Source organism: Cupressus sempervirens, chromosome 2, assembly GCF_028749045.1.
Source record: "Cupressus sempervirens isolate cs-2001-9-10 chromosome 2, ASM2874904v1, whole genome shotgun sequence".
Classification (NCBI taxonomy): Eukaryota; Viridiplantae; Streptophyta; class Pinopsida; order Cupressales; family Cupressaceae; genus Cupressus; species Cupressus sempervirens.
Genome location: NC_143119.1, coordinates 100833621 through 101410336, shown reverse-complemented (window position 1 = coordinate 101410336; position 576716 = coordinate 100833621). Strand labels below are relative to the sequence as shown.

The following is a 576716-nucleotide window of genomic DNA, read 5'->3' as shown; positions in this document are numbered from 1 at the left end:
TCCTCTAACAAGAATTATTTATATTAGTACATCATCTTGTGGGTACCATTCCCACTAAGGTTTTCCCTAGTTAACATATCTGGTGTTATTATGCATGAGTGTCTTGTTACGACTTCTAAATATATTGCTCATATGGTTAATATTTAATAAGGTTGATAATTGTGATAATAGTTGGATAACTGATTCAACCCCAACCTCCTTCCATCCCTCTCTCAGTTATATTGGTGGACTATATATTTTAACAGTTTGTGCATGAGCAACAAGATAAAAACATATAGAATTAGAGCTCTCAAAGCCATCAAACCAATATAAGTGAGACTATAAATCAACACTCTCAGTAACAACAATCAAATTATGATCATGGAGGCCTTGAATAACCACATCATGTGGTGAGAACTCAACTTTCTTACCAGATCTAGAATGACAAATCTGATAGGCAGACACAAGGTTCATTGAAATGACTAGTACTAAAAGAACATCTTGTAGAGAACCACTCTCCAAAGAAAAAGTGCTAGAACTTGAAACTAAAAATCGTGTTGAGTCACCAACTATAATATGTGTAGTAACACTTAGAGCAAGGGAGGTAACCAAATCAAGTGAGTGTTTCATATGGTCAAATCACCTGAATAAATGATCCGTGTAATAGGAGAAGATAAATCTCATACAAAAAGAGCATGTCCTTTCCCCAAAGGAGGAGGTGGTGACTTTGATGAAGCAATACTATGTTACTACATAACCTCCTCTAAACCCTTAAGATGTTTCCAACACACAAAAACTGGATGTCCTTCCTTGCCACAAAACTTTCAAGGATCACTTGTAAATTTCTTAGTCTTGGAAGAAGACTCACCAAACTTAGAATGTTTACAATTTAGAGTGGATTTCTTGGTATCTAGTTTTGGAGGTGGCTTGGAGGAATTATCACTACTAGTTGAATCTATTTTAGGATTTATTTTATGCTTCTTATTTCTTGTAGATGTTTGAGCAACTTGGTTCTTTGATCTTGTTAGAGAGTCCAGCTGTGTAAGCTTGGCCTACTCTCTAGTCAATCAATCACAAAAAAATCAAATGTGGGCATTTTGAATCTAGGACCTAAAGCATCCATTGTAGAGTGAAAAGTAGATCAGAAATATCTAAAAGTTCCCTCAAAGTTTTGACTGAATTGGGTAAATACACTCTTGATCAGTTTTGTTCTTTCCACAACCTTGTAACAAAGATTTTTGTTGTTTGAATTTCATCAGAAAGACCACAATAAGGGAAATGAATTTATGTACTAATGAAGTCATATCTACCTCAATATTAAGTGATCTAAACTCATTGATGGTGCCAAAAAGTCCTTCAAACTTTAAGCATATAGCCCAAGGAGTGGTGTAACATCAAGATGAAAGAGAAGACTGTCTATAACATGTAAAGATAATAAACCCATAGCCTGATCCATATTGTTCATGTGTTGCATAACATCAAAAGGCATGTCAACTAAGGTTGAACCTCATCCAAATAGGACCATAACCCTCATGACCTGAGAAGTCTCATCATAAAATATTTCTAGAGGTGATAATTATGCGAGGAAAGTGGCTCAATAAAAGATGAGTCTACCTTTCTGTAAATTGTGCCTCAAATGCTCTGACTTTTTATTATTTTATTAGTGATCTTTAAAAAATAGAGAAAAGATGCTGAAGAAGTTTATTCTTATTTTTTGTGTTTATAGATTCTTTCTTTTTGATGCTTCTTCTAGATAAAAAATTAAAGCTAATTTGAGAAATTGAGGCCCCCTAGAATGCAAGAAGGATCAATTGGCTTTGACTACAAAAAAGGTACCAAGATGTAGAAAAATATAGTAAAAACTATACAATAATTACAAGCTGAGAAAGAGCTTTCCAATGATATAAGATTTTTCAAAAAACTCCTCAGTATGCTCAAGATATCACGATTTGAACAAAAGCACTCAAGAAGCTGAAAAAAGGCTTGAAAAACCCCCTTTTGGGCTAAATATAAGATCCTTAAGCTTACATATGACTAGGGGATGGGAAAATTAGAGTTAGAGGTCACTAATTGGCATGTTGGCGAAGCAAATGGTGTTTGATGTGTTGTAAAGGCAATTTTTAGTGGTACACGATTGCAATGGTGGCACACTTTTGAAGGTGGCATGTACGTATCGAGATGCGACAGAGCCACTTGAGAAGGTCATCTGTGGTGGCTGCCTAGCGTGGAATTGGCTATGCCTTTTTTAAAAGGGCATCGATATTAAAAACATGTTTTTAATTTTTTAATTTTTTTTTTGCTTTTTACGCCTCTAAGCGCATGCAAAGGCCACACAACCCTATTAACCAATTTTTATTTTACCACAGAATGAACTTGTCTCCAAAATTGAAGTGCCTTATATGGAAATATGGGTTTTTGGGCATTGCAAGCTCAATGGCAAGGTCCAATTGAGGCCAAAAGGCACCAAAAAATAGAGAGCCCCCTATTTCAATAAGAAATACCCAATTTGATCCAAATAAAACTCGTTCCTCTGATAACTTCAAAAACATTGAACAAGGTGCAACATATCTTAATCTAATACCATGAAGGATCTAATCATGCACAGACCTGTCATGAAAAAGAAACAAAGATAAGAGAAGGCAAGGGTTTGGCTTTGACAATATACAAGATTGTATTATCAGACAAAAAATGAATAGAATATACAGGAGATCAATCCTTATAGAAGGAGATTGAAAAACCTAAAAGGGAAACCCTAAGAGGTAAATGATATTTAATAATTAATATTTAATTATTGAATGACTAATGCAAGCGCATGAAAGATAAATCTTAAGAAGGGAGTAAAGATAATTTAATCAATATAATTAAATTAATTCTTTACTCTAACAAGAATACATAAGTAAAAGTAACATATCAGAAGACAAGCGTATTAATGACAAAAAGGATATACGAAGACCTATTGATACAAAGGAAAGTCAATTTACTATCGGTAAACTAGAATAATTGGTAAATATAAAAATTGGTGAATAGGTAAAGCTAACTGATTGACAATAGAACAAAATAGTTTTCAAAGAATAATTGATCTGATCGTGTTACAGTCAAGTTCATCAAACTTGGACATAAGACAATATTCTCTACATAGAGGATCAGGTAGAGAAAAATGGCTTATGGAGATTGATTATAAAATCTAAGTGTAGATTTTGAGTAAAGTTTGATGTAAACAAAATAAAAGTTTATTCACCTTGGAAATGCTAAAAGATTATGATGTATTTGTTCGGATCTAAACATATTATGGAAATATCTAGATGGATTTGAGAAGAGGCCAAGGGAAACCCTAATTAGGTCATGAAGGTTTTGTGAGTATGCAAGAAGGAAAAAAATGTAGATCAAGTTAAATAGTTGATGAGATAATGGAGAATTGAATTGGGATCACAAATCATAGTACATATAGAGTGTACCGAGAGGAAGCAGAGATAGTGCATGAAGGATGTAACAATATTTGAGAGGAAATCATTTACATGTCATTACTTTTTTTTAGATTACCTAACAATTTCTACAAGTTATTGTAAAATCCCTTAACTCGGTAGTCTTCAATAGGATTGAATAGTTCTTTATTGAACTTATTGCAAATCCTTTAAAAAGGTGAACATTGCATAAGCGGGATTAAATCTCTTAATAGACTAGTTCCTAACATAACTATTAGATACATCTAATAGTGTGTCAGTCACTCCTAATAGGGTGAGTCACTTGAAAGGTGACATATGCACATCTTAACTAGGCATGCTTTTTATTGCAGTGAAAAATTGTGTGTACCATCCCCACCATGGTTTTTCCCTCTAACCAAGGGTTTCTACAAGACCAAAAATTATGATGTTATGTGTGGGTGAATGATATTGTTTTTTATTATGTTTACTTATTTTACATTTTAGCATATTCAAGCCAGTTTAGATTTTAGAATATAAACAAGTTTACATTTCAACAACAAATAAGTATGTAAATGTTATTAGTTAAATAGGTTAAAAAAATGAGTTTAATGTTAAAAGTTTGCATTGGTGAGTTGTTTATGAGTATTGATTCACCCCCCACAAGTACATACCTTTCCAATATTTAAATATCAAACTATGAATTATATGCTAATGTAATTAAATAAATACAATATTATTAATATATAAAATGAAATCTACACAAATAATTTATAAAAAAATTGAAAATAGTATTGAATGAAAAAGTCAAAAATTTGGGCAAGAGACATCTAATATTTGGTATAAAATTGGATGTACGATAATATTAGATATCTGATTGGGTTTATTGGCATCCATTTAAACAAAATATTATTCTATGGGCCTTCAATCTAAGAACCATATTTTTGTAGAGAATTAAAATAGTAAAAAAAATAATTTTATTAATTAGGCATTCCTTAATTGGGAATTCCTTTGAAGAAATGATATACAATTTTTTTAAAAAAAAAACCAACAAATCCTCTTCAAAACATCCTGCACAAGATTTCTCTATAGACTCCTTGTAATGTTGACGATCTAACTGTACATAATAAGTAGATTTCATTGGATTTTCCCTCTATTGAATGCAATCTTTTTTTTAACTCTAAAAAAAAAATCTCATAGGGATATAGAACTGTTGTATACTACCCTTCTATCCCAAAAAGTGAGAGTAGCAAAGATTGGTGAAGTTGGGTGATACTTTCATTAGATATTTTCCCGTTTTGATTGAAACAAAAAATGTTTCAAGTATTGTCATTTTCATGACGAACTCTCTTTATATAGGAATAATGCATCGATAGAATAAATCTAAGTAAAGGAGGAATTATTATTAAGGGCTTCAAATGGACAGTTGCCAATGTGGCTTGGCTTACTTTCATAGTGTATCTCTACAAATACAATGTAGAATTAAAAAATTAAGACATGAAGCAACTATGAAATAAACCTAGAAAGATAAAAATTTTGTTAAGGACTTCCAAGAAATTAAAAAATATTTTTTCCTTTTAGAAAATCTAGGTCATGTTAGTATAAGGAATAAGAGATGTAGGGAAGATTGAAAAATACTAATTGCAAGTGAATACATAATTAAAAGATCCTAGTTGAATTAATAAAAAGATCCTAGTTGAATTAATAACATTTTATTTTAGATTTGTGTGTGAATTCTTCCTTCCCATGTCGATGATAAGGGAAGTGTCTACGCAACCAAATATTTCTACTTGAAATGACCACTTTTAGCCTTCTATCGATGAAAAAATAAAAAATAAAATAATGACTATTAGTTTCTAATTCAATTAATAAATGGAAGAAAACAATCATTTTAAGTGCAAATATTTAGTTTTTGTCACATTTACTAGCAAATATCAAATATTCAATATTTTTTGATATCTGATTAGGCACGTGGTATGGCTTTTCTTTGGCCAGGTGTACTAACACCCATGCCTACTAATAAGTCAACAACATTTTTGGTGTACATTTTGACGAGTGAAATCATTTTTTTTTCACATCACCACTTTTTGGCATAACATGATCCTGAACATACACACCACATTCATGCAACATTTTTTAGTATGTGAAGTGAAAAAACAATGGAGCACAATAGTTTATGGTGCATTAAAAACTCCACATGATATTTGTAACAAGTATTTTGAATCTTAAGAGATACAAAACAAAATAGTAATTAAGTATTGAAAATATCTGTGTGATATTTGAAATATTGGACATGTCTTGGAGCACTTTTTTTTTTGAATAATAATTTTTGTACTACTTACAAATAATGTTAGGATGCATTGTGTGATCTCAATCACTGGTTTATAACTTCCAAACTTCGTTAACATTGGGCGACACTCTTGAGTTAGAGTGCTTAACTAGTTTAATCTTCACCTTCACACTATCAATTAACTTTAAATTAGTTAATGTATAATCCTCTCACAAAATCTCATGTATCATTTTGAAGAGGATCCTTAATTATTTCTCTTCTTGTAAGTACTCTACCGGTTACAGTTTTATGATTTATGTTGACATCACCATAAGTTTGTCTCATAAAGGGAGCCTTTCTCAAATGACAACTTACTAAGGATTATTTAATAACCCTCTCAAAAAATATCTATATTTTTCTTGCTATTATTGCCAATATATTTGAGAGAATTAAAAATATTTTCCACAATAATATCATTTTTCTCTATTTTCTTGGTCACCCAAATCTTCAATTTGTTAGCATAGGTCTAATCTTTTGCTTCTTTGGCATGTGTACAAAAAATTGACATTTCTCAGTCAATGTCTTCTTGTTTGAAATTTCATTAGAACAATTTGAAGCCCACAATCGAACAAGTATTGTTGATCTCCCTTAAAAATGGCTCATAATATTTGCATTGATTTTAATTAGTTTCATTTATGGTTCTTGAAGGTCTTGAATCTAGAATTTGTCTTTCTTCCACATAAGAGACTTTAGATTTCATAGCTCATGTAATTAGGAGTTGTATAATGTTCATTTAGTTTTAACGACATCATTTTCTATGACGATTCCCACATTATCTATTTCAACCTAATTATATATAGAAATTCCAATACTAATCATATTAGTTTCAATAGTTACATTCCCAAATTGAATATAATGTGAAAAAAAATCATTTCTAAATTAAATTTATTTTGCAACACTTTTATTCCTAATCTCTACTTTTTTTATTCTCATTGTTAAAATCTTGCTCAATATTTTCAAATTCATCATCCTCTTCACTTGAAATAAAATTTACAAGTAGACCCGATATCTGATCACCTTCACTCTTATTTAACATGCATTGTCTTCATTTCCTAGGACTTTCTCTGTCTCTTTGTTATATGCTTCAATTTAATCTTTTGTAAGCTTTGCATTTCCTTTATGCTTTCAATGACTATTGCTCCATATTATAAGTCTAGAGTATGGTAAAAAATGATTGGCAATGAACATTTAATGAAAAAGATACTCCAAAAAGTTTTATTATGTCTATTACTATCTAGAAACCCTTGATTATCGCCTAAAAAAAGAATGTAAGGACTATTATGATGATAAATTGGTCTACTGCCTAATTTTATATGGCACTGTATCAAATATTGTATTGGTATTGAATATCCAATACCAATCCAATACTTGATACCTATACATGGCTCAAATTTCATAATGGGGAAAGGATTTTAATGTTGAAGCTATTGTTAAAAGGCATCCAATATCAAATCCATATTCGATATCTTATACCTATTTAATCTTTCATACACATGTAATGCATTATATATAATATATTGCATATATAATAAACGTGATGATAAAATAGGATCAAGGAGAGGGAGATATGTTATGGTAACAAAATAACATCAAGGAGAATGAGATATAGACATAAAGGGATAAGAAGCATGAGAGAGAGGTAGAATTGGTGTGTGTGTGTGTGTGTGTGTGTGCGCGCGCGCGCGCACGCGCGCGTGTGCACACACGTGCGTGCGTGTGTGTGCGCGCGCACACACATGTGCACTAAGCCAACTTGAGAAGGGGAAAACAAGATGGGGGATAGGGCTCAGAGAGAGGGGAGGTATAGAAGGGGAAGGAGAGGGAGAAGGGGGAAATGCAAGGGGAAATGCGAGAGAGAGAGAGAGAGAGAGAGAGAGAGAGAGAGAGAGAGAGAGAGAGAGAGAGAGAGAGAGAGAGAGAGAGAGAGAGAGAGTAGTCCTTGATACATAGTGAGATAGGAGAGAGATATAACTTGATAAGAAGAGGGATCTGAGAAGATAATATTATCATGTAGGGAGATAGGAAGAGAATATGTGGAGGGGGAGTGAGAGAGATATTATCATGTATAAACTAAATACATTAGATATCATATCCATATCCAATATTAGATACAAATCTGATATTCAATACATCTAATACAATTATGTAAACTTTGGATTTGCCTCAAGATTGCTATGTAATTTGGCTTGGGAATGCCAAAATGAATAAACCAAACCAAAAAATTGTTTATGATATTTTTTTGTGTTTCCACATATTGACTATATAACCAACATTTTTTTACCTAAAAGTGATGAAACAAAAAGGGTTCCTTAAGTAGATTTTCAACTTTCCACCAATATAATTTTGGTCTCATTTTGAGTTTAATAAATAATTACTATTCACTTTCTAACTCAATTATGTTCAAGTCCTGAATGAAAAAAAATTACAACTTTCAAACAGTATAACATTTTTCAAACAAAAAACATGCATCACATTCTATGTTTCACATACTATAAGAAATGTTTTTTTATCAAAATTTGACCAAGTTATAGTGTTAGACACATGATTTTTTTAATTCTAAAATAATTTTAATACAAAAATCACAATAAAATTAAGGGCAAGAGTGATTGGAAAGAAAGCCAACCCTACTATTCGTCCTTTACCCTTACTTATATAAAGGCAACCAACTTACCAACTATAGTTGGTTGGGCGGTGCAGATGTAGGAAGCTATAATTGCATAGTTGGTGCTGTTGGAATATTCAAATATGGAAAGAGTACTTATGAGAGGGGGGGGGGGGGTGTGAATTAGAAGTATCACACTTTAGCCAATAAAACTTTTAGGTGAAAGTAAATTGCATGCATGTAAATACATCTAGTAAACATGAAACTAAGACATGCATCAACAACTCATAACACTGGAATTTGGTAACCCAGAAACCCTCCAGGAATAAGAAGGTAAAACTGGGGTGGGGATGATACCCACAAAAATTACTGCAACAATATTGTTCAACCACTTCTGATGGTCTGCCCTGTTAAAGGCTTTTCACTGTGTCAATAGTGACCTGGTTAAAGGATTTACAAACACTTTACATGAAGTGTCACCCTGTTAAAGGATTTAATCACCTAATTAAAGGATCTACGAAGTAGCTGTTAAGCTAACCTATCACCATAGGATTTTCATTCTAATACAATTGCTAGAAAGTATTAGGTATAATGAACCTGATAGATTATAATCCTTGATTGCTGAATGCAAGCACCTATTCCGCTTTCTCTGATCTTGATCCTTTTGTGATCTGATAACCCTCACTTCTAAAAATAGATTTCCTTGTGCACCCTTGTATGTCCACTCACATATTTTACAATGAAATTTCATCTTCCTTATAAAGACATTTGAGGATTTAGGGTTAGGTATAGATCTACGATCCATATTCAATCTCCATTTTCCGCTTATTATTTGCATTTCTTCTATTGGTTGCATGCCTTTATCATTTTTCTTATTGGCTGCATGTAGATTGCATAGGAAAAATAAAAGATTCGATCTCATTATTAAATCCTTCGAGATTTACCTTATGTTGGTTGCAAAAATTGTTTGCATCATAGTTTGTGCAATTACAAACTCTTATGCTGATATTCTGAGTTACTCGGCTCCTGAAGTATTGCTGATACTCGGCACATGCTATTTCCTGGATAGCTCGACACCTAAACAAAATTGTATCACTCGGCACCTTATGTTACTCGGCACTTGTTAATACTCGGTATTTGATCTTCACTCGGTATCTGATCTTCACTTGGTATCTGATCTTCACTCGGCACATGAAGATCACTCGGCACCTGAAGTCTTTCCTAACTCGGCATGCATGGTGTACTCGGCTCCAATATAGAGTAGGTAAGTGTTATTGGCACTCAAGTGTCAAAAACCATTATGAGGTTAACAATCTCCCCCTTTGACATGAGTGACAAAAACACTTAACTGACCTTATAAGTACATTTACTAATTTGATTGGTATATACAGAGTTTAAAGAAAACTTGATCAAAATTTGTAACTGACAATATATACCTCAAAAATTTTGTAACTCCCCCTGAGTTGATTGTGCCTTATCTGTATATCAAACTCCTCCTTTATATCTTTTCTCCCCCATTAATTCATCTCATAATATCTGTATCTCCCCCTATTATGTCTGTTTTCTCCCCCTTTTTGACACTTATGTCAAAGAATGTTTAAGGGTTAAGACCATATTTAGCCAAAAATGTGATGTTTACTTCCATAATAATCCTAAGAGTTGCATCCCAATTGTTCAAAGCAATTTCTAGTGACTTATACTGGATGGCAGTCTCGGCAGCAAGATGAATATGTCCTTCTGAAGTAGAAAGATTTGGGTCTTTCTTGAGAACAGTTTCAGCATATACTTTCTCTTTATGGAGTACTTCTAAATGTGGGGTAAGGGAGGATTGGAGCTGTATTAGTTTGGCCTTGATATTAGCCTCATCTGCTGTTAATACAACTATTTCTTTGTGAATGTGAAGCGATTGAGCAAAATGCTTCTCACTTTGAGCTGGATCATTTGGTAGTTGCATGCTTGAAATGTTTAAATTTCTTTCTAGACTCAATATCTTTTGGCTTGTTTCTTGTTTGAAGTATGAAAAATCACACAGCTTTTTGTACAATGAGAATATATTCTCAAGTACCTTTTTCACTTTGTCAATGAGCTTTGCTAATTCAACCTGTGAAAGTTCAATTTGACTTGATATTTGTTCATTTACTTTTCCTTGGAATTTTCTCTCTGACCATTCCATAAGTTTTGCATTTGTTTCTAGGTCTTCATTTGTCACAAGGTCAATAATATTTGATAATTGCTCCGTGATATGCTTTGACTCATCTGGTGATTGCAAGCTGAAGGCATCCATAAAGATGTCCTTAATTTCATATAGTGTTTGCTTTTATTTATACTCCTTCCTGAGTATCTCCTGTCTTTTCCTCCTATTCAGTGCTTCCCGCACCTCATTGATTTGATCAATGGTTATTGTTTTTGAGTCATAGCCTGGTATGACTATCTCCTCATCTAATTTAGGGTCTCCATAGTGAAGTACCCTTGCAACTTTGGTAGAGGTAGATGTTGGTATAGATATTTGCAATGGCTGGTGTGAAGGAATTTTCGAGGTAGGCAAATCTATTAATGTTTGTATTGCCTCCTGTTCTTTAGGGGTTTTCACTGTTTCCTCCTCCTTTTGTCTACCATGATCAGTTATTGTAATCTTGGGAAGTGCATCTTGTGTTTGTGCTGTAGGATCAGATGTAATAGTCTGTCCTGTTTGTTCTGTTCCTTTTTCTATAGCTGCACTTGGCTTCTGTATTGCAGCATCAACTATGCTTGTTGGCATTTGAAATTGACTACTAGTAGTTGTAGAGATGATAGAAGGTGGTTCTTGTGGATTCACCTTATCTTTGACTGTACTTTCTACCAGTTTTTGCAATTCATCCATATTGACCAATACTGGATCTGCACATAATATTGCTTGTTGTGTAGATTGGTCAAGAACTCTTTTAAGATCTTCTACAGTTAATGGATTGATATTCTAACCAGAAGTATCAAGAACATCAGTAATAGTTACAGTGTCTGTAGGTGAGATGGATTCTTGAGGAGGGCTAGGGGGTGGCAATTGTGTGTCTTGCACACTCTGATCTGGTTGCTGCTCTTGCTCAGCTGTTCCCATTATATCCTATTTTTGTGTCTCTTCCTCCTCTCCATCTTTCTTTTCTTCTTCCTTCTTCTCTTCTTCTCTTTTCTTTTGTTCTTCTTCTTTCCTTTCTTCTTCTCTTTTCTTTTCTTCATCTTTTTTCCTTTTTCTCCTCTCCTCTATTGGTACAACAACTTCTTCCTTGTATTCTTCTTCAAGAAAATCTTCAATCTTTTTGTACAAGTTTTTCCATGATTTCATTATTCTTTGAACAATTTCTTCCATCCTATTTTGGAGTATGAAGAATGCCCTGTATTTAGGTGTAAACCTATTATTGTGCCTTTTGACTGCATTCTTTACTTGTTCCTTAGTCAAATCCAGCAATACACTTGCTAGAGTTGATTCCCTCATCTCCTTCTCCATTTTCAAATAGAAATATCATCTGTCTTCTACAATTTTTGACAGTTCTTTTGGCAATTTTCCATCTAATTCAAGTGGAGTGTACTTGAACTGTGCCATCATTCCATAAACTATTTCTTCTATCTTATTCTGTTCTTCTTTAGTAAATTTATTGAAATCAACTTTATTTAAATTACTTAAGTCACCATTTCCAATCTTTTTACATAAGGTATCAACTGAAGAATAGCTTACCTTTTCAGATTGGTCTTCTTCATCAGTGTCAAGTTGAGCCACATATCTTCTTCTTTTCCTCGGCTCTTCCTATGTTTCCTTGATTTGTTCCTTCTTTGTAACTTCATCTTTGGCCTTTTGAGTGGAGGCCCTTGTTGCTGCTCGTGTTGTTGGCTTTTGAGGTGATGGTGTGCTAGCTTTCTTTGATTTGGGCTTAGCTGGAGGCTGTTCTGTTGCCTTTCTCTTCTTTGGCTCAACTTCAGTTGGTACTTCCTTGGCTTCTTCTTCCTCTGCACCTTCCTCCTTGTCTTCTCCAAGACCTTGAGTTAATTCTATTGGCCCTTGTTCTTTCTCATCTTCATCATCAATGTCATCTTCTTCTTCTTCTTTTGCTTCAACCTCAATTTCTTTACCAAATTTTTTGTTAATCTTCTTTGATAATTTATCTTTCTTCTTCAATGTCAAAGTAGTTTTTAATTCCATGTTTATCTTTGATCTTACCACATCATAAGTGCCAAAATGTGGAGCACTTTTATTTGTTTCTTCTGCCAATAATGCAGTTATTGCTGCAGATGCCTCATCAATATTAATTTCATATCCAAATGGCCTTAGCCATCTTACCCTTAGTATTACTGCTTGAATATAGGTAAAATAAATGTCAACTAAGAAACATATATCATTAGCATGTTTTTCCACTAACGAAACTGGTATCCTTGATCTTTGCTTCATGGATTTCTTGAAATCCTCAAAATAGCTTGTCATCAAGGTATCAAAATTTTCTCCCATTTGCTCTATATGTTCATTAATTTGGGCAATGATGGTTCTGTCATTCCTCCATGCCGCTTTGCCAAAAGAAGGAAACTCATTCTAAACATAAAAGAATATGCAAACTAGGATTGCTCCAAATTTGCATTGAGTGCCCTTTGTTCTTCTTATGGCAGCTAGGTTTTCATTGATTTGTTGTAGTTGTAGTTCTGCAAGATCATAAGTATGATCCTTTTTCACAAATTTGTAGCCTACATCTACTGCAATACATGGTACACTATTGAGTCTACTAGATTGGTAGAATTTATGGGCAATGACTCTAACAACAAACTCAACTAGAGGATCCTGTATGATGTGAATTGCCATTCCTCTTTTGTTCCACTAGGCACCAGTGTTCTTTTCAATAACCTCCTTTGATTCACTTCTCAAAGTTTTGAACCAATCTAGGGTTGGGTACCCTCTTACTCTATGTATGATTTCTTTTGTCAATTTGATGGGAGAATCTTCTAACCACAAATTTCCACCATGAATTCTGCTCAGCACAAGTCTAACCCATTCTGTTTTGAATACGGTGGGAAGGCTCAAAACTCAGGTTAAACCCTTTCTTTCAATGATTTTGAATTCATCTTTCAAGACTCCATCTACACAGAATTTCTCATAAGCTTGTCTTATTTCCATGTCTCCTAGGGCACCTATCTTACAGTTGTAACATTTTCTCACATCTTGGACCATTACAACTTTTGAGGGAATTTGGGAGAGAGCTCCTGCTGGGTCATTTTTGTAGGCAACTTCGAGAATGGGTCAAAAATCGGGTTGCTTGATCTCATTTGAAACTACCTAAACTTCAAATGTTTCTTTATCCCTAATTTTCTTCGAACTTGACGCTATTTATGCAAACTAGGGTTTTTACAATAAAAATATACGAAACTGCATAGCTCAGTACAAATGAAAATACCTTGAGATCGATGAAAAACATGTTGAATGAGGTTGTAATCTTCTTGAAATGCTGGATTCTTGCTATGAAGCCGCTCAACTCTCTTTCTTCTTCTTTTCTCTTTGATCGCGATGAGCAAAACTGATTGAAATCGCGATAATATACCCTATTTCCATCGCATTAAATTCTCAACTGCCAACTCGGCTTCTGAAGAAATCTTGACCTAACTCGGCTTGCACTATATTTTCACTTTTCTCAGCTTCCATTCGAGTTAACCAACTCGGCATCAGTTATCATCTCGGTCTCTGTTAGGAGCTCGACATGTGTTGGAGTTTAACTTGGCATCCAAAGATAGCTCGGCATCAACATTTAGTTTTTGTCTTGACATCTTGTTTCATGCAGATTTAGCATGGCTTCTTTTTCTTGGGACTGATGTGTGATATAGCTTTGTATATCAGTCCAGTATACTTCTTATGCTTAGTTTGATGAGGTGTGATCACTTGGCCCATTGGGTGAAGTGATCCCTTTGCTTGATGTGTTGCACTCATCTTTCTTTTTTCAAGTCTTATTCATTTGCCTTCTTATCTTTTTGACATCAATTTTTCCTTTTCCCTTGTTTTCTTCAGTCTTGGGTTGCCTTTGATCTTGTAGGACAGTTTCTGCTAATATGACCAATTTTCAAACAACTAAAACATGTAGTTTGATTCAACCATCTTTTGTAGTTCCCTCTGAAATGTGTTCTTATGCAATTTTGTGGTGTATGTCCATATTCTTGACAATAGTGACATTTATGCCTGGTGTTGTAATCCCAATGATAATGACTTTCATTCCCTTCTATTTTTGCTGGTTGATTTGATGTCCACATAGGTTTTGATCTGCACTCAAATGCCCTATGTCCATACTTTTTACAATTATAACAATGTCCATCAAATCTCCGAGTCCTTGTGACATTGGATTTGCAATTTTGTGTCATATGTCCTTGCATGTTGCACTTGTGACAGAAACTCTTATTTTTGGGTGTGTTTGATTGATTGAATCTTCTACTCCTGCACACATTAGCTATATGCCCCTTCTTATTACAATAATGACAAGTGGGTTTTGAATTCTTACCTTTGTCACTTCTTTGTTCAGCACTCTTTGATGATTCCCCAACTTCAGTGCTATTGTATCCTAGTCCTGATGTATCATGGGCAGATTTTGGGGATTTCAACAACTGTTCAAAATACTTGATGGTTTCACTTGACTTGTTGAGATTCTCTGCTACCTCTTTTTCTTTGTTCAATTCATTCTGCATCTTTAAACTAGAGATCTCAATATCTTTCACATTGAGTTCATGATGAAGGTTCATCATTTGGGCAAGTGTATCCATCTGCATGTTTGAGATCCTTGTCAATTCAGTACATTTCTCCTCAAGTCTATTTGCAAGGTTTCTTTTGTCATTTTCCATCATAACTTTATCTTCAACTGCTCTTTTCTTGTGTTCAGTGATTTCACATATCATTATGGCGTGTGACTCATGTTCCATCTTGAGAGATCTTATCTCATCTGCTTGAACTTTATTTTTCTCCATCAGTTCTGCTATTGCTGCATCAAACTCTTTAGTATCTCCGTTGGAAAATATGTTGGTGGTATCAATCTCCTTATAGTGTATATCATTTTCAGCTATGGCTAGATCCTTCCTTTTTTTTAATGAGTTTCTCAACTTGTTTCTAAATTCCTCCAAGCTATGTAGAGCAAGTTGCACATCTATCACCTAATTTTCAATGATCTTTCCAAGTTTGAAAGCTTCCATCTTTAGATCTTTTCCTCCAAGCTGTTAGGCTTTTCCTTGTGAGAACCTGGACACACTCTGATACCAATTGTTGGAATATTCAAATATGGAAAGAGTACTCTTGAGAGGGGGGGGGGGGGGGAGAGGGGGGTGAATCAGAAGTATCACACTTTAGCCAATAAAACTTTTAGGTGAAAGTAAATTGCATGCATGTAAATACATCTAGTAAACATGAAACTAAGACATGCATCAACAACTCATAACACTAGAATTTGGTAACCCAGAAACCCTCTAGGAATAAGAAGGTAAAACTTGGGTGGGGATGATACCCACAAAAATTACTACAGCAATATTGTTCAACCACTTCTGATGGTCTACCCTGTTAAAGGCCTGCCCTGTTAAAGGCTTTTCACTGTGTCAATAGTGACCCGTTTAAAAGATTTACAAACACTTTACATGAAGTGTCACCTTGTTAAAGGATTTAATCACCTAATTAAAGGATCTACGAAGTAGCTGTTAAGCTAACCTATCACCATAGGATTTTCATTCTAATACAATTGCTAGAAAGTATTAGGTATAATGAACCTGATAGATTACAATCCTTGATTGCTGAATGCAGGCACCTGTTCCACTTTCTCCGATCTTGATCCTTTTGTGATTTGATAACCCCCACTTCTGAAAATAGATTTCCTTGTGCATTCTTGTATGTCCACTCACATATTTTACAATGAAATTTCGTCTTCCTTATAAAGACATTTGAGGATTTAGGGTTAGGTATGGATCTATGATCCATATTCAATCTCCATTTTCCGCTTATTATTTGCATTTCTTCTATTGGTTGCATGCCTTTATCATTTTTTTGATTGGCTACATGTAGATTGCATAGGAAAAATAAATGATTCGATCTCATTATTAAATCCTTCGAGATTTACCTTATGTCAGTTGCAAAAACTGTTTGCATCATAGTTTGTGCAATCACAAACTCTTATGCTGATATTTTGAGTTACTCGGCTCTTGAAGTATTGCTGATACTTGGCACATGCTGTTTCCTAGATAGCTCGACACCTAAACAAAACTATATCACTCGGCACCTTATGTTACTCGGCACTTGTTAACACTCGGTATCTGATCTTCACTCGATATCTGATCTTCACTCGGTATCTGATCTTCATTCAGCACATGAAGATCACTCGGCACCTGAAGTCTTTCCTAACTCGACATGCATGGTGTAATCGGCTCCAATATATAGTAGGTAAGTGTTATTGGCACTCAAGTGTCAAAAACCATTATGAGGTTAGCAGGTGCTTGGAAGGCCTACAATTCTATGAGCAATTAGTTCTAGTGTAGAACTATATATTGTTAGTTCTCACCCAAGTTCTTTGTTAGCTAGCCGATAGAGTTTACTTGAAAAATAATTGTAAACAAATGTGTCACATCCAAACATAAGTCTTCTTCTTATATCTAAAACCTTATTATCATTTGATTTTGGTTAAGGTGGTTAGACATATAACTATTACTTATTTTTTCCCTAAAGTTTATGTACTACTACATTGAAATCTCAAATTTTCACCAAATGGATTTGTGGAACACTTGATGACCATGGGATTCATCTATATTCTTAATGAGCAATATTTCAAGAAAATAAATATAGGAGCTATGTTATTTAGGTGAGTATGGAACTCTTCCAACTTTTCCTAACCATGGGGCTAACAAACATCGGTATCATCTAAATACCTCTTCCACCACCTTGGCTTGAGTGGAAAGGAATATAGCTCAATATCTTCAAATTTCTCCAAGCACAATTTGACAATGATGAGAGAGCGATGTGATCCCATAAGTACTCTATCAACCTGTTTATAAAGGACACCTTAGAAGAGAAAAGGTTCATCTTAAGCATAATTCAACCAATTTTACAATATCTTTGCTAGATGCACTAGATTAATCATTATAATTTATTTATATTTATATTGAAGTAATGGAGAATCAACTATTTCTATTATTAAAATTTCTATGCAATATTATTTGTTATGTTATGCTTGAATATCAAGTGGAGTATACCTTATGTAGTGTGAAAGAGCATATATTTTGACCACATTAGAATGTCCTTGGTACCTTCCCATGGCTTCATTAGATGTTTTTCAAGTTGCAAGATAAAATTTCTCTATTTTAAATTTATTTTTTAGTTTTTTCTCTTCCCTTTCTTAATTATTTGAACTAATACTAGGTTAGGCATAGAAATACATGAGATCTATAATTTTGATTGGATCTTCTAGCTCTTGACCATTTGGTGTAGCTAATTTATATGCTCCTAATGTATATCCATTGATGATGATGCACTACCCATCTTTTACACGCTTGCACCAATGGATTCTAACATGTATTCGCATACCCTTTCGAAAGGTATCATATATCTTTGGTTGAGATATTGCAACAAATAGGAGGTTATAATTCATTAAGATGATTTGTATTTAATAATTTGTGTAAAAAAATCATAAAGTGGTTACAAGATGGAGGGTCGAATCTCATTGATTACAATGGATGAATAAGATACATAGTTTTAGTTATTTATTTTGTATCTTATAAATTTGGTTGATGATAATGTGATGGAAATGTAGATGAGTGAGATTTTATTGATTTGAATGATGCTATGCAAATGTATTTTGACTTTTGTGATGTACTGGATGAGAATATTTAAATGGAATTATTTTGGGATGATGTTTTTTTTCTTCCAAAAATGTATTGTGGCATGAATATGAACCTAATTAGTTAAGTAAACATGATATATTTATTTAGATCATGGATAAAAAATATCTTAATTGATCATCAAAGATTATTTGTTTAATAATTAGTGGGGAAAATCAATCATTATAATATAGAATAATTATTTAATAAAATAGGAATATAATGACTTTGTTAAAAATATTTAAATAATGTGTAATATTAGAAATAAAGTTAAAATGCAAATAGAAAAAATAAATGTTTACATTTTAACATAAGAAATACATAATTTGTTGAAATTTAGTTTTGATATAAAAGTCTCGTAAATAAAAATAAATGATCTTATTATTCCGACTATATAGATGATCTCATAATTTGTCCAAAAGTCTCTTAATCAATCTTTAAAGAGAAATACAAATAAAATTGTACTTCTTACAACTACATTTCAAACATCGATTGTCAAACATCACTTGTCAAGAAACTCCCATCTAGAAATGATCTTATAGTTGCCCAAAAGTCTCTTAATCAATCCTTAAAAAATAAAAACAATAGTTAAATAATTAATAAGAATATAATGACATTGTCAAAAATATTTAATTAATATATCATATTAGAAATTAAGTCAAATTACAAAGAAAAAATTTAAATATTTACATTTTATTATAAAAAAATACATTATTCATTGAAATTTAATTTTGAAATAAAAGTATAAAAATAAAAATAAGTGATCCCATAATTCCATAATTCCAACTATAGATGATTACAACTTTTTTTCAAATATCAATTGTCAAAACTCCAATCTATAGATGATCCCATAGTTGCCCAAGAGTCTCTTAATCAATCCTAAAAAATTAAAAACATACTTACATATATTGTTCTGTGAGATTGAGTCAGCATGTTTCTAGTCCTCTACAATGCCCTCTTGTGCATGAACGGGAAGCCATTTAACATTTCCACAGCAAAAAATTTCCTTCGTTTTGACCTGAAGCTTGTAAATCGACATGCATCAGTGGAACTCCTCAACCAATAATATTGCATCGTAATTTCCTTTTGCTTATCGTGGAAATGACTTTCAATGTTTATTATTGATAAAGGACCGAAATCTCATCACTCGTTAGAATTTTTATACTAATTATACGTCACTATTTCTTGAAAGATTCATGATCATCACCAATTGTATATTGACTACTATAAGCTGCGTATGAGCATTTAACCATTCACTTTGAACGACCATTTCTTCTCGAAGTGGGTAGAAATTAATAACAATCTTACGTATTCCATGTGTTAATTACCAATTAGCAATTTAGCACGCATTGATCTTATATACTGCAATGTGATTATTAGTGACCTGTATTTTTTCCCACGACTTGCTAAAGAAACATAAGAAAAGCTTTATTAAATGCCCCGAGAATCCTTAGATTTGACCTGAAATGAGAAATATGTAATTCGAATTGGGCTAGTTACTGAAACTTGAAACATGTACTAAAAACGATCAGATCATCTTGAAATAAGAAACAATTGTAGACGTACATTAATTTGCAATCGTAATATGAATCCATTTTACAAATAAACAACAGTACACATATAATATTCCATGACAATTATCTGAAATCCTGAATATCAGGACCACTTTATTCGTTCTGTTCTTATCTAGCAGTGGTGCTTGGAAGAGGAAATCTCCTGTGGATCGATCAGGCTATCCTTCTCCAGGACAACTGTGTTCGTAACTTTGACTACGTCTTCCTCCACAGATAAAACTATTTCGTCACTTCCACAGGCCGAGGGTTCGATTCTCTCCACAACCCTCACCGCATCTTCTTCCACAGTTTCCTGTGCCACGACGGTGGAAGCCACCAACGCAGGAGTCTCTCTTTTCCTGTGCTTCGCAAAGCAACACAAAAGGAGAGCCAGAAATAGGAGAAGCGAAGAAGCGCATACAGAAGTTACTATGATTATAATCTTATGGTGCGACTTCTTTCCCGCAGGCGGAACATTAGAAAGTGGCGGCGCCCCCAGTAGATGCGGAGGCGGAGCATAAGAAAGTGGCGGCGCCGCCAGTTCAGGTGGGGGAGAAACATTAGAAAGTGGCGGCGCCGCCATTGGAGGCGACGGCGACGAGAATGGCGAGCTGGGATATGGAGAAAGGGTTGTGGGAGATTGATATGGAGGAGAGAGTGATATTGCGGGCGGCGGCGGCTGCGGCGGATAAGCGGAGCTTTGCGGCGGCGGCGGCAGGGGATAACTGGATGTAGGTGGAGGCGGCGGTGAAGCGTAGAAGGAAGGAGGAGGTGGGTGGAGATGTTGCCATGAAAACGACGTCGGTGGGAGGCAAAGAAAAAGGGCGGCGATTAAAAGTGGAAAAGGGGATTTCATTGTGGTGAGATGAGGGAAGCGGATGGTTTTGGTCGCTTTTGTAGAGGATGAGCGAGGCAGTGGAGAGAGCAAGTTGTAATATCAAACAGTTGTTTCATAGCAAGTTGTCTTAATGGGTCCCCGATTGTTTGCCTTCCGTGCGACCATTTAATGTTAATGTTAATACACCGTTGTTTGTCAGTCCTCGCAAACATTTGTTTTTGTTTGCTTGAAGAATTCAGTCTCTCATTTGTTTGTTTGAGGAATTCAATTTTTCACTTATATTAGACGTACCTTCACCGGTAGCATGACTATTTTTGGGGTTAAAACATACCGTGCCTATCTGTATTATATAAAGTCTCCCGTATTAAATACAACATTTGATTCTCAATAATGTGTACACCTCCTCTAATCAAAAAATAATAATAAAGAATGCTACATATTTGTAGTATAGTATTATATTATATCTTTAGTTTTAGTCTATATTATCATTTAATTCAACCAAATCCAACCAATCATTTTTTGAGAATTTTTATTACAAATATATCTTTTCTATAGTTTGGAATCTCTTACATATTTTAAAAATATAGAAACAACTAATTTTCTATGATTTCATTGGTTGTTGGCCAAAAAGGCAAGAAGAAAATTACACATTATTGAAACAAATGTAAAAAACTACACGAATCTTTTTCCCTCATTTTCTAGAAAGAGCTTTTTCCTTCGTCTTCTAGAAAGTGCTTCCAGTAGAATGCATCAATTAAAAAAAGAGCTTCTAGTAGAGCATCCTTCATCACCCAACCAACATTCTTACATTTTCATGTTTTAAGCTTCAACAAAAATTGGGTATTTTCAGCTTTCAGTAGAATCTGGGGCTTGTGCAAAAGGTTTTTAACTTTGTCAAACAAGCCTTTCTCATGATTCAGATTGCAAGTCCTTTCTATCCAACTCTTCACTAGTGCCATTGCCATGGCTTCTCTTGTGCTTCCCTATTCAATCACAAGTATCGTCACCAATTAATTTTCCACCAACTCCTCTTTGATTTTGAGGTAGAGCATGAAATTTTTGGTCTTTGTATACAATTTGAGCAAAGTATGTGAGCATTTGAAATATCAAACTAATGTTTTGTCATTTTGTCTTCTCAAGGCAAGGGTAGAGACTAGTCTGATTCCAGGTACCTATAGAAACAATAGGTCATCTAATCACAGATTTAGTTTCTCCACAATCATAGAAGGGGATACAATTTACCCACTTCCAAGAACAAATTGAGATGAAGGAATCAAGTTGTTAGACTAAAAACAACAACAGAGCCAAATGCACCAGAAGAAGCAAAGGTAGTAGCATAGTGAGCACATGCAACAAGCTCCCATTTTGGCATAGGCAACAAGCACGCTGGCAGAGCATTTGGCTCTACATCTACCAATTCATTTGTTTAAAAGTTTCTGAAGCCTTCTTGACAAATCCTCTTTTCCTGCAATCATTGTATTTCATGAGATCAAAGCATTTTCTGACACAAATCAAATACATTTGTCTGAGAGATATCTAAAGAGAAAACTAAAATGCATATCTCAACAAGGGGGAACATTGACAAATATTTTGACCTTTACAGTATCAATTTTTGTGTTCTTTTCATCTCCTACACTACTTTTATGGATCAAATTCCAAATGCTAATTAAAAAAACTAATCCCATGGACTTATCCATATCTTCCCTTGCTCCTTCCACTTCCACATCTACTAAAACCACAATCCACATACCATACTCCTCCATTATAATAATCTCCACCACATTTTCCTTTATTATCATAAGAACCACCACTATTTTATGTTATGTAAGCAAACAAACAAATGATTGTTTCAATGGCAGTTGTATAATAATCAACCTTGAGATGCCTTACGAAATATTTAGTATGTATATTAATAGGCCCCCAAAAATCTTTCCAGATTTTCCCCACTTTCTTGCTAAGCCTCTTCTCCTTGCCCTTCCACGAACTCTTAGTATGACTCTGGAGTGTTGAGTTTAAAAAGGAGATAAAATAATATGTAAACAACAAAACTGAAAATAAAGACAATAAAAAAATAGAAACATAACTCAGGTTATCATAGAAATGTTAGACTTCTCATTCTCAACACGAAGACAATTATATGCACACTCATTGTGCAAAAGAAAAAAAAAGAACGTAGATCAAATAATCTATGGTAAAAATTGTTTAAAGTCACACCTTCATCAATGTTGATGTTGGATTTTACTTTGGTTTCCTACGAAGGAAATGGAGCTTGGATCTATAATTAATAATAGAATTCAAATATTACACTTATAAAATGTATTCAACAAGACACCCTTTGCTACAGAATAAAACATTTAAGATTAAATAGCAACAACCATGAGCAACTATGTATTGCTGGAGTAACTTAAAGCTCTCATTTTCTTAAGCATAAAGAGAAAGCTTTAGCACAAAGGGGAAATGAATAGACTTGCTTTAATTATTCTTGCAATAGCTACAACCTTGCCAATGGCTTGGCTCATTGCCTTCAAAATGATTTTTGACACAACCTTTTCCTTTCCTAAAAATAAAATATGAAATATTTAAATTAGAAATCTCATTTATTGTTCACTTCAAAAGAAAATATTAAATTTGACTATACAATTGCCAATGCATCTACTTGAAATTCTCTAAATCTTTTTTTTACACATCCTAAAAACATTGGAAGCCATAAGACCACATTTTGTAAAGATACTATGATGATTTGTTTGTACCTTGATGGCCATCTATTACTTGTTTCAAAAACTTTCATTTTGACACATGAAAACAATAATGTTAGTAAAGGCTATAGAATTTGGCTTTACACTCGCCACTTGCATTTTCTTGAAAGTTTTTAAACCCTTGAGGTTTTTCACCAAATGCATAACCATTATAGAAAAAAATAATAATCTTGCACACAAGTTGGTCAAGTTTGGTATTATGTATAGACAAATTGAACCTCAAGAATTTAAAATTTATGACAACCTACTGGAACATCCAAATTGTAACTCTTGTGCTCATCAACAGAATCATAAATTATTGTTGGAAGTATAGATGGAGTAGTTGAGAGGGGGGGGGGGGGGGGGGGGGGGGGTTGTGGGTGAATCAGTTACCACAAAAACAAATCCACAGATCCCTTAGATGTCTTATAAAACTAGTTACTACTGTCACTCGATAGCGACGCAGAAAAATGCTGTAACTTGGTAGATGCAGTGTATGTTATCTTTAACAGAACTTTAAATGTTCACAATGATGAACATAAGGGACATCAGATTTAACATGGAAACCCAGTATGGAAAAAACCACCAAGGAACTAGCTATTGATTTTCACTCTTCTGAAGTGAGCCCTATTAGGAGCCAACCCTATTAAAGGTTACAAAACAAATTGTTAGTTGTGGTCTTGTTAAAGGATTTAATCACCCTGCTAGGAGTGGCCTTGCTAGAGGACTTTAATTATTGATATAGATCTTAGTTTTGCTTCACTAGATCCTCATTGATCGAATAAATCTTTGCTGCTCCTCAAGGATATCTGATCCTTCTTCAAAATTCGCTCACTCTTTCCTCTTCACACAATCAGTATACTTGTATGCTTGCTCATTACACTTTTAGAATTTACAACTTGACCTTTTATTTATACCTTACAAATTGTCAAGTTGTCTCATTTACAAGTTACAATTACCAATAATCATTACATCAGTCGGCTACATTCATTACACGAAACAATTAAACTTTATTTCCCAAAATAATGAAATCCTTCATTGGCCAACCCTGCTCGATAAACATTGCTCCATAAATGATTTCCAGTGTTAACCAACTGAAGCTTGGTGAACACTGCGAACTCTACAAAATCCTTTGGAGACTGAGTGAACTCGATAAACACTGACTTTCCTTTGCTGACCTTGTGAGTTCGATAGACTTTGACTTCTGCCATAGAAACCTTTGATGCTTGAGTGAGCTTGGTAGATACTGTTTCCACAGAGTATTTTTTCAGGAACACTCGGTAGACTCTGAAATTTGCTTTGTTGACCAACTGAGCTCAATAGACTCTGTAGTTTGCTTTGTTGACCAACTGAGTTAAGTAGACTCTATTTGATAACTGATATGACATTTGTGTAACATCAAAGACAACACATAATTGAACAATTGTATCCAACAATCTCCCTCTTTGGCATTGATGGCAATACAACATGTCATAGCAGATGAAATTTGAAAACAAGTCTTTTTCTAACAGAACATTTTGCCCTCTTAGATTTTATGCCACAAACTTCTCTTAATATAGTAATCTCCCTCTATGAAGGAATTACATAGCTTCTTTTCAAACAACAAACTCTCCAGAAACAAATTCAAATTTCAGAAAGATATGACAATACACTCTCCCTCTTTGACAACACATGCCAAAGACAACATAAACCAAATAAGTAGCAATGTACCTTGAGTACTAATTCATATGCAATGTTTCCATGACTATGCTACATCAACTAAAAGATCTTCAACTTGGTTCCTGTTGATGCATCACTAAAAGTTCATTTTAGTGAGCTTCAGATAGGGGAATGACCCCTAGCTTACCTCTGAGATACAAGAATGCATCCTTAGGTAATGTCTTAGTAAATATGTTAGCAATTTGTTCCTTTGTATGGACATATTCCAATCTGATCTCCTTATCCTACACCAATTCTCTGACAAAGTGATACTTTATTGCAATGTGGTTAGTTTTGGAATGCATTACTGGGTTCTTGGATATGTTGATTGCACTTGTATTATCACAAAACATAACAACTGGTTGATCTCCACCTTCATGCCTTCCAATAACTATTTAAACCAAACAATATTAGAATAGTTCACTGCAGCAGCAACATACTCTGCTTCTTCTGTAGACTGGGGTGTACAATTTTTCTTTTTACTTGTCCAAGAAACCAACCTCTTTCCAAGAAAGAATGCTCCTCCACTTGTACTTTTCCTATCATCAATGTTTCCTGTCTAGATTACCTCCAAATTTGTACCACAATCCATAATCTTCAGTGCCTTTCAAGTATCTCAATATCCTTTTGATTGCCATCATGTGATTCTCTCTAGGTTTTGCTACAATACCAATTGCAAGAGCAATATCAGGCCTTGTATGAACTACATATTGCAACTTTCCAATCATTGATCTATATAGGGTCTGATCTACCTCTTTTGATTCATCATCCTTGGTAAGTTTTAGTCTAGTACACATGGGAGTTCCAACTAGTTTACAATCTCCCATACCAAATTTCTTGAGTATCTCCTTGATATATTTAGATTAAGTGATGTAGATACCATTCTTGCTCTACTGAATTTGAAGACCAACAAAGAATTTAATTTCACCAAACATAGACATTGCAAACTCCTTGTTCATTTGTTTTGAAAAATCTTTCCATAGATCATCATTCCCTATAAACAAAGTATTATCCACAAATATTTCTACCAAAACAATCTTGTTATTTGGTCCTTCCTCGATATACAAGGTACTGTTATCATTAGTTCTTTGAAAACTAATTTGAATAAGATAGTTATGCAATCTTTCATACCATGCTCTAGGGGCTTGTTTCAGACCATACAATGCTTTGTGTAATTTCCAGACCATGTCCTTCTTGTTTGGATCAACAAAACCTTTAGGTTGTTCAATGTAGACTTCTTCATCCAGAATACCATTGAGAAATGTAGATTTGACATCCATCTGATATACCTTAAATCCTTTGTATGTAGCATATGTAAGTATGGTCTTGACACCTTCTAATCTTGCAATAGGAGCAAAAGTCTCTCCTTAATCTATTCCTTCTTCTTGAGAGTAGCCTTTACATATCAATCTAGCTTTGTTTCTTGATACCTTACCATCCTCATTCAACTTATTTGTAAATACCCACTTAGTTCCAATCACATTTTTATCTTTAGGCCTAGGTACAAGAGTCCATGTTTTGTTCTTCTCTATTTTCTCTATCTCTTCATTCATAGCCTCAATCCAACTTTCATTTTCTGATGCATCTTTGACATTTTTCAGTTCAAAATCAGCAAGTAAACATGTACCTTTTAGCTTACTTCTTGTCATAGTACCTTCAGATCTGTCTCCAATAATCTGATCTGGTGCATGATGTCTCCTGACATACTTGGCCAATACAGGTTCCTTGCCTTTTGACTAAGTTCCATTGTCTTCATTTTGAATTTCAATTTTTGGCTCTAGTTTATCTGACTATTGCTCAGGTCCTTTAGACTCGGTAGGCATTGGCTTAGTAGTATCTGAATGTGACTCGGGTTCCTGCAACTCAGTTTGAACTTTTTGCAACTTGGTGACTGAAGACTCGGGAGTAGAAGTTTCCTGATTGATAGATGTATCTGGCATTGTATTAGGTTTAATGAAAACAAATCTCCTATAATCTTCTAGTTCCTTTTTGCTTTCTTCTTTAGTCCTTTCTACAAACTCATCAACTTTCACATGTGCACTTTCTATGACTTTGTGATTAGATAAATTCAAACATCTATATGCCTTACTCTCGCAAGAATATCCCAAAAATATTCCTTCATCACCCTTCACATCATATTTTCTTTTTCTAGATTCTTTCAAGATGAAACATTTGCTTCCAAATACTTTTAGGTAACTTACATTGGGTTTATAGCGATACCATAACTCATAAGGGGTTTTGAATGAGTCATTCTTCAATTGTACTTAGTTCAAGGTATGAACTGTAGTGCTGATAGCTTCCTTCCAGTATTTGATAGCAATGTTCTTTTCAATCATTAGAGCTCTTGTACAATCCATGATAGATATGTTCCTCCTTTTAGCTATTCCATTATGCTCGGGAGTTCTAGGAGCTGATACCTGTCTTTTGATTCCTCTTTCAATACAAAAGTTATTGAACTCATGGGAGATGAATTCACCATCTCTATTTGACCTCAAGCATTTTAGTCTTTTCCCTGTTTCCTTTTCTACTCTGGCCAAATACCATTTGAACTTCTCAAATGCTTCTGATTTCTCTCTCAGATACATGACAGTCATCATTCTAGAGTAATCATCAACAAAAAGAATGAAGAAGTTTTCTCCAGTACAACTCTCAATTCCAATAGGTCCACACAAATTAGTATGCACAATTTCCAAAATTTCTTTAGACTGATAATTTTTACTTTTAAAGCTAGTCTTTCCCATCTTATCAATTTGACAGTTCTTGCATAGACCAACATTAGATTTCTTTATACTAGGAATGCCTCTTACTTTCCTGAATTTGCTTATTTTCACCAAGTTATCAAAATTCACATGACATAACCTTCCGTGCCATAACCAACTTTCTTCAACTTGAGCAATAAAACATGAACATTCACCAAGTTCAAGATAGAACAAGTTACCTTTTGTTTGTATGCCTAATCCAATTAGCTTTCCGTTGTCATCCAACAGTCTTGCCTTTCCATGCATGAATTCCACCTTGAATCCATTATTGATTAGCTATGCCACACTCAACAGATTGTGTTTTAGACCTTCAACCCAATAGGCATTATCATATACAAGCTCTTTGGTTAGTGAGATTCTTCCTCTTCCTTTTATGTAAAAAAGTTCATTATTACCAAATCTCACACTACCATCATCATAGTTTTCAAAATGTTCAAACTTTATTTTATCACCAGTCATATGATGAGAGCAACTACTATCTATGATCCATGTATCATTTTTGCTCACATGAGAGATAAGTGCCTTCTTATCTTCCTCATCATTATCAGATTCATCTTTCACAACAATCTAAACAATTTCATCTTCACTATTATTAGAATCCTTAGAATTCTTAGCCATGAAACATGTTTTCTTACTTTTTTCCTTGAATGATTTGAAGCCTTTCTTGCCATTACACTTGTGACCTTTCTTCTCATCCTTGTTTTGCTTGTTTGGGCACCTAGCAGCAATATGACCAATTTCTTCACATGAAAAATAGATTAGAGGAACTTTTACCTTTGTATTTTCCTTTGCCTCTAGAATATTTCCTTGCAAGTAGAGCTTCAACCACCTCAAGATCACTGTTAGAACTCTGTTCTGATTCTTCTTCACTTTTTGACTGAGAATTCTTTATCTTTTTGCCCTTTTCTTTGAGTGAAAGCTTGGCTTCAAATGCTAATTCAATGTTCTTAGAAGCTGGAACATAGTTGTCATAGTTATCTAGCTCAAATGCAGTCAATCTTCCTACTGTGGCCTCTAAATTTATCTTATGATTTGCTTCAAATCTTCTTTCTTGAATTGTAGAAATTCTAATTGCATAAATGGGAAGCAATGTTCTAAGAACTTTACTTACAACTGTTTCCTCTTTGATATCTCCTCCATAAGCCTTGATTGCACTAATGCTTTCTTTGACTCTTTCAACATATTTAGCAATGTTCTCATCCTCTCTCATCTTCATTTGAACAAATTGTCCTCTTAAACTTTTTGCTTTGGCTCTCCTCACATTATCATCACCTCCATAGATATCTTTAAGATTGTTCTACATAGCAAAGGTAGTTTTGCAGTCCTTGATATCATCAAATTTTTCATAGCTTAGGGCTGATGCAATGTCTATCATCTTGGTGTTATGAGTCTTCTTCTCAGCAATGTCATTGACAGATAATGTACTAGAAGGAGTTGTATATTCTTCATCAAGATATTTCAATCCCATATCTCTAATGGAAGCTAGATGGAGTCTCATGAGACCTTGCCATGCTGAAAAGTAATCCCTATTAAGACTTGGAATTTACCTCTTGTAAGACATCCTAATCTTTAGCTTAGATCCTTGAAATTCTTCCTGCAAGCACCAAATGCTCTGATACCAATTGTTAGAAATATAGATAAAGTAACTGAGGAGGGGGGGGGGGGGGGGTTGGGAAGGGGGGTGAATCAGTTACCACAAAAACAAATCCATAGATGTCTTATAAAACTAGTTATTGCTGTCACTCGGTAGCCACACAAAAAAATGTTGTAACTCAGTAGATGCAGTGTATGTTATCTTTAATAGAACTTTAAACATTCACAGTGATTAACATGCAACCATAAAAAAAATAACATGAACACAAGAGACATCAGATTTAACATGGAAATCCAGTATGGGAAAAACCATCAAGCAACTAGCTACTGATTTTCACCCTTTTGAAGTGAGCCCTGTTAGGAGCCAACCCTGTTAAAGGTTACAAAAAAAATGTTTAGGTGTGACCTTGTTAAAGGATTTAATCACCCTACTAGGAGTGGCCTTGCTAGAGGACTTTAGAACAATTCAATAGAACTATCACCTTGTTAGAGGATTTACAAAATGGCTGTTAAACCAACTCTGTTAAGAGATTTAGAAATCACTGCTACAATGGTGAAAAAGTAACAATGAGTTGACCTGAATGAGATGCAACTGAATTGCTGATATAGATCTTTGTTTTGCTTCACTAGATCCTCATTGATCAAATAAATCTTTGCTGCTCCTCAAGGATATCTAATCCTTCTTCAAAATTTTCTCACACTTTCCTCTTCACACAATCAGTATACTTGCATGCTCGCTCATTACACTTTTAGGATTTACAACTTGACCTTTTATTTATACCTTTCAAATTGTCAAGTTGGCTCATTTACAAGTTATAATTACCAATAATCATTACATCAGTTGGCTACATTCATTACATGAAATAGTTAAACTTTATTTCCTAAAACAACGAAATCCTTCATTGGCCGACCTTTCTCGGTAAACACTGCTCCAGAAATGATTTCCAGTGTTAACCAACTGAAGCTCAGTGAACATTGCAAACTCTATAAAATCCTTTGGAGACCAAGTGAACTTGGTAAACATTGACTTTCCTTCGCTGACCTTGTTAGCTTGGTAGACTCTGACTTCTGCCACAAAAACCTTAGACACCCAAGTGAGTTCGGTAGACACTGTTTCCACTGAGTCTTTTTTAGGAATGCTCGATAGATTTTGGAATTTTCTTTGTTGATCAATTGAGCTTGGTAGACTCTGTAATTTTTTTTGCTGACAAACTGAGCTCAATAGACTCTGTCTAATAACTGATATGACATTTGTGTAACATCAAAGACAACACACAATTGAACAATTGTATCCAACAATTATATCCTTTGTTATATGCATTCCATCGTTTCAATTCTGTATTAGTTTCTTTGCCATTTCTAATTTACTCAAATGGTGCTTGCCTGCAATACAATATTATAACACTAATATTTAATAAGGCCTTTAATAGCTACCTAAAATATCCCCAACTCCTTAAGTCCACTACTTCTCTTCTCAACTACTAAATTTTTGGTCTTATCTTTAATGTGTAGTTGTGCTGAGAGAGATTCTTCCCAATAGATTGAAAAAAACCCTCTTGTGGAGAGCAATGAGTTGGCTGATAGGCATGCAAGATTAGGGGCACAAAAATGGCTCATGTATTTTTTTCTAGTTTCTTCAAACATATGTCATCTCACTCCTCATGCTTTAAACATATCAATTTGATCATTGTAAACATGCCCCTTCCTTGCCAACATATTTACTTGTTTAAACTTAGGTTTTTAAAATATATTGAGTTTTATCTGGAAAAAAGAATTAGATAATAGACTTGGCCTTATAATGTCTACTAATAGTAATATAATCAAAACTTATATATATATAAAATTAAACATAATATTTATTATGTTAATTAGGAAACATAAATAAGATCTTATTTATGTTTACATTAATGTTTATTTTGTATAGTACAATTTTTTTAAACATTAATATCTAAATTGTCTTTCAATTGTCTTTTGTAAATAGATAGCTTATGCAAAAAAATTATTGCATTAAAAATAATATAACACAAAATTGTATAAGAATTTTTTAAAATAGTTTTTAATATGTTAATTAAGAAATGTTTGCATATAATAAAATAGGAGGAACTGATAATATACAACAAAGATCTTACTTATGTCAACAAATAATTTATATTTTAGATAATTCCAAAAGCTTTTCACATTAATACTTATAATCTTTTTTGACAATTGATATGGAGTAATTGATATTTTATGGTTCAAACTATCCAACTGTAAATTGCTATTAAGTATTTGATAGATTGAGTAGTCCCTAAGACTTACACACTAAGGATAATTATATTTCATTTTTTTTCAATGCACTTCCCCACATGATCTAAGGTGCTAGTATATGATTACTTCTTTTGCAAATTGTGTATAGGGTGAAATTCTAGAATCTTGAAAATATTATTATATCAGATTCTTATCTAACGTGCATGCAATCATGAGCTAGGGAAGTCCATCAATTATCCGTTTTGTTTATATCTAATGTGACCTCAAAACATTAAAGTTTTTTCCTTACCATCTCTAATTTTTTGGTGTTGTTCTATCAGAAACTTTTTATGTAGCCATATCCCACTATTTCATCTAGCGAAGATAATAGTATGAACCTAAAATATTAAAACAAAGAGGGTCATATGACAAACATTTTTCCCTATAAAGTGCATTCCATTTTGAAATTATAATAATAGGCCAATGTTCTCTCATGGCAACATGAAACTCATGCTAACTATGTGTTAGACTCAAAATCAGTTTTGATTGAATTTCTATTTTCACTATATCTTATTTTAAAGACATTATATTATAGGCAAGAACTTTGATGCTTGCGTCCCTTGTTTTAATTATATTTGTAATATTATATATAACTAAAATATTATCAACTAACATAATAAATAATATTATTTATAATAAAGTTAATTTATCTATTATATGAAATTATTTTTATTTACTTTAAACTATTTTATTTGAAAGAGATGTGTGTAAATACATGCATATAAGTTTAGACATATCTGAAAGATATATTATTTTACATTATAATTCTATTATAAATATTATGTTTAATTTTCTCATATATATATATAAGTTTCTAAATTCAAATTCTTAATTATTGTGATATTGTTATCAGGATTTAATTATGCAATTTTGAGTTAAACTCATTGAACCATGCTTCATAAGTTTGACTCAAAGCTACAGAGTTAAATCTTGACAACAATATCACAATTTCACTTGTTGTGGAAATATCTCCTACTTGTGTATTATTTTGTTTTCTATTTTTTTTAATACATGAAAGATGATTAGATAAATAATATATGTCATAACACATCAAAAGTCAACAAAAGTTAACTATATTTGCACATATTACATGTATCTTATTGAATATATAATTAAGTACCAAGCTGTATCCAATAAATCATCTTATAGCTAGTTGCATTAGGATTAGTTCATATGTGACTACCCTTAACTATTGTTGAAATTTTGGATTGTTGCAAATGTATTAACATTGCCATAATATGTGGCATGCATTTTACAAATGCAACTTCCTCTCACATTTATATTGAGCATATGATATGATACTTAATATTAATCATATACTTAATATTAATCATAATATATTCATTTATTCATTTATATATGTATGCATGTGTGTGTGTGTGTTGGAATACTTTAGAATAATTGAGAGGGGGGCTGAATCAGTTATCCAAGGTCTAGATGTATAAATAAAACTTTTCACAGCTTAGTGAACCCATAAAACATTCATCTTCATGCATGCATCCATAAGATTATGCAATCACTTAAAACTTGTAGGTTACTATCAAATCAACTTGTAGAAATGTAAACATGAAACATAACAGATTCATCAACACACTTGACACACTGATTTACATAGAAACCCAATTTGGAAAAAACCACCAGTAACATGCTACTCTTTTTCACTCTTCTAAAGTGATGCCCTATGAAAGGCCAACCCTATTAAAGGATTTCAATCACCCTATTAGGAGTGAGCGTTGTTAGAGGGCTTTAGACCATTCACTTGGAATGTCACCTAGTTAAAGGATTTATAAATGACTGTTAGGTCAACCTTAATCCAAAGGATTTACCCTAGACTAATACAATTATTAGAGAGTAACAATAAGGCTTGATATGATAACAACTTACAGCTCCATTTGCAGATTATGAATCTTTGTTTTAGTCCTCTATTATGCTAGGCCTTCACTCATTAGAGCTCTGGTAGCTTTTTTCACCCTTCAAGAATTCATATCCTTAAGACTTCTTGCTTAACATGCCATTGCAGACTCTTCTCTTAGCTCACTTGATGAAGCAAAACCCTTGACTCCTTGTCTTCCTTAGGTTCTCACACATGACAACCTTTGCTTTTGACAAGCCATTCCTATAAATAGGAAATTAAGATTTTTTTCCACTCATTTTCCATCGTCCAAATTAGGATTAGGAAAAATTAGGTAGGATACAACGAGTCTACCCCATATTCCATATCTCTTCTATATAATTCTCCTTGAATCCTCTTTGAATTCACCTAAAAATGGTTTACCTTGAATTCTGTGCCTCCAACTCATCAACCTTATCTTCCACTTGGTTCACATAATCCAAGAAAACAAACTCATTGGCTCAGATCCATTGAATTCATGATCTTTTAAATAATGCATCCACTCGACATTATCTTGCTTTTGATGGTCGGCACATACTGCATTGATCGACATCCACTATAAAATCACTAGGCACAAACTAACGTTTACGAGTGCTCAGCCTCAACTAAACTTTATTTGACATCCACTGTTCTACTCAGCATACACCAGAATAGAGTTTTACTTGGCTCCAACTAATTTTTTTCTCAGCTTGCACTGACTTTGCTCAGCAGCTACTATCCACTCAGTCAAGCTTGGCAGACAAAATTTTGTGTAACTTGTTCTTCTAAACTTTCTTAGTGTAACTAGCCTTTGTAACCTTAAGTAGATTATCAGTACATCATGTTATCACCGTCTTAACTGATTCTTGTACTTCTTTACATAAGCATAACTCAACCTTTCCTCTCAGTGGTACTATTACATCTTTTGATCAAATCTTCTTCATCAATCAAATAAGTGATAGTACTTAAATCATATAAGCAATTGTCTTACCAGTAAATAGCAAGTTTAACATTAGTGACAAAACAATGATTGAAACATATTGATCATACTTGTATGCTCTCAACAATCTCCCTCAAACAATCTCCTCTTTTATTGTTTTCAATCTATTCTCAACAATCTCCCTCTTTGTGTGATGTTACCAATTTCAGAATAGATTTTAATAGGAAATAAGGATTAATTATTAATACTAGATTATTAAAATAATATTATCATCTTCTATTTTATAATATAAATATTATTCATAATAAATAAGATAAACAATATTAATCTTTCAAACACACACACACACACACACACATAAAGGTTAATTATAATATATTATATATATAATAATAGGCATATACATATTGAAATAATAATAACATAAGATATAACAACTATTTTACTATACAATAATAATATAGGAATTGATATTATGTATATTAAGGATATAATTTATGAGTTATTACATACTCTTTAATATGTACAAATTGAAGTGCATGTGATAAATTAATATTAATAATATTATATAAAATAATAACCTTATATTATTATTATATAATATATGAAAAGACACATCTTTTCCCTTAATTGTATATAAGAGAAGTATTAACGGGCAAAAGGCTCATAAAAGGGATTTTAGGAAGTCTGTAATATAAATTTTAAGGAAAATGAGGAATGTTCCGAAAGGGGACATTACAATTGGTATTAAAGCCTTGATCCTACCATCCTATAACATAATAGTAGAAGGAAGAGATGCAAACACAAAGCTGATAAGACATTAATATATTAGAAGAAGAACATATACAAAGGTTATAAAACATTGAATAAAACAAACTAAGCTGCTCAAACTAGCAAAGTGATGAGGATAGAATAGCCAAGGACTCAATTTTGTTATTGTAAAACTATTGAATCCTACAGCCAACACGATGCAACCTTTAAGGGAAAATATCAAATCAATTATCAAGAAGCATACTCAACAAATAAGATATCTACTAACCAATCACTAAGCCTATACCATTATTTGAAATTAATAAAGAATTTAAATTATGACATCATTGATAAATTCAATAAATAGTAAAGAGACCAAGTAAGAAATAATTTCAGAAAGCTTATTAGTTTGTATTTATTTGGGGCTTCACAAATAGACACCAATTTTTTTTATTAAATTACACTTGACACCAGTCAATGCTACCCATTTCATATAGAAAAAATATTATTGTGAAGCATTTCAGTAAACAAAATATGAAACAATTGCTTAAGGAGTACATAAAAAAACTATACCCTACATTAATATAGAAGTCTTAGCAACTGTAGTGAACAATGTCCAATTTGACAGTGAATTATATAATACATGTGGTGAAAATATTGTAGATATAATAAGAAGCTTGAAAAAATTAAAAGGTCAAGGGAGACATTACAATGGTTCATGCACAAAGGATATAATTTGTATTGAAACATATACATTCAATACTGATTTAAAACATATATTTTGTGAAATACCAACAAGAAAAGTGCAGATAGAAAAAGGACTATCATATGTAGGAAATAAAGTAATGAAATTGTATGGAAGAAATATTCAAACATTTAAACCCAAAAAAATAATCACAAAAAAATACCACCATTCATTTTTAGAAATCGAACAGAAATCATACATTATGATTATAATAAGCCAGCTAGCCTAACACATTAACCTTGGACCTTGGAAATAGGTAAATTTAAGGACTTTATGTTCTACGTAAGAAAATGAGGAATAGTGTTATGTTTACACTCATCATCTCAAACAAAGTGCTAAGAGATTAAAGGCAAGTAATATAGCCGATATGTTAAGTCAAAAGAAATAAGTACTAATCAAAGTAAGAAGTAAAAAGGCCTAAATTATAGGAGGCACCAAAGGTAATGAAAGAAAGAGAGGTAGATGTATTAAAAGTGAAGTGAGATCCATCTATGAAGATGCTTTGAATGGAGTTACCCATCTTGACACGACTACTCACATGGATACCTTGAAATGTGAGTCATAAGGAAACCCAAGTGAGTCATCAATTATGGTTAGAGGTAAATGTAATGGGTCTAACTTGAAGGCAGGCATCAAAAATGGGAAGAATTATGGTATTGGAATTGAAGGCATAAAATTGCATAACTCTTAAGCGAGCCAATAAAGGGAAACTCAAGAAAATAATATATTGTTGCTGAAGAATATGAATATCAACCATTAAAAATAATAGTGAAGGGAACAATAACCAATAAAAATAGAGGCGCACTGAAGGATTTATGCACAAAGCAAATTAGTGTGAAGATTTTTTGGTAATCAAATACCCTACTATCTAGCAAGACAAGGCTAACAGAAAGAAGATATTGAAATAGTTCCACCATATATCCACCATGGAATATAGGAAGAATAGAAATTTAAAAAAATGACAAAGTCTTGCAAAGAAAGAGTCATCTTGATACATGGAGAGTACCTTTTTGGAAGGTAACTTTATTTTCTCACCAAATGTATACTGGATAGGGAGTGTGCACAAGGGGAAGAATAAATTGGTTGCGTTGGGCATAGGAATCCCAATATGGATTTTAAGATCTGAGGGAGCCCCAAACTAAGCGTGTCCAAAATTGAGCAGAAGTAAACCTTCCATCCATAATGAAACTAAATATGTATATAGTGGGCAAGGAGTATGTATAGGGTGAGGAGTAAGTTGGTCGCGTTGGGGCAAGAAAATCCCAATATGGATCAAAATTTGAGGGAGCCCCAAGCTGAGCATGTCCAAACTCAAGAAGCAGTAAATCTACCATCCACATCAATATTAAACATGTTCCTAGTGGGTAGGGAGTGTGCACAGGGGGAGGAGTAAATCAGTCACATTGGGGCAAGAGAATCCCAATATGGATTAAGATTTGAGGGAGCCCCAAGCTAAGCGTGTCCAAACTCAAGCAACAACAAATCTACCATCCACTATGTAATTATACACCGTATTATAGTACTAGCCATAGAAAGGTTGTTTGAAATATGCATCTTCAAGAACTTTTGTTTTTGTGATAGGGGAAAGGAGCACGACATTCACCATCAAAGTGGTAAAACATTTCCTTACATTTTTCTTATTTCAAATTGTAAGCAGGATTATAACATGTATACTATGTCTACATCGTGTCTTCATGTATTCATGTGTCTACCTTATGTTTGCATCACATCTTCATACATTAATGTGTCTACTTTGTATCTTCTTTCATATGTTCTTATACATGCTATTATATACTAAGATGTTTACTTTGCAAGTGTCTAACACATATGTAGGAAAGAGAATGAATCTAGACTATGAATTAATGAGGATCAAATCAATTGCTTGAGGACAAGCAAATTTGAGAGGGGAGGACTGTGATGTTCCCAATTTCAGAATAGATTTTAATAGGAAATAAGGATTAATTATCAATACTAGATTATTAAAATAATATTATTATCTTTTATTTTATAATATAAATATTATTCATAACAAATAAGATAAATAATATTAATCTTTCAGATATATTTATATATAATATTTAGGTTAATTATAATATATTATATATATAATAATAGGTATATACATATTGAAATAATAATAACATAATATATAACAACTATTTTACCATACAACAATAAAATAGGAATTGATATTATATATAAGGATATAATTTTTGAGTTATTACATACTCTTTAATATGTAAAAATTGAAGTGTATGTGATAAATTAATATTAATAATATTATATAAAATAATATTATATAATAGATGAAAAGACACATCTTTCCCCTTAATATTGTATATAAGAGAAATATAAATGGGGAAAAGGCTCATTAAAGGGATTTTAGGAAGTTTGTAATATAAATTTTAAGGAAAATGAGGAATGTTCTGAAAGGGGACATTACACTTTGGCATTGATGGCAAACCAAACTAGTCAACCAAACTCACTAGGTTAAATAGTAAGACAATACCAAAAAGAAAATGATTCCTTCTATTGAAATATCTCCCTCTATTAGCAACTTCCATCTTCTAAATAGGTTACAAAACTCTTTCTTATAACTCCTTGAAAATTTCTTCTTGTATCTCCCTCTTACTAGGTAGATGTTAGGATTTCTCTATCTTTGTTCATCTCCCTCTATTAGCAACTATCTCCCTCTAAGATCAGTAAATCTAAAGAAAATGATTCCTTGTATTGAAATCTCTCCCTCTATGAGCAACTTCCATCTTTTGAATAGGTTACATAACTCTTCCTTATAACTCATCAGAATTTCTTCTTGCATCTCCCTCTTACTAGGTAGATGTTAGGATTTCTCTATCTTTGTTTGTCTCCCTCTATCAACAACTATCTCCCTCTAAGATCAGTAAATTTCTCCCTCTTTGACAACAATGCCAAAGACTTTTCATCTTAACATGTAGATATGGGCTTCTTCAGTTTCTCCCTCTATTACCAAGTACTTGTGACTGATTTGTAGTTTCAGCTCTTTGATTACTTTAGGCAGCTCCTAAAATAAGATCCACTACATCAATTTGTAACATATGAATGTTAGCTTGTTTGATGCAGGGAACTCCTCTTGTTACTTAGCCTTTGATAGGGGTATCACCCCTAGTTTACCTCTTAGATACTCATAAGCATCCTTGGGTAATGCTTTTGTGAAGATATCAACAATTTTCTCTTTAGTGTTAACATATACTATCTTCACCTCTTTACCTTGAACTAATTCTCTCAAGTAATGATACTTGATTGCAATGTGCTTAGTATTTGTGTGCATCACAAGATTCTTTGATATGATGATAGCACCTGTATTATCACAATAAAGTATCATTGGTTCAATGATCTCTTCCTTCATACCTTTGAGTAACTGTTTGATCCATACAATGTTTGTACAATTTACAATAGCAACAACATATTCAACTTCAGTAGTAGATTATGAAGTGCAATTTTGTTTCTTGTTAGTCCATGTAACCAGCCTCTTGCCTACAAAAAATTCTCCTCCACTGGTGCTTTTTCTGTCATCAATGTTTTCATCCCAATCAACATCAGTGTAGGCTCTTAATTTAAATTTCTCATTTTGCTTATAGTATAGACCATACTCCTTTGTTCCTTTTAGATATCTCATTATTCTCTTTACAACCATCAAGTGATTCTCCCTAGGATTAGCAAAGAATCTTGAAACTATCCCTATAGATAATGCAATGTTAGGTCTGCTATTTACTACATATTGTAATTTTCCAATCATAGACATATACAATCTTTGATTTGCCTCAGCTGAATCATCATTTTTTGACAATTTGCACTAATACATTTGGCATCATTTTGTGATGGATAAGTGTCGCAATTATGATCGCAATGTGTTGCCACTGCGACAGTAATAGACATCATTATTTTTTAGTTGCAAATTACGATGTCTATCCTCTACCGTCGCAATTATGATTCCCATTCATCACTATGAAACCACTTTATTATGGCACAAATCCCATCGCAATGCATGCGACGTACGTCGCAATTGTGACATTTGCCCCAAGCATTGCGACGAGGTCGTGAAGGCATCTGGCGATGGGGTCACTGTGGCGGTAGCTATCCCAATATTTGGATTGGATGTCACAATTGTGACATCCACAGAAAATTGTGACAGGGTTGCGTCGACATCTGGCGACGGGGTCATTATGGCGGCGATGCAGACGACCGTCGTAATGCTTGCAGTGGTCGTCGCAATTGCGATGTCCATGAAAGCATTGTGATGGCGTCGCTATGGCTATGATGCAAGGGTTGTCGCAATGGTCTAGAGGACATCACAATTACGATCTCCCTGACAAGCATTGCGATGGGGCCGCTGTGGTAGTGACGCCAACTACAGTCGCCACCACAATGACCCCGTCACAAGCATATTCAGCCTGCTGCTTTAGTCACAAACATTAGCAATGTTACACCCATTCTGAACCACACCAGCTGTAATTTTTGATGTCTTAGTTTGTTACATAGAAACAAAACCATTTATTTTGTTTGACAGACCCTTTCCACATGATTGTTGTGGATACTTAGAAGCGACTAAACATGCAAAACTTTTCGTAGCTGGATACTCTTTTCTAGAAGGCATTTTTGTAGAGCGTTTCTGCTTAAGAATAATGTCAGCCTTCTTAAGCTGTAACTTTGTGCATTTCTTCCTTTCATTGGATTGTTTCTTCCTCAAAATATGCATTGCTCTTAGAAGAAAATGCCCCCTGAAAGACAATGCTTGTAAAATCTGAGGACATGGAAGATGCTTCATAAGCTTCAATCTATTTCTACTAACGAGGTAGTGGTTGTCCTAATGGTGGTTTTGGTACTTTTGGCTGGAAATACATTTAGTTTCTTGACTATATTTCTGCAACCTATGTGGATGCATAGCTTTTACACATGACCCATTCATTTCCCTTCCCTTAGAGAGAAAAGTACCATTTTTGCCTCCCTGCCAAAAGGAACATATAAAGATTCATTAGGACTAAAAGCAATTTTCTCAAAAACAAACATATACACTGCAACATTAATACAAAAAACAAGCACCTGAAATAAGGAACCATCTTCCAGGGATAGGAGCTTAGCAGCCTCACTCTCATTATCTATAGAATTGTGGACCACACTACCATTCTCTAGATGCTCACCAGCTACAAGTTTACCATTTGAATCATTTTTTGGAAGTTTAGTAGCATGATGCCAAGTAATAATACCTGTCAAACCATTTGTAGAATGTTTGACATTCTCATGATTTGTTACCATTAATTTTTGAATAAGCTTCATAATTTCTACCAATATAGTTCTCATTATCATTGCTCACATCATAGTTTCAAGAATGTCTAACAACCATAATATTAAAATTACCCATAGAATCAGTTCCCTTTATTTTAGATTCCTACTTCTTAACATTATTACTAGACCCATTTGATGTGCATCCATTACTTATGGTATGACTTGACTAGAAGACATTATTTGTTTGAATACCATTGGTTCTTGGAGGCACCATCTGTAATGTAGCATCATGATCTGCTAATGATCTAGATTTACTGCATGACTGGCCAGAACTTGTGTTCTTTTCTAGACTTTCTGAAATGAAATTGACATTTGACAAATTTTCTACTTGTTGAGGTATCTTGTTTACACATGCAACACTAAAAGAGATTGTTGTCATTTGGAAAGAATGCATGTTTTCTTTCACCTGGGGGGCATATGAATCTTGTAAGTGGTTTTCCTTTGGATGTCCAATGTTCAATGACACCCTCTTCTTTAGTTTAGAGCCATTATACTGAGATTCAGACCCACCTGCTGTTTGAATGCTAGTTTTCTTATGTCGTATATAGAATAGCATGGAAGCTTTCTAAGAAAGCACACTTTTCTCACTGACTGAATAGACCTAGAGTACAAAATGTCATAAGAATAACTTCAATCGATCTAAGAAACTTCAGTATAATTAGTGTTACCATATAAAGAAAAGGTTCTACATAAAATTGTAGTTCTTTTGTGTATTCTGTTATACACAAATTATAATGAGCTTGCTCCACAATATTAAACATGTCTTCACAACTGTAGCAAATGTATACCTGATTATCATCTAAAGCATGCCAGATGCCTGTGGATGAACGAATAAAACAGAAATAATGACCAGAATGTGTGCTCCAACCATCATGAACAAGAACACCATAAAGAGTGTACTTAAAAGTGCCCTCCTGTGATTGATCAATAGATAGAGAAACTAGAATATCATTCTAATGTGAAAAATTTATTAAAAAACTAGTAGATATTACAAAAACTAAATTATTAAATTCCACTGAAAATGTGATCCACTGGCAAATCATATTGTAAGGGCTACTTACATGTGAACTGCTAACAAATGGTTTGAGATCCAACGTACAACCAAAGTCTACTTTTTTGTCATTTTTTCCTCCAAATCCAACTACACTGAAGTGCTTGAGATGAATTGCAAGAATATGTGGTGCTTTATCAATTTTGAGTTGTTCTAGAACCTTCACTTTTACTTTGCATCGTTCACATTGATATCTTTCCACACCCCCATCTAACTGCTCCACTACCGTGTAATGGGATAATGCTTTCAACAAGGAATCTATTCGAATGATCTCTAGGTTCAAATCTAAGAAAGGATAAAATTTATTTGAGCAATAAGAACATTGTGTGCACTTCACCTACAAGCCAGGTTGAAGCAATTATTAATGAATAAAATACTTTTCTAAGACTATAACCTAGAGTTCCCAGCATAAATTTTTTTTGGAAAGGTTTAAGTGACACAAAAAATCCCATTTATGAAATGAATAGTAAATATTGGAGGTGTCTATAAGCCCCTCTCTATTCCCTTGCTAATATTAAAAAAGATGATGTTTAGATATGAATAACTTTATCTGATATCTTCTTACATTCACTCATCCTTGTTAACAAAGTACACAAATTTTTGAAAATATAAACACCTAAAAATCACAACCTGACTTATGAGTCAACCACCAAATATTTTATGTACTAGACTCTTCTCATAAGCAACAGGTGATTCAATTAAACAATATAGATAAATACACTCATACTGGTGAAAGAAAGTTTTATGTTTTTTCTGTGTTTTTTTGAATATATGATTTTTTCCTTTGTTCAGAATATGAAATATATAGCAATGCATGGGAGTTGAAAGTGTAGATATAGTGCCCCTCATATGATCTTTCTATCTCTTGAGTCAATTCTTTCCGATGTGCTTGAGCATACATAGAACAAACCTGCATCCTTTATAAGTTTAGGCCAATCTTGTGAAGCAACAACCTGAAAGTTCAAGAATCACGAGAAAAATTAAACATGGAAAAAAATTCAATACTATCATCATTATAATCTACTAGAAATAGAAAATTGGTCATGTCCAAACCTATCAATAAATGCCTAAATGCAACACCTTTTCCTATAGAATAATTCATCTACTCTAATTTTAAAAAGTTATAGAAATTATATTTCAGAAGTTTGTTAGGCAAAACACATAGATAGATATGACATTATTCTCATGCTCAAATTACACACCCAGTGATAGCATAACATATATTAATTCAATGAAACTAATTTTAAGAAGGGTTCAGTAATCTAGATGCCTATTTCACATCGGAGCAGTGGTACTCTGCAATAATCATGAGATAATGTAGTTTATATTTTGGTGAGAATGTTGAAATTTGATAAATAAACTTAAAGTTTCATCTAGAGTTACTTGTTAGTGAATGTACATGTAAGTTCATAAGGATCGTTGTGATGAAACTAAGTTACAATCATCATTCTAGGAACAACCTGTCAAATAATAAACAAGTTAGAATATGAATTTTATTAAATTTTAAAAGTTTAGAGATTAGAGATTGGATCTGTGAAATTTAGTTTTACATGTGTAGGGATTTAAAAAAGAAATCGATCAACCAACATGTAGGTGCCATGATGAGATGACACACACCTGTCCATATGCAAGAACTGTGGCATTATAACCTTGGAATAAACCGTCAACAAGTGGAGCAACACATTCTCTAAAAATCATTGATGATGGAGAACCAGTGCTGCCATACACGTGATCAAATGTAAATGAATGCGTACCAATTTGCACCTGCAAAATTATAATAAAAAATTGGTAGAAGTTAGAAATATACTCTACGACTCCATTGAATGTAAAATCTAGATCTCAGAATCTATATGATTAAAATACAAGGCATTAATGGATTTCAATAAATTGAAGCAAGTACTGAGAAAATATGCATCATGTACTATTTAAAAAATAAATGGCATGATAGTATTTTCATGTGCACATATTAATATACAAAAGAAACTAGTAGTTTGAACGTTGTGTCTGATACAGAAGTGTAATTAAACAACAAGAAAGTTGGAATTGTAAAGATTATGGTTAATGTATTTCTAACACTGTAGTTTTATAATGAAAAAAAGTTCTGTCGAGTTGCTCAACACACACACATTGAATATTAATTTGTGCAGATTCAATTACTAAGAGTCCAATTTAAAAGTGTGCAAAGTTGTTGTTTAAAAGACTTTGACATAACTCATGAGCTCAAAGGTGCTAATCAATCTGTGTTGTACCCTACACAAGGAGTTTACTTCAACCCATACAATGATTTGATCAATTGACATAACTGATGCTCTAGGAATCTCCTTGAACTTTCTTTATAATTTACTGTACTCTTGAGATGCATTGACTTGCTTTTGATAATCTGTGGACACTAACATATTTACTTCTTTCTTTCTTGAAATTCAAATCCTTCCAGTACTTACATATTTGCTTCCTCTTGGAGATTCCAACTCAAAAAATGCATCTTCACATCCATTTGGTGAATGCACCATCCAAATTTAGTAAATGTTAAAGGATCAAGCATTTCTGAGGTTATATAACTTCAATTATTTGAACTAAGTGAGGATATTATTTTAGTAGAGGCAATCTTGTTTTCTCTCAAAAAAACATATGGATATGGACAATAGGTCATTGCCTTAAGGGCCAAGGATGAGACAAACACTATAGTCCAAGAATTCTTCACCTAAATCATAGCCTAATCAGGAAAATCTTAGTCTGTAGTGATAAGGGCTAATAATATTCACCCAGGGGACCTTTTGTCTCCTTTCCACTATAAAACAATTGCAACTTGAGATTATTTCTAGGGTAAAGTGGCAAGGAATGATATTGTTATCATAGGTCTTTTCAAGTTTTAATGCACAACTACAACAATTTTGGTCATATATGTGCATCTACCTTGACCAATGCACCAATCTTCATAGTGCCTCCAAGACAAGATGCCTGGTTCAACTTCAAAGTAAAAAACCATTGATGATAGTGTTCCTTTCATTTCATGAGTTCTAGATGCCACAAGAAACAAGGGAACCCTCTGCTAATTAAACACAAATGTGAAGGAGAAAACTCTGCTTACTTGAACACTACTTTGACAAGCCATAAGAACAATGATTGCAGCTGCACAACAAAAAACCGCAACCATATCTAACAAAATGCTTTTCTATTTCTTAGCCAATAACTTCAATATTTGACTGAACAAAACCATTCCTGCTGCCTTCTTGATAAAACTGGAATATATGGTCTTCATTCAATCAAACATTATTTCTCACTGTCAAGTCCCCAAATAATCTCATCAATTTCTGATCTCTGAACTAGTAACTTTCTCAAACATCAATTAAAAAAGAACATATTGAGAGGTTATTCAGAGGATGATATTGATATGGCTTTTTCAATACTTCAAAAAAATTATACAATGTAATTTAATATCAATATGTTACAGTTTTTTGGTTGTAATATACATTCACAATCTTTTCTTTTTTAAAAAACTACACAAAACATACCCAGGCTCCCAAAAATCCCATACCAAATGAAAACACCATAACTCCACAATTTTAATAATTCGCACTTTTCATTGCATCCCATCTGTATGGGTATGGTGCCTTTTTCACAGAAATGAAACAATACATGACCACTGTTACTCAAGCACAACTGACTGATGTTCTCTCTTTGGTTGCAATAGTGCAAGTATCTCAAACATTAAATATCTCAAAAATATCCAACAAATTCTATTGAATCTAAAGATACACAAATAGGTGAGTAAACATCATCTTTGACAAGCCTCCCACTTGTAACAAGTATCCTCATTCAGAACAAAGCATTTTAAAGACAAATAGTTCACATCTAAGAGTTAGTATAACCTACTTCACGTTGTGACTTTTGTATATCTCCATGCAATGCATGAGCTTTACCAGGAAATGATTCAACAAGCTCAGATGCATCATTCTTTGTCTCTATAAAAATAACATTGTGTCCCCCACTGCAAAAGTAAAAAAGAATTTACCTTCCAATTAAGAATGGAGTTGCTCATGAGAGATGGTTGACAATACAATAATCAAAATTTATAGAAACCATTTCCAAATACATAGATCATATATTTCTCGTCCAACCTTCTATAGCAAAGAATGACATTTGGTATAACTGTTGCTCTTGCTTTATAAAAGTAGGGAAGAACAATGTGCCTCACACTTGCATTTTCCTTCATCTTATCATCACCAACAAGATCTGCAGTTTTTCTATCAAGTTTAAAGAATTTTGATGCAATCTGTTGAAGAGGTAAAAACAAGGTATCAAGTGTTAGCATGTAATAAGAAAATTTGGAAACCAACTTGAAAAGTGCAAGTGTCAGCATGTACTGTAGTTGTTACAAATAAACAACGTACATGCTTTAAAAAAATTAAAAGGCCACATTGAGCACTATCAGAAACCCCAGCTGCTTTACCCAGTTCGGCATTGTTGCACTAAAAAGAAGTGTTTGAACCTTACTCACATCCTTGACTTTTCCTAAAATAGTAGGAAGAAATGGGACTATTAAGAGATGCAGTGGACATACATTAAAGTTTTGAAGTATAGCAACCTATTAAATGATGTGGGTAGAAAATACCCACACCTACATGGCACCTAGCACACTTACATGGTGGAAGACATTTAATTCATAGTGGGCATTCATTTCACCCCTCTTTCTCAGTGGACTTACACAATGGGCACTTACTTCAGTTATATCATTCAAAGAAAAAGCATAGTGAAATTGCAATAAGCGATGTAGTTTCAATCAATATTGTGGAAGTGAAGAACAATTTAAATGTAAGTCCCTTTATGACACCAACATATCACATCAACCATTGAAATTATCACAAGTCAAGACATGATTGGTAAAGAACCTTGGAATCATGTATGATCTTTCACAATCTAATTATACAGGGGGTTTTGCTCAAGAAAGGATAAGATACCTTCTTATTTTATTTTGTTGTTGGTGCGATCATAAAATACACATCAACATTATACTTTAAAAATTAAAATAACATTAAAACATTAAATACCAATACTTCCATAAAATTATAGAATTCAAATCTAAATTCCAAAAAGTTGATTAAGTAATAAATGTTAAATATAAACAAAAGCTATTTAAGATTTTAACAAGACTTTATGCTAAAGCTTATAAATGATGGCTCCTTCTATGAAGAGTTTGGTCACATATTGGCTTTACAAATCTTGTGTTGGCCCTGTAAGTGCCCCAGAAGTAGCTTTTCTGACTCAAAATAACATCAAAAAAATACCTCAGCAAACTATATGACTACATACAAGTGAACGTAATTTGAAATTTGTTCTTATGAACCACTGCTTGTGAAACATGGGTCAAGAGTTGAATCTTGTTAGCAATATTACAATATAAGGTCAATTTTTCCAAACAAATATTGAGAATATTTTTGATGTTCAATATGGTTCAATGAAGTTTAAACATGGGTCATGAGATATGAACTTTAGTTAACCACTAACCACTACTCATTGAAATATGGATCACTGTAAGTTGAATCCAGATAAACAAGCACAAACTGATACAGTACAGAGCACCAAATATTTGAGTAATCTATACAAATCACAAGATTTTAAGAATTCGGATATCTTAATTAAATGCAGAGATAGCATAATTTGACACACTGCAGGAAAAAAAAACACTTGAAACTGAATTCAATTTGAGAATAAGAACAAGTAAACATGAGAAGGTAACCATTAAAAGTGAGGTGCTAAAGATACATCATGGAAATTGGCACTTCTTATTGAAAACTCAGCAAACATGTAATTTAAGTCATTCACAAAAGAAGTCATATAGTCTATTAGTTACAATTTCAATACAAAATTACAAATCATACCAAGGATGTTTTCCACATCCTCCACAAAGTCCATGTTAAGCATTTCATCAGCCTCATCAAGGACACGAAATTTCAATGATTTCAAGTTTAGACTGCCTCTCTCAATATGATCCTGTGTAAAGAAATCGAAACATTATTTTTACCAATGATCTGTTGCATATCAGGAAAGTAGTTAATAAAAGCTACTCACTTACCTTGAAATGACCTAGTGTTCCAACAACAACATCTACACCTCTACGTAGTGCATTCTCCTATGGACCATACGAAGTACCTCCATACACACAACATGTATTACTTGCAATCATCAATAGATCCTGTCAAATTTGCATCTATGTAAAAGATGCTCCTATCCTTCCACTTGAAAGGGGCCTTAGCAAGACACAGTGTTATAGGTCTAAACATAGGACAAAATAGAGAAATATTTAGTATCTTATTGAGCTTCACTTTGTTTTGAGAATAGTTTAATATTCTCTACTAAACAAGACCAACCACATGAAGGTGGAAGCTCATTTGGCCCCAACACCCTCCCCCTAACATAACTCTACATTCCCCTTTAACATCTAACATTCATTCATTCTTTCAACCATTAATAAAATGTAACATTCAATCAATATTACATGATAACATTCAATTAATATCACATGATAACATTTATTAACACATTATATTCATTAACATGCAACATTCATCAATATTCTACATTAACACATAATTCATGAACATTCATTAGCATATAATTAAATTAATTGAGACATAAAATTCAGTCATTATCAATTAAGGTATGTAGATGACAATCATTTCTTTTTTTTTTCTTTCTATTTTTTTTTTTCTATGTAAGCTCTAAGAGGAACATCAGTATCATCATCAATTCCCCCCTCATCAGTTGTTCTATTCTCTGTTCTTGATGATCTCAAATTCCTATGCTGTTGCAAAGGGGGGTCCTCTGCAATAACAAATAAAAGAGTTAAATTAAAAATAATTTATGTGTTACAAGTATTTAATTATTTTAAATAACATAACTGTGGCGCTCTTTACCTGATCTGACCACATCATTTTGTCTAGACTCAACGTCAACACGGTCATGAACATCGACCCCTCGATCCTCTACTACTGCTATACAAAATGTTACGTTAATCCAAACACCAATTGCAATTACATATAAAAAAATTAATAGAAAATGTATACCTCCACCACTGGGACACACATCATGCGAACCTTCAACATCCATAGATTGTGTAGAAGGATTGTCAGGCTGCATTCCAACATCCTACGCATTGTTATCATTTCTTGCTTAAAATAGATATACTCACTTTATATTGGAACTTAACATCAAATAGACTAATTGGTAAAGTATTCAATTTGAAATAAATTTTATTTAGCTTATTTACCTGTGGCTCAGATGCATCATTATTAGAACCTTCCACACAATTGATTTCAGCTCATAGTCATTCAACCACAACTTTATAGCCTTGTTGGAAGCCAATTCTCTTATCCTCTTATGTGAGGCATCTCTTGAACTCTGAGCCCTACATTTTTGCATGGTATGGTGAATTTTACTTGCATTGTTTCATCAACCAATGGAGGGTAGTTAAAATATCAAAACGAAATGGTAAATAGTTAGCAGGGTTTCCAACCCTTGTTACACCTTATTTTGGTCATGTTGGAGTTTTTCTAAACTATCTTTGGTCTTTTGGAATCCTAGAGGATCCAATTTCACTCTTGGTTGGGTGTGTAGAATAAAGGTCAAGTGTTGCAATCTGCCCTGTCACTGGTAACATCAAGTTTTCCTTAGACCTGATTTTTTTTGGGTTGTGTTGATGTTTGTTTTGGTTTCCATTTATGTTAGAGGGTTGGATTTGTCCAAAACACTTGGTGTCAAGGTTGGGTGTATGAGGCCTTGAATGGTACAAGGGAGAAGTAACTAGTATGCAGCCTTATGTGATGAGTTGGGTCCATGAATTAAAGGAGCAGACGTTGTAACAACAGATTAGTTTGTTGTTTGAAGGTGAATCAAGCCTTGAATTTTCTTGTAGAGAATAGAGGATTGGGTTGATAACTTGAATTTCTTAGTTGTTCCAAGGTGCTAGGAGTTTGTTGGTGCTTGGTGCAGGAGCACCTAGGCTAACCTCTACTAGTTAGTCAATTTTGGCTTGTACTTGACTCTAGCCAAGTCAAGAAGTTAGTGTAATTTGGTTGAGGAACTTAGAAGGTCTTTTTTTATGTTGGCTAGGTGAATTAGTCACTAAGACTAAGGTCACACAAATAGCCTTTGTTAGTTGTTATTTAAATTCTTAATGTTAGGAGTTAGGGAGATTGAGTCATTAATATGTCCTAGGCCTAAGAATGGTTAATGGTTATTAAATAAATATTATGATCATGAATGATCTTGGATCCTCAAAATATGTGAGGATAAGAATCCTATAATATAGGATTAAGGCATCTATCAAAGTTGCCAAGTGTTGTAAGAATGTTGTCATAACAACATTTTGCACTTATTGCAAATATTCCATGCAACATGGATAGCCTTGGATTCCTTTAATTTTGGGAGGTTATTTTAGACCAAATAGGCCCTAGAATGGTGGATAAGACACCTAATGGAGTGATTTCTTGAATCTCCAAGCATTGGTTGCATATTGTAAAAAGTTTGAGTTAATGAAGTGGCTGGAAAACTCTATTTTTGAAGTGATATTTTGGTTTTTGAAGGAACAGTCATACTTGAAGCCTAAAAAGTGTTGATAAAGTGGTTGAGACGTGTTCTATATTCATTTTTAATATTTTTTCATTTTATGTGTTAAGGGTTTAGAGTAGTTTTATCATAGTTTTCAAGTTGTTTTAGTTCAGGACTTTCTTTTGGTCACACTATGACAGATTTTGTAAAAATGGTTTCCACATGAGTTTCAACCATGGAAACACTAAATAAGTGGTTGAATATTTTATTGGGGCCTCTATACATATTTTATCTAAATTTAGGAAGTATCATAAGAAAGGGAGCTAGCTTTATGATCAAGCCCTAGGCAAGTTTGACATACCCGGTTAGAGGCTTGACAAGGAGAAATCAAATTATTTCATGTGGGGAATGGGAAGTACAACATGTCTGTATGAATTTTTATGGTAGGTTTTCATGTTAGTTATCCATACTAAGAATTGGGAAGTCATACCAGTCCATTAGGATAGGTTTTGAGCATTTTTCATCAATCCTAGACAAGCTGTCCTGGAAACTAGGCCTCTTAGCCCTGTTTCTCCTTGATATTAGGAAGGAGGTGTATGGTCACTTTGAGACCCAAAAACCGTAATGAAAGTTTTAAAAATTCCAAAAGGGTATCAAAATTAGGTTTTATTTTTCTGAGTTTCTTGGGAAAATATTTCTAAAAAGGGAAAAAACTGACTGGTGGCTACTAGAAATAGGCCTATTTTTAAGATCTCTTTTGGATGAAATCTTGAATATGATAAACCTAAGAGCTAAGAACCTTCCAAAATAAGTAAAATGGGATGTAATATGAATTAATTCAATGTGAAGAAGGTCCCCACAATGAAGTTTGAAATTTGTGATGTTATAGTGGATTTGGCACTTAGATCCATCTAAGTGAAAGTGAGAAAGAGAACCAAAATTAAGGTGTGGATCATCCAAGGTGGAGTTTTCAAGGTGTGACTCTTTTAGTAAAGAGTGAATAGGATTTAGTTAATGATCTAATCCTATTAGGAGATCCTATAGAAGCACAGGATACTAGGAGATAAGAGAAATCTCTTGGTGGAAGTGGAAAACTAAGCCTAGGAGTTTTATCTTACACCAATGCTTCCAAAGCGTGTTACTCTGCATCATATATTGGTCTGGAGGAACACTGAGATCCAAGTTGAGGATCAGGAGCATAGACAAGCTAGTCTATCCTAGCATTTCCCATCACATTATATAAAAAATTTGATACAATTTTTCATTTACTAATACTTACAACTCTTGCTTGAAGTTTCAAAAAACCACTTTAGCCGAGCTTGTGTGTCCCGTGCTTTTCTAGTCTTGCCTTTGTTGCCTTTGATGTGTCAGGCAATCTATGAAAAGTTTGAAATATGTTAGATAGTATAAATATAGAGGTTAATTAGTACATAATTAGATTCTCAATAGTATCACATACCTTGTTGTACTCTCCACTGGTGTAATATTATTTTTCTTGTCAGCTTTATACTTTCCATCCAAAATCAGAGCCTGCTACTTAGCCTCAAGAACATAGGGCAGACGCTCGTACCTAGGGTTATCCTGTAAATTTTATCTATACTGGTCCCTATTATATTTCAAACATAAACTAGCTTTTTCAAGGAGCTTGTTTCTCTCGAATGCATGAGGTCCAAAGATTTGGGTCATGCTCTTTATAAGATCATACTTCAACAGTTTGTGTTGGTTATTCCACATTTTAAGTAAAAAAAACATGTTAGACTCATAAATGAAGTGAAGCTACCTTTAATATAGTTCAAGAAATGGATGAAAAGGAAAACTATTATAGCAATGATATGAAATCAAAATAGTGGTTTGGGGTTTTAGTTAGGATATGATGTTCCACCAGGTATGTAGGGTGGGCTCGAATATTCGCAAACACTCATCACCAAGTTTTTTCCAAAAAACATCATTCCCTACAAAACAATCATGGGATCATTAGTCGATGAAGAGTGATCAAAAACTAAATTACTAATATATCACTATAGAATAATAATAACTTTAAAGTACCTATAACTTTGGCTACTTTTAATGGAATGCCTTCATCAACGCTGACGATCAATATGACATCCTTCACCGTTCCCATACTAGGAACATAGGAACATCTAGAAAATGATGCTATAGCTCCTATTGCAAAAAGTTTCATAAGTTTCATAAGTCTTTGTCACAAAGTATAAAAGAACAAATGATAATTGATGTTAAAAAGTTGTTAAAAAAAAATTGTTTGTTGCTGTCATAAGAGAGGGATTTCTGTACCAATAGATGGTGCAACAGTTGATGCCTGTAAGATGCGTGTTGCTGACTCAGCAGTCGGAAAGAGATTTTTGGTTGTCTTGGATGTAGGTGGCGCCATCATAGGATTTAATTGATGTGAAGCTGAAGAATAAAATTGTTAGAGCATGCATAAATATAGAACGCATGAACTAGCATGGACAAGATTGTTAGAGCATGAAAAAAAAGGATTGTTCGAGCATGTATTGTCAATGATTATGATCATTCCTATATATATTTAGTGGAAAATAGAATTGGGGAATGGAACATGTGATCTACCTGAACCACCTACAACACCCTCATCATGGGAACGGGGCTTGAAATCACGCACAAAACTCTGTAAAGACAACGCATCCATATTTTAATTAATGCCATAAAAGAGCATAACATAAAAACCATTATGGAACTCTTGTTATAATTAAAAATTTCATTAATACTTCCTTTTAAGGTTTCAGAGGTGTGCATCAATTCAGATCCCCTATCTCTTATTTCCTGAGTAGTAGGCTTTATGGTTGCCAAACGTAAAATTTCTTTGCCAATTTTCTTTAGCAACCTTTTAGTCGAACCGATTGGGTCATCAGTGTCTACTAAATCAATATAAAAAGGGTCCTCCTTAGGGGGGGCTACTGATCAGGGACTGCAGGTTCCTTTCCCTCCCTCTTAACACTGGCCCTCTATGACAACAATAGTATTAGTATTACCAAAATTACTCCAAAACAATGAAGAAAACAACATTAAAAAAATAACATTTTGCTTCTATCTAGTTTGCACAATTACAATGAGTTTTACCTGCTCATGTGTAGATGAGCTGGGAACATCGCCAACATCCCCTCTAGGTGGTTGCTCCATATTGTGCCCCTGTGTCAAAGATCAAGTATAAAAATGTTAGCCAAAAATTTATTGACTAAATGGTATGTTGGAGTCATTGATTAGAAGTTGGTTTAATAGTATGTACCATCCCCATGATAGTAGCCTCGTTTGTATCTATGTAGTTCAAATTGTAATCAATAAGAAGCTCTTCCCCTGTACACATTGATTTTATTGCACAAATGAATACACGATTTCCCTCATGCGCCTCAAATATGCAATTGGGTTGCTTTATAGTTGACCCAGGTCGTGTACTATTTATAAAATCCATAATATTCCCTATTGCTTTTGGCCTTCCATCAATGTATATAGCCACACTTTTAATTTGATTATTGTCTTGCTGTTGTATATAATTTTCCGAGAGGGCATACCTACACATACTTTTTTTATATTGAACAATATGCATCCAATTTTTGTAATCGTAACATGGTCCAACATACTCCATCAATTCAAAAAATTTGTTGTAAGACACCTTTATGCCATCCATAGAAAATAGGCCCAAACCATGTAGTGATGATGGTGCTATGCGATATATCCTCTTGTTAACACAAAAATCAATGTTTATTGGAGGAAGTTCCTTGGGTACCCAATGTTTCTGTAGATGTTGGTACCTCAAGGGCACCTCGATTTCGCCTTCTATCTCATCATCATAAGAACATGACCCCCCTTGAGCAAGGAAAAATTTCATGCATTTATTGAATTTCCTTCTAGTCCTTTGACCTCTAGTTAATCTCCCTATTCTAGATAAATTGCATGTCTCACTTTCCTCTTCTATTCCTATATTTCCCTCACACAAGGAAGACACTTCTGAAAAATACCTATTCGCTAGTACCTGCAAATGGGAGAGATATTAGAAGAAATCAATCTTACTATTGATAAGTGTATTAAATAGACTATCTATAAGGAGTATTGACTTATACTTGTCGATCCATGAGACTGTGCGGGATGCTCCTGAAAGGGGTTCAGTTTCCTACAAATGTAATTCAATTATCATGAGCATAATCACATCATAATCATAATCACATCCATCATTAGCATCACATAAAAATTAAAAACATTAAAAGGTACACAATATAACACTTAAATCAGGCTCACATTATAAGCCTACTAGGGAAGTAGGCCTAGTGAAGGGCTAAAATTGGGTTTTTGTATAAGCTGATGAGTTGAGGGCTTAGTCACCTTGGGGACAAGCTATTTTAAGTTTTTTGATGTGTGTGGAGGTGGAGGAAACACCTAGTTAAGGTGAAGTCAATTTTGGCACCTATTGAGGCATTGTGAGCATTTGATAGTTTGTTGATTAGATTGCTTGGATGAATCCATTGGATGGATTGAGGGACATTCATGGGATTATTCCAAAGATGTAGAACCTAAGGTGGCATAAGGATTTGGTGTGCACTTTGATAGGTTATGGAGTTGGCTTGGATCAAGGAGAGGGATCTTATGAAGATGCTTGGTTGGTGTTGTGAGAACACTATGGAAGTCCCTCTTGTTATGAATGATTGCAAGTCCACCTAGTGTCTTTGCATCACCTACAGAGGCATAATTATTAACCAAAAAATTGGGTAAGCACTTATATTATGTTTTCCCTATGAATTTTATTCTAGGTACAACTGCCTTTTATAGATATTTAATGAATTCCCTTTTCTAAACTAAACACTTACAAATGCTTTTGACCTAAAATAAAATAAGGCTCAATAAATTCATGCATCAATATGTGTTTTAAATAGTTTTATTTAATTAATTTAGATTAATAGTTAATTTAGATTAGCAGTATTCTATTTGTAGTTGAAACTTGTAGCTTTTAAATAGATAATGAATAAACTATGTAACCATATATATAAGACAAATATATTTCTATCAAGAAATGAATATTAAATAGATTAAGGATTGATGGCATACCTCTAAATTTCATCATCATCATCCTTCGTCATCATCATCATCATCATCATCATCATCATCATCATCATCATCCTCCTCCTCCTCCTCCTCCTCATCATCATCCTTGCCATCATCGTCGTTGTCGTCATTGTGGTCATCATCAACATCATCATCATCAACATCAACATCATCTTCATCATCATCATCAGTAGCAACATCATTGTCATCATCATCTTCTTCTTCTTCATGAAAATTTGTGTCAGGAACATCATCCAATAATTGTCGATCGTGATCACTATCTACATCATCTTCTACTTCTTCAGTATCTTCTTCTTCCATCTCATTATACTTTATTGGCCTTGCTCTCGGTTCATGTCTAACAAAAAATGACCAACTCGATTTATGTGGAACCTTTGAGTAAAATACTTGCTCACATTGGCTTAGGGCTCATCCCAACTGGCTCAAACAACCTTGTATTAATCATTGTAAATCCATTATCATGTTCAATAACAGTTCTATCAGGATCATTTGGATTAAGTCATAGCTTGTACCATTTGACAACGAAGAGTACTAATTTGAAGGAACTAAAGTCACACTCAAGTATATCATCCAAAATGCCATAGTATCAATTTTCAGACTCTCAAGGATGTAATTCATTTCTAGATGAAATATTAGTCACTTGAAACATTGTAGTTATTCCTGAATCACAAGTTTTCTTAGTGTCATCCAACACTTTGACGCAAAATTTTTGACCATTGCAAAACATAGCCTTGTGGTGTTTAACCTGCAATAATATGTGAAACATGTCAAAATTATTGTATCATGGGTTGATAAACATACAGGTGATTAATAAATTTGTACGTACCTGGAAATCTCTTAAACCATGTGCTAAATCTATTTCCCTTTGCATAACATTGGAATCTCCATTACGATGAGCTTCTTTAACCAATGAAGATACACCTTCCCATGTTAATGTCTGACTAGAATGTTGACATCGTTCAATCCATACCATCATCCAATTAAGATTGTTTGCAATATACAAATGTAGTGCATCCCACTCTCGAGCACCTGTACAAAAAAAAATAGACAACTTACAATTGATTTACTTTGAAGATTAAGAAATAATTTATTACAATAACATATTATAATTTATTACCTCTCACTTTCCTCAATGTAGCTTTCCCCATCAAGTACTCCCCTTGTAATTTTTTAAAAGGCTCAAGATCCCAAATGCAATCTACATGGATATTTGATGCAAACTTAGGAAGATATTTAGTAATGTACACCATAGTCTGGTATACCATATATCCCTCTAATATATAACCCTCAGGATGCTCTCTTTGTCGAACCAAAGCCTTCAAAGAATTCAAGTGCCTCTCAACCATCCACATTGACCTACTGTGGACAGGTCCACACAATTCAATCTCCTCAACTAGGTGTATGAGGTAGTGTTCCTCTGCATTGAAAAAAGTTGGAGGTAGACACTTTTGCATTTGACACAGTAAATGAGGAATTCTTCTCTTCCAATAGTTTATATCTTCTTTATTGATTTCTTTATACGACAAACACCTACATTAAGAGATTCAAGTCACAAAAAATATATAGATACGAGACTTTACAAAATAATATATAAATACATTACATAGCAAGAAAAACAAATTGTGAATATAATAAATATATACAAAAAATTGAACAGATATTATTGCTTACCTCATATATTTTCCAAGATCATATATCACTTGTTTGATGTTATTGTTGAAGTGCTCTGGGAGAGATAGAGGAAGCACATATTGCAGTAATTATAAACCAATCATTTCATTGTTTTCTAACATAACATAATGAATAGTACACATAGTTTATGAATATATTATAAATACAGAAGAACATAACTTACCTTGACAAAAGTATGCCAATCATGCATTTTGAGCCCTGGCCCAAATTCACTTTTTTTTGATATAAGATTATTTATATTTGCAGCAAATCCTGTGGGAAATTGAATTTTTCGTATGACTTCTTTTATGGCATCACTTTGCTGCTCCATTAATAACCAAGGAAGGGCAATTATATTAATTTGATCTCTGTTGCTATTTGAGTGAATGAAATTATTCAATGCATGATTGGATTCATGTATGTCATTACAAATTTTGAATATTTTTTCTTTGTCACGCCTTCCATCCAATATTTTCCACAATTTCTCTATTATATTCTTTCCAATATGCATAGTATCAAACAAATTCACAATTTGTAAGTGCTCGTAGTAGGGCAACCTACTAAATTGTCTGAGATAGCTTTTTAGTCCCTTTGGAAGGTTGTCAGTATTGCCTTGACGACCTTCACGATCATCAATTACACAATCAGTAAACAAGAATCACAATAGAAATATATAAATTACAAACATAAACCATTAGGTGGAACGACATTACCTCGACGATTAATTCTAATATATTCCAACTTCCATAGGTGAGGTGTCATTCTTCATGGCTTTGATGTAGTCTCTTCTTTCCCATTGAAAAGATGTTTTTCCTACTTCGATACTTATGATTCCTGTGGAGGAAGTGTCTACACTCATCAAACACCTACTTTCCTAAATTTTTTGAATGATGAGATTTCATCTTTGGACCACAAACTGGACATGCAAATTTTCCCTTTGTTTGAAAACCTACAAGATAATGATATAATTGGATTATTAAATATGTTGATTTTTATAATTAGAATTATCGTGTGCAACTTGAATTCACTATAACATGCCACAAAAATGTGTTAGCCCCCTGGGGCATCATGTATTGTCCATGCAAACATTGCATGGAATTGAAATTGTCTTTGTCCTATTGGTCTAGACACGTCATACATAGTGACACCATTCCATAACTCCACCAACTCGTCGATAAGAGGCTCAATATATACATTCATAACTTTTACTTGATATTTACCTACTTCAATGAACGATAACATTACATAATTATTGTGACCGTTTTACTACAAGATTTGTAAGTAAATGTAAATTAATAACTATCAAATGATAAGATACCTAGAACAATCATTGCCAACATAATGTGCTCCCTTTTTATTGACATCCACAGAGGAATGTTATTGTTGATAACAAAAATAGGCCACACCGAGTAAACAAATCTCATCTCTCCAAATGGATTGACACTGTCCGCTGCTAATGAAAGCCTGAGATTACGAGGTTCTTCTTTGAAGTGTTGCCACTTTTCCTCTATGTGCATAAATGTCAAACCATCCACAGGGATTTGAATAATGTCATCTCGACTTCTATTGCATGCATGATAATCCATAAATTGAGCCAAGCTACTACACCTAAATAATTGTTGCATCTGTGGAATAATGGGGATGTAACGAAGAACCTTTTGAGGCACCTTTTTTGTTAGTTGATCTATTTGATATCTACTTGTATGACATATAGGGTACTGTGTTGCAAATTCATGTTCTTTATAATATATAATATGATCATTGGGACAAGCATGTATTGCTTCATACTCTATTTCAATATCTTTCATTACACCGGATAATTCTCGATATGAGCAAGGTAGAATATTTGATGATGGTAACAGAAACTCGCCTATCAATCTACAGCAAAAAATATAAGTTTTTAATATAAACAATATTAGTGGTACATTATTCACCCTTTGTTAACTATAAAGACATATATGACATACCTCAACATACGTGACATTGTTATGTTGGATAAACCATTCATAACCTTGAAGTTCAACAACAACAATACAGTAGAGAGAAGAGTTGTTTGGGAGTCTTTGTATAGGGGATCATATGCCTTCTCAAGTAGAGGTACATCGAGGCTATCATCATCATCATCATGATCAGATACACTTGGAATAAATGTGTCATGGATCAATGTATTTATACCATCATCTTCAATTGTGTTTTCTGGCACATGATCGTCATCTTCCATGGGATCATTATCTTCACCTTAGATATTTGCACCTCCATGTTCCTCCACTTCGAAAACCATATTCTTCGGATTGTTGTGGTTCATATCATGTACTTCCCTAGGGAGATCAACCTATATAAAATTGATTAACATAAATAAACCATGATCATCAACTCATCATCAAGTGATTTCATATGTATATAAATTTTTAAAATGATATAATTAATGACTTACTACTGGATGATAGTCATGCCCCCCTTCAATGTGGCCATTCTCCCTACAATGTCTCTTAACTGTTTTGATTAGCAGTCTTCTACGACTTAAGCCCTTACAAATATTGCAAGGACAATAACATTTTCCATCACCTTTTCTTTTCAAGTTAGACCACAATCTAGCGATTGACTCCCTATTTTGTTCTTCACTTATATTATTTGACATGATCATTCTTTGCAGGAAGCAAAAATTGGGCTTTGAAAACTTCGGTCTACAACTTTCACAGACTAAGAAAAACTGTCAAAAGTACACAAATCTTCTTAAACCTAGCTAAATAATTTAATATTTTAAAAATACTTTCTTTGACTTTATTCCTAATACATTTAACCCAATCACCTTTTATAACATTCAATCAATTGCTCTAGGAAAATTTGTGGATAAGATTATTTGTAAAACTTTGACCAACCACCTGAAGGTCTTATTTCAAGAAACCTTACAACATTAAGCCACTAAAAGTAATTTCAAAACATATAAGCTAAAAGTCTAGTTAAAATATACATTAGAATAAAAAATATACAATTTTCATACCCGAGCGTGCGGCTATAACTCGTGCAACAGCCTTCTTGCTTAGTTGTAGAAGCTCTCCAACAATTAAATTATACAAACTACAAGGCCTAACAGCAATTTCAAAACATATAATTTACAAGTCTAGTTAAAATATACATTAGATTAGATTCAACAATAGCAAGCAATGTTGTTCAAAATTAGATTCAAAAAACCTTAGCAGTGTAAATAGCCATCTCCTCTAAATTGGACTCCAGACATGAGGGGGCATTCACATACTCTTCCCCTAAAGGTATCCTGAAGAACAAAAGCCACTATTCTTCAGTTTGTGAATTGCACCTCGAGATGAATGAAGCTAAAAAGGAATGAATTTTTTTTTTCATACATTTAAATTAGGATGTAATATTTATTCATAAGTATATACCTTGCAAGCACTTATAATTGTTGTTATATGTGTTGCAGGAAAAGAAGAAGTTTCAAGATAAGTTTACATTGCTGTTATATGTGTTGCAGGAAAAGAAGAACTTTACATTGCTTTAACTTGCCATTGATGAGTATCATCTAAGAATTTTACCAAAATTTTACCCAAAATTTTTATGAATTTTTCCTCTCCATAATTATACTTATTAAATAAAATAAACCACACAATTATCGTTTAGTACAGGAGAGTTATGTTCATATGTTAAGAGACAATTCATTTTCTATTATGAAAATCTGGGGATGCCAAATGCTCTCAAATCTGTTATATTCACTTTTGTTCTAATTTTATTACAGTTAATTTCAATGTAAATTAAGGTTATGCTTTTTCTGAAGAATGATATTGAATGGTCTGTCACAAGTATGTGCTTCATCACTTGGTGAGATTTTTTCTAAGGCTTAATTAGATGAGAGAGCCATGATTGAAGAGGCATCAAATTCTGTAGCCGCTGATATGCCAACCATTCATCCAAGTGCTACTGAGGAACATGGTGAAGTAGAGAAACTAGAGTCTTCAAAAAAACCAAAGGAAACGAATGAACCACTTGAGGAAGATGAATGTCAGTTAGGTAAGGTTGATTCTAGTGAAAAAAGACTTGAAAATTTTGAAACTCCCATGCAACAAGATATAACTGAAGAGGTTGAGATGCACCTAGTGGAAGAGCAAGAATGTCCAACCATAGTTCAATCATCAATTAAGATCCTATCTTGGAGTGATGGTATTGTGAAGTAGCAAGAAGAAGGGCTGCTAATTGTGGAGCTGGTTGCTAGAGCTGATGCTAATGCTTCTGCTTGTAAAGAACCCGAGTCTCAAGGGGTACATTCTAGTGTTGATGTTCAGAATGAAAAAAGGTGACAAATAATAGTGATATTCAATGGAATAGTGATATTCAATGTAACAATGATATCAATAGTGCTTTAAGATAGTACGCATCTCTTAGACAGTGAGATATCAATAAAAGACAGTGATGCTCAATAGATATCACTGCTATGACAAGCAAGGTATTTTATATTACAGAGATCTTGAAGATGATAAGAGCACTTAGGAGCAGCATTATGAAGAGTCATGACAAAAGGAAAGAAACTAAGAAATAAAGACAATATCAAGGGCACTGATGAAAACATCAAAAGAATGCGATAGCTGTTAGAGAAGATACGAAGTGGATGAAATACATTTTTACACAAATGTTTCTAGTATAGGAGTTCTTATAAAAATTTTCAATTTTTATTAACTTTCATTATATAAATGAAGATACAATATCTATGATTGTATGAAACGATGCTCTTGGTTACACAAAGTAGACCTAGAAACGCAGTAAGAATATTATGATGGCCATCAGACAACAAAGAGCAGTAAGGTGGCCAAGGGTAGAAACAATGTGTATGCCATATAAAAAGTAGCAATAATATATGTATAAGAGAAAAAATAGTGATCAAACAATGTAAGGAAATAGTGAGCAGATATGCATCCAAATAGCACTACTGCAATGAAAAAAATAGCGACATTAGAGAGAAAGATAGCGGTGAATATACATGCAAAACAGTGATTGATGTTATGAATAAATTATAAAAAATGAATGTGAATAATAGTGACATGGAAATAGTGAGTAAATAGGAATATTGATATTAGAGGATAGGAATACGAAAATAGTAGTTAGAGATTAGTAATACAACAAAATTGGGTACATTATCTGATTTTTGAAGATCTTCATTGGAGGGGTTTAGATAATTGGCCTATTAAGTTTTATGCTACTCGAGTTGTACTTCCTAAGAATCCTCCTTTTAAGTTCCAACCAATGTGGCTTCATTTCATGGCTTCATGGTTCTGAGATGGAGGCCTGCCATATGAGCATATCATAGAAGTAAGAAATTGCAATATGTTTAAATGGCATATCAAGAAATGGTCATGTATTGGCAATATTTATGCTAGGAAGAGGTAGGCACAAGATCGTGTGTTGTCACTTACAAAAATTCAAGATATTTTCTTTTCATAGGATTTGAGTAGAGAGGAGTCTCAAGTTGTTTGAGCACTTAAGTAAGTAATGAGAACCATTTTTAGGAAGTAGAAGGTAAGGGTTGATTGGCTTTAGGAAGGAGATACGAATATAGTCTTTTTCTATAATTATGTGCAAACTTATAGTTAAAATAGGATTTATATATCTACTTTGGTTAATTTAGATGGAATTTATCTGATCTTTTCATATGTTTTGTCTCAAAAAAATCTACATGGTACTATTTAGAAGATTCATCCCTACTAAGGATGAGGAGAATGATGCAGAGATGGGTAAGGGCTCTTTATCAACTATTAGGCAATCTTGCCAAAAGATCATATTGCAATCCAAACTGACAATGTTCCTTAGGGCTACTAATGGATCACATATACAAATACAAGGACTCAACTTCACGAGGATTCTACTATGGTTTCCAAGGTCCTCAAACACCTAACCCAACCCAAAAAGTTCACTCACCAAGTTAATGGTAAACTAACAATCAAATGCCATTAGCAAGAATAAAGTCGAGTTCTACAACCTTCTGACCATTATTAGAGCATGTGGAAATAGAGTTGTACACCTGTGAAATATTTGAAAGGTTTCTTTACTAGATGTGGAATGGGAGTTGCAAGCCTATGAATTTTTTGAAAGGTTTCTTCAGTAGATGTCATCTTGTGGGACACATGTTTGTATGAAGTATTTGAAAGGTTTCTTCACTATATGTCATCTTGTGGGACACATGATTGTTTATTTCTCATAAATTTAATCTATGCTTGTGCCAAATAGGAATTTTGATGAGTGGATGTCCATTAAAGCTCATGCCAAATTTAGAAGTTTATAAAGGTGACATAGGAGCATAAGTGGTTCTTGGAAATCTTGAATCAACCAAAAACATTTGCTTTGAGTTTGTTTCTTTTCATTCTAGTTCTATGTTTCTTTCAAAATTATTTTTAATTGGCTAGTTTTCTCATGTAGACTTGTTTGACATGTTCCTAGCACCATGGTGTAGGAGGACCTAGGGTTTGGGCTAAAACCCCAAGATATTCTAGCTTGTAAATGATTCTAGTTTGGTCATTGATGAATAAAGAATCCAAGAGGGTCTAAGTGGTGTGTTAGGGTAGTTTGTATGTATTTGTGATCCTTGCTAGTTCATTGATGAATAAGACTCCAAGAGGGTCTAAGTGGTGTGTTAGGGTAGTTTGTGTGTGTTTGGGCAAAAGTTGCCAATAGGTGACAAGAAATTGCCAAGTTTGGAAAAATGAGATCATGCCAAATGACCCTAAAAAGTGTGTAATTGTTTGAAAAGGATGGATACATGGTTCATGTAGTTGAGGAAGGCATTATACATTGATTTGAGGTGATGGTAGGTTGATAGGAGTCAAGATGCTGAAAAGTTGTAAAGTTGTCATTTTAACTTCAACATTTGGGCAATATTTTATAAAATCTCCAAAGGTGGTTATGGGTCAGTTCCAACAGTTGGAACATGGCATATGGAGATATATAAGGTCATCCAAGGCTTGGTGTACATGTTGTTTGAGGTTTTGCTCATACCTTAATAGAAAGCAATAGCATTTACACTGCAATTTTGTCACAGTCTAGCTTGCAACTTGAGAAACTACCTTAATATGAATTGAAATTCACATTTTCTTGTTATTCTTAGTTAGTTTGCTTTGATTCCTTGCTCTATGTGTTTTGGTAGATCTTTGTGAATAGTTTGGCACAGTGTAATAAAATTCCAAACCCACTGGCCTGTTCACTACTAGAACCAGGGTTTGTTGAATAAACATGCCATTTTCTTGAACTCCCATAGTGCTTCACAACCTTTTGAGGGAATTCAATGTATAGTGTATTATATCTTTTTTGGGTTGAAAAAATGCAGTTTGCTATTTTTCATGTCTTGCCCTAGGTAGGCCATTATACTGTGGAGCATAGGTATATACCTGTATGTTCTGTAAGCCCGTATTGTTTGTGGCCATTGTGTTTGAATTCATGAATCTATGATATTGCTGTCAGTGTTATAGCTTTAGTTAGATCAGTAATGGATTAATATAGAATTAATCTTGAATTCTATATGAACTATATTGGTTATTATTTGGAATGGATATGAGTTTCTATATATATTTGTATATTTAATATATATGTGGAAATAATAAACATACATACATGCATATATATAAAGTTATAAACATAATTATAATTAATTTTCATTATGAATGATCACCATTTGTATGAATGGTTCTTACTAATAAAGTATGACTTTTAAGTGGCTGTCAGTATATATATTAGTATGAAGGTTGACTTAGAAAATATATATAACAGACAACAATAGAAATATAAGTATCGGCCTTCAGATTAATAATTTGTTATTATCAATTTATTCATATTATTATCATGGTATTAGAGTAACTTTCATTTCCTGTGCCTTCTCTTTAGTGAAAGAACAATTTCTTCTGAATATTGCAATATTTCCTATCACAAATTTGAACAAACCCACAATTGCATTGATTCGAGATTATTGTGAGTATTGGGTTATGAATTAGAAGCAATCAATACATTAGTGGATATGAAGTATAACCATCGCAAGAGTATCCTGAAAAGAAATACAAAGGGATCGACATGGATTGGAGTTCCTGAGGAATAAAATAGAACACATGAAAGGGTAAATAGAAAAGCACAATACCATCGCACATTAAGGAGAATATTGAAGCACAAGATGGGAAGAAAACATTCTTATATACATGATTGAATTCTTTTTATAGCTAACATATAGAATGAATAGTTCTTAACATAGGAAAACTTATGGGGAAAATAATAACAATATCTCAAACTAACATATAACTGATTAAAAAAAACTACAACCCTACATTCTTTTATGCATAAAAATTCACATTAAAAAAAAATGGAGATATGTAAATACCAGACATTGGTAGTGAGACCCTTCTTCCTGCCAATCACCCTTCCTTCAACCAGCTGCTCTATATAGTACAAAACCTAGGCTTTCCCTAGAACGTGGTTAATGTATGTCCGAGATTCTAGAGGAAGAAATTTATGTTGGTTTCATAGCTGGTACTAGAGGGTACTGATCAAAATCCAAATTCTCAAAGCGATGCCTCAGTAGATAAGATCTACCATAATTACTCCACACCTAGTGGAATAGATTCAAAGCACAATTGCCACAACGTCTATCCACATTGCCATTTTATCAAAGAATTATGCAAAATAAAGATGGTGCTTGTACGAGCTTTGCCTGATGTTGAGATTGAGGGCACCCATAATTCTAGTGTTCTACAATGTGAAGCCTTGTGACCTCCGATGGATGGAAAAAATAGGACCTTATGCAGAAGCTTTGACAATGCACCAGACAAAGGGGAGATATCACTCTGAAACCATCAAAAATTGGAAACTGGCTCTGCATCAACTTTCTTATCTCAGTGGCTTCGAGCTCGATGCCTGTAATGGGTAAGACGGAAAGTACCTTTACACTCTTCTTCACTATGGCCTTGATAAAGCTAAGATATGAGTGCGCTCCTCTACATCAGCTTTGCACCAACGAAAATGTGACAGGTGAAAATGTTTGAAATGGCATATATTGTATGCCACCGAACAAAACCCGCATTCCATTTTTTTTTTTTTTTCAATTATACCCTGACAACGTCACAATTACGACACCTACATTGCCTGCTATCACAATTGCAATGTCGTCGGACTATAATTGAAAAAAAAAGCCAAAAAAATAACATTTTCCCACCATTGCAAATTGACCCCTAATGTATTAGTGTTGTGTCTTGTCACCATAGGTGTATTTACTAGTTCGGAATCATCGAATCCAAAAAATTTCAGTATTTCCTTGACATACTTTGATTGAGTGATGTATATGCCATATTTCATCTGATATACTTGCAAACCCACAAAAAATTTGATCTCTCCAAACATAGACATTAAATTCTTGCTTCATTTGATTTAAAAAATCCTTACATAAAGCATCTTGACCTCCAAATACGATATCATCAACAAAAAATTTAGATAACAAAATACCTTTTCCATTCTCTGTCTTCATGTATAGATTGTTGTTATCATTAGTCCTTTCAAATCCAATTTTTACAAGATAATTATGAAGTCTCTAACACCATGCTCTTGGTGCTTGTTTCAAAGCATATAGAGCTTTGTGTAATCTTGTTAACATCAACAAATCCTTCTGGTTGTTCTATGTAAACTTCTTCCTCTAATATACCATTTAGAAATGTAGATTTAACATCCATTTGATAAACTTTGAAACCTTTGTATACAGAATAAGCAAGTAATGTCCTTACTCCTTCCAATTTGGCAATAGGGGCAAATGTCTCTCCATAGTAAATTCCTTAATCTTGTGCATATCCCTTGCAAACTAATCTTTCCTTGTTCCTTGTGACTTCACAATTTTCATCTAGCTTGTTTTTGAATACCCATTTTATGCCAATCACATTTTTGTCTTTTGGTCTAGGAACTAGAGTCCATGCTTTATTTTTCTCAATTTGTTCAATCTCTTCTTCCATGACTTTACTCTAGTCCACATCTTCTAAAGCATCTCTCATTGATTTGGGTTCTTCCATGCTCAACAAACATGTATCATTTCTCAATCCATTTCTTTCCATTGATCTACAATCTTTATTTCCAATAATTTGTGTAGCAGGATGATGTCTTTTGAAATATTTGGACAATCTTGGTTCAGCTCTAGTTTCTTCAATTTGTCTTTCAACTTCAAAGTCACTATGTACATCTTTGTCAGGTAGTTCAACATCTCTTTCATGTACAGTAATCTCAGAATTAGAATGTGCATCAACTTCATTCTATAACTCGACATTTGAATGCAACTCAACATTCATAGTATGTGACTCGGTAGTCACTAAAACTTGCCATTGGTTTGTAGCTTGATTGGAAACCTCTTCTTCAGTAGGCATACCTTCATTAAAGTATACAAATGATTTGTATTCTTTTGGTTCTTTCATAGGTTCAGCCTAATGTGCCTTTGTATATTCATCAAAATTCACATTTGCACTTTCCACAAGTTTGTTAGTGTTAGTATTTAAACACTTATAAGCTTTACTTCTTGTGGAATATTCTAGGAATATACCTTCTTCACTTTTTGCATCTAGTTTACCATTCTTGAAGTCTTTGAGAATGTAACATTTGCTTCCAAATAACTTAAAGTATTTTACATTGGGTGAGTATCCATACCATAGTTCAAAAGGTGTTGAATGAGTACCTTTCTTGAGTTGTACATGGTTCAAGGTATAGAAAGTTGTACTTATAGCTTCTTTCCAGTATTTCAAAGCAACATTTTTCTCCATCATGAGTGTTCTAGCATAGTCCATTATAGACCTGTTCCTTCTTTCAACTATTCCATTTTGTGGAGGGGTTCTATGGGAAAATATCTATCTTTTGATTCCTTTGTCATTACAGAACATCTCAAACTCATGTGATGTAAATTCTCCTCTTCTCTCCAATCTCAAACACTTCAAATTTTTACCTTTCCTTCTCAACTCTTGCTAAGTACCACTTAAACATTTGGAAAGCATCAGATTTCTATTTTAAAAACATAACTATCATCATTCTATTATAGTCATCAACACACAAGATAATCTACTTATCTCCTTTGTAGCTTTGCACATCAATTGGTCCACACAAGTCAGTATGAACAATCTCCAGTATTCCTTTAGAGGTATGAGTTATACTCTTAAAACTTGACTTTGTCATTTTCCCTGACTAACATTGTTTGCACATTACATTATCGGGCTTATTCAACTTAGGAAAACCTCTAAATTTTCTCATGTGACTAATACTGACCAGTTTATCAAAATTGACATGACATAACCTTTTGTGCCATAGCCACACATTATCAAATTTTACAACTAGACAAGTAGCATCCTTTGTATTAAGATAGAATAGATTACTCCTAGTTTGATCACCCTTTCCAATTAGTTTTCCATTTGTGTCATATATCTTAGCAATCTTATTTTCAAACTCAACCTTACATCCCAAAGTATTCAATTGTGACACACTCAAGAGATTATAATTAAGTCCTTCAACATACTAAGAATTGTCACATAAAATCTTATTTATGAGCTTGATAGAACCTTTTTCTTTTATCAAACATGGTGCATCATTACCAAATCTTACACTATTTCCATCATAAAAATTCAGGGTAATGAACTTACTTTTGTCTCCAGTCATATGATATGAACACCCACTGTCAATGATCCATCTATCATTCTTGTTCATGCAAGCCACAAGTGTAGTTGCCTCATATTCATTAGATTCATCCTTCATTGCAACATATACCACTTCATCATCATGTTCATCAGATTCACCTCTTGTTTCCTCTTTAGCAATGTAGGATGACTTTTTTCCTTTGTCTTTGTAGTCCTTGCTTTCTTCATCTCTTCTACTCTTGTATTTGTCACCACCTTTGTAGTTCTTCTTCTCTAGACATCTAGTAGTAATATGACCAACCTCATTGCAATTGAAACAAATGATAGGTAATTTACCTTTGAAATTGCCTTCACCTTTGTGGAATCTTCTTGCCAGTAGTGCTTCAAGATGTTCTACATCCTCCTCATCTATATCACTATCACTAGACACATACTTCTTCTTTTTCTTCTTCTTTTTCTCATCAAGTTCTTTCAATGATACCTTAGCTTTGAAAGAAGATTCAATAATTTTAGGTTTTTAATTACCAAAGATTGATATCTCAAAAGTAGTGATTCTACCTACTAGACCTTCAAGTAATAGCTTATTCCCTAGTATACATCTAAGTTCTTGAATTTTAGGAAATCTAATAGCACATACAAGCAACAATGTCCTTAAAACTTTGCTTAGTATAGTATCATCATCTATATTACCAGTAGCTCCTCTTATTGCATTAACAACTTGTTTTATCCTACCAACATATTGAGCAATGTTTTCACCTTCTTCCATCCTCATATCATCAAACTTACCTCTGAGACTTTTAGCTTTGGCACTTAGAAAATTTGCATATCCTCCCTAGATAGTGGTTATGGCATCTCACATTTTCTTTGCACTATTAAGACCTTTGATATCATCAAATTTGGAATAGCTTAGGATAGAGGCAATCTCTAGCGTTGCCTTGTTATGTTCTTTCTTCTTTTTCATATCCTCAATAGTTGGGGCACTAGCAAGATCAACATGCTTAGTGGTAATGGTAGATTATGCATGATCTCCAAGTCCTCCAAGATGTAGCTTCATCAAACTTTTCCATGTAGGAAAGTTATCTCTATTAAGCTTGGGTACTTCTCTCTTTGACATCTTGATCTTTGTACTTCTAGCACCTTCAAACTAGTACTCTTAAGAATATGGCTCTGATACCAATTGTTGGAATACTTTAGAATAATTGAGAGGAGGGAGGGTTGAATTAGGTATCCAAGGTCCAGATGTATAAATAAAACTTTTCATAGCTTTGTGAACCCATAAAACATTCATCTCCATGCATGCATCCATAAGATTATGTAATCACTTAAAAATTATAGGTTACTATCAAATCAACTTGCATAAATGTAAACATGAAACATAATAGATTCATCAACACACTTGACACAATGGTTTATGTGGAAACGCAATTTGGGAAAAACCACTAGTAACATGCTACTCTTTTTCACTCTTATGAAGTAATGCCCTGTAAAAGGCCAAACCTATTAAAGGTTACAATACACACTATTAAATGTGACCCGATTAAAGGATTTACAAATGATTTTTAGGTCAACCTTAATCAAAAGGATTTACCTGAGACTGATATAATTATTATAGAGTAACAATAAGGCTTGATCTGATAACAACTTACAACTCTATTTGTAGATTATAGATCTCTAATAACTTGTTTAACCTTCGAGCATTAATATCCTTAAGCCTTCTTGCTTAACATGCCATTTTAGACTCTTCTCTTAGCTCGCATGATGAAGAAAAACCCTTGACTCCTTGTCTTCCTTAGGTTCTCGCACATGACAACCTTTGCTTCAAACCAATCATTCCTATAAATAGGAAATTAAGATCTTTTGTCACTCATTTTTCATTGTCCAAATTAGGGTTAGGATAGATTAGGTAGGATATAATACATCTACCCCATATTCCATATCTCTTCTAGATACTTCTCCTTGAATCCTCTTTGAATTTTCCTAAAAACTATTTACCTTGAATTTTGTGCCTCCAGCTCATCAACCTTATCTTCCACTTGGTTCATATAATCCATGAAAACAAACTTGTCAGCTCAGATCTATCAAATGTATGATCTTTTAAATAATGCAACCACTTGGTATTATCTATCTTCTAATGCTCATCACATACTGTGTTGCTCAACGTCCTCTATAAAATCACTCGATATGAACTAAAGTTTACTAGTGCTCGACCTCAACTAAACTTTACTCAACATCCACTTTTCTACTTGGCATACATAAGAATAGACATTTATGCAGCTCCAACTAATTTTCTTCTTGGCTTGCATTGAATTTTCTTGGCACCTACTATCCACTCGATCAAGCTTCGCAGATAAATGTTTGTGTAACTTGTTCTTATAAACTTTCTTAGTGTAACTAGTTGTTAACCCACTTTTCACCCTGTAACCATTTTGCAGAAGTGTAAAATTTTGTGTCTTGGTTAAGCCTAGGTATGTCTGGGTCTAGTTTTAATTCCCCTTAGATGAGAAGAGTCTTCATTAGATTTTCCATCTTTCCCTTCTCCCACATTTCATGGCCGGGTGGTTTTCCTTGATGTTGTGAGTTTATGGGTAGCTTAGTACCTAATTCAATGGGGATTCTTGCAACATGCTAAGGTTATTCACAAAGCTAGGCATGTTTGTGACTTGTCATGTTTTCAATGAAAGAAAGAAGCTTCTAGAAAATTGAGCATCGCCTTCTCCTTGGCAGGTTTTCAACCCATGAAAGTGATTTTCCACGAAGTGCAATAGATGATATTTACAGGCCTATATAAGAAGATAATGAGCTATTTTATGGAATATTATTATTTTCACTACAATATTCTATCTTGAGAAACATTTCGGATTCATCACAATGCTCAAAATCATCTTAATCAAAAACTCAAAAATGACTTCTCCTTGGCGGGCTTTTGACCCATGAAGTCTGTTTTCTGCCAAACGAAATTGTAAAGGAAAGAAACAAGGAAGTGGGCCCCTTTTTGACTTTCACAGTCCTTTCAAGATTTTTCAAACCCAAAGGAAATATTAACTCAAATGATAAAGTTTAAATGAAAGTTTGGGCAGAAAAATGAGCATCGCCTTCTCCTCGGCGGGTTTTCAACCCATGAGGATGATTTTCCGCATTCAAGAAAAAATCAACATTGTAAGTGGATTGGGCCCACATATTATAGACAAAACATCTTAAGATGATAATGGAAACAATCTAACAATTATAGGAAAGGTATTCTGGGTAGAATTCAACTGGGCAGATATTTCCTTATGGGGTACTCTATTCATAATTCTGCAAAACATAATGGGAAATGAAAAAGTATGAAAGAAAGGAAAGTTACCATTGGGACAACAGAAATAGTGAAAAGACACCAAAATATCTATTAGAGCTCTCATATTTACTGCTTCAATGGATTTATCCTTTATTTCATTCATGTGGCGTAAATCCTAAAGATCAATGGATGAATTGAGAATTCTATATAGATGGAAACATAAAAATTATTCAAACTACCACTTTTTCTTGAATTGTTATTCTGTTAAACTTCACAATGGTTTTAAATAGTCTGTATTTGTGAAATCAATATCCTATTCTTCATCTAGATTCAAAATTTTAATTTACTTCATCCTTAGATAGAATGGCAACCAGATTTGCGAGGTTTGATGGGCTAAATGAAATCAAGTCCACATTGCAGAATTTTATGGATACTTCACTCTATTTTTATGATATGCAAGATTTCCAAAGGAGGTTGAAGTCAGAGTCGATTCATCCCATAACTAAGAAACTCCAAGAAAGTGGACTACTAGAGGCAGTTGGCTTCCTGGTAGCATTCCAAGCTCGAGAATTGATTTATTAATGCATAAATCACTACATTCCAAACACCAGACAAATTGTGGTACCTGATCATACAGTATTAATCTCCATTGATATGCAAATTGTGGTGAATTGCCTTCAAGTTCCAGAATGGGAGGAGTTTTTAGACTTGATAGTAGGAGGAGTGGTCTCTAAGTTCTCCACAAAGAAGATGGTGTGGAGGAAGGAAATTATGTAATCCTAGTTTCAAAAGTTGTAGAGCGCCAAGAGTAAGGTCCCGAAAACTCTATTTGGTACTAATCTCAAACCTGAGATTGCATACATTTTGGTTCTCCTCCACAGACTGAAAGGTGAGGTAGAGGCTCTAAATTTTGTTGAACAATATTTCTTTTTGGTATAAGTCATTTGTTTAGATACACAATATATTGATTGGGCTCATGAGCTAAGTGAAAATATTTCCTCAGCTCTCAGCGCTACGAATTTCTACAATAGTTTCTATATGTCTTCCTTTCTGATTTACATGCTAGCATCTCTGCAATTATGGCTAGGCCTTCCAAGGATACAAAACTTTCCTAATGATGTGAAGTGTTATGAGTTTGATCCATGTTTACAATTGCAAAATAGTTATGCAGAGTATGTCAAATTTAATGATGAATTCACAATGAGAATTTGTAGGAAACTCCAAGGATGTCCACAGAGGAGATTAAGTCTAGAGGAAATGGCAGTTATTAGTCAGTTTGAAAACTATTTTATCCAGTTCCAATCTTTCTCATATTTGCATCTTGTAGCTTTTGATGGATTTCCACTAAAGCTACCTAGGTATTCGAGCGACATGATTGTGCTGATAGAGATAATGAGGTAGGCAGTCTAGGTGAATGTGCTAAGCAAAAGCTTGAAGAAGAAGGGATATGAGTTCCCTATGAAAGTAGGAGCTTACAGTTGGGAGTTCCAATCTGATGCAAAGAATATGCTCAAAGTGTTCAAGATGAAATAAAAATTGGAAATGTATGAGGTCTTGAGACCTATGTTTGATCCAAATGGATATGCAAGGGATGTGTTATAGATTGGGACTGTGATCAAACACATTACCACTATTGAAGACTATTGGGCAGATTGTAAAGCTGAATTTTAAAGTCAAGATTGTGCTTTTGCTAGGCTCAGAGTAGAGCAAATAAAGACATATAATATCAATCTTAATGTTGAAGGATTGGAGGATGATGGACAATATATGTATAGTAATACATATTTGACTAAGTTAAGGAACACTCGTATCAGTTTGGAGCCTTATGTGGATGCTGAGGAAGATTTAGACACTATGATGGCCTAGATCATCAAAAGAACTGGGAAGTGGGTCGAATGGACAACCAAAAGAAGCTTGAGTAAGGGCACAACCACTTAAGCTTCTCTAGCAATTGCAACACCCTCTTCCTCCTAGAGTGCTACACCAGGCATAACAATAGCTACAACTCAAGTACTGGCTCAACCTTGAGGAGGAGGTGACCAACCTCTAGAAAAGAGTATTCCCATAGCTAAGATGTGTCATGATGGTTCCCTCCTAGTTACTAGAACTCAAACTGATGCTGAGGAGAAGAATATGGAGGAACCAAAGGATAGTGTTGTTACCTTGGTTCCCTCTCCTCATGTTACACTAGTTCCCTCTCCTCAAGTTACACCTGTCCCCTCTCCTCATATCACCCTAGTTCCCTCATCTCATCATAGCCCAGTTTTGCTAGTAAGTGCTACACTTCTGCAACCAAGTGGCTCCCCAATACAAATAGAAGATTTGGAAAATGGAAAGAGAAACAACAGTGAATCTACTGAATCTAATGAAGAAATGAAGAAAAAATCAGAGGTGGAGAAAGGCCAAAGGTCTTTCAAGATCATTTCTCAGGCCCCAAAGAATCCCTTCTCTTCAATTGCAATGACAGTCACTCTAGTTAAGAAGATGTTTAGCATATAATCACTTGGGACAGCCTCCAAAGTGATAGGCACTAATTCCTAGTTAGAGGATACTTTGGAGAGAGAGAGAGAGAGAAAAAGGAAAGATAAAAGTGCCCCCGCAAAAGATACCATATCCTTTGTAGTTCATTCTAGATCTACATTAACCAAGATGAAGAAGCAGAAAACCTTGTCTATACTTGGGCAAGATCCAAAAATAGGGCACCTAACAATGGAGATAGCCAAGCCCAACAAGGAAGGAAGAATTGAAGATATGACTACTGATTATTTTACTAGGCAGTCGATGGACCTTGGAGAGGCCAAACATGACACTAAGGTGGGCTTGTGGAAGTCAACCAATGAAGTGATTGAGGGATAATTGGAAAACCTGAAGTTGTCAAAACTTAGGATGAAGGCTGAGATAGAAGAGTTGAATAGATTCATCAGACAATTGGTCACTCCATTGGCAACTATCTCCAGAGTATCGGTAACAAGAAATCCTACTACTACCAAAGTTAAAGCCCTTATCTCTCAACTTCAGGAAGATAGGCACTTCAGCCAAATTGATAAAGACTAGATTGGGAAGCTTAAACTAGAGGGAGTCCCTATTATAGGACAAATTGGCAATGTTATCTTAAGATTAGAAACAGAGAAGGATAACATCTTAGCAAATAGTAGTACTTTGGCCAAAGAAAGAGCAAAGTGCGATGATTGTATCTCTCTTCTAAAGATGATCATTCAAATGAAGATTAAGGAAGCCATTGAAGCAAAAATATTTCCAAAGGGAGACAAACCTCTATTTGAATGGCTTTAGAGCATGTAGTTCAAGTCAGAAATGATCCTATTAGTAGAAAAAGGACTTAAGGAAATAGAGGATAAAGTGAAGAAGACCCAAGATAGAGGATTTGACCCCATGAGGGGGCTACATATAGATTCACAGACTAGTGACCAAGGGAAGCACTCAATGGGATAAATGCCATGAGGGAGACTTTCTGCAAATTCTTAGATGGTCTGACCGGTGTGTCTTCTAGTAATCAAAACAAGGTTGTGAAACTCCAAAAACTTAGTAGATGCGTACACATGGCCATGAAGGAATCACCAAGTCAATTGAATGTTGTAAAGGAGTTGGCTAGGGAATATTCTAAGTGGCTCTTGAGATACACCAACATACACATACCTAGGCATGAAGAGCTAATTCCAATCATAGTTGCTGCTAAGGCCTATAGAAAAAAAGTAGAAAAGGGGAACAAGATGAAGTGATTATCATTCCACCCCCGTTTCACTTTCTTATGTAATTATTGTAATATGACAAACTGGTTTCTTGCCATTTGTCATACTTTGAGGAGATGAACCGATTGAACTTCTATTGTAACAGTCATCTCAAAATCCTATATGTATGAAATTGAAAGATTAATAAAAGGTCAACACATTTTTGGTGTGAAGTACTTGATGTAACAGAGTCAATTGAATGGTATTTTATATCAACTATTTTCTATTTCATTTCTTTTAGTTGTAGTTATATGTTTTTTGTTTTGTTTGGATTAAAGTAAGGAAAGAATACAGTTTCATTCCCTTTTTTTGAGACAACGAACGGATGTGACAAGCAATGTCATTGCATGTTCAAAGTGGAATCCCTTAAACATTTTTCCCTTTTAGTTAATTTCTTCTTCTTTGTAGTTCAGGTCCTAATTAATTCAGTTCATTATTAGTTGTTATGCTATTAAGCTTTGTGAGCTCATAAGATGTGTGGGTTCATAAACTTGATCAATTCTTCATAAATCTTTTTTTGCTTAAGTTAGATCCTATTTAGGTTTGGCTCTATTTTACCTCTTCTATTCTCAAGTCAAGAATACACCGCCATACCAGTTTAGGAATAAAACATAATTCATTATAAATCTACCATAGGGAGCTGTACCTATTAATTTAGAGAAAGGCCAATCTATCCAGAAGTGGTTTTTCAACTGCTTGTAATCAAATATTAGTCATAATTTCGGCATTCAAGAGTCATAATAAAAAAAGAACAAATTTGTTTACCAATAGATTTTTGGCGACTCCGCTGGGGATATGAATAGTCACTTGATTAATAAGCCTATATCATGAGGAAAAATGGTAGTACCTCATGAGAACATTTTTCTAGTGCTCCAACCTAACCTTGGTTTTCAAGACGACCAAGAAGACATAATTTTGTCCCTTAATATGTTTGTTTGGAGACATAGGAGGAACACTGAACATTACAAGAATGCTAGCCAAGTATTGGAAGAGGAAGAAAGAAGAGTTGAAGCTTTAGAAAGAGATGTTCAAAGGAGGGACATCTAAAGAAAATAAAGATAATTGAGATGTGAAGCTCAAAGAAAAAATTAACCTAGCACCTTGGAACAAACAAGGTTCCTCAAAAGTACCAAGGAACAGGGTGGGTAAGACCCTATTTTTTATAAACTTACATATCTTGGTTTTCCCATCCTAGACATTCCAAAATGGAAAGGTGAAAAGAAAAGCTAAAGTAGACCACCTTCCCTTGTTAGGAATCAAAGTGCTTCACATACTATGTGCCAGGTATTAGCCCCTACACAGAATCACTGCTCCCCTAGTTGTCAATTTCTTGCCATACCTTGCCAAAACAATTATGGGTGCTCCAGGGGCTGCATCGACAGGACCATTAGCACTAACCTCTTATCATCCACTCCAAGCTAGTTCAAGGAAGAATTTCCCTTAAATTTTTAGCTGATGGGAAGGTTACTACAGATGAACACATCAAGGCCTTCTTTGTAGCTACTCACATCTTAGGAGTTGGACATGAGGATGTTGCTATAAGATTGTTTGAGGAAACATTGACAGAAAATGCATCAGACTGGTTCTATCATCTGGATGATGGCTCAATCACTGATTGGGATACAATGAGAACAACCTTTGAGACAAGATTTAAGACTGTGGAAGATGAACATGTCTTGTTAACATAGTTGACATCTATTAAAAAGCAACCTACCATGAGTATGAAGGATTTCATTGCTAATTTCAATAAGATTATCAGTAGAATTCCAAATGATGACAGGCCCACAACTGATAATATAAAAACCTTCTTCATAAGTGCGATGCCCCCGGCTATCAATTATGACTTGAGAAGGGCACATCCCATAGATTTAGCAGACGCACAAAAGAAGGCAATTAAATTTGAAGATGACTTGATTTTCTTAGGAAAATGGAAGTGAGAACTTCAAATTAGAGGAACTTCCAATAACACCACATCATTTGATGAAATAATTCAGAAATTATCAAATGCGTTGGTAGTAGTAAAAAGGCAATTACCCAGATTTAATAATTCCTACCAGTGGAATTATCAAAATTTGCCAAGAAGGAACAATGATGGAAGATTTTTGTAGCTCACAGGCTCTCAATCTAGGTTGCCAATTGAAGAAACACCAAAGAAAGGAAATATGTGTGTCTTTCATTTGACAACGAATCATGATGGTGAGAGCTATCTAGAAATTGCTCGTATGACGTAGTTATTATCCACCAACGAGTTGAACACTACAACTCCTTGTTCAGAGTCAAACTCATACTCAAATGGCAACTCTGGAAATTTATTTTTGGAATGAGTCAAATTTTGAACCAAAAGGAAAATGTTATGCAACCATTGATGGAACTTCATATATAGTACTTACTTGAGGTCAAAGGCTAAATAATCAATCCTCTAGTCATCCTCATAGGAATGATCCCAGTCCCTCAACATATAATATTCATGTTGATCAAGGAGCATCAACTTCTCAAATGTGTAAGGACAAAGTGCCTTTTGATTTCATTCAATTTTGTGAAGAATCAAAAATCCAAATTTCCCCTATAGATTATTTGAAGTCTCACTCCTCTGTGTTGAAAAGACTGGTAGATCGATGTAAACGGAATACTTCAGATTTAAATCACAATGTGACTGTTGAAGAAGGAGATGAAACTTTGACATCTAACCTATTTAATCAAAAGGATTCTACTATTATAGCAACCTTTCCTGGCCAAAAACCTGACCCCTTCTATATTTTATTGTATATCAATGGATGCAAACTAAGCAATTGCATAATATATTCAGGTGTGTTAAACAATGTTATGCCTTATTTTGTAGCTAATGCCTTGGGTCTCAACCTCACTAAAGTGCATGAAAGATGTTATTCTATGGATGCCAAACAGGTTCCTTTGCTTGGGAAAATTAAAGATGCTCAAGTAACCTTAGCTTCTCATCCAGAAAAGAAACTCTTATTGACCATTCTAGTGGCAGATATTCAAGTAAGCTATGGGCTTCTCTTAAGTAGGAGTTTTTTCCAAGACCTAGGAGGAGAAATAAAACTAGACTGGTCCCAAGCAGTCATACCCATAGGGAAAAAGAAAGTAAAATTAGAACTTGAAGAAAAAGCAAAATTTATTGTCTTAAAATCAAATGACCCTAAAGCTTAGATCCTCTATCAAGAGCTGGAGTTTGGCAATTACATGTTATTTACTGAAGACATGCTGAATGAGCAAGAAAATGAAGGTTCAAAAATTAAATTCTTAAGTGAAGAACAAGAGTCATCATCTATATGGACATTGGGAACACAAATAACACTGTAGAGTATGAATATCTGCTTCTAGGGATAGTGGTTGCGAAAGAAAAAGGAATAAAGATCTTGAAAGCTCGAGGTGATGTAGAGCTCATTGTAAGAAAAATTAAAGGGCAATACTCTATGAAGAATCACAAGTTGAAGAATTATAGAAATAGAGTTTGGGACAAAATAGAAGGCTTAGATGCTTTTTCTATTTAAGCAGTGCTAAGGGAGAAAAACACCAAAGCTGATTCCTTAGCGATTTTTGCTTCTCTATTGTTGCCTCATCTAGAGTTCAAAGAGAAAAAGTACCAGATCGAGATTGTATATTGAGCCTTTGTTCTAGATAATATAGAATCTTGGCAATTTTTTGAAGATGACAAGAGCTTGTAATTGTTCTTAGAAAATGACAAGGCTACTTCCAAATATTAGTCTAATGAAGGTAATATTGAAGACTCAAATCACGAGCTAAAAGAAAAATAGATGGGGGAAATCCAATTACAAGGTAATATCATTCCCCCATACTTTGTGTCTTCGGAAAAAATGTTTTATAGACATGATGCCTACATAAAACAAAAGAGGGTGGAAAAGGGACCTACCATTGGTGAGTATGAAGGGGTGAATATTGGAGATACTCATGATCTCAAAATGATTAATATTGGGAAATGTTGTTCACCTGAAGGGAAAGAAGCTACAAAACAAATCTTCATAGAATATTAGGATGTTTTTTCTTTGAGTTACGAATATTTGAAAAGCTATCAAGGTGGGCAGATAAAATATCAAATTCCCCTCAAACCTGATGCAATCCCTTTCTGGCAGAAATAAAGGAATTACAATCCTAAGGTAGTGGATGCCATATTTTGGGAAGTAGATAAAATTTTGAAAGCAAGAATCATTTAACCCATCCATCACTCCACTGAGGTAGCTAATATAGTACCAGTCAGAAAGAAAAATGGAGAAATAAGGACCAGTATTGATTTCAAGAATTTAAACCAAGCATCACTGAAGGATAATTTTGCTCTTCCCAATATGGATTACTTACTGAAAATAGTGGCTAGAGCTGAAATGATGTCCATGCTCAATGGGTTCTCAGGTTACAACCAAGTTGAAGTGGAAGAAAAGGATCAACATAAAACAACATTCACCACCCCATGGAGTACATTTTCATATCATAGAATGCCCTTTGGACTCATTAATGCAGGCGCTACATTTCAAAGGTGTATGAGTAAAAAATTTGCTAATCTAAAGGACCGGATTATAGTTATTTGCATAGATAATCTCACTATGTTTTTGAAAAAGAGAAAAGATCACATAGAGGATTTGAGGAAAGTATTGCAAAGGTGTCGGGAACATGGAATCTCACTTAATCCCAAAAAATCTATTTTTTGTGTGACAAAGGGAAGGCTACTTGGCCATATAGTTTCTCAAGAAGGTATTAGAATTGATCCTAAATGAGTTGAAGCTATTCAAAGACTGAGCTTTCCATCAAATAAAATTGGAGTTAAATCATTCTTTAGGTAGGTGAATTTCCTCAGAAGGTTTGTACCAAATTTTGTAGAAACCACAAAGTGTATTGTGGACATGATGAAGGGAAATTCAAATTTCAAATGGAACGAGGCAAGAAAATAGGCCTTTCAAAATATAAAAACTACTATTGCTAATGCTCCAGTATTATGTCACCCAAATTATAAGCAAGATTTCATCATCTACTGTTACACTTCTAAATACACTTTATCGACAATACTTATACAAGACAATAATGAGGGGATAGAAGCTCCAATAGCTTTCATGAGCATACCCCTAAAATATCATGAATTGAAATACTCAAAATCGAGAACCATGCTTTTGTAGTAGTCAAGGCACTTAATTTTTTTTGATTTTACATCTTGCATTCGCATTCTGTCATTTATGTCCCAGATGTAGCAATAAAAAGTGTGTTAACACAACAAGATGTAGGATGTAATGTCAAAGGAACATGGATAGAAAACACACAAGAGTATGACATAGAAATTAAACCTACCAAGCTAGTAAGGGGTAATGCCTCGTGCAAGTCAATTGCTGAAAACAAGATCACTGAAGAATTAGAAGAATTGGGAGAAAAACAACTAGTTTTAGCTGTAGGTCTTCATGATCCATTTTTTGAAAATATTATGTACCTGCTAACATATGGAGAATGTCCAGAGGGCCTAACTGTAAGAAAAAGGAGGGATCTTAAATTAAAAGTAGCTAAGTATGTAATTTGGGATGGAAAATTATTTTTAAAAGCCATAGATGGCACTTTCCTTAGATATGTCGACAAACAACAACAAGAAAAGCTATTGAAAATATTTCATGATGAAGCCTGTGGAGGACATTTTTCATCCTTAGTCATATCTTTCAAAAATTTAAGACAATGCTATTACTGGCCCAGACTATTCAAGGATACCTATTCTTGGGTGGCAAAATGCGAAAAATGTAAGATGTTCATTGAGTGTTCTTAATTAGTTGCTCTACCATTAAGACTTGTCATCATCGAGGGACCTTTTCAAAAATGGGGTCTTGATTTTATTGGTCCGATTAATCCAATATCCAATGCTGGTCACCAGTATGTAATAACTACAACTAATTACTTTACTAAGTGGGTGGAAGCCAAAGCAACTAAGAAAACTACTTTTGAAGTAGTATGCAAATTCATTAAGGAAAACATACTAGTTAGGTTTGTTGTTCCCATCAAATTAGTGATGGAAAACACAGCTTATTTCTCTTCAATTGAGATTATCAACATTTTCTTTGAGCATGGAATCACAGTCAGTCATTCATCTGATTACTTCCCACAAGCAAATGGTCAAGCCGAGTCTAGTAACAAGAATTTGATAAATATTGTCAAGAAATTGTTGTCAAATAATCAAAAGACTTGGCACAAGAAAATTCATGAGGCACTGTGAGCAGATAGAGTAACACCTAAGAGGGTGATTGACATATCTCCTTTTGAATTAGTCTATGGAACTGAGGCTAATCTCCCATTACCTTTGGAATTGGCTATGAACAAACTTAGAATAGTGATTGAGGATGATATTTATAAAGATGGTTTAGAAAAGAGGATTTTGTAATTGAGCAATCTTGAAGAGGAAAGAGAAGACATCGTAGATCACATCACACAACACCATATGCAAGTAAAGAATTTGTTCTACAAGAAGGTAAGACCATAGAAATTAATGGTAGGAGACAATGTGTTACTCTGGGATAAGCGAAGTGCTCCAAAAGGTATGCGTAAAAAGTTTGACACCTTGTGGAAAGGTCCATTCATAATTCATTAGGTATTTGAGAATAATTATTTCAAATTGGCTTATCAAGATGGTGATGTGCTACCTCTGACCTATAATGGTCAGGATCTGAAGCTTTATCAAATTTCAAACTGAGAACAAGTAACCCTTGTATTGTATTACAGTTACATTTAGTTCCTTTTTGTGTTTTCCTAGTTAGTTTTGATTCCTTGCCTTTGCTTCCTTGTTGGTTTTTCTTTCTTCCCTATTTTGGTTTTGTTGCATTGCCACCTTTTATTTTTGTGAAACTAGAGATTTTGAGTTCCTTACTTGGGTATAGTCTACCCAAGTCCCCAATCAGAGCTAGTTGTCGCCCCACTTTTCACCCTATAACCATTTTGAAAAAGTGAAAAATTTTGTGTCTTAGTTAAGCCTAGGTATGTCTAGGTCTAGTTTCAATTCCCCTTAGGTGAGAAGAGTCTCCATCGAATTTTCTATCTTTCCCTTCTACCACATTTCATGGCTGGGTGGTTTTCCTTGATGTTGTGAGTTTATGGGTAGCTTAGTTCCTAATTCGATGGGGATTCTTGCAACATGCGAAGGTTATTCACAAAGTTGGGCCAGTTCGTGACTTCTCATGTTTTCAAGGAAAGAAGGAAGCTTGCAAAAAATCGAGCATCACCTTCTCCTCAGCAAGTTTTCAACCCATGAAGGCAATTTTCTATGAAGAGCAATAAATGATATTTAGGGGCCTATATAAGAAGATAATGAGATATTTTATGGAAAATCCTTATTTTCACTACAATATTCTATCTTGGGAAACATTCTAAATTCATCACAACACTCAAAATCATCTTAAGCGGAAAACTCAAAAATTACTTCTCCTCGGCAGGCTTTTGACCCATAAAGTCCATTTTTTGCCAAAGGAAATTGTAAAGGAAAGAAACAAGGAAGTGGGCCCCTTTTTGACTGTCATAGTCCTTTCAAGATTTTTCAAACCTAAAGGAAATATTAACTCAAAGAATAAAGTTTAACGGAAAGTCTGGGTAGAAAAATAAGCATTGCCTTCTCCTCGGCAGGTTTTCAACCCATGAGGATGATTTTCCACATTCAAGAGAAAATCAACATTATAAGTAGATTAGGCCCATGAATTAAAGACAAAACATCTTAAGATGATAATGGAAACAATCTAACCATTGTGGAAAAGGTATTCTGGGTAGAATTCAACTAGGCAGATATTTCCTTACAGGGTACTCTGTTCAAAATTCTCAGAAACTTAATGGGAAATGGAAAAGTAAGTATGAAAGAAAGGAAAGTTACTCTTGAGCCAATGGAAATAGTGAAAAGACATAAAAATATCCATTAGAGCTCCCATATTTACTGCTTCAATGGATTTACCCTTTAATTCATTTGTGTAGCGTGAAGCCTAAAGATCAATGAATTAATTGAGACTCCTAGATAGATGGAAAGATATTAGTTATTCAAGCTACCATTTTTTCTTATATTTTTATTCTATTAAATTGCACAATGCTTTCAAATAGTCTATATTTGTGAATTCAATATCCTATTATTCATCTAGATTCAAAATTTCAATTTACTACATCCTCAAACAGAATGACAACCATATTTTTGGGGTTTGATGGGCTAAAAGGAATCAAGTCCACATTGCATAATTTCATGGATACTTCACTTCATTTTTATTATATGCAAGATTTCCAAAGGAGGTTGAAGTTAGAGCCAATTCATCCCATAACTGAGAAGCTTTGAGGAAGTGGACTAGTAGAGGTAACTAGTTTTCCAGTAGTAGTCAAAGCTCTAGAATTTATTTATGAATGCATAGATCACTACAATTCAGACACCAGACAAATTGTGTTACCTGATCATTTAGTATTAATCTCCATTGATAGGTAAACTATGGTGAATTGCCTCTGAGTTCCAGAATGAGAGGAGTTTTCAGACTTGATAGTAGGAGGAGTGGTCTTAGAGTTCTCCACAAAAAAGATGGTGTGAAGGAAGGAAATTATGCAATCCTAGTTTCAAAAGCCACAGAGTGCCAAGAGTAAGTTCCCCAAAACTCTATTTGGTACTAATATCAAACTTGAGATTATAGACATTCTAGTTCTCCTACATAGACTAAAAGGTGAGGTAGAGGCTCTAAATTTTGTTGAATAGTATTTCTTTCTGGTACAATTTATTTTTTTAGATACACAATATATTGATTGGGATCATGAGGTAAGTGAAAATCTTTCCAAGGCTCTTAGCACCATGAAATTCTACAACACTTTCTATATGTCTTCCTTTCTGATTTACATGCTAGCATCTCTACAATTATGGCTAGGCCTTCCAAGGATAGAAAAATTTCTCGATGATGTGAAGTGTTATGAGTTTTATCCATGTTTATAATTGCAAAATAGTTATGCAAAGTATGTCAAATTTAATGACGCATTCACAATGAAAATTTGCAAGGAACTCCAAGGATGCCCGAAGAGGAGATTCAGTCTAGAGGCAATGGCAGTTATTAGTTAGTTCAAAAGCTATTTTATCCAGTTCTCATCTTTCACATATTTGCATCTTGCAACTTTTGATGGATTCCCCCTAAAGCTACCTAGGTATCCGAGCGACATGATCATGTTGAGAGAGATCGTGAGGCAGGCGGTCCAGATGAATGTGCTAAGTGGAAGCTTGAAGAAGAAGGAATATGAGTTCCCTATGAAAGTAGGAGCTTGCAGTTGTGAGTCTTGATCTAATGCAAAGAATATGCTCAAAGTGTTTGAGATGAAATAAAAATTAGAGATGTATGAGGTCTTGAGACCTATGTTTGATTCGAATGGATATGCTAGGGATGTGTTGTAGATTGAGAGTGTGATCAAACATATTACCATTTTTGAAGACTATTTGGAAGATTGTAAAGATGAATCTAAAAGTTAAGGTTGTGCTTTCACCAGGCTCATAGTAGAGAAAATAAAGATATATAATATCAATCTTAATGTTGAAGGATTGGAGGATGATGGGCAATATATGTATAGTAATACATATCTGACTAAGTTAAGGAACACTCCTATTAGTTCGGAGCCTTATGTGGATGCTGAGGAAGATTCAGACACTATGATGGCCCAAATCATCAAAAGAATTGAGAAGTAGGTCAAATGGACAACCAAAAGAAGCCAAAGTAAGGGCACAACCACTCAAGCTTCTCTAACAATTGCAACACCCTCTTCCCCCTAGAGTACTACACTAGGTGTAACAATAGCTACCACTCAAGGACTAGCACAACCTTCAAAAGGAGGTGACCAACCTCTAGACAAGAGTATTCCCATAGCTAAGATGTGTCATGATGGCTCCCTCCCAGTTATTGGAACTCAAACTAATGCTAAGGAGAATAAGACAAAGGAGCCAAAGGATAGTGTTGTTACCTCAGTTCCCTCTCCTCATGTTACACCAGTGCCCTATCCTCAAGTTACACCTGTCCCCTCTCCTCATATCACCATAGTTCCCTCACCTCATCATAGCTCAATTCCACCAATAAGTGCTACACTTCTACAAGCAAGTGGCTCTCCAATACAAATAGTAGATTTGGGAGATGGAAAGAGCAATAGTAATGAATCTACTGAATCTAATGAAATAATGAAGAAAACCTCAGAGGTGGAGAAAGGCCAGAGCTCTTCCAACCTCATTTCTCAAGGCTTGAAGAATCTCTTCTCTACAATTGCAATGACAATCACTCCAGTTAAGAAGAATATGTTTAGCATATAATCACTTGGGATGGCCTCCAAAGTGATAGGCACTGATTCCTAGTTAGAGGATACTCTAGAGAGAAAGAGAAAAAGGAAAGACGAAAGTTCCCCCGTCAAAGATACCATATCCTTTATATTTTTTTCTGGATCTGCATTAACCAAGGTGAAGAAGCAAAAAACCTTGTCTATACTTGGGCAAGATCCAGAAATAGGGCACCTAAAAATGGAGATAGCCAAGCCCAACAAGGAAGGAAGAATTGAAGATATGATTACTGATGATTTTACTATGCACTCAGTGGACCTTGGAGAGGCCAGACATGACACCAAGGTTGGCTTGTGAAAGTCAACCAATGATGTAATTGAGGGACAATTGGAAAACCTAAAGTTGTCAAAAGTTAGGATGAAGGCTGAGATAGAAGAGTTGAATAGATTCATAAGACAATTGGTCACTCCATTGGCAACTATCTCCAGAGTATCAGTAACAAGAAATCCTACTACTACCAAAGTTAAAGCCCTTATCTCTCAACTTTAGGAAGATAGGAACTTTGGCCAAATTGATAAAGACTAGATTGGGAAGCTTAAACTAGAAGGAGTCCCTATTATAGAACAAATTGGCAATATTATCTTAAGATTAGAAATAGAGAAGGACAATATGTTAGCAAATAGCAATACTTTGGCCAGAGAAACAAAGGAGTGCGATGATTGTATCTCTCTTCTAAAGATAATCATTCAAATAAAGATGAAGGAAGCCGTTGAAGGAAAAATCTTGCTGAAGGGAGATGAACTTCTATTCAAATGGCTTCAGAGCATACAGTTCAAGTCAAAAATGATCCTATTAGCAAAAAAAGGGTTTAAGGAAATAGAGGATAAAGTGAAGAAGACCCAAGACAAATGATTTGAACTCATGATGGGGCTACATGTAGATTCATAGACTAGTGGCCAAGGGAAAGCACTCATTGGGATAAACATCATGAAGGATAATTTCTCCAAATTCTTAGATGGTCTGACTAATGTGTCTTCCAGTAATCAAAATAGACTTTCGAAACTCCAAAAACTTAGTGGATGCATACACGTGGCCATAGAGGAATTGCAAAGTCAATTGAATGTTGTGAAGGAGTTGGCTAGGGAACATTCTAAATGGCTCTTGAGATACATTGACATACACGTGCCTAGGCATGAAGAGCTAATTCCAATCATAGTTGCCACTAATGCCTATAGAAAAAAAGTAGAAAAGGGGAAGAAGATGAAGTGACTCACATTCCATGCCCTTTTCTCTTTCTTATATAATTATTGCAATATGAAAAACTAGTTTCTTGCCATTTTTCATTCTTTGAGGAGATGAACCGATTGAACTTCTATTGTAACTGTCATCTTAGAATCCTATACGTATGAAATTGAAAGATTAATAAAAGGTCAACAAATTTTTGGTGTGAAGTAATTGATGTTGCAGAGTCAATTGAATTGTATTTTATATCAACTATTTTCTATTTCATTTATGTTAGTTGTAGTTATATGTTTTCTCTTTTGTCTGGATTGAAGTAAGAAAAGAATGGAGTTTCATTCCCCTATTTCAAGATAGTGAATGGATGTGATAAGCAGTGTTATTGCACATCCAAAGAGGAATCCCTTAAACATTTTTTCCTTTTAGTTAATTTCTTCTTTTTTGTAGTTTAGGTCCTAATTAATTCAGTTCATTATTAGTTGTTATGCTATTAAGCTTTGTGAGCTCATAAGATCTGTGGGTTCATAAACTTGATCAATTCCTCATAAATCTTTTTCTACCTAAGTTAGATCCTATTTAGGTCTGGCTCAGTTTTACCTCTTTTATTCTCATGTCAAGAACACACCCCCATACTAGTTTATGAATAAAACATAATTCATTGCAAATCTACCATAGGGAGTTGTACCTATTAATTTAGAGAAAGACCAATCTATCCAAAAGTGGCTTTTCAACTACTTGTAATTAGATATTGTTCATAATTCAGGCATTCAAGAGTCATAATAAAAAAAGAACAAATCTATTTACCAACACTAGTCTTTGTACCTTTAAGTAGATTATCAATGCATCATGTTATCACTATCTTAATTGATTCTTGTACTTCTTTACATAAACATAACTCAACTTTTCCTCTAGGTGCTATTGTTACATCTTTTGATCAAGTCCTCTTCATCAATCAAATAAGTGATAGTACTTGATCATATAAATAGTTGTCTTACCAAAAAAACAATAGGTTTGACATCAGTGACAAAACAATGATTGAAATATATTGACCATACTTGTATGTTCTCAACTATCCCCCTCAAACATTTTTCCTCTTTTATTGTTTTCAATCTATTCTCAATAATATAACTATATATATAGTTATTATATATTAAATAATAATAAACTTACATATATAAATTATATTTGATATATATGATGAACACAAATACATAAAGGATAAAGGCATTTGAATTTATTAAACTTCAACACTCCCTCTTAGTCAAGAATGATAAAAAACATTTTGATAATCATAGGTAAAGGATGTTTAGTATTTTGAATAACCAAAAGATGATCAATAATTGTCATCTAAGCTCTTAGTTATTAAAATACCTAGTATGCATTTATGCAAAAAACCCAAAGATAATCAACATGATGACATCTAAGCTCTTAGTTGTTAGTCTCACAAAATGCATACTTACCTCATACCCAATATGTATCTATACAAACAACTGAAAGATAGTCAATTTAATGACATCTAAACACTCAGTTGTAAGTCTGACAAGATACATATTCTCATGATTTAAGTACAACACTTACTAAAAATGTATACCATGGAGTTTAGCCAACTAAATCTGCCACACATCAACACTCCCTCTTAGCTAGTGAGGATAAACACAAGACATATATTACACCATTGGTAATATTGGGAAAGACAAGTTTTAAGGATTTCTTTGATCAAAAGATATTCATCATTATGATATCATGAGTATTGATCTCCCAGGATACATGATATTGACCAATTAGTAAATGTATGATATCGCATTTGATATTAGGAGTATGGCTCTCCCACAATATCAATGGGTGTTCACCAATTACTCAAATTAAGATTTGATACCACATGATACAAGTTATTGTAAGATTGTCACCTTATAGTAGCTTCCAAAAATACAAGTGACATCATTTGGAGGTCACCACCTCCTCATGATGTACATAGGGGGTAGGCCCATTAAAATCACATAGTCACAAGGTACATTCATGAATCACAGTCCTCTTGACTGGTACAATTTACTAATCACTTGGAGAATCCAGCTCAACATGGTTTACTCCCTCTAGATCACCGAAGGTTGGATCATATCCTCTATCTACTCCTCTCTTTCAAGGTTTCTCTAATGAAATGCCAGGCTCCCTCTAAACATCAATCTTTAGAGTTTCTTCCCTTAGAAAAAGTGTCAGACTCCCTCTGAATCCAATATCAATCCTTTATTTTCCTTCAATAACATTCTTAAAGGAAAAGATCAAATGAAAATAGTTCTAATGGTACATGCATGGATATAGTTAAGACATTGGCTATAATATGCAAAAATTAGTATTCAAGAGGTAATAATCAACAATACTTATCTCAAGATTCTAGAGCACATGCTCATGAACATCCATCTTGATGTGACTAATTATTTATTCTTTGAGTATTAGTCTTCATTTAAGCTCTAATTTTGTCCTTCATAATAAAGGTACATATATCCATTTAATTAATTGATAGAAATTGATATTCCAAGATTTTTTCAAGAAAGAGAGACCCATAGATGATTTAAATGGCTTCTCAAACCTTCATTGTCTTGTCATCTCAATCTCATAGGCATGGGGAGATCTTGGTATGAGCATTCATGCTTAATTTTCCTTAGACAATCACATTCCCTCGTACAATTTCCAAGAGATTAACACCATAAGTAGTAATCACATAACTTAGAGTTTGACAATTTAGAACTCAAGAACATGCAGTTCAACAATTTTATTGGTCCAAAAACTTGCTTTCAACACCTTTGACTATGGAAATCCTCGTGTTGATGTTTAATTTCCTACCTTCAGTGGAAGTACCATATCAAAATTGAATATGTAAATCAAGCAATGCAGAGATTTTTAATCATATAGTTAGTCTAACAATAATCCAATATGAGTGGTATAATATCCTGTGTGTATTGAGATTATTTTTAACTCTTTAACACTACTAAATTTTATGTGCAATTTTAAGTTTATGATCTTTATTACAATGTAAGTTTTTTGATGTGGATGACAGTTGTAGAAATAGAACATGTCGAACAAGAGAACATTTCCCACCAAATAATATTAACCACCAATCACTTTATCACTTCCTCGTTAGATATTTTTTGGGGCCCATGTCTAATCATATTGCTCATCCTACAAGTGTGGCACCTATGAGATCACATTTCACTATGGGATCTACTCAATCCATTCACTATTCTAGGAAGAAGCTTTTCTCCATTGTGTTGAATATTCATACACTATATGACAAGTTAGGTGAGTGCATATACATATAGTGTCAACTTGGTATGCTGAGTATTATGGGAATTAGTCAGGGTCATTCGATGTTAGTTATGTTAGGAGGGTCGTCAACTTTCACCACTCTTTTCATGTAAGTTATTGAAGGACCCATGTAATATGCATTGACAAGACAATTGCTCCATCATTCTTTTAAATTTTGGACAAATCTAATATTCTATTTCTTAATAGTATTTTCTAGAATAATTATTATATTAAAAAATATAATATATTATTATTCTTCACAGGAAAAAAGTATTAATACTAATAGAACTTGTATATTTCACTAAGTACTTCAACTAATAAATTTACATATATAAATTATATCTAATATACGATGAACACAAATATATAAAGGATAAAAGCATTTGAATTGACTAAACTTTAACTCTCCTTCTTAGTCAAGAAGGATTAAAAAAATTTGATAATCAAAGGTAAAGGACAATCAGTATTTTGAATAACCCAAAGATGACCAACAACTTTCATCTAAGATCTTAGTTATTAAAATACCTAGTATGCATTTATACAAACAACCCAAAGATAATCAACATGATGACAACTAAGGTCTTAGTTGTTAGCCTCACAAAATTCATACTTACCTTATACCCAATATGCATCTATACAAACAACGCAAAGATAGTCAATTTAATGACATCTAAGCACTCAAATGTAAGTCTGACAAGATGCATATTCTCATGATTTAAGTACAACACTTACTCAAAATTTATAACATGGAGTTTAGTCAACTAAAGCTACCACACATCAACACTCCCTCTTAGCTAGGGAGGATAAACACAAGATATATATTACACCATTGGTAATATTGGGAATGACAATTTGTAAGGATCTGTTTGATCAAAAGATTCCATCATTATGATATCAAATTTGATATCATGAGCATTGGTCTCCCAAAATACATGATATTCACCAATTACTCAAATGTATGATATCACATCTAATATCAAGAGTATTGGCCTCCCAGGATATCAATGATATTCACCAAGTAGTCAAATTAAGGTTTGATATCACATCATATAGGTTATTGTAAGATTGTCACCTTACGGTAACTTATGCAAATACAAGTGACATTACTTGAAATTCATCACCTCCTCATGATGTACATAGGGGGTGGGTCCATTAAAATCACATAGTCACAAGGTATATTCATGAATCACAATCCTCTTGACTGGTACAATTTACTAATCACTTGGAGAATCCAGCTCAACATGGTTTACTCCATCTGGATTGCTGAAGGTCAAATCATATCATCTATCTACTCCCTCTCTTTCAAGGTTGTCTCTAGTGAAATTTTAGGCTCCCTCTGAACATCAATCTTTAAAGCTTCTTGCCTTAGACAAAGTGTCAAACTCCCTTTGAATCTAATATCAGTCCTTCATTTTTGTGCAATAACATTCTCAAAGGAAAAGATCAAAGAAAAATAATTTTAATAGTACATGCATGGATATAATTAAGAGGTTGACTATAATATGCACAAATTAGTATTCAAGAGGTAATAATCAACAATACTTATCTCAAGATTCTAGAGCACATGCTCATGAACATCCATCTTGATGTGAGTAATTCTTTCTATTCAAAAAGCTACAACTATTCATAAAAATGACACTAAATACAAAGAAGTTGACATAGAAGGACTGCTTGATAGTGGAAAGACTGGTAACAATGATGAAGCATTGACAAAATTGCTAGAGAAGAATAGTGCCCTAGCAAAAGAAGAAAAAGATCTCAAGACAGAACAATAAATTTAATCAGTTACACTATGTGAAGCAATAAAAAAGAAGAAGAAAGAAATGGAAGACAAGCTCACAACTAAAGAAGAAAAAAGATAAATTGCTAGTAGACTTGAAGAGAGATCATTTGAAGTAAAAAAAACTTACAAACAACTAGCTAGATATGATAAATTAATTAGTAATTGCAAATCAGGAAGTAAATAGAAAGGATTTGGAGGTCACAAATCTAAGGTTATAGAATGAGAAATTAAAAAGTGAGTTAAGGCATGAAAGAGAACTCATGGAAAAATTGAATAAACCGAATGAAGCAATCAAACACTTTGAAGAAATGTTGAGGTCAACTAGAATAAAAGACACCTCTAGACTTGGATACAACAAGTACTCTTCATCTACTAAAGAAGGAGAATCATCCAAAAGTTGAGAACAAAGGAATGAAAAATCCAAAGGCAAAGCTACATGTAATTACTATAGGAAAATTGGTCACACAGCCAATATTTGTAGAAACAAAAATGGTATGCAAACTCCTAAACCTAAATAGAGTGGTAATTGCAAGAAAGTAGGACATCAAACACATAAATGCAAATCAAAGAACAATGACTCAATTATCTAGATTCCAAGGTCATTGTTACAAATATGAAAAGTATGGACATGGAGCTCATGAGTGCAAATCAAAGAAAAAGTCAAACTAGATACTTGAAAAATAAACTCATACATCAAGAATAGGCAATTCCTATAATTGGGATTACAATGTACATGGTACAGTTGTCACTATTGTGAAGAATATGGGCACATTCCAGAGAATTGCATCAAAACACATTTCAAAGGAAATTACAAGAAATGGCTAAATGGCTAAATAGTATGTTTGTTGTCTCAAAGTTGGACAGATCAATAGAAACTACAAAACTAGAACACCAACACCAACACCAAGTAATGGAAGTGATAAACCTTAAGGAAAGAAAACATGGATAGAAATAGTAAGAGCTAGAAGTAGTAGAGAAGATGAAATTGTAATCACCCAATTTGATGGACCAGGTGATCACACCACATCTCACTAAAGAAAGAAGGTATGTGGGAACTATATATTTAATGTTATTTTTCACATTAGTTCCTAGCATAGAAGTGATAAAGGTTCATATCTACATAAGTAAAGATGCATAAGAACATTAAGAAAAAGAAAATCATAGAGCACAGAGTGTCATTGGTATAGTCTATATTGACCAAGCTTTGTAGTATAGATCGAGTAATCAAGGAAGGTAATATATTGACTGAATGAATTAGTTATAGTCGAGTGAGTAATCTTGACCAAACTGAAATGGAGATCGAGCTAGCTATCATACACCAACCAAGTACGAGGACATTAAATGCATACCTAAAATGAAGACTTGAAGGTATTTATTGAATTTGAACATTCATTTTCATTCACCAAGAAATCAAAGATTTTATGAAAATATTTCAAGGTGACCGAAGCAATTTCAACGACTAGTACAAAAGAATCACAATAGTGTATCAACAAATTTGTGAAACTAAGTATTATTCTCAGTGTCGAGTTAAATATTTATTGGAGATATTTGTAAAAGGTTTTGTTTTAAACCTTAGTTAAAAATGGCATTTGGAAGTGAAATGTTGAAGGAAAATAGTGCACAAATCATAAGAAATGATCAAAGTCCTCCTCCCAACTTTAGAAATTCAGGAACCTTGAAAACATTGTTGATGATATTGGAGCTTTATCATCAATTTTTGTTCAAAATCTTGACTACTCAAGATATAAAATCATGTTATCTATGCAAAATAGGGGAAACTGGAGATTTTGAGATTAGAGAAGCTTATGATAAGCTATGTGTTGATGGAATCCTGAAGGATAAATACAAAATCATTGTTGAGAAAGGGCTTACACTTGGCCTAGGATTTCTAAAGGTTTTTAAAGTTGAATGGATAAAGGTTGTGCTAAGCCATGTTCATGACATAAAAATATGATTAGAAGGTGGGCCAATCAAGATAAACAAAGCTATCATTTGCAAGGTAACTAGGAACCCTACTTTGGATCGACCAAAGAGCATAAGAAGTGCAACAAAGAATGAAATCAAAAAATCTGACCAAAGAAAAGTGGAATGGTCATGGTATGTCAAATGATGGAATTTATTGGTAAACAGATTATTCTTTTATATTATTACTCTTTATTACCCATTGGGAACAATATTTGATCACAAATAGTTGGAAAGCCTCTTGTGAATAATTTAGCTTTCCTCTAAATTGATAGGTACAGCTCCCTAAAACAAATTTGCAATGAATTTTGTTTTCTTCCTAAACTACTTTGTGGTATGTTCTTAACCTGAGAATAGTAGAGGAATAACCAAGTTAGACCTAAATTAAATCCAACACAAGCAGCTAATAACTTCTCAATACTGAAACAGATTCATGTGGCCACACATCTTATGAATCCATAAATCCATTCGCATAGTCAACTGATGCTAAACTAAGTCAAACTCAAATCTGAATTAAAACTAATGAATCGAGAAAAACTAACAAAATCCTTTCGTCATATGAATTATAACAATACTTATTACATTCATTTGTATTCTATAAAATAGGGGAAATGAAACTCTGTCCTTCCTTAGTTCTCTATAATATAGAAAGGAAATACTAACTAATCACAATACATACTGGAATGGAAAATGATTTGAAATAAAATACCATTCAATTGTCTCTGCAACAAATAGTACATCACACCAAAATTTTGCCAACCCCTTATCATTTAGTTTCCTCCAGTATTTATAGAGTTTTACAATACATAGAGTTTGTAAGAAGTCATGATCTTTCAGTTTCCATCAATATCAAAAGGCATAGAATCAAATGATTTTAAAACATAAGGAAGAGGGAAGAAATTGACTCTGCCCTTTCACCTTCCTTTGCTCAATAGGAAGAATTGAATAGGTCTTTAAATCACTATGATTTAATTTAAAATATCCCTCATAATGCTAGATGATATCCTTCGAACAATCACCAGCTCAGAATCGTGGAAGAATTGATATTGTCAATGTCTCCCTATTATGCTGTTGAAATGAATCTGAGATAGCTTGATTCCTTTGATTAGAGCAACATGTTCTCTTCTTACAAATGATCAATCCCTGCAATACATCAAGCCTTTTTGTCTTCTTTTGATATATAATTTCAGTTATAATGTGAGTTAAATATATGTCGTGATTCATCTCTATGATCACACATAATAGAAGCACCGTATTTGATACTTTCCTTAACTATTGCTCCTCAGCTTTAGATGTCTTTATTCACCATAACTTTTTCTCATGATTTGATTCAAGATTCTGCAACGTACAATTTCCTTAGCATAGCGCATTGCACAAATTCACCATTTTTGATGTGACAATTATTTTTGGAAAGGCCGAGGAACCATCTGTTTTGTCATGCTTGGACCATCTAACTTCACAAATTTGATAATTTTGATTACGTTTTGACCTTCATCCAATCCTTACATGTTGTTACAAACTTGAATATAATGGCCAATGCACCTTCAGTGCACCTAAAGTCTAATTTTCTGCTCTGGGCATTTGGCTCATTTTTAGGCTATGCTTTTTGAACATCAAATATTCTTTGGAGAATTTCAAAATGACCCATATGGTCAAAATTTAAAAAGACTTTGAAATCATGAATATATAAGCCAACGAGTTTTGGCCTCTACGGGTACACAAATGGTTATGGCACACCAAAAATTCAAATTTCTACTTTCAAAAATATTGAGTGAGAAACAGTTCTAAAGCTTGAAACACATTTTTTAGATCACCATAAACGCTTCCACATCATGATCATTTAAAATATTATGCAGATAATGCCACTTTGTAGAGTGTGGAAAATTTCTTAGGAGGTGCGGCTTCTACCTCAGAGTAGCACAAATTGAAAATCCCACCTCAATATATCTCCTTCATTTTTCAACCCATTTATATGCCATTTTTTCCATTAGCTTCATTTAGTCTTAAAGAATCAATCCAAGTCCTAATATTGTGAAAATCATCAACTTCTATGATTTGTCGAACCTGCCTTCAAATGGTCATTTCCTTCCTTCAAACCATATTAACTTCTAACTTTAAAATATCTAAACATTTGAAATCTATTATATGATTGTTTCAATTCATTTCAACCAAAGAAAACTCTGTGAATTAACTAGTTGTATTTCAATAATGTCATAAGTTGCGACTTCATCACATGACTATTATACTCCAAGGAAAGATTGCATTTTGCGATTGCTTCATCAATAACAGATTGTAATATCACCATTCTCCTTAGACTTGCATGTCGATATCATGAAGACTAACTTCATTGAAGTGTAATTAAAGAAAAAACATGTCTTCAAGCTCAAACCAGAGCCATAACCCAAGACCTTCCTCAAAGACACAATTACTAAATTAATGTATTTTTTGATCACTACTCATCAGCATAGTATATTACTCATATCCCTATTTAGAACTCACATTGTCAATGCTCCAAAGACTTATACTTTGCAGCTTCTCCATTAGATCTTTGCATTATGCACTTAAAGATTGACTATACTAAAACATTTTTGAGAATAAAGACTCCAAGATGAAATATACCACTGCAATCATGAACTGAGATTTCTTTCCTTCTATATTAACACTATTCATATATTGAAGGCATGATTATTACACCAAATATTTATTGCAACCTAATGAACTTTTTTGATTCACATTGTATTTACAATTCTTCAAAAGATTAGCTTTCAATGCATCTTTTAATTTAAAACTCCCCTTCCAAAATTGGTTATCATTTGAGATGAGGCCTTCAATATCACAAGCCTTGGGTAAAATGATATCAGATAAGGTATAATGATGCTCTGATTACCTTATCTACAATCATCTGGAAACACAACTTAATATCTTCTTGATCTGCATAGCTTTAATGTAATCAAACGCCTTCCACTTGCAAGCTCTATTTTTATAACCAATGCACACATTAAGACAAAAGAAGCCTCATCAACGGAATCATACACACTGCCCATGGAGTGAAACTTTGAAATTTCAAATTTCCAAACCTATAATTACATCAATCATGTGAGAAAAAATTTCATTAAGTCCCTTGTATATGCCTAGAGATCACAACTTCACAATCATCCTTCATCTGAGAAGATCATCAATGGAAACATGATATCCTTGCTAGGTTAGGAGATATCAGTTATCCAACATGACAACACTTTGAACCAACCCACCTGGCTTATAAATAAGAGGGAAAGAGAAAGGGAAACCCGACAAGGATAGCCTACCTATGCAGGACTTAGACCTAGATACAAATCAGACAAGACATGACTATGGCTTCAAAATCTTTCACTTTTAACAACATAGGTATGGGGTGAAAAGTGGGGCAACAAAATTGAGGACCCATTAATTGAAATTTTTGTTCATATGATTGCATAAATTTTTTATCAATCAATAAGGTTTAATAATGTACCTCGTGTAGCAGTTGATTTGGGATACAAAATTGTGAAGAAGGATCATTCCTATGATCTTTTCAAGCTACAACTTCATCAACTTACAGAGAATTTAGAAGCAGTAAGGAAAGTGAAGAATACCTCTTGTAAGTTTGGATCTTTACTATTTTGTATATTTTCTATGTACAAAACTCTTTTCCTACTATTGGTACAATTGCTTGGGATAGAAATAGAACATTTATGGAGTAGATTAGTGATTTAATCAACAAATTGGGAGAAAAATTTGAAGCAATTATGGACAACTACTTTGAAGAATCCAAGGTAAAGATGAGGAATAGGTTGAGGAATCCTAAGTCAATTTGGACAAGTACTATGATGATGTATGTTTTATTGTAGATTTATATCTTGTGTATGCACAAGCAACTTTGCTAGATTAGGTCACTGCAGTAATTACTGCACTTTTGTTAGAGGACATAGATTCTAGCGTCTAGCAATTTGGCACATACAAAATCATAATTTTTGAGTTGACTACTATTTGGCACACCCAAAGCAAGAAAGAAAAGAAAGAGAAAGTTAGTCAAGGGTGGAAATAAGGAAGAAGGAGAAGGGTTTGGACAACCTATAGAGGTCGAGGAAAGAAAAGGGAAAGAACTTCTTGTTATAAAGACTAAGGTCACCAAGAAGAAAAAAGGTTGTTTTCATTGAACCTAAGGTAAAGGCTGACCCAAGAAAGAATATGCAATAAATGGTGACACCTCAAACACACCAAAGGGAAAGGTGATGATCACTAGGGGAAAGGCATCTCAGCCCCCTACCAAACAAGCAACAAGAAGTTCATCAAAGAAGAGGAAAACAACATGAAAAAAAAAAATCCAACACAAGCAAAGTCAAGGAGAAAACTAGAGTAGCACATTAAGAGGAACCCAACAAACTTCAAATAGTGAAGAGACTCCCTCCAATGACTATGGATCAGGTATGTAAAAAATTAAGAGAATCTAAAAGTGTTATGGGATTCAAAGATATTCATTATGATTCTTTGAATAATATTGATCAAGATAAGCTTGAAGGAGCTTTGATTGACATGATGATCAAGTTTAGACGCACACTTCTTGTTGCAAAGAGCATAAAAAGAAAAGTGGTTACTTTGATATACCTTATACACTTCTCCAAAAGAGGACTTAAACTTCCCTCTCACCAAGGATGATTTATAGGGTCTCAAAATTACCCCTTAAAAATTTCTAACTCACTCCAAAGCTTCCCAACAACTTGGCTATGATTTGAAGTTTGATGCACTTTTAGTTTGAGGGCTCTAGTCCCTAAACTTGTGTTTTTGATGAAAATTACTAGTTTGATCCCCAACTCCTCAAAATGCTCCAAACCCAATTTGGGCTAGTAGGTTAATTAGGCCTTCCTGATTGGTTTTTCCTACTTACTTCCAAGTTCTCCAAAAGACCAACCCAAAAAACTATATTTATAGATACCCTTTCAGATTTACTTTAGATTCGAAGAGACCAAGGCTTGACTATACTCTAGCATCCCTTGACTCTTACCTTATACATAGACCTAATAGGCATAATTAGGCTTGGTTTACAAAGCAAGTATAGGAAAATGGGTTAATAGGACCAATATAACCCCTTAGATATGTTACCCCACACTAATTAACACTAAATACCACATTTCATGTCCTAATGACATGATTTGATCCATCAAATGCTTGTTGTTGCATTTCTTGGGGCCAAATACATAGAGATATTTGACCTTGGGTTGATTAGGAAAAATAGAAAATCAAATAGTTTGACCACCAAACTTTGGAATCTATTAATTCACATCCTCAAATTTGTGTTCATTGAATTCCATTGTTGGAAATTTAGGTTAGGGCCTCATTTTGGTTGCACGACCTAGTTGATGAGGGTTTCTAATGCTGGTTGTACAAAATCTAATATAACTTTCATTAGAGTTATCAAAAAAAATTGAAACCAAATGAAATAGTAGAATAACTCATCCCTATATCTAATCATGTGTTTTTATTAGGTCTTCCAATCCATACATAGTTGTAGAATCACAAAAAATAACAAAATTGGTGGTAAAACTCAAATTTTATTGTGCTCCAATGTTCTCAGTCATCACAAAAATTCATCTGTCCTAAGAGTGTAAAGCATTTTTAAATAGGCCTTCCCCAATGGTCACAATATACCAAGGCCTTTTACAACCACTTTTTGAAAAGTTTGTTCAAAGTTGCATCTTTTCATTAGTGCAAATTGACAACTTTTACATTTTTCACTTAATTGCCCTCTAGGACCTTTTGAGTATTTGGGACAAGTATGAAATAACTTATTATGTACCTAAAATATTTATTCTAACCAAATAAGCAAAAAATAGATAAAATCCTATGATGAGGTAAGGTGATTCAAGGTTTTTGATTCACCAATGGATACCTTGCTCTTACATTTTTGGATTTTCAAGAAATGTGAGACATTTACCTATCATTTCCTATCCTACTATGACTTTTACATATTTTGAGTGATTACTTGATTGGTTCTCTATGCCATACTCCCCTGGACAAAAGAAACTCAAGTCTCTTGAGTTGGGATTTCTATAACTTTGTATCCTACTTTCAAAATATCTTTCTCAGTCATCCATGTTGCATTTGTTGTTCGTTGATCCTTCAATTTAACCAAGTAATCATAGTAGGTGGCTCTTCTAGTCTTCTTGTTTACCCTCTTGGTAAGGATGCATTCAATTTGTAGTTTCTCCTTGGGAAGAACTTTCACTAATTGTTCATCAGACTAGACTTCAACTTCCAGCCCTTCTTCCACATCACCTTTACAGGGAAAGATGTCTGCTACATTAAGGATGGAAGATAGACCAATATTAGGAGGCAAGTCTATCTTATAAGCATTTTTTCCACACTTATGAATGATCATAAAAGGTCCTATCTTCTTCATCGTGAGTTTGGTGTATTTCTCCTTTGGAAGCCTTTCTTTCTTGAGATGAACCATCACCATAACTCCAACTTGGAATTTTAGTTCTCTCTTCTTCTAATCTGCTTGTTCCTTGTATTTGATTGAGGTATGTTTCAACCTATCTTGAACCCATTGATGAATGTCTCTCATGACTTCTACAAAGTCCTCTACTTGAGCACTTCTCTTCTCCATATCCTTCAAATATTTGAGTTCAATAACACCTCTTGGATGTCTTCCATGGACTATTTGAACATCCATGTACTTCTATTTATGGAATCATTATAAGAAAATTATGCTTGTGCTAGAATACTATCCCAACTTGTCTCATGTTTCTTTTTCAAACACTTTAGCAAGTTTTCAAGAGGCCTATTGACTACCTTAGTTTTTCCATCAGACTGTGGATGGTAGGGTGATGTTAAGCATAGATTTGTGCCAATCTTTCTCCATAATGTCCTCCAAAAGTGTCAAAGGAATTTTGGATCCCTATCTAAGATGGTGGATAATGGTAACCCATCCATCCTGAAAACTTCTTTAAAAAATAACCCTACTATGTATTATGCATCATGTGTTGTCTTACAAGGAATAAAGTGAGCCATTTTAGAGAATCTATATGCAACTACATAGATTCTATCATAACCAGAATTGCTTCTAGAAAGACCTAGTACAAAATCCATGCTTACTAAATCCTAAGGTCTATTAGGAATAGGGAGTGGTGTATACAATCCTAAATTTGAAGTATGACCCTTGGCCTTTTGGAAAATCAAGCAACTTTCCACATACTTCCTCACATATGTTTGCAACCTTGGCAAAAAATAGTGTCTTCTTACTTGTTCTAATGTTTTGTCCACTCCAAAATATCCTTCCATGCTCCCACAATGCTTCTCTTTTATGATTTTCTCCCTTATGTATCCTTTTGTAATGCATAATTGGATCCCTTTAAAGAGTAACCCCTCTTGCAATATATATTCTACAAATTTACTATGGTATCTATCTGATTGTTTAGCACAAACTCTATAATTATCTCTAAAGTCTTCATCATCTTGATACATGTCTATAATGGAATGAATTCCATCATTGTTCAACTTGATTTCTTGCACCATGAGGTTTCTCCTTCTCAAGGCATCAACAACCTTTTTTGAGGTTCCCTTCTTGTGTTTGATGATGAAGGTGTAAGATTGAAGAAATTCCACCCATTGATATTCTTTCTATTCAACTTATCTTGCCTATTAAAAAATTCAAAGCATGGTTGTCACTATAAACAATATGTAATGCCTCCACTTTCTTAGAGATTGCACCATGGAATACATCGCAAGATCATAAGTAGAATACTTTTGCTTTACCTCAATAAGATTTTTACTAAAGAAGGAAACATGCCTCCCTAACTTAGGACTCCACCAATACTCCTCTTGCTTGCATCACACTCAACTATGAAAACCTTGTGAAAATCAGGCAGTACCAATAACAGTTTTTGTGCAACTCTACTCTTAAGGTATTCAAAGGCTCTATTTACTTCATTAATCCCAAAAAAAAGAATTTTCTTCCCTCTTTTATGGTGTTAATCATAGGGGCACAAACATCATTGAAATTTCTTATAAATTTCCTATAGAAACTGAACATACCATAAAAATCTTCATCTCTAAGATAGTCCTAGGTGTGGGCTAGTTAAGTATGGCTTCAACCTTTTCAGGATCCATCTTAAGGCTATTGTGAGAGATCACAAAGCCCAAGCATACTAGTTCAACCTAAAAAAACACACACTTTTCTAGATTTACCTTTAAATTCTCTTCATGTAATTTCTTATAAACTTGATCCAAATGCAACAAGTGTGCATCCCTATTCCTGCTAAAAATTAGTGTATCATCTAAATATACAATAAAAAATTTGTTAGTAAAAAGTTTCAAGACCTCATCCATTAATCTCATAAATGTACTAGGAGGATTGGAAAGCCCAAAAGGCATAACTAGCCATTCATAAAGTCCTTTAGTTGTTTTAAGTGTCATTTTCCACTCATCCCCCTCTCTTATTCTTATCTGATGGTATCCACATTTTAGATCCACCTTTGAATAGTATTTGGCTCCTCCCAAGAAATCCATCAAGTCTTCAATCCAAGTGCTGGGAAATCTATATCTAATTGTGATTCTATTGATTTCCCTAGAATTGGTGCAAAGTCTCCATGTGCCCTCCTTTGGTACCAAGACTATAAGAATTGTACAAGGACTAATACTCTTTCTTATGAATGCTTTTATCAACAATTCTTCTATTTGTCTTTCTATCTCCCCATTCTACTATACAATCATATTATAGGCTTATTTATTGGGCAAGGCAGCTCTTGGTATGCGGTTTATGCAATGGCTAATCTTGCTATGTGGTGGCAAAGTCTTAGGTATACTACTTGCAATCAACTAGTTGTACTGGTCCAAAAGCTCTTTAACCTCCTTAGGCTCAACATCCCTTATATGTTTACTATCTACACCCTTGCTTATTGTCTCCTTCTTTGGCATAACAACCAGTCCAAAACATGGGGTGTTCTTTTCTTTAATGACTTGAATCAATTCCTTCTCCCCCACAAGCATGATAATGCTTTATCGCCAACTTCCTCAAGAAAAGGGTTTATGGTGTATTTAACTCCCTCTTTGATTATGTGGTATATATTTGTCTCCACTTTATGCCTAGCTTTCACATTATATTTCCAAGGACTCTCTAATAGGAGTGGTATGCATCCATTTCACATATGTTGTATAGCACTTTGTCTTTGTGAATCCTATATTGAGTTCTATCCAAACCTGTTCACTTGCCAAAGTTTGCTTATCTCTTGTCAACTATGAAGCTCTACAGGGCTAAGGATGAGGTATTCTATGCAACTTCATTTATCAACCATCTCTATGGAAGCAATATTGTCTATTGAACACGAATCTACTATAACTCTACAACCCTTTCCATTAACCTTGCATGTGGTCTTGAACAAGGGCTTCCATTAGGGTGGCTCCTTTGCTATAGGTGTCTTCAAAAAGGTTCTTTGTATCATCAAATGCTTTCCATGCTCTGGATCTTCTTTTCTAGTCATGGTAGTATGGTAATAATTTTCACTACCATGCCCATCCTCTTGAGTTAATTGTACCCTCCTTTCTCCTCCTTACTTGTTTGAACCAAGCTTCTCAAGGAACCTAAAAGATTGATGTCCATTTTGATTAAAATTGAAAAATTTACTAGTGAAAACAATTGTTCCTCTTCCCTCAAACCTTCCTCCATTGCTTGATCTTCTTCCTCTAAAGCCTCCTCTCTGATTAGATTCTCCCACTTGCTTTGGCTTATGATTTTAATTTGATGTCTTATAGGAGGTTCCTTTTCTATTGAACCTCCTCTTCCTCTGAAAGTATTTCCTCTTCCTCTTGACTATTGCTCTACTCTCCTCATTTGCTTCTCTTCTACTGTTAGTCTCATTTGATAGCATTTGTGTATAGTGTCTAACCCAAACAAATTAATTTCATCTTATATGCTATACTTTAACCGATTTTGATGTCTGGCCAACTTTTGCTTCTTAGTCTCATTAATTTTTCTCTAAGAGTCATCCTAGTGAATTCCTTAGCGTAGGCACTTACATCCATATCTTTTTGACTCATCTTATGAATCTTTTTCTGCAAGAACACTTCATAATCCTCAGGCACAAATTGCCTCTTGATTTCCATCTTCATCCTTTTCCAAGTGGAAATAGGATTCTTCTCTTTCTTTGCTCTCACTTTGAAAGAAGTTCCACCAACTTAAGGTTGGGCCTTTGAGTTTTGATTTAGCCAACTTCACCTTCTAGTTTTCTGCAACCTCTTCACATTCAAAGTAGCTCTCTATGACTTCAAGCCAATCCATACATTCTTATGGATTCATCTTCCCATGGAACACGGGTAGTTCCACTTTGGCTTCCCTCCTTCCTAGCTTTCCATGGGCTTCAATGAAACTCATGTTCTCCAAGTCACCCATGCATGTTGGTTCCTCCTTAGGTTCCACCTCTTTATCTGATTCTTCAGCATCTCTTCCAACTTTTAGATCTTTTCTTTACTTTTCTTAGTCTTAGTCATGTGTTCCTTCATTAGCTTGGCCAACTTATCATTGGTAAATCTTGAAGGCATCTCCTCTCCAATATCTTCACTTCCATCTGCCATCCTTGTCTTCTCATATGACCTTTGCTACATTGATACCACCTGCTAGAGAGAGCACAACAATAAAAGTGGTTTCTTTGATATCCCTTACCCACTTCTCCAAAAGAGAACTTCAATTTTCCTCTCACTAAGGATGGTTTATAGGGTCTCCAAATTACCCCCTAGAAGAAACTTTGACTCGCTCCAAAGCTTCCCAACAACTTGGCTATGATTTGAATTTTGATGCATGTTTGGTTTTAGGGCTCTAGTCGCTAGACTTCTCTCTTTTCTCTTTTTAATTCCTTACACACTCACTCTCTCTATATATAGAGTTTAGGGTTTGTCCTTCTTAAGAAGACATAGTGACTTAGGGTTAGGTATGAATCTATGGCTGAGATTCATCCATTTTGCTACTTAATCCTTCCCATTTTCTGATTGGCTACATGCAATTGCATAGGGCATCCAACTTGAGATTTTTCCTTATCTCCAAAATATCAAAATTCAATTTTAAGTCAGCTCAAAAATGGTTTAAATCGTTGTATGTGCCTTTACAAACAAAAATGTCAAAATTGTCTTACTTGGCATCTAAAGTCTCTAATGCTTGGAATACACTAATCTCTTTGATGTGACTCAACACCTATATTACTTGGCATCCACTATTTACTCAGCTCATGTGTCACTCAGCATAGTCTATCTACTCAATATTTGAGTGACTCGGCATACTAGTTCAACATGAACTAAGTAAATAACTAAAGTGTGTTGACACTCACTTGTCAAAACGAATCTAAGATCAACAATCTCCCCCATTGACATGAGTGTTAAAAACACTTGAATATACATTAATATCCTTGATCTCACGAGCATAACATATCTTAACTTAGCTTATATACAAAACTTCAAATTTTCAAAATTTTGTAATCACTTATATACCTAAAGATTTGATAACTCACCTTGAGTTGATATGTTTGTTTTGTATCCTAATTTTTGTGCTCCTAATAAGTAAATGTGTCTCTATCGATACACTTTGACTTCATGTTGTTTTTTTGATACTCTTTCATCTGATACTTTTGATATGTTTTGATGCTTGCTCTCCCTTAGTTGATTCCTATTCTTTATTACTCTTATTTGTTAGTCTCCTTGTATCTCCCCCTTTGCTCTATTTCTCCACCAAAAATATGTCTCCCCCTTTTTCTTATTCTCCCCCTTTTTGATAGTTATGTCAAATGGACTATACACTTATTGTGTGTTTGTTCAAAAAATATTTATGGACATCTAATATCATCTTAAGAGTTGCATCCCAGTTCTCACATGCTACATCCAATGACTTGATTTGGATTGCTAGCTTAGCAACAAGGTGGACTAGACCATCTAAGGTAGAAAGATTTGTGTCTTTATTCGTTAAGGTTTCAGTATAGCCTATCTCCTTGTGCAAAATTTCCATATGTGGGTGAGAGTTCCTTGGATGCTAGTTAGTTTGGCCCTTATGTTGGGTTCATCTGCTATCAATATAGCTAACTGACTTTGTGTTTGAAGAAATGTCATGAAATGCTTCTCACTCTAAGCTAGATTCATTGGTAGTTTTGTACCTGATGCAATAATTAGGCTCTCCAGGCTCAAAATGTGACTTCTAGTCTCTTGGGTGAAGAGTGAGGGATTGCACAATTTAGTGTACAATGAGAATATGTTCTCAAGTACCCTCTTCACATTCTCAACCTTAGTTTCCAATGCAACTTGTGTTATTGCTATATCACCTAATATTTTCTCATTCACTTTTTTTTGGAACTTATTTTTCGACCAATCTAACAATTTAGCATTAGTATCTAGGTCTTCATTATTGACCTTTTCCACTATATCTGTTAGTTGTTCCATTAGTGGCTTGGTTTCATTTGGAGTTGGCAAACTAAATGCATCTAAAAAGATGTCTTTAATATCTTGCAATGCCTACTTTTGTCTATGCTCCTTTCTAAGCATTTCTTGATGCTTTTCAATTGCTAGGGCTTGCTGCAATATGCCCATTTTTTCTATAGTCATGGTATCATCATCATACTTCAGCAAAATGATCTATTCATCAAGGCTCACATCTCCATATTGAATTACTTCTATAGCCTTTGATAAACTTGGACTTAGCACTGAGATATGTAATGGTGTAGCATCTATGCCTGACTTATGAAGAGTATGACTTGATGGAGTGCCAAATACTGGTAAGGTTACCAGGGCTTGGATGGCAGTCCACTTCTTCAGTTGTGATGCCATCTCACTCTCTTTAGGCTTGTCCTATTTTTCCATAATGATCTAACTTTCATAGTGTCCTTGTGTTGCAGGTGCAGATAATTCTATCTAACCTATTTCTATAGTAGCAACTTGTGTTTCCATCGTGCTCTTCTCTACAGTGTCAATATTAGCAATTGTATCAACTTTTTTAGATGTATCTCCTAGAATTTGGACCAAAGATGATACATTAGTAACTAGAGGGATGATAGAAGGTGGTTCTTTTGGGTTCACCTTTTCCCTCGCAACATCAATCATCGACTTCTGTAACTCATCCACATTGACCAAAACAATAATATTACAAAGTTTGGCCTATAGTGTAGATTGATCTAATATCTTCTTCAAATAATCTTTAGTAAGGAGATTGATGTTCTAAGTTGATAGATCATAAACATCCTTGAAAATTATTGTTTCAGTAGTCTCACTTGTGACATGTAGAGGACTGACACTTGGTAGTTGTGCGTCTTGCACACTTTGTTCATCTTGTTGCTCTTCCTTAGCTATTACCTTGTCATCCTCTTGTTTTTCTATTTATCCTCCAATAGTGTTGACTTTGTCAACATATTCTTCATCATATTTCACTTCAATGGGTGCTTATTCTCCTTCCTTAACTGTAGTCAACCCATAAGTGAGCTTCCACTCCTATGTGGACTTTTTAACAACATCCTCAATACTGTTTTGCAAGATGATAAAGGCATTGTATTTAGGTGTGAACCTAACTTCATATTTCTTTATAGCCCTAGCAATCTGTGCCTTAGTTCTAAAATTACTTGGGCTAGAGATGTTTCTGTAATTAGTTTCTCCAAGTCTAGACAATAGTGCCATTTTTGCTCAACTCTATCATATAGACTCTTTGGCATTGAGTTGGCAAGTTCTAGTGGGGTTGTCTTGAATTTTTGCATCGTGGCATATATGGCCTCCTCCTCCACTTGATTTTTCTCTACTTTACCAAAATTAGCAAAATCTACATGTGTAAATCTTGATAGATCTGCACTATTCTTAATTTTTTTAATAGAAATTTTCAAGATTTGACAAAGGATTATGACTCACCACCTTAAATTAGCTATTTTCATCTAATTTTATTTTCTCCTCATCAGAATCTGCTTGTGCGATATACTTTCTTCTTGGTCTCTTCTACTCTTGGCCTCCTTGCTCTACTTGTTTTGTCTTTTCCTTGACCTTTTGAGCTGTTGCACGTATACTAACTCTTGTAGTAGGTGTAGTAGGCTTGGGCTTACTTGACTTAGCTACCTTCTTAGCTTTAGTCACTAGTATAATCTTAGCCTTCCTTTCTTTGGCTCGACAGGAATAGGTGCTTCCTCAGCTTCTTCTCCCTTGGCACCTTCAGTCTCCTCTTCTTGGTCTTCTCCCACACCCTAAGTTAATGCAATTAGTGCTTGGGCTTGGGTTTCTTCTTCTTTTTCCTCCTTGGCACCCTCGCGAAGCTTAGCTTTTAGTTTCTTCACTATCTTCTCCTTTTTCTTCATGGCAGAGGTAATCTTTAATTCCATGGTAATTTTGGACTTTACCATCTCATAATTTCCAAATACCTTTGCAGCTTTATCTACATCTTCTATCAGTAAAGTTTTTATAGTTGTAGAGGCCTCATCCACATTTATTTCATAACCTAAGGGTCTCAAACATCTCACCCTTGGTGTAGCAGCTTGTACAAATGTATAATCAACATCCACGAGAAAACATACATCATCATAGTGTTTCTCAACTAATGATACTAGTATTCTCAATCATTCCTTCACTACTTCTTGAAGTCTTCAAAATAACTTGTCATCAAAGATTCAAAATTCTCCCCTGATTGCTCAATGTACTCACCAATCTATACTACTACTAATTTGTTGGTTTTCCATACTATAGTTCCAAAAGAGGGAAATGTGTTTAGCACATAATAGAATAAAAAAATAAAAAATGGAACCAAATTTTCATTGTGCACTTTTTTTCTTTTTGATTGCTTCAAGGTTCTCCATCAATTATTGCAATTGTAGCTCTACTAGATCATATGTGTGATCTTTCTTTACAATTTTGTATCCACATCCATAGTTATACATGGCACACTGTTCGATCTACTAGATTGGTAAAACTTGTGTGAAATCACCCTTACAATAAAGTTAATCAATGGATTAGTAATTCTATCAATTTTCATGCCTCTCTTGTTCGAGGTAGCTCCAGTAATCTTCTCAATCACTTCCTTAGAATCACTTCTCAATGTCTTAGGAAAATCTAGGGTTGGGTAACTAGTAACCCTATGGATTATTCTCTTGGTAATTTTGATAGGTCCATTGTCCAACCATAATGAACCCTCATGAATTCGGATAAGCACTATCCTTATCCACTCTATCTTGAATACATTTGAAAAATCTAGGGCTTGTGTTAATCCCTTTCTCTCTACAATTTTGAACTCTTCCTTCAAAACACCATTATCATAGAGTTTTTTGTATGCTTCCCTAATCTCCATATCACCAATGCTTCCTATCTTATAGTTGTATCATTTTCTTACATCTTGCACCATTATTATATTTAGTGGAATCATTGACAATGCACCAAAAGTGTCTTTCTTATATGCAATATTAGGAATAGTTTTGAAAATGGGTTGCTTGACCTCATTACTTACTAACTAAACATTCAAAACTTCCTTCCCCTCTACATTCTTCGAACTATATGCCATAATGTAAAACTAGGGTTTATAAAATTTAAACTGTGTAGCTTGGCTCTTGATAAATACCTTATGTGATTTGATGAAATTGTGAAGAATCGCTGCTCAAATCTTCTACAACTACTTGGAATAAATTTCTAGATCACCTTCTACTCTGCTCACTCTTTCTCAAATTGAAATGATGACAAATGAGCTAAAATTGATCAAATACCCTTTGAAAACCTTGCAATAGATGTTGAGTGCTTACACAGTTGTAAGCTCAACATCAACCAATTTTAGGCTCACTTGGCATCCATTGACATTTCAATCACTTGGCAACCACTACAAGCTTGGTATCAACTAGCATTTCACTTGGCACACATATGAAATATTTTATGCTCAGCAACAACATGAAAAGCTTAAATATTTATCTTGAATTTCTAAGAACATCTTGAATCTTTGTTCATGGTAATGTACTCTTTTTAGTGCTGAGTCATTTTGGAACTGATGTATGATATAACCTTTGAGTATTAGTCCCACATACCTCTTGATTTCCTAGTTTGATGAGGTGTGATCACCTAACCCATTGGGTGACATGATCTCTTATCCATTTAATGTGCTACAATCATCTTTCTTTTTCTATGTCTTATTCATCTCATCTTTGATTTGTTCAACATCTGCCTTGTCTTTGCCTTTATCAAATTCACAACTTGGTGCCTTTGACCCAGTTGGACAATACCTATTGATGTGACCAATCTTCAAAAAACTAAAACATGTGGTTTGACTCTACCACCTTCAATAGTTACCTCTGAAGTGTGTCCTAATAAATGTTTTAGGAAAATGTCCATATTCTTGACAATAATGATAGCTATATCTTTTATTATAATCCCAGTTATAAGAGTTGTCATTGTTCCTTACCTTTTCTTGCCTATTTGATGACCACGTGGGTTTGGATCTGCATTTAAAAGCTCTATGTCCATACTTCTAACAGTTGTAACAATATCCTTCAAATCTTTGTATATGCATGGTCCTGGTTCTACATTCATGTGCCTGATGACCTTGCTTGTTGCACTAATGGCAGTGAACCATGCTCTTAGGCTTGACATTCTGATTTACAGTCTTGCTCCTATACACTTTAGCAGTATGTCCTTTCTTACCAGAATCATGACAAGTAGGTTTGGAGTTCTTACCTTTGTTGTTCTTTTCTTCTACACTTTTGGATGATTCTCCTTCTTCAGTATTTGTGTATCCCAGTCCAAATGTATCATTATTGGATCTAGGGGATCTCAATAGTTACTCAAAGTATTTCATGGCCACATTTGGCTTGTTGAAACTTTCAAGAAATTCCTTTTCTCTCTTTAGGTCACTCTGCAGTTGTTCATTCTACAACTTCAATGTAGTTATCTCAATGTCCTTGACATTTGATTCATAGTTGGCATTCATCATTTGACTTAGAGTATCCAATTGCATATTGGAAATCTTGGTTAGCTTTGCTGACTTCTCTTCCAGTCTATTGGCCAAAATTATTTTGTCCTCTTCAATCATTGCTTTGTCTTCTATGGCTTTCTTCTTTTGTTCAAGCACCTCACATAGTAGTATACCTTGTGATTCTTTCTCTAAATTGAGATTTTTGATTTCCTCAACTTGGGCTCTATTCTTTTCCATTAGATCTGCAACTACTACATCAAATTCATTATAGTCTCCATTTTCAAATAGCTTAGTAGTGGTCTATCTCTTTGTATTTTGTGTCATTCTCTACAATGGCAATTTCCTTCTTTCTCTTTAATGATTTTTTTAGTTCTTCTCTTGCTTCATTCAGTTGATGTAGAATGAGTTGTATTTGAATTCCTTGATTCTTAATAGTCTTTACCAACTTGTAGACTTCTATTTCAAGATCTTTCCTCAAAGCTGCAAAGCTTCTCTTTTAGAGAACCTGGCTCTGATACCAATTTTTGGAGTTACCATAGGAAAGGTAAACTTCTTTGGGGGGCGGGGGGGGGGGGGGGGGGGTTGTGTGTGGAGGGGGCGAATCAGTAGTTTAAACATGGACCCATAAAAATTTTCACCACACATCTGTCTCATACATTCAATGAGTAAACTGAAATAACATGTAAACACATAAGCAATTATACACATATGACACCAAATATGATTACCCAAAAATCCTCCAATGAGAAGGTAAAATTGGGGTGGGGATGACACCCACAAATCTTCACTCTTGCAGTAATAAAGTGTTCCAATGAAGTTTACAATTTTTTGATCGTGAAACATGATTTACCCTATGAAAGATCTACCTTGTTAAAGGCTTACAAAGATTGTTAGGTCTCACCTTTTTAGAGGATTTCAACACCCTATTAGAAATGTGCCTTGTTAAAGGACTTTAACTGACTACTAAGTAAGCACCCTATTAAAGGATTTCATACAACCTATTAGGACTATGTTGTCAAGAGATTTTGATTGAAATCACTTGTTAGAATGTCTTAGCTTTGATCCTACGATTAGCACTTGCTTGCTTGATAACAGATCACCTCTAAACTGATGTCTTCTTGATCCTTAATGATCATATGTCTCTTTGTTGTATCCTTTTCCTTTCCTCTGTTCTGCTATAACTGATTCTACAATGTTGTTTCAGTTCATAACTGCTAAGTCACCATGAATGCTTTGTTTGCACATGCAAACTTCTCTCTTTGCTCTTTTTAATTCCTTACACACTCACCCTCTCTGTATATAGATTTTAGGGTTTGTCCTCCTTAAGAAGACTTAGTGACTTAGGGTTAGATATGAATCTATAGCTAAGATCCATCCATTTTGATGCTTAATCCTTCTCATTTTCTAATTGGCTGCATATAATTGCATAGGGGATCCAACTTGAGATTCGTCCTTATCTCCAAAATATCAAAATTCAATCTTAAGTCAGCTCAAAAATGGTTTACATAGTTTTTTTTGCTTTTAGAAACAAATATTTCAAAATTTTCTTACTTGGCATCTGAAGTCTCCGATTCTTCGCATACACTAATCTCTCTGTTGTGACTTGACACCTATATTGCTTGGCATCCACTATTTACTCAGCTCCTGTGTCACTCAACATAGTTTATCTACTCTATATTTGACTAACTCAACATATGAGTGGCTCAACATGCATTATGACTCAGCTTGGTCTAATATATATGTGTGTGTGTGTGAGTGAGTGAGTGAGTGAGTGTGTGTGTGTGTGTGTGTGTGTGTGTGTGTGTGTGTGTGTGTGTGTGTGTGTGTGTCTTATGCTCGGCATGTACTACTAGTTCGACATGAACTAAGTAAATAATTTAAGTGTGTTGACACTCACTTATCAAAACCAATACATGAGATCAACAACACTTAGTCATATACTAGGAAAGATTAAAAGGTCATCACTGTGACCGAGTTATCTAGTAAAGGCCGAGCATGCAATTTTTATACCGAGTAGGAAAGTGATTATAGAGTATTTATTAGCGATCAAGTAGATGTACTTGCCAAGAAATATAGCTCAGACCAAGTACGTTGACACATTATTGAATGTCAAGAAAAAAGGTATATAGAAGCCGAGTCACTCATGAATAAATCTACATGACCAAGCATTAGAGCATTCAAGTGCCAAGTAGTTCAATTTTGACATATAAGTTTGTAATGGCACAAAAACATATGTAAGCCATTTTAGTCAACTTTTATAACATTTAATATTTGTAGAGCCAGCTAAGAAGATGATCACACATCATTTTAGAAGGTACTAATCCCAAGCCATGCAATTCAACCAATCATAAAATGGGATAGAAATGACAAAAGATGATGAAGTATAAACTGTTGATCAAGATCTAGAACCTTCACAGGATATCTATTTAAGGAGGATTCTAACCCTAGAATCATGTGGAGTATCCTTATATAAGTATGAAGGAAGGAATGATTGGATGTATGTGCATGTGAAGGAGAGAAGACTAAGTTTGAAGACAAATCAAATAGAGAGAAACCAAAGTAGTGAAGGATTGAATAGAGTTATTAGATAAGCATATCAGATCATAGATATAGCAAAGAGGAGACCCAAGATCAACTTATAGAGAAAACCAATGGTTAGGTACTAAATCAATTATTTTTAATTGAGATAGGGTAAATCTCTTAACATAGTGGTTTTAATAGAACTATGTAAACCTCCTAACAGAGTTCTTACTTCATTGTGAGTGTAAAATCCTTTAACAAGGTGAGACCTAATAGTCTCTTAAGATTTTAATAGGGTAGGCCCCTCAAAGGGTAGATCATATCTTATGATCAACTATTGTAACCCTAAGAGGTGAACTTTATTGTTACAATAGTAAAAATTTGTGGGTTTTATCCCCACTCTAGTTTTACCTTCATCTTCAAGTGTTTCTGGGTTACAAAATCATTGTGTTATGTGTTGAAATCTTTATAAATGTGATGTATTTCATTTATGTTTTACCATTATAGTTTTAATGGTAGATCTATTTAATGAGATAAATTAGGTGTGGATTTATGAAATTGGTTTTGAAGTCAATAAGTTTAAGATCTTGATTCCCCCCCACCCCCTCTTCTTAGTATCTTGTTTTCCCATATACTTATTCCAACAGAAGGAATTATATATTGTAATCAAGCTGTAATCATTGGATAATAAGAATATTTGATTCGCTATGTGGTGGACATAGCCTAGGGATTGGGTAAACCACGTTAAATCTTTGAGTCTCGTGTTCCCTTATTTGTGATTTATTATTTTCTAATATTGGATATGTTTTCATGTAATTGTTATTTATGTCTCATTAATGCTACCATAGCTGACCTTACATCTAACCTTTTCTATCCCAACACATCCACACAAATCTACACAATTTTAAGAGAAATGCTTCATTATTAAGACCAACCCCCAATGTGTCTTTTCAATATTTAGTTTTTACTATGTCCTGATGGATAACACTTTGGACTTTCTAAGAAGTGGTTGAGGGATATGAAACTTGCTTTTTCTCTATATGTCTCTTGCCACCTGAGGAGGCCTTCCTATTGGTTGGTGGATTGTCTTGTCAAAGAGTTTACTTCATATTTTATTTAGATTAGAATTACATGTATGGGTTCTTCAACATCAAGATTTTTAACTTGTTCATTGGAAGCAATGATAGTTGTTGAGAAATTGTAACCTTTGCTAGCATTGACTATCGAGAAATCATAGCCCAATTCATTTAAACAAGAGGTTTGCAACTATAGTGGCATCCCTAAGGGTGCATGATTCATCCATAGAAGGGTCAAAGAAGACATCAAGAAACTGAGAGAGAGAGAGAGACAGAGATGGAGGTAAAAACCTCTCTTTCTCTTCTTTTCTCATCAAACTAAACCCTGTAATGGATAAAGCTATAGAAACAAATAAAGGTAGAATCAAGAACTCTATTGCTTTTTTATTTGCTCAAGAAATTTTGAAGTTTTCATCGAGGAAATTTATAAATGAATGGTTACATTTATATATGGAAGAAAAACCTAGGGTTCCATTTTCCTTACTTTCTAATATTGCAAAAAGATATTTTGTTAGTTTTGTTGTTAACCCTACTCACCAAAAATAGGAAGTTAAGAAACAATTTTGGAGAATTGGCTCTTGTAATTTTTGAGTCATTCCTTGGTCTTTTGAGGCAGTGGGAGATGAAATTTTAGCACTCCCATGCCCTACATGGTTAACTATTAGAAGTCTACCACTATTCCTCTAGAATATTATCCCTCGTGTCTAGGAACCAATTGCTAAAGTTTTGTGTAATAATATGTCTAATATGTTGACACCTAATATTGATATAGGTTTTTGGTTTCCATAAATATTGAGCTAAAACTATCCAAATGTTGGCATTTAAAATTAGATGAGTGGCTACACCAAGACAAATATGATCGGTGACAGGTTGTCAATGTTGGAAACTAAGAGATGGAATGATCGGTGAGGTAGGTGACTAAGAACAGATGATATATGACATTTAGTCATTACTGATGTATTAAGGATAATACATGGGAAAATATGAATCCAGAGGAGTGATCATAGGAGGATATTGATAAGATATCTTTATTGGTCACATGCATTCAATAGATACTCAGTGATGAGAGGTAATCAATAATCTGCGTGTTAGAGCATGTTTAGGTAATATGTTTATAGATTAACTATGAAAAAAGGATGGTTAGATGATCAGTATAATTGATGTGATTGAAGACAAAGAAGTGATGATGAAATTTATAGAATCGAGTAATCTAGCTTTCGTGGTTAGAATATGGGAGCAAGACAAGTAAGAAGATTCAAGAAGAAGCAAGTGCAGGTCAAATATATTTTGATTATTCTAAGGCATACACAAGAAGACCTAATAAAAATTAAGGAAGTAGTCATAAACATGTTAAGAGCACATGGATATGTGAAGTGAATAGGATATGAGTGTGTCAATTTTTTAATATGAATGAAGGGTTGAGATTAAGTAAAAGGAGTAAGTAAAAAATAAAGAAAAAGAGTTGTGAGAATGAGAAGTGATGAGAGGATAACAGAGAAATAGTGCAAAGAGATTGAAAGGTGAATGAAGAGTGAATGTGATTACAACAAGTAATAGAGAAGAGATTGAGAAGAGATAAGTTATAATTTGGTCATAACAAAATCTGACAAGAAATTAGTGCTATAGATAGATCATTCAACTTGTTGCTACATAAAAATTTCAACCAGGGAAATCCCTTAAATGGGTGGTATATACATGAAAAATCTACCTATTGGGAGCAAACTTAAACTAGGAAAACATTACTTGTACATGTATATAAATATTCAATAATAGAAGCAACTAGCTACTTGAGTTTCTAAAAGCAATACTACCAATAGAATAGAGTCATGCACACAACCTCATAGCAGCTCAACAAGTGCACCCAAAGGGTTTGTGGTGTGCTCAAGATTAAGGGACGTGAATGTGCTCTCCCCAAACACAACTATTGAATCCCAAGATGATTGAAATGGCATGAAGCTAAGCTAAATGAGTGAAGAATACTTCAGGAAATGGCTATGGATGTTGGAATTCTTTAGAATAACTAAGAGGGAGGGGGGTGAATCAATTATCCAAGGTCCAGGTGTAATAAAACTTTTCCATGCTTAGTAGACCCATATCCATAAAACCTTATTATGCATGCATCCATTAATCATACAATACTTAAATTTTGTAATTTATTGTCCTAGGTCAAAAAAACTTTGAAGAAATGTAAACATGAAACATAACATATTCAATAACACATTTGACACAAGGATTTTACATGGAAACCCAATTTGGGTAAAACCACTAGTAACATGCTACCAATTATCACTCTTTTGAAGTGATGCCATGTGAAAGGCCAACCCTGTTAAAGGTTACAATACACACTATTAAATGTGACCTAGTTAAAGGATTTCAATCACCCTGTTAGGAGTGAGCCTTATTAGAGGACTTTAGACCATTCCATTAGAATTTCACCTGGTTAAAGGATTTACAAATGACTATTAGGTCAACCTTAATCCAAAGGATTTACCCTAGACTAGTACAATGATTAGAAAGTTAGTAAAGATTGATCTGATAACAAATTACAACTCACTTGTAGATTACAAATCTTTGTTTCAGCCCTCCATTCTTCTTGGAATTCACACACTTTAGCTCTAATAGCTTGTTCACCCTTCAAGAATTGATACTCTTAAGCCTTCTTTCTTTGCATGCCAATGGCAACCTCTTCTGTCCGGCCACTGAATGAAGCAATACCCTAGACTCTTTGTCTTCCTTAGGTTCTCACACATGACAACCTTTGCTTCTGACCAACTTTCTCTACAAATAGATAGTTAAGATCTTTTTCCACTTAACCATAATTGTCCATTTTAGGGTTAGGTAGGATTAGGTAGGATATAATGAGTTTACTCACTTTTTCATTTGGTTCCTCTAAAAAATTCTTCTTCAATCCTCTTTGAATTCACCTCAAAATGATTTACCTTGAATTCTGTGCCACTAGCTCATCATAGCTATCTTCCACATGCTTTATACAATTCAAGAAAATAAAATAGCTAGCTCAGATTTGTCAAATCTTTGATTTAACATAAATACTGGCACTTGGTATCAATATGATGTCACTCAGCTTCTATATTGTTCTTCCACTCAACCAACACTAGTTTACTTAGTGAACACTAAAGTTTACTAATGCTCAACATCAATTGAACTTTATTCGACATATATTGACAATCACTCAGCTTGCACTAGTTTTCTTCTTTGCTCAGCACCACTTGTTTTTCACTTGGCTTCCACTAATTTCTGCTTGGCTTGCACTGATTGCTCAGTAAGGCTTGACAGACACTTTTCATACTTGATCTTCTTCCAATCTTAACTTGAGTAATCTTTCATTTTAGACTTTAAGTAGATAAACAATACACTATAATATAAATGTCTTAATTGGTCTTAGTGCTTCTTTACATGCCAAATAACTCAACCTTTCACTAGGTGCTATTGTTATCTTCTCTTCTCAAATCCTCTTCATCAATTAATTAAATGATAGCTTTCAAACCAAAAAACAATTGTCTCACTAATAGGTCATAGGTTTGACATCATTGACAAAATAACTATTGTTCCATTAAAAGTTCTTCACTTCAAAAAAATCTCATATCAACAATGGAAGCGACCATTCTTGACAATGTTCAAGGATAATGGAGATAGATGGAAGAAAACAAACTAGATTATCAATGCAAATAGATGAATCTAAAACAACTACCATAGTTTAGCACAATGCATAAAATATCTAAAAGATCTAACAATAAACTAGCATGATAGCAATGCATATGAGGGAGATGGTAAATGCTTGAGACAAGGGTCTTATTTATATTCTTGAGGGAGACTTTTAGGAGGTGACATCTATATGGCATCCATATAGGTGTCACATGGGCTAAAGGAAAAGCCATCCAAAATTCATAAAGAACCTTTAAGGTTTGAGTGGCTCAAGGTGTACTCACACATGTGTGAGCAACCTTGGGTAAAGGAGTAGGCGACAAAGGTGTAAGATTCCTTTTGGAGAATTTAGTGAAAGGTGCTCCTTGGGGTTGAGTTGCTCACACATGTGTGAGCAACCCATTAAGGCTAAAAGGTGGCTAAGAAATCTTAGGAGGTGATTAATCTTGATTAACTAAACACTAGCACAATCAATGTATCAAAAAATCTAGTTATGCACTCAAAGACTAAATACATATCCATCAAATATCATTTTTTGAGAAAATAAGTACAAGCAAAAGAGGCTAGGTTAGAATACGTAAAAATTAAGGAGCAACTAGTTGATATCTTCACAAAGCCTCTTCAAAATGATACTTTTGAGTATCTGAGAGAAAACTTAGGGGTCTTACCCCTATCTAACCTGAACTAAATACAATCAGGTAGGCATTAATCCATGATCAAGAACTGAAGCAATCTAAAGATGGATTGATGTAAGAAAAGGACTACTCCATAGGGGGAGAATTCAAGAGATTGATAGGAAAGGAAATGTGGTCAGGTTTAGAATTTTTATCAAATGAGGAGAAGATGAGAAGAGAAAAAGAAGCTTAGAAGAGATGGGAGATGGGAAAAATAGAAGAAGCTAGAAGAGTTGCATAATTATCAATGTATGAAAATGCACCATCTCAAGGGGAGATAATGAAAAAGGAATAAGGCACCAACTGTAAAGAATGTCAAAATGGCTAATGCCAAATGGGGAGATTTTGGTAAAAATATCTTAGAGATTGACTGATAGGCAAGACTGATAGACTCAGTGATCAAGGATGTTGTCATTGATGTCAATGCTAAGGAAAGATTGATAGAAAGGGACAATTGAAAAATCATATTATAATGCACGGATATATCAAATAAGGATGATCAGAAAAGAGAAGATGTGTACACTCAGTGAGGCGATGGAAAAGGTAATCCACTTAGACAAAAATAAGCTAAGTGTAGGGTAGAAGCAAGAAGTTGTGTCTCAAAACTGTAGAAGTTCATGGACTGAGATCACACTCTTTCAGAAACAAGTGCCCATTTTTTAAAAAATGGGTGCCCATATTGTGCTCGATAGCCCGATGCAAGTTTCAAAAAATGGGTGCCCATTTTTTAAAAGTTAAAAGTGGGCACCCATTTTTAATTTATTTTTAAATAGGTTTGTGTTTTCAAAAAATTAATTTTTTTTGTTTTTCTAGATTTAAAATGTATTTTTTAATTTCGATTTTACTTTTTCAAAATGGGTGCCCATTTTTTAATTTAAAATAATGAGCACCTGTTTCTTACAATATGGGGTGGAATTTTTTTCTCCCGCCTTGGATTTTGGTCCAAAGTAGGCTTGATAGGACTAAGCCTATGCCTTGACTTCTTAAGATTTGGCTAAGGCATTGAACTAACAAATTTGGACGTTTCCATTATTTTTAGAGGATCGTCCTAATCAAATTTTTTCATGAAACAAAAACCCAGTAGAGTTCTCACTGTCCTGATTTCATAAATGTAAAATTTATAGTGTTATTATTTTATTTACTATTTTTTCATTTTTTTTTTTATCAAAGGTGATGCCTAAATGTAAAATGGCGAGGTTCACTAAAACTTTAATTATTTTTTAATTTTTTTAATTTTTCTTAAATTAAATTATATATCATCAATATTCATACAATTATTTTGAAGTTTTTTTTTTTTTTTTTAAAGAAGTGAAATTTTGATCAAACTATGGTGTCCATACACGAGGTTTTAAAATTTAGCTATAGCCAATTAAAAAATTAATATTAAATAAAAAAATTAAGGAAATAATTTTCTCATCAATATTTGGTGTGTTAGGTAATTTTGTTTAAAAGTATTTACAAAAAAACATTTATTTGTGTCAAATTATGGTGTTCGTACGCAAGTGTGGTATGGTCATGAAATAGGCATTTTGAAAAAGTGGTTTTTAAAGATCCATGCCAAAAAAAATTCTATCATATGGGTATACAAATGAATTACATATTCAAAAAGTACACTCTGAGTACTACAATTTTTATTACTAAAGTTTTTCTATATTTAATCTCTAAATGCCTCAAATTTTGACATCAATTGGAAAAAAAGAAAAATACTTCCACTTTTCACCCAAAAGTGAAACACAACTTCTTGCACTTACCCTACAATTCATATCAAAAAAAGAAAGAAAAGATGAAGAAAATGCAAATAGGCCAGATCAACAAGATGTGTATGAGCCAAGGAACCCATGATTTTCTAGTCGTCTAAAGGGAAATGAGTGCACTCAACATCGCATTTAATGGTTATGGGGGAATAGATCGAGGAACAACAAGAAAATTTTGAATTTAAATTCTTCCTAGTCATAGAAAACCATCGAGAACACATAACACTCATGACTCTTGTAGAAACATGCCACATATGAAAAGAGCAACACACTATTGCAATGGGAAACCATGCTATAGTAGGGATGAGAATTCAAAATCTAAATTCAAAGTTGTAGGCTTCTAAGTGAAGTCAAGAGAACAATATAAAATGAGATAGAAAGGAAAGTGGAAAGGTTAGATTTTGAAGTGACTAGCCAAAGAGCCAAGAGAGTTGAGCTAAGGTGGAATCTCAAAGAGTGAAAAAGAGTGTTCAGAGATATCATCTTCAAGGAGTGATTGTGCTGAGAAGATGAGAGTGTGCCTAAATAGCTCAAAGAGTATCATGTGGATAAGAAGAGAGAGAGAGAGAGAGAGAGAGAGAGAGAGAGAGAGAGAGAGAGAGAGAAGCACACAAGTGATTAGTGAATGAAGTTGCAGAACAGAGTTCCAAACTGGTCAAGTGAGCTAAAAAAGGATCTACATTAAGCTAAGTTCAATAGATAAATTATCAAATCATTTTATGTTGTTCACTTACCTTTACAAAGACAAATCCCATTGAGGGTGGACTTTAACGGGTTCTTTGTACAAATCTCTTAACAGGGTGACACATTATCTTGTATTCTAAAGTCCTCTAACTATGTTTCTCCTAATACGACAAGATCTTAACAAGTCTTATTTAAATCCCTAATAAGGTGGTACCTTATAGTGTAGTTGTAATCTTTTAACAGGGATAAACTCTTGATCAGGTTCACTTTAGTGCAAACTTGTGAGGATTGACTCACACACTATGGTTTTTACCCTAGCTAGGTTTCCATGAGATAAATGCTATGTAATGTGTTGCTATTTTCATGTGATGTGTTTTTTCTTAACCCTGACTGGTTGAGTTATAACATGCACTAATTCCTAAGATAAGTAAGGAGTGTTATTTGAAGCAAAAGTTGAACATAGTGAGTATACTAATTCACCACCCCCCCTCAATATATTGACCTATGGTTTGGACCAATAGTGTTGTAGTGAAAAAGGGGGGGAGGAGGGTACCCCCTCAAGAAGATAGGGAAAAAAGGACCGATTTTGTATTTTTTTCTCCAAAAAAAGGACTAGGAGGAAAAAGGAGGAGAGAAACAAGATTTGGAACATTTGCATGACTTGTGGATTAGACATGATCGAAGAAGATAGTGATCAATTGACTTGAAAAAATACATATTGAATCTAAATGCATCCTAAATACATGATTTGCATGGGTCAATCCACTTGTGTTCATTCAGGACAAGACACCCTAGTTAATATTGCAAATGGAGTTATGCATCACATGCTATAGGAGCACAAATGGCAGTGTTCCTTTGAATGGACTAGACTCCCAAACCCAATAGATAAATTAGGAACATAAATGTAGATAAAATAGTCATGATGGATACCAATGATGTATATGCATTGGAGAAGTCTGGGCACACCCAAGTTCTTTGTAGGGATATTGGTGGAAAGTGTGCTAGCCCATTTCCCCTAGTAAGAAGACACCTAATCATAACATTGAAACTAACATGGATGCACTAAAGGATTAGGAAAATAGATCATACCATAAATGACATGTGTAGTCAAGTATTTAAGCATTTAAGATAAAACCAAGATTTAAAGATCGAGGTAATTTTGAGGAGGTTGTAATTGACATAAACAAAGATGAAATTGATAAAAAGACCTCATGATCAAGAAATCATTCAATCCATAGTTCTTGTCATGAACTTTATTCTAATGGTGAAATTTGATATGTCGAGTTAGGGAGGCATGATCCTAAAGGGAAAAGATTGATCGTTTGATTGAATTTTGTTGAAATGTCTATCTCATATGTGATTTTTCACTGGAAATTGTAGTGAAAGGAACTAGGTTCTTGATTCATATTGTCTCAATGATTATATGTGTAAGTTCTTGTTGAAGTTGATGAAAGATCAACCCCACAGTGCCCAAGAATCACTTGCATGCAAACACCTATCATAGAAAGATAGAAGCAAAAGCTATGGAGGCTAGAATTCCCAAATCCATAGATGAGACATTCTTGATGAGAAAAAAGAGAAATTTCTATAATCAAAAGTGAATGAATTATTACAAAGAGATCAATCCTTATAAAGGATATCAAAACCCTAAAAGGTAACTAACCTAGGTTGCATGATTATTATATGCCCAAAATTTAGCTTAAGTAAATTAGAGATAATAAGTGACCTAATAATTAAATCAATATGACTTAATTAATAAGAAAAAAAAATATTACTCTAACACCCCCCCTTAAGATAAACTTAGGAAGTAGCTAAAAGCCTAGAAACTACTACTGAAAGTAAATTTTGGTCCTTGCAACAAAGGCTTGATGAGGTACCAAAGCACAATCAAATCTCTCAAAAGAGAAGAAATAGAGAAAACCACATAGAAAAAACCCTACTCCAAAAAGAAATGGAAAGAATGTTGAAAGAGCTAGTGAAGGACTGAAGAAGCCTCCAAACTAGGGAATGCCCTAGAAGATGAGAACAAAAAAATGATCATGTAGAACACCACTAAAGAATTTAAAAGGTACAAAGATCTATCAAAATTAATTATTGGTATGAAAAACTTCCACTAAAATAGAACCTAACCAAGCATAGAAGACTATAATCTACATGAGTTCTCTTAGAATACACCACTCAAATAAGGAGGCAAACAACTGAACTCAAAGATAAAGATGCCATAAAACACCAAATCCTAAAGATCTTATCAATCGAACATGGAAAGATGCAACCAAAGTAGGAAAAAAAGAAGAGTGTCTATATGGTAAATGATCCATTTCACCGAAATGCATAGATACCCAGCCATTGCATCTGCCTAATACATAGAAATAAATACTAAACATAGCTCATTCCATCAAACCAAGCAAGCATGAGAAACAATAGAAGAACCACCCTCCTCCCCCAATAGAGACAAGAGTAAGGTGATAGGCAACTAGAAGAGTGAGCCAAAAGAACTGCATGTCAAGGAACCATGATCAAGATGCACAAAAGAGTACATATGTGTGTACTAAGGTGATCAATCTCAAACATGTCATGTGGCTAATGTCACAGAAGTGAAACTCACTACACAAAGGAAGATAGAAAACAAAGGCAAAACATCAACCCCCCATGGAACTTTAATCAGAGTAGTGCTTGTACTATAATGCACAAGATATGGTGAATCCCAAGAATACAATAATCTATACGAGTGTCCTCATATGACACTTCTTGAATCAGAAGGTAAAACAAGGAAAAACAACTAAAATGAAAATATAGATGCAATATGACACTTTATCTCAATGTGTTTGCAAGAATGCATAGAAATGATGTCTACATAGATCAAAAGAGATGTAGGGCTAATACAATAGATAGTACAAACCATGAGGAATCATTTGAAGCAACAAAATTGATCCCCGAACCTTAAACAACCAAGATAGCCACTAGAATACAAAAAACAAAAAAAAATTGTGTAGAATGTGCTTGGAGCAGAATTTGGAAAAATAATTAGCATCAATGGAAAGAGCCCTGAAAGACCTTTCCAATGATATAAAGAACTCCCAAATTGGAGATCAAATGCTTAAGATAAGTTTTTTGGAGTGCAAAATAGAACCTTTGGCTTTGATAGCAGAAAAAGTCATCAAAAAAATATCAAAACTAAAAATTATCTATACCATTGTGATGGGCTCGGAACTAGCTTTTTGACAATCTCTTTTTTGTAGAACATGGATTTCATATGCCTAAGATATGAGAAAAAAATGTAAAGGTAGGTCCAAATAGAGCCAGAAGGGGTGACAAGAGTGTTGATGCAATGCTAATGTTAGCAAGTGACAAGCATAATTTTGATGGTCAAATGGTCATCGAGGCAAAAAAAGTCCCCTACTAGAAAAAAATCCACTTGCCAAAACAAAGGGCCGATGTTGGAAGAAAAATCTAGTGACCAAAATAACACATGTGCCAAAACACGTGGCAATAGAAAAATGTTGAAGGGAGAAAAAAATTGAGGGCCACAACAAGTACCCCACCAAAACACCCAAAAACCATTTGGTGTGGGACCCAAAATTGTGCCACTGATAGGGTAGGAAGTATGAGTGACGGCCAAAATTTGTGCCACTTGGACACCCATAGAAAAGTCTCATCCCAAAAGGTATGAGTGTTTTGCATGCATTGAGGCCACTATATGTGGGGCCTAAGCAGAGATAAAACTTGGGAGCCTAGCAAAAAAATTGACTTGAGTTGAGTTGAGATGGCCTCAAAAATATATGCATTCCTCCCTAAAATTTTGTTAATATCCAAGAATTGTCATGAAAATTGTCCACAAAAGGGGCTTTCACCAAAGAAAACTGCCCATAACCAATGATGAGTGCAAAAATCAAGGTGATGTAAGTGTTGAATTGTCACTTGTGGTAGAGTAGAGTTCTCGAGGAGACCTGTGCTCCAAGTTTCCAACTATACTCATTAAAAAAAAGATGTGTGCTTCTCAAAAACATGTCTAGCAAACTGTAGTTTATGCCAAAACCCACCCTTGAGTCCAAAAAACCAACAATAAAGACCTCATATTAGCTCCACCCAAAAGGTATGACTCTTTAAAAAAAATGTCACAAAAAACAAGGTGTAGACCTCTCCAATGAAACAATACTCAGAGGCTTAGTCCCCCAAAATATGGGATGGACTATGGTTAAGTGGTGCAAAGATCCACCAATCAAAGATTAGTAGGCCCAAAACAACCCATGCGCTTCCACAAAAAATGTAGATCCCAAGGCTGAGCTTGGATAAAGCAGTGCAAACCTACCAAGACAAAACACCTTTGGGAAGAGGCCTATTAGTACAAGGCCTGCATGGAAATGACTTGCCAATGTGCTCATTGGTCCTCACTTTTTTAAAAGAAACAAATGACTAAAAAAATCTCATACACAAGATTTTTGTTTGTAAAATGAACAAACAAACAAAAAACTCCTCCAGATTATTTTTTTGAAAAATAAAATAATCATTGCCTCAATTTTTGAGCCCAAGGTCTTATGGTCTTGGGCTAAAACAATTTGCCACAAACTTAAACAACATCTAAAATGGACGTATTTATATGGAATTGGGGGTTTTTGAGCACTCTGATCTCAATGGTAATGCCCATTTGGACTCAAAGTGCTCAAAAAATAGGCCCCCTAGATCTAGTATAAAATAATTTTGAAAATTAAAACCCTCTAAAAGAGAAAAAACATAGATCTGAAAACCAAGCCAAACCTCTATAAAATGGATAGGGGCATGAAGATCTAAAGCTCTAATACCATGTTGAAGTTGATGAAGGATCAACCCCACAACTTCCTAGAATCAGCTGCACGCAAACACTTGTCACAGAAAGAGAGAAGCAAAAGCTATGGAGGTTGGAATTCCTAGATCCACATATGAGATGTTCTTGATGAGCAACAAGACAAATTGCTACAATAAAAAGTGAATGATTATTACAAAGAGATCATTACTTATAAAGGAGATCAAAACCCTAAAAGGTAACTAACTTAGGTTGAATGATAATAATTGATAAAAGAATTAATTATTATATGCCCAAAATTCAACTTAAGTAAGCTAGAGATAATAAGTGACTTAATAATTAAATCAATAAGAAAATGCCTTATTACTCTAATAGTTCTATTGCAATGACTGTTTGGAAAATCTCAGGATGAATTGATAGTGAAATTTATATGATAAAATACAACTGATATAGCACATTGGATATAGTACATATGGAATTGATTATGATACAAATGTGAAAATGTCCATGGTATATTAATTTTTTACTCTTCTTTCCAAGCTCAAAAAATGGGTGAAGCTAATATTGATGGGATTAGATGATGATTATAAGAATTTGGATAAGATTTGATAAGATGATGGATGAAGGAAGAACTTGATTGGAATGGAAGAATGATTTTGATAAGGTTGTGTTAGAAGAATTTTTTAAAAAAATAGGATGGAAATTGATTTGTATGACATGATTGGAAGAAGGAAACTTGATTAGATTAAGGATAAATGAATTAATTCAATTGATAAAATGTGGGATAAAATGGGACCATGGACAAGGGAGAACCAAGGAATGGTAAATGGACAAGAAGGATGGGGAGATTTTTTATGGATGGATAATAGAGGGAATAAATAAATGGTGAAAGAATATGGGGGACCAAAGGATGTGGTATAGGAAAATGGGGAGCCAAGTACCATGTCTCAAAGGGAAGGGAAAATGGTGGGAAAATATGCATGAGAATGGAAAGATGGTGTGAAAGATGTTGTATGGAGGAAGCAGAGGCTTGTTTATTTCCAAAGCATGTATGGACACCCTTTTTTGCACCTCTCATTTTGATCACAAGAATAGGTATGAAAGTGGAAGATATATGAATAAGGGATATAATATGGAGGGTATGAATATGAAAGGGATAATGATATGAACGATATGGATGAAATGTGGAACATGAAATGAAGGAAATGCAACCAATAATCAAGACCAAGGACATATGAAAAGAGGATGGAATTATGTATGATCATGGAAGGAAGATGGAGTAAATTAGTAATATGGAAAGGACTATGGGGAATAGGATATGAATAGGTTTTCAAGATTAAATATGTGAAAGTGGAAGGAAATATGTAGGATAATGAGTGGATAATGAGAAACAGATATGGTAAGTATATATGGATGGATGGAAGGAATAGGATAGTCAAGATAAAGGATGGAAAATAATGATGTATGGTAGATGAAAATATGAAAGATGTGTAAGGTAGCGTAGTATGGATGGAGCTTATCCCCAAGTGTAGAGTGCAATCGAAAGAGGGCAAGTGAATGGACTGATAAGTAGAATTGAAAGACAATGTATACATGGTAGGGAAAAAAAGGGAGGACTCAAGCATCCATTTACATGGATGGTATCCCTAGATATTTCTTCTTCTTATTTTTTCAAGGATTTTTATATATTTTCCCATAGATATTAGTAGGATGGTGGAAAGAAGGATGAAATGGATTCTGAAATGGAGGAAAACTATTTATTAAGAAGTTTGGATTAAGGGGGTGGAATATTTGGAAATGGAACATGGTTGATGGATGCTAGGTTGGAATACTTGTGAATGATTGGATGAGGGATGTGGAAAATCATAATTGGCACACAGCTTGAAAGGTGGGGTAGAGGAGGAAATTTTTGAGGATATGGAGGAGAAAGATTGAATTTTGGGATATAAGGACCCAAAATAGATAAAGTACATGGTGTATTTAGGATGGAGGATTTGGGTACATAAGGACCCAAAGTGGATTTGGAAGATGGAAGCTTGGAGGATTTATGGATTAAGGAAGCTTTTGGATTAGCAAAATTGGATGCCATTCTGAATTTTTCTTCAAGATGCATTGCTTCATTAAGGAGCTTGGAAATCCACATGATTTTTGAAATTTTCATTTTGAGCCTTTGTGGTATTTTGATTTCTTCTTTCTTTTGGATCATATTTTCTTTTCTTGAACATGTCTTTTAGAGGAGACACATCGATCCTTTTATTTTTGTGGATTTTTGGGTTTATTCACTTTATCTTTGGCATCAATTTCATTCATCAAGTGGAGGATAGTGGATTTTAACTCTTGAAATGGAAGGGGATAAATAATGGATGGGGTAGAGGGAATGTCTTCATTTTTATTAGGAAAGGATCATGAGATGGATTAAGAGGGATAAATGGATCTTGAGATATAATGGAATTATGGGATGAAGAAATTCTTGTATCTAGAGGAGAAGATAAATCCATGGTGTCATACTTTAGAGTAAGGTCTTGAAATGGTGGCAGGTGCATGAAATTGGGTGATTGGACATATTTATTTTTATTTTTGGATTTAGACAACCTTTCTATCACTTTGTCCCATTTAAATTAACACTTCTTTAAAAGTGGGGATTTTGTGGATTTTAGAGGATTAGGTAGGAGATTGGGTTTATGGTTTTGAATATTTATCTAAAAGTATGGAGGATTACATGGAGGAATCAAGTTGGATGGGACATGGGAATTATGGATGTGGGAAAATGGGAGAGGAGGACATAGGTTTTGAAAGGTATATGTTGGGTTTTGACCCCTATTCACAAACTAAGAACATAATTTTTAAGTTTCTCAAATTCTTGGGCAATGACATGTATTTTTGAGGGATTATGTGGGATATAGAGGGAATCATACATGGATGAAGGATAATGAGGTGGATTTCCCTTGTCAAAGGTTGAGGAAGGATAAGAAATGTGAGATGAATTATAATTGGTTGGAGGTATGGCTCCATGTTGTCTTTGAAGGTCCTCAACAATTTGGTTAAGCCAATTCTTATCCATGGAGCTTAGACAAGGAGTTGTGATTTTGGTACTTCAAAATGATATGGACAAAGCTCTGAATTGAGAATGGATAAAGTGCAATATTTGATGATGGATGAAATATAAACTTAGTACTAGGAGCAAGTTTGGACTTTTTTTTGGGTTTGATATGGATTTGGATTTTATTTGATATTGGATGAAGGTTTGAGATTACCTTGATGTAGATAAAGACCTTATGATATTGTAAATAATTGGATGTTGGATTTGGATGATGGTATCATCTTCCACTTGGAGATAACCATTTGGAATAGGATATAAAATACATAACTCAATGCTTGGAGATGAACAAATGATCCCAAGTGAGAAAGTTCAACTATAAAACATTTGCTAATGATGAGGATCTAATATCACACTTTCAAAAAGATATTTCTACCTAAGGATTGAATTGAATCTTGACAAAGGAGAAAGATGATTGAGATTTTGATTGAGTTAATCTTGACTATGGATAGATGTAGGTCAATCAAGATAACTAGAATTAAAGTCCAAGGATTATGATGGTGCTTCTAAGTCCAAAGTATATTTTTTATGAATTTAAAAAAAAAAAAAACATAGATTTTGGATGATGAGGTAAATGGATTGAATTATTACTTTATTGAGAAGATATGAATTTGATAAGGAATTGGATTTTGATGATGACTAAAAATATTAGATTAAGGATGAATGATGAGATTGGATGAGGAAATTTGATCTTGATGTATATTATAAAAGATTGATTAAGATGAAGATTATGACTTGATTTAATAGTTAGGAAGATGAAGAAATGATTAGGATGATTGAGATTTTGACAAAGGATTTTAGTGATTAAGAGGGTGATTGAGACAACTGATGTATGATTATGATGACAAAATGGATAGATAGAAGATGTGACATGGAAATGATTTGGACAACTTGACTTAGTGGAATTTAAAAAAAACTTTTTTAAAAAAATATTTTGTTTTTGAATCTTGAAAGTTTTATGTTGTTTTTGAATTTTTGAAGTTGTATAGTGTATTTGGATTTTTTGAAATTTTAAAAGCAAAGAAAATAATAAAATATATACAAGACAAGTTTCTACTATTTGATTTGGATGATGTGTCCCCTTTTGGCTAAAAATGGGTAGATTTTAAATATTTAAGAACATCAAACATGCCAACAATCCTATCAAGGTTCAACAAAGATATACAAGCTTAACTAGGGGATGTCCTTGATATATGCTAGGTACATGAGGCCTAAATCTATAGATGAAATAGAATAATGACACATAACTAGGATTAGATGGTAATCTAAATCTCCACCTTCACTTCCCAAAGGTATAAAGTGAAGGATTTGAGAAATACAAATCCACAAAACCTGAAGAACACCTGCATGCAAGAAATTGTTACAAAGAAGAAAAAGCAAAGAACTATTTGAATTACAAGTGGGAAAAGTAAACTTCTAGGGGGGAGGGGGGGGGGGGGGGGGAGTGGTGAACCAGTAGTTTAAACTTGGATCCATGAAACTTTCACCATACATTCATCACATGCATTAATATACTAAAATAACATGTAAATCATATGAATCTAAATCGTGTAAACATGTAATCAATCACACACATAACACTAGATATGATTACCCAAAAAGCCTCCAAGTGAGAAGGTAAAACTGGGGTGGGGATGACACCCGCAAATCTTCACTACTATAGCAATAAAGTGTATCTAATTAAGGTTAGAATGATTTGACCATGAATCATGGTCTGCCCTGTGAAAGGTCTACCCTGTTAAAGGCTTACAAAGATTGTTAAGTCCTGCCTTGATAGAGGATTTCAACACCTTGTTAGAAGTGTGCCTAGTTAGAGGACTTCAAATTACAATTAAGCACCCTGTCAAAGGATTTTATAAACCCTATTAGGACTACTTTGTTAAGAGATTTAATTGAAATCACTTGTTAAAATGTCTCAGCATAGATTGTGTGATTGGCACTCACTTGCCTAATAATAGATCACCTATACATGATCTTTGATTGATCCTTCATGATTTGATGTAATAGTGAGTTGTATCCTTCTCTATCCTCTATTCTTCTCTAACTAATTCTATAATTCACTCTTAGTTCTAGGTCACCTTGAATGCTCTGCAAACTATCTTGTTTGCTCTTCCAATTCGATCATTCACCCATAATACACTATATAGACTCTAGGGCTTCATCCTCCTTAATAAGACTCTAGTGGCTTAGGGTTAGGTATGAATCTATGGCTGAGATTTATCAAATTTTCTACTTAAACTTTCCCATTTTTTGATTGGTTTCATGTAATTACATAAGGACTCTACATATACATCCGTCCTTATCTCCAAAAGATCGTAATCTATCCTTAAGTTATCTTAGAAATGGTTTACATAGTTGTTTGTGCTATTACAAACAAATATGTCAAAACTATGTCACTCGGCATATGAAGTCACTAATGCTCAACATGCACTATATTTCTACTTTTGACTCGACACCTGCACTACTCATCACCTGAGTGACTTGGCACATGAGTGACTCGACACTAATTGCAACTCAGCATGGTCTAATATTTACATGCTGTGCTTGACATGTATTACTAGTTTGGCATGAACTAAGTAAATGGCTTAAGTGTGTTGACACTCACTTGTCAAAACCAATCTGAGACCAACAATATCCCCCTTTGACATGAGTGTCAAAAACACTTGAATATACAATATTCTACTTAACTTCTTGAGCATAACATAGCCATGACTCAGCATATATACAAAACTTCAAAATTTCAAAATTTTGCAATAACCTATATACCTCAAAATTTATAACACCCCTTAAGTTAATGTGTCTATTTTGTATCCAAAATTCATACTCCTCTCTAACTTCAATGCATTGTACCTGATATTCTAACATCTAGTATGCTCTATCTTGGCTAATATATGTATCTATTTTACTGGTTTGCTAAAAAATGTGTCTCCAAAAAATATATATCACCCCAATGATATAACTTTACTACTAGACTCCCCCTTTGTTATTTCTTCCTTGACTCCCCCTTTATTATTTCTTCCTTTCTTTTATTCTCTGCACCCCCTTTATTCATATTCCCCCATGGTATATTTTATGGTATATTTTCCCTTGCTTTATCTCCCCCAATGTCCAATGTTATTTATTCTCCCCCTTTTTGACACTTATGTCAAATGTTCCATACACGCATAGTGTCTTTGTCCAAAAAAGATTTATGGACTTCCATTATGATTTTGAGAGATGCATCCCAATTGTCACATGAAACATCCAATGACTTGATTTTGATAGCAAGCTCGACAACAAGATCCACTAGGCCATCTAGAGTAGAAAGATTGGGATCTTTCTTCAGTAGAGTCTCAATATAACCTAGCTCCTTGTGCGGTATCTCCATATGTGGGGTGAGGGATGCCTATATACATGACAATTTGGCTCTTATGCTAGCCTCTTCTTCTATTAACACAACTAATTGACTTTATGACTGAAGCAATGTTCTAAAGTGCTTCTCACTTTGAGCTAGGTTCTGGGGTAGCTTAGTACCTGATATGTTTAGATTTCTCTCCAAACTAAAAATATGACTTCTAGATTCTTGAGTAAAGAGTCTAGGATCACATAACTTTTTTTATAGTGAGAATATATTCTCAAGTACCTTCTTTACCTCTTCAACCTTTGCTACCAATGCAACTTGAGCTAGTGCTATCTCACCAGATATCTTTTCATTCACTTTTCCTTGGAACTTCTTCACAGACCATTCTAAAAGTTTTGCAGTAGTATCAAGGTCTTCATTACTAACCTTTTTCGCTATATCTATGAGTTTCTTTGCCGGTGGCTTGGTCTCTTTAGGAGTTGGCAAGCTGAATACATCTAAAAATATGTCTTTAATATCTTGAAGAGCTTGTTTTTGCCTATGCTCTCTCCTAAGCATTTCTTGATGCTTCTTCTTCTCTAAGGCTCGTTGCAAAATGCCTATTTGTTCCAGTGTCATGGTGTCATAGTCCAATTTTGGAATAATAATTTTGTCATCAAGGCTTATGTCTCGATAGTGAATTACCTTATCAACCTTTGATAAATTAGGGCTTGGAACTGAGATTTACAATGGTATGGCTTTCATACTCAGCTTTTGAAGAACTTGTGTAGGTGGAGTGCTAGATGTTGGTAGAGTTACTGATGCTTGGATGGCTTCCTACTCCTTTACCTTAAGTGTTTGCTCATGTTCTTTAGGCTTTCTCTAATCTATTACTATGACTTGAATAGGACCTTGTTCTTGTTCTTTAGGTACAAATGTATCTATCTTTCCTATTTTATGTTTCTCTTCTACTTGGTTCTTCTCAATAGTAACAACTTTATCACTTGTGTCAACCTTAGTAGATGTACCTACTATTGTTTGAGTCAAAGCTTCTACACTTTTAATTGAAGGGATGAAAAAATGTGGTTCTTGTGAATTCACCTTGTCCCTTGTGACATTAGTTACTGCTTTTTGGAGCTCATCTATATTGACCAAAAGTGGATTTTCACATAGCTTGGTTTGTAGTGTAGATTGGTCCAATATCTTCTTCAAGTCTTCTATAGTTAGGGGACTGATGTTTTGAGCTGAAAGGTTAGATAAATCCTTAACAATAATAGTTTCAGTAGACTTGACTATGTCATGGGGAGGACTGACACTCAACACTTGTGTGTCTTGCACACTCTATTCTTTTTGTTTCTATTCAATTATTGCCTTGTCATCAATTTTCTTTTTTGTTTCTTTCCTAACTATGTCATATTTCTTATCATATTGTTCTTTTTCATCATCTTTACCATTGTCCTTATCATCATGTTTACCTTTGGAGGGATCAACTTCTCCTTGTTTAACAGTGGTCAACCCATAGATAAGTTTCCATATTTGGGTTGATTTCTTGACCACATCTTCAATATTGTTTTGAAGAATGCTAAAGGCTCTATATTTAGGTGTAAACCTAACTCCATATCTCTTGATAGCCTTAGAAATTTGTCCCTTTGTTAGCTCTGGCATCACTTGAGCTAATGTGGTTTCTCTAATCTGTTTCTCTAAATTTATACAGTAATGCCACTTTTGCTCAATAATATGATATAAATCTTTTGGTAATGTGTTGGAAAATTCTAGTGGAATGTTCTTAAATTTAGACATCATGGCATATAATGCCTCTTCCATTTGATTCTTTTCTTCTTTCCAAATTTTATCAAAATCAATATGCTTTAAACCAGATAAATCTGCATTATTCTTGATATTTTCACACAAATTTTCAAGATCAAAGAGTGGTTTGTGACTTACCACTTTGAATTGGCTTATATCATCTAATTAATTCCTTTCTTTATTTGAATCTGGTTATGCAAGATATTTTCTCCTTTTCCTTTTCTAGTCTTGGCTACCTTGCTCTATTTGCTTGGATTTTTACTTGGCCTTCTATGTTGTGGCTCGTGTGTTGGCTCTATTAGTAGGAGCTATAGGCTTGGTTGGGCTAGGTTTGATAGTTTTCTTTACCTTTGCCATTGGTTATGCCTTAGCCTTCCTTTTCTTTGGCTCAACAGGACTAGGTGATTCCTCAACTTCTTCTCCCTCAGTACCTTCTATTTTCTCCTCTTCCTTATCCTCTCCCATGCCTTGAGTCAATGTAAGAGGTTCTTGTTCTTGTGCTTGTTCTTCCTCGTCATCCTCTTGATCTTCTTCCTCTTCTTCCTCCTCTGCTCCTCTAAATTTACCTTTTAGCTTCTTCACCAGCTTATCTTTCTTTTTGAGTGTGGAGGCAATTTTCAACTCCATGGTAATCTTTGATTTTACCATTTCATAGTTGCCAAATATCTTTGCACTTTTATCAATTTCCTCTACTAGGAGTGTTGTGATGGTTGCTAAAGCTTCGTTAACATTAATTTCATACCCAAGTTGCCTTAACCATCTAACCCTTGGTGTGGCATCTTGCACAAAGTTGTAATCAAGATCAACTAGAAAGCATATATCATTATAATGTTGCTCAACCAATGAAACAGGTATCCTCATTCTTTCCTTCATTGATTTCTTAAAATCTTCAAAATAACTTGTCATCAATGTCTCAAAGTTTTCTCCCATCTATTCAATAAATTTATTGATTTGTATTGCAATTGACCTATTTGTTTTTCAAACTATAATACCAAAAGAGGGAAATGTATTCTACACATAAAAGAATATGCAAACTAGAATTGAACCAAATTTCCATTTACCTCTTCATCAGTTGTTGCAATTGTAGCTCTGCTAGATCATATGTATGATCTTTCTTCATAATTTTGTAGCCAACATCTACAACAATGCAAGGTACACTATTCAATCTACTTGATTGATAGAATTTATGAAAAGTACCATTACAACAAAGTTCAACAATGGATCAAAAATAGTATTTATTTTCATGCCTATCTTATTCCATTTTGCTCCAATGTTTTTCTTTATTGCTTCCTTAGAATCACTCCTCAGAGTATTTGGTTGATCTAGGGTTGGGTAACCAGTAACCCTATGAATTATTCTTTCTGTAATCTTAATTGTTCCACCTTCTAGCCATAAAGATCCATCATGTATTTGGCTCACCACAATTCTAATCCATTTAGTTTTAAATACACTAGAAAAATCTAGGGCATGCGTTAAACCCTTTTTCTCAACAATTTTATATTCTTCCTTGAGAACACCATTTTCACATAACCTATCATATGCTTCTCTAATTTTTATGTCCCCAATACTACCAATTTTATAATTATAACATCTCCTTACATCTTGCACCATTATTACATTTGACGGGATCATGGATAGAGCGCCAAAAGGATCTTGTTTGTAAGCTATGTTAGGAATTGCCTTAAATACAGGTAGTTTCACTTCATTACTAACTAGATGGAATTCAAAACCTCTTTCCCTTCCACATTTTTTGAACTAGATGCCATTCTATCAAACTAGAGTTTATGCAAAAGTAAACTGTGTAGCTCGGCTTGTGATAAATACCTTGTGGAATCTGAAGAACTGGTTTGAAATTGTTGCTAAATTCTTTGCAAATGCCTTGAACAAGTTTTTGAATCACCTTTTGCTCTGCTTACTCTTGCTTGAATTCAAAATGATGAATAATGAGAATAAATAAATCATATACCCTTCAAAACCCTTGCATTTAATGCATAGTGCTTGTACAACTGTAAGCTCGACATCAACCAATTTACAGGTTTACTCGACATCTATTTGATGTTTCCATCACTCTGGAGCTACTACGAGTTTGACATCAACTAGAATTCCACTTGGCATACACATAAAATATTTCATGCTCGGCAACAACATGAAAATCTTAAAGATTTAACTTGAATTTTCAACAACATCTTGCATCTTCATTCATGCTAATGTAGTCTTTTCAATACTATCTTCTTTTGGAACTGATGTATGATATAACACTTGTATATTAGTCCCACATACCTCTTGATTGTTTATTTTGATGAGGTGTGATCACTTGACCCATTGGGTGAAGTGATCCCTTCTCCACTTGATGTACTGCAAGCATCCTTCTTTTTCCATGTCTTGTTCATCTCATCTCTAATGTGTTCAACATCTTGACCTAGTTGAACAATGCTTATTAATGTGACCACTCTTCAAATAGCTAAAACATGTAGTTTGTCTCAACTATCTTTTGTAATAACTACTAAAGTGTGTCCTAATGCAATTTTAAGGAATATGTCCATATTCTTGACAATAGTTACAGCTATATCTTGTATTATAATCACAATTGTAAAAGTTTCCATAGCTTCTTACTTTTGCTAACTTGTTTGATGACCACATGGATTTGGATCTGCATTCAAAGGTTCTATGTCCATACTTCTGACAGTTGTGGCAATATCCTTTAAATCTTTGTTTATGCATGGTCCTAGTTCTGCATTCATGTTCCTGATGACCTTGTTTGTTGCACTAATGACAATGTGTCATGTTCTTAGGCTTGACATTCTAATTTAAATTCTTGCTCCTACACACATTAGAATTATGTCCTTTCTTACCACAACTATGACAAGTAGGTTTGAATTTCTTACCTTTGATGTCCATTTCTTCTACAATTTTGGATGATTCTCCTTCTTCAGTGCTTGTGTGGATCAATCTTGATGTATCATTATTGGATGTAGGGGATCTCAATAATTATTCAAAGTATTTGATGGCTTCCTTTGGCTTATTGATACTTTTAGAAAATTCCTTTTCCTTTTTTAGGTCACTTTGCAATTGTTCATTCTGCAACTTCAAGTAGTTATCTCAATGTCCTTGACATTCAATTCATAGTTGGCATTCATCATTTGACTTAGACTATCCAATTGCATGTAGGAGATCTTGGTTAGCTCTGTTGAATTCTCTTCCAATCTATTTGCTAGAATTCTTTTGTCTTCTTCAATCATGGCTTTGTCTTCCATGGCTTTCTTCTTCTATTCAGTCACCTCACATAGTAGTATAGCTTGTGATTCTTGCTCTAGCTTGAGATTTCTAATTTCCTTAACTTGGATTCTATTCTTTTCCATTAGATCTACAACTGCTACATCAAATTCATTGGAGTTACCATCTACAAATATCTTGGTAGTGTCTATTTCTTTGTATAGTGTGTCATTCTCTCCAATAGCAATCTCTTTCCTTCTCTTCAAGGATTTCTTTAGTTCCTCTCTTGCCTCATTCAATTGATGTAGTATGAGATGTATTTCAATCTCTTGGTTAGACTTCTATTTCAAGATCTTTCCTCTAAGCCACAAAGATTCTCTTTTAGAGAACTAGGCTTTGATATCGAGTAAAAGCATAAACCTGTGTCACCTTTTATAAAGGAAAGTTGTATCAGAATTTAAACTCTTTAACTTTAACGACATAAAGTGGTATTTGTGTTTGGAATTTGAAGATGACGTAAACTAATTAAATGTGTAAAATTGGATGAAGTTTATGTTTGTAATTTTTTTTTAAAAAAATTGAGTGAAAATTTTATTTATTTTTGAATTTTTAGAGTCTATTTTTTAATTTTTTAAAGATGCTGAAAATATAGATTTTTTTCCCCGTCAAACAAATATATGCAAATGACCATATTTTGGTCTGATTATGGAATATGTTAGAGTTGACATGTATACCTCATGCACCAAAAAAGAAAAATTGAAATTCAACTAATATTTTTCAAGTTATAATTGGTCAAAGTCAAAGTTATCAAAAATTGACAATTTTTTTTCTCCCGTCAAACTTTTTCTATCAAATCTACATATTTTTTACTTATTCTTAAAGAAGACTCTCTCCTCTAGTGAAACATTAAAATAAAATAAAAATTGAACATGATTTACTATTTTTTTTCTATTTTTGAATAGACATCTTCCTGAATCTTAAAATACCTACTTGTAATATTTTCAAATTATAACATATTATCCATAATCAAAATAATAAAAAATTTATATGATCATAATCTTGACTCTAAGACCTATAGAAGTATATTTTTATTTATTTTTTAAAATTCATTTTAGTAAGTCAAATTGGCCTTCAAAGTGAGATGTTTACAAAAGTTCTTATTTTTGCTTGTGTGGCTGCCACTTAGGATGCCGCATAGACGGTTATGGCCAAAATTGTTTCGACTGAAAGTGTTTCAGCCGCAACCCCCGTTAGCCTATCAAACTGCAAATGATTAATTTGGCGGTTTCATATAAAATAAAAAATTTTCTTTCTTTCTTTTTTTCCAATAAATATAGAAAATAGTGAAAAATAAAAGAGCATTTTCGAAAGACAATGAATTTTGAAGCCATTTTCAACACCTGTTTTGTGGATTTAATCAGAACTACAAAGGATCAAATATTTTTAAGGTGTTTTTTCATATCTACTTATTTTTATGTATTCTATATTGAAACATTAGCTTGTATTTAGTGAAATCTAAATTAAATTTTTTGTTTCTATAGATTAAAGTATTTAATGGGTAGTAAAAAGAAAAGATCAAGAAAATATGATAGAATAAAAGATGACAAAATGAAAGGTCATTCAAAATGTAACCAAAACCAACCTATTAAAATTCTTGAAGAGGATCAGATTCATGAAGAGAATGAAAGTAATGAAGGCGAAGAAATTGGCACTTCTAATGATAGAAAAAAATTAGAAGGCATAGCAATTTTGATGGATTTGGATGAGGAACTACTTTTTAACCAAATTCCATCTAAAGATATGATAAATGATAAGACTACAAGAAAGTATTGTCAAAACATGTGGGATAAATATTTCAAAGATAAAAGTATATTTGGACAGGCACAATTATTTGTCAAGTTTTTTAGGAGAAAAGATATGAAACCTATTTTGGTGTTGTTGGGTGTTGATAATAGGAAAAACCATGCGAATAATATTACTAAAATTATAGTTGAAAAATTGCAAAATGTTTATAAGAAAAATTTACAACACAACTCGAGGAGGTGATTTGAGTAATACACGTAGAGCATTGATGACTACTATATCTAGTAGAAAATTGACACATAGAAAATACGTACGTACAATTTTTGATGTACTACATATATCTAGAAGAACTATTCAAAGATACATCAAGAGGAGAAATATGCTAGATGATAACATTGAGAATAACTGGGTGAATATTTGTAGAGTTCCTCGAAAAGACATAATTTTTGAAGATGTAAAAAGACAAGTTATTGAATTTTGGACTACATGTTGTCGTGTTTCTTCCAACAGACGTGATACTATACAAATTAAAGAGCAAGAGATAGGGGCCAAAATTGAACATCCAAAACATTTCATAGATATAACTCAAAGCAAATTATTTCAAACATTCAAGCAAGAATTTTCAAATGTCAAAATATGTCAGAGAATGTTTGAGAGTTTGTGTCCTTCCTTTGTATGCATAAATAAGATGTGTGAAACTTTTTGTTGTCGAAATCATAATGAATTTGGTCTACACTTGCAATCATATAAAAAAGTTATGGCAGTACTTGATCCTAATTTGGTCATCCCTAGCAGTACAACACAATTTGTGAAGTCCATATTATGTGATAAATTAGAAGATTCATATGAGTTCAAAGTGCAATGCATCAAAAATCAGTGTGAAGATTGTGGAGATTTACGCAAATTTTCAATGCAAATTGAGAATATTAATGAATCAACACCAGTTTCATGGATGAGATATACCAAAATAAGACAGGAGATGAATCCAGAAAAATTCTATTGAAGGAGAGTGAATTGTGTTATGATGAGTTTATGACCAAATTTTGTCCATTGATAAATCCACATATCCAACATTGTCATGGTGCACGATGGCAAGCTAAACAATTTCGTGATTCCAAAAATTATTTTCCTCCTGATTGTATACTTTCAGTTGTATATTTTTTTGAGAATTATACATTTGCATGTCAAAGAGAGCTTCAAGGGCAATATTATCATTCTAAACAAGTTACAATATTTGTGCAAGTGACCTATAGACATGCACAATTTGAGGTGGATGAGATAGAAAGGGATGAAAATGAACACATCATCATCAAAGAGGTTCATTTATATATTAGTGATGATAGAGTTCATGGTAGGAGTTATGTGGCTCATTATTTTGCAATGTCCTCTGAAGATCTTAGAAATTATGGAATAAATGTTTCAGAGCACTAGATTTGGTCTAATAAATGTACAGGTTAGTATACATTAACTTACACATTTATTTAACTTTTTTCTAACTTATATTTATTTGTACATGCCTATTTCAATTTGATACATGTCCACAAATAATTTTTTCTACTTATCATTTCATATTCATAGGACAATTCAAATCTGTAAAAATATTTAATTGGTTAGCAATGCAACATGCTAGAACCAATGTTAGGTTTTTATGGAATTTCTTTGAAAGTGGACATGCAAAAGGGAAGCATGATGGAGCAGGAGCATGTATAAAGTGTGCACTTCGACAACATGAACTTGCAGGTAAATATTCATTTAATGTGCATTTTTAATACTAGTAGCATATATTTTAAATTATATATATGCATGTTGTATGTACATACAGTGAATAGGATAGAGAATACAAATCAAATTGTTGAATGGTGCAAAGTTCATTTTGCTACTCGAGATATTGAATACAATAAGTGTTGCTTTTGGGAAGTGAAAGGTGAACTTTACGTTTATTTTTAATGTATTTTTCAAATTCTTGATTTTTTATTAAATATTTATTTTGAAATATGACAATTACTTTTTGTATTTGTATTACAATTATTAAATGATTCCTAATATTAGAAGTTTACATCAAGTGATGACTACAGGAACCATAAACCTCCAGTAATTAGAGTAAGAGAGAAAACATGTTTTTGTGATGACTGCACTAAGGACAATCCAGTGAGTGTATCTGAAAATATTGTGAATGGATATGTTTCACATTGGGATTTGAAGGAGATAGTTAGAAAGCATCCTTTTGAAGATGTTGACATTGACATTGATATTCATGATCCTATATATTCAGCTGAATATGAGCACATTTTTTATTTAGTTATGGCAGGTTTGTGTGCATATACATATATATATATAAATTAATATACATGTATATTCATTTTTAAATTAATTTATATTTATCTATTTTTATATACATGTAGGAGATATTTTTGCAGTTCAAGCCTTACCAGATAATGCAAAAAATGTGGACTATTATCTTTTAAGATCCACAAAAGAAAAGCACAAGTTGCTACAAGGAACTATAGATGCTGATAAACAATCATATCCGATTGGATTAGTTGTTATTGAAGGAACATATTATCAACAAACAAGGGTAACTAATAATGGTATTGAATTTATTAAATATAAGCCTGGAGGAAAATTTTTACATTACAGTAACCATGTTATAGCAACAAAGTTACAATTTGAAGCAATACAAAGAAGAGGACATCATGGAAATCAAAAGTGGAAACCATCTATTGAAGAACATGAAAAACTTCTAGAGATAATAAAAGCTAGAGAGGATCCTAACAATACAATGTTTGTGGAGCTATAGTTTACCTACGTACTTATTGTGGAGCTCTAGTTTACCTACGTACTTATTGTGGAGCTCTAGTTCAGCTATGTCTATATAGCTCTTATCCTTTCACATTCAATGTTGATAGGATATTTGTTTTATAAATTTGTATACATTGGATCATTTATCTTGGATACGTGAAATTAGACATGTTTCAAGTTATTTTTATTTAAATTAGACATGGATCTCATTTAATACAAACTCTTAGGACCTCCCCTTAGGACTACCTATTAACTAACCTTCGTTTAAGATCGCCTATTAGGACATCCCCTTAGTACCACCTTTTAGGACCTCTCCTTAAGATAACCCCTTTAGTATTTGTATGTATTTATATACATTATTTATGTTTTCTTATGATTGTTAATGCTCTTATGTATTTATGTATATAATCTTTGTGTTCTTATATGATACATTCTTTATGTTTGTATATAATCTTAATGTTCTTATATGTATTAACGTTTATTAATTAAATGTTGTAACATGCATTCTTTAGGTCATACTCTTTATATGTTCTTATGTACATGTATATGTTATATTCTTACCTATGCATTAATCTACATTCTTATATATGTATAATTTAGGATCTCCCCTTAAGACATGTCATTAAATATAGTTAATTATAATTAGGTTAAGGCATTAAAAACAATAACATATACATAAACATGAATATTGAAAACATACAAGTCTACTTTTAACATGAACATATATACATACATCTATGAAATAAAAAATACATTTTAATCTACATTCTTATGTATAATTTAGGATCTCCCCTTAAGACATGTCATTAAATATAGTTAATTACACTTAGACTAAGGCATTAAGATGAATAATTTATATACAAAAACATGAATAACACATACATAAACATAAAAGATTAAGACATTAAAAGTTCAACATGTACATAAGACATTAACTAGTACTCTTTATGTTCTTAAATATGTATTGAATTTATTGATTAAATATTGTAACACATACATTACAAAATAACACATGATCTATGAAATAAAAATATGAATATTAAAAATATACATACATAAGACATGAACATAATATGTACATCTATGTAAAATAACACATCTATGAAATAATGTATGTACCCATGTAAAATATATCCAAAATACCATATAAAATGTCTCCAAAATACCACATCAAATGTCTCTAAAATACCATATGTATCAAATGTATCTAAAATAACATGTACATCTATATAAAAGTATCTGAAATAAGACATGTATCTAAAATAACATACATATCCATATAAAAGTATCTGAAATAACATACATCTCCATATCAAAGTATCTGAAATGACATGTATATATTTAAAATATCCCAACACCAATGAAATAGACATGTGTAAACTAAGATCAACCACATCCCCCTCCTTATCCCTAACCCCAAAAGGCTCTATGATCTAGATCTAAACCTTGTGTCAAATGAAAGAAATTTGTAAAATTATAAAATTATACATGTATACGTGCACATACTATATCATATGTACAATATATATCTATCAAATATATAATAAAAAATACATAAAATACCTGTGACTCATGTCGTGTAGGATTTTTCTAGGTCTGAAGATCTACAAAATATAGTAGACTATCACTAAGACACTATAGAACACACATGTACATGTACACAAGTTAAATTGAATCACTCAAGTATATGTATGTATAGACCTAAGTACATACATATAAAAGATCTTGAGTACACTAAACAAACTGTATACATGTGTAAATCATAGTAACAAATAAATATAAACATATATAAATTTACAATATTTAATGTAGCATCATGTAATGCTCTGCCAATCTGACTGATATTTGAATCATGTAGTGATAGTGTAATATCTGAATCATGGAATGCAGGTGCTCTAAGGCTAGGTTATGTAGAAGTAGGTGCTACAAGATCCTAAGTAGGTGTGGGGAAAGGTGTTGTGGGGATAGGTTTGTATGGCCCTCTGCAGGAGCAGGTGCTACAAGATCCTGAGTAGGTGTGGGGATAGGTGTTCTATGGTCCTTTGTAGGAGTAGGTGTTGTAGAATGTGTAGGGATATCCTTCTATCTCTATGAGGTTTGTGATCATGTTGTGCATGAAAAAATATAGCTGATGTGTCCACCAATGTCATGAAGAGGAATCCCCATGACTGTCAACAAGGCCTAATATGAACCAAGAAGATCAGATGCTAAATAAGATGCCATACGACATAATTCATCCACATCTGATATAGCCAAAACTTCTAGTGGTGATGGTATATCTGCTATCTCATATAGATCATTAGCTCCTTTGCTAGAGGATGAACCTATCAAAATGGGACCATGAGATCGTAACATATATCTACCACATCTATCTAAAGATATCTCCTATAAGTGTGTGGAAACTGTGGCAATGTTAGAAAATATCTAACTCTTGACTGTATCATCAGGAATAGTTGAACCTACAGTAGTCATATATGGACCTCTCAGCATGACCAAAAGGTTTGGAACCACCATTACCCATTTATTAATGGGTAGAGGGGTGTCCATAGGTCTAAATCTCTCTGACAATCAGCCAAAGTCCTATCTAGCATGACCTAGAAAATCTGTATATTCAACATCATGATGTAGATGCAGTTCTGCAAACAATTGTTTGTAGAAATAAAGAGGAAACTCATCCTTCTATGGTCACCTGAGATGCATAGCTAACGACCAAGGATATATAAATGGAGCAATGAGATAATCTATACACTTCATCACTAAATAACTTCTAACCTTATCCCTATCTGTATAAAAGGGAAACATAGTCTTCACCATAGCGGTGGAGACCTCACCATCAATATGTGTATACTTCACAATGCTAGTGGCACTATGAGAAAGGGAAGAGTAAACCATCTCAATACTAATATCATCAAATGGGTTGTATGTAGAGGTCATCTCGATCATCTAGCACAACTCATCTCTAATAGAAATAATCTTCTCCCTATTAGGGAGAGTGGTAGAAGCCAACAATGTAGAATCAGAATAGTCGAGAGCATGAGATAATCTAGCAATAGTATCTGCAAACAAATGTTGTCTCTCCTTAGAAGATGATGTCAGTCTACATGTTGTGCTTGACTCAGCACTACAACCCCCTCCCTAAATACTAGCCTCCCCTAAGGACATAGGTGCTCCACCAGTACCAAATGCCATAATGATAAATGCAAAGATCTATATTTATAAATGCAGAGTTAAGATATACATACATAAGTACATATAAAAATGAAAGTTAAATTTAATTTAAAACATGTATGTATATAAATATGTACAAATTTGAATGTAACTAAAAATATGCACATGTTATTTAGTACATCTAGCTCATGTATGTGAACAAAAAATATGCATGTATGTTATTTAGTACTTATAGGTTTACTATGTAAATTTTTTCTAAAATGTAACTAATTTTTAGCTATCTTGAGGTCTTAAAAAGTTTTCAAAGTTTCATGTACATGTTATTATAGTTTCCAAGTTTTCTAAGTTTGAAGTTGGTTAAATTTTAAGTTTTCAAGTTTGAACAACTAGAACTTATTATAGTTTAGTTATACCTACTGTTTCAAGTTACATGTTAGTTATCTATATAGGTTTGTACTATGTTAATGTTTTATCAAGTGTAATTACTTTAGTTATCTAAGTCTCAACTTGAATTTTCTAGCTGATCATGTAAAATTTACATTTATGATTAAATGTCCATATTTAATTAAAAAATACTATATAATTTTTTAACCTTTAACATATCAAGATCTAACTATATAAAGAAAATTAACTAGTCTAAATAATCAACTTCTAAAAAAAAACCTAAAATATAATTAATTTAATTACTAAAATACATAAAAACAATTAATTTAATTAATGCTAACATGTAATAACTAAAAAAATATTTTAAAAAACTTAAAAAATATTAAAAATGCACTTACTTGTTACGGCCGAAACACTCAAACCACTTGAAAACCACAACAGTGAAATGGCCATCAAAAAGCGATTTTTTTTATTTTTATAAATCCACCAGGGTTACGGCCGAAACCCTTTTGGCTAAAAGGGTTTCAGCAATAACGCCCTACCACATTGGCGCAAAAAAGTGCCATGTTTGGATAGTCGTATGCATTTTGGTTGAAACAGTTACGACTGAAACCCTTTCAACTGTATCCCTATCAAATATCACAAACAGTGACATAGGTTTATGCTTTCACCCTTCCAATTGTTGGAATTGCAAGTGGGAAAGGTAAATTTCTAAGAGGGGGAGGTGAATCAGTAGTTTAAACTTGGATCCATAAAACTTTCACCATATATTCATCACATGCATTAATATACTAAAATAACATGTACATCATATGAATCTAAAGCATGTAAACATGTAATCAATCACACACATAACACCATATATGATTACCCAAAAACCCTCCAAGTGAGAAAGTAAAACTGGGGTGGGGATGACACCTGCAAATCTTCACTACTGTAGCAATAAAGTGTATCTAGTTAAGGTTAGAATGATTTGACCATGAATCATGGTTTGCCCTATGAAAGGTCTACCCTATTAAAGGCTTACAAAGATTGTTAAGTCTGTTAGAAGTTGTAATCTTTCCTTGGTGTATTTATAAACCAAGGTTAGACCTTCTTTATTTATTGTTGTAATATATTAGGATATAAGCCAAGGTATCCTAATATATTTCTTTTTTTGTCCTTTTTCCACTACATCTTATTTTGTCATCTAGTGGAATATGTGAGGACAAATATATATTGTAATTTCTAATTTTAGATTATTCCTCCTTAAGAGGAATCTCACACTTGGCCTCACACACATATGAATGGTGGCATTCATAGACATGGGAGTTACATTCTAACTCCTCTCTCTCATCTCTATTTAAGAGATGACCCTCCTCTCTCATTCAACAACAATGAGGTTTCTTCCTCTTCTCAATTATTGTATGAGCGATTGCTCTCTCTTTCTCTCTCTCTTCCTTCTTAGGCTTTTCATGCCTCATTCATAATGTCACAAGGGGTTTTCTTTGCTTTCCCCTTTCCAAATATCTTGTCTCATGGTGTTGGAGCTTGAAGCTTTCTCTCTCCTATTTTATGGTAATATCTCTTCATGCATTTACTCACTTAGATTCTTTCCTGGTATTGTTTATTTACAGATTTCTTTTTCCATTTCTAACAAAGTTCCACCTTGTTAGAGGATTTCAACACCCTATTAGAAGTGTGCCTAGTTAGAGGACTTCAAATTACAATTAAGTAAGCACCCTGTCAAAGGATTTTATAAACCCTATTAGGACTAATTTGTTAAGAGATTTAACTGAAATCACTTGTTAAAATGTCTCAGCATAGATCCTTTGATTGGCACTCACTTTCCTAATAACAGATCACCTCTACAAGATCTTTGATTGATCCTTCACGATCTGATGTAACAAGAAGTTGTATCCTTCTCTATCCTCTATTCTTCTCTAACTAATTCTATAATTCACTCTTAGTTCTAGATCACCTTGAATGATATGAAAATTATCGTGTTCACTCTTCCAATTCAATTAGTCACCCATCATACAGTATATAGACTCTAGGGCTTCATCCTCCTTAAGAAGACTCTGGTGGCTTAGGGTTAGGTATGAATCTATGGCTGAGATTTATCAATTGTTCTGCTTAAACCTTCCCATTTTTTGATTGGCTACATGTAATTACATAGGGAATCCACATATAAATTCATCCTTATCTCCAAAAGATCATAATCTATCCTTAAGCCAGCTTAGAAATGATTTACATAGTTGTTTGTGCCATTACAAACAAATATGTCAAAACTATGTCACTCAACTTATGAAGTCACTGATGCTCAACATGCACTATATTTCTACTTCTAACTCAGCACCTGTACTACTTGGCATCCACTATTTACTTGGCACTTGAATCACACGGCATGGTCTCTCTACTCGACACTCATTGCAACTCAGCATGGTCTAATATTTACATGTTGTGCTCAGCATGTATTACTAGTTCGACATGAACTAAGCAAATGGCTTAAGTGTGTTGACACACTTGTCAAAACCAATCTAAGATCAATATGAAGAGGCAAGGGTTTTTCTCTGAAAATATGAGAACTATATTATCAAGCTAAAATGATGAGAGATAATTACAAAAGATCAATCCTTATAGAAGGAGATTGAAAACCTAAAAGGGAAACCCTAAGAGGTAAATGTCATTTAATAATTACTAATTAATTATACAACAAAAATGCAAAGTGCATAAAGTGAAATCTTAAGAAGGGAATAAAGGTAATTTAATAAATGAAAAAAAAATCTTTACTCTAACATCCCCCTTAAGATGAGAAACAATGAAACTACAAACAATGTAGAAAAAAAAAGGAAACTACAATGAAATGTGGAAAGCAAACTTAGGTCCCAAAACCAAGGCTTGATGGGGTACCCAATCATAATCAAACCTCCATGAAAGGGAAAAATAGAGAAAACCTAGTGGAAAATACCCTTCTCCAAAAAGATATAGAAAAGGGTGCACAAATAAAACATCTCAAGAGACTCTCTCAAGATCATAAGTACAATATAATGAAAGCCCCCATAATAGAAACTTGAGACTCCATAGCCTCCCCCAAGAATGACAGAACTCCTGTGTTGATGAACATACCAATGTGGCTACAATCTAAAGGAAATAAAGGTAGTGGACAAGGATGATAAAACCCATGTATGTAATGTGTTGTTGGAAGTCCTAGCTAATGCTCAAAGGAGAAAGCATGAGAATCTTGAAATAGAATCTCCAATGGAGGTGGGATAACAGGTGTTCTAAATTTTTCATCTAAGAGGAGATGTGTGTCCTCTGATATATCCTCAACAACTATAGTAGGTGGATCGATGAATGGAGCTACAATAGTAGGCAATTCTGAAGAAAAATCTTGTGTGATAGATGGAATCTAAATAGGAGGTGGAGGTGTAGAAATCACAACACTGGTCTTAGGAATAACACATAAGTTCAAGTGACCTGACTTCACCTCAATAGTCTCTTGTGAAGAAGGAGAATGAGTCTCTAATAGTGGAGATGGTTGACCAAAATGAGAGAAGGAGTATAGGCAGGAAAAATGATAAAAAATATTTATAAAAATAATATTAATTGTCACACTATCTATGATGTGCACTGAATCTTATGCAAACTCAATTGTCTTCCCTGTCCTACTATGTGTAATCTAATAGATGGAGAGAAGGTTAGAGGATAAAGATGGAACACAAAGTACATCATGAAATGTACCATCATCAAAGTCAATAGAACCTTTCCCACATTCAGTCATAACAATTTTGTTCCCCATCAAAATGTGTGGAGAAGGAGAAGCCTCAAAAGAAGAGGACAAATCCTGAGAAGATGCCATATGGTGTGAACCATCTTAACCCAGTAACCATCTAGAAGAGGGTAGAGTAGCAGTTGCACATAGTGCATGAACCTTTCCTATATATTTACTATCTAACTAAAATGATGATGATGAGGATGATCTATGAGTAGTAGAAGGAACATCAATGTTTCTCTTTTGAAGGAGAGTAGTCAAATCTAAAACCTGTTTGGCATCACCATCTAACTTCTTTTCATAGAAATGTGGCTTGTCATGATTAAGCTTATTACAATAAGAAAACTTTGATCTTTCTAGCTTTGGTTTACCCCCTTTAGGAGGAGGTGGCTCTGATGAATTATGAGGGCTAGAATCAATCTAAGACTTTGTAGACTATGATTTCTATGTCTTCGCCTTCATCCTAGAAGATGGTCGAGCTACCAATGTATAAGTTTTTGATGAGAGAATCAAACTAAGAGATTTTATCTTACTCTCAAGTCAAACGATCACAAAAATATCAAAGGATGGCATGGTGAATCTATTTTGTAAGAATTTTCCTTAGGGAATAATTCATCCAAGATCAAGGAACTCAAGCACAAGCACAGAATAGACCAGAGTATGATAAGAATATAAATATAGTATTCAATTACATGTACAAGTACACTAGGAGTGCCTATATATAAAGTCCTTTGGAATGCTTATAGAATGTCTAGGAGTCAACAACATGATAAGTCTTACAACCAAGCACATGTCCACCAAGTGTGGATTATCATCCATTAAGCACAGGAGTAAGTGTGAAGATGAGACGATAAGCCTACAAAGGTGTAGCACAAAAAATAATGTAGTAGACACCATTTTCTTAATTAAGAGAGCAAATAATGGTTTTGTCTACATGAAAACTCAATTAATTATGCAAACTCCAGTGTTGTAGACACCATGTGTTGAATTAGAGTTGCTTACTTCTATTTTTTCAACATGACAACTTATAAAAGTACGCAAACTCCTAAGTGTCAAGCTAATAAATAATAATATAATGCATTTACCTAAGTAAACTTAAGTAAAGTTCAAATAGTGAATACTTATCTACACCAACACCTCCCATTAATTGCAACTTAGGGGGATGCACTTAAGCTCACAAATGTATGATGGGTCCCTGCTATTAGGCCATGTTAGGTACCCATGTACAAAAGCAATAGTCTACATACAATGAAGCAATGCAATCTCTCATAAAGCAGAGAAAGAGGGGAAAAACTCATGGGAAAAACCATCCTCCAAAAAGAGAGATTAGTACAATAAAGAAGATGAGAGAGAAGAAGACCTCAGATGAGGAAAAGATCCCTCCCAGAAGAAAGAAGAGAGAAGTCAAGGGACTCCTCTTTTTGCAGCATCCCACACCCCTAAGAGATCTTGCAAATGAATATACTTGACTTTAGTGAAGGGTTTGGTGAAGATATCGATGACCTGCTCTATTGTAGGACAATATTGTAATGTAATGATCTGCTCATGTATCAGCTCTTTGATGTAGTGCATATGAACCTCAATAAGTTTGGTCTGCTGATGTTGAACTAGATGTTTAGAGATCTCAATAGCACTCTAATTGTTAGAATGCATGACTGTACGTTTAGGTAGATCAAATCCAAAATCCTCCAGGATGTGTTGTAACCAAAGAGCCTCTATAGCTGCATTGATAGCTCCTCGATACTTAGCCTCAATTAAAGAAAGAACAATATTATTTTGCTTCTTACTCTGCCAACAAATGGGGCTGGAACCAAGGTGAAACATGTAACCTAAAGTAGACTTGTGAGAATCAAGGTCCCCTACACAGTCTGAGTCTATATATCCAACCAACTAAAGTCTTGTACCTACTACATAGTGTATCCCATGTGTATGTGTACCTTGTATGTCATGCAATATGTGCTTGGCAGCCTTCCAATGAAGCTCATGTGGCTCTTGCATGAATTGAGAAACCATGCCAACTGCAAAATCTATATCAGGTTGTGTATGTGTCAAGTAGATGAGACTCCCAACTAATTGTCTTGTAATGTAGCATCAACAAGTGGAGTGGTACACTTGGCCTCTAACTTGACACCTGAAAGAAAGGGAGTAGGAGTAGGCCTATAGTTACTCATGTGAAATTGCGAAAACAAGTCGAGCTCATACTTGGGTTGAGAAAGTGTGATCCCTATTGAAGATTGTGTGATCTCAATACCAAGGAAATAATGTAGTAAACCCAAGTTTGTCATAGAAAATCTATCATGCAAAGAGGTCTTGACACTAGCAATGATGGATGAAGTACTTCTTGTAATGATCAAGTCATCTACATAAAGCATGAGTATCAAGTGTGAGTCATCCCACTGAAGAATGTAGACATCTAAATTAGAATGACACCTAGTGAATCCTACTAAGAGTAAGAAGGAATCCATCTTGGCATACCAAGCCTGAGGAGCCTACTTAAGACCATAGATATAATTCTTCAATCTGCAAACCATAGTAGAATCTATTGGCTCTTGATTTAACAATTTTGAAAATAACCAAGAAACTAGATAAATGCATCTAAGGCTAGCAACTTCTTATGACAGATACACTAGACTGCAGTCTTGGGCCAACTTTAAGGAATAACTCCTTCTTCTTCTTTAGGCTCTGCAAGACCTAAGTGGTTAGACTTCAGATTCAATTGATATCGTACTAGTGCAAAATGTATCCCTAAATCTATTTACTACAAATAAAAACCCCTTATATCTCCTAATAACTCATGAAATGACACAGATCTCCAGTAGCAAATTGCAAATCTAGGAAATTCATAAGTTGAGTGAGGGTTAGACATTTAGGTCCTTCAACATGTGAGGGGAAAATACGTTTGATTAATAATGTTGATTTCAACAAAACCTCAGATATGTAGCAATAAGACCTAATGATCTTGTAACTGATTAGTTCCTTAACCATTAGGAAAATCCATGAATCACAAACATACATATGGATATCTGATAATTATGTATATATTCAAATATATGATCTATCTATTTACCTTGTAAATAAACATATGTGCTCAATCCAAACCTTATTCTTACATGATATCCTTCTCAATAAACCTACAACCCTATTGATTCACTAAAGCATTTACATAACCCCTTGAGTTACAAGAAACAATAAGACAACATACAACATTAAGGGACTACAAATACGATCTAGGCTTTTTGTTCAAAGATCATAAAACATTGAAGCTCACTGAGATAGGAGACAAGATTCAAGATGAAACTCAACCATCTACTACTCTTTGCATTTATTTCCTTGAAATTAATACAGTCATATGCATGAAAATGAAAACATGGAAATACCTAACAGATTTGAACTATCTATATTAACCTTCCTAATGTTGTTCATACAAGAGAGAATATGCTAAAGAAAAATGGTTGCACAGTAAAACACTAGAACCCTGCTGGTATTACCCAGAGCAAACTGCCAACAACTACAAAGAATGAAAGATTGAGAGATATAGGAGAAGATGGATTCCTAAATCTAATCTTTGCCTGACATGTGTTCACTTGGAATTCAATCTTCTGCACCTGAACAACTTCTTTCTCCCTTCTCCCATTCTGATCTAGTTTGGTTTCATCATTTTTTTGTTACTGATTTGCAAATATCCTTTTCTGATGATGAAAACCTATGAGTCATCAAAAATATCTGATAACTTCATGAAAAGCTTGGTAAAATTTGAGTTTTACTGAGTGAATGTGAGCAAAGTGAACTCCAACTACATTCTTACCAAGTTTTACTGATCCTCTAACTGGATTTTCAATTTTTACCAATTCCACTGAGAAGGCCCCAAATTTCACATTTCTGGCTATAATTCAAACCAGTGAGCACTTGTGCAAAAATGAACTCCATAATCGAAAAGTTCATCTTCTCATGATTTTGGTGATATATAATATTGCATATTTTGCCTTCTATAAACCCATTAAATCTCAGTTTGAAAAATGCCCTTCTAGCAAGCAACTCAAGTCTGTAACTTTCAAAATTTAAAATTTTCAAAAATTTAAATTAACTCTAAAGTCTGACTTTAGATTAAGACCATGTTTCAATTTAAAAGACCTGACATGCACCCATTTTACAAGAAATAATTAAAAATTATATTCCTGACATGTCTGAATTTTTATTTATACTTGGATCTCGGGTCAAACTTGGTTTGACTAGCCTAATGAAACATGTCACAATGTGATTTGTTCCCTTTTGCACAGTCATCAGGTCCTACCAACTGGATGCCACATGGCATCACCTGATTCATTGTTGCCACTACCATGTCATTACACCACATAGGCAGTCGCCAAGTCGCGATGGTAACTTCCTTGCAAATTTTCTTTGGCGACATCATGACGACTGTCAAATGTGCCACATGTCACCATCTAATTCACTTGTGCAATCTTCTTGCCACATCACCACCTACTGGTCCCACGTGTCAATTTTTGGTTCGTTGACACACCTACAGGTGGGACCCACGCTGACTTAACAACTCCTCACCAGATTTTGAAGTTTTTCGACTAGTCACTATGTTGCTAGCCAGAATTTCTTGGATTTTCTGGCTAGTGACATAGCGACTAGCCAAATTTTTTTAACTTTTTTCGCATGATTCCACATTTGCATTTGGTCAAAATTTATGATGTCATCACCCAACTGGCATTTGCGTCTAATGCACGGGGGGCCCACCTTGTCACACGCGCCCTTGCTTTTCAAAAAGGCTCTTTCTTAATACATTTTACCTTTTTTGTGAAAAGGTATTTAAAGACTTAAGATGTTCAACCTATAGCGAATGTGGGACATTTGTTTTTATAGTGTTCCTATGCTTGCTCTGTGCTTTCATGCCACTGGTGTTCCCCTTCTTCCTAACGTGGTTCTGGTTTTTATCTTGCATCTTTTCCAACGCCAGGCTCTTATATTTGATGTTTTTCTATAGACTGGCTCCTCCTCTTCATATGTTTTCCTCTAATTTAAAATTCAACTTCCTCATTTGCTGACACCTTGCTCTACTCGTGGGTGTTCTTTTACTAGCATTGACTGGCACATTGGATGCATGGATTATGGTGGGATACCTCTTTATTTCTAATAAATCAGGCCCTGTTCTCCATCTACATGCTGAAGCATAGCCTTTACTTTAGGCACCCCTGCATATTCATTGTGAGTAGCTTCTTCTTCAATGTTGTGACTTCAACATGATCTTCCTTGTTTGCAATCTGAATTTGACACCCAGACACCTCCTTTGTCACTGTTTCATCGTTCCATGCCTCTATCATTTTGTGGGTTCCTCCTTGACGTTGCCTTGTTTTAGACTTCATTTCTTTACTGCGATCTTTCTTCTATTTGGGCGCTGACTCCTTTGAACCTATGGCTTATTATATTTGTTTGCATTGGCGTGGTCTTGTTCATCGTGTCTCCCTTGGTCTTCTCAAACCCATCGAATTTTTCCAGGCACATTTTCCTATTATTAATGGTGATAGATGGATTTTGGGAGAGCATGATCTTGAATCCATCGTTCATCTGCTTGGCTTGGGTGCAATTTGGAAACAACTTCCAAATCAAGCTTCCTGCCCCGCCTTCTTATAAGAAATCAATATACTGCTGATACAATTTGTATGAAACTTTCACTGTATTCCACATCTCTATCAAGCACCCCAAATTCTGTAAATAAGATAGACATTTTCAATATATTCTCTGAATCTTGTATGTGAGTCAATGTCCACTTTTTGTAAATGATAGATGACTTGGGCTAAGGCATTCAGAAATCCAAATACTGGGATAAATGTATAGAGAAGTGAAGTTGATTCCAGCAGCTTGATGGTTGCAAATGTAATTGATGCCTTCCTGATGTGCACAACTATAGGGATTAGATTGGAGCTTGTTAAGATTACAAGGCCCATAAAAACCTTCTATTCCTATCCCCACCATCTGATTGGGTCAATCAACTTTACATATGTTCTTCTTCGCCAAATACATGTTGCCCCATGACAAACTTTCATTCTCGGTATCCACAGACATATCAAGCTTGAACCCTCAAACCCTAATTAAAGATGCCAGTAAGATCAAAAACCATGTGCTTCCCTTACTCCAAATCAAACCTTAGAAATAATTGAAAAAGCCCATCTCCCTTGCCTGTACATTATTTCCTCTAACAAATTAGTAGACATTCAAAACAGTGTATCCTCTTCTTTACAAATTATGTCACAATGCCATGATCCTTTATTACTAATTGCCAGTAACAATTCTCTTTCAAGTTGAATCACCCAATCCCCTCTTTTTATCCATTCAGAAATAGTATTCATTTTAGCATTTTTGCTTGTAAAAGCTGGAATTTAATTTGTTCTTCATTCGAATTCCATGTAAGTATTCATTCAACCCATGGGCTCTTAACAAAGAAAGATTGCCCTCGAGCATTGAAGTAAGATCTAGCTTCACTTTAAATATTGATGAACACTCAAGATCATCTATATTATCTTTGCATTATGACATTTAAATAGATAAAAATAATTCTAACTCATTTTAATCATTTTGACAACTCCATGATGCCTTATCAATCAAATGGAAATAGTCAAGCCCCATAGTGGGTCCCGCTAAAAAAAAATTCATTTTCAGATAACTAACATTACAAAGTGATCCATTTACCCCCTCGTACTGATTAGAATTAAGTTCAATCACTGAACTATCAATCAAAGCTCATTTTACCATTAATCTGCAAACTGTCAATTTAATGCCAGAGGGTCTATTGACTAGCCTTAAAAACTGACCCAAACACCTAACTGGGCTCTGAAATCTGACCCACTAGTTCTTTGTTCTGCATTCTTCCACCCTGTCAAATCTCGTCTCATGAAAAATTCAAGATAAAAAATATTCACTGTCAAAGTGACCCTTTCATAAATGCCTCCAAGAAAATATGTCAGAAAGCAATAAACTGGGTTTAGATTTGGCTTTGAAAACTAGGTAAACTGACACTTGGGAAAATGAAACTTGGGGCATTGGTTCACTGTCATAAGGAAATTATGAATCTATGATTTGGTCTCATGAAGAATAATAGGACACAAATGGCGAGTAGTCAAAGTAGGCTACTTGGATTTGCAGACTGGAAACAATGTCAGAAAAGTGATTTTTTGCAAATGGAATTGACCTGGAAAAGTGTGCAAATGGATTCTTCAAGATGTGAAAACTGGCACACTTAAATTATTTTTAGAGGACAACACAAGGGTACAATCCATTTGATCTAGGCAATCACAAATCTCAAGTTATAATGTCACGAACAAGGATTCCAATCAATCTACACTTCACGACACCAGTAAAAAGATACAAATTCCATTTTGGAATCACATTTGAAAACTAATCAAATGGATTCGTCAAAAGTTGAAACTTGAAACATAACAAGTCTCTAATGTCTACAATATAATGCAAAATGAAATTTAGCATTTTGGTGAACTGGGTCAAAGTTATGGCTCGTCAAACAGGGCTTCTGAGAAATCAAAACAAATTGCATTAGCATGACACATTAAAAGACCAACTTTGAGTGATTCAAAACATAGTCAAACAAACTCAAAATAACTCAAAATCTAAAACATAGGTTCTTAGGTATGGAAATTAGACATTCTCAAAGTGGAAAATCACAAAAAATTTCTCAGTGTGAGATATTCACTTGCAAACATAGGCTCATGCGATGTTTGACAATTAGGTGAAAATGCAGATTTGACAACTGCTCAAAATGGGACTTCACGAAATGACTTAGAATGGAATTTTATCATCATGGAACACATAGACATACTAAATGCAGTGTTTTAGAAACATTAAACACCTTAGGGGCCTCAAAGGTATAGTCAGGTACAATCTCATTTAAAAGCATTTATAGGGCTTAAATTTCTCAATGGTGCTCAAAATTAGGGCTACAATTTTGAGCGCCAACAGAATCTAGTATGGACCCTTGTGGCTACTCCATATAAATTTCCTCATGAATATCACCATTCAAAAAGGCACTCTTTACATCCATCTAATGTAGAACCCAACTATGAGCTGCAACAATAGCTAGTTTCAAGCGAATGGAGTTCATCTTGGCGACTGGTGCGAAAGTTTCTGTATAGTCAATACTTGGAACCTGTGAGAAACCTTTGGCAACTAGTCTAGCCTTATGCATATCCACATTTCCATCCACTATAGATTTGGTTTGATAGATCCACTTACATCGAACAAAATTTCTTCCCTTAGGAAGGGGAACTAAGTCCCAAGTGTTGTTTTTCATCAAAGAGTTATACTCTTCCTCCATAGCCTTGTCGCATTCTGGAATCGCTAAAGCTTCCTTAAATGACTATAGATCTGAAGAAATGGCAATATAAGCATGTGGAAATGATTTGTGTTGTGACCTTGTCCTCCAAGTGTCTAAAGGATTCCCCACCAATGAACCTGTTCATCAAGGGTTTGCTATGCCCAACAAGGTTTAGTGGAAGAAGAAGGAATGTCCTCAACTATTTGTGGACCTTGTGAAGGTGGTGTCATGCGAGTTAAATTTGAAGGAATCTCATCTTCTGAGTCACTATTATCACCATTATCAATTTCCACGAAGGGGGAAGAAGGAGGAGTTGAAGAAGCTAAGCTTGGACAAGTTTCTTCAAAGTGAACACTCCTTTCAAAAAATATTTCATGTGTCTCCAGATCCATGAGTTTGTATGCCTTAAGATGGTCAAGATATCCAACAAATATACAAGATTTTCTTTGAGGTTCTAATGCCTTTCACTTTTTTGGAGGTATCCTTGCCCATGCTGGACAACATAAAAATTTAAAGTTCTTTACACTTGGTTTTCTACCACACCAAGCCTCAAAAGGTGTAATTCCATCTAAGGCCTTATGGTGACTTCTGTTTTGGATGTAATTGGCCCAACACATGGCTTCTACCTAAAACACTTGATCTAGAGACTTATGTTGAAGCATACAAATGGTCATCTCCTTAAGGGTTCTATTCTTCCTTTAAATGACACCATTCTGTTGTGGTGTATATGCAATTGAATGTTGAAGATCAATACCCTCATGAGTCCAAAATCTATAAGCTTGGAGTTTACATATTCCTTGCCATTATTAGGTCATAGAGTCTTGATGAATTTCCCTAATTTTTATCAACTTGAGCTTTAAATGTGATAAACTTATCAAATACTTCACTCTTATGAATAAGAAAGAAGACCCAAGTATAGCGCAAAAAGTCATCAATAAAGGTGAGAACATAGCGAGCCTTACCAAAAGATGGTACTAGAAATGGGCTAGCTATATCACTATGAACCAATTCAAGAACAGCAGTAGCCTTCCAAGACTTCCCCTTGTCATATTTCTCTTCGAGATGCTTGCCTACTTCACAACCTAGACATACACCCTCTGAATACTTGACTTGAGGTAGACCAATGACCATATCCTTGCTACTAAGTTTTTGAAGGTAGTGATAATTGAGATGTCCAAATCTTTCATGCCATAGTTTACTTTGTGAATTTGAATGAGTCAACAAGGCAAGGGAAGTGGACTTAGGAACAAAATGAGAAAAAGAGTAAAGTCTTGTCTCATGATTTTCATTTCCAATTGCCACCATTGAATCATCCTTGAGATTTTTCACAACAACTATATTAGGAAGGAACTCCACTTTGTTGCCACATCCATAGTGAGTTATTTGGTAGATGGAGAGAAGGTTGGTGCTAAGGTTAGGAACATGAAGAATATCCTTGAAGATGCCATTGTCCAACTCAACATTCCCTTTCCCTTCAACTTCCACTTAAGTGTCATTGTCCACATAGATATAAGGTACATTTGATGGTTCAAAGAGGAAAAATGCTCCCTAAAAGCACCCATATGATGTGTAGCTCCTAAATCAAGAACACATTCCTAAACATTGTTTGTACTTGCTACCAAAGCTTGTCCCTTACCCTTTGAAGTGGTTGAAGATCCCTTATCCTTATAGGCATTTGGTACATCAATTTTGTGTTTACTCATTAGGTTTACCAATTCATCAATTCTCTTATCCTTGCACTCATGTTCATCATGACCATTCTTCTTACAATAGGCACAGGTTTTCTTCTCCCTTTTGTTGGAGTTGTTCCCTTTCTGATTATTTTTGGAAGAAGAATTACCTTGTTGTGAAGAAGATTGTTGAGTGGAAGAAGATTGATTCAAGGAAGATTCTTTTTTAGAGGAGGATTGTTGTGCATCATCTTGTGGCTTAGCCTTCCACTACTTCTCCTTCTTGTTGGAGTTTTTAACCCTTGAATTCCTTTCATTAGCTACCAAGGTTTTGGTCTTGGAAGACTTGAGAATTTGCATACTCACTAAATTGTCATGTTCTAAGATTACCATTTCTAAAAATTTCTTGAATGAAGGCTTAGTGTAGTCACTACCCATTGTTAATTTTTGAGTATTATAACTGGAAACAAAAAGGAGCATATTTAGGTGAAAGATGAGTCATTGTATGTTTGATCATCTTTCCATCCTTGATGGGTTCACCACAATCCTTAAGTTGTACCCTATACATGTCTACTTGGGTAAGATAGCCTTTGATGGTGTTGAAATTCCTAGGATTCAACTTGATAAGTTTGTCCTCAATGGTGTAGGTCATGTCTTCATCTACAGTCCCATACACTTCAAGTTTAGCCCAGACCTCTATTGGATTGGTAAGTTTCCTAACATGATATTTGATAGGATCTGAGATATTCTTGAGCAAGGTTCCTAGGGCCATTTCTCGTTTGGATTCCCTGTCTTCTTTTTGAGCTTCATCAGCATCAGCAAGAGGTGTCTTTGCTGCACTAGTTACATAATGCAATAAACATTTTTCAACCAATCATTCCTTTATGTTTTCTTTCCAAGTAGCATAATTATGTGGAGTTAACTTTGAAAAAGAATCCATAATGCAAGAGCACAATATCAAGGAGACACAAAACACAATACACACACACCCCACCCCTCCCCCCCCCCCCCCCCCCCCCCCTCTCCCTAATGAAAGATTTTGGCACTTTATATGTAGTGCATTTACAATAGGCCACTTGTCAAAATAGAGAAAGCGGGCTTTTGATTTTACTATTTACAACATCCTCATGGAGTACAAATTTGGAACTTTACAATGTAGCTCAGAAATACAACAATTTTGAAGTAATACAATGCAAAATAGGACCTATTTCTAAAAGTGATATGTATGTCCACACAAGAATATAATTTGATTGCAAATCTAGAAAGTAGACTAAAAATTATTCACTTTCAAAAAAAAAAAGAACCTGATTATGTGTCCAGATGAGCCCATACTAAGCATTTGAAGTTGCAAAAATTGAGATTTGTGATTTGTAGAAAAATTCAGGAATAGAGAGCTCAAACATCCTACACCAATGTGTAGATCACAAAATTCTACCCCAAAACAGAAAAAATTGCTCGCAAAAAGGAGTCTGTATGAGGGAGATATTGTTGTTTGAAAATTACCTCTGTTATTATTTTTCATGAATCATCGCCATCGCACCTCCAAAAATTAAATGACTCTAAGTTTCACCTCAAATGTCCAATTTTGGTGAAACAAAAGTCGATATGGGGGTTTTTGACCTTTTGAATATGATCCAAATATCTAATTTGCACCAACAAGCACCAATCTTCACCTGCAAAAAATCTCTCCTACTGGACTGATTGCCAAAAAAATTTCAGATAAAATATTCAGATCTAAAAAATATAGTAGAGAAATTAAAGAGACTGAAATAATAAAATATGCAGATTTGAAAATTAAATTCAGAGATTTGAAATGATCATACCAATTTCGCAAATTGGGCCTTAGGGTGTCGGTTTGCAAAAAAATTAACTCAAAATTGACTAAAGCCTATGGTAGGTGAGTTTATCATCAAATTTCACCGAATCAATGCTTCAGACGCAATGGTGAGGTTTGCTTTGGCTCTAGACACTCTTGATTTCTATAGATACTTTGGATCTAAATCAGGTCATTCGAGAGGTGAAGCAACAAAGGTCTCCAATGGCTATGTGAAGAGAATCTCCCTTAGCTCTGATACCATGTAATAATTTGCCTTAGGAAAAAATTCACCCAAGATCAAGGACCTCAAGCACAAGCATAGAATAGACCAGAGTGTGATCAGAATATCAATATAATATTCAATTCCATATACAAGTACACTAGGAGTGCCTATATATAAAGGTCTTTGGAATGCTTCTAGAATGTTTAGGAGTCAGCAACATGATAAGTCTTAAAACCTGGGCACATGTCCACCAGGTGTGTATTATCCTCCATTAAGCACAGAAGTGCAATGATGAGAGGATAAATCTACAAAGGTGTAGCATGAAAAATAATGTTGTAGACACCATGTTCTTAATTAAGAGTGCAAATAACTATGTTGTCTACATGACAACTCTGTTAATTATGCAAACTCCAGTGTTGTAGACACCATGTGCTAAATTGGAGTTGCTTATTTCTGTGTTGTCAACATGAAAACTCATAAAAGTACACAAACTCCTAAGTGTCAATCTAATAAATAATAAAATAATGCATTGACCTAAGTAAACTTAAGTAAAGTGTAAATAGTCAATACTTATTTAGACCAACACTATTACCCAAAGCATTTTTAGTAGAATAGAAGGTAGAAGCAAAAATCTGAAAGTTTCCATGAAACTTAGAAAGAATCAAGAAAATGCACTTAGTTTCAGTCTTGGTTTTCCCACAACCCAATAGTAAAGTTCTATGTTGTTTGAACTTCATCAAGAAGTCCTCAATGGAAGGAAAAGAACCCAGTACAAGAGAGGTAAGCTTTGCCTTGATTTGAAGTGCCCTGAACTCATTCACTATACCAAACAAGCCATCAAGCTTGGTCCACATATATAGAGGAGTATTAAACCCATCAAGATGAAACTGTAACTGTCAGATACCTATAAAGAAATCAACCCCATTGCCTCATCCATCATGTTCTTGTACTGCATGACCTCAAAAAGGCCTCTATAAAATTGGCTACACTGCATTTAAACAAGACCACAACCCTTTTGACTGGAGAAGCCATGTCATCAAGGTCTTCCATGTGTGATACTTATGAGGGGTTAAAAGCTCTATAAAAGAAGAGGTCCTGGCCATTGTTTTAGAAGTTGTTGAACTATTTTTTTGAAAAAGTTATGGTTTACTGATGTAAATAATTGAAACAATAATACAAAACACCCGCTCACAATGCCAAAAACTAAACCCTAACTACTAATAGGAATGCATAAACAAGAAGAGAGAAAAAATGATTCAATTTGAGAAACACATGTACCTTTGAGAAATATTGTTGAAAATAATAGAGAATCTAAATAGGGCTCGAGAAGAGCCTTATGACACTTAGATTGAAAAATAGAGCTAAAATGAGCAAGTTACACCCTGCAAAAGATCAAAAGGATCTTCTGACTTTGAGCTAAGAAAGGTACCAAACACCTTGAGATTAGTGCCAAAATGCATTGATATTTTGTACAAAAGTAACTCAATTTGTGTGCTAAAATTTTTGAATTTTGTGCACAAAAATCTTGATTTGCATACCAAAAATATCAATTTGTGTGCCAAAAAATCTTTATTTGGGTGTCAAAAAATCTCAATCTGCAAAACAAAAATCTTGATATGCATGCCAAAAATCTTGATCCACGTGCCAAAAATCTTGATTTTCCTATCGAAAAATCTCAATTTGTGTGCTAAAAATTCTCAATTTTTGAGCTAAAAATTCTCGATTTGTGTGCTAAAAAATCTTGATGGTCAAGCCAAAATTTTTTGGTTTGCATGTTGAAAATAAAAAAATCACCACCTTGAGAAATGTGCCTAATCTAGAAGCAATGTTATTTCACCTCAGATTCCAACTATGTCCAAATTCGACAAATTTTATATGAAAATGAGAGTTTCGATGCCTTCTGAATCCAACTATGTGGTCTGTATGGTCTCAAAGTGCTCCAAAAATCAAAGACCCTGTATTTTCACAAAAAAAACCTTAAAAAATGGTATATATATTATCTCAAACCCTCATTCTATTTTTTTCTCCAAATATTGAACAAGCTACAGTAGGTCAGGCTCTAATACCATGAAGGATTTGAGAAATACAAATCCACAAAACCCAAAGAAAACTTACATGCAAGGACCAGTCATGGAGAAGAAAAAGAAAAGAAGAGGCAAGGGTTTTGCTCTAAAAATATGAGAACTATACTATTAGGCTGAAAAGATGAGAGATAATTACAAAATATCAATCCTTATAGAAGGAGATCAAAAACCTAAAAGGAAAACCCTAAGAGGTAAATGACATTTAATTATTACTAATTAATTATTAAATGGAAATGCAAAGTGTGTAAAGGGTGTAGAACAAGAATTAGTATGCAAAGAACATTAACAAATAAAGTAAACATTCACAAACCAAAAATTAAATCCACATATATGCTTAGACAAAGAAAGCAAACAAAAAGTGAAAACCTCACAAGATAAAACACTCCATGCTTTTTTGATTCTGTAGATGTGTCCTTTTGCTGTGGATGTATGCTCAAGATGCTCACAAGCTTGCTTCAATGGAGATGGGTAATGGCAAATTGGTAGCTTTGTGAGCTCTCAATTTGGCATTATAAGGGTATGGTTGATGGCTTTGGTTCTCAAAATAGCATGGTAACTTTAGCTCAAAGATTGTTGATGAAATGGCTTGGGATGGGATTCAATTTATAGGCTAAGGGGTAGAGAGATGGAGGGCTTAGATGCAAGGATGGATGAAGGCTTAAGGAGGGCTAAGATGCACTCAAAGGGGAGCACATGGATTGTGCTTGTTTAGCACCAATGAGAAGGTGACACTTGTCACAAGGAGGATGAGTGTGAGAGGGTAGGGTAAAGGGTTGGTTAAAGTCATGATGAGTGGGGTTGAGTATGTAAGAGGGATGTAAGAGGAATGAGTGTGGAAGAGGGAAGAGTGTGGAAGATGGGTGTAAGAGTCATGAGTGGGCTTGTAAGAGTCTTTTATGTTTTGTAAGAGCACTCATGACTTAGTGGTTGGATTTTTTTGAGGGGAGACTTTGGTTTGGATTAGGAAAGTCTTAAACTTGTTTAAGGAATGTGACAACATTAGGGGGTGGATTAGGCTTGGGTTTAGGATTAGATTAGAGATGTTAGAGATGTGCAAGTGGATGGCATTAATGAGGGTGGGTGAGTTAGTGGCTAAGCTTGGTTAGTATGGGTGGATGGGGTGGATTAGGCTAAGTGGAGGATTAGAGATAGGTTAGGGGTTTTTGAATTTGAGGATTTCATTTATCAAATAGATTTATTTAATAAATGGGGATTTTTGGAATTAGATAGGAGAAAAGGATTTAATTGATAAATAATAGATTATTTGATTTATCAATTAGGACTATAGATGATTAATTAAATTAATCAATTAGGGGATGACAAAGGATTAATTAAATAGCAATTTAATTAATAATGCCTTTTTAGATAACTAAATAGGATTACTAAAATAGTGTAATCAAATTTAGGTGTCTACATTTTGCCCCTCTTTGACATAGTGTTGAGACAACACTATTTCAAAGAAGTTTGAATGAAGACGACACGAGGAAGATGTTTTAGCAACAAGGTTGCCCCAGTCTCGGATAAGAAGAGGAGAGACTAGACTTAGATGATGCCCCCTCAAGAAGGCGACGGGGAGAGAAATGAGGATCGACGACTTCTTGAAAAGTATAAGAAATTGAGATGAGCTAAGACACAGGTTGGCAAAGAGAAGGGGCTGAATTAGCTCAAACTCTCACTACGGGAGAATGATAAAGGAAAATCAGAGGCACAAAAGTAAAGCAAGCTTAAGACTTTCCAAGATTGGGGGGGGGGGGGGGGGGGAGATGGAGGAGCGGAGCACTATAAAAGGAATCTATGGAGGAGGGGAGGGATGATGGGATGATAAAGCTGATGCAATAGGATTTCAAAGGGTCAGATTGGCAGAAGATGGGTTTCGGAGATCCCTAGGACTAGGATTGTGGATCTCGAAAGATGAGGCTTGGTGGATTGATTTGATTGGTGGATCCCTAAGACTAGGATTGTGGATCCCTAAAGCTAAGCGTGAGGAGTGACTCAAAGAGATACTGATGCATAAGCTGAGATAGGTGTTGGATATGGATGGGGGATAATGGAGATGAAGAGAATCCATTGAAGCTTTTTGAGCGGGGGGATACTTCAAAGAGAAGTACCACCATGTAGTTGAGCACTAGATTTGCTATAGGACTGTTGGTTAATTGCCAGGGTTACCAAGAACATCAAGGCCTTTTTACCAACCGTCCAGAGGACTGACGAACTGACTCAAAACAAACATGCAAGAATTGCCCCAGTATCACACATGAATCCCAAAGGAAGTAGCATGGAAATGACACTAGGTAACCCACAAGCAGAAAAAGAAAACAAGCAAAAGACCTAATCAAGACCTTACGCTCTAATTGCCCCATTCGCAGCATACCATGATATGGAAGATCATGGCAACCTTAAGGATGGAACAAGGAGATTGCTTGGAAAAGATATTTCAAGACCCAAAAGGGAAGATCCCAAATCCAAAGAAAGAAAAAATCCAAAAGAGAACTGTTTCCCAACGAGATGGGTAGGACGAGGTACTAACGGACCAAGATCAGACATGAGAAAAGCTATATCCTGCAAGGATCTATCAGAGAGCACCTAAGCTGATGGATCTGGATGAGTGATGCATCTGGCAAGCTGAACTAAGAAGGATAACACTTTGGTGACAGGAGATATAGCTAAAGGATGCATTGGAATATCTAACCAAGGTGTGCGATGTGTGCAAGATGTTGACCAAGGATGAACTAACACGAAAGCCGGATAGATACAATGATACTAAGCTAAAGAGGATGTACAAGCTGACAGACCAAGATATGTTACAAATGTACAAGTTTGTTCATGTTTTGTTTTTTTTTGTGAGATGGAAATGTTTGTGAAGGATGGGATGTCTATAATAGTTGATAGGTGGATAGGTAGACAGTTTGTGAAAAGCTTTAAGGAAAATGGGATTCTGTGTGTGCATGTGATAGGATACAGGCTAAGATACAAGATTATTTACAAGCTGGAATATGGTACAAGCTTTGGACAAGATTCAAATATATACAAGGTATGGTACAAGATTTACAAGGTATAATACAAGCTTTGGTACAAGATTTACAAGCTGTACAGGAGGTATTGACAAGCTCCATCAGAGTTTGGATATTTGATTGGAACACCAAGGGAACAAGCAGGTGTTTTATGGGATGGTGGGTGGATGGGTGAGGGATAGGATGGTGATAGATAATGGATTAGTCTTTAGCACACAAGGCGCCTAAATTACCAGGTTTTCACCAAGGTACCTATCCAAGGCGCTTGAATTGTCAAGTTTTCACCATTGGACGCTTATTTCTCTTTCCTATTTTTTTCTTGTATTTTTCAAAAGTTGGGTATACCAAGGATCTTCAAGCATAGAACTTCTTGAGATGAATGATGTTAGTGGGATCATTCAAGAGTTCTCCTTCTGGTGTAGATAATTGATAGGCTCCAGAGCCAAAGGAGGTAGTAACCACATAGGGACCAAGCCATGTAGGTTCAAACTTGCCTTTCTTTTCTCGATCTGCTTGGACTTTCATATTTTCTTTGAGGACCATATCACCTGGCTGAAAGTGTCGTGGGAGCACCTTCTTGTTGAAATTCCTTTTGAGACGAGTTTGGTAGACCGTGAGATGGTCATAGGCTTGTTGTCTCTTCTCGTCTAAGAGATCTAGCTGGGTGAGTCGAGCTACTCTGTATTCTTCATCTGAGATTTGCCCTTGCAAAGATATGCGTAGTGAGGGAAGTTCCACTTCTATAGGTAATACCGCTTTGGCACCATAGACTAGGGAGTATGGAGTTGTGCCTGTGGATGTACGGAAGAAAGTTCTATAGGCCCATAGAGCCGGATTTATTTGAAGGTGCCAATCACGGCCGGAATCATTGACAACTTTCTTTAGGATTTTGAGGAGGGTTTTATTAGTTGCCTCTGCCTGGCCGTTACCTTGTGGGAAATATGGGCTAGAAAAGCGGTGATGGATGTGGAGGGAAGTGCATAATTCTTCCATGTTGAGATTTTCAAAGTTACCTCTGTGGTCAGTGAAGATGGTGGATGGGATGACGAAGCGGCAAACAATGTGGTACAAGATGAACTTGGAGACTTGAACTCCTGTAGCTGAGACTAGGGGGACTGCTTCCACCCACTTAGTGAAATAGTCTGTAGCTATTATTATCCATTTATGTCCATCAGATGAGAGAGGTGTGATAGTTCCAACTAGATCAAGGCCCCAACAAGCAAAAGGCCAAGGTGGTGCAATAGGCTGTAGATCCTGTGCTGGAGCGTGCACAAGATTTGCATGCTGCTGACATGGGAGACACTTTCTGACAAAGTCACAAGAGTCTTCTTCAATGGTAGGCCAATAGTAGCCTGCTCTAAGGATTTGTCATGCTAGGACAATACCACTCGTGTGGGCACCGCAAAGTTCGGAATGTACTTCTTTTAATGCCATCGCAGCCTCATTTTCATCTAAATATCGAGAGAGAGTACCGTGATAACCCCAACGATATAGGGTATTGGCTATGATAACATAGCGGGATGATTTTTGAATAAGGTTCTGGCGTTGGGTGCGTGTGAGGTGAGGGGATATGATACCATCGTTAAGGTAATCGTGAATTTCATGGTACCAAGGGGATTGGGGACCAACCAAGATACAAACACGGTTTGAATCCTCATTCGCATAAGCAGGTGTGAGGAGCTGCTTGACTAAAAATTCATACTGCGTAGCATCTTGGGGAATTTTCAAGAGCGAGCCGATAGTGGCCATGGCATCTGCTGCCTTATTCTGCATTCGAGGCACTTGTGTAAACTGAAGCTTTGTAAAATGCTGGGTCAGCTGATCAACTAGCTCTTTGTAGGGTAATAGCTTTTCATCTTTGGTTTGATATTCATTTAAGACTTGTTTGATGATGAGTTGGGAATCACCAAAGACTTGTAACTCAGTGATATTCCATTCTGCAGCTATCTTTAATCCTGCTACAAGAGCTTCATATTCTGCTATATTGTTAGTGCTAGGGAATTATAGCTTGAAGGCTTTTGGAATGTAATCTCCTTGAGGTGTAACTAATAATATCCCTGCCCTTGATCCATGAGAGGTGTATGAGCCATTAAAATAAAGCTTCCATGGGGGCTGTTCTTCAATTAGGCAGATATGCTCATCTGGAAATTCTGTGAGCAAAGGATATGCATCTACTAGAGGTGCATCAGCTAGGTGATCTGCTATAGCTTTCCCTTTGATTGCCTTTCTGTCCACATACTGGATGTCAAACTCACTTAGTAGCATAACCCATTTGGCCAAACGACCTGTAAGTGCTGTTCTGGAGAGCATATACTTGAGAGGGTCAATCTTGGAGACTAGTTGGATGGTATGACTTAGCATGTAGTGGCGAAGCTTTTGAGTTGAGAAAACAATTGCCAAACAAGCTTTTTCCATAGGAGTGTAATTGAGTTCATAACCAACTAGGGTTCTACTGATATAGTAGATGGCTCTCTCTCTGCTATAATCATCATGTTGTGCTAGAAGTGCCCCTAGAGCAGTAGGTGTTGCTGATATATATAAGATCAAGGAATGACCAGGAACTGGTGGAACCAAGATAGGGGGATTGGTGAGGTACTGCTTGAGCTGATCGAAGCTGCGCTGACATAAAAGATCCCACTTGAAGTTCTCATTCTTCTTTAGCAAGTGTGAAAATTGTGTACACTTATCTGCAAGTTGGGAGATGAAGTGCCGGACAGATTGAAGTTTTTCCTGAAGAGAGCGAAGCTGTCATAGTGTCTGGGGAGGAGGCATGTTTAAGATAGCCTTGACCTTTTTGGGGTCGATCTCTAGACCTCGTTTAGAAACTATGAAGCCTAGAAGCTTGCCAGATGTGACCCCAAAGACACACTTCTTAGGATTTAGCATGAGATGATATTGAGCCAACCTATCAAAGACTTTCTCCAAGTCAGCAAGATGATCCATGAAGGTGTGAGATTTGACTAGGATATCGTCCACATAATCCTCCAAAATGCTATGGATAAGATCATGGAAAATGGCTGTCATAGCTCTTTGATAGGTAGCCCCAGCATTCTTTAGGCCAAAAGGCATCATGGTGTAGCAAAAGGTTCCCCAAGGGGTAGTGAATGATGTCTTATGCTGGTCCTCTTCTGCAATCTTGATCTGATTATACCCAGAAAATCCATCCATAAGGGACAGAATTTCATGTCTAGCTATAAGATCTACAATCATATCTATGTTGGGCAAGGGAAAATCATCCTTTGGACAAGCTTTGTTAAGATCTCTAAAATCAGTGCAGATTTTGATGTCACCGGAAGGCTTAGTGACAGGGACCATGTTGGAGATCCATTCTGAGTAGTCGATAGGTCGGCTAACCTTAGTAGCTAACATTCTTTCTAGTTCAGCTTTGACTAGTAATGCCACCTTGGGGTGCATTTTTCTAAGCTTTTGTCTGACGGGCTTGATCTTTGGATCGACTGCAACATGATGAACTATAAGCTTTGGATCAAGTCCTGGCATGTCCTGATATGACCATGTAAATTGGCCAATGTTCTCTCATAAAACCTCAAAGAGGAGGTCAGCTTGGTCTTGTGATAGGGATGCAGCAGTGTGAACAATTCTAGGGATCTCTGAAGAACCAATGTTGACTTCTCTAGTATCCTCTATTAGAATAGAAGACACCTCTGGTCGATTATCTTGAGGAGGCAATACTAAATCCTCATGTTCTGCTTGTGGCTCTGGATTTTCTTGCTGAGGGGTTCTCTTCGCTGCCTTAGCTAGTCCCAGATTTACCTTAGTTCTAGTTTTGGGTGTATCGAAACTAGGTTGGGGATTTTCTCCAAAATACCCCTTGGGATCTAGCTTGTAGATGTAGGAAGAATCTGGATTTGTCTTCTTATGAGGAGTTTCAACTCCCATGAATCTTAGAAGTGCTTCTTCTGATGCGAACTCATCAATATGTATGACACTTGGTTGGTCCCAATCTATGAGTTGTGGATGAGCAAGTGGTAGGTCAATGAGATGGATGGATAGTTCTCGGAGAACAGAGTCTCCTAGGAAGATTTGGTCTGGGATATCATCGTAGGCTCTCTTTTCAACTTCCTCAGGAATGTCTTCAATTTTGACAAGGTTGCGGTGGATATTCGAAAAAGCGTGACCGTTCTCGTTGGTGCCCCCAGTTGTGGGTATGCCAAAGCCAAGACCTGACTTTATTTCCCAATTATGTGCTTCGATGGGACATTGCATGCCCCTTTCTTCTGGTCCTAGTCCACCTCCTTGATAGTTCCATTTTTCAGTGATGAGCTTATGTTGTTGGGGATACTTCTGGCTGAAGTGATCAAGGCGTGCTTGATTTCTTGGAGGTGCATCCTTATGTAGCCAATTGTTGATATCTGGAGTGAGCTCCTCATGAAGAGGGGTTTTTGAGGACACAAAGGTGGTTGGGCCAAACTGTTTGTATCGAGGAGGTGGAATCTCCTTAGCTTTGTGATATGTTGGTCGTCCATGGGTATGTGGATCAAGTGGTATTGCTCCGACAGCAAATGCATCTGATAGACTATATTCTCCACAACCTTTGTTGTTGATCTTTACAGTAGATAGGGTGGAGGCAAGGATGGTTTCTGCGTCATTCCAAGTGTGGGATGAGCTGGCGATGGCTGTGCCGATGTCTATTCCAGGGCAATGGTTTGTATATGAAGCTTCAACTGCATTGCAGTAAGCAAAGGGTTCTGGATCGGCATGGATGGTTACCTCAGTGCCTTGATGCAGAAATTTGATGCATTGATGGTAGGTGGATGGAACAGCCTTCATAGCATGAATCCATGGGCGACCGAGGAGGATGTTAAATGGTAGGTTTAGATCAACAACATGGAAAACTGTCTCTTGAATGACTGGCCCAACCTTGATTGGTAGCAAAATAGTCCCTTCTGTGGTCCTTTCCAAGTTGTCATAAGCTTTGATGGTGATAACCTCACTGATCATATCTGCCTCAGTATACCCAGCTTGTTTTATGAATTTTAGAGTGCAAATGTTTAAGGCTGATCCATTAACTATCATTACTCTTTTCACAGCAAAATTGGATACCATGATGGCTATGCGAAGCGGAAGGGTGTGATCTGGCTCAACCGCGGGTATGTCGGTGGGTTTGAAAGATAGCGCACATGAGGATGAAAGGTGTCCAACAAGATTACATAAATCAGTAGCATTGATATCAGAAGGGACACGGGATTCTATGAGAGCACTGTCAAGGATGTCTTTGTACACAGGACTAGTGCGGAGAAGGTCTAAAATGGATATTTGGGCTGGCATGTTCCCAAGGTGTTCCAAGATATTGTACCAGATTTTTGATGGAGCTGATGGTGTTGATGAAACTGGTGGGCCTGCGATGTTAAATTGCGCTCTTCGAGTGTTGACTGCACACTCATTTTCTGGTCCTCGGATATTGATAACATTGACAGAAGGCTCTTTCTCAGATATACAACCTATGAGGCTACCATAGTCTATATAGGATGAAGTGTGGTCATTGTTCTTCCCATGCTGTTGGTTTGGCTGGCAGTTGTTGGTGTTGTTTTGGATAGGTGCTTTTCCAGGATTTTGGTTGTTGTGTGGAGGAAAAGTATTTTGATAAATCTGTAAACCTGCATTGGGAGAGGTTTGGGCACCAACAGTGATTTCCTTCCGATCAATGAGGTCTTGCACATAGTCTTTCAGTTTCATGCATCTGAGGGTGGTGTGACCGTTTACCCTATGGAACTTGCAATACTCATTGTCCTTGTACCATGCAGCTTTGGATTGGCTTGGATCAATTTGCTGGGTAGGAGGAAATTTGATGAGGTTTTCCTTAGCCAATTTCTCAAAAATAACATCCAATGGCTCACCAAGGGGTGTATAGTTTCTAAGTGCAGGTTGGAATCTGGGCTTTTGCCCTGCAGCTACCTTGATGGCATTAGCTTGATTGTTAGACCCTTGAAAGTTGGGTCTTGTATTGTGGTTTTGATAGCTTTGGTTATTTCGTTGTTGGTAATTGGTAGCTTGTTGGTTGTTTGTTTGATATGGTGGGTTAGACTGGTTTTGAGAAGGACCAACGATATTCACATGTCTGGTGTCAGTAACCCCATCTGTTGCAACATGCTTGTTTTTGTTCCAATACCTAGACTTGTCATTGGAATGTGATATATTTTGGTTGGCCTCTTTGTAAATCTTTACCACACCATCTTTGATGAGTCCTTGCTCAAGGATCATTCCTTTCTCTTTGATATCCTTATAGGTCTGCAAACAGTTCATGGTCATGTGGTGAGCCAAGCTGGGATGTGCATTATCAATAAAAATTTTCACCACATGGCGTTCTGGCAAGGTGCAGGATATGCAGGTGGTAAGGGTTTGCCATCTTTGCAGGTATTCGGCAAGGCTTTCTCCACCTTTTTGCTTGGTGTGGACAAGATCAACTATTGATAGCTCTGTTTCAACAAGATGGGCATATTGGGCTACAAATGCCTCAGATAATTCAGCAAAGTTTTTAATTGTGCCATAGGGGATTCTATAAAACCATTCAAGAGCTGGTCCAGCCAAGCTTTTGGGAAAAAGGCACAAGAGGAAGACATCATTGTATGCCACGTCCTGGCAATGCATGTAAAATTCTTTGATATGTGTGACAGGGTCTCCTTTTCCTCTGAATTTGTCAAATTTAGGTACCTCAAAGTGTTCGGGAAATGGTGTCGTGGTAATGGCTCTGTCAAATGGGTAAGGACACACATTCTCAAACTTGAATGTCTTTGGATCATTCCCTTCTTGGATGGCTTTCAGAGCTGTCTTCATTTGCTCCCACTCTGAATTGATAGGTGATGGTTGGGGTGCCCCCAATGTAGGAGTGCCTTGAGGTAGGTATGTGTTGGATGGGGCCATTGAATATGGATGCCTGTGAGGGATTTGCTGATAGGGATTGTACATTTTTTGGGCAGCTACATGGTGGATGACGGGTTGTTGAGGGGGAGGTGGCACATATTGCTGCATGTGCTGCGAGGCTTGCTGTTGATATGGAATTTGAGGTTGGGATTAAGGAACATAAGCTGGCTGTGGGATAAATGGATTGCTTTGTGGAGGTAAGGTATAAGATGGTTGTGAGGCTTGGGGAAAGGATCGGAGGGCTTGTGGGGTTTGACCAATATATGTGGGTTATGCCCCCATTTGGGATGGTATATGCAAATAATTGGTGGTTGGTTGGGGTGGTGGATTACCTCCTAGAAGTGGCATTGAAAAGTAGTTGGTAATTGGAGGTAATGGATTAGTTGGTGGTGGAGGTGGTGGGAATTGAAAGCTTGGGAATGGAACTGATGGGGTTTGATAGCTTTGTGGCTGGATTTGGAAGCTTGGTAGAGTGGTGGTGGGAGCTGGGGTCACTTGGGAGCTTGGTAGAAGATTGGCAGTAGCTTGTGGGTTTTGATAGCTTTGTGGAGTGAAGGTAGTAGCTTGTGGATTTGTGGCTGGTGGTATTGAGCTCCCAAGACTTAATGGAAATGATGGGATTGTACTTTGGGCTGTGGTGAACAAGCTAGGGGCGATGAAAGGTTGATTACTTGGCCCCATGGGTGGCATCCCTGTTGTATATTGCTGAGGTTGGCCAAAGATGCTAGCACTAATTTGGGAGATGGGTGGATTTGGAAGGCTGGGTTGGGGAGCAGCAGCAATAGTGAAGGGGGTGAACGGTGAGGTATTTTGAGTAAAGGGGGTTTGGAGCGGAGAGGTATGAACCAAGGATGGAGTGGTGGTGGCTGGGTTGGCTTGTGGCATGGAGATTTGAACTTGGGTGGATGATGGTATGTTTGGGTCTGTTGGGTCATATGGATTGGCTAGAGGCTCTTCTTTTGGAATAAATTGAGGATAATTTGGATCATAAGAGCCTATGGGTGGTGGCAGCTGCCCAAACAATGGGTGAGATGGATCTGATAATGGAGGGGGTCTTCCAAAGTCAAAGGTTCCTACATTGTCCCTTCGAAAATTAGCCATGATTGTCTCTTTGTTTTTGTCTATAATGGCATTTACCAATACTGCATTTCCTGGTTGGTTCATGAAAGCTTCAATGTCAGTAGGTGATGGCATAGCTTGCTTTGGGTTGAAGGATGGCTGAGTGCTCAAGGGGGGTGAGGCTGTTCGATCCAAATGATAGGGCTCCATTGTTTCTTTCTTCTTGGCTAAGTGAGTGACAGGTGGCATGAAAAATGCTCCTAGGGATGAGATGCAATAATGCTGATGGATGCAAAAGGGGGAAGGCGTTTCTATGCAAATGATTTCCTAGGTTGAGGCAAAGCTATATGACAAAACCTAAGGAGGATTGGGTTGGGGATTCTAACTTCAAAGATATGTTGTCAAAGCACAAAAGGTCTGCTTTCCTATGTGCAAGCTTGGTGGTGATTGTGTCAACTTAAGGATAGACTGATGATCCTTTAGGAAGAACACAAGATTGACCACTTGCGAATCCCAACCTTTAGCTCAAGGTGATGAGGGATAACAAGTGACAAAGCTAGATTACCCTAGACAAAGCTCTGTCAAAGGGATAACCTTGGTGAGATTGGTGGATTTGGAAGATTTTAGGAATGGCAAACTTTTAGCAAGGTGACAACAATTTTGAAAGCTTAGATGTGCAGATTTTGGGATTGCTGGCTAGATGGTTTGATTCTAAATGAGATGGATGAGCTAATAATGCTTAAGGGGATAACCTAAGATGGCTGGATTTTCTACAAAGATGACTCTAAAGTGAAGCTTATCCAAGAAGATGGGGAGAAACAAGGGTGTCTAATCATAGAAATCATGCCTAGTTAGTAAGGCATAAGCAGGATTAACTCCTGGATGTTGGCTAAATTTGATGGTACGCTCTAACCAGACCTCTTGAAGTGCTTCGTCGGTAGCTTTGTCCTCTGCTTTGTGGAGTTTGGCAATTCGTGGGCTTGGTGTTATTTCTTTTCTCTTGGCTGAAAGTTCTTGGTATGCTAGAGATGGCTTGAGTTTGACCTTGTGAAACTTTTGTTTGGGTTTGGGTTGTTTCGACATAAATTCTTGAATTTGCTTGGCTTTGGGAAAAATCTCAGTTGTTTTGCTTCAACTTGTTCAACTTCCAAAATAGGCAGTGACTACGCTAAGTGTGCCCTAAGCTAGGATTGACCAAGTTTGGCAAACATTCGTTCAACAAGTAAAATAAAAACAAGCAATAGATAGGAACACCCAGATAGAAGTTTGTTGTTCTCAGAATGTGATACTTGTGCCAACGAGTGTGTATGTTCTACAAATGTTTCGATCAGTCACTCCAAACACATTAACATCCTAGATGGTTTTCTGCAAGGCAGACAATTGGTTTAGCTAGGGAGTCCTCGATATACACAAGGTACGTGAGGCCCAAATCCGTAGATGAGACCAAAAGGATGTCACACAGCCGAGAGGAGCGGTAACCCACTTCTCCTCTTTCACTTCTCAAGGGTATAAAGTTCCTTGAGGCTTAGCCCAAATGACAAAATCTCAATCCCAAGAGAGGTGTCTTTCGATTCACCTCCCGATTCTTATACTCCGCCGGAACGCTGGAGTTGAGGTCATCCAAGGGGTGATGAAATCCCTAAGCAGGCCTCCTAAAAAGAAACAAGGTTTTGGATCCTAATCTTATGCACCCAAGATGGCCTCGAAAGATGACAAGGGGAGAGAAGACTTGGATGACCTTGGGCTAAAAAACACGCTTGTTCTTTTACCAACTAACTCTTATGTGTGCTAATCTAGACTTTGCAAGCACTCATGTTTAAGAGACAATGTTCAATTCCAACTTGAAGCGCCAACAAAAGTAAATTGATCGAAGAATGCAAACAATAAGAAGAGTTAGGGTCAACAAAAGCAAACTCGCACGCCTGGAGGCCCTCCACGTCAAGTATCGATTAATTTTCTTTAAGGCATTCAAGATTGAGTGTGAGTTTGTTTTAAGCCCAAAACAAAAGTGTGTGAGATTCGATTTCAAGCGCGCGCCCGGAGGCTCTCCACGTTAGTTGTTGTTCAATTTTAGTGCCCAAACTTGAAGTGTGATCAATTTAATCTAGAGTTTTGGCCATTTAAGAATTTTGATAAAGTTAAAGCAAACGTTCAAAGACCAAGTGAGTGAGTTAGATTGTGGAACATTTAACACCTTTTTCAAGTAGACCCATCCCCATAAATGGCGCTGAGATTGCAACCAATGGTTAATATTTGATGGGTGATTAGAAAAGAGGTGAGTCCAAGGAACTACTCAAATTGATTTTTGTAAATTTGTATTTTAACTTAACAAAGTTTCTTAAATGTCCAAAAATCAAACTTTACCTAGATTGCATGTGAAAAAGAGATTTGTTTTGTTCAATTTTAGAAGCTCCAAATGAAGTGTTTGATATTGTAATGGCTAATTGATCCTTGGCATTCAAGATTGGATTTTTTGTTTTAAGCATGCATTCCAAGGAAAGTTGATTTTAATCCATGACATTCAAGAGTGTGTTTTGAGCAACATTCATTCAATGGAAAATGTGTTTAACCATTCAAGTTCATTTTTTTAGCAACATGCATTCAAAGACAAATGGTTAAACATTCAAGTTCATTTTTTAGCAACATGAAAACCTGCAAGAAACATGGTTAGTGGTTCCATATGTGCTCGAACCTGTAATGAGACAAAAAAAAAAGCAATTTAGTTAGTTAGCCAAAATCTTCAAAAATGAGAGCTTAACTATGGGAAAAAAATTTTTAACTTTTTTTGCTGTTTTTTCTACGCGTAAAAATGCTTAAAAATAGGTGACAAGCAGAGACGCCGATTTGCGCAGATGCAGATTTTCGCAGAGGACGATTTTCGCAAACGCGAATTTTTCGCAGATGTCGATTTGCGCAGACGCAGATTTTTGCGGATGTCAATTTTCGCAGACGCGAATTTTTGCAGATGTCGATTTGCGCAGACACGGATTTTCGCAAACGTCGATTTTCGCAGACAGAACAGGTTGCAGACGCCAAAACTGCACCAAAAAAGCTGAAAAATGAGAATTTTTTTTTTTTAGATGGTATTTATTCTTCCTAAGTGCGTTCTTTAACCTGCAAAAACAAGAAAAACACCCTCACAACACACTCAAACAAAAAAAAACATTAGATGGTTAGAAAAATGACATATAGATGAAAATAGATGATTAAATGACCCATAGTGGGGTCCCACCGGGCGTGCCAAAATGTAGAACAAGAATTAGTATGCAAAGAACATTAACAAATAAAGTAAACATTCACAAACCAAAAACTAAATCCACATATATGCTTAGACAAAGAAAGAAAACAAAAAGTGCAAACCTCACAAGATAAAAGACTCCATGCTTTCTTGATTCTGTAGATGTGTCCTTTTGCTGTGGATGTATGCTCAAGATGCTCACAAGCTTGCTTCAATGGAGATGGGTAATGGCAAATTGGTAGCTTTGTGAGCTCTCAATTTGGCATTATAAGGGTATGGTTGATGGATTTGGTTCTCAAAATAGCATGGTAACTTTAGCTCAAAGATTGTTGATGAAATAGCTTGGGATGGGATTCAATTTATAGGCTAAGGGGTAGAGAGATGGAGGGCTTAGATGCAAGGATGGATGAAGGCTTAAGGAGGGCTAAGATGCACTCAAAGGGGAGCACATGGATTGTGCTTGTTTAGCACCAATGAGAAGGTGACACTTGTCACAAGGAGGATGAGTGTGAGAGGGTAGGGTAAAGGGTTGGTTAAAGTCATGATGAGTGGGGTTGAGTATGTAAGAGGGATGTAAGAGGAATGAGTGTGGAAGAGGGAAGAGTGTGGAAGATGGGTGTAAGAGTCATGAGTGGGCTTGTAAGAGTCTTTTATGTTTTGTAAGAGCACTCATGACTTAGTGGTTGGATTTTTTTGAGGGGAGACTTTGGTTTGGATTAGGAAAGTCTTAAACTTGTTTAAGGAATGTGACAACATTAGGGGGTGGATTAGGCTTGGGTTTAGGATTAGATTAGAGATGTTAGAGATGTGCAAGTGGATGGCATTAATGAGGGTGGGTGAGTTAGTGGCTAAGCTTGGTTAGTATGGGTGGATGGGGTGGATTAGGCTAAGTGGAGGATTAGAGATAGGTTAGGGGTTTTTGAATTTGAGGATTTCATTTATCAAATAGATTTATTTAATAAATGGGGATTTTTGGAATTAGATAGGAGAAAAGGATTTAATTGATAAATAATAGATTATTTGATTTATCAATTAGGACTATAGATGATTAATTAAATTAATCAACTAGGGGATGACAAAGGATTAATTAAATAGCAATTTAATTAATAATGCCTTTTTAGATAACTAAATAGGATTACTAAAATAGTGTAATCAAATTTAGGTGTCTACAAAGGGAAATATTAAGAAGGGAGAAAAGGTAATTTAATAAATTAAATTAAATTAATTCTTTACTCTAAGATAAAGTTCTTTGGGGCTTAGCCAAGAGTGACAAGATTCTACTTCCAAGAGAAGTGTTTGTATATTCACCTCCCACTATTTATACTCTGCTAGAACATGGGAGTTGAGGTCATCCCTTGAGGTGATGAAATTCCAAAGTAGGACTCCTAAAAAAACAAAAAAACAAGACCACTTATTTCTTATGCACTCAAGAACACATGAAGGTGTGAGAGGAGCGTATACCTTGGGATTTAGAAGGCACTTGCTTCTGCCATATAGAAGCTTTAAAGTTTTATGCCTATGCTTGAAGATACTCATATTTAGCATGTAAGGTTCTTTCCAACTTGAAAATGTGCACTCGATTGAAAATAAATCATGAAAGCTTTAAAATAAGAGGGAATAAGAACAAAATTTCTTAAGTCGTTCAAGATTGTGTTTTTTCATTTCAAGCACAAATTTCAAATGTTTTGTTTGCAATTTCATTTGTCCCTTATGCATTCAAGATTTGACAAGATTCACTTCAAGCCCAAATCAAAATATTTCATAGCATTGTTCCTTTAAGCTTTATGCATTTACAAGTGTATTTCACTTCTAATCATTCATTCTAATGAAATGCTTGTTAATTTCTTTAAGGCATTCAACATTGAATTTGGATTGTTTTAGCTTCAAGACATTCAAGAGTGTGTTTGATTTACCAAATTAATTGCAATATTCATTCCAAGACAAGTGTGTTAGATAATTGATTGTGGGGGGGTGTTAGGAATAAGGTGTCTCAATCTTGGATAATTCCTATTCTTATTATTTGTTTTGTAATGTATCTTTTGCCAAAAAATTAATTAAGTGTGAGTGTACATGTCTAGTTAGCATGTTGATGTGTCACTCCACTTGTATGTGTCAAAATCTTGAATTGTGTGAAAGGAGATAATCATTGAAATGGTTATGATGGATTCCTATGACACTTAAGAGCTATCTTTGGAAGATTTGATGACTAGTGAAGACTTAAAGACATGTGGCAATTCATCATTGAGTACTGTACACTCAAGTCTCCAACTCACATGTGGGGTTCAGGGTATCAGCCCAAAAAAAAATTTGGGTTCCTAGTTTTTTGGAGAATGATAAAAACCTAATATGGTTGTTCTTTGGAAGTTTCCCTAAAAGGTAAAGAACATGATATAAGTATTTTTAGGGTTGGAGATTGGAGAGTGAGAAAGTGTATTGTTGGTATGGTATGTTGCTACTAGATTGGTCTCCTATGTCATTGTTCTCTTGAAAGAAATTGCATTGCAAGTGTGTTGTAACCTTCTATGATAAAGATAATATATTAAGCAAGTTTTGGAGGGGTGGGGTTGTTTTACCAAAAGGTTTTTCTTCACCGGCATATCTTTGTGTTTATGTGTTTTCTTTCTCTGTCTACTATTTGTATCCATGGTTGGCTACAATATTATTGTTTACATAATATCAAATCTGAAATTGTAAGAATTTAATAGGAATTTTCACAATACTTTCCTTATGGGATTAGTGTAGGAAGTTGTTTCCGCACCTGAGTTTCCTTACAAGGGTGGGGGATTGAATCAGTTATCTCCAATTATCCTATAGGCCTTTCAAACACATTAGTATCAATTCAACCTTCATAAACTTTCATATCAATAACTCAGTAAGCATATTCATCATCTCAAATCATACTTCTAAAAACGTTACTTCAAACTATCATCTCAATGTTTCTTACTATACTGAGTATCAACAAAAATTTTATTGAGTTGCAACAGTAAACAAATAACATGAAAATAAACTTTGCAACACACAAGCATTAATACATTTGAGACATGTATTTAATAAGGAAACCCTGTAAAGGGAAAAAATACCTAGGAACTAGCAACCCAAATATTTCACTCTTCTGAAGTGAGCTCTATAGGATCCAACCTTCTAAAAGGTTACATGCATATTTCTAGTGTGACCTGGTTAGAGGATTTTAACCAAAGATCATCTAGACCTTATTACTCCTTGACATTTCTAAAGAGTGACATGCTCTAAAGGACTTACAAACATCAATAATGGATGCTGCAATATAGGATTTCAAAAACTTGTTAGTTCTACTCAATTAAGAGATTTTCAAACTTTATTGATAACTATAGATATGAACATATTGAAATTAAACATAATCACATCTACCCAAAAAATTAAAACAAGATATATTTGGTTAAATAAATATGTGTTTTCCTTTTTAAAAAATTGATTATAAGACAAAAGTGATCAACTAATAAATAGCTTTGATTTTTCACAAAAGTGGTTTTGAAATTTAACAAAATATAAATGACTTTAAAATTTAACAAAAAAAAAATTGAAATATACTAATACCATTTATTTCATTATGACTTTTATCAAAATTTTAAAATTTTATTGTTTCACTTCAAATAACTCTAAGTGAGAAAAGAAACATAAATGGCTCTCAAATATTTTATATATATATATATATATATATATATATATATATATATATATATATATATATATATATATATATATATATATATATATATATATATATATATATATATATATATATATATATATATATATATATATATATATATATATATATATATATATATATAATACCATTTTTCAATAGTTTTTTTTTCCATATTATTTAGTTTTTCTAAGTAAATCATGTGGATATTATTATAATTTGCTATTCGAATAATGACACACCATTGATAATGTTAAACCTCATCTTACATTAATTCAATCAAATAAATTACGTCAAAGATTGATATGTGGGGAGTCATATAAGACTATTACTTCTAATTTTATTTACAAATCAACTCTCTAGTTACAAACATTAAAAAAATTACAACTCCCAAAGCACCTACGCCAATTTTTAGTTCCTGTCATAGGCAAGTAACTAATGCATTCAGTGGATGCCACTTCATTCTGATTGATTGAGCCAATCAAGTAATAGGATTTTTTCCCAGTACTGGTTTAATATAATGTTTATATTTGTCATTGAAATATTTATTGATTATCTTTTCTTTATTTTTTCCTTCAAGTTTTATGTTCTTTGAATGAACAGTTAGTGTTTTGGAATTTTTTTCTTCAACTTTTCATTTGCCAATGCTTTTTAATTTTATGCTTTTTGGAACTAGTGGATAAGAATGAAGACAAAAAACTTGTGCCTGGGAAAAGACACATTTTTATCATTTTGTGAGTTGTGGGCTATCAACATTATTTGATATGGACAAGTACATTTATTGAGTATGGTCTTAGTTGAAAATAAGCTATAAAGTACTATTTACAAAGTAAATACTTAATGTGCATTTACTCAGCATGATCTTAGTTGAAAATAGGCTATAAAGTACTATTTATAAAGTAAATAGTTAATGTCAATGATTGTCTAAATTTTATCCATTTTAGGGTTGCGTGAGAATTTAGGTATTGTGACATTGACTTTCCACACAATGTTACTGTTACAACGTACATCTCCACTCACATGCATATCCATTTGGCTGAATGCATAGTATTTGAATTAAATTATACAATCTTCTATTTATTCCAAGATCCCTTGAAAATAGTTGAATCGAATATGATCATTTCAATGTGGGTGTTCAAAATTTAGAAATAGAGATATGAGCGTAGGTGTATGGTTATTCAACTAAGAGAAATTTGCAGATTTCTTGGTTCTTATTAGGTATGCAACTCTTTCTTTACATATTTTGATTACTAATTTGCTAAAAATCCGTGATAGTTTTTTTCCTATGTTTGTCAATGCATTTTTTTTCATTGAGGTCAGGGATGCTTGCTATTTTCATTTTAATGTCAAATCTAATGTCCTCCGTAGTAATTTCAAGTACCTGAATATCCCCTAAAGTTTTGTCTTGGTGCTGAGGAGGACTATCTTCAGAGAAGGTTGCAGATGGGGTGTTGAGCATCTGCATTGAAATTTCTTTATCAATCTATCTTGGGTTTTTCTATACATACTATGTGTTCATTTTGAAGAATAAGTTTTTCTCTACATCTTTAGAGCTTGTTTGAAGTTGCAAGAAGATTATTCCTGCCAATTCCATTTGGATTTTTTTAAAACCCTTTCAACAAAATATTTGAACATATCCATTGTATTCCATGAGATAACATATCTTTGGAATAGATACTCGCGTGCTCTATATCTACTTCCATAGTTGCAAGAAAATCAACCAAAACACCTCTATTTTGTGTGTCCCTATTAGGCCATCTTGTGCTCAAAATGCAACCATTTAAAGCCCATAGTCCATATGAGTCGAAAGATGACATGCCTTGCAAGCACCAAGAATGGCGGCATGGATTTATGGAGGCACACTCCATTTTCTTATGTGTTTTCTTCCTTTAATGCTTTTGTTTTCCGGTCTCCTTATACTTTCTAAGGAAAATGCTTCATAAACCATGTCTCAAAGATTGTTTCAAAATGTTATCCCCAAAACTTAAGCTCAAAATGTACTAAAAAAATTTGTTCTTTGGGCATTGTCTTTAATAAGTCTTAGGGTCAAACCCTTGGGTCTAGAAACTGCCAACACCTTACTACCAAAAATCTCTTTACACTTTCTCATTTCTTCTCTCTGATAGCCCAAATTGCCATTTTTTGTAGGCTCCAACAATTATTTCAAGATTTCCTTCACGGCTATTCCTAATTTTGAGATGGGCATAAGAAGGAAACTCATTTGCTTTGATTCATCTACTTCATTAGCCAATGAGACAATGTATTTTATGGTGGCCATTTTCTAAAAAATATTTATATCTTTATTTTTAACCAATAAAAGAATGGAATTTATGTTCACTCTGTTTAGTTTTTATCAATCATTTTTTTTTGTGTTTGTTGTTAATCAAACTATGCCTATTTCAAATGTTCATTTCTGGTGGGAGTTTGTACTGTAGCACTTTCAAAACTCTAAAAGTTATACTTGTAAAACTCACAATAAAACTTGTATACTCAATTATAATTCACTAATTTTTTATTTTATTCTTTATTTAAAAATTGTGAGATGAGGAAATTAATTTTAGAAATGTTCTAAATTCCATTTTAAGCACTATACATCTTGCATTGGGATAGCAAAAGCAACATTGAGAATATGAAACTACTTTCAAAATACTCGTATTTTTTTATTTTTTTTAAATTCAAGTTTGAAAAAATTCTAGACCAATAAAAATATAGTACTTTATATTTTTTTATCATTTCAATATTGTATGTATTAATATTTGTTTCTTACATTAGACTATTTCATTTAACATCTTATAGTTGAAAGCAATGCAAAAAACAATTAGGCACATAAATACCGAGGTTAAGATGACAAATATTTGATTATATGGTGTGATTTCTTACAACATGTTGACAATTGCAAAGTGTGGACACTAACTTATTTAGTGTTATCACATATAATGTCAAATATAATGTCCTCCGTAGTAATTTCTAAGGACCTGAATATCCTCCAAAGTTTTTTCCTGGTGCTGAGGAGGATTGTCTTCAGAGAAGGTTGCAGATGGGGTGATGATCATTTGCATTGTATTTCATTGTAGAGTAATGGGTCTTCATGTCTTTGTTCATCCCTGTACATGATTTAACCAAAACCCCATGAGAGCTTCTATGAGAGCACTCTTCCCTTCTGTCTGGTAATGAAGGTGGAGAAGTTAGTGCACCTCCAACCCTTTGTGTCACTTTGGTTTTATTCAATGCAAGCCCGAAAACTTTTTTCCTATTGTGTGAGATGTAAACCCTGCTTTGGTTTCTAAAATGTCTTGATTGAATGAAAAATTAAATTTATTTTCAGATCATTTACATTTTTCTTTATCATTATAATCGACAGTTAGGGCTAACAATATAGGAAATCATTTCAGAGATTTCTCATCACCTGTCAAGGCTAAATTTATGCCTTTATCTCTGTCTCTTTTTTGATATTCTTTATCATTGTCTAATATTTATAGATGGATATAAATATCAATATGCCGATGGAATCCCATAAGAAAGTTTTACCATCTAGGTTTGAATGTGTTCCATGTTGCATCGCTGGTTCTAGATGTCTTGCCAAGATATTGACTGAGATATTGTAATATATGTGGATGAAATGATTTTAATTATATTTGTGCTTGAATCTTCAATGTTCACATTCAAGCCCTAATTATATGAAAATAAGGCTTTTATCAAGTAATATTTGGTATGAAGAATGTGAATGAGTTTTCACAGTGTTTTCCTAACTTTATTTTTTTAAACAGTCCAATCTGTCTCTTTGCTAACTATATTCTACCAATTAATCAATGTTGATCACTGTCAAATTCCCTATTGACTACGTATAAATCATGATCTTGTTTTCTAAGTTTTTTTTATCAATTTTTGGATGCAATTGCTGGTAATATTATTTTATATTTTATTTATTAATAATTATGAATTATAATTGATGATTGTGTAACTCTACACTAGAGAACCTATCAGAGCCTGAGTTTCTACATTGGGAGCTCTAGGTATATTGGAACACCACTAGTTGATAACTAGTTGAAAAAGAACGAAAACTTTAAACTATTATGTGTATCTCTTTCAAACTGAAACTTGAACTAGTTGAACCAAAATTGAAACTGAAATTGTATATTTTTCATACTTCAACACTTAAAACTTCAAAACTAAATTATACCTAAACCTAAATATAGGCAAAAATAAAAATTGAAAATTATTTTGTTTGTAAAACATGTGTCTTTTATCTATACATCATAACTTGTATATTTTCCAATGGATTAGGGATGTTGATCCTTTGTTTAGAGTGTTTAAGGGATCTATTTCAGTATTTGTTAAAAGAACAAATGTTGGATCAATATGATTTTTGGTTTACTATTAAACCAAAATCATATTGCTCTAAGTGTATTGTAGTGTTCTTAGTGGAGTCATATCCTCCTACAGGGGAAAAGGGTTTAATGGGACCTGTACAGTGAATCCCTTAGCTTTATTATTCATGTAGGCTTCTAGGAGTAAGCCTAAGTCTAGGGAGGTGAATGTAGTGCCTACCCCTAGTTTGCATTTCTATTATCAATGCCAAACTCTTCTAGCTCAATTTATGCTTGATGTTTAGTAGTATTACTTTCAGATTATCAGATGTTGTTTCAGATTTAGTTGATTATATGATGAGATTACTTGATACTCTATATTCAAGTTTACATGATGATTATTACAGTGTTTTCAACTATTGATGGTGATTAGTTAGATGGTTTATTCTACATGTTTTCTTATGGATACTTACCCATACTCGCATGTGTATGGAGTGCGTTTTATTTTTCTTTATGTATGGTGTTTCTGATGTGGTTAAGGAAGGGAGTCATAGTCACCTGCTAGTCGGGATCTACAGGATGCACCACTTCCTGCCATTGCATTTTTAGCTTAGAATATTGTGTTTGTACATGCATGGATTTTATGCAGTTGCAAGTACCGGGTATCGACTTCCCTGAATTGCTAGGATGAGTGTACCCTATCACATTATCTCAATGGTAAGAGAAGGGAGATAAGTTCTTAAGTCCAAATCCTAAACCTTTAAGCCATTTGTCCTAATTGATAATTAGGACAAATATTTGAGTCAAGTACCCTTCGAATGTGTCATATGAAATTAATTCGTGATTATAAAGCTTTAGTTTGATTTTATATGTGTTTTTCTATTATGGGTTTTCCTATTTTATTTTATGAGTCTTTGGTGGATTTCTATTAATTAAGTCTAATTAAAAGATTAAATTAATGATTTAATTTAATGGAAAATTATTATGATATTTTACTATTTAATTAATTGAGAAATTAATAAAATAAGAAGAACTAAATTTGGAGATAAAAGTTATGAGGATAATTTAGAACCTGATAATATTTATTTAATTTAATAATAATATATTTAGAATTCATTTTTAAATAAATGCCAAATATTATTTTTATTTAAGTTAATAAATATTTATCAAATTAAACATTCGAAAATAAATTAAAATTAAAAAAAAAGATATTAAATTATTAAAAAGTTTTAAGTTTGCATGGTGTGTGCATGAGTTTGAAATATAAGAAATTAATTGAAAGATAAAACACATGGATTTAATAAGATATTTTAATTGCATAAAGTGCGCATGAGACTAAATTTAATAAATTAATTAAAAGCATAGTCAAGTGGAAATTAAATAAAGTGATTTTATAATTCATTTAACGTGCATGGAAAAGATAAAAGAGAAGATAAAGAAAAGATTAATAAAAGTTAATATGGAGTTAAGGGTTGTGAGCAAGGAGTTCTCCCGGGGTGAACGAATAATCAATGCCCCAATTTAAGGAGAGAACTCTTTATCACAATCAGGGAGTTTATTTTTGAGAAGGATTTTTTGGACACAAATTTTAGAAGCAAATTTTGACACAAATTTTGGGAGCAAATTGGGAAGCAAATTTTGGAAGGGAATTTTTGGGAAAATTTCAGAGAGAAGTTTTTGGGTAGAAGCGAATTCTCTCACAATTTCTAGGTGGTTGCGCATTAGCATCAAGCTCAAGTAGGGTCCTGTGTTTTGACCCCTAAATAATTTATATAATTCAATACGTTTTGTCTACTTCAAGCTTGTAAGAAAACTATTTTCTCAAATCTTGTTGCATGAATCTTGCCACCCTTCATTCTGAATCTTTTGCTATTCAATTTCATCTGTAAATCTAGATTGAAAAACTATATAGGAAACCTTCTTCAACAACTGAAAGAAATTAGAATTAAATCGGGTTTTGGGTTTCAATTAAAATGGAATTGAGAAATTTTAATTTGGAAAGGGTTTTTTTTTTTTTTTTGGAAATTAAAATCGTAGATTAAAAATTTGAATGATTCAACTTATTTTTCCTATCAGGCTAATATTGTAAAAGTTATTAAAAATATATATATTAAAATTTATTATTGTGGGGGTGTTGTTTTAATTAAACTAAATCATATTTTTTTAAAAAATTGATTGAAAGAAGTTTGTCTAATTTAAAAATTATTAAAACAAAATTAATTAAAAATAATAATAATAATTTAGAAAATATATAATTTCGGGAGGGGTTTTACCCACCACCCCCCCTTCTTATTTCCTATTGGTGGCTGACTATTGTACACAGCCGTATGTGTGACTGCGGTCGTAGTATGACTGCGATAGTAGTAAGCATACGACCCATTTATATAGACGGCGACTGTTATTAAAACAACGCCAGATTTAATTAAATCGCAGGGTGTACAGTATTAAATTTTTATTTTTTTAAATATCGATTAGATGTTATTTAATATGATTTTTTAAAATATGGTTTGTTTAATATAATTAATTAAATATAACATTGTGTATATATATATATATATATATATATATGTTAATATTAATTTATTTTAAAATAATATAATTTAGTTAATTAAATTTAAATTAATATTAATTTATTGATTATTATTAATTTTAATTAATAATTTTATTATTAATTATTCGATTAATTAATGAATTAGTAAATGGTATTAAAAAAAAGATTTAATTCATAGTTTTTTTTTTTTTTGGATCGGTAAACGACCAAGGCCTTACAGAATATATAATGAAAAAAAAAAGGTACAAAGTGTTACTCCATTTAAATGAACACTGGTAGGAAAGAATGGAGAAGAAAGCCTCCAATCTTGCTCAGGACATATGTCCTGTATTATTACAAATCCATCAAGGCATACCCTGAATCACATAAAATGACATATAATACATTAAATTACATTAAATTACACATGGTCATTCCCATTTAGAGTTAGTCTCAATAAATAATTCTGCCATCTAAAGGCACAAAGGGTCCAAGATCGAATTCCTATTTGAAGAATCTTACTTCATATAACATAGATCATTAATAGATTTAGTCAATCATTCCAAGGAAAATATAAATAAACCTTATCAAACCTGATTTAATAAAGGCAAAATAAGAAACATAAACTCATCCACATCTTAGATCATGTTAATTAGTCATACTGTACTAGCAATGTCTAGAAGGAATAAAAGATTCTAATAAAAGATATCTATCAACAACGAAATAGATCTATGGAAATTTAAACCCTAATCCCTGATCGAATTTTATTACTTGCTATCCACGCTTCACATAAACCAAGTTCAAACCTAATATTCAGCTCTATACGTAAGCAAAACCATTAAAGCCATCCCCTCAGTTTAACCCTGTTATTCCCAATCTCACAATCCAACCACTAGGAGAGATACTAGACCATGCTTTCAAGCTCTATCAACTTAGCATTAAACACATTATCGAGTGACCAAGAAGGTCCTACTGCAAATCCCCTATTTTATAAAATTAGGAATGTCAATGGGGCCCGTGAAAAGTCATACAATTCAACAAGAAAGACCAGAGATTTATGTTGATTAAGCTTGTGATTAACAAAACTCCAATCTACAGAATTCCTTTAAAACTTCACCATGATGAATGTCTTCTAAACATTCCTGATAGTTCTTCATTCCTTAAGTAGAAACTATGATTACTTCCCATCTACTGGACTATAACCTTTATAAAACATGAGATCTTCTTCACTTATACTACATGTCGGCTATCCTTGGGTTCAAAGGGAGATATATACCAATTCCTCTATAATTGAGAGAGCGAGCTGGAACACTCAGACAAATTACTGGGACGAAGCATCATCTATTCTATTATAAGTCAAATAACTATTTTTATTAGTGAAAGAGAGTCGATTGCCTCTATTTATCGGCAACCCATAACTATTTTAGAGCTCCATTTAAACAGGCAGAAACCTAAAATTAAGACAATGCTTTAATCAGATATTACGATTCTTAAAGAGTTGCAATGATCAAGCTGATTATGCAGGGCAGAATTAATTAGCCCCTTAAATACACCAAATAGATTATAATATACTTATATTAACAATCATGAAGTTACATCATATTAGAGTATACTAATTTCACACCATATCCATGTTTACCTCACACTATACTTGAGATTTACATCACAACCTTATACTATACTATGTTGAGAAATAGAGTTTTACCTATAGACTTACTACATTGACCTATTTATTTATATATAGTGCAGCAATATCTCATTGTTGGATATAAACAGTAATAAGCAAGAAATAGTCATTTCCAAGTGACCATTATCACCTCTGGGACTGAGTCTAGGTCGTCAAAGACAACGTTGGGGGGGAGAACATAATCCATTTTGATTCTGCTCGTCTTTTCCATGGTGAGAATGCTAAATTCCAGGTCATTTAGGTCGTTGAAGACTACTCTCGGATGCACATAAGAGTTAAACATCTTGATGTACTTGACCACCCACTCCAAATTCTTAGTTTCCTTAATCCTTCGCCAATGTGGGAGGAAAATCTGAATTAAATAAAAGAATCCATTCTCCATCTGCACCCTTGTTAGCAAGTCCATCAGCTTGCAAGTTACCTTCTCAGTAAATGTGGCTAATTAGAACCTCCTCAAAATTTTCCACTAATAGTAGCACTTCTTGGAGTTTTGAGTTCAAAACCCAATTAGGGGTCTTTTTTTGTCTGATGGCATTAAGGACGATTTGAGAATCGCCTTCAATGGAGATTTTGGATAGGCCTAATTTATGACAAAGTTGTAAACCTTTCTCCAGAGCTTCAAGTTCTACCATGTTATTTGAAGCTGGAGGAAGAGGTGAAGCTAACTTTGCTACCCAATGACCATCCTCATCATTTATGACACAACCTACACCAGCTATACCCGGATTACCTCTTGCAGCACCATCGAAGTTTAGTTTGTGCCATCCTTTGGGAGGAGGGACCCATTTGCAATTTGCCCTTGCCTCCTTATTGCTAGCTGCATATACCAAAAGTGGATTAATTAGACTAGACCACTATTTCTTAAAAAGTCCATCCCAAAAAGAGAAAGAACCTTCTTCATGGGAGGTTTTCCTAAGATAAGCATTCATTATCTCTGTTATAGAGACTTCTAGTTTTAGTAAAAATATGTCTATATTTCGCTCTTTGTCTTGAAAAATATGATGATTCCTTTCTTTCCATAATTCCCATACTACTAGAGATGGGAAAATGTTCCTGAGTTTGCTATAGACCCCATGGACCATATGCGTGGACCAAGAATAGAGAAACCCCTTAAGGGAATTCTGAAGGGGGGTTGTCCACTTGAGTCAAGACTTAATCCATTCCCAGCAATTTTGAGTGAAGGGGCAATTGAGGAAAAGATGATCTACATCTTCATTGCTCTATTTACACATGACACACCAGTTGGGACCTAAAATACCAAATCTAGTTAAATTATCTGCGGTCAAAACTCTGTTTTGAAGGGCAAGCCACAAAAAGAAACTAGCTTTAGGAAGACAAGCTAGATCCCAACACAATTTTAGTGGGATTTCCACAGAGTTCCAATGCTGTGAGTGAATGATAGCCTGATACCCTTGTTTCACTCTGTAAATTCCATCCTTTGCTCTAGCCCATATAAGACTATCCGGCCTTTTAGACTGTTTAATTTTCCTAGTAGAGATAATCTTTTCAAAGGTTGCAACTGAATCTAGATCAAGATCTAAGCCATCCAAAGTGCGCCATCTCCATCTCAGTTCCCCATCCAACATTTCTTTAACTTTATAATCTTTTATCTTACTACCCCATAATGATTTCAGCTTAATTATAAGGTTCTCTAAGTTGGAGGAAGCATGAATAGAGGGGTAACCATCCCAAGAGTCTTCCCAGAACAAGGCTTTATCCCCTACCGCTACATCCCAAGTTAGATATTTCCTGATTTAATTCATAGTTTAAATATTAATTGTTAAATTAATTAATATAATTTATTAGGTAATTTTGTAATTAACTTTGACTATTAATTAATTAATAATTATTAAATAATTATTAATTATTAATGTAATGATTATTAGAGTAAGATTGAAATAATAATAAATATCATTTAATAATGTTAGTTATATTTATTATTTAATAGCTCGATTATTAATAGAATTGGAAGTATTATATAATCAATTGTTATAACTTAATAAATGATTATTAATACTCTAACTCATGATGCAATTTCTTTTATTATTTAAGAACGAGAAAGGGGTTTAATTGAAAGGGTTAACCGAGGAATTTATAGTAAAACTAGAAACTTAAACTTTATTGTTTAACGCAATTCTATGTTTTCAAGTCAAACCAACTATATGACTATCTTGTTTTCTATGTGCTGACTATGATTTGGGGTTTTGGGCTTTGTCCTAATGTTGACCAATTTAGGATGTTTACTAGAGGCTTGGGAGTTATGTGAATGTGATATTATGATGTTTTGGTCTCGATCTTTTTAAAACCCAACTATGGTGATGTGTTGATATGCTCTATGATGGATATATTTACTGGTGGTTGTTGCTTTCCAATTTCCTTGTGTGAAGCTGAGGTGTATGTATATGAAATACCTAACTTAACCATTTTTGAGTCATCGATTAGTTATATTTGATTTTCCTTCCGGTCACTTTGAGAGGACTGAGATTTTTGGATGATTTGTTTATGATGATGTCATGTTGTGACATGTTTGACTTGACCATTTTGGAGTCTTCGATCAGTATTATTTTGGGATGCTTTCCAGTTGCTCATTGAGAACCGATGGATATTGTGATTTATTTTGGGATACTTTATAGTTTCTCATAGAGAACTGTTGTGATTATTATGATTATCTTTTGATGCTATTCAGTTGCTCATAGAGAACTGATGTGATTATTGTGGATTATACTTATGATGCTTTCCAGTCACTTGTACAGGACTAAGGTGATTTTACTATGATTTGTGATTTCATGAGCCTAGGGTAGGTTATCTATATGTAGTGTTGGGAAGTGGCTTGCAATGGGGGACGGGGGCCCTAAGTGGCTCTAGGGATAACTCATTGTAAGTTGTTTTTAATAAGTGATAACATGGGTCATCGAGTTTGACTCAAAAATCACACAGTTAAATCCTGATATTCACATCACAAAGTGATAACATTTACACTAAATGAGAGAAAAATGAACCTAACAAGATAATTATATGTTCTCTCTCATGCCTCGAGTGCTAGTACAAACTAGGGTGGGAGTTGGGAGAATGCTTGGTTATGACCTTGCATTCCGTAGTATGCCTCGTCAATATGAGAGGATACTAGTGGCCGTAGGGATCACTAGGGACCCAGGATTCCTAAGGGATTGCTTGAGTAACTCTGAACATGATTTATGCGATGACACTTGCCCATTTAAATAATAGGTTTCCTACGTGTATTTGTGTGCCTCTAGTTTTAGATGTCGATCTATGTGTCTGAACCTTTGAGTTAGAATACTTTTAGGATTTCTTGGACTTAGAGAGTATTTTTGTTATGTGATTTGATATCCTATTTGGAACTTGAGACTATCTCCTCAGTACGGTGGGAGTGGGCCATTTAGGTTCCACCCGATTGGGTGGCAGTGCTTTTTACTCTTACCATTGAGATTCATCCATAGTCATCATGGTTGGAGCTTCTTGGGATGCTTTCTTATCATGATTAGGTGATGTTATTTACTTATGTATTTCCTCATATTGATGATTAGCATGTGATACGTGATGTTATCTGCTTGTAGGATCATCTTATGTTGTATTCTTGTATGTTAGATTCCCTTGTGATTATGTTGCAATATGTTTAGTAGTGACTGTAATACCCCAAAATTGGCTCATTGCCATGATACCAATTTTGGTCTATCTAAATCAATTCTAAAGTCCTATTTCACTAGGCAAATCCTTGTTTTGACATTCACTACTTGACTTAATTGTCAAATACAGAAAATCCTAATCTACATTACTCACACTCTCTATTTAATTCCTAAGTATTGACTCAAATTAGCTGCATTAAACCTATTGATTAAACTTAATTTAATTATAAGTGTTTATATTTTAATTAAATTAAATTACTTCTTTAGCTAATGTACAAAGGAATTAAATATATTTGATTTAATTAAATATTCTCATTCTAATTGTTCAATTTAATTATTCAATTTAGAATACTCAATTATGAGGTCATATTTAATTTCCTTAAATCAAATTTGTTCTCCAATATTCTCTCTTTAGTTCAAAAATGGAAACTTTTAGTTGACTGAAATCATAAAAGGAATTAAAACAATTAACTGCTTATTCCACTCAAAAGAAATCAATTAACTTCATTTTCATAAGGAAACTTTTCATTCTAATTGAATCTCATTTCTAATCTCGACCGTCCATCCAAATTTATCTTGACCATTGATCAATTCTTGGATTCTATTTAAGAAGCTCTCAATTCCTCATTTCAAAAAAGAAGGAAAGGTTGAATTGAATTGCTATCAAATCTCTGTTGAATTGTGCATTCATTTGAGTTCACTACTTTCATAAGACTTTCATTTTCTAGATTAATATTATTTAGAATTAATATGCATTCATTTAGATAATTCTATTTACATGTTCTTAGATAAATTGCATATTTCATATAGAATAACTGCATTCATATAGATTAATCACATTTAAATCCTTCATTCTTAGAGGGTCTAGTTGCTTACACCTCAAATCTAAGGATATTTAATAAGAAAAATCTCTCTAGATAGAAGGCAATAGGTCACCTAATGGACTATTCTTGGGTGAACAATCTCATGTTCATTCCAGGATGAATACGTAAATAAAGACCGTGTTGAAGTGTGTGTGTTAACAGAGATCGCACTTTCATGCATACAGTGACGTCCTTATTACTATAGTATCGATAATATTATTGGTGACTTGGGATGTTACGCATGGGGGATGGCTAGGGCCCACGATGATCTAATGATGCTATTAACGGTTGGGAGGAACTGAGCACGCACTTAGTTGTGTTTTATGATGGATATTTGTATTTCATGTTGGATGTTTTTTATTATTTTATGATGGATGGATGTATCATGTATGGTGGATGGTTTCATTTATTTTTATTGTACTTTGTATCATGGATCTGAGGAGGATTTTGTAATTATATTTCTTCATATGTATATTCTTTTAGCCTTTCATACCCTATGACATGTACAGTGGATGATTGAGCGTTCCAAATTAATTTGCCAAGTGGCATTCAGAACAAATGTATATTATGGACTTTGGACTTTCTAATTATTCTTTCATGTGGATGTGCTAGTGTTAGACTTAGTATTAGATTAAATTTAAATGTGACTCAACGTCTTGGGATCCTTAAGGAGTGTAATCTATGATGTATGTTTTTAGTTGATTGTATGTTATTGCTTCCACTACTATGTGTCTGGTGTGTAAGTTATTCTTTCTTGTTTCAAAAAAAAATGTTTGGAAAACTTAATAAAACTTTAGGTTATTTCTTTTGGATCCCTTGGCAGGGCATTACAGAACCCCATTTGCCTTGCGTTTTATGCATGCTATAGAAATAACTAATATACTCTGTGATAATCAAGCATTTAGTTTAGGTAGTATGTTTTCCCATTCAATCAGTGATTATTTACTAAAATGCCTAGATATGACAAACATCATAATTTGAATTTGAGCAAAATTATCAATCATGGGTCTCTAAGAAACGGACAAAATGATGTTGTCTTACTCAATCACTCCCATGTGAGCATTTCTCAACATTTTTATTTAGCAGATTGTACAATGTCTATAATGAAAGTTACTATTAACCTCGTTATATGATACTACAGTTAACTCCCTTTCTTTTGAAATGTATGATGCGAGTAAAATTTTGGTTTTTAATCAACGTAGTATGATGATGCCCATAATATCTGCTTTGAGAATAGTAAATATTGCTAAGATTTACACTCTCAATCTACAATTTTTTACCAAAAACTTCCATAATTGATAGATAATTGTTTTCATATTCTAACAGTAGCAACATGAAATGATTTTCTCTCAGGCATAGCTCTCTTCACTCAGGCCAATCTATACACAACTTGTGAGAAATACATGATATGATATTTTCAATCATATGCTTCAGATTTGATATTCATAATAACATATTTTAATACCAAGAAACATATTAAATATTAGACCAAATCATATTTTATATTTTTTGATTTAATTATTATTAAGTTAACTTAGTTAATATTTATTCATCATTTGATATTTGTGGTCACTTAAACATTAGAAAAATATATACATAGTGCTCTTTAGGGTTTTGTAGAAAAAAGCCAACCTAGACATTTGTGAGGTTGTCTCATAAGAACTGTTAATCTTCAACTTCACACCATTTTTTGGGGAATTTCCAATCCTCCTTGTGGCTTTGATCAACATCTTTCTTGTTTGTTTCTTCATTACAATACTCCCAAGATTTAAGTTCAATTAGAAAACTATCAAAAATTTATTATGATATTATTGAAGATCCTTTGATGATCTAAGTGGCTTTCATTTAACAACCCTGCAATAAGAAACATGTATATATATAGTTTGCAGTTTGTATTTTATGTATGATTTTATTATTGTTGTTTATCATATTTTTATTCCTTATTTGCCTTTAGTTTTGTGTATAATGATAGAACTATTTTTCTCCTCAACAAAAACTTATTTGATAAAATTTGTAGGCTGGAAAATACTCTTTCTTTCATTTGTTTGTTTTAGGTAATGCATGATGCACTAGTCTGAATGAAGTGTGAAATTCAGTGTTAGATCTAGTCATTATTTTTCTAAAGCTATAAAAGTGACAGGTTTTGTTTTAACAAATTTTTAAAAATGTAATCCCTTTTTAGGAAAGATTTCTTTTTCACTTATAAAAGAAAAATTTAGTGTCTTTGAGATACCGTTTTATTATGTAAGTCTTAATTGAATTCATCTATATCTAAAATGAGATATCTAAAATGACATGAAAGTATTTTTACAATTATTTAAAAATTTAATTAGTAAAAAAATAGAAAAAAATTATTGACTGACTAAGAAGGTGGACAGATAAGTAAGTATAAATATATATGAAACAATCAAATTCAGAATATGATATCAATGTCCTTTTAAAATTATAGGTTCTTTTATTATTTATTTAATTTAACATTTGTTTTAGCAATTTCTTAAAAATGTAATCCCTTTTCAAAAACGATTTCTTTTTTAGCTATAAAAGAAAAAATTAGTGTCTTTGAGATACCATTTTATTATGTAATTCTTAGTTGAATTCATCTATATCTAAAATGACATATCTAAAATAACATGAGAGTATTTTTACAATTATTTAAAAATTTAATAAGTAAAAAAATAGAAAAAAATTATTGACTAGCTAAGAAGGTGGACAGAGAAGTAAGTAAATATATATATATATATATATATATATGAAACAATCAAATTTAGAATATGATATCAATGTCCTTTTAAAATTGTAGGTTCTTGACTATAAAGAAATATTCTATAATAATAATGGACATAATTGTTCTAAAATAAGTAACTATAATATTTATTTATTTCTTATTGTAGTAAATAAAATAACTTTAAAATATTAAAAAATGATAAGTCTCAAAATTATTTAGATAGACGTGTTTAAAATAGTTGTAATAATTAGATAAATTTTAGGTATATGTTGTTAGACCATGCATTCTTGTTGTATTAGACACATTTTAATGCATATTCTTATGTTGATTGATCACATGTTTGCACATGCATGTCTAGCCTAATTTCACTAAGTTGAGCTTTAGTCGAACCTATTTTAGTTTAATTTAGTCTAATTGGGATCTGGTTTTCCTTTTCACTTGAAGTTTACATATATTTTCTCTATTTTAGAGACATCATTTTCTATAAATTATTTCATTGTAATAATCCTATGGTCATTCATCTTGCAATCTTGCAATATTTTCTTCTCAAATTTACCAATTTTTTTCTTTCTCCCTCCTTGTGCATGGTTTTATCATTTTACTATTTAATCTTAAATGTGCTTGTATTGAAAATTTTAACATGGAAGTATTAAAGCATGGACTGTGTTTATTTTTACCATTAATGTTTCAAACCATAGAAACAGAGTAGAAAAAAAAAAGAACATGAGATGCAAGAGAAAATATAAGCCCTTGTGTATTTACTATGTACTGGCCATGCAACATATATCCTCAATTAGCATACATGTAATGGAGGGACTCTATAGAGATTTGACATTGTTTGCTGAATAGGTTTTTGATGATGACGGTTCTTAATGATTTGTTGATCATAATTATTATGGAGGAATTACTTAGCCCCTTTTTTAAACTCTCCATTAGACATGAGTTGTTTTGACAGTTGTGCTCTTTGTATGGCTATATGTATTGCTTTATACTAGTATTATAGACAACATGTAATTGTTAGACAGTGGACTTTGATCATAGATTTTAGATAGACTCTAATTCATTTTTTAGAAATTAGTCCAAAAAGTAACACAAGCATTACCAAAATGCTAAATGCTTAAGAACCTACCGATGTTATTATTGCATGAGAGTTCTAATAAAACATGATAATAGCCATATTTTTATATATAAATTTTATAAGAGGAGAAAGTTATGTTTTTATGCTACATATCCTAGGTCTAATTACGTTTAAATTTCCTAGGTCTGATTAGGCTTAAATAAGATATTATATAATTTTTTTGTAAGATATTCAGATATATTATCTGTTATGGTGGATAACAGTATAAAATAGGTTTTGTTTAATATGCAAAGCTCTTCTATTGTTTTTAAATTAGGATTTGTGCTTTAAGAAGAAAAAAAAATGCATTTCTTTGTTTCATTCAATTTTTTATTAAGAAAAATGATAAAACTTTAACAAATATATATTTTTATCAAAGAAAATAAAATTTGTATGTACTTCATTTAGGAAAGTATTTGCTAATCACAATCATTTTTGTGGTAGCATATCTCCATGTACAAATAAGAGCTATGCTTCAGGTGAAGTTCAATTTTATGTCCAATTATAATAAGCAGAAGCTATGACTATATTTTGAAGTATAAATGCATTTGTGAGTATTTTGGTTTTATTTGAGTAGAGAAATAAGTAGTGTTAAATATATATTATTTAGTGTGTGTAAGATTTTTTTATATTTTTATATAGTAGTAGTTGTTGAGACATTAGATTGTTCTACATTACTATTATTTGTTGTTTACATTAAATATTAAAAACTTGGAAAACATTTTTGATTATTTCTTAGAAAGAGCAAATTCAACATTCCATGCACACCTAGCTTGTCTACTGACTGAAATAGTGATTTGTAATTATATATGTGCTAATGTTGTTTGACATTTGTTTGGGGAACAATGAAATCAATGTCCATTTTGAAATATTTTACTATTTAAAGGAGCTTGGATAGTACAATTCACTATCTAATTTTCAAATAAATTATGGTAGATTTAGGCTACCGACAATGTGTGATCACATATATATTCCAAGTCTAGGTGGTCATTGGGATTGTCCCTTGAGTGGTGCAATTGAGTCAGCACATTTGGAAAATGTATTTGTTATAGAATGCCCAAATGTTGAGAAATCCTTGCAAATTGTTATTGGTGAATATTTTTTGCAAAATAAATATGGAACAATACATTATTTAGACATTGTTTCAAAATTCCTTACCCATTGCATGGATCTTTTTGAAAATGAGGAAATTGTAAATCAGCTAGCGAATGGATATGTGAAGAACTACTTTAGACCTCCTGAAGACTACAATGCATATATTAATGCATATGTAATAGAGATGAGTAATGCACCCATAGGTAGCTTGTTCTCCCTTGAAACTTTAAGCTCTTGTGCTTTTATAACTTGTGTGTATAATTCCCTGAAAATTGCTATCAAAACTAAGTTCAAATCTATTGTGGATCATGCATTGCATGCTCATCATTCCCTATTTTCTAAACAAGATGCATTGAGGATTGCAAACGTTTGCAAGGCAATGATATTCCTACAAATGCATATGTCTCCTCCTTAAATGTTATGGGAGAGTTGCTTGTCATTGGTCAACATTTGATAGATAAATTTGATGATTCAATGACTTGTGTAGTGAAAACATTTTTGTAAATAGATGTAATGATATTAAAACTATGTATTGTAATCTTCTTGTAACAATGTGACATTTAAAGCTAGTATTGTTTACGTCAATGTCTCTTCATAGATAATTATAGTAAATCATAGAAGACAATGACACATCTAAATTGAAATGTAAACTTATTTTATTGAAGCAATAAAAATTTAATAATTAAAAATGCAAACCATTTTTTTTTTTAAAAATTATAAGAAAGGAAGAGATTAATCAATGGATCTGTTCTTTTATAGACAATGTCTTATTACAAAGTAATAAACCTTTTTTTGGTAATAATGTCCTATTCAATGATGGCTATGCATTATCACATCTTGTACTGAATTTTTTAAACATTTGGTTTTTCCATATTGCAAAAGGATTTTAAAAACTAGTTATTGAATATGTGGAAATCTTACATGTAGCATAATGTTGAATATTTTGAATTTTAGGAGCTATTGGAGCGTGTTACAAATACTTCAACTTTTCAATAAATCTAACATCATCAATTGCAACAATTTGGTATGTTTCCATACAAACTTTTCCGAATGCAAGTTCAATTTTTACCTATAACTATATTGATAAAGTAACAGTTAGTACATCTTAAATCAAATCATTAATTAGTTTCACTCCTACTGGTATTATTTTTTGTAAACATTTATGTTTATAAGATTTAAAAAATAGATTAATCTTTATGTTTTATTGTGTTGTGATATAATTCAATTGCATTTATAGTGTATGCAGTTTGAGTTGTTTGTAATGCATTGATATTCTTCTAATTGCTTATGTGTGCATTGCTAGTTTGACCATATGTACCCATGACATTCTTGAGCATAATGTATTTAGTTCTAAACATATGTAAAGAGTAACAATGGACAACCTCCTCCTATATTATCTGAGTTTTTAATGTACTTTTGATATAAAAATGTGCCATTTTTTATACAAAAATACAAATTAGTTAAATTCTTATTAGTTTCCCATCAACAATATTTCCACAAAAAGCATAAAATTAAAGTTAAGATAAATCATAGAATTCATTAAAGCTTCCCAAAAAATAAGAGATGTTGCTTTTTGTGAACAAGTTTTGCCTCTCCACATTGTCTCAGTATGATTACTCTTAATGCAGTTGGTACAATAAACCACCCAATAGATCATCTCTTTGAAAGTCCTCAATCTAGTGTCCTTGAAAAAATCCAACAACTTCCAACTGAATGCCAGAGAAAAATATTGGAAAGATATTTTTTGAGAACCATGTAGCAATGTTTCCATATAATGGATGGGGAAACATTCAGCCAATACCTGAGGCTAATCAAATTTGTGTTCTATCCCCATTCATGACAAATGGAGAATTGATTTACCTAAAATATCTAATACAAGTATATAGGGAAGCTCATATCATATTTCATTGTCAAGATATTATAATCTATTTCCCTCAAAGAAATCACACTACAGAAGCCTTGACCAATATTTTCAATCTAGCATGCAAAACATTATTTTGTCAACTATCACCATTTAGGGAAGATGTTGAAGTGACACACTTGTATATATAATAAATCTTCTCATATCATACCCAACTCTTTCTCTTGAATGGATTATAAGACATGACAATATAGAGCTTGTAGGACGATGGTATGATGATGAAATAGGAGCACTAGCAACTAAAACCATAAAGCATCATTACTCATATCATTATTTGTTTGAATTTGCAAAAAGTGACATGTCTCCTGGCATTCATCTTGTAGCTAATATTGGAAGATGGCATCCTAACTAGATGAATTAACTATTACCACATGACAATTGCTAGAAGTAAATACATATGATATATAAAAGTATGCTCCATTTTTCATGCGTTGGAAAATATTAGTGCAATATGTATATGCTCATTTGCATATTATTAATGTGTGCATATCTAAGTTTAGCTAACTATGTTTTTTGCTAGTATGAACTAGTAATAATTTCAACAATTACATTTCATATGTATATAGTCAATAATACAAAAATAGATTGTTCTACCATCTTTACAAGGAGAGCTAGTGATCAAATAATCAATTTCATATAATGTTTTAATTCCATGACAAAAAAAAGTATTGTTAATCTTTTTTTTCTCCTTTAGATTTATATTTCCATTCTATAAGATATCCAATCCCATAAGTTTATCTTGCAAAGTGGTGAATGATAAGAAAAAAAGACTTGAATAGTTTACTAAAAAAAACTCAGAACCACACAAAATAGAGAAACATGCTTGTAAACGTCATGTCTCATATGACGTCAATCAAATTATATGAGAGCACACTATGAGTATGATATCATCCGTTTTGAAGGCAATGATCCTTTCTCAATACATAAATTCCTTCTATAGAAATATCACACTTTAAGATTAATGTCTATTTTGCAATGCCCATTTGTTGAAGAATATGAAATTTATGAATGCATTGAAAAGGTGAACTATTATAAATTGACTTGGTAGGCCATTCAAATCACTAATTATCATAGTATTACAAGACAAGTGTTTAATTATTTATAATTATATGGTCCACTAGACAAATACCAATAGGCATGTTGTAATAGAAGTTTTAACTATTCATTATGGCAGGGTGGAAATGCTTTGAAGACATAATTGTGGTATATAAAGTTCAAGGTTGCATATACAAAAAAATTCCCCCACAAAAAATTGTTGTGGTGATTTCTAAGAGCAACATGCCTCTACCTGAATTGTTAATGATGCTTAACATATCCATTCTTATGATGCTCTTCCTTACTATCAAGGAAACACCTTTATTCATTTTCCTATTAGCATCCAACGTAATAATTTTTTATGTGACTTTGTACATAATTGAGAAATATATGTAGTGTGTGGAAGCTCAAAGAAGATAAGATAGAAAGAGAGACACATTTGGAGACTCAATGTTTCTACATTACATCTTCCTATAAGCTATGGCTAGCTAAAAATGATGGTACTAACTAAAGAAATGCTACAATAGTTGTATTTTGAAATTTTCAAACAAAGACATTGTTCATATTAGGTGTGCTATCAAGTAATCCCCCTTGGAATGATATGTTTGAAGTGAGCAATCACCAAACTCCTGTAATACAACTACTTTTGCATTCATCACACTCTATCTCCTCCTAATTCAAATAAGACTACTTCAACTAAATAGAATATTGGGTAGTCCATAGTTTGCATTATTGATCATTTCTAAAATACAATTTGAATTGGTCTAATTTTTTGTCCAATGCATTTGCTTTCGACATTATCAGTGAAATTTATAGATTGAAATACTTGTAATAAAATCTATGCTACTATATTCAAAATAATAAAACCATGCTAAATGTTTTGCATTCTTCTACATAGCATTATGGTAGAAAGATTTTACTATAATATCTTTGTTTGTTTCCTTTATTCAATTGGTCTACTTTGTCTAAATTGTTCACTTTCTTTACATGAAACCAAAATATAACCATGGCTTGTTTGAAAGGAAAAACAATTATTGATTTGGAGAATGAAGACACGTCTAGTTTTAAATAAAACAAAATCTTGTCTACCAGATCCAAAAAATTTCAAAATATAGGAAATACAAGGGTGTTAGGAAACATCCTTAGGGTCACTATGCTATAGAGATAAGGGATCCAAAAACTAAGTGTCACCGATGACTTGGAACATTTGAAACACTAGAGGAAGTTACAAATGCATACAATAAAGCAGCACTCTCCACAAAATGTGCAGATTGCTATAAAAAATTTATGGAAGAGAACAATGATACAATAGTCAATATGAAGCCATTTGTAATAGAAAATTTTCTTTGGGAGACCCCAATACATGAAGAGAAAAACATATTACCTCATTATGAAACATCAACAGTTATACCTAATGGCATACTATCACAAACACCATCCCTAGATGATATCCAATTTGATAGCAGAGTAGTACCTAATGCACATTGTGTAATGACACCTACAAAATTAAATTTATGTGTAGCCCAACATAGTAAAGATTGCCAATCATCAACAATTTTCCCCAACCAATATGGAACTAGTTATGTCTCGCCACATACAATGTCGTCATCAGGATTACTACAAAACATAGCTATCCAATATTCTATTGGAAATGATAGTACATACACTGTGTATAAGTTAGACAATACTTATAATGTGCATTCGAGCTTTCAAAAGAAACCAACCTTAACATACAATCGCAATGTTGGAGATTTGAATTTGTTGCAAACTACTATGGGAATTTCAAAATATGAACACTTTTACTACAAAGGACTACAACCAAAGATTGGTGTTTCCTTTTTCCATTTTTACTTCGTTTTCTAATTATAGTCAATGGAGAACTTAATATACTCTACTCAAGTAATTTGAATAGTTTGTAGAAATAGAAAGTGGGAAAAGACATTTGAATATGAAGGATATCTAATTTTATTTTTCACATATTGTAGGGTATGACAATGTGAACAGGTGCAACATAGAACAAATCCTCCCATGGAACCCAAAAATTATACCCATAGAATCAAATCCAAGCACCTATGATGTAATTTTGTGCAATATGAATGAAACAAAGGTGCATAGAAGCAATTTTGTTAATGCGACAGAACTGAATGCAGGGTGTGCAACATATGCATATACTCTTTCAAAAAATAATGTTGATAAGAAACAATTGTTAGTTACTGACAAGATGATTCTGGATATTGGTATTGTAAAGTGCAAATTATCTGAAATTGAAAATGTTATAAATAATATAGAAGGCACACTCCTCACAGATGTACATGGATCTATGCATCCAATATGAAAAGTTTTAGACTATATAAAGGTTCTTGCACATAGGCCATAATCTTGAAGCATTCTATTCAACTCTCTATAATGAGTTTGAAGAGAACTATTAAAATGCTTGCACACATAGGAAGTAATCTTGCAGCATTGTATTCAACTCTCTATATGAAGTTTCTATACCACTATTAAAATGCTTGCACACATATACACATATGTTATGCAATAGAAAAACTCTAGAATTTATGATATAATGTAAATTAATTTTTGTCTTCCTAACTATGTACAACATTGGTTTTAGAAAGTTTGAATAGAGATATAGTATGATATATTATGAGTAATACATATTGAAATGTGGACACATTGACAAATCACAATATTAGGGAACAAGAAAGAGCAAATGAAAACTATAAGGAACAATAGAATATACATACTAGTAAGGAAATCGTTCCACAATCTCTTAGAAACACAAAAAAAATCATTCAATCTAAAATGATAAACAATAAAACAATTAGTCTACAATACAATAAAGCTAGTTTGAATAATAATATAAAACAATACAATAATAATGGCCTACCTATATCACCAACAACTAACAGTTTAAAAAGAAAGCAAACAAGATCAAAGAAGATAGCAATAGAAAGATATGAACTCCAAATAGAAGACACTCTAAAATATACCTGTCCAATTTTTCAGAATTTGCATTTCAAAAGAGATATCAAACATGTGAGAGCAAAGGAAAAAGATATATACAAAATTTTGACCCAACATAAATACCCAAATCATGATGCAAATATATGCAAAACATGTGATAAAGCTCTGAAGTAGTCAACGCTTCCAAAGCTTGTAACATCGAAAAACATTGGAACAAATAATCCTTTACAACATGTCAAATGTCTAAGTCAAAAAGAGGAAAGGCTTGTGGCCTTGAGAATTGCTTTTGCACAAATATGGGAACTAGGACATAGAAGATCACAAATGGGTCTAACCAAATCTATCATAAATGCGACTGTCAATTTGAACATTGTGCAGAAGGCTTTGCCCCTATCATTGAATAACACATCAACAGTTGCAGTCCTTAAGTGATGACTTGAATATAAGAGTGCGTATCAAAAAGGAATGCTAAGGCCCAATATTATTATGCAACCTAGACATTCCTTAGATGTCCCATAAGTATTGTTAATCTTCAACTTCACACTATTGTTTGGGGAATTTCCAATCCTCCTTGTGGCTTTGATAAAAATCTTTCTAATTGTACAAACTATTTTCAATAGCTAATGGTGCATATAGAGAAGCATATCTCAAATGACTCATATGATGCTTATATTGTTGGAATCTATTTCATTGATGTTAACTTTGAGTCTTAGGTGGAAGCTTTATACATTTCTGTAAATATATAAGTTTTCATTTTCTTGACCAAATTATTTAACTAATATTTTATTGTATTCTTTTGGTACATTTTTTTAAAATTCAGTTTAACATAAGAATCATCATTGGAAAAAATATAGGTTCATGTATATCTATTATTTTTCAGAGATATTAATTTATGCTTGGACGTAATATATTTAGAATTGTATAAAAAAGTAGAATACAAAGAAAGCTAGTTTTGTGGACTTTTAGAAATATTTTGTTTTTACAATTGAATTAATGCTCTAGCAACTTTTCTCAGTATGAATATTTAATTTTTGAGAAACATTTATATGTGCATTCCATATTTGTACGGTAGTATAATGCTCCTATTGTTGTCTTAAGTCTTGTATGTTTTTAATTTGTCATAATATGGAGATCTTGTTTTTTTTTTCTTTAAACAATTCCATTAAGATAATTTTAACATTGTAACTAATTTGGTTAAAGTAGTGTCAATTTGGAGGCAGTGCTATCATATGATAATTAAAATATAAGGGTGTATATGGAAAATGATTAAAGTAGTGAACAATTGCTAAAATCATTACACTTGGAAGAAAAGTATACTAATTTTTAAAAAAATTATGGTTGATGTACAGGAAGTCATAGAAGAGACATAAAATAAAGAAGACTTTCTAATTTACCAATTACAGTGTATTATTACATGTTGTACATATCAAGATGAAATATCAAAATCAACCTTGCAACATTGATGAAGAGCTTAGAAAGTAAGGATTATCTAGATTGCAAGAGTTCAAATACAATGTTGGTGAGTGCTTATTTGACTCTGTTGTATTTCTACTTGATTTCACCAAAACTTCAACTCAACTGCACAATGGCAAAATAGATTACTTCTGCAAATGTCTTGAAAAACAAGATCCAGAAGCACTTTCCACATATAGTCATGAATTGCATCCTCTTACTATAGAAGAACTCCATAATGTGAACAATGTCAACACTTGTTTGAGGAGAATGCATCTCCTTGCACAAGAAAGAAACACAAGAAATGAAAATAGCTTATGGGGAGACATATTTTGTATACACTAGATGTCAAAGTGGTTAAATATTTGTATTTGTGTTCTCTCATTGATAACAGGCAAGAAATACCTTGACTTCAATCAAAGTTTGAGTGAATATTGATACTGTTTACTCTTTCATGATTCAAATCCACAAAATGGATATTTTGAACCTTTGATTGAAATGCAAAGATTGAAACACATTCGCCATACTCTAAAATTGCACAGCCTAAAAATAATAATAAGGGAAAACAAACAAGGTGTACAAAATGCACTACATAAACAAGAAGAACTACGAGAATATTGTCATCAGAACAATAGAGAAAGTGACCTAAATAGTTCTCAAAAAAGTTGTTTGACAAGTTTGAGGCTGATCAAAAATACATCCAAAAAGAAGCAATATTAACAAATATAATGAAAAATTAGCTATAAATACTTTTAGTGATTATGAGAATAAGGGAAAGCTCAACATGTATCAATAAAAATAAAAACTTGAAAAGAAAAAGAGAAAAAGAATCCAAACACAAATGACAACCACAGTAAGATATGAACTTGCAATATAGGACACACCAGAACATTCTTGTCAAGTTTGTCAGACTTTACAATTCAGGAAAGATATGAGATATCCAACAAATGAAATGAAAGATGTATATGCAATCCTGAGAAAATGTAAATGGCCATCTGACACTTCAAACATATGCAATTTATGTTTCAAAGCTCTAAAAAAATCTACTCTCCCAAAATTTGTAACCCCTCAAAACATTTCTAGAAACAAACCTTTGTGCCATGTAACAATGCTTACTAAATTAAAGGAAAGGCTTGTATCTTTGAGAATTGTCTTTGTAAAAATATGGGAACTTGGACATAGAAGGCCGCAAATGAACTTAACAAGGTCTATAATAAATGTCCTTGCAAATCTTAACATTGTCCAAAAAGAACTTCCTCAAACAATAGATAACACATCAACTGTTGTAGTTTCTCTAAAGAGACGTCTTCAATATAAGAATGTTTTTCAAAAAGGAATGGTTTGACCTAATATTATAATGCAAACTCTATATGAATCGATGGGAACATCATTGTATAAAGAAAAAAATGTGAGAATAAATGAATCATGGTTACAATTACATGATATAGAACAAGAACCTCAATCAATGAGTGACAATACTTCAAGTGACGCTGACTCAAATAGTGATAGAGACAATGAAAACCATACAGACACATTGATACATGGATTTACATATGCTAGAAGCATGCACAACATGAGTGACAAAATCATTGATTTAGCACCTACATAAGAATTTTATCTAATAGGAATTTTCAAAGGTAAACATTCTGAGGAAATAAATTTTCCAAACTTATTCTTTGAAGAACCTCATAGTAGTCATACCTTTGAAAAATTAAGTTATCAAAAATTTTCACAATGGGAGCTTCTAAATTCAAGTCATGTATTTGCACTACACATGACAAAACTATTTTTCAAAAAAATTAAAATACTCCACCAATTCCTCTCAACAATGTCAGTAAGAATTAGAAAAGGTCAAATAAAAGGTACAAAATTGGTTGCCAAAGATGTCAAGAACAAACTGAACATGGAAAAGATTTTGAAATCAGACATTGGCTATGTAGTTTTCAAGAGAATTAGAATATCTCCAGACTATTCCCAAATGTTAAAGAAAAATATTTTTGCTATGATACGACAATTAGGTCCTCCCACTTTTTTCCTCACTTTTACAAGTGTTGAGAAAAATTGAGAATCATTACGAAACACTTTACTTAGATTCTACCAAAAAAATTGACAATGAAACAGACAATACTAAAAGAAATACCTACAGTAATTGTGACATAGACACCCTTGTATGCAAAGACCCTATCACATGTGCACGACACTACAGACACAGAGTACAACAACTACGAAAACTAATTTTCAATTTTTGGCAAAATTAATGACTTTTTCTCAATCACTAAATTTTAAAATAGTGGAAATGAACATGACCATATTTTGATTTGGGTTGAGAATGCCCTGATTTGTGACAGAAAAAAGAACAACAAAATAGACAAATTCATTGACAATTACATAAGCTATTGTGTGGGCCACTTAGAGCCATCTTCAGAAAAATTAGATAGCCATCATCACACAAAACATTATAAGGAGACATCAAAAAAATGTCGATACAACTTACCAATACCTCTGTTTCCAGAAATAATGATATTAGATCCTTTATTGGAAAAAATAGAATCATTGTTAATAAAAAAAAAAGATGTTTTCTTAATTTTAGAAAAAGATAACTATGATAGTTCATGGACATATGAGATTTTTTCGAAAAACTACAGTTAACAAACTCTGAATACATCAACTCAATAAGATGTACGTTAGACCGGCCTACTCTATTTCTAAGAAGAAGATCTTGTGAAATATGGAATAATTGTTTTTCACAAGCAATGCCTAAGTTATCGAAAGCAAACATGGATGCACAATTTATACTTAACGCATATGCTGCAGCTATTTATTGTAGTTCATATTTGGCAAAAGTTGACAAATCAATGACAAATGCATCAAAAAAATAATATAGATGCAGTTCACATGATAATAAAACTTGGAAATGCTTTACTAAACTTACAATAAATGTCAACACAACAAGTAGCACATCTAGTGCTCCCAATGCCACTTAATCAAAGTTCACAAAAATGTACATTTATTGATACAAGAGATGATCAAGAGAGAGTCTTTGTTCTTAAATCTATAAAATAATTGAACAATGAGGCAGATGATTCTAAAAATGTGATGGAAAAATTAGTTATAGATTATTATGTTCAACGTTCAAAATCTCTAAAGCATATATGTTGTGTTGCATTCGTCTCACAATATCACAAAACCAAACATGCAACTAGTAAGAAAATAAAGACAAATATTATACATTACATAAATTACAAAAAGCATACTAATCCAATTAACTACTATAGAGAACAACTTCTCCTATATGTCCCATTTATGGTAAATGTTGACACACTCCTACATAACTTTTAAACTTGGCAATTTGCATATGAGCACCATGAGGAAATAGTTGGAAAAAAATACCCATATTGCATATTGTAAGACCAATACTGCAAATTACATCAAATAAAAATATAACCATAAGGAAAAAATTCCCCATACAACTCGCTTGTGCTCATACCATTCATCAATCCCAAGGCCTTACAATGGAAGTACTAGATTTTGATCCAATAGGAGTAAGACAACATGGTCTAGCATATACAACCCTGTCATGAACATGAAAAATTGACAATTTATACTTGGTCAAGCCTCCTATGCCAAAAAAATTCAAAGTGAAGAAGACCATTATTCTAAAAATGGAATGACTACAGATAACTTCATCATGAAAGCTTGACTATAACAAAATATGTTTAACATCATCATCACACTTGACCTTATGCACACTAAACACTTGTGGATACCATCCACATATATATATGAGCTAACCAATGACTACTATATAGTATCTTCAAATATTATATGCTTGCGAGAACTTAACACAAAAGAGAAAGAATCAGTCTATTTCAACAACTTGTACATCCAATTCTCAATTACTGGTATCCATTGTTTAATGACTTTGACAAAGAAAACTATAACTGCTACCAAAATTGACCACCACATCTCCACAATATAGAAACCCTAATAGTGAGGACAAAAATAGCAAACAAAGAAATAAATATAACTAATGTTTATGCAAGGCCACACACTTACTTAGATGATATAAAACAGGCTCTAGATAATGTAGTCAAAAGCATAGAACCATATAAGATATTGTACATAGTAGGAGATTTCAACATCAATATGCAAACAAAAAATAGTAGAAGCAAAGGATTGACATCCTACATGCACAACCATAACCTCAAACTCCTACTAAATACTACACATAGTACTAACTGTTCACTTATTGGCCATATATGGCCTAATCTGAATTCAAACATATGGAATATTTTCAAATCAGAAGCATATTGGACCAACCACTATTCAACTTTACTCACAATCCACCCAACATTTGTAACCAACCTACTATAAACAACAATGCATTCAAAAGAAACATGTAAATCAATTGCAATTTGATCAAACATCTATAGTAATTCTATTTAACAAGCACAATATTAAAAACATATAAATACAATTCTGAAAGAATTATCCTATCCATGCAAATTATTGACTACAAAACTATACCTATTCAATCATGGTTTTGTAGTTTGTAGGGTATAGTGGAAGTCACCAATATGCAAAAAAATGACACAACCACTACCCAAGTCAGAGTGGAAGTAGCTAAAAGAATTGGAAAAAACACAATGGTGAAACAAGATTAGAATGCAAAAAGGTATTAAAAAATTTTATAAGAATTAAGCACATACTATTTTTACAAAACAAACAATACTTGATAGAAACACATTGGCAATACACAGGTCAAAGGTAAAAACAACTGGTACTATTTCAATTGAAGAACTTAATGAAAGAAAAATTGGCAAGATCTTTGAAGGGGGTGTATTAGTTGTGTACAAATACATCCTTGACAAGATCAACAAGACCCATGAGGTGCTATGTGTTGATGTCATAGATAGCAAGGTAGAAATGATAGTAACAGTTAATGTGAAGGATAATATCATCCAGCAATATGAAGATAAACTAATTGTAGAAATGGGCATATACATTTCTAATTTTTAATTGGAGCCAAAATCTTATTACAACCATGAGGATTGTGGCTACATAATTGTGGTGAAAGAGACCACCACCATTGAAACAATTCCTTGGATTTACATGGAATACAACTCCATTCCAAGTAGTACAATTTTTCAGATAGAATAACAAGTAGGAAAGGTTAACTATTGAGAGAGGGTGGGTGGGGGGGGGTGGGGTGTGAATCAGTAATTAAAACATGAACCCATAAAAATTTTCACCACTCATCCATCTCATGTACTCAATAGATAAACTAGAATCACTAATACATTTGGTATCGATTTGCGATGGCTAGGTGTCGCAATTATGACTGTAATGTGTCGCCACTACAACAGTAATAGATGTCATTATTTTTTAGTCACAAATTACAACGTCTATCCTATGTCGTCATAATTATGATGCCTATCTGTCTCTATGAAACCACTTTATTGTGACATGAACCCCATCGCAATGCTTGTTGCAGACGTCGCAATTGCGACGTCTGCCACAAGCATTGCAACGGGGTCATAGTGGTGATGACGCCAGCTGTCATTTCCATGCTTGTTGCGGACGTCACAATGGTGGTGACACCAACAGCCATCACAATGGTTGTCGCCGACGTCGCAATTGTGACATCTGTCACAAGCATTATGACGGGGTCGCTGTGGTGGCGATGCCAACTGTCGTCACTATGGTGGTGATGCCAATTTCCATTACTGCCACAGCGACCCCGTCGCAATGCCAGTTCATCGTGAAAACCAGGTATAGAGCAATTGTATTTGTACAAAGATAACCTACCATTCATCTAAGACATAACCAACATGGTTTACATGTTTGTCTGTAGTTCTGCTACTTTTTACCAAGTCATCATCAATACTATCCCAACATAGAACTGCACAATAGCCACAGTAAACCATCGTCAAAAAAGATTAAATACCCAACACATAAACAGAGGATGAACATTGAGCTTAATTGAGCTACATTGCATAGAATAAAATAAAATTGTGATTATACCTGCTGGCCCATGTAATCTAGCATTTAGAAAAGATGGTTCAAAATCTTTTATAGATAGAGCCCCATCTTGTCTGCATGTTTCTCCTCTATCTGTAAAGCTATTATTTGACTGATGGGAAGCAGACAAGTTTTTCTCCATGCTAATATTAGAGTCTTGCTCAACATCATAATATTGTCTAGCTTTAATTAAACCAAGTCCGTCAGGAACTTCTCTTTGTTTCTTTAGCTTAATACCATTTCCACTAGAAAGCTGCCTGTTTACAAGGGGCATCGGAGTATCACAAAATTTAGCAATGTTACACCCATTATGAACCACACTAGCTATAATTTCTAATGTCTCAGTTTGTTGCATAGAAACACAGAGAGCAAACAAGTTTTTCTCTGTGCTAATGTTAGAGTCTTGCTCAACATCAAAATATTGTCTAGCTTTACTTAAATCAAGTCTGCCAGGAACTTCTCTTTGTTTCTTTAGCTTAGTACCATTTCCACTAGAAAGCTACCTATTTACAAGAGGCATTGGAGTATCACAAAATTTAGCAATGTTACACCCATTCTGAACCACACCAGCTGTAATTTCAAATGTCTTGGTTTGCTGCACAGAAACACAACCATTTATTTTGTTTGACAGACCCTTTCCATGGGATTGTTGTGGATACTTAGAAGCGACTAAACATGCAAAACTTTTTGCAGCTGGATACTCTTTTCCAGAAGGCATTTTTGCATAGCATTTCTACTTAAGAAAAATGTCAGCCTTCTTAAGCTGTAACTTCGTGCATTTCTTCCTTTCATTGGATCATTTCTTCCTCAAAATATGCATTGCTCTTAGAAGAAAACATAATGAATAGTACACATAGTTTATGAATATATTGTAAATATAGAAGAACATAACTTACCTTGATGAAAGTATGCCAATCATGCGTTTTGAGCCCTGGCCCAAATTCTTTTTTTTATTTATATGAGATTGTTTATGTTCGCAGCAAATCCTATGGGAAATCAAATTTTTCGTATGATTTCTTTTATGGCATCACTTTGCTGCTTCGTTAATAACCAAGGAAAGGCACTTATATTAATATGATCTCTGTTGCTATTTGAGTGAATGAAATTCTTCAATGCATGATTGGATTCATGAATGTCATTACAAATTTTGACATTTTTTCTTTGTCACGCCTTCCATCCAATATTTTCCATAATGTCTCTGTTATATTCTTTCCAATATGCATAGTATCAAACAAATGCACAATTTGTAAGTGCTCGTAGTAGGGCAACCTGCTAAATTGTCTGGTATAGCTTTTTAGTCCCTTTGGAAGGTTGTCAGTACTGCCTTGATGACCTTCATGATCATCAATTACACAATTAGTAAACAAAAATCACAATAGAAATATATAAATTATAAACATAAACCATTAGGTGGAATGACATTACCTCAATGATTAATTCTATTATATTCCAACTTCCATAGGCGAGGTGTCATTCTTCCTGGCTTTGATGTAGTCTCTTCTTTCCCATTGAAAAGATGTTTTTCCATACTTTGATACTTATGATTCCTATGGAGGAAGTGTCTACACTCATCAAACACCTGCTTTCCTAAACTTTTTGAATGACGAGATTTCATATTTGGACCACAAACTGGACATGCAAATTTTCCCTTTGTTTGAAGACCTACAAGATAATGATATAATTGGATAATTAAATATGTTGAATTTTATAATTAGAATTATCGTGTGCAACTTGAATTCACTATAACATACCACAAAAATGTGTTAGCCCTGGGGCATAATGTATTGTCCATGCAAGTATTGCATGGAATTGAATTTGTCTTTGTCCTATTGGTCTAGACACGTCATACATAGTGACACCGTTCCATAACTCCACCAACTCGTCGATAAGAGGCTCAATATATACATTCATATCTTTAACTTGATATTTACCTACTTGAATGAACAGTAACATTACATAATTATTGTGACTGTTTTATTGCAAGATTTGTAAGTACATGTAAATTAATAACTATCAAATGATAAGATACCTGGAACAATCATTGCGAACATAATGTGCTCCCTCTTTATTAACATCCACGGAGGAATGTTATTGTTGATAATAAAAACAAGCCACACCGAGTAAACAGATCTCATCTCTCCAAATGGATTGACACCATCCGCTGCCCATGAAAGCCTGAGATTATGAGGTTCTTCTTTGAAGTGTTGCCACTTTTCCTCTATGTGCATAAATGTTGAACCATCCACAAGGATTTGAAAAATGTCATCTCGACTTCTATTGTGTGCATGATAATCCATAAATTGAGCCAAGCTACTACACCTGAATAATTGTCGCATCCATGGAATAATGGGGATGTAATGAAGAACCTTTTGAGGCACCTTTTTTGTTAGTCGATCTATTTGATATCTACTTGTATGACATACAGGGCATTGTGTTGCAAATTAATGTTCTTTATAATATATAATATGATCATTGGGACAAGCATGTATTGCTTCATACTCCATTCCAATATCTTTCATAACAGTAGATAATTCTTGATATGAGTGAGGTAGAATATTTGATGGTGGTAACAGAAACTTGCCTATCAATCTACAGCTAAAAATATAAGTTGTTAATATAAACAATATTAGTGGTACATTATTCACCCTTTGTTAACTATAAAGACATATATGACATACCTTAACATACGTGACATTTTTATGTTGGATAAACCATTCATAACCTTCAAGTTCAACAACAACAATACAACAGAGAGAAGAGTTGTTTGGGAGTCTTTGTATAGGGGCTCGTATGCCTTCTCAAGTAGAGGTACATCAAGGCTATCATCATCATCATGATTAGATATGCTTGGACTAAATGTGTCATGGATCAATATACTTCCCTGGGGAGATCAACCTATACAAAATTGATTAACATAAATAAACCATGATCATCAACTAATCATCAAGTGATTTCATATGTATATAAATTGTTAAAATGATATAATGAACAACTTACCAGTGGATGATAGTCATGCCCCCCTTCAATGTGACCATTCTCCCTACAATGTCTCTTAACTGTTTTGATTACCAGTCTTCTACGGTTTAAGCCCTTACAAATTTTGCAAGGACAATGACGTTTTCCATCACCTTTTCTTTTCAAGTTAGACCACAATCTATCGATTGTCTCCCTATTTTGTTCTTCACTTATATTATCTGACATGATCGTTCTTCGCAGGAAGCAAAAATTGGGCTATTAAAACTTCGGTCTACAACTTTCACAAACTAAGCAAAACTGTTGAAAGTAGACAAATCTTCTTAGACCTAGCTAAATACTTTAATATTTTAAAAATAATTTCTTTGACTTTATTTTCAACCCAATCACCTTTTATAACATTCAGTCAATTGGTCTAGGCAAATTTGTGGATAAGATTATTTGTAAAACTTTGACCAACCACCTAAAGGTCTTATTTCAAGAGACCTTACAACATTAAGCCACTAAAAGAAATTTCAAAACATATAAGCTAAAAGTCTAGTTAAAATATACATTAGATTAAAAAATATACAATTTTCATACCCGAGCGTGTGGCTATAACTCGTGCAACGGCCTTCTTGCTTAGTTGCAGAAGCTCTCTAGTAATCAAATTATACAAGCTACAAGGCCTAACAGCAATTTCAAAACATATAAGCTACAAGGAAAGACATATTACATGACATGGCAAAAGGAACAAAATTTACAAGCTTTAGCAAGACATATTAAATGACATCATAGTGCTAGAGAGATCACAATTATATGAGTCAAACATAGTCATGAAAACACATAAATTATCTGGTTATTGATTTGTTGACATATTGTTGTTGATAATGCTTTGTTATTATCTAGTTCGAAGATTTGATATATACTCATTGTTGCTATTTAAATGTTATTTAAATGCATATATTTAATTACATTGTTATTATGATGGTTTAAATGGTGATCAAATATGAAAGGGTTAATGTCCTAACACTTGAATATATAAGAATGATTATGCCGTCCAAATGCCCATTTATTGGTTTCAATTTTTGGATTATTTGCATAGGCACTTTGGCTATTTTATATGTATTTATTATTTAATGTCCACTTCCAAGTGATCTTTAGCAAAGAAGAAATATCTAGCCTTTTCCATTCCCTAAGGCTAGAAAAGTGATTGAATAGTAAGGGAATGAGTGAATAATAAAATATTAGCCCAAAAAGCTAAACTCTATTTGCAATGTATTTAATTTAGCCAATAGGCTATTTGTGAAAGCTTTCCTCCCGAAATTTAAATAGTTGACAGAAAAGTTGTCAGTATGCCAAAAATTTCTCAATTTTAAAATTTTTTGGTTGCTAAATCGATTAAATTTAATGCATGGTTAAACTTGATAAGTCTTTTGTCTACTACATGCAGTATTAATATTATAATTAATACTATAATTTTTCTCTGTGTAGACAAGAGTCCACCATAAGATGACCAAAGTTCTCCTATCGACGAACTCATTGCATGCACAAAAGCATGCAACTACTAGTTATTCATTATGTCTAATGATGAGGCCACAGTAATTAATAAATATGTAATTGAACCTTGGGAATTATGCCTAGTTGCCATTCTGAATAATCTAGAAGAATTTAAACTTTTTGGAAGGGATGGGGTTATTATAAGAAATGTTGATGCCTTAAAAGACTTATTCATTGATCATTAATGTTATTTTCTCTTCACCAATAATTGAGTTCTCTGCAATTTTCAGTCTATCACAGAACGAAACCCGTGTGAGCTGCAAAATTTAAAGGGCAATGAATTATGCCAGGAGAGACCCAGACAGCCTTCCCAAGGTGAAAGTCTAAATTTTATAGAAGGGTTTAAGGCTATCTGCTAATTGTTGGAGTCTTCCTAAAGGTAAGTGTTGCACCCTTAATCTGCCATATTATTCACAATGCAACCCAAAATCAGTTTGTTTTCTGACAGCAATGATTCACAACACCATCAGCCCTTAACAACAATCACCTTCATCAGGGTGTGCTGATATAAACAAAGATTTTATGAACTGAGAATTTAATTGTTACTAGATGCCTATTTGTATTAGTGCTTAAGGAAGAAGTTGGATTTAATTAGCATTTATATTGAAACAAAATCTTCATTATCTATGATAAGAAATTAATTTCCAGTTGCCTGTAGCTAAATCATTGGTTAAAAATTGTTTAATTGGTGAGCAGCTACACTTAATGTGTGTCGTAGTGATGGCAAGTACCTAACATCAACTCCAACTAGCTTCACAAGTCTACTTATGTCTATATCCCCGACAATGGTTAGAGGAGATAGTCACATTGGCCCTTCATAATCTATAGCTATTATCATTTCTGTTTGGGTCAATGTATCTTTGTTTAACTAATTGCACCTCTGATTACTGTATATAGCTAAAGTCCAAATTAGTTTTATTAATTTCTAAAACTAGTTTTAGGCCATGAATGGCATTTTTATTAACACTGGATTTTTTGCATTGTGATATGTTATCCCCAATTGGAGCATTGGGTATAATTGTTGTGGAATTTTCATTTCAGGTGCATTGGGTTATGAACTCTTGGTATAGAGGTCAATTAAGTGTGCATATGTGCATGATTGGACATTTGTCATTTTGAGGTTATAGTCTTTGTGGTAATACACTTACACTTTACATGTGCTATTATATGGCTATGTGATGTGAAATGTACCTTGGATCACTTAGGGATTCATACTCTTGGCTAAGAGGCCAACTGAGTATGCTTTTTGCACATTGCCTTTGCTTGTAAAAGGGGATCTATGTGATGTTGTGGATATTGTGATTTGATATATTAATATATTGGGATATTTCTTGGTAATGTGAGATCTTATTGAGATCCACCCTCTTGGCATGTAATGGAGTCATGTTATTATATTGTGTGATCATCTTGGGACCTGCACTCTTGGTGAAGACCAATCAAGTCTTTTGAGTTTATATTGTTACCTTCTCTAAAAAATTTAAGCCATAGGATTAGGTGCTTTGACTAGGTATGGAAAATAAAATAATAGAATCCATGAGCACGTTAGCACTTTCACAAGGCTATGATGACTTGTGAGGGTAGTTGTACAATTGAATCTATGAGCATGTTGTGGGCAGTTTCTCTAGGCTGTGGGTGACTTGTGAGGACAATACGCATAATAGAATCCCCAAGCATGCCATACGTTCTTTTACAAGGCTATGGGTGACTTCTGAGGGCAGTATGCATAATAGAATCCCCGAGCACACCATAAGCGGTTTCTCAAGGCTATGGCTGAATTGTGAGGGTAGTTTCACAATTAAATCCCCAAGAATACCAAGAGTGCTACCTCAAGGAAATGGGTGACTTGTGAGGGTAGTTTCACAATTAAATCCATGAGCATAATACCATGAGCACTTCCTCAAGGTAATGGGTGACTTGTGAGGATAGTTGACACATGTATGGGCATGTGATGACATTCCCTATGCACTATACTCAACCATCGTAGTCCTAGTAGTATGAATAGCACCTCTTGGGTATTGGTTGTTGGGTGATGCGATGCACTCCCCTACCCACAGGTGGTTAATTATGTGGTGTTCCATGTTCACTAACAGTCATGGCTTTTGGTGCAACAACAAATGGGCCCTACAATTGGTATCAAAGCCTGGTTTTGGCCTGGTCATGGGTTCAAATCTCCCCGGTGCCTTCCCGACCCGCGTAAGCACCTGGTATGCGCGTCGAGGGGGAGATTGTTGGGTGATGCGACACGCTCCCCTACCCATAGGTGGTTGATTATGTGGTGTTCCATGTTCACTAACAGTCATGGCTTTTGGTGCAACGGCAAATGGGCCCTACATTGGTTGATTGAGGGTGTTTAGATATTGCATTGTGGCCATTGCTTCATGTTGTGTTGCTCCATGTTTTCTCTTAAATAATCCTATGATTTATTTGCACTCTATATACATTGATTGGTGTGAGTATGCTTATACCTCCTTGTATGCCTTGTGTTCTTGTTTGGGGCTATGTGACTATCTCCACAAGCATAGTGAGGAGGACGTAAGAGTACCACATGATTGAGTGGTGTGACAAGGCATTGTTGGAGACTGGTGTACAAGTATTAAATTAGATTTAGTGGCACCTACATGAGTTCCTTCTACACCTCTCTCTCTCTCTCTCTCTCTCTCTCTCTCTCTCTCTCTCTCTCTCTCTCTCTCTCTCTCTCTCTCTTCCAATTTTAGTAAGAATCATGCATATATTCATGGATATTATAATGTAGAAAATTGATGTATATTTATGTTATTATACTCAAGTGGTTTGGCCTTGACAATCATGTTATTGGACCCTAACTAAAGAGGATGTTATGTATTCAGCCATATGTTGGAGTTAGCACAGTCTTGGGTGAATATTAACTCAACTTGTGGGCAAGTTTGCTAGATTAATGTCTCCACCAATATTTTGACACATACATTAATCAGTGCCTCCAACTGGTAATTGGCACCTTCATCCCTACTAGTCTGAGAATAGGCCATTTGTGTCAGGAAAAACAATGGAATGTGGGAACAGTTCAGGGTTCCTTGGTTGTAATGCACAAGCACAAAGTGATAGTGATTTTTTGTTCATTTTTATTCATGTTGTTAGCATTGTTGTCCTACTTTAAGTGTGCAATGATGCAATTGCTTTAGCAATTGTAATGAACTCGATTTAGGGGTCCATTGTTTATTTCTGACTTAATCTCTTATTTGTATCCTTGTATTATATTTTCTACAATCCATGCTCTACAATCTCCTCAATATTGTTCTTTCATCATCACCGAAGCTTGTTCCGCATCCTCAACAATGGTGAGCCATGTATTTTGATGTGTAGTTAGGTCTGAATATTTATACACATATTAATGTGTTGTCATTCCATCTCCTTGTAGTATGGTCAATTGTTGACTTAACATTCTCCATGTTCATGAGAGTCTTCCTCTTCTCATATTGGCCATGATTATGTTGATTGAGCCAATAAAATATATCTAATTTTGAGTCTTGAGAATGTTAGCTTTCCCTCTTACACGTGTTATAACACAAGGGATGGGCACAATTTGTTCCAAGAGCACCAATAAAGACAAAATTTTAAAGAGATGGGACGAAGTTGTTCAATAACACTAGAGATGGATTTGTATGAGTTTTAGAGAACAGGTTTGGGAAGAAGGTGAGATTTTCAACAAGCACAAATCTATCAAGTCTTTTGGCAATGAATTTCTTGCCAGATCTTTATTGGTCCAAGAATATTTTCCTTTGATAGGAGGGATTTAACCATGTTTAGATGAATCCATAATATCTACCACTGATTCACCATTTAGATTCTTCACTTGACAACTTCCTTTTTTCCAAAATTTTTTAGAACTATTTAGGCATGTGACAGTTTTAGCATACTTGAAGAGATTCCAACAATATTCTTTTCATAGTTGGTTGCATAAATGTTAACAATGGTAAAGGAGATGTTGACTTCTTAGAGTTTGAGATTGTTCAACGTGTTGAGCATGCTCCTTAGAGTAGGCAGTGAAAAGACTTCTAGAAGCTCTTTTCCTTCAATGATATGTATGAAACTGATTTTCCATGGAACTTAGAATACAAGAGACAAGAGATGGTAGAAGGGTCCATTATTAGATTTTTCTACATAGGGCAAGGAATTAAGGTGTGATATGTTATATTGTCCTCATACTTCCAATGTTCGACATTTATGCAAGTTGATAACTTTAGTAGCCTAAAATTATATTCAACGTCTGACAACATTGGAGATACTATTATTTGGGGAAACATTTTAGTCACATTTTATCGAAGGTAGACTCTTGGAGGCATGATATATTTTTTAAAATGCATTGATGTGAATGGCCATTTGTGAAGAATCAAACCTTAAATGCTGAACACTATAGTGGTTAGCAATAAATTAGGTCCAACAATTATTAGGGCTATTTGGATGGTTTAGAACTTTAGCATCTGCATTATTCATTGATTGCATCTGAGTTTCATTTGATTATATTGATTGGTGTTGATGTCTATATTATGTTCACTCACAAAGGTCTGAATGCACTCCAAAATCCCTCAAGTCTTCATTTCAGCATGCAAAAAGTTCCCAAATGCACCAATGTACCCAGAATTATGACATTTTTCACCATAGGTTCCATCTATCCTCTTAAACAACTTAGAGCTTCATTGATAGTTTGATTTGACCCTACAACTACTAGATTCAATTTGAAGGCTCCAAGAAAATTGTCCTTTATGTGGTTGGCATGAAGTCAAAGAAAAATCGATGCTCATCCATGCCACATTTATTATTGCATGACCCAAAGATTTACATATCATCTCTAGGCCATTGTTTTAGCTTTTTTTTTCTAGGGATTTCATCATCATTGCACAAAATTTAACACACCATCAAGGGTATGGTGAATGTATAAGAGGCTCTTCTAATAGGCAACAAGTGAGATGATAGATTTTCACATGTAGACACTGGTGTTTACAACTATTTGTGCACAAGCACAAAGTGATAGTGATTTTTTGTTCATTTTTGTTCATGTTGTTAGCATTGTTGTCCTAATTTAAGTGTGTAATGATGCAATTGCTTTAACAAAATCCCCTACATGTTTTACGCTTAGTTCCAAGGGTTCCTTGGTGGGGCACTACATAGCTAGTACAACCAAAATACTTTCAAATAGAAACTACTTAGTAACCAGGACAAAAAATTCTTCTAATAGAGAACACTACATAGAACTAGATCTAAGACACTATCATGCATAGAACTGAATGTTATGGTTGTGATCTTCTTTTCAAATCTATGCAGCATAGAGCAGTATACTTATGTGTATAGATGCACTTCCTGTATGTGATCCAAATCTCGTATGTTATCAAGTGTGTCCAATGATGGGGAGAGACCTCTGTGCAAGCAGAAGATCTGCAATGGAACAAAAGAAAAGAAAAGCTTCTTATAATAAGAACAATTTTGTTGTGGTACACAAGGTACCAAAAAAATAGTGTATAATATCTTTTTCTTTACCTAGCTTTCAATAAGGGCTGTCAATGGCAAGTAATCAAAGAGATCTATAAAATACTTCCATACATTTGCATTTCCATATTAGCTCAGACATTCATCATAAAATCCATACCTGAAATTGCAAGAAAACAAAATAATTCTTGAACGCAGTCCAAAAATTAAGATAAATTATAAATAGATTGACAAATTTTGGTCACCTTTCTAATCTCCCCATTCAAATACTAATATTTTTCCTCCCATAATTTAGATATAGCCTCAAATGGCAAACAATGTACGTGTCTGCTTTAAGCATGAGCATGAATGTCTTCTAACCTTAATTCTAATTCCCACTTTACTCCTCATTTCCAATCTAATCATGGCCTTCATAGACACACAAGACAGCATAGCAAAGAATCCCACTTATTGAATATTGCAGTTGCTTAGCATTAGAAAGAAAGCAACTTTTATGACCCTAACACCAACACTCCAAATTTTTGAGGAAACATATTATCTTCTTATATTACATAGACAAAAAGATATGTGTTCCTGAAAATTACTTTTAAGTAAAAAATTATGCAATTCAAATATTGGAGTCAAACATTCAAATTCCTTGAAAATCATGAGACAAGTAGTTATTGCATTGATATCTTACACTTGGGTGATTTGACGGCTCTCATGATTCTCTCATAATATTGTAATTCTATCTCTATAACACACTTTTAAGGCAACCAGCAATGAAACAGTCTCAACGAAATAGTATTCACGATCTGCAACACAAAATGAGAAACAATTTTTAAATTAAGCCTAGATTTGCCTTAGATTATCTGAATTACATATAAAAATTACATATAAAAATTGAAGAGATCAAATGAAATCCGTCCATAATTGATATGTCTGAGAATATTCCATTTAGTATTTGTCTTCCAAAATTTTATATTTTTGTATTCATAATTTACTAAGATCAAACATATTATTTCCAAGATATTAGAGGAAATGGCCAATTCAGAATTCTCTTAAAGAAAATGCAAAACAGTATGAGCAGTTGCAATCCAAAAAAATAAACATAACGTGCCATGAATAGTCAAATTAAAATAACTATTGCTTGGATAGATTTAGAATCTTAATGAACTGAGAACTAAATTCCATTCAAGGACTCAAACGAATCATATTTTGAAAACAAGGGTAAATCTAAAAGCGATGCTGCTTATAACTACAAAACCTTCCTACCGCATTTTAAGACATAACCCTGTAGATAGAAGCTTAAATGTAAAATAAGTACATAAAGAGATGGACAACTTTATCTTCATTTCCTATCCTATAAGTTGATTCCACATCATGCATCACTATGTTCTTGCTCAATGTTAATCTTCTTGCTGAGAAAGATAACCATAATAATGCATTGAAGAAGTACATATATCACTTACTCTTTGTCTGTAGGATATGACCAAGAAGCCTAGATATATCTATTTTTGTGCCACAGGGTAGCTTGTAATCATCTTTAAATTGAGAAGTAAATCTGCACTCAAATTATGTATTATATTAGGATATAAAACTCAATCGAATCTGCAACACAGGAAATTGAATCATGAAAGATCAAATAACACAAGCTCTAAAACCTAGTAGATCAAACTCAAACATCAATAGGGGTTAAGAAAGCTGAACTAATATATGACTTCTAATAAGACTTGTCTATGATTCTTATGAAATAAGAAATAAAATGAGATATATCTGATGCAGATGCTTCATCCAAATTAAACAAGCAATGAATGTGTGAATCTTTGAAGAAAGCATATTACAATCTCTACATGTCAAAAACCTGCTTTTGTTTTGGACCCATTCACCTGCACCCTCAAATCAACACTCATATAGACATTAATCCATAGAAAAAATTGACACATTTCCCTTTTGGTGTGGAGTGACTGGACCATTTATACATAAGCTGAGAAATTTTACTTTTACCTATCGTAATGTTGGGTTATTTTTTAGAAAGGAATAGGCAGCGTGGCACAAAAATTTTCTCACATAATCTATGCACCAATAAGCTGCATGGCACGAAATTCTTCATACATTTTTGTACTCAAATAAGCTACGTGGCTTTAAACTCTTCTCACATTGATGCCTTGCGCGGCACAAAGCCAAAGATCTTTCTTAACAAACAAAGATTCCATCTAATTCGCAAAAGCCCTTAAAACTGCCAATGTCTAGAGATGAGGGGCAAGGATTTCATTGATTATGAAATAATAATAATAATCATTCGAGAAAAAAGGATTCTAAGAGTAATGGGTTTGTTTATTTTGCACCTTGCCATCATCCTCCTCTGAATGTTGCCTTGGCCCTTTTGCTGCAGAGATCCCTGTGTCGATTTCAAATGAGCAACATTTTTTGGTTTTTTTTCCTCTTATATCCTGTTAGCATCACAATTGCAACATTTTCGGGTTATTATTGAAACAAAATCCCAAAAACACATAACATTTTTCACCGTCGCAAATTTTTGTCGCAATTCCACTCCAAATGTATTGGTGTTAGTGTCACAATTGCGACATCATCGGGCTAAAAAAAAATTTAAAATATAGCCAAAAACACATTACATTTGGTTGTCGTCGCAAATTGACATTTCAAATTGACCCCTAATGTATTAGTGAATTTACTTGCAGAGTATAAACATCTAAAACATGTAAACACATAAGAAAATCACACATTTGACAAATGATATGATTACCTAGAAACCCTCCAAATGAGAAGGTAAAACTAGGGTGGGATAACACCCACAATTCTTCACTACTACAGCAATAAAGTGTCACCAATTAACGTTACAATGAGTTGAGCATGAGACATGATCTGCCCTGTTAAAGGCTTACAAGGAGTATTAAGTCCAACTTTATTAGAGGATTTCAACACCCTGTTAGAAGTGTGCCTAGCTAAAGGACTTCAGAACATCCACTTGAAATGTCACCCTATTAAAGGATTTACAACAATCTATTAGGACTACTCCGCTTAGGAGATATAACCAAAATTACCTATTAGGATGTTTTAGCATAGATCTTGTGATTAGCTTTAGTAGCTTGATTAAAGATCAAATTTGTACTATGTCCTTCTTAATCCTCTCTGATCTGATATGTCAATGTTGTTTCCTCTATCCTTTGTTCTTCTCAAACTGATTCTGCAATTCACTCTCTTACACCTTCTAAATCTCCATGCAAAATTCATTGTTCTCTACCTTCAATTTCTTATGCACTCATACATATATTGAAGTTTAGGGTTTCATCCTCGTTAAGAAGACTAGGAGACTTAGGGTTAGGTATGAATCTATGGTTGATATTCATCCATTTTTTTGCTTAATCCTTCCCCTTTTCTGATTGGATGCATGTAATTTCATAGGGAATCCGCATACAGATTCATCCTTATCTTCAAAAGATCATATAATGTATTTAGGTCAGCCAAAAAATGGTTTACATAGTTGTTTGTGCAATTTCAAACAACCATGTCAAATCTATGTTACTCGGCACTTAAGGTTACTGTTGCTCACCACATATTAAAAATTTATCTTTGACTCGACACCTGAACTACTCAGCATCTATTGTTTGCTTAGCACTTGAATCACTTGACATGTATTGTCTACTTAGCACATAAGTGACTTAGCACATGAGTGACTCGGCACTCATTGCAACTTGGCATAGTCTAACTCGGCACATGAGTGACTCGACACTCATTGTAACTCGGCATAGTCTATATTTACATACAACACTTGGCATATATTACAAGTTTGGCGTGAACTTAATAAATGACTTAAGTTTGTTGACACTTAATTGTTAGAACCAATCTGAGATCAAGAATCTCCCCCTTTGACATGAGTGCCAAAAACACTTAACTATACATAAAAAATCTATTCTTCTCGAGTATAATATATTCACAACTCGACATATACAAAACTTCAAAATTTTCAAAATTCTATAATAGACTGTATACCTCAAAATTTATAACTCCCCCTGAGTTAATGTGCTTGTATTAACCAAAAAATCTATTCTCCATTATGAGTAAGTTTGTCTCTTGTTGATACTCTGTAAGTCTATCTCTTGCTAATACTCATTGTCTTCAAATATGCATATACTCTTTATCTGATATGCCATGTTTTTGCTCTTTTGTGTTTGCTGCCTTTGTGGTTCCTCCCCTTGTGGTTTGTTTCTCCCCCTTGCTTATTTATCTCCCTCTTTCTTATTTTTCTCCCTTGCATGTATTTGTCTTACATCCTCCCCCTTTGCATATTATCTCCCCCTTTTTGACACTTATGTCAAAGGGTCTATGCAAAGATGGTGTATTTATCCAAAAAAAATTGTGGACATCCATTATGATTTTTAGAGCAACATCCCAATTATCACACGCAACATCAAGTGACTTGATTTGGATGGCTATCTCTACTACAAGGTGAACTAGTCCATTAGATGTGGAAAGATTGGGATCTTTCTTCATCAATATTTTTGCATATCCAAGTTCTTTGTGGAGTATCTCCATATGAGGGGTTAGGGAGGCTTGAATGTTAAGCAGCTTGGCTCTTATATTAGCCTCTTCTGTTGTTAATATAGCTAGTTGACTTTGTGATTGAAGCAATGAATGGAAATGCTTCTCACTTTGAGCTGGGTTCTGAGGTAGTTGAATACCTGAAACCTTTAAATTTCTCTCTAGACTCAGAATTCTATGGCTAGTTTCATGTGTGAAGATTGTGGAATCACACAGTTTTGTGTATAATGAGAATATGTTCTCAAGTACCTTCTTCACTTCCTCAAATTTTGTAGCCAATATTACTTGTGCTAGTGCTATACCACTAGATATTTTCTCATTGACTTTTCCTTGAAATTTTCTTTCTAACTATTGATGAGGCTAATTATTGCCTCTATTTCATGATAGTTTTTAAACACTTTGTTAATACTGTGTTTCATTTTCATCAAGACATTTATGGATCTATGTTACCTAAACCAATTATTAACCTATGGGTAGATAGTATGTCATCTTTTGCCAATATCATATATATGATGTAGTATTTCATATAATTATCAAAATGTGTGTTCTTATATTTGAATTTAATTTGAAAATGCTTATTTGCAATTATCTTTGCATTATAACTAACTTATTAGCAATGATGTTGAAAGATGATTGGAAGAATTCAAAGATGAGTGCCAATAGCATTCAAGGAGAAAAGAATGTTGAGGTGTAGCCATGGTGAAGGGAAGTCATAATGGTTCCAAATGACACGGCAGCAAGTATGGAGGAGCTATGAAGACTTATTGCATTCTCCGCATTTATTCCTATGACAAGTGGATGTTTAGACTTTATTATTCCCACCTTAAGCCATTATCTCTTCTTCCTGCCTTGAGTTGTTATTTTCCTTCTTTCTCTCCAGCGGATTCATAGCTAGGTTGTTTATTTTTTGTTTTGGAATAAGGAATTAGACCAAGTGTGTTAGTTTAGTCAGAAGAAAAGAGTTTATGAGAACAGACTATTAACTTTTGCAGTGAGTTGTGTTTTTACAGTTCTATGTGTTGTTCCCATGTAATGAATTTCTAAAATGTAATGAAATGGTTTTTAGCTTCTATCATGTATTATTAGTTTAGTTAAAGCCAACCAAGGGGGCCCACTTGGAAGGTGGATTAGATTAGGATAGTATAGATTTATTTCCAAGCATTTTTAGTATTGTAAATAGAAGTTGTAAGTTCCTTCCTGTAGCATCACACTTCGTGAATGTTCCTACAACATATGTGAGAATAGTTATAGTGGATGAACTGAGTTGGAATATTTGTTAGCCTTTCATTTTATTTCCAATATTCATAGAGTTAAGTGTGTTAGTTTCTTACAGTAATAGTGTAAGTTGTTTTCCTTGCGTTTTACTTTCTTACAGCATAAGCTTAGTGACTCATTAAAAGACCATTTCAAGTATACGTCCCTAGGTTGACAAGATTAAATGCACCTCATAGTGGAAAAATAGTCCTTAGTTTGAATATATTATTCCTAAGCATGGCCCAGAGCATGACTATGATACACCTATTGTGAGGTAGACCATTTTTTACACCATTGTTGGGGATGGTGTCAAGCTAGGAGCATAGAGAAGTTTTTTTTTTTTAATAGAAATTTCTAGTTTTGAAGCTTCCTTCACCAGTGTGAAGAGTTTAATTGCATGCATCGAAGAGGAAGATGACAAGATGAATATGGCAGATTTCTTCCTCAGGAGTCTATTAATTTGAACGAAGAAATTGAAGAAGAAGAAGTTGAGTTTCCTTTTGAAGATGCAGGCCCTATTTTTCCCACAACATCATCATCAAGAGCCGAACCAATAGATACAAGTGGTTTTCAACTTTTTACTAAAGTTTTGGCTAGTTTTCTTGATAATACTACTTTGAATCCACCAGTTGTTAATCATCTAGTACCCAATGTCCCTTTTCAGCAGCAACCTCATAATCTAATACCTCTAGTAATGGCACAACCTACTTTTCCATTTCCTCTCCCAAGCTTTATAAATACTGATAATCTCAAAAATATACCTACAGCTGCCCTTCCAAAGTTCTATGGCCTTGCAACCAAAGACCCTGATACTTTCTTGTTTGAGTTTGACATGCTTTGTCATAGTTTTGACTACAACACTGATGCTCATAAGCTTAAATTATTTCCAACAACATTGAAAGAATTAGCTCTACAATGGTTCATGGGCTTAAGAGCCAATGCAGCAGGAACTTGGGATGAAATGCAAACTCTGTTTCTATATAAGTATAAAGAGTATTACAAAGCATCTAGTTCAAGAGGAGATGATGTCTTCAGGATATCTTAGAAGGAGGGAAAAACATTGGAAGACTATGTTTCATGTTTCTTATATATACTGTAGAAGAACCCTTAGCATGTGTTGTCCGAGGATTCACAAAAGCTAGTCTTTCTAAGAGGTGTGAATGATAACTGTCTAGAAGCACTAGACCTAATGGTTGATGTATATCAAGCTTCTTGGGAAGACCTTAAGAAAATCTATCAGAACTATTCAAGGTCACCATGAAGAAAGGTCGAGGACCTCATTCCACAATCACTAAAAGAATCAATCAAGGTATTTCAAAGCTTGAGATATCTAACCTTTTGTCAAATTTCAAACAAGACATCATCAACAATGTCGCTACACATCTTGACACAATGACTACAAAGAAGAAGTATGCAGAAGCTAAGCTACAACTAAATGAATATTGTCCTTATTTCTGAAAGCAAAAGAAGGATTGCCAATGTAAACTGGTTGCAAGCATGGAGAACCAACATCTTCCAACTGAGTACCTCAAGATAGATAGAGATGATGAGCAAGTATTTTTTGTTGCTCAACACAGGCCATGGGCCCAATGTCAAGGTATGCCTTAAGACCCTTTGCAAAATTCAAATTTATATGGTAATCAATGGCAAAACTGTAATCCCCAAGGTCCTCCACAATATCAACCTAATTGAAATAATGATGGGCAAAACAACCCACAACAATCCCAATGGTCTCAAAATTCCCAACCACCTTGGCCTAACCAACAGAGTAACCAATGGAAGAATCAATAGAACTACTAGTAAAATTAGTAGAACCAATGGAAATAATCCCAAGGGAATTAGCAGTCTACAAACCAATTGAGGGGATCTCAACAATGGCCTAACCAAAATACTAGTACTCCACAATTAGCACCTCCAATTCAACAACCTACTCTAATGCCACCACCTGCAAATCCTGGACCTCAAAAGTGGACATAGTTACTTGTGCAACCTTAGTCAAACCCAAATAGCCAATAGCCACAGTAGCCCATGTATAGTGTTGATGCTCAATAGTATCCTACTTACACTCTAAGTGTTGCAAATATACATCTAAGATCTAGTACAACTTTACCAGTGCCTAAACTACCTCTTATAACTAAAATAATAGATCCTCCTACAGCATCAGAACCCTTAGTTGCTAAAATAGTTTACCCAACCAAAGTCACCATTTCAACCCAAGCTCAACTAGCAATGGAACCTCCTTTTCCAAAAAAGTTTATATAAAGCAAACCTATACCAGCAGAGGAATGGCCTTTTGATATTGTTCATCAATTAAATAACATACATGTCCAAATACCCCTATTCCAAGCCATTAAGGATGTTCCAGTCTATGGAAAAGCCATTAAAGATGCTTTCCTAAAGAAGCCTGGAAGGAAGAAAAAGAACCCCACCATAGTCCATGTTGTGGGACAATTGGCTGACATCATGTTAGGGAAATTAATCACACCAAAATATTATGATTCAGGAAGTCCAGTAGTGAATGTCAGTAGAAATGGTAAGTTTGTCAAAAATGCTTTAATAGATCTTGGTGCTACTATAAATGTCATGACCAAGGACACTATGAAGAACTTGAAAATAGAAGGACTAAGGGCTACTCCAACAATTCTACAACTTGCAGATAGTTCTACCGTCACCCCTGATGGGATGATAGAAAACATAGTTGTAACCTTAGATTCTCTAGAGTATCCTACAGACTTCATGATTTTATCCCCCAAAGTTAATATATCTGGTTACCCTGTCATCCTTGGTTGACCATGGTTAGCCACAACTGATGAAAATATAAGTTGTAGATCAGGGAATATGACCATATTGAATGGCCAAGCAACAAAGAAATTTGATTTATATCCTCCAGCACAACCATTATCAAATTTGAGCACATTTGTTTGGCCAGATTTAGGGGATGAAGAAGAAGAGTTAAATTATATAGTATAGCTCATGATGTTGCATAGAAAATCCTTTCTAAAGCTACAAGAGGAAGATTCAGTACTTTAGAGTATCCTTACTAAGAGTTGTGTTGTAGAAAAAGATGTATCTAAAAGTTCTATGTTGGAATTAATCACATATGAAGAATGTGATAAGAATCGTACTTTGCTTAAAGAACCTAACACTATTCATCCACTCTTACCATGTGAATTAGAACCAAGTCCAATCTCTAAAGTTGCTATGATAGAGTCCACCACTACTGTTGAACTGACTAAAGGTCATAATCTCCATGTTAATCCCAAATTAGCACCCACATTGATGGAATAGTTAAAAAATTTGCTTCAAAGGCATGAAAAGGCCTTTGCATGGGACTATAGTGATATGAAACGATTGAGTCCTACACTGTGCACCCATGAGATATACATCAATGAAGGTTGTCTACCACTTTGTCAACCCCGAAGAAGAATAAATCCAAGCCTTAGAGAGATAGTTAAAATTGAATTGCAAAAATTGCTTGATGCTAGTTTTATTTATCCTATATCTGATAGTAGATGGGTGTCACCCCTGGTCATAGTGCCTAAAAAGGGAGGAAAATGGAGAACTTGTGTAGATTACAAAGAATTGAACAAGGCCACCAAAAAGGATCACTTTCCTTTACCATTTATAGACCAAGTTCTGGACACTTTAGTTGGAAAGAAGTATTTCTCCTTTCTATATGGGTATAGTGGTTATAAAAAAATTAGTATTGCTCTTGAAGATCAAGACAAAACCACATTTACATGCCCATGGGGTACTTCTGCATACTCTATTTTACCATTTGGTCTATGTAATGCTCCTGCAATGTTCCAACAAGCTGTTATTAGCATCTTTGTTGATATATCACATGATGTCAAGAACATAATTTGGCACTTAATAGTGAAAAAAAATTCATGCTTATGTAGGAAGGTGTGGTACTTGGTCATTTCATATCAATTGCAGGAATACAAGTGGATCCAGCTAAGATAGAGGTAATTCAAACATTGCCCATACCTACAAAATCAAAGGATGTAAGATCTTTTCTAGGTCATGTTGGATATTACAGCAGTTTTATAAGAGATTTTAGAAAAGTAGCTAGTCCCTTGTATAAGTTACTCACAAAAGAAGTTGAATTTAGTTGGACATCCAAATGAAGCCTTCTTGCAACTTAAGAAGCTTCTGACTACAACCCCAGTTTTACAAGGCCCTAATTGGTATTTACTTTTTCATATATATACAGATGCCTCTGATTATGCCATAGGTGCAGTTCTAGCATAGCAATCCCAAAATCTTCAAAATGCAATCTATTATATCAGCAAGAGCCTTCATGGACCATAATTAAACTACACGATGACAAAAAAAGAATTGCTAGTAGTAATTTATGCCCTCAACAAATTTCAGCATTACATCACTGGCTATTCCATATTTGTTCATACTAATCATGTAGCAATTAAATATCTCATGAATAAACATGCTATAACCGTACTATTTTTGGAAGAATTTGATATAACTATTGTTGATAAGTATGGAAAAGCCAATGTTGTAGCTGATTATTTATCAAGAATCCATCATGATGATACTGACACTACTTTGGTAGATGCATTTTCGGATGAGCATTTATTTTATATTGCTGTTCAAACTCCATGGTATGCAGACATTGGTAATTACATTGCAATTAATAAAATACAAGAACATTTTTCTTACAAGGAAAAGAAGTTTCTTGTAGAGAAAAGTTTTCATTTCTCTTGGATAGATAATCTCTTGTTTTACACTAGACTTGATCAAGTTATGAGAAGATGTGTGAGAGAGGATGAGACATATGACATTCTACATGCATGTCATACTGAACCATGTGGAGGACCCTTTGTAGCAAAAAAGAATGGCCTTGAAAATCTTGACAATTGGTTATTATTGGCCTACACTTCACAAAGATGCAGCCAACTATACACAGAAATGTGATAAGTTTCAAAGAATGGGATAACCAACAAGAATAGATGAAATGCCTCTTAACCCTCAAATGGAGTTACCACCATTTGACAAATGGGGCATGAACTTCATTGATCCAATTGATCCTCCACCTAATGGGAAATCCTATATTCTTGTGTGCACTGATTACTTGACAAAATGGGTTGAAGTAAAAGCCATGAAGCATGCTCATGATGAAAAAGTTGCAAACTTTTTTTATGAAGAAATTTTTACCCCTATGGTGTACCCAAAGAGCTAGTCACTGACCAAGGTGCGCAATCTACCTCCAATCTGATTTTAGAGTTGATGAAACAATATAACATCAGGTACCAAAAATCTAGTCCTTATCACCCTCAAGCTAATGGACAAGTAGAGGTCACAAACCATGAGCTAGAGAACATCCTAACAAAAATGGTTCATCTACATCCTAGGGATTGGACCAGTAGATTACAAGAAGCTATTTGGGCTTATAGAACAACATGGAAGACTTCTACAAGATTCACACCATTTGAGCTCTTGTATGGAAAGGTAGCAATGCTCCCCATTGAATTTGAACAGAAAACTTTAAGAACTGCACTAGAGCTAGAAATTGAACTTCCTGTAGCACAAAGAGAACTGCACTGGAGCTAGAAATTGAACTTCCTGTAGCATAAAGAGAACATCTTAACTCTTTGGATGAAATGTGCAAAGATGCTTTGGAACACACTAAAATTCTATAGAAATGAAGGAAACAATGGCATGACTCTCATATTATCAGTAAACAATTTCAAGTTGGTGACTAGGCACTACTATATGATTCCAGATTTAAAGATATGTCAAGCAAGCTACAGACAAGATGGTTGGGTCCATATGAAATCAGTCATGTCTTTGATAATGGAGTTGTACAATTAACTACCGTTGATCCAATACCTTTCAAATTATTAGTCAATGGTCACAAACTCAAATTATATAAATGGCCCCAAACAAAAGAGGACTTCCTGCAGTAGTTCCAGTGGCCAAATTCAAATAAAAACAAGGTAACTCTTCCTACAGCTGAAGGTGTCAACCTTTTGCCTGCCGCTCTTCAACATTAATTTCTTTGTGCATGCTCATAATAAAAACTTTATGCCCACATAAAGTTCTAAACTTCTCCATTCACTTTCTCATTTCATCTCATTTCTTTACCTTCCACCCATCTACCTCATCTCATTTCTTTATCTTCCATCCACCCACTTTCCATGTCATCAATTTCTCATGCTTTCAATAAACCCCACAAAATGCTAACAAATGTTGCCACTGCTATATCACTTCTGCCACCTTTTGGTATGTGCGACAATCAATTAACACGTATAAGGTTTTCAAATTATAATTCATTTATAGTCTGCAAATTTTGTCAATTATATTTAATGCTGCATTCTTTATATTATGGAAGCGTTATGTCAGTTTTCTACCCTGTACAAAGTCTTACAAGTGTGTACACTTGTCCTTATTTTTTAGAGGGTAGGGAAGGTTACTAAAACCTAATGACTGCATTTATTCATAAAGATTTTTCCAAATCTTCATATTTCCTTAAGTACACAAGTGGCTAGGTTTCGTACCCCTTATTTTTGAATGATTTTATTGTCAGGTTATGATGACACTTGTGTTTAAATTTTAAGTGATCTGAACCTCATTTTCGGATGATTTTCACCCACTTCCATGCATTAAAGTCGTATTATTGCTCATAACGAATCGTTATGGAATTAATTATCTATCAAATGAAATGTGAAATGGTCTATAAAACAACAATTGAAGCCTGAATTTGTAAGGGGGAAATAGTGAAGCAGTGCAAATAGTGGAAGTGTTAAAGAAGAATGGGTGGATAATTACAGAGGAGAGTACTAGTGGAGCATATAGTTTTTCTCTCATATGTAGAAGTTGTGAGGAGGTTTAATGCATGTGGCTAGTTAGGGTACTTTTTAAGTATGACTGCATATGTTGAAGAAGCAACCACAAAATTCACAAGGATGTTTGATGAAGGGGAAGCTTCTATATGGAGCTTAACAGTGGTTGCTACAGAGGAACATATAATAGAAGTTACAGGGTTACTGGTGATAGGAGAACATTATCCCAACACTCATGATGCCAAGTCGGCAAGAGCTCAATTTGTCATACCAACTGACCCTTAGATGGACATTACCAAGCAAGGATGTAAGAGAATGTCTCTTCTACCACCATACAAAAAACTAACCATGCACATTATCAGGTACCTCAAATGTAAAGGCAGATTTTCATATTTACATGCACATCATTTTAAATTGCTCAGTTGTATAAGGCATAATCATTCAGTTAATGTTCCCAATTTTTTGTACAATATGTTGTGTATTAGTGCGGAAGAAACTCAAAAAGAAAAAGGCAATTATGTCACCCATCATGCCTTAATTAAATTACTTATAAAAAGGTCACTTAGGGATGTTCTATCATGGACAAAATTTGTCCAAGCCAAAACCTTACAACCCCAGGCTACCTTGCATGAACAACTTAGAGCGGAGAATGTAGTTCCCACTAATGAACCCACTAAACAAAGTACCCAAGAGGCTGAAGTCAAAACTGTGCAAAGCTGTACAAGAAAACATACAAGAAAATGTGCAAGAGAATGTGCCTTCACCTATTCAAGAAACCCAGAAACCTACCTCTAGCCGAACAAAGAGAAAATAAAAAGAAATCTTTGTTCCAATAAAAGAAGAGCAAAACCCTATGGTTATGAGGCAAAAGAGAACTAAGAAGGGTCTTGCAACAAGTACTCCTACAATAGAGACACCAAAAGGAAGAGGTAGGCAGAAGGCTGTGATATTAGAAGACACCCCTGTAAGAAGAAGTCCTAGAATGAGAGGACAAATTTCCAAAGAATCCCCCTCATCCAAGCCATCTACTAAAGAATCACCTATACAAATTGTTCCTGACCACTCTCCTCCTCACCATAAAATTAAAAACATTCCTGAAAACCTTAATGAGAAAATTTTGACAAATCAATGGCAAATGCATTAAAAAAAATAAGAAATGACCATCAAAAAAATAATATAGATGCAATTCACATGATATGAAAACTTGGAAATACTTTACTAAACTTACAAAAAATGTCAACACAACAAGTAGCACATCTAGTGCTCTCAATGCCACTTATTCAAAGTTCACAAAAATGTACATTTATTAATACAAGAGATGATGAAGAGAGAGTCTTTGTTCTTAAATCTGTAAAACAATTGAGCAATGAGGCAGATGATTTTGAAAATGTGATGGTAAAATCAGTTATAGATTATTATGTTCAACATTCAAAATCTCTAAAGCATATATGCTTTTTTGCATTTGTCTCACAATATCACAAAACCAAACATGCAACTAATAAGAAAATAAAACCAAACATTATATGTTACATAAATTACAATAAGCATACTAATCCAATTAACTACTATAGAGAACAACTTCTCCTATATGTCCCATTTATGGTAAATGTTGACACACTCCTACATAACTTTCAAACTTGGCAATTTTCATATGAGCACCATGAGGAAATAGTTGAAAAAAATCATGCAAAATTTATCTACAATGTCAATACAAAATGGGGAGACATTGAGAAAGAGGAGAATGAGGTACATGTTAGAGATTGGAGTAGTGAAGAATCAAATCCAAAAAACAAAATCAATGCAATCCATGAAGACTATGACATTGTAAAAGACTTTCCAAGATTCTCAAACAACAAAATAGGTCATCCATTGCATATCGGTTTTGAAAATAGGCAAACACCCTAAGATAATAGATAACAATGATTACCTAAAATTATGTCGAGCACTTAATACTAAACAAAAAATGATAGTTAAAGATATTCTTATAAGAAAACAATAAAATATAGCAACCCCAATATACCTATTTCTCATAGGTGGAGTTGGCACAGGCAAAACATTTGCAACAAAGGCTATTTACCATGCACTCATTCGACTATATAGAAATGATATAAAAAATGACCCAAAAAAGCTAAAGGGGTTGATAGCTACATACATAGGGAAGGCAACATATAATATTGGCCATGTTACAATACACTCTGCATTGCACATTCCATTAAACAAGTCAGAATTCATCCCATTAAGTAGCAAAGCTCTAGACAAGATGTGCAAACATTATTTCCAACTACATGTCCTTATCATTGATGAGATATCCTTAGTAGGGTCTACCTTCTTAAGATATATTGACTTATGCCTACGTGATATAATGCAAAAACCAACAATCTATTTTGGAGGTTTGGACACAATCTTCTGTGATGATCTATACCAAGCATTGCCCATTTTAGATTCCAATGTTTTTGAAAGAAAACCAAGTACTAAAGAACTATTGCCTTACAATTTTTGGAAAAAGACATCATAAAATGCTACTCTTTGACAACAACAATGAGATAGAAAGATCAAACATTTGTTTTTATTTTGAATAGAATATGTACAGGAAGTCAAACAACAAAAGACATAGAATACCTTAATGACAACTATCTCAAACCAATACCAGCTAACCCTACACTTCCATATCTATTTTATTGTAGATCAGATGTAGTTGCACATAACAATAAAATACTTTCAGACATGTGTGGTCATAAAATCACATTGAAAGCTATTGATGATATTGAAGAATAATCCCATACCATGTGCCTTTATACCCATACAATGTCACTCGCAAGTGAAATACGTGTGAAGCTAGGGGTTTTGGTTGAAATATACTCAAGTAACTATAACACTGAAGATGGTATTGTTAATGGCTCTGATGGTATATTCAAATTATACAGCAAAAAAGACAACAACGACATCATCTAGATCAAGTTCAATGATGCAAACATAGGGCACCAACAACGTAGAAAAATATGTGACATATTATAATAATGAAAATTCACCATGAATGGGTACCCATATTGCATATTGTAAGACCAATACTGCAAATTACATCAAATAAAAATACAACCATAAGAAAAAAATTCCTCATACAACTCACTTGTGCTCGGAGCATTCATCAATCCCAAGGCCTTACAATGGAAGTACTAGCTTTTGATCCAATAGGAGTAAAACAATATGGTCTAGCATATACAACCCTCTCATGAACACAAAAAATTGACAATTTATACTTGGTCAAGCCTCTTACGCCAAAAAATTTCAAAGTGAAGAAGACCATTATTCTAGAAGTGGAATAACTACAGACAACTTCATCATGAAAGCTTGACTACAACAAAATATGTTTAACATCATCATCACACTTGACCTTATGCACACTAAACACTTGTGGATATCATCCACATATATATGAGCTAACCAATGACTACTATATAATATCTTCAAATATTATATGCTTGCTAGAACTTAACACAAAAGAGAAAGAATCAGTCTGTTTCAGCAACTTGTACATCCAATTCTCAATTATTGGTATCCATTGTTTAATGACTTTGACAAAGAAAACCATAACTACTACCAAAATTGACTACCACATCTCCATAATGTGGAAACCCTAATAGTGAGGATAGAAATAGCAAACAAAGAAATAAATATAACTAATGTTTATGCAAGGCCACACACTTACTTAGAGGATATAAAACAAGCTCTAGCTAATGTAGTCAAAAGCATAGAACTAAATAAGATATTGTACATAGTAGGAGATTTCAACATCAATATGCAAACAACAAATAGCAAAAGCAAAGGACTGACATCCTACGTGCACAACCATAACCTCAAACTCCTACTAAATACTACACATAGTACTAACCGTTCACTTATTGACCATATATGGCCTAATCTTAATTCAAACATATGCAATATTTTCAAATCAAAAGCATATTGGACCAACCACTTTTCAACTTTACTTACAATCCACCCAACATTTGTAACCAACCTACTATAAACAACAATGCATTCAAAAGAAACATGTAAATCAATTGCAATTTGATCAAACATCTATAGTAATTCTATTTAACAAGCACAATATTAAAAACATATAAATACAATTCTGAAAGAATTATTCTATCCATGCATTTTATTGACTACAAAACTATACCTATTCAATCATGGTTTTTTAGTTTGCAAGGTATAGTGGAAGTAACCAATATGCAAAAAAATGACACAAGCACTGCCCAAGTCAAAGTGGAAGCAGCTAAAAGAATTGGAAAAACACAATGGTGAAACATGATCAGAATGCAAAAAGCTATAAAAAAAATTTATAAGAATTAAGCACATACTATTTTTACAAAACAAACAAGAGTTGATAGAAACACATTGGCAATACACAGGTCAAATCCAAAAACAACTAGTACTATTTCAATTGAAGAACTTGATGAAAGAAAAACTGCCAAGCTCTTTGAAGGGGATGTATTAGTTGTGTACAAATACATCCTTGACAAGATCAACAAGACCCATGAGGTGCTACATGCTGATGTCACATATAGCAAAGCAGAAATGATAGTAACAGTTAATGTGAAGGATAATTTGGCCAACAATATGAAGATAAACTGATTGTAGGAATGGGCATACGCATTTATGATTTTTAGTTGGAGCCAAAATCTAATTACGATCCTGGAGACTATGGCTACATAATTGTGGTGAAAGAGACCACCACCATTGAAACAATTCCTTGGATTTGCATGGAATACAACTTCATTCCAAGAAGTATAATTCATATGATGGAATAACAAGTAGGAAAGGTGAACTACTAAGAGAGGGGGGGGTGAATCAGTAATTAAAACATGAACCCATAAAAATTTTCACCACTCATCTGTCTCATGTATGCAATAGGTAAACTTGAAATAACATGCAAAGTATAAACATCTAAAACATATAAACACATAAGCAATCACACATTTGACACATGATATGATTACCCAGAAATCCTCCAAATGAGAAGGTAAAACTAGGGTGGGGATGACACCCACAATTCTTCACTAATGTAGCAATAAAGTGTCACCAATTAAGGTTACAATGAGTTGACCATGAGACATGATCTGCCCTATGAACAGCTTCCCCTGTTAAAGGCTTACAAGGAGTATTAAATCCCACCTTATTAGAGGATTTCAACACCCTATTAGAAGTGTGCCTAGCTAAAGGACTTCGGAACATCCACTTGGAATGTTACCATGTTAAAGGATTTACAACAATCTATTAGGACTACTCCACTTAGGAGATTTAACCAAAATTACTTGTTAGGATGTTTTAGCATAGATCTTGTGATTAGCTCTAGTAGCCTAATTAAAGATCAAATTTGTACTATGTCCTTCTTAATCCTCTCTAATTTGATATGTCAATGTTGTGTCCTCTATCCTTTGTTATTCTATAAATAATTCTACAATTCACTCTCTTACACCTTCTAAATCTCCATGCAAAATTTGTTGTTCTCTACTTTCAATTTCTTAAGCACTCACACATATATTGAAGTTTAGGGTTTTGTCCTCCTTAAGAAGACTAGGAGACTTCCATTTTGTCTCTTAATCCTTCCCCTTTTCTAGTTGGTTGCATGTAATTTCATAGGGAATCTACATACAAATTCATCCTTATCTTCAAAAGATTGTATTATGTCTTCAGGTTCGGTGAAAAATGGTTTACATAGTTGTTTGTGCAATTTCAAACAAGCATATCAAATCTATGTTACTCAACACTTAAGGTTACTAATACTCAACACATACAAAAATTCTATCTTTGACTCAAAACCTAAACTACTCGACATCTATTGTTTTCTTGGCACTTGAATCACTCCGCATGTATTGTCTGCTTGGCACTTAACTAACTCGACACTCATTGCAACTCGGCATAGTCTAACTTGGCACATGAGTGACTTGGCACTCATTGAAACTCGGCATAGTCTATATTTACATACTATACTTGGCATATATTACAAGTTTGGCATGAACTTAATAAATGACTTAAGTTTTTTGACACTCAATTGTCAGAACCAATCTGAGATCAACAATCTCCCCCTTTGACATGAGTGTCAAAAACACTTAACTGTACATAAAAAATCTTCTTTTCGAGTATAATATATTCACAACTTGGCATATACAAAAATTCAAAATTTTCAAAATTCTATAATAGACTATATACCTCAAAATTTATAACTCCCCCTGAGTTAATGTGCCCGTATTAACCAAAAAAGCTATTGTCCATTATGAGTAAGTCTGTCTGTTGTTGATACTCTGTAAGTCTATCTCTTGCTAATACTCCTTGTCTTCAAATATGAATATACTCTTTATCTAATATGTTGAGTTTTTTCTCTTCTTTGTTTTCTCCCTTTGTGGTTTCTCCCCTTGTGGTTTATTTCCCCCCATTGCTTATTTATCTCCCCCTTTCTTATTTTTCTCCCTTGCATGTATTTGTCTTATATCCTCCCCCTTTGCATATTATCTCCCCTTTTTGACACTTATGTCAAAGGGTTTATGCAGAGATGGTGTATTTGTCCAAAAATAAATTGTGGACATCCATTATGATTTTCAAAGTAGCATCCCAATTATCACATGCAACATCAAGTGACTTGATTTCTATGGCTATCTCTACTAAAAGGTGAACTAGTCCATTAGATGTAGAAAGATTGGGATCTTTCTTCATCAAGGTTCCTACATATCCTAGTTCTTTGTGGAGTATCTCCATATGAGGGTTTAGGGAGGCTTGAATATTAAGCAACTTGGCTCTTATATTAGCCTCTTCTACTATTAATACAGCTAGTTCACTTTGTGATTGAAGCAATGAATGGAAATGCTTCTCACTTTGAGTAGGGTTCTAAGGTAGTTAAATACCTGAAACCTTTAAATTTCTCCCCAGACTTAGAATTCTATGGCTAGTTTCATGTCTCAAGAGTGTGGAATCACACAGTTTTGTGTACAATGAGAATATGTTCTCAAGTACCTTCTTCATTCCTCAATTTTTGTAGCTAGTTGTACTTGTGCTAGTGCTATACCACTAGATATTTTCTCATTGACTTTTCCTTGAAATTAGTTTTTTTGACTATTGATGAGGCTAATTATTGCCTCTATTTTAGGATAGTTTTTAAACACTTTGTTGATACTATGTTTCATTTTCATCAAGACATTTGTGGATCTATGTTACCTAAACCAATGATTAACCTATGGGTAGATAGTATGTCATCTTTTGCCAATATCATATATATGATGCAGTATTTCATATAATTATCAAAATGTGTGTTCTTATATTTGAATTTAATTTGAAAATTCTTATTTGCAATTATCTCTGCATTATAACTAACATGTTAGCAATGAAGCTAAAAGATGATTGGAAGAATTCAAAGATGAGCACCAATAGCATTCAAGGAGAAAAGAATGTTGAGATGTAGCCATGGTGGAGGGAAGTCATAATGATTCCAAAGGACATGACAGTGAGTATGGAGGAGCTATGAAGACTTATTGCATTCTCTGCATTTATTCCTATGACAAGCAGATGTTTAGACTTTATTATTCCCACCTTTGGTCGTTATCTCTTCTTCCCACCTTGAGTTGTTATTTTCCTTCATTCTCTCCTACAGATTCATAGCTAGGTTGTTTACTTTTCTGTTTCGAAATAAGCTTCAATCTCTTATATATAGGAATTAGACCAAGTGTGTTAGTTTAGTTAGAAGAAAAGAGTTTATGAGAATAGACTATTAACTTTTACAGTGAGTTCTATTTTTTTAATTCTATGTGTTGTTCCCATGTAATGAATTTCTGAAATGTAATGAAATAGTTTTTGGCTTCTATCCTGTGTTAGTAGTTTAGTTGAAGCCAGCCAAGGGTGGCCACTTGGAAGGTGGATTAGATTAGGATAGTATAGATTTATTTCCAAGCATTTTTAGTAATGTAAGTAGAAGTTGTAAGTTCCTTCCTGTAGCATCACACTTCATGAATGTTCCTGCAGCATATGTGAGAACAATTATAGTGGATGAGCTAAGTTGTAATATTTGTTATCTTTTCATTGTATTTCTAGTATTCATAGAGTTAAGTGTGTTAGTTTCCTACAGCAATAGTGTAAGTTTTTTTCCTTGCATTTTACTTTCATGTAGCATAAGCCTAGTGACTCATTAAGAGACCTAGTGCACATATTGTGTCAACCATTTTAAGTATACATCCCTAGGTTGACAAGATTAAATGCACCTCATAGTGGAAAAAATAGTCCTTAGTTTGAATATATTATTCCTAAGCATGGCCCAGAACATGACTATGATACACCTATTGTGAGGTACACCAACTATTTCATAAGTTTTCCATTTGTATCATGGTCTTCATCATTCACCTATTCCACAATATTTGATAGTTGTTCTAATATTGGCTTGGATTCTTCAGGTGTAGGGAAACTAAAGGCATCTAATAAAATGTCTTTTATTTCCTGCAATGCTTGCCTCTGCTTATACTCCTTTTTGGGTATTTCTTGATTTTTATTCTTTTCTAAGGCTTGTCGCATTAAGCTTGTTTGTTCCAAAGTAATGGTTGCATAGTTATATTTAGGTATCACTATTTCTTCATCTAGAGTTACATTTCTATAGTGAATTACCATTGCAAACTTGGACAAACTAGGTCCTGGTGCTAAAATTTGCAATGGTACAACTTTAGTGCTCAGCTCCTAAAGGAATTTTGTAGGAGTGCCTGATGTAGGTAATGTTACCAATTCTTGAGCAGCTTCTTGCTCCTTCTCCTTTGGTATGTCATTTTACTCTAATCTCCCTTGATCAATGACTATTGTCTGACTAGCACCTTGTGTCTATGTTGTAGGTACAGATACATCTATCTATCTTGTTTTATCTTTCCCTTCTATTTTAGTCTACTTCTTCTCAATAGTGTCAACTTTTACAAGTGTGTCAAACTTAGTAGATGTATCTACTAGTGTTTTCATCAAAGGTTGCACATGGGTAACTAAAGGGATGACAGAAGGTGGTTCTTATGTATTCACATTGACCCTTGTGATATCAATTACTAACTTTTGGAGCTCATCTACACTAACCAATATTGGTTATTCACATAACTTTGCATGGAGTGTAGACTAATCCAATATCCTCTTCAAGTCATCTATTGTTGAAGGATTAAGGTTCTAAGGTAAAGCATCAGAAACATCCTTAACAATAATTGTCTCTATTGACTTGACTATGTCATCTGGGGGGTTGACACTCAACACTTGTGTGTCCTACACACTCTATTCCTTTTTTTGATCATCAGCTATTGTCATGTCATCATCTTTTCTTTTAGGTTCTTCTCCAATAGTATTGTTTGTCCTCTCATCTTCATGCATATCATCATCATATTTATCATCATCCTTGCTCTCTTGCTTATCACCACTCTTATCATCTTGTTTTTCTTTAGAGGGATAAACCTCTCCTTGCTTCACAATGGTTAACCCATAGATTAATTTCCATTTTTGGGTTGATTTCTTAACCACATCATCAATATTTCTTTGTAAAATTCTAAAGGCTCTATATTTAGGTGTAAACCTAGATGCATATTTCTTCACTGCCTTAGCAATCTGTCCTTTTGTTAGCTCAAGCATCACTCGAGCTAATGTTGACTCTCTGATTTTTTTCTCAAGATTTAAATAATAATGCCACTTTTCCTCAACAGTATCATATAGAATTTTGGGTATATTGTTGGCATACTCAAGTGGAGTGTTCTTAAATTTGGACATCATATCATACAATGCCTCTTCCACTAGATTCTTTTCATCTCCACTCAATTTATCAAAATCTAAATTTTTCAATCCAGATAAATCTGCATTATTCTTAACATTATCACACAAATTTTTAAGATTAGAAAGTGGTGTGTGATTTACCACTTTGTATTGACTAATGTCATCTGATTCTATCTTTTCTTCATCTAGATCTAGTTGTTCAATGTACTTTCTCCTTTGTTTCTTTTGCACTGGTTCCTCTTGCTTAATAGCCTTTGTTTTCTCTTTTGCTTGTTCTTTGGCCTTTTGAGAAATAGCCCTTGTACTTACCCTAGTTGCTAGTGTTGTTGGCTTCTCTAGGCTAGGCTTCATTGTTTTCTTTGCCTTTGGTTTGGCCACAGGCTAACCATTGGCCTTTCTCTTCTTTGGTGTAGGTTGAGCTGGTGCTTCTCTGATTTTCTCTTCCTCCTTGGTACCTTCTTCTTCTTGATCATCACCCATGCCTTGGGTTAAAGCTAGAGGTTCTTGCACTTGTACCTCTTCTTTGTCTTCATTCTCTTCATCATCTTCTTCTTTCTCATCACCAAATTGGGCTTTAAGTTTTCTCACTAGTTTGTCCTTCTTTTTTAATGTGTAAGTTGTCTTTAGCTCCATTTCAACCCTAGACTTCATTACATCATAATTGTCAAATACCTTGGCTATTTTTTCAATCTCCTCTACTAGGAGTACATTAATGGTAGTTGAGGCTTCATCAATATTTATCTCATATCCTATGGGTCTCAACCATCTAACCCTAGGTACTATAGCTTGAATATAAGTGTAATCAATATCAACAAGGAAGCATATGTCATTATAGTGTTGTTCCACTAAGGAAATAGGTATCCTCAATCTCTACTTCATAGACTTCTTAAAGTCTTCAAAATTGCTTGTCATGATTGACACAAAGTTCTCTCCCATTTGCTCAATATATTCATTGATTTGGATAGCCACAGACCATTTGTCTTCCATCTAATTTTGCCAAAAGATGGGAGTTCATTTTGCACATAAAAGAATATGTATACAAGGATTGATCCAAACTTACGTTGTGCACTTCTTGTCCTTCTAATGGCAACTAGGTTTTCATTTATCTATTGCAATCGAAGTTCTACAAGATCATAGGTATGATCTTTCTTCACAATTTTGTAACCAACATCCACTCCTATGCAGGGCACACTGTTTAACCTACATGATTGGTAGAATTTGTGGGAAATAACTCTAACAGAAAAAACAAGAAAAGGATCTATAATGGTATCAATGGTCATACCATGCTTGTTCCATTTTGCACCTGTATTTTTCTCTATTGCCTCTTTGGAGTCACTACATAGGGTCTTTGGTCATTGTAGGGTTGGATAACCAATTACCCTATGAAAAATGTTCTTTGAAATATTGATTAGTCCACCCTCCAACCACATACATCCATCATGAATTCTGCTCAGAACTATTTTGATCCATTCGATTTTGAAAACTATGGGAAAATCTAAGGCACGGGTCAAACCCTTTCTCTCTACAAATTTGAATTCTTCCTTCAGAACTCCATTTTCACACAATTTTTCATATACCTATCTTATTTCCATGTCACTATGGCTCCTACTTTGTAATTGTAACATTTTCTCACATCTTGAACTATTATTACTTTAGGCGGGATCATGGATAATGCTCCTACTAGGTATTGTTTATAGGCAACTTTTGGAATAGCTTTGAAATATGGTTATTTAACTTCGTTGCTAACTAATTAAACATCAAACACCTCTTTCTCTTTCACATTTTTTGAACTAGAACCCATTCTAACAAACTAGGGTTTATCAAATTTAAAATTGCACAACTCGGCTTATGAAGAATACCTTTGAGATTCATGAGTTGTTGCTTGATCGTTGCTAGGATCCTTGCAAGTGCTTCAAACTAGTTTGTAAATTACTTCTTCACTCTACTTTTTCTTGCTTTGAGTTTTTAATGACGAAAAGTATAGGAAAATCAACTTTATACCCTTTAGAATTCTGCAACTAATGCTTGGTCGTGTATAACTGTAAAACTCGGCATCAACACAATTATTGTTCCACTTGGCTTCTATAAAGACTTCCTTCACTCGGAAGCTACTACAAACTCAGCTCTAATTGTCTTTGTCCAGCAGCTTGGCACACACTAATATTTACTTGGCATCTATTGAGGACTTTTCATGTTCAGCAACATCATGAAAACTTGAAAATTTAACCTTGATTTTTCCACAACTCTTTGCATCTTAATTCATGTTGACGTAATCATTTTAGTGCTAATCTCTTTTGGAATTGATGTATAATGCAACACTTTTAAGTATCAATCCCACATACATCTTATTTGCTTAGTTTGATGAAGTCTGACCACTTGACCCATTGGGTGAAGTGATCCCTTCTTCATTTGATGCATTATCAACATCTTTCTTCTTCCATGTGTTGTTCATTTCATTCCTGATGTGTTCAACATCTGTCTTGCTTTTACCTTTGTCAAATTCAGAACTTGTTGCCTTGGACCTAGTTGGACAATGCTTGTTGATGTGACCAATCTTGTGACAGCTAAAACATGTGGTTTGACTCAACCATCTCTTGTAGTTACCACTGAACTATGTTCTAATGTAATTCTCAGGGATACGTCCATATTCTTGACAATAATGATAGTTATATCTTGTATTATAATCCTAGTTATAGGAGTTTTCATAGCTTCTTACCCTTGTTAGCTTTCTTGATGGCCATGTGGACTTGGATTTGCATTCAAAGGCTCTATGTCCATACTTTTGACAATTATAGAAGTGTCCTTCAAATTTGGTACATGCATGGTTCTAGTTCTACATTCATGTGCCTGATGACCTTGTTTATTGCACTTGTGATAGTGAGTCATGTTCTTAGGCCTAGCATTTTGATTTGCATTCTTGCTCCTGCAAGCATTATCTATATGTCCTTTCTTACCACAATGATGACAAGTAAGTTAAGAGTTCTTAACTTTATTGTTGCTTTCCTCAGCATCTTTTGATGATTCTCCTTCTTCAATGCTTGTGTAGCCTAATCTTGATGTATCTCTACTAGATCTAGGGGATTTTAGTAGTTTCTCAAAGTACTTGATGGCTTCATTTGGTTTGTTGAAACTTTCAGCAAATTCATTTTCTCTTTTTAGGTCATTCTGCAACTATTCATTTTGCAGCTTCAAAGTGGTTATTTCAATGTCCTTGACATTCAACTCATGATGAGTATTCATCATTTGGCTTAATGTATCCAATTGCATGTTTGAGATCTTGGATAGCTCTATTAACTTTTCTTCCAATCTCTTTGCCAAAATTATTTTGTCTTCTTCAATCATGGCCTTGTCTTCTATATCTTTCTTCTTTTGTTTAGTCACCTCACACAACAGTATAGCTTGTGATTCCTGCTCCAACTTGAGATTTCTGATCTCTTCAGCTTGTGCTCTATTCTTATCCATCATATTTGTAATTGTTGCATCAAATTTACTGGAGTTACCATTTGCAAATAGCTTTGTAGTGTCAATATCTTCGTATCATGTGTCATTCTCTACTATAGAAATCTCTTTCCTTCTCTTCAAGGAACTCTTCAAAGCATCTCTAGCTTCATTCAGTTGATGTAGAATGAGATGTATCTCAATCTCTTGATTTTCAATGGTCTTTCCCAACTTGTAGACTTCCATTTCAAGATCTTTCCTCTAAGTTGTTAAGCTTCTTCTTCTGAGAACTTGGCTCTAATACCAATTGATGGAATTATAAGTAGGAAAGGTGAACTACTAAGAGAGGGGGTGAATCAGTAATTAAAACATGAACCCATAAAACTTTTCACCACTCATCCATCTCATGCATTCGATAGATAAACTTGAAATAATATGCAAAGTATAAACATCAAAAACATGTAAACACATAAGCAATCACACATTTGACACCTGATATGATTACCCAGAAACCCTCCAAATGAGAAGGTAAAACTAGGTTGGGGATGACACCCGCAATTCTTCACTATTGTAGCAATAAAGTATCACCAATTAAGGTTACAATGAGTTGACCATGAGAAATGATCTGCCCTATGAAAGACCTGCCCTATTAAAGGCTTAAAAGGACTATTAAGTCCCACCTTGTTAGAGGATTTCAACACCCTGTTAGAAGTGTGCCTAGCTAAAGCACTTCAAAACAACCACTTGGAATGTCAACCTATTAAAGAATTTACAATAGTCTGTTAGGACTACTCTACTTAGGAGATTTAACCAAAATCACCTATTAGGATGTTTTAGCATAGATCTTGTGATTAGCTCTGGTAGCCTGATTAAAGATCAAATTTGTACTATGTACTTCTTAATCCTTTATGATCTGATATGTCAATGTTGTGTCCTCTATCCTTTGTTCTTCTCAAACTGATTCTGCAATTCACTTTCTTACACCTTCTAAATCTCCATGCAAACTTTGTTGTTCTCTACCTTCAATTTCTTATGCACTCACACATATATTGAAGTTTAGGGTTTCATCCTCATTAAGAAGACTAGGAGACTTAGGGTTAGGTATGAATCTATGGTCGAGATTCATCCATTTTTATGCTTAATCCTTCCCTTTTTCTGATTAGCTGCATGTAATTTCATAGGGAATCCACATACAAATTTGTCTTTATATTCAAAAGATCATATTTGTTCTTTAGGTTAGTTGAAAAATGATTTAAATAGTTTTTTGTGCAATTTTAAACTATCATGTCAAATCTATGTTACTCGGCACTTAAGGTTACTGATGCTCAACACATATTGAAATTATATCTCTAACTCAGCACCTAAACTACTTGGCATCTATTATTTTCTCACCACTTGAATCACTCAACATGTATTGTCTACTCGGCACTTAAGTGACTCGGCACTCATTGCAACTCGACATAGTCTAACTCGGTACATGAGTGACTCGAAACTCATTCCAACTCAGCATAGTCTATATTTACATACTATACTTAGCATATATTACAAGTTTGACATGAACTTAATAAATGACTTAAGTGTGTTGACACTCAATTGTCAAAACCAATCAGAGATCAACATCGTTAGCTACTAAACAGTCCAAATAAGTATCCAATTGGAATTGTTGGAGCACTTGTAGTTGGAGCAAAAGAAAAAGGATCACTAACGACATTTGAGCTCAAAGATGACCATGGTGATGATGACAAAGCACAATTAACTAATTTAGTACAAATATTATTAGCAACCATTAGCAATATGATGCATACGATAATTAGAATAAAGATTCACCGCCATCTTTGTGTAAAGCTAACATTACAACTATATTGCAGCTTGAACTACAGCCAAACCTGAGACATCATCATACTCTAGTAGACAAAATGTTACGCTGTAACAAAACTCCAACACTTCTATTCTGTAACATTGTCATAAAGGCAGACAAAAAAAATACATTTCGTATAGGAACATCTACATACATTTGCAAATTAAATGACTCAAGAACTCTTCAAATCCTTAATTAATTGTTGCAACAGACATATGAGGTAATAGAAAATAATTCTGACTGATTCATTTTCTAAAAAATAAAGGAAACTTCTCTTGTAGCTAACATTCATTAACTATCAAATAGGTCCGTGGCATTATGAGAGTCACCATTCCATTCTCTAGTCCTTTCACTACCTTCTAGTCACAATGCAATTACAAGTTTGATGGATTTGGTATTCTTGAGGAAGGATCTAGGCACTACATCAAGTATAATAAAAATCTCAACTATGTACAAAAGATCCATCTGAAAATAGTCTTAGCTACAGAAAGCAAGCAAACAATTTATTGTTCAGTTGACCAGTCCATAATAAAAGAGTTGGTCCTACAAATTGCAAAAATCAAATATGATGACTACATAGAGAACAAATCCAAATTTTTCTTCACTCTGCAAGAAATAACAATAAAAGCAAGGTTCACACTAACCCAAAAAAATATTGTCAGAAATGCTACTCTCCTCCCTCGTCATGAAGAAGTCTAAAAGGTAATATACTTCAAGCCCCATTGTAGTATACATACAAGAAAAGAAAAAAAAAGGTTTTCAAAACTTTTAGATCATCTCCCCTCCATTGACTAACAAAACTTGTTTTCTCCCACATATTGCAGGACACTACCCAGCAGCAGTGAACTGATATGATCCACTCTCAAAATGCATCCTTAATCTGAACAATATTAATTCCTGCTTACTAAAATTGTTTACTAGAATAGAATATATATATATATATATATATATATATATCCAGTAGCCTACAAACTATCAAGAGAATGTAATAATTGTCACAGAACTATCTTCGTGGTAGACCAAATGTAGTTTCTGTAAATTGTTTAAAATAGTATGTGTAACAATATTTTTAATATCGTAAATGCTACCATATGTATTAGATAATATATTTCAAGGTGCACAAGTACGGCACTGATGAGTCACAAGAAAACAATTCAATTTACTATAGCACAATTTATTGCTTCTAATCTTGTTGCTTGTAATCAAGTATGTGCGGGATCATGGTCAACCAAACTATGGCCTTAAGTGGTAGTGAAAACCCAGCAAATTAGGGTTATGTCAACTTGACACATAAGTTTAAAGTGGTTCTACACTTTATATCAAAAATATGTAAGAAAATAACCTATAGGAAATTGAATGTAGTTTCTAAACTACTAGGCCTTATCTAGAGAAAAAAATATTTGATTGGTCAAAAGTTTGAATTTTAATGCAGTACTACAAAAATTTCAGAATGAAAATAAAAAGTAGGTGTATGCCTGACCACCTTAATCAAAATTAAATGATAATATTTTTTAATATAATTATAGATATAAAAAGTAGACTCGTGTCCAGATGTAACACATATTTTTGGGTATTTTTATTCCAAATAAATAATTAAATATGAATTTTCTACTATAACTTTTCTCGAATAAAAAAACTCTTGTGTCTGACCATCTTAACTAATTGAAAACTTTACCAAATTGATTTTATATATCTTTTCCTTATACTAGGCAAAGCGTAGAATGTGATGTAACTTTTGGATTTCAAAAATGTTATACGATTTGAAAGTTATAGCTATTTTTCAATCAGTATGTCAATCAACACTTTACAATCGTCCTCATTAAAAATTAACTAATTAATACTTATCGAACTTAGAATTTGACAGCAATTATATCGATGGAATCTTGAGAATGTTATAAAAAAACCCTTTTTGTTTCATTGAATTTTGATGAAAATAATGTTGTCAAATGGCTACTCGAAGTTTGAATGTCAATGAAACCTTTCTCAACCACATTTTTTGAGTTGACCAAAGAGGTTTGGTAAATTCCAAGTCCAAATTTTCCAATTTATGAAATTTAGGAGGGAAACCACCCATATTAAAAAAATTGGAGGGAAACAACCCATATTAGAGGGAAACAAAAATTTGGGAAGTGTGGGCATTATTATTACATATGATAATGATTATTATTAACTATTTTTATTATATATGATTATGATTATGATTATGATTATTATTACATATGATTATGATTATGATTATTATTATATATAGTAATATTATATTATTATTATTAGATATAGTAATATATATATATATGTGATTATTATTATTAAATATAATATAGTAATATATATATATAATTATTATTATAACTAAATATAATATAGTAATATATATGATAATAATTATTATTATTAAATATATATAGTAATGTTATATGATTATTAATATTATTATATATAGTAATATATGGTTACTATTATTATTAAATATAAAATAGTAATATATATGATTATTATTGTTATATAATCTAGTAATATATTATTATTATATTAAAATATACAGTATTATATTATTATTATATATAATATTATCATGAAATGCATCGAAAGGGGTCATAGGTTAACCTATGACCTCTTTCGATGCATTGGAACCAACCAATGTCATGAAATGTGTTAAAAAGGGTCATAGGTTAACCTATGACCCCTTCTGACACATTGGAACCAATCAAATCGGTCCCTAGGGGTTCTAGGGCCCCTAAGGACATTTATTGTCATGAAATGCATCGAAAGGGGTCATAGGTTAACCTATGACCCCTTTTGACACATTGGAACCAACCAAATCGATCCCTAGAGGCCCCTAGGCACATATGTTGTCATGAAATGTGTTGAAAGGGATCATAGGTTAACCAATGACCCCTTTCGACATATAAGAACCAACCAAATCAGTCCCTAGGGCCCCTAGGGACATATGTTGTCATGAAATGTGTCGAAACCTATGACCCCTTTCGACCCATTGGAGCCAACCAAATCGATCCCTAGGGGCCCCAGGGCCCCTAGGGACATATGTTGTCATGAAATGAGTCAAAAGGGGTAACCTATGACCCCTTTCAACCCATTGGAACCAACCAAATTGGTCCCTAGGGGCCCTAGGTCCCCTATGGACATATGTTGTCATGAAATGTGTCGAAAGGGTTTCATAGGTTAACCTATGAGCCCTTTCGATGCATTGAAACTAATTGAATCGGTCCCTAGGGGCCCTAGGGCCCCTAGGGACCTATGTTGTCATGAAATATGTTGAAAGGGGTGATAGGTTAACCTATGACCACTTTAGACGCATTGAAACCAACCAAATAGGTCCCTAGGGGCCCTAGAGGCCCTACAAACATATGTTGTCATGAAATCCATCGAAACCCTTTTGACACATTGGAACCAACCAAATTGATCACTAGGGGCCCTAGGGACATATATTGTCATGAAATACATCAATCTATGACCCCTTTTGCCGCATTAGAACCAACTAAGCCGGTCCTTAGGGATCCTAGGGCTCCTAGAGACATATATTGTCATGAAATGCATCGAAAAGTGTCATAGGTTAACCTATGACCCCTTTTGATGCATTTGAACCAACTAAATCAGTCCCTAGGGGTCCTAGGGCCCCTAGGGACATATGTTGTCATGAAATGTGTTGAAAGGGGTCATAGGTTAACCTATGACCCCTTTCGACACATTGGAACCAAACAAATTGGTCCTTAGGGGTCCTAGGGCCCCTAAAGACATATGTTGTCATGAAATGCATCATAGGTTAACCTATGACCCATATCAACACATCAGAACCAACCAAATTGGTCCTTAGGGGTCCTAGGGCCCCTAGGGACATATGTTGTCATGAAATGTGTTGAAAGGAGTGATAGGTTAACCTATGACCCCTTTCGATACATTGGAACCAACCAAATTGGTCCCTAGGGGTCCTAGGGCCCCTAGGGACATATGTTGTCATGAAATATGTCGAAAGGGGTCATAGGTTAACCTATGACCCCTTTCGACACATATATGTTGTCATGAAATGCATCAAAAGGGGTCATAGGTTAACCTATGAGCACTTTCAATGCATTGGAACCAACCAAATCGGTTATGTTTTCATGAAATGTGTTGAAAGGGAGCATAGGTTAACCTATGACCCATTTCGATGCATTAGATCTAACTAAATCAGTCCATAGGGGTTCTAGGGCCCCTAGAGACATATGTTGTAATGAAATACATTGAAAGGGGTCATAGGTTAACCTATGACCCCTTTTGACACATTGGAACCAACCAAATTGGTCCCTAGGGGTCCTAGGGTCCCTAGGGACATATGTTGTCATGAAATACATTGAAAGGGGTCATAAGTTGACCTATGACCCCTTTCGATGCATTTGGACCAACCAAATCAGTCCCTAGGGATCTTAGGGCCCCTAGGGACATATGTTATCATGAAATGCATCAAAAGGGGTCATAGGTTAACCTATGACCCCTTTTCGATACATTGGAACCAACAAAATCGATTTCTAGGGGCCCTAGGGCCCCTAGGGACATATGTTGTCATGAAATGTGTCAAAAGGGGTCATGGGTTAACCTATGAGCCCTTTCAATGCATTGGAACCAACCAAATCGATACCTAGGGGTCCTAGGGCCCCTAGGGACATATGTTGTCATGAAATGCATTGAAAGGGGTCATAGGTTAAGCTATAACCCTTTTTGAGTCATTTGAACCAACCAAATGATTCCCTAGGGGCCCTAGGGACATATGTTGTCATGAAATGTGTCAAAGGGGGTCATAAGTTAACCTATGACCCCTTTCGACGCATTGGAACCAACCAAATTGGTCCCTAGGGGTCAGGGCCCCTAAGAACATATGTCATCATGAAATGCATTGAAAGGGGTCATAGGTTAACCTATGACCCCTTTTGATGCATTGGAACCCCCTAGGCATTGATTTGGTTGGTTATAATGCATTGAAAGGGGTCATAGGTTAACCTATGACCCCTTTCAATGCATCAGAACCAACCAAATGGGTCCCTAGGGGTCCTAGGGCCCCTAGGGACATATGTTGTCATGAAATGCATCAAAACGGATCATAGGTACATATTGGAACCAACCAAATTGGTCATGAAATGCATTGAAAGGGGTCATAGGTTCTTTCGATGCATTTGAACCAACCAAATCAGTCCCTAGCGGCCCTAGGGCCCCTAAGGACATATGTTGTCAACCAAATTGGTCCCTAGGGGTTCTAAGGCCCCCAAGGATATATGTTGTCATGAAATACATCGAAAGGGGTCATAGGTTACGCATTGGAATGAACCAAATCGGTCCCTAGGGGTCCTAGGGCCCCTAGGGACATATGTTGTCATGAAATGCATCAAAAGGGCCTATGACCCCTTTCAATGCATTGGAACCAACCAAATCAGTCCCTAGGGTCCTAGGGCCCCTAGTGACATATGTTGTCATGAAATGCGTATAAAGGGCTCATAGGTTAACCTATGACCCCTTTTGACGAATTAGAACCAACCAAATTTGTCCCTAGGGGTCCTAGGGCCCCTAGGGACATATGTTGTCATGAAATGCATCGAAAGGGGTCATAGGTTAACATAAGACCCCTTTTGACAAATTGGAACCAACAAAATTGGTTGTCATGAAAGGTGTCAAAAGGGCTCATAGGTTAACCTAAGACCCCTTTTGATGCATTGGAACCAACCAAATTAGTCCCTAGGGCCCCTAGAGACATGTTGTCATGAAATGAGTCAAATCGATGCATTGTAACCAACCAAATTGGTCCCATGAAATGCATTGAAAGGAGTCATAGGTTAAACTATGACTAACCTATGACCCCTTTCGACACATTGGAACCAACCAAATGGGTCTTAGGGACATATGTTGTCATGAATGCATCGAAAGGGGTCATAGGTTAACCTATGACCACTTTTGACACATTGGAACCAACTAAACCGGTCCCTAGGGGCCCTAGGGCCCCTAGGGACATATGTTGTCATGAAATTACTATATTATATTTAATAATAATATAATATAATAATCATATATATTAATATATTATATTTATAGGTCATAATAATAATAATATATTACTATATTATATTTAATAATTATAGTAAAAATCGTAATAATATAATATAATAATATATATATTAATATATTATATTTATAGGTCATAATAATAATATATATTATTATATTATATTTAATAATAATAGGTAAAATCATAATAATATAATTTATAATAATCATAATAATATAATGTAATAATCGTATATAATAATAATCATATATAATAATCATATTTATTTACATCCCTCCGAAATTGGTTCACTTCCCTCCAAAATTTTGGCATCCATTTCGGGTACCTGATATCATATCGGGTATCCAATTTGAAATCAGATACCCAATATGAGATTGGGTACCTGAAAAATTGCCATGCTTTTCCCAACATATTCCTTGTCACTGCAGACCCAATAATCACATTTTTTGCGGGCTATTTTCACAGATTTGGACAAAATTGAGTTTTTGGGTCCCATATGATCAAAAAAGTTTCTATAATATATGATTAGGTGTCCGATATTGTTTTCTGAATGGGGAGCAGTAGTCGTCGAAAGGCTAAACGCAAAAGGAAGGTATCGAATGAAGACATTGTAGCATATAGGGAAATGGACAAGCTAAATCACTGAAGGAAGAGACAAGGTATGTTAAATGTGAGTGAAGTTGATGATGTATTGATTGAAGATGAAATCATAGAGTCAGATAATGAATATGTGAAGTTGAGGAATGAAAATGTAACAATTGATAATGATAATGTCGAGATTGAAAATTTAGAGAATGAAAATCAGGAGAATGAAATGCTACCAGGTCATAATGTAAATTGCATGATTGACTATGTCAAAAATGGCAATGCACAGGAACATTACATATCTCCTAATTATAATTGACACGAAGGTTCTAGAACACCAAAATGGATAATTAAAATTGATGAAATGATTATTACCAATTTGGAAGTGAAAAAATTAGAAAGAACCATTCGGTTATGGGCTTCAAGACTATATAATATTTTCTTGACAACAAGACAATGGTGGAGCAATGTCAAATTTTTATGCACTTATTAAAGATGCAAAAGATGAGACCTATGCTTTCTAAATTGAAGATTCATGTCAATAAAAAATTGGAAAGAAATGTCATTATTGTGAAGAATCTTTTTAGTGTTCTTAATAGCATTGAGAAAAATAATAGGGAGAAGGATAAGAGAGCTGCTCGAAGGGATATTACAACCTCTTTGGTAAGTCATCATTTGAGAAAGGGTAGATATATGAGACAAACCTGTATTGCCTTGAACTTAAATCATACTACTTTGAGAAGAGCACTTAGTAGATGAAAGAGAATTGATGATCCTCTTCAAAATGAAACATGGGCTTTTGGTGGGAGACTTCCACATTTTGATAAGAAGCTATCTGATGATGTGAAGGAAGAAATTACACAATCTTGGCACTCTAGCTCAAGAGTATCACCCAATGCTAAAGATGTGTTAAAGTTGAGAATTGACATTAGAGACCACACACCACATCTTAAACATTATTTGGAGGTAAGTCAAACTATGTTGTTCAAACAATTTAGAGAGAGTCATCCAATATTTCATATATCACAAAGGGCTTTTGAATCTTTAAAGCCATTTTATCGTGTGCCACTTAAAATTCAAAATACATGTTGTTGCAAATATCATGTCGAGTTTTCAATGCAACATGAACTATTATGCTCCATCCGTTCTACTTTGCATAGTAAAGAAATGTTGGAGAATTGTGATGCTAGTGGTCTCCCAAAAACATCAAGAGACTTGCTAGATCAATTTTTATATTGTAGAGTTGATGGTTGTTTCTTATATAGAAATGTTTGCTTAAATGAGAAGTGTTTAGAATGTAGTGGCTTATCCAAGTTTGACACATGTTTCCATGGGGTGTGAACAAGATCTTGAGAAGACAATAGTAAAAAAAATGGTATATGAAATGGTAAAATACACATTGAAGAGTGGGGGTGAGGGCTCTAGATGTGAATCGGTTGCAAAAGAAATCAGTTTGGCTAGTTTTATTTCAGATTTCAAGACAAATCTTTTCTACAAATATGTAAGACATAGTCACAGGTCTCAATGGTTGGATAAACAATTTAGAATGTGTAAGGAGACTTTTCCCATTGGCACTATTATATTAGTTGTTGACTTTGCTAAGAACTACACATTGTAGCCTCAAAATGAGACACAATCTCAATATTACAACTCCATTCAAATTGTTATTTTCATCCACATAACATATAGACATGCCCCTGATAGTGTGGAAGATAATTGGAAGATTATTAGAAAGTACCATTTTTATATGAGTGATGATAGATCTCACTCTCACAAGTTTATGCAACATTGTTTTGAGAATTATTTTGATTTCTTATAGGAGCAAGCAATTGCTATGGATAGACATATCATTTGGTTAGATAATTGTATGGGTCAAATCAAGAATGCTTGCATGTTTCATTGGTTGTGTAGGATGTACATAGAGAGGGGGTGCCTCATATTTAGAGTTTTTTTGAGTCCGACCATGGGAAAGGGAAACATGATGGAGCAGGGGCATGTGTGAAAAGAGCTCTAGTTAAGGAGCAATTGAAGATTTCAGGACCAAAGCTTCTTGATGCTTGTAGCATTGTTGATTGGTGTAATTTAGCATTATCACAGGGGGGTACACTTGATTCAGTAGTATGCATGTTCTTTTGTTTGGTTGAGGAAGGGTTCATAGGTAATAGATCAAATTGTGCTACAGAGAGAGAATCATCAAAAATGCATTCATTCCAGAGCTTTGATTCTAGTACATGGACCATTTGGACATGACAGCTAGCTTGCTTTTGTCCTGGTTATTTTCAGTGTGATTGGGATCACTATGAGTCGAGTGAGTGGGTGGACACATGGGCTCCACATTATCTTACTCCATTTTCTATCATACCCTCTATCAGAAATGATGACATGGAAAGTTCTCTTGAGCATAACCATCTATCAGATCTTCTTCAGCTAGGACATGTCTTTGCATTGGTTGCACAACATGGGAATGATGAGAAATCAGATTATTAGTTAGCACATCATGTAAGAGGTAAAAAAAAAGCTTGTACAACTAATCATAGATGATAATGGATTCACATATCCTACTAGTTGAGTGGTTGTCGCTGGAACATGGCTGCAAACATACATGCTTAGAAGGAATGAAATTCCTGCATTTGAAGACTATCAAAAGCCCAAAACAATTCTCATATATTTGCATCTTATTATACCAACAAATGTAAAGTTGTTGAAGCATCAAGGAAGACCAAAAATAAAAGAGCTTTTCACTATTACTAATGCTGATCATAAAGCCCTATTGGAGACCCTAAAATAGAGAGAGGACCCTACTGGAACACTCGACTAGGTATATTTACTTCTTATGTTATTTTGTTCATAATGATTCGGTGAACCTATGATTATCTTGTTTAATAAAATAAGTTACTAATATTTTTTATGATATTGGAATGTAGGTACATCATGAAGAGTAGCCATGCGTGAAGATAAAAAACTAAATAAGGAGCAGAATGAAGAAAAATCTATTCTATCTTTGACACTACGATTTTTGACAATACTTTTATTAACACTACTATTTTGGACACTACGATTTTTTGTAGTTGTATTCATGTAATAATGATGAAACACTTGAGATATTGTCAATGTAAACTTGTTGATTTAATGTAAGAAATAAAGATGATTTTACTTAATGCAATTTATGTGGAGGGACCTAAAAAATGATGATTTTAATACATACTAACACCAAACTTGCACTGTGCCCAATGCCAAAAACTTGAGAGAGGTAAAAAATAATGTTTGTACTTAATACTAACCATAGTGACACTATTTTTCTAGCCATGGAGAGCCTCCATTGTCCGCAGCCACCTTGTACCGAAGCGTTTTCAAGGTGCTCTAACTACGTGTCAGGGTCGATCTTCTGAGGGTCTTAACTTGGAGCTCATGGGAGCTATCGATGAAATATCAAATGTTACAAGATGGTCATGGCTGGGCCTAAAATAATCTATCTCATTTTCAACAGATCACATTCTGTTTGGATTTGGCACAACGATCTTGCTCGATGCCAAAACTCATAATGTGCCTCAGTTCATAGGTGCATCACAGCGTAACTTTGAAACCATTGATCTTGGCATAAAATTGTTAGTACCATTAGCTCTGGATGGGTGGGTGAACCCTAGTGATACCCTTTTTCTAGTCACGAAGAGGCTCCATTATCTGTGGCCACCTCGTACCGAAGAGTCTCCAAGGTGCTCTAAGTGCGTATTGAGGTCGATCTTCCAAGGGTCTTAAATGAGAGCTCATGGGGGCTATCAATGAAATGTCAAATGCTACAAGATGGTCATGGAGAGGTGTAAAATAACCTATCTCATTTTTGAGAGATCACATTCTTTTTGGATTCGGCACAACGATCTCGCTCGATGCCATAACTCGCAGTGTGCCTCAGTTCATAGGTGCATCATAGCGTAAGTTTGAAACCACTGATCTTGACATTGAATCATTAGTGTCATTACCTTTAGATACCTTGTTTTAGCCATGGAGAGCCTCCATCATCCGTCGCCACCTTGTACTGAAGAGTCTCCAAAGTGCTCTAGTTGAGGCTGATCTTTCGAGGGTTGTAACTCGGAGCTCGTGAGGGCTATCAATGAAATGTCAAATTCTATAGGGTGTTCATGGTGAGGCCTAAAATAACCTATCTCATTTTTGTAAGATCACATTCTGTTTGGATTTGGCACATCAATCTCGCTCGATGCCAAAACTCACAGTGTGCCTCAGTTCATAGGTGCATCACAGTGTAACTTTGAAACCGCTGATCTTGGCATCGAATCATCAACACCATTAGCTCCAAATGGGCGGGTGAACCCTAGTGACACTCTTTTTTTGGCCATGGAGAGCCTCCATTGTCCATGGCCACCTCGTACCAAAGAGTCTCCAAGGTGCTCTAAGTGCATGTCGAGGTCGATCTTTCAAGGGTTGTAACTCAGAGATCATGAGGGCTATCAATGAAATGTTGAATACTACATGATATTCATGCCAAGGCCTAAAATAATTTATCTCATTTTTGAGAGATCACATTTTGTTTGGATTCAGCACAACGATCTCGCTTCATGCCAAAACTTGTAGTGTGCCTCAGTTCATAGGTGCATCACAGTGTAACTTTGAAACTACTAATCTTGGCATCAAATTGTCAGCACCATTAACTTTGGATGGGTGGGTGAACCCTAGTAACACCCTTGTTCTAGCTATGGAGAGCATCCATCGTCTACAGCTGCCCTGTACCAAAGAGTCTCCAAGGTGCTCTAAGTGCATATCAAGGTCGATCTTCTGAGAGTCATAACTCGAAGCTCATCAAGGCTATCGATGAAACATCAAATGCTACATGATAATCATGCCAAGGCCTAAAATAAACTATCTCATTTTTTAGAGATAACATTTCATTTGGATTCAACACAGTGATCTTGTTTGATGCCAAAATTTGCAATGTGCCTTAGTTCATAGGTGCATCATAGCATAACTTTGAAACTGTTGATCTTGGCATCGAATCGTCAATGCCATTAGCTCCTAATGGACAGGTGAACCCTAGCGACACCCTTTTTCTGGCCATGGAGAACTTCTATCATCCACAGCCACCCTGTACCAAAGAGTCTCCAAGGTGCTCTAAGTGTGTATTGAGGTTGATCTTCCAAGGGTTGTAACTTGGAGCTCGTGAGGGCTATCGATGAAATGTTGAATGCTATATGATGCTCATGCCAAGGCCTAAAATAACTTATCTCATTTTTGAGAGATCACATTCCATTTGGATTCGGCACAACGATCTCGCTCGATGCCAAAACTTGCAGTGTGCCTCAGTTCATAGGTGCATCATAGCGTAACTTTAAAATTGCTAATCTTGGCATTGAATCGTCAGTGCCATTAGCTCTGAATGGATGGGTGAACCCTAGTGACACCTTTTTTCTAGCTGCAGAGAGCCTCCATCATCTGTGGCCACCCCGTACTGAAGAGTCTCCAAGGTACTCTAAGTGTGTATCAAGGTTGATCTTTCAAGGGTCATAACTCGAAGCTCGTGAGGGCTATTGATGAAAAATTGAATGCTACATGACAATCATGTTGAGGCCTAAAATAAACTATCTCATTTTCAAGAGATCACATTCTATTTGGATTCGACACAGTGATCTCGCTCGATGCCAAAACTCATAGTGTGCCTCAGTTCATAGGTGCATCACAACGTAACTTTGAAACTGTTGATCTTGGCATTGAATTGTCAGTGCCATTAGCTCCAGATGGGTGGGTGAACCCAAGTTACACCCTTATTCTGGCTGTAGAGAGTTGTGGCCACCTTGTACCGAAGAGTCTCCAATGTGCTCTAAGTGCGTATCAAGGTCAAACTTTTGAGGGTCGTAACTCGGAGCTTGTGAGGGCTATTGATGAAATGTTAATGCTACATGATAGTCATGTCAAGACCTAAAATAATGTATCTCATTTTTGAGAGAATACATTTTGTTTGGATTTGGCACAATAATCTCACTCAATGCCAAAACTCACAGTGTGCCTCAGTTCATAGGTGCATCACAGTGTAACTTTGAAACTGTTGATCTTGGCATTAAATTGTCAACACCATTAGCTCTAGATGGGCAGGTGAACCCTAGTGACACCCTTTTTTTGGCCACGAAGAGCCTCTATCATCCGTGACCACCCCGTACCGAAGAGTCTCCAAGGTGCTCTAAGTGTGTATCGAGGTCAATCTTCTGAGGGTCATAACTCATAGCTCATGAGGGCTATCGATGAAATGTTGAATGATACATAATGGTCATGTTGAAGCCTAAAATAACATATCTCATTTTTGAGAGATCACGTTCTGTTTGGATTCAACACGGTGATCTTGCTCAATGTCAAAACTTGCAGTGTGCCTCAATTCATAGGTGCATCACAACGTAACTTTGAAACCACTACTCTTGATATCGAATCAATAGCGCCATTAGCTCTGGATGGGTAGGTGAACGCTATTAACACCTTTGTTCTGATCGCGGAGAGCGTCCATCGTCCGCGATCACCCTAGTGCAGGAGCACCTAGGTAGTCTAGTTTGTACCTGGTGCTTCTTTCGAGTCATTTTGGCTTGTAGTTATGCTATCCACATCACTAGTGGTTTAATAAGACCTATTAGGTCCTTAGGTAAGGGTAACTTAGTTGCTAAGTGGGTTTTTGCTCCTAGGTTGTTGTTATGCCTATAAGTTGCTCAATAGGGATTCGGTTGACCAAAGTGGTAGAAAAGTTGACCAAGGGTCAAAAACCATCTTGGAATGTTTAAATCAACCTAATAGGACCCCTTACCAAGTTTTGTGAACTCATCTAATTAAAAATTTTAAGTTATAGCAAAAAAAATGCTCAAAATTACAAAAGTTGCAACTTTAAATTACAAAAGTTGAAAATGAGTGCAAAGAGTTAGTTAAGGTTTTGAGCATGACAATACAAGTTTGGAAACACCTATATAAGGTGTGAAATGACCTTGCTATGACTGTGATTTTAATGTACTAACAACAACATCTGTTGAAATTTGTTTGAGATATTGATTTTTAGTTATTGTAGAGTTGTTGGTTGATCCAAACTCATACATATCAATGTCATGATGCTGATGGAAGCCTTGAATCTTTCTTGGATTTCCAAAATGTCATGTGGGCTTGGTAAGTCGAATGTGTAGTAAAGTCTCATAATAGCACTTGTTCTCATTTTTCTTTGTAAAGTTGATGTACCAAGGTGAAGGAGGTGGATTGCAGAGATTATTTCAAATTAAACATATATGATAGCATTTCAAATTAAACATTGCATAAAATTTTGATAATAAAGGTTGTTAAAATGTTATTCACAAATTATTGCATTTGAATCGAATATAACAAACATGATCAAAATGAATGATATTCCATAAACATGAACAATACACATGATCCACGATAAATTAAACAATACTATACTAAATTAATATGTATATCATTGTGCACAAAAATGAAAAAAATATATATCAAAATACATGTATCCATAGACAAATTACACAAATATATATATCAAAGTTCATGTATTCATAGACAAATTACACAAATATATATCAAAATACATAGATCCATATGCAAAATGTGGTTGATCATGCCATCAGAATGTGTATAATATCAATGTTTCTGTAAACAATGTGGCATATGCCATCTCAAAATGTCTCATGATGCATCCTATGACAACTATACTATCCTAGGCTACTGGTGGATGATCAAAATGTAGCCTCTTCATTGCACTAGGTGGATCAGATGCCTCCTACATAAACAAAAAAGGAAAACCCAAAGTTAGACTACTAAATTTATATGATTCTATGTATCTAACATTGAATTACTCAAATGCATAATGATCTTTTTTTAATGAAGATTTATAGTATCAAAATTTCATCATAAATACCTCTCTCGTCGACCTCCTGTGCCGGCCAGGAGTCCTCTCATATGTCCTCCACAATGATTGAACCTTGCTAATTGTGGCCTATGTATGTTCAAGTATGTTTGTCAAATTAATCTAAAACTTAAACTGTAACATTATAATTCATAGCATGCTAAATTTTAACATATAATCAAGAATTCAAACTACAACTTACCTATGTCAACTCCTCCTCAAGATATAATGGATGCGTCAGCAAAAATACAAAACTCTGTTGTCGAACCTCTTATGTGCTAGGTGTTTCCTATGAGATACAAAATACTAGTTGTTAATATCACAGAAATAAGTTTTGAATTTATTTATGAAAATAAGGAAAATAAAAAATAAATGATACTTATACATATGATGGGGCTCTCAATGAGAATGGAAATGCCAGAGCATCTACGACGTGGAATTTGCATGTACTCATCACAAGTAACCACACCCTATACAATAAAGAATGTAATTAAATTCCATTACCAAAAACATTTTACAAGAATGAATCGATATTCAATCAAATAGAAAGCACCTAATTACCTTTCCCTTCTCAATGGGTCCTGCCTCATCCCCTACGCTCTGTCCCCCACTAACAGGTGATACCTACAAGAAAAAAGAAAGATTAGAAACCATATATGATACAATATCAAATAGAAAAAACAATGAGAACACAATATAATGTACCGTGGATGTCTCAAGGCCAAATGAAATAGTCAAGAGTATGACATTATCAACCTATCTAAGCTCCTCCTCAGTCATCAACTAAACATGAATGAAGATCACATACATGTATAAGTCAATATGGGTTAAAAATTAAAATTACTCTATTATAATTTTTAGCTTTAAATTGCATATGTTGTAACAAAAAAATGTATACACGTACTGACACAAAAGGAGTCCATGCCTCTGCATGCCCCTCCTCTCTTGCATCAAGGTGTGTAGTCTCTGTACACACGTCTGGCGTATACTTGTCAAATACAAATTGATACTCAAAAAGATCACCTATGGGACCTAGACAAATATTCTTGCATGTTATGCAAGTATGGGGCACACAAACATGTGATGAGCTTGTCGATGATGAACTCACACCAACGTCATCAACATAGGAAGGAAACACTGACCTAGCTTGGGATATCAATAGACTACTTAATCTATGGATGACTCTAATAGTCTGAGAGCTAACCTTTATAGCTGCACTCAAGGAGGGGGGGAGACATCAATAGGGGGGACAAAAGTGATAGCTTTCTTCCGCTAGGCAAAGGGTCTATCCTGAGGAGCTCCTCCTCCTACACCCATGTTGTGCTTCATGCTCCAATAGTTCACCTTGAGGCCCAACACAAATTCTACATAAAATTTTCTAAGGACATAAAATGGCACCTCTAAATTGTTGTATGGAGGGATGTCAAAAACCATCCACCAACGATCCCAAAAGTTCACATGCATAGCCTCATTTGTGCACCATTTAATTGATAGTTTGGGCTTTGTGCGTTTGACTTGTTTACCAATTTTTGGGTCCACAAAAAGGGCAACCAAATCATCTTTACTTATATCTAGGGCCACAACCTCATCATAGTCCAACCCATCATCAAACGTGGCATGCATTTCGTCACAACAGCAAAGAGAAGCATTTTGTTCATTGATAAGTGTTTCAATATTATCCACTATGGTTTTTAATGTGGATAACATAGGAGCCAATGTGGGTATAGTATTATATGTGGTTCGCAAAACCCTCAATTCGACGAGATTTTCAAATATCAAATCTTTGATTCGAGGAGGGTTTTGAGGGGGTAGGGGATCGTTTGGTGGATAGTTTTGAGGGGGCACTAGATCGTTTGGTGGAGGGTTACAAGGAACATTATTTCTTGCCTCAGTATCATCATTTCAGTCAGCCATACCTATTAATTTGCAAAACATAATTTATATTAAAAACAACCTAAATTTCAACAATTTCTATTAAAAAAACCTAATTTTTAACAAGTTGAATTAAAAATAACTAATTTATAATAAGATTCATTCAAAACATTTAAAAAACACAAAAAATAATTACTAATATCGTATACCTGTTCTAAGATCGGATATCGAAAAGAGGGAGCTCTCAAACACAAAAAACACAATGTGAAAACAACACTTAGGTTTTTTTTTAAATCAATGTTATAGGTATCAAGTATCCTATTTCATATCGGATACCCGATATTATCAGGTATCCAATATGAAATTAGATACCTGATAAGCTTGGTCCTAACTTTTTTGCTTTGGTATCAGGATGGGTGGAAAAAATTCAGAGCGGATTTTGAAATGCTTTTAGACATTTTCAAACTCTAATTTTTTCACATTGCCATTTTTTGGCACAGCATGATCCTGCACATACCCAATCTTCCTTTATCACCATCACCAATACACATATTGCTCTTTGAGGAAATCATCCTATCTACATATGCTTTCGAAATGTTATGTTTGATTCTTTTATATATCTGGTGCTTGTACCATGTTAATGCAAGGAACTTAATGCAACCGTAGGCCCTAGAGATAATTCATAGGCTCTACTTATTAAATTGCACCTCCAAGTATAAATCATAGGGCATGTGAGCATTAATGTAGGAACTGATTTGAAGTCGCCATGGCTTTAGAATAAGGTCACATGACTTCCTTCATTCAAAGCAAGCCTAAAAGGATTAATGACAACCTAACTAGCAAATCCCAGGCTCGAATAAGTAATTCACAGGTAGAAATTGCCCAACAAACAGTCACCAACAATTGAAAACCCTATGTGATATATTAATTGCACTATTATCACTTATCATTTGCATAATAGTAGAATGCTTCAAAAGTCACTTTTATTTTTTTTAATTTAAAATTAAAGTTCATGTGCTAGTATTATCTCTAAAAAATCCTTTAATTTGTTAAGAAGGTTTGATTCTCACAGAGTTTGCATCATTCTAAGAGCTCTGTTCGTGATAATTTTATATTGTTTATGTTGTTGGTTCTGAGGGCTTCTAGTTGAAATTGTTTGGAAGTTTGCATGTGCATTATATGTTGGGTGAATAGGATTATTTAGTTTAGCAAATGCATTGTTAGGATTTAATATTTGAGTCAAAGGTTTTTATTCATTGAAAGTATATATGATGGGTTTGGAGTATGTATTAGTTTTTTGCCAGTGAAATCTAATACCAGTGGACCATGCACAAGAAACTCATTTTACAACCCATTTCTTTGAAGTAAGAAACTAGCTAGGATTTTGATCCTAGAGCATTGCTATGACAGGTCTATTAATTTACCACTTTATTGTTGTCGTAGCTTATTCTTATAGATTTATATTTTACAAAAAAGTCACTTATATGTAAACAGAAATATTTTTTCCTTCTTACCATCAGTTGTTCATATTTTCAGGGCAACTGATGATATTTCTTTATCAAACATTTGTCCCGCACAAATTTTACATAGTGTAAATTTCTAATATCATTTTAGCAAGCAATATAGCAGCAAATGTACATATAGTCCATAATAACAGTCAAATCGAACATTATATATAAAGACCATTAAACATTTGAACTATGAAAAAATAATGTATATTGGTTACGCATGGTTTGAATAATCTCTAGATGAGTTCTAGGGCTTCACTACTACTACACAAACTAGGTGAGGTCGTTGAAAATTGAGAGCTCAGGGATACGCACAAACCCTTTGCTTGAGATTTAGCTACGGGACCTCCATGAAAGGTAACAAATCACAAAAAGCTAAAGATGGAGTCAATCAAAACTTCCAAATAACAATGTCTTCCATTTGCAAAATGAATTGCAAAGCCACTCACAACCACCTTTAGTCTTCCTAGGAATAATAAATAATAGAAAGAAGACTCACCAATTCAATGTGTCAAACTCTATTTAAAACTACTATATCATGAGATTGCATCAAATACAATTTTAGTTTCACTAGTTAATCATTTTGGTGTTGAATGTATACTGTAATCACTTTTTAATTTTGCCTACTTCTCATTTTAACATAGGCTAGTACGTCTCTAAATCCCTGCAAAGAAATGAAAATGTTTAGTCTAGCTCTGTGTGATTTTGTTAGTGCTTCTTGTTGTACTCAGTTATTCACAAGTTATTTGTGAATGCGAGGCATTGCAATTATTTATTCAACGTTGATTAGGTTTTAGGCTAGTTTACTTCAACTATTTTGGGTTAGTAAAAGCTAGCATTATTGTCGTCTATTCATGTGCTTGTTTGTAATTGCTATAGCTACTATGCTAGGTATTTCCTCCATTTGTTCAAGCGATTTTTTATTTTCCCAGACCTTAACGTCTCTCTAAAGTGATTTTTAATGTAAATTTATTGTTTCATGAATCGGTATATGAAACATTATTGTTTGCAAATTCATCTGAACTATGACTGTCTTCTATTTATTGTGGAAGTTCTATCCGTTTATTTTTAAAATGTTCAATCACACCTTTTAGTGCTAGGTTTGATCTTCATATGCTTTGTTTTATTTCCAAGTCTTCTAATGAAAAGTTACCAGTGTTTTTCCTCCTCTATAAATTTTCTTCTATTTTTTAATCTATAAGATGTATAAATATTCTTCTCTTTTTTAATCTATAAGATGTCATGGCTAAACTTTCTCTTTTCAATCCTTGATGATGGTGATCTGCTACAAATTTTTGATTGCTATTAAGCACTTGCTTCCGAGATTGATTAATATGTTATACATCTTTGTGGTATGCTCTTTATTGACAGCTTGATCGTACAATTTCTTGTGTCTTTTAATAAAATAGTCATTTCATATTGTGCCTACATTGAGTATTTGTGTTGTCTAAAAATATAGGGTCATGGTATTAGGATATTAAATGTATGTATGATAGGTTTTCGAAAGCTAATATTTATACGATGAATTTGCAGTTTGCATATAGATATCGGTGGATTCCAATGTGTGCATTGTATAACAATGCAGGAATAGTACATAAGCCCTTTTCAAAATATGTGTACTATAATGATTTAATTTACATTGGGCCAATTGGAATTTATATTTTTTTTTTGTTACATAGATATTTTGTAGCTTTTTGTGGATCTGTTTACATGAATGCATTATACTTTAGAATACTTAATTTGTATTTAGTGTTGTTAGTTTTTCAACATTAAATTTGTTTATTTTGGTTTCTGGATACAATTTCAATTTCTGATCATTTCACCCTTTACCATGACATAGACCCTGTCTAGAAAACACCTTACTCAAATATGCCATACTTTGAAAGTCTTCTAACAGTGGCCCTCAGTATTCTAAAGCTACATTACCATGTTTCGATGTGCATGTTCTCTGCCTGTCTTAATAATGTTGGTTCCATTAGTGAATTTTAGACTCTATTTACTACTTATATTTAGGAAGGGGTTATTAAATTGGATGGCAATTTTGGGGAAGGGATTTTTTTACGTATAGTATAGGTTAATGTTTTGTTCTAAATAATACCAAGTTGAAATTGATTTTTTGTTTTACTAATTTGCCTAGGGACCATCATTTGTTTTTCACATTGACAAAGATCATCTTACTTTGTATGTTGTACATTTCAAAAATTTAACTATCTCATCAGATCAACATTAATTTCAGAGACATCCTTGTTTTTATGGATTGAAATTATTATGGTTTACAAAAGCCTTCCATAAATTATTTTAAATGCCAATTTTGTGGCACAAACATCTCATGGTTATTTTGGGCCTTATTTGTAGATATTTGCAGCTTTTAAAGTTTATTTGATATAGATAATTTTCCTACAGGTTCATATTTTATGTTTATAAGGTAGAACACTGATACATACTTATCATTAATATTTTGACTGTTAGGTGAAAGTTTTTGTTTGGAATGGTATTCCCAACAATTGTTTGCATAATGTAGTTATATCACAAAAATTTTAAATATGTTACAATTTAAATTTTTAAAAATATGAACAGTCAAAAGAAATTTGCATTCTATTTCTATTAAAAATAATCTTAATTAATTTTCTTATTATTAATGGCAGGAACTAGACATTATGCGTCTCTCCTTGTCTTGTAGGTGACTACAATCCAATCACACTTGAAAAGTTATCTAATGTTTCTCATTTTTTTGTCTTTAGTTTGAACTCCTAACTTTTAACATGTCACACCTTACAAAAAGAAATTAAATTAAAAGTGGATGAAACTATAAATATATTAACCTTATTTTTACTTTTTTTCTCCAAAATTATCTTACATGCCAATGCCACAATCACGGAAAAGCATTATGTTTCTACTAAAGCTCTTACCAATAATAAAATGTTTAAGCTTAATACAATCTTATTAAAAACAATTCCCTTTCTTTTGTCATTCTTATTTTTATTTTTAATTTAGTAACTATCACATATAATTTCTATCTTTTAAATATTTCATTCACTTTACAACATTAAACTATTTGTTTGATATTTGTAATTATCATGATTTAGTTAATTGTCTTCAATTTTTTTATTAAAATTTGATTAATTAAATTAATTTAAATTTTATAATTTGTTACATTAATTATAACTGACACCAAAAATATACCATTATGTGGCACTTATTATTATATATAATTAATCATCTAAATTTATTTATTATTATTATTCTCAACTCCTTTTTTTGGGTACACTATCTAACTATAAGAAACTAGAAAGAGATCCTTCAAACGAGCAAAATGAGCCCATTCTTGATTGATTATAACAAGTCCCCAAAAAATATAACAAATTTGGGGTATTGTAGGGGTAGGTGGGGAACACCACGTTAACACATGTGCCATTTAAAACCACTTACGCCAGAGTCGCCTGAACTGTCGGTATAATGGATGAATTGTCCGAACTTGCTTAAAATTTAAAGTAGTGGATTAGACAACGAAGAAAAAGCGTGTACCGTGTTTAATAACTACCACTCAACACAAAAATCCGCAAAATTTTGAGATTCGACAAAACGAAGATTCCAAGAAGCGGAAAAAACGGGGCTTATTTGCTAAACAAGTGTGAACAATTTTCCTTACTGTTCGGTATTGCATAATCAACAATTTTCCTTAAAATATTGTATTTTGTTTGTACCACAACTTAGGTCATCGTATATTTTGTCTTCAACGCCAGTGCGAAGCTCCCAATTATTTTTTAAGGATGATTTCATTAATATCAAGTTTCGTTAACTAGTTAATAATAAAGTTTGATTTCATTTTTGATGTAAAAACCCAATGTAAAGATGTTAAATTTGTAAGTTTAAATATGATCAAAATTAATCATTTTGGAGTCTTATACACGGATTTTATTTATGGCAATTTTCTCAGGCACGTCCCACTTTTGTTTGCTTAAATTTTTTATTTTATACATTACATGTTTATCTATATATCTAATTTTTTCCTTATCTATTTCTATTTTTATTTGCTTAGTAAAATTTAAAATCTTAATAATTATGAATGATTGCTTAATATTTACTTTTTTTAATATAACGTTTTAGTTAATTTACATTAAATTTTAACTGTAAATTAAGTTTGTATACATATTTGATGAAATATTGATTCTTAAATTTTTAAATAAGCTTATTTTTTCAAAGAAAAGTTATAAGTGATGTATTTGTATTATAAAAGTTTGTAATTAATAACATATGTAATTATATATGTTATAGTATAAGATATTTTAATATTAACAAATCAAAATTGTTCTTAGTGTTAATTCGGAAAATATAATAATTTTTTTTTGATAAAACTAATAAATTCCATTCTATCAACACTATATATTATATTAAATACATCCTTATAAAATTTATTAAAAAATTCTTAAATGACTTAAAATTTGGCTAGCAAAGCTATGTTTTTGTCCTCTAATTATTTTTAATTATATAGTACTAATTGATTTATAATCATTTTGTTCTATATTTTAAAATTATATTTAGTACATTAAATTTTGTGATTTGAATTATATGATATATTATAATATAATTATATTGATTACTATAACCATATGATAATTATATTTAATTATTTGGCAAATACTTGCCAATTTACCCATGCTCTTTGGCTCTCTATATATAGGAATAGATGGTATACAAGATTCTTACTTATGTCATAAGAGGACATGTTCTTAGATAACCCTTACAAAACTTATAAATGGTATGGAAGTTAGTTGGTAAGAGCCTTAAATTATGTATGCAATTGTTACTCCTTTTTAGTGTATACGTATTAAGTTTTGTTTTCTTGTCTGAATTAGTGATGTCATAATTGTTCAAATCTTAAATCTGACCAATTATAAAATTTCAAATTTGGACTAGGGTTTTTGGAATATGGTTGGGATCGTTTGGTTCACCTAGATGAGAAGATACATTTCCTACGTTTGGTTGCATGTTTATGGAATTGGAATACCACCTGAATAAGCATATTTTAAATTGTAAAAACTTATATTTTAAGCTTACTTTTGCAAGGTGTTGCCTAATATGTTAGGATAACGACTTGCAAATATCAATTTTTTTTTAAAGGACAATTATATCTTTAATCCTTCACCGATCAGTCAGAGTTGTCAATTAAAATTTGCCAAACAAGAATGGAGAGCAAAATAAGAATTATCAATGATTATCAATTTCTTGATTATCAACAATTTAGAGATTTCAAATGTGTTGAATGGGTAATGAATATCTTTAAATACTAGCATATAGCATTAAAAATAAATTAAAATGTTTACGTGATTAATGTATACTAGGGAAATAAAGAGATCAATTATTTTTAAAAATAAATGTGAATTTAGAAAGATAGAGGCAAAGTCTATGACTACAAGGAGAACCCCACAACATATAAATGATTGTGTGGGTGGTACAATAGTTATTTTAAGGTTGGTGCATGCATGCAAATCATGTAGATAATGCAAACAGATTAAAGTATGTGTAAAAAAGACACCGGAGGCTAAATATGTGGGAATATGTGCACGTACATGGACCAATAAAGACTAGGGGAATAATCCAAACTGTACACAAGATTGTGTTGTTTTGTAAAGTATGTATTGAGATATTTGATAGAAATAAACATAAAACTAAATATTAAATTTCACCATTATAATTTGAAATTGTATTTCATCAAATATTTGCCTTTTATTTATTTTTAAACTATAAATTTAAAATATCATATATTTGCAGAATATGAGATAAAAAATAATAATTGAATTTTATTTTGTTCTTTTTTTCTAATTAAGATAACAATAGATGTTTTCATAGTAATAGTAGGTAGATAATAGTGGTGTCTCTTTAAAACTAACAACATTAATGATTCATAAGGCACACCACTTGGTGACGGTTTTGTAAATGGGGTTGCAGACAGAGTGGATTTAACCATGGAGGAAACTTCATAGTTAAGCACACTCAAGCTGGAGTAGTACTAGGATAGGTGACCTCCGAAGAAGTCATGGTGCTTCACCTCTATGAACATCACCTAGATTCAATGAGTGTTAAGTGTTCCATTCATTTTCATGAGAGATGGGTTATGTGAACCACTACTCATGAAATATGAGTTAATGAGTTTGACTCAAAAACTACACAATTAAATCCTAATAGCAATATCATGTTAGGATTAAACCACAAACAGAAATAACAATGACATGCAAATATAACCAATATTAGAAAATAATAGATCACATAGAAAAGAACACAAGACACCGAGATTTAATGTGGTTCACCCAATCCTTGGGCTACGTCCACCAAATAGCAAGTCTGATATTAGTACAATCCAGTAATTACAACCTGATTACAATATGTAATCCCCTACAATTGAAAATCGCCGCAACAACCAATTTTTGCATCACCATTATGAAACAATCCCTAACCCTAGGCCCTTTTATACAAGTATTTTTACCACTTTAGGGTTACAATTAATAATTACATGTTGGCCTCAAACCCTGGTGAGGAATTATGTAGTATGTACAGTACTTCCTTGATCAGTCACCACAATCTAACAATCTCCCACTTGGGGACTAATCAGGGTCCACACTAAACAACAACCTCCCACTTGGAGACTGATCTTGTAGCTACGTTGCTACTCCATGAGACTCCCACTGGATCAAATCACCCTGGACTCTACTGTTCTTTTAATCATGTTCAGTCTAGAAGACCAACTGAAGCTGAAGAGGAGTTCAACTTCTCCCTTGTTACTACCTTTGTCAACATATCTATTGGATTGTCATCTATATGTATCTTATCCAACTTTAACTGTCCATCCTTCAAAACTCACCGAATGAAATGGTATCACAATTGTATGTGTTTGGTCTTTGAATGCGGAGCTGAATTCTTGGCAAGAGGAATGGCACTCTAACTATCTATAAATAAATAATTATCCTTTTGAGGGTGTCCCAAATCTTCTAAGAAGAACTAAAGCCATATCTTCTCCTTGGCTACGTCTATAGTAGCAACATACTTTGCCTCTATAGTGGATAGAGCATTAATCTTCTGTAACCTAGAAACTTAGCTCATGGCTACCCCACCAACAGTAAAGACATAACTTGTAGTACTCCGCTTGGCATCAATATCCCCTACCAAATCTGAGTCAACATAGCCTTGTCAATCAATATTAGAGCCTCCAAAGTGTAAACACTTATTGGATGTTCCTCTCAAATATCTAAGAATCCATTTGACTGGCAATGCTCAATTCTTGGATGACTCATATACCTGCTAACAACTCCCATTGCATGTGCAATATCTAGCTTGGTACATACCATAGCATACATCAAGCTTCCTACAGCTGAAGCATAGGGTACATTGGACATCTTATCCTCCTCTTCTTATGTCTTGGGAAACATCTCCTTAGTCAACTTCAAATGACCAGGTGAAGGTGTGCTAATAGCTTTAGCATTCTCCATAGAGAAATAATGCAACACCTTCTCAACATAATCAACCTGAGATAGCATCAATTTTGTGTTCTTCCTATCTCTGCAAATCTTCATACCAAGGATTTGTTTTGCTACCCCCAAATCCTTCGTAGCAAATGCATGTGCTAACTGGCATTTCAACCCCTTAATAGGATCCATGTTAGACCCAACTACAAGCATATCATCGACATATAAACATAAAATAATGTAGTTGTCATCATCCAACCTCTTAAAATAAACACAATGATCATAATGACACCTATTATAGCCATGCTCATGCATAAAACTATCAAATTTTAGATACCATTGCCGAGGTGCTTACTTCAAGCCATATAAACTTTTCTTCAATTTGCACACTAAGTTCTCCTTACCTTTGACCTCAAATCCTTGTGGCTGAGCCATATATATCTCTTCATCCAAAGCACCATGAAGGAAGGTTGTTTTAACATCAAGCTACTCTAAATGCAAATCTTTAGTAGCCACAATACTCAAAACAATATGGATAGAAGTCATCTTAACAACATGAGAAAATATCTCATCAAAATCACTACCCTTTTTTTGTGCAAATCCTTTTACAACTAACTTGGCTTTAAATCTTTTCTTACCCCCATCCTTTTCTTTTAACCTGTAAACCCACTTATTCTGTAAAGCTCTTTTACCAGTAGACAACTTGCATAAATCCCATGTCTTATTCTTTAGCAAAGAGTCCATTTTGTCTTTCATTACAAACTCCCACTGAATCTTAGTATCCACCTACATAGCTTCATCATAACATTTAGGTTCACCAGCATCAGTAAGTAAAATTGAATACAAAGAGGGAGAAAATATTTCTGGAGGTCTAATTTGCCTTGTTGACCATCTAACATTCACCGATGTGTTTGGTATTTGTTGTTGTGGTTGTTGCACATCATGAGGAATGTCTAAAACATCATCTTTTGGAGTATTATCCAATACTACATAATCATCTTCTTTCTTCTCATGTTGTTGCAATAGATCTTTGTAAACACTTTCTCATTGAATATGACATCCCTGCTTCTTACAATTTTATGATTTTCAAAATCCCAAATCCTATAACCAAATTCATTAATGCCATATCCAACAAATACACATTTCTTTGACTTAACTTCCAACTTGGTTCTAGTTTCAGAATCTATGTGAGCAAATGCTTCACAACTAAAGGTTTTGAGAAAAGAATAACTCACCTTCTTACCAATCCATGCTTCCTTTGGAATACCACAACCTAAAGGAGTAGAGGGACCTCTATTGACCAAATATACAATAGTATTGATAGCCTCCACCCACATGTGTAAGGGCAACCCAGCATGCAACCTCATGCTCTGTGCATGCTCCGTTATAGTCTTGTTCATGCGTTCAGCCACTCCATTTTCCTGTGGAGTCCTTGGAACAGTTTTTAGTCTACAAATACCATTAGTGGAGCAATAATCTTGAAATTCATGACTACAATACTCACCACCATTATCAGATCTGAGACATTTTAATTTCTTACCAATCTCATTTTCAACCAAGCATTTCCATTTCTTAAAAGTTTGAAATACATTAGATTTTTGTCTAAGGAAATAAATTCATACCTTTCTAGTTGCATCATCAATAAATGAAACATAATAATGAGAGCCACCAAGGGAAGATATCTGAGCTGGTCCCCATACATCAGTATGCACAAAGCCATAATTTCTCCTTTTTGTTTTCCTTCCCAGTCTTCACAAAACTCACTCTCTTTTGTTTTCCATACACACAACTTCCACAAAAATCCATATTAACACATTTCAGACCTAGTAAAACTTTCTTTGAATGAAGTACTTTCATACCTTTCTCACTCATGTGCCCAAGTCTGTTGTGCTACAACACTGTATCAGAATTTACAATAGTTATTTGTTCTCCCTGCTCAACTACAACATTTGTTCCTGAACATTCATTTTTCTCTGAAACAATTGAAGTAGAAGGAAAAATATGACCTATACAAAGATATAAGGTGCCTACTTTCACACCTTTTGCTACCACAAGGGAACCTTTTGAAACTTTCCAGTTTTTATCATTAAAAGTAACTACACAACCCTCATCATTGAGTTGCCCTACTAAAATTAAATTCCTACTCAGCCTTGGAATATGTCTTACCTCATGTAGTAGCCAATGATTCCCATTCTAAAACTTAATCTTAATTTTTCCCTTTCCAACAATCTGACAAGATTCATTATCCCCCAAATAAACAAGTCCAAAATCCCCTTGGACATAATCAATGAAATAACCTCTATGAGGTGTAGCATGAAATGAAGCACCAGAATCTAAAACCCATGAATCATCAACACTTTCTAAAGACAGAAGCAAAGCATCCTCTTCATATTTGTTACTTACCACATTTGCCTCCTTGTCTCCATCTGATTTATCTTCTTCATTTTTCTTTTGATTCCAATAATCTTTCTTTTTATGCCCTAGTTTCCCACAATTTAGCAATTGGTTGGTCCTCTCAATTGAGACCTCCTCCCCTTTGCCTTTCCTCTTGATTTCCCATGATTTCCATAATTACTTCCTCTCTCACTTGTTCTGCCTTGACTTTGTGCATTCAAAGCACTTCTTGATGTAGATCCACCTAAGGTTTTTCTACGAGTTTTCTCACTCAAAACAACACTGATCACGCCATCGTATTTTTAGGGTACTAGATCTAGGAACATAATCACTCACAGCCATTACTAAGCCATTCCAACTTTCAGGAAAAGAACACAAAATCAAGAGAGCCCTAATTTATTCATCAAAATTGATACCCATAGAAGATAACTAACTAGTAATAGTATTAAACTCATTTAAATGATCTGCAACAGATCCACCTTCTGCCATTTTCATATTAAATAAATGCTTCATGAGAAATACCTTGTTTGAAGTGAGGGGCTTTTCATATAGTTTTGATAGGGTTTGCATCAACTCTTCTGTCATCTTCGCTTTTTTAATATTAAATGCCACTGATCGTGCCAGGCATAATCAAATGCTTCCAAGTGCCTTTCTGTCTAAAAGATCTCATTCGTCATTTGACATAGATATTAGGATTAAACCACAGACATAAATAACAATGACATGCAAATATAACCAATATCAGAAAATAATAGATCACATAGAAAAGAACATAACACACCAAGATTTAATGTGGTTTACCCAATCCCCGGGCTACATCCACCAATCAAGAATTTTGATATTATTACGATCTAGTAATTACAACCTGATTACAATTTGTAATCCCTTATAGCTCAAAACCGCTAGAAGAACCAATTTTTGCATCACCACTATGAAACAATCCCTAACCCTAAGCCCTTTTATACAAGTACTTTTACTACTTTAGGGTTACAATTAATAATTACATGTCGGCCCCGAACCCCAATGAGGAATTATGGAGTATGTACAGTACTTCCCTAATCAATCACCACAATCTAACATATCATAGCATGAGGGTAGTTCAACCATCATAAGCACTGTATTCACTAAATTTAATAATTTTTTGTTGTGATTGACCAATTTATGATTATTGATATTATTTTAATTGGCTTTGATTATTATTCCTTGGAATGTATTCACTAAAAATAATTGTTTTTTGTGATTGACCAATTTATGATTGTTGATATTATTTTAATTTGCTTTGATTATTATTCCTTGGAATGAACTTTCACTTCTTCCAAAGAATCACCAATCTAATAGGCCTGATTGAGTCATCTATTTTAGAATCCTAGATGCTTAGGAATATTGTTGAGGCATTTGTTTGTCTAATTGCATCTAGGACTATAAAACAAAGTCAAGACAAGGGGCTTTTCAAGTGAGAAAGAAAATTGTGAGGAGATTTTGTTTAAATCTCAAGATGGTCATATAGTTGTTTGATATAGTACTTGATCTTATGATAGTAACTCCAAAGTGGTCTTGGATCTAGCACCTTCAATTGCATGTGAATCACGTTAGATAACAAGAGACTTTTGGAGTACAACATCTTTGAAGATTGGGACTATGTGAGTATGATTTTATTTGATTGGCTTTAGAGGATCTTGATTTTATTGGTTTAGAGGGAGAGGACCATGTTGAGATAAATTCTCTAGTGACCAGGAAATTATAACAGTCAAAGGACCATGAGTTATGTGATGAAATTCCACGTATGTAGGCTAGAAGTCATTTATGTAGATATCTATGTCATGATATTACTAGATAGATGAATACTTGTTGGATCAAGCAACATTCAAGAAAATAACTTGATACAATATAAAGAATATAGTCATGACTTATTGGCATGAGGTCATAAGGTTGATATCTAATTAAAGAGGGAATCAAGCATTTCATCAGAAGAAACCTTGGATGAGGAGGTCAAAAAGTTGATATCCTCTTAATGAGATCTTCTTTGTGAGGAAGAAGTTTGAGCTATAATGCCTTGTTAATGAGATCTTCTCTATGAGGGAGAAGTTTGAGGTGCAATCAATTGTAATGCATTCTTCTTTATGACAGATAAGTTCATGTTACACCATCTAATATAATTTATGGTGGATGTCATGTGTGAGACACCATGACAACACTACATGAGAGAGTTTGTGGAGATTTTTTGTACTAGTGGTATAAATATCTTTGTGAGGTGGCGATCTCACAATGGTAAGACACTTGTACATTGTAATTCCCATTGTAAGGTGATGCTTTTAAAAAGAATATGTATTGAATCCATTATGGTAGATCTATATTGTTCAATATCAGTAGAGGTGGTATTTGAGGTACTTAAAATAAATATCTATTGTTCCATATCACATAAAGTGGTATATGAAGAACATAACATATATTTAATGTCCAGTATCACATAAGGTGGTATCCCAAGAATATGCCATAATGCTAGATATAAAATGTTCAATGTAAAAAAAATGTGACATCTAAGGAACATACCATGATGATCTAGATATATAATGTTCAATGTCACAAGAAGTGATATCTGAGAATATAATGTTCAATATCACATGAAATGATATGTGAGAATATAATGTTCAATATCACATGAAATGATATGTTAGAATATAATGCTCAATATTGCATAAGTCGATATTTGAAGAACATACCATAATGGTATATATCTTAAAATCCTTTATGGTGGATAGCACATCTAGTGGTATCCAAGGACATGCCATAATGGTAAAATATCTTAAAATCCTTTTATGATAGATATCACATGTGGTGGTATCCGAGGACATGCCATTAACGTAAATTTCTAAGTCCTAAAAAGTTGGCAAGTTAAAAGCCTCTAACAAGGTTACTTTTAATAGGGTGAGTAGGATTTAAAGTTAATTCCTTTAACTAGGTGCTCATTATTTTAATTTGGAAAATCCTTTAATAAGGTTACTCATAATAGGGTGAAGACCTTAACAAGTCCAAGGTAAATGCCTTAACTAGGTGACTTCTAACAGGTTTTCTCTTAACTAGACATCATTGTAAGCCCCTAATAGGGACAAGCCTTTGACATGGTGTGTTTTAGAAGAGTTTAAAATATTTGTGGGTATTGATTCCAACTATGGTTTCTCTCTCTAACCAAGTGTTTCCATGATAAAAATATTGGTGTTATCGTGTTAATTTGTAGATACTTTTATGAGTTGTTTTATGGTTGGTTTCACAAGTTAACATGGAATGAATGGATGAGTGATTGGATGTTGGATTTGATATTGGTTAATCAATTTTACAAAGTTAGGGTTAAAGTCTGAAGTTTGTGGATTATCGATTAACTGCGCCCCTAGTAACCTCCCCTGGTTCTTTTTCCCTTTTTCTTTTGTAGATAGAATTTCTAGTTATAGCTTTACTCAACATTACTTTATATCATATCACTACCCTATTTAAATTTACCTAATGAGTGGTGTGTTCCATGCCACATTCCTTCCCACTTCCTTTATTTTTCAACATTTTATTCTCAAATCATTTGTCAAATTTGGCCCACATAAGAAATGTTTAGAACCTTCAACCAAGGCCCACCCAACTAATAGGTTGGATTTCATGGTGGAATGCAACCATACCTTGTACCACTCACTTTCTATGATTTTATGGAAAATAAATTGATGGGAGTTTCTCACACTTAGAGCTTTCTTTCTCTATCCAAGGCTTTCTCTTAGCCTTTCTAGGGTTCTTCTCAACACCCTACACTAGAGGATCTTTTTCCTAATCCTCCCCAACCTAGAAACTCACCTATCAATTCAAATTACTCTTCTCACTCTCCAATTCTAACTAAGAAATTCTATGCTCACTAGGCTGACAAACTCACCAAGCACCTCCAATATGGAAAATGCACCTTTTGATCACCCACGTGATGTTCATGATCATTTTCCAACCTTTCTATACCATCTTTCCAAACCCAACTCTTCAAACACATAAAATGGCTCTTTCAGGCCTTGTTTGTGAGCCCTGATCGGGCCTCCTACAAATAAGGAAACTCAAATAACTTCAAAAACCCATTAACAAGCCCTATAGATGTCTACTAGACTTTGTTTCACAATGACCTAGACTCAAACATTTTCTAGGTTTTAGACTCCCATGGCGTTTGTACAATACTTTTGTTGAAAAACCTATTTTGAGTGTTTTTAGGGCAATGACAACATTACCTTCTTGATTTTATTAGTTTTACACCTCAAACCTTCTCCTTTGGTCTATGAATCCTTGAATCCTATCACTTCATTTACCCAACCAATATTTTCTCCTTTCAATCAAGCAAACACTTCAATTCCTTCTTGCAAGCATTCTTGTCACCTAGCCAAACAACATGGGCTTGCCTAGGGCTCACTTGTAAAATTAGCTATCTTGCTCTCCCAACTCCCAAAAACCATATGTACAATATATACAGAGGCTATTTCTTGAATCCCAAAGGTCATTAGGTTTTAACCATGGGCATCTCAAGTTATAGCCATTTTATTCCAGATTATTATTTACAAACCAACAAGAAACACAAATAAGATAATTTGCAAAACCAAGTAAAATGAATTAAAAAAAATCCAAAAAGAACATACAAATCAGTCACATGGTATGAAGAAAATAATCCATGTAAAACAATAGGAGAATCAACCCAAAACAATGAATCTTCGAGCCAAAAAACACGTTTTCTATGTATTGTCTTCCCACTTCTCATGAACAACCCATACAATCCAACTTCCAATCACTAAAAATTGGTTGAATCATCCTTATATACCTTATTCCTAACTATCCAAACCCTTAGGTTGAGCCTTAAACCACTTTAGTGCATATTCCTAAATTTTAGGAAAAGCTGTCATGAGCAACTTTTACAATTTTTGCAAAAGTGACCTTGCAACCCCTCAAACCTATCTAGTTGGACATATAACCATCCAAATTGATCCAAGAACACATATGTACCAATTTTTAATCACAATTTCACAATTTTGAGGGATTTTGCAATTTTGATCAAGGTTGACCTTATTAGGACTTTTTGACAATAATTGGGTCTAAACACATAAAACACGACCCCAACTTGCTCTCAACCAAATTGCTCACACTCCAAAACACATTAGGACTACATACCTTGTCCTTATTTGGTCAATGGTTGGCTAAACCATTCACGAGCCAAAAATGACTTATAGGGTTTGTCTTTCCCCTAAGGTGCTTCTGCACCACAAATAACCTTTTTCTATTTTCAATCTAAAGCTAGAAACACTAAGCATTTTTGTGTGATAGTTGAGAGCTTGGAAACTCATCCTTTTCAACATAATTATAGTTAAAGGTGGCATAATGTTATCATGCAAAATATATTGCTAACACTTATTATGCTAGGGGAGAACAATTTAAAGCAAGTTTGCATTGGTTGAAGGTGGGAGATAGTGCTAGCAAAGAATTTTTTACTTTGCTATGCCCCAAAAATTCCAACTCTGAGATTAAAAGGATTAGAGAAGGGAATTTATTTTAAAATATCTTCCAACTATTCTATTATATTTTTTTGCACACAAAAAACAAGTTTTCACTATCTAGCATTCGACTCCTGCCTCCCAAAAGGATTTAGAGGATTGTTTAGCTTGTGTTCCCACTCATCTATCTAACTCTCAAAGAGTTTTTTGTGAGAAGAGCCTTTCTCTCCGAAACCTTAGCGATGCAATTTTCTCAATGATCGATGACAAATCCTTGAGTGGTGATGGTTTTCCCTGTGAACTTTATAAATCTCTTTGTGATTGTATAGGGTCTGACCTCCACAATGTTTATTTAGAAGCTCTTCATATTGGAACTATAGGCCTGACAATAAATAAATAAAGAAAATGTAACTGACACCCCACTACCTTGCTCAATGTTCCCTATAAAGTAATTACATAAAGACTCTAGCTCTGAAAACCCCCATCTGCTCCCTCAAATTATTTGTCCAGAACAAACCACATTTATCCAATTCCAATTCATTCTTAATAATATTATTGTTGTTTTGGATAGTATGGAATGGACTCCTCAATCAACTTGCCAAACTAGCATTTTCTTGAAAATTGATTTTGCCAAGGCCAATGACTCTTTCCTTACTCTCATTGAGGAAGAAGAAAATGTACAATTAGCATTTTATTGCCTCAAAAATTTCTTCTTTCCCTTGAGCTCGACCATTTAATGGATATGACCCTTTTTTATTGCCAATATTCCCTTCCACCACCTCATTGGATTTTTCAATATGATAAGAAATGGCTTCAACATGATTAGGTTTTCCATTTTTTGGGAATTCCTTTTGCCTTTCATGGATCTACAACATATAGACTTTAGAATGTGGTCCTTTCAAAGATTGAGGTCAAGTTGGCATATTCGATTGCCAAACCACTTTCTTTACTTGATAATTTTCAAGTTTGTTCCAAGATTTTGGTTGCTACACATGTTTATTATTCTTCATGTTGGTCTCCTTCTAAAGTAATTTATGCCAAGTTAGAGTGTCTCTTGAGATATTTTTTATGGTCCTAAGATACCCAAAGGCATGGATTCTACTATGTGGCCTATGAGTATTATTGTGTGCCTCAACATTTTGGTGGGCCTGGCCTTATTTCCACACACAAGCAAGGTGGATATCTTTGTGTTAAATGGGTAGTTCATAGTATCACAAGAGACAAGACATGGAAAGTTATTTTGAGACACTACATCTCCTTTGGCTACCCCTTGCATCGACCAACTTGGAGAGATTTAGGCTTCTACAATCTACTTCTCATGAAAGATCTAGTATAATCCAAGATCTTTTGTAGCTAAGAGCATTTGGTGTGCAGGAGAGGCTACTAAGCCTTGATATGTAATGACGTGGTTCTAGTTTCCAAGATGTCATTTTATTTAATCAACAAAATCTTTGGTGTTCACCCTTAATTAGGATGCAAGGTCTTCCTCTCGTCATAATTCTTGGTATTCATGCTTTGCATTTTCATGAACACCGACTCCATACTCCACAAGATTTTTTTGTGGAAGAAGTATGTCTCTCTACACACAGGAAGATGCTCAGTCTCACTTTAGCCTCACCAATCATGATTGAGAAATAGTTGAGTTGATTGTCTCTCTTTTGCCATCAAAACAATTGCATAAAATCAGAGTCACTAGTCATTCCCCCTAGCGCAAAGATTGGAGATAATACTTAGATGCAACATTTGAGTAATATTGACCAAGGTAAGGTCACCACTAGCTTTCTCACTATATTCCTATTGTAGAAAATTTTAACCAAAGATGACATGTGCAATCCTCTCACTCTACATGGAGATTACATTTCATCACCATTTGGTCTAGTATTACTAAGCCTAAAATTGTACGTTTAACCAATGTATTTAATTTAATTTCAAAATTTACCTTTGGGTCCATGTCTCTATCATTCGAGTGTTTCGAATTATCATTGCCCCTTTTGCAACCAACTTGAATCTTTCCTTCATCTTTTGTAGCTTTGTCGTAGGACACACAATTATTGGGTTTGGATTCATAGTTTTTTTTTTCTATCGCTTTTGTCCATCCATGTTTAAATGGCCAATGATCCTTCTTGAAGACACCCCTAGATTCTCATTTCCATTCGTTTAATAATGACACACTTTTAGAATGGAAGTTTTATTTTCTATTTGGAAAGAACAAAATACAGTGCTCTTTTCTAAGACTATAATTGATACTAATGTATCACAATTTGCTAAATCCTGTATTGGTAATAATGCCATGCTTCAAATTCAAGTTTATATAGATAAAGTTGCTCTTGAAGTTTCTTATTTATAGGAGCTCCTTTAGCATTGGGGAAATGCTCACTGCATTGTGACAAGAGTTCCTCAAGATGGCTCCACTTTAAGTGCCCCTTCTACTTCCTAAGGTCAATGTCCAGACAAAATCGACTCTAATAGGAAAAGCGACACTCACTCTCAACATTTATGTCGTTAGTCTCTATCCTCTATTGCTCACCACAATCTTGTTTGTGTTCTATCCTTGGAGAGATAGCCAATGCCAACAAGAGAAACCCTTTGGAAGAAGAGGGTCATCTTGAACCATCGCTAGCAGGCCAACCATTGGTAGCAAATTGAGGCCAAGTGGGTGTCGTCGTCACTCCTTAGCTTGACGGTGAATCTTAAAGGGAAGGAGTCATCTTGAACTGTCATTAGCAGGCCAACCATTGGTAGCAACTTGAGGATAATGCAAATGGATGAACACTACCAAATCCAAAGCCCACTCAGGCATCCGGTTGGGGAAAAAAAAGAAAGATGATCCAAACCTTGTGGCCACTGCTCTGACAACTTGAGGGTGTTCTTGTTTCAAGTCTAGGCCCATTCATTTGTTTATTTCTAATTTTCTAGGTAGAGCCCATGTGACCTTGTTTTTGAATTAGACCCAAACTTATATGTTAATTGTCATGTACTCTTGGTTAATATTTGGTAAATATAAATTTGGTCTGACTATTATGTAAAAAAACAAGACTTTAATTAATCACAAGATATTGATGAAATGATAAACATACATTTTCAAAAATAGAAGATTCACATTTAAACCAAACTTGAATAAAATATTCATCAAAAATTAAACTTAGTACATACCACAAGTTCATTTAAAAAAAAAATAGTATCAAATATTTGAAAAGGTATACATTATAATTTGTTATTTCTAATTTTATTTTTGTGAGAATTTTTGCTTCCACTTTTTGGAATTCGCACTCTAACTCATCACATATTTTGCTAGTTTTGATTATGTGATTTTTTAAAAATCATTTAAAAAAAATTTACATACTAATTCATCATATATTTTTGAAGACTCAAGAATTAGGTATAAGACCACTTGTAATTGGCTACCAAAAAGAGGAGACCTCGTGAATCTAAACAACTAACTAAAACATATCTTGTAATTAGCAAGAAAAAGAGGAGACCTCATCAATCCAAACAACGTAATGCTTGTTTTCTCGCTTCTCGAGGAGACCTCGTGAATCTAAACAACTAACTAAAACATATCTTGTAATTAGCAAGAAAAAGAGGAGACCTCATCAATCCAAACAACGTAATGCTTGTTTTCTCGCTTCTCTTATATATTTTAAGTTTTAGTTTGCTATTCAGCCAATACCACCTCGTGACTACCTTCTTTGTTTTTTCAAACTTCCCTTAATATTTTAAGTTTTAGTTTGCTATTCAGCCAATACCACCTCATGTTTAGTTTGCTATTTAGCCAATACCACCTCATGACTACCTTCTTCTCCTATTTTTATTTATATAATAACTAATTTTGAGTTAAAAACTGAACTGTTAAATGCTCATTGAAAAGCACTATAATATCGTTCCCAGCGTTCCAATGCTTCCCCTGCCTGCACTTCTGACTGGACAGCAAATAGCAATTTGTATAGTTAGTTGGCTGGTCATTGAAAATGTGGTTTTATCGACATTTTGTACATGATTAGGTCACTTGGTTTTACTCACCGATTTAGGCGGAGGTTACAGTGGTGAGTTAAAGGGCGTCAGCAACTATGTACGAAACAGGGAACAAGGCATATGGGCTGTCATCCATACAAAAAGGAAAAAGGGACATTTTCAACGCGTTTGGCAATACAAGACATTAATATCTTGTAATTGTCTTTTCGAATGATAATACGCGGTTCAAAAGGGCAAGAACGTGGAAGATGTTGAAATGATTTGAAGTTCCCCTGGGATATTCTTGCCTTGCAGGCGAGTATTTGTACTTCCCTAGCCATTGTGTTGCAGAATTCATACAAGATCACCACCATAGGCCGAAGTTCAAAAAAGAACAGAGGAGTGGTCAGGAATTTTGAAATGGGTCTAATTCAAAACACTTGGCGGGCATTTCTGTGCTTTTCGGCAGCGGCCTGGTTGATTTCGTCTGTAAAATGTGAAGATCCATACAAGTTCTTTACATGGAATGTTACATTTGGAACCATTTACCCCCTGGGTGTACCTCAGCAGGTAAACTTTTTCATAGATGTACTCCATACTTCATTGCACATTTCATTATGCACTGGTAATGACATTTGGACATTTCGAAACATTGAAGTTGGCTGAAATGCCGTTCTTGGTTTTGTATTGGGCAGGGGATTCTTATCAATGGTCAGTTTCCAGGGCCTCAGATTGATTCCGTAACGAATGATAATTTGGTGATCAATGTCTACAATAGTTTGAATGAACCTTTCTTGTTGTCCTGGTAATTTTCAGTTCCTTCACTCTTCTTTAGCTGCGATTGTTCCTTGGTATTTGTCTTGAATTGGGCATATTTTGTCACGGTTCAGGGATGGCATACAACAGAGAAGAAACTCATGGCAAGATGGTTTGTTGGGAACCAACTGCGCAATCCCCCCGGGCAGAAACTTCACATATCGTTTTCAGGTGAAGGATCAGATAGGGAGCTATTTCTATTTCCCTTCAATGTATATGCACAAAGCAGCAGGTGCCTTTGGTGGTTTGAAGATTGTAAGCCGCCCAAGGATTCCAGTTCCATTCCCGGATCCGGCTGGGGACTATACGATTCTAATAGGAGATTGGTACAAGACAAATCACTCGGTAATAAGCCTTTCTTATTCAATTTCAAGTATGTAAGTCTTTAAGCTGAGCCCATTTCATTGCTTCTTGGTATTGATCTACTGCAATGTCTAATATGTAGATCCTTAGGCAAACCCTTGATATGGGTTTACTCCTTGGGATGCCTGATGGGATTCTTATCAATGGCCGAGGCTCAAACAGCACATCATTTACGGTAGATCAGGGTAAGTCAAACTCTTAATCGACAAGCGAACACAATACCATTTGTAGCCCTGCCATTGATTTAAAACTTCATGACTGTTGACGGGGTATGATTATTGTGCAGGGAAAACTTATCGTTTCCGCATTTCGAATGTGGGTTTGGCAAGTTCCCTCAATTTTAGGATTCAGGGGCATAAAATGCAGCTTGTGGAAGTAGAAGGCTCCCACACGGTTCAAAACACATATGAATCTCTAGATATTCATTTGGGTCAATCCTACTCTGTTTTGGTGACGGCGGATCAGCCTTCTCAGGGCTACTACATTGTTGTCTCCACACGATTTACATCCCCCACACTGACCTCCATCGGCTTTCTTAGCTACAGCAATTCACAAACACCTCCGTCGGGACCCCTGCCATGGGGGCCAACTGATGAGGTTGATTGGTCCTTGAACCAGGCAAAATCTATCAGGTATGCAATGTTTATGATTATCAATGCTTATGATTAAGTTCATCAGATTTCTACAATCCATGTTACAATAATTATTATTCTTCTAGGATCGATTGTGTGATAGTTTTTAGCTACAACATTTCGGATCATGCTACATGATCCATCATCAAAGACTATCACACGAATATCATCTGCACCTGCATCCTCATGATGGATATCTAATGAAATATCTAATATGATCTGAGACATTGATACTAAAAACTATCACTCAATCGATCCCAAAAGAGTATGCTTGTGATTTTAGGTCAATCTGTTCTCGTTTGTGAATATAGTGGGCATTTTGTGGGATTTATGATTGTTATAATAAATCTTGTGCAGATGGAACCTTACAGCAAGTGGCCCTAGGCCCAATCCACAGGGATCTTACCACTATGGAAACATAACTACCTCAAGAACAATCAGACTTGCAAACTCTGCTCCTATGATCGGTGGGAAGCAGAGATACGCTGTAAACAGTGTTTCTTACATCCCATCTGATACTCCTTTAAAGCTGGCTGATTACTTCAAACTACAGAATGTCTACAGCTTGGGTTCCATTTCAGATAATCCCGTAGGCGGAGGTGGTTCCCTGCGGACATCTGTTATGGCTGCTGATTTCAGAGCCTTCATCGAAATCGTGTTCGAGAACAGCGAAACCGCAATTCAATCATGGCATTTAGACGGCTATTCGTTCTTTGTCGTTGGGTAAGAACAAAACTTCAATACTACTTATTTTCAATCACATAGCTGCAGAACTATACACCGTCGGCATGCTCTTCGGAACATAAAAAGAAAACCCCCAAAAGAGTATATTAAGGCATTTGATGTTTGTATTAACCCCTATGATTTAGTGTTAATCTTTTAAATTATGCCCCCTTTCAATTTGGTTGCAGAATGGACGGTGGCCAGTGGTCTCAGGCAAGTAGGAAAGAATACAATTTGTTTGATACCGTGGCCCGGTGCACCGTACAAGTAAGCATTAGTCCTTTCTACTCATTCAACATAATTTTTGTACCAAATCTTAAACTTTTGCCCGTGTTTGAACCTTTTTTCACCATTCATTCTGCAAGCTGAGCTGCTGTATTACTTACTCTGTTCCTGGACTGGCAGGTTTACCCGAATTCATGGACAGCAATTCTTGTGGCTCTGGACAATGTGGGAATGTGGAATGTACGATCACAGAATTGGGCACGGCAATACCTTGGGCAACAATTCTACCTGAGAGTTTATTCACCAGCAGAGTCATGGAGAGATGAATATCCAATCCCTAAGAATGCCCTTACGTGCGGCCAGGCTCAGGGCCGTCGTACCCGTCCATAGATTCAAACTCTCTGAATTCTTTCGGCTATTCTAGTCACAATAGGGTGACTGAAGCCTCTATGATTTCAATTCATCTCTATTTTTTCAGCATGTCTTGGTCTTTTTCATCGGGTAAAATGTACTGAAATCGCGACAAGAGGGATTTCACAGTTCTGTCCTAATTTCTTGTTAGTTGCAGAACATTTCAGCAGCTTATTTCAAGCTGTATATTTATTTATCTATTAATTTAATCAAAGGATGCGTATCTGTCCCTTTCTTTTAGTGGAAGCAATGTAATGGGAGTGAAAGTGAATCTGGCTTCAATGATAAGATTTACCCATTTATCTAATTTCATCACCAAGAACATATAAGTTATGCTGAATTGCCAAATGTAGTTGATTTTGGTAATGGAAATTGTGAAACTGCTTGCAAATGTAGGTAAAGCTGAACAAAATTATGTAAGGCTGTGCAAAAAAATCTGCGATGAACTGTAATTGAGAGTACGAAATCAGGGAAGTAATCATCTGAATGAGGGACAACGCTTTTGAAGATGTAGAAGAGGAAAACATGATACATTATTTTAATTTGTGTTCATAATTGTGTGTTCCGGTAATGGAAAAAAGACTGCATACAGCAATTATTCAAGGAGAAAGAGGGAGTGGGCAAGCCTGAGTGATGAAATGGAAGAGGCCCAAACCATAATTAATGTCAGGGATGATGGGTTAGACAACTTGCCATAAATTGATTTTATTCATGATATTATGAATCTTTTTCATCATGGCACTTGTTAGGGTACCACACTAAGTGGTTTTTATTATTGAACATTTGTTTTGGTTCTTTAAAATTGTTTTAGATGTTGATAGTTTCGAGTGCCGTTTTGATGCAACTGATTTGAATGCATTTTTATGATTTATCAGAAATATTTTTGTAATAGAATTATTTAATAATAATTATAATTAATAGTGAGATCTTAATTTTACATTTTTCAAAATTATGTGGAAATTTCAAATCACTCTCAATTTTACATAACAATTTATTTGGTAGTCTTTTTATAATCAAAGTTTCAAATCGACATCATCAAGTATAATGTCACATCAACATACTTTTTGCAAATATGTCCAAAACAACCTAGTTAAAAAGTGAGACTAATGGTTGTGCAAAAAAGACATTGCAAATTAATGTGACATTATATTATTGGTTGTTTTTTTACAACAAAGGGTACATTTTATTCAATTGTGGATAGTTATCATTTTCTTAAAAACTTTAAATTCATAAACATTTGTGCAATTTTAGAAAAAAAGAGGATATTAATAATGGATATTAAATCAATTAGTGTAGGTATCAAATCAACAACTCTTATCACAACCATTGTAGCACCTTCAAGTATCGAGTCCTTTCCCCTATACAACTTGCATATGAAGTGATGTTCTTTGATAGTTTGTCCTATCAAAATGTGAACATCTTGATAGAGTGCTAACATAATTCTTATTGTCAAAGATGATGGTAAGGATATGGTACATTTATCATTTTGGTTTGAGGGAGCTTGACAATTTCTAGCCTTACAATAACAATGTCCACATAACTTATATAGATAACATATACAAACAAGCTTTTTGAATTCATATGTAGAAGAATAAACATACAATTGAAAGATGACAAAGATTTACCCTAGGAAAATCCTTAAGAGGTCAAAACGAAACTCGCTTTCAAAAACATCCATCACTCATGTATTATTCAACAATGAAATCATTACAATATAACTTTTTAGAGTTTCTCAAGAATAAAATTGCAATACAAGCTCTTTACATGCACTTCATGTCAAAAAACATGCTACCACATATTTTATGTTATGCTTCAATTTTTCACAATGCAACCAAGAGATGTTTATAACCTCATACAACTACCTAAATGTTTATTTTATAAGCACAAGCTCACAAAAAACAACCAAATAGTATTACGTAAAACCAGGTTGAATACCATAAGGTTAAATGACTAACCCCTCATTTACTTTTTCACACTAATTTTCTCAAATATTAAATCTTCCCCTAGTGTGTAACTCCACACTAAATACTTATCACATTGTTATATACTATAGATAAAGTTGTCCTAAGAATATTAACCCCATGTGATACACATCCCTATGTCCCTTGGGTGTATTGTAAGCAATAATAAACTAAATATTATGACATATAATGCAAGGTGTATAACACACCTATTCCTCACAGTGGGTTGGGATTTGAATTTCAAGAATGGATATTTGGATTCAAGCATTTTGGATACGAGTTTCATTTGAGGGACTTTGAGAGATGTAGATTTTGGAGTAGGACTAAGATTGAGACCCACAATATTTTTCAGTCATGAAACTTTGTATGCTAAAAGTAAAGATAATTGTGAAGGTGGTGCATACCTAGCATAGACAATATGCTACTTTTGATTGTTTGCTTTGATCATACTCACAAATCCACTTTTATTTAAAGGATTTGTAATAGTTTTGGATTTCCTTATAATTTTTGGATTCATGTCACTTTTACATTTATGTGGGTTTTGTGTTTGATGCACTTGCCTTTGGTTTGTTGCTTTATTTTGATCTTTTTCTTTATAATGATTCTTTGCTTTATATGCTAGATGATGTTGTTGGTCTCAGTCAAAGGGGCTTAGGATGTTGGGGATGAGAGTTTCTAGTGGGGAGGGAGGTGGCAGGGAAATTACTATTGGAATTACGATTATTAGGAAAAAAAAAAAAAAAGAGATCCAATTTTGTGTGTTCATTGGGTGAAGTTATCCAAACCACCACTGCAAGATTACTAGTATCATTACATTGCTTAATTGAACGAGTGAAAACAATGCCTTGGGATCCATTACTTGCATATATTGATATAGATTTGAAAATTCTAGGTTGTTTATGAATGGTGAAATTCTTTTGGTTGTAGCTCATATTTTAACAAATGTTATTGTTGTGGGATATTTGTTGCTTTTAAAATAAGATGTAGAACCGTCATTATATAAACACGTCTCATTAGAGAGGTTTACTTGGTCAACTATAAGGACAATTCAAAAGAAGGTAGTTGAGTCTATTTGACAATGTTTATGTTTCCCCTTGTTTACAATTATGATATCTTGATTATCTAGAATATCAATTTGATCCATTGTATCTTGTTGACTAACATGTTTGACACCTACCATGTCATTTGCTTGATCATCTATATACCCAAAGGATGAATATACTCTAGGAAATAACAATTTTAAGAGTATTGATGAGACCATCTTCAATTTGTAATCATGAGTGGGAGAGAGGTGATGAGGGTATCGCCGTAGTTTCTTGGTCATAGATAGCATCCTTGATTAAACAAATTAGATTAATTTTAATAAGATTTTTGATCAAATATTTAAAGGTTATCTTGAATTTCATGATTACGAGGAGTGTTTGGGTAATTTGACCTTGATTTGTGTCAACGTTTGTCTCATCATGCTTTGGATTTTCTTCTCAACATAGACCCAAGGATTAAAAGCCTTGGGAAGCTAACAAATGTTGGAGTATGGATGGGCAATCTTCAAATTTGCAATCATGAATAGGATATAGGTGGATATGAGGATCGTCATGGTTTCTTAGTCATGGATAAGATATTTGATCAAATATTAGATTAGTTTCAGTAATCTTGATGAAATAAAATAGATTACCCTGAATTGCATGACTATGGAGAGTGTGTGGATAATTTGATCTTGATTTGTGTCAAGGTGTGTTTCGTCATTCTTTCAATTTTCCCCTTGACATAGACCCAAGTTTTAAAAAAATCTATTAAATTTAGGAAATACTTGTCTCATTAGGTGGGAGATAATTTTCACAATGTTCTTGTTAGGATCAAGCGACACTAGGGGGTGGGGTGGGGTGAATCAATGTTGTGACACTTTCAAACCAATTAATAACTTTGTAACTTTACCATAAGAATATATACATTGTATGTTATACATCCAAAATTGTAACCATGTCTAATAAATATCAAGTGTGCTCGTTGACCAAAATAGTTTTTCTGTATCTTGATTTGTTGCCCTATACTTATGTATTTTCATGATTATCCTTTAAAAAATTTGATTGATTGACCAAATGACCTAGCCAACAAAATAATTGCCATCAATGACAAGATATGAAAATTCATCCAATGATCACTTTCCAATAGGTCTATCCATTAACCTATACTCTATCTGGTGGTTGTTGGCTCTCTTACCTTATACATAGGATCTAAAAGTTTAGTTAAGGAATCAAAATATGCCAAATCGTATACATTTTCTATAAAGATTTCGTTTGTTGATTGGATTTTAAGATCACAAATATAGATTCCCAAATAAGGACCAAGAAACTTAGTCGACAATTGTTGGTTTGACCCCTTTGTAATTGCTACACAAGCTAGGGGTGTGTTGTTTCAATTCATGGTGGACGAACTATAAATGGTTTCCTAACACTTATTTTAAAAGTAATCGATTCTCCAAGTGTTATTTTTGGTTATTTGTATAGACTCATATGGTTGGTTGATATAATTTACCTAGGTAATTATAATCCTCCCTAGGGGTGAAGAAAAAAATATTTTATGTGATTCCAGATACTGTGCTTAAGCCTAACATGTCTCACTTTTCTTGGTCTTTTCTTTATCAAGGTCTTCTAGCAAAGAGTCGTCTCACTCAAATGTGCATTTCCAATCTAATTTATCCTTTGCACGATCAAATTGATTCTTTCAATCATTTAAAAAAAAGTTATATCCTTGAAGCTTCATAACTTAACTAGATTCATGGTTTTTTGAGCCTTTTTGTCTAACCCCCCTTCCTTGCATATGATAGTTCTTGGAGATTAGTCTTGCCTTCCTTTCAAGTTTTCCTAGATATGACTCACTCTCAGGGTAGCAATTCATTTAAACATTTGGAAAGATAGAAATGTTTCTTTGTTAATCTTGAGTTAGCTAAAAGCATGCTTCTCTTTATACCCTAAAGTGATGCTTATTCTGATGTTCTCATGTTGATTTGGGTAAAAGATAACGAAGTTACACTTGAGGTTACTCATTTATGGGAGTTTTTGGACACTAGGGAAACACCCTTTGCATTGTTGGAGGAGTCCCTCTTGATTCCATTTGGGCATCAATGTGGATGTCACCACTCTTGATGGGAAATTCTTGGAGACCGCGGGTCTTGCTTGAATAATTGTATGCTTCAAAATCCAAGGGAATCTACTAACAATGAAAAAGGATGACCTCAACTTTTACATTCATCCTCTATTTTGTGAACCTTTCATTGGCCTGACACTAGCAAGTATTTGTGTCCTACTTATCATCCATCTAGTTCACACTTAAGAGTCTTAAGGAGTAGCCATACGAAAACACTTTTACTAGATGGGAGACAATTGATAGTTTTGTGCCTCATGATGCCTTGAGGAGACCTAACGAAAAATTGACCTCCTCCAAGCATAGTCGAGAATGCATAGTTTTTATTAATTTATTTCAAGCCTTGGTTTTCTTTTCATAGACTCATAGGTGTATCATTTTAGAACCCTCCATTTTTGTAATATTGCACTATTTTATTTATATTAATACCATGTTAAATTTTATTTTTGTAATATTGCACTATTTATATTTATATTAATAGAAATAAATTTAATTCTTTTTGAGGGTCAAAATAGTGGAGCTCAAATTTTCCTTTAGTTAGTAAAATGTTTTTGTGGTGGCCTTCATCGATGGATAGCTAGCAGATCTGGCGCCTCCCTGAATTGCCTCATAGATCTGAAACATCCATTAAAGAACAAAAAAATTCAATCTTAACAGCCAATCCATAAAGATCCATGGGTACCTCATTAATTCACGCATTTTAGTTACCCGTCCGGCCGTCCAGTGATGAATCATTTTCTCTCTAGTTACACTCTACCTGATCAACACGAAATTCGCAACCGACATATCTAATTACGCCAATTACATCACCGCCCGATGTTTACCGATTCACATGGTGGTCTCTGACGAAATTGAGCACGTCTATTTGCCATTTCGGGAACAGTGTGTGATGTCTGAGTGCCCATCTAGGGCATTTCTACTCTGTCACACAAGATGTGCTGATGCACAATCAATCCACCATTTATGTGTGACAAATCAACTCATTAACTAATGCCCTCCCCGTTTTTCAACGCTTTCTGCTCACTCTGGACGCTGGCAGCTTCTGCAATTTATATCGAAATCTGGAAGGCATAAATAGCTCTGTAAGTACACTAGCTATAGTAGCCAAAAGTATGATTTTATATGAATTAATACCCGTATGAGCACTTTTTCAACTTGCAGATGGCAAATGGGTGATTTGAAGCGCAAAATGGGGGAAGTGGCAAAGCGTAATACGGACTGGTATCCATTTTGTTTGGGGAGTTGTGCAAGGGTGACAAGTCCTTTTTCTTTATTGTCGGTGCCGGGGATCCTGTGTCAGTCCAATCTCGATATAATGTCAGCTCAAATTTCTTGACTAAAATATAACAAGAGTTTGAGACCCTCTCATTGGTTGTGTCCATCTTTTCATGGGAGTCTTCATTTTTTCTTGTAAGTAAAATTGAAAATGTGACATTTCGTAAAGGCAAATGGTGTCATTTAGAGGCCTAAATCTTGTGGGCTTCATTTTTAATAGATTCCATCAATTAGTGTTCTAATACTTCTAGTTTTTTTATTTTTATTTATAATTAGTATTATCCATAATTGGTGTAATTGTTAATTAAATGTAAAATATTGTTATTAATTTTTTAAATTATAATTTAAGTTTGAATAAATTTGATCTTTAATAAATTTTGGTTATAAAATAATTGAAAATTTACTAATTTTCTATTTTAAAAAATAATTACATTTTAAATTGTGAATAACAACTATTCAGTTCAATTCTTTATTTAATTTTTTTTTTCAAAATATATACGCTTCAATTTTTTTGGGTTTATTCTCTCTCTCTCTCTCTCTCTCTCTCTCTCTCTCTCTCTCTCTCTCTCTCTCTCTCTCTCTCTCTCTCTCTCTCTCTCCACACACACACACATATATAGACACACACACATTCTTTTAATTTTCACTTGCGATTTATAGTTCTTTTTACTTTTTACTTCCACTTTTATCTATATATTGCACTAGGCGGGACTCTAGCTTGCAGAGCTTTTGTTCATTTAAAGTCATGTTTTAGTTAATGAACTCTATATGACATTGAATGGTTTTAAATGAGATTATCAAAGATCAAGTTTTGTTCAATGTTAGATCTTGACATAACAAGAGATGAGGAAGGTTAGACAACTTTAATATAACAAATACTCTCTAATCTTTGGCTCTTGATTGAAGGAATTTCAACATAAGACTAATGCTCTTATAAATGATATTAAATCTCTTATAAAAATAATGTTATCTAAAATATTACATTCCACCTTATTTCAAATTTATAATATTTATAATAATCTTATATATTTTTAATTTAGCCTCATGAACAAAAGAGTATTTAAGGTGTAGTCAAATAATATGTTAGCAAAACAAAATTGATAACATTTAATCACCAAGTAACACACATTGACTTCACGACAAGTACAATACAAAATCTAACAATTGGTCAAATCTTTGAAGATGTGCATGAACCACAAACACAACTATTGCCATATAATTAACAGGGTCTATATATTATTTTCCATAGACTAACAAGAGTTCAAACCAAAGAAGGTAGGACCTTGCCAAATATTGGCTAATAATGGGCAAAGTGAATGATTCAAGCAATACAAATCTACATAGTCCGAAGAACACCTACATGCAAGAACCTGTCACAAAGAAGAAAAAGCAAAGAAGAGGCAAGGGTTTTGCTCTGAAAATATGCAAATTATATTATTAGACTAGACAAATGAGAGATATTTACAAAAGATCAATCATTATAGAAGGAGATCGTAAAACCTAAAAGGGAAACCCTAGAGGTAAATGACATTTAACAATTACTAATTAATTATTAAATGAAAATACAAAGTGCATAAATTGAAAACTTAAGAAGGAAGTAAAGGTAATTTAGTAAATTAAATAAAATTAATGCTTTACTCTAACACCCCCCCCCCCCCAAAGATGAGCAACAATGCAACTACAAATAATGTAGAAAGAGCAAGGGAATTGCAATGCAACGTTAAAAGAAAACTTGGGTCCTAACAACAAGGCCTGATGAGGTACCCATTCACAACCAAACTTTTATGAAATAAAGAAACATGGAAAACAGCATGGGAAAAACCCTACTCTTAAAATAGATAGCAAGAAAAGAAGGAAGCAAGAACTCATCACTAAGACCCCCCAAGGACAACTTCCTTCACCCCAAGCATAAAATGTAGCTGAAGATACTGCGGGGATGCAAAAGGTTTAGTGAAGATGTTTGCAACCTGCTCAGTAGTGGGAATGCACCCAAAGCTTAGAGAGCCATCTTGAATCAAATGCCGATGAAGTGCATGTGAAGCTCAGTGTCTTGGTCTACTGATGCTCAATTGGGTTGCAGGAAATATTTATAACACTCTGATTGTCACACAACAAAAATGTGGGACTATCAAGAGGAAATCCAAACTCTATCATCAACTGTCGAAGCCACAAAACCTCATGACTAGCCAGCACAAGTGCCATGTACTCTACCTCTCTAGATGATAATGCATGAGCATGCAACTTCTTGCAAGACCATGTGATACAACCAGAACCAAGACAAAAGACAAATCTAGAAGTAGATTTGTGATCATCAATATCACCAGCCCAATATGAGTCTGTGTAACCAACAATGTGAGGATCCCTTGATGTGTAGTGAATGTAATAACATGTAGTACCTCAAATGTACCTCAAGATACATTTGGAAGCTTGCCAATAAATCTCATGTGGATCATGGGAGAATCAAGAGACAAGTCCAACCACAAAGGAAATATCAGGACACATGTGTGTTAGGTACAATAAACTACCCACAAGTTGTTTGTATAAAGTGGAATCCTCTATAGGAGTAGTGCAAGTGGTAAATAAAACAACACCTAATTGAAAAGGTGTGAGAGAAGGCTTACAATCAAGCATTTTGAATCTCTAAATCATATCAAGAGCATACTTCTGCTGGAGTATGGCTATCCCATCTGAAGACTGAACAACTTGCTGGCCCAAAAAATAGTGTAGAAGTCCAAGGTCTGTAATCTCAAACTACTCTCTCAAGGCTCGTTGAACACTCAATGTCATGGAGGATGAGCTACTTGTAATGATGAGATCATCTACATAAAGCACAAGTATCAATAAGTAAGCCTCATGATGCTAAATGTAAACAGTAGGATTAGAATGACACTGAGTGAACTGTGAAGCAAGCAAGAAGGAATCCATCTTCTCATACTAGATCATCTACATAAAGCACAAGTATCAATAAGTAAGCCTCATGATGCTAAATGTAAACTGTAGGATTAGAATGACACTGAGTGAACTGTGAAGCAAGCAAGAAGGAATCCATCTTCTCATACCAAGCCTGAGGGGACAATTTGAGATTGTATAAAGACCTATGAAGCTTGCATACCAATGGAGAGTCCTACAAAAAGCCATGAGGTTGCTCCACATAGATCTCCTCATGAAGGTTGCCATGCAAAAAGGCACTCTTCATGTCCATTTAAAAAATTGTCCATCCTTGTGAAGCTGTAAGAGAGAGTAAAAGGTGAATAGAATTCATCTTGGAAATAGGAGAAAAGGTCTTAGAGTAATCAATACCCTCAACCTATGAAAATCCCTTTGCAACAAGACGTGCCTTGCACCTGTCAGTAGAACTATCTGCAACATACTTGGTCTAGTACACCCATTGACACCAAACCAACTTTCTTCCTTTCAAAAGAGGAAAAAGATCCCATGTGTGGTTCTTCATCAAAGAAGAGTACTCCTCATCCATAGTACTATCCCACTCTAAGTGTCTTGTCACCTGTGAAAAACCTCGTGGATCATCTAAAATGGCATGACTTAAGAGTCATGTACTGGAATGAGTGCTACGAGAATATGTGTGATCACTTTCCATAGGTCTTGCTGTATCAACAGTATCACGATCTCACTTGAGCACTCGCAAAACATCTAGTGGAGGTGATGAAGGGGGATCAATATCAAGATCTTCCTTAGAGGATGCATTATCCTATGGAGGAGTAGAGAAAGTACTAAGTAGTAAGGGAGAAGCTGGTGATGGAGGCTCCATCTGAGGATAACATTCATCAAACTAAACATCTTGCAGAAACAACACATCTCTAGAATCAGGATCAAATAATCTGTATGCCTTTACATCCTCATGATAGTCAACAAGGATGAGTGGTTGGCTCTCCCTCTCCATGGCTTCCGTTGAGCATCTGGAATAAATGCCCAAGCCTCCTACCAAAAATGCAAAAAGTAGAAACATTTGGCTTGACATGAGTCCAAGCCTCCTCAGGAGTCAAGTGTCGTAATGCCTTGTGATGCATTTGATTTTGAATATAATTGGCACAATTGATAGCCTTAGCCCAAAATGAAGGACTCATAGCTCGAGACTAAATTATACGATTGGCCATCTCCCATAATGTCCTTGTCTTTCTCTCTACAACCCTATTTTGCTAAGGGGTATGGGGAAATGTGAATTGATGCTGTAAACCATGCTCAATATGAAAATATCTGAAAGTCTAATTCACATATTTGGCCCCATTGTCAGTGCATATACACCTGACAGAAAGACTAGGTTGGTTCTCCACAAATGTCTTAAATATTCAAAATGAATCAAAGATATTAGACTTGTACTTCAAAAAGTACACCCATGTGCGTCTAGAGAAGTCATCTATGAAGGTAAGGACATATTGAGCACCTGAAAAAGATGGATTGGGGAATGACATAAGATCATTGTCTATCAACTCCAATGGTGCCTTAGCACATGTGGATCTACCTGCCAGAAATGGACCTTTGTGATGTTTTCCAAATGCACAACCTTGACAAACACCATCAGTACAAGAGATCTGATGTAGTGGAATCACTAGCTCTTGTCTACTCATTTACTATAGATATCTATAGTTGACATGGGCAAAATGCTCATGCCAAATCTTACTCACTATGTCTGCATGAGAAATAAGAGAAACACCTATAGAATCAGAGCTCTTAAAGCCATCAAATTGATATAAGTGAGACTGAAGATAAACACTCCCAGTAACAAAAACCAAGTCAAGATCAAGGAGGTCTCAAATAACCACATCATGTGGTGAGAACTCAACTATATTTCCAGAGCTAGAATGAAAAATCTGAAAGATAGACATGAGGTTTGTAGAAATAGCTGGAACCAATAAAACATCCTGCAGTGAACCACCCTCTAAAGAGATAGTTCTTGAACCTATGACTAAAAGTTGTATAGAATCACTAACTGTAATCTGTGTAGTAACATTCTGAGTAAGTGAGGTAACCAAATTAGGTGAAGGTGTCATATGGTGTGAAGCATCTAAATCAAGAATCCAAATAGATGTAGAAGACAATGCTCATGCAAAAAAAGCATGTCCTTTCCCTAAAGGAGGAGGTGGTGGCTTCATAGAAGCAATATTGTGCTGTTGCATGGACTCCTCTAAAGCCTTAAGACAATTCCAACACTTGGAAACTGGATGTCCTCCCTTGCCACAAAAATTGCAAGGATCATTAGTGTACTTCTTAGTCTTGGAGAAAGACTTACCAGACTTAGAATATTTACCCTTTGGAGAAACTACAAGGATCATTTGTGTACTTCTTAGTCTTGGAGAAAGACTCACCAGACTTAGAATATTTACCCTTCAGAGAGGGTTTTCGAGCATTAAATTTAGGAGAAGGCTTGGAGGAACTCTCACTGTCTGTTGAGTTTGTCTTGGGCTTTAGTTTCTACTTTGACTTCCCTGTAGATGTCTAAGAAACCAATGCTCATGTCCTTGAACCAATGATAGTATCCAACTGTGTAATCTTGGATTGCTTTCTAGTTAATCAATCAAAAAAGACCTCAAAAGTGGGCACGACAAATCTAGGACCCAAGGCATCCATAGTGGAATGGAATGTAGAAGAGAAAATCTAAAAGTTTCCTCGAAGCTTTGATAGAATCAAATAGATGCACTCCTTATCTATCTTATCTTTCCTGCATCCTTGTAATAAAGTTATTTACTATTTGAACCTCATAAGAAAGTCCTCAATAGAGGGGAAGGCATCTGGTACAAGAGAAGTAAGTTCTACCTCAATCTAAAGTGCTTTGAACTCATTGATGTGCCAAACAAGTCATTGAGCTCATCCCACATTTCTTGAGGGGTGGAACACTCATCAAGATGAAACTACAAGCTATTTGAAACACTCAAAGAAATAAGACCCATGGCTTAATCCATCTTATTCCTATGCTGCAAAGTTTGATATTGACTCCGAAATACTGGTTGCACTATATCTAAACAAGACCATAAACCATTTAAATGGAGAAGTCGTTGCATATGAGATTTCCATGTGTGATAGTTTTGGGGGTTTAGAAGTACTAGACAAGAAGAGGTCTTGGCCATTTTTTAAGAAAGTGTTTTGAATTTTTTTGATATGCTAATACTATAACAAAAATAATGAAAAATACCCCCCACAATATAAAAAACCAAACCCCAATTTGCAAAAGGAATGTGTATACAAGAATAGAGCAAAAAGAATTTAGTTGTGTATCATAAATAATTAGTATAAAATATTGGTGAAATGACAGAGAATCTGGAAAGTGCTCGAGAAGAGCTTTTCGACACTTCTTTCAGATAAAAAAAGGAAGCTATAATGAGCAAGTTATGCCCCCAAAAAGATAGAAGACATCTTCTAACTTAGAGCGATAAAAATGTACCAAACTGGAATTTTTTCCAAAAAATACCTGCACCATTATCTTTGTCTCCAAATTAACTTTCCGCTACTTCTTTTGGATTGAAAAGACACCCCTGTATGCTCATGTTAGAGCAAAAATATTGTTAGGGCTTCCAAAAGGCTAATATATATATAAAATTAATATTTAAAAAAGGCACTGAGTAAAGCTTAAGTGACACACTTGTTGAGCGAAAGCAGGGTGGCAAGCTTCAGTGGCAGTGGTAGCAACATAGCGATGTGGTGGTGGCGAAGGCCATTGTGGTTAAGCTTGGCTATAGTCAATTATTGCGACGACTTATCCATGTCGTAACAGTGGCCGTTGCGGTTAGTGTAACTGTGGTGGTCAAAAAATTGCAAATTTGTAAAAAAAATTATGTTTTTAAAATTTTTTTATTGCCTCAGATTATATGTAAAGGCTGTACAACCCTGTTATGCAATTTTTTTTGCCTCCCTAGTCAACATTGTCCAAGATTGACAAATTTTATATGAAAATAGGGGTTTGATGCCTTTTGAATCCAACCATGAGGTCTGTTTCACCTCAAAGTGCTTTGAAAATCAGAGATCCCCCCATTTTCATAAAAAAATCTCAAAAAATTGATAAAGGGTGCTTCCCTTAATAACATAAACATATAACAGAAACAAAGAAACAACAAAAAATGTGAGAAAAAAATGGACTTCTTATTTGCGCTGCAAATGTGGAATTACAGAATTCACAAGTACAATATGCTAGCTCACATGGGCACCTTCATTACAGTAATTTGCAAGACTAAGTTGCAAACTACCACCTAGAGTTGTTCTAGACAATGTTCGGGCCTTTCTTAAATAGGCAATTTTATGCCACCCAAGAAGGTTCTAGAAATTGAGACTTAATACCTAGGGCTGATAGACCCTAACAATACATATAGAGTCAACCAAATACATCTTTGATGATTATTTTAGATATTTTAAGTAGCCCAACTTTGAAAGGCCAGAACTCTCCCATTGCTCTGATTGGCTATTATAACCACTTTTCAGAAACATCAACACATGATCTACAGGCTTGGAACCACGCAAGTGCCCTTTGCCGAGTTTTTAGATCTCATTCAAACACTCTAAGGCCTCCAAGAGTGAGCTTGAAGGTATTTCTACAAATTTTTTGCATTGAAAATCCACAATAACTTCTTCGATACTTAAGTTGGAGCAATGAGATTTTTATGGTAGGCTTATAACTCTAAAATGAACTTTCATATACAAAATGAGAACATTTCGAGCTCGTATGAAAAACTTACTAAAAATAGCAAGTTCCCATAAATAGTAACCACCCTGTCTACTAGTCCTTATTAAAATAGAAATGACTGAAAAGAAAAATATTTTGGGTGATGCAAGATTGCTCTTACACCCAAGATGCTCCTGCATCAGACACACGGGGTAATTTGAGAAGTGACTCTGTCACGTCTCAAGTGTTTAGAGGAAAAACAAGACGGTTAATCTCCTCTCTTGCTAGCCATGATGAATCCTCTACTGGCCTCCCTTTCCATTTGACCAGATATTCTTGATAAGTTTCGTTCCTTGTACTTTTTCCAACATGACTGTCTAGTATCTCCTTAATCTTTGTTGTAGTCGAACTAGCTGTTGAAATACTCCACTGTGCTTCTGTAACTTTGTCTCCATCACCTCCTTCATAATACTCTGTCAAATCTCAAATGTTAAATACTAGTGAAACATTCAATTTAGTAGGCAACTCCACCTCATAAGCATTTCTAGAATCATGCCTTTTCACCATCTTGCATGGTCCAAATTTCTTCATCTTTAGCTTATTATATGTACCCACTAGAAAATGCTCATTTCTCAAATGAACCTTGACTTCATCTCCAATCTGAATTTCCTTATACCTCCTTTTCACATTGGCCTTAGCCTTATACTATATATTCATCTTTATGATGTGCTTCCTCACCTCCTCATGGATGTTCTTCGAATGTTCAACAAATTCTTCTGCTTCAACACTACTTATCTCTCTTTTATCGAACTACCTCAATTTAAAAGCATTTCTGGGACTACTCCCATATACAATTTGGAATGGTGATTTACTAGTACTCCTATTTACATAATTATTATATAAAAAATCTTCCTATGTAAAATCATATCCCATCCTTTGGGCTTGTCTCCTACCAAACATCTCAACAAATTTTCCAAACTCCTATTCACAACTTTTGTTTGTCCATCAGTCTATGGATGATGTGATGAACTGAACCTTAAATCTATATTCAACTTCTTCCACAATGTATGCCAGAAATACCCAACAAATTTGGTATTTTGATATGAAACTATACTCTTTAGCATACCATGTAGTTTCACCACTTCTTTGAAAAAAAATTCTGCTACATGAACAACATCACTAGTCTTCTTGCAAGGAATAAAATGTGTCATCTTTGAAAACCTTTCAACCACCACAAAAATAGAATCATGCCCTCACCGAGTCCTTAGTAATTCAAGAACAAAATCCATGTTGACATCCTCCCATGACTTCTTTAGTATAGGTAATGGCTGACACAAACCTATATTCTGCTTCAATCCTTTCACCATCCGGCATACTTTGCAACTTTATACAAAATTCTTCACATCTTGCTGTAATTGTGGCCAATAATAATTCTTAGTAACTAAAGCTATGATTTTATCTTTGCCAAAATGTCCATCCAATCCTCCACTATGCTTCTTCTTGATGATATTCTCTCTCATTGAACTTCTAAGAATGCACAACTGACTTCCTTTGAACAACATACTATCCTAGATCATGAAATCCAACCACTTTGTCCTGTCAAGTGTAACAAATTCTATACAAGTCTTCCATGCTACACCAAAATCAGGATCATCTAGATACAAAGTACTGAGTCCTTTGAACCTAACCACTTCTATCTGCAATTTTTGTCAATAAATTTTTTCTTCTACTAAGAGCATCTACAACTTTGTTAGACTTCCTATTCCTATGTTTCAAAACAAATGTATAACTCTACAAAAACTCAACCCACTTCAAATGCCTTTGATTCAATTTTCTATGACTATTCAAATATTCCAAAGCTTGATGATCAGTATACAAAACAAACTCCTTTGGAAGAAGATAGTGTCTCCACTTCTTCAATGCTTAAACTATAACATAAAATTCCTAATCAGAAACATAATATTTTCTTTTGGCATCATTCAATTTCTTACTAAAGTAAGCAACACGTCTACCTTCTTGGCTCATAATAGCTTCTATTGTAGTACCACTAGTATCATAGTCTACTTGAAACATGTTGTTAAAATTAGGAAGTGCTGAAATAGGCTGCTCGGTAACTTTCTATTTCAACATATTAAAGCTCTTATCTACTCCTATAGTCCACTTAAATTCTTTCCTATCCCCTTTCATTGTTTTAGTCAAGGCTCCACATAAACTGCTAAAACCTCTTATGAATTTTCTGTAAAAAATTAGCCAATTTATGAAAAGATCTTACCTCTATTGCATTTCTTGGAGTAGGCCATTCAAAGACAACCTTCACTTTCTCTGGATCCATTTTTAGACCTTTTGCTGAGACCAAAAATCCTAGGTACACCAACTCCTTTAGAAAACTACACTTCTTCAAGTTTATTAGCAACTTCTCTTCCCTCAACTTATCAAACACCTTGGGAATATGGATCAAATGCTCCTCCAATGTCTTACTAAAGATCAATATATCATCTATATAAATAATGGAAAACTTACCCAAAAACTCCTTTAGTACCTCATTCATGAGCCTCATGAAAGTCCTCAGTGCATTGGTTAGCCCAAAAGGTAGGACTAACCACTTGTATAGTCCTTCTTTTGTCTTGAAAGTAGTTGTCCACTCATCACCTTCTCTGATGCGAATCTGATGGTATCCACTCTTCAGATCTATCTTTGTGAAATACTTAGCTCCACTCAAACAATCCATAATATCATCCATCCTTGGCAATGGAAATCTATACTTGATTGTTATCTTGTTGATAGTGCAAGAATCTACACACACCCTCCATTCTCCATTCTTCTTTGGTGCTAATACTATTGGTACATCACATGGACTCAAACTCTCTTGAATGATCCCCTTTTGCAACAACTCATGAACTTATCTGTTCAAATCTTCACTTTTTGTTGGTTTCATTCTATGTGCTACCTAGTTTGGAAAATTGGCTCCTGGAACCAAATCCATCTAGTGATTGATCTTCCTCATTGGGGGCAATCCATTAGGTACATTATCTGATACAATGTCAAAAAATTCTCCCAACATATTTGCAACTTCTACAAATACCTCCTCTATTTCTTCTTTACTATCTTTTAGAATTATAGCAAAACACACATGCTCATGGTTCATACCTTTGAGAAACTCTTTTCCACCAAAAAAACATATTCTAGCAGCACTACATACCTTTTCTTCTTTCTCCTTCACCAACTTTAACTTATGTTTCACTCCATCCTTGGTTAGAGTGTAGGTATTTGCTCGTCCATCGTGTACAACATGTCTATCAAACTGCCATGGCCTACCCAGCAACATATGACATATGTCCATAGGTATGATAAGACAAAGTACCTCATCTTGGTAGCTTCCAATCTTGAACTTCACTGAGTACTACTCATTGACCATGACCTTGTGGTCATCTTTCACCCAAGCAATATAGTATGGACGTGGGTGTTTTTGTCTCTTTAGCTTCAATTTGGTGACCATTGTTTCTGACACCAGAGTGTCAATACTTTCACCATTAATGATCACATCACAACACTTATCTTCACATCTACACCTTGTGTAAACAAGATCTTTCTCTGATCAGGTTCATTCTCACCACTTAGTAGGACTCTTTTGTTAACTAGGACTTCTCCTCTTTCAACGTCTTCAAAATGTGATGATTTGGCATCTTCATCAAGATGTGCAACTTTGGCTTGGCCTTCTATTCTTTGATTTGTCATTCCTAGGCACTGGGTACATTCAAATGCTCTATGCCCTTCTTCTCTGCAATGAAAACATTTCCCACGGAAACCTCCTCTTCTAGATCCTTTTCCTTTGCCTCTTCCTCTCTAATCTCTATTGTTCTGATTATGAAAATGATTGGAATTATTTCTCCTCTAGTTCTGACTGCTACTCCCAGTCTCATCCTTTTTCTTCTGATCATCATCACGACCTCCATAAGATTTTTTGCTATCTAGATCTTCCATTGCAAACTCTTTCACTATTCTTGTTGTCAATCTTCTTGCTCAGTTTTTCCTCAACTCTTAGGGCAAATTGGTATGCCTCCTCAATACTGCTCATTTGAACCAGACTCAACTTTTCTTGAATACTTGGCCTTAACCCATTTAGATAATGGGCCACTTTCTCCTTATCAGCTTCAGCATGGCCGGTTCTAATGAGAACTTGGTAGAATTCTTCGGTATACTCTTAAATAGATTTTCTTGCTTTCTTCAGCCCTTGCATTTTATTCAATAGATCAAGCTCATAATCCATAGGAATGAATTGTCACTTCAATTTAGTTGTCATCTGTTCCCATCTGGTGATTTTGTCCTTTCCCTTTCTATTTTGTTCTAATTGAACCTCTTGCCACCAGATCTTCACATCTCCCTTTAGTTTTACCTTCACAAACTTGACCCTATTAGGATCCTCAATATCTTCATACTCAAAGTACTTCTCTAATTCATTGATCCAATCGATTAGCTCCTTTGGGTTAAGATTTTTCAAAAATGTGAGAACTTCAAAATTAGGTCTTTTTCCAATCTTGGAGATGATCGTTAAAATCCTCTCTTCCTTTAGGTTTAGAACTGCCTCTACTTCAACATTTTCTTCAACTTCATTCTCATCCTCGCTTTCATTTCTTACAAGAAGATTTATTCCTCTACACATTTTTTCTTCCAATGTTTGCATTTGTCTTTGGAGGACTAGAAAACCTTTAGGTGTAACACCTACAACTCTTCTGCTACACTTTCTTGGTGGAGGCATTCTCATGCTTCCATTGAAAGCCTAGTGCAAACTACCTTGCAATCAGCAATACATTGACACGCTCAACCCAAACCATAGTCTTGGTGCAAATTGCCTCATAGTCAGTGATCTTTCCACACACTCAAGAACTCTAGCTTTGATACCACTTGATAAAGGGTGCTCCCCTTAATACCATAAACACATAACAAAAACAAAGAAACAACAACAAATTCGAGAACAAAATGTGGACTTCTTACTTGCACCGCAAATGCAGAATTACAAAATTCACAAGTACAATATGGTAATCCACATGGGTGCCTTCATTATAGTAATTTTCAAGAATAAGCTATGAACTACCACCCAGAGTTGTTCTAGACAATGTTCAGGCTTTTCTTAAATAGACAATTTTATGCCACCCAAGAAGGTTCTAGAAATTGAAACTTAATACCTAGGGCCGACAGACCCTAACAATACATATAGAGTTGGCCAAATAAATCTTTGACAATTATTTTAGATATTTTGAGTAGCCCAACTTTGAAAGGTCGTAACTCTTGAACCATTGGTTTGATTGGATATTATAAAGACTTTTAAGAAATGCCAACACCTGATCTATAGGCTTGGAACTATGCAAGTGCCCTTCTGTCAAGTTTTTGACCTCATCTAGGCACTCTAAGGCCACCAACGGTGAGCATGAAGATTTTTCTACAAATTTTCCCACAGAAAATCTGCAATAACTTCTCCGATACTTAAGTTAGAGCAATGAGATTTTTGTGGTAGGTTATAACTCTAAAATGAAACTTCATGTAGAAAATGAGAATATTTTGAGCTCGTGTGACAAACTTACTAAAAATAGAAAGTTCCCATAAATAGTAACCACCCTGTCTACTAGTCCTTATTAAAGTAGAAAAGATTGAAAAGAAAAATATTTTTGGGTGATGCAAGATTGCTCTTACACCCAGGATGCTCTACATGAAAATGCCAGATCTGTTCTGTCAAACCCTCATTCTTCTTTTTCTCCAAATACTGAACAAGCTAAAGCAAATCCAAAATTGATACCATGAAGGATTTGAGCAATACAAATCCACAAAACCCAAAGAACACCTGCATGCAAGAATCTATCACAAAAAAGAAAAAGCAAAGAAGAGATGAGGGTTTTGCTCTAAAAATATGTAAATTATATTATCAAGCTAAAAGAATAAGAGATATTTACAAAAGATCAATCCTCATAGAAGGAGATCGAAAAACCTAAAAGGGAAACCCTAAGAGTTAAATGCCATTTTATAATTACTAATTAATTATCAAGTGGAAATAAAAAGTACATAAAGTGAAATTTTAAGAAGGGAGTAAAGGTAATTTAATAAATTAAATTAAATTAATGCTTTACTCTAACACATAATGCATACAAGATAGAGCTACCATCAAATTTTGGCATCTCTCCAATTTTTAATGTATGTGATCTTACTCCTTACGTAGGGACAACAATAACATACCAGTCCTTGCATGAATAAGTAGCACCAGACTTGCATGATTTACCCAAACCAACAACACCTCAAAATTGAGAGCATCTTGGATACCAAAATAAAGAAGACATGAAGGAGACAATGTACCTAGTATTTGATCCAATGGAAAGATAGTCTAGCATCAGAGGCCACTTAAATGGTTGAAAATCAAATTAAGAAGCATAGTACTTCATTAGAGAAACTCATCTCAAGTGGACTTGAGATCAAACCTATTGGGGAGTATGGTGCAGGTGCACAAGATAAAAACTAGATAGATTGAATAGTTTAAATGTTAAGTTTAAAAATTTGATGTATGTGTGTGAGTTTTCAAGTTTTAAGTAAAGTCCCTTTCCATGTGGTGGCGATGTCATGGTGGCATATCATATAGGCCTACCTGACATTAGCCACTTATGTTTTGAGTGTTTTAATTTGAGTTTTATTTTCCAAGTATGCATGTGAGGAAAAATTAGAAAGTTTCTAGCTAACTATTAGGTAGGGAAAAATATGCAAAATAACATATTCTTTTAGCATCATAAGAAATCTATAGTAAGAACTAGAATTCAAAACGTAATTTCTGAAAGAAAGTTTTGATGGCTTTTTGGAAGTTACAAAACTACAATTCTAAAAAAATAAGAATGGATTCATCTTATAGAATGTTGAAGAAGATAATAGATTAGAGTTTTATTGGTTTTTCTTATAATTTTCTAAGTTTTTGCATCTTTTATGGTATTGCATGGTTGTCTCTATGTAGGGTTTTACATGCATGTTCCTATTTATGTTTAACTTTTCCTTTGAAAGAAGTTTGAGATTCTAAATCTTTGTAGTTTAGAAGTTGTCTGTAATTGACTCTCCTACAGACCAGAAATTATTTGTCTTAATAAGGGTGGTCTTTGTATAGAGGATTTTTGAAGGTCCTCCAATGGTCTTTGTTAGCCATTGGAGGATCCTAATTAGTGTTATGTTTTATCTCTGTTCCATATTTTTGTTTAAATTTTCTATAGGAAAGCTAGTTGAATTACGCAAACTTAGTTGGGCAACATCCCTATGTGTCGACCCTCTTTTATTTAAAAGATTGCATATTGTGTTGCGCAACCCATGCACTTGAAAATGGGGGAAGGTTGGATGTTGCTACTAGGTTTCGTAAGAACAGAGAGTCAAATAAGCTCTTGAACACTTTGTAGTGTTCCTTTGAATGAATCAAAGGGTATGAACCACCACTATTTTGGAAATGGGAGTAGTTTGGAATCCACACCAAAAGGAGATCGAGCCCATTGCATACATGCCCCCATAATAAAGGAAGATAAAAGAATGCCACTCAAGTAGTAAACAAATCCATGCTATCTATTTTGGCTTTGAACATGTTTGTTTTTCCCACTAGCAACAAGTGTGAATATTGGGAGAACAAAGTATGGATCAAGTAGGAGATTCCTACCCACAAAAGTACAAGAACCAATCATGATGAGCATTGAGAAGAGACATAAGTACAATGTGTGTATGTCTCAATTCTATCCAAGGAAAGTGAATGATTCTATAGTCTAAGATTCAATCCATGATGGATGATCTTTTGGATATCGATTTGAAGCTTGGATGTGGATTCTTATCCATAGTAGTTAGAGTTTTGTATTCAATTGAATGTGTTTTCTTTCAAAGATGAAGATGATTTTTTTGTGGCGAACCGATAAGAAATCTTCCTTAGTTTGATCCTATTCCAGCTAAGGGAGAAGTTAATCTCTTGAATGAGTATTGATTGATTTTTTTGGTTTAAAGGATGGGTAATTACTTTGCAATTGAGCACTAAGAACTTGTGGCTATGAGAATTTGGAAAATGGAAGTCAATAACAACTGATATGCCCCTTCCTATAGTTGTTGATTTCTCAAGTTCATGAAGAGTTAAGGATCATATATTGATCGACTTAGTAGATTTAAAGTATGACCTCTATTTTGTTGTTGAGGGACAAGTGTTTGTCTTAATTCTTGTTTCTGTGAAGGTAGTAAGTAGAAGAGCAAGATTGTAGATTTGTGAGAAGAATTGTTTGCCCTCTTAATGTTCTATGTTCTTGTAATAGAACATGTTCATGTATTAGAGAGTAGTCTAGAAAGATATTTCATAAAGATCCCCAAATTGATGAATGTGAACCTTTGATGAGGCCTTTTGAGTTGAATCTACCTACGAAAGGTTTTTCAAAAAGAAGCTCTGCATCACCCGAACCTTAAATCTAATTGTAAGTTAGTTAGTATCATAGGTCCTAACCCTAATGCTAACCTAATCCTAACCTTAACCCTAATCCTAACTCTAACCCTAACCCTAACCTTGATTCTAACTCTAACCCTAACCCTAACCCTAACCCTAACCTATCCTTAATTCTAACCATCACCCTAACCCTAACTCTAACTCCAACCCTAATTCTAATCCCAAAATTATTAGATACTTATCCAATCTTGCATATTAGGTTCTAGGTTCTTGTTTCAATCCATACAATGCTTTCTTCAATTTAAAAACCATATTCTCTTTGTCTGTCAAAGGAAAACTATCATCCTGCTCAATGTATACCTCTTTTTCTAGTTCACCATTTAGAAAGGCTAATTTGACATCCATTTGATACACTTTGAAATTCTTGTTAGCTGCATATGCCAAAAACATTCTTACTCCTATTCTAGCAACAAGTGCAAATGTTTTCTCAAAATCAATTCCTTCTTGCTATAATTAACCTTTACATACCAACCTTGCAATGTTTCTTACAAACTCACCTTGTTCATTCATCTTATATATAAATATCCATTTAGTTCCAATAACATTCTTATCCTTAGATCTAGGAACCAATTCCCATGTATTGTTCTGTTCAATCTACTCTAGTTCTTCTTTCATAGCTTTAATCCAAAAATTATCTTTACTAGCTTCATCAACATTTTTACGATCAACTTGAGAAATAAAACATAGTTCTTTGTGTACCTTTTTTTTTTTTTCATAACTCCTATGCTTCGCTTCCAATGCTCCATTCAACATGGTGATTCTTTACAAAGTTTCTATTAGGTGTCACCACTTCAACTCTAACTTCAGCTCTAGGTTTTGATCTATGTTCTTCTCTTTGTTGAATTTCATTTTGCAAATTAGTGTTAGTCTCATAAAATAATTCATGTTCAACATTTTCTCTATGAGGCCTTGGATTAGTCTCTTCATTAGAATTGTAACCAAGTATCCTTTCTCAAATTCTAAACTTCACATCAAATCTCACATTTGTGCTCTCAACAATAGTCTTAGTTCTCTGATTAAAATATCTATATGCCTTATTTTTCAATGAATATCCAAGAAACATACCGTCATCACTTCTTGAATCAAACTTTCTAATATCATCATCTCTCTTAATGTAGCATTTACTTCCAAATATTTTAAAATAATTAACTAAGGGTGTATTTCCAAATCAAAGTTCATAAGGTGTCTTACCATTGCCTTGTTTGATTTGTACTTTGTTCATAGTGTACATTTTTTTATTCATCACTTCTCTCCAAAATATCTTAGATACATTATTTTCAAACATCATTGCTCTTGCTGATTCATTCACTTTTTTGTCCCTTCATTTTGCTATCCTATTTTGTTTAGGTGTTTTAGGGGCTAAAAGCTATCTCTTTATACCATTATCTTCACAAAAATTGTTAAACTCATTTGAAGTAAAATCTCCTCCTCTATTAGATCTCAAACATCTGATCTTCAAACCAGATTCATTCTCAACTATACTCTTAAATATCTTAAATTTCTCAAAAGTTTTAGATTTCTCTCTAAGAAATGCTACCTACATCATTCTTGTGTGAAATCATCAAAAGAATCATAAAGTACCTTTCACCATAGAATTCTCTTGTCTTTGTAGGACCACTCAGATATGTGTGCACAATCTCCAACTTTGCTAATATAGTGAATTTCTTTCTTTGAAATGAGTTTTTCTTCTATTTTTCCATTATACATTCCTTACTCATCATAGTAGTAGGTTTCATAATCTTATAATAATTTCTTACAAAAAATGTAGTACTAACCTTCATAATGTTATAAAAGTTGATATGACAAAATATCTTATGCCACAACCAACTATCATCAACCTTAGCAATTAAACATGTAATCTCAGTAGGATTCAACCAAAATAAATTACCCCTTGTTCTTGTACCAGTACCAATCAATGAACCATCTTTGTCTTTGATAATCAAAGTCTTCTCTATAAACTACAATTGATATCCCTTGTCCACTGACTATGCAACGCTCAAAAGATTATGTTTCAATCTATCCACAAAATAAACATAATTAGTGTTAGTCTTTCCATCAAGGATAATATATCCTTTCTCCTTTATATGAAAAGCTGCATTATTTCTAACTCTAACAAGTCCTCTGTCATAGCTATTGAATTCAACAAACTTATTCATATCTCTAGTCAAGTGGTGGGAATAACCACTATCAATAATCCAATTAGATTTCTTATTTTCAACTAGTGATGCTATTGCTTTTTCTTCTCTAACTTCTTCTTTTTCAAGGATTTCATCCTTAGAAATGAATCCTATCTCATCATTCTCATCACCACTTTCATTCAAGAATTATTCTATTCTAGCATAAAATTATTCATCATTTGCAAAAAGGAAACCCTTAGGCATTCTTGATTTATAGGACTTCTTATACTTATTTCCTCTCTTAGGAAATTTAGAAGAGTAATGGCCAAGTTCATTACAAGTCCAAAACTTAAATATTTTGTTACCTTTAAGTTCTTTCTTCATAAGAAAGACAAGACCTTTCTCAATCTTCTTATATTTTTCAACTTTTTTTTCACTTCCACTAGCATAATCTCCACTTGTGCTTGAACTCCTTGTTAACATAGGTTGAACATTTAATACACTGAAAGTAGTTTCAACTCTAGGTATTTTTCTACTCTGTCTCATGTACATTTCTATTGACTATAATCTCCCAAAACGAGTCTCTCTTATACAATTAGATGATAAGAGAATAAAGTTTTCTATTATTTGTGCTGCCTAGCTATATGCAGGTGTCAAAGTCTTCAATGTCTTCCATATAACTGCATCTTTTAATTTTTCTCCTCAACAAGACTTAATTCTCGTGATGCCATAAATTGACAGACACATTGTGGCATCTTCAATAGCTTTAACACCCTTCCCACCCAATTCCCCTAATTCAAGTCAGGGATCTCAACATGCACCCTTCTAAAGCAGATGAAAATATTGACATAACCTCAACTGCCTCATCCTTAGATCTTCCAAAGATAAAATGTTTAAGTTCTACATCCTTTAAAGGTTTTTGAATATCTATGAGGACTTGTCTGGAAACAAGGGTTGCATTCACTCCAAAACTATAGTTTCCAAAGTGTATCTTGGTACAATAACTCTTGATCTCTTCTAATGTCCTAAAGATCTCTATGGCTAAAGGTCCATCAATAAATCTTTCCCATTTCCCTCTTGATATATCAAAAAAAATTTCTCCAACTTCAACTATTTTAGGGAATGCTTCCCTGACATTAGAGGTTTTTCATCTTGATAGGGGCCTCTTGGTCTAGGGAATTTGTTATATCTTCTATTTTTTTTTCTTGTTCTCTTACCCTTTCTTTGCTCAAAAGACCATGTTCTAGGAAAAAGGATCTTGTAGGAAGCCAATTGATTATATGTTCTACATGACTCTAGATAGTGCCCATGTTTTTATTATTTGTAAGAAAAACACCCCAAACAAGGGTCTTGAAGATGAATAACCTCTATTACAATCAATGTTATAAATAGAGGAAGTTGTAGGTTAACTATTTTTTGGGTTACTTCAATTATACTAAGCCAAAGTCTTTTGCTTCTTAAAACTGTTAACATGTTTGGATAAAAATTGTTAAAAGATCACAATATTAGATATTTACTTGGATACTGAATGTGCTTCCAATCATTATAAAACATTTCAAAAATTCATTTTGTGGTGTGAAATTCAATAAACCTACAAAAAAACTTAGAAATATGCCATGTTATTATCTTCCACCAAGCGAAAACTAGATTACATGGAGGATAAATCATCTGCACTAAAACTAATTATGCCATGGTTAGGGAAAATCATCCGCATAACTCCTTGAGGTGTTGCATACAATTTGTAACTTAGTTTTTAGTTTTTAATTTAGATTATATTAAATTTAAACTAGATCTAGATTAATTAGATTTAAATATTATTAACTAATTTATTTATTTATTAAAGGATAGTCCTGAACGCAAGAAACAGTAAGGACGAATAACTTTTCTGCTCTAGGTCATTACAACCAAGCAGTAGGAAAGATCATCACTAACACAAATTGTTAGAGATCCTCCACATACCAAAACTATTAAAAAACCAAAGAATGTTCTACTAATACTAATGTCTAACTTATCAGCTGAAACCTTGCGGATAATAAAAAAGGATAACTGAGTCTTAGAGTAATGAAGTTTAACATAAACCAAATTAGACATAATATTATTTAAATTGTGTCTTGAAATTACAAGAAGGACCACAATCAGCCATAAAAGTATTAAAGTAAAAGTACTAATCATAAAAATGAACAAAAAAGGAAGATCAAGGCCATGAAAAGCTAGGCCTATTAAATATTCTCTCAATCCTTGATTGGGTACCTGAGATCCTAAGTCTATTTGTGACGATCCTCCACGCTCTTAATTTTCACATGAACATCATTCTTTTGCATGCCAACTTTCTTGAGTTTTCTATGACCTGTGATTGTACCAAAGATGAACTTCCTCACCATCTCTTTCTAGACCTTGCAAATAGTTGAGATAGCCACACCCAACTCAATATCAGTGATCGCATTGTCAAACTTGTTGTTCAGAGATAACACTTTTTCATTGAGGATCTTAATCTGATCTTTGAGTTCCTTTTTTATCTTTTCAACCTTACTTTCTTTATTAGTCTCCATGTTAACTTGGGTTTTGATTTTCACATCAGGGTTTTCGGCTTTGGGAACCTCAACATCGAGCCCTATAACTACCTAATACGAGCTTCTTAGGACTCTTGATCAACCTCTTCTGACACTTTTCCATCCACTTTGACTTCAAATTCCTCTTTTGTGGCAATGTTGTCCACTTTCTCCAGAGTTTCTTCAACCTCTGTATCATAGCTATCATCCTCATTTTTATCCTAAGTTTCCTCTCTACTTTGTTCCTTGTAGTTCTTACATTTTTAAACCTTTAATCTTTCTAATCTCCTTTCACTAGAGTTGGATTCAGGATTCAATATAATAACCTCAAGCCTTGATTTTCTTGTCTCCTTCATCCTCGTTAGACTCTTCCAAGCCTTGTTTACCCACCTTAATAATTTCCCTAAGGATTTTACTCTTATTAGGGGTTTAAATTGGGCTAGTTTTAGTGGATGTATTTTTATGTTTAACCGGGGTTTCTAGTAATAAGGACTCTTCTTGGGTTTTTGATTTTTCCTCAGGGGTTTTTTCTTTTTAGTTGGCTTTGCTAGAATCATTAGGTTCAATAGGAGAGGCTTTTGGGTAATTTTTGGATCAACTTTTTCAATTACAACCAAATTTCTAGGGGGCTTTGAAGAGCTCTCTTTACCAGTCAGACACCTACCAAAACTCGGGTTATGGGAGAGCACATGGTGGTTGAGAAAAATAATCAAACCCTTGTGTATAGGTGGATTTTCTACATTTTTAATACTATTGATCAAGGAAGAGTACAAAAAAAAAAGAATGTCAATTTTTTCACCATGTCAATTCTTATTATTAGTTTTTACTATTTTTAGTTTAGTTTTTCATTTGGTTAAATTGTATTTAAATTATAGATTTTGAAAATCTAATAACTTTTATTGATTAATTAGTTTTAATTAATGATGGTTTAATTTTTTATTTTATTAACTAGATTTTATTAGTCTTAATTTACTTTTTATTTTGTTATTATTTTTATTATATTGTAGTCTAGTTTCTGAATATAAAGAGATTTTAACTAGTTTAGATTAATTCTAGTTAGTTATTTTAATTTTTTATATTAACTTAGATTTAATTTATGACTTTAGATTTAGTTATTTTAGTATTAGTTTTGTTTTTGATGTAAAAGCAACCAAAACAAGGGAGTTGAGTGTATACTACAGTGGTGTAACTACCAACAAAAAACCATCACAAAACTAGTAGAAAACCAAACAGACCTCTTAATGCATTACATAAAAAATAATAGTAAAATAAAGGCACTAGAGTTCATGTTCTTAAAACTAACAAAGTTTAACAAATTAACAAAAGGCATGTAGGTGGTCAATGCATTATACCACCCACAACCCAAACCCAAGTTCCACTTAAAAACCAAAACCATGTAAACTAAATGGAAAGAAACTACCAACATATAACCAAAAAACACTAGGCCTTAGAAAGACCACTAACTGGCATCTTTCTTCTTGCCTTTCCTAGCCAACAGAACCTTAGCCCTGTCCTCTACAAGGAAATTGTAGAGAAATTTCGAATCATCTTTACCCAAGCCTTCCTCCTCGTTCTCATAAGCCAGCAGCTTGAGGGTGGTTTCTGCCACACGTGTCACCTTTAAGGAGAAGTTGGAGAAGAGGGTGAACCCTTCCTCCAACTCTTCACATCGGTCCTTTAGTTCCTGGATGTCTTTGGGAGTAACAACCACCTCCTTTGCAGTACATATCTTTAGTTCTTTGCTGCATTCATAGGGGACTTCCTATTATCCTGCACATCTAAATTGTTAGTGGGAGCCCTTAAAGTTTCTAGACCATCAGGCCTAATAGGGGGATAAATAGTTTCAAGGGAGGCTTTGTCAACCTTTGGGTCAGTCTGGTTGATAGTAGATAACATGGTGAAAGTGGTAGAAATATGGGTGAGGTCTTGGGAGGGGTCCTTGGTAGGGTTTTTCACCTCAAAATCCCATCTACCATCCACAACGTCATCCCATTTCTCCCACTCTTTGTTATCAGTATCCTCCTTCAACCTCTCCTTATTATCCCTTGAGGTCTTAACACTCTCCTCTGAATTATTCCCTTCCTCCTCCTCCTCCTAAGAGCATTTGGCCATTTGTTCAAATCTACCCTTGGCCTTAGCAAGCCTACCCGACTTCTTTTGTTCCCACGACACTCATCATTAGAGTCCCTAATCTCCACTTCCACCCTCTTTTAAATTTTAACTTTTTTATTGGCAACCGTCTCCAAAACTAGGGTTTTGTTTTTCCTACTCTTGACTGGGGTTTGGCATGGTGAGGGTTGTGGAGTAGGGGCATAGCTACCACCCACAAACTCAAGACAAAGGGGGGCACTAGTGGGGAGGAAACTATCAATGGCTATGACTCTAGGAGGGAAAAGGGCTAGATAGAACTAAAATAAATGAAACATGAGCCCTTGGTAAAAAATAGTGAAATTAGCCCCTTTATTTTTTCTCCCTAACATCCATAATCATCTCTTCTAGGGTATGCATCATAAAAAGGGAATGCAAACTAACTCCCTATTATAAAAGTGATTAAGCAAAGGGAAAAGGTAAAAATAATACGCACCATATCTACCTTCCAAGGTGAGATACTTCATTATGAGAGATGCATATTCTGGATTCGATTGTGTGCCATATTTTTGCATCGACATTTCAAATCACACTCAATGATCCATCATCATTTTTCTCCTCTATCTCTTCACATCCTGATGATGGATCATTGAGTGTGATTTGAAACATCAACGCAAAAATATGGCACACAATTGAATCCAGAATATGCATCTCTCTACTATGACTAGTTGTGGATATTTGTTCATGTTACTTCATTATGACTAGACACACATCATCCTAGGGCTCTGATAAATTATCCCTCTGAAAAATGCCACAAAACCTATCCAGTGCTTCATCAACTCTGAAAAAACTAGACAGACTAGCTTCATCTATCAGCTTCATGATCTTCTACCACTTCTTGCCAATTATATTGAGGCCCATCACTATAGCTATGGTATCCTCATTCACCTAGAAGGTGATACCATTGATTGTGACCCTTCTATCCTTGTAGCTGCTGATGAATTATTGAGAACAATTCTCGTCATAGGGCCTGAATGTATGCAAAAAACCCCCCTTCCTTCAACATTATCTAGGTTTCTTGCCTTTTAGAGAAATCCTCCATCTTTGTAGGCTCCAATCTCTTAAGGTCCCCACCCATGAGAACTTTCTCCTCAATGATATCACTTTCCATGAGCTCAGTAATTTTCATTTGCAAGAAAAACACCACCCAAGAAATCATAGAAGTAGGGCTAAAAATAGTGTGTCCGATGGTTAAAATGACTTTCGCCTTACTCTTCACAAAATATCAAATGCTAACAATAACAAAATAAATAAATAGATTGATCTAAAAACTTTCTAGATTAGTAAAATAAACAAAACTAATACTAATACTAAAACAACTAAATCTAAGTATATCTAGCAAATTAAATTAACAAACGAAATGGATAAAAATCTATTTAAATTGACAAACAAAACTAACAATAAAACAAAATTAATTAATAAAATTTAAAAATAACTAACATTAATAAAATCTAATTAACAAAATTAAATTTAATCTACAATCAATTAAAACTAATTAACCAAATGAAAGACTAAACTAACATTAATAAAAACTAGTTAACAAAATTAATATAAGTTTCCCATCTACAAATGAAACTTCCCTTTCAAAATTAAATGCTTTTAACTATCTTAGAATTTTTTTTTCATAAAAGATAGAGTAATAATTATGTGCTATTGGATAATTGAAGGCTTAATAAATCTTCATCATTGTCAATATGAACTATGAAAATTGCTTCAATTTTTATCCTTATGTATTATGAAAACCCTTACAAGACTCAACAAAGACAAATTGTCACGGAAAGACACAAGGTATGATAAACAAATTAAAACTATAGAGTGTAACCCTTGAATCATATAGATGAACCTGATAGTAATAAGGGTACAAGAAACAAAAAAAAATAAAAATGTATTGTATACAAACCCTTAACAAGAAGAATCAACCTAAACTACAGTTAGAAAATATTAGATTAACCATAACTAGTTAGGAAAATTATTTAATAAAGACTTGAATGGGGAGTACAAAGATAATAAAACTCTAATATTTTAGACTCTTTTTTGAACTCATAATAAAAACATATAATCACAAACCCTCAAACTAGACTAGAAACATGTTTAACAAAAGAGAGTTAAACACTTTGAAATTCAATCAAGAATTAACTAAACTCAACAAAAATACAAAAGACTAGACAAATAGATGTCTGACAAGGACTAAGGAATAAGAACACCTATAACTAATCATGATTGAGCTAATTGTCTATCTAAGATCAAATCATTCCAAATCTTTTTCAATTGCCATTGCCTTCACAAATCAACTATTGCAATGTTGCCACTCAACTGTCATATCACATAATCTTAGATTGTGTAATGCCCCAACTTTCATAGGTTGTACGCCATTGTAAGAACATAGCTTAGGATATTTTGTTTAAAGATATTAAATGAATAAAATGAAATTTTAAAATACAATATCAAATGTAGATAACTTTGACATCTACATAGTATGCACTTCAATATTTTTTATAATTGTCATATATCTAAATAATGTCAAATAATTAAACATACATTTTGATCCCCTTTAATTTCAAAGTGCCAAGGGGATCCTAGTTAGTTATGGTGACTAATGTCCTTCAAAATACATTTGAATATAATTTACGAATAATGAGTTAACTCATTGAACTCTAAACCATTAGGATCACTATGATGTGACAATATCCCTCTCATATTTGATACATGTATTCAAATTTGATGTGATATGGAAGAAGGTCATAATGATCATTTCAAATACCATACTATTTTCATGCTATCATGGTCATGAAGAAGATGTATCCAATGCATCAATGAACCAAAATCAACCAACACTTTTCATGTATCACTATTATATAAGAGATGGATGTGCATCAAAATGACCAAACTATTGCAAACCGATTGAAAAGATCATTGTTGATAGAGATTATTGAAAAAGGGATATTGTTAAAGAAAACTATGTGTTTCAATCATTCTCTTGTCACTAATGTCAAACTTTCTATTTGCTGGTAAGACAATTGCTTATAAGATTCAAGTACCATCACTTATCTGATTGTTGAAGAGGATTTGATCAAAAGATGTAACAATAACACCTAGAGGAAAGGTTGAATTATGATTATGTAATGAAGTACAAGGATTAGTTGAGACAGTGATGACACGATGTATTGATAATCTACTTAAGGTTACAAAGGTTGGTTACACTAAGAATATTAGAAGAACAAGTTACACAAAGTTTGTTTGCTAAGCTTGACTAAGTGGATAGTAGGTGTTGAGCAAAGTCAATACAAGCTGAGCATAAAATTTAGTTGGAGCCAAGTAAAAGTTCATTCTAGTGTATGTCGAGAAGAATAGTGGATGTCGTGTAAAGTTTAGTTGATGTTGAGCATCAATAAACTTTAGTTCATGCCGAGTAATTTCATAGTGGATGCTTATCAACATAGTATGTACCGAGCATAGAAAGATTGATGATGCCAAGCTGTTGCATTATCTAAAAGATCATAGATTTAATGAATTTAAGTTGACAAGTTTGTTTTCTTGGATTTTGTGAACCAGGTGGAAGATAAGGTTGATGAGCTGGTGGCAGAGAATTTGAGATAAACTATTTTTAGGTGAATTCAAATGGATTCTAGGAGAAGTTTCTATAAGAGATATGAGATATGGGGTAGATACATTGTATCCTACCTAATTCATTTAAACCCTAAATTGGAAGATGGAGAATGAGCGAAAAAATATCTTAATTTCCTATTTATAGGAATGTCTGATCATGAAGCAAAGTTATCATGTGCAAGAACCTAAGGGAGTTTAGTTCATGCGAAATAATTTCACAGTGGATGCCTATCAACATAGTATGTGCCGAGCATCAGAAGGTTGATAATGCCAAGCTGCTGCATTATCTAAAAGATTGTGGATTCAATGAATTTAAGTTGACAAGTTTGTTTTCTTGGATTTTGTGAACCAGGTGGAAGATAAGGTTCATGAGCTGGTGGCAGAGAATTTGAGAGAAACTATTTTTATGTGAATTCAAATGGATTCTAGGAGAAGTTTATATAAGAGATATGAGATATGGGGTAGATACATTGAATCCTACCTAATCCATCTAAACCCTAAATTGGAAGATGGAGAACGAGCAGAAAAATATCTTAATTTCCTATTTATAGGAATGTCTTATCATGAAGCAAAGTTGTCATGTGCAAGAACCTAAGGGAGACAAGGATTCAAGGGTTTTGCTTCATCTAGTGACCTAAGAGAAGAGTCTGCAATGATATGTTAAGCAAGAAGGCTTAAGAAGATGAATGCTTGAAAGGTCAACAAGCTATCAAAGCTGCAAAGTATGAAGGCCATGTAGAATTGAGGATTGAATAGAGATCTATAATTTGCAAGAGAAGTTGTAAGTTATATCAAATCAAAGCTCTACTGTTACTCTCTAACAATTGTATCATTCTAGGGTAATTCGTTTGGATTAAGGTTGACCTAATAGTCATTTGTAAATCCTTTAATTGGATGGCATTCCAAGTGAATAGTCAAAAGTCCTCTAACAAGGCTCACTCCTAATAGGGTGATTGAACTCCTTTAACCAGGTCACATTTAATAGTGTGCATTGTAACCTTTAACATGGTTAGCTTTTCACAGGGAATCACCTCAGAGGAGTGAAAAATAATAGCATGTTATTGGTGATTTTTCTCAAATTGGGTTTCCACATAAATCATTGTGCCAAGTGTGTTGATGATTTTTTAATGTTTCATGCTTTACATTTCTACAAGTTGATTTGACAGTAATCTACAAGTTTTAAGTGATTGCATAATATTAAGGATGCATGCATGAGTATAAATATTTTATGGGTTCACTAAGTTGTGAAAAGTTTTATTTATACATTTGGACCTTGGATAACTGATTCACCCCCCCCTCTTAGTTATTCTAAATTATTCCAACACAAACTATTATGTATGAAGAAGTGTATATGAGAGATGTATCAAACTGATCATGTATGTTATGCATTATTCAAGTATCACTATTTTCTTAGACACAACAAATAACTACTCGAGGAGAGGAGAATCAATTATTTCGACACTTAATAAAACTTTTTCTTTGTCGCTAAACTTATAAACAACAACAATATCAACTTTTTATCTACTGGTTAAGTACACTAAACATTCATAATAGATGTAAACATTAAAGCACTAGAAAACTAACACAAAGAACACCAAGACCTACATAGAAACTCATTGAGCTATCATTTTGCAAGATTCTTAACGATAGGAATCCTTTTGAACTCCTCTCTTGAAAAGCTAATCTAGGATCAACTCCAAGGTTCACGGCAATCTTGTGACCTACTAGAATCTACTCAATCGAAGATAAATGTGTATGTTCATGAGGAGGCCATTGCTAGTTCGAACAAATTCAGACAAGATGTTTGAAAAGTAACCACAATAGATATTTTTTTTAATGTTTTCTTTTAATGATGAATGCAATTTATCAATGCAACTATATGAATTCCTAATTTAACCAAGTGTTAGAAAAGAAAATAACAAAGATAGGGTAACAAGAGATTTAAAAAAAATAACTTGAATGATAAATTCCTAATAGACATAAACCACAGTAACAACATGTCTGCTAGTTAAATCATTGAAAAGATCGGGTAGGAAACCAATAAAAATAGGAACAATGCTTCGTCAATTCCAAAAATCAATACACTAAATTAATAAGCATTATGCAAGCACCCAAGAAGACACAAAGTAGACATATCTTTCAATAAAATTCTACATTGAGTTTTCAAACCCTACCTCAAAACCACAGCTAAAATTTGAGACAATCTGCGAATGCATGCAAATCCAAACCCTTTGAATCTTTCAACAATTATTTTGATCCAATTCCAAATTTTTGCTCCAAAAACCTATGTGTCTAGAAATGAGCTCAAAACTCTTAATAAAGAGTTTAACTCTACCTAGGGTTTCCAATTTTCAAACATGGAAAGGCTTCTCCTTAAAATAAACTGTTTACCATATAATCCTTTCATGCACACTTAAAGAACTTTTAAATCAAATTATTATTTTATTTTATTTTCCTCCACTTTATTAATTAGTGCAAGCACTATTTAAAGTGTAGTCTATTATTTAAAATAATAATAATAATTAAAGGTTATTATTTAAATGCAACTCTAATTTAATTATTATTAACAAAATAATTATAATAAAGCAATATTAAATTATAAATCTTTTAATATTTTAATTCTCTTTTTATCCAACTTCTTAAATTAGACTTTTAAATTAAGTCTTTTAAATTAAAGCACATAATTAATTAGATTTTAATTAATTAAATATTCTCTTATTTTAATATTTTCATTTTAATCAAATAATGATTCTCAATATTATATAATTAACCCAAATATTATAATTAAAATCATTTACCAAATAAATCTTATAGCCAAATCCACACAAAAGCGAAATTACCAAAACAAACCAAAACTCAAAATCAAACAACATAGACAAAGGTAAACTCGTGGGTTTTAAAAAGGGTGGAAAGTCAGTTATGAGTCCTCCTTGTAGAACAAGTATTTAGGCTATGGCTGGGATTGGACCTAAACATTATCTCCTCATTCTTACCATTGAGTTATTGTGATAGGGCATGCTCATCTTAACAATTCAAGGAAGTCAATGTTTGGTACTTGCAAACCTATATAAAAGATGAGCATGTACATGTGCATATATATCTAAGCTAAACAACAATGACAGAGAGTGGTACATGGTGTAGATCCTGACTAGCAAGTAACTATGATTCCTTCCCTTAACCACATCAGACATGTTAGACATAAAAGTAAAACAAACATGTACACCATATACATGCAAGTATATGGTAAGTACTATAATAAGTCTTAAGTATAAATAATCACATATTCAAACATCGAAAAATCACCATTGTGAATATAAAATACTTATCATTTGATATGATCATGAGAGCAACCACATTTACTAACTAAGAACCATTAAAGCATCATTAATGTGCTAGTAATCATAATCATCATTCAACATGTGGAATATAATCAACTAAGTAATTCTTTATTGATATACATGTAATCAAAATCATGAAATAATATCATAATTATAAACTTAATATCCTTAAAACTAACACATACATGAAATAGACATAAAAAAGTTTGGTAAATATAACAAAGAAGTAAACTATGGGTGGGCATTACACTTAGAATCTTTTGCATTTCCATCACTTTTTGCAACTTTGAGGATTTTTGCAACTTTCAAAATTTTTGGCATCCTCAAAATTTCTTGGGATATCCACACTTATTGGAATATCAAAACTTGAAATAATTTCATTTCTTTCGACAATTTCAACAGGCTGATCTATCTATGCTAACACATTAAAAATTGCATCTTGGCAACTAGCACATTCCAACTCTAAAAGAATCCTTTGATGAATGTGACAATAGTTAGGAATCAAAAGGATGTTTGGATTCTTATCTTCTCCAAGATACTTCAAATTTCTTGTTATGTTATCCATAAAACCTTTCAAAACCTCATCCTTTACATGTAATTCCTTTTGAACTATTGGGGTAATGTTAATTAGAGCATCATAATGCATTGGAGTGTTATAGACCTACATATCTAGAGGAGTAGGATGCAGCCATAGAGAGACATCATCCAATAGAGAATATTCTCTTCTTTTCAAACTTTGTGTGTTCATATTATTGCTGCAATAAAAAGGTATCCTATAGGGTCCATACTCTTTCTCTTTATTGAATGGGAACACAAACTCCTCTTGATCATCTTCATCATTTTGTCCTCCTACATATTTATTATATGATCGACACACCATTGCACTAAACTAAAAAGGTTTTTCCTCCATGATTTGAGGAGGATGATGTGAAACATCATTGTACCCATATCCATTTTCACTTGGACTCATACCTATAATACCATTATTCTCATTGTTGATGTTACCATAGGGGCCCAAATTTTTGCTTTGATTTTGAGAATAATTATTTTGGCAGCAAGTTTTCTTCGATAATTGCCTTGGTTTTTTGAGGAATTCAACTTTATTTTGATGTTTTCATTGGATAAAAGAGAATCCTCTTCTTCATAGTCTCAACCTCACTAGCCATATTGTTCTCGAGTTTAGTAGGTGGAGAAGACTTTTGCTCAAATAATACAGTCTTTTGGGGCTCATACCTTGAATATGTAATTGTTGGAATTGGAGCAACAATAACCTATTACAGTAAAGGTATTGGATTCAATGGGGGCATTTGATTGGGCATAGTAGATGCTTCTGCTAGAAATGATGGTATGGCTACTATATTATTCAAAGTGAAGACACAAAGTTCTCTTCACCATGGGTATCTACCTATTTCGTGAATGTAACAACCTTTTTGAAGACCTTTTCAATGGTATCAATGTCTCTAGGTGGGAGCCTTCCTAGAAAAATAGATGTTAATGAATCCATTGTTCTAAAATAGACTTGGATGACAACCTCTTGTTGTACAATATAAGGAAACTCCATTCCTTCATACATCCTTTAGAAGCGATAACTAATTGTGAAATAGTTTTGTGGGGATCCCTCACAATTGAGATGACCTGATGATATATGATAACTGGATCAATATAAATCTAGAATTGTTCTAGAAACCTGCTCTCAAAAGAGTTCTAATCCGTTACTAATTTTGGTGGTAAATTGAGGTACCAATTGAATGTGGTTTCCTCCAAAGTGTAAAGAAAAAGATGAAAGCCCATGTCCATATTCTGAATCTGGTTTCAATTACAAATTTCCTTGAAAATTTTAATATAATCTTCTATTGTTCATGTTTCTCCATAGATGAACCATGGGCAAAACTTTTCAAGTTTTTGGGCAAGTCGTGTAATGGATCAATTAGGTTCAAAGGCAAAATTTGGGCATTGAAGAAAGTCATAGATGGAGGGCTAGGTGGAATGGTAGGTGGAGGTAAGTTTGAATGGAACTGAGGAAGATGATGGAATTTGAAATGAGATTAGTAGAATTCTTGGTATCCGTTTATCACTGTGAGGTTTTTGGAATTGACTAAGTTCTAGAACTTGTGTTTATTCTGGAAAAGCACACCTCAGAAAAGTGTACCTTCAAAAAGTGCACTTGCGTGCCAACGCACTTTTTGACATTGACAGACGAATTTTTTTTGAATGTTTGAAAACTACAAAATTATCAAACAACAAGTTATTTTTCTTATTTGAATGGTTTGTGCCCTCCTTCTAGCATGAACTTCTATTGAGCTATCATTTTGAATGATTCTTGACGAATGGAATCCTTTCGAACTCCTCTCTTGAAAAACTAATCTAGGATCAACTCCAAGGTTCCGAGCGATCTTGCGACCTACTGGAATCTGCTCAATTGATGATAAATGTGTATGTTTATGAGGAGGCCTTTGTTGGTTCAAACAATTTCAGATCAGATATTTGATTTTCTATTTGAAAAGTAGGCACAAAAGAGATATATTTTTTGTATTTTCTGCTTTATGATGAATGTAATTTATCGATGCAACTATATGAATTCCTAATTAACCATGTGTTAGAAAAGAGAATAACAAAGCTAGGGTAATGAGAAATTTAAAGCAAACAACTTGAATGGGAAATTCCTAATAGGCATAAACCACGGTAACAACACATCTATGAGTTAAATTGTCTAAAAAATCAAGTAGGAAACTAATGAAAATAGGATCATTGCTTCCTCAATTCCACTGATGTAATTGTCGATGAGAATTTAAAAATAATCAAAAGATGTTTCACTTCTCGTCGAATCACAAGGCCATGAAAAGTGCACTCACACGAGACAAGAAGCTATGCAGGAACAATAGGTGATCTCTTCTCCAATTGTATATGTAAGAAATGATAATGTTGAGCAAGGAACGAGAAACAATCCAAGTAAGTTAAGTGTGAAACAATGTTACCATAAGAAAAGCAACTCCAAGAGCATACACCAAGATGGTTCAACAATGGAGACAAGGATTTATAAGGGGAAAACAAAGAAAACCCCTTGTGAGTATTATGAATGAAGGCAAATGCCTAGAGAAGAGAGAGAGAGAGTGTTGGAGCAAAAGTAGCTCAATACAATAACATCAAGTGCTTAGAGTGGTGTTGTAGTTATGAAGAAGGAAGGAGGAGCATCTCTTATATAGAGATGAGAGAGGAGTTACATTTGTAACTCCCATTTCTATGAATGCCACATTCATAATAGGTGTGTGCAAAGTGTCATAATCCTCTTAAGGAGGATAAACTAAATAAAGAAATAAACAAGAGTTGTCCTCACATGTGGAATAAAGGACAAACAATGACATGTCCTCCACATGTGTACAAGTGGACAAACTACATGTAGGGACCCTTGGAATATCCCAATTAAAATATATCCAAGGAAAGATTAACCTTTCTAACACCCCCCCTTAATCTTTACTTGGGGAGTTTACTTCAATGGGTTGTAAACCCAAATTTTTACAATGGAACTGAAATCTCTCTTTAGAAAGTGGTTTGGTTAAAATATCAGCCACTTGATCTTCTCCTTTACAATAAAGAAGAATAATTTGATTGTCTTCAACTTGTTCTCGAATGAAGTGATGTTGAAGTGAAATATGTTTGGTGCGGGCATGATACACTGGATTCTTTTCCAAGGCAATAGCACTTTGATTGTCACAATGTATAGGTGTAGGTAATTGTTGAGGTAGACCGAAATCATCAAGAATTCTTTGAATCCACAAAGCTTCCTTAGCTGCATTTGTACAACCTTTGTATTCAGCTTCAGTTGAGCATAGGGAAATAGATTGTTCTTTTTTGCTTTTCCAAGAAATTGGACCTGAACCAACAAAGAAAAAATAACCACAAGTGGATTTCCCATCATTGGGATCTCCACCTAGATCGGAATCAGTATAGCCATGTAAAATAAATTCAGAGTTTGGATCATAAAATAAGCCTATATTAATAGTTCCTTTAATATACCTTAAGATGCGTTTAGCAACTTTAAAATGAGTTTGTTGAGGTTTAGACATAAAGCGAGAAACTAAACCAACACTATAAGCAATATCAGGTCGAGTAAGAGTTAAATAATTTAAACTTCCTACTAACTGTCTATACAAAGTTTCATCAACAAAAGGAGTATTCATATCATTCATTAATTTAGTTCCTAATTCACATGGAATTGAAACATGGTTAGAGTCATTCATCTTAAATTTTTCTAAAAGATCATAAGCATACTTGCTTTGAGAAACAAAGATACCTGTAGGAGTTTGAAAAATTTGCATACCTAAGAAGTAATGTAAGATACCTAAGTCTGTCATTTGAAATTTTTGTTTAAGTTGGAATTTAATATCAGAAATCAAAATGTCTGAACTAGAAGTGAGAATTAAATCATCTACATAAACAATAACAATGATAATATCATCGTTAGTATGTTTAATATACAAATTAGGATCATTTTTGCTTCTAGTAAAACCTTGAGAAATGAAGAAGGAATTAATTTTAGAATACCATTCTCTAGGTGATTGTTTAAGACCATAAATAGATTTGTTCAATTTGCAAACTAGATTTTCACTACCTTTCTTAACAAATCCAGGAGGTTGAGCCATATAGATTTCTTTATGTAACTCACCATTTAAGAAGGCACTTTTAACATCCATTTGATGAATGGGCCAATTCATTTTAGATGCTAAAGCAAGAACTAATTTGATAGTAGGCATTTTAGCAACAGGTGCAAAGGTTTCATTATAGTCTAAGCCTTCAATTTGGGAAAAACCTCTAGCAACTAGTCTAGCTTTAAATGTACTAATTTCATTATTAGTATTCAATTTTGTTTTATATAACCATTTACATGAAACTAGATTTTTTCCAGGAGGTAATGTGACTAAGTCCCAAGTGTGATTAGCAAGTAACGAATCATATTCCTCTTGCATGGCTTTCTGCCAATGAGGTTGAGAGTTAGCTTGATCAAAAGACTTAGGATCGTTAGAATTCATAATAGTAGTCATCAAAGCATAATTACAATAATTAATCCTTCTATGTTTAATTCCACCAGATTTAGAAATATAATCATCAGCTTCATTGATGAGGTTTTGAGCCCATTTAGGTTTACGTTTAGTTGTAATGGAATTATCACTAGAGGAAGAATCATGAGTAAGCAAAGTATCATTAGTATCTATTTGAGTATCATGAGATGTAGGAGCAAAAATAACCGGTGGTACTTGATTAAGAGAAAGAGTAGGGTTAAGAGAAGGAGGTTGGTCCTCCACTAGCACAATTTTAGTGCCACTGAATTCTTCATCCGTTGTAGTAGAGCAATCATGAACTCCATTTTCTGCAATACAAACATCTCTAGCAACTTGAACTTTGTTAGTAGTGGAATCATAAACACGATAACCCTTAGTGTTTTCATCATAGCCAACAAATATATAAGGAGATGACTTAGCATCTAATTTATGCCTTTTCTGTTTAGGCGTATGAACATAAGCAATAGAACCAAATATTCGTAAATGATGTAAATTCGATTTCCTACCAGACCAAGCCTCTTCTGGAGTGATAGCCTTGAGAGCTTTGGTAGGAGTCCGATTAAGAATATAAGTTGCACAAAACATGGCTTCAGCCCAAAATTTATAATGCAAATTCTTAGCATGCAACATGCTTCTAGCCATTTCAACAATGGTCCGATGCTTTCTTTCCGCTACACCATTTTGTTGTGGTGTATAAGGAATAGTAAGCTCATGCTTAATTCCACACGATTTCAAATAAGAATGAAAAGCATTATTCACATATTCCTTCCCATTATCAGTTCTAAGAATTTTAAGTTTATACCCAGATTGCCTTTCAACATATAACTGAAATTCAATAAATATATCAAGAACTTGATCCTTGCTATGCAAAAAATAGATCCAAGTTCGTCTAGAAAAATCATCAACAAAGGTAAGTGCATACCGAGAACCTTGGATGGAGGTATTCTCCATGGGACCCAAAAGATCACTATGGACAAGATGCAACTTATGAGTTGCTCGCCATGATTTTCCACTTGGAAAGGGTTCCCTATGCATCTTACCACTCATACAACCTGTACAGGCAATCTTGGAAGGAATAATGTTAGGCAAGCCATCAACCATATTATGCTTTTGCATGAAAGTAATATAATCAGAATTTAAATGACCAAGTCTTTCATGCCATATATTGAAATCAATAGAAGTATGTAAAGAATAGCGTGACTAGCAAATTCATGGAATTTAAACAAATTGTCATTATCCATTTTAGCATGAGCAATCACTTTGAGAGTTTGAGGATCTATAATATAACATGTATCTTTGTAGAATTCAACTTTATAGTTCTGACATAGCTGTGAAACAGAAAGTAGATTAGTTTTCAAGTTAGGTACATATAAAACATCATGCAATTTACCATTAGGAATAGTAACATCACCTAGTCCTTCAACTTTACAAGTCTGATTATTAGCTAACTGAATAGGAATGTTAGCAATATCAGGTTGTAAAGAATAAAAAATTTCTTTATGAGAAGTGACATGTTGTGATGCACCGCTATCAACAATCCATTCTAAAGGTTTACAAAGGTTAAAGCTACAAGTAAAAGCATGACGAGGATTAGAACTAGTCGAATTACCTTTTTTATGGTTTGAGGTTTGATGATTGCTACTATGATTCATAGGTTTTTTATCATTTTGTTTTTTAAAACAGTTATTGACAAGGTGACCATCTTTGCCACAATAAGAACAATGAGGTTTGGAATTGGAATGGTTCCTTTGATTATTAGTATTACGAGTATTATTAGGATGATGGGTATTATTATATTTGGGATGAAATTTATTGTTGGTGTTATTTGAATTAGAATTAGATTGTTTGTAATTATTATTATTGGAACAAAAATTATTAGTTGAATTTCTAGAGACAAATGCATGTTCAGTTGATTTGAGAGTACCAAACTGAATTAGCTTAGCTTCTTCCTGTCTTAATAAAGTTTGAAAAATAACATAAGTTAACTGAGAAGTTACAGTAGGAATAGCAAGCTGTGCATGAATATTGGTTATAAACTGTTGAAACTGTCTAGTAAGATATTTTTTAAGAATAAGATGGATTAAACGAATGTCCTCTAATTGAACACCTAAAGCCATAATTTGACTTTTAAGAGAATCAAATTTTAAGAGGAATTCATCCATACTTTTAAAATCTGCATACCTGAGATCTTCGAGTTGATCTTGCAATTGGATTTTGCGGTATTCATCGCCACTGTCATACTTGGTTTTCAAGATGGACCATGCATCATGAGCTTTAGAACAGTGAGCAATTAAGACATATAAATCTGGAATAATAGAAATACCAATTAACCCTAAAGCTTCTTCGTTTTTAGCTTTCCAAGTATCTTTCTTGTCTTGAGTAGCCGCTGAACGGGGCTCAAGAGAAGGGTCAGTGGCTATTTCGAAGAGATGTTTAAAACGAAAAATAAATGAGATATGAGTTTTCCAAGAATGATAATTAGAATAATTAAGTTTGATTTCTGGAATTAATGTTGACATGATTAAGGAAAAAAAAATTCTTCGCTTTTTTTTTTTTTCGAAAAAAAAAAATGCCCTTAATTTGAAAATCAGATGAATTGAAAAAAATGTTGTTAAATGAGAGAAAAAAAAATTTAAATTTTATTAATTGAAAAAAAAAATTGGTTTTTTTTGTTTTTTTTTTATAAGATTAAGACTATTTTCTTTTAATTTTAACTATTTGTGTCAGAGAGAATTAAAAATTGATTTATTAAACAAATAAAAACATTAATATAATACAAGTTTTATTAGTTTGAGTTAAAACAAAATTTTAAAAACATAAAAGGTTTAAAATTAGCAAAGAGGGGGAAAAATTTTAAAAAAATTTGAAAGGGGAGCGTAGCTTGTCGGTGGTTGCCGCGTGGCGAAAGGAGGGGCCGAGGTCGATTTTTGGGCGGAGTTATGGGAGCGGCGGAAGCGGTGGTTAGGGTTTATTGCACGTAGAGTTGCAGAGTTGGGAGCGGCGCAAGAGTGTCGCGCGGCGGTTGCGCGCGGCAGCGTTTGGAGAGGCGGTGGTTGCGCACGGCGGTGAGAGAAAATTTGCGCGCGGCGGCGCGAGGTCTGCAACGGTGGCGGCATTTATGTGCGGCGGCGCGAGTCTGGACTGCGGCGGTGTTTACGCGCGGAGATATGGGGTCTGTGCCGTAGGCGGCGGTTGCGCGCGGTGGCGCGGGGTGGCGTGTGGGTGGCGCGGCCGCCCAACCAAATTCAAAAGAAATATATATATATTTTTTATATATAAAAAGAAGCTTTGCACTATGTTTATAAAAAACACAATATAGTAAAATATATATATATATTTTTAAAATTTTTTTAAAAAAAAATTTTATAAATGAAGTAGGAAAAAGTAGAGAGTTAGAAAGCTTTACTATTGTGTTTTTATAAAAAACTTTACCAATGTAATATTTTTTTGTTTTGGCGGCATGCCGTCCAAAACAAACCAAAAAAAAATGAAATTTACTAAGAAAACCCTTTGGCGGCAAGCCTTCCAAAGAGGGTTAGTAAAAAAAATGAAGCTTTACAAGAAAACCCTTTGGCGGCAAGCCTTCCAAAGAGGGTTAGTAAAAAAAATATGAAGCTTGCATGCACAAGATTAGTTAAAAAGAGCTAAAATCACAACACAAACTTCTTCTCTCAATAACGTCTCCAAATAAGGTGTGCTCCAATGAATGGCAACCTTCACCACAAAACTTAAAACAAGGATTAGATAACCAAGCTCTGATACCATGTAAGAAATGATAATGTTGAGCAAGGAACGAGAAACAATCCAAGTAAGTTAAGTGTGAAACAATGTTACCATAAGATAAGCAACTCCAAGAGCATTCACCAAGATGGTTCAACAATGGAGACAAGGATTTATAAGGGGAAAGCAAAGAAAACCCCTTGTGAGTATTATGAATGAAGGCAAATGCCTAGAGAAGAGAGAGAGAGAGTGTTGGAGCAAAAGTAGCTCAATACAATAACATCAAGTGCTTAGAGTGGTGTTGTAGTTATGAAGAAGGAAGGAGGAGCATCTCTTATATAGAGATGAGAGAGGAGTTGCATTTGTAACTCCCATTTCTATGAATGCCACATTCATAATAGGTGTGTGCAAAGTGTCACAATCCTCTTAAGGAGGATAAAATAAATAAAGAAATAAACAAGAGTTGTCCTCACATGTGGAATAAAGGACAAACAATGACATGTCCTCCACATGTGTACAAGTGGACAAACTACATGTAGGGACCCTTGGAATACCCCAATTAAAATATATCCAAGGAAAGATTAACCTTTCTAACAGAATAAGTCAATGAAATTCATTAACACGAGGCAAACACTAGAACTAAAAAGTCACACAATCATAACAACACAATAAAACCATTGGCTCCATTATTATTCATGAGCATGTATTCACAAAAATAACACACTCCAACAAGAATAACTACACTCAGAATGAGAGCACCAATATCATATAATATTGCATAAAAAATATTGGCCTAGAGTACATATTACATCCATGTATTTAAAAGAAACCCTCTTCTCCCTTTGTGTTATAAGTGAGAGCTCTTCTTATGCAAACTCATGCTAAAAACTAGTAAAACATATCTGATTATATACAAATTGACTCTCTAAATTATGCAAAGTAGGTCTCCACCCTTATTTATATCAATTAATGAATGCATGAGCCTTTACATGACTTAAAATAATAAAATAATGAGAAGATAAGAAGATAGAAGCCATGAGATGATCTAGGAGTCTTTGGGAGCTCTAAAAATGGAAGCTTGACCTTCTCTAGGCATTTCTAAAAGTTGAACTGTCATCAAATGTGTTTCTAGTGCATGAAATGCTCTAAAATAGAAACTATCAACACATTTCTTCTTCTTCAAAAATGTTCAGTGTACCTCTAAGAAAAGTGCACCTGTGCACTTTGGTGACAAGACCCAAAAATCGAAAAAAAATTCTAAGTGTCAAAACTTGATTTCTACCATTTGGGTTTTCTTTCCCTTTATACCAAAATGATGTGTGGATGTTTCCCTTTGAAATTTTGGATGGTAGAGATGATTTCTTGAGGAGCTAATAAGTCTAAAGCTTCATACTTTACCCTCACTTTCCTATGGAAACTATGAAGTGTGACTTCTTGGGCATTCCCTAGAACTTGAAATTCATGGGTTTGAGTGTGATCTTAGCTGCTACAAAAGATAAGGAAGCCATTATTAATGTTTGGGACCTTGGGGGGCCTCTAGATGTTCTAGATATACACACCTACACACCTTTAGAGATAACTCATTCATCAAATCTTCAAATTGTGCACCTACGAACTTGTGCACATCCGCACCTTCAAGGAATTGTGCAAGATGCTCAATTCACCAAAAAATCAAAGTTCTTAGTTTTGAAAATGGTTTCTAGGTTTTTCTCAAATGTGGTTTCAGATAACTCTTATATACTTATTTTAGTCTTTTTGATGACTTAGGCCTATTTGCACACCTTGTGCACCTCTGTACTTTGTTCAAATCTTGTAAAATTGTGCACTTGTGTACCTTTACACATACACACATTCTAGAGTTTTTCAACTTATGCATATCTTAAAATTACAATGCACACCTATGCACCTTCTAGAGACAATTCATTCACTAAATCTTCAAATTGCATACCTACGCACCTATAGGGAATTGTGCAAGGTGCTCAATTAACCAAAAAATAAAAGTTCTCTATTTTGAAAATGATTTCTATGTTTTTCTCAAATGAGGTTCGGGAGAACTCTTGTGTAGTTATTTTGATCTTTTTTTATGGCTTAGGTCTATTTGCACACCTTTTGCACCTCTGTACTTTTCTCTTCAAAACTTTTAAAATTATGCACCTATGTACCTTTGCACATGCACACCTTCTAGAGTCCTTCAACTTATGCATTTCTCAAAATCACAATGTGCACTTGTGCATGTTGTGCACCTGCACATCTTCTTGAGGCAATTTATTCATGAAATCTTCAAATTGTGCACTTGCGCACCTGCAAGGAATTGTGCAAGTTGCTCAAATTCACCACAAAATCAAAGTTCTCTATTTTGAAAATGGTTTTTGGGTTTTTCTCTGACGAGGACTAGGAGCACTCTTGTGTACTTATTTTTCCCTTTTTGATGATTTATACCCTTTTGTTAGCCCAACATTTTCATAGACTTCATCTCCTTCTACTTCTTCTATCTGAAGTCCCAAGGCACTTGTTTTGAAAATGCACACGCAAGACCATGGTAATTATTTTTTTACTATGGATGATGAGGATGCCATGATAACATACACAAAAGATAAACAAAAATGTACCAGTGCTAGGCGTTAAAAATGTTGCTAACTAACTAGACTCCTAAACTAAAACTACATAAATTCCACTCCTTGAGGCACCTTGGAAGATAACCTATTTTGATGAATGAGATTTTATGAGCCAAAAAAGGGGTTCTCCATTTCTGAAGTTGAAAATGGGGCATGTTTTGTGGAACCATAATGAAACCCTAATTGGGAAAAACCATAGAGAAGCTAATTCTCATGAAATTAACACTTTCTAGGGTGACATTGCTTAAGTTGTGTAATGTTTACAAGATGATCTTAGTTGTAGGTGATCTTAGCCCAAATGTAATCTTAGTTTGAAAAGGATCTTGATCTGAAGGGAAACTTGACCCAAAGGAGACTCAACTAGAAGGAGAACTTGATTCGAGGAAAAACATCATTCGAAGGAAAAATAGACCTAAAGAAGAAATTGGTTTGTAGGACAAATCCATTTGAAGGAGAAATTGATTCGAAGGAGAATTCTATCCAAAGGAGAAAAACCATAGAGAAGCTAATTCTCATGAAATTAACACTTTCTAGGGTGACATTGCTTAAGTTGTGTAATGTTTACAAGATGATCTTGGTTGTAGGTGATCTTAGCCCAAATGTAATCTTAGTTTGAAAAGGATCTTGATCTGAAGGGAAACTTGACCCAAGGGAGACTCAACTAGAAGGAGAACTTGATTCGAGGAAAAACATCATTCGAAGGAAAAATAGACCTAAAGAAGAAATTGGTTTGTAGGAAAAATCCATTTGAAGGAGAAATTGATTCGAAGGAGAATTATATCCAAAGGAGAATCTGGTCTGAAGGAGGATTCCATCTGAAGGGAATCTTGGTCTGAAGGAGAACTCTGTCCGAAGGAGAACCTAGTTGGAGGGAGAACTTCGTCCGAAGGGAAACTCATCTCGAAGGAGAAGTCTATTTGAAGGAGAAGCTAGTTCAAAGGAAAACTATGTTAGAAGGAGAACCTATTCTGAAGGAGAAATCGATCCGAGGGAGAACTTCGTCTGAAGTAGAAATTGTTCCTAAGGAGAACACAACTCAAGCAAGAGTACCTGAGGGAAATTTACTGAGAGAAAGTTCCCAAGGGAAACACCCAAGTGAAATTTCTAATGCCATGGTTTTGTTTGAGGAATGTGTAGAAGGGAGTGAATTGGAGACATCAATGGGAAGATATAATTCACCAATGCACCAAACAATAGTCAGACATAGAAGCATTTTCTAACATAGAAATGTAACAACTCATTTTTCAAAATCCAAATATTATATTTGCAAAATGAAGATGGCATTCCAATGTGCCAGAATGAAGAAAAGTAATACAATGGATGAAATAGGGTGCGGGTTGATACCCATTGAAACTACAAGAGTCAAGTAGGGAAGATCTCTCACCTTTGAAAAGGAGAACAACACAAAACTCCAACAAGAATTTTCATACTATAAAATAATCCAAATTGCATACCTAAAACAACTTACAAGATGACCTTATAAAGCGCTTCGAAGAAGCTTCCAAAAGGATTAAAAAAATGTTGACAGATTGACAAGTTACAACAAAAATAAAGTAGTGGGCCCAAGAGATAAAAACATTGATTGTTGACAACATAACCAAAAATTATTATTTAATAATATTGGGGACATCATAGTCCTCCTCACCCAAAAATTGCTTTCCCTCAAGCAATTATAAACTTGGATCCTCCCTAATCTTATTGCTTTCCCAGGTGGCATCCTCAACTAGAAGGTCCTTCAATGGCACAAGAAACTCCTTAATGGTACAAAACCAGAGCCTATTCTCCTAGACATTTATGATCTTAGATGGCTCTAGAATTATTTTCCCCTCTTCATCAATGGGAGGCAATTCCTTTGATATTTTTATGTGTTGTCCAATACCCTTCTTCAAACATGACACATGGAAAATATTGTGGATTTGGTTCCCCTCATGAAGCTTCAATTTATAGGTAACTTTTCCTACCCTCCGAACCACTTTGTATAGTCTATAGAAATGGGGTTTGAGCTTCTCCTTACCATACAACTTCAAGGAGGATTGTCTATATGGTTAAAGATGAAGGTATTCCATGTCACCAACATCAAAACTTCTTTCTACTTGGTGTTGATCAACATACATTTTCTGTTGGTTTTGAGCCCTCTCTAAATTTTCCTTGAGAGATTTCATGATATCTAAACTCTCCTGTAGCTAGTCTTTAGCCCTTAGTGCATGACTATCACCCAATGTAAGATCCATTAATGATGAAGGTTTGTAGTGATATAATGCCTTGAAGGGTGTCATGCCTATCGACATGTGATAGGTCATATTGGAAAATTTTGCACCCAAATATAGCCTACGAACCCATGGCTTCTGCTATGTTGAAACATAGTTCCTTAGATAGTCCTCCAACCATTTGTTCACAATCTTTGTTTGTACATTTGATTATGGATGGTAACTCATCTTTGTGACAAATCTATCCTTGCCAGTCTAATAAATCCATCCAAAAAGTGCTAAGAAAATGACTAATTTTTTCAATTACTATATTTATGGGTGGCCATGTAAGTGGAAAATCTCACAGAAGAATAACTCCACCACTTGAGATTCCTGGTATCTGGTGGAAGCGGAAAAGAAACGGTTATACTTGGTCAAATGATCAACTACAACAAAAAATGCAATCCTTCCTTGGAACCTTCAGTATCCTGGTGATGAAATCCATCGAGATACTTTCCCACTTTTGATCAAGGATTGGAAATGGTTGAAGAAGCCTTATCAGTACGCTGTGCTAAAATTTATTTTTCTTGAAGGAAGCACATTCTTGTACATATTGCAAGATATAATTTTTGACACCCTTCCATTCAAACCATTCTCAAATCTTCTAGTAGGTTTTTAGGTATGCTGCGTGTCCAACCAATGGTGAATCGTGCATCTCCTTCATAATTTTCTCCTTCATTTTGGACTCGAGAATTAGATAGATCTTGCCCTTGTAGTAGACGATATCATCTACCACCTTAGACCTATCATGTTGTACTTGACCATCCATCAACTAACAAGAAAATATTTTCTTGCAATATTCAACCAATAGGTGTTCCTTCCAGTCTACTAAAATATGAGACAAAGAACATATGGCAAGCCTTCTCAATAGAGCATCAACCACTACATTATTTTTTCCATTCACATACTCAATGTCAAGGTTAAATGCTTAGATTTTTCTCACCCACTTCCATTTTCATTCATTCAAATATTTTTTCTTTAAGAAATATCTCAAACTATTGTGATCTGTGCATATGAAATTTTTTGCTCTGACGAGAAACTATCAAAACTTTGTAAGTGGGTGCATGATGGATAGCATCTCTTTGTCATAGATGGATTACAATTGCTCTTCTCTTCATAGCTTCTAACTCTCAAATGCAATGGGGTGACAATCCTACATCAACATTTCCCCAATACCTTCTCTTGATGCATCACATGTTAGCATGAATGCTAAAGATACTACATTGGGGGAGTATCCTAAGCATTGGAGAGTATTGACATGTTGCATTCATGACTATGTGTCATTGATATCAACTTAGCATGGTTTTTGTAAAGACAAGCTGAGTAGAAGATATAAAATGGTTTGATTGTTTGGTAATGCATAGTTATGAACATGTTTGACACATTTTCCTGATGACGTGGTTAAGTGCATAGAATTTGAGTCAAAGACATATGAAAGTTCTACCTAATTTATAGAGAGTAGTTCAAAGATAGAGTATTAGGGAAGTAGTTCTTGATATTCGTTTGCTATCTTACATCTGAGATGCAATGAGAAGATGCATAATCAAGTAGCTATAGAGGATAGTTAGGTGGTGACATCAATGAGTACGCAAGCCCTAGTATTGTACATGTGAAGTTTTGTATAGACTATGAGTCGACAGTGCTATTGTAATTGTAATTAATTAACTATCTTATTATAATTAATTGGGAAAGCCTCAAGGCTGACTCAAGGAATTATTATGAAGATATGATATAAAGGAAAGATGTTGTCCTTATTTGAAATGTGGAATATGTGTGTGGAAAATCATTTTGAAGTGCAAAGTGTGAAAAGGAGCAGAAAGTGCTTATTGAATGCATGTAAGTGATCCAAAGGATTATTGGATGTGAGATTTGTGATCTAATTACAAGATTAGAAGGAGCATAAGTCTGGTTGATAGGACAGAGAAAGAGGAAGGAACAATACAATATATTTCTATTATTCTACAAGGAATAATATAGAGATAATTTGGACTACGGGCTCATTGGTATTTTCCTTGAAGCTATCTAGACAGTGGATCTAGCTATCTTCCAAAACTCCTAATAGGGTTGGCACAACTCCTAATAGGGACTCAAAGTCTCCTAATAGATACTCGTATGTACTGAATGTATTCATAGACTCCTAACACTATCCATCCTCTAACAAGGAATATTTATATTAGTACATCATCTTGTGGGTACTATCCCCATTGGGGTTTTTCCCTCTAATCAAGAGTTTCCCTAGTTAACATATCTAGTGTTATTGTGTATGAGTATCTTGTTGTGGTTTTAGTTTATATTTCTTATATGGTTAAGTTTGTTTAAGGTTGATAATTTTGATAACTAATTCACTCCACCTCCTCCTAGTTATATTAGTGGACTGTATATTGTAATAATTGGTATCAAAGCATTAGGTCCTTGAAGGATAAGCTTAATAGATTTGGGACATCGATGGAAAATCTTTTTAGAAAGGATAGTCCTAGATTTGATGGGACCAACTATGATAATTGGAAGGAGAAGATGAACACTCATCTATGTTGCATGGGTCTAGGATATTGGATCTTGACGAAGAGTAAGAAGACAATCACAGAAGAAGAAAAGTGAGAAGGATGTTGTGAAGAAGAGAGAGCTATTTTCATGTGTAACATGAGAGCCAAAGAATGAATACAGTCAGGTAAAGCCACTTGAAACATCTTATAAAATTTGGAAAGTATTAGAATCTACTTTTGAAGGTGATGATCATGCAAAGAGAATGAGATTACAAAATTGGATATGTGCATTTCAAGATGCTAAAATGATGGAAGATGGATCTATAAGAAGTTATATTGTCAGAATATTAGAAATTGTTGTAGAAATTCGATCTCATGGTGGAACCAAGGAAGAATATCAAGCTATATGGAAGATCTTGAAAAGTTTGACACCACCATTGAAGCAAGTACCTTAGACGATTCAACTAATAATGTCCTCCACTAAGGATTTCACAAAGGAAACATTGCTTGGAAGATTAGAATTAGCAGAAGTAGATCTGAGATAGTCTGGAGATCTAACAAGAGTTGAGATAGCTTTCAGTGCCCTAAACATTCGACCTAATCTGACAAAGAGTGCAAGCACATGTGGAGATTTTTTTTGGTAGCAACGGATCTAATGAAGATAAGAAGATTGAGGAAGGAATAGCTATTCTTGTGAGAAGAGAAAAAGATGGTAAGAAAATCTTTAAATGTTGTAATTATAATGAATTTGGTCATTATGCATCTAAATATCCTAAAAGAGACAAAAAGTATAAGGGAAAGTTTAAGCCTAGAAGAGATAGTGATAGAAATTGTTTGTCTAAAAATGAAGATCAAGAATCTGATGAGAAAGGTCAAAGTGAAAGTGATGATGAATTGGGATATGTGGCTATCAAGGAAGATGATCTTGATAGAAAAATTAGAGAAGAAAGATCTCTAATTTCCCAAGTGGAAAAGAAATATGATTAGATAACAGAAAATGGTTGTTCACATCACATGAATGGTGATATGAACAGGTTTATTCAGTTCAAGAATCATGATGGAGGTATTGTCAGAGTTGGTAACAATGTAACCTATCATATAACAACAAAATATTTTGGATCCATTGCTCTTGATGGTGAAACTAATACTAATGATGTTTACTTTGTTGATGGATAACTTGTTGAGTGTTGGACAATTGGTGGACAAGGGTTATAATTTGTAGTTCACTAAGAAGACATGCATTATCAAATATAGAGATGGTAAGCTAATTAGAACTAGCACTAGATCCAAAGGTAATGTATTTCAATTGAGTCTTAATGAAATGAAATGCTTGGTAGCTAAAGTGGATAACAATTGGTTGTGGCATAGAATATTCTTTCACATAAACTATGCTAATATTGTGAAGGTTAGTAGCACTTTTGCAGTCAAAGACTTGTCTAAGATTACTAAGCCTACTAATGTTGGGTGTAAAGAATGTATTTTGGCTAAGTAGAAGAAAGTATCATTTCCTAGCAAGAAGTTCACTACCAAAAAGAAGTTGGAGATGTGGTCCCTCTAGAACAAGAGGATTCTATGGTGAAAGATATTTTATGATTTTTGTTGATGATTTCACTACAATGATGTGAGTAGCATTTCTTAAAGAGAAATATGAAGCTTTTTAGAGTTTAAGATATTTAAGAATAGAGTTGAGAATGAATCTGGTGTTAAGATAAAGAATTCACCTATAGAGAGTTTAAAATATTTTGTGAAGAGAATGGAATTAAAAGCAGCTATCTTTACCTAGAACACCTGAGAAAAATGGGATTTCTAAAAAAAGGAATAAGTCAATAGTAGAAGAAACAAGAGCGATGTTGTTTGAGAATGATGTTTCTAAGACATTTTGGAGAGAACTAGTCAATACAACAATATGCTCTTTGAATAGAGTATAGATTAAAAAAGGTATGAACAAGGCACCTTATAAACTATGGTTTGGTCATTCACCATCAGTTAACTATTTCAGAATATTTGGGAGCAAATGTTACATTAAGAGAGATGATGACATTGGTAAGCTTGATCCTAGAAGTGATGAAGGTGTGTTTATTGGTTATTCATTGAAAAGAAAGGCATATAAATGTTTTAAGTATAGAACTAAGACAATAGTTGAATGCATAAATGTAAGGATTAATGAAAAGTTTGGAACTAAGGAAAAGATGGTAGATTATAATTCAGATGAAGAAGAAAATAATTCTAGAATTGTTAGACAAAATGCTGAAGTTTTCTTTGAGACAAACAATGGTTTGTAGAATGATGTACTAAATATTGAGCAAAGAGGAGAGCATAGATCTGAACTTAGAGAAGAGATAAGAGTTGAGATGTCAACTCCTACCTCTAATAGGAATCTGACAAAGAATCACCATCCCGAACAAATAATTGGAAGCAAAGACAATTGTGTGATGAAAAGGAACAAAGTAAATGAGGAGATATGTTTTCTATCTCAAGTTAAGCCTAATAGTGGAGATGAAGCATGTAAAGATGATCATTGGATTCAAGCAAGGAAGGAAGAATTGGATCAAATTGTGAAGAAAGATACATGGGAAATAGTTCCTAGATGTGGAGACAAGAATGTGATAGGAACCAAATGGGTATTGTTGTCACAAAAGTTTGCATCCTTGCCTAAAGTTTGACCTAAAGGTAACCTTGTGAAACATGGAAATAATCTCCAAGTTGTTGGACTTGAACAATGAGATTGAGTCTCTAGAGAAGGTTGGCTTCCTTACTATCAGGGTGCACCTAACTACTTCTTGAGAGGAAAAGGAAGAAGGAAATGCATAAAAACCTAACTATCTAATCTAATCTAGAGGGTGTGATACAAAAAAATAGTATGTTCAATCTTATCTCTGCCTAGAAATGCATAGTTCATCAACATAATCTCAAAATAAATAGATTCAATCCTTTCTTAACTCAAAAACCATATGTAGATCAAAAACCAAAGGAATGCTATAAGGGAGGGGCTTCACTCTATATCATTCAAGGCCAAGCAGATACAATCATATAGTTAAAGAATGGAGGCAATACATAAACATAAGACAAGAAGATATTGCACAATATATCAATGAAGAAAGAGGTACAATAGAGAAGTATATCCATTCAAAGGAAAAAGGAAATTATAATAGAAGAGAATGCAAGTACAACTAATACAAAATTATAGAAAAGATCCGACCCTTTGAAGGGTTATAAAACTTGCTTTTATAGCTCAAGCATAACTAAGAAAACTTCTATTGAAAGCCAAAATTCAACTACTACCTTCAAGTCATAGAGAAAAATCACCACAAACCTGGGGAAGATTTGATCAGGTGCACATCCATATGCAAGAAATTTGATCTTTACGTGAAACTTGGGCCTTGAAGAGATAGGAATGATGGCCACAACTAATCTGATTAGGTAGATGGATAACCATGGCAGTGGTAAGAGGAAATCTGCATTCATCAGGCATGGAGAACACTCAAAAAAGTAGTTTCAAGTGATCAAGGACATGTTCACCATTAAAGAGATTCACAATTTCATTTTTCTTGACCATTCCAAGTCAGCCATGTCATCATTCAACGAAATTCAACTATCAAACCTACCATGTGACCTTATCAACTTTAAGCATTCTGCCACCTTGCCCAACTTATCTAACTGTTTTGTTGACTTGTGCTTGCTCTTGTTTGTGTCTTCACAACTCATTTCCCTTGCTAACTATTTGGCCACGCAAAACCGTGGTTGCTTCATTCTCTATTTGATCATTATCTTACAACTTAAAACCACTCTAGTGCTCTAATTGCAACAACCTTGTGATGACCATGAAATTGACTGCTCCACATCTTCCATAACTGCTAGGACTTACATCCTTCTAACCATGCAATGATGTGACACCTCTATCTTTAACCATGTCATCCCATCTAAATTTTCAAACACAAAACATGTTTAGAACATGTGATGTTGTATGAGTGGCTAACTTAACTATTTTAACCCTATATCACAACTTTGCGACTTGAAATCTTGGTTCATGACTTAACTATGTGAAGCTGCAATTACCATCCACCTGATCATTCTCTCATTTATCACAACCTCACAACATTGAATATCTTCAATGCTTACTAACCTATGACATTGTGATAATAGTTAAACTGATCGCTTCATGTCATTACAACCTCACAACTATATTCCGTCATTGACCATGTTAACTTACAAAGTTGCAAAGCTATCTTTAATTGTTGATCACTCTACCACAACCCTAACTCTTGACCCATCCTTTAACCCTAAAAAGTCATGAAAATAGGCCTTCCCCACCTCACTACTCTAACCTAGGGTTTCCTTAACCATGTGCGATGATGAGAGACACTGAATTTAACTGACTATTTGATTTTTCCAACTTTGCAATTTGAAACAATGAAGCTTTTTCATGGAGTGATATTGATTCAATTTATCTACCCTCATTAAAAAAGATACTCCTTTGAAATGATTAACATTAAACTACCTCCTGACCCTTGTGATGATGCCAATGATATGCTTGTGCAGTTTTTTAGCCTTAATCATGGTTTGTTTTGAATGATGTGCAATGATGTGATTACAATGCATTTTGTAACCTTATCACCTTGATCTTGAGTTAATCCTTGACCACTCACAATGATGTGAAAATAGTGAAATGGATGGCTATTATTTTTATCAAACCTAGTAAAAATTCCATCAAGGAATTTCACTACTAAAGTCTCTATGGCATTCCTCAAAGCTACTACTTCTTTCCACCTTGTAAAGTAGTGAGTTGCAACTAAGATCCACTTGTGACTAGAGCCAGAAGGTGGATTGATTGGACCAACAAAATCTAGTCCCCACTGGGGAAATGGTTGATCAATTCTAAGAAGAGCTACTAACCTTTATTTTCCTAAGAAGAAAGCACACTTCTCACATTTTCTCACATGTTTATGATAGTCATTAAACAACGCTGGCCAATAATAACCTATTAGAAATAATAGTCCACCAAGATAATTGAGAGTGGGGGGGGGGGGGGGGGGTGTGAATCAGTTAAGTTAACCATTCAACCAAAGTAAAAATCAACCATAATAAGATACATATAAACAATTACACCATATATGTTAATTAGGGAAGCCCTTAATCAGAGGGAAAACGTTGGTGGGAATGATGCCCACAAGATGATGTACTAATATAAATATTCCTTGTTAGAGGATGGACCCTATTAGGAGTCTATTACAACATTCAATACATATGAGTCCCTATTTGGAGACTTTGAACCCCCGTTAGGAGATTTCAACCTTGTTAGGACTTGTGCTAGCCTTATTAGGAGTTATAGTACAATGAATGCAAGAAGATCCCCCTGCCCAAACATGCAATTTCAACTACAAGAAGAGTTCATTACTCAAACATGCAATTTATTGTTATGTTCCTCTTTCCTTTGTTTTTTCAACTGGACCAATCACTGTTAGACCTTGTAGACCAGGTCACAAAACTTAGATCCAAATATCAAACCTCAGATCACTTAGCAAAACCTTGGCAATGAAGTTTCCTTCACTTCCGCTCTGCTCTACTCAACTTCACATTTCACTCCTTCTGTGGCCTATGATCAATTTTTCATGTCATACTTCCATCTCACTTGATAAAGGAAAATTTACTTCCTTTATATTGAGTCCATAAAAAAATTCCCTGAGTTGGTTGTTAGACCTTCTCAGTTAATCATTATAGGACTACATTAAGAACACGTTACACATAGCAATAACATTAATCTTCTACTTTGTAACTTAGATATCTTTATGTACACATTATATTATAACAAGTGAGCTTAGCCACATCATCACTAACATGGGTTCTTACCATCCTCAACCTTGATTCTCAGAATAACAACTCTGCTAGGAGATATAACAAGTTTACCAGAACATGCCTCTGTAAACTCTATCTCAAAACAGACATCACCAAAACTTACATAACTTGTTCTAGATTTATCATTTCTTCATTTTTTTGGGTGATGCGACGCGCTCCCCTGCCCACAGGTGGTTAATTATGTGGTGTTCCATGTTCACTAATAGTCATGGCTTTTGGTGCAACGAAAAATGGGCCCTACAATTGGTATCAGAGCCTGGTTTTGGCTTGGTTATGGTTTTGGCAGGTACCAGGATGGAGCACTTGGTGTATTTTGATCCATGATGGTGGATGTGCTTGGAGGGATTGTTCCCTTGTTCATTTATGTGGCTACAGATTGACCCTATGCAATGTATACAACAAGTGGGAGATTGTTGAGATAATGGGTGTTGCACACATTGCATAATATTGTTATTTTATTATTTTATTTTATTATGTAATGTTGTGCCTAGATGGACGTGCAACATGTAAAGATTCTCATAGAATATTCTTGATGAGTTGTATTGTAACATTGTGAAAATATTTCATTTAATTCTTTTCCCCAATATTAAATAATTACATGAAATATTTTCACAATGTTACAATACAAATCATCAAGAATATTCCATTGGAATCTTTACATGTTGCACGTCCATCTAGGTACAACATTACATAATAAAATAAAATAATAAAATAACAATATTATGCAATGTGTGCAACACCCATTATCTCAACAATCTCCCACTTGTTGTATACATTGCATAGGGTCAATCTGTAGCCACATAAATGAACAAGGGAACAATCCCTCCAAGCACATCCACCATCATGGATCAAAATACACCAAGTGCTCCATCCTGGTACCCGCGACAAAATCAAAGTATACAGCATCTCAAACATGAATGATGCCACCTCCTATTATGCCACTGCCACTGGACATACATAGAAGCCATCCAAAGAGAAATCCACCCAACCTGTCGCATTAGAAGATCATAAAATCTTGTACCAACTAAAATTCCAAGCACAAAAAAAACTGATCCAAAGGTAATCACATGTATCTGTAGTTGTCAAAATATCCATAGCTGAAATAGCACCCACAGCAAAGTGCCAAACCCATCCAACTATCCATACCTCAAAGGTATAACAAGTGAATCTCATATCACCGACATATCCAATCTGTAACCTGCAATCACAAGCCTCAAGAGCAATACCTGCCACATATATACCAATAAGCTCCCACTGCAAAAGATAATTTCAAATCTATAACCAATCCACTCACAACATCTCAAAGAAGTGAATCCATGTAGTATCAAGGACATCCATAATACATAATCCAATATCCTGCAAGAACAACTCTCACAACAAGTCTCCAATAGTCTCCCAAATTCTCCATAAATAACAGAGGAAAGAGAAAGAAATAACCATGTCATCTCTCACATGACATACATGAGCACAAACCAGTGATCACAATCTCTATCCAATCTCAAATCCAATGTAGGCAAAATTGAACATCCAGGAAGATAACCAAGACCAAAGAAACCATGCAAATCATAACCTGTATCATGTCCTTCTACACACACCTCTAGATGTAAACTGTGCAAGTATGATCTCCTCCATAAAACCCCAACAAGAAGCCTCAACAACACCCAAACCATACCATATAACTAATCATGGATGTAAGCCTCTCACAAGAAGATCAAACTCAATAAACCATTCCTAAACCAAGGAATAACCATTCATAATCCAAGGAATATGCCCAATATAAAACCATCTCCCAAACTCAACCATCATAACAACATATGCACATGGAGATAACCAATGCTAAACCATCTCTCAAATGAACCCTCCAGAACTAACTCATGTATCATAGCTCAAGATCCATATCCATGAAATATAAGCATAAATATAATGCAACTGAGAGAAAATAATGGGCTATACCTCTCAAGTAGCAAACCGCCGAGTAGACCAAGAGTGGGGAATGAGAAAGTTCATCAAGATACCCAAGTCTCCAACCAAGAATCATCTAAAAAAAATCTCCTCTCAAGTCCATATCAGGTGACTGCCCCTCGGACTTCTTGCTGAAACCATCAACCATCCCAACAAATACTTCTCTAATCCAAGAGAAATCAGCGTCACCACCGTCTCTAAGTATCCATGAGCACCTGTAACCAATCAATCCATGCCAACTCCAAATGCAACATAGCAATATCATGAAGTATCCAGCTTATGATCAGTGTACTCAATACCAAGAAACTAAACCAAGATCAATGTCAAAGTTCTAACCATGGCCTCAGGAACATAAACATGACAACATGATCTTACCATCTCAACCAAAGAGATAACATGCTCCATATGAACACACCATAACATGTCACAACTCTAAACGTGTATCAAGAGTATACCATGACATAATAATGAAACCATCCTCATACCAAGGATAACATGCCAAATAAAAGCATAAATCGCACCTTTGCCAAGAACCTTGTGAGTCCTCAAGATGCAACCATCTCCACACACCATGAAGAAAACCATCTCCACATACCAGGAAGAACCATCTCCACACACCATGAAGATAACCAAGAACTCCATGAGTCCTCAAGATCTAACCATCTTCATACACCATGAAGATAACAAGTGCACCATGCAAATGTCAAAGATGCTTCTGCAGCAACAGGATCTAAGACAAACCTCCAACATCTACAAACACTCAATAAATATATCAATGCCAACAACTCCCACTCAATCATGGTACCAAGTCACCTATGGCATCATAAAATCCATCCTCTCCAAACCAAGAAGATATAAACCAAACCAGGAACTAATCCTGCACTGTCACCCCATCACTGTCACAAGCTCCCACTAAACCGTGTATCCAAGCTATCCATGAAATCATGATGAAAAATCATCTTCTAACCATGAGAATCAACCAAGGCATCAAACCATCAAAGAACTCAAAATGCACATCATGAGCTCTTCAAAAGAAACCAAATAACCATGATCCTCAACCAAGAAGATATACCACCATAACTATATCAGAAATCCAAGCTAATGAACATCAAAGATGTACCTGTATAACCAATCATGTCATGCCAAAATCCATGACACCATGATCACATCCATGAACCGAGCATCTGGCTCTCAATATGTCCAACCTGTCAGCATAAAATAGTCAACCACAATCCTCCACCATGATTGTCCCTGGTAACAACATCTCATCCCTTGTACATGAAGATAAAATCATGCGACTTAGGGCATAGACAACCCAAATCCAAGCCACCAATCTGAATATGCATCAATAATGAAAGATCAATGGGCAAAGACAACCCATAACCAAGCTATAAATGCAACCTGTAAGTATAGACCGCTTACAACACTGCACAACTTGTAGATCCAACAAGTCATCATGCATATCCAAACCAAACACTGATAACCATATCATCATGAGACCAATTTGAAATATGAACTAAGTATACAATGACATCAAATCTTAAATCTCCAATGCCATAAACTCACAATGTTACCATAGTCAAAATATACCTATAAATTGTTCAGATCAATATATCAACAAATAAATCATGCCAAACCTACACCAAATTTGAACCAATGTGTAGAGCTCTCCAAGAGCTTTCCGTTGACTACTCGAAGTCCAAAATCTGACTCCGTATGCCCAAGTTATGCCCTAATCCGTGCTCAAAATAAACAACATCTAACAGTCATGGCTTTTGGTGCAACGGAAAATGGGCCCTACACATTTTATGTTAACTATATATACTAGATACTCAGAAGTATCTCCCATAACCTCAAATAGTGAGAATACTCAACTAGCCATCCATACCAACTTGATCTTTCTAGCATTCTTCTATCATATACTATAGAAGACTACTATGTTGAAATCAATGACAAACTTAGTCATGAATATAACATATCATCATAGTAGCATTTCTAAAATACTCCCCCATAAGAATATCATTAGCATTCATGCTTCCAACAATCTCCCCCTTTGGCATTGATGGCAACATAGACGAAAAAACATCTAGTTCCAAGAATAGCAACAAAAGACTATTCATCTTTCTTTTCAAATCCTCTTCATCAATCATTCTCCCCGATTGATGTACCTCAATGTGTTTTTTCTCAAACTATCATTCCATGTTGTACTTCTTCTGAACATGTTGTACTTGTTCTTGCTTGTCTTTTCTTCTCCCCATGTTGTTCTTCCTCACGATCTTCTCATGATGTTTTTCATGCCAAACTTCTCCCCCATTGACGTCAATGTCAAAGGTTTTTAGAAACCATCAAACTCAGCAACAATTGATTGTTATATAACTCTAGTGTCCAAAGATACTATTCAAAACAACATCCAACAAGAGTCCTAAATGATTTTGTCCATCACAAATACTCTTAGATATAGAATGTATCAAAATTCAATCCAAACAAATAATGGTCCTCTATTACACTTGATTGATGCACTCTCGCATCATCTACTATGATGTAGGAAGGGGCATAACCCCTAGCATGCCTCAAAAATACTCAAAAGTCTATTTGGGAATAGGCTTAGTGAATATATCTACAATCTTCTCTTTAGTTATCACATACTCTAATCTAATTTCCTTTTATGTAACTTTCTCTCTCAACATGTGATAATAGATATGTGCTTAGTCCTCAAATGAAACACTAGATTCTTAGACATATTTACTGTGCTTGTGTTGTCACAATGTATGAAAATGGGTTCACTAATTTCTATCTTTCAACATCTACTTCATTCAAACAACTTGATTGCAATTGTTTGCTATTGCAACATATTTTGCTTCCATTGTACTTTGTGATGTACAATTATGCTTCTTGGTTATCCAAGAAACCAATCTTCCTCCAAGAAAGATGGCTCCACCACTGGTGCTTTTTCCATCATCCATACTACCTACCCAATCAGTATCAGTATAGGCACATAAATTGAAATCATTGGATCTATCATACCACAATCCAAACTTAGATGTTCCTTTCAAATATCTAAATATTCTTATGCTATTATACAATGTGCTTCTCTGGGATCAGCTTGAAATCTTGGAATAATTCCAATTGCATTTTTTATATCCAACCATGTGTGTGTCAGATATTGCAATCCTTGGATCATAGATATGTATTTTTTCTACTCAACAATAGATGTCTCATCCTTTGTAGATAACTTGTGTCCAATTACCATAGGTGTTCCAATGGGTTTGCATGTTTCCAAACCAAACCTTTTTAGTAAATCCTTCAAATACTTAGTCTGAGAAATAAAGATTCCTTCTTTATTTTGTGCAATCTAAAATCCTAGAAAATATTTCATTTCTCCTATTATACTCATCTCAAATTCTTTCTTCATCTCTTCAAAAAAATTGTCACTTTCATCATAATTTTGTTCAAATATGATATCATCAAAAAATATTACCAAAATCATCAAACCATCATCAATTTCTTTCCAATATAGGTTACTATTTGCCATACCTTTGCTATATCCAAGCTTTCTCAAGTGCTTGTCCAACCTTGCATACCAGGTTCTAGGTGCTTGCTTCAAGCCTATGATTCTTTCTTTAGTTTCCATGCTATGTCCTTATCATCTATCAAAGGATAACCTTCAGGCTATTTAATGTACACTTCTTCAAGTTCTCCATTCATAAATGCTGACTTGACATCCATCTGATACACTTTGAATTTCTTTTGTGCTGCATAGGCTAAGAATAATCTTACTGCTTATATTCTAGTTACTGGAGCATAGGTCTCATCATAGTCCATTCCTTCTTGCTATGAGTAACCTTCACATACAAATCTTTCCGTTTTCCTTCCAATTTTTTTTTGTTCATAAATCTTGTTCCTGAATATCCAATTAGTTCCTATCACATTCTTGTTTTCTCTATATCTCATTCTTTACTATCTGATCCAATTCCTCTTTCATAGCTTGTTTCCAATAATCATCTTTACATGCTTCATCTACATTCTTAGGTTCAACTTGAGATATCAAACATAGTTCTTCATTGACTCTACCTCTTGTCATTGCACCTTTATCTTTTCTTCTGATCATTTGCTCAGATGGGTAATTCTTTATCATATTCTTTCTCAAAGTAGGAGTTGCTATCTCAACTCTTGGCTCTATTGAAGGCTCCAAGATTTCTTTCAGCCTTAGCTCTCCTTCATTCTACAAATCATTATTAGTCCAAATAAATACCTCATCATTCCTTGGCTTAGTAACAACATCATCATCTAAATTGTAATAAACTATTCTCTCTTGTATTTTGAATTTCTCATCAATTCTTAGATTTGCATTTTCCATAATAGTCTTAGTTCTTAGATTATAGTATCTATAAGCCTTGCTTTTCAATGAATAACCAAAAACATACCTTCACCACTTCTAGCATCAAACTTACTAATATCATCATCTCTTTTGATATAACACTTACTACCAAAAATTCTAAAAATACTTAATTGTAGGTGAGTGACCAAACTACAGTTCATAAGGGGTCTTGTTTTTGTCTTTTCTAACTTGCACTTTGTTCATAGTGTAGATTATTGTATTCACAAATTCTCTCCAAAACATCTTGTATACATCATTCTCAGCCAGCATAGCTCTTGCTACTTCTATAATTGACATGTTCCTTCTCTCTACAATGCCATTCTATTTAGGGGGTCTTGGGGCTGATAACTTTCTTTTGATTCCATTTTCTTCACAAAACATGTTAAATCCATTTGAAGTAAATTATCCTCCTCTATTTGATTTTAAACATTTAATGTTCATACTAGATTCATTCTCAACTCTATTCTTGAATATCTTAAACTTATCAAATGCCTCAAATTTTTCTTTAACAAATGCAACCCACATCATTCTAGAAAATTCATCAACTAGAATCATAAAATACCTTTCACCATAGAATCCTTTAGTCTTTTTAGGACTGCTAAGATCTATGTGTACAATCTCCAATTTTTTAAAGTAGTAAACCTCTTGTTGGGAAAAGAAGTTTTGTTATGCTTTGCCAAAACACACTCGTAGAAAATTGTGTTAGTAGGTTTTACAATCTTAGGAAAATCTCTAACTGCAAACATATTACTAGTCTTCACAATACTATAAAAGTTTATATGATAAAATCTCTTATTTCATAACTATAAGAATTTGGTATAGCTCTGATACCATGTAAGAATTTTCCTTAGGGTAAGATTCACCCAAGATCGAAGAACTCGAACACAAGCACAACTGTCGACCAAAAAGGAGTATGATCAATATATCAGAGTATGTCCTCATACATTGCTCTTTATTGTATGTGATGAATGTACACACTAGGAGTGCTTGTATATAAAGGCCTCTCAAGAAACACCTAGAATGTATCTAGAAAGAACTAGGAGATAAGATAAGCATGACAACTAAGCACACATCTTATCCATCATTCTAGATGAGAGGATAAGAATGAAAAGGTGTATCTCAAGTGGAGATGTTGTAGATACCATGTGCTTAATTAGTGTGCTAACTCCTATGTTGTAGACACCATGTGTATAAAAGAGGTGCGAAATCCTATGTTGTCAACATGACAACTCACAAAAGTGCACATACTCCTAGGTGACTAAAAAATAAATATTAAAATAATGCATTAACCTAAGTAAACTTAAGTAAGTGTAAATAGTGAATAATTATTTACACCAACACCCCCCCTTAAGTGCAATTTAGGGGAATGCACTTAAGTTCACAAGAACTAGGATGAAATGCATGATGGGTCCTGGATACTAGGCCATGTTAGGTACCCATGTACATAATGAAATGCAGTCTCTCATAAAGTGAAGAAAGAGGGAAAACCTCATGGGAAAAACCCTCCCCCAAAAAGAGAGATGAAAACATGATGCATGGATGGATAGAGTAATCAAGAAAACCCCCCCCCATTATGAAATACATCAAGTATATACAAGAGAGAAATGGGAGAAGGACAAAACCCCTTAAGAGGAAAAAGGCACCCCCAAAAAGGAGAAGAAGAAGGAGACAAGGTAGTCCCCCCCTTTCCCAAATGTAAGCTGTCGATCAGTGAGAAATGCTCCAATGTAGAAGTTGATCCATGACCATTGAATGATGTTCCTCTCCTTTGGAAAAAATAATGGCAAAGGTACAGGTGAGACACTTTCCCTGGGTGTGGAAAGAATCTTGATGATATAAAGTGTCTCTGAAACTTGTTCAATTGTCCTTGTGTTGATACTGATGGTGGCTCCTTCCAAAAATGCTAAGAAGAAGTGCTAATCTAGCAAGGATTGATGTAGAACCTATTTCAAAGAACCAACAATCTTCTCAAATGATAGAGAGACCTCTTGCAAATGCTATACATAAGGATCCACAATCACGTCAACCTATGAAGATCAATTATGTAGAGAATGGACATGAGGGTTAGAGTGAGCCCTCACAACAATTGTAGAAGGATCATCCTCATAAAGAGAAGTGGTATATCATCAAGGAAGTCTCCTAAGTTTTCTATGTATGACTCCACGAATAGAGCTGAAATGTCTAGCAAGAAGTCATCACCTAGAAGATAAATTGTACCTTGTTGTGTTGAAGTACATGAATCTATCACTAAGATAATAGATGAAAAATTTTCCTCAAAGACAAGACAAATATCATCTAGGATGTCTCCCACATCTTAAATGTGAGACTCCATGAATAGGCCTACAATGGCGAGAAGAAAGTCATCGCATGAACGTAAAGTAGGAAGGCATAAAGGGTCTTGCTGCAGTGAATCCGAGGCATCTGTGGCTAGAACAAGATTAGTAGGAGCAATAGGAGCATCTAGAAGTGTGATCGCATCTAGAGTTGAAGAAACCATAGCAGGAGTGATTGGATGTAGGATGTCCTCTAGAGATGGAGGAACCTATGGATCTCCATATGCTTCCCAAATAGACATCCAAATATCATAAGGAAAACTTGCCATTCTAAGAGGAGAAAAACATTCCTTACTCATACAATTATACAGAAAGTGATGAAGGTGCACAAGATGTGTCCAATTAAAATGTGGTGGCAATGAATAGAGATAAGGAAACAATTTTGGATGATCTCTTAGATGATCAAGTATCAAAGCACTCCGTTTGTGATAGTTCCTTATTGTCAATTATGGTCTAATACTAGATTGACAAATTTGACAAGACTCCATGAGATCAATCAATGAACCTCCCAAAATGTAAAAGAAATCAAAGAACCCCCCTAATGTATGATTTAGGTATTTGGTATCCACTTGCCAATTTAGGGCATATTTTTGAAAGGAGTATTTTTGTCCATAGAACATATAATATGATTAGAGATTTGGAAAGTAGACAAAAAAATGCAGTTTCAAAAAAAATGGAACCTGATTTGGAGTCCAAATGAGCCCGTATGGAGCATTTGAAGTGGAAAAAATCAAGATTTGTGAATTGTAGAAAAATTCAGGAATAGAGATGTCAAACTTCCTACATCAATGTGTAGATCATGAAATTCTACCCCGAAACAAAAAAAATTCTCACAAAAAGGAGTCCGTATGAGGGAGATATCGTTGTTTGAAAATCACCGGTGCTATTATTATTTTTGAATCGCCACTGTCGCGCCTCCAAAAATCAAATGGCTTTAGATTTTTCCTTAGATGTCTAATTTGGATGAAACAAAATCTGATTTGGGGGTTTTTGACCTTTTGAATGTGATGGAAATATCTGATTTGCACCAGCAAGCACCAATCTTCACTTGCGAAAAATCTCTCCTATGGCCTGATGGCCAATTTTTTTCCAGAAAATAATGCAAGTCCAAAAAAAAATAGCAAAGATGCAGATTAAAAAAATGCAAATCTAAAAATTAAATGTACAGATCTAAAATGATCATACCAATTTTGCAAATTGGTCCTTCGGGTGCCGATTTGCAAAAAAAATGCCTCAATTTTGACTATGCCTAGGGTAGGAAAAATTATAGTCAAATTTCATCAAATTGACATTTCAGACGCAATGGCAAGGTTAGATCTGGCTTTAGACACTCTCAATGATTGCGATACTCTAGATTCAGGCCGAGGTGCTGAAAGAAAAAGATGGTCTCAAATGGCTATGTGAAGAGAGATTCTCCAAGAGCTCTGATACCATGTAAGAATTTGGTATAGCTCTGATACCATGTAAGAATTTGCCTTAGGGCAAGATTCACCATGATCAAAGAACTCAAACACAAGCACAACTATAGATCAAAAAGTAGTATGATCAATATAACAGAGCATGTCCTCATACATTGCTCTATATTGTATGCGATGAATGTACACACAAAGAGTGCATGTATATAAAGGCCTCTCAAGAAGCACCTAGAATGTCTCTAGAAAGAACTAGGAGATTAGATAAGTATGAAAACTAAGCACACATCTTATCCATCATTCTAGATGAGAGGATAAAAATGACAACGTGTATCTCAAGTGGAGATGTTGTAAACACCATGTGCTTAATTATTGTTCTAACTCCTATGTTGTAGACACCATGTTCATAAAAGAGGTGTGAATTCCTATGTTGTCAACATGACAACTCACAAGAGTTTACATACTCCTAGGTGACTAATAAATAAATATTAAAATAATGCATTAACCTAAGTAAACTTAAGTAAGTGTAAATAGTGAATAATTATTTACACCAACAATAACCAACTATCATCTACCTTTGCAACCAAACATGTCATTTTAGTAGGATTCAACTTAAATACATTACCTCTGGATTTGGTTCCTATTCCAATTACCTTTCCATCTTTATCTCTGATCATGCATGTCTTCATTGTGAAATGCAACTGATAATCTAATTGTCCAACACACAAAAGATTGTGCTTTAAACCATCAAGAAAATATACATCCTCAGTGTTAGTTTTACCATCAAGAGTTATAGATCCAATACCTTTAATTTGGCATGCTGCATTATTCCCAACTTTGACAATGTCTCCATCCCAATTTTTGATGTCAAAAAACTTGTCCATATCACTAGTCATATGATGTGAACAACCACTGTCAATTATCCAATAAGATTTCTTTTCTGCCTATGACACCAAAGCTACTTTTTCTAGACTTTCTTGTTTAATTTCCACAAATCCAATTTCATCATCACTAGCACTTACTGCTTGTTCATTAGAATCATTTTATTCATTTTCATAAAAACACTCTCTATCTCTTCTAGGTTTGTAATTTCCTTTAGACTTTTACTCTCTTTTAGGACACTTGAATGGATAATGACCATATTCATCACAAGTATAACATATAAATATTTTCTTACCTCCTTTTTCTCTTCTTACTAGAAGGGCTACTACTTCAATCTTTCTATCCTCCTTAGTTCTATTGCTACGAGAAAAATCTCTTCTAGCACTTGTGGTCCTTGATAAACTAGGTCAAATATTCAAGGCACTCAAAGATGTCTATATTCTCGTCAATTATCTGGATCATCTAAGCTCATTCTCAATTGCTTCAAGTCTTCCAAGCAATGTCTCCTTTGTGAAATCTCTGGTACAAGATATCAACAATTGTATCATTTGATCTTCTGACTTAAACGAGTCTTCAATATCTTCCATATAACCTCATCATCTTCTTTGGTTCCTCGAGATTTAATACCTGCAGTAATTTCTAATATCCTGCCTACATATGTTCTTACTGATTCATCTTCCATCATTTTAGCATCTTAAAATGCACAAATCCAACTTTGTAGCCTCAACTTCTTAGAATGTGCATCACCTTCAAAACTAGTTTCCAAAGTTTTCCAAATCAAATGTGAAGTAACAAGTGATTTTTCTTGATTGTATTCAGTTTTAGGAAGTGCAGGTAATAGTGCTTCTCTAGCTCTCATGTCACACATAAAAAGATCTCTTTCATCCTCGGTACAATTTTCCAAATCCTTCTTAGCAATATTGTCTTCGCTGATTTTTTCAAGATCCAATATCTTGGACCCATGCACAACAAATGTGTCTTCATCTTTTCCTTCCAACTATCATAATTTGTTCCATTCAGACTATCTTTCCTGAACATGCTCACCAAAGTTGTTAAATTTTAACTTCAAGGACCTCATGCTTTGATACCAATTGTTAGAAACAATAGTCCGCCAAGATAATTGTGGGGGGGGGAGGGTGGGGGTGAATTAGTTATCCAACAATTAAAACATTTATCTTCTTTAATCAAACTTATCCATTCAACCAAAGTAAAAAACAACCATAATAAGATGTACATAGATAATTACACCAGATGTGTTAATTAGGGAAACCCTTGATACTAGGGAAAACCCTGGTGGGAATGATGCCCACAAGATGATGTACTAATATAAATATCCCTTGTTAGAAGATGGAACTTGTTAGAAGTCTATTACAACATTCAGTACATATGAGTATATGTTATGAGACTTTGAATCCCTATTAGGAGATTCTAACCTTGTTAGGAGTTGTGCCAACCCTATTAGGAGTTGTAGTACAATGTATGAAAGAAGAGCCCACAACCCAAACATGGAATTTCAACTACAAGAAGAGCTCATTGCTCAAACATGTAATTTACTATTATGTTCCTCTTTCCTTTGTTCTATCAATCAAAACAATCACTGTAAGACCTTGTAGACTAGGTCATGAACCTTAGATCCAAATATCAAACCTTAGATTAGTCAAAAAAATCTTGACAATGAACTTTCCTTCACTTTTGCTCTGCTTTGCTCAACTTTGCATTCTGCTCTCTACTACTTACAATCACTTCTTCATGTCATACTTCCATCTCACTTGATAAAGGAAAACATCCTTCCTTTATACCAATTCCATAAAACAATTCCCTGAGTTAGCTGTTTGACTTTCTTGATTAATCATTATAGGATGACATTAAGAACACGTTAGACTTAGCGATAACATTAATCTTCAGGTTTGCAACTTAAATATCTTTTCATACACATAATATTATTACAAGAAAACTTAGCCACATCATCACCAACATGTCTTCTTAACATCCTCAACCTCAACTATTAGAATAACAACTCTGCTAGGAGATATAACAAGTTTACTAAAATATGCCTCTCTAAATTCTATCTCAGAATAGACATCACCAAAACTTACATAACTTCTTCCAAACTTATCATTTCTTCATCTGACGTTAACTACACATGCTTGATATTTAGAAGTATCTCTCATAATCTCAGATAGTGATAATACTCAACTAGCCATCCATACCAACTTGATCTTTTCATTGTTCTTTTGTCAAATACCACATAAGACTATTATGTTGACATCAACAACAAATGCAGTCATGAATGTAACGTATCATCATAGTAGCATTTCTACAATACTCCTCCATAGGAATATCATCAACGTTCATGCTTCCAACATAACCATCTCTCATTATCTTCATGGCTATTGTTCTAGTAGGGAAATGGCCTCCATCAAGACCATTGTGAAACCCTTTGATCATTTTATCTAGTTGATCAAGGCAAATGCACCTTAATAGGGCTCTGTTGAGATCCTTCTCAAAAAGAATCCCATCCACTAGGACAAAAGGAATAGACTATAATTTGAACTATCTTCTTTTAGCTCTATCTAATCCTTTTTTATATCCTCCTCTCAACAAGAAGGTTGTCATATCATAAATCCAACGATTCAAATTTTCATCCCTTGCTGGTTGTTCCTCAACTATTAGAGAAACTTCTTTAATTATCTCCTATGATGAAATCATCTGCTCACATAGTCCTTTGCCTCTCACAAGCTTTTTTATCCTGATATCAACATCATATTCCATGACCTTGGTGCTCTATCCAACTCTTTCTTCATTGATATCTTTGTTCAAGAGGAAATCCTTCACACTTGCATGTGGAACTAGGAGCTAGACCTTATTATGTGATAGTAGATGCCTGAATTTTTTCAAAGCTCTTATGAAATAAAGAACTTTCTTTTCCACATAACTATATTTATCTTCATAATCCTTTAGCTCTTCACTAAAAAAGGCTATAGGATGTTCTTCATCTGCATCATTTGAGTATGTCAAAATGACTGATATGCTTACCTCACCCCCAAGAGTATAGAGAATGAAACCCTTATCAAAGTTTGGGTTGGTAAGGGTAGGGCTTGATGTTATTGCTACTTTGATGTCTTCAAAACTAGCTCTCCCTCCCTTTCTCCAGGTGAAAATCATATTCTTCTTCAACATGGTTGTAAGAGGCTTGACCATGGTAGCAAGATTAGGAATGAACCTTCTTACAGAGTTGATTCCACCAAGGAAGCTTTGCAACCCCTTCTTATGAATGGGAAGTGGAAGATCACGGATTGCTTTTACTCTTTCTAGATCAATTGTTAAACCATCTTTAGAAACAATATGTCCTAGAAACTTTCCCTGAGTAGTGGAAAATACACACTTGCTTGGGTTCGAGGACACACCACATAACCTACATTTGATGAACACTTGCCTCAGATGACCAAAGTGGTCTGCTACATTCTTTGAGTAGAATTTTATTTCATCAAGGTAGATTAGCACAAATTTCTCAATCATGCTCTTGAAAGCCATCTCCATTTCTTTTTGGAAGGTAGCACTTGCATTGGTTAGTCCAAAAGGAATTTTTCTATAGGCATAAGTGCCCCATTTAGTAGTGAAGGTTGTCTTGTATCTATCAGACTCCTGGACTAACACTTGGTTATAGCCTAAACACCTATCTAGGAAATAAAATATTTTAGAACTACTGACCTTTGATAAGATTTTTTCAATTGAAGGGAGAGGATGATGATCTTTGAGAGAAGCCTTATTGAGGTCCCTAAAATCTACACATTATCTGATTTTCTCCATTCTTCTTCCTAACAGGAATAAGGTTGGCTACCTAAGATGAATGCTTAATTGGAAATATAATATTAGCCTCTATCATCTTGCATAATTCCTTTCTCATCATAGGCTCAATCTTAGAATTGATTGGTCTTTTCTTTTGTCTAACAAGCTTTCCATCACTACTTAAATCTATGGTATGCTAAAACAGACCTGGATCAAAACCTTTTAAATCCTCATATGTTCATGCACATACATCATTGAATTCTTGACATAAATGAACAAAATTTTCTTGTTCAGCTTTAGAGCATACCTTTCCCAAACTGAGAACCTTTCCATCAACAATGGCAACTGGTGTGATCATCCTTATTTGCAGCTAGGTTCAAACCCTTGCTCCTTGCTTGGTCATTAGGATTAAATATACTCTATAAGGTGATTGGACCCTTAGGAAACTTGTTAGAGTTGAGGTTCATGATCTAATCACCATATTGTTTTTGTAGCTTGGATTGATTCCTATTAGAAAATTTTGCCTCACTTTGCAGAAAGTTGACAATTTGCATATCAGAATCAAACACCTACCAATTAGTATAATTATTTGAGACTGCAGATCTTGCAACTAGTCTGATGTATTGTTCTTTTTTATCTTCAACATGCTTTGGCACATCATAATGAGCATCTATTTCTACAATTTTTTCAGCATGCTTGTTATCTCTTCTAGGAATACTTTGGATGTTGAATGCTTGGAAGCCCTCAAGTAGATCCCAAACTCTGTGTTTACATGATTGAGTAGATTATTCTTTGTGATGTTTTGGTTATTTACTTGGTTAATAACTAGCTCACTATCTCCAAAGACCTTTAAAGATTTGATTCCCCTTTTTTGTGCAAGTTGGAGGCCTTGGATTAATGCTTCATATTTTGCTACATTATTAGTGGAACTTGTTGGTTTGATTTTTACAAAAATAATTTTTTCAAAATCCTAGGTTAAAAATCAGAATTGAATTCATTGTTGGCATGCTAGGGTTTTTGGTTTTTTGGCCTTTCATTTTAATAACCTTTGAAAAAACTTGTTAAATTCTAAATCTTGCATTCTTTTTGAATTTATTCAGGCATGAAGCTTTTCAAACTTCAAATATTCCTTGACCCATTTAAATATTTTGTGCCCCCAAGTGCCTTTCCTTTTTTGTTTCACACTGTCTAATCCTTATAAGATCTATGGCAGTCATGTCGTTGCTATGTGAAGATGCAAGTGTTTTAACCATAGCAACATAATGACTATTGTAAAATTGACTAGCAATGTCATGAAATGGAGACATGGTGACTGGAAAGTGCATTGTTTTAGAAGATTTTAGTCATGTGTTTCATGTCAGAGTTTTCAAAACCAGAAAAGGAACCGAATATAATGAAGTGCAAGTGGCATCATCGGAATCCAATTTTTCTAATGAGTCGCTATGTCATGATTAAAAAAAGTTTAAATCCCACCGTTAGCAACATAGCACCTTAATGGAAATTATAGAAGACAATATCTTTTAAAAAAAATTGGTGACCATCCCAAGTGGCATTATGGACGTGCATTTTTATTACTATGTCAGAAGTATTAATTATGGTCATCATGATTGATTAGCAAGTTTTTTCCAACATTGAATTTCATTTTTATCCATGAGGTCATTATGTCATGATCAAAAAAATAATGGATCTCGACAGTAGCAACATAGCGCCTTGCCAAAAAATGAGGAAGACGAGAGATTATGAAATAGATGGGCATCGAAATTCCTGTTGTCAAATTTGATCATATGACTTTATTTCCTTGTCAAAAGCATTGATTGCGGTAATGATAGTGAACTAGAAAATTTTCTCGGCACTGAAATCTCTAAAGCTTTAAAAACGTAGCTATGTTGCAGTCAAAAAATGAAAGAATCCCACTGTTAGCGACATAATGCCTTGACAAAAAATAGAAAGGTGACAACAATTCCAAAAGGTGGGTTCCAATGAATGCCTTGTAAAAAGTGAGCCACATAATCTTCTACACATGGTGGCATCCTATCAGAGACACGTATGCATTGGAAGTTATGAGAATGATGAAGGTCGCTATGTCACGATCAAAATATCTTTGCACCTCAGCATTTGTGACATAGCGCCTAGCCTAAAAATGTGCATATGCTAGGAGCCAAACCACGTGGCATTACAACTAGAATTCAAATATTAAATTACATGCTAGTTTGATAGGATATTCCCATGTTAGCAGTAACTTGGACCCATGCCTCAGTTAGAAATTAGATGAAGGATTGTGATCATTGGATCAAAGATCAAATCAATGATCCTCGCTAAGTTGCTATGAGAAATTATGCACTGTTTACCCAACGTGACATGGTGACTATGGGACCCACCATAGTTTATACAACTCTAATGCATTTTTTCTCACCTTCAGATCAAGTTTAGATCTATGGCTGTCATTTTATCGCTATGGTGAGTTGCTCGAATGTTAAGGATATAAACATAGCGAGTAAAGAAAATGGAAAGAGGGCCCACCATATTTGTATTAAGTACTGAATCAAGCATCCTCTACTAGATCAAGATGGAATCAAAGATCGTCACTTTATCGCCATGGAAAGTTTCTTAGGTTTTAAGGATAGCAACATAACGAATAGGGAAAATAAAGGAGGGACCCACCACTTTGGTAATAAAAACTACATTAAATGTCTGCCATCAAATCGAGATGAAATCAATGTTTGTCGCTTTGTCACTATGGCAACATGCTCATTTTATATGTATAGCGATGTAGTGACTCAATGACATGTGTTCGCAAGGATTAGTGGGTCTAGTTGGGAACTCCAACAATGAAGAAAAGAAATAGGTGGAGAATTTTCATTGGTTTGACTACTAGAAATTCAAATGGAAAATGAGTCATCCCTATTTTCGCTCCTAGATTGTACGATTTTCTAAGATCAACGGTGCAAATTTAAACGTAGAAGGCGGTGCCACTCTATTTCCGTTACAGTTCATTTATGAGGAATGAAAGCTTTGCGTGCGAGCAAAAAATAGAGTATATTGAAAAATATCTTGCCATATTCATCTCATGTGAACAAAGATTTGAAGCTTCTTGAGTAGAAGAAATTAGTGAGAATTTGTGTGGAGTTGATCTGAACATGACATAGTTTCTCATGCATTCGTGACACATTGCATGATTACTGAGCAAACAAGAAAATCAAGTAAGTGCCTATATACTATAACCTTTACAAAATTTTAGTTTTCTACAAATTATAGTCAATATGCCTCCAAAGAAGGTGTTCTCTGGGCAAGAGGGTTGTCTAGCTAGGAATATTCATGATGACCTGCTTGAATTGCTCCCTAAGTCTACCACTGAAACTGTCCAAGTTAAAAAATTAACTTCATTAAGCTCTCGGCTTAAAATTGTAGATGGATTATATGATAAGGGGAATTGGGTCCGGGATGCCAAAACTTCTCAAATTGGTCTTGCTTTATACAAGAAATAGTTTTTAGAAAGAAATCTTTTTGGCCCACATGCCAATATTTGGAATTTTGACTTAGGAAAGTTAGTTGTTGCAATTTTTTATGGATTATGACCTCCTTGAAGCTATTGCAAAAAAATATGAATAAGAAATTAAAGTGGCGAGAAGAATTGATGGTGAAATTCTGATCATAATCAACCTAGAGAAAATTCGACAGGTATTTGGTTTAGGGCCTCTTACTAACTACCATGTGCTCATTGACCTGAAAGAATTAGAAAAGGAGTATATGTCAAAGAAGGATGCAGTCAGATAGGGTGCACTGAGGGCACACATAGGCAAAATTGGAACTTTGACAGTGATTACAACATCCTCTAAGGAACCCTTCAAAAGGGCATATTTCAATACCAGGGTTGTGGAGGCATACATGACTCTGTGTAGAGTTTTTCAAGAAGATGAAGAGGAGTTCATGCTCATACGTTTTATGTACATGATCACTTAGATTTCATCTTTTGGTGTGGACAATATTTTTGATTTTGCCTCTTATTTAGTAGAAGTTCACAATGGTCTGGTTGGGATTGCGAAGGGAAAGGTGGAGAATATTTTTGGTCACTATTCTTTGTTAATGCATATGTTTTTGTTCAAGGGAGTAACGTATTTTGTTAAAGAGATGAAATTGAATAGGGAACAAGATGGGGAAGCACTACCAGTCAATTATGGAGTGCAGATATGACCTAGGAAGCAAAAAAAGCTAGTTTTGTCAGGTTTGATAGGTACTTTGCTTCAAAGTTGAGGTGCCTATTATTAAGTTACAATCCAAGTGTACCCAAGGCATTGGCAAGTCTTATTAGGCCATTGGAAAATCCTATTGGTTTGAAAGTTTCACATAATTGGGGAGACATCATCCCATATTCAGTCTCAACTATCATTAGGATTTATGGTTTTAGAGGTACTCCCCATGTGTTACCTTACTAAGTGCCTTTAAAAGTAGGAGTAGCTGAATTATTGTGGTAGTTAGGAGGACTAGAGGAAATTTATTTGTTAAAAAGGTCAAGAGGGTCAATATTACCCACTTGCACTATAGCCCATCAATTTGTAATCACCAAAGGGGGTTGGCTTTCTCTACACAAATTATTAGATCAGTTTAAGATGGTTGTTTCTCACCCTCATTTTCATGACACTGAGGGATTTTATAACTTGGCCTTTAGACATAGAGTTAAGTTTGGAAAAATTGATCATGAATTTTATTTTCCTAAAGACATAGTAAGAAATGAATACTCCTTGCAAGAACAAGAAACTAAGAAAGAAAAATGGAGAGTGTTCTCAAAGGTTTTGGATTTCATTCATTATTTTTATGCAGATTATAGTCCTCTAGGTAATGCCATTACAGAGGTAGATAGAATAAATAAGCTCATGCTTACTTTTCCTAAAACAATGGAAACTATGAATGAGAAGAATAATTTTTTTATTAATTCTCTTCTAGATAAGGCAAAGGAGGTGATGAGGAGACTGGGATGCACTCCCAATATAGGGGTAGGACAATTGACTATCCAGAAAAAGCTAGGATATACTATAATTGAGAATAAGAAGACCACTGTGGATAAAGAAAAAAAAGTAATTGGATCCACTAGTGCTGTCTGGGAAGAGAGACCTCCCGAGACCTCCCTTAAGAGGTAGAAAATAATAAGGGAACAAGATCCTCACATTGAGGAATATTCACCTTCACAGACCCCTCTAAAGATTGAAGAGGAAAAACTTATTAGGGAGAAAATTGAACAGCTGGGGTCCCAAGGAGGAAGTTTTATTACTCAAGCTGAAATAGATGAAGGAAATCACTAGGAGCCTCCTATGCCAAGCTTAGAGTTGAAAGTAGCAAATTTTAAGGGAAGGGAATTAGACCTTGTAATAGAACAAGCTAGTCAACAATTTTTGTCAGATGATAGTTTTGTCAAATCTAGATCCTTCCACCAGTTCACATGGAGAACCAACATGGACAAATTTGAAGAAAGATGTAATAAGCTAAGAACAGAGCATCCATAGCTAGAGGAGGAAACCTTGCAGAATCAGATAAAAGAAAAGATGATGCAATAATTCCAAAGCATAACTCCTGAAGAAGGAAGAGAGATGGTAAAAGCATCAAATATTTTATTACTACCCAATTGGGATATAGTTGATGATTTGATTTTTAATTCTATTTCAAATAAATTAGATTTAAAAGATTAGAATAAGAAAGAATTCACAGGTACTACTTTCAGTGAGGACCAAGCTGCTCTGGTTATATGGTCACTAAGGAAAAGATCTAGGGCTATTTCATCACAACTAGATGACTCAGGATTGATGGGAAATATCATTGTGAGAAGAGTAGTAGATACCTCCCATGTGCAAGCAGCTCACATGGGTGTTGGGACATCTCAATTTTTTTTGGCTACTATAGAAAAAGAAGAAAAAACAATGTTTGAATTGCAGAGTAAGTATGAGAGTGTTTTGGAGGCTTATAATAAAGAAGTTCAAAAAAGAATTGAACTTGAAAATAAAGTAATGGCGAGGTCTTCTAGGCCAAGAGTCACATATCATTGCCCTCCAGTGGAACCTTTTAAATCCACTCCTCTCATAGAGATGCTAGATACCCCACATAGGCCACAATATTACACAGCTGAAGATTTTGAAGAAGAAAAGAGAAAATTGTGGGTTTTGCATGTAGAGCTAAATGTGCAATATGAAGACAAATTGAGAAAAGGTCTCATGTATTTGGGAGATAAAATTTAATGGCCATTATTTTATGATCAACTAGCAAGAACAATAAACATATGGGATGAAATGAAAGCCAATGATGAGGCCTTGAAGCCTATTGTGAATAAGTGGGTAAAGAGGAGGAAGGAAATGACATTCTTGTGCTACTCTATCATAAGGTCTTCACACAATCAAATTGAAAAAGCCTATGATATTGTTAATGATCTTCCAAAATTTGATAATAAAAGAGTTCACCTACAAAGAAGAATAGTTGGCTACTTGAATAAATATAAGAGCCAGAAATTTGATTTATTCCCTCGTGCTCTAGATAAAAAGAATAAATTAAAGAATGAAGATGAGTGGGCTAAGGAATTAGATGATTTATTTTGTCTGAGAATGAACAAAATCATCAATGAAATAGGACATGCATGGTGGGCCACCACAACAGAAGAAATGGTGAAAGCCCAAATATTGTTTGATTCTTTGAAACAAGATTTTATTTATATTGATAGAGAGGGTGAATATGTTATCAAGAAGCAACAAGATATCCTGCAATTTGATTGGCCAGATGACACACTTTTTGACAAGTGGATGGTAGATATTGCTTCCGATGAACAATTGGAAGAAGCTAAAAGTGATGATGATGGAACACATGAAGATGAACTATAGATCATCGAATCACTTCCACCAGCACTTGGGAAAGAGAAAGACAAAGAAGGGCAGTCATATCATGTGAAAGATATAGTGGATTAGTTGGATGATGTGGCATAAATGAAACCAAACGTAACTATCACCTTGGTAGTACATGATGATATGAGTGGAAATGCTAGAGTAGAGGTGAAGTTGCAGGAATCAGAGCCCAACACATCACTGGCAAGTTTGATAGCTACATATGCCGAGGATTCAGAGTGAATAAATGCCAACCATGGGATTTGTAGCATTCAAAGATGTAACAGAAGAGGGGCCTACCCAAGAGTTACTTAATACATTACTTTTTTGTTACATAAAGTTTTTGTCCTTTTTATGACTGATAACAAAATGTAAATATCTTTTGTAAAAGGACACCTTTTAGTTCTCTATGCCTGAAGCTTGTTGCATCTCACACTTTATAAGTGAGATTCCAAGGCTAGAGAATGGGTCTGATTTCTAATACAATTTGAGTCTATATTGAGTATAGGGTGATCCCACAATAATGTGTTCCACTTTTTGACCAATTTTGACACTAAAATCAATATTTTTGCAACAAACGTCATGTTCAAGTGACTATATCTCCAAAACTATAAATAATTTCAAGATGACATAAACTAGTGATTTTGAGTACTTGTTCCTACTTTGTAACCATATTTTTTAATCTAATTTTTTATTTTATTTATGTCAATTTTTTTTTATCTCCTCCAAAAAATGGTACATAATAAAATTCAATATTTTAAAAAGTGACAGTCCTTTTGACACACATAACTTTTTTTCTAGAAATGATAATGAAGTAATTCTTTCGGCGTTAGATTTGTAACATCAATATCCAGTGTTTGCATTTGGTTTGATTTATTTTTGTTGAATATTGTATAGTTTATGAAGTTTTGAAGTGACATGAACCGTAATTCAGACATACATTTCGTTTGACACAGATAATTTGAAGTCAATTTATCATAAACAATTTAAAATTTTTTTTTTTTATAGAAAGGTATCTCAATAAGCCAGTGCCTCCATATTTTTCAAAATTTTTTTGACCTAATTTACTAATTTTCCCGAGGTGTCAAAGTCGGTTGATGTTCAATCAGTAATGAACCTATAATGAGTTAAACTCATATTTGAAAGTCTTAATGATTAAATTATGTAATAAAATTATAGTCATTGGAAAGCTTGCTCTGAGCAACACATTTTGACATTTTTTATTTTACAGTAGGAGATCATTCTCCTGCAATTATGGCAGTCAAAAGAGCAAAAAAAAAAAAGAAAAAGAAAAAAAGGTTAATTTTTTTGTGATTTTGCATGTTCGTGTGAACATGGCATTCGTGCGAACACATTTACCATGTTCGCGAGAACGTATGTTTGCGCGAACATGCAAGTCATGTTTTCACGAACATATATATCACATATGTTCGCGCGAACATACGAAATATGTTCACGTGAACATGATTGAAAAAAGTTCGCGCGAACACAATAAGTGTGTTTGCACGAACATATGGTAAACTCAATTTCTCATTTTGCAATTTTTTTCATTTTTGTTCATCCCACTAAAGTGGAACCCATTATTGTGGGTTCACCCTATAGTTTGGTAGAATTATGGTAGCAAACTTCATGATGTATCTTCTCTATAAATTTTTCTGAGAATACATTGATATCATATGATCTTTGTGTCTCTTTAGAGTCATTCTAAGTCTTACTACAATTGTATACAATTTTCAAGGAAAATTAATACAAAATTGAGCTTCCCCCATATCTGTTCTTGTTGAATTTTATCTCCTTTGTTATTACCTGGTTATTCTGATATTGTGTGAGTAAAGCTTATCCAATTGAATGCAATTCACTTAGGTTGTATGTCAATTCATTATTGGTATTAATTCAATGAATTAAGTAAAGGCTTTAGTGAATTTGATGGGATTGCTATGGTAGTAGAAAAGATGTCTATAAGAATGAATTCTAGTAAGAATTGCTGATAATATTTGTTGTAATGCAACAAATCAGATCTATAAATTGGAGTAGACTTTGAATCCCAATGGAATAGGCACTGGTCTAATTAATCCAGTCTACAAATAGGTAGATCATGAATAAGCATCAAGTTTGAATTCAAAATCACCTATATTTTACTATTTGAAGAGTTTCAAAGATGGTCAACACTTGTTTGCATGTAACATTTTAGCTTTAGTTAGCTACTATGGTTAAAAATACTAGCAAAACTGAGAAGAATTGTGACCAAATCTGCTTATAAGGGATACATATCATCTAAAATTGACAAGAAATGGATAAACTATATATATATATATATATATATATATATATATATATATATGAGATATAAGATGAGAATCAAAATGAAACTAATAAAATTCTTATACAACAACATTCATTTTGAATTATCCCTTAGGTATACCCACCTTGGTTTTGTAGAGCCTAAAGAGTAGAAAGCCAGTCTTGGTTTTGTTGAAGTTGGTTCCAGATAATATGCAAGCATAATTGTTAATAGGACGCAGCTAATCCTTAAATTTGTAAGTATTATTATCTTGGTATTGAGCCTTTGTTATTCAATAGTTGAAAAATACCAACACAACTGAACTTGAGTATATAAGAGAAGTAAAAATTTTCCATACTAAAGAAGACCAGCATCACACCAATACTTGAACCATTCTTGTTTCTTGAACTATCAAAGAATATGATCCATAGTCCATTAATGTTTTCTTTTTTTTTCATGAGACTAGGAACAGGAGTGTTCTTTTCAAATACATAATAGGTTCCAAGGCTTGTTTGTAGAGCTTCTTGCACTCAATCAAATTGAAATTTAGTGCCCATTCATCTAAAAGATAAACAAACACCTTTGCTAAAGAAATGGAAGGTTCATAGATCATGCACTCATCATCTATATCATGAATTTTACAATTCATGTTTACAGGACTAGGTGTATAGGTCTCTATGTGGTTAAGGGCCAGAGGTTTTGCCCTTATAGAAGCTTTTGTCCCATATCTTGGCCTAATGAACATATAGGACCAATCTGATGCAATATAACCACTGATTTGTGTAGTGAAGTTTCTAGATAGCTAGATGGAAAAATGTGGCTCAACCTCAGCTATTGATATGTCTTGAGTAACAATACAACTAGGGCATGCATGCAATGCCATTTCCACATTTTTAAGGTTTCCTATTGTTTTGATAGAGATACCATCTAACTGAAGCACATCTCTAATCATTGGTTCATATTGAATATCCAAGAGGTCAACAATACATTTAGGCATTACTGAACTACTAGCTCCAGAATCTATCATACAATTATGAACTATTTTGTCTCCTATAATCAAAGAGATATAAAAAGGAGGATGCTTTTGTTTCCTGCTTGTGTCTCCTTCTTTTATTGGCTGCACCAAACTTGCTACATCATTTAAGGTGGCAGATTGATTTGACACCTTTATATTCTTTAACTCCTATTGTAGTATTTCAACTTGTGATGGAATAGTGATAACATCCCACAAAGGAATATTAACACTAGTCCTCTTTATTTGATCTACAATTTTCAGAGGAGCACCAATTGCCTTGACTAGACTTGAGCATCTTGAGGTTTAGTAGATTTTTTATTGCTTATATCTTGCTTTTGTTGCAAAGCAACATTTAATTGTGCACTTGTAACTAGAATATGAGGGCCAACAATTGAGGTTGAAGCCTAATTTGATGGCGAAGGTGTAGCATTCTCAATAGCTCTTCTTTTGCTTCTCGTATTATGAGCTACAACATCATAGTTATCATGGTTGGCATGGCAGTGTTCCTATTGTTGATGGTTCATAAAAGAACAATCACCTTGCTACTATAGATGAGAACCCTCAGTAGGTTGGCTAGCACTATATTGTTGTCCTACTACTTGATCCTGTGAGGTTAATGCTTAGGATGGTTCTTCTTAATAGTACATCAATATTCATATGAATAATTGAAAAAAGGACAAAAGTCTTGCTCTTGAGAAAGGTTGTTTTGAGGAAGTAATGCCCTTGCTGTATTTGCACTTATGTTTTTAGTAGAGGCATTACCTATAGGTCTATTTTGGTTTTGTGTAACATAACCTTGACCCTAATTTGGTGGTCTATTATATGCGGGGTTTTGAAAATGAGGCTAAAGAGGCCTATTTCTTTGAGCTCGTTGCCCTTCTAAGGTCACCACCTTGTTGCTCATCTTTTGAACCACTAGGAAGTTCTCTTCCAAATTATTTTCCTAATCTTACAACTTCTTGTGTATATTTTACATCAAGGCTTGCATCATTTCCTTTAATTCTCCTAACTCATTAGAGGATGTAGAGGCTATTGGGGTTATAGCAAGAGTTTAAGTTGTGGATGTGGTAGGAATAGGGTCTACTATAGGCTGATGAGTAGGCATGTTAGGAAAGAAAGGAATTGGAGGCCTTGGAGCCAACTTCCCTCCTTGAATCAAGGTATTTTATGCTCTTATGAAAATTTCATATGTAGTTGGTAAGGTATCCCCTCCCATGGTTTGTAAAATAGTAGAAATATCACTATTGAAAGCTCTTAGGTAATACAAGAAAGAATTACTAGGGGATGGTTTTACTGTAGTAGGAATTCTATCCCATGTCTTTTGGAATCTATAATTGAAATCTATCATATATTCATGGGGTGCTCTCTTAATAGTAGCTATCTATTCTAAAAGTGATAGGTGATAACTTTTATCTTCAAAATGTTTGTATAATGTTTCTCCTAACTCATCCTAGTTATTGATAAAATTATGTGGCAATCCACTATACCATTGTAAATATTTCCTTTTAATGATGAGGCTAAAAGTATAACAATAATATCATCCTCTATGATACCATGAATATTACAGACATTTGAAATTTCTTGAATGTGCAATATTGGGGAAATAAAAGTTTCACCAGTGAAGTCTGGTATACTTTTGAGAGTAGATACTGGGATATCATGTCTTTGGGCTAAAATAATAGGACTGCCACCATTAAAGGTAGCAAAAACTTGATTACTAGGGAGGGCCATGTGGAATAATGATCTATTCAAATGGAAAGATGACACGCTAGGTTGTGATCTATCAATTGGAGGAGTAGAAAAACATCTAGCAAGTGTATGTGCTTCTTTTGAACTCCTAACTGGTAATAGAGGGAGTCTATTTCTCTTTCTTCTAGGATTTGAAAATGAAAGTTCAATATACTAAAAAGTACCTCTAGAAGATGACCTGCTTTGAGCCTTGGGCATGAATTACATCAATTCTAGTCTAGAAATTGAGATGTCAAGATGGAGTCACCAAGTGCTTGAATGAGATCCTCTTGAAGGTTGAAATGCTAAGAGAAGCACTATCTTCTCAACACAAGTTTGGTGTTCTTTTCTTTAACACTAGTGTACTGGTAGACTTAAGAAATACTTCAATGTTGTCCTACTATAGGCATGTCAAAAACTATTGTCACAAAAGTTTGTACCCTTGCCTGAAGTTTCACCTAAAGCCAACCTTGTGAAACATGGAAAAAATCTCTAAGTTGTGAGAATTGAAAAATGAGATTGAGTCTCTGAAGAAGGATGAATTCCCTACTATCATGGTGCATCTAACTACTTCTTGAGAGGAAAAAAGAGAAGGAAATGCATAAAAATCAAACTACCTAATCTAATCTAGGGGGGCTGATACACCAAAATAATATGTTTAATCTTATCTCTACCGAGAAAAACACAGTTCATCAACATAATCTCAAAATACATAGATTCAATCTTTGCTTAACTCAAAAAACATATGTAGATTAGAAACCAAAGGAATTCTATAAGGGAGGGGCTTCACTCTATCATTCAAGAAAAAGTAGATACAATCATATATTTGAAGAATGGAGGCAATACATCAACATAAGGCAAGAAGATATTGCAAAATATATTAATGAAGAAAGAGGTATAGTAGAGAATTATATCCATTCAAAGGAAAAACAAAATTATAGTAGTAGAGCATGCAAATACAGTTGATACAAAATCAAAGAAAAGATCAATCCTTGGAAGGGTTGCAAAACTTTCTTTTATAGCTCAAGCATAACTGAGAAAACTTGTATTGAAAGACAAAACTCAACTACTTCCTTCAAGTCACAGAGTACAAAAAATTCAAATTTGAGGAACATTTGATTGGGTGCACATAAAGATATAGGAAATCTGATCTTTATGTGCAACTCAAGCCTTGAAGAGACATAAAAGGAGGCCACAACTGCATTGATTGGGTAGATGGATAACCATGGAGATGGTAGGAGGAAATCTACATTCATTAGGCATGGAGAACACTTAAAATAGTAGTTGTAAGTGATCAAGGACATGTTCACCATTAAAGACCTATTTGATTTTGTGTTCATGACCATGCCAGGTTGGCCATATCATCATTCAACAGAATTCAACAATCAAACCTATAACCTTTAAGAATTTTGCCACCTTGCCCAACTTATCTAACTATTTAGTTGATCTGTGCCTACTCTTGTTTGCGGCTTCGCAACTCATTTCCCTTCCTGACTATTTGCCCACATGAAACTAGAACTACTTGTTTCTTTGTTTGATGGTTTCCTCACAGCTTGAAAACACTCTAGTGCTCTAAATATAGCAACCTTGAGATGACCATGAAATTGACTGCTCCACATCTTTGCAACTACCAAGACTTAGCATCCTTGTAACCATGCGATGATGTGATACCTCTATCTTTAACCACATCACTCCATCAGAACCATCAAACAAAAAACATGTTTGGAACATGTTATGTTGCACCAGTGGCTAACTTAACTATTTAACCCTATATCACAACTTCATGCCTTGAGATCTTTGTTCATGACTTAACCATGCAAAGCTGATGACCATCAACCTAAATTTTCTCTCATTTATTACAACCTTGAAGATCTTCAATGCTTACTAACCTACGACATTGCGATAACTACTGAACTGATTGCTTCATGTCATCGTAACCTCATAATTGTATTCCTTAATTGGCCATGTTGACCTACAAATCTATGAAGACATCTTTAACTGCTAATCACTCCATCATAAACCTAACTCTTGAACCACAATTTAACCTTATGAAGCCATGATAATAGGCCTTTACCTACTCCCCTCTCTAACCTAGGGTTTCCTTTAACCATGTGCGATGATGCGAAATAGTAAATTTGATTGTGGCTGTTTAATTTTCACAATTTTGCAACATGAAACATTGAAACTTTTTGATGGAGTGATATTGATTCAGTTTATCTACCCTCATTCGATAAGATACTCCTTCAAAATGATTAATAGTAAACTACCTCCTAACCCTTGCAATGATGTAAACAATGGGCTTGTGTAGCTTTATAGTCTTAACCATAGTTTTTTCTGAACCATGTACGATAGTGTGATTACAATGTATTTTGCAACCTCGCCGGCTTGATCTTGGGTTAATCCTTAACAACTTGTGATGATGCAAAAACACTAAAATGGATTGTTGTGGTTATATTTTGTACTGTCACAACTTGAATCCTTTTAAACATAATGTTTCCTTCAATCATGTGATTGACGATGAATTTATGTGTATTCAGAAACAAGATGAATGAGCAAGGCAAAGTTGTGTGAAACAAGGCTAGAATTGTATGCAAGGGATATTCATAGTAAGAAAGCATAGACTATGAGGAGACATGTGCACTTGTAGCCAAAATGGAATTAGTAAGGATGTTCCTTGCTTATACAACAAATAAGAAGTTCAAGGTTTATTAGATGGATGTTAAATCAGCCTTCCTGAATGGAGAACTTGAAGGAGAGGTATACATTGAGAAGCTTGAAGGTTTTCCTTTATTAAAAGACAAAGACATGGTATGTAGACTAAAGAAAGGTTTATATGGTTTGAAGCAAGCACCTAGAACCTGATATGCAAGGTTGGACAGTTATTTGGCAAAGCTTGGATTCGCTAAAGGTATGGTAGATAGTAACTTGTATTTGAAAGAAGTTGGAATTGGTTTGCTGATTATTGTAATATTTGTTGATGACATCATTTTTGGAGGTGATGATGAAGCAAGTGATAAGTTTGCTGATGAGATGAAGAATGAGTTTGAAATGAGCATGATAGGAGAAAATAATTTTTTCCTAGGATTGCAAATTGTACAAGATAGTAATGGTATTTTTATTTCTCAAGCTAAGTACTTGAATAATTTGTTCAAAAGGTTTGGTTTGGAAAGTTGTAAACCTGTTGGTACACCTATGATAACTAGTCACAAGTTATCCAACAAAGACGAGACACCTAAAATAGAGTAGAAGAAGTACAAATCCATGATTGGAGGTTTACAGTATCTAATTCATACTAGACCAACTATAGCAAATGCAGTTGGGATTGTAGCTAGATTTCAAGTTGATCCTAAGGAGTATCATTTTGCAGCAATGAAGAGAATATTCAGATATTTGAAAGGCACATTTGACTATGGAATTTGCCATGAAAAATTGAGTGATTTCACTCTATGTGCATATACTGATGCAGATAGGGTAGGTAGTATGGATAATAGAAAGAGAAACAATGGTGTATCATTCTTTCTTGAAGGAAAATTGGTTTCTTTGTTAAGTAAGAAGAAAGATTGTATTTCATAGAGTACTATTGAGGCAGAGTATGTTGCAATAACAAATAACTATAATCAAATTATATGGATGAAGCAGATGTTGAAGGATATTAGAATTGATTTTGAAGAACGTGTTATGATTTACTGTGATAACACAAGTACAATGAGTATGTCTAAGTATCCTATAATACATTCTAATACCAAGCATATATCTATTAAGTACATGTGCTAAGAGAGAAAGAAATAGAAAAGGAGTTTATATTGGAGTATGTGAGTACTAAAGATCATATTGCAGATATCTTTACAAAGCCTTTGCCTAAAGACTAATTTGAGTACTTGAGAGATATGCTTGGGATTATGCTCCTGCCTACTTCTAAGTAGATGATGTAGAGAGTGCATTAGTCCATTGGTACAAAGCACTATTGTTAGCCTAGACTAAATGTTGATGCTTCCCATATGGAGTATACAAGAAGCATCTGTGATGACCTGAGTCATTGAGGACTCTTGTTATTTGGTATTGAATAGTCTCTTTAGACACTCAAGCTAGTTGAAGACTTGGAGTAGCATATTAATAATTGCTATTTATCAATTGGTATATAGTAACATTATAATTGGGGTCCTTGACATTTATTTAAATGGGGGAGAGTACACATGAAAAACCATCTCCTAAGGCATGGTAGAGATTATCTCCTAAGGTATGGGGGAGTGATATCCCTTTAGAGAGATTTAGAAAGATTCATGAAAGGAAGCAAGAACATGCATTTGATGTATTGTGAATTATTTAGTGTGAAGTAAATAATTGATGTCTAAGAAGTATGCAATTGTTATGTTGAGATTCTTTTTAGCATGTTGACTACTAATGTTGGTTAATAGTAGCAATAGAACACTATTTGGTATTCTTGGAACTTAGATGGTTTTTTCATCTCTTTTGCGATCAATGCCAAAGGGGAAGATTGTTAGCATGAATGCTAATGATACTACATTAGGGGAGTATTCTAAGCATTGGAGAGTATTGATATGTTGTATTCATGACTGTGTTTGTCATTGATGTCAACATATCATGGTTTCTGTAAAGACTGGATGAGTAGGAGGCATAGATCTTAATGGTATGAACAATGGTTTGATTTTTTGGTAATGCATGATTATAGATATGTTTGACATAGTGTCATGATGATGTGGTTAAGTGCATAGAGTCTGGGTTGAAAACATACATAAGTTTTACCTAATTTATAGAGAAGTTCAAAGATAGAGTACTAGGAAAGCAATTCCTGATGTTTGTTTGCTATCTTACATCTAAGATGAAATAAGAAGATGCATAGTTATGCAGTGGTAGAAAATAGTCAGGTGGTGACATTAGTGAGTGCTTAAGCCCTAGTATCGCACATGTGAAGTTTTGTATAGACTGTGAGATGACAGTGCTATTGTAATTGTACATAATTAATTATCTTATTATAATTAATTAGGAAAGCCTCGAGGCCAACTCAAGGAGTTATTATGAGGATATGGTATAAAGGAATGATGTCTTCCTTGTTGTAATATGGAATATGTGTGAAAAATCATTTTGAAGTGCGAAGTGCGAAAAGAAGAAGAGTGCTTATTGAATATGTGTAAGCGATCCAAAGTATTTTGGATGTGAGATTTGTGATTTGATTATAAGATCAAGAGTAGAAGCTTGGTTGACAAGATAGAGAAAGAGGAAGGAACAATACAGTACAATTCTATTATTTTGCAAGTAATAATACATTGATCATTTGGACAGTGGATGCATTGGTCTTTCCCTTGAAGTTTTTTGGGTAGTGAGTCCAACTATCTTTTGTAGCTCCTACCAAGGTTGGAATCTCCTAACAAGAATTCAAAGTCTCCTAATAGGGACTCATATGTACTAAATGTATTGACAGACTCCTAAGAGGGTACATCATCTAACAAGGAATATTTATATTAGTACATCATCTTATGGGTACCATCCCCACCGAGGTTTTCCCTTTGATCAAGGGTTTCCCTATTTAACATATTTGGTGTTATTGTGTATGCGTATCTTCTTGTGGTTTCAGTTTATATTTCTCATATGGTTAAGTTTGTTTATGGTTGATAATTATGATAATAGTTGGATAACTAATTCACCCCTGCCTCCCCTCTCAGTTATATTAGTGGACTATAAATTCTAACATCACATCACATTCCAAGATGAAGGGTCAATTAAAAATAGGTAATACTAGCATTGGACATGAACTCATGACTTCCTTAAACTTGTCGAAGATGGGTCATGCCTTCACATCCCAATGGAAAGATCCTTTTTTTGTTAGATTTGTCAATGGTGCACTAAGCTATGAGAACCTCTTTACAAACCTTCTGTAATAACTACAAAATCCAATAAATCCATGAAGATTGGAGAGATTCTTGGGTAGCAGCCAATCCAAGATGGCTTGAATATTTTCCTGGTGTACTTGAACCCCTTGAGAAATTATTACATATGCCCTAGATACATTATCTCTGTCATTCCAAATTCACATTTGGATCTCTTGGAAAATATCGATTGTGACTCCATGATCTTGAGCGATTCATCCAAATGTCTCAAATGTTCCTCCTATGTCTTACTGTAAATAAACATATGTCATCAAAAAACACCAATAGAAATTTTCATAGTTGTTTGTTGAATATGTGGTTCATGCATGATTTGAAAGTAGTTGGGGCATTGGTCAAACCAAATGTCATGATCAAGAAATCATAATGACCATAATGATAATGGAAGGCAATCTTCTGTACATCTTCCCCCCTCTTGCAAATCTAATGGTAACCCAAAGAAAGATCTATTTTGAAAAAATAGATTGCATTGTGTAACTCATCCAATAATTCATCGATCTTGGGAATAGGGTACCTATTTTTGATGGTTTTCTTGTTTAGTGCATAGTAGTACACACACATCTAGAGGGTTCTATCCTTCTTAACCAAAACTACTAATGATGCAAACTAGGTCCGAGCCATCTTTTCTCTAGGAGTTGTTTGATCATTTTTTCTATCTCATCCTTAAACCCTTTAGGATGGTGGTAGGGTATAGTTATGACTAGTTTGGCTCCTTCATCCAATTCAATGGTGTTTTCAAATCCTCTATGTGGAGGGATGCTAGGAGGGATGTTGACAAAGGCTGTATTATGCTTATCCAATATTGTGTGAAGCTTATCACCTTAGTAGTTTGTTTGTTTCCCCTTCATCGATCATACTAAGATCAAACAATGTGTTTCCCAGACATGTAGTTTCCATCCATTGTGCTCAGATTTACTTCGGCCCTCCATTTGAAATTTCACTTAAGGCTGCCTTCTTTGTATCCACTTCAAATGAAAACTCCATTCTTTTTAAGCTTTGTGTGTACTCATCCAAAGTTTCCATCCATTGAATGCTGAGAATGACTTCCATGCCATCCAAATATACTATAAATAAGTATTTTTTGACCTTATGGTTCCCCATGGTAATTCTAAGTTGTGGGACCAAATGAGTACACAATAAGAGGTTTCCTCCTGCTACCTTAACTTGGAATCTTGCATGTGCCTCTATAGGAAAACCTCTTTGTTTTACGAGTGATGAATTGATAAAATCAAATGTGGCCCCACTCTCCAACATCACTATGATCCATTGTCCTTGGAGTGTGCCTCATACCTAAAAAATAGTACACCTTAGAGTGCCAGCAAGAGCGATGGTACCTCCTTGACATACTAGTGAGACAATCCTCTCTGCATGGTTTTTGTTAACTTCTTTGGAAGCTTGTTGATCGTCTTCTTTGGTTTCTACTTCCTCATCTCATCATTGTGTGACACCAACTCAATATAATGGACCTTCCCCTTGCCTAAGCATTGATGTCCTGGTTCCCATAGAACCTTACAATTAAATCAAACCTTACACCTCAAATCTTGTCTCGTGACTTCATCCATTAATTTCTTCTTCGGAGGGAGCTTATTGTCTTTCTCCTTCAAAGCAAGGGGTGGTTTGGTGTGAGTAACTTTTGAAAGAAGAAGTGGATGTTTGCCATGTCTTGTGCCTTCTTGATTGCTTCCATGAGTGTGTTGGGGTTAAAAGCCTTCACCCAGCCCTTTAAGGGATCAACCAATCCATCCATGAATAAGATAAAAAGTCTTCTCTCTAAAATATTTGTCACTAGTACTGATAGTCTTTGAAATTCTCTGATGTAGATCTCTACTAATCTAGTTTGATTTAGTTGTGCCAATTCCTTGAAGTTGAGCTCCGAATCCTTTCCATCAAAATGGTCAATAAGTCTCTCCATCAAGTCCACATATGAGTGACTCGATCATGACGAGGATGACCATCCCATGGTGACACCATTCACAATCAATTCCCTCCAAGTGAAGTGATGCAAACTTGATTGTCTCTTCTTCAGGCATGGAGTCGAGCTGGAAGTATGTATCATCCTTTTGAACCCATGCTTGTGCTGATGTATGCCGAGGTCTATCAAAGCATGATAGGTTTATCTTTCCAATCTCTCATTTAATGTCATCATTGTAATGGCCTTGCCTCTTAGAATACCTCATCAAGAAATCCACATAATCCTTGAAGGATAATTTTGCTCTAAATCCAACATTAAACCAATCTTGTCAAAATTGATCTTGCATCTCAAGGAAGGTACACTCTTGTTCCCTACCTTTTTCTAGCTGTTGCGAGGATGTTGACATCATTGGTCATATGTGGGATCACTTTGTGTGAATCCTCTCATTGAAAAAATTATCATCGTACCCATTGTGATGTAGTGCAAGGTAGCAAAATCCCCAAAGGATATGTCCTAGCCTCCAAAAAATGACCACACAGTGAAAACACAACAACAATGCAAGATCTGATACCAAATTATAATAATTTATTCATAAAATAGCTATTACATGCAATGTTTATGGTTGTAAGGCCTTCCTAGTTAGGCTCAAATATAAGAGCAATTACAATAATAGTTCTGCAAGATCCCTCAAGATCCAATCCAAGCCCTAGCTAATCCAGATCCACACTCTGGTAGAAACCCTCAAGATCTCAACTTGTGCTCACAAGCCACCAAGCAACCTCCTTTTTTCTAAACTGCAACCACTGGCTCTTCTCCAATTTTATCCAAGATCCAAGTGTAAATTGCCTCACATTTGATGCTCTATCCACACACTCACAACTCTACCATAATCCTATTGTAAATTGCCTCACATTTGGCGCTCTATCCATAAACTTAGGAAAAACTCACCCTTCGGTTACTCTTCAGACTCACTCCTCCGAAATGAAATGAATAACTCCCTTAATGAATGAATAAAAGACTCTCAAAGACCCCCTACTTATAACCAACTATGCCACAAGTTGGCCTAGCAATTACAAATTTAAATAAACCCCTCATATTAAATATATGTTGAGCTACAAGTTGGCCACAACACAAATTAAATATCCATACATAAATTAAATGCCAATATTTGGCTCACAGAAAATTTGACAAAAATAGAAACCAAAACCAAGTTGAGCACCATTAAAACCAAGCATCATTGAGCTCCCACAAGAATTTCCAAGTTCCAACATATATTGAGCACAATAGACCATGCCAAGCTCCAAGACCATGCCGAGCTCCTAGACCACACTGAGCTCCAAGACCATGCCGAGCTCCCAAAGCATGCCGAGCTCTTAGAGGATACCGAGTACCAATCCTTCTTCGATCGAGTATTAGTCCAAGCACCCTCCAAAGAAACTATTGAGCCTCCTCCCATGAACTCCAAAGTAGTCACTAAACAAACCCAAGATGCTCCTTCCTTAGAATCCCTAGGTAAATAGAAAACTGTGTTCCACACTTTGATGTCCAAAGAAAGATTAAAAAATGTCTTCATCTTCAATGAAGGATTTCACTCCAACGAGGACAAGAAAACCAATTTTCACATCATCCACATCCACATCATTCTGTCAAACACCATAATCTCAACCATCCAATTAACATGCTCACTCCTAGGAACAAACTAAACATAATGCTTCAATGTCAAATCCTCATCTACATTAGCAACTAGTGAATCCACACCAACAACAACAAACTCCACATTAGTAGTAATATGTAGATCTCCATCAACACATGCCAAATTCACAACACCACCAATATGATTGCTCACAACAAGATGCTTTGCAACATACAAGTCACCACCAACAACAACTGGATTATCCACAACCAAGTGCTCTGCAATCTCTATGTCAGACTCAAGCAATTGATCATGAAAACCAACCTCTATCCCAACATCAATAAGGTTAGGAATATCATTAGCAACAACCTCAAGTTGCTCTACAGTCTCTACATTAGGCTCCACAAACTGATCAAGAAAAACCACCATCTTCCACCTTGACCTTGCCATGCCATCTTCTCTCTTGAACAAGTCTCTTAATTGGCCAGACAACTCTCTTCTAGGTTGGTAGACTCCAACTCAAAAAACATCCACAAAATGCCTTCCTCACCTCATCCTTAACTCAATCAACCAAGCTAGCTTCAAATTGAGCAAACATCTCAAAAAACCTCCTCTCCATCACATCACTAAGATTCACAATCATCTCAGGGTCTAATCCTCTTGGAGCCATCTTCCAAGATCTTCATAAACCCTTAGAAACAAATCCTTCCCACACACCTTGTGATAAACCCAATTTGTTTGTAAGTCAAATCGTAACCTACCACCTCGCACAAACAATCAGGAACCACATCACAAGTCCAAGACCATGGATCTGCAATACACAAAATCTCTATGATCATGCCTTAACAAGATCAACCTTCCATCTGTCTATCTACAAGCCCTCTGCAATTGCAAGTCAAAACCACAATTTTCCACCTCCTAACCAAGAGATCTAGCACTCTAGAAAGAAAATTCACCACTAGATCAAGATCAACTCAAATCAACATCTCTCAACCCAAGTCCTGTTGCAAACTACCACAATTTTGATGATCTATCTACACACTTAGGAACAACCTTTGCTTTGATACCATCTGACGTAGTGTGAGGTAGGAGAATCCCCAAAGGAGATGGCATAGCCTCCAACAAATGACCACATAGCAGAAAAATAACAATAATGTGTTGGTGTTTGAAAATGCTGGAGGGTTTTCAATTATCCCAATGAGAATATGACATATCTAGGGGTAGCTAACTCATATCTTCAACACATCATTTCAGACACTGGGCCAACTATAAGGCTTTGAACCTTCTTCACTTTAGGCTCTATAAAACCTAGGCGGGTGGACCTCAGATTCAATTGGTATGGTACCAGTGCAAACAACATATTCGTGAATCTAATAGAGTAGATAAAAGCCCTTATATCTCCTAACGATTTATGAAATGACATAAATCTACAACAGCTAAATGCAAAACCATGGAGTTCATAAGCTGAGTGAGGGCATCACATTTAGGTTCTTCAACATGAAAGGGAAATAAAGTTTGATTTATAAAGTTGAATTCAAAAAACCTTCAGATATGCAACAGTAAGACTTAATGATCCTGTAACTGACCAATGCCTAATTCATTGGGCAAATCCATGAATCAAATGCATACATATGGATATCTGATAATTATTTATATATTCAGATATACGATCTATCTATTTACCTTGTAAATAGACATCTGTGCTCAATCTAAACCTCATCAGTAAACTTACAACCCTGTTGATTCCCCTGAAGCATTTACATAACCCCTTGAGTTATAAGCAACAATGAAATAACATACAACCTTAAGGGATTGCAACTACAACCTAAGTTCTTTGTTCAAAGGTTATAAAACATTGAAGATCACTGATAAAGGAGACAAGATTCAAGATGAAACTCAACCTGTTATTCTTTGTGTTAGTTTCCTTGAAACAATACATTCATATGCATGAAATGAAAAAACAAAAAAACCTAATAAATCTAAACTATTTGTATTATCCTTCGTAATGATGTTCGTACAAGAGAATTATGCTGAAGAATATGGTGTCACAGTTAAGGAAACATGTCAAAAATTGGAACCAATGGTATCAAAGTGAATGATTGGAACCCCTAGTGATGTCACAACAATGAACTTTTTCTTCCCAAAAGCTAGAATCAATACAATGAGAAAGAAAGGGAATGATATAGTAGGAAGGAATTCTCTGATTGAATCTGCAATTGACATCCGTCCACTTCAAATTCCCTCTCTTTGGTATCAAAAGACTCTCTCTACCTTCTCTCTTTGACTGAATATCAAAATCCCATCACCTGGGCTCAGAGATATAAAATATCTCAAAATGTAATGGTGAAAGGATGTAACTGATTTTCATGTAAAAAATGAACTCAATGTAAAAAGTGAAATCAATTAACTAGCTTCTAGGAAAAAAGAAAACCTTTTAGACTCAATTTTCTTCACCATCAAACTCCAAAAAACTCTTATATCTACCTCCTAGCCACTTCTAATTATCAATGATGAGTTCTACCTGTTCTGCTGCCAATGGCCCAAATTTTACAAACTGGCTTACAAACTGAACTGACAAGCACTTGTATTAAAACCAACCTCAAAAATGGAAAATTCAACTTGTTTTGGTTCTAGTGGTATATTGGAGTGCCCATTTTTGATAAAAAATGCTCCAGTTATGGCCCTCTGAAGTTCAGGTCTCTGTCTCATGGTTTTGCATAAATTTTGCAAAAATTTAAACTTTTTACAAAGTTCAAACTATATCAAAGTTTCAAACTTTATTTAAAACCTGACGGCACATGATTTAGGGAAGATATTCAAAAATATCATTTAAACAAAACATTTTATCTTTTACCCTTATCTTCCATTTTGGGTCAACTTTGTTTGACCAAGTTGCCATGTGTCATTACATGGTTGGCTCATTGCTGCTTCATCATAAGACCTTGTCACCTGGGTGCCACATCATCACCACCTCATTGCCAGCTGGTCCCGCCACCTAGGCACTCACTGTGTCGCTATACTAACTTCCTTGCATCTTTTCTTTAGTGACATAGCGAGAACCACATGATCCACCACGTGTCATGATCTCGTTCACTTGATTCCATGTCAGCATCTTATCCATAGTCTACTCACCAAATGTCCTCCTTTGATTTGTTCTCAGTCTGTCACTTGTTGTTTAGTAACTTGCTAATGCTGTCACATCATCTCCACATAGGATCCATCACTGTCCTATTAGATTCTAGGTTTTTCGGTGATTCGCTATGTCGCTAGCTAGAAAACCTTGGCTTTATTGATTAGCAAGGTAGCGACTCGCTAGATTTTTGACTTTTTCGATCACTTGGTTAAACTTTTTCTGACATCACAATTTTTTATTGCATTTTCATTTAAAATATTACCTTTTTTTGGCTGACCATGGGCCCCACTTGCACATGCGACAACCTTTCAAAAGGCGTCTTTCTTTTAGACACATCTAATGTGAGTCCAAAACTATTTAAAAACTAAAAGGGCTCTCCCACAATGAATGTGGGGTAAATACTTCCATTGTGATGTCACCCCTATCTTCACCAGGTAATCATAAATGTACACATCCAACATTTTGTCCACTTCCTAGTTATTATTCTGTGACATAGTGGTGGAAATGGTGATCCACAGTAGAACAGAAATATCCTAGTTCTCCCTGGCCCCTCACCTCATTCCTCGCATAGCATATAACGAATTAATCATTGAGCAGACATGCCAAACCAATTGAGACCTACGTGGATGCATAGCAGCTCAAGGCACGGACAAAAAGATTCCCTTATCTCATAGGATAGCGACTTCTCTAATCTGTATCTAGTGGCTTCCTTTATTCTTTCAAATGCTGCATCTTCATGGTCGATTTTATAGTGTGGGTGACCATGTATTACCATGGCTTTAAACTTCTTTTCTCTACCCTTGCTGCTCGCGTGGCTTGGGTTCTCTTTGTAACTCGCTTGCAGCTTCTTTATGCTTTTAGTAGCTTGCCTTTTAAAATCCCCTATTGTGTGCTTTTTCACTTATGCGTGGGTAGTCTCTTTATTGCTATGGCTTATGTTATTAGCTATTAGCGGGCTTCTTTTTAAATGTGGAGTGCTTTGACACCACGCGTGAGCTCCTTTTTTGAGCTTGGCGTCTTCTTCTGCTACATGCATGGGTATGTTTGAAACTTGCAAATCTTCCTTAATCAATCCTTGTTCCAAAATGTGGGGCCCTATTCTTCTAACCATGGCGCCAACTTCTTTCTCTTTAATTTCCTGTGTGAACTCTATTATTTGGCTCCCATGCTGTGGATTCCTTCAGATGTTTGCATTAAAAATTAAAAACCATAGAAAGCATGGCATTTGTTTTGAGATTGGAAAGCATAACATGTTGACACACACATATTTTTATATGTTGTTAAGCACGCTTTCGGTGCCATCTCCCCTTTTATATGCATCTGCCACTTAACACCAGTTGTCTCCCCTACAAATTGGGGAAAGAGGGGCTTTTCCATCTTTTGCTTGCTGTTTTTATCAAGTGATTTTTGCACTTATTTTCTTCCTTATTTTCTCACCTGCAAGTTGCATACGGGTTCCTCACTTTTTGTGAACCGTGTATGAGAAAAGTAACCACAATAAAAGAGGCAAATCCTAGCACAAGTCAGTCATCTAAGAGAGATGACGTGATATAAGCCCACTTTTAGAGAAAATGATATTCACCGTTCTTTGGTCAAGACAAATAAAACACTATATGGAGCATTCCCTTGCAACAAAGGAGGAGTAAATAACATTTGGAGAAGAGTGATAATGCATAATCCAATGAATACGATATACAAAATTTTTATTCCCCCTATTTACACAAGTTTGTAGATGCACTAGCAAGAAAATAAATCATCAAATGTCATTGATTGTACCAAGCTTGCAAATATAAGAACTGGTATAAATACAATAAACACAATCTTATCAATCTGACGAGACTGGTCGGGCCCCAAAGTGGGTCCGGCTAAAACAAAATTATTTTTGAACAACTGACATGGAAAATTGATCCCTTGACCTTCTTGGACTGACTGGAATGCAATTCGATCACTGAACCATCAATTAAAACTCCTTTTATCACTTATCTGCAATCTATCAAATTGGTGCCAAAAGGTCTTTTAATTGGCCTTAAAAACTAATTGGAATACCCAATCTGGCTCTAAAAACTGGCACACTAACTCTTCGTTCTGTATTCTTGCACCTTGTCAAATCTCATCTCATGAAGAATTCGAGGTCAAAATATATTGACTGTCAAAGTGACCCTTTCAGAACTGCCTGGAAATAAAACATGTTAGAAAACAGTAAATTGGGTTCAGATTTAGCTTTGAAAATTGGGCAAATGAGCACTTGGGGCATTGGTTCTCTATCATGAGGACATTATAAATCTGTGATTTGGTCTCATGAAAAATAATGGGATGCGAATGGCTACTAGTCAAAGTAGACTACTTGGATTTTGCAAACTGGAAGCACTGATAGAAAACATTTTTTGCAAATGGAATTGACCTGGGAAAGTATGCAAATGGATTCGTCAAAGCTCAAAAACTGGCACACTTAAAGAATTTTGAGAGGAAAAAATAATGGTACAATCCATTTGATCTCATCTAACACGTATTAGGAGTTATGACATCACAAACAAGTCCCTAACATCTACAATGCAACACAAAAGGAAATTTAGCATTTTGGTCAACTGGGTCAAAATTATAACACGTCAAATAGGGCTTCCTAGAATTTTGAACATTTCATATCAACATGAAATTGATAACTGACCAATTTTGAGGGATTCAAACCTTGTCAAATAGATTCAAAATGACTTGAAATCTAAAACATAGGTTCTTAAGTATGGACACTAGACAATCACAAAGTGGCAAGTGATGAAACATTTCTAGGTGCAAGATATTTAGTTGCAAACACAACCTCCTGTCGTTGTTTGACACTAAGGGTAAAATGCAGATTTGAAATGTGCTTGGAATGAGACTTCACAAAATGGCTCAAAATTCAAATTGACTTCATGGAACACATAGAAACAGTAAATCAAAGGTGCTAGAAGCATTAAACACATCACGGGGCTCAAAGGTACAGTCGGGTACATACTCATCAAAAAGCATTCATAGGGCTTACTTTCTCAATGGTACTCAAAATTGACCATGCAATTTTTAGTCCCAAAAGTGGCTTTGTTTGGGATGCATGTCCCTTGTAGGCATGGCAAAATTTTAGATCTCTAGGAGAAGCAGACTACACACCTGATTTCAAAAACTTCTCTCTAACAGCTTTATTGAAAGCAAAAACAACTACCCTTAAGATTATGTACAAACGATGGCCCTGGGCCACCAAACTTCAACAAAATTGTTTACCTATGTTGTAAACATGATTCTCATCTGAACTTGCATGAGGTAAATTGAAAAGAGCACTCATAGTAGTTTCACCAATTAGATACACATCTTGAATCTCACCACTTAGAAAAACTAAACCTACATCCTTACTTCCATAATGCATGTAGAAACTTACTTCATTTTCAACCACTTGCTCATTATGAGAGTACTAATCAACATGCTCAAACATATCAGACTAAAACTGAAAATCCTCTTCATTTAATGATTCATGCATGCTATCAACTTTGAATACGAAGGCTTCATACTCAACTTGGGGCAAAGGATCATACATACCTTGATATTGTGTATCCTTATACATAACCAGAGAGTATTCAAGCACACACTCTGACTTGTACTAACACATGTCATCAATTTCATAATTTGAATCTAATCCATAATCCTTCAATGATTCTTCACAGTCAGGAAATAGATTAGTCTTCACATTAGAGTGTTCATCATAAAACTTTCTATAAGGTGCACATTGATTTTCAAGAACAACTTCATCAAGCACCATGTTATCCATATTTTGAGATACATCATCATCATCATAATCACTATCATACCTGGAAGAAGAGCATTCTAATCACTTACAGTAGTAAGACAAGGTATCATCATCAAACTCATTGTCAACTAAATCTGAATTTTCCATGTGCTCTTCGAAAAGAGGATTGATAACTCCATGCAAGGATCCTTTTTGAACATTTGGACAAAAGATGGGTTGTTCATTGTCAGGATCTTCATCATATAAAAGCATTAGTATATACTTTAAAACCACTTACCATCTCATCTTCATGGAGACTTTTAGCATGTGAAGAAAAATCAGAACCATATGAAGACTCAACATCCACTCCGTCAATGAAACATGTAGAATATAAATCAAAGTTACTTTCAATGTCTTCATGTAGGTGATTCAAATTTCTTGGAAACCTATCATTATTTCTCTTATCAATAGGTGTTGATGCATTGATCTTAGGATCACTCATGTAATATTGATTATCACTGAATGCACCCTTAAGACATTTATCCACACAACTAGTCAATCCGTCCTTATAAACAATCCTTTTATCTTCATGTTGTGTAGAAAATTTTTCTTCACAATCTTCAACCTCAAGCTAACTTACATAACTCTGAACTGGAAATTCACTTTCAGATTTAAGAGAACAATTCATATCTTTACTCTCGTAAGAGTACTCACTTATGTCATTACTTTCTTCTTCCCAACTTGCATCTGATTCACATGCAGATGAACATACACTATGATTGTCCTCTCCTTGACTTGAGTAACAACTCTCATCATCAACTTCATATGACACCTCTTGATAATACATCGAATCAGAAACTTTATTAACATCACTTGATACATGACTCTCAGCTTCTTCATACTCATATTGAGATGATTGTCTTTCAAATTTAGATTCAATAATATTCTCAACATGATGTAATCTATGAATAAGATACTGCATTTCTTGCATATCCAACTGATCAAGTGAATCCATATTACCATCTACTACTGAAGCATTAGAAATATATGCACTTTTTTCTTCTGACTAAAACTGAGATGAATGTGATTCACCTTCTTCATCTTGTGTTATCTCTCCATGGCATGTTGGATCAACAACATCAAACTCATGATCATAGAGACAACTCTCAGCCTCCTCACTTGCACAAAACTGAGTTCTAGGTGTAACAGCCTCATTAGCAACATCATTATGTACATGATCAGCATGAGAGGAACTTACTATTGTAACCAAACTTTGATTCATAAAACCAACACAATGCTCCACCCTATCAAAGTCTATGATACTTCTTACTGCTGCAACATTAGAAACATGTGTGTCTTTATTTGCAACTAGACTAACCTTCCTTATACACACATTCTGATTTGAATTTTCAACCTGATTATACATTATAGTAGGGGTGTTGATATTCTGATTTGGGATTAAAGTACCAACACTATGTTCATCCTTTCTGTCATAATTATTATACCGACAATCATACATAGAAAAATGACCTCTAGTCAATCCGTACTTCAAATTATTTTCAATATCCCTAGCGGTCACAAAAGCTTAATATAATGTATGTGGTTCTTTATCCCTTAGTAGATAGTTCATTTTCTTGTCAAATGCATCAAAGTAAACAGACAAACACATTTGATCATCGAGTCTATAACTCTCAGGAATTTCATTCAAAACTCTCACTAATCTGATGTTAAATTGAGGGACAAGTTCATCACTCTCAATGTGAATCCTCAAAAACTTGTCATAAGAATCAAATATGCTTACCCGTTCTCCAAATCGCTCCATGAAGGCTGAATGCAAGTCACCCCATGATGAAATGAAACACGCTGGTAGAAAAGAAAACTAGTCTCTAGCATCACCTTCTAGGGTTTGAACAAATAGTTCCATGTGAACATCTTCATGAGCAATCTCATAGTCACCCATCAAATCAGTAAACAACTCCACATGATGACTAGCTGAAACAAGATGGTTCCCTCTGGACTTAGGCAATTTATTTCTAACATCATTAGGAATGACATTCGGGAAACCATGAATACCGTTAAAACATAATGGCATATACTGCTTGGTAGAAATAGATAGGCATTTCATTAATCGGCTGCATATTAGGTGAAATAAAACTTGACATTCTTTCAAGGGTTCAAAATTCATTCACCATTAATACTTAGATTCACAACTTGCAGCGGATCTATATAACCTTCTACCAAATAATTTCTCTTCAAATACAGTTCACAAACTTAATACAACAAGTTGAAACTTATTCTCATGAAATGCATAAACGTTTTAAACTATTCTTCTCCTATGAGTGCTGAAACTCACTTGATGGAGAACACTTTTCACAATCAATTTTCATGAAATGAGAAGACATGAAAATGAGAATACCTCAAGATCCTGATGGCTGAAAGTTTTTTGCCTACCATTTACAATAGCAGACCCAAAGTCTTATCAAATCCTTACTGAACCTTTTGAATCAACACACCACAAATCTTGCAACCATTTAAAAGTTTCAACCTCTTCATATCTGTTCTTCTCCTGCAACAACTAATCACAATTCATGCATAGAAATGCATTGGTATAGAGATTAACTTTGAGTCACCACTCACATTAAGTGAGACATGAATTGAATTAGATTTAAACAGAATTACTAATTTATTTGAAACAAAACAGATAGAAGAAACCCTATTCAGATTTATCACGAATTTGAAATCTCTAAATAAAGTTGAAACATAACTTCTCCACACCATCGGATCAGAACTACACTTCTCTTTTCAAACAAAAACTTCCACAACAAATTCATATCTGCCCAAGAATGTGCTGAAAGCCCTCAACAAAATACACATACAATTAAATGCCATTGGTTGCAGAGATAGAGTCGCTACTCACAATTGTGAGAAAATATTTTGAAACACAGATTATTACTAATGTAATTCTGAACCAGACTTTTAGCATGAAATAAACTTGCAAATTCTCAAACACTTTGAAAAGAGAACAAGATAGTGATCCATCCTTTGACTCTGAAACTTTATAACAACACTTGCAAAGACTAAACTGATTGAATACAGACTTATAGTATTCATAAAACACCATTTAAATCCAAGTCTCACAACATACTATTTTTCATGAACAAAGCTTAACTGAGGAACACAAAATTCAGCAAGGATATGAAAAGAACATCATAATTACCTCACTGCTGCACTACTTTCCTTGTGTTTCTCTTGTTGTATTGAATCTCCTCTTCAAATTCTCAAGGTTTGTCTACTATACAGATTCAATACAGTCCCCATCAGAGTCGCCATTTTGTTGGTGTTTGAAAACACTAGAGGGTTTTCAATTATCCCAATGAGAATATGACATATCTAGGGGCAGCTAACTCCCATCTTCAACACATCATTTCAGACACTGGGCCAACTATAAGGCTTTGACCCTTCTTCACTTTAGGCTCTGCAAAACCTAGGCGGGTGGACCTCAGATTCAATTGATATGACACCAGTGCAAAAAACATATTCGTGAATCTAATAGAGAAAATAAAAGCCCTTATATCTCCTAATGACTTATGAAATGATATAAATCTTCAGTAGCTAAATGCAAAACCATGGAGTTCATAAGTTGAGTGAGGGCATCACATTTAGGTTCATCAACATGAAAGGGAAAGAACATTTGATTTATAATGTTGAATTCAACAAACCCTCATATATTTAGCAGTAAGACTTAATGATCTTGTAACTGACCAGTGCGTAATCCATTGGGAAAATCCATGAATCAAATGCATACATATGGATATCTAATAGTTATTTATATATTCAGATATACGATCTATCTATTTACCTTGTAAATAGACATCTATACTCAATCTAAACCTCATTCTTACATGATATCCCCATTAGTAAACTTACAACCCTGTTGATTCCCTTGAAGCATTTACATAACCCCTTGAGTTATAAGCAACAATGAAATAACATACAACCTTAAGGGACTGCAACTACAACCTAAGCTCTTTGTTCAAAGGTTATAAAACATTGAAGATCACTGATAAAGGAGACAAGATTCAAGATGAAACTCAACCAGTTGTTCTTTGTATTAGTTTCCTTGAAACAATACATTCATATGCATGAAATGAAAACACATAAAAACCTAATAAATTTCAACTATTTGTATAATCCTTCCTAATGCTGTTCGTACAAGAGAATTTCGCTGAAGAATATGGTGTCACAATAAAGGAAACATGTCAAAAATTGGAACCAATGGTCTCACAGTGAAAGACTGGAACCCCTAATGATATCACAACAATGAACTTTTTCTTCCCAAAAAATGGAACCAATACAATGAGAAAGAAAGGGAATGATATAGTAGGAAGGAATTCCCGGATTGAATTTGCAATTAACATCTGTCCATTTGAAATTCCCTCTCTTTTCTATCAAAAGACTCTCTCTACCTTCTCTCTTTGACTGAATATCAAAATCCCATCACTTGGCCTCAGAGGTATAAAATATCTCAAAACATAATGATGAAAGGATGTAATTGATTTTCATATAAAAAATGAACTCAATGTAAATAGTGAAAATTCAGTTAACTAGCTTCTAGAAAAAAAGAAAACCTTTTAGAGTCAATTTTCTTCACCATCAATATCCAACAAACTCTTATATGTACCTCCTAGCCACTTTTGATTATCAATGATGAGTTCTACCTATTTCACTGCCAATGCCCCAAATTTTACAAATTGGCTTACAGATTGAATCGGTGAGCACCTGTGCTAAAATTGACCTCAAAAATGGAAAATTCAATTCGTTTTGGTTTCGGTGGTATATTGGAGTGCCCATTTTCGATAAAAAATGCTCTAGTTATGGTCCTCTGAATTTTAGGTCTTGGTCTCATGGTTTTGCATACATTTTACAAAAATTTAAACTTTTTACAAAGTTCAAACTATATCAAAGTTTCAAACTTTTTTAAAAATGTGACTGCATGTGATTTAGGGAAGATATTCAAAAATATCATGTAAACAAAACATTTAATTTTTTATCCTTATCTTCCATTTCAAGCCAACTCTATTTGACCAAGTTGCCACGTGTCATTACATGATTGGCTCATTGCTGCTTCATCATCAGACCTTGTCACCTCAGCGCCACATCATCACCACCTCATTTCCAGTTGGTCCTACCACCTAGGCACTTGCTATGTCGCTATACTAACTTCCCTACATCTTTTCTTTAGCGACATAGTGAGAACCACACGATCTGCCATGTGTCGCAATCTCATTCACTTGATTCCATGTCAGCATCTTATCCATAGTCTACTCGCCAAATGTCCTTTGATTTTTTCTTGAGCTACCACTTGTCATTTAGTAACTTGCTGACACTGCCACATCATCTCCACACAGGATCCATCACTTTCTTGTCAGATTCTAGGTTTTTTGGCGATTTGCTCTGTCGCTAGCTGAAAAACCTTGAATTTTCTGGCTAGCGAGGTAGCGACTCACCAGATTTGTCACTTTTTCCGTCGCTTGGTTGAACTTCCGTTGATGTCACAGTTTTGTATTGCATTTTCATTCAAAATATTACCTCTTTTTGGCCAACCACGGGCCCCACTTGCACATGCCACAACCTTTCAAAAGGTGTCTTTCTTTTAGACACATCTAATGTGAGTCCAAAACTATTTGAAAACTAAAAGGGCTCTCTCATGATGAATGTGGGGTAAATACTTCTATTGTGATGTCGCCCTTGTCTTCACTAGGTAATCATAAATGTACATATCCAACATTTTGTCCACTTCCCAGTTGTTGTTCTATGACATAGTGGTGGAAATGGGGATCCATGGTAGAACAAAAATGTCCTGGTTCTCCCTGGCCCCTCACCCCATTCCTCGCATAGCATTTGATGAATCAATCGCTGAGCATACATGCCAAACCAATTGAGACCTACGTGGATACAGAGTAGCTCAAGGCATGGACAAAAAGCTTCCTCTGTCTCATTGGATAGCAGCTTCTCTAATTTGTATCCAGTGACTTCCTTTATTCTTTCAAACTCTGTATCTTCATGGTCGATTTTATAGCGTCGGTGACCATGTATTGGCTTTAAACTTCTTTTCTCTGCCCATGCTACTCACGTGGGCTGGGTCCTCTTTGTAACTCACCTGCAGCTTCTTTATGCTTTCATCAGCTTGCCTTTTAAAATCCCTTGTTGTGTGCTTTTTCACTTATGAATGGCCAGTCTCTTTATTGCTATGGCTTGTGCTATTAGCTATTGGTGGGCTTCTTGTTAAATGTGGAGTGCTTTGACACCACGCATGAGCTCCTTTTTTGAGCTTGGCGTCTTCTTTTGCTGCATCCATGGGTATGTTTGAAACTTGCAAATATTCCTTAATCAATCCTTGCTCCAAAATGTGGGGCCCTGTTCTTCTAACCATGGCGCTAGCTTCTTTCTCTTTAATTGCCTACGTGAACTCTTTTATTTGGCTCCCCTACTGCGGATTCCTTCATATGTCTGCATTAAAAATTGAAAACCATAAAAAAGCATTGCATTTGTTTTGAGATTGGCAAGCATAACATGTTGACACACATATTTTTATATGTTGTTAAGCACGCTTTGGGTGTCATCTCCCCTTTTATACGCATCTGCCACTTAACACCAGTTGTCTCCCCTACGAATTGGAGAAAGCGGGGCTTTTCCATCTTTTGCTTGATGTGTTTATCAAGTGAGTTTTGCACTTATTTTCTACCTTATTTACTCACTTGTGAGTTGCATATAAGTTCCTCATTTTTTGTGAACCATGTATGAGAAAAGTAACCTCAATAGAAGGGGCAAATCCTAGCACATGTCAGTCATCTAAGAGAGACAACATGATATAAACCCACTTTCAAAGAAAATGATATTCAACATTCTTTGGTCAAGACAAATAAAACACTATATGGAGCATTCCCTTGCAACAAAGGAGGAGCAAATAACATTTGGAGAAGAGTGATAATGCATAATCCAATGAATGAGATATACAAAGATTTTATTCCCTCTCTTTACACAAGTCCGTAGATGCACTAGCAAGAAAATACATCATCAAATGTCATTGATTGTACCAAGATTGCAAACATAAGAACTGATATAAACACAATAAACACAATCTTATCAATCTAACGGGACTAGTCGGGCCCCAAAGTGGGTTCGGCTAAATTTTTTTTTGTTTCCAAACAACTAACATGGAAAATTGATCCCTCGATCTTCTAAGATTGACTGGAATGCAATTTGATTACTGAACCATCAATTAAAACTTCTTTTATCACTTATTTGCAATCTATCAAATTGGTGCTAGGAGGTCTTTTGACTGGCCTTAAAAATTGACTAGAAAACCTGATCTGGCTCTGAAAATTGGCACACTAACTCTTTGTTTTGTATTCTTGTACCTTGTCGAATCTTGTCTCATGACGAATTTGAGGTCAAAATATATTGACTATCAAAATGACCCTTTTAGAATTGCCTGCAAATAAAACATGTTAGAAAATAGTAAACTGGGTTCAGATTTAGCTTTGAAAACTGGGCAAATGAGCACTTGGGGAAATGAAACTTGGGGCACTGGTTCTTTGTCATGAGGACATTATAAATCTGTAATTTGGGCTCATGATGAATAACGGGATGTGAATGGTGAGCAGTCAAATTAGGCTACTTGGATTTTGGAAACTAGAAACACTGATAGAAAACTTTTTTCGCAAATGGAATTGACCTGGGAAAGTATGCAAATGGATTCATCAAAGCTCAAAAACTGGCACACTTAAAGAATTTTTAGAGGACAACATAGTGGTATAATCCATTTGATCTCACCTAACATGGATTAGGAGTTATGACATCATGAATAGGGGTTTCGACAAATCTGCAAATGCTGACACCAGTAAAAAGCTAGAAATTGCATTTGGAATCACATAACAAGTCCCTGACATCTACAATGCAATGCAAAAGGAAATTTAGCATTTTGGTCAACTAGGTCAAAATTATAACTCGTCAAACAGGGCTTCCCAGAATTTTGAACATTTCATATCAACATGACATTGATAACTGACCAACTTTGAAGGATTCGAAACCTAGTCAAACGGATTTGAAAAGACTTTAAATCTTAAATATAGGTTCTTAGGTATGGACACTAGACACTCCCAAAGTGGCAAGTGGTGAAACATTTCTGGGTGCGAGATATTTAGTTGCAAATGCAACCTCCTATCACTGTTTGACACAAGGTAAAATGCAGATTTGAAATGTGCTCGAAATGAGACTTCATGAAATGGCTTAGAATGTCAATTTTACTTCATGGAACACATAGACACAGTAAATGAAAGGTGTTAGAAGCATTAAACACCTCACAGGGCTCAAAGGTACAGCCAGGTACATACTCATCAAAAAACATTCATAGGGCTTAATTTCTCAATGGTACTCAAAATTGACCATGCAATTTTTAGTCCCAACAGAATGCAAAATCTAATACCAAATTACAATAATTTATTCATAAAATAACTATTTTCGTGCAATGTGCCAGGCTATAAGGCCTTCCCGGTTAGGGCCAAATACAATAGCAATTACAATAATAGTCAAGGTAAACTTTAAGAAAACCCCTCCAAAAAAAGATATAAAATATTGGTGAATCTTTCATTATTTTGAAAAATCAAATTATTTTTATCGGCAAATCTCTTAGGTTTTTTAATTTTAAATATTATTTTACATTGGTGATTATTTTTGAATCATAATTTTTGAGTAGAAAGTATTTGCGAATCCAATAATAATAGGAAGTCTGCTAATCATTATGGAATATTACAAATAATATTTGAACATGTTTTATCTCATGGAAATTATGAGGATAATTACATTATATTTTAAATCAATAGTGAAAACTAAATATTGGGTGATATATCCCTAAAGTAACTAATATTTATGATAATTATTGGTGAATTAATTTTAATTTCTTTGATAATATATAATATTTAGGTGAATCAAATCTAATCATTATTGAATATTGTGGCAAATCTTTAAGTTTAATTTTTTTAATAAAATAAATTATTGAGCAATTTAAAATATTTTAGAGCTAAATTTAATAAAAATGTGGCGATTTAGGTTGCATTAAATCTTAAATTATTAGCCAAATTACTAGCAATTTTTTTTCTAAATTTAGCCAATTTACTAATATTAGCCACTAAAAAATACCTTGATAATAGTTTTGCAAGATCCCTCAATATCCAATCCGAACCCTAGCTAGTCTAGATCCACACTCTGGTAGAAACCCTCAAGATCTCAACTTATGCTTGCAAGCCACCAACCAACCTCCTTGTTTCTAAACTGTAGCCACTAGCCCTTCTCTTGTTTTATTCACGATCCAAGTATAAACTGCCTCAGATTCGACACTTTGTCCACACACTCACAACTCTACCATAATCTTGTTGTAAACTACCTCACATTCGGCGCTTTGGCCAAAGACTTAGGAAAAACTCACCGTTCGGCTACTCTCCAGACTCTCTCCTTTGAAATTAAATGAATCACTCCCTTAATGAATGAATAAAAGACTCCACAAGACCCCCTACTTATACCCAACTAAGCCACAAGTTGGCCTAGCAATTACAAATTAAAATAAACCCCTCATATTAAATATATGTTGAGCCAAAAGTTGGCCACAACACAAACTAAATACCCATACTTAAATTAAATGCCAAAATTTAGCTCAAGATAACTTAACACCAACGAAAACCAAGTAACACCAAGCTCCCACAAGCATTGCTGAGTTCCAACACATATCGAGTGCAACAGACCATGTCGAGCTCCCAGAGCATGTCGAGCACCAATCCTTCTTTTACCGAGTATCAGTCCAAGCACCCTCCAAAGAAACTACTAAGCCTCCTCCCATGAACTCCAAAGTAGTCATCGAGCAAACCCAAGATGCTCCTACATCACATTGTGTCCTCTATTTGTCCTTCCTTCTTCCAAAAGTCTAAGAGTCTTGCCAATTTTCTCTAGCCTATTTTCCAAGGTCTCGCCAAGCTGTTGCTGTCCACTCATAAAAGTTTCACTCATTTGTTGTTGTCCTCTTGTTAACTCCCTTAGAAGTTGAATGATCTCAGTTCTTGATTCACCCATCCTTCCTATTAATCAGGATCTTGGCGAAATCCAATGTCACTGACAGGTTGGCAAGATCACTAACTCTGATACCACTTTAATGTGCCCAAGATGATCTTGGTTGTAGGTGATCTTAGCGCAAATACAATCTTAGTCCAAAAAGGATCTTGATTCAAAGGGAAAATTGACTTGAAGGAGACTTGATCTAAAGGAGAACTTGATCCGAGGGAAAACATTATTTGAAAGAAAGCTTAACTCGAAGGAGAGCTCGGTCCAAAGGAGAAGTTGGTTTGAAGGAGAACTCCATCCAGAGGAGAACTTCGTGCAAAGAAGAAGCTATTTTGAAGAACTCCATCCAAAGGAGAACCTGGTCTGAGAGAGAACTTCATTCGAAGGGAAAATCGACGTGAAGGAAAACTCCATCCTAAGGAGAAGACTGTCTGAAGGAGAAGTCCATCTAAAGGAGAACTTGGTCCAAAGGAGATTTTTTTCTAAAGGAGAACTTTGTCTAAAGGAGAAACTAGACCAAGGGAGAACTCCATCCAAAGGAGAAATTGTCCTGAAGGAGAGTACCCGAGGGAAAAACCCGATGGAAATTTTTCAAGGGAAAGTGTCCAAGGGAAACACTTGAGGGAAAGTTCTAATGCCACGGTACTATTTGAGGAATGTGTCAAAGGGAGTGAGTTCAAGATGTCGATGGGAAAATATAATTCACTAATACACCAAATAATAGTTAGACATAGAAGCATACACAAATATAGAGATGTAACAATTTATTATCAAAATCCAAATATTATTTTTGCAAAACAAAGATGACATTTCAATGTGCTAGAACCAAAGCAAAGTAATACAATGGATGGTATAGGGTGAGGGTTGATACCCACCAAAATCGCAACAACCAAGTAGGGAAGATCTGTCACTTTCGAAATGGTAAACAACATAAAATTTTAACAGGAATTCACATTAAAAAAATAAATCCAAATCACATACCTAAAACAACCTACAAGATGGCCTTATAAAGGGCTTTGGGGAAGCTTCCCAAAGGATTACAAAAATGCCGACAGGCCGACAAGTTACAAAAAAAATAAAACAGTTGGCCCAGGAGATAAAAACATTGATTTTTGGTCACATAACCAAAAATTATTATTTAATTATATTGGGGACATCACAAGGTAAGTTTTAAAAAGGCTCGTCTGTCAATTTTCTCACTGTGATTTGGCTCATTGTCTGTTGAGTAACTACTTGTTCATCTAACTACCCTTATATTATAGAGATATTAAAATAGATTCAAGAACAACATGGACTAATAGATTTGCATCGGAATATACATGAACATTTCAAAAATTAATCTTCATTACCAAAATCATTAGTAGATCTATACGATGAATAGTTCTTTTTATGCAACTATATGACCCATTTCCTATAAGTATGTAAGAATCTTCTTGATCTTCAATTGTTTGCCTAATACTCACTTACATTGATGCCACATATTCACATTATGCTTCACACATACACACTTCCACACACGTGTACAAGAAAATCTCCTTTATTTGTATAGATTTATGCTCATGCAAATATCGACCCACACCAAACATGTATGATGACCCCAAAACAAAATATTTTTCAATTACATTTAATGCATAACATTGATCTTACATCTAGGATGCACTTAAGAACAATTAACAACATGATATCACATGACCCATAAATAGGTCATAATTGAGATATTACAATGCATATTATAAATACTGAGAACATTAGAATACCACAACTGAGTCCAAAAGATGAACCATGAAATAATTGAAATCACTGATAGATGAATCTTGATAAATCATGAGCAAAATATGATGTAGCTAATTAGCCAAAAATAATATAATGAAATGCACCACAGTCCAAATATCCAAAATACCTAGAAGAATGTTGCAATCATATAAATCACCAATAATTAATAGAATATTCCATGTAATTACTGTATACGCTACTTTAGTATGTTAGAAACACTAAATTAAAACAATCAAAAAGAATTTGCATACTAATTTAACATAACTTCATGAGAGACAAAGTGAAGTCCTCAAATGAGAATATGAGCCATGGATAGGCTCTCTCAATGAGGATGATCACTTGATGTAGAGGTGTGTCTAATAGCTAAGATGGCTTGATTATGTATGTATGCTCAAATGCTCAAATGGGCTTCAATGGAGGATTTTTGATAGATTTTGGTGAATGGATTTGATGTAAAAATGGCTTCTCAAAATGGCATTATGGCTTTACTTTCTAGATTGTGTTAAAATGGCTTGGGAGAGGATTCCTTAAATAGGCAAAGGGCTTGAGGGATCAAGGGCTAGGATGCAAGGATGGGAGAAAGCTTATGAAAGGTTTAGATTGAATGAGAGGAGAGCACATGGATTGTGCTTCCTTATAGCCAATCAGGGAGTGACACATGTCACAGGGTCATTGGTTAGAGCAAGAGGGGTTGAGGGGTCAACAAAAGAGGCTCAAAGCTCATAAAGACCCTCATAATGGCTTGTAAGAGCAATGAATGGGCTTGTAAGAGTCATTTATGGCTTCGTGGGCTTCATAAAGTTTTATGGTTGGGATATTTGTGAGAGAGTTGAGATATTTTGACTTGGGTTGGATTAAGAAAGTCTCAAGCTTGACTTAGGAATGTGCAAATGATTAAGGCTTGGATTAGGCTTGGGTTAAGATTAGATTAGGCTTGTTAGAGATGGGCAAGTGGATGGCATTTAATGAGGGTGGGTGAAGGAGGAGATATTTGTTGGCTTTGGCTTGGGTTAGCAAGTCTTAACCCATGTTTAGGGAATGTGACAAGGTTAGCAGGGGATTAGGATTAGGGTCAAAGATAAGGATTGACATCTTCTAGAAGAGGCTTTGGATGAGGATGAAGACTTTCTAGAAGAGTCTAGAACTTCCTAGGATGAGGATAAATAAGATTTTTAGGAAATAAATAAAGTTTTATTTATTTCAAGGGTTTGGATTGAGGAGATATTTATTAAAATATTTTTAATAAACACGAGGATTAATATTTAATCTTAATTAAATATTTTGAGTTGGGATTAGGGGTAGGAAATGATGGGATTAGCCTTTAATCGAAATTAAAGAAGGATTAGAAGATTTTGGAAGAGGTTAGTGGTCTTAAGGAAATTGGCCAAGTTTTGGGCAAAAAATAAATAAATAATTTATTTTGAGATTTTTGGTCAATTTATTAATTAAATAATTAATAAATAAGAAAATAATGTTTGAATAAGATTTAAACATTTTTGGGAGGAATTCCTTAATTAAATATTTTTAATTAAGATAAATGGATTTAATGGCATAAAAATAAATAAATAAAATAAATAATTAATTAATTAATAAATGATGATGTCATCAGGGACTTTTTCAGAAAATAAAAATACTTTATTTTCTAAAAGATTTTTTAGGTGTCTACAATTATGATCTCTAAAAAATGCACAAATGTGTCAAAATAAATGAGCTATGAGTAGAACAAGGTACACTTTCCATGCAACACCAACAAATACCAAGATTGCGAACATCCTACACCTAACCTATACATAACCAAAACATATGTAGCATAACCAACAACTAACAAGGACATATCCAAAACTTCCAAAAACCAACCAATATTGTCAAAGTGTCACTATGAAGGTTTTGACATCAATGAAAACAATTCCAACAACAAGCTTAAGAATCTCCCCCTTTGACATTCATGGAAAAATACAAAAACTTCAAAAATAAAAAAGTCTTTGAAAGTTTGATTGCCCTAAAAAAAAAGTAATAACCAAGAACTCAAACCCCTGCCCCAAGTAGATGCAACATATTTCATCTTCATTTTTTTCCTTTCTTCTTCACTTTTTTGCCATAATGCAAAAGGACCAAAATAAAATAAATCAAGGAAAGTCAAATAAGTAAAACACATTTAACCAAAAATGCTTTTTTGTACTTCTTTTTAGAATTGGAATTCTCTTTTCCACTTAACAGTGGCTACCTCTATTCAAGAACACAAACTATCACATTCCACCAATTTGTCAAAAGATTTAGTTAAACTTGAAAATTGAAAGCATTGCACATAATCATTTTCATTAGTTAGAATGCCATAGACAAACTCTAGCTTCACTTTAATCATGTCCTTCACTAGCCAAAAAGTCTTAAACAAATCTTCTCTTTTTCTCTATGACAACAACAATTTCGCTGATATCTTACTAACTGTAATCCTCTATTTTCAATCTTTGTCCTTGAATACATCATATGTCTTTCCAAGTTTATTCAAATATATTTCAATTACTTTACTCTCACCTCTAAGTTATCTACAACTATATGCCACTGAAGACAATATCAATGTCCTTCAAGCACTCTTTCATCTCACCAAAAACCTGAGAGCGTCTCTAGTTCACATTATCACATTTATTCTTGGCATTGTTTGAAACTGTCCAATAATCAACACCATATTGCAATAAACTATTTTCTACACCATTAGCCAAGGTATCTAGTAGCAAACTGAATAGACTAGACATCATGATAATTTTACTAATCAAATGATCATCAATAATTTTAGCACTGAAGACTTGTTCACCAAGAAAGAATCAATCTGTAGACCACCAACTCTATCATACATTCACTATTATCCTACATAATAAGCTTTTCTTTGTCGGTTGCATCTTAATCTTATGTCATTTCCTTGGTGAAATAGTGCCTCTCCTATTTGTTAAACTTTCCTCGAGATCTCCACTTAGATCTTATAACTAATTTCCATAAATTGCTTTACTCTACACGATTCTCTATGTAGATCATTTTGTCTTCTGTCCAAGTTTAATGGATCTAACTATAATATGATTAGTTTGATCATTTTACAAAAAATGTTAAATTTTTTTGTCAACCAATTAACTTTACCTGTTCACCATTTCTCCTATTTATTGATTGTAATAGTTTACCAATAGAAAACCAACTTCCTTTTGTACTGATAGGTCTTTGTGTATCCTTTGTGTGAATAACACTCTAGTCTTTTGATAACTCTACTTTTACCTATTTATTATGTTTGTCGATAAGACTTGGTTTAATTGTTTGATTCCTTCTTGTTGCTAATGTATAACTATTCACTTGTTGCCTTTACCTCTTCCCTTGTTTGTTAACACTTTATTAATGATATTAACTACATAATAGTTTACCAACAATGACAAACATAGCATCAAAATCATCATCGATAACCATTGTGTGATTTTTCAATGAACACGAGGTTGGTTTCTTAGACTACAGTCCACAGAAGAAATAAATGTCTTTCAATGAAAGTATCTTTCTTACATGCTTGAGTCCAAGTTGTGAGAATGTCAAGGTCTAGAATCACTTAATCTTTTTAGTTATTCAAGTTTCAAGGATCTTTTTTGTAGTTGTATTGTTTATCAAATGTTGCATTATTTCTTCTTTTCTTTGTAACAAGGTTGGACCCCTTTCCACATGCCATTTATAGCTTATCAAAAGCACTCCAATGATCTAGTTACATGATCTAATGACTCAAAATAGTAAATCCATTTCTTTGGAAGATGAATTATTAAAGATAGAAATGACTAGTGTAAAAATTGTGCAGCATGGATTTGACTCTTCAAAATTTAAAAAATTGTGATGAATGAGTAAATTTAGATTCAACCAATACATATATGCTGACTATTGTGTTGAAGCTTCCAAACCACACTTGCCTTATTTATGGGAGGTAGATCAATCACAAAAGTGGATTCGTTATTCATTAAACATCTAGGATTTTTCCAAAACACTACAATGTCTATTTTTTAGAAAGAAACAAGTTGCCAAAAAGTTGCAGCTAAATTAATTGATTACAATTAGTGAGGATGATAGTATGAGATAAAGACATCCATCCACAAAGATCAAACCTCAAGAAGCACCTTTGGTCTAATTTTGATCCATATGTGAATTATAAGGACATGTTCCCACTACACATAACTACTTAACAAAAAGAAATTAATAATTTAGATATATGCTTGTTCATATTATTATATTTTACTTATAAAAATTTGAAAAAGTCATATCTATACATACTAACATATTTCTATTTTAAAATTAATTACGCCGAGAGGCGTTCTATACAATGGCAGCACAAATGCCCAGCACAAGAATATGCCAACATTCCTTGTCAATAAAAAAGAATTTGGAGCAGTTACAAACTTCCAAATTAAATATTAAAAAAGAATTCCCGAAATAATAGCTGGCCGAAATAATAGGAAGCCAAATGGAAGCCGAAATAATAGGCTCGAAAAAGTAGGACCCGAAAAATAGGGCCCGAAAAAATAGGGGCGAAATAATTTCAATATGATTTTTTTTTTTGTTAAATATAATTTTGCATGCACATTCATGCTTTTTTTTTGCGGGGAGTGGGGGAATTTGAAACAAATTCGTGAAATGTGAAGAGACGTCTGTTAGGGGATATGAGGAGCCTCTCAGAAGTTATAAAACTAAGGCTCCTCATTTCATTTTCATTTTATGTTTTTGTAGGAAGGAAGAGGTGGAGGTTATTGGAGGATTAGATTGGAGTTTTTGAATAGGAGTAAATTGAAGTTTTGGAGTAACATTTTTGCAGGTGAGATTTCTATTTTTTATTTACATTTTCATTTAGATTTAGATGTAGAAGTAAATTGAAATTCAAAATTAGTTATAATATTCTACTTTGATTTATATTTCAATTTTAATTAATTTCATTTAGATTTAGAATTCTGTTCATATGACCGAAATTGAGGCCACTGGAGGACCTGTGCAGAGTTTTTCGTGGAGATAAGCATGTGGGTACTGAATCAAGGCACATTAGGCCTCTTGAGATGTAATTGCGGTGACTTCCATGGCTTTTTGAATCGAATAGGGCAATCTAAACAATCTCAGATCTGAAATTTTTTTTTTCCTTTTCAGCCGAAGACAGAACAAAGATTGCTTGCAAGAAACTTTGTAGAGTTTAAGATTTGATTGCTTATGGCCGACTATTCTTGGTAACTGATATTTCTATTGTATATTCCCGTGCCCAGCACGGGAAGTTTTAATCTATACAATTTATTTTGTGCATTTAGTGCACAAACTAAAGAATGCATATGCAATCAATTTTTTTATCAATCTTTATGATAGCTTTTTAAAAAAAATAGAAAATAGAAATTATTCTTTTATGTATGTAGAAAAAAATTAGAAAGATTTTATGTATGTAAAAAATTAAAAGAATTCTATATACATCTAGATTTATTGAAAATAATTCTATTTACATCTAGATATTTTGATTGAAATAACCATAATGTAAAAACAAAATATAAAATAGAAATGTTAATATATGTATGTAGAAAAAATTAGAAAGATTGCATGCATCTAAAAAAATTCTATTTACATCTAGATTTTTTTAGAATGGAAAAAAATGGATAATAGAAATATCAGTTGCATGTTTGTAGAAATAAATTAGAAAAACATGTATCTAGAAATTAAAAAGATTCTATATGTGTCTAATTTTTAGATTTTACTTTATTCTAAACTAATTATTGATGGATATATATTTTAAAAATATTTATGTAATTTAAAGTTTAGATTTTAATTAATTTGTATGCAAATAGGAAAAAGAATAAATATTTTATATATATGTAGATTAATTTCTATTTTTAAAATTTACAAGTAAATGAGTACTTTATTCATTTAAAGTAAACAAGTTTTTAAGTAATATATTTTTATTTTAGAAATATATTAATCATAATGTTCATTTATTATTACTTATTTAATATACTTGCTCTCAAATCTAAGACAATAGAAATGATATTTTATTAACTTTGAAATAGGGAAGTGTTAAGCAAGTTCGTTTACAAAAATAGAAAAAATATATTTGGTCTTTGATCAAATTGGAGTTAATATTAGAAATATAAATATGATCATTAACAATTAAGCTAAATTCAGTTCAAAACAATAATGTTATTTAAATTTAAATAATTTTTTTTGAAAAGAATTCTATTTACATCTACATATTTTGATTGAATTAACCATAATGTAAAAAAAAAATATAAAATAGAAATGTTAATATATGTATGTAGAAAAAATTAGAAAGATTGCATGCATCTAAAAAAATTCTATTTACATCTAGATTTTTTTAGAATGGAAAAAAATGGATAATAGAAATATCAGTTGCATGTTTGTAAAAATAAATTAGAAAAACATGTATATAGAAATTAAAAAGATTCTATATGTGTCTAATTTTTAGATTTTACTTTATTCTAAACTATTTATTGATGGATATATATTTTAAAAATATTTATGTAGTTTAAAGTTTAGATTTTAATTAATTTGTATGCAAATAGGAAAAAGAATAAATATTTTATATATATGTAGATTAATTTCTATTTTTAAAATTTACAAGTAAATGAGTACTTTATTCATTTAAAGTAAACAAGTTTTTAAGTAATATATTTTTATTTTAGAAATATATTAATCATAATGTTCATTTATTATTACTTATTTAATATACTTACTCTCAAATCTAAGACAATAGAAATGATATTTTATTAACTTTGAAATAGGGAAGTGTTAAGCAAGTTCGTTTACAAAAATACCAAAAATATATTTGTTCTTTGATCAAATTGGAGTTAATATTAGAAATATAAATATGATCATTAACAATTAAGCTAAATTCAATTCAAAACAATAATATTATTTAAATTTAAATAAAATAAGCCATGTTTACTTTGAAACATCAAACAACTAATTAACTAATACAATAATTAAAATAAATGAATCTATTATGACATAGAAAAATGTTTTCGAAGTATAATTTCTTTGTTTTTGAATCAATATGAGTTTTTTTTTCTACTTGAAAAGATAAACCATCCTAATTGTCATCCTTAGTTAACCCTAAAAACAACCCCTACCTTAGCCCTAGCCCCAACAATGATGTACAATATAACTATAATCCAACATTAAACTATAATTATAGCACTAAAACATATCCCTATTGATATAACGAAAATCTCAGTCCAAACCATAATCTAAACCAAAAACCTACACACTAATATTGGTTATAGTCCTAACCCTAAAATCTAACCCTTAACCATAATGTTAAAAAAAACTCCAAAATATTGATCAAAATCCTAAACCTATCTATATGGATAACCATGATATTAAACTCTAAATCCAGTCCCAAGGTCCTAACCATGGTGTAAACCTATAACCGAACTCTTAAAAAATTTACTAATCCCCGATCCTAATCACATTCCCAACTTTAAACTTGAACCATAAACCATAGTTGTAACCATAATCATAAACTTAAACAAAACCCTAACCCTAAAGGTACAATCATAAAATTAATCATAGCTTAGACCCTAATCCTAGCACAAACCACAATCATGACCAAATATAAATCTTCACCTTACCCCTAATCATAATTTCAATGTTAACCCTAACATTAGTTTCAATCCTACCATGATATGAACCCTAATATAGACTTCACCTTGATCCTCACCCTAATCTTAAGTCTAATTAAACCCTGACTAAAACCTAATCTAAATGATATATCTAACTATAATCCTAACTGTAATTATCATACAACCCAATGCTAACCCTCATGTATATTTAATCCCTAATCTTAACTCTAAATATTCTATAAACTCTAGAATTGACCTTGATTCTAACCATAACCCTAAAATCTAAATTGTAACCATAGCACGAAAGGTGGGGACCCCCGCTACATGGCACAATTCTAGGTCTTGGAGCCTTGCGAAAGCACTACAGAGTGAGGAAATGTCATAAAGGTGACATGTAGTAGCATGATGCAATTTTGGGCTTTAGAGCATTGCAGAAACAATGCATCTTAAGGAGGCGCTAGAATGGAGACTCATGGAAAGAAGAGGAAAGACATTCATGTCGTTGGCAAAAAACTATGAAAAGAGATAACATGATGTCTTAACCTCCCACAAAAAATGCAAGGTTGATCCCAAGGGGGAATTTGGTTTCCCCAAAAATGAATGATGGTCATCGATGAAGGTCTTCCTCTCGAAATAGACGGCATAGATGCATCGTGAATCCTCACCAATGAAGGATTAAGTCGCAACCGTCGATGTAGATTCTCCCCTCAAAAAGGATGACTGAGATGCAACGAGGAAACTCCTCCCAATGAAGGATTAAGTCACATTTGTCGATCAAGATTGGCTTTATTTCCAATGGATGACTAAGATGTAGTGAAGAGATTCCTCCCAACAAACGAAGCAAATAGCACAAAAGGTGTGAACCCCCTCCATGTGGCACAATTTTGGGTCTTAAAGACTCATGAAAGCATTGTGGAGTGAGGAAATGTTGGAAAGGCAATGCGTGGTAGCATGATGCAATTTTGGGCTTCAGAGAATTGAAGAAACAATGTAGCATGACGATGCATCAGAATGGAGATGCATGGCAGCATCTTGTGCAATTCTAGGCTTTAGAGTGTTTCAAAGACACTAGCATATAAAGAAACGTTAGAATGGGAATGCATGGCAACATCTTGCACTTTTGGGAAGATGGGAAGATAGCTCGCGAAGAAATAAGAGTTATCGAATCTCGCAGCATGAATCAACCCGACCAAGAAAAAATGATCCAGCGTGGTCAATGAAGAAACCGAGCCAACACAAAATGTTAGCCGCCAACTTTAGCGATGTTAACCCTCTGCAAAGAACCTATCCCATTTAAGGTCTCTCAGATCAGACATCAGTGATGGGTTGAATAGGGGGAAAAAATAGCACACAATGCCCTCCTAAATGAAATTCTAAATGTAACACTAATAACCACAGTCCTACTTCTTTCCCTAACCTTATCCATGAGCGTGGGAATATACATATTATTATATAGGGCACCTTATATAATAATAAATATAATCTAAAATCCCAACCCTTACTCCCCTCCTAACTATAACTATGACCATAAGAAAACTTCTAAATATAACCCTTCCTCTAACTCTAACCCTAACCCTAACCCTAACTATAATTGTAACCCTATCCCTACCACTAACTGTAACCCTGAATCTAACTCTACCATAATTGGACTTTAACCCTAACTATAACTATAACCCTAAACCTAACTCTAACCTTAACCGTAACCATAACCGTAACCCAAAACCTAACCCTAATCGTAGCTAGGATTCTAATACTCTGTCTACCCCTAACTCAAACTATAGCCCTAACTATACCTCAAACTCTAACCGTAACTCATATTCTAACCCTAAACCTAACCCTAACCTTGACCCTAACCCTAACCCTAAGCCTAAGCCTAACCCTTTGTCTACCCCTATCTCTAACCTTAACCCTAACCCTAACCCTACCCCTAACTCTAACCCTAAGTCTAACTCTTTTTGTAAATCTAACTCTACCATAATTAGACTCTAACCCTAACCGTAACTTTAATCCTGACTGAAACCCTAACCCTAACCCTAACTCTAACCTTAACCCTGACTCAATCCCCTTACCCTAACCTTAACATTGATATAACTCTCTCTATATATAACCCTAACTCTAAATATAAACCTAACCCTAACCCTAACCCTAACCCTAAATCTAACTCTGACCCTAACTGTAAGCGTAACCCTACCCCTACCCATAACTCTAACTGTAAATCTAACTCTACGATAATTGGATTTTAATTTTAACCCTAACCCTAACTCTAACCCTAACCTTGACTCAAAACTCTAACCCTAACCCTAACTCTAACATTAACCCAACTGTAAAATTAACTCTATTGGTAACTCAAACCCTAAAACTAACCCTAATTCTAACCCTAACTCTAACTCTAGCTCTAGCTCTAACCCTAACTCTAACCATAACTCAAACTCAAACCCTAAACCTAACCTTAATCCTAACCCAAATTATAATGCTCTGTCTACCCCTAACTCAAACTATAACCCTAACCCTAACTCATACTCTAACCCTAAACCTGACCCTAGCCCTAACCCTAACCTAGAACCTTACCCTAACCCTAACCCTAACCCTATCTATAACCCTAATCCTAACCCTAACTCTAATCCTAATCTTAACCCTAATTCTAATCCTAACACTAACCTTAACCCTACCCCTAACTCTAACCATAAATTTAACTCTACCATAATTAGAATCTAACCCTAACCCTAACCTTAACCCTAGCTCAAACCCTTACCCTAACTTTGTCCCTAACCATATATCTACGTATGACTATAACATTTTACATTACAATATCCCAAAAATAAAATATATATTTTTATCTAAATTAAACTCCTTATATTAAATTTAAAATAATATTTGACTCAAACCTTAACCGTAACCCTAACCTTAACCATGAGCATTACTCTAACCCTAACCTTAACCATAAACATAACTCTACACCTAACTTTAACCCTAATTCTAACTCTACCATAATTGGACTCTAATCCTATCCCTAACCCTAACTATAAGCATAACTCTAACCCTAGCCTTAACCGTGAGCATAACTCTAACGTTAGCCTTACTATAACCCTAACACTAACCCTAATCATAACCATAACCATAACTCTAACCCTAACCTTAACCATGACCATAACATTAACCCTAACCTTAACCATAAACATAACTCTAATCTAAACCATAACCATAACTCTAACAATAACCATAACCATAACTCTATCGCTAACCTTAACCATAGCTCAAACCCTAACCCTAACTCCAACCCTAACTCTAATGCTAACCCTAACCCTAATTCTATCCCTAAGGTTAACATTAACTATAATGGTAACTTTGTCCCTAACCATGTATCTATGTATGACTATAACATTTTACATTACAATATCCCAAAAATAAAAAATATATTTTTAATCTATATTAAACTCCTTATATTAAATTTTTAAAAATATTTTGAAGCATAATTTTATACTAACTTCATACAACTCTAATTAAAAATTAATTAACAATTTTATAGTAACCTAATCAAAATAAAAAATAAAAAGTAAATATTTTTCCTATTGCGCCGCGACTGCCACTAGCTATATATACCTCTATATATATTACGCCGAGAGTAATCGTTCTCGAGGCGCCTATTTTTATTTTCATTAATCCCAACTTCGATTAAAATAACTTTGGGATTAAATAAAAATAGGCGCCTTGAGAACGATTACTCTCGGCGTAATATATATAGAGGTATATATAGCTAGTTAATTAATTTTTGAAAAAAATCAATCAACTCATCTTTATTATTTCTCTTTTCTTTTGCACGACAACCATATCAACTAGATCTTCCAACAAACTACACCAATGTCTATATTGCATCACATTACATTGTATAAAGTCTAAATCTAATAGCACCATTCTATTCATTATCAACATCATTTCCATCTTTTGCTCATTGTTTCGAAACCCTTTCTAGAGTTGTTAAATTGATCACGAGACTTGTCTAAGAAGAAATATTTACATTCTAAACTGCAAATTAGGTTAATCAACAAATTTCAGTACAAAAACATGTAAATCTTCATTTCAAATGTACATATGGTTTGTACACATTGCAGTTGAATTTGCAGTCGAATGCCATTTCGATAAATTCCACCAAATGAAACGACTGACATTAAAAAAGCCAGCAAATTCCATCTTTACATGTCCTATTTTTTTTGTGAATACATAATCAATAATCAATAGAATCCGAGTCACTTATTTACAGGGAGAAAAAAGTTAGATTACAGAAAACAAATCCGTCATTCAAATATAGCAGAGAAAATGAGGGAAGATCAATTTTCGTCTTATTTCTTCTTGGGGTGCTTCACAATCATAACCGGACACTTCACACTGTGAGCACAATAGTCGCTAACACTTCCCAGAAATGCCCTGCACATAAACATCACATCTGTCAAAACTCTGTACCTTACACTGAAAGCCAATTAACACAAGAATTTCTTGATTATATATAATAATCTCGGACCTCTTAATGGCACCATAGCCATGGCTTCCAATCACAACCAAGTCTGCCCCAACTTTCTCTGCTTCCTCACAAATCACATCCCTCGCATCGCCCACAGCCACTCTGCTCTGTAAACACATCTGGAAAACACAACAAAATCCGTATGTGAATTTATGTTTTGTTTCCAAATTGAAACATCAAATTTCTGGAATCCGTATTGAATTTTTGTTTTGTTTCCAAATTGATACAAAATAGTCTCAAATTGAACCGAGAAACAGAGCATAATTGTAAAATCACACGTACTTGTACATTTTTCTCAGTGGAAATTTGTTTGGCCCTCTGGAATACATCTTCGGTGATTCTCTCCTGGCACTTTTGCAAGGACTGCATCAGATCATATGTGAATATGTAACCTGACCAGACACAAAAACACCATGTTCACAACAACATTGAACCCATCAGAATGGAAAACTTGAAAAAGATTGAGAAATTTTCATAGAAGCCTTTCAGAGCGCGTACCATCAATAGCTGAGTAGACCTTAGGAAGCGGTTGAGCGTGCAGTAGAATAATGGTGTCATTGGGCTGAATGCACAGAAAATCGAGAGCCCATGACAGGGCATACATGCTTTCTTCGCTCTCGTCCACAGCCACCATAATTCTTCTCTCCCCATGAATATCCCCTGTTTCTGCCATTTTTTTTGCACTAAACGAGATGAATGGCTTGTTCTCTTCTGATCTTGCCGAATATCAAAGATTCTTCTCCTTTGCAGAATTCATTCTCCTCCGTTTTATAAGCCAAAATTGGTGTCTTCAATGGTGAAGGTTGCTGCAGCCCACTGATTTGGGGGAGTTAATGGAAAAATAAAGAAATGTATAGTCCATAGAGTTACCAAAACCATCTGTTCGTAAACAGCGATAGAATGGCTGTCGTCGAGTGGATAAACATTGAACCAAACGGTCTCCGTGGAACATATTGACATGTCACATCCTTGGAAACCTCCAAAACAAATTGAGCCAATATCTCATGGCAAACCTTATCCGAAGAACGTTGGTGTTTTTCAAATAATTTTTAAAAGGATAAATTCAATACAAATAATTTATATGGTAATTATGAAGGATTTTTTAAAGGGTCTTCTTCTTTTTACAAGTAGAAAGATTAGTATTTTTTTTTTAAAATCCCAAGAAAGGACTTAATATTTGAACTCATTCTCATAGTTGTAATAGCATTTGTCTATTTAGCATTCAAGATTTTTTATATAATACTAATAGCTCTAACTTGAAAATTGTTATTGTTGATAATGACATTTATAATTGGCTGAAATTTATTTCTTATATCTATAAAACAACAAATCATATGATGCCATATCAACCCAGTAATAAAATATAACTTTGAGCACAAGTATTGGTCCAACTTGTTTGTGAAAAACAATGTAAAAATAGAGTCTGAAGGACAATGGTTTTGGTCAAAGTGTGTAGCTACTTTTTCATATTATAACTATAGATACGTTCTTCAAGTCAACATTGAAGACCCCATAGATAGATTATGGACAACTTCTTTTGATGAAGCCACAACTAAACTCATTGGAATTTCTGCTAAAAAACTATACATATTATAGTTCAATGGTGAGGAAAAGACATGTGTAGAGGAGGTTATTAAACATCTACAATATCGTTTCACTCTCTCAAACAACATGGAAACATGTAAAAAATGAAGCACGACTAAAATCAACAATTATTGAAATCGATAAGTTTGATGTCTTAGATGAAATGGACTTTTTGTTACAAACTATTCCTACACTATGCCTTCCAAGTGCAAAATAGCACCTCTATAGTACTGAAATTTTCCTAATGATCGTTTGCAGTTATTCCTTCTTTCCTACTCCATATGGACTTCCATTTGTATGCAATCAATCTATGTATAGAGTTCAAAGACCCCTTCAAAACATGTTACATACACTACCTATAAGTAAAACTTGTATTTATGGTAGTCCATTTTTATGCAATCAATCTATGTACAGAGTTCGAAGACCCCTTCAAAACTTGTTACATACACTACCTATAAGTAAAACTTGTATTTATGGCTGCCATATGAAATCTAATAGGTACACTACTTGTGCTATATGGTTATGTGTCTTAGTTTATTTTGGTTTAGTTGTACTTTCTACTCCACACACTATGACTTTGTTTTTATGGTTACACTTGAGGGACAACTTGATGACACGGTCTAATTGAGGCCTTATAATTGTATAATCTTGGCCATGATCTATTTCATTGTAAACAACTTATATTAGTACTAAAACCTACAGCCCACAAATCTAACAAGAAAAGCCTTACTTGTAAATAGTTTATAACACAAATTCTACTATTTCAATTTAAGCATTGCTACAATAATGACATCATCTTTTGTTGCTAGCATAGTTTCTCTTACGCTTCTATAATGTTTCAAGGTTCGAAGATAATGATCGTTTATTTTCCTCCTCCTTTGCAATTCACCCAATGAGCTCAAATGTTCAAGATTTAGAAGGAGAGCTCAACCAAATAAGGCATGTTGATATTCAAACTCATGAAAGAAGTTGTTTTTATTATGCTCGCCATAGAGAAGAAATAAGTGCATGGTATGACATCTAATGCACATCCCGCTCCCACCAAACTCTGAGTTTGTACACTCTATTCCCACTTCCACCCTTCTACTAGTTCCTTAAATCAACTAACCTTTTTTTCGGTATGGCTAATCTCTAGACAAAATGCACTAAAGACAAAATAAAGTCATTTTCTTTCCAGATTCATGAAAACGTAGGGATTTTTTTTCAATTTTTTTGTTGTTTTTGACTACAAGCTGTGCATATCATGAAGATCAAATGCTGAAATTTTTAGAAAAAAAAAAATCCATGATGTTTTCGAGTTTTTGAATTTTGGTCAATTATATAGTTTGTAGGGAGGATAGTTTAATCCCTTTTTTCCCACTTCAACACATCTTCCTGCACAAATCCCTCTACCTCCACTTAAACATGTCCATGATTCTAGAAAACTTCCACTCTAAAGTAGTTCCTCTCACATCCAATCTCGCAAGACAAGTCACTTGTATTATGCTCTCCATGAAGAAGAAGTGCTCATTGGACACTCGCCCACATGCAACAAGTACCCCCACCAACCATCAAGACAACCAAACTCTCTGTACTTGCAAGCTTCCAAGCTCCTAGACTAGTCAACCATGTACACCCATTCAAACACACCTTCTACAACATAGGGCAACTAAGACATTTAAAACTAGACTTTTAGTGTTGTCCAAGTTATACACATCATATATGTAATGAGCACTATCATGGTATGCATGCCTGCTCTACAAGTAATGGTCTTGCTTGTAGGAGATGTATTATTGAGAAATAAATACATCTCTTTTTTGTAGCAAATAATATGGATGTGCTTGAACAACCAAATGTTTTGAAGGTTCTCACATAAGTAGAAGAGATGTTCATGGCATGTGCTAATCCAATATTATAAGTAAGTCATGCCCATGTTGGACAATACAAATATAGTGGTCACACAATCAACTTCCCTCAAGATATAAAATTGATTGCAAAATCTTTTCCACATAGGCTACAAGAATTAGGTATTTTAATAATTTGTAGACTTAATACACATGGGAAGACTTATGATTGCTACATTGGTAGAAATTATGTTCAAAATTATGTATTCACATACACAAGATCAAATATGACCCTCACTAAAAGGATATTCTAATTGATGAGTATGCATTATCACTACTTCTTGATATTACTACTGACCTCTTAGATATGCTTTGTACACTTCATAGTGACCATGAGGACCCAAATTCAACTAGCCTTGAGCTTGAAAACATACCTATTGAATTGGAAAGTGACACACAAAACTCTACATCAATTATGGGACATCTACTAGACAAATGACATGGGCTACAAACCATGACTACTACATTTGGGCCCGAATTGTGATAGTAGGCTATTGCAACCCATTTCCCAAGTGACAGTACCACAAGTTGGCTCCCATCGGATGGGCGTCGTACTTTTGCTATCATAAATTATGAAGGCAAGGGTATCCATCGCAATTGCAATGGATAAAGTTGTTGTAACTTGGAACAAGGCAAGGGCAAGATTTCATCTTCATGTCGTCCCAATTGCAACACTAGACCATTGCAATTGCGACGAATTAAGCTTTTAGTCTATCATTGGACCGATGACTAATTGTCAGAGCTAGATGCTGCAAGTATGATGGGTATGCAAAAGCAATGTTGTAGGAGCGACGAATATTCATCAAAACAGTCTATCACAATTATGATGGGTATGTGACAACAATGCTATGGGAGCAACGACTATCCGCTGAAACAAGTTGCCATAATTACGCTAGTTTGTTGGATTATTAGAAAAATATTTGGTAGAAAATGTTCAATACATATTCCCAGATTCCCCACAAGGACATCACAAAGAGGCTCAAAGTCAGCTATGATGCTCTAGGGAAGCAAGAGAAGGAGATGTTCTTGGATGCAAAATGTTTCTTCATTGGAGAAGGAAGAAGTGCGGCCATTGTAGCATGGGATGCTAAGTTTTATGGAACATTTGGTTGGGGAACTCTTTTCAATAGATGGCTTATTGAGGAGAATGAAGATGGTCAGATAAGAATGCACAATCACTTGAGGGACATGGGGAGGAACATTGCAAATTGATAACCACCATACTGCCTTTGGTCCCCAAAGCATGTTATTGAGGTGAAGTTGGATGAATTTCCATATTCTTTTAAGAAGTTAACACCCCTAGAGTATCTCAATTTAGAAGGGTTTTATAACTGTTAAAAACTAATCTAATACAAGGGACAAAGATTTGACATGTCTTACAAATGTTTGTAAATGGCTATTTGTAATCATTTGTCATACGAGTGCTAATTGATATCAGTGTATCCTTTATAGCTGTGGCATCTGTGTGGATGCATGTTTTTGTTATCAAATCAATCTATTTTGGTTATCATTCACATATAATTGCGTATAAGGTTCTATTCTTAGAACTTTAAAGCTATTTGAATTACAATAGCATATTGAACTATGGTGTCCTTCTGCATTGCCTAAAACCAATAGATTCACATAGTTAGTTGTCATGCAATCATAGGTTAATATTGAGCTTCACTTGGTTTCAAGAATAGTTTAATATTCTCTACTAATTAGGGCCAGCCACGTGAAGGTGGAAGCTCATTGCCCCCACCCCATTGACATCTAAAATTCATTCATTCCATTAATAACTTCCCCATTAACATCATGCCATTGATTTGATAAACTTATGAATGCCACTCTAAATCAAGAATGCACGTGCAACTGCGTTCTATATGCATGGACAATAGGTAGAGCTGAAAAAACCCACCCCATTTACATTTATTTAATAGGTCTATTCAAACCTCTAACAAAAATGCAAACCTATTGGGTTTTTTTAGCTCCACCTAATGTCGTATGCATATAAATCAAGATTGCATATTGAACTATGACGCCCTTCTACATTGCTTGAAACCAAGAGATTTACATAGTCAATTGTCATGCAATCATAGGTTAATGTTGAGCTTCACTTGGTTTTGAGAATAGTTTAATATTCTCTACTAATCAGGGCCAACCACATGAAGGTGGAATCTCATTTGCACCCCTTAACATCTAAATTCCCTATTATCATCTAAAATATTTAAGAAAGGATCAATCTTTAAAGTAAAAAAAGGTTCCAGACCTACAAAAGTGACATCATTTTCCCATCTTCTAGTGTATTTCATTTTTCCATCGCATCCAAAATAAGATTCTGTCACTTTGAATCGAGGATGCACGTGCAGTTATGTTCTATATGCATAGACAATAGGAGGAGCTAAAAAAAACAAGATGATTACATTTATTTAATAGGTCTATTAAGTTTTTAAAATTATAAACCATCATGAACAATGTTCAGGTGATGGTCTATAACTTAAAATACCTAATTAAGGACCTCTAACAAAAAAAAACCTTGTTATATTTTTCAGCTCCACCTGATGTCATATGCATATGAATTGAGATTGTATATTTAACTATGACGTCCTTCTGCATTGCTTAAAACCAAGAGATTTACATAGTTAGTTGCCATGCAATTATAGGTTAATGTTGAGCTTCACTTGGTTTCGATAATAGTTTAATATTCTCTACTAATCAGGGCCAACAATGTGAAGGTGGAAGCTCATTCCCCCCCTAACATCTAAATTCCCTATTAACATCTAAAATATTTATGAAAGGATCAATCCTTAAAGTACCTAGAATATCCCCATCACCTCCTGCTCCTCTCAGGGGAAGTCCATCTTCATTGCTCATGAGAAATTCATCACAATTCTTTAGTGATTCTCGTACATCTAACATAGGTACATCCAGGAATGTCTTCATCGCCCCCTGCATAAAATGTATCCAGTATTACAAAATGCCCCCTGAGAAATAATAGTTCAAGTGAAATAAACACATGAAAAATGAGAGAGAAAAAGAGGAATCTACTTACCAATAGGCGTTGCCATTGCATCTATGGTCATGCTCCTGTTGAGTGAGTTTTACTGTTTTTCCATTGTGCCAAGATCTCTTTGTTTATATACATACATACATAGATAGACACACACATATGTGTGTATGTAGAATATATACACACACACATATATATATATATACATATACATATGTATATACATACATACATATATAGAGATCACAAGGGCATGACAACGAAATTGCAGATCTCTAATGATCTCCACAATCCATAAGATCTCTCTATATATGTAGATACTATATGCAAATTTATGTGTCAATGCTTGAATATCAAATATAAGCTAATAAACGTACACACAATGAAGGATTTCAAATCAAAATAAAATATTTACCTTTCCTTAGCATATGCAACGTGTCTCCATTGTCCTCCTAGTCTCGAGTCTTCTTGATTTGTGAGCCCTCAAATTTTGATCAACTCTCTTCTACAAGATTGCTTCAAGATGTTGAAGATTTATTTACTTCAATACAAGATCAAATGGAATGATCCTAAAATAAATAAATGATGAAGATGGATGATGCTGCAAATGAATTATGAAAATGGATGATAGATTTCTCTAGAATGCTTCTAATGCTAAAATTGAGTATGAAGTTAGATGTTGAAATGAGGAGACAGAGGTTCATTTTATAGACTTTGGACAGACCCCAAGCTAGGTGGAAACATCTAACATTGGAGAGATAATTAAGGACACATGGATGGATGAGATTGACTTGATTGAAGAGATGGAGGAAATCAAGGATTTAGTTGAATTGTGAGAGGAAAAATAGGAAAAAGAAAGACACTTGACAGTCATCTCATCAAGAGGACTCTAGCTCTAGAGAAAACTCCAAGGACAAGTGTGTCATGAGTACTTGTTGACTGCGTGAGGTCGATTGATTGACTCCAAGTTAGTAGAGGAAGAGGAAGAGAACTTAGTCTCCTAGAGACTTGTGTCTTAGAGGTTGAGTTAATCAAGGCCACATCTCCTCTTTTAATCCCATAAAATTGGACACATGGGTGAGGATAAATATGATTTTTAATAATTAATTCAAATTCATTATTGGTGCAACTATGAGGTGGCACATGACTTGGATTGCTTAAGTGGACTGAAAGACTTAGTCATTTGGGTGAGTAGATAATTAAGTAATTTAAATAAATTACATAATAAAATCATTTGAGAGACTTAGGATAATGTGATTGAATTAGGTGAATTAGTGTAATAAATTAAATAATTTATTAATACTAATAGATGAATAATATTAATTAAATATGTAAATATTTAATTATTTATTAGCAAGCAAATTAACCTTAATAAATTGAATAATTTATAAAAGTTAATACATGGAAAAGTATTAATTATATATATAGTATTTAATTAATTAATTAAGGAAAAAGTGAATTAACTTAATAAATTAAATAATTGATTAAAGTTAATAGAAGAGATTTTATTAATAAAAAATTAAAATATTTAATTAATTGACTTGACAATTTTTAAGTGTATACACATACATACATACATAGAAACAGACATATGTGTGTGTATGTATGTATGTATACACACACACACACACACACACACACACACACATAAACACATACATATGTATATATATGTGTACACAGGAAGAACACGTATTCATGAAACCTTACTATACAAAGCAAGTGGACTGATGAAAAACTATACTAGACCTAAGATATCATCAACATAATGTAATCTCTATAAGCATCTCATGTCTCCCTAATTACAACTACTAAAATAGCTCTCAGACTAGCATCTTAGTGACAGTTCTAGAATGGGATATTGCTAAAAATGTAGATCTAGAATGAAACATGCAAGATCTATGACTAAAATGCGGATTATATGTGAAATACAACTCCTAGAAGTGCTCTTGAAATGATCATGCTATGAACTAAATATGCAATAAATGAAACAAAATGATGCAAAATGACACAAAATGATGCTAACAAGGCTATGCAATTGCTACAATGAAAATGCTAAAACAATGAGTTGAAATATGCCTATAGTGTAAATGCATAAAAACTTGGGTCCCTTTGTTGGAAATATTCAATATATGATAGGTTACTGAGAGGGGAGGGGTGAATCAGTAACCTTAAATTCTTCTTTTGAATTAGTCACAAACCAATCTATGATACTGTATGCATTAATACTGAAAGTTAAAACATTCTTCACAGAAAATAACACAATATTTTGGTGACCCAAAAACCTTCCAAATAGAAAGTAAAACTGGGGTGGGGATGATATCCACTAAACTTCAATACTATAGCATAAAGTTGGCTTGTTAAGGCTTACATTGACCACTTCTAGTGATCTGCCCTATTAGGAGCACAAAGGACTGCTAGGTCCACCTTGTTAGAGGATTTGCAAACATACAATGAAGTATGTACTCGGTTAGGAGATTTATACAAAGACTATTAAGTCTACCTTGTTAGAGGATTTAGAAAACTGATTCACCTGTTAAGATAAGGAAGTGGATCTTCTTATAACTGATTGCTGATAAGATCCTTTTTGCACTGATCACCTCATGTGATAGATATAACTTTTCTACCTCTGTATTGACCTTGCTGTGTTCCTTGAATTGCTGCTGATAATCTTTCACATATACTTCTTATTACTTTGCTATCTCTTCATACATATGATATCTTACAATACACCTTACATATATACCTTTCAAATTTACAAATCTGCAAGGTCGGCCAAAACATAAGTGAACAAATACATTACAAAGTTGACCCAATAGTAAATAACTCTGGTTCACTGAACTGACTCGGTGACCTTCTGATACATGGTGTTCACTGCATTACTCGGCATCATCATGCACTCGATAGAAGTGAAGGCTCGATCCATACTAATCACTCGATGTAGTTCTGAACTCAGTGACCAACGGTGACTCAGTAGATACTGAGTTTACCTTGCTTCACTCGGTAAACACTAATTCTCCCAACGCTCAGTTTACATAGAATCTGCATGACACAAGCTTACTGCTTGGTAGACATTGTGAAGCTCGGTAGACATTGTTGATCTTCATATTGCCTCTATTCCCTTGGTAGCCACTGTCTTCTCGGTGTACATTGATGAACTCTTCAAAGCTTGGTTAATACTAGAATGCTCGGTGAGAGTAGAGAATTAAGTGTTGAGCTCGGTAGCTATACTGATATGGATAAGTGTTGTCACTAATGACAATACTAATTTAATGCCAACAATCTCCCCCTTTGGCATTAGTGAAAAAACACTTGTAAGCCAAATCATATGTACATAAACTAACTCACTAAGTTTTGGTTTTTCAAAATTGATCTTTGTGAAGTTACTGCATATACATTTCTACATATATCTCCTTGATGACATATAATGTATATACAAAGATACGTATGTACATAGCTATACACATATACATGCTGACTCTATTGAGTGCTATCTCCCCCTTTCACTTATACTGATATCTCTCCTTATATACAAAATTTCCCTTTTTGCTAAAGCTGATAATCTCTCCCCCTTTTTGATAGTAATGCCAGAGGGCTACATGTACTATCTATATAGTTACACCAAAATTAGATAGAAATTATTGATGTACCTTAAGAATGAGGGTGAATGAAGTATCCCAATTCTTTTGCAAAATTTTGCAGGTAGAGAGAGCAATCTGCACTTTTTCTAATAATTTGATCATGTGGTCAGCCACTGAGAAGTTATGATCCTAAACCAATGTATTGCAATGAGCAATATGTTTCTGCATTGTATCCATTATTGGCAAGATCATATTCTGAATATCAATCAAAGTTGCTCTTATTCTTGCTTCTTCTCTTAGAAGTTCTACTTGCACTTTTACTACATATTTCACCTTAGTGTGATGAGAGGAGTTGGAAGAGGGGTTAACCTGCAACTTTGATGCATTGGATTTCATGTCAACATCAATCTTATTTAGCTTCTCCTTTATTTCATTGGTAAAATTGGACATATCACAAAGTTTTGCAAAAAGTGATGCTGCATTATTAAAGGAATTTTCAAAATTGCCCAAAAAGTGGACAACTCCACTTGTTTGATTGCAATTTGCTGAGCAATATGCTCTAGCACTTTGGTATCAAACTTCCTTTCAGCCTTTTCAATTAGCTTCTCTCATCCAGAGGAGTCCTCATTATATTTTTGTACAACCTCTTCTAACTGAATCAAAATATGTTGAGTGGAATCCACTTCAATAGCTATAGCATCTGTAATTATATTCTTGGCAGTTTCAATTATTCTATACTCCTTATCCCTTTCAGACCTTAGTTGCTTTTGCATAGCTTTCTTCTCTATGAGTTGACTGGCTAATCTCATTTCTCCAATAGTAGCAGTCTCACAGTCAATCTTAGGTATTATTATCTCTATGTCTAAGTCAATTTCTTCTTCAATTTTCTTTCTAGTGATCATAAGTTTCAATGGTTGCCTTGGTTTTACTTCAGTGATGACTGGTTTGACCTTTGGAACAAACAGAGATAGAAGGGCTAGTAGTGAAAAATGGAATAGGGCTTAAGGATTGAATGCCAATAGAAGTACTAACTGGACCAAAAATTGAAACACTTCCCAAAAATGGTGCCACACTTGGTAGAATGCTCATAGAAGTGTCTGAACTAACTGGAATCGAAGTAGATGTAGACAATGCAGATGAAAACAAAAGTGTATAACTTAATGGAATTGATGAAGACAAAATTATAGAACTTATTGATGCACAAATTGAAGATGCAGATACAGAGGGAGCTAACTCAGTAGCTGAAGAGGTAACAGTTAGCTCTATAGATGAAGTGCTTGATACTTCTATTGCAAAAACTTGGAGGTGGGAGGTGATTGGTGAAGATTGAGCAATCGATGTTGTTGTTGTGCTCACAATTTCACTAGTAGAAGTTGTCTCCACAGATGTGACAGTGTGTGGTGGAGTGTGAGGAAATGATGCAATAGCTTCTATTGCAATTCTGACTAGATCATCTTCATCATCCTCTTCCTCCTTGTCTTCATCCATTTCTCCTATTTCCTCCTCCTCTTCTTCCTTCTCTTCTTCTTCCTTTTCCTCCATTAGAGCATGCAATTCACCTTCAGTAACTGTGATGGAAGGAGTGTTTTCATCATCATCATTACTATCATCATCTTTAATTATAACAATTTCTTTTGATGGCTTGTTGAGATGATATACATCTCTCCAGATGTTTGAGGCATGCTTAACTACTAATTCTATGTTATTCATTAATATAAAGAATGAGTTAAGCTTTAGAATCATTCTGTCTTCATGTTGTTTCATTGCCTTCTTTACTTCAGCATTAGTCAAATTAGGTTTTGACTATTTCAGCTATTGTTCAAAGATGTCTTTAACAATTTGCACCGTGTTCTCCCATCTGACTTGAATTTTGGCAAAAAGATCTGCATGGAATTGAGGTTGCATCTGAGCAGGGGAGTATTTCCAAATACCCATCTTCTCCATGACTAAGTCCTCAATCTCTTTCTACTCAACGGGAGACCGAATCTCATACTTGAGAACTTTGATGTTACATATTCCTGCTCCAACTCTTAGCTATTTCATCCTTTCCTCAAATGTAGGTGGAGAGCGAATGAACACTGGTTCACTTTTACCTTTCCTACCTCTCCTGGAGAATACTGCAATAGGTTTCTTTTGAGGTTTAGTGATAATCACTTTACTTTTCTTCCTTGTTGGTTCCTCTTTCTCTGATTCTTCTTCTTCACCTTCATCATATTCCTCTTCTTCATCCTCAACCTTGCCCTCAGTAAGCATTAGAGAACCTTCATCTTTCTTCAATTTTGCAATCCTCTTATTGCCTCTGTTGATAGCTTGAGGAATCTTGAAACTGAGTTCTATCCTCTTCTTGGCTTCCTCATAAGTGCCAAATGCAGGAAGATTTGGATTTTCTAGCTCATTTATTAAAGCCCCAATGATGTCTCTAGCTTCATCAATGTTAATTTCATAAGGCAATGGTTTTACCCATGCCACTCTTGGTATGACTGCTTGAATGTACACTCTGTCACAGTCCACCATGAAGCATATGTCATCCTTGTAGTCTTACACAAGCTTGGGTGGGATAAGAATTTGTTATTCATTTTCTCTTTGAATGCCTCAAAGTAATTATCCAATACCCTTTCAAAATTTTCACCCATTTCTTCAATAAATTCATTTATTTGATAAATAACATGGGTGTCTTTTCTCCATACAACTGTGCCCTTAGATGGAATAGATGGAAATAATTTTTGAACATAAAAGGATAAACAAGTAAGTAATGAACCAAACTTGAAGGAATTATTCTTGGAAGTCTTCACAGTTTCAATGTTTTTGTTCAATTTCTTCAGAAGTACATCTGACAAATCAAATTCAAGGTTCTTCTTTATAACCTTGTATGCTAGGTCAACTACCTCACAAGGAATGTTGTTTGATCGACTTGAGCTATAGATTTTGTGTACAATGATATGGATGTCGAACCTAAGCTCTATTTAGTGACATTGTTTAGTTTCAAACCTCTACCATCCCATTCAGCTAGGGTTTTATTCTGCAGTTCCTCTTGACCTAGGGTTTTGGTTGATTTGGCCTTGATTAGTATTGGCAGACCCGTAACCTTGTGTTTCATCTTCTTTGTAATCAGAATGGGTTGTTTGAACCATAATTGAGCATTGTGCAACCAACTTAGTATGTATCTTATCCACTTCACTTGGAAATTTTGAGGCATGTGAGGGATATGAGTTAATCCTTTGGCTTCCAAATGTTTATGCTTGGGTTTCAAAACTCCATCAACAAACATTTCAGTTAGGGTAGTATCCATTTCTAGTGTCCCTAATTCTTGAATAGAACATTTAAAGTGAGTTCGTATGTCATCAATTAGGAGTACCTTGGGAGGGATTTGTGACTGAGCTCCATATGGATCAAGTGACTCAGCAACGACCGAAATGATTTTGAAGTTTGGTGCTTTGCATTTGACACCTTTAATCAACATTTCAAAACCCTTCTTTGGTTTAGAGCTGCTTCCAATGGTAGATTCCATTGCTACTCGGTAGATGATGAAATTCATGAAGATCTTGCTACTGAAACACTCTAAAACACTATAATGCTCTTTCAAATCGCTCTGCTCTTCGAATGTTATGGATGCGATGAAAAATGAAGTCAAAATTGCCCCTTTTGTTCAAAAATTTTCATAAATGCTTGGCGGCATTATGACATAGTGTGTGACAGAATGTCATCCACTGACCTAACTTAGAAAGAGTATCAACTCAGCCAACAAACCAAATTTCCTTTATTCTCGACCTCACTCTGTAAGGTTTACAACCAACTTACTTCAGTGGAGTCTGATGTAGCTCGGCAAAGGATAACCTTTCTGTGATTCCTAGTGTATATGGAATACTGATTGGATCATTTGCATTCCTCATATTTCTTGGAACTGCTTATGATTTTCTTGCTCAGTACAACTCCAACTCATTCTTAGGAATTTAGTTTGAGGAGATGGGGTCACCCACTTCTTGAGTGACTTTACTACCATGATTCGAGCTTGAATCCTCAGTAGATTTAGGAATCCATTGTTGCCTCATTTGTTTCCTTATATTGTCAGCCCTTACTTTCTTTTCATCTTCAACTTTTCCTATATTCATTCAATTTTTAGCTATATGATCAAGTTCAGTGCATGTGTAACACCTTATAGTAGTGTCCTTCTTCCTTAAGTGATGCCTTACACAATTTAGACCAGTGTGTCCATATTCTCCACAATAATGACATCTGCATCGGGTATTGTAGTCTCATCCAAATATTACTTTTACAAGTTGTTCATCTAGATTGAATGATTTGGATTTGCATTGAGATGCCTTGTGACCATGCTTTTTGCATTTGTGCAATTTCCTTCAAATTTTGGTTTCTCCTTGCATTCATTGGATTTGTGACCATGTTGATTACAATTATAGCACTTTCCATTGAATTTTCCTTTTCCATTGCTCCAACATTTGTTTGATGTATGACCAATTTTCCCACAATGATTGCATGAGGGTTTTACATTCCTTTTTGCACCTTGCTTGGAAGATTCACCTTGTTTTTCATTGTATCCAAGTCTTGCTTTACCTTTTTGCTTATGAAGATTCTGCTCATTTTGTTGAATTAGTTGATTCATGTCTCTTGTAATTTCAACATTCTTTCATTGATTTTTTTTTTAGTATTTAGGTCATTCTTTAATTTTTCAACAATTTTCTTTTCACATCTCAGTTCTCTCAATATTCTTTCATTAATTTGCCTTTCATAATTTAGATCACTTCTTATTCTTCCATTCTGTGCTTTGAGAATCCTAATTTCTTCATTTACTCCACTGATTTGGTCAATGAGGTCTTCATGCTGATTGGATTGATTATGTTCTTCATTGTTTCTTGCCTCCAAGTCTTCATTTTCCTTATTTCTTTGTTCCAAAATTTCACATAGCCTGATTGATTGGATTTCTTGTTCTCTTTTAAGTTTTCTTACTTCTTCTTGCAGAGAGCCATTCTTTGCTAGGAGTTCTTTGATTGCCTCATTAGCTTCATCTGAGTTGCTTGATGGGAAAAAGTCTTCAATCTTTTCTTCAACATACTGATGCTCATCCATTTGTATTGCAAGTTCCTTTGTTCTTTTCAAGGATTGGGAAAGGTGCTCCTTTGCTTCTTTGAGTTGAGCTATGGCCATCTCCAGATCTAGCTTTTCATTTTCAATTGCCTTATCAAGTTTGAATATCTCCATTTGTCCTTAGATATTTGCTCAAGCTGTCAAGCTTTTATCCTAAGAACTACAAAGCTCTGATACCAATTGTTGGAAATATTCAATATATGATAGGTTACTGAGAGGGGAGGGGTGAATCGGTAACCTTAAATTCTTCTTTTGAATTAGTCACAAACCAATCTATGCTACTATATGCATTAATATTGAAAGTTAAAACATTCATCACAAAAAAGAACACAATATTTTGGTGAACTAGAAACCTTCCAAATAGATAGTAAAATTGGGGTGGGGATGATACCCGCTAAACATCAATACTGCAGCATAAAGTTGGTGTATTAAGGCTTACATTGACCACTTCTGGTGATCTTCCCTATTAGGAGCACAAAGGACTGCTAGGTCCACCTTGTTAGAGGATTTGCAAACATACAATGAAGTATGTACTTGGTTAGGAGATTTATATAAAGACTATTAAGTCTACCTTGTTAGAGGATTTAGAAAATTGATTCACCTATTTAGATGAAATAGTGGATCTACTTACAACTGATTGCTGATAAGATCCTTTTTGCACTAATCACCTCATGTGATAGATATAACTGTTCCACCTCTGTATTGACCTTGTTGTGTTCCTTGAACTACTGCTGATAATCTTTCACATATACTTCTCATTACTTCGCTATCTCTTCATACATATGATATCTTACAATACACCTTACATATATACCTTTCAAATTTACAAATCTGCAAGGTCGACCAAAACATAAGTGAATAAATACATTACACAATCGGCCCAATAGTAAATAACTTGGGTTCATTGAACTGACTCAGTGACCTTTTGATACACGACGTTCACTGCATTATTCAGCATTGTCATGCATTTGGTAGAAGTGAAGGCTCAATCCATACTAATCACTTGATGTAGTTCTTAACTCGGTGACTATTGATGACTTAGTAGATGTAGTGTCACTCGATAGATACTGATTTTACCTTGCTTCACTCGATAAAAACTAATTCTCCCAATGCTCAGTTTATACAGAATTTGCATGACACAAGCTTACTGCTCGGTAGACATTGTAAAGCTCGGTAGACACTGCTGATCTTCATATTGCCTATATTCGCTCGGTAGCCACTGTCTTCTCGGTGTAAACTACTGAACTCTTCGAAGCTTGGTTAATACTAGAATTCTCGGTGAGAGTAAAGAATTAAGTACTGAGCTCGGTAGCTATACTAATATGGATAAGTGTTGTCACTAATGGCAATAATAACTTAATGCCAACACCCTTGTCTCTTGAATTTCCCTCTTATTCATAGGATTTTAGAAGGGGTTGGGGTAATAACTAGGATTTTCACTTTTGACTGGGGGTGAAAGTGAAACTCAAAATATCTCATAAGAGGCCAGGAGGAAGAGTCCAACAGACTTGGTTTTGACGATAATATGAGGATTTTTCAAATTCTTTTAAATGGTAAAAGGGAGATTTTCAATCTTGTGAGGATAAAATGATTTTACTGATTTAATAAATGATTTATTTTCAACACTTTGGCTTTTTTCTTCCTCCCTTTTTGAATTATTTTTATGAATTTGAATTGTTTTCTTCCTCATTTTAAGTTGATTTAGTTCTTGTCAATTTGGTAGGTGATTAATGACTTGATGTGATTTTTGATTTTGAAAGTCCGTTGTGTTTCTTCTGATTTTCTCTTTAATTTGGTCCTGATTGATCTGGATTGCAAGATATAAGATTTTTGTCAATTTTTGGGTGTTTACAAACGCCCCTCTTTGAGCTAATATGCAAAGCATATTAGTTCAAAGACTATCTTGATTGTCTGTTCGATGATATTTTGTCATTTTGTCATTTTCACAGTCTCTGTCTATTGATGGCTTGGTTTTATCATTGATGATTTGATGTTTTGATTGTCGCTAATTTGATAGTTGATTTGGCGTTGTGATAGTTTTGCTTGGATATCCTGGTTTTGATGTTTGAATTTTTTTTTGGTTGGGGTTGGACATTTTTGATATTTCAAAATAATTTAATGCCCCAGCCTAGATGCCCCAATTTGGATACAAATATACTACCCCCTCAGAAAGAAAATTGGAAGAAAGTAAGAAAATGCGAAAGTTGAGTAGGGTCCAATTTTATTTCTGAAATGGTGGGAGATTGGCGGGAAAGATAGTTAGAATGGTTTGATACAATACCCAAGTTAGCTTTTGTGGTCAAAAAGGGGCCAAGAGGGGGTAAATAATTTGAAAAGGTGATATAAATGCCACTTGGGGGGGTTAAATAGGTCAAAAAGACCTTTTCCCTTGTCATTTTCACTTTTGATTTTTGTATTTGGTGGTTTAGAGCTCTAAGTCAGCAAAGATGGTGGTTCTGTTACACAAGCATAGATTCAAGAGGGGCCATCGGTATGAGCGTCCAATAGACTATGGTGCCCCGGTAAGTCATCGAGATTCTCTTTGTTTGAGTTTTAGCTTTCTTACCTATATATTGTGAGTTTTTGTGCGGATTTGTAGGGCAGATGTGTTGATTTTAGGGATTTAGCACATTTGACATTTCTTTCAGCACATTTTCATTGTTTTAACACATATGGATAGGAAATTAGCGCATGCGTAGGGCGTTTTAGTGCATTTGAAAACCCTAGATGTCAAGTGTTTTAGTGCATATGGCAATGTATAACACATTTGAGGAATATAATAGCTCATTTGACTGAAACAGTGCATTCAAATAATTCCCTGGCGCATACACATAGTGTTGTGGTGCTTTTGATTATAATAGCACTTCCAGGGAATAAAATAGTGCATATGATTATTATTGTAGCACACACTGTAAAAAAGTGCATACAAGAGCTAAAGTGGCGCATATAGATAATGTTATAGTGCATGAGAATAAAATAGCGCATCTGCCAAGTATAATAGCACATGTGGGATGCAATAGCGCATATGTTCTATAAAATGGAACTTTTGAAAGTTGTAGTAGGGGATTTGAAATTTGTAACTCATTTGAAGAGGTGTAGATCGTTTGTCAAGCGCCAAAGATTAGAGTCTAGGTTGATCAATTTGGGATGGGCCTAACAAGTGAACATTAGTAGTCAAGTATTTGTAAAGAGATGTTTGTAGGATCAATATGATAATAGATAGGTAATGTCCCAACTCAAGATACAAAGTAGGGAAGCTGAGCCTGTCCAACTTAGGATAGAGAAAGATGAGCAATAGGTCCAAGATAGAACCAGTAGCTAGATGGCTAGATGTAATGATGAGATTAATTTATGATGAAAAACTAATGCATTGTGTTTGCTTGATGAATAACAGGTGCATGGGCGAAATCTCATGGTATGAGGACTCTAGCCAAGGCCCTTAGAGTTAGTGGGCCAATTGTCTCATGCAAATAGTCAAGTAATTGATAGGTGTGGCTTCACGTATTTGTTATAGATTCCCCAGTTCTGAGTGAACAAGGGATTATTGATAGTTTTGGCCAAGCGATGGCACTTGGACCACAACACATTCCATTTGCTGATGGGGGAGATGACAGTGACTCTTGAGGATGTGTAGAAGATTTTTTGGATCCTAACTGTATGTGATTTGGTGTATTATGATTAGACTGCTGATGGGGTTGCATTCTGAAGCTTGATCGGAGATGACAATATCAATGATGATAGTGTGTCTTAGTTTCAAATGTTATAGTATGATGCATTACCAATAGTGTTGGCAGGACTGATAGAAGGGTTCTTGTTGCCAGATTGTCGAGGGCGAGGGTGTCCAGTTGGATGGGGTTGGCTAATTCAGGAGATGATTGATGAGCCATGAAGATTTGCATTGGGTAGCCGTATTTTGGCTCATTTGTATCATGATTTACACCAGGTGGTATATTCAGGGGCCTCATCATTATCAGTAGGGGTTATTTTGCTACGAGTATGGACATGGGAGCATCTACCCATTACACATCCAATGTGTGTATGAAAATGGCCGCAAGGCATGCCATAAATGTATACTTATTCTAGTTTGATCATGCAGCCCCATTTGGGCAAGACAGATTATTAGTGCCAAATTCTGGATGATATCGATGAGGTCGTATGGAGACCTTATAGGTTTATAGAGCCATGGGTAGAGGATGATGATGAGATGGTATATTTCTTCAGGTTGAGGTATTTACTTGGTCAAATTCCTTCTATACTAGAGTATTTTTGCTTCAGGTGAGTGGTGAGGCAGTTTGGTTGGCAACAACACATGCCACAAGGGACTACACATTATGCCTGGGTTCAGCCAAAGAGAGTAGTCTAGGGACCGACTCTGGAGTACGAGGCTTGTTTGGAGGCATTTTTACAAATGATAAATACACCATAGCCTTGGGCCTTATGAGATGGGGTAGTAGATATAGGGATGGAGGGAGATAATGCATGGTGGTTTCAAGATCATCCCTTCCCTAGATACATAGATCCGATCGTGCCGATGCCTTGTATTGATGAACCATTGAGTGGGGGAGAGGGTGATGATGATAAGGGTAGTCTAGGAAGAGGTAGATGGAGATGATGAGCCAAGGTTAGAGTGTGCAGAGTACGAGGGAGACGAGGCTAGGTAGACGTGGTGTTACCACAAAGGGGAGTGGCACGAGGCCCAGTGCAAGGACTAGTGGGTGTAGGGAGAGTCAGAGGTATCCACGACTTGGTGGTGCATGGGTGAGGGGAGGGATGGTTGTCCAACATGATGGAGCAGAGTAGATGAGGGCAAGGTCGCTAAAGGATGTATAGTTTTCCTTCCGACAAAGGTCATGAGTGCATGGGCCCATCAAAGATTTGTTAGGTGCACATCCATAGGAGAAGCAGTATGTACCACTAGAGGCATAGCCGCTGGGGAGATCTGGAGGATTGACTAATTTGGAGATGCAGGTGAGTTCCATAGAGGCTTGAATGGATGAGGTCTTGAGTACTTTGCAAACACTCATAGTAGTGATGACACCAGGACCACCATTGCCACCACCACCACCATCGCCATTGAGGATAGATGGGGCATCGTCGAGTCAGATAGTTGTGATTGGACTAGTTGCACCATCGATAGATGTGACAGAGAAGCCACAACAAGGGCACACGGGTGCCCCCAGTGAGTAGGGACCATTAGATTAGGCACCCTCATAGGGATGAGTTTATATGATTATACCGTGGCCTCCTTTTTCATTGTGTATGATTATCCATGTGATGTTCACTAGATATTTATGTAGAGGCACCTATTTGATCCTTGATTTATGTACTTGCATGTTATATGATCATGCGATTTGCATGTTGATGTATTGTATCTATTGTTCATGTGATTTTATCCTTCTACAAGATTATCTAATTTTCATGTTGCTTTATGAGATATCTGAGCGTCATTGATGTTTTAGATGTGTACACTTATTATATGGTGGCCTTATGTTGTCATGTGATTGTTTGATGTGATGATTATGTTGACAATGGATGCAGATGTGTATATATATGTGAATGACTAATTTAGATGGATCATGATTTAGAATAGATGGTAGGTTACTGATGATGTAATGAAAATGTGATGTGATAATATGACATGAAACGAATTGGGATAACATGATATGTAATGTAATGCAATGAAAGAAGTAGTGAAATAAGATGTAATGAAAATGAATGAAATGGAAAAAAATAGAATGTGATGTAATGAAATATAATGTGATGTAATGAAAATGATTGGTAATGCACTATAACGCAATGAAATGAACTGAAATGTGTAATGAAAATGCAAAGAAATGAGTAATGATAATGAAATGAAACAAGTAAGGATAATGCAAGGAAATGAGTAATGAAAAAGCAATGAAATGAGTAATGAACTGAAATGTGTAATGAAAAGGCAATGAAATTAGTAATGAAATAGAATGTGATATGTAATGAGATGAAATTAAATGAGGTGAATTGATATGTGATATGTAATGAAATGAACTAAAATGAGTAATGAGGTGAAATGTAAGATGTCATGAAATGAAATGAGATGGAATAAGAAATGAAAATGAAATGAACTATGTAATAAAATGAAATGAGATGAGTACGAAATGAAATAGGATGGGTAATGAAATGGAACGAGATGGAATACGAAATGAAATGAAATGATATGATATATGAAATGAAAATGAAAGGAACGAGATATGAGATGACATCAGATGGAAATGAAATGAAATGAGATAAGAGGTACGAACATGATAGTTACTGAAATGAAATGAAATGACAATGCAATGAAGTGAAATAAAGTGGAATGAAATGAAAATGAAATGGATGATGTAATAGAATGAGGAATGAAATGAACATGAAATGGATAATAAAATGAAAATGAAATGGATTACGAAATGAAATTGGAATATGTAACGGAATGAAATGAAAATGAAAATGTAATGGAATGGAACAATATGAAATGAAAGTGAAATGGAAGGAAATGAAAATGAAATGAAATATGAGAAGCAACAAAATGAAACAAGATGGAGCATGGAAAGGAACATGAAATGAAAAGGAGAGAGGATATGAAAAGAAATTATTTGAGATTCAAAGGCTTTTGAGTTGGTATGCCAATATTTACAATTCAAAAGCCAGTAAATGAATGGATGAAATGGTAAAATGAAAGAGTTGGAGAATGAGAAAAGGCGATGCAATGAATAAGATGAAAATGGAAGGTGATTAAATCAGATTTTTTGAGATTCAAAAGCCACACAAGGCAACAAATGAGGTGGTGCAATCTGATGGAGACTTTATCACATGTAATGCTGGTGTTAATGGGATGAAAAAACAAAGTCCATGAGTGCTCATAAGCTCACCTTGTGGGTGATGTTGATGGTGTTGCACGTATTGTTTGTAACTAGTCATGAAATTGCTGAGTAATGTTGATGAATTGTACCCTAATTTATTTCCAACCATTCGTTGTGCAAGGAACTCGTTATGAAAAATGCAAACTACATGAGTGCAAGTAACTGTCACTTTTTCAAAGAGATGCAAACTGATTTTCATCATAGAGCATGTGATAAAAGTGACAGAGTAGAACCACCCCTAGCTTAGCTATAGTGATATGAATACTTTGTCACATTGAGAAGTACCAACAAAGAGGAACAATGTACCAGAAAAACATGACAATCATTAAGAAATAGAAGCTATAGCCATAGAATAACAAAAACATTTATGCCAACCTGTCACATGTTAGAGAAAGGATCTCACCTAAGGTAGCGCACAAAATTGGTCAAGGTACACATGGCGTTCCATCCGAGAGGAGGCTCTTATAAGGGGACACCAATAATGTGAAAAACCAAAGGATCATAGGAATTAAACAATGAAAAATAAAAAAAATATAATGAATTTATCCCAGTACCTCTAGTCGAGCACATCACCGAGATACTAAAAGTGCATGATAGCATAGAAAACCATTATGTGTGAACCAGACGTGCTTCCAATTGTGTGCAATAGTATCACGTTGTTTTGTTTGTTTTGTTTAGGTTTTCTAGGGAGTAACTTGTTGTATCAGGTGGGTAGGAAGGTGTGGGATGTGTTAGTGGTGATTTAGCAACAAAATCTTGTGTTCAGTGTGCGTTAGGAGAAATTTGGGTGACAGAATGTCAGAGCTGAAGGCCAAATCTACCAGGTACTAGTGTGATAGGGTTTAGAGAGTGGATATGTGGAAGAATAGTGTTGAATGATGGCTATAAGGAGGTGAATAGTATGATAATGAATCAAGGTGAAGTGGAGCATAGAATGTAATTATTGGAAATGATGAGAAGTTGTGGGAATCATGCAAGTGAAAGTATGTCAGGCTCACTAGATCAAACTAGGGAGGGTGGATGAGGTAAGGATGGAGAGTAAAACAATTTAGGTGAATTTCTGAGGAGTGGGTGGAACAACCAAAACTTCAAGTGGTAATTTCAGGTCTAGGTGAGACAAGCTAGCAAGGACAAAGGCCCACCCAACCCGAAGGGGTGGGGATGGAGACGAAAGAAATGCCTTTTTTGGTGCTAATGATGTTATCAGGGAATGTAGTGCAATAGGCATTGCAAGGGGTAGTAAATGATAGGCCAATGATGTAGGTGGAGGATAGTCCATCTAAGAAGAAGAAAAGTATGTCGGGAGTAGAGGAGGAAGTGGGGGAAATAAAGTCTCTTGAAAAGTCTATGGGACAAACTACGATGGATGTAGGGGGTGTTAGTGGTGGTGAAGTGAGGAGTGGGATGCAGTAGTGGATTAGCCTTAGGACATCTAGACAAGACTCAACATAAAGGGGAATGAGTGTTGTAAATTTGGGGGAACCACAGCTAGAGGTGGGAGGCAATGATCAATCATCACAGGACATGAAAGTATTACGAAAATTGTTGGCTATAGAGAGAGTGCGAGCAGAGAACATGGAACAGGAAGTCACTTTTTTGCTAGGACTGATGGAGAAGGCTTAGGAGGATGGGGCACAAATAGAGGCAAAGCGACTGCAGGCAATGATAGATGCAGAGTGAGTGCGGGTGCAATCGCTAGAGATGGAGTTGCGCGTGGAACATGTGCTAGTGGAGGGAAGTGATGTAGGAATGCGGGCTAAGCAATCAAAGGCTCAACGGTTGCAAGAATTGATGAAGATGATGTAGGTGGGTTTGGAGAGTGCACAAAATGAGCTAGTGTTATTGTAGTCACAATCAAAGTCATTTAGGGAAGCGATCTTGAAAGCGAACTCTTTGGCATTGAAGTTGCAAGAGCAGTTAGCATTAAGTGAGGGGAAGGTGAGGTAACTATAGCAATGTTTGGGTGAGGCAAAAGTGGACATGGAGCATTTGAAAATGATTATTGATCAAATGCAACAGGAGTGGGATGTGGCCCAACAAGCGATCACTGCATAAGGGGTAAGCAAGTTGGTAGAGAATGTGTTCATGGAAATGCACCAGACAACCAAGGTACACCAAGAAGCCGCTTATTGGATGGGATGTTATTATCAGGCCTTCCCACATCAGGACTGACGAGAGATGCAGTTTATAGATAAAAAATTTACAAATCTGTTAAACATGCAATTACATGGTGGAAGGTTTCCAATTCCTATGGAAGTGGTATGGACATGTAGGGGGTTGACACCGGGAGCTTCTTCACCTTGAGCTAGGCTAGAAGACACACCATTAATCAGACACCCTATTATGTCACCTCCCCTGGGAGGCAAGAATAAATGATCCACTTGACATTATTGGGATGTAATGCAGTTAATGTTGTCGTAGGAGAATAAAAAGATTGTGTTTGCTGTTGTGGAAACTAATGTTGATTGTAATGCATTTTCAAGCATTTTTTTGGTATTTTAAAAATATATTTGAATGTTTTTGTATTTTTTTAAATATTTAAATGTTTTTGGAATATTTGGAAAAATATTTGGATGTTTTTGTATTTTTGTGATAAATGTAACTCTAGTAAAAATGGGAACAATACCATCCGTAGAGTGAGGATAACCATGACGGGTTAGCAAGAATGTATGTGTATATATGAGGAACCAGTACAGAAAATAATAATGCCAACAAGAGGACATTTCTCTAGGTGTGTGATGAGATGGGCATTCTTGAGGCCTATGAAAAGGCATTTGGGGCCCAAAAGAGGACATGAGGGTCTCAAGTATGCGAAATATGGCCTTGAAAAGATGTTTTATCTTGAGAAAGGCATGTTGGGGGCCCAAAAGACATCGAGGGTCTTGAAAGATGGAAAAATGGAGCCTATAAAAAGGTGTTTGGGCCAAAAAAGGTGCTTTGGGCCTAAAGAGGCACTAGAGGGGTCCAAAAAGGATGATTGGGCCTTGAAAGAGGCACTAGAGGGGGAAGCCAAGCTCACATGCTTATGCCTACTTATTATGTGCCTCTGGTTGAGTGAGGATGAAAGAGTTCGATGGATATCTGGGCTTTCAAGATAGCATTGACATATTTGTTGAAGGAGACTAGACTAATCATGGCCAGTGCAACTTAAATAAGACTAATGATTCATAAGGAATTGTTGCTCTTGACAAGAGGAGGGAAATAGGGGCACCTCTTGCGCTATCTGTATTGTGGCAGATTTTCCAAAGTCCTAAAAAATGTTTTAGGACATTACCACACTTCTTCTTAATATTAACAGGGCATATTGGGAGCTGATGTTTTGTTGGATAGACAAATTGAGAAATTGACAGGAATTTTGGGGTGTTGTTGATAGGAATTTCCCTCGTTTTGAATGTTTTGGGCTAGTTGTGAATTTTTTCGCTATTTTTAGATGATTGTTGAATTTATTTATTTTTGGACACTTTGAACAATTTTTGAACTTTTTTGACATTTTTGGATGATATTTAGATTTTTTTGGTAATTTTGGATGAGTTTTGGGTTTTTGAGGGTGAAATGGAGGATGTGAGTGAGATCTGGTGGAATACGAGGGTAACCAACATCATGTGAGGTACCTAAAGAGCCAATGAAGGAGTTTATGATGCCAAATGGGTTGACTAAGAGCTTAAAATAAATATTGGAGATTACTGGGCAAGGTGAATGGCACAAATGTGCATTGATTTTCCTGCAATTCATCTGTATGGTATCTCAATACATAATCAGACTCTGTGTGTTGCTGAATTTGTTGTGCTCCCCATTGTCGCTATCATAGTTTGTTGTTTCCACTATTGTGTAAATTCAATCAAGGAAAAGGGCTTTGATTTGCTCTTGTTATTATTATTATTATTGCTATTATAAGCTATGTTTCCCTTGCTTTACTGTTGCTGGCATATTGGTTATTTTTTCTGCTATGAATCCACATTTGATGCCAAAAGACCTTAGAACTATAACCCACAAATGTTTCTCAATTGGGTATGTGTGAAATTAATTCTAGATCGAATACTTGTGAGACAGACTACTCTAGTTCAGGCTATAAGCTTCTCAACCCCTAATAAACAAATGATTTTCTGCCAAATACCTCCAAATAATTCAACTATAAATGCTACCCCTTTCTCTTATTTCTATCTTCTATGAATTCAAATGGAAAGCCTAAAAGAACCAAATTTTGTCTCAAAGACAGGGAATCAACCATTCAATTGCAACCCCTTTTCAGCATTGAAGGCCTTGTGTTGTTTAGGGAAGTCCAAAAGCGCTATCTCTCACCCCAAAGTAGTGTTCTCACTTCCTTTATACCATTTTTTTCTTCTTTTTTCATGTGGATATTTTTTGATTTTTTTGGTATTTTTAAAGTCTTTCTCAAAGCCTTTAGACATAAAACCGTTTGAGATGGATGCTATTAATAGGTTCTGCTAATTCTGTACCATTACAATTTGAAAGTCAGTAGGTACCAATTCCAAAGGATTCTGTGATAAGATAAGGACCAATCTAGTTGGCCTCCCACTTCCCTTTCTTTTCTCTTGCTGCTTGGTTCTTGGGGTTTTCTTTGAGAACTAGGTCACCAATCTAAAAGACACGAGGTTTAACCCTTTTGTTGCAATGCCTTGATAATCTATTCTGATACACTTTGAGATGTTCATGCACTATACGCTAATGTTCCTCTAACAACTCTAGCTATTCCAGATGGGCCACTTTGTAATCCTCATTTGATAGGACATCTTAAAGAGAAACTCTCAAGGATCGGATCTCAACCTCTAAAGGGAGAATGGCTTCACATCCATAAACCAAAGAGTAAGGTGTCACACTAGTATGCATCCTAACACTTGTCCTATAGACCCAAAGGGTAGGGTTCAACTATAAATGCCAATCCCTACCAATATCATTGACTGTTCTTTTGAGGATATTGATGATGGTTTTTTTGGTAGCCTCTACTTGGCCATTGCCTTGGGGATAATAACTTGATGAAGAATGGTGTATAATGTGAATTTTTTCACATAATTCATCAATTATTTGGTTTTTGAAATACAAGGTGTTATCTGTGAGAATGACATGAGGTATGCCAAACTGACAAATGATATGGTTGAGAATAAAAGAGGAGATCTATTTTCTCATAGAGTCAGCAAGTGGCACCTCTTCAACCCACTTGGTGAAGTATTCAGTGGCGGTGATAATCCATTTATGTCCACCAGAGGAGGGTGGATGGATGGCTCCAATCAAATCAAAACCCCACTGATAAAAAGGCCATGGCATGGCCAAAGGATTTAGCTCTTGGGCTGGTGTGTGAACAAGGTTACCATGGATTTGGAATTTTTTATAGGTTTTGACAAAATCAATAGAATCCTTTTCCATGGTTGGCCAAAAATAGCCCATTCTAAAAATCTTCTTGGCTAATGTGAACCCACTGGAGTGTGACCCACAAATCCCTTCATGGACTTATTGCAGAGCGACTCTAGACTCATCCTTTTCAAGACATCTAAATAAAGTATAATCAAGGCCTTTCCTATAAAGCTTATCAGCTACCAAGGTGTAACAGGAGGCTTGGTGAATGAAATTTTGTTTTTGGTTACGCGAGAGGTTAGATAGAATGGTGTTATCATGGAGGTAATTGATAATGGAACTGTACCAAAGGGAATCAGGGGCGATTATATGGCAAATGATAAGGGAATCAGGTTGAGTAAACATGGGTTGAACCACCTCTTCCACTAGGAACTCATACCGCTCATATTGTTCTAGGAGTTGAAGTAAGGAGGCCAACGTGGCCATAGCATCTGCTACTCTATTCCTTTCTTTGGGAATTTGTTCAAAAGTAATGTGAAAAAAACATGCTTTGAGTGCATCGACTATATGTTTATAAGGAAATATTTTTTCATCTTTTGTCTGATAAGTATCAGTAACTTGACTGATGATTAACTGGGAGTCTCCATAAATTTCTAGGGCCATCAGTTTCCATTCCAATGCCAACTTGAGACCAAAAACCAAAGCTTCATATTTGGCTATGTTGTTAGTGCAAGGGAAGAGCAGGTTGTAAGATTTGGGGATAGTAACACCAAGTGGCGTGATGAACAAAATACAGGCACCTGACCCATGGTGTGTGTAGGAACCATCAAAATAAAATTTCCATGTCACTTGCTTAGTTTGAAGGATGTCCATATCAGGGAAGTCAACTAAGATAGGATTGGAACTTTCTATAGGTGCAGCTACCAATTGATTGTCAATGTCCTGTCCTTTTATTCCCTTCCTATCAACATACTCAATGTCAAACTCACTTAGGATCATTACCCATTTAGCTAGTCTACCCATTAATGTTTTCTTGTTGAGAAGGTATTTGAGAGGATCAATCTTGGAGATGAGCTTGACTTTACACATTAGGAGATAATGACATAGTTTTTGGGAAGCAAAAACTACAACTAGGCAAGCCTTTTCAATGAAAGAATAATTAAGCTCATAGTTGACTAAGGCATGACTGATGTAGTAAATGGATCATTCTTTTCCTTGGTCATTTTCTTGCACCAAGAGGGCTCCAATTGACTTATCCATTATAGAGATATACAATAGTAATGGTTTGTGTGATACCAAAGGTACCAACATAGGCAGATTCATCAAATAGGTTTTAAGTGTTTCAAAAGCCTTCTAACATTGATCATCCCACTTAAAATTTATGTCTTTATGTAGAAAGTGTGTGAAAGGTATACACTTTTCTACCAACTAAGAAATGAAATGATGCATTGGTCGAAGCCTTCCCTGAAGAGAGTGTAATTGATTCAGGTTCTTTGGAGGTTGCATACTAACTATGGCTTGTACCTTCTTAGGGTCAACTTCTATCCCTTTAGCTGAGACAATATATCCTAAGAGCTTGCCTGATTTTATGGCAAAAGTGCATTTCTTTGGATTAAGCCTGACCTTAAATGCTTCTAGGTGGGTGAATATTTTTGCCAGTATGGGAAGATGTTCTTCCCAACTATGAGATTTGGCAAGAATGTCATCCACATAATTTTTCATGATGATATGCATCATGTCATGAAAGATAATGGTCATGGCATGTTGATAGGTGGCCCCAACGTTCTTTAACCCAAAGGACATTACATTCCAACAAAATGTGCCTCATGCAAAAGTAAAAGCTATCTTTTTTTGATCTTTTGGTGCTATTCTAATTTGATTATATCTTGAAAACCCATCCATAAGTGAAAACATGGAATGGCCTACTATGAGATCAATAATGGTGTCAATATTAGGGAGAGGAAAGTCATCTTTAGGGCATGCTTTGTTTAAATCCTAGAAGTTGATACAAATGCGTATGCTACCATTCGTCTTGGATATTGGGACAATGTTAGACATCCATGATGCATATGCTAGGGGTTGGCTGAAATTGGTACTAATTAATTTTTCCAATTCTACTTTTACTAACAGGACTATATGAGGATGCATCTTTCTGAGTTTCTATTTCACTAGCTTTACCTCTGGAGAGATGTTAAGATGGTGGAGGATTAAGGTCGGGTCTAAGCCGAGCATGTCTATGTAAGACCATGTGAAGTTTATCTATCTTTTTTTGAAGAATTCAATGAATGCCTTCCTTTCTCCTGGACTTAAGGACTATGCCAAATAAATGACCTTTGCTTCTTGTTCTGTGCCAATGTTGATTGGTTTCGTAGGCTCAATCAAAATAGAAGATCGCTCCTCAGAATGTTTAGGTAAGGTATCAATCACCCCATCTGTAGGTACCATGGTTGGGTTTTCACCTTGGGATACATCACTTCTATTTGTTTCCATTTTTTTATCAAGATTAGCCACAACTTGGTGGTGGTCAATAAGGTTGTGAGATGCTTGCCCTACTCTAGTGTGATTGAGGTAATTGATACCCAATCTGACTATATGCTCTTATTTTGTTCTCTGTTGATGAGATGGTTCAACCATGTTAAGGTAGTTGAAAACTTCACGGTCAGTGTCAAAATGAGGGAGGTGATGAGGTTCGGTTGTATCCTATTTACTGAGTTTGGGAAGGACTAGGGAAAGTGATTCATAGTATGGGAAGGGTTCGATGGAGTTTTAAAGACATAACTTCATTAGATGGCTCATACACTATATTTATCAGATCTATGACATGGACTTCTTCTAGAGTGTCAGGGAAAGTAGAGCTTACAAGAGGCTCACAGTAATCATCTTCAACTTCTACTAGAAAGAAACTTGGGAATAAAGTTTGAAAGTCAAACCCTTCAATGTGTTCATCATCTTCTAAGCCACCCTGATGTACTCTATTTCTTGGTGAAGTGGTTCTTGAACTGTGAGTTATTCTTTGTGTAGCCAAACTGTCAGGGGTGGGAATGTGGACAAAATCACATTCTTTGTCATGGAGAGATTCCTTAGATAGTGACTCAAATTCCCACTTAGTGGAATCGTCATCATCTTCATTATTGGAGGTATTTATGGGTGGTTCTTCTACAAAATGTGAACTTGAGAGGGCCAAATTCTTATTTATGTCATCAGTTGTTACCAAAGTATAACTGTCCTTTGGTTTGGGTACCCACACCAAGATAGAAGAGGTTTGTGCCTTGTCTTGTCCATCATACCTTACCCTTGTTTTAGATTTATTAGACCTAAACTATGCCATCAAAGGTTCAATGATTCCTTTCCCTTTCCCTAAGGGACCATCTCCCATGTATCCCATATTTTTCATTAGATCAAAGCCTTTCCCATGTGGGTGGGAGGAGATGTCAATGTTCTCTTGACTAATGTCTTCCACTAGGTTTGAAGGTGTGCCACTTGCTTTGACAAAATGTGCATGACATGGTTTGGTGGAAGTTAGTTTTCCATGAGACCTCAGAGAAAGTGGGGGATCAAATAGGGAGACTGAGTACTCACCTACCCCTTTACGGTGCAACTTACATTTTTTATCAAATTCCTTCATTAGTTTATCCATTTCTTCATAGTGTAGTTATTTAAGATCTTTTGATGATGATGGCAGTGAAGGAGCGGAAGGACCCAAACAAGCCACTTTCTCTTTACCCTTAGTTGATGTTGATAAGTGGTTGCTCATTTGGTTAGTTGAGTGTGAAGTGCCTGTAACTATGGACTGACTACTAGTATCTGTCGGTGTATCAACTTCTTCTTTTTTATGAAGGACAAGTGAGTTACAATATTGGGCAAAGTGTTGATCTTCAGGTATGGTCATCTCTTGACCCATGTATGGAAATTTAAGGCATTGGTGGTAGGTGGAGGGAATGGCTTGCATGTGGTCTTCTTAGTAGGATGTTATAAGTTAATTACAGGTCTAAGACCTGATAGATAGTTTCTTTCATGACCAGACCTACTCTGATTGGTAAAATGACCATGCCTTTGGAGGACCTTTCTTTATCATCATAGGCTTTGATGGTAATATTTTTTCTTGGGTCAACAACATCCTCTACGTACCCAAGGGATTTCACTAAACTAAGTGTGCAGATATTCAGACCAGCCCCACCATCGACCAATGCCCTCTTAACTCAGTTCCTATGGATGAATACTTCTATGTGAAAAGGAGAATTTTGTGGTTGTATGAGAGACATGTCATCTTGAGCTAAGAAAGACATGCATTGGGGAGCAACTAAATTGCTGACCATGTTCTGGAATCTACTCACATCTAGGTCATTTGACACTAAGGCTTTAGTGAGTATCTCTTTATGCTCTGGGGAGATTTGCAATAGTTCAAAAATGGAGATGTGGGTTGGAGTCTTGAGTAATTGGTTAACCAAGTTATACTTGGGCATGGAGGAACTTGGAGCTGTTTGGTTAGGATTCATCATAGGCCCTAGCAAGATAATTTTGGAGGCTTGACCTCGGGTGATGGTGTTTGAGGGCTATTTTTTATTTTTATCTTTGATTATGATGACATTTACAGTGCCATCAAATCTGGAAATCATGCCAATGGTATTATCATAGTGGTGGACATAATTAACCTTGGTTTGCAGAGGTGTGTTTTGATTGGCCTTGGAAGACTCCCCCTTTTCATGACTCATGAAGGGGTTTTTAAAGGTTGTATGGTCTTCATTATTATTGAGATTGTTTACTTCAATGGTTCCATACTTTATTGATTTTTGGATGAACCCCTTAAGGGTGAAACAGTTGTTTGTCAAATGCCCCCAATTGGGATGATAGGCACAAGTGTGTTTCTCATTCCACCATTTCGGCTTGACTTGGGGTTCATATGGTTTAGCCTTTAGTAACACGATGAGGTTATCAGCCAAGAGTGTTTCTAAAGCACTCTCATAGGACACCCCTATGGGTGTATACTCCTTAGGTATATCAGAAGACTGGTATCTTTGTGGTGGAGGAGCTTGATTGTAAGAAAATTTATGGTTAGATGTAGAGGGAGTCTTTGTGTTACGTTGATAAAATGGGCAAGCATTATTTTGTTGAGGTGTGACACTGGGACTCGATTGATTTAAAGGGGGTTGAGTTTGAGTTTTGATGTGATTGGCTTCAACTACCCCATCATTTGTGATGTTTTTATTATTGTTTCTCCACCACGATTTTTGTTTGTCAATGGACCAATAAGAGGAATTGTGTGTTTGTGTGGAATTGTTGGAGAAACCTTTACCCTCTTTAGATAATTTAATTATGTCATTTTTTACCAAGGTTTCTTCCACTTTAGTTGCATTTTCTAAAATGATTTTAAAGTTTTTAGGCCCTTAGAGTCGGAGCCAATAACTTATCAGTTTTGAGAGACTGTTGATGAAGATATCTGTCTTCTCCTTATTTGATATGTCTCTATGATATTTAGCAAACATGTGCCTCCACCATTGTAGGAAGGTCTTGAATGATTCACCTCGGAGTTGTTTTGTGTTACATAGATCAATCATTGTAACCTCTCTTTCAATGTTATAAGAATATTGGGTGATAAAAATGGAGGCCAATTGATCGAAGGTCTTAATATTGGAGGGTAGTTTGGAGAACCATTCCATGGCTTTCCCCCCAAGGCTCCTAGGAAATAAATGCATTAGGTATGATGTGTCATGGAAAAACTCCATGCTTAGCATATAGAACTGCCTCAAGTGATCTTGTGGATCCAACGTGCCAAAATATTTATCATACTTTGGTATCTGCACATTTGGAGGAAAAGGTGTGAAGGTAATGTTTTTATCAAATGGTAGGGGAAACACCTTTTCAAGGCTTAACTCTGCGGGTTGCATTTTTCCTCTTTTCATCTTTTTCATTTCTAGTTGTAAGTCTTGTAACTTTTGTGTGACTACATCTAAAGGTGATTCTTCTTCATCTCATTTAAAACTGGTCACATGAAAGTCTAATGATAATTTTTCACCTTTTTGTGCTAATGTGAGTATGTAGCATTCTTTGTGTCTTTCTAGTATCTTGTCCATGATATCGACAAGTTTAGGGTTTTGCTAAAAATCTTAGATTTTAGATTCAATACTTCTGTCATCCCATGCATGAGATGAACCCATTGTGGCTAGGGCTTCTGATTTTCAATCAAATAAGGGTGACTTGGGAGTAACTTCATTTTGTGTGCAACCCGTTGCTGTAGTAGATTTGAGGAGCTTTAAAGGTTCTATGCGTTTGATGGTTCTACTTGCTATCCTAGCACTCACATGTATGGGCGATCATTTTGGTTTTGTTGGTACACTTGTTGTGCATGGTGGCATGAAAGGTAAGTTGGATTCTTTTAGTTTCTAGACATTTTTCAAGAAGTGAAAGTTTTCGCTGACCGTGATTTGTTTGTAGCAACAAGCTAATTTGGACAAGGTGTTTGCCAATGTTGATAGGATTAAGTTCACTATCGTGAAGTTAGGTATGGATGTGTGTTTCTGAACATTATTGGCTTGATGTGCAAAGTGAGGTAATGGTAACTATTGGGTTGATGATGATGTAGCTTTTCTTGTTTCAAAAGATGTTTTTGGTTAGACATAGAAATTTTCAAACTTTGTAAAATACCAACACGAAAAAAGGTATCCAAATTTATAGTTTGTTTGCAAGTATCATGTTTTCTGATAGCCTCCATTTCGTGTTTTTACTCAGATGCATCACATGAATTTTTAGATGTGTTGTTTTAGTAATCAAATGCACTATTTTTTTGCTTGTATTTACTATTTCAATGCTAAGATGCGCTATTTTAACTTTCATATGCACTGTTCCCTGAATCAAATGCATTGTTTTAAGTCTTAGATGTGTTGTTTGATAGGCATATGTGCCATAACAGTAGTGTTAAGTGTTACAAGAATGTTCAAAAGCACAATTTTATGCAGTGTATGCGCTATTTCAAGGATTGTTTAGCAATGTCTTCAATTTAAACTTGGTTTCTCAATACTAGTTTGAGGTTTGTCTTTCTGGAAGGTTTATGATACGCATTGGTGTTCATTATTAAGTTTTAAAGAACTCAAGTACGATAGTAGTGAGATCAAAATAAAATGAAAAAACACACGCACCTAGAAAATAAAAATAATAAAAAAATGGCTTCCTAGCAAGGTTATCTAAGGTCGGTGACTAGTGGGTCTTAGTGTTCCAACTATGTTCGGATTTACCTCTCCTATAAGAGAGAGCTTCTCACCAACACTAGGGAGGTTTGGTGCAACCCCTTATGGGACTACTAGAGGAAGGCTATGTGCCAAACACAGGTGGGTTGCATTTAATTAGGAATGCAAGATTGGGGGGTAATCCCTGTCACTGGCCTTGCTAAGGCAACTCGGGAGGTAGCCCTTCTATGGCTAGATTATGCTACCAAATGAGAAATGGAAGTCATAAAAAAATTTGGGAATCTAATCATTCGAGAGAGTGAGAGCATATCCCTGCTATTTTAGCTCCCCAAACACATCAGACACAAAGGATTAATTACTATCCCTTATACTACTAAAGACATGGGGGCCCCTAATTAGACTATGTGTGGGTTCTTTTCCTAGTTCAACTGTGACCTAATCTTTACAGAAGGTTAGGCATTCTGATCAACTCAAAGGAGTTGAGAGCATAGGCCTACTTCTTTATTAAATCAATGAGATTTGACATTCTTATTAAGCTATGTTTGAAAAATTGAGAAATGCCACACTTTTAATTGACAAGAGTTGAGGTCCACCTACTTGATTCAATGCTAGAAAAGACTAGGTGTATTTATGAGGGCCTTCATTCCTATTGCACATTTCCTACAATTTGAAAGCTTGTTTGTTGACACAGAAGGGCCCTGGAAACAAAATATATTCAGATCTAGGAGTTAGATTCAGGGAATTGCAACTTTTATCAAACGCGCTATAGAAATGCTCATATGTGTCATAGAAAACCTCAAATGCACTATTCTATTATGCAGATGCGCTATAAGAAAGTTAAATGGGCTATGAGATGCTTCATATGCTTTAAAAAATGATTAAATGCATCATATAACTCTTTAAAAGCACTATAAGGATATGCATATGTATTACAGAACAATGCAAATGCATTACAAAATGATGTATATGCACTACTATAAGAATAGATGTGTAAAAATAGAGTTCATAAGCATTAGAATATCTATTGGAAGCATTGAAACAGAGTACAGAAGCATTAGAAGACTCAGATCTGTCCATCCAATGCTTGGGAAAGACTTTGGAATGTTGTTCTTGCTGATATGAGGTCTCCCGGACGTAGTAGAACCTATATTTGGTTAGATCTGCACATGAGAATAGCAAGAAAAACATAGATCTATGCTAGAAATGAAAGATTACACTGAAAAACTTGAAAATAGAGAGACTTTTAGTTCAGCCTCATGGTGGGCGCCATTTTGTACATGGTAAGAATGCGCATTCATGAAACCTTACTATAGAAAGGAAATGTATTGATGACAAACTATACTAGACCCAAGATATCGTTAGTGAAATGTAATCTCTACAAGCATCTCATGTCTCCCTAACTACAACTGCTAAAATAGCTCTTAGAATAACATCTTAGTGACAGTTCTAGAATGGGATATTACTAAAAATGCAGATCTACAATGAAACATGCAAGATCTATGACTAAAATGTAGATTATATGTGAAATACAACTCCTAGAAATGCTCTTGAAATGATCATGCTATGAACTAAATATGCAATAAATGAAGCTAAATGATGCAAAATGACACAAAATGATGCTAACAAGGCTATGAAATTGCTACAATGAAAATGCTAAAACAATGAGTCTAAATATGCCTATAGTGTAGATTCATAAAAACTTGGGTCCCTTGTCTCTTAGATTTCCCTCCTATTTATAGAATTTCAGAAGGGGTTGGGGTAAGAACCAGGGTTTTCACTTTTGACTAGGAGTGAAAGTGAAACTCAAAATATCTCATAAGAGGGCAGGAGGAAGAGTCCAACAGACTTGGTTTTGAGGATAATATGAGGATTTTTCAAATTCTTTTAAATGGTAAAAGGGAGAATTTCAATCTTGTGAGGATAAAATGATTTTATTGATTTAATAAATGATTTATTTTCAACATTTTGACTTTTTCCTTCCTTTCTTTTTGAATTTTATTTTATGAATTTGAATTGTTTTCTTCCTCATTTAAAGTTGATTTAGGTCTTGTCGATTTGGTAGGTGATTAATGACTTGATGTGATTTTTGATTTTGAAAGTCTGTTGTGTTTTTTCTGATTTTCTCTTTAATTTGGTCTTGATTGATTAGGATTGCAAGATTTAAGATCTTTTCCAATTTTTGGGTGTCTACAATATGTACATACATACATACATACATAGACACATACATATATACATTATACACACATACATACATACATCTACATATACAATTTTATCACCTTGGAAAATTGTATTTGATCCTGCTAGTTGGGAACAACTGATTGTTCCTACTAGATATGTTTTTATAAAATTTCTTGTGAACTTTGTCCATTTTTCTTAGTCTGCATTATTTTTGTGTAGGATCTTGAGGTAAGTCACTTAGCATGGGTTGAGTGAATTTTATTGTTTTATTATTTGGATTTTGGAATTTGTATGTACTTGGATCAATTTTTCTGTTGTGCCAAGATCTCTCTGTATATATACATATATAGGCGCACAAATATGTGTATATGTATATATATATATATATATATACACACACACACACACACATATATACATATATACATACATATACATAAATAATAGTAATATGTGTATTGCATATGCATTTGCTTTGTCATTGATTATAAGAGTGTTTCAAGGTTGGGAACCACTTCAACATCCTTTGCATGGTTTAGAGGTAATGTCATTGTGGCAGAGGCTTTTGCAAGTAAATAATCATTGTGATTATGGCATTTACACAGGAGAAGAATTTGCTTCTTCAACTTCTTACACTCAACTCTTCACTGAAGTTATTCTTCTAGCAGTGAAAATAGTGGCTACAAGTTCTTGGGAGCCAAGGGTCCCTAAACCTATGCTATGTTTTCTGGAGACATGGAAGAAGTTACTACTAGCTTTAGTACTTCATAACATTCTAGATCATATAGTGATGCCCAAATTAACAATAATAGTAGATACTTAGGATCCTCACAGGGTTACATCCTTGCCTTCCATTGTTGGGCCAGTGTATGGAGCCTTTATATCCAACCATTCATTATAAATTGGGAATGCATTTAATGCCTGGCATGCAAGTGATGCATATGCATATGCAAAATTATCACCTTGCAAAATTATATTTGATCCTGCTAGCTGGGAATAGTTGATTGTTCATTTTATTGTACCTAATCTGATGATAGTTCTACAAGAATTTATAATCAAGCCAAGTTATCAACAACTAGAACAATTTAACTATTTTATGGCTTGTTTCTATCTACAAATATATGCTATGATATTTTTTTGTAAAATTTCTTGTAAACTCTACCTGTTTTCCTAGTCTATATCATTTTTGTGTAGGACTACCCATATCACATGTAAGCACATTAAACATGGATTGAGTAAGGGAAGTAAGTTTTTGTTTCAAGGAAGAAAAAATTTGAGCAATAATAATTATAGTTGAATTAATAGAGCAAATAGGTGGCAATGACAAATTCAACACACTTAGAAGAGTGTAAAATTAGCTGGAATAGAAGGTACTATAGGTGGGATATTAGGGGCCATAGTAGGAGGATTAGGATAATGTATGAAGGTTGTGAGATAGGAAATGAAGTAGATGGAACACTCATAGGTAGAGAATAAATAGTAAGACTACTAATAGGAGGGTTAAATCAGCTCTTCTCTTGCTACTGCAACTACCAAGATTAAATGAATCATACTTACTGCAAGCCTTCATCTAATTAGAAATTTTCTTTCTTCTTTCTCTGCTCTTAATCACAAGATCAAATAATTGTCTTTCAATAGTAGGAACCTCAACCATGGGTTTTTCTATCTTCAAACTGAAAGTCTTAAAAATACTTAAGTTACTACAACATTTGGGGTCAAATTGTGACAACAATTTGTGATGACAGGGTGATTTGTGGATTTTTTTTAGCAATTGTTCTTGACATCATCGCAATACTAATGTTTCTGTTGAAATTGTGATGCCTACGTGAGTATAAAGAGTTAAGAATAAAACATGACATAAATCATTCCCCATTTATTTTGATTGATTGTAGAGACTTGTACGTGAAAGAGGGTAGAGAGCTCCAAATCAGGGTGGAGAGCTCTTAGTGGAGATTTCATTTTTGTACCCTTGTGATTATTGCATTTCATTTATGTGCCCTTCTAATATTTGCATTTCATTGTCATTTCCTTGGTGAAGATTAGTGGAGATCTCAGATTTTGTTGTTGTGCCCTTGTGATCACTACATTCCATTGTGATGCCCTTGTGATCTCTGTGTTTTGTTGTCATGCCCTTTTGATCTTCATGCCTTTGCTCTACGATTTCAAATTTTGTGTTGTTCCCTTCTGATTTCTATGCCCTTGCTCTACGATTTTCTTCAAGGGGAGAAGAGGTACCTATGTAAATGTTCTTTTCTTTTCCTTCTAAACATGTATCTCTTTATATTTCCCCTAGCAAGCGATTAAAGAAGCTTCTCTTTATGTATATACATAGAACACAAGGGTACAAAAATGAGATGTAGAAATCACAAGGACACAACAATGAAATCCAACAATCACAAGGGCATGGCAATAAAATCCTAGATCTCCACTGATCTCCACAATCCAGAAGATCTCTCTGTATATATATGCATACATATATACATACATAAATATAAATAAATAAATAAATATATACGTACATACATATATACATACATATACAAACATAGATATATATACATACATAGATATATACATACATAGATACATATATATACACATACATATATACATACATACATACATGTGCATATGCAATTCTATTACCTTGGAAAACTGTATTTGATCTTGCTAGCTAGGAACAACTGATTGTTCATTTTATTGTACCTAATCTAATGATAGATCTACAGGAATTTGTAATCAACCTAGCTAATCAAAAACTAAACCGATTTAACTGGGTTATGGCTTGTTTCTTTCTTAAAATATCTTCTATGATATGTTTTTGTAAAATTTCTTGTGAACTCTGCCCATTTTTCTTGGTCTGCATTATTTTTGTTGTAGAATTTTGAGGCAAGTCACTTAACACAAGTTGAGTGAGTTTTATTTTTTTCTTATTTAGATTCTAGAATATGTACTCAGTTGGATCAATTTTGTTGTTGTGCTAAGATGTAATAAGCACCTTAAAAAAGATCTCTCTCTCTCTCTCTCTCTCTCTCTATATATATATATATATATATATAGAGAGAGAGAGAGAGAGAGAGAGAGAGAGAGAGAGAGAGAGAGATACATACATACATATACACATACATACATACATATATATAGACATACACATATGCATACATAGATTTATGCATACATACATATATACATACATGCCTTTATATACACATACATACATATACACACACATACATACAAACATACATTTTCATATACAATCTTATCACCTTGGAAAACTGTAGTTGTCCTACTAGCTAGGAACATCTTATTGTTTGTTTTATTATACCTAATCTAATGATAGTTCTATAGGAATTTTTAATCAACCCAACTAATCAACAACTAGACCCATTTAATTTTGTTATGACTTGTTTCGTTCTAAAAATATCTACTATAATATGTTTTAGTAAAATTTCTTGCGAACTCTTCCCATTTTTCCTAGTCTGCATTATTTTTGTGTGGGATTTTGAGGTAAGTCACTTAGCACAGGTTAAGTGAGTTTTATTGTTTTCTTATTTGGATTATGGAATATATATGCAACTGGATCAATTTTTGTATTGTGCTAAGATGTAACAACCATAAAAAAGATCTCTCTTTATACATACATACATACATACATAGATACATAGATATAGACATATGTGTGTGTACATATGTATATACACATACATATACATAAAGAGAATCTTCCTTGTAAATACATACATGCATACATAGACACACACATAAAGAGTTTTCTTTTTTTTGTTTGAGATGGTGGGCTTGTACTTACTATAGCCAAGTCAGGATGATGCATAAGTTAGGAGTTGTTGGGAAAAGTGTGTGGAGTGTTTCTAAGTTTTGGTTTGTGGCTTACAAAGGCATAGTTCTAAGACCTTGAGAAGTGTGCATCTATTGTGGGTTTTCAAGTTTTTTCTCTTATTTTTATATGGATAAGGAGTCATAAGATGTTATGGAGGAGTTAGGAAGTGCAAATAGGTAAAAGATGTTAAGTTGTTCACCTTGCTATGAAAGTTGCCAAACAGGCACCATAGCTCAAAAACATGTATATTGGTGTTGCAGGGTCACAATCATGTTTTTAACAGTACTCCTATCTCAATCTAGATGATTCAAGGGCTCCCAATAGGACAAGAAGTAAAGTTGATAAAATCAATAAGTTGTCAAGATATGCAACTTTTTGAGCAAAACTTGCAAATCGTAAGTTTGAACTTGGTGGTTATGTCAACTACCTGCAACCTCCTTGGAAGGCTATACATCAACCATCAAAACACATTTTAATGGTTGGGAATTGTAATAAGCAAGCCTAAGTAAGTTAATGTATGTTCTTATGATACAATTTTGCATTTTGATGGTCCTGTACAGATAAATGGATTGAATAGAAGAACCTAATTTTGGATTTGTGTTCCTCTTTTTTGTTCAGTGATTTCTCTTTGGGTTGTTAGGTTGTAAATATTTATTTGAGTAGATTTTGAAAATATTTTTAAACTAGGAAATGAAATGTTCCAATTTTGAGTGTTTTGTCCATAATGGCTCTCCCATGACTTCCCGTCGTGATTGTAGAACAAGATCTAGTATGCAAAGAAAATTAACAATAAGAAAAACATTCACAAACTAAAACTAAATTCACATATATGCTTAGACAAAGAAAGCAAACAAGAAATGAAAACCTCAAAAGAGAAAACACTCCATGCTTCCTTGATTTTGTAGATGTGTCCTTTGATGTGGATGTATGCTCAAATGCTTGCCCAATTTCTTCAATGGTGGAGATGGGTAATGGAAAATTGGTAGCTTTGTGAGCTCTCAATTTGGCATTATAAGGCTAAGATTGATGAATTTGGTTCTCAAAATAGCATGGTAACTTTAGCTCAAATATTTTTTTTGAAATGGCTTGGGATGGGATTCAATTTATAGGCCAAGGGGTAGAGGGATGGAGGGCTTAGATGCAAGGATGGGGAGATGGTTAAGGATGGCTAAGATGCACTCAAAGGGGAGCACATGGATTGTGCTTGTTTAGCACCAATGGGAAGGTGACACTTGTCACAAGGAGGATGAGTGTGAGAGGGTAGGGTAAAGGGTTGGTTAAAGGCATGATGAGTGGAGTTGAGTATGTAAGAGAGATGTAAGAGGAATGAGTGTGGAAGAGGGAAGAGTGTGGAAGATGGATGTAAGAGTCATGAGTGGGCTTGTAAGAGTCTTTTATGTTTTGTAAGAGCACTCATGACTTGGTGGTTGGGATTTTTGAGGGGAGACTTTGATTTGGTTTAGGAAAGTCTTAAACTTGTTTAGGGAATGTGACAACATTAGGGGGTGGATTAGGCTTGGGTTTAGGATTAGATTAGGGATGTTAGAGATGTGCAAGTGGATGGCATTAATGAGGGTGGGTGAGTTAGTGGCTAAGCTAGGTTAGCATGGGTGGATGGGGTGGATTAGGCTAAATGAAGGATTAGGGATAAGTTAGGGGTTTTTAGATTTGAGGATTTTATTTATCAAATAGATTTATTTAATAAATGGGGATTTTTGGAATTAGATAGAAGAATAGGATTTAATTGATAAATGATAGGTTATTTGACTTATCAATTAGGACTATAGATGATTAATTAAATTAATCAGCTAGGGGATGGCAAAGGATTAATTAAATAGGGATTTAATTAATGATGCCTTTAGAGATGGCTAAATTAGATTACCAAAGCGGTATAATCAAATTTAGGTGTCTGCAGTGATGATGCAGTGCAAAGAAGGAGAATCCCCAAAGGAGATGTCCCAACCCCCAACAAACAACCATACAAAAGAAAAAATAAAACAAAGAAATAACAAGACATGCAAGATTTGATACCAAATCACAACTCTGTATTCATAGATATAACTAATTACATGCAATATACTCGGTTTTAAGGCCTTCCGAGTTAGGGCCAAATATAAACAACAATTACAATATTAGTTCTAGAAGATCCAAGAAGATCCACTAATAAAATTGATTCCAGATAGACCAAATCCACAACTAGATAAGAACACTAAGCAAATCCACACTTATAACCTCAGGTCCACCAAGAAAATCCTCTAGTTTTCAAGCCACAACCCTAACTCTTCAAAATTTGCATCTACACAATCTTCTTCACTCCTCTAAATGAAAAAATTCTCCAATTATGCCAAAGACTCCACAAAACCCTTTACTTTATACCAAACTAAACCACAAGTTGGCCTAGTTCATTACAAACTAAATTAAATCCCTCACATTAAATATATGTTGAGCCACAATTCGATCACAACACAAATTAAATACTCATACATAAATTAAATGCCAAAATTTGGCTCACAAAAAATTGGACACGGATAGAGTCAAAACCAATATTGGCACTTGGCACATACAAGAACACTTGGTATCCACTAAGAGCTATAGTAACTCAGCACCCACTAAGAGCTAGAGTAACTCGGCACCCACTAGGAGCTACAATAACTTGACATCCACTAGGAGCTATAGTAACTCGATGTCCACTAAGAGCTACAGTAACTCAACATCCACGAGGAGCTATAGTAACTCGACATCCACTAAGAGCCACAATAACTTGACACCCACTAGAAGCTATAATAACTTTACAACAACATAAAAATTGGAAACCACTAGCACTCATCTCCAACATGCAGGATTGCAAGAAAGCCTAGGATTTTCCTACATCAGACACCCCAGGTTTGGAACGATGTTCTAGTAACTGGAAGAACATATTTTGGGACTCCACACATAAATCCAAAACTAGTTCTTCACATACATATCCTCCAAATCTTCAACTATTACACTCTTTCCCTTGTTCTTCTTCTACTTCTTCACATCCATCTTAGGTGTGCTATAGGTCTTCTTTCCACACTGATCTCCAAACTTCTCAGAATCTACCAACTTAACTTGGTTGCCAATACTCAGGTTCCTCCTATTGAGCTCTTCATTCTACAAAGGAATTAGGGAAAACTTCTTGCCACCTTTGTCAATAGTTAACACATTTTTGACAAAATCATGCACAACTCTGCAATCATACTACCAAGGTCTACCAAGCAACACAAGACAATTGTTTATGTCAACAATATCACACAAAACTTTATCCTTATCCTACCCAATTTGGAAATCAATAAGGCATTGCTCCCTCACTTTCAAAGCATGCTAACCTTGTAACTAGCCAATCCTATAAGGATAAGGATGTCTTACTCTCTTCAAACCAAGTTTATGAACCATCTCCTCCTCAACAACCACCATCCACAATCACCTTCCAGACTTTACCACCAGACTTACAACGAGTCCTGAACAAACTAGTCTCTAACAAGAATCCAATGTCCTGTTACCGACTAGTACTTGCTAAGCTAGCAAAATTTCTCCTTAGGCTAACTATCTTGAACTACAACCTCATTCAAAATAGTAGCTATCCTACTAAGTGGACACTCAAAATTTCTATGCCCTTGTTTCCCACATCTGAAACAATTACTTCTGAATCTACCTCCACCTATCCTTCTTTTCTGCTCAATAGGTTTTGGTTCACCTTCAACAATCGGTTTAGCTTGTGCCAAGCTATCCTAGTTCTCCTTCCCTCTCGCATTACCTTGAGTTTTCCTTTTCAACTTATTTTCTACCTTTAGGGCATAGGGATAAGCATCCTCAACTGAAGAAATATTCAGCATGCCAACCTCATCCTAAATATTGAATCTCAAACCATTAACGTACCAATCTATGTTTTCCTTTAACAATTCTCTATGACTGGACTGAATAGTCAACTTGTAGAATTCCTTGGTATAATCTTTCACAGACATATCTTTATGTTTTAGATTATCCAATCTCTTAAACAACTCAAGTTCATAATCATTAGGAATGAACTTAGGTTTCAACTTAGTCACCATTAACCTCCATTAGTGATCTTCATTTTACCTTCCTCTTCTTTGTCTCTTTGTAATTCTTTCCACCAAAGGGTAGCATGTCCTTTCAACTTATTTTGTGCCAACCTCACTCTAAGTGGATCCTCAATATTGTTAAGCTCAAAATAGTCTTCAATTCACCAATCGAATCAATCAAGTCTTTAGGAGTCAATTACCTGAGAAATTAGAACCTACCATCTTATGCTTCAGCTTCAATTGAGATTTGGGTCTAGCAAACTAACTAGCCCTAGTTCCAATAGGTCTCTCCACATGATCAGTTCTATCCTCGCCACTAGATCTAGGAGATTCAAAGTCTTCAGCAACTTCCTCATAAGTACCTTTAGTACCCACATGTCTAGGTGCACCACCTAAAGCACTTACAATTTTAGCAATCATGTCACTCTTCATCAATGCAATCTCAGATATGAACTCTGCGCTTATCTTTTCTAAGATCTATTCTTCCACAATATCACTAAGATCATCAATTTACCTAGGGTCCAATCTTCTTGGACACATTTTCAAAAAAAAAAATAGCAATCCCAAAGCAATAGATCCACAAATCCAAAAGATCAATTAGACACAAGATCAATCTTCTCTGCAATTCCTAGTGTAAACTATCACAACTTTGACAATCTATCCACACACTTAGGAACAACTATGATTTGATACCATCCGATGCAATGTAAGGCATGAGAATCCCCAAAGGAGATGTCTAAACCCCTGGCAAATAGCCACACAGTGAAAAAAAATACGACAAAGCAATAACAAGACATGCAAGATTTGATACCAAATCACAACTCTTTATTCATAGATATAACTTATTACATGCAATATGCCTAGTTGTAAGGCCTTTAGGGTTAGGGCCAAATACAAATAGAAACTACAATATTAGTTCTAAAAGATCCAACATGATCCACTTAAAAACTTGATTCTAGCAAGTCCAAATCCACAACTGGAAAGGAACACTAAGATAATCCATACTTGTACTCTTAGGTCCACCAAGAAAATCCTCTGGTTCTCAAGCCATAGCCCTAACTTTTCAAAATTTGTATCTACACAATCCCCTTCACTCCTCCTCCAAATGAATTCTCTAGCTTTGCTAAAGACTCCACAAAACCCTTTACTTTATACCTAACTAAGGCACAAGTCAGCCTAGTTCATTACAAACTAAATTAAATTCCTCACATTAAATATATGTTGAGCCACAAGTCGGCCACAATACAAATTAAATACCCATACATAAATAAAATTCCAAAAGTCAGCTCACAAATAACTCAACACGAATAGAACCAAAAACAATACTGGCACTTGACACATATAAGAACACTCAGTACCATCAAGTTCACTCAACATCTACTAGGAGCTACAGTAACTTGACACGCACTATGAGCTACAGTAAGTTGACACCCACTAGGAGCTACAATAACTTAGCGTCCACTAGAAGTTACAATAACTTGGCATCCACTAGGAGTTACAGTAACTTGGCATCCACTAAGAGCTACAGTAACTCAACACCCACTAGGAGCTATGGTAACTCAACATCAACAGAAAAATTGGAAACCACTAGCACTCAGCTCCAACATGCAAGATTGCAAGAAAGCCTAGGATGCTCCTACATCATGTGAGTCCTTCATGGTTTCAAGGGAAATGGTAGTAGAGCCCATGTTCATAATGTATTCTAGTGGTAGGTCCCTGAGAATCTTGGAAGGCAATTTAAAGGTGATGCCCTAGGCAAGTCTATACACTTTGTTAGGAGATCACAAGGCAAGAAGAGGAGTGTTGGAGTTTGAAAGTGGTTAGATACTTTAAACTAGTTAGTGTAGAAGGAGAAGGTATGAGTAAGGTTGAATCCTAATGAAGGAAAATTTTCTAAGATCAGTTTTGGTGGGTGAAATACCATACCCTAACCAAGATAGTCTACATTATTTTGAAACCCTTGAAAGTAGGCTTAAATTGTTCTTTTGGTTGTACAAACACTTCAAAGAACTGAGACCCACAAAATATTTAAGGTTTTCGAAAAGGGCATTTGAATATCTAGTTTTTTCCCCCCCTTCTTTCAAACAAATTGGAGATAAAGTCCAAAAACTTAGTTTGGAAGGCTAATTTTAGTAGTCTTATTTTGTACAATATTAACTTGTAGATAAGGAACTTGGTTCCAACTTGGAAGAATGGTGTCCAAAATGCCGAGGAGAGTTCAATACCATGGAAGGAAGTCATTATGCTACTTGGATAGGTGGTTTGGACAAGAAACCATAATAGTAAGATTAACAATGAGGTATGAAAGAGCATGTGTGCGGGAACAAACCTAACTATTGGTGTAAATAGGTTGTAGTGGGATTGGAGGATAGAGTAAATATCCTCTAGGGATTGGGGTAATTAAGAAGCCCTAATAGGCTAGTGATAAGCCTGAGTGAATCCTTGATAAGAAAAGGATTTGGGTAGTAGTAAGCCTTGTGTTACATCAACCTCCACAAGAGGTTGTTGGTGTCTAACTTCCAAAAATCCCAAACAAAACTTAAAATAAATTAGGGTTATAGATACCCTTTTCAAAGTTATATCTAATCCCAAAGCACCAGGACTCGGTTCCACTCTAGCACTCCCTTTCCTTCACCAACCAACACAATCCTAATTGGCCTAATTAGGATTGGTTTACAAAGTAACTATGGGAAAGTGGGGTCATGGAAAAACACCCAAAACTCAAGAATATCTATTGAGCTTCCTCCAAATTTCCTTCCAAAACTTAGTCTTTTGACATGTCTCCTTCTCTTGTTATACTCCAAACAACACACTCAGAAGGTCAAATCCTCATAGGCACTTGACTTAGGGTTGGTTAGGAAAAATAGAAAAATACATTGCCCAGTCTTGAAACCATGGAATCACTAAGAGGACCCATCTAACTATCATTCCATTAGAGGCCATTAAAAACTAACTATGGGCCCATCTTTGAAGCTTGCATAAAATTGTTGTCCTACATACGCTCCTGTACAAAAAATGGAATAACTTGAACAAAAAATCCACAAAAAATGATGAAACCAAAAGAAATAGAAAAGTAAGACAAAAAAATTCTTCAAACAATCATCTAATCATGCCTTCCAGTCTGTACAGTACAGAAAAAGTACAAGAAACTAATAAAATTGCTTCAAAACTAAAAAAATCTCTTATTGCAACTTCTCCCAATCTGTACAATCTTTCCTTTATGACCTCACAAATGAGGTATATATCCTTCCTACATCTATACCAATGGTTATAACTATTGTTTGATTAGTTGCAACTCCTTTTCAAATAAGTTTCTTTTTTGAACAACTTTTAGAATTTTGCAAATTAGCAATTCTGCACAAAAAGTGCAACTTTTGTAATTTTCACAATTTTTCAATTCTAAGACTCAAAAAAGGTTCCAACTAAAACCACCTAATCCTAGGCTATCTTAATCAAAAACTCAAAAAGACCCAATTTTTCCCAAGTAGCAGCTTTGGCTTATAAATTGCACAAAGTGACCTAGGCATAAATGAAGGTGTTTTTTCATTACAACCATATATTTTTCATCCAAGATTTATTTATCCTAGTTGATTAGGTGAGAAAACAAAACATTAAACAAAAATCCACAATAGTGCTTTGGTGCTCTACACCACTACTCATGACATGACTGTTGCTATGAATAATTATTAACCTTATACTAATTAGTTTATTTAATGCTTAACCAAACATGATTTATATTAATTCATTGATCTGTATAAACATAAATGGATCATCTACTCGATCCTATTATGACTTAATGTGAATGCATCTGATCATTACCTAGATGATATTATGCATGAGATCTTTACTCAATCACCAATAGATAATATAATCTGTAAGTAGAGATTTATGCATACTTAGTTTGCTATGAATAGTATTGATTAAATTCAAGGATAATTTCTTTTGTGAAATCAAGACATGAATAATTGATTTTATTTAGCACAAGTAATATGCAAGTGTGTATATATGCATGTAAAGCAGTTCACATAGTGAATTGATATACATACATACATGCACATACAGATGCAATCATCATAATCAATTGTCCATGAATCTAAACAAATCTATTATATATCAACCATAGATAATTTTTTAGAAGGAAGAAAAAGAGCATTTACATAGGTACCTCTTCTCCCCTTGAAGAAAATTGCAGAGTAAGGGCACAGAGATCACAAGGATATGATAGGGTAATGAAATACAATGATCACAAGGGAACGAAAAAAAAATCCTAGATCTCCATTGATCTCAACCAACATTCAGAGTTCTCCACCCTCATTTAGAGCTCTCCTCAAAACAAATGGGGAATGATTAATGTTGTGTGTTTTTTTTGTATTGTTTATAATCCACAATCCACAAGATCTCTCTATATATATACATACATACATACATAGGCACACATATATGTGTGTATGTATGTATATATACACATATATACATACATATATACATACATACATATATATACATACACTCATATACACATACATATATACATACATAACAACAATGCACTTTCTAAGAGTTTACAATTGTTCAACAAAATTAATATTTTACAAGAAAATGCACCTGAAGAATTATTAGCTTTGAAGCAAGAAAATGGTGTTGAAACAATATAGAAAGTTCTTGACATGAGAGGTCTACCAGTGAGGGTGTTGACCAATCCTAAAAACTAGAATGTTGAAATGAAAGCTATTGATGATCAAACACCTATGCCAAAGTTAACACACAATGTGAAGTTGATTTTAGATATGGTAGAGGCAGATATTTAGAAGTTTGATAATCAAAATTTAAGGCATAATAGAGAAGCAAAAGGAGCAACTTGAGAAAGAGAAGAAGAAGAAGTGGCTTTAGAAAGAGACTGCATGACATAAACAACAACTAGACAACATAGAGGATATTATGGGAGTCACTGTATAGAATCCTGGGAAGTGTTACGATAGGTACTATGACATTAGAATCACTTACAATTATCTTTGAGCATTTACAACCCAAATATAAGGATGACCACAATTTGTGCAATTTGTGCAATTTGTCATGTATTACATATGCATTTTCTTATAAGAGTGTTTCAACTATTGGCACAGTCTCTCTATGATGATCCCAAGTATCAATTTCTTATAAGAGTGTTTCTAGGTTGGGAACCACTTCAACATCCTTTACATGGTTTAGATGTAATGTCATTGTGGCAAGGCTTCTACAAGGGCATGAGCCTCATGATTATGACATTTACATAGAGGAATAACTTGCTTCTTTAACTCTTTACACTCAACTCTTCACCGAAGTTATTCTTCCCACGATGAGAATAGCTGCTACAAATTCCTGGGAGCCAAGGGACTCTAAACCTATGCTACATTTTCTGGAGACATGGGATAAGTTACTACTGACTTCAGTACTTCATAACATTCTGGATCATACAGTGATGCCCAAATTAGCAATAGTAGATACTTGAGATCCTTAGAAGAAGAGTGTGCCAATGTTATGATCCCAAATGATAGGTAATTCATAACGAACTATAACAAACCCTTAATAATATATTAATATCAATCTATATGTACACACCCACACACACACACACACACACACACACACTCAATAATAATCATATTTGATGAGATTTATATCATTACATATATATTAATAGTAATTAGATATTATTCAATGTTAATAGATTAGTTAAAATTAATTTGATATTAAAATCATCAATCCAAATATTTAGCATATAACTATGGCAATACTATTCAAAATAATAATAAAGCACTAATGCAAATATAAAACATCACAATCACTAATAACTAGATCTATGTTTCCTCTAAATAAATAGAATGCATGTCAACTCTTTAATGAAACAATGGGATCATGAATAGGGATGTATTTTCATTTGCTTGTCACCCTATTTATAGGGCACAATAATGTTATGTTAGGGCATCAAAGAAGATTACAATCAAAGTTTATATGGCCATCGCAAATAGATGATTGTGATTTGAACGTATCCAAGGAAGGATAGCAAAAGTTAGGGTCTCGAATATGTATTATAGTATACATTTGGAAAAGATGTTAGCAAGTAAAAGAGAGGAAGCAAGGGTGCCATGTGGTAGGTGAGCCCCACTCCTTAGGTCAAACAAAAAATAAGACATGCCTTTGTGTATGTCATTAATTTTGATTACGGGGCATATTATATTTTAATAAATTTATTAACTTATTAATTCTTATACCCTAAGGTGATAAATAGAGTTATATAAGTTTATATTAAAGAATGGAAATATATGATATATGTTATAGAATATTTTATGGATACACATTTATTTATTGGTGTTTTATATATGACATAAATAGGAATAAGAATAAATAAATGTCAATGTAATTGAAGAGAGTTATAACTTGTGATGTTAAGGAGTTTGAGTGGTTTAACTAGTTTTCTTTGTTACTTCACTATACTTCCAAGGGTTGGTAGATGGTGTTGTGTGGGGAGAGGTAGAGTAAAACCAGAGGAATTCTAGTTTCAAGTGCCCTACGACAAGTAAATCCACACTCTCCTTGGGATGGTATAAGAAGGATATAAGAAATTTAGATTAAAGAATAGAAATCCTTAGAAGTGTTATTATATATATACACTTATTTTTAATGATTGTCAGACTTGATTATTGATAGCTTCCAAGAAAGGGGTCATTATAGCCAATACATGCATGATTACATCCTTGGCTTCCATTATTGAGCTAGCATATGGAGCCTTTATATCCAACCACTCTTTATAAATTGGGGAATGTGCTTCATTCCTGACATACAAGTGATGCATCTATATGTGCACATTTATCACATTGGAAAACTGTACTTGATCCTACTAGCTGGGAACAACTAATTGTTCATTTTATTGTACCTAATCTGATGATAGTTCTATAGAAATTTTTAATCAACCCAACTAATCAATAACTATACCCATTTAATCAGGTTATGGCTAGTTTCTTTCTAAAAATATATGTCATGATATGTGTTTGTAAAATTTCTTGTGAACTCTGCCCATTTTTCCTTGTCTACATTATCTTTGTGTAGGATCTTGAGGTAAGTCCCTTAACTTGGGTTGAGTGAGTTTTTATTGTTTTATTATTTGGATTCTGAAATATGTATGCAGATGGATCAATTTTCCTGTTGTGCTAAGATGTAATAAGCACCTTAAAAGATCTCTAAGATATACATGTTTAGAAATAAATATAAAGAGATACTTGTTTAGAAGGAAAAGGAAAGAACATTTGCATAGCCCTTGAAGAAAATGGAAGAGCAAGGGAATGGCAAAAAAATTGTAGAACAAGGGCATGATATAACAATTAAATTGTAGAGCAAGGGCACAACACAATAATGAGATCAAAGAGCAAGGGCACATAAATTAAATGCAAAGATCACAAGGGGACGACAACTAAATCACAGAGCAAGGGCATGCCAAAAAAATGTTGAGACCGCAAGGGCATGAAAATGTTCATAGCTCTCCACCCTCTTCCATGCACAACTTTCCACAATCAAAACAAATGGGGAATAATTTATGTTGTGTTTTTTTTTATACTCACATAGGTGTCGCAATTATGATGACAATTTTAGTATATTGATGACATCGGGGATAATTACAAACAAAAGAATATGAAAATCATTACAAATTACATCGTCGTCGCAAATTGCCATCATAATTTGACCTCGAATGTTGTAGTGCATTAAGGAACATTTTCACCTAGATCATGAACAAACCACCATAACCAAGTGACCATACATAAGCTCAACACCCATTAATGAGTATACCATTGAGGGATTATTTTACATGGCATTTCCCGCTCTATTTCCAAATGGAACTATGCAATCCATGCAAGCCCAAGAAAGAGAAGTGCAACTTGATGAATATCCCTTACACCTTATGTGATTTCATGATAATAGATTCAATCATAACCCATGTTTTAGATACTTCCTCCTAAACCTTATGTTGTGCTACTATATCCAAGCTCTAGCTTCAGTCTTCAATAAGTGAAAAGTCAAAGATAATACACCTTCCACTATTGAAGACCTTCAATCCTACTTAAAAAATCTCTTAGATAATCAATTAGTAGAAGAACTAAGACATTTTGGGTCCACTTTGTGAGGGACATAGTCTTACTAGAATAAGCATCACACTAATCAAATAGATATGATTACCTAAATAGGGTCTCCCACATTGTTCTTCACGTTAAGTGTAGCTGAAATAAAGTGGCCCGATCTTTGTGTTGTCCTTTCACAAAAGGATATAACTTCCTTCTTCACCAATGAAAAACACACATATAATGTGATTAGGAACCTTATATGACAATGGTATACCTACAATAGTGTTTCACAATATTTCAAGAAGAGGTGATTGAGAAACTCATTAGTGCAGTCAATTATCAGTACCACTATGAATGAGAAAGTTGAGGGTATGCACACATTCATGGTTTCATTTGGATAAATCATGCACCCAACATGGATACACTAGACTAGGGAAACCTTACTGAAGTAAATAGAGCCAAACATTTCTTTAACCAATATGTCACTTCTTGGAACCCTTTTTCTAAATCTGAAATTATAAATGTGATACATAAAACCCCAACTAATGATCCATGCTTACTAAACACAATTGAAATATTTGCTACTAATTCATACATTGATTATGAATAATTGATTAATTGTGTACTAAGAAACATCAAATGCACTAAGTGGAGTTTCCTACCCAAGAAAGGTCACCACCTAGAATATAAATATAAATCTCCTTGGAAAGAATGTGAAGAATCACAATAATTGTTATATGATGATTTAGGTCGTAAGTCATATGAACCATCAAGAAATAATGATAGGGTAAACATCCATAACCTACATATGATCTCTATTTGGAGGGCCAATATACATTGCCAACCTATCACCTTATGACTTCTTTTTCTCATACACATTTCCAAGTATAGATCTAAAGATGAAAAAAAAATGACAGTTGCATTAATATGTTGGCAATAATTTGTTTAGATGCTAACCAATAAGATAATGTTATTAAACCATACCAAAAGTTCATGGAAAAAAATTGTTGCAGAGAGAGATATCAGTGCATAAGAAATATGTGATATGCTACAAAAACTCCCTCTTGTCATTTGTAACTACCAATTCATATCACTTAATGTGGGTAAAAAAATGTGCTACATCGCATCAAACAAATTGCTAATGGAAATGAGATACAATCTAACTACATACAAGCCTACTTACATAATCCCACACACTTAGTTAGCAAGATCTTACACATATGATGAAAATCATGAAGGATTAAAATGGTGCTATAGAGAATAAAAAGAAATAGTACAAGTCTTCCCCCAATTTTATGTAGTGCCAAAAGAAGACTTTGACAATTTTGAGTTGTTATGTTGGAGTGAGCTATTTCTATTGAAATATTTTCACATTATAGAAAAAGGTACAAACCTCTAAAAAGAAGAGATCATTAGTAATTGGAAGCACATGGAATCATAAAAATACCATAGTTGTGTTGATCTCATATTGGTTTTGACAAGTGAGTGTCTACACACTTTAGTCATTTACTTAGTTCATGTTGAATAAGTAGTACATGCCGAGCACAACATGTATGTAATAGAGCATGTCAAGTCTATAGTGAATTTCGAGCGACTCATGTGTCAAGTCACTCAAGTGTCGATCATACAGTGCATGCCGAGTAATTTAGGAGCCAAGTAAGCAGTTCATGCCGAGTGATATAGATGTTGAGTTAAAGTATAGAGAACAGTATATGCCAAGCATCAGAGACTTTAGATGCCGAGTAAGACAATTTTTTCATAGTTGTATGTAATGGCACAAACAACTATGTAAGCAATTTTTGAGCTGACTTAAAGATTGAATTACAATATTTGGAGATAAGGATGAATCCTAATTTGGATTCCCAATGCATTGCATGCAACCAATTAGAAAAAGAGAAGGATTAAGCAAAAAATGAATGAATCATAGTCGTTGATTCATACCTAACCCTTAGTCACCTAAGTCTTCTTAAGGAAGAAAAACCCTAAACTATCTATGATGTGAAGAAGGTGTATGAAGGAGTGAAAAAAGAAGTTTGCATGTGCAAATAGAGCATTCATGGTGGCTAAGGAGTTATGTTCTGAGATTGCATTGTAGAATTAGTTAAAGGAGAATAGAGGAAATGAAAATCGTACATCAACAAGATATCTGATCAAAAAGTATCAAGAGTGCATCAGTTTAGAGGTGATCTGTCATGAAGCAATCAAATGCTAAGCACAAGATCAATGTTGAGTCATTTTAGCAAGTGAATCAGTTAAATCTCTTAATAGAGTAGTCCTAATAGGCTATATTGAAATCCTTTAACAGGGTGAAACCTAATAGTCTGTGTAAGCCTTTAATAGGACAAACCTTTATCAGGGTAGATCATGTCTCATGATCAAACATTTTAACCTTCATTGGATACACTTTATTACTACAGTAGTGAAGATTTGTGGGTGTCATCCCCACCCTAGTTTTATGTTCTCATTGGAGAGTTTCTAGGTAATCATATCTGGCATCATACATGTGTGAATGTTTACTTGATTTCATGATTTAGAAGTACATGCTTTACATGGTATTTCAGTCTACTTAGTGAATGTATGAGATGGATGTGTGGTGAATTCTTTTAAGGGTCAAAGTTTAAACTAATGATTCACTGCCCCACCCCCCCCTCTCAAAAGTTTATTTTCCTATTGTAATTCCAACAATTGGTATCAAAGCTAGGTTCTCTGAAAGAGAAGCTTTGTAACTTTGAGGAAAGATCTTGAAAATGGAAGTCTACAAGTTGGGAAAGATCATTGAGAATCAAGAAATTGAAATACAACTCATTCTACATCAACTGGATGAAGCAAGAGAAGAACTAAAGAAATCATTGAAGAGAAGGAAAGAAATTTCCATTGAGGAGAATGACACACAATACAGAGAGATAGATACTACTAAGCTATTTGCTAATGGAGACTCCAATGAATTTGATGGAGCAGTTGCAGATCTAATGGAAAACAATAGAGCCTGATATGAGGAAATCAAAAATCTCAAGTTAGAGCAAGAATCACAAGCCATACTATTATGTGAGGTGACTGAATAGAAAAAGAAAGCTACAGAAGACAAAGCCATGATTGAAGATGAGAAAAGAGTTTTGAAAAATAGACTAAAAGAGAAGTCATCAGAGCTAACCAAAATTTCCAACATGCAATTGGATACTCTAATTCAAATGATGAATGTCCACTATGAATTAAATGTTAAGGAAATTGAGATAACAACATTGAAACTTTAGAATGAGCAATTAAAGAGTGACCTAAAAAAGGAAAAGGAATTTTTTGAAAGTTTCAATGAACCAAATGAAGCCATCAAATACTTTGAACAATTATTGAGATCCTCTAGATCCAACAATGATATAGCTGGACTGGGATACACAAGTACTAAAGAAGGAGAATCATCCAAAAGTGTTGAAGAAAGGAACAACAAAGGTAAGAACTCTAAACATACTTGTCATAATTGTGGTAAGAAATGACATACTACTAATGTGTACACGAGCAATACTTCAAATCAGAATGTCAAGCATAAGAGCCTAGTTCACTGCCATAAGTGCAACAAACAAGGACATCAAGAAAATGAATAAATAACCAAGACCATGCAAACAAAAAGATTTGAAGGATATTGTTATAACTATCAGAAGTATGGACATAAAGTTTTTGAGTACAGATCCAAACCCATGTGGTCATCAAACAAGAAAACTAAGGTAAGAAACAATGACAACCTTTATAACTAGGATTATAATACAAGATATAGTTGTCATTATTGTCAAGAATATGGACATGTTCCTAAGAATTGTATTAGGACACACTTCAAAGGTGACTAAAAAAGGTGGTTCAGTCAAACCACATGTTTTAGCTATTTGAAGATTGGTCACATCAGTTGATATTGTCCAACAAGGCCAAAGGCACCAAGTTGTGAATTTGATAGAGGCAAAGGTAAGGCAGATATTGAAAATATCAAAGTTGAGATGAACAAGACATGGAAGAAAAAGGATGGTTGAAGCACATCAAAGGGAGAACGGATCACTTCACCCAATGTGTCAGGTGATCACAACTCATCAAACTAAGCAAACAAGAGGTATGTGGGACTAATATTTAAAGGTTATATCATACATTAGTTCCAAAAGGACTAAGTACTGAAATGACTATATAAGAATGAATAAAGATGCAAGATGTTATTAGGAATCTAGGAAAATCTTTAAGTTTTTCATGTTACTGTTGAGCTTGAAATGTTTCCTATGACTGTCGAGTGGAATGCTAGAAGATGTCAAGCTAATAGACTGGCTAGTTGATGTCGAGCTCATAATGGTTGTTGAACAAATGGAATAATAATAGATGCCAAGTGAGCTTGAAATTGGTTTATGTTGAGCTTATAGTTGTGTAAGCACTCAACATTTATTGCAAAACTTCAAAGGGTATTTGATTGATTTTAACTCATTTCACATCATTTCAAAATCAAGAAAGAGAAAGGACAGTAGAAGGCGATTAGAAAACTCATCCAAAGTGATTGCAGAAGATTTTAGCAGTGATTCTACATCATTTTTTTGTATCTTGCAAGGTATTTATCAAGTGCCAAGTTACGTTGTTTATATTTTTGAAAACCCTAGTTTTGTACAATGGCATCTAGTTCAAAGAATGTAGAGGGAAAGGAAATTTTGAATGTTCAACTAGTTAGTAATGAGGTCAAGAAACCAATATTCAAAGTCATACCTGATATTGCTTATAAACAAGACCCCTCCAGTGCATTATCCATGATACCACCGAATGTTTTAATGGTGAAAGATATTAGGAAATGCTACAACTATAAAATTGGAAGTATAGGAGATATGGAGATCAGGCAAGCATATGAAAATCTTTGCGAGAATGGTGTGTTAAGGGAAGAATACAAAATTTTAGAAAAGAAAGGGTTAACTCATGCCCTAGATTTCCCAAATGTTTTCAAAATTGAATGGATTAGGATAGTATTAAGCAGGATACATGATAGTTCACTATGGCTAGATAATGGACCTATCAAGATAACCAAAACAATAATCCATGGGGTAATAGGATATCCAACCCTAGATCGGCCTAAGACTTTGAGAAGTGACTCAAAAGAGGTTATTGCGAAAAACACAGGAACTGTGTGGAATAAGAGAGGAATGACAATTGACACCATTACTGATCCATTGATAGACTTCGTAGTAATGGTTATTTCACATAAGTTTTACTAATCCAATATACTGAAAGGTGTACATTGTATTGCAGTAGATGTTGGTTATAAAATTATCAAGAAAGATTACACATATGATCTTGCAAAATTACAACTAAAAATTTTAATTGAAAATCTAGGAGCAATAAGGAAGGCAAAGAGTGCACAATGCAAATTTGGTTCTATTTTGATATGCATTTTCTTTTATGTTCAAAACACTTTTCCTAAATTTGGCATAGTTGCACGGAAAACCAATAGGTCAGTGGTAGTACAGATTATTGAGTTCATTGAACAATTGGGAGAGAACTTTGAGTCAGTTAAGACTAGCTATTTTGAAGACTTTAAGCAATCAATGAAGAAAATATTGGAAATACTAGTATCCTTAGTGGAGAAACATTACGATGATGTTTTCTTTCTAGTGGATGTTGATTATACTTTTGTTCAAGCAACAACTCCAAGGGTAAGATGGTTGAGGCCATTAGGATATGAAGTCAATGTAGATGAAGCCTCTACAACTATTACAACATTACTAGTAGTAGATGTTGATAAAAATGCAAAAGCATTTGGAAACTATGAAATGGCTAAACCCAAAATCAGTATGGAATTGAAGATTGGCACTGTTATTAAGAAAAAGGAGAAGTTGATAAAGAAGTTGAAATCAAAATTTGGTGAAGGTGTCAAGTAGGAAGATGATGAAGAAGAAGAGGAAGAAGAGGAAGAAGACATCTAGACACAAGCACCACTTGCATCAACTCAAGGAATGGGTGAAGATCAGCTAGAGGAGGAGACAAAAGTTGTTGAAGCTACCAAGGGTGAAGAAGTCGAGGAAGCAGCTACATCCATTGATTAAAAGAAAAGGAAGGCTAAGGCCCAACTAGTGACAAAAGCCAAGAAAATTGCAAAACCAAGCTAGTCCAAACCAATTGCACCTACTACAAGGACTAGTGCACGTGTCACTGCACTAAAGGAAAAGGAAAAGACAACACCTACAAAATAGGGAGGTGAAGTGCAAAAAACACCAAGGAGAAAGTACATTGCATAGGCTAAATTTGATGAGGAGAAAATAGAATCAGATGACAATAGCCAGTTCAAAGTGGTGACTCACAATCCTCTATCAAACTTAGAAAATCTATGTGAAAATGTCAAGAATAATGTAGATTTGACTGGATTTACTCATGTTAATTTTGATATTCGTGGTAAAGTTGAGAAGAATCAAGTGGAGGAAGCTATATATGCCATGATGGAAAATTTTAAGAAAGCCCCATAAGAAATTGCTAACTCTATGCCCAAAATTTTATATGAAAGAGTTAAGAAGAAATGACATTATTGTTTAAAACTTGAAAGACAAATAAGGGAAACATCACTTGCACAAGTTATGCCTAAACTTAGTAAGGAAAAAATTGCTAAGACTATGAAGAAATATGCAGTAGGATTTGTTCCAAAATATAGAACCTTCAACATACTACAAAATGATATTGAAGATGTTTTGAAGAAGTCAACACAAATGTGGAAAGTGACATATGGTTTAGCAATAGTAAAGACAGGACAACGGGAACCCATTGAGGTGAAAGATAATGAAGATGATAATGATGAAGACACTATTGAGGGAAATACAGAAATACACATAGACAACGAGGCAACAATTGAGGTAGAACAACAACAAAAACATAGTGTACAAGATACACAATTGCCTGATGTCACCCCTCAACATCTAAAAAATGTAAATACTGAAACAATAATAGTAAAGGATTTTTTTTATCACTCTACTTTGAACATCTATCCTCTTACAAAGGAAGATATAATAAAGATACTTGATCAGTCTACATTGCAAGCCAAACCATGTGATAATCCTATATTGGTAAGTGTAGATGAGATACAAAAAATAGTGGCTAATACTACAAGGGAAGAGGTGAATACACAAGAACCACCTACTATCATCCCTCAAGTCACTAATGTGCAACCTTTAGATAAAGTACCTATTGCTACATCAAAAAAGGTTGATACAGTTGGAAAGGGCATAGTGGAAACCCAAGCCACTACATAAACATAGAGTAAAACAGGTCAGATAGACTTATATGCACCTATATCACAAGTACAAGGTGCATCGCAAGACATTGTGGAAACAAAGGACAAGCCTGAATAGATTGAGTTGACACCAAAGGTGAAGGACAAAGTAGCAATTCAAGCCTTGGTAACTTCATCAAAATCTAACACTCCTTCCAGTCACACTATTCAGAAGCTGAGTACAGATGCAACACCATTGCAAATATCAGTGTCAAGTCTGAGCTCATCAAAGGCTGAAGAAGTGATACAATATGGAGATGTAAGTCTTAATGAAGAGATTATTTTACCAAAATATGATTATGACACAATAACAATTGAGTAGATGGGCATATTGCAAGAAGCCGTAGAAAGAAAGAAAAGACAAGAACTGCTTAGAAAGGAGCATAAGCAGAAGCAAGCATTACTAGAAATCAAGGAGATCTTTCTAGATGCATTTAGTCTGCCTAATCTAGATAAAACCAAGCCACTCATTGATCAACTAAAAAATATAGTAGAGAAGGTTAGTGATGCAAACCTAGACACAAATACAAATTTATTAGAATGGTTAGAAAACAAATTTCAAAACAAAGTAAATGAGAAAATATCAGGTTACATAGCACTCACACAAAATGCATTGGCAAGAAAGGTAGAAAGTGTGAAGAAGGTACTTGAGAATATCTTCTCACTATACACTAATTTGTGCAATCCAACACTCTTCCCACAAGAAACAAGAAGTCACATTTTGAGTTTGGAAAGTCAGATTAATGCATCAGGTGCAAAATTGCCTATGACACCAGCTCAAAGTGAGAAGCACTTCATAACTTTGTTACAAATCCAGAGTCAGTTAGCTGCATTTTCAGCAGATGAAGCCAATATAAGGGCTAAAATGATTAGCATCCAAACAACATTGACTCCGCACATGGAGATTTTGGTCAAGGAATTAGGCTACGCTGAAACACTTATGAAGAAAGATCGAAATCTTTCAACATTAGACAATCTAGTCCACCTTTCTGTCAAGCTAGCTATCTGAATCAAATCTTTGGATGTAGCATGTGAAAATTGGGATGCAACTCTCAAAATTATCCTAGATGTCCATAAATATTTCTTGGAAAAACACACAATTAGTGTATAAGCCCATTGACATAAGTGTCAAAAGGGGGAGATATATAGATTTTGGGGGAGATATAGATTTTGGGAAGATATAAAATTTTGGGGAGATAAAAAGGAGATAGAGAAGAGTAGAGAGTAAGAGAAGGGATAGAGAAAAGATAGAACAAGCTAAGGGGGAGCAAGCACAAACTAATGCAATAGCATCCTAAGTTGCCTTCTAATCCTGCACTTTTGGTCATTTTGCCAATTGCTACTAAGTTCCAGTTATTTCCAAGCACTACTTTTCCTTTGGTTTCCAACTACTTCCTTTGGTTGTTGAGTGCTTCTTGTGGTTGCCAACTGATCCTTTGGTTGTCGAGTGATTAATTTGATTTCTGAGAGATCCTTTGGTTGCCAAGTCCTTTGTGGTTGCTGAGCATTGGAGGATGTTGAGTTTGTAGTTGTTGTTGAGTGATTCTTTGGATGTCGAGCTCCTGTGGTTGTCGAGTGCCAATATTTTGTGAAGTCTTCATTTGCCAAGTTATCTATGTCTAGTTCTTGTTTGGGCCGACCTTGCTTGTATTTAATTTAAGTAGTTAATAATTGTTGTGAGCCAACTTGTGGATTTCCTATGTTCTAGAATCTTTTGTAAGCCATTTTGGAAAGTATTTGAGGAAGTCTAGGATTGAGTTTTAGGTAAGATTGGTAGAACAAAGAGGAATAGAATAAGGCGTTATGTGTTTGAAAATTCAAACTTGAAGTTGGATTGTGAATCTAGAAGTTGTATATTGTAATTGGCTGTAACCTAGAAGGCCTTATAGCTGGGCATGTATGTTGATTATCTGATGAATCAATAAAACATTTGCTCTCTTCCTCCTTGGTGATGTTCTTTGTTTCTTGTTTTCACTATGTTAACTCTTGTAGGGTGGATCAGATAGATGGGTGTTTCATTGTCCCTAGTTATTTATTTTCCCTCCTTGCATCAGGTGGTATCAGAGCTTGAGGTTCATCCTTGTGGTGATTGGATCATGTAGAACCCTAAATAAATTTGGTTGTAGGGTTGCAGATTTATAGATTCGACCTATAACTTGTAGAGGGTTACGATCTTGTAGGAATCTGATTTATAAAAATGGTTTGAGGTAAAGGAAATGTTGATAATGTTATATTGGATACATTGAGACAAATTGTAGCTAGATTAGATGTTGTGGAAATAACCTAGGGGAGAGGAGCACATCTTGATGATGTAAGTGATGATGTAGCAATAGCACTAAACCCTAATCTAGAACCTAAAGAAGACCAAGATGAAGCAAGGTTGTTGGGAGTGTTGTCTAGGGAAAATTCAAAGCCTATTGTCGAAGTTGTTCCTTATGATGGAAAATTGGACACCAACGTTGTGTTGGATTGGATCTCTAAAATGGAGAAGTTCTTTGAATATGAACAGTCCTAATAATAAGAAAGTGAGGATTATAGTTACTAGGTTGAAAGGTCATGCCTCACTGTGGTGGGAGCATTTATAAACTGATAGACAAAGGAGAGGAAAGGAGAAGATGAGAACTTGGGTGAAGATAGTAAACAAGGTAAAGAACAAATTCATTCCTATTTATTTCTAAGTTAGCTTGTTGAGAAAGGTGTAGAATTTGAGGCAAAGAGACATGAGTGTAAAGAAATATACTGAAGAATTCTATAGATTAGATGGCAGATCTGGACATGTGGATGACGATGTTGAGAAAATTGCAAGGTACATAAATGGATTGAGATCTAAAATTCAAGATGAAATAAGGTTTGTGAAGTTGGAAAGTGTGGAGGAATCATATCAATATGCCTTGAAAGTTAAGGAGATCTTGGCAAAGAAACATGAACAAAGACAAAGAGGTGGAGGTGGTAGATTCCAGAGAGGTAGAGGTAGATCTTATAGAGGAGATGGAAGATTTGAAAATTTTGTGCAAGATAAAGGAAAATCTGAATGGAAGAATGATGACAAAGACAAGACTTAGTCGAAAGGTGGTGGTTCATACCGAGGAGGTACTGGCTCTTACCAAGGAAGAGGTAATCCTTATTCTAGAGCTGGTTTTCATGGTAGTTGTTTTAGATGTGGTAAAGAAGGGCATAGATCTTTTGAATGTAAATCCTTCGAAAATAAAAAGGTAATAGAAATGTTATGATTCAAGGATATATTGAGAGTTCACCAAGTGAACCTGAGGCTGGAGAAAATATGATGGTGACAAAGAACCTTACGTAATAAGGGAAGTGATGAGGAACCAATTTTAAGGAGAAGTCTTTTCAAAACCAGATGCAAGATGGATGGAAACTGTTGCAAAGTGATTATTGATAGTGGAAGTTCTACTAATTTTGAATGAAAAGAGTTGGTTACCAAGTTGCAGTTGTAGAGGCTGAAGCATCCCAAATCTTATCATGTTTCATTGATCGAAGATGAGCATAAAATATTGGTAAGTGAGAAATGCCTTGTGAAGTTCAAGATTGGACATTATTTTGATGAAGTTTTGTGTGATATTATGCCTATGGATTGTTGTTATGTGCTATTGGGTAGACCTTGGAAATATGATAGATATGTTATACATGATGGAAGATTGAATCAATATACTCTTTGGGTAAATGGGAAGAAACAAATATTGCTGCCTTTGATTGAAAATCTAGATAAAGTTAGTTGTACTACAATAAAAGTTTGCATGGTTAATGGAAAGCAATTTGAAAAGGAAGTAAAGAAGAATCAAGTTTGTTTTGCTATAGTTCCTAGAGGACCGAGTGTTGCTAGTAATGACCGGACAGTAGAAGCTAGTAATGACCGACTGATAGTAGATAGTGGTAGCCAATTACCAAAAGAAATTATTGAATTACTAAATGGGTATAAAGAGATTGTTGCAGAGGATAAACCTATTGGTTTACCTCCAATAAGAAGTATAAGTCATTGTATGTATCTAATTCTTGGAGCTAGTTTTCCAAATAAAGCACCATATAGATTGACACCTATAGAGAATGAAGAACTTAAAAAACAAGTGGATAAATTATTGGAGAAAGGATTGATTAGAGAAAGTTTGAGTCCATGTGTTGTACCTGTTGTATTGGTACCTAAGAAGAATGGAGAATGTGTACTAATTCCAAAGCTATTAACAAGATTACAATGAAATATAGGTTTCCTATGCCAAGGATGGATGACATAATGGATTGTTTGAGTGGAGCAAAGTATTTTACCAAGATTGATTTAAAGAGTGGCTATCATCAGATCAGAATCAGAGAAGGTGAATAATGGAAGACTACTTTCAAGACAAAAGATGGTTTGTATGAATGGTTGGTTATGCCTTTTGGTTTGACTAATGCACCTAGTACTTTTATGAGGTTGATGAATGAAATTCTGAAAATATTTTTGGGTAAGTTTCTGATTGTTTACTTGGATGATATTCTGATATTCCAGTAAGACTAAGGAAGAACATCTTGAGCATATTAGACAAGTATTGCAGAGATTGAAAGAGGAGAAGTTACTGATTAATTTGAAGAAGCATTCTTTTATGCAAAAGGAGATTATGTATTTGGGATTTGTGATTTTAGCTGATGGTTTGAGAATGGATCCAAAGAAGGTTAAAGAAATTTTGGAATGGCCTACACCTGAGAATGTGGGTGAGGTAAGATCATTTCATGGTTTGGCTAGTTTTTTAGAGAAAGTTTATAAAGAATTTCAGTGTTGTTTGTAATGTTATGACTAATATAATTAGAGGAGATAAAAAGGAATTCAAGTGGACACATGGAGCTAATAAGAGTTTTGAGACTTTGAAACAAAAGGTTGTTGAATTGCCTGTCTTGGCTTTTCCTGATTTCAATAAGGTATTTCAAGTTGAATGCAATGCTAGTGGTAGTGCAATAGGAGCTGTATTAAGTAAAGAAGGTAATCTTGTTTCTTTCTTTAGTGAAAATTTGAATGATGCTAAAATGAAGTATTCTGTGTGTGATCAAGAGTTTTATTCTATTGTTCAAGCCTTGAAGTGGAGACATTATTTGATTCCTAATCATTTTGTGTTGTATATTGATCATAAAGCTTTATAGTACTTGGGAAGTCAACATAAATTAAATTAGAGACATATGAAGTGGGTTGAGTATTTGTAGAGTTTTACATTTGTGATCAAGCATAAGGGTGGAGTTAGCAACAGAGTTGCTGATGCATTCAGCAGAATACATTCTGTGTTGATTGAAATGAAGGTTGAAGTTCTTGGTTTTGATGAAATGAAAGAGTTGTATGATGTTGATCTTAATTTTTCTAAGGCATGGAGAGAGTGTAAAGCACCAAACCTAACAGATCACATAAGTAAGTATGATGAGTATTTCATTCAAGAAGGTATGTTGTTCAAAGGAATTCAGTTTTGTATTCCTAGAAGTTCTATGACAGTTAATTTGATCAAGGAAAAGCATAGTGGTGGATTGGCTGAACATTTTGGAATTGCTAAGACATTGAGTTTGCTGAAGGATAAGTATTATTGGCCCCAAATTTATAAGGATGTTTAGAAATTTGTGAAGAGTTGTGGAATTTGTCAAGTTGCAAAAGGAGTAAGTTAGAATATTGGTTTGTATATACCTATTGTTGTTCCTAAGAAACCTTGGAGTGACATCAGTATGGATTTTATTCTTGAATTGCCTAAAATAGTGAAGGCGTATGATTCTACATTTGTTGTCGTGGATAGATTTTCTAAAATGGCTCATTTCATATCATTTAAAAAGACATCAGATGCTGAGCATATTGTTGAACTTTTTTTTAAAAGTAATTGTGAGATTGCATGGATTACTAAGAACTATTATTTCTGACAAAGACAGTAAGTTTGTTGGTTACTTTTGGAAGACTTTGTGGAAGAAGATGGTATTGGCACAAGCTGAGTTTTCATATAATAATTCTATGAATAGGAGTACAAGGAAGACACCTTTTGAGATTATTACTGGAATGCAACCTAGAGGAGTGTCATATTTGAGGGATGTTGCTGGTGAGTAAAAGAGAAGTGTTGTAAGAGAAGAATTTGTTGATTTTATGAGATCTTTGCATAAGGAAGTGAAGTACAAGAAGAATGTTGATAAGTCTAGAAGACATCATATTTTTGAAGTTGGTGATGAGGTGATGGTTCATTTGATTTCCTGTTGGAACATACAATAAGCTAAAGATGAAGAAGTTTAGACCTTGTAAAATCTTGAAGAAGTTTGACAATGGTAATGGTTATGAAGTTGAGTTGCCTGAGGACATGGATATATATCTCCTATATTCAATATTGTTGATTTATATAAGTATCATGAGTCAGATGATGAAGTTGTTGTATCAGATGATTATCCCAAGAAGCAGATTGAAGAAGTTGAACATATATTAGCTCAGAGGGTTAGTAAAAGCACAAGAGGAAAAGATTACTATGAATATTTGGTGAATTGGAAGAATAGACCTAGCGAAGATTCCTCATGGATTTCTCAATCTGAGTTGGATTCAACTTAGATTGTGACATCTCAATGATTCAGGAGAATCATTTCTTCCAACCCTTGTTGTTTGATGCAGGAGCATCCTAGGTTGCCTTGTAATCCCACACTTTTTCTCATCCTACCAGTTGCTAGCGAGTTCCAGTTAATGTTGAGTACTAGTTTTCTTTTGGTTGTCAAGTGCTTCCTATGGTTTCCAAGTGCTTCTTATGGTTGTCGAGTGATCCTTTGGTTGCCGAGTGATTCCTTTGATTACAAAGTGATATTTTGGTTGCTGAGTCCTTCATGGTTGCCGAGCATTTGAGGATGTTGAGTTTGTAGTTACTACTGAGTGATTCTTTGGATGTCGAGCTCGTGTGGTTGTCGAGTGTCAGTATTTTGTGAAGTCTTTGTTTGCCAAGTTATTTGTGTCTAGTTCCTATTTGGGATAACCTTGCTTGTATAATTTATGTAGTTAATAATTGTTGTGAGCCGACTTGTGGCTTTACTATGTTTTAGAATCTTCTGTAAGACATTTTGGAAAGTATTTAAGGAAGTTTAGGATTGAATTTTAAGTAAGATTGCTAGAATAGAGAGGAACACAATAAGGTGTTATGTGTCTAGAAGTGTGAACTTGAAATTGGATCATGAATAAGGAAGTTGTATATTATAATTGGCCATAAACTAGAAGGCCTTACAACTGCGCATGTATGTTGATTATCTGATGAATCAATAAAATATTTGTTCTCTTCCTCCTTGGTGTTGTTCCATGTTGCTTGTTTCTATTGTGTTAACTCTTGCGGGGTGGATCAGATAGCTGGGCGTGCCATTGGCCCTAGTTATTTCTTTTCCCTCCTTGTGTCACAAACAACATCACTTGAGACACATTTACTCAGAAAGAGTACAAAATTTTGACTACAAAATAGACCTATCAACTTAGGGGCAGTTATCAGATTTTGAGGAACAAGTTGTTACAAAATTTTAAAAATTTGAAGTTTTGTATATAAGTCGAATAAGAGATATGTTATGCTCATAAGAATAAGGATAGTAATGCATGACCAAGTGTTTTTGACACTCATGTCAAATGGGGGCATTGTTGTTCTCATATCGGTTTTGACAAGTGAGTGTCCACACACTTTAGTCATTTACTTAGTTCATGTCGAATAAGTAGTACATGCCGAGCACAAAATGTATTTAATAGAGCATGCCAAGTCCACAGTGAGTATTGAGCCACTCATGTATCAAGTCACTCAAGTGTCAAGTAGATAGTGTGTGCCGAGTAATTCAAGAGCTGAGTAAGAAGTGCATGCCAAGTGATGCAAATGTCAAGTCAAAGTATAGAGAACAATATATGTCGAGCATCAGAGACTTCAAATGTCGAGTAAGACAGTTTTGTCATAGTTGTTTGTAATGGTACAAACAACTATGTAAACCACTTTTTAGCTAATTTAAAGATTGACTTATGATATTTGGAGATAATGACAAATCCTAATTTGGATTCCCAATGCATTGCATGCAGCTAATCAGAAAATAAGAAGGATTAAGTGGAAAAATGGATGAATTACAGCCATTGATTCATACCTAAGCCTAGGTTACCTAAGTCTTCTTAAGGAGGAAAAACCCTAAACTATCTATGATGTGAAAAAGGTGTATGAAGGAGCAAAGAGAGAAGTTCACATGCACAAACAAATCATTCATGGTGGCTAAGGAGTTATGATATGAGATTACATTACAAAATCAATTAAAGGAGAACAAAGGAAAGGAAAAGCATACAATAGCGAGATATCTGATAAAAAAGGATCAAGAGTGCATCAATTTAGATATGATCTATCATCAGGCAATCAAGTGCTAGCTACAGGGTCAATGTTGAGTCATTTTAGTAGGTGAACCAATCAAATCTCTTAACAAAGTAATCCTAACAGGTTGTATTGAAATCCTTGAGCAAGGTGCTTACTTAATTGTGAATTGAAGTCCTTTAACAAGGCACACTCTTAACAGGGTGAGACCTAACAGTCTTTGCAAGCCTTTAATAGGGCAGACCTTTCATAGGATAGATCATGTCTCATGATCAAACATTTTAACCTTCATTAGATACATTTCATTACTATAGTAGTGAATATTTGTGGGTGTCATCCCCACCCCAGTTTTACCTTCTCATTGGAGGGTTTATGGGTAATCATATCTAGCATCATATATGTGTGAATATTTACTTGCTTTCATGATTTAGAAGTACATGCTTTCATGATTTAGAAGTACATGCTTTACCTAGTATTTTAGACTACTTAGTGAATGTATGAGATGGATGTGTGGTGAATGCTTTTATGGGTCAAAGTTTAAACTACTGATTCAACCCCCCCTCTCAAAAGTTTATCTTTCCTATTGTAATTCCAACACTTTGGCATATTGATCACAAGGACAAAACTAAAGATGTATTGGGAGATGAAAATGAAATTGATAGAGAGATCCATAAAAAAGACCCTCTACAACTGTATGAGTGGGAACTATTGTCTCATAAGGGATTTTCTAATAGTTTAAACTTATCTGTATGTGTGTTTAAGAAAGAGAATTAAAAATATGTTAGCATTTGTATTTACCTATTAAAAACACATTTGGAATATAATGACTACCTATTTTAGATTATGGTTGATTCAAATTGATAGAAAATAAAATTTTGATGGGATGGGATTGATTTATCTACATCATGTTGTAGAGATCTTCATTAGCTTTCCAATGCATTTTGAATGAAGTCCATCGGACTCTATATGTGAAAGTTATGGCCTTCAAAGTAAAGCCTACTTTTAGTTCTTCAAAATTTGATCGGGTTTTGAAGAGGTTTTTCGACCCTGAAACCTAATCGAGTTTCAAAACTAGATCAGGCTTTGTTTTTTATGTATTTTAGCTAGGATTGGTAACCAAGCTTAACATCTTTTTGAAATTTCAAACAACTCAATCGGGTTATTAATGTTTTGGGGTTTTTTTATGGTGTCCACTAAATTGTACACCATCTTGGTGCACACACCCTCTAAACATCATATGATTGGTGATACAAGTAATTTTGAAAAGTTAGAACATTATAATGGAAGTAGTGCTAGGTTTTGAAACAATGTACTGTGTTATGTAAAAGGTAAAAGATCAATTTTATTGAATGATAAGATAAGACATGAAAATGCATATTGGGTTGATGGTTTGAAATATAACTTGTTGAGCATGACATAGTTGAATAGTTCAAGCTATTGAGTTGAATCCCAAAATAAGGCAAAGCTCTATGATGCTATTGGTGAACTAATTGGAAGTGGTGATCAAACAAGATGTAACTTGTTCTATCTAGACATATCTTAAGATACTTTTCTATTTGCATAATTTGAAGATATTTGGTTATGGCATAAGAGGCTATGTCATGTGAACTTTGATAATTCAGTAAGCATTAGTAAGATGAAAAGATTCAAAGGATTGTCAAGATTGAGAAAACCTAATAAGGTGATGTGAAAACAATGCCAAATGGGAAAAATGATAGTCTAGTTTCAAGAGAAAGATTTATTGTTTGGATGATATTTTGGAGTTAGTTCATATTGACTTATGTGGTCCTATTGGAGTGCAAAGCTATTATGGTGACAAATATTTTATAGTATTTGTTGATGACTTATCTAGAATGATGATTCATAAAGAAAAATTGGATGCATTTCAAATGTTTAAGTGGTATTTGGCAAGAGTTGAAAATGAAACATGCAAGAGTCTAAAGTGCTTGAGATCAGATAGAGGATGTAGATTCATATCAGATGAGTTTAACATATTTTACAATGGCAAAGGAATCGAGAAAAAATGAGTGCATCAAGGACTCCACTACATAATATAATAGATGAAATAAGGGATAGATAAATCATGGATTGTGCAATAACATTGATTATGGAGAAGAATGTCTCAAAGAAGTATCAAAGAGAATTTGTAAGTACTCTAGTCTATACTCATGAATTGGGTTCAAGTTAAGAAAGGTACAAAGAAAACACTTTTTGAACTTTGGTATGCCTATGCACCAAATGTAAATTATTTCAAAGTTTTTGGAAGAAAGTGTTACATGGAAAGATGCAAGGAAAGGAAAAATTGATGCAAAAAGTGAGGAAGGTATATTCCTAGGGTATTCCACTAAAAGAAAGGCATATAAGTGTTTTAATTCTAACAGTAAAAAAATTATGGAAAGTATAAATGTTAGAGTTGATGAATTTGTAGAAAGGAATGACGATGAATGTGAGAAAGAACTTGAAGATTACATATATGAAGGAGAACCTAGTACTTTACGTGAACCAAAGAAAGAGGATGTCGAGCTTCAGAAGTTAGGCACTGCTGAGTTTCAGCATAAAGGTTCACTGAGCATTAGTAGGCTGTCAAGCATTAGGGTGTAGGAGTTGAGTCACTAAATGAAGAAGTCAAAAATAATAGTGAAGAAACTGAATATAAGAAGAAATAATGTTGAGTTGCAGCTAGAGATACTTAAAGAAGATGTGCAAGAAGAACCAAGTGAAATACAAGAAGAAAGAAGACCTAAAACTATCTTAGAAAAATATGTAAGAAGAAACCATAAACTAGACCAAATCATTGGAAACAAAGATTCAAGAGTCATGACAAGAAGTAAGTTGAAGAATGATACATGTTTGTTATGTGAGGTAAATCTAAATCAGTTAAAGATGCTTTGGAGAATGAAGATTGAAGTAAAGTAATGGATGAGGAAATTGATCAAATAGAGAAGAACAAAGTAGGGACATTGGTACCTAGGTACCCAGGCTAAAGGATAAGAATGTGATTGGAACAAAGTGGGTATTCGGGAACAAGCTGAATGAGAAAGGTGAAGTCACAAGGAACACATAAAGAATAGTTTGTTAAATTTATATTTTTGAATGAAATCTTAGAAGAAGAAATCTACATTGAATAACTTGAAGGATTTTTTATCCTAACAAAAAGAATGTGGTATTTAAGTTACACAAAATATTCTATGGTTTGAAACTATAAGAATTTTCCTAAGGGAAAAATTCACCTAGGAACTAAGAACTCAAACACAAGCACACAGTAGACCTAAGAGAGAGAGAGTATGATCAAAATGACAGTGTATTCAATATGCCATAATTCATGCAATGTAAAAGTACACTAGGAGTGCCTCTATATAAAGGCCTCTGAGATACATCTAGAATGCCTCATAATCAACACCATGATGTGTCATACAACCAAGCACATGTCCACCAGATATGGGTTATCCTCCATTAAGCACAAAAGTATGTGCGATGATGTGAGGATAAGCCTGCAAGGGTGTGACACGCAAAACAATGTTGTAGACACCATGTGCTTAAATAGAGTTGCGTACTCTTGTGTTGTCAACATGACAACTCAAAAAGGTGTGCAAACTCCTAAGTGTCTCACAAATAAAAATAATAAAATAATGCAAAATAATAAATAACGCATTAACCTAAGTAAACTTAAGTAAGTATAATAAGTAAATATTTATTTAAACCAACACCCCCCCTTAAGTGCAACTTAGGGGAATTCCCTTAAGCTTACAAAACTAGGATGAAGATGCATAATGGGTCCTGGCTACTAGGACATTTTAGGTACCCATGTACATAATGAAAATGAAAATCTATCATAAAGCGGGGAAAGAGGGAAAACCTCATGGGAAAAACCCTCCCCCAAAATGAGAGATAAATATGGATGCATCGATGGATGGAGTAATCAAGAACCCCCCATTACGACATACATCTAGTATATACAAAAGAGAATGAGAGAAGAAAGAGAGACAGAATAGGATCCCCCCACCAAAAGAAGAATGCCAACAAGTGAAAGCTACTCCAATGAAGAAGCTGGTCCAAGAATGCAGAAAGGTGTTCCTCCCCTTAAGAAGAAACAATGCCAATGGTATAGTCCTGAAGATGTATGGTGGCCCTGAAACTTGCTCAAGTATCCCTGTATTGATGCTGATGTTCTCCCCTTCCAATTGTGCTGAAAAGAATGAATGCAAATCTAGCAAGGATGTCTGTTGAACCTGTTCTATTGAACCATATGTCTCCTCTACTAACAAAGAGACCTCCACTAATTGATATTCATAAGGATCCACAATCACGCCAACCTGTGAAGATTGATCATGTAGAGAATGGACATGAGGGTCAGAGTGAGCCCTCGCAACAACTATAGAAGAATCATCATCAATGAGAGGATGTAAGTCCTCAAGTCTATCTCCCAAGTCAACTGAAGCTAGAGCTGGAAGACAATATGTACCATGTTGTGTCTTTCCTCAAAGTGAACATCCTTCTCCACAAAGATCTCATGAGTCTTTGGATCCATAAGTCTGTAAGCCTTTACATTGTCTTCATAGCCAATGAAGGTACAAGGCCTAGGTGTCGGTGCCTTGCAACTCCTGGAAATAGTTTAGCCCATGTCGGACAACTAAAGACTCTAAGATGACTCACAACTGGTTTTCTGCCGCACCATGCTTCAAAAGGAGTCTTGCCATCTAAGGTTGGATGAGGAGACCTATCAAGTATGTGAGTAGCACTGCTAATGGCTTCAACTTCTAGTGTAGGATCGAGAGACTTTACCTTTATCATGCAACTTGCCATGGTCTTGAGAGTCATAATCCTCATAGCTACAACATCTATCTTGTGCGGATTGAATGCTAGTGAGTTCTGAAGATCAATCCCCTCAATTTTGCAAAAGTTCTTAAGTCTTCTGTCAACATATTTGTTCTCATTGTCCACCCTTAGTACCTTAATGGCTTTCCTTGACTTGTGTTCAACATGAGCCTTGAAATCTTGAAGCTTATGAACCACTTCATTCTTATGATGAAAGAAAAAGACCCAAGTGAATCTCGAAAAGTCATCAACAAATGTGAGTATGTAGTGGCCTTGGCTGACTGAAGTCACTACAAAGGGTCCTGCTAATACCATGTGAACTAGCTGAAGAACAAATGGAGCTCAAGAAGACTTCCCTTTATCATACTTCTCCTTGAGATTTATAACCACTGAACAAGATGAACACTCTCCCTTAGAAAAGTTGATGTTGGGTAGACCTTTGACCATACATTTTGAGCAAAGTTGTTGAAGAGAGCGGAAGTCAAGGTGACCAAATTGATCATGCCATAAGTTGATTTGTAAAGTAGAGTGAGTTAACAAGGCTTGGGAAGGACTCTTAGGCACAAAGTGGGCGAAGGAATAAAGCCTCTTGTCATCATTGACTTTCCCCACTGCTACCAATGAATCATCTTTGAGACTTCGCACCATCACTGAATCTGGAAGGAACTCAACCTTATGACCATCTCCAAGGTGAGTGATTTGGTAAACTGATAGGAGATTGGAACTTAGATTTGGAACATAGAGAACATCTTTGAATTCCCCATTTTCCATTTCCACATGTCCTTTCCCTTCAACTTCCATCTTAGTATCATCTCCCACGAAGATGTGTGGTACCTTTGACTGCTTCAATGAAGAAAGTCTTCCTTTGAATAACCCATGTGGTAAGAGGCACCTGAGTCAAGTATCCATTTTGAAGAACTTGTGTTTGCCATAAGTGCTTGACCTTTACCCTTCGAAGAGGTAGGAGTAGAATCCTTGGAAGTACCTGGCACTTGAATCTTGTTCTTCTTGAGTAGATTTTCTAACTCATCAATTCCTTTTGTCTTTCAATGATGCTCGTCATGATTTTGCTTTTTGCAGTATGCACAAAAGAGTTTGTCCCTCTTTTCAATATTTCCCTTCTTGTTTGAAGAAGAACTGCCTTGTTGAGAGGAAGATTGTTGTGTCTTAGATTGTGTTTTCTGCTTCCACTGCTTCTTGTTGTTGTTACTTTTTCCCCCTTGACTTGATTTTTGATCATCACTAGCCACCAAGGCTTTTGTCTTTGATGACTTGAGAAGTCCAAAATCCACCAAGTGAGATTGTTCAACAATCAACATGTCTGCAAATCCATCAAAGGAAGGCTTCTGGTAAGCAGATCCCATGGTCAACCTATGAGTATTAAAACTTGAAACAAAGTTAGGATACTGAGAAGGTAATGAATCAACCTATCATCCTTCATGGGATTTCCACAATCTTTCAAAAGTGCCCTATACTCATTGACTTTGATGATGTAATCCTGAATTGTGTCATAATTCTTAGGATCCAAGAGAAGTAGATCATCTTCAATCTGAAATCCCTTTTCTTCATCCACCTTACCATACAACTATTCAAGTTTGTCCCAAGCTTCTTTAGATTCTGAACATTTTTTAATGTGGAAGAGAAGATCCCCATGTACACAACTCCTAATAACTCCTAAAGCTTGTTGGTCTTGTCTTTTCCAATCAATGAGTTCTTTAGCATTAGTAGGTTTGGTAATTGTACCATCAACATAAAGACTATATCCTTTTTCCATTAATCTACTCCATGCAATATCTTTCCATGTAGAATAGTTGCGTGAAGTTAGAGGAGGACATTAAAAATCCATGATGCAGAAATGAAAAGAGCACAATAGAGAGACACAAAAAACATAGCACACCCCCGCCCCTTTTCACTCAATCAAAAGACCCCCCCAAAAAAGATGTTGTTGGCACTTTATAATTAGTGCGTTTACAATGGGCCACTTATCAAAATGAACAAAGTGGACTTTCTGATTTTGCATTTACAACTACCTTATGAGGCTTAAATCTGTCACTTAAGCACTGTAGCTTAGTTTTACAACAATTCTGAAAAAGAACCAAAGCTTTATAATGCCAAAAAAACCCTAATTTTGAAAGTGAGAAATTGGTCCACACAACCCTAGAATATGACTTCAGATCTGGAAAGTAGACAAAAAAAATGCACTTTAAAAAAAAATAGAACCTAAAAAAGTGACCAAATGTGCTCGTTCGGAGCTTCTGAAGTTGCAAAATGCAAGATTATGTAGGTACAGTTTCCAAGAAATGTAATTTTTGTAAAATTTGTGCACCAAAACCAGAAAACAACACACCACTACAAAATTTAGAAAATTCTACCCAATTTCAAAAAAAATTGCACCTGAATTCGAGTTCGGATGTTCGAGTTATGAACTCACAAAGTCAGGCTACCAAATTGAAAAGCAATTTGGAGAGGGGTCTGGAGAAAAAATTGAGAGTCTAAATTTGACGATCAAATGGCCATCATGGCAGTTGTATGACGCCTGAAAATGACGATCAAACGACTGTCAAATTTAACACCATGTTCTGATGATGTCAACAAAAAATCCACGCCTTGGGATGATGTGGCAGATGACAGGATTGTCCTTACTGTACAAAATGACACGTGTCAAATCTATATGCTAACGTGGCAAAGCAACCCAAGTTCCACGGGTGACGTAGTAGTCCCAGTTGAGACTGCTGATGTGGTAAAGAGTTTGACATGTCAAGAGGTTAGAGTGCAGATGGATGATGTGACAGTTTTTACATGGCACAAAGATTCACTGTCACTATGCAAGGGTCGCAGGCGAGAACAATACATGTAAGAGCTGTCGATAAAATCTCATGCAACGTTCGTGTGGGCGAGAAATGCAGACCGCTGGAAGATGAGGAAATGATGGTGCTATTTTTATGCACAAAACCGCAACACCTAAACAAAGCTTCGCCATGTGGTGTGGAGGCCGTCGGTTGCTTGGTCGCTGGGAAGTATTGTGGAGCGGCGAGATGTGGTGGTGTCACCGGAATGTTCTTTGCGATGCCAAAAATTTGTGGGTCCTCTACGAACAAATAAAATAAACCCTCCAAAAAAGGTAGATTTGGGGTGTCATTACCCAGGTCTGCTAAAATATTTTCTCTGAAATAAATTTTGATAATTTGTACAGAAATATGACAGAAATACAGAGAAAATACAGATCCGAATTAAAATTGAATTACATATCTGATAATAATGACCATACCCATACTTCAAATCGGGGCCTTTGGGTTCCGATTTGCAAATTTTTTTTCCCTCACGGTTGACTTTGGGCCAAGGTAGGCAAGTTTATAGTCGATTTTCACCAGTTCAGCGTTTTGGACACAATGGCGAGGTCAGATCTGGCTCTAGACGCTCCCAATTTTTGTAGCACTTCGGATTCAGGCTGAGGTGATGAAGCTAGTGTGGTCTCGAACGACTATGTGATGAGAAAATCTCCAAGTTGCTCTGATACCATGTAAGAATTTGCCTAAGGAAAAAATTCACCCAGGAACTAAGAACTCAAACACAAGCACACAGTAGACCAAAGAGAGAGAGAGAGTATGATCAAAATGACAATGTATTCAATATGCCATAATTCATGCAATGTAAAAGTACACTAGGAGTGCCTGTATATAAAGGCCTCTGAGATACATCTAGAATGCCTCGTAATCAACACCATGATGTGTCATACAACCAAGCACATGTCCACCAGATATGGTTTATCCTCCATTAAGCATGAAAGTATGTGTGATGATGTGAGGATAAGCCTACAAGGGTGTGACATGCAAAATAGTGTTGTAGACACCATGTGCTTAAATAGAGTTGCATACTCCTATGTTGTCAACATGACAACTCAAAAAGGTGCACAAACTCGTAAGTGTCTCACAATTAAAAATAATAAAATAATGCAAAATAATAAATAATGCATTAACCTAAGTAAACTTAAGTAAGTGTAATAAGTAAATACTTATTTACACCAACAGAAACAAGCCTCTAAAGAATGGCATGAAAGGTTACACACTTATTTGGTGAAAATTGGTTTTGCAAGAACTAATGACAATAGAAATCTGTACTTAAAAAGTGAATCTAAAAAAGATATTGCTAGCCAAAAAATTTGTTATTGATATCATATTTGGAGAACATTAATATTGTGTAAATCATTTGCTAATGAGATGAAGAAAGAGTTTGAGATGCCAATGTTTGGAGAGATCAAGTTCTTTGTTGGTTTGCAAGTTTATTAGATGAAGAAAGGCATATACATGACACAATCAATGTATATCAAGGAGATACTAAATTTTTTTGGAATGGATGAATCAAGACTAGTTGAAACATTTATGGTTATTGGTCACAAACTTTAAAAAATGATGAATTTGGTGAAGTGAATCAAATATTATATAGGTCAATGATTGAAAAAATTATAATATGTTAAACATAGTTGACCTCAAATTGCATTAGCAGTTGGTATTGTTTCTATATTTTCTACTAATCCTAGAGAAAATCATATGATGGCTGTGAAAAGAATGATAAGATATCTAAAAGGAACATAACTATGGATTATGGTACAAGAAAAAGTGACAAATTTGAGTAAACGTTTATATAGATGTTGATTGGACATGAAACATTGATGAAAGATTACAGGTGGAGGCACTTTCTTTCTAGGAAGGAGACATATTCCATGGAGTAACAAGAAGCAAAAGTGTATTTCTCAGTCCACAACAGGGGTCAAGTATTCTATTGCAGCAATTAACTATTCAAATTTTATGTGGATCAAGAAATTTTTGAAAGGCATGAAGCAAAAAATTACTAAACCTATTGTAATATATTGTGATGACACTAGTTCTATAAACATATCCAAGAATCCTATGATGCATACAAAGACCAAACAGATTTCTATCAAGTATCATTTCTTGAGAAGTGAAATTGGGATATTTGAACTCAAAGGAGTAGATAGTTGATAAATTTACTAATGCATTACCTACAGATGCTTATGAGTATCTAAGAGTCAAATTAGGGATCATACCCTTATCTAAGGCAAGATGAGAAGAGATGTAGCTTTGCATCAAATGTTATGTTCATAATATCTTACACATTGATGCAAGAAGTCACACTTTAGGAGCTGCCTAAAGACTGTGAAAATAGATGGACAAAAGCATGAGCATATGAGATTGCAAGGAGTCAAATTAAAGATGATAGAGAGAATGATCATGCAATATCAATTAGAATAGTGACATGAACATGAAATGTATGATGAAACAAAAGAAAGGTGAAAAATGATGTCTTTGGCATTGTTGTTGAAGAGGGAGAATATGAATAGTTACCATCCTACTATCAGAATGAGTGAGAGAGATATATGTGTATGTAGTTACCATCTAGAGGGAGAGTATGTATTGAGATATAAGAGGGATATATAATAGTTATGAGGAAGCAATGTGAAGGAGGGAGCCAATATAGTTGGTACTACATTTGGTGTCAGAATTGAATCTACAATTGGCATCGTAGAGGGAGGGAGAAGTGTAATGGGTTGTATGAATGAGAACCAGAATGAAACTAAGGATATTAATGAAGATCTAAATTAGATCAAAGAGGGAGCTGAAAATGATAAATCATGAGAATAACTTTTGCATTTGCATGATAATTAGAGGTGTTGTCATCGATGCCAAAGAGAGAGATTGTTGGGAATTACAATTGGAATAATTGTTAAGTTGTCATTGATGTCAAACCTACCAAAGAGACATTTACTAACAATATAGAGTGTTCTATGTGTTGATTGATGAAGAGGACTTGGAAAGAGAGATTACTAGATGAACTTGTGAAGTTGTTGAGTATAGAGGTGCAAGTATGTTAGAATTGCAATGTGCACTTGATCAATTAGTCTTTGACAAGATGATGTATTGTTTGATCATTATATGAAGAAGACAATTTAGTTGATGTATAGAAGAGAAGAAAATCAATTGAGTAAATCCTTAAGCTTGACTGAGTGACAATTTTATAAGGCTAATGATATAGAAGATTAAGGAACTTAAGGAACAACTGAGTAAACAGTATTAGCCGAGTGATAGTTATGGCCAAGCAAGTTGAAGAAGGAAAATGTAGTAATGACTGAGTGTAGTGAAGACCGAGCAAGCTAGTGAAAGTTGAGAAAGACATAATAGTAGAACAAATTGACGATTGAGTGTCGAAAAAATAACAGTTTGTGAAAGAATCGAGTTTGAGGCCAACATAGTTGAATTTTCATATTAGTCAAAACGTGTGGATGATAAGGATTGATGAGTTGGCGCATTTAACGCATGAGTAGAGTTTGTTATGCGGTCAAAGACAAGGATTTAAGGATAAGTTTCTAGAACTATCAATAAAGAAGTAGAAGGACAAAATGTTGGATAGATTCGATGAATCTAATAAAACCCTAAAATATGCAGTGATGTTTAAGCAAAAAATGATCAAAGATGCCTATTGAAAGAGGCATAAGAGATATTTTCTAAGGTTGGTATGTTGTTGATTGGAAATTTTATGGAGAACCTATGAAGAATTGAGTAGCAAAGGAAACGTGAGAAGATTGGTGAAGTGTGATTACTTAAAGGGTTGCCAAGTAGATTAGAGATAGAGATGCCAATAGAGTCCAGTCAATGAAAACACAAATGAGCCGAATGGAGACCTGAAATTACAAAGTCAGTTGTATCTTTAGATATCAACACTGTTGTTACTTTCTAACCATTGTGGTAGTGAAAATCATTTAATCAAGGTTGACCTAACAACCATTTTGTAAATTCTTTAATTAAGGTGACATTCTAATGGAACGATCCAAAATTCTCTAACCAAGCCACTCCTAACAAGGTGATTAAATTATTTAATAGGGTCACACCTAACAATGTCTTTTGCAACCTTTAACAAGGTTGGCTCTTAACCGAGCTCACTTCAGAAGGGTGAAAAGTGGTTGCATGTTACTTGATCATTTTTCCCAAATTGGGTTTGCACGTTAAATCTCGGTGTCAAACATTTGTGAATGTTATATGTGTGATGCATGTTATTTATTGTTAGTCAACGTATATTGAACATAGAGCTAAGTGATGAATGAATATCCTAAGTTGTTGATGAGATGCTATATGGACCAAGTGGTTTTATGAATTTGTTTGAGGTATTTGAAGTTAGTGAAAATTGAATTGGTACATCTAGACTTGAGGATAACTAATTCCCCCCTGGCCCACCTCTCCCAATTATTCTAAATATTATAACACTCTCAGCAAACTCAAGTATATTGTATACGTCTTTTCCTCTAAGCCTCCAGAGTTACTAACATATGTTACTGTCACTTTTGATAACTACAATGACCCACCTTGGGATGTCAACCACCCAAAAAATATTCACATACATCCAATAACTTGAGGTAGATGTACTCAACTACCACTAACCACTACATGGGATATCACTGTACACAAATCACAAGGCCTCACACTAGATAGAGCCACAATTGATATAGGTAAAATTGAAAGACAAGGGCTCACCTCTACAACTCTCTTTGGGGTCAAATTCCTACAAATCCTTCGAATAGAGTCTTCCTTCTCTTTGGAAAGCTTTTTCAAAATTAAAAATAATCCATACAACATTATGAGAAAGAAAGAAGAAGCCTGACTGCTCTTGATCTCACTTTGATTTTGGGTACACATTGTTACTTTCATCCCTCTTTTCAAATATTCATTTTTTTCTTTTTCCCTTCCCTCTTAAGATAACCATTTATTTCTTGACAATTTTAGCTTCTTCTGTCCTACAAGTTCACGAGTAGCAACATCAAGATGAAGCAAGTAATATTAATTCTTACATATACAACATTTACTAAAGAACTCCAATTAATTTCATTACTTAAATTTCTTGGGAAGTCGTACAAGTAATATTGTAGAGCATTATTAGACATTCAACTTTACCACACTTAATTTTGTTGTGTGCAATGCTTCCTTCGACCATTAAGCATGTTTGTTTATGGACACTACAAAACAATATTAAAAATCTACTATCTTGCTAAAAAAATGAAGATTTACCTTCATTACATTGTCTTCCCATATACATTTTTAACACTTGCTTAGTCTTTTTAAAATCTTCATTATTCATTAGAAATACCCATCCCTTGCACCTCCTATTGGTACAAGAGCTAATGATGACTTGCACCACCAATGATGATTATAATATTTTAACCAATACAAACCCTAAAGCGGTCTTGTCATATCTCTCGCCATAATCAAATATGTACATAGAAGTTGTAAGTTATTTTCTTTTATTAAATTGTGCAATTAAAACATATTAATACGAATTTATGACATCAACCTATACACGGCTTCACCGTTTTATCCGAACTAAGAATAAAATAGAGACTGAACTTTTGAAAATGTTCCCTATTAACATTTGAGAAAAGTAATTTAAAACACACACCCAGAAAAGCCTATTTGTCTGCCTCTAATCACCCCAGGTTTGTTTTCGCAAAAAGAGTAAATCACCCCGCTTTCCCAAAAGGTTTTATTTAAATCCTTCACAATGAACCCAAAAGGTTAGGTTTTATTTAAATTTACAGTCCTATGTAAAAGCCTCCATTATCTTTCAACAATCCACATCCATGAGCCAGTCAAAACCTCTGACACCAAAGAATATTCATGGATGTGGACCGTTTTATCCGAACTAAGAATAAAATAGAGACTGAACTTTTGAAAACGTTCCCTATTAACATTTAACATTTGAGAAAAGTAATTTAAAACGCACACCCAGATAAGCCTATTTGTCTGCCTCTAATCACCCCATGTTTGTTTTTCGCAAAAAGAGTAAATCACCCCGCTTTCCCAAAAGGTTTTATTTAAATCCTTCACAATGAACCCAAAAGGTTAGGTTTTATTTAAATTTACAGTCCTATGTAAAAGCCTCCATTATCTTTCAACGATCCGCATCCATGAAAGCAGTCTTGTCATATCTCTCGCCATAATCAAATATGTACATAGAAGTTGTAAGTTATTTTCTTTTATTAAATTGTGCAATTAAAACATATTAATACGAATTTATGACATCAACCTATACACGGCTTCACCGTTTTATCCGAACTAAGAATAAAAAGACTGAACTTTTGAAAACGTTCCCTATTAACATTTGAGAAAAGTAATTTAAAACGCACATCCAGAAAAGCCTATTTGTCTGCCTCTAATCACCCCAGGTTTGTTTTTCGCAAAAAGAGTAAATCACCCCGCTTTCCCAAAAGGTTTTATTTAAATCCTTCACAATGAACCCAAAAGGTTAGGTTTTATTTAAATTTACAGTCCTATGTAAGCCTCCATTATTATCTTTCAACGATCCACATCCATGAGCCAGTCAAAACCTCTGACACTACTTCAATCTTCTTCACCATCTAGTCTTCCAATTTCATTACACATCGCAGGCCCTCTCCTTTCACCATGAAATCAAAAGCCTTGTTAATCTCAGCAAAGGGGAGTTCGTGAGTAATGAACTTTTCCAGCTCAAACTCCTGCCAAAAAAAAAAGGAAAAGAGAAAAAAAGGCGTTAAGGTAGCTTGAGATTAGAATTTAGAAATAGGTGGACAAATTAGACACAAAGGTGTTTATAGGCCTGTTGACATAAGGTTTTATAAAATCACTGGGGGAGTAAACAAACATTTACCTTACTCAGATACTTTTCCACTAGACCTGGCAGATCAGATTTGGGCTTGTAGTTCCCAAAGAAAGTCCCTTTCAGTGTTCTCTCATTGAGGAAGTTGATTGGACTTGTTGTGAAAGCTGCATCTGAATGAGGCACTCCTACTAATACTGCCACGCCCCACCCCTTCAGTACAAAACACACATTAATTCAATTCAGTCAGACACTCTTTTTCGTTGAATAGAAAGGAAGGTCATTTTTGTTATATATGGGAGAAGTACTTACATCATGTACGCATTCAAAAGCCTGGATCATTGCATTAATATTCCCTGTGCATTCTACGCTGTAGTCGGCTCCTCCATCAGTTCTTTCTGCAATTACCTGAATTAGAAAAGCAGAAATTCATTAATATCTTTTTGCATTTAAACATAACAAAGAACAAGTTGCATTCAATCCTCACAACAGTGTAAAAGCATAAGAGATTGGATTATAATATTATATTAGAAAAATTGACTGAAGGCCATCTAGTGTGTCAATGAAACAGGATGAAGCATGAGCAAAACCAACCTGCTGAACAGGTTTCTGATGGTCCTTTGGGTTGATATATTCTGTCACGCCAAACTGTTTTGCTGAAAAGACAAAGCAAAGCAAAGATTGACAACAAGAGCTTGTTAGAGAAGAGAGGAAGGACTAAATAGATAAAAGATTACTTCAAGTTTCTTTAACTAAACCATGTACCAGTGCTTTTGAGGAAATTAGAAGCATATTGTGATCAACTTACCAGTTGTTTATTGGAAACCAATCCCACATAAACAACCAACATGTTGATCACAATCTACCTGTGGCTCAATCTTAATCCAAATCAACGCAATTAGCACTAGCACCTTTTTCAAATCTTTCAGGGACAAAATCAATGCCTATAATTCGGGAAGCTCCTGCAATTCTCGCTCCTTCAGCAGCCTTAAAAAAGAAAAAGCATTGAGCACTCAAGTAAGAGATTTGAATCTATAAGTTACATATCTATAATCCATCCAAAACCCTAATCAACGAATTCTTACCCCAAGTCCAACACCTCCAAGACCAAATATTGCTACGGTTGAGCCCTTCTTAGGTTTAGCCACATTCAGTGTAGCTCCCATCCCTAATTTCACACAGATGCTTAAGTACATCCATAATAAACATTGTACAAATACCCACAATATTTATGATATGAATTGGATTATATTATGAATTGGATTATATTAACTGACCTGTAGAAACACCACAGCTAAGAATACAGGTTTTGCTGAGAGGAGCTGCAGGATTTATCTTGGCAACACACCCAACGTGTGCAACAGTGTATTCACTGAATGTGGATGTTCCCAAGAAGTGATAAATTGGTTGTCCCCTGATAGAGAACCTCGACTTTCCATCACTAATCATCACCCCTCTGTCGGTGTTAATCCTTAGGAGATCACACATATTGCTTTCTTCTGATTTGCAGTGCCTGCAATCTCCACATTCCCCTGTAAATACAGGCAGTACATGGTCTCCCTCCTTCATATCAGTCACCCCTTCTCCCACACTTTCTACTATTCTGCATCCACAATTGCCAACATAGTAAGTAATCTATATTATCAGATTTTCACAAATCAAGTAAATTACATTTTAACACTATCAGATTTCTACAATCTATTTGAAATGTATGAATTTTATTTCTGAATTCGATTGTGCAAGTTATTTTAGCATCATCTTTTTTAGATCAAACTTTGCGATCCACCATCAGCATGAAAGAATGCAAGAACAAAAATTATATCATACACTATACTCAATTTCTGACTCTTGAACTTACTAATATCTAATTTCCTGATAATGAATTGTTAAGTATGGTCTGAAATGTTGATACAACGAAATTTACAAAATGAAATGCAGACACAGCGTAAAAATTTATTGTGTTTCAGATACAAATTTAATAATGAATAAAGGGATCATACCCAGCTGCTTCATGTCCAAAGATGCGTGGAAAAAGTGGAGTTTGGCCCTGCAACAGAGGAGCAACATCATTTAGATTTAGAAGAAGAAAGTAATTCTTGGCTTCTTTTATAGTTAATGGAGGCACTGACCTTAGCTTGCCAGAAAACAAGGTCTGTACGACACAAGGAAGTGTAACAGATTTTGATCCTGACTTCCAGTGCCTGTGGAGGCGCGACTTGCACATGTTCAATCTTAAGGGGCTCCCCTGCCGCCCATGCAACAGCAGCTGCTTGCTCACACAACAATATTTGATTTGTTTAGGATAGATAAACCTTCAGTATTCAAATAAAATTGACAATGACACCAAGGTAATAATCCTCAATCCTGATACACAGGATTAGGTTCTATGTTTTTTTATTAAGAATTTATGGTTCGGAACAAATGTTTAGCACACTATAATCAATCATGGTTTGTTATGAAATTTTCATAATCTATGAAGAAGGTATGGTAGTTTTTTATTTCACTCATGCATAGTTTAAGCCATATCACATTCAAAGAGACACAGAAGAGAATGATACAAAATATAGATTAAAAAATATATATAATTAAACAGAAAACTGTACACATTTAACCATCTTGAACATCTATTTACTCAGTTACATCCACTAATTTTTTATAACAAAATGGAATGGATAGATGGGCTTCAAGATTTACCTTTGCATGTAATAACCTTCCCTGCAGTAACGCTTGGCATTTTTGTTGTTAGCTCTCCTTCGCTCAAATCTAATGAATAGGTATAAAAATGAATTGATTTTTTAGAGGAGAGGCAGTCTCCCCTATAAAGGCGAGGGTTTTGTGATCCAGAGGCGCGTGCATGGGACAAATTGGCAGTGGGTAGAGCCCACAAGTGTCTTGCTCTGGTTTTGATTTGTTAAATTCTTAATAATGACAGCTAAAGCTTCAAGTCAGGGTTTAGCAGCGGAATTGTCAAATTTAGTGTCCCGTGGTTTTGGCCAAATCCGGAGCACAGCTGTATTGATTGATTGCAAAACCCTCTAGAAGGGCTAAAATTCTATGTTATTGATAAGGTAAGACAGCGATTTGAATATGGTTATTGACCCTCCAAGCGCGGATTACAAGATACGTAAGCGAATGGTTTTCACGAACCGCTAGAAACAAAAAGAGTATTGAACAGTGGTTTTCCGTTCCAATGGGATTTTGGTTTTTAGATTCACAAATTTATTGTATATATTTTATATTGAGTAACTTTTCTGTTGGGTTTAGTCAATGATCTATCTTTTTTCATCTATTTTGAGTTATCCTTACTTTTGCATTATCTTTTTTCGTTCATTATTGTACCGGTATTCACATTTCAATATATTTGTTTTACGTTGTATTTTTAATGAGATTCTATGGATAAACTCAAAATTCAAACTTTTAATTTCATTTCTATTATTTGTTATGGATAGACATAACTTGTTATGGATAGACATCACACATGTTTATGTAATATATTATTATGTTTATGGAATATAATTTTTGTAAGGACTCTTACTTTTATTGCTATTATCTTACATGATATTGAGTATAGACATATTATTTTAAGGGTTCGAGATCTTATTTTCTAGTTACATCATATTGTTAGTCCTAAGGGATCAGATTACTGAAAGGGGGTGAATTAGCACTCAACTAATTAAACAACTTTTCAACTGTATAACCCTTATAATAGTATTGATTTAATAACAACAAATGAAAGCATTAAACATATAAGCACAATTACAAAATAATGCAACACTTGACACAAATATTTTGGTCTTGTGAAAAACCAACTTGGACGAAAACCACATCAAGAATTAGTACCCACAAATTGTGCACTCTTCTAAAGCATGCCTTGTTATGAGCTTAACTCTGTTAAGAGTTTACAAAGACATTGTTAAGTGTCACCCAGTCAAGGAATTTACCTCTAGCCCTGTTAGGAACTTTACCCTACCAAGAGTAGCCTTGTTAGAGGACTTAGAACATTAATTTAATTGCCACCCTGTTAAAGGATTTAAAATAAAGGACCTGTTAGGATTCACCCAGTTAAGAGATTTTACTATTGTAATATTAGGGAACAAGACATAGAATGATCTAAAGAACAATGCATGCTTTGTATGATCAAATCAAATGTAGAACACATAAATACTTCACATCATGTCTAACTATCTTCTGGCTTGGTTTCACCTTCATATCCACGACCACCTTATGATCAACACACAATTCTTTTACCTTCAACAAATATTCAATGTTCTTGAAACCCTAAAATGTTCCATTGCCTTCAAAATCACCCTAGCACATTTGAATTTAAATTTCAAATCTATCGATCACATACCACATGCCCAAAAACACATATCAATGCTCACAACATATATCATATATACCATGTCGTCCCACAATTAAGTTTACATTCAAATTCATGAGGAACAGTCAAACACATCTTGACCAAACAAATCCTTCTTCTAGGATCTTCATGACATGCTTGCATTGATCACTACAAATACCAGATCATCACCTCTAATCATTAAGACATTTCACCTCATCATGTCCATCTAAACAATATTCACCACATCATCCATATCGGTCACCAATATTGATATACCATTGATGACTCAAGAACACAAACACTTTGTCCAAAAACTTTGTTTATCACTGCAATACTCCACTGTTGGTCATCCAAATGAGTGTGGTCTTAACCATATCATCTAAGGATAATGTGCTACTTTGTCATGTGACCGATCCACTTAACTCTTCATAGATTTAACAAAATAATCAAATCATAGATTGTCTATCACAATTGTTCTAGCAGTTGCGTTGTCAACCTTCTTTCATTCATAACTTACTCAAACCTTTACATCAAGAGTAGTAGACATACGTTGGACATTCAAAGACATACCTAAGTCTCTCATAGAGATAGAAATAATTGAAACTCATTACAACACCTTGTTCATTACTTTTATACTTAGCAACATGCTAGGAACACAAGATCAATATCTGACGTCAATGACAACACTATAATTGGTCATCATGCAACCAAATATGTATCATGAAAACATTGTACATCACCTACTATTACTGCATCAATTATGTAAAAAAATATTCCCCCTTTGCATTGATGGAAACAGCTCTAAAATGTTGCTTTCCTTCTTAATCAGCTAACAACACATATACTTTGACATCTATACGATTCACTAATATCCTCTTTTCATTGATCTTGTATCTTCTTCACTTTCTCACTGTACATGCTCTCTTCATATTTTCTCCCCTTCAATCTATATTCTTCTCTTGGGCATGCTCATACTATTACTTCCTCTCTCTCCCTTTCACAACAATGTCAAAGGTGCCAAACACTCTAGCTAGCCAAGCACCTGTAACCCTCTAAGTGCATGCTAAGCTACTTTCTTGTACTTCTTACTATTAGCATAACTAATGGATGTTGATGATTGGAAAAGTTGTTTACTGAAGTCTAGTGTTGGAACAATGTTGATGGTGATTTGGTATAAGAGAGGAACACATGATTTGATGGAAAAATAATTAATTATGTTGTTGTTGATGATGTCAAACTATTTGACCAAGTGTTTTGATATACATTACCATATACTTATTAGAGAAAGAGCAAGTTAAGTGCTTCTATCATACATGAATGTTACGTAATGTTCATAGATGCTAAGTCTACATGATATCACCCATTTATGTGAAGATTTGAGTAAGTTATGAAAACGAGAACTGAATTGGGCAACTGTTGAGATGGTCAATGTTTTTGAAATTAAAAGTGACCAAAAGCAAGTGGGTCGGCCCTTACAACCAAAAGGTTGGTAACCATCACATCACCAGCAGAAACCAATAGAGAACATTACTAAAACAAAAACAAAACAAGAAGTAACTTAACCACTATAATTCTACCCAAACTACTAACTAGCATACTACTATGAATAGAAACAACTAATCTAAAGTAGAAGTCTATAGAGTTAACCATACTACTAAAGTTCATAATAAAAACTATTGGCACTGTCAAGCCAACCCAAGTCTAAGTAACAGTTGGATACTAGCAAACCAAGTAACAACATAATAACATAAAACAACTAGGATCCAACGATCCCTTAAAACTATAGACTTATTTCTAAGTTTTTTCCTTTCCCTTCCTAGCCAATAAAACCCAAGCCTAATCATCAACAAGAAACTTAAAGAGGAGTTTATGATCTTCCATATCTAGCCATGTTTCTTCTTTCTCTTGCGCTAGCATTTGGAGGGTGGTAGCAGCAACATGAGTGACTTTTAGGGAAAATTTAGAGAAGGTGAAGAATCCTTCCCCTAAAGTTTTAACCCTTTGATCCAGTTGGGAAATTGCCCCCTTTTTCTCCTCGACCTTCTCTTTGTTTTTAGTTCCCTCCTTTTTAACTTCCTCTTTAGCTTTTTCCACCTGGTTATCATCTTGCAAAACCTTTGGGTTAGTAAAAATCTTGGATTTTTCCTTGACCAAGGAGGAAATAGTAATAGGGGAGGTATCCACTTTGCTACTATCTTCACATAAGGTAATGAGTTGCAGGGTGAATCTGGCTGAAACATGGGTAGTCTCCATAGTGATGGCATTTCTAGTCGACACCTAAGTATTTCCAACAGACATTTGAGCATTATCAATATAATAGTTGGCAATTTCTTACTTTTTTCTACCTCCTCTTTCCCTTTTCTCTCTTGGAGTCAGAGTTATTCTCCTCCTCCCTCTACCTTTCATTGTTCTCAGAGCTCCCCTTCTCCACCTCTTCAATCGTGAACCTATTAGATTTTTGCTTATGCCTTGCCTAGGATTGGGCAAGTCTTCTTAACCTTCTCCTACCCTTTCTGCTTCCCTCCTCCTCTGAGTCCTCCTCTTCCACCTCCACTAGTTTTTCAACTTTAATCTTTTTGCTACCCTTTTGTTCCACAACCACTTCAGATTTCTTCTTTTTCTTATTTCCATGGCTAGGGGAAGGTTCTGGGGTATGAATTCTGGTACCAGTGTTGGTACTCAGGGGGAAACTCTCATGGTGGTGTTGGTTGTCAACCACCACCACCCTAGTGGGGCAAAGGGCAAGATGGAATTGGTATAAGCAAAAAATTAGGACTTGGTGAATAATGGTGAAGTTATGCCCCTTATTCCTCTTATCCTTAACATCATTGACCATATCCTCCAAAGAATGTAACAAAAAAAATGGGATAGAGATAAAATCCCTATTTCTAAAATGATTCAAGAGGGGAAAGTGGTAATAGTAGTAAACACCAAACCCGCCCTCCAGTGTAAGGTATTTCATGAGCACTAGGAAAATAATCCTCCTCTATAGCGCACTGGTTATTCATCATCCATGAAAAAACTGCTCATATTGGCCTCATCTATCATTTTCGTGACCTTTCTCCATTTTTTTCTTTCATAGACAACCTAGTGGCCATGGCAATTACTTCCTCATTTACTTGAAAAGTAATTCCATTTATGGTTACCTTGCGATCATTCCACCCATTAACAAACTGGAGGGCACAATTCTCGTCATACCCTGCCATCACCTCCATGTAAGGCAGAAATCCCCCCTCCTTTAATAAGAACTAGGTGGCCATCCTGTCTTTGAAATTCTCAATTTTTGTGGGCTCCAGCATATTCAAGTCTCCACCCATATCTTCCCCACCTTCTTCTGATTCCCTCACCTCAATGATGCGCATCTAAATCTCCTTGTCTTCAAAATCACTATTAGCCTTGGGCCTCTTTGCAAAGAGTGAAATAGTTTTACAAGCCTGTTTTCGAGACACTTCAAAATTCCATGCAAATTCATTATGAGAATTGTGCATGTTTAACATCATAATTTTTACACCCCTAAAATCTCTGACAATCTAAATAATGATATTATTCATACTTTCAAAGGGGAAGTAATTTCAATTATGCAGTCTGTCACCATAATGGTGAAATGAAACTCTCCTCAAATTGCATTCATTCATTTTTCCATTTGTACGACCATGTCTTCTCCTCATTTCCCTAAAACTTATATTAATTTTAGTGAATTTTGACTTTCTAAGGTAGAAATTGCCAAATTTGGTCTTGACCTTAAATTTTGTAGTCATAATTAATAAATACTCCCCCCTCTTTCCTTGCATATCAAGGACTTAATATTCTCATTTAGATTTTCCATATTTCTCTAGCACGTGATTGTCGTTAATTCAAAACCCACAGCAGCTGCCGCATTGGCCACCTTATTTTCTTCTCTATAGATGTGTTGCAAGTGGACATTCTCCATCCCTTCTAAAATATGCCTAATGTCCATGATGATAGTTCGAATATTCCATCCCGGTTGGGATACTCCATTTACCATATCAATAATTAACTAGGAGTCCCCTTCTATAATTATTTCCTTAACTTGCATTTCACTAATCAACTGAAGACCCCAAAGCAAAGCCATAGCTTCAACCAATTTGTTACTTCCACCCCCCACCTTCCCAGAGTAAACAAACAATGCATCACCATTCCCATTTCTCAACATTCAACCCACCGCTCTATACCACCTTTAGCAACACCATCAAAATTTAGTTTGTTGAATAATTGAAAGATTTGAATATTTCTTCAAGTATGTATACTATGAAGAACCTAAAACCTTACCTCAAAGTTAAAGCAATTCAACAACCAAGTTCATCTATCAATTCATTGACATAGTCACAATTAGAGCAACCTGAGTTGCAACCCTAGGCAGTGCAAATCGAGTCACATGTAGTACCACTCGAGCTACAACTAGATATACTAGAGGAACCTGAGAAAAAAGACGAATATCTTGAGGAACCAAGTTCTAACCCAAGAAGGAAAGATCCAAGACTTGCTAAATATGTCAAGAGGCATCATGCACCTAATCAAATAATTAGAGGAGAGTCATAAGGCATATTGAGAAGGAACAATTAAAAGGTACATATTAACTTAGTGAAGTTGAACCTAAATATGTAAAAGATTCTTTAGAAGATAAAAATTGGATATAATCAATAAATGAAGAGATTGGGAAAATAGAAAAGAATAAAACTTGGTCTCTTGTTCCTAGACCCAAGGATAAAAATGTAATTGGTACAAAATTGATATTCAAAAATAAATTTAATGAGAAAGGAGAAGTGGCAAGAAATAAGGTAAGACTTATCTGCAAAGGTTATGCTCAAGAAGAAGGTATTGATTATGGGGAAAAATTTCCCCCTATTGCAAGACTTGAACGAGTCAGATCACTTCTAGCATATGTAGCGCAAAAGGGATTCAAAATATATCAGATGGATGTCAAATCAGCTTTTTTAAATGGAGTCTTAGAGGAAGAAGTCTACATTGATCAACCTGAATGTTTCATAGATCCAAGCCAAAATGACATGGTATGTAAACTTCATAAAGCCCTATATATTTTAAAGAAAGCTCCTAGAGCATGGTATGAAAGACTTCATGGATACCTAGTAAAATTGGGTTTTGAGAAGACATATGATAATAGCAATTTGTATATCAAGGAAGGATCTAAAGACAAGATATTGCTTGCAAAAATATTTGTAGATGATATTTTATTCACAAGACTTGATAATTTTTGTAAATCATTCTCTAAAGAAATGAGGAAAGAGTTTGAAATGTCTCTGCTTGGTGAAATCAAATTCTTTTTGGGTCTACAAGTTAATCAGATAAAGGATGGGATATTCATCTCTCAATCAAAGTACATCAAGGAGACATTGAAAGTATTTGGAATGGAAGATTCCAAACCAGTTAGTATTCCTATGTCTACTGGACATAAGCTCTCAAAGGATGATGATTCAAAGGAGGTAAACCAAAATTCTTATAGATCAATGATTGGGAAACTTCAATATGTGGTTCACACAAGACCTGATATTGCATTGGCAGTTGGCATAGTTGCAAGATTCTCTACTAATCCTAAAGAAAATCACATGATGGTAGTCAAAAGAATCCTGAGATATCTAAAAGGAACTAAGGATTATGCGTTATGGTGCAAGAAAGGAGGAAATCTTGAATTAAGAGCCTTCATTGATGCATATTGGGTAGGAAGCATTGATGACAAAAAAACTACTAGTGGAGGAGCATTTTTCTTGGAAAAAGGCTAGTGTCTTGGACAAGTAAGAAGCCAAATTGCATTTCTCAATCCACAACAGAAGAAGAATACACTGCTATAGTTGTTCTAACGTAATATGGATCAAGCAATTGATGTCAGGAATGAAGTAATAAATCAAGGAACCAATACTTATCTATTGTGATAACACAAGTGCAATCAATATATCCAAAAATCCAATGATACACTCTAAGACAAACCACATTGCAATCAAATATCATTTCCTAAGGGAATTGGTTTAAGACAAAGAGGTAAAACTGGAATATGTAAACACCAAGGAATAGATAGTTGACATATTCACTAAGCCATTACCTAAGGATTCATTTTTGTATCTAAGAGGTAAGCTAGGGGTGATTCTCCTATCTGATGCTCACTACAGTTCAAATCAGTGATGCATCAACCAAATTGTATTGAAGATTTATCAAGTTGATGCAACATTTTTAGAGCACATTGCATATGAATTAGTACATCAAGTACATTAAAAAATCATTGAATTTAGTCTTTGGCATTTGATGTCAAAGAGGGAGATATTAGATTGGTGTCATGTCATAGTCATAGAAAAGAATTAGAGGAAGAGATTTGTAGAAAAGAGAGAGGAAGAGTTGATCCAGACATAATCAAAAGATAAGATGTCAGAGAAAGTTCCTATGAACATAGAATCAAAATCAAACCAAGGATATTATAAAATCATATGAATCATTATGTTTCTCTAAAACTATTAAGTTTCATAATGACATGGTGTGTTGCCATCAATGCAAAAGAAGGAGATTATTGAAAGAAATTATTCAATTGTATATTGTCATTGATGTCACACAAATGTCACACTCTAATTGAGCACAATTAGTGTTAACCAAGCTCAGTTGGGCACCAAAGAAGACTTCAAAGTCATTCAAGCTGAATTCAAAAGAAACCAAGTTCAATTGGACATCAAAGAAAATTATTCTGAATTGAGTTAGGTTGGTCATTGAAGAGTGTTAGTGTTAACCAAGCCAAGTCGGTTACCAAATGATCTAAGTATTAACCAAGTGACTCATTTCAGTGTTAGTCAACCATTCAACAAAATAATTTTTTCAATTAAATGGTTAATACCAATTGACTCATGGAATGTTAAATGTTTATTTGAAAGGCTATTCAAGTCAAGTTAACATTGGGTTTCATATATATGAAAGGTAAAGTTTTGCATTGAATTGTGAAGGAGAGTAGAAAAATATATGAAGGATATTTGATTGAAGGTAGAACTTCTAAGGAGTTGCAAAGAATATTCTAATCAAGAAGGACTAAGAGGATAAACTAGAACATTGATCTAAATTTGCAAATTTAGTTGCTTCATAAATCAGGTCAATCATTGTTACTTTCTAACAATTGTAGTAGTGAAGAAAGCTCTTAACAAAGTTGACTTAACAGTCATTTTGTAAATCCTCTAACAAGGTGACATTTCTAGAGTGAAGTATCTAAAGACCTCTATCAAGGCCACTCCTAATAGGGTGATTCAAATCCTTTAACATGGTCACACTTAACCATGTGTTTTGTAACCTTTAACAGGGTTGGCTCCTAATAGGGCTCACTTCAAAAGAGTGAAAGATTGTAACTAGGTGCATTGATGGTTTTTCCCAAATTGGGTTTCCACGTTAAATCTTGGTGTCTCATGTGTTCGTGTTATTTTCTTAATTTTTTATGTTTCTACAACTAAGTTACTGAAGGTTAATACACAAAAACATCTTAAGATTACGTTTTTAACCAAGTTGCAATGAATATTCAATTTCGACTGAGTAGTGCAAGTATTTGACTTAAGGAGTAAAAGTTTGTATTAACATCTAAGGGACTTGGATTTGTTTTTGTGGTAACAGATTCACCTCTCCCATCTCAGTTACTATGATCTTACATTTCCAACAATATTTTCATGTTATTATCAGAATAAAAGAGAGAGGGAAGAGAGGATCAAAGCCTACTTTGTAGGTTGTAGAAGTCCGAGAGGTTCCCAAGGTTCCCTACTCTCCTTTACTATATCTTCTGGGTCTTCCATATATTATCACCTTCTCTTTGTTCTTCAAAGATTTTAAAAAAAATCCTAATTTTTTGTTTCAAATTTTTTGATTTTTTTTGCTTCAAATTTTTCGATTTTTTTTGCCTAGGAAAGCCCAAAATTTATAGGGGGTTGGATGTTGTTGCATTTGTTGCAACAATTGCAACCAACATACCTCGATGGTTTGATTAAATAAATCAAATCTTTATTTTATTTTTTGTTTTAATTTCTAACTAGACAATAAGTTTTCTAGTTTATCAAGAAAACCTTATTGGTTAAGTCTCCACCATCTCAACGAAGAGGTCACGGGTGCAACTCCCATTTCCTTTTTCTATTCTTAGTTTTTTCTTGGTCTTCTTATTCATAGGTTATAATCCATTTTCTTCCTATGGTTCATAAAGAGATAGATGAATTGATCGAGAGTGTAATTGAAAGATAGTAGGTCTTGGGTTTCAAATCTCCTAAGTGCCTTTAGTCAAATCATTTCCTTCTATCTTATTTATATTTACTTGTCTCCTCTTTTATTTATTAATTTACACAATTTACAAAACTAAATATGGAATGTCGTAATACCACCACCCATAATTTAATATATCAAACTAGAACCACACCCCTATATATATATATATATATTGTCACCCTTTTGTAAAGGAAAAGGCTAACAAAAGTATAACTATTCACCTTCAATGACATAAAATTGGCATTATTATTTTGAATTTGAAAATGAAGCAAACTAATGAAATCTATAGAAATGGATGAAGTTTAGGATTATAATTTTAATAATGATTTGGAATAAGAATTGACATATTTTCCTAATTTTTATAAATAATTTTTTTAGCTATTGAAAGCGTTGAAAATTAGGGGTCTAGTTCCCACCATAAAACTATGTGGAAAAAAACTTATTTCCCTTAGATCTCAGACTATGTTATACATAACATATATAGCTGGAACAATCAAAAATATAAATCAGCTTTAGACCTATATTTTCTCTTTTATAATGATTCAAATTTCAACTCACTTGAAATTGATAGTTTTCATCTCCCACCACATTTTTCAAAAAAAATATATTCTAGATAAGTAGGAGAAAAATTATACATTCAAGAAGAGGACTCTCTCTTCTAGAACGTCATATAATTTTTTTTATATGATTTAATATTTTTCTTTCTCGAAATCGACATCTCTTCGAGTGTTAAAATATGTTCTTGTAGAGTTTTTTAATTACAATATTATATCTAATTAAAACACTATAAAATCTATATGAGAATGTTCTTGACTCCAAGCTGTATAAAATGGTGTTTATATGTTATTTTAAAAATATCACAAAAAATAGTAAGAGTTATTAGAACATCACTTTTATGAAATAATTTAATTTCTTTAGTAATTGGATACAAACTAGTATAAAACATGTATTTTTTAGATATTTCCAATTGGAAAAGTGTGAGACCATATATAACTTAGGTAGAATAAATTTATATAGATGATATGCTTGAACAAAATTGGTTTTTAGATAGAAATACTCAAATGCAATCATTCTAATAAGTCAGCCTGAAAGGTGACACAACTTTGTACTTTTACCCACTTAATTAAATATATTTATATAAAAGAAGCCATCATATCATGAAATTAAAATCACAATTCAATAAAAAATAAAGATATGACTAACTTTAAAAATCAATTAAAAAATAGAAATCCCCAAGTCCCTCAAATTGGGTAGTTGATTCCCTACTAGAACCTCTAAGCTTAGGGTGCCTAAATGGATCATGGTGTCATCTTCAAATCAAAAAATAGTATAAAGGCTTCTAGTACATGTTCCTGTGCACACACCTACATCACCAACTGACAAACATGCATATATACAAATAGAACAATAACTATATAGTAACACATCAAGGAGTGACATGACACATGATGGGTTAATAGGGTTAGTCTAAAAATCCATATAACATCATTAAGTAATATCCATTAACTCAACAATGAAAGTGTATACAATTATTATAGGAAATATAGCTCAATAACTCATTGAATGAAACATTGTCTAGTTTCCTACCATAAGCATACAATATATGCAATAAATTAATGTCTAAAAAAGAATCTTAAATCAAGTCACTAGGGTGGTATCACAATATATCTTGTCCCTTTCATCTATTTACACAAGTATTATCCTTATGTGAATCAATTTCAGGTGCTCTTGCATGAAGTCAATGCTTCTCTGGAGTTAACATCTTCAAAACTTCTTCCCTTGGATCAATCACTCTATAATCACCCTTGGATCAAACACTCTATAATCACCCTTGACTACAATATGTTAGTAAAGGATTCCCGTTAACTGCAAATAATTTTCTCTCTTTAACAACTCTTTTAAGCATTTTCTTGTTCTTCTTGGGACTACTTCAACATTTCAATGTACCTTCAAAGAATAGGTGATAAATGGGCCCAATTCTATGACACTAATTATGACTAGCATTAAATGTGTTTGTCAAGTACTTCAACATTTTGATGGACCTTCAAGAATAGGTGCTAGATGGTCCCAAATCTATGACACTAATTGAATGGCTTGATCATCATATATTTTAGGAAGTAATTTTATTAATAATGTACTTCAAATTTTGTTATAAATTTAGCAATGTTGAGTTTTTTGACTAATACATTTTTTAATGTTGTATTTGGTGCAAATTCACCATTTATTGACACTTTGCATACAACCCCTCAATATAAATATATTACTTTGATTCTAAAGATTTCAACTTATTGTTGATTAAATTATGAGCTAAACACAATCAATATTATAACCTATTATGGTCTAAAGAAACCTAACAACTTAGACAACCCCTTCAATTCAAATATTTACCTTTGATTCTAAAAATTTCAACTTATTGTTGATAAAATAATGAGCTAAACACAATCAGTATTATAACCTTTTATGGTCTAAAAAAACCTAACAATTTAGGATATTGTTGTAAATGCTTAAAATCGTCCAAAACACTATATTAATTCATTTAATATTTCATTTGACATTATAATTAATTAATTACATTTGTCATATTTTTCTACTTATTTAGTTAAATTTATTCAGTTAAATAAGTTCATTTTCCTAATGTATTTAAATTTAATTTGAATACTTCTCCTCTAATGTATTAAATTCATTTAATGTATAGTGCTCCATAAATCCCCTTTTAAATAAATTCTAATTTATTTAATTCCCTCCACTTTATTAAATTCTTTAATCCCATGATTAAGTTAAATATTATTTAATTAAATCCTAATCTCATCCTAAAACCTAGTATACACCCATCACTCTCATCCTTCTAAGCCTACCCATTACATAATCCCACTTTATTTTCCTAAACCTTTTTAATCACCTCTTTAGCAACTAAGTGGTTGCTCACACATGTGTGAGCAACACAAGGCTCAAGGAGTCTCCTTACATTAAATTCTCCAAAAAGGTACTGTTACACCTTTGTCCCCCACACCTTTCCCCAAGGTTGCTCACACATGCGTGAGCACACCTTGAGCCTCTCAACCATAAAGGCTCTTTTTGACTTTTGCATGGCTTTTTACTTTAGCCCATGTGTCTCCCTTGTGGCACCTATGTGGATTCCACATAGATGCCACCTCCCCAATGCCTCTCTCAAACCTATAAATAGAGCCCTTGTCTCAAGCATTTCTCATCTTCCTCATTTTGCATTGTTATCATGCTAGTATAGTTCTAGAGCTTTTAGAGCTTTTATGCATTGTTACTAACCTTTGGTAGTTGGTAGTTCATTTTCATTTGCTTTGTTAACTTAGTTTATTTCTTGCTTCCACACTCACCTTTCTTGAGTGTTTTGAACATGGTTGTATCCATAGCCATTGTTTGAAACACTCTCTTCATATCTAGTTAGTTCATGTACTTTGCATTTCATTTTTAAAGATATTGGGATTCAATAGTTGTGTTTGGGAGAGCACATCCACATCTTTCCAATCTATAACACACCAAAAAGACCTCTCATAGGTGCCCTTTGTTGAGCTGCTTTGAGGTTGCATGAGGACATTTATTTTTTGTTGTATTGAGTTGTAAAGCTCAAGAATACTATTAGTTGTATTTTGCTTTCTTTTGGATATTTGACATACATGTGCAAGTTTATGGTTCCGAGGTTGTTTTACCCATCGAAATTGAGCTCCCTTCCCTTAGAATCTCTCTCAAGAATTTGATGTCTGAAGAAGAATACCGAGTTGCTCACTTGCAAGAGCTATAGCTCCTTGATGAAAGATGCCTCAATGTCCTAAACCATATCCATGTGTATCAAAATTGCCTTTAGCTCCAATTTCACAAAAAAGTCAGACCTCAAGAATTTGAGGTGGGTGACTTAGTCTTGCAGCATAACATGAGGAACCTCCAAAACTGTGAAAAGAAAGGAAAATTTGAAGCTAATTGGCTTCGTCTGTTTATCATTACAGCCAAATATAGTTCTTGGGCATATCAGATTGCCACTTCAGATTGAGATCCACTCCATGAGCCTATAAATATCCAACATCTCAAGTAGTTCTATGCTTGAGTCCTATAGTTCCTGTACAGTGTTGTTATAGTTCCACAAAACTCCAAAAATATTTGTAAAATGTTCTTGAAGAAAAGACTAAAAAAGAGAGGAAAACATTCCTTAAAAAAGTGTGTAAAAGTCCATTATCTACAAGACTCACCTCCATTCACCACATTTATTCCCCCATTTCATTACATCTTTCTGCAGAAGTCCTATCTGACTTGTGCTTTTCATGCATCTAATAAAAGGCCTCTTGTTTGCGAGGCATCTGTTCACTTCCATCTTTCAAAAGACCTCTAGTCTGTGAAGCATTTTCCCATCGAGTGTTTGTTCTAATCCCATTAAAATGAGCTTTTTCCCACAATAGTGACTACAACAAAACCTAAAGAAAATCACCATTTGAGACTTAGCAATGCGAGAAAAATGTTCTTTTCACAGCCCTTGCCTACAAACATTTATGACAATAACATCAAACACACTTTCATAGGATAAATCCTTCCTATACATGGCACTACAACCTTCACCTTTGGGACTCAACATTCTTGGCAGGAATTGTGGATTGAATGACTACTTGGTCATGTGGTCTCTTTCTAGTTGATTTAATTTTGTATGTTAGTAGTAGCCTTTTACGGTGTGCCTTGATCTTCCATATTTTGGTATCACCCAAGTGGCTCTGACTAACTACATGTGTTGTTTGTGGTATGATCTATTTTTGATGCTTTAGTACATGTATGCTAGTTTCGAGTTATGTTTATGCATTGCTCACTAGGGGTAATGCGTTAGCACACTTTCCACCAAAGATCCCTAAAAAGACTTTGGGTGTGCCTAGACTTCTCTAAGGTGTATATGACATTTGTTCCATCATGACTATACAAACTATTGGCATTAAGTTATGTTTATCATTAGTGAAAACACTTATTCATAATTCTATATAGTTATCGAGTTCACCACTCAGTCTCCAGTGTTTGTCGAGAAATTCAATGGTTACCAGGTTTTATAGTTCATACTGAGCATTCCAATGGTTACCAAATGAGTTTAGTATTGTAGCAGTTCAGACCGAGTAGATAGTGGTTACTAAGCTTCACATATCTATTGAGTCATCAGTGCCTATGATGTGAAGCTAGTGTTTACCGAGTGATAGGATGAGCAATGTTTACTGAGTGCAAGCAAGGTAAACATAGTGTTCAATTCTTACCGAGTTTCACTATATCTACCGAGTCTCCAATGTTTATCGAGTTTGAAGCTATGTTGAGTGATTAGTATGGACAGAGCCTCTACTTCTACTGAATGCATGACGATGATGAGTAATGTAGTGGATGCTGAGTATCAGAAGGTCACCAAGTTAGCTATTCAAAACTCGAGTTTCCACATTTGGGCTGACTCAATAATATTTGTGTTAACTCATGTTTTGGCCAACCTTATAAATATGAGAATTGAGAATGTATATATGTAATGTATTGTATCATTCTTAGATATGATGATAAGTAATATTTTGAGAAGAGTGAATGCAAATCAACAATAGAGTAGAGTATTCAACAAGGTTTATAAGGAGCAAACAAGTTACATCTATCACAAGAGGTGATCAACATTTTAAGGATCTAATCAGAAATCAAGTTGTAAGTCAGATCTACTATTTCATCCTAACATGTGAATCATATGCAAATCCTTTAACAGGGTAGACTTAACAGTCTTTTCTCTAAATCTCTTAATAGAGTGCATACTTCATTACATGTTTGTAAAACCTCTAACAAGGTGGACCTAGTAGTCCTAATTGCTCCTAACAAGGCAGATCATCTGAAGTGATCATTGTAAGCCTTAATAGGCCAACTTTATACTACAGTATTGAAGTTTTGTGGGTATCATCCCCACCCTAGTTTTGCTTTCTTTTGGAAGGTTTCTGGGTCATCAATTATTGTGTTCATGTTCTATGAATGTTTATCTTTCAATTTCTCATGCATATAGTAGACTATATCAGTTAATGTTGAATGTATTATGTTGATTGAGTGTTGGATCTGTTAAAAGTTTTAAGGTTACTAATTGACTCCTCCCCTCTCAGTAACCTAGCTAGTCTTGATTATTTCTAATAATTAGTATCAAAGATTTGTGGTTCTCAAGATAAAGTTTGACAGCTTGAGCAAAGATCAAGAACAATGGAAATATTTAGACTTGACAAAGCTATTAATAATGAGAAGCTAGATTTGGAGATAGCCATGGTTCAACTCAAGGAAGAAAAATGCATCTTTCCCAATCCCTAAAAAGAAGGAAGGAACTTGCAAAATAGATGAATGAACACTAGTATGTTGAAGAAAAGATTGAAGACTTTTTCCCTTCAAGCAGTTCAAATAAAGCAAATGAGGCAATCAAATAACTCCTAGAAAAGAATGGCTCCCTGCAAGAAGAGGTAAGAAAATTGAAAAGAGAACAAGAAATTTAGTCAATAAGATTATGTGAAATCTTGGAACAAAGGAATAACGCAAGTGAAGACTTGGAGGCAAGGAGCAATGAAACTCAAAATCAATCTTTTTAGTAAGAAAATCTTATCAATTAGCTCTCCAATGCAAATGAGGAAATCATGAGCCTGAGATCTGAAAATGAAAGGTTAAGAAATGACTTAAGCATTGAAAGACAAATCAATGAAAGATTGAAAGCTGATCTAAATTTTGAGACGCAACTCAATGAAAGAATAATAAAATCCCAAGCAAACATGGATCAACTGAATCAGCAAAGTGAGTAGAATATTTATAGGCAAAAGGGTAAAGCAGGACTTGGATACGAAGAAGAAGGTGATTCCTCCAAACAAGGTGCTCAAAGGAATCAAAGACCTACTTGCAATCACTGTGGTAGGATAGATCATACATCAAACAAATGTTGGAGCAATGGAAAGGAAAATTTCAATGGAAAATTTTACAATTGCAATCAACATGGTCATAAAGCCAATGAATGCAAGGAGAAACCAAAGTTTGAAGGTAAATGTCACAAATGCAATAAACAAGGTCACAAGGCCTCTGAATGCATATCTAAACCATTGAATCCAACTAAACAATTTGCAAAGGTAATATCTGGTTGGAACTACAATACTTGGTGTAGATGTCATTACTATGGAGAATATGGACACATTGGCATAAACTATGCAAGGCATCACTTGAGAAAGAAGGATACAACAATAAGATGTTATACATGTACTAAACTTGGTCATATAGCCAAGAATTGCATGAATATAGGTAAAGTTGAAGATGAAAAGAAAGCTAAAGCTGATAACATCAGGAAGCAGATGAGACAACAGTGGATTCCCAAATCTATCAAGCAAGCCAATTCAAATGATGGTCATGTCACTCAAGAAGTTGGTGACTCCACCATTTCCAATTAGGTTCTTAAGGAAGAACTAGAACTGTATCTTCAGGCCACATCTTAAGCAATTCCAATGAAAGAAAGGAAAGATCCAAATCAGTATTACAAATACAGAGGGGTCACAAAAAGTTTAGCATCAGTATTCACTGAGCAAGGCTAGATCATATCGAGTGAGGTTGGGATTAACAAGTTTGGTGATGAGTTACAAGGTTCTACCAAGTTATCTGGATAGATAGTGGATGATAGCCTGTCAAGCACTATGCCATTATGGCTCTCATTGTATTGAGCATTAATGGAGAATTTTTCATCAAAAGGGCAAAATTTTGACTTTATTTTCACCGTAAGTTCAGTCTATCTAGAGCAGAGCAATTTTCAGAGCATCTAGGTGATCTTGAGCATAGTTTGCAGTGAAATTTTCAAAGAAGTTTTTCTTAGTCTATCGAGTGATGATGGCATCTACCAGCAATAGCAACTAGGCGAAGAAAGGTTTTGAGATGTTGGTGCGAGGTGTTGAGTGAAAGGCTCCAAACTTCAAGTTGGTGCCAGCAATTGTGAAATCACTCAACCCTAATGGAGCTCAGTCTAAAATTTTGCCAAAGGTTCTTCTCATAAATGATATTCGTACTCATTTCAAATGTGTTGTACAAGAAATTGGAACCCTAGAAATGGATAGTTCCCTAGGAGAATTGTGTGTGGATGGAACCCTTAAACCAGAGCATAAACATTTAGAAGATAAAGGCTTGACCCACATTCTGCACCTGCCAAGGAACTTCCAAATCAAGTGGATTAGGTATATTTTGAGCTGAGTGCACAATGGTTAGTTATGGTTAGAGTAGCCCGTCTTGATAACAAAGAAGATGATTCACAGAAACATGGGTCTCCCCATGCTCAAAAAGGCTAAGGTTACCAAAACCCTAGGTCAGGATGAGCTACATAAGAAAACCCTAGCTGAATGGGATGGTAGAGGACTGAAGATTAGGAATGTATCTAATGTGGAACTTAGGTTTGGTATTCATATCATTCCCCATAAGATATATAGCTCTAGCAGATTGAATAATGTGCCGTGTGAGGTTGTGGAGTTAGCTTACAAAGTTGTAAAGAAGAATCTGGATACAATTTGGTAGATTTAATGTTGAAACGGTTAAACAAGAACATGGAAAGTATCAAAACATGAAAGAATAACCCATGTAAATTTGGCTCTTTGTTAACTTGTTTGTTCTTCTATGTACATAAATTTTTCCCATCCAAAGGATCAATGGTATGGAGAAAGGATACTCCAGTTTTGTACCAAATCAATGAAATTATTGTAGAAATGGGTGAGAATTTTGACAATATAATGGACAATTATTTTGAAGTTTTTAAGGAGAAAATGAATAACAGGTTCCAGATTCCACCAAAACTAGTTGAAGACTATAAGGATGATGTTTTTTTCATGGTTGACTATGATAGAGTGTACATTCAAGAGGTTAGGCCCAAAATTGTATGGGTAAAACCTCTTCCTTATGAGGTTAATATTGATGAAACCAAGGAAATAATTGAAGCCTTGGTGAATGAGCTAGTAGATCCAAAGTTACTCATATTTGGAACATATGATGAAGCAAAGGCCAGAATAGAGCTTGAAATCAAGCTATTGTAGGCGCTAAACAAAGGTAAGAGGAAGATAGCAAAGTTGAAAATAGAAAATGATCCTCTTATGCTTGCCGAGGGCAAAGGAGAAGATAATGATGAATCTGAGAATGAAGAAGAAGAATCTAAAAAGGAAGAAGAACCTATGAAAAAGAAAGGCAAGATGATTATTACCAAGCCACCCAAGGCCTCCATAGTTATGTTTACAAGAAGATCCAAGAAGAAAGGAGGTAGTGAAATTGTATTTAGTAAGCCCCCACTCACCTTCCAAGAGAGATTGAAGCAATTAGAAGAAGGTACAGGTATCACAAATTTCCAAGCTTTAAAGTATGAAACAAAAACTAATGCAAATTGAGGAGCTAGTGTTGACTAAGATGGGAAAATGGAAATATTCCCCAGATAAAATTGCCTGTTAGATTTCCAATGAATTATTGACAAGGTTAAAACCTAGATGGGAATCAACTGTGTAGACAACAAAGGATATATATGAGCAATCTTTGAGATAGTTGCTACCGAATCTTACCAATGCTAAGGTTAAGGTAACAATGAAGGATAATGAAGGTAAGATGATGATTAGATTTCATACCTATTTGATTTTGGTGAAAGACATCAAGCACGTAGTTAAAGATGCTACTACTATGTGGAAAAATGTTTATCATTTGCACAAACCAAGTGAGGATCTAGTGGAGATCAAAGATGATGATGATGAAAGTGGCAATGAAGAAGATAACACACCTTGTGTCACTATTGATGTTAAGGATTATTAGGTAGTGAAGAAGGATAGTGAAGAAGAGGAGGAGGAAAAAGCTGAAGAGGAAGACAAGGAAGGAGAAGAAGAAGAGAATGATCTAGTAAGGATAGCTGCACAAGTTATAGCCTCCCTTTCTCACTCTCTACCAAATACTGCTTCATCATCTAGCATGGAGACAGCTTCAAAAAGTGTGATTGCAACTACAATAGATACATCATCTGCTCAATCACTATTTGCTACCTCTAAGTTCCAGGTATCAGTAATGGAAGTGTCTACCACTTCATCCACTGATCTGTAGCCCTCCTCTTCTTCAGCTTCCAAGTCAGGGACATCGGCATTGAGTACAACATCAAGTTCTACAATTTTTTCTACTTCAATTCTGCATGCTCCTATAAGTAATTCATTTGTAAATACTTCTATCAGTACTCCTATTTTATGTACTTTAGTCAGTGTTCCACCTATTATTACTTCAATTTTGGGTAGCACTTCAACTTTGGATTTTATTAGCACTCTAGTCAGTATTCCTTCAGTAGGCCCTATTCAAGTTTTCACAGCAAGGCCTACTATTTCTACAATTGTTTCTGTTTCCAAGTCCAAGGCAGTAATATCAGAAGTAGAACCAAGGACACCCCTTAAACTTTTGATTACTAGAAAAAAATTTGATGAAGATATAGACTTGGAAAAAGAGATTAAAATTCTTAAGTTGGATCTTGATAATGCTACTGTGGAACAAATGAGATTGATCAGCCAACTTCTGGAACAGAAGGCTAGACAACAGTAGCTTAGAGAGGAAAGGGACAAAGAATTCAAGATAATTGAAAGTGCAAAGAATATCTTGACAGAGGCTATAAGAGTGAATGTTGATTCATCTCAACATATTTTGTTACAATTAGAGGAAGCAGTGAATAAATTCAATGAGGACTCTACTGGTCAAGAAAATTTGATTGAAAAATATGAGAAAAAGTTTGACAATAAGGTGCTCAACACATTACTATTCACCAAGTAAAGCTTTCCTCAATTTTGGCCAATCTTGAAATTTTTTTTACAAATGTAACATCTCTTTTTGCCAAACTTTGTGATGTTACCAAGTACACTAAGGAAATAAAGGAAAAATTGAATAAAATTGATGAGGATCTGAACGCCAACACCCAAAAGTTGCAACTTGACCCCAGTTCAAGCTCTACACATCACATAAAGGTCAAATTTTTATCAGACATGCAGGTTGAATTGTTGAGAGAGGAAGCAAGGATCAAGTCTACACTAATAGACATCCAGAACATCATCTTGCCAATCATGGACACAATGCAAAAACACATAGCCTATTCAAAAACAATGATCCATGATAACAATTTTTCAATTGCAAACCATATGATTGAACTTTTAGCAGAAATTCAAGTCGCACTTCACACCTGCAAAATTTTGCAAGAGAAATGGGATAAGACATTAGTTCTTATTCTCAAGTTACATTCCGAGTTTCTCTCACATTTTAGTGTCTCTATATAAGTATGGTGTGTATAAATGTTTGGCATTATTGTCAAAAAGGTGGAGAGAAAGAGATATTTGTGGAGAGACATATGTACAGTATATAATAATAAAGAGAGATTTCTATATACAGTATGGTACTATGCCTTATATAATATGTACATTGTATGGGGGAGATATGTGCAAATGTATATACAACAGAATTACAAAGACAAAATTTGAAAAATCAATAAATTAGTATGTCATTGTACATATGTTTTGGCTAATAAGTTTTTTTGTCACTAATACCAAAGGGGGAGATTGTTGGTATTAAGTTATGTTTTTCATTAGTGACAACACTTATTTATAATTTTGTATGGTTACCGAGTTCATCACTCAGTCTCTAGTGTTTTCCAAGTAATTGAGTGGTTACCGGGTTTCATAGTTCATACCGAGCATTCCAATGGTTACCAAGTGAGTTCAACAATGCAATAGTTCAGACTGATCAGATAGTGGTTACCAAGCTTCGCAGTATCTACCGAATTATCATTCCCTATGATGTGAAGCCAGTGTTTATTGAGTGATGGGATGAGCAGTGTTTATTGAGTGCAAGCAAGGTAAACATAGTGTTCAGTTCTTGTTAGGATAAACCACAGACAGAAATAAAAACTACATGAAAATATAACCAATTACAAAAAATAATAGATCACACAAAAATGAACACAAGGCACCAAGATTTAACATGGTTCACCCAATCCCTGGGCTACGTCCACCAAACAGAAAGTCCAATATTATTACAATCCAGTGATTACAGCCTGATTACAATCCGTAATCCTTACAACTCAATACCGCTGCAAGAAGCAATTTTGCATCACAACATAATGAAAATACCCAACCCTAAACCCTTTTATACAAGTATTAAACCGCTTTAGGGTTATAACATGTCAGCCATAAATTAGCCATAACTTTAGTGGTAAATCTACGAATGGCGAATCTACGAATAGTACCAAAAAAAATAGATTTTGGGGCGATGCCCCGAACCCCACTAATTATGAAGTATGTACAGTACTTTCCTGATCAGTCACCACAATCTAACAATCTCCCACTTGGGGACACTACATAATCATCTTCTTTCTTCTCATGTTGCTGCAACAGATCTTTGTACAACACTTTCTCATTGAATATGACATCTCGACTTCTAACAATTTTATGATTTTCAAAATCCCAAAGCCTATAACCAAATTCATTAATGCCATATCCAACAAAGACACATTTCTTTGATTTGGCTTCTAGCTTGGTTCTATTTTCAAAGTCTATATGAGCAAAAGCTTCACAACTGAAGGTCTTGAGAAAAGAATAACTCACCTTCTTACCAGTCCATGCCTCCTCTGGAATACCATAGCCCAAAGGAGTAGAGGGACCTCTATTAATCAAATATACTGCAGTATTGACAGCCTCTATCCACATGTGTAAGGGCAACCCAACATGCAACCTCATGCTCCTTGCGCGCTCCATTATAGTCTTGTTCATGCGTTCAACCACTCCATTTTCCTGTGGAGTCCTTGGAACAGTTTTCTATCTATGAATACCATTAGTGGAGCAATAATCTTCAAATTCATGACTACAATACTCACCACCATTATCAGATCTAAGACATTTTAATTTCTTACTAGTCTCATTTTCAACCAAGCATTTCCATTTCTTAAAAGTTTGAAATACATCAGATTTCTATCTAAGGAAATAAACCCATACTTTTCTAGTTGCGTCATCAATAAATGTAACATAATAATGAGAGCCACCAAGGGAAGATACCTGAGCTGGTCCCCATACATCTGTATGCACAAGCTCTAATTTCTCCTTTTGTTTTCCTTCCCAGTCTTTACAAAACTCACTTTTTTTGTTTTCCATACACACAACTTTCACAGAAATCCATATTAACACATTTCAGACCTAGTAAAACTTTCTTTGAATGAAGTAATTTCATACCTTTCTCACTCATGTGCCCAAGTCTATTGTGCCATAGTGTTGTATCAGAATCTACATCAGCTATTTGTTCTCCCTGCTCAACTGCAACAATTGCTCCTGAACATTCATTTTTCTCTAAAACAATCAAAGTAGAAGGAACAATATAACCTGTAAAAAGATATAAGGTGCCTACTTTCACACCTTTTGCTACTACAAGGGAACCTTTTGAAAACTTCCAATTTTTATCATTAAAAGTAACTACACAACCCTCATCACCGAGTTGCCCCACTGAAATTAAATTCCTACTCAGCCTTGGAACATGTCTTACCTCATGTAGTAGCCAATGATTCCCATTCTGCAACTTAATCTTAATTTTTCCCTTTCCAACAATTTGACAGGGTTCATTATCTCCCAAATAAACAAGCCCAAAATCCCCTTGGACACAATCAATGAAATAACCTCTATGAGGTCTAGCATGAAATGAAGCACCAAAATCTAAAACCCATGAATCAGCAACACTTTCTAAAGACAAAAGCAAAGCATCCTCTTCGAATTTGTTACTTACCACATTTGCCTCCTTGTCTCCATCTGATGTATCTCCTTCATTTTTCTTTCGATTCCAACAATCTTTCTTTTTGTGCCCTGGTTTCCCACAGTACCAGCAATCATTTGGTCCTCTCGATTGAGACCTCTTCCCCTTTGACTTTCCTCTTGATTTTCCACGATTTCCAAAGTTACTTCCTCTCTCCGTCATTCTGCCCTTGCTTTGTGCATTCAAAGCACTTCCTGATGTAGATCCACTTGAGGATTTCCTATGAGTTTCCTCACTCAAAACAACACCGATCACATCATCATATTTTAGGGTACTAGATCCAAGAACAGAATTACTCACCGCCATTACCAAGCCATTCCAGCGTTCAGGCAAAGAACACAAAATCAAGAGAGCCCTAATTTCTTAATAAAAATTGATACCCACAAAAGATAATTGACTAGTAATAGTATTAAACTCATTTAAATGATTTGCAAGAGATCCACCTTTTGCCATTTTCATATTAAATAAATGCTTCATGAGAAATACCTTGTTTGAAGCGAAGGGCTTTTCATACAGTGTCGCTAGGGTTTTCATCAAATCTTCTGTCGTCTTTGCTTTTGTAATATTAAATGCCACCGATGGTGCCAAGCATAACCCAATGCTTTCGAGTGCCTTTTTGTCCAAAAGATCCCATTCAGCATCTAACATAGTTCCCTGATTCTTGGCTTTGCCTTCCAACGACTTCCATAAATCCTTCTGATATAGATAGTCTTCCATTTGCATCTTCCATAACTAGAAGTTCTTCCCATTAAACCTGTCAACCCTCATCTTAGCCTCATCTGCCATCGCTCCCACTTAACCGTGAGACTTTCCTGCAGAGGATAACTGAAAGACAACCTCGCTTTGATACCACTTGTTAGGATAAACCACAGACAGAAATAAAAACTACATGCAAATATAACCAATTACAGAAAATACTAGATCACATAGAAATGAACACAAGGCACCAAGATTTAGCATGGTTCACCCAATCCCTAGGCTACATCCACCAAATAGCAAGTCCAATATTATTACAATCTAGTGATTACAACTTGATTATAATCCGCAATCCTTACAGCTCAATACCACTGCAAGAAGCAATTTCACATCACAACATAATGAAAATACCCAACTCTAAACCCTTTTATACAAGTATTAAACCACTTTAGGGTTATAACATGTCGGCCATAAATTAGCCATAACTTTAGTGACAAATCTACAAATAGTACCAAAAAAAAAAAAAAAATTCTGGGTGATGCCCCAAACCCCACTAATTATGAAGTATGTACAGTACTTTCCTGACCAGTCACCACAATCTAACAGTTCTTATTGAGTTTCACCATATCTACCAAGTCTCCAATGTTCACTGAGTTCGAAGCTATGTTGAGTGATCAGTATGGACCGAGCCTCTACTTCTACCAAATGCATGATGATGACGAGTAATGTAGTGGATGTCGAGTATCAAAAGGTCACCAAGTTAGCTATTTGTTGGTAAACAAATTGTTCTTTTGAATAAACTCCCAAAATGCCTAAATCTGAAAGAACAATTAAATGCCAACAGTTGGATAATCTATCATGGGGTTGATAGATTTCCTCTAAATTGAAAGGTACAGCTCCCTTATAGAATGATATGCAATGAATTTGTTTATTTCCTAAACTAATTGGGTGCATTCTTAACCTGAGAATGGAAGAGGAGAAACCAAGTTAATCCTAGCCAAGACTAACTTAGGCAGATTTTAGATGTTAAGCCTAGCCAACTTTGAGATCTCACATATCCTATGACTCCCTGGGATTGGTAATGCAAGAATGTTGTTAGTTATGAAAATGCAGTGACATGAAATTAAAATGAAGATTAAATATTTGAATCTTTGCAACAAGAATAGATGAAAGTATTCCGATCTATCACCCATTCACCATTTGACTAAAAATGCAAGAAAGTGCTCAAAACTGACCATAACAATACTCCGATTGAAAGTAATCAGAAAAGTGATGCCTAAATGCTCCGATTCATAACAAAACCTTTCTTGTTTTAAACACAACGAACATAATACTCTGATTACATTTGCTTACAATTTACAGCCAAATTTTATTGCATGCAATGTCTTTTTTTCTTAATTTAGCTTCTATGTCGATCCGTCTCTTTCCTTCAAAATTTTCTATTGTAGTTGGAAACAGAGGCTACTCAACCTATTTTTCCTCATCTGCTACATCAAAGAACTCTGGTGGAGGCTTCTTCTTAAATGGAATCTCCACATTATAATCAATTCCTTTTCCTTTTTCTTTTCCCCTGCTTGCCTTCAATTCCCTCCTTGTTAAGAAACATAAATGTGTGGACGCCATAACCATCAATCTGTTGATAGTCAAAAGGGATACTCTAGTCATCCTAAAAGTACATGAAGATCAAATAGCTCTTTGGAAGGTGTGAGCAGAAATCCAAATATCTCCATGCTTCCTGGATGTAGGTCTTTGGATTTGATTTGAAAGCACGAATAACATCTGGGAATTGAAGTGGATCTTGGGTGAATAAAATAGGGATACTGTTTCCCACAATTTCAAAGTTCCTTTCTCTTGTAAATGTTGCAAACTTTTCAATCAGATGGTAGTCCTCTAGCAAAATAGGGCCTCTATTTCCAATGGTAAGGGAGGAGGTGTTATTCCACACTGGAAGCCCCTGATTTGTAGTAATGAAGGGCATATAATCAGAAAAATGTACTAACAAAAGATTTACTTGATGGGCTGATTTGGAAGCTTACAATTGGGGGACTGGTAGTATGCCTACACTATTCAGAACTTGAGTTTCCACATTTGGGCTGACTTGGTAATATTTGTGTTAACTTGTGTTTTGGCCGACCTTGTAAATATGAGTTTTGGCTGGTCCTCTCTTGTAATAGACTCTACGCCCTCGAGGACCCTGCTATACTCCTTGCCCTAGCAATGGCACCATTGCTGCCTATCCTCCATCTCATGCCCTATCTCCCTTGCCCTATGCCTGCTCTGTTGTTGGTGGTGCTCCTGGTACTCTGAGTCACACTGGTTGATGAGCCATCCACCACTGTGTGCATGTAGGTGTCATCCCTACATCTCCTTGATCCTATCTGTGCACCTAGGGCACTGGCTGCATACCTCGCCATGACATCTTGGCCAATCTTAGCCTAGTCCTATAACCCCATAATCTCTCATACTCTCAGGATACCAAAAGATATAGAAATCTATCTGGCATAGCATCCTAGACCTGCCCAAACTATCGTTGCACCCTAGAGGGCACATATCTCATCACAATATGAATGGCCTAACCGATCAACCAACAATATGTCATTGTATTGGGAGGTAGAGTTGATCCTCGCTATCATCCTCTCCCCCTGCTGGTAATGTAGCCCCCCACCATTCACCACCATCATATGGTGTCCAATCAAACATGATGATCTCATCTAGACATCTCCTCCAAAATCTGATTGACTTGATCTTGGTGTATTGCATAAGGCTCACCCAGCTATCAAGTCTTACACCTCATAATAGGGTGTGTCACACCTATGTGCTCCCATGACCACACCATCAGTGATGTCAATCCTGGACCTATGGTTTGCTATATCCTATAGGCATACATGTGTAGATCATGATATAGCTTGGCCAAGATAGTCTGGCCCCAACAAAAGATTGCACTGTCATCCTATAATAGAGTACTCAACACTTGTGTCCAACTGATTGGAAATCCATGCCCAACATGGTCTGGCACCATCCTCCATATTAGAGAGGCCAGATAGAGATCAAGTTGTGGCAATCGCTGCTCTATGCCTCCCTCCATATCAACCACAATCTATGGATCAATAGGTGTTGTCATCAGTGCTCAAAGCACTCTCGTAGATAGGGATTTGTGCTCTCAAGTACATACTCTAGATATCTTCCACATATCAGCACTCAAATAATCTGCCACACATTGAGAAGAGTAACTATTGCCTCTCTAGTAGGCTCTTGGAAGCTTGAAGTTGATGTATGCCACTGCTCTATCAATATTGAAAGTTGTGTTGAGTGTGCTCTTAGATCAGGCCACTCATGGACATGCTCCAAACTGCATAATCTCACATGACCCCACTTTGCCTTCGTGAGTGTCTCTCCTAGTACCATCGTCGCTGGTGTATGACTAAAACATCATCATCACCATCTACAACATAGACATGCAATGGCTAGTATATCATTTTTCTGCTCTTTTTGCTTATCTAAGAATGGGGCATCCTACCTTGTCCACCCCTGGTCATCCCATCACCTGATTTTATCAATTCGTCCAACTTGGCAAAGATGCCAATCCATAAAGATGTGGATCAACAAATACAACAAAGCATAGAGATGCCAATCTAGCATCTCTGACAGCTACACAGACACTAGTTTTCTCGCCAATGGATGCTAGAGTGTCATCTTCAGAGATGACAACATAGAGATCGTCGTCTCTGACCTCATATCCCAACCTAATTTTTTCCCTTTTGGCATCTACACAGATGATAGGATGAACCCTATTGTCCTTGAAGATGACAGGAAAAATCCTATCGTCTCCGTAGTGCCTAAAACCCAATTTTGTCATCCACGAAGATGACAGAGCAAAGAATTGTTGTCTCTACCCTGATCCCATTTTTACCCTATTTAATGCACAATAAATGGTACAATTAAATGTGTAATAAAAAAATTGACAAGTAGAGATGGTCGACTTACTAGTGGACCCATGTCGGTCGACCTCTAGTGCTCCCGGACGCACTCTCCAAGCTGTAGTCTCCCGATTGGATCCATCCTTCACTCTGATTCTATGCTCTCTAGGTGTGCAAATGACTCTTCCATGTGCCCCTTGGAAACTTATATAGGCCCTCCAAGGTCCCCTTTTAAGCTTGTACCCTTTCCTTGACCATGTCAACCCCTATTTATCCCCAAGTCATGCAACATGTTCATCTAGGCCTTTTTCCTACCATTTCTTTTTTTTTTAAAAGTCTTTTTCACAAAAAATTGTGCAAAATATATTTTTTGCTCTATTTTCATGAGGGGGGCACCCTCCTCCCTTGTCGTCACTATGACATAACTCCTAGGACTCCTATCCTCTTTGGGGCAACCTATATTTTCTTTTCTTTAATATAATGTTATTACGACACCACATCAAAGAGAGGCAAACTGTAAATGCTTAAAATCATCCCAAACGCTACATTGATTCATTTAATATTTCCTTTCACATTATAATTATTTATTTATTAATGAATTATATTTTTCATATTTTGCTACTTATTTAGTTAAATTTATTTAATTAAATAAGTTCATTTCCCTAATGTATTTGAATTTAATTTGAATACTTCATCTCTAATGTATTAAATTTATTTAATGCATAGTGCTCCATAAATCTCCTTTTAAATAAATTTTAATTTATTTAATTCCCTCCACTTTATTAAATTCTTTAATCCTATGATTAAGTTAAATCTTATTTAATTTAATCTTAATCCCGTCCTAAAACTTAGTCTACATTCATCACTCTCATCCTTCTAAGCCTACCCACTACTTAATCCCATTTTATTATCCTAAACCTCTTTTAATCACCTCTTTAGCAACTAAGTGGTTGCTCACACATGTGTGAGCAACACAAGGCTCAAAGAGCCTCCTTCCATTAAACTCTTCAAAAAGGTACTCTTACAACTTTGTCCCCAACTCCTTTCCCCAAGGTTGCTCAGACATGTGTGAGCACACCTTGAGCCTCTCAACCATAAAGGCTCTTTTTGACTTTTGCATGGTTTTTTATTTTAGCCAATGTTTCTCCCTTGTGGCACCTATGTGGATGCCACATAGATGCCACCTCCCCAAGGCCTCTCTGAAACCTATAAATAAAGCCCTTGTCTTAAGCATTTCTCATCTCCCTCATTTTGCATTGTTATCATACTAGTATAGTTCTAGAGCTTTTAGAGATTTTATGCATTGTTACTAACCTTTGGTAGTTTCTAGTTCATTTGCATTTGCATTGTTAACTTAGTTTATTTCTTCCATCCACATTCACCTTCCTTGAGTGTTTTGAACAAGGTTGTATCCATAGCCAGTTTGAAACACTCTCTTCATATCTAGTTAGTTCACATACTTTGCATTTCATTTTTTAACATATTGGGATTTAATAGTTGTGTTTGGGAGAGCACATCCACATCCCTCCAATCTAAAGCATACTAACAATGCCTCTTATGGGTGCCCTTTGTTGAGTTGCTTTGAGGTTGCATGAGGACATTTATCTTCAGTTGTATTGAGCCGTAAAGCTCAAACATACTGTTAGTTATACTTTTCTTTCTTTTGGATATTTGATATATATGTGCAACTAACATTTTCTTGTTTACGTGTGCCCCTGACAAGTTAAGTTTTCTTGCATATAGTTGTAACAATTTTGGATATTTTATTGTGGACTGCTAATATGCAAGAGGAGAAGAAATATTTATTTCTAGATTTTTTTAATTCTTCAAATGTAGCTTATTTTCACCTTCTAATATCTAATATTTTCTTGTCATATTCTTCTTTGTTAAGTCATTTGAATATAAACAAAATAAAATGATTTAATCAAATTATATTTGCTATTACAATCAAGAACAATTATTTTAGTATTTTTTCTTTAAGTTAAAGAGTCAATTTAAAAAACTTATGAGTAAAAGACTTTTTCCCAAATATCATTTATCTTTCCACTAGTCCACAACCAAATTACCTTTACAATAGTCCTAAACCAAATACTATTCCATTCAATTAATAATCTAGATGTTAGATATATCTTGTAATTTAAAAAAAAATACATTTTGCACAATCATACATTGTACTAAAAAAAGAAATAATTTACATTATTCAATTCTTTTGACTCCAATTGTAACTTAAAAATTTGCAATATATTTGTTTCCTAAATAATCCAAATATCCATGAACTATACATAAATTGAACAATACAAATTTACAAAGAAGAAAGAGCCTTGGTAACAGTCTGTTACAAAGACAATTCCATATAGCTATAGGAAACACACAAATTTGATTCACAAAATCATTGGAGCTATTCAACTCTAATCCTGGACAAACTTTTGCTTGAAAAAAATCCTTTCAATCAATTCTTGGGAGGCTTCACGATTAAAACAACGCACTTGGCATTGCGTGCATAGTATTTGCTTACACTTTGGGAAAAAGCCCTGCAATCAAACAACCCAATAATCAAAACTCCGTACATTGACAGGCAAAATAGTCAACGAAATGCTCAAATTATAACAACAATCTCAGACCTCTTAATGGTGTCATAGCCCTGGCTTCCCATCACTTATAAATCTGGTTCAACCTTCTCTGCTTCTTCACAAATTACATCCCTTGAATCCCCAACAATAACTCTAGTCTCCGCAAGCACCTGAAAAAGAAAAACCCAAAAGTTCATTTGAAATTTGTATTCAAAATCAGAGGATAAGTAGATAGGGTATAAAAGAAGTGGCATGACCTCTGCCATCTATAGTTGTATAAATCCTGGGGAGGGGTTGAGAGTGGAGGAGAATAAGAGTGTCCTTCGTGTTTCCAATGAAGAGGAAATCAAGGGCCCAAGAGAGAGCATGCATGCTATCCTCGCCCTCATTAGCGGCTACCATGATTTTCCTCTGTTTACTACCATCCACCACTTCTGTCATTTTTTCAACCCAATCAAATAGCTCAATATGTATCTCTTGTTTTTGGTTTTGATGTGTGATTGGAAGAGGATTTTATATAGGTAAGTTATGTCGTGAAGTGGTAGGCCACCAAATATGAGAGAGCGCCCACAGGGTTATGGAAACTGTTTGATCTTTAAATGACAATGGCGGTCGAACTGGCATGATTCTGGTGGGCCTTTGCCCTCCTTCATTTTGAGAGATAAGCGTCTTCTGCATTTTGGACGTGTCCTAAGTTGAAATTGCCAGATCTTATATGAACTCAAGAATATAATCATTTTTTGAATCTCTTTTGACACTTGCAATTGTAGGGCATTTGGATGGCTAGACAATACCTACTTAATCTCTTGTTAAAAGAAGAAAATGAAGAGGGTATGCATGATTTCTAGTTAAGAATTTGTTCATTTGATCTCACCACTTTGATGTCAAAGTTGCCTCCAATTTTTGAAATAAATTCTTGTTCTATGTTCTATTTTCTTTTTGTTAGGCGTAGTTTTGCCTTTTGCTTTGTATTTGATGTGGAGCTCCCTAGTTTGATGTGGAGCTCCCTAGTTCTTTGTGGATGTTGGGTTGTCAAAATGATTGCAGGATAATGCATGTCCACAGTTAAATCCAACTAACTTAAAAAAATTTGCATTGAATATTTTCATGATCTATAACATGCATGGAAACAAGAAAATATGTGAATTACATTTATTAGACTTAGTAAGCATCCTTCTAACTCATGGATTCAAGCTTGTGATATCACCTTATAATTTACCAAAGGTTTACTTCCGAAAATAGAGTAGCATAAGGATGACTTACTTGTGTTGGTGATGTAAGTCGTGAACCCAAAATTTCTAAGGTTGGATAGTATCCCAAGTGCTAGGAGTGTCAAATCTAGGAAGAGTATCACAAAACTAATAAGTAGACTAGAAACTTCAAATTGCATGTTGAGGTGAATAAGACCTCCTTCACCTCTAATTTTAAATACCAAACTAGGTTTTTGCAAGGCAATAAAGAAATTGATAATGTAAAGATTTGATAATTTCCTTACAACAAACTATATCTATTACATGGTGTATACCAATATCATAATATATTTATATGTTTGTTTAAAAATCAATGATGCACACATTTATATTAATTTTTTTTTATCATGCATAAGGTTTAATGATATTAATATAGAAATCCCACAATTTTGCATCACTTATACCTAGAAGCAAGAAATTAGTACAACATGGTTGAAAATTTGGTTAAGATTGAACCAATGTGTTTATGTATTCAAGTGATGAGAGATGAAGTTTACAACAAACCATTGCCAATTAAGATGATATATCTTAGATGTAGAAGTTGTGAAAGCCAACTTCATAGATTGCCAAGAACACCTACATGCAAATAACTTGTACTGAACAGAAACCAGAAAAAGAAAAAGCAAAGTTTGGAAAATCTCAATGGTGTGAGAGTGAAATTGTATTCCAAGTTATGAAAACAAAAAGTGCAAAATTTCAACCTTAAAGGTGAACAAATCCCTAAAGGGAAAGAAAACCTAGGTTTGCACATTAAAATTAATATAAAATATCAATTATATGCACCTAAGAGAAAGCTTAAGTAGACTAGAGTAATACATGACTTGATTAATTAAATCAACACAATCTAATTAATAAGTGTAAATAAATAACTACTCTAACACCCCCTTAAGAAGCTCAAGAGGTAAGCTAAGCTAGCAAAGCTATGAAAGAAGGAAAATGGGTCCTAGAAACAAGGCCTGATCAGGTACCCAAAACAAGGAAATCTCTATAAAATAGAGACAAAGGAGAAAACCTAGTGGGAAAAACCCCTCTCCAAAAAGAGAGAGAACAAACATGCTAAAAAAACATGAAGGAAGGAAGGCCTCAACAAGACCCCCCATGGACAACTTTTATAACCCCAAGCATAGACCGCAACTGAAGATAGTGAGGTGATGCAAATGAATTGGTGAAGATGTTAGCAACCTAGGCATCAGTGGAAATATACTCTAAAGAGAGAACACCATCCTAGATTAGCTGACAGATGAAATGTATATGAAGCTCAATGTGTTTAATGCACTAATGCTCCACTGGGTTATGAAAAATATGAATAACACTTTGATTATCGCACCATGAAATAGTGGGATGATTAGGAGGAAAACCAAACTCAGTCATCAACTATTGAAGCCATAAAATCTCCTGACTAGCAAGCACTATTTCTCTATACTCAGCCTCTATAGATGAAAGTGCGTGAGCATGTTTCTTCTTGCATGACCATGTGATAGGACCAAAGCCGAGACAAAAAACAAAGCCATAAGTAGACTTCCGATCATCAACATCACGACCCAATTTGAGTCTGTGTAGCCAAAAATGTGAGGAGTCCTTGATGTGTAATGAATGCTATACATAAGGGTGCCCTGAATGTATCTCAAAATATGCTTGGTATCTTGCCAATGACTCTCATGAAGCTCATGTCAAAATTGAGAGACAAGACCAACTGCAAAGGAGAGATCAGGATGAGTGTGAGTTAGGTACAACAAACTACCAACTAACTACTGGTACAATGTGCAATCCACTGAAGGCAAAGTGCAAGAGGTAGACAAAGTAACACCTAATTGAAAAGGTGTGGGAGCAGGCTTGCAATCAATCATGTCAAAGCATCAAAGCATGTCAAGAGCATACTTTGCTAGTAAACAAAGATTCCAGTAGAGGACTGAACAATTTGTAGACCAAGAGACTAAGATCAATCATCTCAAATTGTTCCATCAATGCTCGCATGAGCTACTCATGAGAAGAAGGTCATCAACATATAGCACAAGGATCAAAACCTCAGCCTCAAAATGTTGAATGTAGACTGTAGGATCAGAATAGCAGTGTGTGAAGGTTGTAGAAAGTAGAAAGGAGTCCATCTTCTCATACCAAGCTCGAGAGGCCTGTTTGAGACCATACAATGAGCATCAAAGCCTGCAAACCAAGGAGGAATCTTATACAAATCCCTGAGGCTGCTCCATGTAAATCTCCTCAATAAGATAATCATGGAAGAATGCACTCTTCCAATTCATCTAAAAAATGGGCCATCCCTGTGAAGCTGCGAGGGCTAAGACAAGGTGAATAAAGTTCATCTTGGTGACAAGGGAAAATGTCTCAGTATAAATAATACCCTCAAACTATGAAAAGCCCTTCGCAACAGGACATGCCTTGTGCTTATGAATAGAACCATCAGCAACAAACTTAGTACAATACAACCATTTGCATTGCACTAACTTTCTCCCCTTAGGAAGAGAACAAATATCCAAGTACGATTCTTCATCAAAGAAGAATACTCCTCCTCTATTGTACTGTCCCACTCAGAATGTCATATCAGTGATACAAATGTCTGAGGATCATCACAAATAGCATGACTGAGAAGACTAGAACTGGCAGTGTGAGATTGGGTGCAACGGGAAGTGGAAGGGTCACCAGCTAAAGATCTTGGAGCCTCAACTGTACCTCGAGCCCGTTTAGGCATCTAGGGAGGATTCTATGGTAGAGGTAAATGGGGATCACCAAGATCATCATTCGAAATAGAGACTAGAAAGGATGAGGGAGTAGTGGTAAGTGATGTAGACTCTAGCGATAGGGTATCTACTGCAGGAAGGCGCTCATCAAACTAGACATCCCATTGAAATAGGACCTCTCTAGAATTAGGATCAAACAACCTATAGGCCTTAACATCCTCATAGTAGCCAACAAAAATGAGGTGCCAGCTCTTCTGCTCCATTGCTCTCCTCTGAGCATTAGGTACAAATGTCCATGCTTCACTACCACAAACTTAGAATAAAGATACATCAGGCTTGACATGAGACCAAGTATCCACAATCAACTCAGAATCAAGTAAGTCCCAAATAACCACATCGTGTGGTGAGAACTCAACTATCTTACCAGAGCCAGAGTGACAAATCTAATATATAGACAATAAGTTCATCGAGATGTCAGGGACAAAAAGAACATCCTAAAAATAACCCTTAGCTAATGCAACAGAACCAGAACCCATGACTAAAAGATGTGATGAGTTTCTAACAGCAATTTGTGAAGTAGCACAAGGAGCAAGTGAGTTGACCAATTTTTAAGTGTTTGTCATATGGTGAGAGGCACCAAAATGAAGAATCCAGGTAGGCCTAGAAGTCATAGCTCGAGCAGTAAGAGCGTGACCTTTCCTTGCAGCTGGAATGAAAACTTAGGAGCTAAAACATGATTGTCCTACATGGCTTCATCTAAAACCTCCAAATGTTTCCAACACCTAGAAACGGGATGGCCATCCTTTCCACAAAAACTATAGGTCTCAGCTGATTTCTTTTTAGTCTTGGAGGTAGACTCAGTAGACTTCGAAGAAAAATTACCCTTGGAAGGGTTAGCTAGAGGTTTGGAATCAATTTTTGGTGTATCTTTCTTTGGTTTGGCTTTCTTTTTTTGGTTTCCCCTAAGAAGTCTAAGCAACCAATGCATGGTTGGAAGAGCCAGAGGCATCCACCTGTTGGATCTTTGCTTATTCCCATGTCAATCGATCACAAAATGTCTCAAAAGAAGGCATCTGATGTCTATTAGCCAAGGCATCCATAGTGGAGAAGAAAGTGGAAGAAAAGATCTCATACTTTCCTTGCAAGTTTGAGAGTATCAAAAAAAAATACACTCATGATCTGTTTTGTTTTTCCCAAATCCTTGCAAAACTATATGCAGAGATTTGAACTTCATCAAGAAGTCCTCAATGGTGGGGAAGCTGGTAGGTGTCAAAGATGTCAACTCTACATCAAGTTGTAGTGCCCAAAACTCATTCACTATGCCAAACAAGTTGTGAAACTTGGTCCAAATAGCTCGACGAGTGGTCAAACCATCCAGGTGAAACAGTAGAGTATCAGAGATGTTTAGTGCAATCAATCCCGTGGCTTCATCCATTTTGTTCCTATGCTAAAGAAACTCAAAAGCGCACTACAGGACAGGGTGATTCTCATCCAGACATGACCATAAGCCATGTGACATAAGAAGCCAAGTCATGTGTGCTTTCCAATTGTGATAGTTGTGTGGCGTTAGTCGAACCATAGAGGGGTCTTACATTCAAAGAAGAAGACATAAGGAAAAGGGTTAATTCTAAAGTAAATTACAGAAAAAAAAATTCTCCCCCCCCCCCCCCACAACAAAGATAAAAATATCCCTCAAAAACCAAAGAAACAACTATTGGAAGCACAAAAATTGAGAAAAAAACCTGGACGCTGGATGTAGACAGGGAGGAAACTAAAGCCTCTACTTTAATGCTAAAAATAGGAGCTCAAATGGACTTGAAATGAAATGAAACTAGCATCATTATCTCTATCCTAAAACCAACTTTTTTGCACTTCTTTTAGATCGAAAAAAGACCTCCATATGCTCAAGTTATGGCCAAAAAACCAACTATTGCTCCAAATCAAGCTCTCTAGAAAACTATAGTCACTGGAAAAAATTTGACAGTCTTACGACCACCAACTACCCATCGCTAGTAAATTTGGCTACTGGGAAAAATTTAGCTGCCAAGAAATGGTGTCAGTAGTTAAAAAGTGATGTCATCTTGCCAAAAAATGATGTCAGCAGGGAGTCGAGAAGATGATGTAAGTATAACTGAGAATGATGTTAGTGGGTGATTTGATGATGTTAGTCATTGATTTGATGATGTTAGTCATTGATTTGATGATATCAATGGCCATGGACTATGGAGCTCCACGACGACGATGGCAGGACGGGGTAGTGGTGGGGTGTGGGTAGCACCACAACTGCACAACTGGTGGTTGAGGTGCTATGGCTGGGCGCAGGCGACGCTTCAGTGGTGGCAGAGTGGTCGAAGGATGGTCGTTGGGTGGAGCGGCTCAGATAGCCAAAAATTGTATATTTTTATTTTTATTTTTATATGATTTTTTACTATATTAGGCCTTTTGAGTGCGATAGCAACGTCTGTTTTGGCCCAAAGTGAGTTAAAAAAATGCCCTCCTCCTGATTGAAGGGAAAAATCTTGAAAAAGTTGGGGTTTCTATCTTTGAATTGTGGCTTCAAAAATCTTCAAACTAGGAAGCAACAATGACACTTTGATACCATGTAGAAGTTGTGAAAACCAACTTCACAGATCACCAAGAACACCTGCATGCAAATAACCTGTACTAAAGAGAAACTAGAAAAGGAAAAAGCAGAACTTGAAAAATCTCAACGATGTGAGAGCAAAATTGTATTCCAAGTTATGAAAACAAAAAGTATGAAAGTTCAACCTTAAAGGTGAATGAAACCCTAAAGAGAAAGAAAAACTAGGTTTTTGCATTATAATTAATATAAAATATTAATTATATACACCTAAGAGAAAGCTTAAGTAGACTAGAGTAATACATGAATTAATTAAATAAATCAACATGATCTAATTAATAAGCATAAATAAATAATTACTCTAACATTAGATTCATTTATGACATCTAACGTTTAAAATTATAAACTTGTTGTAAACCCTAATGAATGTTTCACTAGAGTGTGCATCTCAAAATAAACAAGTAGACAAAGTTCTATGCATGCATTCGAAGAAACCACCAAAAAAAGCATAAAGTATTAAATAAGTCTATATGTCTTCAAATATGATTTCATTCATAATTGTAAAATGACACCATACAAAATATTTGTATCAATTTTATAGTCATATACCTCCCAAAATCACCATACACATCTAGAAAACAACATAATATAAGTAGAGACATCAAGGTTGAATCCAAACTAAAAATCTTTCTTTCAAGATTAGAATAACTTCATTACAAGTCTAGGATGGATCCAAATCATGAAAGTATGGTTTATTTAAATTAAAGTTTGAATTTATACATTCAATGGGTAAATTTTTTAAAATATTGAGTATAGAGTTTTAAAAAAAATCTTTTTGATTTTTGAAAGATTAATTATATAAACTAAGTAAAGTTACTTTTATATATCTATAATGCACTCCTTAAAATTATAATTTTAAACAATTTATTTAATAATAAGTTCTTCACTAGGCAAAAGCCTACAATGCAATGGTAACTTGTGAGACTCTCATGTGGGAGGTCTTGGGTTTGAACCTACCTTTGCCTAACATATAATACTAATCAATTCTAACAAATAATAATAATTAATCTAGGCTTTAGACATTTAGCGATAAAAATAATAATAATAATAAGTTCTTCTATATAGAAATAGATTATTTTAGAGGAGATGCATTTATTTTTCTAAAGTCACAAAGCAAAATTTGCAGTGAGTTGTCAGAAGGAGGACAATGTATTATGTGGTAGGGCATAGGGATGGGTGGGAAAGAGGCTAGGCTATTCAAAGGACTTATTCTGATATGTCAGTTGCATTTACTTCAAAGTTTATGATCCTCATGTTGTTGGAAGAGATATGATTGCCTATAAAGAGCAATAATTTTTGTTTTGAATTGTGAGTCGAGTACTTCGATTTTCACATAGGCAATCAAAACATCTTGAGCTAGTGCAATAAAAGTTTGTTATTAATATTAAATGAATTTTAAAAGAATACAATTATAAGTTTTTAATACATTATTATATTTTACACAATAAAATTTATAAGCATAAAATAGGCTTTTGATTTTTGTTAATGTTTTTTTTCATTAATATACACGCTCTTTCAATTGTTGCAAATGATATTGTAGGTTTCCCATAATGATAGACTAAAAGTAAAGACTAAGTGTGATGCCTACCCCTAGTTGACCTTTCTCTTATATTGTCGGATTCTGTTAGGCTATATTTTTTATTGTATTTTATGTTTATTGGTACTTGGTTACTGGATTTGATTATATGTCATTTCATACTTAGTTGATTTATGTGATAAGTTGTTCAATTATTTCATGTGTTTATGTTTATCCTTTCCATGATGACATATGTACGTTCAGTTAGTTATTTCAGTTATTTTAGGATTACTTTGATGATGATATATATGTTCATTTAGTGACTTTCATTTATTCATGATGTTAGTTAGAGAAATGATTTATATGCAGTTTCTATGGTTATTTACCTCATACTTGCATGTGTATGGTGTACGTGTATGTTTTATGTTATGTATGACATTTATGATGTGGCTAAGGGAGGGAGTTGTAGTCACTTGCTAGTCGAGATCTACACGATGTACCAATTCTTGCAATTGTTTATTTAGTTTAGAATATATGTGTTTGTACATGCATGGATTTTATGTAGATTACAGGTATCAGGTATCGACTTCCCTGAATTGTCAGGATGAGCATACCCTATTGCAGTGTTTCAATGGTATAAGTGGGGAGATAACTCTTGAGTCCAAATCCTAACCTAAGCCAATTGTCCTAGAAAATAGGATAAGTATTTGAGTTAGTTTCACCTTTTTGAATTTGTCAAGTGACGTGAGTTCGTGATTTTTACCCTAGGTTTGTTTTGGTATTTAGTATGATGGATTTTCATTTTTCATCTTGTGGGTCTATGATGATTTTCTATTATAATTAAATCAAATTAAAAGATAATTTAATTTAATGGAAATTTTATAAAGAAAATTCTATAGTTAATTATATTTAATTAATTGAGGAATTAACTAAATATAGAAATTAATTTTAAAGATTTTATTAAAGTTCTAATTTTGGCATTTTATATTTATTTAATTTAATAATAACTTATTTAGGAGTTTTATTTCAATAATAAACTCTAAATAACATTATTAGTTAAGTTAATAAATATTATATTAAAAATGTGTCGCAAATTAATAAGAGAAAGCAATAATTTAATAAAGTTTATTTTAATTAAAGTGCATAAAGCCTATGCGTGAAAACAAAACAAAATAAATAAATTAAAGATAGAGAAAAATATTTAATAAGTTATTTTAATTAAAGGAAAAATGTTGTGCATAAAAATTAAGATATAATTAAATAATAAAGATCAACTAGTCTTCTCACGTAATTGCACAATCGAAGCCCTAAATTTAGGGAAGAACTCTTTATCAGAGATCTAGAGCTCTTTATGTGGAGCAATTTTCTTGGAAGAAAGTTTTTAGAGGAAGGGAGATTATGTTGCGTGCTTCGTGTGTTGTCATATCAACATCAGATTCAGGTAGAATCTTATGGCTTATTTGGACAATAGTTTTTTGTTCTTCAAATTATTGTCTTGTTCGTGTCTGGAAAAATCTGTATTTTGAGTTTTAAAATTGGGTGAAAACCCTTTTTTGTGAATTTACTGTTCTTTGTTTTCGAAACATCTATAATTAAATTTTGTCTTTTGAAACACTTATCTTGTAAATTTTAAATACTCATGTTCTTGACTAAGTTACTATTTGAAGTTGGTTTGGAAAAGAAATGAAAATTTAAAATACAAATTCAATTGGTTATTTTGTAATTCTCCTATTGGATCTATTGTGATAATTAATTTAAAATAAATAAATATATTGATTATAAAATCACCACAGTAAATTAAAGTCACTATGATAATTTTATATTTCAAAATAGTATTTTGTTTTACCAAGCAAAGTACAAATCTGAATGAGCCATAAATTTTGTTTAAATTTTTTTTAAAAATAAATATTAAATATTAAATGGAGGGAGGGGCTGTGAACTCTCGTCCTCTGCCTCAGCCTTGCGATGGTTGACGTTGCCAAAGCAGTAGTCGTTGCCAAGGCAACAAGCATTATCGAGGCAACAAACATTGTCGAGGCAGCGTAAGCTACTGAGGCAACAAGTTGCCAAAGCAACATAACCTTTAAAAGGCTCTCCTTGTTGGGGTTGTGTTTGAAACACATGCTTGGTATGAATTGTGATTTAATTTTTATTACTTTTTTATATGATTGTTATTTTATCAAGTATAATTTATAATTATAGTTTTCAAATATATTTTATAATAATATTATTTGTAACATAAATAATTTAATTTAATATATTTGAATGTTATTTTATTAATAAGTTTATAAATATTACAATTAATAAATTATTATTATTATTACCAGCTTATATATATATATATATATATATATATATATATATATATATATATATATATATATATATATATATATATATATATATATATATAAGCCAAGAGATATCTTTCTTGAGGCACCTATTTTCATAATCTCATAATTTTCATCATCCCATATTTATGTTGTGAGTTGAAGAAATGATTCTAGACTCTTTATCTGCCTCATTTTTACTTCCATTTCCTCCCTGTGATTTTCACAATTTTAATTATAATTATATTTAGTTTATTAATGTCAATTTTTTTTTTAAAATGGAAAATGTTTACATTGAAGATTGTCGCCATTGTAGAAAGCCTCTCGGCTTAATTATATTTTGATAATAATAAATTTTTTTTTTTGTCAGGTAAATGGCCGAAGCCTAGGTTATTTATTATTATTAAGATTCATTATTATTGTGTTAATCATGAGTAGATTTGAACCCAAGACTTCTCCGATGAGAGGCTCGCAATTTACCAATGTGTTGTAGGCTCTTGCCTATTTTGATAATAATATTTAATTAAATAAATTTTTTTAAATAAAATATTTTAATAATTGTGTGTGTGTGTGTGTGTGTGTGTGTGTGTGTCTGTGTGTCTGTGTGTGTGTGTTAAAAGAAATGAACTTAGGAAAACTTAATGATTTTATTTAAAATATGGAAATGATTTCTATTATTAAGAGAAATTTATTATATCTTTTGATTATTCAAAAAACCTTAACAAGTATAATACTTTGAAAAGATGAGAACTGAAAACCTCGTTTTATATTGAATTTTGTGTTTTCTTTAGGAAATGAAAACTTGAGACCTTAGTAATTAACATACTTTAAAAAGACAAAAACTGTAACATGTATGGTTACTAAACTCTTTTTTTTTTTTATAACATATTGAACTATGAAAACTATGTTTAAACAACTTGTTATGTTTTGTTGAGTGTTGAGACTCATGTGGATTTGAGAATGTTAGCGAATTTATAATTCTTTGAAACAGAAAATGAAAATTGAAACCCTAGTTTTGAACATCGAATCTTGTGTTTGAAAAATGAAAAATGAGAATTTGAAAACCTTTAGTAAATTGAAATTTAGGGTTTTTAAAACCTAATGAATTATGAAATTCACTTTTGTCTACGCTTTATGTGATGTGTAATTTACTGGTGTTGGGGTTTCAGGTTTGATTTAGCTTTGATTAGTTAGGATGTTTACTAGAGGCTTGCGGGTTTGATCTGTGATGTCATGATGATGTTTTGGTTATAATCTTTTATATCCAACCATGGTAATGTGTCATGTGTGCTCTATGTTGAGTTGATCAAATGTTTTCTTATTGCTTCCAATTTTATCTTGTGTAGAATTGAAGAGAATGGTATGACCTTTTTGGCATAACCTTTGAGTCTTCGATGAGTTATCATTGATTGCTTCCTAGTTGCTTGTATAGGATTGAGGTGATTAAATAATTTATTTTTGGTGATGTCATGTTATGACATGGATTTGGTTTATGTGTACTTGATTTTGGATCAATCTATTTAGGATGGTCATGTTGGTGAAATCTATGATTTGGATCAGTGATGTTTTCTATATCTTTCCAATTGCTTGTTTAATAATTGATGTGTGGCATATAATCACTTGAGATCTTTTTCTTTTGTTGAGCTTTTGGTAGGTTATTTGTATGTTATGTTGGGAAGTGGCTTGCAATGGAGGTTGAGGCCTTAAAGAGGCTGATGGGTAACCCATTGTAGGTTATTTTAATAAGTGATAACATTTCATTAAATGGGTTTAAAATGAATTAATAAGATATTGGTACCATAGAAAGTCACTAGCGGGTCTACAGTATTAAAAGACTACCAAGGTATCCTTAGAGCTAACTTGTTAGAATACTTGGTTTGTACGAAAGAATACTAATACCACATAGAGACACTAGGGGGTCTAGAGTCCATAGTGGCTACTAGGGTAACCTTAGAGTTGGCTCATGCAATGACACTTACCCACTTGCATAGTAGATTTCCTATGTGTCTATGTTCCCTTTGGGTTTAGTTGATACTTGTGCCTTGGTACCCTTTGAGATAATTTTCTTTCAGGTGATTCATTGAACCTAGATGTTGGTTTTGAATTTTGAATTTGTTATCCTATTTGGGACTTGAGTTTATCTCCTTAGCATGGTGGGAGTGGGCCATTTAGGTTCCACAAGGTTAGGTGGTAGTGCATTTTCTTATACCATTGAGATCTGAATGTTTGATGTCGTGGCTAGAGTTCCTTGTTCTGTATTATCTTTCATTCTATTCTTATGTACTATGATGGATGGTTGTACTATTGTATTGTATTTGATTTCATAGATCTTGCGAGATGATGTAATCTATTTTTAATACGCATATTATTTTAGCCTCTCATACCATGTCACTTGTACAGTGGATGATTGTGCATTCTATTTATTGCCAAGTACATCTTATAATTGTATATTATTTAAATGGATTTGTACTTGTAGTTATTCTTTAATGTGGATGTGTTATTAATTGGTTTTATTATTAATTAAACTTAAATGTGATTCAACGTCATGGAACCCTAAAAGATGTAATATGTTTATGATGGTTGTTATGTATGTGAGTTAATGCTTCCTCTATTATTTTATCTCTTGTTGTTATTGCTTCTACTATTTTATAATTATTATTTTTTATTATCTTTAAAAAAAAAAAGTTTGGCAAACTTAGTGAAACTTTAGGTTAATTTCTTTTGGGTTCCCTACTGGGGCATTACAGTAAAAGTACCCGAGACTTAAAAAATTGAAATCATAATTAGCAATAATTATATGGCTCATTTATTTATCCCTTTTGTTTGTTGTCTAATATTTCTTAGATGGGACTTAGGCTCAATCCTTCTTCCCATAACCTAGGCATGTCATTTGAAGTTCTTCTCTAATTTGGCAATATTTTTGTACATAAATTGTTAGTCTTTTTTGTTAGAGCCATCTGAGAGTGAAAATACTAGAAATGTATTTAACATGAGCTTTCTGCATAGTGCTTGAGTCTTTACCTATGCAATTTGTCAATTTTTTTGCTTTATAGTTTTTTGAATGAAGTACTTTTATATATTATAAAATATGAACTGAAAAATTAAAGATTTTTATTAGATCTAAGTCTCTTTTAAAATGTAGAAAACAATATTCTAAGATGTAAATATGAATGATGATATGGCTTTTTAATTCAACATTATTTTTCTATAAGAAATAATTTTCATTAATTTTAATAATATTTTGATTAAAAGATTACAAATTGAAATAATCTTAGCATAGACTATAAAAATATTTTTAATTATTATCACTAAAATATTCATTTTTTCTACAACTATAATAAAGATAATAAGATATTTTATGTTATATATTAAATATTTTATTATTATCTAGACTCAAATAAAGAAATCTGGAATGATCCAAATCTATGCAACCCAGTAAAAGATTATTACATTTGGTTGCAAGATTCATTAAGAAGAGTGAAGTACAACCAACTTATAATTTAGATCGCTTCACAAAATATAGCGACTAAAAAATATCATCTTAGCTAGGAGGCATTATGTCAATGATAATGCACTAAATGTCATATTAAAATTCTAAAATTTTTACTCCAATCTTTATCCCTACTGATGAACATAACCCTACTTCCAATCCCTCTGAACTTGATTTGTCCTAGAGATGATAGTTGTTTGATAGATAATAAAGAAAAGAATATAGCTGTGTTCAGTAATAGAAATGCTTTGAAATCCCTATCACTACCCTTGGCTCTAATACTTTCTCTTGCTTATATATGCAAAAGTTTGAGTAAATTACACATTCTGACCAGTAGTATATTGGAGCTCTAAAAATGGAGAATGATTGCAACAAATGTTAACCCAAAGATGTCAAAGAGTTATATTCCTGGAGAGGTTGGTTTGATGCTTGTATTTTTAAAACAATTGGGAAATTGGACATTTTGAGCAGTCACATTTAAATTGTATACTAGCAATTAAATGCTTGTCACTGCATGACGATTTAAGAAATCCAACTGGCATTTTATTTCAATATCGGCAATGCTCAAATGATTTGAGGTGGGCTATTGGAACACATAGGAGAGGAATGAGAAGAGGGCAACATTATTCATTGTTACTTTAGCCAGCGTCCACATCACAATAGTCACAAGAGGATTGCAGTGATCTCACAATTTTTTTTTTTTAAAGGAACAATCACACACACTAATGTCAATGTCCACCTTTTGAATATCTTGCAAGAGTAATAAGATTAGAGAGCGGCATGGGAAGAGGACTAATTGAGGGACAAGATGGATTCATCTTGAGCCACACCACACACCCTACATAAAATCAACATTGATAGTCTGACAAGAGACAAAGAACTTCCCATGGAAAATTGTAGAAGAAGATGGAAGGTTGTAGAAGACGTGACTTTTTTTTTCTAATTTTTTCTATATATATAAAATTTACCACTGGAAAAAAAATTTAGCCAATCAAAATTTAGGAATTGTTGATTAAAAATGAATTAAAAAATAAAATTATATTAAACTTCATAAAGTACTCAGCTTTGATTGTAAAAATTAATTGTCACCATCAGTGAAAAATTAGTTCCCTGCCTATAGATAGACAAGGACTAACAACAAATTTACTCTCCAAAAATAAAGCTCAAAGCTCTTTGTAGAAGTCAAATATGGCTTTGTGCACCTCTTCATCATTGTCTCCCTAGGATGCCCCAATGCTCTTTTTTGGTTGTCGCCCCTAGAACAAAGGGATCCTTCCCTCATCCACATGAAAGCACAAATGAGTGCTATTTGGACAAGAAATAGAGGCCTCTTCATGGTATTTGCAATCGCTCACCGAAGGTGAGGGCATCTAGTTCATGCCAATTCCTTGCCTCTCAATCCTCCCTACACCACCCCTTAGAAGAAACACTAACAACCATGTAATTTCATTAAATAACTGGATGAGTTCCATAAATAATCCTAAACATGGAATAACAAGGGCTTTGCAGAGCTTGAGTCCTTGCCTTGGGCAAGGAGTAACTCTAAATTATAAATGGAAGATTGTTTCAAGAAACTATCATACAACATCAATCATAGATACATCACGAATCAAGAAATCTATTAATCAACAAAAGTTGAATCTATAAACTTATCAATTAGCAAAGGTCAATTCAAAAAATTATTCTATAATTATTTCTAATACATTCAATATATCAAGATATATATATATATATATATATATATATATATATATATATATATATATATATATATATATATATATATATATATATATATAACTCTATTCTAGTCGTACAATGGGCCAATTTTCTAAACACAATTTTAAAGTGTTAGTTTAAATAATAATTATTTATGCTTTACTTAAGTTTACTTAGGATAAATGCATTATTTTATTATTTCTTAGGTTAGACACTTAGGAGTTTGTGTACTCATTTGCGTTATCATGTTGACAACATTAGAGTAAGCAACTCTAATTAAGCACATGGTGTCTACAACACTAGAGTTTGCATAATTAACTAAGTTGTCATGTAGACAACATAGTTGTTTGCACTCTCAATTTAGCACATGGTGTCTACAACATAATTTTATGTGACACACCTTTGTAGGCTTATTCTCTCATCATCACACTAACTCATGTGCTTAATGGAGGATAACCCATTCTTGGTGGACATATGCTTAGTTGTGAGCCTTATCATATGGCTAACTCCTAGACATTCTAGATGCATCTTAGAGGCCTTTATATACATGAGGCACCTCTAGTGTACCATACAATCAATCAATTGAATATCATATTGTTATTCTAATCATACTCTGTTGGTCTATTTTGTGCTAGTTATTGTGCTTCTTGGTCTTGGGTGAATTTTTCCATAAGGCAATTTTTTACATGGTATCAGAGCCATAGAGGGGCCATTTCATAGCCACTGGAGATCAATCTTGCTTCACCTCTCTGAGGACACCTCGACATAGATTCAGAGTATCTGTAGCTATTGGGAGTGTCTAGAGCCAAAGCAAACCTTATCATTGTGTCTGGAGCATCGATTCGGTGAAAATTGAGTATAAATTCACATATATTGGACCATGGTCAATTTTGAGGCAATTTTTTTTTTGCAAACTGGCACCTGAAGGCCCAATTTGCAAGTGCAGTATGATCTATTGGATCTACAATTTATCTTTCTTTAGATCTATCATTTTAATTTTCTCTATAATATTGCATTTTTTGGAAAAATTTTGGCCTACCAGGCTTGCAGAGATTTTTTTTTTTGCAGGAATTAGGTGGTGAAATCCTGACCCTTGCAAGAGGAATATTCCTTTATATTTTGGCAATTGAACACCATTCTCGGTGAATATTTCCTCAAAAAATGGAGGTCCAAATTATTTGACACCAGGCATTCACACAACAAATTTCGACCAAGCACGATGAGCACATTACATTCTCGACAATCAACATAAATCCAATGGCCTGGCTTGGCTTTGTTTTATTCCCGTGAGCCTTTCATTTTAAAAAAATGCAAAGTACCAAAACCCATAGAATGTGGGATTAAACTATTTCTACTCACTGGCAGTCATTTAATTCTAGCCACTGCCAGCCCTCTACCACACCTACCGGTGTCCCTCCTTCCCACTGGTGAAAGCGAGACTCTGACGTCAGCCCACCTTCTCACACAGATACAGAACACCTACAATACAGAGCCATGCAGCCTTCTAAGATCCATGCCACGTGGTGCCAGCTTGGCCCCCATGCAGAGCCAACTCAAAATGACAGCCTCCATGCAACAACCACAAAAGTCTGCCACATAGCTTCCAATCCACCTTAGCAATCCATGCTTGATTCGAACGACCATGTCACATCTAACACATACCCTACCACATCAGCTTGCCACAATAGAGACTGTACTGATAGCTCAACATCCCATGTAGGAATTTTTGTACTACTAATCTCAGCATATGTACAAATGACATCACTAGCATGTCATCCAGGAGGGAATCTTTTGCTGACATCATCAAAACATTGTCTTAAATTTGATGACCATTTGACCATCATCTGTTGGTAAAATTGAACTGTTGTGATAGTCGTTTGGACATCAAATTTAACCTCATGTTTTGCTGATCAAACCCCTCTCCAGATTTAGTTTTGATTTGACTATCCAACTTTGGGAGGCCATATCTCAGTCATCCAAGCTCCAAATCAGGTGCATTTTTTAAATTTTGGCTAGAATTTCTTGAACTTTTTAGTGGTGCTATTATTTTTTGATTTTGGTGCATGCATTTGTCAAAAATTATAGTTTTTAGTGACTGTACCTGTCTAATCCTGCATTTTGCAACTTCAATTGCTCTGTACGGGCTCATCTAGACACATAAATAGGTTTCATTTTTTTGAAAGTGTATAATTTTTTGTCTACTTTCCAGATCTACAATCAGATTATAGGCTTGTGTGGATAGAAATATCACTTTTAAAAATAGGTCATTTTTTTTGCGTTGTATTAATTCAAAATTCTTGTATTTCTGAGCTACATTGTAAAGTTCCAAATTTATACTCTAAAAGGAGGTTTTAAACACAAAATCAAAAGTCCACTAAGACCTAAATTGGGAAGTGGCCTATTGTAAATGCGCTACCTATAAAAGTGCCAAATCATACAATAGGCGTGGTTCATTGATTATTTTTGCATTTTGGGGGGTTCATTGATTGATCTCATGGAGTCTTGTCACATATGTTAGTCTAGTTTAAGACCGAAGTTGACAACGAGGAATTATCACAAATGGAGTGCTTTAATGCTTGATCATTTAAGAGAACATCAGGAAGAGTTTCCTTATCTCTACTCAAAAATATTGCCACCTAATCCTACTTGGAAATATCTTTCTAAACTTATTCGCTTTCTGTATAATAGTATGAGTGAGGAAATATTTGCTCCTCTTAGTCTAGCAAGTTTTTCTCATGATGTTTGGATGGCTCTTTGGGAAGCATATGGAGATCCTACAGTTCCTCCATTTCCTAACGACATTCTACCTCCAGTCACTCCAGTTATGGTACCTCCAACTCTAGATGAGATCACACCTCCTGATGCTCCTATTTCCTCTACTAATCCAGTTCCAGCCACAAATGCTCCTGATTCAGTACAGAAGGTATTATCATGTCTTCCTACTTTAGCTTCGTGGGATGACTTCCTTCCAGACATAGTAGGGTTGTTCATGGAGTCACACATTGAAGATGTGGGAGACATCATCAATGACATCAATCTTCTCTTTGTTGAAGAGACTTCTTCACTCATTGCGAGGGCACACTCTAACCCTCAACCACTTGATCATTCTAACATGATTGTGGCTTCTTTATAGTAGTTGGAGGAGGACTTGTTCACTTATGAGGAGACACTTCAGTCTGTGGAGATTGTATTCCAGTTTCCTTAGAAATCATATTTTTTGAGGATTCTTCCTACCAGTTGGGGAGTATTCTCTACTACACCTATGGTACCATTTCTTCCTATAGGGAGGACCATCATTCATCTTTCATGGTGCAGCTTCTTTAGTCATCAAGAAGCTTCTATCACATGTGTGCATTCATTATTGAAGGGAGGCGACATTGCTTCTCTTCCTACATTTTCCTATCTGGATGCTTCATCATCTTTGGAGGTTAATTCAACTTTATAAATGGACAAATTACCTGGCTTGCCATTGTATTTTGGGCTTCCACTAGATTGGTTCGTGGCATCTTCGTTCATCAAGGACTTGTCAAAATTTGAGCAGACTTTAGAGGCAGCATCCATCACATACTACATCTGGATCCCTCTTCCATCTTCCTATCCACAATGGGAAGCATACTTGCACCTATACTTGGTGTATCTTCTTCCTCAAGGGAGAAACATTGTTTGTCAGCATTGGATTTTCTTCTGTCTTCATACACTTATCATTATGAGATCCTTCACTAAGGGGGGGATTTCATCAAGGGATTCTCTAGTGTATATGCATGATGTATGTCATAATGGGGGGGTCTTTATTACTCCATCCATTCATGCATCTTTCTTTATTGTACTTATTTCTCTTTTGGGTGGGTTTTTCCAATGAGGTTTTCCCTCTTTCTTCATTTGCAGAGAGTTTTTATTGCATTTTAGCATTGCATTTGTACTTGGGTACCTAACATGGCCTAGTATCTAAGACCCATTATGCATTTCCTCATAGCTTTTGTGAGCTTAAGTGCATTCCCCTAAGTTGCACTTAAGGGGGGGCGTTAGTGTAAATAATTATTATTTACGCTTTACTTAAGTTTACTTAGGATAAATGCATTATTTTATTATTTCTTAGGTTAGAGACTTAGGATTTTGCGTACTCATTTGAATTGTCATGTTGACAACACTAGAGTAAGCAACTCTAATTAAGCACATGGTGTCTACAACACTGGAGTTTGCATAATTAACTAAGTTTTCATATAGACAACACAATTTTTCGCACTCTCAATTTAGCACATGGTGTCTACAACATAATTTTACATCACACACCTTTGTAGGCTTATCTTGTCATCATCGCACTAACTCCTATGCTCAATGGAGGATAACCCATTCTTGGTGGACATATGCTTAGTTGTGAGGCTTATCAGATGGCTAACTAACTCCTAGATATTCTGGATGCATCTTAGAGGCCTTTATATATAAGCACCTCTAGTGTACTATACATCAACCAACTAAATATCATATTGTTATTTAGATCATACTCTGTTGGTCTACTTTGTGCTAGTTATTATGCTTCTTGGTCTTGGGTGAATTTTGCCCTAAGGAAAATTCTTACATAAAGTACTAAAACACAATTAGCAATGAATTTTTTTAGAAATCCATATAATTTAGAATATAGTTATAATTCATAAAATAATGGTATGGATGACATCCCCTTTAGGGAAAAGGCCATTGAATAAAGGAAGAAACTACTTTTGTAGTAAAAAGAAAATATCTAATGCTAATTGAAATCAATACAAGAAGAGATGAAATTATGGGGAGGATAAATAGTATTATGTGCTTTTATTGGTCATGATCTTGTACATGACAATATTGATATCATCATATACAGGGTAATGTATGAAATAATGGGTTATACTTATGAAATAAAATGGACACACCAAATAAATGGTGCAAAATTAGAAAGAAGAAAAGTTGGTCTAATTCATACATATAATAGAAAGAATAAAAGTTGGTTTAATTCATGCATATCATGTTTTGGGACTCACTCTTACTAGAATCAATGTTATTTTTTTTCATCTACTCTTTCTACATTGCAAATATTATCAATGGGGTGGTATATGTGATAAGATTAGGAGAGAAAAACTATGTTTCATTTTGTTTACTAACTTAAATTTTGTATCTTCTCCTTCTTCCTACCTCATTTGCACATTCCATGAGAATGGGTAATGTATATATTAATACCATGAGAATAATGTGGACCTCATTTTGTCCAAAATCTCAAGTGCATCCTCAATTTGACCTCCTTTACATAAAGTTTTTCTCAGGAGATTTCAAGGAATTACATTTGGATTTAGTTTCATTTTTTTCCCATTTCATTGAGGAGTTATCTCTATAGAGATCACTAGAATCTATTCAAACATGACTTCTAAGATGGACACCATATAGGCATATTCTAATTATCAAGACAAGCCAAAGAGAATTATAAATTTGGAGGGACGTAGCCTACTATTTTTAAAAGAACTTTTTTCTTATACTATTTAGGTCTCTAGTTTCTTCGAATACTACTATTTTAAAAGAACTTAAAGACAAGTAAATGATGAGAAATTAATATATAGACTCAATTTTTCTTGAGATATAGTCAAGAGTATTTAGAAGATTGAGCATTGAGTACAGAGACCTAGTGACATAGCAATAACTTTAGAAACAGGTATACTATGATCTACGATATTGGGAATGCTAAATTAAAAGAGTATTATAGATTTATTATAATAAACTGGGAATGATTAGAATAACACAACAACAAATATGCTCTCAAGTATTCTAGATTTCCCAAAGGAGTATATATATAGTCTCATTTCATCTTTGAGAATATTTAACAATTTTTTTCTCTCAGCTTTTGTCATCCAATGCCAAATACCTAGGAATGCTTCTGAAGTCACCATATTCAAAGCTAAATGGTCAATTTTATACCTTGTAATTATCATTATCAAATCTAGAGTTTTCAATTGCCAAACTATATTGTATGGCTGGTATTTCTCAATATACAATTGCCTAGTAATTGGCTAAGGGATTTAGAAGGCTATAATAGATTTCTAAACACCTAGTATTCAAACTTATTCTACAATTTATAGATTAATGTATATACAAAATCCACATTATTCATGCATTATACCACATCTAGACCCTATAATTTATTATAAGGAAATTGAGAGCAATAAGTCAAGATTGATTCAGGAAGGAAAAGCTAGCATAGTATAGAAGAAATAGAGATAACTGTGTAGTCAACTTTGTCACAATGAGTAGCCTTGTATTTTCATATACATTATTATGGAAAGCCTGGTATTTTCCTATACTTACAATGACTGAAAAATTTAGAGCTTATTATTGAATCATAACTTTCTGAACTTGGGAGAGGACAAAGGAGGATGATTGTATAACGTATGTTGTTATTTTCTTCTGTAATGTAAGTATGATATCATTCATTGCAATTGTAAATGTGCTTTGAATTTTAATTTTTTGTAAAATGTAGACTATTCTACACTATTTTTAAAGGTCAAAAGAATGGATAAAATTTTAGTCCAATTTTTTTGTTCATTTTTTTTTTTTGAACAAATAGAGAAAATTTAAAAGATAAAAAAAAATAGACTATTCTCAAAGTATGAGAGCCATTTTCTATATTAAAATGGAAGGGTAGAAATCTTGCATCAACCTTTTTCTAAAACTTTTAGTAAAACTTTTAACAAAATCAGAGTATTTGCAAAGTATGAGAGTCATTTTCTATAGCGAAATGGAAGGGTGCAAATCTAGCATCAACCTTTTTCTAAAACTTGTTTCAAGTAAATAAATAAGAAGAAAAAGAACTAAAAGAGCCCTAATGTTCTAAGTGACATTGGGTAGTTGTATAGGCTAAAACTGTTTGTTTAAAAGAAAAAGAACTAAAAGTGTCATAATCGCTTGAGTGACATTGGGTAGTTGTATAAACTAAAACTATTTTTAAAGATAAATTAGTCATTGTATAGGCAGAAAATGTTTACTTAGGTTTCAAAATTGGAAAGGGATTCTGTTATTCTTAATTAGATACAATTAATTTGCTAAGGTATTGTGTTATTCTTAGTTTTGAATGTTATTTCATCTACTCGGTACCCACCACATTTCGCGGATGAGACATCCCAACTAGATAAGATGGCATCACTACCCACCACTATGAATGGATGTAATGCAAAAAATCTTGCCTAAATCACAAGGGAGGGCTTCCACCGCAATCATAATGGGGAGAAGGTTTTTTTTTGGATCATTTAAAGTTCAATTGCAATTGCAACTAAAGCGAGCTATCTGTTGGCATTATGTTACATTTTTGTCATTAGTTACAACACTTATTGGATTCTGAATGCTTACCGAGCTCTCACCGGAAGCCAAGCTTTACCTAGTTCTCAGTGTTTACCGAGTAATCAAGGTGAACAAAGAAGTCAGTGTTTACTGAGTAATCAAGATGAACAAAGAATTCAGTATTTACCGAGTAATCAAGGTGAACAAAGAAGTCAGTGTTTACCGAGTGATCAAGGTGAACAAAGAAGTCACTGTTTTACCGAGTGATCAAGGTGAACAAAGCAGCCAGTGTTTACCGAGTGTTCAAGGTAAAGAAAGGAATCAGTTTTGACCGAGTAAAGATGTACTAAGATGTAACCGAGAACTTCGTGATAACCGAGCTCCTGAGGTTATCAAGGAAATTAATTTTACCGAGCTCAGACGGTTATAAAGGAAACTAACTATCACCAAGTCACAAGGTTCTATCAAGTGTTTCCTTTGATCACCGAGTTACAATTCAGATAGAAGTATTCACCGAGTGACATCTCTTCTACCGAGTCTCCAGTGGTTACCGAGTTCAGAACTACTCGAAGTGTTTAGTATGAACCATGCCTTCACTTCTACCGAGTGCATAACGATGCCAAGTAACACAGTGGACCCCGAGTATCAGAAGGACATCGAGTCAGTTCAGTGAACCCGAGTTTTTACCTTGGGCCGACTTTGTATAGAGATTTGCACTTGTTGTTTAGCCGACCTTGCATGTATTGTTTAGCCGACCTTGCATGTATTGTTTATATGGATGGTATATATATGCAATGTATTGTATCATTCAAAATAGTTTTTATGACAATGGTAATGAATGGAAATGTGAAAGTGTAAAAGTGTGAAAGTGCGAAAGAAATACATGCGTGCGAAAGTATGTGGGCTGAATTGTGAAGACATTCAGCAGGTCGAATCTTGGAGCAGAAAAGTTTTATCTATCACATCAAGGTGAATCAGAGCATAGCGGATCTTATCAGCAATCAGTTGTAATCAGATCCACTATTTCATTCTAACAGGTGAATCAGTTTTTGTAAATCCTTTAACAAGGTAGACTTAACAGTCTTTTGTAAATCTCCTAACAGAGTGCATACTTTATTGTATGTTTGAAAATCCTCTAACAAGGTGGATCTAGCAATCCTTTGTGCTCCTAACAGGGCAGATCACCAGAAGTGGTCATTGTAAGCCTTAACCGGCCAACTTCATACTGCAGTAACGAAGCTTGTGGGTTTCATCCCCACCCCAGTTTTACTTTCTATTTGGAAGGTTTCTGGGTCACCAAATCCGTGTGTTCAAGTGTTGCAAATGATTTTGTTTCATGCTTACAGTAGGTTACTTGGATGAATGGTGAATATATCAGCATACAGTTTTATTGTTTAAAATTTTAGAAGTTACTGATTCACCCCTCCCCTCTCAGCAACTTATCATATCTTGAATATTTCCAACAATTGGTATCAGAGCTATAAGGTTCTCAAGATAAAAGTTTCATAGCTTGAGCAAAGATCAAGGACAATGGAGATATTTAGACTTGACAAAACTATTGAGAATGAAAAGCTAGATCTGAAAATGGCCATGGCTCAACTCAATGAAGCAAAAGAGCATCTTTCACAATCCTTGAAAAGAAGAAAAGAACTTGCAAAGCAAATGAATGACCATCAGTATGTTGAAGAAAAGATTGAAGATCTCTCACCATCAAATAGTTCAGATGAAGCTGACAAAGCAATCAAAGAAATCTTAGAAAAGAATGGATCTCTGCAGGAAGAAGTAAGAAAGCTCAAAAGGGAACAAGGAATCCAGTCCATCAGGCTATGCGAAATCTTGGAGCAAAGGAACAAGGCAGCTGAAGACTTAGAGGTAAGGAATAATCAATCCTCTCAGCTTGAAAATCTTGTAACTCAATTATCTAATGCAAATGAAGAAATTATGAATCTGAGATCTGAGAATGAGAATTTGAGAAATGACTTAATTACTGAAAGACAAATCAATGCAAGCTTACAAAGTGATCTAATCTCTGAAAAACAAGTCAATGAGAGAATGGTAAAATCTCAAAAGGACATGGATCAATTGAATTTGCAAAATGAAGAAAACTTTCATAAACAAAATGGGAAAGCAGGCCTTGGATACAAGGAAGAAGGTGAATCCTCCAAACAGGGTACTCAAAAGAATCAAAAACCTACTTGCAGCCACTGTGGTAAGTTAGGTCATACATCTAACAGATGTTGGAGCAATGGAAAAGGCAAATTTAATGGAAAGTGCTACAATTGCAATCAGCATGGACACAAAGCAAATGAATGCAAAAAGAAACCGAAATTTGAAGGTAAATGTCACAAATGCCAAAAGCAAGGTCATAAGGCATCACAATGCAAATTCAAATCATTTAATCCAGCTGAAAAACTTGTCAAAGCAATATTTGGTTGGGACTACAACACTCGGTGCAGATGTCATTATTGTGGAGAATATGGTCATACTGGCATAAACTGTGCAAGGCATCACCTAAGAAAAAGGGATACCACTGTAAGATGTTATACATGTACAGAACTTGGTCATATATCTAAAAACTGCATGAACATAAAGAAAGTTGAGGATGAAAAGAAAATCAAAGTGGAAAATATTCGGAAGCAAATGAAGCAGCAATGGATTTCTAAGTCTACCGAGCCAGATAATTCAAGTGATGGAATGGTCACTCAAGAAATGAGTGACTCTCCCATTTCCAATTAAGACTCATCAGGATAAGACCAGGACTGTATCTACAAGCAATATCCTAAGCAGTCCTAGAATGAAAATATCATCAAATCAGTATTTCAGATACATCAGGATCATGGTCGGTACATGACCTTACCGAGCTCAGTCAGGTGCAATAAGGCTTCTTTCACCAAGTTACACTTACCGAGCATGGTTGGTTCTTCTCTTACCGAGTTAAGGGCGGTTTAACCTATTTTCTTTTGGTCACCGAGTTGCGAAGTTTAAGCCGAGCTAGTGGATGACAGCCTGTCGATCGCAGCTACCTCCGTACTGAACATTAATGGCGAATTTTTCATCAAAAGGGAAGATTTCAACCTCATTTTTCACCGTGAATTCGAGATTTACAAAAAGAGGGCTTTCAAGCGAATTCAAGTGAGTTGAAGAGATTTTCCAGCGAAGTATTCTTACGAAATCTTTTCACTCACCGAGCAGCAATGGCTTCCGCAAGCACCAGCAGCAGCAAGGCGAAGAAAGGATCCGAAATGCTTGTGAAGGGAACGGAATGGAAGGCATCGACGTTCAAGCTTGTTCCTGCCATCGCTGAATCACTCGACCCGCATGGAGATCAATCGCAGATCCCTCCAAAGGTACTTCTAATCAATGATATTCGTAATCATTTCAAGTGTACTGTACAAGAAATAGGGACACTAGATATGGATAGCACCCTAGCCAAGTTATGCGTGGATGGAACCCTAAAACCTGAGTTCAAACATTTGGAAACCAAAGGCTTAACCCATATCCCGCATCTGCCAAGAAGTTTCCAAGTGAAATGGGTGAGGTATATCTTGAGCCGAGTACATAATGGTCAGTTGTGGTTGGAACAACCAGTTTTGATAACCAAGAAGATGATTCACAAAATCACGGGTCTCCCAATGCTCAGCAAAGCCAAAACCACCAAAACCCTAGGACGAGATGAATTACAGAAGAAAACCCAAGCTGAATGGGATGGCAGAGGTTTAAAACTCAACAATGTTTCAGATATAGAACTAAAATTTGGTATTTATGTTATTGCATATAAACTGTATAGTTCCAACAGGCTGAATAGTGTACCTTGCGAGGCTGTAGATTTGGCATATAAAATAGTAAAGAAAAATATGGAGTTTGACCTAGCTGATGTGCTATTAAAACAATTCAATAAAAACATGGAAAGCATAAGGACTGCAAAGACAAACCCTTGTAAATTTGGTTCTTTGCTAGTTTGTTTATTTTTCTATGTACAGAAATTCTTTCCATCCAAAGGTACAGTTGTATGGAGGAAAGATACTCCAATTTTGTATCAAATAAATGAATTCATAGTAGAAATGGGTATGAATTTTGACAAAGTAATGGACAATTATTTTGAAGATTTCAAGGAAAGGATGAACAACAGATTCAGAATACCTCCAAAACTTGTTGAAGAGTATAAGGATGATGTCTATTTCATGGTTGATTGTGACAAGGTATACATACAGGCAGTTAGACCCCGAGTTGTATGGGTGAAACCTCTTCCATATGAGGTAAATATTGATGAAACAAGGGATATCATTGAAGCACTGGTAAATGAGCCAGTAGACCCAAGGCAATGAATTTTTGGTACTTATGATGAAGCAAAGGCCAGAATTGAACTGGAAATCAAAATTCCACAGGCCATCAGCAAAGGTAAAAGGAAAATGGCCAAACTGAAAACTGAAATGAGTTCTCTTATGGTCACCGAGGGAAAAAATGAAGATAAAGAAAGTGAAGAAGAAGAAGAAGGAGAAAAAGAATCAGAAAAAGAGCAACCGGCAAAGAAGAAAGGCAAGGTAATCATTACCAAGCCCAAGAAGCAGCCTACTGCAATATTCACTCGGAGAACGAGAAAAGGTATTTAGGAACCTGTATTGGTCAAACCTGCACCTACATTCGAGCAAAGGCTCAAATCATTGGAAGAAGGAGCTGGCATTGCAAATTTCAAGGCATTAAGATCTGAGACAAGGACTGATGCAGAGAAAATGCAAATTGAGGAACTGGTACTTAACAAAATGGGAAAATGGAAATACTCCCTGGACCAGATTGCTCCTCATATCTCTAAAGAACTACTGGAGAGAGTACAGCCAAGATGGGAGTTAGCCACCAAGACGGTAAAAGATATATATGAGCAATCCCTGAAGAATCTTCGGCCTAGTCTCACTGGAGCAGAGGTAAAATCTGAATTGAAAACCTATGAAGGTAAAATGATGATCAGATTCCACACTTGTTTGGTTTTGATCAAAGATATAGAGCATGTTGTAAATGATGCTACAAACATGTGGAAAAACATCTATCATCTACATAAGCCCAGTGTAGACCCAGTAGAAATAAAGGATGATGACAGTGGCAGTAGCAGTGATGAATCAGATAGCACTCCATCCATCACAGTTACACCAGGAGAGTTGCATGCAATGATGGAAGAGAAAGAGGAAGAAGACAAAGAGGAAGAAGCTGAAGAGGAAGATAAGGAGGATGATACGGTAAAAATTGCAGCAGTAGTTATTGCATCCCTTCCTCACTCCCCAGCCAAACCTGTGACATCATCAAGGTTGGAGTCAGCTTCAGCAGGCTCATCTACACCAGATTTATCATCTACACCTGCCATATCTCAGCTCCAGGTATCATCAGTAGAAGTGACTACCACTTCATCTACCGAGCTGCATCCCTCTTCGACTACCGAGTTGCACCCCTTTTCATCTACCGAGTTAGCCTCCTCGACTCCATCATCATCAGTTGGTATTGCTGTAAGTTCTCAAATTTTGACAACTCAAATTTGTTCTACAATTTTTTTGCCATCTACTTCAGGCACAGTGAGCTCAGATACTATATTACCGAGTGTATCACCATTTTTGGCCAGCACTCAAATTTTTGACCCTGTACATACTTCTATTGGCACTCAAACCTCAAGCATCCCAGTTTTTACTGCAAGTCCTTCTGTCTCTACTGTTGTGTCTATTCCAAAGGTCAAACCAGTCATCTCAGAAGCCAAACAAAAGCAACCATTAAGACTTATGATCATTGGAAAGGAAATTCCTGAAGACATTGACTTGGACACAGAGATAGTAATTCCAAAGATTGACTTTGATAATGCTACCATTGAAGAAATGAGGTATGCTAGTCAACTTACTGAGAAAAAGGCTACTCAGATGCAGTTAAGATCAGAAAGGGATAAGGAATATAGGATAATTGAGGAAGCCCAGAACATAATTACTGAGGCTATAGGTGTTGATGTTGATACTTCTCAACACATTTTGATTCAATTGGAAGAGGCAGCTAATAAATTCAATGAAGATGCCTCCGGACAAGAAAAGCTAATTGAGCGTGCAGAAAAGAAATTTGATAATAAGGTATTAGGGCACATTGCCCAGAACATTGCAATAAATCAGGTTGCATTAACCTCAGTTTTGGCAGATATGGAAAATTCTTTTAATAATGTAACATCTCTTTTTGCTAAGCTTTGTGATGTTACCAAGTACACTAAAGGAATAAGAGAGAAACTAAATAAAATTGATGAAGATCTGAAGGTAAGCGCACAAAACTTGAAGCTTGACCCCAATTCAAGCTCATCTCATCACCTCAGAATCAAATTTTTGTCAGAGAAGCAGGCAGAGCTGTTGAGGGAAGAGGCAAGGATCCGATCTACATTGATAGATATCCAAAACATGATCCTTCCCATCATGGATTCAATGCAGAAGCATATTGCACATTCAAAGACATTAATCCATGATAATAACTTCTCCATTGCAGATCATGTGATTGAACTTTCGGCTGAAGTTCAAATAGCTCTTTCCACCTGCAAAATTTTGCAAGAGAATTGGGATAAGACTCTCCAGCTTATTCTCCAGGTACATTTAGAGTTCATCTCTCATTTTGGTGTTTCTATATAAGTATACATATTCTTTTATTCTTTGGCATTATTGTCAAAAAGGGGGAGATTATTGTTGGATATGTATACTATGGGTGAATAAGTGTTTTCAGAAAAATTGTACAAAGGAAGAGATATACAGCTCATGTAAATAATGTATGTACATTCTATGGGGGAGTTGTATATAACAAAGCTATTCTATGGGGGAGTTGTATATAACGAAGCTATGTATATTCAGAATCAGTCATCAACATGTCAGATAAATTTTGTCTCATAAGTGTTTTTTGTCACTAATGCCAAAGGGGGAGATTGTTGGCATTATGATACATTTTTGTCATTAGTTACAACACTTATTGGATTCTGAATGCTTACCGAGCTCTCACCGGAAGCCAAGCTTTACCTAGTTCTCAGTGTTTACCAAGTAATCAAGGTGAACAAAGAAGTCAGTGTTTACCGAGTAATCAAGGTGAACAAAGAAGTCAGTGTTTACCGAGTAATCAAGGTGAACAAAGAAGTCAGTGTTTACCGAGTGATCAAGGTGAACAAAGAAGTCAGTGTTTTACCGAGTGATCAAGGTGAACAAAGCAGCCAGTGTTTACTGAGTGTTCAAGGTAAAGAAAGGAATTAGTTTTGATCGAGTAAAGATGTACTAAGATGTAACCGAGAACTTCGTGATAACTGAGCTCCTGAGGTTATCAAGGAAATTAATTTTACCGAGCTTAGACGGTTATAAAGGAAACTAACTATCACCAAGTCACAAGGTTCTATCAAGTGTTTCCTTTGATCACCGAGTTACAATTCAGATAGAAGTATTCACCGAGTGACATCTCTTCTACCGAGTCTCCAGTGGTTACCGAGTTCAGAACTACTCGAAGTGTTTAGTATGAACCGTGCCTTCACTTCTACCGAGTGCATGACGATGCCGAGTAACACAGTGGACGCCGAGTATCAGAAGGACACCGAGTCAGTTCAGTGAACCCGAGTTTTTACTTTGGGCCGACTTTGTATAGAGATTTGCACTTGTTTTTTAGCCGACCTTGCATGTATTGTTTAGCTGACCTTGCATGTATTGTTTATATGGATGGTATATATATGCAATGTATTGTATCATTCAAAATAGTTGTTATGACAATGGTAATGAATGGAAATGTGAAAGTGTAAAAGTGTGAAAGTGCGAAAGAAATACATGCGTGCGAAAGTATGTGGGCTGAATTGTGAAGACATTCAGCAGGTCGAATCTTGGAGCAGAAAAGTTTTATGTATCACATCAAGGTGAATCAGAGCATAGCGGATCTTATCAGCAATCAGTTGTAATCAGATCCACTATTTCATTCTAACAGGTGAATCAGTTTTTGTAAATCCTTTAACAAGGTAGACTTAACAGTCTTTTGTAAATCTCCTAACAGAGTGCATACTTTATTGTATGTTTGAAAATCCTCTAACAAGGTGGATCTAGCAATCCTTTGTGCTCCTAACAGGGCAGATCACCAGAAGTGGTCATTGTAAGCCTTAACCGGCCAACTTCATACTGCAGTAACGAAGCTTGTGGGTTTCATCCCCACCCCAGTTTTACTTTCTATTTGGAAGGTTTCTGGGTCACCAAATCCGTGTGTTCAAGTTTTGCAAATGATTTTGTTTCATGCTTACAGTAGGTTACTTGGATGAATGGTGAATATATCAGCATACAGTTTTATTGTTTAAAATTTTAGAAGTTACTGATTCACCCCTCCCCTCTCAGTAACTTATCATATCTTGAATATTTCCAACACTATCCACTCCCTTGAGAATAGTAGCACCTCCAAAAATACAAAGACGCACACAAATCTATGTAATTACTTGTATTTGACTCAAATCAAACTACTATCCATGCTTTGAACTTGCACTAAAGCAATTTTGGGGACAAAATGATAGGTACTTGCAAATAGACCATAAAATTCTCCCATTTAATATGTCCAACAAAATTGTGATGTCCCCCATCCAAATAGAATGGAGTGATAAATCACAATAAGAATAAAATTAAAAGAAATAATTAAATCTAGTATAACGTAATCTATTAAAATACTATTATTTAATTAATATAATAATATACTATTAATTTGATATTAAAAAAAATATAATATACTACAATCTATTAGTACAATATAACATATACATATACCACCAATTTAATATGAAACTTAACAACTAAACAATACTAAATAAGAATAGTATTTATACAATAAAATAAGAATTTGAATAGAATTAAGAAACTATAATATTAAATCCTATAGATATCATTTACATTTGATAATACATTAAAAAAATGTATTGATTAAAAATCAAAAGAATACATTCTAATATAAACTTGAATAATAATCATCAACAAGCATGACCAATAAAAAGGTGACAATAAGGTCACCACCTTTATCAGCCCACCGCACAGGTATATATTAGGGCGGATATAAGAACATTTTTCAGAATAAAAATGGAGATTACATATCAAAAAATTTGATAAGGTCAGCACCTAGGATAGACTATAGGGGCATAATTGCAGTCAAATGAATAGAAGAAAGACACCGCAATAGTGAGAAGTCCCATCCAATCAAGAGTTACAAAGGAAACAATCAACATTCAATACATGATACTGTCAGCTACGACTTAGCGAGCCTTTTCAAACAAATACAAACTGTTTGACATGGATGTGTTTCTGTGTGGGAATTATTCAATATAAATTTTATTGCTTCCTATCTGAAATAGAGTAGTTGTTTTCTACCATGCGCTAAACTAAGGAAGAGAAATGACAGTGAGAGATAAAGGGGCATATGGGGCGGGGTTCTCGAGTTTGCATAACTAGAAAATGGTAAATATCATCAGCCATCTGCTTGAGGCACATCAACACTTGAGACTACAACCAACAGTTATGTCTGAGAGGAGGCTGGTTCATCTATAGTCAAGAAAATATATTTTCTTCATCTAATGCTCAAGTATCATCAACAACATTCATAGTTTGAGTGTCCTCAAGTGGCAAGGCATGGCAAGGCATCTCTTCATAATGACAGTATTTACTTAAAAGTGGAGATTTTATATTTGTGAGGTCATGTTGGCGAGAAACTCCATTCAAAGATTTTGAGATGATTAATGGTTCGGACATCAAACTTGATAGAATTGGAGGTGATTGAAGTCATAACTATGAAAAATACTATTCACATCTGAAATAGAAAAGTTATTAGATATCGTCTAAATTATTGTATGAAGGATGCCATGGTCAGTTTATACATGCAATGCACATGTACGACCTATTTGATAAATAGAGAAAGATGAAAATTTAGATAAATGTCTATTGGGGACATTACAAAAATAAAATGCAGAAACAAACCTTATACTTTGCAACCTCCTCGCATACCTCTTTCAAATATTCTTTTATTAAAATAAGCCCAACATTTCCCTAATAAAACTTTAAAATTAGCCTTTCGTGTAGTTATATTTGTTTTCAAGCTTAACCAATTTATCTAAGAGAAATTATAATTATCTACATGTACAAGTACCTAGTTGTATTAAATAGTAAAGATATAACAATTAGGGAACAACTCATTTATATTAGTTTTTCCAGGACTCACTATGAGAATGACAATCATAATGAATAGAACCAATGACAACGAGAGGGTAAATAGATCCATACCGTTGTTCATATGTTCCCCATAGCGAAAGGAGTTGTGAGCAAAATAAAATAGCAGGATGCCAATTTGTGATAAGCAATATACAAATCAAATATATCTAGAGAAAGCCTAAAAAACCAAAGCTTAAATAAGGTACTTCAATCTATAGAAGGTACAACCACTATAAAAAGGGATTAATTATGATTAATGAGAATTTAGGCCCAACTTCGTTTTATTCCCTAAAATTTATAGTGACATGGGTGATCACCTTTAGATTCTAATAGAAATTAATAGTCAACCAAGTTATTTCAAGACAATGATAAGTAAGGTGTATATTTTGAAGTTGCAGATACTATCGTATAGTATATATAGAGTTTACCATCAAAGAGTTTCTTAGATAATATTAGTGAGCAATATATCATTATATCTTTTGATGATTAAAGAGACAATATTTTAAATGGTGAATGAGAGTCAGGTATGTAAAATATGTGAGCTTCAACAACAACAATATGAAAATGGCAGTGATATAGAATAATGTCTACCTACCATGCAAGAGACATACCAAATATGCCTAGCCATTTTCATTGTGGCCATTCAATGAGAATCAAAGTGCAGTATAAGTTTCTTATAGCTTCTTGGCTACTCAAATGAATCATGGAGAGAGGAACTATTATATTTTTTGTGGAGTTGATTAAAAATGAAAAATCTAAAGTAGCTACTTTAGTTGTTAGAAGTTAGGGTTCACTAGATCCAGTAATCCCATTAGCATGGCTGAATGTAGGGTAAACTTTAAGAAACCCCCTTCAAGAAAAAGATATAAAATATTGGCAAATCTTTCATTATGTAGAAAAACCAAATTATTTTTATCGATGAATCTCTCAATTTTTTAATTTTAAATATTATTTACATTGGCAATTATTTTGGAATCATAATTTTTGAATAGAAAATATTGATAAATCTCAATAATAATAGGAAGTTCACTAATCGACATGGAATATTACAAATCAAAATTGAACAAGTTTTATCTCATGAAAATTATGAGGATAATTGCATTATATTTTAAATCAATAGTGAAAACTAAATATTGGTAATCTATTTCTAAAGTAACTAATAATTATGATACTTATTGGTGAATTAATTTTAATTTCTTTGATTATATATAATATTTAGGTGAATCAAATCTAATCATGTATCAAATATAGTGGCAAATCTTTGAGTTCAAATTTTTTAATAAAATAACTTATTGAACGATTTTAAATATTTTAGAACTAAATTTAATAAAAATGGGGCCATTCAGGTTGCATTAGATTTTAAATTATTAGCCAAATTAGTAGCAAAAAAAATTTAAAATTCGCAAAATTATGAATATCCACCACGAGAAAACACCCTAGTTGAATGGAATTAATCAAAAGCTTACATTGATACAAATTTGAGTTTCCTTTAAGAAGTAATAAGAGTAGAAGATTCATTTTTCTTATGATAGCATCAGATCAATAAGAAGGAGAACAGTTTGAACAAAAAATTTAAGAGTTATGATGAATTTTACTTTTGTAATAGAACTACGAGATGCATAGTTCTCAAATGGAAAATGAAGCCTATGTGAAATAGGGGTAGTAAGGATTTGATCATCATTTATATTTTTTGATAAACCCTAGGAAGTGTGGAGAAAGAGTAGCACAAAAGTAGCTTTAAAGGTTTGAATGTTATAAATCTGTCATTAAAACCCTCATCGATTTTCATCACATATCAAAGAGTAATAGTATCACAAATAATCATATCATGTTTTTGTTCAAACCCCTCATAGAGCCCCAAGACTGAAGTAGATACATAGTGAAAAGATGCAAAATGGTGGAAAAGAAACCCACATATTATATCCAAAAAAATGCACACTTGTGTGAGCAAAGAATGTAAAAATGAGAAGCATGCCCAATGAAACTTCCTTAGTAAAGACAAAAATCAAGGAAATAATCATTGACCTTTCCTTTTGGTTTTCAACGATTTTTTGTGTGACTAATACATGATCAAACATGAAAGGCCCGAACAGATAGCTAAGTAGGTTTCCCTGCAAGATCCGAAATTGAATCCAAACCCACCTAAAAACATTTTAAAATATGATGTTAAAGTTTAATCAAGGTAATATCAAGGGAGAAAACTTACAGACTTCTGAAAATTTTAGAAAAAGCATGCCAAGGCTTTCTGCATTTACCGAGCAGTTTGGTAAGTGTAGTGCCTGCCCCTAGTTCACATTTTGTTTTTATTGCCAAACTCTTTTAGGCCAGTTTTATACTTGATGTTTAGTAGCATTACTTTCAGATTATCAGATGTTGTTTTACACTCAATTTATTAAATGATGAGATGACTTGGTACTCTATATTTCATGCATGTATGATGATTATTCAATGTTTTCAATTATCAATGATGATTAGTTATATGGTTTATTATCACATGTGCTTTCTTATGGATACTTACCCCATACTGCATGTGTATGGTGTGCGTGTTTGTTTTCTTTATGTATGGTGTTTCTGATGTGGTTAAGGAAGGGAGTCGTAGTCACCTGCTAGTCAGGATCTACACGATGCACCACTTCCTGCCATTGTCTGTTTAGCTTAGAATATTGTGTCTGTACATGCGTGGATTTTATGCAGGTTGCAGGTACCGGGTATCGACTTCCCTGAATTGCCAGGATGAGCGTACCCTATCGCATTATCTCAATGGTAAGAGATGGGAGATAAACTCTTAAGTCCAATTCCTAAACCCTTTAGCCAATTGTCCTAATTGATAATTAGGGCAAGTATCTGAGTTAAGTACCCTCCGAATGCATCAAATGATGTTATTTCGTGATTATAACCCTTCTGTTTGATTTAGTATGTATTTTTCTATGATGGGTTTTCGTATGTTGCTTTATGAGTCCTTGATGTATTTTCTATTAATTAAGTTTAATTAAAAGGATTAATTAATGATTTAATTTAATAAAAAAATATTATGATATTTTAATATTTAATTATATTTAATTAATTGAGAAATTAATTAAATAAAAAGAATTAAATTTGAAAATAAAAAATTTAAGTATAATTTTAGAATGTGATAATATTTATTTAATTTAATAATAATGTATATTTAGAGTTCATTTTTAAATAAATGCTAAATATTATTATTAATTGAATTAATAAATATTTTATCAATTAAAGTTTCTTAAATAAATTAAAAGTGAAAAAGATATTAAATTATTATAGGTTTCTAGATCGCATGATCTAAGCATGAGTTTAAATATAAAAGAAATTAATTAAAACGATTAATTAATGATTTAATTTAATAGAAGATTATTATGATATTTTAATATTTAATTATATTTAATTAATTGAGAAATTAATTAAATAAAAAGAATTAAATTTGGAGATAAAAGTTTAAGGATAATTTAGAACATTATAATATTTATTTAATTTAATAATAATATATTTAGAGTTCATTTTTAAATAAATGCTAAATATTATTGTTATTTAAGTTAATTAAATATTTTATCAATTAAGTTTCTAAAATAAATTAAAAAGTGAAAATATATTAATTATTAAAAGTTGTAAGATTGCATGATGCGAGCATGTGATGTAAATAAAGAAATTAATTAAAAAGATAAAATAAGAGGAAATTATAATGTTATTTTAATTTCATAAAGTGCGCATGGGATTAAAAGTAATAAAGATTAAAAATAGAAGTCAAGTGGAAAAATTAAATAAAGTTATTTAATGATTCATTTAATATGCATTAAAAAGATAAAGCAAAGATTAATAAAAGATAATTTGGAGTTAACTCAGTTGAGCAAAGAGTCCTCTCGGGTGAACGCACAATTAGTGCCCCGATTTGAGGAGAAAACTCCTTATCACAACTTTGGGGTTCGTTTTTGAGGGACAATGAATTTGGGAAAGAATTTTTGGAGACAAGAATTTTGGAAGACATCTTTTTGACAGCGAATTTCAGAAGGAGAATTCTAGGAAAGTTCTTCAGAGGAAAGTTATTGAAGGGGAGCAAATTCTCCCTAGTTTTTCGAGGGTTTTGTATTAGCATCAGGATCAGGTAGGGTCTTGTGTTTTGATCGTTGATTATTTACGCAATTTCTCTATTCCTTGTCTTCTTCGTGCCTGTGGATTGTAAATCCGAATTCTCTATGATAAAAGCTTAAATATTTTAATATTGTAAAATGCTTGTCAATATATTCAACGTACGTAGTGTTTAGAAAAGTGATCACGAATCCTAGTTTGTTAGATTAAAATTAGGATGTAATCGAAAAGGGTTGCATTTTAGATTAAATTTAAAAAAAATAAAATTAAATAAAATTAAAAAAATAAATTATAAATAAATAAATTTAAAAAAATGGTTTGTTTCATAAACCTATATTTAATAAATTTAATTAAAAACGTTTATTTTTTAAAAATATATATATTGAATTTGGAGGCGGGGCCGTGACATCCCCACCTCCTTCTCCTTATGTACGGCTGCCGCACAGTGACCCTGCTGCGGCAGCAACAGAATCGCTGCTGCAGCCGCCCCCTTTAATAAGGGCACGGGGTAGTTTGTTTATTTTGTTAGTAACTTTTAAAATTTATTAATTTTAGTTGTAATTTTATTATTATTTTAATATAATTTGTTAATTATTAATTTTAATATATATACATATTTATATATATGATAATTTATTAATAATACTTCATTAATTAATAATTAATAAATATTAATTATTAAATAATTTTTAAGAGTTTTTAATTAATTAATAATTAATAAATATTAGTTTTATTTTTATTTTTATTTTGAGAATTATAATTTTAATAATTAATAATTATTAAATTTAGGTAATTTGGGTTATTAAGGGTGTTAAGTCGGAATTAATGATAAGAATCAATTAAAGATGTATAATTATTCAATGAATATTATGATTGGGACTGCGGGTATTTAATTTTTAATAATCTATGATTATTATAAAATTAAATAAATAATTACCCTCGAACTTATTATCTTTAAGTAATTGACTTGATAAGAATTCAGGATAATTGTACATGTTATTCGAATATTAAAATGGGTGTAACTACTAGGGTAAAATTGTAATTTTTATCTACTCGAAAACTTGTACTAAAACGAAAATTGAAACCTTATATCCAACTTAACTATGTGATTCAATCAAGCCAAAATATGAAACCTATACTTTGTATTTGTACTATTTTATTTTACTGTCTATGTTTTTGGGGTGTGTCCTAGCGTTGACCAGTCCTAGGTTGTTACCAGAGGCTCGAGGATTATGTGAATGTGATGTTATGTTGTTTTGATCTCAATCTTTTAAACCCAACCCTGGTGATGTGTTGATATGCTCTATGACATGTTTGTGATTACTGTTTGTTATTACTTTCCAGTTTCCTGGTGTGAAGCTGAAGTGTATGTATATAAGATACCTGACTTAACCATTTTTGAGTCATCGATCAATTATATTGGATAACCATTTTTGAGTCATCGATCAGTTATAATTGATAACCATTTTTGAGTCTCGATCAGTTACACTTGGATTGCTTTTCGGTCGCTTGAGAGGACTGAAGTGTTTGTTAAGTTCTTGATGATGTCATGTGTTGACTTGACCATTTTGGAGTCTTTGATCAATATTGTGATTTATTATTGGGATAATTTCTGGTTGCTCATTGGAGAACCATTGGATTTTGTGATTTGTCATTGATGCCTTCAGTTGCTGATAGAGAACTGTTGTGATCATATGATTATTATTTGATGCTTACCTGTTGCTCATGAAGAACTGATGTAATTTTTGTGGCTTATCTTTTATGATGTTTTTCAGTTGCTTGTATAGGACTGAGGTGATTTTATTATGATTCTTTGATTTGTGATTTCATGAGCCTAGGGTAGATTATCTATGTGTAGTGTCGGGAAGTGGCTTGCAATGGGGATCGGGGCCCTAAGAGGCTGCCTGGAGTAACCCATTGTAAGTTGTTTTAACAAGTGAAAACATCTCACCTAAATACTGACTTAAATGAACCTAATAAGATAATTGTATGTTCTCTCCCATACCTTGAGTGCTAGTACAGGCTAGGATGGGGTAGAGAGAACACTTGGTTACGACCTTGCATTCCGCAGTATGCTTTGTCAGTATGAGAGGATACTAGTGGCCGCAGGAATCACTAGGGACCCGGGATTCCTAAGGGATTGCTCGGGTAACTTCTACGTGACTTTTGTGATGACACTTTCCCGCTTGCATAGCAGGTTTCCTACGTGTGTTTGTGGTGCCTCTGGGTCTAGATGTCTATCTATGTTGGAACCTTTGCGTTAGTGTTCTTTTAGGATTTCCCAGACTTAGAGAGTACTTGTGTTTTGTGTTTGATACCTTGTTTGGGACTTGAGACTATCTCCTCAGCGCGGTGGGAGTGGACCATTTAGGTTCCACGTGGTCGGGTGGTAGTGCTTTTTACTCTTACCATTGAGATCCGTCCGTGGTCACTGTGGCTGGAGCTTTCTTGGTTGACATTCACCTTCACTATGTTCTTGGATTATTATGATGGATGGTTAGATTTTATGATAGATGTTTTATCATTATGGATGTATGGATGTATCAGGTATGTTATTAGTTTCATTTATTTTACTGTACTTTGTATCATGGATTTGAGGATGATGTATCTTTATCTTTACATATGTATATTCTTTTAAGCCTTTCATACCCTGTGACATGTACAGTGGATGATTGAGCATTCTGAATTAAATTGCCAAGAGGCATTCGGAGCAAATGTATATTATGGACATTGGACTTTTTTATTATTCTTTCATATGTATGTGGTAGTTGTTAGACTTAGAATTAATTAAATTTAAATGTGACTCAACGTCTTGGGATCCTTAAGGTGTAACTTGTGATGTATGTTTGTTGATGATTACATGTTAGTGCTTTCGCTACTATGTGTTTGATGTGTATGATATACATTCTTACTTTAAAAAAAAAAAAAAATGTTTAGAAAACTTAGTGAAACTTTAGGTTAATTCTTTTGGATCCCTTGGCGGGACGTTACAGTAAGAATAATTTAAAATTTCTTCAATTTGAATCCACCATTGTGTGTGAATATATGTCCCAAACTTTCCTATTTGCTTCCACCTCAATGCATGCAAACTAAACCCTGTTCAACAAGTAATCATTTCTATAATAGCTGCACCCATAAATGGACAGGTGGAAGCCTCTATGAAAAAAATGAAAAACTAAAGTTCCAATGCCATGCTAAAAGTGGAGAACATTCCAGCCACAGCTTTTTGAAAAAAATGTCATTTGCAATGTTCAACACTTTTTGTTAATTTCTCATGTTAAAAAAAAAGACTCAGAGAAAATTGGCAACAACTAATTGAAAATCAGTAATTTAAATTTATGATATCAAATTAATGTAAAAATTCCTCCAAAACTAAATTTTTGCAAAATTTTACAAGACCAAACTAATGCTATAAAGACAACTGAAAATTATAGTCTCTTGCCTTAATTATAATCTCCTGCCTTAAAGGAGGGGAACTTGAAAAACACAAATACACATCCAAGGATTTCATCCAGGAGACGGGGTGCTACTCAATGGCCTTGGGCTAAGGTTGCGGAGGCCAAAGTGATTGTTTGGCCATAGTTTGTCGGTCAGAGCGTTTGGAGGCGAAGAAACAAATGTTATAAAAGACATGCAAATAGACATGAAAAGTTTAAAACAACCGATGTATGATGCTGCTTAAAGTGGTTTCTCTTGCTGAAAATACATGTTTTCTGTAGCATTTCCTTTTTGCTACCGTTCCAGAGTGCTCTTAGCTTTCATCTCTGTTCCAAGCTGTAGTTTTGTCTTCTCGCCTGCTACTGCTGTAATTTCCAGCAGATCTCTGATGTGCTGCTGTAATTTCGAGCAGACTTTATTTGTTTTGTTTTCATACATATTGTTTTATAATTATGAAAATTAATGTGTCAATGAGATTTCATATTGTAACAACATGCCCCCAAAAACCAATGGGATCTAAAACATATTGCATTAGAAACAGCTTTTCAATTTTAGAAAACATGTTGTCAGTCTGGCAGAGACACGAACACATAAATGACATTACATGAACAAGCCTTTGGATGTGAATCAGACTGTATTAATGACAGTATTTGACAAGGTGTAAAGGTGAAAGTAATGAATACTGACACAAAATCAATGTATTTAAATATTTATAGAAAGAATGCAATGTCCACTACTCCTTTTTGCTAGCTGTTTTGTGTAGAATTTTCCAACAGCATGGTTGCCTCTTCATAAATTCTCATCAAGATCAGATACACAAACTCTGTAACTCAAAAGTTCACTTCAAATAAAATTACTTGTGACACAGTGAAGAATGATAAATTCCATTCCTTCATATTTATATTTACTCCAAAAATTCAAAGCACAAAATATATTTATGTCCAACCCCAATGCAGCTTGTCTGTCTTTGGATTAAGCTCTCATTTCTTGGGATGCTTCACAATCAGAACTGGACATTTCCCATTGTGAGCACAGTAATCGCTCACACTCCCCAAGATTGCCCTGCAAACAATGCATGTAACACAAACATCAAAACACCATACATTGAAAGACAAAACAGTAGAGGAAAAATACTTAAATTGGAATAATCCGGGACCTTTTTAAGGCACCATAACCATGGCTCCCCATCACAAGCAAGTCTGCCCCAGCTTTCTCTGCTTCCTCACAAATTATATCCCTCGCATCTCCAACACTCACTCGAGTCTCCACAAGCACCTGAAAAACCCCGAAAACAACAGAAATAGGTAGAAGTTCAAGGCGAAAAATAGATCTGTCTGATAACAACATAGTCAATAGATTGGTACCAATATAGCCTACATTTTTCCCAGTGCAAATGCATTTGGCCTTCTCCAATACATTTTCAGTGATGTTTTTCTGGTACCTCTCCATGGACTGCATAATATCAGCTGCGAATATGTAACCTGAAAACATTAATGAGAATTTAACATCACATCTTATGATCAAATTGAATTGAGTAGAAATGAAAATTGATTAGTGGAGATGAGGAAACAGGGTATAAAAGGAGTAGGATATGACCTGTGCCATCTGTTGCAGTATAAACCCTGGGAAGGGGCTGAGCGTGGAGGAGAATAAGGGTGTCCTTCATTTTGCCAACGAAGAGGAAATCGAGGGCCCAAGAGAGAGCATACATGCTTTCCTCGCTCTCATCAACAGCCACCATGATTTTCCTCTGTTTACTGCCGTCCACAACTTCTGCCATTTTTACAACTCAATCAAATAGCTGTATATATCTTCTTCTTTGACTGCTAATTAGTGCGACTCGAAGAGGGTTTTATACAGCAAAGTAATGCCATGAACTGAACAGAACATCCAAGTGAGCCCACTGAGTCGGGTGAAGTTTCAGACAGAGCCCACAGGAAAATATGAAAACCATTCGTTCTTCGAGAAACAACAATGGCTGTCGAATTCTCATGATTCATGTGGGACCTCCCCGTTGTTCATTGCGGGATATGAGCATTGGCTGTACAAATGTGACGAGTCAAAACTCTGGAAACGTCGAAAGGAAAGATAAGAGATGAATAAAGCGAACAAAACCCAAAACAAGTACTTAAGGAACCAAAAAAAAATTTCAATAATTTAAATCTTATATTAACATTTTATATGCCATGTAACTCCGTATCAGCAATATTAGGACTGAGGCATATGAAAGGTGAACATGATAAAGAAAGATCTAAAATATTTGAAAAGTTCAATATATTTTATTTTTTAGCAATATTTTTTTATAATTTTATGATATTATAAAAGATAACATATTATATATAAAATTTTGAAAACTACAACAATTAGTATACTAAATTCAAAATATATATTCTATGAAAATACAGATATCAAAATTCCTTTTTGAATTGAACAATAAAATACAAACCGACTTGATCGAACTGTGTGTGGAATACTTGTCACGTAGCTGCGGAGGTGGATGTCACATAAATGAAATTATTGTCTATTGACATGATCATTGATAAAATAAATTCTATCAAATAAATGTGAAAAATATTTTATGGAGGAATTCACATAAGATATTGAAAGAAGATTTTTTCTCAAGCAAGTTTATTGCTATGCTAGAATTGCACTAAATGGACCTTTGTGGGTACAAGTACTACTAAGTATCAACCAAATCAGATTACCTAATTTTAAAGCTTCCAAATGGAAGGAGAAAACGGTGGCAAAGCAAAAGCTATATTTCCCTCCATTTATCCATCTGATAGATGTCTAATAAAAATGACACGTGTTATCAATTTTTTTTCATTTAAAAAAAAAAAAAAAAAACTATGTGAGCCACTTAAACTAATAATGGGGACTGGAAATCAGATATTTGATAAAGGTTGCTGGAAACATGGAGGAATCAGGATGCATGTACAAGAATGTTCTCATCTCTGCTTTTGATGGTTCAAAAGATTTGACAGGTCACATTTGGAGAGAAAATCGTTATCC

General features: G+C 34.5%; 4 protein-coding genes and 1 pseudogene across 4 annotated transcripts; 1 reads left to right on the top strand and 4 right to left on the bottom strand.

Annotated features, from left to right (window-relative positions):
* The first annotated feature begins 288755 nt into the window (after positions 1-288755).
* On the top strand, positions 288756-291809 carry LOC149571231 (protein SKU5 SIMILAR 14-like). Its single transcript, XM_089812803.1, has 8 exons — positions 288756-288969; positions 289095-289204; positions 289290-289560; positions 289661-289763; positions 289865-290210; positions 290568-290933; positions 291122-291200; positions 291339-291809. The coding sequence occupies exons 1-8, from the start codon at positions 288820-288822 to the stop codon at positions 291546-291548; spliced, it is 1635 nt and encodes a 544-aa protein (XP_089668929.1). The 5' UTR covers positions 288756-288819; the 3' UTR covers positions 291549-291809.
* A 124481-nt stretch (positions 291810-416290) lies between these two features.
* Positions 416291-417649, bottom strand: LOC149571230 (universal stress protein PHOS32-like). Its single transcript, XM_089812801.1, has 4 exons — positions 417258-417649; positions 417042-417151; positions 416760-416878; positions 416291-416665 (listed from the first exon to the last, which is right to left on the bottom strand). Exons 1-4 carry the CDS (start codon positions 417430-417432, stop codon positions 416581-416583), a joined length of 489 nt encoding a protein of 162 aa, XP_089668927.1. The 5' UTR covers positions 417433-417649; the 3' UTR covers positions 416291-416580.
* Positions 417650-498957: 81308 nt separating this feature from the next.
* LOC149571229 (alcohol dehydrogenase 1-like) lies at positions 498958-502412 on the bottom strand. The gene is made up of 10 exons (XM_089812800.1): positions 502160-502412; positions 501595-501731; positions 501466-501512; positions 500743-501068; positions 500551-500633; positions 500377-500452; positions 500060-500121; positions 499778-499873; positions 499517-499678; positions 498958-499364 (listed from the first exon to the last, which is right to left on the bottom strand). The coding sequence occupies exons 1-10, from the start codon at positions 502197-502199 to the stop codon at positions 499248-499250; spliced, it is 1146 nt and encodes a 381-aa protein (XP_089668926.1). The 5' UTR covers positions 502200-502412; the 3' UTR covers positions 498958-499247.
* Positions 502413-532916: 30504 nt separating this feature from the next.
* Positions 532917-533478, bottom strand: LOC149571228 (universal stress protein A-like protein; annotated as a pseudogene).
* A 40887-nt stretch (positions 533479-574365) lies between these two features.
* LOC149571227 (universal stress protein PHOS32-like) lies at positions 574366-575622 on the bottom strand. Its single transcript, XM_089812802.1, has 4 exons — positions 575301-575622; positions 575082-575185; positions 574861-574979; positions 574366-574766 (listed from the first exon to the last, which is right to left on the bottom strand). Exons 1-4 carry the CDS (start codon positions 575482-575484, stop codon positions 574685-574687), a joined length of 489 nt encoding a protein of 162 aa, XP_089668928.1. The 5' UTR covers positions 575485-575622; the 3' UTR covers positions 574366-574684.
* Between the last annotated feature and the right edge of the window lie 1094 nt (positions 575623-576716).

Bases quoted from the DNA above. Each gene is read 5' to 3' on its own strand.
- LOC149571231 (XM_089812803.1), top strand. From the start codon at position 288,820: ATGGGTCTAATTCAAAACACTTGGCGGGCATTTCTGTGCTTTTCGGCA. The intron at 288,970-289,094 runs GTAAACTTTTTC...TGTATTGGGCAG, and splicing joins CCCTGGGTGTACCTCAGCAG to GGGATTCTTATCAATGGTCA. The intron at 289,561-289,660 runs GTAATAAGCCTT...TCTAATATGTAG, and splicing joins GGTACAAGACAAATCACTCG to ATCCTTAGGCAAACCCTTGA.
- LOC149571230 (XM_089812801.1), bottom strand. From the start codon at position 417,432: ATGGCAGAAACAGGGGATATTCATGGGGAGAGAAGAATTATGGTGGCT. The intron at 416,879-417,041 runs GTACGTGTGATT...TGTGTTTTCCAG, and splicing joins CCACTGAGAAAAATGTACAA to ATGTGTTTACAGAGCAGAGT. The intron at 416,666-416,759 runs GTCCGAGATTAT...GTTTATGTGCAG, and splicing joins GGCTATGGTGCCATTAAGAG to GGCATTTCTGGGAAGTGTTA.
- LOC149571229 (XM_089812800.1), bottom strand. From the start codon at position 502,199: ATGCCAAGCGTTACTGCAGGGAAGGTTATTACATGCAAAG. The intron at 500,634-500,742 runs GTCAGTTAATAT...GTGTGAAATTAG, and splicing joins TAGCTGTGGTGTTTCTACAG to GGATGGGAGCTACACTGAAT. The intron at 499,679-499,777 runs GTAAGTACTTCT...TTTGTACTGAAG, and splicing joins CTTTTGAATGCGTACATGAT to GGGTGGGGCGTGGCAGTATT.
- LOC149571227 (XM_089812802.1), bottom strand. From the start codon at position 575,484: ATGGCAGAAGTTGTGGACGGCAGTAAACAGAGGAAAATCATGGTGGCT. The intron at 575,186-575,300 runs GTCATATCCTAC...TAATGTTTTCAG, and splicing joins TACTGCAACAGATGGCACAG to GTTACATATTCGCAGCTGAT. The intron at 574,980-575,081 runs GTAGGCTATATT...GGGGTTTTTCAG, and splicing joins GCATTTGCACTGGGAAAAAT to GTGCTTGTGGAGACTCGAGT.